General features: G+C 41.9%; 8 protein-coding genes across 23 annotated transcripts; 6 read left to right on the top strand and 2 right to left on the bottom strand.

Annotated features, from left to right (window-relative positions):
* Positions 1–37,917: 37,917 nt before the first annotated feature.
* LOC118243450 (cytochrome P450 2J2-like) lies at positions 37,918–46,368 on the top strand. Its single transcript, XM_035537475.1, has 9 exons — positions 37,918–38,124; positions 39,677–39,839; positions 40,448–40,588; positions 42,133–42,293; positions 43,072–43,248; positions 43,773–43,914; positions 44,094–44,281; positions 45,186–45,324; positions 45,957–46,368. The coding sequence occupies exons 1-9, from the start codon at positions 37,918–37,920 to the stop codon at positions 46,133–46,135; spliced, it is 1,497 nt and encodes a 498-aa protein (XP_035393368.1). The 3' UTR covers positions 46,136–46,368.
* A 2,363-nt stretch (positions 46,369–48,731) lies between these two features.
* LOC118243378 (cytochrome P450 2J2-like) lies at positions 48,732–54,536 on the top strand. Of its 2 annotated transcripts, none has more exons than XM_035537386.2 (10): positions 48,732–49,001; positions 49,217–49,548; positions 50,117–50,279; positions 50,523–50,672; positions 51,139–51,299; positions 51,991–52,167; positions 52,404–52,536; positions 52,799–52,986; positions 53,499–53,637; positions 53,919–54,536. In XM_035537386.2, the coding sequence occupies exons 2-10, from the start codon at positions 49,360–49,362 to the stop codon at positions 54,092–54,094; spliced, it is 1,476 nt and encodes a 491-aa protein (XP_035393279.1). In that variant the 5' UTR covers positions 48,732–49,001; positions 49,217–49,359; the 3' UTR covers positions 54,095–54,536. The 2 variants fall into 2 exon arrangements, with proteins under 2 accessions (XP_035393279.1, XP_050568112.1); XM_050712155.1 differs by having other exon boundaries at positions 48,732–49,050; positions 53,919–54,533.
* A 3,147-nt stretch (positions 54,537–57,683) lies between these two features.
* HOOK1 (hook microtubule tethering protein 1) lies at positions 57,684–89,698 on the bottom strand. Of its 4 annotated transcripts, none has more exons than XM_035537950.1 (22): positions 87,958–88,280; positions 81,084–81,169; positions 79,176–79,248; positions 78,802–78,852; positions 77,155–77,287; positions 76,146–76,213; positions 74,838–74,900; positions 73,699–73,782; positions 70,701–70,867; positions 69,997–70,137; positions 69,022–69,223; positions 68,168–68,278; positions 67,866–67,953; positions 67,721–67,781; positions 66,981–67,121; positions 66,238–66,325; positions 65,597–65,631; positions 64,905–64,987; positions 64,416–64,516; positions 63,980–64,081; positions 62,440–62,508; positions 57,684–61,380 (listed from the first exon to the last, which is right to left on the bottom strand). In XM_035537950.1, the coding sequence occupies exons 1-22, from the start codon at positions 88,006–88,008 to the stop codon at positions 61,222–61,224; spliced, it is 2,157 nt and encodes a 718-aa protein (XP_035393843.1). In that variant the 5' UTR covers positions 88,009–88,280; the 3' UTR covers positions 57,684–61,221. The 4 variants fall into 4 exon arrangements, with proteins under 4 accessions (XP_035393843.1, XP_035393844.1, XP_035393845.1 ...); XM_035537951.2 differs by lacking the exon at positions 87,958–88,280 and adding an exon at positions 89,624–89,698 and having other exon boundaries at positions 57,695–61,380; XM_035537952.2 differs by lacking the exon at positions 87,958–88,280 and adding an exon at positions 83,336–83,479 and having other exon boundaries at positions 57,695–61,380.
* Positions 89,699–111,808: 22,110 nt separating this feature from the next.
* FGGY (FGGY carbohydrate kinase domain containing) lies at positions 111,809–420,614 on the bottom strand. Of its 4 annotated transcripts, XM_035538252.2 has the most exons (22): positions 420,508–420,614; positions 413,244–413,416; positions 403,629–403,874; positions 391,175–391,321; positions 389,352–389,473; positions 382,846–382,921; positions 339,457–339,521; positions 238,655–238,867; positions 236,621–236,732; positions 234,696–234,847; positions 225,946–226,034; positions 197,903–198,018; positions 184,483–184,611; positions 179,916–180,019; positions 158,336–158,443; positions 154,918–154,979; positions 149,698–149,845; positions 147,955–148,029; positions 144,248–144,368; positions 140,845–140,939; positions 112,680–112,741; positions 111,809–112,027 (listed from the first exon to the last, which is right to left on the bottom strand). In XM_035538252.2, exons 8-22 carry the CDS (start codon positions 238,853–238,855, stop codon positions 111,946–111,948), a joined length of 1,656 nt encoding a protein of 551 aa, XP_035394145.1. In that variant the 5' UTR covers positions 238,856–238,867; positions 339,457–339,521; positions 382,846–382,921; positions 389,352–389,473; positions 391,175–391,321; positions 403,629–403,874; positions 413,244–413,416; positions 420,508–420,614; the 3' UTR covers positions 111,809–111,945. The 4 variants fall into 4 exon arrangements, with proteins under 4 accessions (XP_035394145.1, XP_050568075.1, XP_050568074.1 ...); XM_050712118.1 differs by lacking the exons at positions 389,352–389,473; positions 391,175–391,321; positions 403,629–403,874; positions 413,244–413,416; positions 420,508–420,614 and adding exons at positions 305,675–305,842; positions 383,778–383,796; XM_050712117.1 differs by lacking the exons at positions 339,457–339,521; positions 382,846–382,921; positions 389,352–389,473; ... (2 more) ...; positions 413,244–413,416; positions 420,508–420,614 and adding an exon at positions 250,676–250,734.
* On the top strand, positions 395,327–397,124 carry JUN (Jun proto-oncogene, AP-1 transcription factor subunit). Its single transcript, XM_035538255.1, has one exon. It carries the CDS (start codon positions 395,512–395,514, stop codon positions 396,457–396,459), a length of 948 nt encoding a protein of 315 aa, XP_035394148.1. The 5' UTR covers positions 395,327–395,511; the 3' UTR covers positions 396,460–397,124.
* On the top strand, positions 416,519–419,151 carry LOC126913384 (CARD- and ANK-domain containing inflammasome adapter protein-like). The gene has a single exon (XM_050712116.1). It carries the CDS (start codon positions 416,890–416,892, stop codon positions 419,149–419,151), a length of 2,262 nt encoding a protein of 753 aa, XP_050568073.1. The 5' UTR covers positions 416,519–416,889.
* On the top strand, positions 420,578–437,957 carry MYSM1 (Myb like, SWIRM and MPN domains 1). Of its 5 annotated transcripts, none has more exons than XM_035538248.2 (20): positions 420,578–420,717; positions 421,750–421,825; positions 422,009–422,079; positions 423,097–423,174; positions 423,303–423,329; positions 423,898–423,976; positions 424,664–424,762; positions 425,312–426,075; positions 427,023–427,153; positions 428,013–428,116; positions 429,066–429,143; positions 430,210–430,298; positions 430,579–430,633; positions 430,719–430,769; positions 431,452–431,526; positions 431,901–432,089; positions 432,397–432,529; positions 433,787–433,892; positions 434,018–434,075; positions 434,607–437,957. In XM_035538248.2, exons 1-20 carry the CDS (start codon positions 420,647–420,649, stop codon positions 434,769–434,771), a joined length of 2,499 nt encoding a protein of 832 aa, XP_035394141.1. In that variant the 5' UTR covers positions 420,578–420,646; the 3' UTR covers positions 434,772–437,957. The 5 variants fall into 5 exon arrangements, with proteins under 5 accessions (XP_035394141.1, XP_035394140.1, XP_050568072.1 ...); XM_035538247.2 differs by having other exon boundaries at positions 420,596–420,717; positions 430,210–430,307; positions 434,607–437,951; XM_050712115.1 differs by having other exon boundaries at positions 420,596–420,717; positions 421,750–421,861; positions 434,607–437,951.
* A 10,609-nt stretch (positions 437,958–448,566) lies between these two features.
* On the top strand, positions 448,567–472,960 carry OMA1 (OMA1 zinc metallopeptidase). 5 transcript variants are annotated; one of them, XR_004777329.2, is made up of 10 exons: positions 448,567–448,692; positions 449,357–449,885; positions 450,338–450,566; positions 451,733–451,906; positions 452,002–452,109; positions 453,825–453,953; positions 458,437–458,511; positions 460,253–460,402; positions 467,863–469,692; positions 470,547–472,471. XR_004777329.2 is itself a non-coding variant. In XM_035538246.2 (9 exons), the coding sequence occupies exons 2-9, from the start codon at positions 449,377–449,379 to the stop codon at positions 468,079–468,081; spliced, it is 1,593 nt and encodes a 530-aa protein (XP_035394139.1). In that variant the 5' UTR covers positions 448,567–448,692; positions 449,357–449,376; the 3' UTR covers positions 468,082–472,960. The 5 variants fall into 5 exon arrangements, 3 of the variants coding, with proteins under 3 accessions (XP_035394139.1, XP_035394137.1, XP_050568071.1); XR_007708582.1 differs by having other exon boundaries at positions 471,704–472,469; XM_035538246.2 differs by having other exon boundaries at positions 467,863–472,960.
* The last annotated feature ends 103,756 nt before the right edge of the window (positions 472,961–576,716 follow it).

Genomic DNA, 576,716 nt, shown 5'->3' with positions numbered 1-576,716 from the left:
TATTCTCAGAAAGTGGGACATAAATACAGAGTTAATTGTGACCGGAATCCATGGCAATAACCTGTTTATGGGAAAGCTCCATCCCTAGTCTAGAAGAGCTGTAATCTTACTCTGCCATCTAAAATTTGTTGCTTTATTAAGATTACATTCTCTGCCCTCCCCAAAAAGTGAGTTAGTTTGATATGTTTATTGCCCTTTGTCAGGATGGCCATATTTTTTTCTGCTTTGAAAATAGATGTTACTGCTTATATGGCTGTATATTTATCCTTTCTTTTAGCTTTTTCATTACTGTTCCCTTTAATCATTTAATGAGGAGTGTTCAGGTTCCTGATGATTTAAAATTATGACTCACAGAGACACTGGCAATATCTTTGCTGGAGTAACGTTGATCCTCTAACTTTAAGACTTTAAATTCAAACCACATGTTTTTGCCACTAACTCTGAAAACAACCCCTGGAGTTGTGTGACTGTCACTAGAATATAAACCATAGCTATTCTGTAACCCTCTGCAAACAAAAGCCGCAGTATTTAAATTGCGGTTATGGTCAGAGAAGTGACTATTTTAATCATTGCTCTGGTTTACTCGGGAGATCTGCTCCCTCTGCACATTCCAAATATCTCTGCAGATTTTTATAGACTGAAATGAGATTTTACTGCTTTCCACTCCTCTTAGCCCTACAGAGGCCAGACAACGCGGGGCGAGTGAGCCAGATTTGTTCCAGACTCACACATCAACATAGCTGTTAGTCGAATTCCAGCGGCAGGACCTGTGTAACTGATGATGTGCCCGCCAGGGCAAGCAGCTACACTTTTGTGTCCCCAGGGAGCTCTCGGGGTGCGTGGTAGTTAGGGGTAAAGAACGAGAACCTAAAACACGGTGTTCTCCCTATAAAGTAGATTGTTTTGAAATGGAAAAAAAAAAAATCCCTGAGAGGCCTCTCGGGCTGAAAGGGCTCTTTGAACACAGCTACCTGGATGCCACCCTGCCCCAGGAGCAGAGGCTCGGAGAGAAGGAAATCATGTTTAAAAAAAATGGCATTACATGCAGAAGTTGAAGATGCATAAGTCTTAAAGGGATTTTTCTGCCGGGTTTTGAGGAGCTAATTCGCTTTTTGAATATCTCCCTTACATAAACAGTTTCTTGCAGCCTTTTGGGTGCTGAGCTTCAGCCTCTTGGGACTTGCATAAAGTGGTTCGCTGCCTCCCCCCGCCACTCAAGCCCCTTTTTTTGTGTGTTTGCTGCATCAAGAATAAATCCCATTTAGAAGGTGGCTGCTTTAACTCACTATCTGCATTTACGATATGTAATATATGTGTTTTGCTCCTGCAAAAAACTCCTATTGCAGTATCACGAATGTTACTCTGATAAATGTGTATTCAAAATAAACGTTGGTAGGATAAGACCTAATTCATTTTGGATGGTTTTATTAGGCGTCTCTTAACAAATCCCAGAGTATGTAAATGAAATATAACTATACGTACATATTCATCAGTCTGTTCTTGGAATTAAATATGAGCGCTGTGACATTTGGTTTTCAGGAATGACAAATTAACATGTGTGCAGGATGTTCTCATCTTCCTGCTTTGGAGTCCTGAAGTCAGGAAAAAGCAGACAAAACATATTTCCACTCTTTCTGTCATAGTTTGCAAAGCAGAAAGCCTTTCACGACAGCCAAGAACTTCTCGGGCTTTTTTGTACCTGTTTGGTGCTGACACGGGGCCCCTTCTTCAGCATTCAGTGTTGTTAAATGTCATCCCTCCTGTGCCGGGGTGGGAAGCGCGTAAAAAATAACCAGCTTTGTATCTGAACTGCCTTTTAGTAAGAGCACCAACAAGTCACGGAGCGAGGTAAGCAGCAGAGCAACTTGTGGAGCGTAGCCACTGCTGCTGGCGATTTATTGATTTACCTCCCTGCCCGGTGGGGTGGATGCTGCAGAACTGGGCTGAGCCCCGCGGCGCTGCCCATCCCCGCAGCACCACACTGGGGATGCTCTCCAGGAAAACCTGGGCTGGATCCTGCGGGGTTGTTTGGGCTTTGGTCGATTCGCCACCACGCTTGGGAGCGCAGGGCTTAGCTGCGCTGCTCTGGAAACCCAGAGAAAAGCTAACTTTTGTTTTCGGCGGTTCGGGCTGGAGTCACTTTTCTGCGAGAGCAACGTGTGTGCAGGGCATGCACTTTCTGCAGCAGAACAAAATAAGCCAAAAAAAAAGAAAAAAAAAAAAAAAAGAAAAAAAAAGCAAACATGATTTCTTTTTGAGGCAGGGAGGGCTGGCACCACGCCACCCCATCTGAGCGTCCTGGAGAAGCTGACCAGAACAAATCCCAGCAGGAACACACAAACCTCTTACACCTTCTAAAAAGCTCCCCATTGAATGTGACCAGGCAGATGGGAAGGGCCCCTTTATTTCCTTTTTTTTTTTTTTTTTTCCTTTCTCTGCCTGAGTTCATTCCCTGCCTTTTGGGGAGTCAGGTTCAAAGACATGCCAAATGCATCACAACCTTCCCCATAAAGTCCTTTTCACCTCCCGGCAGAGCTGGGCTGCGTGGGAGCGTGCGGGGAGCCCTCGGTCCACCGGGGACTTTCAGGACTGTGTGTGGCAAATCCTGCGCGCGGCTCCCACCAACAATAACATGAATTGGACACCTAATTCCCTGGAAACTAAACCCCTCAGCCAGCCAGGGACAACAGGAGCCAAAGAGATTAAACAGCGCAGCGGGGGGAATCTTTGGGGTAGTTTGAGGGGTTTCTTGGTGTCGTTTTATTCTTGGCAGGGGGTTATGAAGTAGTGGCTCAGTATTGCCTTTACTGTTTTAATTTGAAGCCCTCTTCCCCTTCTAATAATCCTGCATCCTCATTGCCCAAGGCGAGAAATCCACCTGCCCTGGCTCCGTACTAAGGATCCTACAGGTCTGCCCTTGCCGTGCTGCAGTGATTTGTACCGGGGAAAGCTTGGGCTGGGCACTTTGGGTGTCAGGGAGGGCAGAACCAGGACTGAGACATTCCAATTTCTTTTCCTATCATTTTAATTAACTATTGCAGGCTCTAGTCATGGATGCAGTGCGCTGGGATGATGTGCTGGATGGCTGGATGCTGGATAAAAGCACAATCCCTGCTCCTCAGGAAGCGATCTTTCCCTGCAGTGCTGCTTTTTAACTGCTACAAGTCAAAACTTAGCGGGCTGAGCTGTGGCAATTTTTTTTTTTTTACCAAAAAAAAAAGGAGTTTCCTATGTATTTTACTGACAAAAGCCTGAAGCTTCCTTTATATGCTTTATTTTCTTTCTCCTCTGAAACGATCATTAGACAAAAGCAGTTTTGCTGCTGGTTAATCAAGAGAGTGATGTGGCCCTGCATTTTAATCCTAAACCAATTAGCAGGATTTGACATCATGCCATTAGACTGCTTGAAACAAAAATCAAGGACAGTGTAATGCAGCTAGAAAAGAACAATAACCATCAGCAATGCCCTGTCAAAGGGGAAGGAAGAAATTTGGCTGCGTGTGTAATTTCCAAGCAATCCCCCCTTCCCTCAAACCTGAGCATTCAAATGAGGGAGCTAAATAATAATGAGAGGGAAAATGTTGAATCTCTAATCACATTGCTCTAAACCGGACCCGTTTTAAAAGCAGAAATGGCTATTCTCACTCTGAGCAGACACAGATTCATTGCTTTTTTTTTTTTTTTTTCATCCCGAGGTCTGTTTGATGATTTATTTATCTGGTGCTCCATGCTTGGCTCTGCAGGGAGGTTGCACACTCAGCGGTAGCACCGATGCAGATGTACAGCGAGCAACCCTGCCGGGAACACACCAGCATTTGGCCTCCCTGAGAAACAACTTCCCAGGCACGTAAACCTTTTCTTTGTCCAAACCACCCAGAGATAACCGAGGAATGAAGCACCTTTAAACATCTGTAGTTTTTGCTGCCATAAATACATCCTATGGCTCACAGAGTTGCCGATCCTGCAGTGGCCGAGCCGGTGCCAAGGCTGGATCTGGGCAGGAATAAGCTGCCCGCAGGCAGAAATAACCCTCGGGAAGATGCACAGGGAGAACAAAATGCAGGCAGGCCCCTGGGATGCGATGCTGGAGGCACGAGAGCCCAGAGCACATCGGGGGCTCTGCGCCCTGCTGTGCTCCGAGGCTGGCAGCGGAGAGCCAGAGCAGAAGTGAAACCCAGCGTCTCGTAAAGCAAGCATATGGACGGACCACAAATGGATGGTTTTATGTCCCGCGCAATATTTTCATTGATATTTATTTTGATTTAATTTGGCTTTTGTGCAGGAGAAAATGAAAATGCGCGGTGCTCCTCGGCATCTGATGGGGAGCTGAATGCTTTTGGAAATTAGCATTCACACATAGGCAGCGATCTTTAAGGTCTGCCCAGCAACTGTGCTTGAAAATCATGAGTCACTCCATGTAAATCACGGGCTGACCCTCGGAGCAGCAGGTTTTTAAGAATATTGAAATGTTTCTATGAGCAGTGCATTTTCTCGTCTTTCTTCAGCCTTTTGTCCATAGCTTAATTTTCTTTTTAATGAAAGTGGAGTTTCCCGCACCCTCAAACTACTTCAAAGAGAGAAAGTTAAAATAAATATATATATATATATGTGTCAAGATTTATGATCAAAAGCTGAAGGATAGCACTGCTTCTTGTCCCCACTTGGAGAGGAGGGAGCAGCAGAGCCAGGGAAGGCCAGGAGTGGTGGTCACTGATGGCAGGGGGAGCTTGGGCACAAATCTCTGCCAAACACTTCCAATGCAAACCTGGGCATGTGGCGTAATTCTTCCTCTCTTGTAGCTGCAAAGTGGGGTAAAAACATTTCATTTACTCCACAGGGATCCGTAAAAATACATGCCTTAAAAATACAAGGAGCAACAGCAATGGCAGGGCCATGCATAGGCTGGAGAAGAACACAAAAATCATTCCTTGAAGATGCTGGGTGGAGATAAATCTGTCCTCTCAGAAGCAGCACTCCCAAAGCTTCGTGGCTCTTGGTTTGGGAGGGGAGTAAATTTTGAGAGGACGTTGTGGTGGGTACAGCAAGCAGGGGCTGAGAGGTACCCGGGGATTCCTGCTGCCAGGCTGGGGTTTTAATGTCCTGGTTCCCTCGTGTGTTAATAAGGGAACAAAAACCACATTTGCCTCCTCAAGGGTGTTGTAAGACAAAGTTGGTAAGTGTTGAAAAGAAACCCAAAACTGAGGAGAAAGCCGGCTTTGTTGCCTTCGGACACAGACCACCGCAGACCTTTCTCAAATTTTGCTGTCACGTCTCTTGAATGAAAACACGTTCTCCCAAAATTGCTTGGCCCCGTCCTCCTGACTTGGATCTGCTGCCAGGGTAGTGACAGGAGCTGCAGGTTACAGATCCTCAGGGGTCTTGTGGCAGCAAAATGTTTGTCCCGGGGATTTGGGCTGGATCCAATGAATCCAAGCAGTGCATGGAGAGACTGTTTAACCCGTCCTGCAGGGGAAAAGAAATCTAAACAAACAAAGAAGCAAAGGGGAAAACAAGAAACAACAGCAAGAAAAAAAAAAACCTTTATATTAAAATAATAACAATAGTGAGGCATTGGCCAGGAAAAAGGAAATTTGGAAAGTCAAAAGGCTAAACTTTACCCTGAATCTTAAACTGAATTGGAAGAAAAGGGGACAAAAAAATCAACTGATCAGAACTTTTACAGTGGGCTTGGGACTTAAAAAAGCAACCTGCCCTCCAAGGAAAATAGTAGCATCAAACTGCTGGAGCTTTGACATTGGTGAGTGCACCTTGAGCTGAGATGAATCTGTGATATCTATCATAGAAAAAGGTATCACATAAAAAATAATGATTCTCTATTTATTCTATCCTATGTCTTACTGAGACTTACAAAAATAAAAGCCATACTTTTTTTTTTTCATTGTTACTTTTATCAGAGTGAAAGTTTTGTGATCATGACATCTGGAGGAAAATAAACTTTTTAATGGGAATACATTTTTTAAAAATAATAATAAAAAGCTGTTCTAATCTAGAGAAGACCTGAAAACAATAAAAAAATCTCTAAGCAAAGACTCGGGCAAAATTATCACAAAAGGAAGCAAATAAGTTGTGCACCCACAGTCTGGTATAGCTGAAGACTGAATTACTGCAAGTAATGCAAGTAATAACAGATTGAACATGAAAGTGTTTTTCTGCTGTATTCCAGGCAAGCAAATGTATCAGTCAGTGTCTGAGATGCAGAGCAAACGCTGCAACTACTTGGTGGTTTCCAGGTGCAGGATATATACAAAGTCAGAGATTTTGTCTTTTGGGGAAAAAAAAAAAAAAAAAAAAAAAAAGCCTTTTTGAGATCTTTGGTTTTGCTTATTTAATTCCTCTGAAAACAAATACTTTTTTTTGTTTTTTTTTAATGATGCAGTTATCCATCTCTGGTTTTCAGCTCCAATGTCAGCCTCCTCAGCCTCCTTAGGCTTGAATTAATTTTATGTGCATCCATCTTAATTCAAGTTGATCCATTTTGATCTTGGCAGCAGACTGATAGCAAATGGGAACAAAACACCATCCTGCGACCTCCACTGTACCTGCAAGAAAAACTCAGGGCATCTCCTGGAGCCAGTTCCTGGGCTGCAGCACAGCAGTCCTTGTGTGTCTCCGATGGTTTTTTAATAGCCAAGCAGTTACCATCATAATGGTGTTTGTAATTTTAAGGGTGCATTATCATTCCGAGGGATGACGACCACTCAACAGTTACAAGAAATATTAATTAAAAAAAAAAAGTTCTCCTGTCCTAGCAGGGAGAGTGCTCCCTAATCCCCTTTATGGAAATTGGTTAAGCCAAGAGAATATTTCCTTTATAGTTGCAGCTCTTCAGGAAGCCTTTGATGTCCTAAGCCAAAGCAACTACCCATCAGGATCTGAGAGATGTACCCCATGCCAGCTTTTTACTTACTCCTGTCATTTAATTTCCCCCATAATATGGGGGAAAGTCTTAGCCAACATCTTCATTTTCACTCATTAGTGAAACCATCATAATAATACTACTCTGCACTTAGCTCTCTCCTAGGGATTGGGAGGTGTCTGTCACCACTGGGTGTGCATATGAAGAGCCCTCCATCCAAAAATGACCGGTCAGAAAAGTTTCCAAATATTAAAAAGGTCAAAGCACTACAGGTCTCTGTGATTATCACTCAGAACTACACAAGGCAAAAAAAATCACAGGAGTGGGAAAGGTGGAACACGAAGCTGGTTCCCTGGGTATCGCTGAGGCTGTCGACAAGCTCCCTCTCTCCATCTCTGCCCAGGCTTAGCAGTCGCTCTTCTTGCTATTACTTGTTGTTTTTGTTTTTTTTTTTCCCTGAATAAGAGGTCATTTTGTGTCGTGCCAGAAGGTGCTTTGTACATCTACTATTATGCTGTCCTTCGCAGCTTTTTTTATCTGCATAGGTGAGCTGCATCCCTAAGTAGTTTAAAAATTAGCAGAATAAACCCACAACGAAATTACCGCAGCTTCTCTGTTCTAGAAGGAAAAAAAAAATGTCCTAAAGAGCTCTCTTTATTAATATGAGATGGCAAATATTTTTTCCTGTTTATTAAATCATATGAAAGGTTAATTATGGTTAGCGACTGTGGGTAGAAAACAATTCTTGGAAGATGCTTTTGTAACAACAGGTTGGCAGTATGCAGAAGCCATCTGCTTCCTGCAAATGTTAAGGTACAATCTCAAACTTGTGAGGTTAAAAATTACAGATTGCATAGTAGTTTGGTAGAAGGAAAACCCATGTTGTGTTGATGTAAAGTTGCTCAGTCTCCTTGACACGCAGCCTGGAAGGAATGCCAAGTTCCCCAAAGGACGGTGTTTGGCTGGAGAGGACCCTCACACGGGGTATTCTGTGCTCACGCTGGCGGTCTCCTAAGCTAATTAAGACGGTTTTGCACTGTGATTTGTTTTTCTAACACAGGAATTGGTTTCAAATCCCAACCCACGAAGAAGAGCGGATTGCAGATTTAGTGCGTGCTTCTTCTAAGCAGGGAATTCGGCTCCTTCCACAAAGGAGAATAAAGCCCTGCCATCGTTATCAAGGTGACGTGCTCCCGAAACTTGTTGATTCAATCTGCGATGTGTAAACGTAGCCGCAGCTGCAAACCCTTCAGGGGAAGGATTATCTGTTTTAAAAGGAAGAGTGACTGCCCTCATTTTGTATAGTGAGCTGGGCAGAAAGACATTAAGCGATTTGTCCAAAAGTGCGCGGGGAGGCTGTGGCTGATGGAATTAAACCCAGATTTTTCAGATCACAGTTAAGTGCCTTAACCACAAAACCATTCTTCCTCTCTGTGGATCAGCTACTGTAACTTCAGCATTTGGGCTGGGTTTTCAAACATGTTTATCTTCTTCCAGGGATTGAGTTTAATTGCGCTGAATTTTCCACTTGCACAGAAAGCATCGCTCCGTTCTTCCCCCCCCCTCGCCTGACCTGACTGCCCCCAGCGTGGAAATACACCACCAGCAAGAGGAGGGATGAGTCTGCCACTGCTAGGTCTGTCCCCTTCCCTTTTCAGCCAAACAGGGGGAAAGTCTTGTGTTCTTTTTTTCCAGAGGCTGAATGTGGGGTGATGTTGCACCACCGCCAGCCCCTTTCATGCTCTCCTCCCCGTGCCCGTCCCCAGGAACCAGCTGCTGTCTGCCTGCTGAAATGCTGCGATGCACAAGGGCTCGTTGGAGATACCAAATTATTCACTATGCAATGAAACATTTCAGTCCCTCATTTCTTGACTCTCTGCCCTGAGCAATTCTTTCAAGGATGCATGCATGTACAGAGGTCTTTTCTCTAACACAGCATTTTTTTTTAACAGATGCTTTCCAGATAGACGACTTATTTTTTAAAGCACCCTGTAAAGTGTTTTTTTGCATCTTCTCTCTTTGCACTGCAGCTGGTTACCCACTCTGCTCCCGAAACCTCCTGCCAAGAGCTGTGACCTGGTGCTAAAAGCCCTGGGGATGGAGAAAGGAGGTGCTGACCCCCTGGGCAGCACTGCAGGATGCCTTCCCATTAATTTGGGATCCTTTATGGCAGCTCTGCTCCTCATCAGCAGGGTCTGTGCTGGTCTGTGTTAGTCCTTTCTGCACACATGGTCCAAGCATGGGGCTTCTGGTGGGCTGCGGGGTGAGGGATGTGCTATATCTGGGCAGAAAGCACTGATGGGGAGCAAGGAGCCAGCTCTGCTCATCTGCCTGTCATCCCATCAGCAGGCCGGTACCTTTCTGTTCCCCGTGCTCTGGTCTCTTCAAGGAAACCGAGGATGGTTACGGATAATACCAGTAACATTTATCGGGCTTCCCGGAGCCTTCTGCAGGAGTTGGCTCTCGCTAGCACTGCGTGTGAGGAACTGAGGCACATAGAAATTAGGGATGAGATTTTTCAGTCCCACCGAAGGGATTTGGATGCCTGACATCCATTAAAATGAGTAACAATTCCTGTCCCGCCCTAAATGGCCGGAGCCCAAATTGCTGCACGAGCCTGAAACCATCCTGGTTAATGCATGGACACTTAAGCCCTCGGCATCTGACTTCACTTATATTTTATTTCCAGAAAACTTGGTTGATAATGTCCAATGAAGCACTCGTGCACCTCCCGCACCCATTACCTGCTCCCCGACACCTCATCGGGCCAGCGCCTGCCAGCTCCGCCATCAGAGGAAAGTGATGAAGGTAGCTAATTTGTTTGCAGGTTGGTGAGTGATGTAAAAGGTTCGTCATCCATCATAATAAAGGCTGGCAAAAAGAAAAAAAAAGAGACAAATGGTCCTTCCTCTCATTTTGCCTGTGCTATATGGGGACATTTTGAAACTGAGGGAAAGTTCAGCCTGGCCATATGTACAGAGGGATGCACACAAATCACAGCTGCTGCTAATTGGATCCAGAAAGCTAATTGGTCCCTGCTGGCTGGCCGGTGCTGCACGTAGGGTCAGCAAGGCGGTACCGCGGGGCTGTGCCAGGGGGCTGCCCCTGGCACCTTTTGCTGTCCCCGACCTGCGGATGGGGCAAAGCAGCGGCTGTGGGGCTGCACGGGTCGCTGGCGAAGCAGGTTGGACCCCCAGGGGGGCTCTGGGGGTGGATGAAGACATAAAATAGCATAAAATAATTCCAGGTGGTTGCTCCAATTAAAGCCTCATCCAGAAAATGTCCCTGCACCAAATCACCGGGAGACACCCAGAAATGTTTCCCACATCCCCTTCCTGCAAAAAGTGTGTGGCAAGCCACTGGTGTGTGCTAAAGGGTCTCAGTTCTTTTTAATCCTTTTTAGATACCGTCACATGTGCCCACTCTGGGCATGGATGCTGCCAAGGCACATGGAGCTGGGGGTCCAGAAAATGGACAGGAGAGCCCAAAAGTTCAGCCCAAAGTGTACGAAAAATCTCAGACCCACTCAAGCCCTGGAGAAGGCTCCGAGTCTTCTTTTTTTATGCAAATCTCCTCAGCCAATCCTAATTTTAATAAAGTTGATTAATCGTTGTGCTGCGGACAAGGACAGTTATTCCCTGACTTATGCCACAGCGTTTATTGAAGCTGTATCCTTAAATGAATTACTGCAGGGATCATTAAATTTTGACTTAAATTGGACATAGTAAGCTCATTTAAAAAAATAAAAAGCTTAGCAAGTTATATATAAACTAGAGGAAAAATGAATCTCTACAAACTATCCACCGTCCCCTTTTCAAGCAGTGACTTAAAGGGCAGCCTTGAGTTTTAATTTGCAGGGCCCCTTTTGATGAGGGAAGTTTGAAGCTGCATTTGTGCAAATCCTAATTGAATTTTGTGCCCAAAGTTAGGTTCTTTATATTCAATCAGCTAAAGGGAGGAATAGAAATACCGTGCATATATTATGTGTATTATTTGAGTTCCGCACAGCCACCGGTCCCCAGATTTGGAGTTGACAGTCCCTATCCCTGTGTAGTGCTGAGGGAGTCAGTGTGAAGCCTGTGTTCCTCTGAGAGGTAAGGACTGCTTTTGAGGGCAAAAAGGGCAAATTGGAAGGGCAGTACCCAATCCCCCATCCCGTGTACTGCTCCTGGAGACCCCATCCCCGACTCTCCATTCTCCATGCCTCTCTGTATTTTAATTAAAAATCGTAATTAATTTTTCACTTTCTGTCAAAATTTATTTTGGTACAGCTATCAATGATTGACATATCTCTCGGGAAACGGAGTGTTTAGCCAGAGAAAGGAAAGCTGTTTTTTTTAAATTACCATTAACTCTAAAGGGCTGCAGGTTACTGCTGTTTTGTGCACATTCACTCATTCATGGTGGGGTCTGTTCAGCTGCTGCTATAACACAAGATTTCAAAGCAGTTAATAATAATAATAATAATAAAAAGTGCAACACACTATGTTCTGGATCTCTAAAAATGCATGATAAATGCAGAACCATGTATGCATAAAAAAAAAAAAAAAAAGGGAAAATAATGTAAAACTTCCATTGCTGTGTAAGTGCCCTATGTTCTATGTTTCATGGCGGTGGGCTCAGCACCCACCTGGACGCCCAGGCCTTCCTCCCTAACCCCGGCACACTCCTCCTCCCCACGGAAATTTCTATTGCATCGCCATCTCGTGGCTTTCTGCGAAAATTGCGGGCATTGAAGAGTGCCTTCCTCGAGCTGCCTGTGCTTCATCACACGATGGCACCTATTAAAACATCATGTCCACTAGACACGAGGTATAGGGACAATGTCAATTAGCATTGCCTAGACAGGCACATTAAAAAGAAGCCAGGGAGAGGGCAAAGTGCATTGCAGAGCTGCTTTGCACAAATGCTGGGGAGATTTCGGTGGCCATTTGTGTTTGCGTGATGTTGCTCATGATGAGCCACCAGGTCGTGGATGGAGGAGGATGAGGATGCAGTGGTGTGGATGGGTGGTGGCATCAAGTGGAGACGCCCTGCACATACCATGTGCGTGTGCTCGTGGGGCTTTTGCATTTCCAGCTTGTCCACAGACACGTTTCTCACTCTTCTCCATTATATAGGCTTGGGAATACTGGAGAGCTTAGACTTGTTGTCCAACCGGCTTTGCTTTGGCACCTGCAAAGGTGGGGATGGGCCAGATCCTGATTCTTGGGAGGACCAGGAGCAAACTCCTCTCTGAAGGATGAAAGACACTGGGACTGATTTTGAGACTAGGACACAGGGCGCTCTCACATCTACACAATTGCTTTTTTTTTGTTTTTTAACTTGATTGGTTTTTCACATCATTTTACTTCTCTTATTAGCTTGAGCTGCACTGAAACTCTGAAGGGCAAAAAACAGATTTACGATGTTTATTACATTATTATTCTGGCACTGGGACTGCTTTGGGGAACGGTCACTTACTTCAACCTATATTACTGTTCCCATCTAGACAAAGATGCCATTTTTGTAAAGCCTGTAAGCCTGTAAGTTTAGCCTGTAAGCCTGTAAAGCCTGTAAGTTTAGTCCTGTGGACCCCAAAATGTCTATTCTGATGGGACTGTATGGAAATATGTGGATGCAGTTGATTAGGAATGAAAAAGAGGTGTTTTTAATAATAGACCTTCGCTTCGTCTTGATAGTGTGCCGTAGCCTGCTGGTAGTGCTCAAGAGGTGCCACCAGAGGTTAAACCAATCAGCCCAGATCCTCCTCTTCCTGTGCAGACACCTGAGGATCGAAGCACAGTGCCTCTTCTGGCTGGGAAAGAAGCATCAGGTGGTGAAGCACTCATCGCGCTAAGGAAAAGAGGCTGCCGGTATGACCAGCAAAGCCTAGAGGTGCTCCCGGCTGCCAGGCACAGTCAGCAAGAGAGAGCCCAAGCTGCCAAGGAGCAGCTACGTTGCTGCACCCTGTAGCAGAGGATCTGACTTGCCTCCTCTGCCTGCAGGTTCATTAAACCCTTGCTACTCACAACGGATGCTTTATCCAGCCCCAGACACCCAGATGGGAAGAGAGATGTTCTCAGATTTGGCCAGGCCCTGAGCAAACGCAGCCCCCCAGGCTGAAAATCTCAACTCCCCGCACGCCAGTGGCAGCTCTCCCATCTAACCCACCCCACCGCTGTAGTCAAAATACCCCTGTGACAGTTTCCTCCTGCTGGAAACGGAGCAAGTCCTTCCACGAGGCTGTCTGTGTGCCCCTGGTTTTCCTCAGCGCAGCAAGGAGAGCGGCAATGTTGAATCTCAGCCGGCGGTTGGGAAATTGCCCCCCTCTAATACAAGCCAGACCTGTGGAAGCCCTCCAGGTCTCCAAAGCCCTCGGCAGCCCAATCAGGACTTTGATGACGAAAAGCAGAATAAAGGCGAACAGGAAGAAAGCGAGTTTAAACAAGCCCAAACAAGAAACAGCAGATTTTGAGAAAGCAAACTGAGCAGCTATGGGCAGCACCAGCTGTTTGAGCTGCCCTGGAAAAAGCGGAGAAACGATGGAAAATACCTTGTGGTGAAGAGAACGGGCCCTTCATGGTTCCTGGGCCTCTCCATAGCAGTATGCATACAACCATGAGCAGTAATGACCAGGGAGGGATACACGTAAACCAGGGAACAATTTTGCTGTTGAAGTCTCCTAGGGAAGCTGGGGTTTTGCTCAACTTTGGGGCTTTCTGATTGCAGCCATCCCCTCTCCCCAGGAAAAATCCCCCTGAAGACATCAGCTAGTGGCCACACACTTCCCACCTCTGGGCCACATTGGCTCTGCTGCCTCGTGCCCATTGCTGCTGGGGCAAAACACACGGTCCTGTCCTTCCTTGTCCCCCTGGCTCTGCTGAACCTCAGACAGGGCTTTCCTCCACTCCCACCAGAGTGCTGGGGCTTCGCACCGCTTCCATCCAGCCCAATGAATATCAGAAATAAAGCACAGCAGAGCTCATTTGGGAAGGCTGCTGAAGGGGACATTGCTGTCACATTTGGGACCTGTGTGTGCAGGCAGGACAACCTACAGCAGGACCTGGAAAGGTGGGAGCAGTGTTCAGTACATACCACCTTTGGACGTAGCTAATTATATCATTATTATGCATTTAAGGTATTTGCAGTTCCCAGCTTACATTTCACTCCACCATGGAGTAAGTCTAGGAAGAAATGAGAAACTTGCTGCTAATTTGGATTTCACTGAAATGAATGGCTTCCTTTTATTCCGGTTGCCTCTCAGAAATGTAGAGATTTAATTAATCCCTTGCTGGAAATAATGTACAGCATTAGCCCTAATCTCTAGTGCAGGCTATCATTGCTAATGCTCCGCGTAAAGAACAAGGCTCGTTAAACGTACAGCTGGAAACACGACCGTGCCCTGGTGCGGGCAGCACGGACGTTCGCCGACCAGCCTCGGGGTGCTCATGGCTTGGGTGGGTGAAGCATTTGCTGCTGGCTGTATTTAGGACTGTGTTTTCATGCTGAAGCCTTGCTACAAGGGTTGGACAGCGGAGCGAGCCCCAGCTTTCCTGTTCTCCACCTCAGTCCTGGCCGTGCAGCCAGCTCAGATCTCGGTAGTGCCTTACCCGTTGGAGGGGAGTGATGCTATCCAAGAAGGACAAGACTGCAGGTGCTGTTAGGAAATGGGTTCCCTTACCTTAGCCCTGCCAGAAATCCAGCAGAGAGGCTTCAGGTGCCAGCCCCCTCCTCCCAGCACACCCCTGGGAAGCGGAGGTTGCCATCGGGTGCCTGCATTGGGCTGCCTGAGCTTCTTGTAAAGCTCGCAGCAGCCGCGTTGCCTTGCACGTCTCGGAGACGATGCTTTGTCCTGTTCCTTTGTCCTCCTGGGCATCTAAATGAGGTTAACAGCTCAGCAGAGGTGCTGGGGTGCTTGGATGTGCTCAGCCAGCTTTGTGCTGTAAGAGGATCACCTCCTTCAGAGCAATCCGCCGAGAGGCTGGAGCCCGTGTCTCGGGGGACGTTTCGGTAGCGGTGGGTGTTGGTGACATCGGCCGTCCCTCCATCCTCCCCTGGCATCTCCCAGATCCTGCTGCCAGCTGTCCCCCAGCTCACACACAAAGCAGGGAGCCTGCTGCCAAGCTCTGCCCCAGCCCCATCTACGTTGCACTTCATCCACTTCTACAAACTGCTCTTCTTCCTCACCCTTCGCCTTTGGCTATATATAAAGGGCTAATCCCAAACCCTCTGGTATCAAAGAAAGGGCTGCCATTGACTTCAGGAGACTACAAAGACCTTAGTTGTTCATTTCTGGGTGCTTTTTTATAGAGGATTGGATAAGCAGATGAGAACAGCACAGGCTACTCGCTGCGACACTTTACATTCTGCAAATGAGCCTGACTGTGATTTCTTTTCCCCAGGAGGATGCGAAATGTGAGGGGTTGGGACATGTTGACGCTCACCCATGTCCTTGGACGGGGCTTTTCTCCATATGCATTTTCATAGGTGAGATGTGAAGCGCTGGTGGGGTTTCAGGGGAAGGCTGCAGCAGTTTCAGCGCAGAACACCGAGACATGTGCGCCGGGGTCGTCACGCACAGAATCCAACTGGAGAGGATCAAAGGAAAAGGTCTATTTTTGGTTTTACATCTACTAATTACTCCGAACAAATGAGCAATGCATCTGAGAAGTAATCTTTTTTCAGGTTTCCATCTGGTAAAAGTCTTGTAGGTGCTGTAACTTCAGAATAATTTCAAGCCTGTACTTTTCACTGAAGACTCTGAAGTTGGAGTCAACCAGTGAGTAGAAGAATGCAAATTTATTTTTCTGTCACTCATGTCCATTCAGAAAACTACTAAAGCAACACGTTTCAGGGCTGTGAACACCAAAAACACCTACACCCAAAAATGCTGGAAAGAGTGAGATTCATAGGTTGTACAGAATCCCCTCCGCATAGTTTTCATAAGGGAAAATGTTTCCAAGGTTCATTCTGTTCCTTCTGTATCCTCTTGCTGCATCAGCAGAAGACCTCCCTCTGCAAGCTGACCTCCCTTCAGGAGACGGTTTGTCCTGGCAGGCTGAGAACAGACAAACTTCCATGCAGTAACACGAGAGCTGGTTCCTACTCACGGGCTGTCCTCTCCGCCTTCCCCAGGGCTGTAGGGGCAATATGCCCGGCAGAGGTAGAGATGTTGCATCTCTGTTGGAGTTCTCCTGGGCATGGTCCAACTGAGGAACTCCAGCCACTCTTTCTCCATTTCCAATGGAGGAAGGTGAAGGTCCAGGAGTGTGGAGTAGGACCTTCCCTGTTCCAATAAATGGACCAAGGTGGTCTTCCTTCCCGTTCCCTATGTCCTGCTGCCTGGCTAGCACTGCACTACACATGGGAGCAATGCCAGTATGGGCAAGCCAGGTCCCAGGCTAGGGAACAAGGCACACAAGCTTCCCAGCTCCCCTGGAAATGGTGCATTGGGGTTGCACATCCCGGGGCCTGGGAGCTTCCTCCATGCAGCTCTTTTCAATGCAAGGTGAACTGGTGATACCTACACGGCACCTTTCTAGGTCTTTGTCTTCTGGAGACCTGGTAAAGAAATTGAAGCCAATTTTGACGGGATACAAGGGAGAGAAGCATTAAGTCACATGGCCAGGGCAGAGTCTGACCATTTCATCACCTTTGCAAGCCTTGGTGCACTGGCAGACAATGCCATGTCAGGTAATGTAGATAGTGCAAATGCTCTTGCTATTGCAGAACATATTTGATATCTATATTTTTATGCAAAAGAAAGCAAAAGATGACTGAAAGAAATAAAAAAGAAACAAAAGAATGAATGAAAGAAAGAAGAAAAGATTAAAGGGGGTCAAGTCAAAGATGTTTCTGTTTTATAACGTGAAGTTATACCAAGGTGAGCGTTCCCTTTGCCTCGCATTATGCTCTAAATCCTGTTCTGCAGTGACAATAAAATGGCACAGAGGGGAATGAAGAGAGTTGGGGAGGGTAAGGAATCAAGAAGAAGTCAGAATTACTTACTGGATTTACAATGATCTGGTCCTATATAAAAGGGAGAGTCTTGCTATATTATATCCAAGGGGTGCAACATTACTTAAAGAACGAATGTCTCCATCACTCCTCAGGGACAGACGAATTAGCACAGAGATGAACTCTGGTTCCTTGGGAGGCCAGTGGTGATTCTGGGGTGAATTTCCCAGCTTTCTGTGAAGTTGAGGTTTCACATAATTCGTGAGCGAGTTCCACCCACTGAACCGTCGTGTCGCAGACCTACGGAAAGGAGTGGGAGCAGAAAGGGAGATTTCAGAGCTGTTGCTTTTTAGATGCTGGTTATTGCAGAGTATTCTGTGCATCTTTCTGAATTTGGGCTTGTTTTTGTATGAAAGCCATTGGCTGGCAAGATTGCAGTAAGTATTCCTACTAGTGCTGTGTTGGGGAAAAAAAAAATGTATTTTTTCATGGAAAATTTTGACTTTTTAACTCAAAACTTGGAAATTTCATCTGAAACCTGCAGGAGCCTTCCCCAGTATGGTTTCCTGTTTACATTGTTTACATGTTTTCTGTTTTCATTTAGAAAACAAGTTTTCTATCAGTTCACATTGCTGGTAGTCTCTGTCCTTGCCTGTCTTCTGGCCTCCAACTTCAGTGCTGCTCTGTGGATCGGTGTTTCTCAGTGGGAATATTTCCCTCTGAAGTTACTTTGCCATGGATCTGCAGCCTGGGCACTGATGGAGATGAGACACTCATGACTACTCAGAATATGAATCCTACCAGGGTATGACCAAGATATTCAGTGAGAAAGTGTTTTCTAGGTTAAGAAAAAAAATCTGGGAATAGCAACTCTTTGACCCTCTGCTGTCAAAAGACTTGCTCAGGAGCCGTGATTTGGGCATTGGAGGCTGAATTGGGTTGGGTGGGAATGCCAAAGGGGCCCCACACTGCAGCCACGGCCACCCGTGTGTAGTGACACCAAGGGCAAGGCCCTCCCCAGTGACCTTCAGAGAAGAATTACATTTGCAGGGGATAAACTGTTCCCCATGCATCCCATCCCTGGCTAAGGCCTAGCCTGTTAAATTAAACCCATTTTGTTAAGGGTTTTTAATTCTGCTTGCCCATATGCAGAATTATGTCTTTAAAGATTAAAAAATCCAATATAAACAAAATAAATCCAGGGAGCTGAATGCATGAATCATTATTTTAGTACATATTGTCCATTCTAATCTGCAGTCCAATTGTGAAGTCATTCAAAATGCTGCTTCTCAGTAATTAGCAGGAATCTAACTCAGAGCCAATTTCTGATTAAATGTGCTTAAAATCAATAAAACATCATGAGTGATTAGAGTCACGTGTGATTATCCCTGTCGAACAAAGCAGAATAAGTTATGGCCTCACTTTAACTTGTCAAAAAACAGAACTGGGGGTGGGAATGAGGAGGAACAGCTGATATTTCTATAAAGGGTTTTTCCAGTTCTCTGCCTTTCTCTTCACTCCTTTGGAAAAAGTGGAAGGATCGGTTTGTTGTCTGAAAATTATAGGCTGAAGGGGAAAGTTTGGGGCAGCTTTGGCTTCTCTCGTGGGTTTGTTTAAGGATACCCTGGGAACAGGCATTTTTAACCCTGCATCTCAGCTGAGGGAGTTACCTGCTTCTCCTGCACTCACCCTTCCTTCCCCTCCGTCCCGACTATCAGCAGCAGGAGTGGCCCATACCTGTAGGATAACACAATTTATTTCCCTGGAAGAGGCAAAAAGGAGCCCTCTCCCTCCCTGTGGTCGAAGGGATGCCGTGTCACAACCCCTGCCGCTAACAGAATGGGGGTCCGACACCAGATGCTGCTTCCAGCGAGAGTCTTTTCGGGCAAGCAGCTTTTCACAGCACCCCCTCTGCAGCAGCTCCGGGCGGAGGTGTGCGAGCACCCGGCGCATGGGAAGGAGCCGGCTGCGATCTCGCATCGGGTGCGTGGGGTGGGAGAGCTCCTCCGGAGCCCGGTGCTTGGCAGGACCTGCCAGCACAGCTTCCCCTTGACGTCAAGAGATGGAGAACAGCGTTCATTTATAGCTACAGATTCTTCGCGCGCAGCTGTGTGACCGCATCTGCACCGGCCGGGCCCGGGGAGGAAAATCCAGCTGCAGGGCTCTGTGCTGTAGCAGGATCTGGCCCCATGTACGATGCTGCTTTGTTCAAATCTCAGTAACCAGCATGAAAAACCACATCCACAACATGGTAGGAGAAGAAGGGAGGTTTGGGAAACGTTGTCCCAAGTGTATTTCGCCTGGCAGTGCCTGTGTTTAATTGTATTGTTTTGTGGCCGATGGGAAAGCACGCTGTTTGTTTCAGTGGTACATCCCTGTGCTCGCTTCCTGCTCGCGGCAAGCCTCTGGGTCCACCGAGTGAAGCTTGGGAATTTTTGGCAAAGTCTGATTTTAATTTTTTCTCGTGTCTTTAATCCTGACATGCTCCCTCCTCCAGATAGATCATCCTCCAGATGGATGATCCATCCTCCAGATAGATCATCCTCCAGACCCCATGATCGTTCATGGGGTCGCCTGAGACCACCCATCCCAGTGAGACTCTTCCTTCTCCCGTTCCCCAGGGTAAGTTAAGGGCTTGTCACCCCGTGTCACACCTGGGAAATGTAATAAGCCAGCGGGCAAGGCTGTCCTTTATATGGCCAAAGGGCCTAGAGGCATCCTGACCCCACACAGAGAGCCTCCTCCTGCGAGGAGCCCCACGGCCAGCAGTGCCACCATCTCCAGGCACTGTGCTGAGCGCCAGGCTGGCGAATGAAAAGGTCTTGCAAGCCTCCAGCCAAAATAAAAAGGCAAAGAAAGTTCCCTAAATGGTGTTCTGGGTTCAAAATGAGCCGTGCAGGGTTGGCGAGGGCAGGTTTTCCATCACAGCACGCCACCGGTGGGGGATGTCATTCCTCACCGCGTACTAACGGGCACCACGCACCTGGCTCTCCACGTGTGCATGTTCTGTTTTTTATGGGTTTTCTTACTGCTGTTCTCACAAGCTGCTGGTCTTGAAAAGCAGAAACAGTGCCGAAACCGAGGAGCAGATCCTCAGCAGATGTCCGCGGCAGGGGCTGGGCTGCCCCCAAATTACAGCAGCTGAGCCCCAGGGGCTGCTGTGCTCCAAGAGATAAATCACCCTGCAGTGACCTCCCGGATCCGGTGGCAATGAGGGACCATCTGCATTGTCCTCGGTGCCACAGCACATGCCTGGAGCTCTGATGTCCATTTTGTCAGGCTCAGGGCAGTTGGCAGCAGGGCACTGGGACAGTCCAGCACAGGCTGCCAGTCAGTGCTCCACACCTGGAAATAAAACACATGGCTGAATGTGGGAATCACATAAATCAGCTAATTATTCCTCTCCCTGCGCCCCCCTGTGCATAGTCTGGTGTCTGAGTTGGGGTTTTTTGCTTTTCTCCAAAGCAGCTGGAGATGGGATGTTGAACATGGTGTGTTATTGCTCCTAATGGTATTAAAGAAAAACATCTCAAGTGCTGGTTGGCATGTTTTGATTATATGTGAGGGTAAAATGAGTGCCAGATTTGGCGTGAGGAAGGCTTTTTCCTCCAGATGAGATTAGCAGGAGTTGATGGGGGAGCGAGGAGGGGAAGTGAGGCACTGGGAGGTGGAGGGGGCACTGGATAAAATCTCTCTCTTAGAATTAATTTGGTATTTTCACTGCACAAATCCCCGCTACAGAAGACCAGAGCCCTTGGTGGTTCCTCTTCTCTCTTCCTTTGGTGTTACTATTTGTGGCTTTATTTATTTGTACTAAAAGCCTTAAGCTCATTATGGCATTTTGTGAAGTGTTTTTGTGGCTTGTGTTGAGTGAGTGTGTGCAGAGCAGTTGTTCCCTGGACCCTTTTGGATTTAATGTTTGTCATATGATTGCCTGTGATTTCATGACCCCTATGGCTGAAGTAAGCCCTGAGTTGTTTTTTTATGTATGTGCAATTTAGCTTTTAATTAAGGCCTTGTTATCCAGGGAGTTGCAGCTTGGTTGGCTCACATGCCTCAAGGTTCTCCTGGCTTGATGCTGCAGAAAGGTAGCCCATATTTGGAAATATTCGGCTTGTTTCTCTTCTTTCAGCTATCCAAGCTGTTTGAATTAATCTTCAGACTTCTTTTCCAATGTTTACTGAAGAACAGCAGTTTTTTTAACACTCCCTTTTATCACACAGTGTGATCAGCCGAGCTCAGACAATGCGCATTCATGCTGGGGTCTGTTGCTCATTTAGCCGTCTACGAACTCCTAACGAAGTTCAGATGTGCTGAGGAAGAGCCGGCCGAACCCGGGCCACAATGCTTTGAGGAGCCACGTCCTGCAATCTGCAGCAGCTGGTTGCAGGGATCAAGGACCAGAATGGTTACACTGGTCTTTAGTGGGATGAATAAGTCCTCATAGCTTGCCATATCAGCACAATTAATTAAGCTGGGCTTTATTTTTATTTCTCTTCCTGTTTTCACCTATTTTCTGTTTTCTGTTTAGCTCTTAAAATTCATATTATTCACGGGCCTAAGGCCTTTTTTCCAAATGAGTGATTCTGTTGCCGTGGTTTTTGGGTGCCCAGACTGTACCACGTGAACAGGATTGATATACAGAGCTGACTTCTTTTTCGCATGCACGATCTCTCTCAGCTGTCTCTAAGATACCCACAGATTTTGGGACCTTTGGCAGACACCTGGCTGCGGATTAATAGCAGACGACCAGAGCAGATAGGTACCAGACCATCATGCTCTCCCTTCAGACAGACCTGGTCCCCCCCTTCTTCCTGCCCCTCCTCCAAGCAGGGACTGTAAATTCACTTGGCAGCAACTTTCTGAGATGCCACCACGCTCAGCTGTCTTACTAAAGTAACCTGAAAAAGATTACTCCTGCTAACAGGTTTTCACACATCTGTTTTTGGAGAGATTTAACATAATGGGAAATTGAGCTGTGTTTTAAGGTGGTGGCTTGGGATGTAATACAGTATAACCATATGCCATGCCTATGAGTAATTAGTAGAGGTGGCTCAGACATCAAAACTTCAGGACCAGGCCCAATTTGGAGAAACACTAGGTCGTGAGAAGTTTGTAGCCAGTGCTTTTATTTATAAAATGTGCTTTTGTAAATTTAGGATCCAGACTTGAGCTCAGATTTGGTGCATTTTGAAAGTTCCTTGTATGTTAGGTGCATTCCAGCATCTCCATCCTGGTCCAGTTTTAATGGTTTTGTATTTTATTCCTAGAGAGTGCAGCTTACTGACACCTTTGTTTTAAAGCTATTGATTTCCCCTTCAGGTTTCTCCAAGCTCAGTAGTGAAATGTCAAGCTGAGTGCTACGATAATCTAATAATCTTTAGGAATAGTTCTGGAGTGTTTAGTATTCGCAGGGTGGTCAAACTCCGAGTTCAGTCAGTCGTAATCATTGTGCTGGAGCATGGTCAAGATGAGAAGTTTGGCCTGGACCCTGTGGCCATCTGGCCGTGGGAAAACCAGCTGCCTCCTGCAGTAGCAATGCCCATCATCCATCATGATAAATCTACATTTCTACCAAGAAACCTTCATTCTGCAGCTTACCTCCCTGTGCATAAATGGCCACGCTCTACAAATAGCATCATTGAGGGTTGTTTAGGTTTCACATGGGCTTTTGGAGGAAACTCACACCAAACACCCTGGTGCAGCTGTGGGTAGATGTGCCAAGCCTTGCAAATGTCCACAGCCTTGGTGGTGCCTCCTGGAAAGAAGAGTGCCCTTAAATCATTTGGCCCAAAGGGTGTAGAAAGGCACCTGTGAAGGCACAGGGTCCTCCCAAAGAAAAGGCAGATAAAGAGCCTTTAAAAAACTGCTTTCAGTGACACAGAATAGGAGCCATCCATCCTGATGCTGACTTCTCTGTCACTTGCTGACTGAGGGAAATAGATGCTTGTGACACAGGAATTCCATTCCACTGAGTTCAGATGCCTCAGGTAGGCCAGATAAATCACGATTTGGCTACTTTGATGCTTTAGTATCATCTCCGCTGATGCTAAAGGGAATCTAGACTAGTAGCTCTCTTGTAGACATCAGCCCCAGAGGCATCTAGCATCCAGGGAGCTGAGACGTGAATCTCAGCTGGCTTGTCTCTGCCTTTAAGCTGCAATCTGAGAAAAAGGAAGCCTGGCTGAAAGCAAAGGCAGCAGAGACATAAAACAGATGCGAAACGTTGAGAAAGATAAAAGCTATGAGATGACCAACAGTCCTGGGAGGCTAAGGGCACTTCTCTAAAAATGAGGCAGCACGAGGAAACAACAGGAGGGAAAAAGGCAGGGTTGGACCAGTGCAGGAAGATGAAAATTTCCTTTCAACACTGAAAGTAACAGTTTCTAAAATCCACCTTCTCTGTCCCTCCCAAAATGTAAATGCTGGTAGTTACCCCTGTGAAAATCTGGAGCAGTTTTGTGGTAGTAAGTAGCAGATTCTTGGCTACTGGAGCCTCAACGTGGCAGATGGTTTTTTTGGAAAATGACACTTGCGGAGCCCAGCTGGTAACCACAGCTGAGATCTCCCTATCAGGGATCTTACAAGTCAACTGCTGCATCGGCTTTGATTTCACTGGAAACAGCGGCTGGGCTGCTGGAAATTGCACCCAGGTGTTGTGTGAAGAGGTCAGACGTGGCCAGCGGTCCCCAGGCCAAGAACGGACCCACTTCAGGCAATTCCCCATGTTTACCACCAGAAATGTCTGCATTAACTGTGATATTGCTGGAATGTTCAGCAAGTAATTTCTCCTTTATAGGTGATCTGTTAAAAAAAAGTCCTCCCCTGGGCTCAGCTAATATTTAGGTCTATTCTGGGCCAGAGCTGGTCTTCCTCTTCCCGTGACTGCCCAAGGCACCTTGCTTTGGAAAGGCCGATCTGCTGCCAGCCTGCTGCTAAACCAAGCCAGAAGCAGGCGTTTTCCACCCCCCGGCAGGAAATGTTGGCATTTTGAAACAGACCCCTTCTGAACCACATGAGAAACTTGGAATATTAAAAGATTTTCCTGAATAAAAGGGTGGAAGAATGTTTCAACTTACACGTGTCAAAATGAAAATCAGTCAACAATTTGCCTCAAAAGTAAACAACACAGCATATGGGGAACTCTGTTGTTGCTGCTGTTGTTATTAAAACCTTCATGCTCCCAGAAAATTTTGCAGAAGTGACATTTTTAGATGTGGGGGGGAAGCGTGTGACATGTATGACCAGTTGTATTTGCTTTCCTCTCAAAAAAAAACATCAAAAGGGCTTTTTGACATCATCTCTGCGGGGGGCTGGATGTTGTATCACCAGCACAAATGACGGGGTTGCACTTTTTTTATTATTAATCTCTTGCACCAGGTCTCCATGTGTCTGACAATAAGTGAAGGACCTCCAAGTGTTTTCAGTGTCACCTGCAAACTGGTTTTCATATCCTAACCTCCCCTCAGATCAAGAAAATACAGCTTTCTTTGTACCATCTGATCTGGATGTGATTTAACCCTCCTTTTCCAATAGTTTCTGTGTCCTCAAACTTTGTCTCTAAAACTTACTTCTTGCGCCCATGCCATATGCACACCCACCTGGATGTGTTATGTGCTATGTTATGTTTTATGCTGTGCTAAGTGCTATGCACACACACCTAACCATGATGTGTTATAAGTAGAGATAGCTGTGGATTTTCCATCCTGTCATTTTCCAACAGAAAAAGCAGATTCAAAAACATCAAATTTCGCTGTGGAAAAACAGAAGTCCTTTTCCCCTGTATGAACAGCCCCCAAATAAAGGGGGGATTAAATGCAACTAGCAGACAGTACATACTCAAGGGACTGCTTGCATGATGTAGGGTTTGGGAATTACATCTATCCTCTGAAAAAAAAAAAAAAAGTTTTTTAAAAAAAGTTTTAAAACTATTTTTTACCGAAGTTGCATTTTCCAAGACAAGAGACTCTATGAACTCTAGCAGCAAGGTTCTCTGAAGATCAGGATTTACCCTTTGGTAAAGCATAGTCCTGACAGTCCTTCCAGCACCACAGTGGCAGGGCTGCATGACACGGACCATGTTTTCCTGCAGATATCACAGCCAATAATACTTTCCTATCGTGAAGTGTGTTGGTATGTGCTCAGAAACTGATCCTAGTGTCACAGAGGTGAAATACAGTTACCTGGGATCTTCCTGTGGCATGGATAATTTGCTGGTTGTTCCCTGTGTTTCTGTGTTTGTTCCCCCTTTAAACCATCCTAGTCTTTCATCTGGCTTTGTAGTCCTCCAGATGAGCCAGTGAGCAGCTCACCTGAGCCAGTCGAGGTGTGCTAACACACAGACTGGATGATAATACACCATAAGAGATTACGTCCCTCCTTTCTCACCCTCCATTTTTTGGGATTTAAACATCTACCCAAGCCAAGGCAAGAGTTATTCAGATTATTTAATATTTCACCAAATAGATGAGCTGATTGATTTGTTTTCTATAAATAATTTCCTTTTTACTTTTAGGCATGCTGGAAAAGGAAACGTATCTATTCCATAGCTCTAGCCTTATCTACAATCCAGCTCCAAGTCCTCTGAAAATTGCCCCAGCTTTCTGAATGCTGTTGTAGAGCAAACACATGTTACAGCTGCTCTATGGTGTTTAAAGGACAGAGGCACCTAAACTATTGCTCCCCTGGCTTCTGTTTCCAGTGAGTGAAAAATATCTTACGGACCGAACATTGCTGATCACCAAATGCTGCAGAATTGTTGCTTGTTGCCTATTCTCTAACAGGGATGCACCAAAAATAGAAACAGCTGCATCTTTCAATTGGGTGAAATTTGAATAATGTCGCTGTGCTCGAAATAAAATGGGGAAGCCGTGTGGAGTGAGGGGCTCGATCTGATAACTGCAAAGGAGACCAAATTTCAGCATTCTGTGGCAGATATAATTCGAGATTTTTTGACCCAAAGATCAAGTAATACTTGAATTTGGGATTCTAGTATATTCTTATGAAGGCAGCAGCATCAGCACAAAGGATTACAGTAGGCTGCTCAGGGAATGGTCTCACCAGCTGATGCTGCTGATGGACAGATGTAGCAGACCAGTGATTGCCAGATGATCTCAGTGAGATTTTAAACCAGGAACATAAGAGAGCTGTTTTTCTTCTGTAACTCTTTGAATGATTTTACTGGTTTTAACATAATTTACTTAAATTGGTGGAATTTTCTGAAGAGTTTAAGTTTTAACCTGACTTGTCACTACCAGCCATTCAAGAGCACCTGTCAGCTGTAATTCTTAGGAATTATACATCTCTCTTATTTAGCAATATAGAAGAAAGTAGCCCCCAAATCCATCCCCTTCTGTGATGCTGCCTTCTGCTGTTCTTGCCTATAAGGCTGAACCCACAGGTGCTCCTCAGCACAGGTGTCGAACCAGTACAGTGCACAGCAAGGCTGATAATTAGTAGGATACTCTGCAACAGTCAAACTGAGAGCAATTTCTGCACGTGAAATGGATGAACAAAGTAATTTAGGTCCTGCAGTACCTAAATATGTTTGAAGACTGAGGTGCTGATGTAGGACAGAGGGGCCATGACTGGCCAACGTGGGACTGGTGCTTGCTGCTGAGCTCTGTAGGAGACAAGAGGGTGAATGAGAAGCAGGGCTCAGTCCTGATGGAGTGAGTTTGTGCCTCCAGATCTCCCCAGCACTGACCGAAAGGCTTTTTAGGATCCTTCTTGCCCGGTCTGTTGCCAATCTGTGGTTTTCCTGGGGGTCACACCTCTGTGGCTCTCACCCTCCTCTTCCTCCTGGTGGCTGTGGGTCCCCAGGGCCTCCCACGGGCTGGCCCTTTGCAACGCTTGCATCCTTCACATATTCAAGCTCATTTGTCACGTTCCCCCATTTACTCATTGCGCAGTGATGCATATTTACTAATTCTAACATTTCCTCGTTAGTCATTCCCTCCAGGCCCATTAATCACTATAAATTCCCAAACGAGAGGCCACAGTACATCGTTCCTTCCAACAGACAGCTGACACGTAGTAATTAGGCAGCTGAACATAAAAATAATGAGGCTGAGGCTCCTGCAGATCTCTTTCCCCCTCTCGGCACCTCGGGGGCAGCCTTTCTGCAACACGCCTGGCCCCACAAGCCACCGCTCACACCGCGCCTGCACAAGCTGCTCCCGGGCACAGACGTGTCTGTTTCTCCTTCTTTTCCCCAAAAACCTGCTACCTGATCCATTGAAGAGGTACCCAAGCATTTAGCTTTGTGACTTCTGGCGGTGTTTTTCTGTCCATGACATCAGCCTAGACACTGAATTATTGAATCTCTCTGCCTCCCCTGTGTCCCCATCATGCAGGGACTGGTCCAGCTCCCATTGTTGCTCTCTACCTGCTGCTCCAGAAAACCCTCGTGCCAAGCTGCCCTGCCAGTTTGCCACAGACTCTCCAACTCAGGGCACACTCTTGGAAATAATGCAGCTTTTCACAATGGGTTTACACGCTGAAATAAATAACATGATTCAGGCGTTGGTTTGACTGCCATGTGCAATGCAAAAATGTTCTGAGCAACCAAAAGGCTTTTTGTGTCCAGCCTAATTTTCCTGTTTTCTTGTATTTTCCCTCTTCCTCTCTACACTGCACTGCTAGGGAGCAGTGCTGTAGATTTTTTTCTCTTTTTTTTTTTTTTTGTTTGGTTTTGGCCAGGAGGCTTTAGTGGTGATCACTTTTGTTTACCACAGAAATGCCCTGGGAACCAAGTGTCCATGTAGAGGGGCACAGCACCCTCCTGTCCAAACCACACCAGCATGCCTGTCATCGCTGGCCAAACAGGAGTTACTGGCAAGTAGTAATAAACTTCCTCGGTAGTTCTTTTCTTCTCCTCATCCCTTCTGAAGCAATGTATCTGCGCTGCATTTGGCTTAAATAGCCCCTTGGTCTGCTTTGTTTATGGTAATTTCTTTATTCCTGTGAGAGAGAGAGGGAAGCCAGCACTGAACTGATATTGTTATGGGACTACAGATGGGCAGATGGTTTGAAAAAATGATTGCAAGATTTCACTTGCACTCTGGGCCTGTCTTTCACATTTGGGTGCAAAGACCAAGTTTGTCTTCTGTCACAGGGAGCCTCGTTTAGATTCCCTAAAATTGGAAATCAGTTTGAAGGCAAATCCCCAAGGTCAGTGACGCCACAGATTTGGAGGTTAAGGATTTGAGGTTAAGAACTGACAATGAGGATGTTGAGGCAAGATTATGGAAATGAGGATCTGCAGCAAATTCTCTCTTGTTTCCCCCTTGTAACCTGCTAATGACATTAGTGTCCGCCTTTGGCGGCCCCTTCTCAAAGGGGAACTTTCTTTAGCACTAAAGGAGCTTCTATGAGTCCCAGAGATACCGGCAGTAAAACATGTGGGCAAATCTGCTAAGACCCAGATATGGGACACAGTCCTTAAAAGCCCGGCACCGACTTAGAAGAAATGACCTGAAACGAGGAGCAGAGCAAAAAAGAGAGTGGGGAGTTGGCCCCCACCGCGGCATCCCCGCACCAGTCACCACAGCCGCTTTCCCCCCCCGCTGCCGCTGAATGTACTCGGCTAAAAACTCAATCTTCACATCTCCCAGGTGAACTGGAGCACTCCCACTATCCCTTCTTGCACCTGCAAGGCTGAGATTTGGAGGGATTAAAGCCAGGATCGTAAAGCACTACCTATTGACGCTGCTTGCCCAGCTCGCACCACCCAGCTCCCAGCTCCGCGGAGCAAGCGAGCAGCCTGTGTAATGTATTTTCGTGTCGCTAATGCAAGTCGCTGCCAGGAGGTAGCCAGACTCGTCTACTCCAGGGAGAGTTTCTGGACATCTGGCCCATGGCTGGAAATTTCTGCTGGAAGTACTTGGCCCATCTTCCTCTAGGAGCACTGCGCGAGCTGGGCTGGATTTCATTTCTGCAGGGTGGTGGTTCAGTGAATAAAACAAAGGACCCTTGTTTTCCTGCAAGGTCGTGTTTCGTCTCATGCACTACAGCTTGGCTGCTGCAAGTGAGGCTTCCTCCTGAAGCCAGTGTGACACCACATGTTTCCTCCTTCTTTTTCTCACGATGTTCCCACTCTAACTTCAAGGACAGACGACTGAGGACAGCCAGATAGGAGACGTAGCAGAAGTGCATTGTTCCACATGAAGGTGGTGGGCTGAGCTGTAGGACTCATTACCCTGTTTCTTGTCTGAAGGACTTTTCTACTGGTGTTAGTGAGATCAGGCCCACTCCTCTCCTGTGACCAGGTGGCAGAAATTGGGATCAGTTTGCTCCTTTTCTTTAAATATTTTATCGAGCGATAGCTAATGAAAACCTGCAAGATATTTTTTAACCATGAAGTTAGCAAGATATATTTTATAAGGACAGCAAACTATCCATGTGGATGGAGTTATTAAGTGTGGATAAATAATGTGTATGCTGTTTGAGAAGCACCTTACGCACCTCTCTAAAAGACCTGCCCTTCTATCGATCTCAGATGTATGAATTTACGGCCTTGTTATGAATTTCCTGATGCCTCAGCTCCCAAACATTGAAGCATTCATTCAGAGTAGCTATAGCTTTACAAATAGATTTTTTTTTTTCAGAAATAGTTTTTCCATCTGTTTGTTCCATTTTCCCATCTGTTCCTCCAGCCTCTTAGTCTTGTTCAACCTGTTTATGAAGATTGCTTTTAAGTGGAATATATATATATATTTTCCATTACAGGACAATTGTTTCTTTCACAGTGGTTTGATTTGTTCTTAAACTGCCTCTCTGAACTGCTCTGGGTGCTTTTCCTGCTGACCCAGTCACCTTTCCAATGGGTGTTTTAATCCATTGATGTGACCGTATGCTTTGAGGCCACGAGGAGCTATTGTTGGATGCCTGGTGGTCACTGCAGGGCCCAGGGCTGGAGCCCTCTGAGACACCCAGCACACCCTGGGGGTGGCATCAGGGTGTCCTCCTCGGTGCCACAGAGCTCTGACATCAGGACATTTGAGCTGAATCATGCATATAACCTTTCAGCAAAATGGGACACTTATACTACCAGAAGAATCAGGGTAGTAGGAAACCCTGCTACTGCTCCCTGCCCCAGAGAGTGCTCTCTACCCTGATGCCTTTCAGTCATCAGCTTGGGGACATTTCCTGCAAATACACTTGTCTTCTGTGCTCACTGGCCAGATATCTTAAAAAAAAAAAAAAAAAAAGTAGAGGTCCCCACTGAAGATGTTCTGCCACCACCTTCCAAGAGCTCCCTTACTGAAGGACCTGGAGTAGCCTCTGAGAGGTACCCAGGGCAGTCCCCAGCCCATGTTCGACCAGTCTGGAAAAAGTTCCCAGGAACCACCAGACAGTATTTTATTAAAGCTCAATCAGAAGCTGCAGAATTTGTCTCCCTGTAATTGTCTGAGAGACACAAGCGAGCACTCTTCGAGGAGCTATCATTTCTGCTACTAAGAGAGCACACATTTGCGTCTCCCCAGGCCACCCAAAAAGGGATCTTTGATTTGTCAAAATATTCCTTTATGCAGGGGAATGGAGAGCTTGGAAGATATCCAAAAATGTGTTAATCTACACTTTTTAAATTTCTCTTTTTATGTAAGGAGGGGGGGAACTAATAATAAGCTTGTAAATCATGTGGTTAAGTTTAAAGAAAAATGCTTTGGGAAAGTTTTCCAGTCTTCTGCGAGACATTTTGTTTTTGTTCCTTCTGTCTCCACAAGACTTTTGCCTTCTACTCTTTGCCAGCAGGAGGAAGACTGGAAAAATTCTGCTGGTCCTGTTATCACAAGTGACAATGGCGGAGTGTTTTTGTTGTTATCCTTCTCCTTCTGGTAGAATGAGATCAGACCCTCCGTTTAGCTAAAAACAAGACATCTTTTTTGTTCCAGATGTGCTAAGCAAGAGAGCTATTTGTAAACAATGTTTTGTTTTGTTTTGTTGTTGTGTTTTTTTTTCCCTGTTCAACAAGAAGCTGAAAACTTCCTTGTGTGGTCATGAGCCTTTGTAGGCTGCTGCGCTCCATCTTTCAGGTAAAAGTGCTCACAAAAATCTTGGGTGCAAAGGAGACCCCCAACTCCTGGTCACCTGCAGGACTTCTCCAGAAGGACTTGGCCCAAGCACTGGCCTTCCTGTCTCAGTGCAGCCATCCACTTCTTTCAAAGGTGTATGCTTAAGAGCATTGTGCTAAGACACTTATATGATGGGGGAAGCAGCCTTTCGCAGCAGCTTTTGGTCTCGGCAGTGGTTTTATTTTAGGATGTGCTTTTGGCCACTCGGAGCTAAGCAGAAATGACCTACAAATTACAGCCACGGACAACTGTTTGGTCCTTGGGCTCTTGGGTGCAAGATGCAGTCCTCCATGTTTGATCATGTTTTGAGCAAAGCTCAAGGCTTTACAAAATTTAATAAAAAGTTTATCCACCACCAACCTGGGTTGGTTTGGTTATCTTTGTTCCCGGAAAACAAAGACTCTGTGTTCACAGATAAATTCCCCCCATATGTGCGTTTCCTTGAACTGGACAAAAGCTTGCTAGAAGAGAACAGTTCTCCCTTTGGGCAATGATGCATTCCCCCATGCTCGTGGTATGCACTATTCCCTTCGTTCACTTTGTTACTTCTTGCAGTTCAGCTTCCATACGCCGCTGCTCATGTGTGGTGCCAATGCTGCTGGTGATGAATTTCTTGCCGAGCTGACTTGAGCAATGTCTCTCTGAAGTAATCATTTTCTATCTCCCTAGCGCTTAGCTGAGCACATAGACCCCAAGCTCCAAGCTGAGCTCCAAGACCTTTCACCAAGCATCCATCAGCACTGAGTTCATGCTAAGCAAGACACTACCCTGTTCCAGAGGCTGAGCAAACCACATGCCTATGCTGTAACTAATTATTTCTATTGGCTGATTGCTTTTTAATGCGTCTGTTTTACAGGTAAACAGATTTATCTTAGAAAGGCAAATGTAATAATAATGTTGGGTTTTATTCATTGCCTTTCTTCCGAGACTGAAGGGCTATATGTTGAAATAGGTGTAAGCCTCACACAGAATTCAGCTGATTTTTGTACCCATGCAGCATGGATGTCCCAGATTGTTGGGACAGATCAGGAAAGCCTGACAAAAACTGTGGAGCCTCCTAGCAGGACTCCATAAATTGGTGATATTAACCAGGTGGTCTGCAATCCAAAATTCCTCATGAACCTCCCCACTTGAAAAGGAACATTTTCTAATTTGCAAATCCCCTGGAGAAAGTGGTTTCTGGTGCAAGGAGACCACCACATAGAGCACCACTCACACACCTCAAGAACATCAGCCCTTTGTGGTATTCAACTCACCCTTGTGATCCCAGTTGCAAACCTGAGCACAATTTCCAAATTGTGAACGTGCTTGCACATTGCTAGTACTGCAAAAGTGCTCAGAGATGTCTCAGACCAGACAACCAAAGGAGATCTTAAAAACAGTGCTTGACCCCAAACTCTTGTGACTGAAACATCAGAAGGGTGGATGGAGGCACAGAAGGAGACAGCAAAGCACAGCTCAGTTGTGCACAACTGAGAATCTCGGGAAAGGGAATGGAACCTGAGAAGCTCTTTCAGACTGACAAAATAAGGAAAGAGAAGACATTGATTAAATTAAAATTCTTGGAGGGATATGTCAAGTGTGTGCTGAAATTGAAGCCCTACCTCCACAGGCTGATAGCACCATCTGGGTGACATCCTCACCCTAGGTACTCCCGCACCTTTTTAAATTCCACTAAAAAAAAAAAATGGGTCTTGAAAATAAAACGTTATGGCCAGAGATATTCAGTAGTGACAGTGGCTGCCTTCTTTTCAGCACATGGCCAACCTCTCCAAAGCACTGGGCTGGGAGAGGGGAGAAGACCTTTACCTGCTGCTCACTGTGGGCACAGGGCATGGTGAAAAAAACAGGACCGAGGCATCTGGCAGCAGCTTTTGGGGCTGGACTTCAGTTTGCCTGCCGGGCTGGGGTTGCAGCTGGCTGGCCTGATCTCCCTCCCTCTCACTGGCTCTCACTGAGAGCAGAACATGCCTTCTCCTGCTGATTTCTGCTTGCCATATTGATTGCAGCAGGGTATAATGGAGACAAGTCAGGCAGAAAGCCAGCCACCCTTGGGAATGATTAAAGAGCAGGCAGAAAAGGATAGAAGTGAAGAAAAACAGGCTGACACTTAGGACGTGCTGGATTTGGAGCAAATTATGCCCCTTTCTCCACCTCACCCCATCCTGGTACTCGGGACCACGCAGCAGCACCTCTTTTTTCAGCTCTGCCCAAAGAGAGGCATGGTATCGACCCTCATGTATGCGGGGAACAAAATCCCCAGAACTCATACAATATCCCCATTGTGCATGGATTTGCAGACTGATTATTCAGAGCGTAGCCAAGGAAAGGTAAGGCTATGACCCATTGTTTTCGTGCGATCAATTGAATACTGTCATTTGCATTTAAAACGCTCCGAATTCGCACTGTCAATATGCCAAACAGCTGCTCGGGCTTTTCAGCATTCCATGGTGACAATCACACTATCGTACATCATTGGCACCAGGATTTGCAATACTCTCAGTGTCAAAATTTTGCGTTTTTTTTTTTTCAAAAAAAAAAAATCCCCCCCCAAATACCCAAACCTGTGAAAAATCCGCTTTTAAAATGATCGTGTTCGATGCTGCTAACCAGGCCTTCACAGATGCCAACATATCAAAATTCATCTCTTTTCTTCCTCTCCTACAATTAAAAGGTAGTTAAGAAAGAGGCTGTTCCTGATAGATCCACCTTCTGTTTTCTCCTTTGTATGCGTATTATTCATTAGCAGTCTAATAAGAGTTTCAAAATGCTCTGTGCCTCTGCCAGCAGGGCATATGTATGTAGACATGTGCTTGTGACAGATAAGTACATAAACAGCATATTGGCACCAGAAAGACATCTGTGCCTAGAAAAATGCTTGTGATATGTACATAAATGACATTTTAGCTCTAGTCAAGTCCTTGTGGCTTTGAGAGGAATATGTGACTGTACTCTTCTCTGTGAATACTGAAAAGGTGCGTCTTAGGAAGGAGAGCGTTTTGAAGGTTTGCTGGGAGCCGAAGGAAGAGCTCTGATGCAGGGAACTGATGCTGGCATGCCACGAGCATGGCCTGGCACCCCCAAAATCTGACTCGATGCATCCACACAGTGCACGTCGCTGAATGGGGCTGGCAAAAGCAATGCAGCCCCTGGCTGAAAAGAGAATAAAATCTCATCCCAAAGACCAAAAAGTGGGGGTGAGCTGGGGTGTGGGGGCACAGGGAGTGCTCCCCACAGTGTTGCTCCAACCTGCATTTAATTATCTGGCTGACAAATGTGAACAAAAGCCCTTCACCACAAATGCCTCCTACAGTAGAAAAGGGAAATTTTGGTGTGTTACAGAAGGGGACCAAGTGTGCCATCCTCTGGCATCCTTCCTGGGTTGCACCATGGGCCCCTTTGTAGGTGTACTCATAACCCTTGGATAAGGCTCATTATGCCTCAGTTTACCCGCTCATGGTGACAGTTGCCTAGCTGATAGCTGTAATTCATGCTGGAAACTTCATTGTGGCCAGGAGATAATGAGTGAGAGGCCTGTGGGAGAATATTTGCATCTGCTCATCGGTAGAAGACAGAGAAGATGGAAAATTGGAGGCACTTAAGTATTTGCCATGCATGCCCGGCAGTAAATATGGACTGTCCTCCCTGATTTCAGGGCTTGGAGTCAGACTACCAGGGGTATTTGAGCCCTGAGCTCCCATGGGAGCACTTATGTCCCAGTGAAGTCACCCAAAGTGAGGAACTTGAGCTTTACCCCTGCGTAAGCACTGGGTTCAAGCATGTCATCCAGAGCTTGCTCTGGGAGGTACAGGTGCCCCGGGACTCTCAGCTCTTCAATTTCTGCAATTACAAATCTGCTGTAGATTTCACAAGATTCAATAATGCAAATTCTAGAAGGAAATGAGTGTCCAAAGCTGCCATTGCCCCTGGGTCCGTTAGGACCCACCTGGGTTGGATCAAGAAACGGCAGCTGTGCATGCACGAAGCCCTTTGGGACGTGGCCCTAGCACGCACATTGGGGTGGTCCCTGCTGTTCACCAGCTTGCTCGTGGTGAAAACCCTTACAGCTCTGATGTGAGGAAGAAAGAGCAGCAAAATATGCCGTGGTTCCTTTGACTTTGCTGGAGCCTGTTGGTTGACATGACCCGAGCATGCAGCTCCCCAGGCAGGTGGGGATCTCACACCTCCAGCCTCCTCGAAGCCTTGCAGGCTGCAAGGGGAACCGCAGAGTTGTTACTTGACTGAAAAAAAAAAGTGTTCGGGGGGAAAATTGTCTCCAGTCACTCTCATTTTGCATGTGATTTTTCCTACATATGTTTCTAATCATTAAGAAATTCTGTAGCTTAAATAATGCTCTGAAAGTACGGTAACTGTTGGACTACATTCTGTTGTAACCTTATTGAATTTCACTTCTCTGGAAAAAATAATGGGATACTATATCTTGAAAAACAAATGGTAATTGCATTTTTAACAGAATGTTTCTCTTTGTGTTTCAAAACCTTCTGCACACAGTTAGACATCTAGCCAGGGAAGAAGGTACAAAGCATATGGGCCAATTTCTGTCTGTTGGCTGTTCAAGATGCCTTAATATTTAAGCAGTGATGGGTGTGTGTCCATGCAATATGGCACAGTGTATCTATCTACCCCGTGTCTGCGAGCTCAGGTGAGGTGGCCAAAAAGTTGTGTACTGGGGTCAGAAGAGGCATTCCAGGAGGAGCTGGGGAAGGTGGATTTATGTCTGCTCCCTATTAGGTGTCATGGTACCGTCCTTATCTCACATTAATTTGCATTTGGGCAATTAGGTACACTGAAGACTGATGTTCTTGTGCTCATGGTGAGGACCAGAGACACAAGTTCATCTTCCAGGTGACCAAGATGTTACAGCGAAGGGTTCTGTAGAGACTGCAAAAATCGGATTTGTGCAGCACTTCTGCATTGCCCATACACCAGAGTGCTATCACTTCCTGAGTGCTTTGGGGATGTGCACATCACCATGAGCTGATTTGATTAAAAAATGGGACCCAAAACAGCATCGTTGCAATGCAGTTTGGCAACGTGCTGGTGTTGTCTACCAAGGTTAGGAAAGCCGTGGTAATACCAGAATCCCCTTCCCTCATTTTTAGTAAATCTAACATGTTAAGGACTTTGTGAAGAGATGCATTTGGACATGTGAAGCTTCAAGGCAAAGTAATAGGCATGAGGTTTCTGACTGACAAGACACATGTGAGTACATGCAAAATGTGCTCCTCCAGCTAAAAATAACATTTCTCCTGTCAACCACGATGCATCCACCCCCACAACACCACCCAGAAGAACACATTAACACCTTGGCTTTGCACGTAGCCCAATTCACAGCAGCCACAAGTGGTAGAGGGATCTGCACTCTGTGCATGCTGACAAATCATATGGCATAGCGAAGAACAGAGGAGTGAAACTGGGCTAGCAGAAGTTGACGCCTTATCATCACAGTCCCTTTGAGCATGCTGTAGGCTGACACCTCCACCAACCGAGTCATCTCCCCGATGCCAGGATGAAGAGCACGAGCCCACTATCCTGATTTAGCCTCCGAGGCTCGGCTCGCCACACCAGGAAGGTGCATCGATGCAGACAGGTGGAGGAGCACTTCAGGTGTGTTGGCATGGGGACGAGCAAAGAATGTCCAACCACTGCTCCTCACAGCTGTGCTACAGTGATGAGTAAAATGCACCTTGTAGACCAGTGATGTGGGATATTTCTCCCAGTACTGCTTCTCATTTTGTGCCTAATACCATCCAGAAACCTGTAAATAGCATTTCAAACCAAGAACTGTTGGGTTGCAAATAGGCATCACCCTTGGGAAGGAATCCTACAGTACCTAAGGCACAGGTCTGTCATATAGGCTGCGTGTGCTTCCACTGGCACCACAGTCCAAGGCAGTGGAAGACATGGACAGTAAAGCTTTCAAAAGAGTTAAAAGACTAGAGAAATATCATTTTTTTGCCCAAAGATTACTTCCTGTCAAAATCTGCTTCTTTTTTCTCTTATAAGTCAAAGCTTTCTGAAAAGTGCTGAACACAATAAAAATTTACCATGCTAACCTTCTTACCATAATTTCTGGGCAAGTCTTTTTGAAAATCATCATTGACAGTTCAAATTTAGTTTGTTTGCACAGTACAGTTCTTAAAAGGTTAAAAAATGTTGTGAAAATATGGGCAGCTGGCAAGGCTGATTCATGGACACAGACGTCACCATCAGACCATTGCAGTCTTCTCCTGGACAGCACGAAGCTTTACTCAGAGGAGATTTTCGGAAACCCAGGAGATTAAAAAAACATAAATTCCAATCTCTCCTTTAGCCGGCAAGCGCATGAGCCTATGTTCTCACTCCTGAAATTAAGCTCTTTAACTCTCATCTAAGTGGCCAGGCAGAGCCTTGGGCTCTTGCAGCTCTTCCCTTGCCTGAACTTCACCCGACGCCAGCAAAGCCAAGAAGGCTTTGGAGGGCGTTGAAGGCATCTAGCCCTTCACAGATGGTGCTTAGCAGTTAACAGGATCAGCACCTCAGCAACTTGCAGGCTGTCCATCACCTCAGATGCCTTACAGTTTTTAAATTATGTAACGCCCACCATATGTAATTAGCTAAGTAAGCCGCTTTCACAACCTCGAATGTTTGTAATGCTTATAATCCTGGTTGGGTATCAGTATAAAGGAGCTCTTTGTTAAGGGCAGAAGGGAGGAATTTTCTTCTATAAGAAAACCAGGGACTTCACATGGATGTAAAGCTAAATGTTTGAAAGATTGCTTTTGTTTGGCAAACAGTTGAGTTTTGGGGGTTGTTTTTGGAGGTCCCAATGTTTAAACTTACTTAGCAAGTGGTCTGGCACTAGCCATACATGCAAAAGCAGCTTGCCTATGGTGAGTCCTGTCTCAGTAAGCTATAGGCATCCTAGATATTTTTCTTTCTAGTCCTTTCTTACTCCTGTTTCAGCAAGTCTAACACCAACATCATCCCTTCCTGGGATGAAAAATTGTGAGTTCACCAGCAAGCATGGAGCTTCAGCTTTGGCCTGTTTTGGTTTCTCTGTTGGAAAAGCTGAACAGGTGGATGCTCTTGGTGATTCTTGTCACATTACTTTTGATTATTGACTTTGTGAGAAAGAGACGTCCCAGGAATTTCCCTCCAGGGCCACAGCTCTTTCCTTTTGTGGGAACCATTGTGGACTTAAGGCAACCCCTCCATCTTGAGATGCAGAAGGTAAGGACGTTTCTCCTACTAATAATATTTTACCTCCTCAGTGACTTTTGTCACCTAACCTGCAAAGCAAAGGTAGGTCCTGAAGAACAAGATGTATATTAACTGTGTATGATAGCAATCATTCTTGGTTTTAACCCTTACCACCACCTCCTCTTCCATGGGAGTTGGAAGGTTTGATGGAAAAGAAACTCGTACCAGATGAAAGCCTCCTCTTTCTTCCTGTTGGACCACGGCCATTTTGTGCCTGAGCCCAGGAACGGTTTGGAGAAGCCATGCCAGACCGGGGGAGGGATGGCAATTGCCATGTGAAAAACAAATTGTTTGGACAATGAAGATCACGTCTCAAAGCTCTTTTTGCTCAGAGGCTAACAGTTTGCCCCATTACATCTGAAATAAACATTAAGGCCCAGAGTTAATCTTCTCCATGGCTTCTTCTGTACCACAGAAAGAGGCAGAGAGAGCTCTAGAAAGGTTTCCAGAGTTTTGACTCCCACCAAAGCCAATGACGCATGTTGTTTACCTTGTCTGAAAAAGTGGGAGAAAAGGTTCTGACATGCTGGTCGCAAATATCCTTTTAGTGACTTTTTGTCTCCCGCTTTTACTTAAAAGACTGACACCATCCTATCTACCCCAGATTTTCACAGCCCACTAGCATAGTTGTCACCAGGGGAACCTTTGAGGAAGGCTGAGACAGTATGCTCAGGATATTGGGTCAGTAATGCACAGTTGTTACTAATAAAATTAATCGCATTAATTTACGCACATACAATGACAGAGTTGACCATTTGACCTCAGGCAGATTTCGTAAGTCACCATGTCAGTTCGGGGCGACCATGTGTGTCCCTCTTATAGAGTCACACCAAGGAGTACATGGACTGAGACCTTGGCAAAGCAGAGCCCAAGACAGGGCATAATTGTCCTTTGCTCTTATACATCAGGGAGTTAAGTACTGCAGAGGAGAGAATAATGCTAGCAATGTCCATGCAAGGAAAATGGCTATAAATTGGCTATAAATGCATTCAGGCTTAAAATTAGAGGAAGTTTTCTAAGCATCAGCAGTTGGAGCCACTTTCTAAGTGTGACAGCTGGAACAAGAAACCTCACTACTTCAGACAAAGTTGGTGAAGAGGACTACGTGTTGTGCCCTGCTCTCAGCAGCAAGAGCCTGGGCTTGGACACCCAGGGGGTGCCTTTGCCTCTTGTGAAGAGGAGGGAAGGAGCAGGTGCCCATCAGTCACAAAGCAAAAAAAGTCTTTGTTACAATTAATAACAGCTAGGTGAAAGCCATTTCATACCTATCAAAGAATATGAGCAAACCATCCCTCCCACACTGCATACAGCTCAGTAACACTTCCTGTGCCATCTCCAGCCTTCATGGAATAGCTGAGGTTGGGTGGGACCTGCGGAAGACTTGAGTTTGGATTTTTCTTAAGTCCAACCCATTGCTCCAAGTGGGACTAAATACAAAGTTAGATGTCAGGCCCTCTCCAGGTTAGTTCTGAAAATCTCCATCTTCTTGCTCTCAGAGGGCGATGAACTCTCTCTCTTTCAGCTTTCCGCTCGCTACGGGAACATTTTCAGCGTGCAGTTTGGAAGTCTGACTTTTGTGGTAGTCAGCGGGTACCAGATGGTAAGAGAAGCTCTTGTCCACCAGGCTGAAATATTTGCAGATCGGCCAAATATTCCACTTCTCCAAGAAATTTTTAGAGGCTTTGGTAAGTACAGCTTCCGAGATTTTGCCACAAACGTTTCATCTATTTGCAATGACAACAATCAGAGTGAAAGAAGGCTGAATTCAACCCTCGATAACTGTGCCAATAAAAGTTTGCGCACAGACGGCAAGTGCTGAAGTCGGTCTAATAACCTCACAGGTATATATTTGAATCTGTCTGGGGTTTAGGGATGATGCTGGGATCAAAGTCAGGTGTTGACCTGGATGAAAGACAACACATAAAAGCAAGCTGTCCAATGACAGGCACACTTGAATAGTTTTCCCCTTCCTTTTCTCTGCCCAGGCTGCACGTAGCTCCAGAGGCAGGGTATGGAGCTCCTGCCTGCAGCTCTGCCAACAGCGTGATAGTACTTACAGTATTTTGGCTTACACCTTTTTTCCCACGCAAAGTGATAAAGTAGCAAATCCATAAAGCTAGATCTTTAGCATAAGCCAATTAGTCTTGAATTTTAATTCCCAGGCAAAGCTATGGTTTCTCAATGTCTGCAGTTCTTGTTTGCTTTGGTCTGGGGTTTATAAGACCAATGGCCATTTCTGAATCCCATCACCCGTACTCAACACAGAATCTTTGCTTGCTTTTTCCACCCACAGGGCTCATATCATCAAATGGGCATATATGGAGGCAGCAGAGAAAGTTTGCTTCAGCAACACTGAAAAGCATTGCTGTAAGTTTTGAGGAAAAAGTGCAAGAGGAGAGCCGGTATCTTGTGGAGGCAATCGAGGAAGAGAAAGGTAGGCAGCCCACATGCAGCACCGTGCCCAAACCTTTCACCTAGCCTTTTGCCAGATGAAGGGAGAGACGTAAAACTCTTCCTCCAGGAAGTAAAACTCTTCCTCTTAACATGCAGGCTGTTTCTACAATAGCACAAATTTCTATCTTACACTTCCACACTGTGCCTTTTAGAACTTTTTTTAGACCTCAGGTCCTCAATTTTATTTCTTCCTTATTGATATTAAGCAAATATATGCTAGGTGTTTATTAAAGTTTTCATGTTTATGTGGCTAAGAAAGCCTTTTCTCTACCCTGCGAAGGTATAAATGCAGCTCTCATGATAGCAAGCACGTACACTGAAAGGCTCTGTTAACCTCTGCCTGTCCCTGGTTTTGCAAAGTATTTTAAAACTTGTTTAGTCAGGCTTTCCTTTTGTATCATGCACAGATGAAGCGTGTGCCTTGCTCTTTTATGGTCCAGCTTTTAAGAACTGCCAGAGGGATATTAGTAAGAATAATTTGTATGTTGGTACATGGGTGATGCTGCACTTCAGCTTTAAATAGAAGCAGATGGGGTTTAGCTAATTCTATGGAGCTATATATAGTAAACAAGAAAGATCTAAATAGGAATTGTGAAATTATATACTGAACTTGCTCCATTTTAATTGCTGTTGCACTGAACAGTCCAAATACTTCATGTTGCCAATTGATTATAGTCCTTTACGGTCCTAATCAATAAACTAATTAAGCTGCTGTTTTGGGCCTTTCTTCCCATTAGTAATGACAAATAGTGATCATGTCCATCACTCCAGTATCTGAGCACCAGCCCAGCTTAATTACTTTCTCACGGAGTGGAGAGATCAGCAGTCCTGTGTGTGGTGCCTTGCATTTCAACGCGATGCTCCCCACCATATCGACAGCAGCTCAGGGCTGTGCAGGACTCGTTACTGATATTAGGCTCTCATATCACGGCAAGTAGCTCTGGGCTGCCTAAATGTGCCTGAGGAGATGATGGCCTCTGCTCGATAGCCCTCCTTAAGAAAGCAGGTGTGATGAGCATCAGGCCACACATCACTCTTTTAGGAGCCTATGGGCCATAGCAGCCATCTCTGGATTTTCCTTTTTCATTACTTTATGGTGCACGAAGGCCAGCACAAAGGCATTTCTGCAGTGTGATTCGTCTTGAGCTCCCTGCCCAGGCTGTCTTGATGTTTAAGACGGACACCAAAAACACATTGGATCACACAAACACATACCTGCTTGTTTTCCCTGGGAAACCTTTCAGACCCAGCTTCAGCAGCTCTGTGCTAACACCTGTGTGTACCGGCAGCCTGGGCTCTATGGAAGGGATGTCCTCAGGAAGAGGGCACCATGGCACACAGTGCCCAACTTTCAGATGGGTGATGGGGTGTTGGGGAGCCCAAGACACGGGGCAAAGCCTCAGCACCACCACTGGTGAGAGGTAGGGGAGGTCCCACCCCAGCTTGACATCTGTAGGTCGGGTACAGAATGTTTTATCTGAGAGTTAAAAGCAAGCTCCGCGGCTTTCATTTTGTTCCCACCAGGACAACCATTTGACCCTCATTACAAAATTAACAGCGCTGTTTCAAACATTATCTGTTCCATAACTTTTGGGAACCGGTTCGACTACCACGACAACAACTTCCAGGAATTGCTGCACTTGCTTGCAGAAACACTGCTGCTCATAGGAAGTTTCTGGGGCCAGGTAAAGCCAGTCTGCCACTTTTGTAACTTCAGCTCCACGTAAGTGCTTGGAAACAAGTTTCTAAGGTACTGAAGCAATCTGTTTTTCCCTGTAAAAAAAGTCGTGCTATAAGGAAAATGACCACGGGTATTGTTTTACATGAGGCTGGGTTAATCCATTAAATCCATCAAGAATGCAGGCAAGCAAGTTAAAATTATTGAGGCACATGGAGAAAAAAGATTGTGGGACTGTAAAGCCAGCCTTATACCTGACAGAACAGAAAAGCAACGGAAAAATCTTTAAAGTCACCATATTTCTACCAAAAGAAGAGAAAATATTCACAGCACTTGGTGAAAATTCCCACCTCCCCCCTCCCCCTTCCCAGCCAGCCTCTCAAATACTTTTATTTTATGACCAGAAGAACTCAGAGGCACGGTTTATAAGCAAGTAGGCAGCTCTGGGGACTGGCTGCCATAGCTCCTGCATGGCCACAGGCTGGGTCTGTCCTTGCTCCCCCTGACACTCATTTCTGACCCCAGCAGCCACCTCCAACCTGCCCTTCGCAAGAGGTGACAGCGTCGGCCACCCAGTGTCAGAGAACTTTATCAGCAGTAAACATCTGCTTGATTCTTATCTTGTTTCTACTTATTTGCATGTGTAACTATATTGACCTTTGTAGCAAAACTGATTTTTTTTCTGACAGCAAGCGGAGCTAATAAATTGTAGTACTGTCTCAACTGTCAAGCCCTGCTTTCCTTTTTAACCCAAGAAGTGCTCTTCTGCTCTGATTTCTCACCAGCTGTATAATGCTTTTCCTTTGATAATGAGATGGCTACCAGGGCCCTTCCAGAAAATCTTCAGGCACTGGGAGAAACTTCAGCATTTTGTGAAGGGTGTGATCGCGAAACACAAGGAGGAGTTGGACCAGTCTGAGTCAGGCGACTACATTCACTGTTACCTGAAGGAAATAGAGAAGGTGAGAAGGAAATATCTAAAGCCACCTAAAGGTTAACCCCCAAAACGAGCAGACAAGACTCAAGACAGTTTTGTTAGAGGGGCCTTCTCCTCCCTACATCATTCACATCCAACTTGAGCAGCAGCAGGAGTCTGATCATTTTGAAAATGCACAGACTTCTTTATTTTTATTTTTCATTTGGAAGTATTTACACTTGTCTTCTTCCATTTTTCATTCTGTCACACAGTGTAGGAGGTTTCTCAGGGAATGTGTTTAGGTTTCTGTGAGAACTCGCAGGACGGTGCTTGTTGTGGTGAAACTTCACATTTAGAAATGTTACCTGCTTTTAAAAGTTCCTATACAGCAGACTTTGAAGCAGGCTTTGGGGGAAACCTCACACTTTAATGAAAGAAAGGGACCAAAATTTCCAAGTCCAAGCATGGTGGATAATAAAAGATTTGAGTTACAGACAGATGGCTTTGGATTTGGGTTTTGAAAGTACCCCCTTTCTACTAAGCACTTCCACTCTTTTCTTTTTACCCAAGTTTAAGGGTGACACAAGTTCTTATTTCCATGAGGAAAACCTGCTCTGCTCCACCCTGGACCTCTTCCTGACCGGGACGGAGACGACGGCGACTGCCATCCGCTGGGCTCTGCTCTACATGGCTGCGTACCCCCACATTCAGGGTAGGGCCACCAATGGGTCCTCCACTATACAGCCCCAAAACAGATAATTGAAACAGAAAATGGAGTTGTTTCCAGGTTCACCATGTTGGACAGGCCTATGGTCCAGCTTTCTTATTGGGAACTTTTTGAGCATAGATCTTTTTTTTTTTGTTGTTTGTTTGTTTGTTTGGTTTCTGTAGAGAAAGTGCAGCTCGAAATTGACGCCGTGATCGGCCAGTGGCGCCAGCCCACCATGGAGGACAAGGAGCACATGCCCTACACCAGTGCGGTGCTGAGCGAAGTGCTGCGGATGGGCAACATCGTGCCGCTGGGGGTGCCCAGGATGTCCACCAGCGACACCACCCTGGCTGGCTTCCACCTGCCCAAAGTATGCCCAGGACAGCAGCCCCCTCCTCGCCCTGCCAGCAGGGGGGTCTTCACGGCCCCAGCCCCAAATCTCACCTGGAGGCACCAGCCTGCAGGATCTAATGGAGATATCTCAGCTCTATAGAAAATAGGAGCTGTCCTGATGGACGCTGTAGGGCTGTTATGGGTCTCGCCTCCTTACAAAGAATTGTAAGATCCTCTTGTGTTGGTCATAATTTTCAGTTTTACAAGGTTTCGTTTCATACAAGATGCCTTCCATGAATTACATGAGCAGAGGCCCAAGAAACATAGTAAAGCAAGCAGCTTGGATTTGTTAATTCCACAGAGTATTAAAAATAATCTATTAAAAGTAGCACTCGATAAAAGCCAAGTAATACTTATTGACGTGTATACGTTGTTCTGGCATTATGAAAGCAAATATGAGATTTGGATAGATTGGGTCTCTTCCATGGACATGATTGGTTGCTTCTTGGTAAATTAAAAATGAAAAATCTGGGCATTTTGCTGCACATTGATTGGAATATTTTTCTTTCTCTGATAGAGGATGCGAAGGTAAACCAGACACAGTTTTAATAAAAAGCACAGTGAAAAGGATCGATAAAAAAATTATTTGGTTAAGTTGCTTCCAGTTCCTCTGGGAACATGATTTTATTGGTTTAAGGTTGGTTTATGTTAACATCACCAGTGACAGCAGCACAAGGTACAGATCAACACCATGGTGATAGTGGCACATAGAAGTGAACAATCCTGCAGACTTTCACCCTTCTTCAACCACGTTGGTTAGGAAAAACACGTTGTGCTTAGTAGTTTACTTTGTGTGTAGAGCAGAGCTAATAATAAACTAGTCTGACAGCACATCGGCTCTTCTTCTCCATGCAAACTCCTCTTTCCTCCACCTCTTGCAGGGCACCATGGTGATGACCAGCCTGACTTCGATAATGTTTGACAAAAATGTGTGGGAGACCCCAGACACCTTTAATCCTGAACATTTCCTGGAGAACGGCCAGCACAGGAGGCGGGAGGCTTTCCTGCCCTTTTCTGCAGGTAGGAAGATGGATGGGGAGATGGGTTTGCTGTTTGCAATGCTTTCTTTTTACCCCCCATTAGAGCAGGGGGAACTGCTCCGTGTCCAGCTTTCTGCCTCTAATAGCAGCCCATGCCTGGAATTTCCCACAGTGAAAATCCCCTGGCAATTAATACTGACTGCTCTGAGCCGAAGGGAAATCAATTCTGTTATTGCAGGATGAAAAATAAGGCTTTTTCCTCCTGCAAGAACTGTGTAAATGGGCTCTTCTTTTTTTTATTATTTTTTTTTGGACGAGTCTCCCCTCTTCACCCATCTGAACAGCCACTGCTGTCTGCAGAGCAGGAAACTTCTGGGGATGGTTTCTGTACGATGTGTGGGTGAACATTGCCACCTAACCTTGCTAGGAAGAAAAGCTCCTGCAGCCCGTGCAATCCAACACAGGCGAGAGGAGCCAGGAGGCAATGGAGACCCCAAACCAGGCCCTTCGGACCCCAGACATCGCCCTCCCTCATGTCCCACCGGCTCCACAGCCCCAGCAAGCCCCCATCTCCTTGAACAATGCAACTCCCCCCTGCTGCTGGAGCAGCTATCGAGGACGATGCTTAAACCTTGCTCCAGACTCAGAGCAGATTTTTTGCTCCTTTTCCAGGCAAGCGGGCTTGTCCGGGGGAGCAGCTGGCCAGGACCGAGCTCTTCATCTTCTTCACCGCCCTGCTGCAGAAGTTCACCTTCCAGGTGCCGGCCTGTGCCAAGCTGAGCTTTGCCTTCACGCTCAGCCTGACGCGCTGCCCAAAACCCTTCCAGCTCCGCGCTCTGCCTCGCTCCTGATGCTCCTGAGCCCCCTCCCTGCTGCTTCGGCCCCTCACGCACTGGAAAATGCCCCATTTCCCAACCACCCCCTCAGATTTTGGGCTGCAATGGCGGGTCACAGACCTCTAGCACCCAGCAGCCTTGCTTTACCTGCGGGCAGTGGTAGGGAGGGCAGGAGGGCCACACGGCACACTGCAATGAGGACAGCCCTTGGGACACTTCCCTTTGTCTCCTGCCCCCTCCCCTCTATCAGTTTGACAAAATACATGAACTCTAAAGCCTTATGATTTCATTTCCACCCTTAGCAGCTCCCAGGAAGTTCTGGGTTCATGCCCAGCACCATTATGGACACCCAGGTTGCCACAGCAAATCCTGAGCCTCAGGAGGCCTCAGGCCTGGGGCGGTGCACATTCCTCACAACACCCCACTGCTTGCTTTTCCTATGGAAAGCCCATATCTAAGCAGACATTCTTGCGGCGGAAACATCCATTTTTTATTCCCATATATGTGGAAATTTTAAGGAGGTTACCAGGTGGTAGTAGTAGCAGCTCCTACCATAGGCCAGCCCAGGCAGGATGGCACAAGGAGCTGCGTCTCTAGCAGGTCTCCAGAAATACGATATTGAAATTGTACAAGCAGGAAAGGCTTATCCCATGTGAGAAACTAAGTTGTGTTGTTGTGGTAGAACATGTTTTTGAAGTAGAGTGTGTTTTTGCAGCAGAAAACTAACTTTCTGTGTTCAGAGATAGTTGTGTAGTCATAACAAAGAGAAATGCTAAGTAGATAAGTAGACAGTAGAAGGCCTCAATGTTCCAAAATAAGGTAGAAGACTGAGAAAAACAGGATGAGCTGTGTGGGAACAGTAAAAAAAAACAAAGATCACAAGTTCTCAAAACATAAGAAAGGAGGAGAAGAAAAAAAAAATAGAAAAGGAGAAAGGAGAAATTAAAGGGTTGATCAAAAAAAATTGTACATATATGGTATAGAGGAGCGTCGAGTAGCTTGTGAACCTGTAGTACTCTGCCAATGAGGAAACACGGGAGGTGATCAGGCATCAGGTAGTAGGCAATAAAAGGTTATGATTTGTTTACTATAATGCGCTTCTAATTGGCAGGATGCCCACCATTGCAATCGCGAATAAAATAGCTTCACACAAAATCCTGTTTGAAGAAAATTATTGTGTTTTTTTTTTTTTTTTTTTCTCACACCCAAGAACTCTGTGCTCGTAAAACACATGACATGAAAGAAAAGGCCTGGGGCCATGCCCAGAGACCTTTCCACAGCCCCGGGCTCAGCAGGTGGCCCTGGGGGGCACAGGGCCATGACAGAGACCCTGCTTCTGCCCACACTGGGATCTCCCTGGAAAAGAGCCCACTGAGTATGCGACTGGTGCGGAAATTTTCCAGTTCTGCAACCAGACTTTAATACTTAAAAATCCCAAGCTGTCTCCTATGCGCTTTAGTTTGCAATATAGTCACAGCAAAGACCTTTTTCACTCTTTTTTTTCCCTCCGACTTTTCGTAAGTGACTTTTCTGTGTGCACACTTGCAGGACACCAGCTAGCTCACAGAAAAGCTGGATTAATTCGCGTTTCCTTTCCCCTGGACTGCGGAGCCCTCGCTGTGCAGTGGCAGATCTGGGCCACATGGGAGAGTCCTCTGCTCAGCCCTGCGCGCCTCCCGCCACTCTCGCAGCTGGACTCTAACCGGTTGCTTTAATCTTACTGGTTTTAATTAATGTTTCACAGTTACAGGTGCCTCAGGTGCCTTCTTCTTTTTTCTTTTTTTCTTTTTTTCTAATAGAGGAAAAATAAAGGATCTGTGGGCTTTTTCCACAGAAGGAGTTTTCAGAGCCACTCAGGACTGGACACTGGTTTCTCTCCATTTTTATCCACGCCGGTGCAGGTCTGACCTCTGGTGTGTGGGGACAGCTCGTTTTGTTTGAACTGGCTTAGCAAACAAATGTTGATCTCTTCCACTTTAAACCTGCCTTTCCGTGTTACTTTAGTGCCTCCTTCTCTACTCACACTGTTTCGTGGGAGAGAATAAATGGTTGCACGGTTCCTTTTTTTTTTTTCTTCCTTTTTTTTTTCCCCACAATTCAGTGGCAAAAAAAAAAAGGGGGGGGGAATAAAAATCAAAGGGGGGGGAGTTTGTAAAGACCCCATGCAATAAAGGCAGGAGGCATGAACTTGTTTATTTTGAGTGGAACATCTCATGTGAGTGAAGGGGAATGCATGCATCTCTGCATGCAGATGCCTAAGTGTGCTTGAAAGCCAGAGCTAAAGAGAGGTTCTCCTCTAAAACGGGCCCTTTCCCCTTTAAGCTCCATGGCAAAGCAGCGATTCAGCTTTTCCAAGTTCCTCAGGCGTGCAGGTCACGCAGCAGCTTCGCCCCCTTGCACATGGAGCAGCCCCAGCGGCACTTGGCCACCTCCGTGTTGCCGTCGGCTCCGGACGTCCCCGGAGCGAAGCAGCCAGAGCCGGCTCCTCCACCCTAACATACAACACATATTGGAAAATGAAGTGTGGTGTGCGCGTGGTCAGACACCCAGATGGCAGATGGCAGCGGGACCCGGCCTCATTAGCAAAAGCAGGGGGAAGGGAAGTCTGCGGGCTGGGAGCAGGGCCAGTGTCACCGCCGGGGCAGGACATGACCATTCCTAGGAGCCGCTTCAGAGTCCAGACGTATTTACGTCCTGCCCTCACCACCCCGCAGAGACGAACCCTCGCCCCGTGAGTCAGAGAGCTTGTCAAGGGTTTGTGCAACCTTATCTCGTACATCCCAGCTGAACCCGGCTCGCTCTGGGGCTGTGAGTACCCGAGAGGCAGTCGCCGCGAGCGAGGACAGCGAGAGGTGCTTGGGCAGGGGCCGGGACCATCACGGTGAGGGCACGGCGGTGGTGCCGTGAGGGTTTAATCCCTGCCCTGCAAGGTTCGTTTCTGTGCTCTGCAGGAGGAGGCTGATCGCTGGGGTTTTGTGAGGCAGCAGTGGGGAGGTGGGAGGAGAGAGGGGAACGGGAATTGCTGTTTTGTGGGTTATTTTTAATGGGATCAGAGTTGATGTGTGAGTTGGCTCAGGAAGGGATTTAATCAAATAGGCCTCACGAAACCCGAGGGAGCAGGAGTCCGAAGGCTGCCTGGAGGCCAGGCCAGCCCCAGCCTCACTGCACGGCTCTGCGTGCCCCCCGCTGCACCCGCACACCTTCCCTGCCCTGCCACGTGCCGAGCCTCACCGCCACCCATGCTGCGCCTCCTCTGGGATAGCATCTCCTTCCAGATGCTCTTCATCTTCCTCTTCGTCTTCCTGCTCGTCGCTGACTACATGAAGAGGAGAAAGCCCAAGGATTTCCCCCCGAGCCCCTTTTCCTTCCCCTTCATGGGAAACATGCAATTTCTGAACCTCAGAGACCCTCAAGCCACAATGCAGAAGGTAAGGGGGGGTTCACAGCATTGCAAGGGGGTCAACCTAACCCAACCCAACCCAACCAAGCCCCACAGCCCACGAGGACTCGGAGGGCTCACCCAGAGGGGGCAGGAGCTTGGCTCGTGATCGGCAGCGACATGGATGAAGTTTGCCCAGGTATAAGGAGCGAGACAACGGGCAAAGGGCATGGCACAATGCCACAGGTCCAACTGTGGCTGCAGTTGCATCTGATAGGAGCAGAAGGGCTTTGGGGAGGGCGTTAAACAAGAGTTGTTTAACTCAGGTGAGGCTTGCAAGGCCTGGAAAATGCAACCTGGAGAGTTTTACTTGGTTTATTTTAAATGTACACCAACTCCTGAGCACTGATTCAGGAAGTGAGGAAAAGAGAGATCACATGCAATCAAGCCAACGCTTGTGCAACCATCCCCTCTCCTCTCCCAAGCTTAGCTTCCCCTATTTGCATTGCAAATCTGCCTGTCCTTCCCTGGGGGTGCAGGACACCAGGGCTGTCCCTGTCCCAACAGACAAATTCTTTGTGAATGAATCCCCTTTTACTTATTTACCCTTTTCCCAGCTTATCGACAAATATGGGAACATCTTCAGCATGGAAATTGGCAGACAGAGGTCTGTGATCGTAAGTGGGCTGCAGCTGGTCAAGGAAGTCCTTGTAACCCAGGGAGACAACTTCTTGGATCGCCCTGAAGTGCCTATTGACGCAGAGATCTTCAGCAGATTGGGTGAGTTACCACTGGGGACACGTCTGACCCTAGTCACAGCGCTGACCCTGCAGACATGCCCAGGAAGGAGGCTGGGGGGCAGCACCGTGGTTTGGCACTCATGCCAAGCACAGCCATTGGCACGGGTGAAGCCCAGGAGGAAGGGGCAGAGGTCCTGCTCCTCCTTGGGAAAGGCAGAGCCCTCACACTTCTTCCCCCTGGGGAGGGCACCTGCCTTCGCTCACAGTGGGATGTATCTGCCAGGGCTGATCTCCTCCAACGGGCAGCTGTGGAAGCATCAGAGGAGGTTCACCTTGACCACCTTCCGAAACTTTGGCCTGGGGAAGAGGAGGCTGGAGGAGCGGATACAGGAGGAGTGCAGATTCCTCGCCGACGTGTTCAGGGAGGAGCAGGGTGAGGACCACGTCCCACAGAAACCAGTCTGGCCCGTTATAATTTCCCCCATGACTCACTGCATGCTAATGCCTGCTGAAAATACCTCCTCTCACACCCAATGCCAGCGCCCGGCCAGCATCCCAGCTTCGTTCCAGGAGTGTTTTGCCCTCCAATTAACTGATGACTGCAGCGAGGTAGTGCCCAAAGCCCACCTTTGGCTTACTGTTCCGTTGCAATATCTAAAAAATCTCGTGTGCCTGTAAGCACCAATGTCTCCAATTCATCCAAATGGCATTTGCTCTTCTGCAGGCATTTCCAACCTTCCTTTCCAAACAAACATCTCCAATCTCCAGTAGGGTGCCCAGCAGGGGCCACTCACTTCACTTCTACTCGTGGAATATTTTACCCCTGATGACTGTGTTTCCTTTTCCTCCTTTTCTGTGGAGACTGGAAGAGAATTGAACGTTCCCTTTTCCTTCTCCAGGGAATCCCTTCAACCCTCACTTTAAAATCAATAATGCTGTTTCAAATGTCATCTGCTCCATCATCTTTGGCAATCGGTTTGAGTACCACGATGAGAAATTCCAAAAATTGCTGCAGCTGATGGAAGACACCGTTAGACTCCATGGGACCATTATGAGCCAGGTACAGCCCTCCTGCCACCAGCACAGACAGCTTGCAGTTTTGCAAGGCCATGGTTGCTTCTCTGGAGTCAACCTCAAAACTTACAGCCTTTTCATCACTGAACGTAGAGGGTAGGCCAAGTCCAGATGTTCTTCTTTGCTCTGGGACCAGGAGGTCTTCCGTGGTGGTTCCTACAGCTCTGTGGCCCCTCTCGCTCCCTGGAGGCATCCTGGTGAAGCTGCAGGCCCCACAGATGACAGAGCCGAGCTACCCCCAGCTAATTTTCACATGCTTTGGGAAGGAGCTGGATACAGCAGAGGGTTTGGGCAGGTTTCTGCGAGAGGTTATGGGACAGAGAAACACAAAGGGTGCCAATTCATTGTCATTCCCCATTCCATTGCACCGTGTAGATTCACCTGTCATTTCTTCCTGCCTGATTTTCAAACAGTGCAATGCTCACCTTGATCTCTGTCACCCAGCATCACCTTCCCTGCCGACTGGCGGCCAGCCTCCCCGCTGTGACTCCAAGTAATGCACTAGTCACTCTCACAACAGACACACCAATTTTTTGTAATGCTTTCCTGGAGCTAAGTTATTTCCATCTACTCCAGCAATGTAGCAAGTGTGTCAGTGCAAGCTTCTCAAGTTTTGGTAACAGAACTGCTTTTTCAGCCCTTTATTCAATTTGCTTTTTTTTCTTTTGTGTCCAAAGCTGTACAACTTTTTCCCCACAATAGTAAAGTACCTGCCTGGATCCCACCAAAACATTTTTAGAAACTGGAAGCTGATGAAAAGTTTTGTGATTGAGAAGATCAACAAACACAAAGAGGACTGGAACCCCTCAGAGAGCCGGGACTTCATCGACAGCTACCTGGAGGAGATGGCCAAGGTCAGCAAGCAGAGCAAACCCTTCTGCAGTGGGGATTAGAAGTCAGGAGGGACAAGAAACAAGCCCAAATTCTCCACCTGAGCTGCCGGGGTTGCCATTGATGTGCTTAGGATGGACACTGAGTTTGGGGCACCCATCGGTGGGATGGGGCTACAGGGGGCTTGGGGCTGACGTGGCGCAGGCAGGACGGGGAAGTCCTCGCTGTTCGTGCAGCACTAACACACCTTTCTGTGAAGCCCAACGGCAGCAATTTGCATCAGGAAAATCTGGTGGCGTGCACACTCGACCTGCTGTTTGCCGGGACTGAGACCACCTCCACTACTCTCCGCTGGGCTCTGCTCTATATGGCCATGTATCCCGAAATTCAAGGTACAGTTAGCAACGGGGCAGTACATTTGCTTGTTTTAGCTCTCAAAGCTCTGTAGGAGACTCTCTTTGAGAGAAAAAACAGGAATCCCCCTGCACTCACACAAACAAGGTACAAACAGTTTTTTTTTTCAGGAGTCCCCTGGTGCTCCATGACTGACCTGGGCTGGTCCTTCGGGGACCCTCACGGCAAACACCCTGCATTGTCCCCGGGGTTTTTTATGTTTTTGCTACACCTTGGCTGACCCTTGCTCTTTCCAAACAGCCCGTGTGCAGGCCGAGATCGATGCAGTCATCGGGCAGTCGCGGCAGCCAGCCCTGGAGGACAGGAACAAGATGCCGTACACCAACGCTGTCATCCACGAAGTGCAGAGGAAAAGCAACATCATCCCTTTCAACGTGCCCAGACTGACAGTGAAGGACACGGTCGTGGCCGGCTTCTGTGTGCCCAAGGTAACCCCACTTCTGAGCACCAAGGTGCAAGGAGGAGACTCCGCTTCCCAGGCATGTTTCAGGGGCCGGGTCACTCACCCGCACGCAGGAGGGACCAACCCGCAGCATCCCTGCCCCTTCCAGAGCTCACTCCTAGCGATCACGTGGGGGATTTTTCTGTCCAAACACCATTCTCGAGAGCGGTGAATCGTGCACACCCAGGCTGAACGCTGTGGGGCAAGGCCCCTGCGCGCACCACTCAGGCACGGATCCCTTATCACACAGCTGTGGTTTGGATGAACTTTGGCCTGTGGTTGCAGCAAATAAAAATACTGCTGATGACAGCAAATTGTGGGTATATAATCACCACACCTCCAGCATAGTAGGAAAAACCAGCCACGTGTTGGGAGTTAACAAATACTCGCACCAGCTTTGACTACGAATGCTCTTCATGGCAAGAAAGGAGGATAAAAATCCACCTCCTGTTGGCAGTGGCAGGGAAGGTGCAAAGTGGTTTTCTTTTCTCACCTCAGGGCACTATTATGATCCCAAATTTAACCTCTGTGATGTTCGACAAGGAGGAGTGGGAAACCCCAAACACTTTTAACCCTGAGCATTTCCTGAAGGATGGTCAGTTCCAGAAAAGGGAGGCTTTTATGCCATTTTCTTTAGGTAAGATTTGCTGGATTTGGGTGCTTCTGTACTGAATCACTGGACTGGGTCTTCCAGCTGCACGATGGAGACAGCAAGTCACCCAGGCTGGGGGCAGCCCGTGCTGTAACACCTTGGGAAGCTCAGTTTGGGTGCAAAACTGGTCTTTGAAGCGTGACGTGGGCAAGGCGGTGTGGGCTGGGTGATGCTCCTGCAGGGGGCGGGTGCCAAGGCTTTTTCGCAGAGAAACCAACGCGGCAGCCAGCAAAGGCTGAAGGCGCGGTGGGTGGCTGTCTCCGCAGGGAAGCGTGCCTGCCTGGGCGAGCTGCTGGCGCGCACCGAGCTCTTCCTCTTCTTCACAACGCTGCTCCAGAAATTCACCATCCAGGCTCCGCCGGACACCACCCTCAGCCTCCAGTTCAAGTTGGGCATAACGCTGGCACCCCATCCCTACAAGATCTGCGCCGTGCCGCGGTAGGGAAGCCGTGGCCACTGTTCTTGTAGAGAGAACATCTTGGCTGCGAGGTACCAACCTCCTGCTTGCAGGGAGAGGCCGTTTTTTCCTTTTAAAGCAATAGCAAAATAATTTCTTTTTACAAACAGACCTTGCAGTCTGTATCAGATCAGAAAGGCAGTTAGTACAGGATCTGCCAAGGCACTTTTTGGGCTTGCAGCACAGCACTGCAATGAACAAGGGACTAAGGGATTTCTTAATTTTATGATGGATGGCCAGAGTTCACCTTTGCATTCTCTAAAGTATTCCTAATTTTCTTGCCATGTTCTCACTGTTAGCCCTTGTTTTACAACATTAATACAGGTAGCAACTGGTAACATTTTTTGCTTTATCTTTGGCAAATAATTTGTAAACAAAAAAAAACTAACATCTCTCTTGTGCATCAATAAATCCTTCCTGAAACATTTTTGCCATAAAGCATTTTGCAAAGCAAAAAGCAGCTCAGGCACTTCCCAGCACTGTCTGTAGCCACCAGTCATGCCAGCGCTCTGGGGGATGGGGACACCCGGGTAGAGGTGGCCGCACAGAGCGGCGCTGAGCTGCGCAGTGCCCACACGCACCACCGCAGCACTGCTCTCCGTTAGCAGAGAGGTTGGCACACGAACAGTGAAGGCAATTCACGCAGGCCTGATGAATATGAATGACCCTAACAACATGAGTGAGCCAGCAGGAAAACTACAAAAGCCTGTGGCTGGGTTCTGGCACACCACAGTAATTAATGGTGTGACACCCACACAGAGCACAGGCAGTGCCCTCTGCTTCCGACTTCTCTCTATAAAATCTGCATCTGTAGCTACAGAAGTTGTGGGTCCTGCCTCCTAGAACATGCTAACTCATCCCCCTTTACCTGCTCTGCGTTGTAAAGGGGCTGGCACGCACGGGGTGGAGGGGGGAGCTCCAGCAGGACGCACAACTGAGCCTGCTGCACTCAGTCCAATGGACAGAAGGGCCCCTGGAAAACACTGGTGGCAAGTTATCGTTATTTAAAACCACCACACGCCCGGCGAAAGTGTCCCAGGACTGGCTGAGGGTTAACGCCAGTCGTACATCGGCTCAGAAGGGCTGTGCCCAGCGAGGCCCCAGGCACAAGGAGCCGCAGCTCGGGGCAGCAGGACCAGGATGCCTGGCAGGGAGCCAGGGCACAGCGCAGCACCACCAAAACGTACCTCCAGCTCCCCGGCGCCTGCTGAGGAAGCAAGGACAGAGCAATCTTTTCCTGTTCATTTTCTCAGCACCAATTTTTCCCAGAGCACTTGTGTGTGTGCACGTGTTCCCAGAGGAAGCTTTTTTTTTTTTCCCTGCATCTCTTCTGGGAATTCAGTCACCCCCCTAAGAACTTAAAAGCATCTTTTTTCATGCAAGTGGTAATGCCCAGGTGGTTTTTTTTTTTTTTTTTTTCCCCCCCACCTCTCTCTCCAAACCTGAGCTTTCTCCTTCACACACGGAGAGGAGGCAATGAGGAATGCTGAGCTGACACTGCAGACCTGCACACTGTACCCAAGCACAGCCACACAACAACGCAGAAATGACAGTGGGTGAACACCGCTTCTGGCAAGGCTCCTTTGAGCGCAGGACTTGGCAGGGAGGCTCTGCCCCAGCCTCTCATTTTCTGTGGCAGACACAGTCAGGAGGAAGACAACAGGTTGAACTAAGATGTCATTTCTGGCACTTGAGGCTCCTGTTTTACAGCTCTGTTAAGACAGATGTGAGCGCATACAGTAGAAACCAACCAACCAACCTATTTTTTAAGATGTAGACTTGACCAGGCGCCTACCAGAAGCAGAATAAGACAACCCTGACCCTCCTCTCCCCACACCCTCGTGCCAGCAGCCCTCCTGTCCTGCTCCCAAGCGAGACTCTCCCGCATCTTCCCTTCACAACAGAAACAGGGAAGTTCCTTTGATTTTCCGGACCTTATGTTCTCTCTTTTCCTTCCTTATGAGAGCAAAAAGGGGAAGGAAGGGTTGAAGTGGGCTCAATGCCTAGAATCAACTGGAAAAGGGAGGTGGGAGCAGTGATGTTTCTCTTGTGCACATTACTCCCAAAGCACTACCAGTCTGCAGGTGTCAGGTTTTTTTTTTCCCCCTCCTCCTTGGCTCAGTTTCCAGTTTCCTTTCCCAGGCTGCTGCTATATACAAAGGCTTCCTTCCCCTCCAGGTCTCCATTTGGTAAGTAAAGCTCTGAGCACGGAGCACATTTCACATGACTGTTCTGCACAGTGGCTCCTTACATGTTCCCCCCCCCACCCCTAAACCATCTCACACGGTGGCTGACCTCACCCCCACCCCTTCTCTGCACCGGGGTCCGTACTGCTGCGGCTCTCTTCCAGGGACATCCATCACCTCAAAATGCAAGCCTCTTGCTGCAGCGCTCGTCTCTGAAGGAGCTACCAGAAAAGGTGTAAGCAAACAGGGTCCCAGGGCCAGGCAGCCTGACTTGGATGCTGCTTTGGGTAAACAAGCACCTGGAAGCCAGCCCCCCTGCACACAGCATCCCTTGCTCTGCTCGTTCCTCCCCTGCTCAGGAAGGCAGCGGTGGCTCCCAGTGTGTGCCCACAGCAGCTCCCCTCAAGCTGAGCCACAGATACTGGCTGAAAACATCCTGCAGCTTGGCTCAGGCTTCCTGTGCAGCTGATAACCTCTTTCCTTCCCTTCTCCCTCAAATAAACACCTGCAGTCTTGTTCTCTGAAAATGTTCTTAAGTCCTGTCTTAGAAATAACACACATGCACACAAAAGAGAGAGATTCTTCTGTATCTGGCCATTTGCTTCACCCTCACTGGGACATCTCTACCAGCACAAAGACCCTTCTGCATCAGGATATCCCTCAGCTCCCCCTCCTCATGGATAACAGGCAATACAAGTGTTTGCTTACATGTCAGGCTGCTCAGGCCAAGGATCACAGTTCAGAGAAAAGAAAAATCAAGCTCTGTGGTAAAAGCAGGTCTGCAACAAGGCACCTGAAGGAAATTTGCCACTTTCTCCCTGCTGCTCTTCATGCTAGAGCCCTGAGTGGCTGCCTGGTCTCAGTCTCACTTCTAGGTTGAGGTTAGGGCTCAGGAACAGGGAAGTTGTCCAACTAACAACCTGCAACACAGACTGAAGAGAGCAGTCAGTTTTCTTCTCCAAACAAAAATGGGCCAGGGGTTGCGGAAGCAGGTACCTGTTCATCAGTGTTCTCTATGGTGTGGCTGAGGACAGCATGCAGGGATCTGAACTTGTTTCAGTAGCTATAAGCAATTACGTAAGTCATTTGACAGGTCGTTTGTAGCAGGCTTTAGCCTCTCCACTTCAGATGACTGCCAGCCAGTTGAGGAGAGGGAACCAGCTCGACATAAAAGAAGAACTGTAAGCTGGAACAAGCTGAAAAGACAAGGCGAAGGCAGCACTCCTCAGATTTGCTGCTGTAAGACACGTATCACACAATGGGACATTTGGGACAGTGTGACTGTAACAACATGCAGAGTCACTTCATGTGTTGCCTACAAGTACGGATACTTACAGCAGCTAGGGACCATTAAAGGCATTGCTTGGAATAAAGACACCAGTAAATTAATTTTAAAAATCTTTATGTGAATATAAAAGAATTATTTCCAAAGAAACAAAACAAAAAAGATTAAAAATTAGTGCAACTTTTCAGGTTCTATGCAACACAGTGTTTACATTTGTTTTAAACTGATGATGTAGACACTGATACACAGAAAATCTTAACTCTAGCTTGACTAGTGGGGGGAAAGGGAAAAAAACAAGGAAGTCTTAAGAAAATCATTTTACTAGACATTATATACTCAAACAATTGTTTTCAATTTCCTAAACTATGGCTACTTAAATAAAACATCGGTATTGCTTATATTACTTATTTCCAAGTAAGTTTATATTGTATAAAATAGAATACCCATATACATATATATTTATTGAAGGAAAAAAAATGAGTTCAGTGAAAATTATCGTTTTCTTAATCCACTACAATACAGCTGCTCCGAAAGTCTTCTCAAAACTGCTGCCTGATCCACTTTAAGAAGAACCTACTAGCCCCAAATTTGTATTATTGCTACAAAACACTTCTCTTCCATAACAGTTATTCTTAATCTCATATAAAGAAAATTATGAGTTAACAAATGATATGTCAATCAGAACTTATTTTTGCTTCTTTGGATCTGTATTACCCGTTTTACCAGAAAACGACCAAAATTACTAATAGTGCTGATTAAATTCAGCAATACTCCATGATTTCAACTCATCGTTTGAATCTGTTCTTAACCGTGAAATCTGGGTATGACACAGATTAATCCTGCTGCAGAGCCAAGCAGCCTCCTTCTGTGCCCTGCCCCAGCAATGGCCAGAGCTTAGCAGTGGCGCACGCTGCATCAAACAGCACTTAGATTAACATCGTTCTGCTGTTGTGCCACGTGAAATTTAGCCATAACACAGCAACTCTAGTAGTAGCCGTGTTTGACGTTAACGAAGTTAATATTAAAACGATATTTATTACGATCCTTTCTGCACACCCAGATGAGCTGAAGTGAGTACAACAGTATGGCTTATCAAATAGTTATTTCTGCAGATCAGTTCCTCATTCACAGAACGTAATGCAAGTTGAACCAGCTATAAAATAGCCACTCTTCCACAGGTTCTCAAAATCCCAAAGAAACGCTAAACAAGGTTGCATTTAGCCACTTACGTTTTATCAGTTGGAAAAATCCCAAATAAGTAAAATCTTTTCTAATATGTGAACACCTGATTCATTTTCAGCATCCCCAATAAGAATCCTGGGGACTACCCTGCCCTGAAAAAGGCTTATCCCCAGTAGTAGTTCAGTATTTAAATTTTTTCATTGCTACTCAGAAGACAAGCTTCTAATTAAACAATAGGGAGGTTCTTGGTCATTTTTGGTCCCAGGGTCTGCAGTTTTGAGAAGCGTACATCAAAGACATTTGCTCCAAGGTTTTCACTATTCAGCACCTGATGTAACTACTGACACAGCTCTACCACTGTGAGAACAACAAACGTATCAAGCCTATTAACTAAATGAATACTTGAAGGATGTCCATGAAAGTTTTCATGCTGTAAAGAACAAAAGCTGAGACCCATTCAACACCATCAGTGACAGTTTCACATTTCACTAGAACACACCGAAGTACTAGGCTTTAGAAAAGTGAGAGTAAGCCTTAGCAAGATGCTTATGTTCCGCTGCTCACCATCAGCTCCCACACCACTAACAGATTAAATACACAATTGTATCTTAAGAATAATAATAATTAAAAAAAAAAAAAAACCTATCACTGCAGCAGTAAAAGACTTCAAAACCCAAGAGGTAGTCCAAAAAAGCAGAGTCCTGAAGAACACAACCTGACAGCCAAAACCGTCCAACACCACCTCGTTTGCAATATTCTGTACCTATCACCTTTCACAAGTCTGGCTTTTAAATGCCTCGTGTAGACGTAAGTTTTGCAAGGAGAAATTTTCACGGAACGCCTAAACGTTTAACACTGTAAGCCATCACCTCAATTAAGAAGCAACGCTTACTAAGTATTAAAAATGAATACTTCCCTTTTCTCTAGCATTGCATATAATGCCCAAGAAAAAGATTAAGATGCTTGCGAAGGAAGAAATCAAAGAGCAAGCCATACTGAGGGGCATGCAAACTGCAAGACTATGCAGAATTCACAATTCAAAACATACTCAAAGTAGCAGAAAATTCTGCAAAAGCAAAGCTGAACCCAGTTCTCAAAAGATGGCCTTAGTGGTGCAGACAGACATATGCTTTCACTCATGCATATGGTTGAGATTTACATTAGGTTTTGGACTGGTACAGCACCCTCAACTACTTAGTGTTAAGTGCATTCATTTAAGGCGTGCTGTAATTTTATTTCGTTTAACCACAGGTACAGATGAGATTGTTCTAGACAGTTTGCAAAGAAGAATGGAATTAGCAAACTTCTTAAAAATACAGTCTGCAACAAAAATAAGACACTTTGTAAATAAAGTGACATAATTTTGTGAAAGGTAGCAACTTGCCCCACCCAAATTTCAGGTATTAATCCCAATGTCATCTTCCTAGATCTAGATACTGGAACTGCTACAGTTTATGCACTCTTCTCCCTGCCAACAAGTAATTTTTGCCACCAACAATTAGCAAAGCAATCTTTCATTTACCTGCATAGCACAATTAGTTCAGAATAACTGCAGTGAAACCACATTTAAAAATGAAGAAAATTAATTTCTATTCAAGAGGTTGTATAAATAGCTGGAAATAAACAGGTTTCCTTCCCACCTACACCAACACTACCTGCGCCCTGGCCTCTCACTCTCCCCCTGCCATAAATGCAGTGTACCAATACTCCAGACTTTTAAAACATAGCCCAGACTTCAATTAATACAATAGCTTTTTTTTTTTTCTTAAACAGGAAAAAAAGTCAGCTTATTTGGCTTTGGTGAATTCAACATCTTAAAGACAGGCTTTCCTTAGTGTATATATGCACAGACTTAATCATTATTTAGGTAGACTGAGTAATTGTGCCTCTGACTTGAGATGACAAAGCCTGTCTTCTCTTATACAAGTCAATTAGTACTACATTTTATTTTATTTTTTTTTTAAATAAATGCAAATATTTTCTTACTTCTAAAACTGCATGTTATATTATTTAAAAAGCATTTTTAAAACTTGGTACTGATCTTTTAAATTTATTTTTAGAAGAGCCCAGCAAAAACATCAAATATTGCCAGTTTCCTGAAGTACATTTTTGCATAACATCTCCCTGTTACAAAAGTTGACTCTCTAGCCCAAACACTTTAAATAGCTTTAAATATATAGTGCCAATTTTTATATTTACAATATATTCTGACGGCAAATATAAATCTTAAGTTGTGCTTGTAAATACATACTGCAGTTATTAAATCTACTTCTACTTGGAAAACTATGTACTACCTTCTAGATACCACCAATCAAATTTATCACTTCTTGATAGGTTCTGATGTTGAATTCACATTTGCCCTCCATCATAACCTCCTCTTTCATCAAGTAGTTAAAGTGGAAGCTATAAAACATTTAAGGACACTTAAGCTTGTGAGTTTCCCTCATGGTCCTTGTGGTTCAATCAGATGTTGCACCCGGTACTTTAACAGTGAGATTCCTTCTGGTATTGGTGACATGGCGTTGTTGAGCTAGGAAGGAGCGTCCTGGGCCATCTCTGCAGGCACCGCTACTGCCAACCAGTCTAGCTTCCATACCTAGTTTCTGGAGGGTTAGGCTCTGTAAATGAAGTAGATAATACTTAACACTACAGCAAAACAGAAGAAAAATGGGTCATCTTTCATACACAAAACTAATGTTTACTTAACATGCACAAAGAATTGCTTTTATTATGTTTCTAATATAGCCTTGTGGTGCCATGCAAGATATGAACCAATGCAGAAGAAAGTAAGATTCATTCATTACATGTTAATTTTAGTTCATTGTGAACTTGTTCCCTTATTAAGCATGACATTTAATTTTACTTTCATTGTTTGATTTCCCTCCCCAGTGTGTATGAAACTCTGCGCTTTGCTTCAAATGAAAACAAACTATCTCTAGTCCTTTTCATAGTAATCTAACATTATAAAACCCCTTGCAACAACTCTGCTGTAGGATGGCTCTGGCTTCACTTCACAAACACTGTGCTAGATGCCGCACATCTAAAGCAGAAATGTGAAAAATCTTTGGAACCATGGTCTCTCTTGGTCTCAAGCCTAAGAACCTCAACAGTAACAAACGCCTATTGAACATTCAAGAATTTAGCTTGATAAATCCATAAACTTATAACAGCAAATGGTACATCACGATGGCAGCCATGGCCTATGACATATTTTAAGTCTCTTGTTCCAAAGCACCAAAGACAAATAGAAAAGATTAAAGAACATAATTTTACAAAATAGTAGATTGTTGTATCATTTTCCCTTTACACTGCTGTCAAGGCATGTTGATGCTGGCATTTCCCAAGTTACCTCAACAGTATTGGAAATTCTAGCTAGAATTCATTGAACTTTGCATTCTGGCCTGCAGTCAGGATTAGCAAGTCGAAGAGTGTGATCTCATTTTAAACTGGAACTCTCACACTTGTCTCCTTTTCTTTGTTCAATGTTTTTAGGCACCAGGCCATGCTAACCTGCAAGCTGGATATTTCAGACAAGTAGCTAAATTACTGGCTTTCTGTCCTAAGCACCAGTTTATAGTGAACTTCAAAAGAAAAACAGATGTAAGATTTAACTGCCACACTTAGCAGAATGTGTTTTTCTGATTTCTAAGATACCGACAAATGAACTTTTGACCCACCTTGTTATACCACGCAGTTACAATTAGCTTTTCCTCATAATCACGTAATTTAGCAAGTTTGTTTTCAGTCTGGAAAGAGACAGAGAAGAATCTCAATTAAAACACAGAAATAATCTGCATAAACTTACTGCAGTCCCCCGAGTGAAGTATGCACATGCAGCAGAAGTGCTTAAACATGCAAAGTAGCTAGAAGACTTATAGATGTAAATAAAGATACTTCCTTAAATGACAAAGAAATTACAGGCTACCTCAAGAAATGCAACTTCTGTTTAAAGCTTAGCTGCTTCAACTTCGAAACTTATTTTGAAGCTGGGAAAAAACTGCATGGAAGTCCAGGATGTATTAGAAAGTCTATAAATAGATTAGCAGTCTTTTTTCACTTTAAAGTGAGGAAAACTCAAAACCAAGAATGTACCCCAGCTGCAGAATATTTTTATTGTATTACTGAATTTCTATTCTGTGTGTCCTCATGTGTCTTGCCCTTCGGACCTCTCACCATCGTTGTCGTCCTTTGGACATGACACAGTATTTTTATATCCTCCTTATACTGTAGCACCCCAAACTGCACACAGCAGTTGAAGTGAGGCCACAGCAGCACAGAACACAGCAGGACAGTCCCTTCCCTCACCTGGCCAGCAGTGCTGTGCTTGATGTATCCCAGGGTGCGGTTGGCCCTTTTGGCTGCCAGGGCACACTGCTGGCTCGTGTTCAAATCACTGAACAAAATCCCCAGGCCCCTTTCCACAGGGCTGCTCTCCAGCCTCTCATCCTCCAGTCTGTACGTACAGCCAGGGCTGCCTGTCCCAGGTGCAGAATCCAGCATTTCTCTTGTTAAGTTTCACGTGGTTGGTGATTGCCCAGCCCTCTAATACGTCAAGATCTCTCTGCAAGGCCTCTCTGCCCTCCAGGGAGTCAACAGCTCCTCCCAGTTTAGTGTTGAACCTGCTGACGTAACTACTCTAACCAGTCCCATCAGTGCTGCTATAAAACTGAATGCAGCATTTCTCAGTTTTCCTTCACCCTTGGACTACTGCCAACATTCCTTTCAGAGAAGCACAGGCAAGCAAATTTTCCTGCATTAACAGGTTATACTCTTCTGGTTTCAAGCACTCCAGTATACGAAATCACTGCTAACAATGGGTTTATTAAACAAGTCATTGCCCTAATACCTAGTCAATCACACCAACTAAGTTACATTACTACTGAAAGAGGTCAGACTCCACACTTCTGTACAAGCTAGTGTATTGAAACAAAACCATTAGGCTAGTGCAGTTTCACTTAGAGCTTTTCAAAGAGTTTAAAAAGTACTCAAATTAGTGTTTCAGGTGTACGTAGGAAGACTATTAAAAAGTAAACTGCCCAGACAGATTCATGTTAATTTAGCTAAGCTAAAAATCTCTAGGTTGGATGGTCTGCGCAGTTCCTAACTGAATGCAGCATTGAAGGGCACTGGACCATGAAAAAACAGTAACTTGAGTGTCCAATATCTGAGACAGAAGAACGCATAAGAGGTTATTTTTAAATATATGTAAATGTTTACCTCCAATGCTTCGATCTTTTTGTCTCTCTCTGTTATCTGTTTTCTGAGTGACATAATTTCTGCTGATGCTGGATTTAACTTCGGATCTAAGGTTTTTATCACCTGTACAAGGCAAAACAAATACATTACATGTCAGCTTTGCATCTCATTTGCTCACAGGAGAGATACAAAAGCAGACCAAACTAGTCAAATAATCAGGATGAAAAACAGCCTTTTGCAGTATGAAATAAGATATTAAAATTTATTAGAGAATCATTAATGCATCTCATGGTTCAGGCTAAACAGTATTCTTTCATACATTACACTGATTGCAATTGAGCAATTCGACCAAAAAAATGCAACATGCAGCTACTAATTTTAGGGGGGAAGGGGACAGGACAAGTCAATGTGTTCAACAACTTGTTGGAATGTATATGTTCAGAAATATGCCACTCACATTTCTTGCTTTCTCAAGGTACATTTTATATCTTTCTTCCATTGCTTTCATGTCCTCATCTTTTTTTCGCAAAGCTGCTTCCAGTTCTCCAATCTTCTGGGCTGTTTACAGAAATCATTAACAATGAGATACAAAACAAAAGTAGGCATGGTACTTAACCCCCCCCCCCCCCAAAAAAAAAAAAAAAAAAAACTTCAGTTACTATATAATTTCCTCTCAAAGTTCTTATTTTTGTTTCAGCTGTACCATAAAGTCTTAGATCTGACCCTGAGTTCCTATTTTGCAAGGTACCGTTCAACAAAACAATGCCCTCACAAGGCCTCCCTCTGCAAAAAAAGTTTTTTGTTTGTTTTTTTTTCTTCCCAGTTTCAGGTTTTAGAGCTACACTCTAGCAAAAAGCCTTATCCTGACAAGTATCCCATAGCCCAGAGGATATGGGAATCATTTCAGAAGAAACATAACAGGGGGGAAGGAAAAACAATTACTTACGGTTCTGACTGACATCAGGCTGCAGTTCTGCAAGAGCAGCCTCCTTCTTCTGTAACTCATCATGAACTTCACTCAATTTTTCCCTACAAATGAAAGACTGTACTAAGGATTAAGCTCACAACTAATACCATGCACAGTTAAAAGAGATGACAGCTGAAACTTGATCACAGGAAATGTTTAAGCAACAACTTTAAACTCTGGTGATTTGTTTGAGTTTAAATAGAAATATTAGCATGTACTTTTGAAGAATAATAGAATGTGTGACTTTCAAATTGAATCCAGCTTGTTTACCTAAAGCTAGAAGCAAGAAAGTGAAAAAAAATCAGAAAACACTTCTAGCATCTCTTTAGCATAATCTACAATCTAATGGAAGGATAGACATATTTCAGAGGAATTAAATGCATTTTGAGTATAGCAAGAGTGATGGTTTTAACAGTCTGTTATAGAATCAAAACAGTAAACTGCCACTGGCAATGAAGAGATGGTTAAGTGAATATTACTATAACAAGATTATCATGACTGGAATAGACAAAACCTGAATGCTAATACTTAACTCACTACATGCATGGGTTCTCAAGACAGTGACTTGGAAAAAACAAGACATTGGTATGAAGATTTAGGCAGTTTATGTGCTAAAAGAGTCAAATTATTTGGCATAATTAAGTTATTGAGGATGCATGTGTCATACTTACATATGTGCTGCCAATTTCTGCTTCAGGTTGCTAGACTACGAAAGAAAGTTAAAATTCAGTCAATTTCAATACTTCACACTGCACAATGTTAAAAGTGTTCTTACAGATGAGCCTAGAATACTTAGCACACCTAAATTAGCTAAGCCAAATATAGCTTCAAAAACTGCATTTTTTATGCATTTCCCTAACTGCATTCGTGGTATCTGTCTGGTGCAAAAACTAACACCAGCATCTTTTTTCTTTAAGCTATCCTTCTCATTATAGCATCACTTAATCCTACAATTAGAGATTTAAAGAAGTAAAAGGTAGAAGAGTTAGTTTCTTAAAGAAGGGGAAAAAAATGGAATCACACAAAATATGATTCTTTTCCAGTGAAAACAAATGGGTGGTGTATGTTTTTTGACACAGAGCAGTAAAGCAGTTTCCAAGTTCGCTTACTCTTGCAACAACATAAAGATATCTTACACCAATTAAAAAAAAAAAAAGCACCTACCCAGGATCTTGCCTTCTTAGTATTTATCTGAACTAAACACATCCACAAAAAAGAGGCATGTCTAAACAAGACTTGATGCTATACTGAAGGATCTTAAACAAAACCAGCGTGACGTATTCAAGGTCAAGAAGCCTGAGCTTTCACTTACTCCTTCTGTCTTCGATCCTTGCTCCTGCAAAGTCTTTTGCAGATCTTCAATCTGCTGTTTTAACTCTCCAATATGCTCCTCATTTAGCCTTTTAGGTAGAAAAGCCAAGAAAAGCCAGTTAATACCTACGTAAATAGATCACAGCACAGTAAGATTTTTCTTCTCCATGCTTAGATGGTAATTTTGCAGAGGGTTTACCCAGCAGCACTTAAGCCACAAAGAAACTGATTTCAAATTCTTTTAGTCTAACTTAAACTTCTGCTGAAACAAACATTTGGCAGCTTTATTAAACATTTTATAATGACAGACCCAGAATCATTTTAAGGTTTAAGCAAGCTTAATTGCTCTGAAATACTCATGTCCTAGTAAACTGCTTTCAGCATTCATTAAGTGATATAGAAATTCAGACCATATCCCTGCATTATAACAACATCATTTGTTTGCAGTTCTAGAAATAGAGTTTATATCCTTTCTTGGTCTCCCAAAAATCAGAACTAAGAGCATCCTATAAATAACAAGTTTCTTCATAGCATGCTAGACACAGAACCGCCAAATTTTACAACACATTTAAGCTTTCCTTCTTCTTTGCCTCATTACTTTTTCCTGTTTTTTTCACATTGGTCAAAAGAAAAAGGGTAAATGGCCTCCTACAGAGTGCCATGCTACAGATGGAAGCCACAAGACCACTCTGACGGGCCAGAAACCACATTTTTCTGCATTTAGGATACTGCTTCACCCATTACCTTTTCTCAGTTTCTAGTTCATTTACTGTCCGATGCTTTTGCTCCAGCTGATTCTGGAGCTCCGTAATACGTTCATTTTCTGATCCTTCCTGTTGCAACAGAAGCATCTTATTTTCATGCTGTAGCCGAATAAACATTTCTCTGAAACGAAAAGAGGAACAAAAAGGTCATTGCTGATTAGGAAATAATCAGAGGTAATATTCCTGTTCTGCCTAAATTGAGCAAAATAAGTTCCCCTCACGAATATACTCAGGGAAATAATGCAATTTTTGATTAAATGCAACTTAAAATTCTCAAACAATACAATAGGTTTTGAAGAGAGGTGAGAAAGGTTTAGATTATATAATTCAAAATTCAAATTTTATTGCGGCTTTATGTTTTACTCTGCCAGACTTTCACAGTAAATTAGCTAGCCTTAGCTGTTCTGTCTTGCTGTGTATTGTTCATTTGTTTTGTCTGCAAGCCACAAGATGAGAATTGTTTCAATCCTTAGATGGGTATTTTCAAGCCAACATTTACATAAAGAAAACTAATATTAAAAAAAATAATAATGCAAATCAGTTATATTATGGGAAAATAATTATTAAAAGCTACATGGGAGTCTAGAGAAGCATCATGGAGGGAAATCTAAGTGCGAGACAATGTCATGTTGCTGAGAATACTGAACTCTCATGGAGATGATTAATATTATGCCCCACACACAAAAATCCCAGAACAGGCTCAATGTTTGTGTGTCTTACCTATATTCTACCGGCAGAATTTCAGCAGCAAGATTATCGTGGCTTTTAACACGAGATGCACCTGAAATTGCATGAGAAGTTTATTTTAACAAACATACAGAAATCATTAGTATACAAAGAAAAGCCTCTGAATATAAAGCAATACCTGCTTGACTCAGATGATCCTGCTGCATCTGTGAATACCGGAGCTCTTCATTAGTCTCTTTTAATGCATCACACTGCACTATCAGTCTCTAAGAACACAGAGATGAAAGTAAGTCACACTGCAACATTTTAGGACCAAATAACATTAATAAGGACTCGTACTACGTATTCTATGTATATATGTATTCTGTGTATTCTATATATGCATGCTATGTATATATATCCATAAAACAAAAAATATGAAACACATACAGCACTGATTTTCATTAGATATTCATATACACTCTCATTCAAGACACTTACTTCTTTTTCTTTGATTAAAGCTTCATATTTTTCTTCAAGTCGTTTCATCTCAAATGCTAGCTTATCAGCTCTTTTTGATTCTTCAGACAGCTTGTTATGAAGCTCCTGGACCTTTTTATTAAGGGAAGACATTCAGCACATGAAGGTTTCAACACGCTACCTTTAAGAATTATGTTAGAACCTTCACTCATACCCAGTTTAGCTAAAATAAACAGCTGATCCTCCAAACTTTTGCATGTTTTGGTGTTTTGTTGTTGTTGTTGTTATTAATTAAGAGGTAACGAGCTTTTTGAATGATTTAACAAGTTCAGGTAGCTCCTTTCATTATCGCAGGACTTAAATGACTTATTATTGAAATAAACGCAACTTTCACAGTTTAAAGTAAATTTCCCTGATGAAAGTTAATATCACAGGCATGTGATCTCAGTAATAGCTGAACAACCTCTACCCAGGAACACAGGTTACCTTGGTTGAAGTAAAGAAGTAAAACCTCCAAATCATCAACAAACGATTGAGAGGGAAGCTACAGTTCAAATTGCTAGCTTGACTCTTTTTCCCAGTTTATTAAAGTAAACTGCAGAGTATGAGGGAGTTTTCACAAAGAGAAAGGTCTAAGGGGACAATACAGGTTAAGTCCACAGCCCATTAAATTAATTTTTGTTGATGTCATCATTGTTAATTAAAATAATTCAAAAAAAAAAAAAAAAACTCGTTGCTGTTAAGTCCACGGCCTGTTAGATTAAGCCATTCATTGTTATTTTTTTTTTCCCCAATGAAACATAATAAAAACACTTGCACTTAAGATGTTACTTTTTTCTTCAGATATTCTTACTTAAGTATAGATGCAGTCCTACCTGTCTTTTGTAGGTTTCTAACTGGGCACGGGCTGCGTTGGCTTTCTTTAGTTCATCTTCCAGACTGACTGTATTGTGCATATACATCATGTTGGTTTCCTGCAGAGATTTGACTTGTCTGCGGAAGTCATTCAGATCCTGTAGCTTTTTACGATACACCTCAATAGTTGATTCCAGCTTACTTGCTTTGTCTGCAGTAGCCCTTAAAGGATAAGCAGGAATTAGCGAAGTATGTTTCTTCTAAAGATTAAGAAAAGTCAGATTCTTCTTTCATGCAAATTCAAGCAATTTTCAAAGGTAAATGCAACATGCTTAAGAGCAGAATTAAATCTTACTGCTTTATTTTGCTGACCCTTTGAAACAGTTCATGTAATGTGCACACCCAGCAGCGCATCCAGTCACTGAATGGACCCTCTCCAGAGGCAGCTGGAGCTCACATTTGTGGCAACGCCTGCCTGGACGTGGAGGGTTGAGAAATACTAAGAGTGCCCCCAACATTTGTGGACTTGCGCATATTGGCCATCCACGATACCAAAAGTTATGTCGAAGTTCTAGCTGCACATACGCTTATCTACATCAGAAAAGGCAGCCTCTTGACAGCGTAAGATGTTCTCCTTAGTAAAAATGTCTCCCTCAATAAAAGGCACATTTGCACTCACACACAAATGTCCTAATTCATCCAGAACTTAACCTTCCATTGCACGTGAAGAACAATATCTGTATTCATTTTACACTGCTTTGCAGAAGATTTCCATATTGCTGTTCTTATACTAAGAAGAGGTTATACGTGTAAGCTTGCATTTCATCCCTGCTTTGTCAAAGGGCCTTTTTCAAACATTTATTCCAGATCTTGCTTGGGTAAGACCCATCCACAGAAGCAATACCTCTAAAAAATTCTTATGAAATACAAACCCTTGGATTTAGTCATTAAATTCTGCCAATGTGGAAAAAATAAAAGCTGTGTATATTATATACCTAAGAATATCATTTTCGTCTTTCAATGCCCTAGATTCTTCTGCCAAAGAGGTCAGTTCGTTGTTTCTATGTTGCAGTTCAATCAGTTGTTTTTCTAGATCTTCACAATGGACACGATAATCATCTTTCGCAGCTTCAAGCCTACCAGATCAAAAACAGGAAGTCTGTTAAGAATCCATATTCATTACACATTTTGCTCATGATGATCCATTTAGCACTAGAACCATTAAAGTTAAGAAAGAAAAGGAAAACCTATTGATTTAAATAGTCAAAAAAGGGTACTGTAAACTTTTGACTGTCTACTTGTTAAATCACGATAGATTCTGAGCTGCAAGTTTATGATATGATATTTCAAGGAATCACGATTTTTTTTCCATAGGAATTACAAGGAGAAAGACTAATATGTGAAAGAAATCAGTGCATTAAAGAGACTTTTTTAACATACAAATCACGTCGGTGCTCCTTTCTCCTTTCCATCACCTTTTTTAAAAGTGTCAAAGGGCCACAATATTGTGATTACAAAATAACAGCTTTTTTTCCTTAAGGGTAAAGACCATCTTTAGGATAGGTTATGTAGAAAGTAGAAAGTTTTTATAGCAAAGAAAATTAAGATGGAAAATCCTTAAGGGGTACCAGAAAATCTTGTAATGTATCTGACGTGACAAGCAAGGCTTCTTTGAAAGAAAAATAAAATGGTTTCATACCTGAAGTTTTCTTCTTGCAGTTGTTCTAGTTGCAACTGTGCATGAAAATACTTTTTTGCTACCACAGTATTTGGATCATCAATAGAGTCATCTAATTGCTCTAGTCTGTCATTCATAATCTCATTTTCTGACATCAAGCTGTTTTTTTCATCCTGAAGGGCAGCCACCTAGCGTAGATAAAACAGCATCACCACTGTAAGACCTGTCCAACCAGAAAGAACTAAAGCAAGACAGCAGTACGTCACCAAATTAGTTTATGAAAAAGGTTGAGGGTTTAGAAACTTTAGAATGTAATTTACATAGCATACAGATGCTTTAGTGTATGTAAGTTATGAAGCACTACAGGAGAAGTCCCTCTTAAAAAGACAAATTTTTGTAACTGAAACCATGGTAAAGGCTTACAATGGGATATGGAGAGAAACTGGTACTTTTATTAAAAAGGATACCATGGATGCCATACAAAAAAATAAGTACTGGTGTCAAGGTTACTCTCCATCTTGCTTGTACTTAACAATAAAAAGCAGGATGGCACTGGCTAGCACACTAACACAGTACTGCCGTGCGCTCAGCAGTGGATGGTTGCGCAAGAAGCAGTTTCAAGCGCCATAAGCTAGTAAGCACACACGCAAAAGAAAAAACCTGGACAGCTTCATATAGAGCATGCATTTTTGGCAACAATCAAACAGGTTTGATACTGAGTGTTCACAGCTAAGCAAATGAGAATACAACACTGTACTGAAACAGTCAGTATATTAACAGCCATAAAATGGGGAAGGATTAAGAGGCTAGAATCTTTAAAGTTTTTCTAGTGAAAGCTGTTGTGTTAATTTTAACATCCTATCAAACATAAGAGCGTGTAGCATGTGTTAGTTAACTGGCATTTAAACAGGGACAATACGCTTTTTGGGTTATGCTTTCCTGAATCATAAAGAAAACCTACCTTTCTTATATTCTTGGAAAATATCAAGGAAGACTGAGACCTTACAAGTGAATTTATTAAGAATTAGTTTAAATGAGAAGTGTCAATCAATATTATGGCTTCAATAAATAAGTTAAAAATATATATATATCGTGATGACATTACTAGATAAAATATCAGATACAGCCTAAACAATGCAACATTAAGAAACAGCTTGTTTGTGATCATAATTTAAAAAGTCTATCAAACAGATCTAAGAAACAAAACTATAATTCCTGTACCACTTCATTAGATGCTGGCTTTCTAGGTCCACTCCTTTTTAAATACTGGATATCAACTTACTGTATATATGCATGCACAAATACCTGTGGGTAAGGAGCATATCTGAGCCTTATTCAACATCCTTCTTACTGTTCAAGGCTCAGCCACTTGTTAAACATGCACAGTATTCACACTTTTTGAATAATTTTAGAAGAACACCTGCCCAAAACCTCCTAAAAACAACCCTTTCGCACAATTCCAAGCAAGTTTTCCATCTTTTCTCAGTTCCTTTCTGATAGTTCTCTCTTCTATTACTTCAGCATAACAGAAGTAGTATAAATCACTGGACCTCAAAGTCAACACAAATTATGTAAAAGGATTTAAAAAACACATCACATTATTAAAGAACTACATTGCCATTAACTCATCTGTTTATAATCAGCAGTACCTTCCCCCCAACATCTTTAATGCCTCCACCTGGGCCACACTATGTTATGAGCACCTGGGTTTGTTTAACCCATAATTATCGAATAGAGAAATCTCAGAAGGCAAAACTTGTGGGGGGTACAGGAGAAAGCTCAAGACATCTCCACTGAGACATACTAAGTCTCCTAATGGAAGCAGAAAGCACAGGTAAATTAGTACCAAAAATTCTAGAAGTGAGAACATCTGAATAGTGAACACAACACCTTGAAATGTTTAACAACTGTAATCTGCAAGCTCAAGTGTCAAAGCAATCCTCTTGCACATTTAAAAGAATGGGTTTTCTTCTGCAGGGTTCTCCTCACAAATAGTTTTACACCTTTGCTTTCACCATGGACATGTACTATTTCAAGAAAAACAGAAGTAAAATGCTAATTTAATTCTAAAAAGATCTTCCTTTGCATCTGCAATTAGCAAGCAGAGCTCCTTTTCTATACATATTCTACTATTTCAGTTATTACTATCTGCAAGAAATTTAAAACTGGCCTCTGGATTTATTTAATTTATTTTACATAGGTTCGTACAGCCAGTATAGCACTCTGGCTCCTATAAGAAGATGCCATACAAATGTTCACTTTGTACAGAATCAAATCTGAATGAACTGCCTTACCACATTAACCTCCTTTTATTTTCAGAGTATAGGGTCATAACATAGAAGTCAAACTTAGGGCTAACAAATGTGTTGGTTTTTGTTTTGTTTTTTTATTATTTTTTTATTTATTTTATTTTTAAAAAACAAGTCATCTGAAATGCAAGTTCCTGCTTATTGTTATGAAGTCCTCTCTCTTTCCTCTAAAGAGACTGGATTAACTCCTGTATCCATTAAAAGCAAAAGTAAACCTATTAGTGTGGCTAAGCGAGAAATAATGCAAACTAATTGATCCTATTTTGCCAAATATGCTCCATGTTAAAATTGCATACAAGAAAGAGCTTGTAAATTTTTAGATAAATTTGAATCTTTCATCAACAACTGTTGGAAACAGCATAATTTTCCTATGATTAAATCTAATAACTGATTATTATATGAACTGCTTTTTTTTGGATACAGTTTAAAGGACTAAAGGCAGCAGTGACTAAAAATGGAATTGGCAATTGTTAAATCCATGCTAACTTTGTTTTGATGGCTATTTGCTACTAAAAGTAAACAAAGCTAGAAGATGAAGCAACCTTTGCATTAAGAGTTGACAAAGGACCTCAGCTTACACTTCCATCAGGACGCTATTTCCAGTAATTGTATTCTGGAGAAGAGATGGCTCCTCTTCCCATAAACAGACAACTTTCTAAATCTTTAATCACCACCACTACATATTAAATAAACTGCTTGCTGTTTCTTACCTGCAAATCTAGCTCTTGACATCTTTGTGCCAACTCTTCTTTTTCTGCTAGTGCTTCTTGAAGATCCTCCAAAGCTTTTTTAAGCTTTTAAAGAACAAAGACAGTGACTTAATTCTGGCTTCCACGGTGTCTCAATTGCTTATATAAATTGTTTAAAGAAGGATGTTAGGCATGCACATAGACTTAGAAACCCCCATATACTGTTGGATCAGGATCTCTGTTCATTTCAGCCACGTTTTAAATTTGTACCACTCATAATAAGTGAATTATTGAAACTCAGAGTAACATTCAGATTCAATACAACAACTTATGCTAGCAGCAAAACAAAAAACACATCCAGAAAGAATTGTATCGTCACAATTTCCAAGTTCCTGCCTGTTCAATGCCTCCTGCTCATTGGTTCGCATATGCTCAGTAACAGAAGCTGTAAGACTCATGTACATGGATGAAGTCTAAAACCTGGTTCCCTGGCTTCCTTCCTCTCAAAATTAAATTCACTGTCAAGACAGCAAGATCTTTCCAAATTCAGGCTTACTGGTCAATCAAACGCTCCTCATTTCAGAAGAGAAATACAGATGTTCCTTTATGAACACTTTTACAAACAACTTCATTATCCATGCAACAACTTGTATTGTTCACATTAATAAAAATTTTTATGACCTTTTAAAAATAGCGAAGGATTTAGCTTGATACAGCTGAGTCTTGATGTCCACTTGGCTCTTCTGGCTATGTAGGTTCACATTGGCAGGTTCTACCCCATCAAGGAAGATTACCTAGCTTTCACTTCATATGTTGTAGAGAAGCTGTATTAGAACAAACCTTTTTACCCACTTCTTAGAATTAGCACTGAAAATGATACCTTATTGTATAATCTTAGCCTACACCAGCATGTTGTTCTGCCCTTTGTGAACCACTATGGTTTAATCCTGTCAACACTGATTGGAACACACACCAAGCAATTTGTGCAAAGAGGAGACAAAGGTGAAATTTATTGGGTGGGTGTTTTTTTGTTGTTGTTGTTTTTGGTTGGTTGGTTTTAAAATTGGAGAGGAAGAGCTGTCCTCTTCATTTGGGGGATGAAAAGATACCGACTAGCGTTCAATCTTAAGCTGTAACAGCCACAAATATTAGGCAGTTACCTGCTGTTCCATTTCACTTGATGTATCGCTTGCAGATGGACCCATTACTTCCTTGCTCATGAGCTACAGAAAAAGGCCACAGGAAAAAAAAAAGGTTAAATTAGAGGTTAATATTCTGCAAATTTACTGTCTACTGAATATCAGCTGTATTTTCCATCACATTCTTGTTTCCCTCAATACATCAAAATGGATTATTAATAATAAAAAACCTCATTGTTTGTAAAAGCTTTGAAGAAAATCTAGAGTAACAGGGCAGATTTTTCCCCCTTGATTAAAAAATTAACCAAGTGTGAACAGTAACGCGTTAATGGATGAATATATCCCCTGCTGAATTAATTGCTAGCCCCCAGTCAAGTTAAAAGGGAGCAGACCTGAGGACAGGATTTCACTCAATGAATTTAATAGTTATCATGCTTCTTTGTGTCACTTAAGCTAATTGTCACTAAGCACAAATGGGAACATTAACACAGCTCTCACTGATCTCCAGTACAAAGATATACATTGTTTGTCAGCAGGTAAAGTGCTTTACTTCTTACTCAGGAATTACAGCGTTATTGCTAGACCTTCTTCAGAAAGTTTGATTAGTCATAAAATAACGAACAATTATTTCTACCAATAGGACATTAACAGCTTTAAAACCTACATAGCTGATTTAAATCTCTAAGTTTTAAAGCCTCCTACCAACTCCACTGCTACCTGGAGGGAGGTGCAATTACATGTTACATTTTCTTCAAGCATCAGTATTGTAGTTCTTGCCTCCTTCCACACTCTCCTGAGCTTTACAGCCCTGAAGCTCCCAGGTGTGACTATACAGATATGCTGTAAGTTGGATCACTGCAATGATCCAACTAAGAACACACAAAAATAGCAGGGGGAGGGCACCATGACAAAAACCGATGGAATTCTGCTGGGAGTTCGTAAATCAGGTGCTGGAATGACCTATGAGAACTACACAGCCTCACAAACTGTTGCCATCAGCATAGCCTTGGGTCCAAGACCATAGCACTGGGACAGAAGTTTCAGAACCTGACTCCAGTATAAACAGCAGCTAGCATGAGATAGACTTCTTGCGTGAAACAGGAAATATTAAGCATTTATCATCTCCACGAGTTGAACATTTGGGCGTAGGAAACTAAAATCAAAACCCTTTAGCTAGAGTCTGAGGTCTCTTGGTTCTAATCCTCCCAGATAACTTAGGCAAGTACTTAGGCTCTTCACAGACATTTCTTTGGATTAAAGAATTCACAAAGATCAACAAACGGATATACAAACTTCTCAGCTGACATTAGGCTAGGAATTATTACTTACCTCTTGAATGGCTGTCATGACAACATGCTGAACAGACTCTTCAAGGGTCATGATATTCTGTATGTGTTCTACGAAAAAAATTGTAGTGACTCATGATACAGACACCTTAATGGCTTGAGTAACATGACAGCTTTTTTTTTTTATTATAGAGATCCAGAAGTTATTCTCTAAAATGCTGCTTCAAAACAGACACTGTTCTTACACTGCTATTATTAATCAACATCATTATTATCCAATAATGTAGTAGATAAATTATAAATTCTTAAGTGAACAAATTTATACTATGTACAATAGAGAAAGCAGATTTTAAGATATCTGTCTTTCTTCCACGGTTCTTTTTCTAATAACAAATCCATACACATGTATAAACATAAATTTTTGCAAAGGGTGAAAACCCTTGCAGTTGAGTTAATGAGGTATAATGAAAGACAGTTGTTTCTAGTATCTTCATTTCCAATGCAACCCGACTTAGCGTACTTCCTAAGCATTCTCTGATGAAATTATTCCAGACTACCTAGGAATTGCAACTGTTCTACCAACAAAAGCATGCCAAGGATGTCTTAGCCATCAGAGCATTAAGCATTAGCTCCTGTGAGAGAAAACTCAACAAAATTCAGACTTGAGAATCTGAGTTTTGTTATCTCTACAGATAGACAAAAGGCAGTTTCTAATATCAGTTTTTAATTTGATTTGCTTAATTGGCATTTGAATGGTAAGTTTTAGGTCTTGGTACTTGTTTCACCAAGTAGGAATAACCCCTCACACACATACATTTCAGACTATTTTCACCCCACCTTGAACAAAATTTGAATTTTATACACAAAAGCAGAAAAAATATGGGAAAATGAAGTGAAAGCCAATTTCAGATTAAGTATGCAAATGCAACATATTAACAATTGAGACTTTTTGATACATAATAAAGAAAATAGTTCTACATCTCTTCCATTTTATGAATCAATACACCCTGAAGCAGTCTGCTGTTTGTTCATCTGATTAAGGTAGCCCATACCTTGTTTCCTTTCACAGTTGACTGCACAGCCTAGAATAAGCTGCATAAGTCTTCCCAGTTCAGTGGGATCTGAACTCTCAGATATCTTATTTAAGTCAGGGATAAGTTCTTCTGAAATCTGTTGACCCAAAAACTGGAAAAAAATGAAAAGAGTAAGCGGACTTTTGCTTTCACACAACATGAAAAATGTGTTACCACGTAGGAAATCTGAAGAATGAAGAGGCCGTTAAGAGATTTGTTACGAAAAAACTTATGGAAGGGAAAGATTCTAAAGATTAAATGCAGAGATACAAAGAGAATATATAGTATTAGATCAAGAAATCCAAAAAGACCTAAACAAATGTTCTTGTTTGTTACAGGGCTTCATACATGAAACTGAGATGTCACAAAACATCTCTTTTGGGGGCCAGATAAGACAGTTCTAAACTTCCTCTCCTAAATCTTTGTGTGTGTTGGGGAAAGGGGTACTCAGTGCAGTGCTAGCCAATGACCTTTACCAACTCTGCATCTATTTGCCTCTGAATAGGTCTAAATCTAATCTGAAGTGGATGGCATTAAACATATACTCAATCCACTCAGCAATTATTTATTGCCACAAAGTTATGCACTTTGATAAGAGTTCACTGAAATTGCTCTAGCAAGAACACAAGTTTTGAAAATGTATTAACTGAGCAGTTTTTAATGACCCCCTGCACAAGAAAACAGTGACAGCAGTAAGTTAAAAATTCCTATGATGGCCCTCAAATATTAGAGATTTTTTTTCTACCAGCAAGATAAACAAGAAATTAAAAACGTTCCCAAATTCAGTTTCTCCCCAGTTCTTCAAAAACCTTCTCATAAGCCTAAATAAATTTGACTGCTGGACTTTACAGAGCACCTCAGACCTGGCACTATGAATGGCTCAGCACTTGGTATCACAATTAAGGCCAGGTGAGACCAGGAAGCAGGAAGATGATCCGGCTAGCTTTTCTACACCATACCCATTACATAACTGCAGTCACTCTCCACACAAAATTAAACAAATGTTTTCTGTTAGTGGCTGGGTGTCGGGCTTCTTCTTTTTTTTTTTTTTTTTTTTTTTTTGCATTTGTTTATTTAAGTCAGAACACAGCACCCTTTTATGGCTGCCATACCGTCCTGCATAAGCAAGAACAAACCGCAACCCTTCCTGTATCCAGGGGATTCATTATTTATCTACCAGCTTCCAGGTGAATATCAGAAAAAAACTTGACCAGGATCACTAAATGCTCTGTTGTGTAGAAAAGGATTTGAACCCCACCAGACAAGAGCAAATATGAATATACACCCAAAGGTCTGTAGGATTCTGTAGTTCAGCACTTCTGACATGCGCCTGGGCAGCGACGGAGACACGGTTTCCAGATTATACTCCAAGTCTTATCTAAAGTAAACTGCTCAAGCATGTGTATATATGATATACACAAACATATCACTTTTATTTGCATCAGACTAATTTTATGTTCATTCAGGCCTCCCATTTAACTGGATAATTATCACATACTTTCTATCCAAAAAGCCCTTAAAATAGATTAGTTAGCCAAGGGGAATAAAAAACACCCCAAAAAAACAGGTTGAAGAGGAAAACATCTATTCTTTAGAACAACCACAAAATTGCTGATTTTTCCATACCTCACGATAGTAGTCCATAATTCCTTGCAGTATCTTCTTCAGATTACTGGACTAATAGATGAAAGATAAGGTTACAGGTTTTTATTAAGACTATTAATTTCACTGTAATTAAATAATTTACAATCAAATGTTTACACAGCAGCTTTATGAGCTGACCACGTAATGACAGGGGAAAAGAAACACCACAACAGAAAATCCCCATGCGACACTACTAGCATGCAATCAAACTATTCATAGACAGTTCAAGTACATTTAAAACAACCTCAAAAAGTCTGCACTTAATTCTGATCAGTAGTTTTTGGACTGCTAGATACACTCAGGGAAGACACCATATCCAACCCCACAAAACTTTTATTAACTTCAGCATTGAATACCTTTATTCTCCAGTTGTCACCAACATCTTCTTTAACGCGATTTAGCCAAGATGCATCAAACCAAGCAACATCTCTGAAATGAAATTCAATGATGAAACATCAATAAGCACACATTTAGTTAAATAGGGTACCAGATTCTTAGCATTAAATCATCAGAAAGTTTAATAAGGTGTCTAATGAGGCATGAACTCTTGGAAATTGCAAATTATATTTATGTCACAGGGAATTTCCATCCTACTGCCTGAATTATGATACTATCTTCCAGGGCAGGAAGAATTTCTGTACATGTTCAAGCTAGCTAAACCTGGAAACACAAGTATGTAAAGGCCTTTGTCATGCTCAGTTATTATCTTAAAAAGTGATCGCAGTGCTTTACAGAAACATTATCATTTGAAAAGTGCTATCATTAAGTTTGCTACCTACTCTTACACATTTAGATTTTTTCTACCTTCACTACAATTAGTCAAAGGCACTTTGCAAGAAAAATATAATTTTATCTACTTGCATTTCATATTTTTTTGTATCTCTTTGGCTCCCTTGGGTAGGAATATGTTCACTTCACTGGCATAAGTGAGCTGCTGGCGGGGGGGACTTTATACACACTGAACTGCCAAGATGTACAACCACAGCGTACCTAACCGTATCTCAACTTTCACACCACACTGTTCATCCCCCGTCTCAGAGCACCTAATAAGAGGCAGTTATTATCCCCACTTGCATCTCAACCACTTGCTTGCAAAGAAATTTGCCCGAGGCCTGTGTCAACCTGGTACCACAAATACATGCTAAGCCAGAGTTCTAGCTGCTAGACTACACCGCTGCTACAGACCTTCACTTGGAGCACTGCTGATTGTTTCCTATGCTAGCATACTGACGTGGCAGTTTGACTGACACACTACTTCAGAAATAGTGGCATCCCATAGGGACGTGCTAAGCTAAGCCCTGGTGAACAACTGTGACAAGAAGAGTTAGTTAACCGACACAGTACAGAGATGCTGGGAAGCAACCTCGGCAAATCTTCTTTAGGCAATCCTCAACCAGTATTTGCAGGCTCCAGAGCGAGCTGTCTTTATGCAACACACTTTAAAAAAAAAATCTGTCAACTTGAAAAAAAAAGTTTAACTTTTTAAAGTTTAAAAAATAATTTTTAAAAGTAATTTCTCAGTCAAAAAACATATTTTGAGCAAGGAAGTGGTAGTTCAGGCTTCTCTTTTATCATGGGAATCACCACCAACAAATGTTGCAGCGATGACTTGTTTCAATAAAAGAATGGTGTTGCAATCCTCTCTGAGGAAACTTCAAATTTCAGAATGAATGTGTCACCCAACCCAGTACCATTTGTCATCACACCAATAAAACTGGAATTATTTTGCTTTTGTTCGGTCCACTGCAACTATTTTAATAGTAATGGACCAGTGTTGCTGAGGTTTCCTGGTTCTTTTTTCCACACAAATAAGTTAGCATTTAAAACTTAGAACATAAGTCTACAACAATTGAGCAATCCCAAGACGAAGACAGCACAGAGACATGCCTTTTGAACTTTTAGTTCCTCATTCCACAGAGGCACAGATTTCCATGGATACCCATATCTTAGGTATACCGTCGATAAAAAAAAAAAAGATTGTATTTTTTGCCTAATTACTCTTGTGTGAATTTAATACTGCAGTATTAGAATATCTCCTCAACTTCTTCTCCACTCTATCACATTATTATTTAACTAGTATATCATCTCCCAAATAACAATATAAAGTCATAGTTTATTTTTTGCTGTAAACCATCTACTCTAAATTTGTAACTATAACATAAACATTTGGGTGGGAAATGTTTCATTTAACATGACCATGCATGTTAAATACAAAAGCCTCAAGAAACTAAACACCTCTTCCTAGAGCTTAAGTATCAACTTACATTTGATGAAGTACCTGTGCCATGGCAACCCCGTTAGTCAAGTCTTGAACATCTCTGCAAGGTGCCGCAGTATTGAACGTCTGCAACTAAAGAGGGAAAAACACGGTGTTTTTTAGTCAGACAGAAGGACAGCAAATTAGTTACCATTCTCCTCTTTAAGACACAAGCATTTAAAAATATGTCTTTCTACTTCAGGCAGCCTGAAATCCTTTTTGAGCTACGCAGCTTTTAAACTAACCCAACTGTCTCAGTATCTGTGACTGCTGATCATAAGTAGTCACTTAAAAAGTTAGTATTACCATGCTTTGCTTTTCAACATTAGTCTTTTTATTAGAAATCAGATTATGGAACACTAATTTGGGAAACTAAATTCATAGTTAACCATTCCTCAGATTACGTTGCAACACAATTCTGGACACATACTACCTAAACAAAAAGTGGCATTGGAAGAGGGAGTGAAGGCTGATGAGAAATATATGTATATATATTTATACATATATATCCAGTCCTTTACTACGTGCATTTAGTAACAGAAGTCACAACACCAATAGTGCCCAGAGATTATCTGGGGATTAAGAATGAAAGGAGAAAATTATGCAAAACCACTGGAAAATTAATGCAGTTATCCAAGAGCTACTGTACACTTTAAGGATATGAAGACAGCCGAGAAAGACTGAAGCATTTGAAGTGGTGCAAGCTGTCAACACAGGAATTCCAACATTGCTCTAAAGATGTTCCTATTAAAATAGGCAACTCCAAAATATTGCTGTATATCCAAGAAATTTCTATTGTAACATCTACTATACATTTTTCCCAGGTATTCATATATATTTTTCTGGTATTTTACAAGCATCACACTACCTAGTGTTTGAACACACTGCTGGATGCGATTTTACTCCATCTACCTATTTCTGCCTGAAGATTAAGCATCAAAGCCCCAGTTTTCACTTTTCAGCTCTATTATAAAACCAGATTACAGATGAAAGTCATTTATTGGAAGTTTACTGATCTATTCTATACAAATTATTATAAGCAAACTTTGCATTCTGCCCAGTGATTCTAGGCACAAGTATAGTTGAAGTCCCTCTGTGCTAGGAGTACACAAACAGGGGTCAGTTCCCATCCTAAAGATTCAGATTTATCAGCTTGAGTTTTTTGCAACTACCTTGTCCAAAAGTAACTGGAGGGAAGAATACCTTCATCATTTCTACATCGTTACAGAGCACTGCAAGGACCATTCGCCCACCAGACAGCTCTATACCCAGTAACCACGAATCCCAGCATCCAGTGATGCACGGGCTGTAACACAAGTATGGTACACAGCTGCAGGCAGCTCTTTCATCGGGCTACCAATTTCTGCATGCAACTCTAATAGTTTCAAGCCTTAAGGCACTGAGGTACCCAAGTTCTCAGGTCACTCCACTGACTGTAAAAAGCAACCGCAAACTGCCAAATACTTCATCAGGCTCCAGGAATTTGACTCTTGGAGAACTCCTGGAGCACAGACAGGCTATTTGCCTTTAACAACCCTCAGTGTTGTTTTCTTCCACGAGTTTGGTGGAAGCACTTCTCGTAGCCCCATCTCAGCACTCACAGACTCTGCAGGACACCCTTTCTCATTAGAGCTGCTCATCCGCTGGCTTCACTTCACACCCCCTGCTTCTCATGCAGAAAGAAACAGTGAACGAAGTCTTCTCCGGTTGCATTCTCCAGAAGCTCAAGTCTGTACTGAGCTCTGCCTCAGCCACCTCATCCTCCTGTGTCATTCAGGGACTCAACAGTCCTCAGCCGGTTAGCCATTCCTCATACGGGAGCTCTCCCATACTTCCCAGGAGGATGGTCACCTTCCTCTCAGTTTTGTGTTTCCTGCATTTAAGGTCTATAGGATGGGATTACCTCAACATTACACAGTACCCAACACACAGGAGGTACCCCCAAGCTTGTATCTAACATTTGACAGAATTATCTACTAACGACTGCAGTATTTCATTCCCAAACAACAATCGGCTCAGAGCTCACTACCCACAATGAGAAGAGAGAGCTGTTTCCACACACATCAGTTCATCACTTGGTTACTCAGGAAAAATAATTCCTGACAAGCTTTATTTTAAGTTCAGCTTCATTTAGCACAATGGATAAAAAGGAGAAAGTTTGCTGTTAATACTGTTAAAAGGTTTCTGTTGGATAGAATGGAAGCAAGAACAGACCTTCATAATCTCTGCCCACTGTGAAAACTGACTTCTGGTACTTACTATGCTCACGATGTCCTAAGCCACCCGTCCATCCCAAGAGAGCTTCCCCAAGCATCCTGTGACACTGCAGCTTCTTCAAAAGCCACCGGCGAGTGACTTAGTCAAGTGCATTTGGGAAATGGCACTACTTGGACAAGAGTGGCAGAGAAGTATTGTTTCCAGTTGTGAGAATCTGAAGCTGTCATTTCCCATGCTGTGTTTATAAGAGCGACCAGAAACTCTGAATATTGGTTTCCTTGCTTCAGAAACTGCCTAACTGAGCCCTGAAGAGAAATATATGCAGACAGGGTTTTTTTACACTTGTTTTTCAATTTAAGAAGTCTTTTTAAAATCCCCTATTATGGTAAGCGACAAGTCGGTAATCCCTTGTAGGTTACATAAAGGATTAAGTAGGAGAACACAAAGTGAAGCAGCGGTGACTGACAGCACTGGTTTCTAATACTACAGCAGCCTTAATGCCAACTCGAGAGCAGGCACAGCAGCTCACAGAAGTCAAGACCGAGCATGCCAGAAGTCAGAGCTTTATGGCACGACACTGCAGTGCTGCCATTTGGATAAGCACCCTTGTAAACTGAAGAAATTGCTAAGTAGGGTAACAAGTTTTCCCATTTCACTTCCCTGATCAAGGTCATCCAAGCTGGTCAAAGCAAACAAAGCCTTAGAAAACCTTGTGACGCACAACGCCGTGCTGCGCACACCGGTACCTCCGGGAATAGAAAGAGCTAATTAAAATTAAGCGAAAAGCAGGACCAGGAGTCTTAGTTTCTCCACGTATTTGAAAGTTACTTAAGTGCCCAGAAACAAAATGAGAGTAGAGATATTAATTGTGGATTCTCCAAATCCCATGCCAGGCCAGCCACTTCCTCAGAGCAGTTTCTTACTGTATTTATACACCAACAAAAGTTGGGGCGTGGGGAGGAGGTTGGCAGAGGCAACCATAGACTTCCAGATTGCAGCAGAGCTATTTTGTTCACATTTGATTAGTTTTTCTAAAAATACAGCCTTAAGGACATGCTGAAGTCCATTTCACGAATCTAGCTTAATCACTCCCTGCCGCTTGCTACTACAACAGGGGCAGATGTTTTTCTCACACACATACAGCTACTAGATTCAAACTATGCATTTGAAAACTCAATTTTCTATCATGCAACACTCCATGCCTTTTTTCTGGGTCTGCTGAAGGTTCTACTGCTGAACAGCTGTACATCAAGCACGAATGTATTCACAGCGTCCGGCAGAAATCAAGAAGCCTACCCAACACTTGAAAATGTATGCCCTAAGTCTCACCCAGGAGATCCAGGGCTGCGGTTTCACACCCACGCTACAGAAGTTTTAAAGTAACAGTAAACGTTCCCACTCCTAACCCCAGAACTGTAATGGACCAACTCCGCCACAGGAACGTTAACATTACAAATGCTGCTGGTGCCATTTGGCACTGTAAGAGCACAACTGCCGTGGAAAAATCTTCCGGCTCAGAACGTTACCATCCATGTAACACACTACGTGCTGCTGTCAGCTGGCTCTCACGTAGCATTCAGTCACATTAGGACAGATGAGCACCGTGACACATTCTACAAAAAGGGAAAAATAAAAGCTACCCACTCTTTCAAAGGTTCACTTTTATCAAAAATGTTTCCAACAAACACACCAAACCTGTAACCCTGTTCCTGGACCTGGAAAGGATGAACTAGTCCCACCAGACTTTCAAACTCCTTCCTTTCCGAGACACTTTAAAAACTATTTTCTCATTCAGCTTCTAATTTGTGTATGTGAAGCTTTGGGTTATGCTTGCTCAAATGAGATTTCTAAAACACACTTTCAGAAGATCGTAACCACACAGAAACAAAATTTTCCTGTAAACGAACCAGTTAAGTCGGTTTCCATACCAGTGATTGAAAGAAGCACCGCAGTTTTGTCAGTCGCTTCCGTACAAGCAAGATCAAGCCTTTGCCACGACATGATTTTTATTAAGCTTTGGATACAAATAGACTCACGTCACGTTTCTCACATTTGCCACCTGTACGTCTTATGTCCTGCACTTCACGTATCCTGGCTCTGATTTTAGTAGAGGAGCGTTCCTGCAAACTGAGCTACGGGGGAAAGAGGCCATCCGGTAACTTGTACCTGCAGTGCCCAGGTATGTGTTTTCCCATTCAGTACCATCCCCCCTTCATTAAATGAATAGTGATTACGGATGCGTGATACATACCCAAACACCCACGCGGTGTAACACTGCAGCATATATAAGGTGAGCACACGCCTCACCAATGCTTTAAGGCATTGCAATTGGCTGGCCATACCCCTACAGAGGATGTTTGCAGAACCGACCCACGTGTAAGGATCCTCCTCTAGTTCGGGGGCAGAGACAGAAGACTTGGAGAGGTGCAGTGCCAGAAGACATTCAAGAAACTCTTACTCTGCTGCACAGTACTGCATCACCAGCCCCACTGATGCAACTCTTCCACGTGTCTCCTACCCAGGGATGGAAAACATTCACATTTACTTCACATCTAACAACCAGGTTGTCCTTCTGACTTAGAAAATTGTTTCTGCAACAGGCTTGGGAGTTCAATCTCAACAGACATTGAGTCAGTTTTTCTTAGAAACTCATACACATTCCCTATATAGTTTAATCTAACTCCATTCCATTTTTCTGTAATGTCCACAAAAATTAAATCCAATCACATTTTTGTTACAGCACCAATAGATAACATTTTTATTCATACTTTCTCTTTCATTTCTGGGCAATGCATGTTTTCTACTACAAAATTACTAATATTAAAGAAAAATCAGGATATTGCAGCAGAACACAAAGTCACAAGCAAGGGGAACAGATCTTGGTTGTATTAAAGAAGAAACAAGCTGAAAAACCTTTACAACTACAGAGATTTACAGAACCCTCTTCTCTTCAGACACATGGCACTTCATTCCTCTCTCCCTAAATACCCAACTTCAGAAGATCATTTTTTTCCCCCAAGATTCAATCTACTATGAAGATCAATTTGAAAGGACTTTTGAAATGTATCTTTATTAATGCTTGGCTTCTACTAAGATGTAAAGTTGGTCAGAGAAAGAAGGTGTTAGATCTAAAGCCACACACCTAGCAAAGCATCTGCCGGGTGTTGCGTACGGAACGGGAACACACTGGAGTTGGATGTTAATTTACACTAACAACTCTGTACAATGCCCTTTCCGTTTAAGGCTTGACGAAGTTATTTTAGAATTCTCTTTAGGAACCATTATGTAGTTAGAGATAAGTACTGTGACTATACTAAAATGACAATTAAACGTAATAAATTTTAAAGGAGGAATTCTAAAAATAAATCAGCTGAGCACTGCTGAATGGATTTTGAGATAGAGTTCAGGACTGTATTTGTACAAGTTCTTCCGCTGGTTTATTTTGCAACAGAATCATGATAGAGTTATTTTTAACTGATTATCATGAGGAAAAGAAAGTTAAACTGTCCAAAAAGAGAAAGAATAAATAGATTAAAAGATAAGAGATACCTAACTGAAGAGAGGTAAGCATAAGATGGCTGAAATTCTAAAAACCAGCAAATTGTTAGGGGCATACAAGGGCACCAAAAGGAAAATTGGAGGAGGAAATGAAGGCAGAAATTGTTTTTCAGTGTTTTATAACAGACCTAAATGCATTAAAACTGCTGTATTGTCATATACAGAGAAGAAAAGGAACGTCGATTCTGGTAGATGCTGGTATCACTTTCGCCAATTTCATTCCTGGATCTCCACAACGCCTCTCAAGCACTCTCTTCTCTCCCCTGTTTATACTTTACATGGGAAAAATACCTGTTATTTCTAGAGAAGCTGCCCACGTAATTGCCACACGAGTTCTGTGTAAGAGAGCTCACTCTCTCCTAAAATGTTGGCATCTGCAAGACTAAAATTACAGATGAGCACAGAAGAAACTCAGAAAGGACAAGGGACAAAGCAAGGGAGCCTGACAGCTGAACCCAGTGCTTCTCACACATGCAGCAACACCACATCAGCATGCTGCACCTGGCTGCGAGCAGCGCTCTGCCCAACCAAAACCTGCAACCGAGTTCTGAGGTTTCCGCTCCTGTCAGCCGAATTAATTGCATGTATTTACTACTATTGTTAATTACGGAGTGGTTTCCCCATTGAAGCCACTGCCGCAGAACCACAGCTTGGGCCTACAGGCTACCACAGGCCCGTCCGGAGGCTGGCAGTCCTGCAGGGGCCTTGTACCGGCTGGAGAAGGAAATTTATCGCGCGGGCCCTGTCATTACAGCAGCGCCTTCACAGTCTCGACCCCGACTCACCATTCCCTGGCCGCGGGGGCCCCTCAGAGCGGCCCCCCCCCCAGGCCAGCAGGACCCTCCAGGACGCCCCCCCCCCACAGCCCCTCACGGCCCCTCATGGAGCCCGTCCGGCCCCTCGGGGCCCCCCCCGGCCCCTAAGGACCCCTCAGAGCGCCCCAGCCCCTCACGCCCCCCCCCCGTCACCACGGCAACGGTGCCCTCGCGCCGCTCCCAACGGACTCCCCCTCACGAGCCTTTCCCCCCACTCCGGGCGACGGCGAGGCCGCACCACCGGCCGGCGCTCGACGCCCAGGCGGCAGGAGGGCCCGAGGCGGCGCTCACCCAGAGGATGAGGCTGTCGCAGAGCCGCAGGTCCGCAGGCTTCGCCTCCATGGCGGTGGCCGGCTCTCCCCGCCGAGCGCCGCGCGGCTGACGTGACAGGCCCCGAGCGGAGGGAGGAGCAGCCCTGTCAGCGCCCACACCCGCCCCTGCCTTCAAACGCCCGGAGTGGCAGCGGGTTCCACCAATCACAGGGAGGAGGTGGCGCTCTCCGAGCCAATCGCCTGGGGGTATTCGCTAGGGGCGGGAGCACGGCCTCTCCCTCAGCGCTGCCGGCCGGCGGTGGTGGTGCCCAGGCTGCGCCCCGAGGCCGCCGGTACCGCCACAAGATGGCGGCGGGCGCCGGCCCGGTGTGACGAAGTGCTGCGGGCTGGGCTGCTGGCGTGGCTCAGAGCCGCCTGTGCCCGGGGTGTGGGGCGTCAGCGTGGCTGTAACGGCCTGTTCTTAAACGAGGCTAAAATATCAATAAATAAAGATATTAAATTCCTTTTTTGGGGGGAGGCAAAGGGTGGAAAGTGCTGAAGCACAAGCCTGAGGAGAGGCTTTCAACTCTTCTCCAAAAGTTCTGCCTTCCCCATCTACATTAATATTTCTCTAACATCTGGTTCAGGATCTTGTAATACCCTGCCTCAGATGCTCCAGAGAAAAGCTTAACTACCTTACACTAAAGCAAAACAATTACTCTGTCCCTCTGCTGTTTCAGCACAAGAACTTCAGTAACTTTTTGCCTCCATTACAAATTCATTTGAACTGTTTTTGTTGATTCAGTTTTACAAAGATTCTTACAGGCACCTGATGTTACTGAAATATCCAGGATGACATTAACCACGTCGGTGAATATTGTAAGAAGGGACTACTAAGCAACTTGAGTAATTGCTGTTAAGGGTCTCATACATACTTTTTTCGGCTGTTCTACTTCTTAAGATACGTGCTTTAATCCTCTGTTACTGATTCCACTTTGTGTGAAAGATTAAAATTGCAGTGAATGAAGTAGACAGCAGTTACATAATTATTTCCCCTCATAATGCTATCCAGCGATGATAAAGGCTATCATTAAAAACTGAATAATGAGTAACAGGTTCTTTGAGTAAAGCCCCACAGACTTCTGTACTAGGTTTTGTACTGTTAAGAACATTTGTTTTATTATATAGTTGTCCTCTTTTATAATTTCTGTTAGCTTTTTAAAAATTTTTCTTTTAGACCTCTTCATTTGGTTACTGTTCCTTCCTTCTGGTACTTTACGTCCTTTCCCTTCACGGGAAATAACAGTGTCATGTCATTCCTACCCACATCTTTATGCAGTATCCTACTCACTTCCCACAAGCACGTAATTCTCCATGTCTTCCTGTTGATTTCATATGCTTTTTCTCTACAGATTCAGCATCCCACACCTTCACTTTCTTTATATGGTTTCTAGAGACACTTCTTCTTTCCTGGGTTCTACACGTGCCAGGGAACAGCAGAAGGCAGCAGCTTTCCAGGAAACCTGGATTTAACCAGGAACAGAGCCAGCAGGGCAGGGAATGCACCAGCCAGGGCCATGTCCCACAGTACCTCAGCAGTGCAGGTAAAATGGACAGGTTCAGGGATGATCAACCGTAAATGCAGATTATCAGGCAAGTTCATGGCAATGAGGCAAATACAAGGTAAAGCCAGGAAGGCAACTCACCAGTCAGGGTCAGACACAGTCCCATGATCAGCACCATGACCAGGCAGTTCTGAGGTCAAGCTGGGAATTCATTCCAAAGGTCACAGTTCAGATCAGCAAAATCCACAGCTGAGAGTGAGCTGAAGGCTCAGGGCTGAGCTTAAATAGAATTTCTGGGCCCATGGCAGAGGGTGTAGAGAGAGGTACCCGTTGAGGCCACTAATGCTTATTAGTGCACTCAGGGTCCTAACGACATGCTCTGTTTCAGTGGGGGTCATCTTCCATAAATGCAAAAAATACTGCAGAGAATACTTTTCCTCTAGAGGGCTGTACAGTACTGACAAAAGGGAAGGGTGGAGCTTAATCAGAACCAGCCAAGGCCTAATAGCCCTATTTCAGGATTGCTTCTAGTTCAAAAGCATCCTGAAATTTTTCACGAGATGGTTATGTGGGAAAGATGGTACAGACTATAGAGTACAAGGAGATTGGCTGTAATCTGTAGCACAAGCACTAGTCTGAAAGAAAAGGCAGGCCGTTCAGTTTGGTAATTGGGATTATGTCAGAAGAGACTGGCTCACCCTTGCACTCCTGGTTTTTGCATCCTCTTCAGAGGGCTGACTCCACATAATTGAGTGCTCTCTGAAATAAATCAGTTATTGGCACACTGTGAGAATATTTCCAAGGAATGTTACACTTACAACATAGGGAATTCTACAGAGAACTACAATACCCATCTGTGTAGCTATTTTACATCTTTCCAACTGCAGCTATACACGAGCACATCAGGAACACAGGCACTGTGCTTAGAGTTCAGCTGCGGGGTAGAAGAAGCGGTAACAAAGGGGAGTTACGTAAGTAATGTGGGTGATTTGGGTTTAGTTTTTAAACCTAGCTGGAAATTTCTCCATGAACTGCAGCCCACTTGAACGTCTGTCATCAAATTCTGGTTTTGTGCCAAGCAAGGTAAAAGACTACGACGTATGTTAACATTCCAGAGACAGGGAAGACTAGCTTGGCACCTCACACCAGGACTTCAGTTCAGTCTCACGAAGCCTAATGTCCACTGTTAACAACATTTTAAAGTCAGGCTAAATTACTTCTCACTTATTTAAAATGCATTCACTCCTCTTGATAATGCATCCTTCTTGACAAAAGTGTCTGACAGTTGGTTAGTAAGGGATGTCTACAATAAAGAATGGCATTTGCTACAATAATTTAAATTGCTAGGCAAAAATAAAAAAATAAATCAGATTGTTAAGTCTTTTTGATTTTCATTGGGATTTGCATTATGTCCAATAATATGAGTGATATTTAGTTCAGACAGTACATTTTGGTAGCTTGCTCAAGAAAGTCATATTTTCAGACACTTGAATTTCCCATAGCTCTTGTGGCAAATACACGTCTCTTGTAGTTTAACAATATTCTTGTTCTTGTTCAAAAATCCTCATTTATAGGACTGCAACTAGTAGGGATTTTTTAAGCATTTGGAAACAAATACATTAGAATGAAAAATACCAAACAGTGACACTTGGTGGTTAGTTATGTAACTTGCACATTTATTGACAGAATACATGAGTTGAAAAATGAATCTCAGCTTTTCTGTCATATTTAGTAGCTTCACTGATACAATTTGTGGAAGTCTACACTTCTCTGCCATCTTTCAAAAGTTTCAGAAGCATCAAGTAAGCCTCTTGATATTCTATGGGACCAATGCATATTTGAAATTTTCAGATGAAGAAAATAGAAACTAAGCAATTGCCAAGATTTATGCAGTTAATTATTACAGAATACAAAATGCTGTAAGATTCCTAATGCCTGCTGTATTTCTTCGACCACACAACCCTTCATGTCCCATCATAATTACATCTTTCTTGTATATATACTTCCACTGCCTTTTGAATCAAGTTTGATCTATATTGGAAGTTCTTATTATTTTCATTAAAAAGGCATTGGCTATCTGTTTATTCCCAAAATGTGGGAAATACTGTTATTGGTATTTTACATAAGAGAATATTAAGAAGACAGATGGCATATTGGTTATGTCAATATTGCACAGTTAGCCAACACGACCGGCTACACTACATGCCAATGTATCTTGTGTTCAAAGGAGATCCCAGTAAGATCCCACTTTAAAGATGCTCTGCGATACCTTACAGGTCAATTATGCCCTGAGGGAAATGGGAGCAATGTCATGATTATGAATGTAAAATTTTTCAGTATGTAACTGAAGTATTTATTCTGTAAAATACTCTGAAATATTTTGTCTGTTACAGGAGATGAAAAGCATTATAAATGCATTCTTTATCAAAGAAAAAAAAGTAGGCATTCTGGATATTTTACAATTCTGAAAATTAATGCTTTTATGAGAGTATATTCATCAAGAGAGTTTGTATTTGGGCTTTTCTGAAAGGTGGAAATATCTCCACATGGAATAAGCATCTTTCAAATATTTTCATATCTGATGGAAATACTATCATCAGTTGAGGCCCTTCTTGGAAGTCATTCAGCTATGAGAACACTTACTTTTAATAAAAGACTGTTTAAGCCAGTGGGATTCCTGGAACTCCTGAGCCATTTACGCTCCTCTTCACACTTTTCTTAGCACATCTTAACTCAATGAGTATTTTCTTTGATCCCCACAGACTTCATGGCGGTAAGAAACTGTAAGTCATCTCATTAAAAGTATGACAGCTTAGGCTGGCATTTTTAGCCTGTCTTACAATGAATTAGTTTTGACTGGAGTAATTTCTGGGGTCCTTGATTACAAAATTGCTGGTATAGTTACCTTAGCCCATACAATTCAGTGAGTTTGTACACAGAGTACAAATGCATCTACACATATTAAACAACAATAACATCACAATTATTGTGTTATTATTCTAGTAGGTTTAGTTTACTATAGTAGTTTCAGAAAAGAAAGCGAGTACTTTTAGAAATATTATTTAAAGTTTGCTACTGATACTAAACTGGGAGGTGCTGTTAACTCCGGAGGGATGAGAGGCCTTGCAGAGCAATCTTGATACCTTGGAGTACTGGAAAATTGTTAATAGCACAAAATTCAACGAGGGTAGATGCTGGGTTCTGCACCTGGGACAGATCAGTGCCGCACACAGGTGCAGACTGGGAGACAAGTGGCTGGAGAGCAGCTCCGCAGAGAGGGACCTGGGGGTGCTGGTGCCCGCAGGCTGAGCGGGAGCCAGCAGCATGCCCTGGCTGCCAGGAGGGCAGAATTGCAAAGTAGGAATCTATTGTTAATTTTGTGCACATAAACAAAACCTGGTAGGGTACTCCTATACAGTTTTTGGTCTTTTATTAGATGAAGAGGAGGGAAGAGGAGCTGAATATAGAGAGGCTGCTTGGACTTGATTAGAAGCAGTTGTGAAGTTACTTAGTATTCTTCAGTCATGGGCTCTGCAGAAATGTGGGTTCTTTTCAAACTGTCTATGTTAGTGTATCTGGCCAGTCCACTGTCTCTAAATTCTCCTGGGGAAAGGAAATCCACTTTGCACGGTCAAGAAAGCAAGATAGACTATACTAGAACTATTTTACCTGATCACTCCTTACAGAAATAGAAAAGATGAGTGCAGTGAATGACAGATTATCTCTGCCTTAGTATTCCATAATTCCCATTCAAGGGGGCTAGAGAAAATATGGAAATAATGCCACAGAAGCAAAAGTCCCAATATCCCAATAAATTCCATTAAAAACTACACTGGAAACAAAGCAGGTTGGGGTTGGAAAACTAACTAACTAGATTTATAAAAAAGAAAGTGACCAGGGCTTTGTAATTGTACCTTTTGGCTTCATACAGCAGGAAAAATTGGTTAACATCTTTAAGAACCGATCTACACAATCTACCTCAATCATCTCAGGAAAATATCTCAGAATCAGGAATTCTTATGAACAGTGACTTTTGGGGATAAAGTATTTACACCTCTGTGACATCACTTCTTCTCCACGAGACCTCACTGTCTCACTGCAGCCTTTCTTCCTAACATGCTCTCTGCCTGCCTCAGTTGTTTTCTTAACATTTGTCAATCTCCTATCTGTCCTTTTCTATTTTAGGCTTTTTGTTTACATTCTCACAGATATCTGCACTTCTATTTTGGTACTCTTATCTTTTTTTTCAGTGGACAAGGTCACACGTGAAAATGGGCTTTGGCAATTCTGGTATTAGCTAGCTGACGTGAACTGGCATCACGGAACTGTTTGCGCTGTCATGGTAGCAGCTCCTGGCTATGCGAGCTCATATATATTAAATTTCTCAGATGCAATTTCAGTTTGAGCTAGTAACAAGATAATCAGTCCTAGGACATGAAATATGACATAACTTGTCAGAAACAAATCCACATTCACTTTTTCAAATCCTGTTTCCACAGGTACATTGAAAAGACAGTGCAATGTTGTGACTTCATTTGGCTAAGGAGTATTTGGCAGGTGAGCTTACATCCCAACAAGACCATTTGGTTTGTAGATTCTGATCATTAAAATATCCTTGCTTGTAATTAAAACTATGCATCAACTACCTCCAGTTTTCACCACAGTTCAGGACTGTTCTGTGAGTGAGCTCATGAGCTTTTTTTTTTTTTTTTTGAGGACTGGGGGAAAAACAACCATAATTTCCAGAAAAAAAGTAATCCCTTTAGACTGATTGTGTGCCAGGGTACTGGTGTGTAGTCTTGCACACAGGAACTAATTGTGGTCATATCTCTCATCTCTCTAAAGACAAAATAATTTTCAAAACTGTATGTTCCGTGGCACCTGTTATATACCATTATCTTATTATTCAAAAGCATATCATCAGTATACAAGATTAGTTGAGTGAAATCGTAATAACTGGTTCACTTGCATTATTTTTCAGTTGAAAATTAACAGGTCAGTTACTAAAGATCATTTTTTCCCTAACATCTATACAATGGTATAAAAAATCACTAAAATACAAAGTATTTGAATACAGAATATTCAGATAGTATTCTTTAGCTGAAGAAGAAAGGTCTGTGTTGAAAAACAGAAATACTACATGAAAATGTCACAGCTAAGAAGTGCTATTAAATGCCATGGAAATGTCCAAAACACAGTTGTTGATACTCACTGTATCATTTACACATTGCATACAACAAGTTTGCATGTGTGTAAAAAACAAGCTCAAATTTCCTATCACTTTTATACCAATGTCATTTTTCTTTTTTACTTTGAAAATAAACTTCAATCTACCTAAGAATCTTGAACACATTTTATTCAGATTTTTAAGATTCTATGTTCCAAAATGAAAGCCAACTCCTACCGCAGGTGGATTGAGCCTCTTTTTAACAGGTTGTTCATTCCAAGCAGTGCCAGACAAATTACAACTATTTTAATTGGCATTTTCAACAAAACTACATTTCGTGCTTGGATCATTCTTTAAGATAAAAGTTTTAATAGTCTGGTTTTACTAGCCATTCACTTACATTTCCATTTAAAGAGATTTCTCTCTTGATTTCCTGATGCAATTTACTGACAGCTGGTCTGATATGCTCTGCTCTTGCTTAGGAAGCATGTTAGTAGCAGCTCTGATAACCTACATCTCCATTTTAGTAGAACACTGTAAAGCCTGTCTACATATTGTGTGTTCAGCAGTCAGTCTTCACCACTCTTCTTTCCCAGGATGGAATTAGGTTGGAGCTGGGACACACTGAGAATTCGTAACGCAAAGCTCCATCTCAGTCCTAAACCCCTTGGTTTGTGTCAGATATGTCATCATATAAGCCCTGCTCCAAAACACTGCCAGGAAGAGTTATTTCACATCTTTATATGTCTTGATCCTCATTTTTGGTTAGGTAGACATTTGGGAAACAGAATAAGAAATTTTATGTGGAAAATTGGGAATTAATAACGCAATAATACAAGTGGTTGGTGTGAACAGACCTGTTGCCTTAGATGGGACTATTCAACTACGTGAACTGTAATGGTAACTGAGCAATAATAGCTGGAGTGACATAAAGAATGAAAAGAAAATCCTGCTTATTCAAACAGTGCAGAATTTAGCATCCAGTTTCCAAGACTAGTCTGTCTGTTGTGTAAGGGCATAAGTGACTACAAAAGAGACATAGCTCTATGCATACAGCCCCTGGCAAGTAAAAGGGAATCTGGGTTCATTTCATAGAAAGTCTACACTCTTTTTGCTATTATTTCGTTAGGGGGAGTTTCAACTCTGTATTCAAATAATTCCAATCATATTTTGAGTTAATACTAATCAAATGCTTGAGTAACCTCGCTAAAATAATTTAATGTGTTCAAACGAATTTTCTAGTGGATAAACATTCCTGTCTAAAAATCAGTCACTGGCAGGAATAACTGACATCCTTGTTAGCAGCCTTTAAGGATTTAACAAGTTGAACAGAGTAGCTGGGAAAAAAGTGGAGAGAATGAGCTACATTCAGGTATTTGGGGTGTCCTTTGGGGTGAAGCATTTTAATAGAACAGCCTGGGAAGGATGCTACTACTTGCCCCATGTCAGTTCTCTGGGTAAGGGAACGTCTCCGGCTTCTGCCTCTGTCAGTCTGGCACCTTTAGTAAGTAATTAAATCACACTGTAGATGTGTATACATACTTAGATAAATAATAAATGACAGCTATCACACTGTCATGCGAGCATGCATGCATACCCAGGGCAGGAAATCACATACAGCATTTCATTTGTTGCCAATCTCTCTCTAACAAAGTGAGGAAGATGCCCTAGGGACTGGTGACTAACAAGGAGCATTGTTTATGCTACAAATCCCATCTGGTTATTAGTCTTTGAAAAGAGCTTTGTTTAGCTTATCAGTGCTTCAGCAGGAATGCCAGGGGCATTACTTTTGTTCTAAGTGTATTTCTATTCCAATATTACTAACTCCCACTCTACTCCTCCATAAGAGGTTATGTGTTACCTGAGGGCTGAAAATTCAGCATGTGCTTCAATGCCTTGCTGAGTTAGGATCAGAGTGGTTAGCACTGCACAAAACCGAGGCCTCCTTATTAATTTTGCTGCATTAAATTGCAGAATATCTTTACAGAATCAAGCCTTTCTCGAGGACTACAGAGCATGACAAAGAATAAATACTTTATGAAGTAAACGTGCCTGTAAATTAAAATTATTTTAACAAGTTAGATCTTCTGCTTAAGTTCTACACTTTGCTTGCTTTATTGGACAATACTGTGTTACACAATCTAATTTGGCACTTATGTAATACCAAAGTATCACAAGTATCTGCCAAGTTTTAAGCCCATTTCACAACAGTACTTCAGTTAATCACTTGTCTACACAACTGATAGGCTGCTATTTTATCAGGTGATCAAAATACCTGTAGATGCCCTTGATCAAGTTAATATTTAAAAATAGTAATTCACTATTTTTATTACACTCAGGTACCTTTTGATTATGTCAAACATCTTCTGGGGGGAAGAAGATATATTTAGGTGTTTTAGAAAGGGAAGACTATTTTTTTTTTCTTCCCCCCAGGAGACCTCTGTTTTTGTTTTTATTTTTTGTTGGCAGACTTGCTTTATTTGGGGGTAAAAACAAATAACAACATATTTCTTTCATAACCATAATTTAGAAAACTTGACAGACCCTTGCCATTGGGCAACGAAGTTAATAATTGACAAAGACGTACAGCGGGCCTTCATGAATGATTCCACACCATAGCACTGACAGCCTGTGTAACTTACTCAGCTCCTCGCAAGCAGTTCTGCAAAGAGGAATGGTAAGTTGAATTTTGTGTAGGTTTTCTCAACCAGGGTAGGACGTGATCATTAGAATGATTATAAATATTTATTTTTATATGATTATTTATTTTTATTTATTATGATTGTATATTGGTATATTATTTATATATATTTATAAATAAGTATTTATTTATACTTTTAATCATTAGATTACTTTCGGAAAATTTGCACAAGTCAATTCTTCTCTTTAAAATATGTCATATTCTTATTTTATTTGTGATTTGATTTAATATTCATTTTCAAATAATGAGCTGTCCAGTGTATACTTGTGGATCATCTTAGTTGTGATGTAGATCTCTTTTACTCCTCATTAATGACAAATGCTCATGAAAAAATGAATAAATTGTTGTTAGCACTTAAATCTGCTAAGTGCTTTTTAAACTTCAATTTCTTTTCCTCAAACATGCTGACTTCATCACTGATGCTTTAAAACCAAACTTCCTAGTGGTAAAACTGAAGGATGTAGTGAGCTGAGCTGTGTTGCAGAAGTAAAGGTTTACACCTAGGAGCCTCTGGCTTCACAATCAATTATATGATTACTACTTCATGCCTTTCTTTTGCATACATGTATTAAAAATGTATCAAATCTAGTGATAACATTTTAGTACAGTAGGCTTGATATTGCAGAATTCTGCTAGAATTATTTTCTGAACTGCTCGGCTTTTATTTTAAGACAAAAGATGCATCCAGATTTGAAAAGATCTCTTTTTTTTTTTTTTTCTCTGAAAAATCTGACTCCATGACACCAGGAACTTCTGGGTTTGAAGAGCTTCAAAACCTAGCCTCTAACCAGGTACCTACATGGAGAGTTCCCTTGGAACTCTGACACCAAAAGCAAAAACACCTGTGGTGCTCACTGAGGAAAGAATAAACATGAGGGCCCAATTGTAGCAAAACTTAAAACTGTATTTAAAAATAAACATGGAAGCTTTCTGTGGTCTTCACTAGCCAGCAGATTTAAAATTTGACATGAAGCTCTATACATCATCATCCATAGTAAACCCTATCGGTATGGCATTATCCAGGCCTGGGATTTACCAAGGTGAGATAGGTGCAAATATCCAGTACAAGGCTATGGAACAGTAACTTAATGAACACTTTCAAAGTTTCTAGCCTAAAGTGTTAACAGGAATGACAATTTTAATTGTGTTTTTTTTCTAGATTACATGTAGAACTACTACATGAGAGGAAGATCCTCAGAAGTCTGGTATTTTGGGCACAGTCACACTAAATATTTTGTTTTGTTATGACTTTAGCACCATCAAAAACTAACAGGCACAAGCCACAAAATGCTAAGTGCTGTAATTACTACTTCAATCTCTCATTCAGTCTGCTAGTTCAAACGTTCAAAGGCTGCCTCAAGACTTTGGAAGGGGGAAATTTATCCTGGCAGACTTACATCTACGTCAGGTTATCATCTGTCTTTTTCTATCAGATCCAGCTGGTCACTATCCTTATAGCCAACAATAAACCAACTCAAACACCATTTTGAGTGCTTGGACTAAATAAATCAGAAATTTGATTATGTGCACATAATCTATTCAAATAAATGAAAGATCTAGCATGTTTTTTCCCAGCCTATCTGTACTCAGGACAAGACTAAGCCACTGATATCTTTGCTGAAGGTGACTGCAAGTCCCATTTTCCCCAATATGCTCTATTAATGTAAGAATGGCTACACCAGATCAAACCAGGGCCATCTAGCCCTCTCTGCTGCACTGGATGCCTACAGAAGAATAAAGAAACAGGCATTTATGTGAAGCTTCCCCAGAATGCTCTTTCATTCTCTGGCGGTTTATGCTTCATTGACTTGTTCAGTCAGGGGTACTACCTTTGCATTTAATAGCACTTGATATCCAGTACCTATTGAATTCAGAAATTTAGAGCATCCATAACAAGAATGTCCACTGCTTAATTGTCTGTGTAAAGAACTGCCTATTTCTTTTCCCCGAATCTATGACCTGTCGGTCATATTGTGAGAGCTGGACAAGCTTCCCACCTCGCTTCATTCAGTAAAGGAACAATTCCAAGATAAAAAAATGCTGCTTCGTGGTAGTGAATTTGCATGATTTTTTCTTCATCTATACATGCTCGTATTCTTTACCTGGTGTCACTGTCACAGGATCATTGCCTGGTTCCTTCCTGTGATTCGTAAAGTCCTAACTCAGATGCTCCGAGCACAGAGCTTCTGAACAGCAACTCGCACTTGGCGGCTGAGTTTCCAGCCCTGGTGCTGTACAGCAACACAGCAACAGTCAATTTTCCCATCTTCTGAACAGCACAAACTCTGTTTCTGCAGATTTGCTCATGTAAGTCAGCAGAAGATGAGTCATCTGGAAAAAAGTTACAATCATTTGTCCCCTAGGAATCGTATAGTAAGTTAATTATTGTACAACACATTCTGATACAAAATACACAAGCAGTTTCAACTTGTTGAGGTTGCAGAGAGCGAGAGCTTCTCACAATTTCCATCAGTTACGGTCTGGGAATGCTGGGTTTCCCTTGACTCAGTATCTGTTACATAATCAGAAACACATTTGGTTCGCTTTGTTGTGAGGCAAAGCTAAAGAAATGTGTGTCTTATTACTTTGCAAAAATAAAGAGTAGATACCTAATCGGTTTATGTAACATATGCCTATGTGTAAACATCAGTAATATGGTTATAAACACACCAGTTGAGCACTCCGGGCAGTTCCCCAGCTGATGTTAACTATTACACTTTTCTATCAGTTGAAACCATTCACTCCTGAATCTGCAAACAGCCCATCAGCTTTGCACTTGAAGGCAAAATACAGGGCTGCTAAGTGCTATACAAATTTTAGGAAACATTACGTCAAACCATGTTTGCCCAGAGGTCATTTGTCAGTGCAGGGGACTCGAGTCTGTCTGATCTCCATTAGGTTTTAGTTTGCCATGGTCAGTAACCCCAGCTTTGTTGGGCTATTGTGTGGCTGCCACCCTAGCAGGAAATGAAGAGAGCATCTTACTAGTGCACAGAGGGGAAAATCTGAAAACAGCGTAAACACATTCAGCGTCTGAACTTTTTGTTGGGTCTCAGAACCATTTATAACTTCATAAACTGTAAGGAAGAAAGACTTCCCAGCAGTTATGACTTGTTGGTTTAAAACCTCCAGTTCTTTCTTTTTACAGATCCTCATTTTAGGAAGGAAAGACCAATATTAAAGGTGCTGACTTAAAATCACTAATTCAGTGAACTCATTGTTTTAGGCATGGCTATGACAAGAGACCTAGTTTCACACTCATTTATTTGGCAGACCTGTAAGACAACCTCTTTCTTGGAATTATTAATTAGAAAAAAAAAAATTATTTTTTTAAAAATCTTTGTCTGTTGTCAGATGATCTTACATCTTCATAGTCACTTTGGGTCTTTCAGCATTTGGTATGCAAAATCTAGAATCTGTTCAATTTTCTCTTTATAAAAACTTCCATAAACAGGTCAATTGCTTGGAATTGTATTCACAGATCTGTCATGTAGGCAGGTGCCAATCAGCTATTTGAAAAACAGCAAAGCAATCCCAATTGGGCAACAAGGGATGCAGTGATACTGTAATCTCCAAGTATAGCATCATCACATCTGAATGCCTTATTTAGGTCATGGGAAAATAATACCCATTCCATATAAAGCTGGACCTCTGTGGTCATTAAGAAACACATGGAGTTCATAACTTTTTGATCAAAATGCAAAATAAAACTGTAATTGATGCTTTCTCTTGTTGGACCTCCCTAAACATGCCTAGGCAGTGGAGCACAGCCAGTATTAATAGCCTTTAAGACGGTGCCTTAAAGTAGAGGGCCTTCCTGGGAAGCTCCCTCCAAGTTTCAGAAGAACTCCTCTGTTTCTGGGACTGATAGAAACATTGGAATAGCTTCATCTCGAGAAAGGACACTAGCCACATTATTATTACATTTTCTTCAAAGACTGATCTCATTGTGGTTATGGCAATCGAACATACGGTCAAATATAAGCTTCTCTGTGATGTGCTAAGACAATATAGGCAGGCCCGTTACCCATTATGGACGAGCTAATGCATCATAATAACAGTAGCAAAAACTTCAGATGTGGTGAGGAATCAATATTGAGTAAGAATGGCTATTTTACCTCTCACTGTATCACACAATCCTGGCAAAGATGAGTATACTGCCAAATAATCTTTTATTGCCTTAAGATAATGACTTAGGAGCAAAATTTAGAAGACCTGCACACATCCTTCAGCCTTTCCCCTACAGGTAGAGAGCACTCCAGGAATATTATAATACAAAGGAATATTATAATACAAATATGCCCACTTTGAATTTTAAAATGCCTCTTTAGCACCTCAGAAGTTTACAAAGCTCTTATCTTCCTGCTGTAGAAACAAACCTCAGTTATTCTTAATTATAGACTTTGCTCAGCAAAGGGAAGGATTGTATAAAAGCCATCAAACAACGTAAAGGTGACTTGCAGCTACATAGCCTATGATACACAGTAAGAATACCATTCTGCCAAGGAAGGCAGAAAATGGCCTGGTCCTTATTTCAGTACATTTAAGTGCTAGGCATGACTACAAAGAAGGAAGAAAAAGATCCAAAAGCTACTGAGGCAAACTTTGGGTGCTGTCTGACTAATAATGACAGAAAGACAAGCCAGTGGGTCAAACTCTACAGGCCTCCAGAACATAACTATTGCCCCGTGGTATGGGGATTAATCACTGGAAACAGAAATGTGGCATCTTGATCTTAGCTCTGATGCTGGTGTTTTCTGTAGGATTACAGAAATAATTTCTTTCTGCCTAACTTTCCTTATCTGCTGAGGTAACTATTAGTTATGCATGACATCTATATCTTTTAGCTCCTGTGACTCTCTGCTGTTCATGGGAGATGGTTAATGAACTGAGCATGTCAATCAAAATACTAATTTACTGAAGACTCTGCACTACTTTTCTTTCAGGAATCACTCCAAATCTGGCAGCCTAGGAACCACAGAGACTTCAGCTGCCCCATCTGTCTCCAAACAGCTACTCTCCCAGTAGAAACCAACTGTGGACATTTATTCTGTGGTAAATTTTTTGGATTGACAGCACAGTGCTTATAAAGGCTACTAAATGCAGCACACTTCCTACAGAGATCTCAGGTTCTATGTAGGAACCAGTCCAAGCCCTTCTCCCTAGAATTAAAGTCAGTTCTCTCACTAGAAGCAAGAGAGTCCCATCTTTGTATCACCAAAAAATCAGTAACAGTATTTTTATCTGTTCATTGCCTTTATATTGACAAGGGGCCACTTTTGAAAAGCAAAATGCAGGAAGTCACAAGACAAGAGGTAACAGATGATTTTGCAGTATACTGTTAAATTACAACACAACTCATGGAATGCTTAAAAGGTCCAGAAAACCACACAATTTTTATTCAACTATGCAAAAACCCTACGTTATAAAAATCATCAATTTAATAGTCATACAGTTTGTGACTGTAAAAGTTCAAGCTACAACAAATGCGAGGTCTTCTCTTTGAGCATGAACTCACTTCTGGGAAGACAGCTCATCATTTTATATATCAATATTCAACAGCATAAAAAAAACAAGTATCCCATAAAATTGATTCAAATTTAATTTACATTGGTAAAAATCAGGCATAAAAGATACCAGGCTTGGGTCTGATTCTGTTCCACAGGCTTGCTTCCCCATGAAACAATTGCCTAAACTAAAGCTGAAATGATTTAGAGCTATAAGGCACTATTATCTTGCTTTATAGTCCTGTAAAAGCTCTCTTAAAAAAATAAAAAATAAAGTGGAAGTTACATACTAAACCATTCAACAAGTGAGTTTCTAGTCATGTACAAACCTTTTAATCCATTTAACTCTTTTTAAAGAAAATCCATGTGGTCATACATGGAAAAAATATTCAGACATCTCATTATGATGTATGCTCAGTAACTGTTTATGCCAGTCTAGGGCCTGTCTTAACAGAAAAGGGACAGATCCAGAGACACTGCCTGGATAAGCAGTGTGAGGGTCCTTCTGTTGAGGCTGCCTGTCGTGTGGCCTCCTGTCCTCAGCCAGTGCAGCTATCGTTGCTGGATAGTCTCAAGTAAAACCATAATTCAGTAGATAAATGTGTCTGCTAAGTGACTTCTTTGAGGCTGCTAAGCCATACAGTTAGGATTACAAAACTTAAATAATTTTTCAAAGGAAGACAAGGACGAAGCACAGAGTAGTGGAGGGAGCTATATTCATAACTGCATTTATAAAGGGGATTTCAGGATTTTTAAGGCCCACATTCTGCATCACTGGAGTCAGTGTGAGCTTTGCACCTGCTCTGAAAGGCTGCAGGATAAGGCCACCAGCATACTTGGCCTGAACTTCACAGTTTTGCTCACACCTCTGACATACATCCTCTGGTGAATTTACAGGCAAAGTTTACAACCTGACTGCCCCAGCTGCTTATCAGGTTCCTGGCTGAATGCTGTCATCACCACTGCACGAGTGGCAGAAAAGAACTGGAGTTTATGATCTGATGAGGTTGAAACTGCCAGTGAAGGTGCTTCAGTGCTCCTGTGCAGCACGACATCAGTCATCTCTGGCAGAGGGTCATGCAGGCACCTGGCAGTAATATCTGATACTGCAGCACAAGATACATCAAAAGACACTGGTCAGAACCATAAAGCTCCTTCCTACATTTTACAGAGAGCTTAAAGCAAGTGTAAGTTATATTTACAAGCCACTTGAACTTTTTTCACCATGTAAGAGTGTTATAAAAAGAGCTAAGCTTAAATGGGAACAAGCCGCCGTGTTCTATATTGAAAAGTGCTCTCCCAAACCAGCCCCTCATCAACACTGCCACCATCTCTGTCCTCTGAAACCACAACAAATCAATGGATCAGCAACAGCTATGAACTCTTTGTCTACCACAAGTGACACCATTTAATACTTAAGCCTCTTTTAAGTTTTTATTACCACTCACTGTTTTATACCATACAGGAAAAGGATGCTTTGAATGAAATTCATTCCAGAACAAACAGTAAGCATATGGCCTCAAAACATGTTTCAAATAATATCACGTAAGTTATAGTTTTGAATACCAAGATAGACACAACATCAAAAGTCATTAACTTTCCACTTTCTCTGGCCTGGTTAGCTTTCCCTTTTCTACCTCTGAATATGACATAATGATTTGGGCTTTGTATTTCATTTGAGATCTGTGGAGAAGTACAAGTTTGGTATATATGTTGTTATCATTAACTGCATATATTTAGTTAGGCTTTACATTCCCCAAGTACGTCTTCATATACACTCTAAAGCACAGATTCCAGTGCAATGCATTATCAGGGTTATGACTATGTTTATATAGTAGAAGCGGAACATGTCTGTTTTTCATGTCTTAAACCAATAAAACTTTACATTGGGCTTATCAGAACCATTCTACGTAGATCTAAGCCTGTTGTGACTGAAATCAGTAACAAAACTTCTCTTGTTGCCCTGCAGAACAGAGCTAAGGTAATGCTGAGCACTCTTAATAAATTCCACCCTGGTAAAAGTTTTATTTAAAAAATGCGGTCAACCCAGAGCTTTTAAAGAAGATTAATGTGGACTTATAAAAAATGTCTGATTTTATTATTAGTAGTAATTCATACAGTTTGTCCTGAAGTTTTCCTTTTCAGCTTCAGTTTGAACCATATGTTCAGGAAGTTCAACTGAAAAACGATCCTTGAGCAATATTATTTTTTTCTAATTAACAATAACCACAGAGGTATTTTAGAAAAACCTACGGACTCCCTCAGAAGATTGTGTAGCAGGCTAGATTAAAACAAGATTTTGTCTATTTTATGAAAAAGGCACTGAAGCACAAATAGGTCAACTTCATAGGAGTCTTTCTTTCCTGTTCTACTAAACAAAGGATTCTGCATGTAGCACATTTTAATTTCCACAGGGTTATTTTTTAAAGCCCTTGATGAACTATGGGATCCAGTAGTACCCCACTGTCACCACTGAGACATCGCTGCGTGGATCATGATACAGAATCTGAACCTAGAGGGTCAAAGCTGCTCCTGAAGTCAGGCATGATGTCTATCAACTGTAAAAGTTCAAGCAAAAGCTTGAAGCTGGCTGCCAGACTGAGTTTATACATACCACATGAGGATTTAGATATAAACATAGCCATGTGCCCAGCTAACTGTTCCATATATGCAAACAAAATAGAAGAGTTAGAAAGAAAAATCCTGCACTCAGATGAAAACAAAAGTAAAACGTTAAAGTCAGAGCAAGGTTCATAAAAATACCTTTGGGCCAAATTTATCATCCCTAATATAGGGATGTCCTATAAAGGAAGTAACTGATAGTATCATGAACACTTTTTATACTTGACTTCAGACACATTTCTCCTCTAACATTCCTCTTTTCAGTAACAATGGACAAAGAAAGTCTGGGTGCAGAAAAGCATTGCACTGAGGGCTCCTGAAGTCATACTACTTAAACTACTTGCTGGTTGTTTTTAGAATACCATTGTTCAATTCAATAAAACAATTCCATCAAAAAGGCAATGCAGCATTCTGCTGTTGCTTTCACTGTGGTCCTTGTCAAATTTGATCAGTTTACATGTTAAAAGATTTTTTTCCTAACCTGTCACGCTGCACACTGCACCCGGGAGCTGAAAGTCAAGCTGTGCTGCTTCTGATTAGATGCTATTTATGTTTTGCTGTTAGTACCAGCACTGACATTCATGTATGTCAGCCACTGCTGTTAGTTATATGCACACTCTAATCTTAGTGTCCTCAGACTCTGCCCTCCTCCACACCTGGGACCTTAGCACTAAGAAAATGATACTGCACTTGCAAATTAGTTAGCAGTTGTCTTGGCAAGACACATCAAAAAGAATGCAGCAACTCGCTCTTCTAGAGCTATGCAGTTCCAGAGGGGTAACACAGTTGAAATACAGTAATTTAAAAATAAAAAATAAAAAAAGGAAAGAAAAAAAGGCAAAAAGGCAAAATAGTCCCAAATATGATACTTCATCACCAAGATCTGTGTTGTGCCAGGAGGTGTCTGCAAGACCAAGCTGTCCCTTGGCTGTGCGTTGGTTTATTTGCAATAACGGGCCCTCAGAGCCCCTGAACGCCTTACTGACTCGGAGGAAGTCCACCTTCATGCAGCTGCGCTGCTTTTGTCCACAGCAGCCAGCACAGTGCTCTGCGTTGCACTGTGCTATGTATACATATTGGAAGAGTACCTGTATTTGTGAGTGTTTCAACCACAGTCAAGGGAGCTTCAAGAATAAGATGCTATCCACTGGAATTAATCAAAGTCTCCGTTAATGGGAGGCCCTGTGGAGCTGTATACATCAGTGCAGGAGGTCTAAGACTCCATTTTCACACAGTCAGTTTGCCAAGTAAAACCACATATTAAACTGAAAGCAAAGAATTACATTCATTTTTGCAGCCAGTTGTAGAAAGAGGGTTTATTATTTCTGATAACTTCTTTGTAAACATGAAATATCCTCAAATATACTTCATGCATCTTAACACTTTTTTTTTTTTGGTAGGCTCCTGTCTAATCACGTACTGGAAACACAGTCCCTGGTTAGGAGCAATAACCTGCCCTCTCTGCAGACAAAAGGTAAAACATCTCCCTTGTACACATCTGCATTATGATAAATACAAAATGACTAGCTTGAGCTCTTAGGATCAACTTTATTTATCCTCTATTTTTCCACTGCATTTCAAAACCCACTTACAAATGAATGACCCTGCAGCCATTCACATTTATCATTTGACACGTCTTATCAGTCAGCTCTGTGAAATATTAAACAGGCCTCTGGCATTTCACTTTTGTACAGTTTATTGAGTCTCTTCTGAGATAACATTCTGTAAAAAGCAATAGGGGACTTCCTCATCTCATCTGAACCCTTCCAAAAGCTGCCTGCTGTACTGGTAGGTTGGAGGCAGGTTATAAAAGGAGAATGTTCTTGCTGTCGTGGAACTGATGGAACTGGACAAAGGTCAATTTGCTAGGAAGAGATTGTGGAGAGACACGCTACAGAACACTAGCCTCTATACTGAAGATTCAAATACACAGTGCTAATACCTATCTTCTTTTCTTATGAAGGTGGTTCTTCTGGATAACATCTCTTGTGAAAAGCAACAGGATAAGCCAAGTAAACAAGTTGTACATGACATTAGAGCTTACAACAAGCGTTTCTCAGGGCAAACTCGACCGGTAAGTATTTATAAAGCTACATTTACCTACTTAGTACTGCATAACACACAGGATTGAAAGAGACCCAACAGTGAAAACTACTTTGTATCAGTGCGTGAATTATCTTTTTATGCACTTATTGGTGATATCACAGGGGAAGTCTTACCAGTCACTGCTGGGTTCAGCTTCTCCTACTAAGCACCTACTTCTAGGTGCTTCTCACAAGTTCCTAGCTCAGAGGAATCATTCTGCAGTCCTTCTGGCAGGGAGGAAAAGACAGTGTGAGACAAAACATAGTAAGCAAAGCAGAATTAGAGATGGTCAGCCTGGAACTTTCAGATATGAACTCCAGGATTTTAAATTGCATAAACGTTTTTTGTTCCAAATGAGATTCCAGCTTAGAAAGCAGCTACTTTTTTCTCTAGGTATTGCCAAATTCGAGCAGTGTACACTGGCTCTGTACTTCATAAAAGCTGGAATCCCATCTGGTGCAGAGACGTGACAGGTAGTGGAACTGATATGAAGGATGAAGGCACACACGAGACCCATTCTTGACAGCGTGTAGAATATCACCAAAGCAAATCCTCCTCTCCTGTCACATCCTGGTAGGGAGCCCAAACAGGACTGTGGAGTCTGCTTTAATCTATGGACTATAAACTAAGCGCTGTGGATAAGAATGTTATCTTTCAACCCAACAAACTAGTATTAATGAAGAGGAATAGTCAATCAGTCCTATGGTTTCTGTCCACACTAAAGTGACACCTAAGATCTCATTTTCAAGTACTAATAGCCACAGTTGATGCTACATTTTAAAGAGAGGCATATGCTCATTGCAGCCATTAAGGACCAGTTTCCAAAAGCACTCAGTGTCAAGCATAATACTTTCTTTGCAAAGTGCTGGGGGAGTGAGGACTCCTTTCAGAAAGAAGTGTGCTTGTAGATAGTGCAAAACCATTGACCTCTGTAGGTGGACTTGGACAGCACAGAAAGTTTTTGCATTCAGATCTGAATCTAAAAGTGTTTAAAGACTCATTCTTCAACTCAGACTCAGAAAGAAGTGCACAAATCAGAATGCAGCACAGTATAACTCATCTGCATATTTAGTTTTCAGATTACCTTTACGACATGCCGTTATTCCTGACTCTTGCCTGGCGAGGAATCTTTACCTGGGGTGGTCTCGTATGGATTTTTTTCATAAGAGTTGTTGTTTGCTCCTTCGGAACAATCATATGCTTATCGTCTCCTTTTGACACGATGCCTGGGCCTCTCTGTAGAACACTTGGAACAGCTGATGACATGGTAGTTGTTTCCCTTCTTTTAATTTGTATGATAAACATTTGTCAGCAAATTGCATCAAACGGGGTAAATATGGCAAGGTCTGCGGCTCAGAGCATGCTGTTGGAATCCTGAGTGACTCAAACATTGATTCTTTGGTCAAACTCCATCAAACAGTGACAGACTTCTTCATTTGGGTCAGCATGTGACAGATTTGTCATTCTGTTGCAGACAAAGGCTGAAGCAGGACTTGGTGATATTTGGCGTGGCCAAGTGATTTTATGTGCAAGTGCTTAGAAGGCTAGTTTTACATGCCACTGTATATTTGCTAGGCTCTTTCATGCTTCACTTTTCTACAGCTTATCCTCATATAAAGTGCCTGAATTGAAACTGCTTAAGGCAATGAACAGAACCTAAAATTAAAATGCCAATCAAATTGCAGTTGAAGATATTTAGAACTCTTAAGCTTCGACATTTTACATCTTGGCTCAATTTGAGTAAAACATTAATTTGAGAATTTAGCAAACTCTGCAATTTGCTAGGTCTCATATAACAAAAGTAATGTTTGGTAATATCTCTACAAAATCGTGTACCGGTACTTTGTGCTATCAGAGCTGATTACACGTCCATTGGAATACAGATTTTTACGGCTCTGCAATGAGTACAGTCCAATTCTGAAATTGGACAACGTGGTAGTAATACTGGCTTGGAACAAAAAAGCAACTGTAAAGTAGAATTATTACAAGGGGAGAACAGCATTAAAAGGATCATGCAAGAAATGTGAACAAATCTCGGTGTAAGTCTTCCGTGCAAGCCTAAGCAAGGTACACAGCTTTGTTGAAATCTGTGCACCTAAGCTTTAACAAAGTCACCATAAACGTTTGCTTCCTTTGTAGGCTTCATACACTCCTTGTGATTTCCTTGTAAGTCATGGTACTGGTTCAGCCAGACAGATCCAGGCTAAGTTTATGATGGTGATAATAAAGTTTATAGAAAGTCTGCTAAAGTTGGTGGGAGTGGGGGGGGGTTGTGTTGAGCTGTGAAGAGTTAAAAATGCTGGTACAGTACCAGACAATCCTACACGTCTGTCCCTATATAATCTGTACATTTGCTATGTATTTGGAGTCAGTGAACTTATTTTTACATATGACTTGTATATTAAAATTGATATATTAAAATATATGAATATTTATTGTTCACAATACACTGGTCTCCAACTGTTTTTTTTCTTTCTACACATTTTCAATTGACATATTTTATTGTACCCTTGAATTGTATGTTATGATATACCAGTATGTTGCAGTTATTTTCTTGCTTGTTATACTCTTTTTGTTATGATGTTTTCTCATTTTATTCCCATCAACTTTCATTGTCTTTAATTATGTCCCTGAACTTGTAAAGCTGTTTCTCTTAACAATGGGTACTTTGGAAATGGCAACAATTGCTTTTCCATGAACTACAAGGCAGGAAGTGCATTGTTTCTTTAAAAAAATTACCAGATGTTTTTGAGTGCTGACTACTAACATAAAAACCCCAGAAACTATTATTTTCCAAGTTCTCTAAGTGTAATTTTGTTATTGTGTAACTTCTGTTTGCATTTAACTGGGAATTACAGCCTATGCCAATACAAAAGAATGGAACTTCTATCAAGCTAAATGTATAAAGATGGAGTCCATTTTTACGAATACTGATGCATGGAGAGGGACTGACCGTAGGTTGTTTCTCTTGCATAATAAAGGCTCACCAAGAGGGTTGAAGATTGCAGTCTGAAGAAAAGAAGGGTTCTCATCAGTGACCTATAACACACTTACAGTTGATTTGAGTACGTTCTGTTCTGTTCCCCCTCACTTCTTAGTCCTTTAGGGGACTCCCTAGGGCCTCTGTTTGTGCTTTTAAAACAGAACAGTATCTTTTATTAAAAAGTAACATACAAATGCAGAGAAAAAGAATTTCTGAGAGAATCTCACTAAAGGCCCTGACAGTGTTTGGAACATTCAAGATCAAAACAATTTGTATGGTCTGAGGTGAAATGTTTCTGCAGTATACAACCAGAGCGTCCAGCCATGCCACGATCTGGTGGTGTTAGTGTGACAGTACCCTGCAGGACTAACTATCCAGGGCAGCCTTCAAAATCACCTGAAAGCAAATGGAAGCCTCTTGTTGATTGGATTTGGCCAGCAGGCAGCCAGGAAGGTTTCCGAGCACTGACAAATGCAAGTCTAAGGAAGTAGACACTCTCTCTCCTTCTGCATTCTCTGTACCTGCTGTCACTGGGTTTAGCCCTGCAGCTGGCAGGCTGTGTAGATGCACAAGCTTTGAGCTGGGTCTGTCTGAAGCAACATGATGAGAATGGCCACGGAGAGCTGGACTGTCTCAGGGCTGACTCCCCGTGAGGCAGCTGACAGGGTGGAAGGAATGCACCTGCATTATGAACATATTTTCAGCAACTGTCTGCTCAACCTAGTCCTTCAGTATCAACAGTGGGCTGTCTCACATCTGCACAGAGATTAACGTGTACTGAGGGCGAGCTACTTGCAGAAGACAAAACAGCTCAAGTTATTGATAGCAAAACGACTGTGCTGCGAGAGTGGAGACAGAAAAACGAGTAGGAAACGGAAGAAAACAGATAGGGAAAGATTGCACAGCTGCAAAACTGATTTCCAAATATCAGCCACCAAAAAAAAATACTATAATCATAGTTAAAAAAAAAAAGAACATTCCAATGAAAATCACATCTCAGCTGTAGCAGATACCAATATTAAAAGGGCCACGTGTGACACCATTGGTGTGATACCCGTGAGAAGCACAGCAAAGGTCAGGGATTCAGGTCCATCTGAGCCAGAGGTGTTGTTCCTCGTGCTACTCCTTCGTGTGGCCAGTCTGTAAACACCAGCACCATGGTACCAGCAGCTGGCTCTGTCTTCTCTGACGGGACTACATGAGTATTCATTGTCCTTGGAGTGCGTGGATTATAGATGGAAAATACCCAGTGCTTCACAGTGTATACATTTTATTTCTCATTAATAATGAAAATATACAATTTAGATGACAAAAACACGTTTTTACCATGGACAGTACAGTGAAAAGAAATTACCCTGAAATTGTATCCCTGCTGTTCCCAGATTATATGGTTCTGGACTAGAAGCCTTTCATGATGGCGCGATACTCTCTCTGGTGTTCCACAAGTTTCAGAAATACTTCGTATTTCTTGTCATAAAACCTGTATAAAAAAAAAAAAAAAAAAAGTTAATTTCCACAAAGCTTGAGATTTTAAGGTTTAAATCCCTTGTAAAACACGTTCACTTTCTTTGCTCCGCACGTCAAGTCCCCCGCAAAGGCCGCAGCGGGCGGGCCGGGGCTGTGCCCGCAGCCCCCCGCTGAGCCCCGGCCGCGCCGCAAGGTGGTGCCCGCGCCCCTCCGCGCCGGGACGGCCACGGGGACCGGGACGGGGACGGTGGCGGCAGCACCCCGGGGCCTGGGGCAGCGTCGCAGCCGCGGGCCGTCTGCTTGCCTCGGCCTCAGCCCCGCGGCGGGCCCGGTGACTCGGGCCTCGCCATCACTTGCTTAAAACGCAGCGCTATGGTAGCCCCCGGCGGCTCCTCACAGCTCCTCACATCCCCTCACAGCTCCTCACATCTCTCACCCTGCCTGCCTCCGAGGCAAGCTGTGGGCAAGGGCAGGGGTTTAGGGGGTGAGGTGCTTCCACACCACTTGGAGCAAATGTCTTCCTTCACCCGTGTTGAAGAGGCGGATGCCTATATAATCTTTAAAAAATAGGGGCATAACTGCATTCAAGCAGAGCTAGCAAGAGACAGACCTGAGCTCCCTTTTAGGCAAATTCTCCTAGGTGAACACACAGAAGGCAGGATTACCTTTTGTGCTCGTGGTTAGGCTGCACGACTCGCCCGATTTTTCCCATTTTCGCCATGGCCTCCTAGTAAAAGACAAACACAAGCTGGAAAAGCCTGTTTTGATTTAAAATACTTTTTGACAAGAACAAGATGTTTCAAAACCAATCGGAACATTACTGATGTATTTTGTTTCGACTGAACAGGCCAGATGGCATAAAATATGTTCAATCCCATTATATAGTAGTCATGAGAACAAAGTACTGCAGACCCCTCAGTAAACCAAAATCTGTTCCTCTTTCTTACTGGGAGTCTGAGGCAGAACAGACTTATCTTTTATTATTTACGCTAACCAAAGGAAATGTTAAACATTGCATCCCCGGAGGGGAGATTTCTCAAATAAAATGATGCTTTACATGAGATCTCTTAATCATATTCCCAAAGTATTGATTCCCTGTAGCAAGGGAGGACTCAAGTGTGCTCCAGAAGCTCAGAGTGACTTGCAAAGTTCTGTTACGGAGCCTACGGCTGCCCTCACATTCCAGGATAAAGGTGTCAGAGACGATTTTGATCCTAATTTGCTTTTGGCCAAAATAAAGTCAGAGGAAGGGATGTCACAAAATCCCCTCAGAAGGAGTCTCTGGGACAGTCACAAGAGGACTGAGCAGTTTGGTTCCTTTCCCAATTTCTATGAGATTCTGATTTTCTATGGATTTTCCTGAGCAATCCCACTGGCATGAGACACTGATCACCGTTGTGAGCAGAGAAGCAAGCTCAAGCTCTTAAGCCAGGGTGGAGGCAGCAGGCTCAGGCTATTTTAAATGGAAGTTATATCACAAGGCGCATTAAAGCGATAGTTTTCAGATGGAGCAGCATTAAACATAAAAGATCAGGATTCAAGAATCAGTGTCTGACCAAATGTCTATAAGGACTCATAGTTTCTAAGCAGGACCCTAAATCTGTTTTAATATTAGTGCCTAAAGCACAACGCTGTGAGGGTATCAGTGGAGAACAGTCAGTTTGTGCCAAGCTGCTTCTGCTGGAAGCCATCTCATCAAATGCTCCGACCAGATTTGTTAAAGGGCTGGATGCTTTTATAGTCTGTTATATCTGTTGTAGTAAAATCTTTGCTTTCCACTAATCCAGCATACGGCTGAGGAACTCGCAGACCTTTACAACGCCGATGAGCAATATAAGCACAGTTTCACCAACCCAGAACAAGCAGGGAGGCTCTGCGGATAAGCAGGTGACCGGCAGACGTCACATCTTCTGGTTTCCCATTTCCCCCGTGTTAAAGAAATAGGATCACGACCTAAATGCCAGGATGTACGTGGCCAGCAGATCCTGTCTCCCATGCGCAGCAGTGTCAGGTCCGCTGGCACGCAGTGCTTGCGATGCCCTCGTGTGCCAGAGCCGCAGGCAGCCCTCGCTCTGCCTGGCTGGCTGAATCTGTGCTGTTATTACCTGTCATGTTCTGGGTACATTTGCTTCATCCTTGAGCATCAACAAATCCTCTTATACTGCCAATTCAAATGTACTACTCAAATGTGGAACACCTAACTTTCTACATTTATCGAGTTCAGGGGACTAAATACTGGATAAAACTGTGGCTCTGCCAAAGCAAGAAGCACTGCCTGTGATGGTGGTCAGCATTTTACTGTTAGAGCTTCTGATAGAACAGCAGAGGAGTATTTCTGTGCACTGATATGCCTATACTCTTTCATACGTGCAGAAGTTGATTGTACTTGGATTCCCTAAGAAACACCCTTGAAATAACACTTCCAGTGAGATAGTGTGTTCTCTTCTCTGGGACAAGTGCGCCTGCTGGCACAGAGATCCTGCACAGCAGCCAGATTAAAATACTGGCAGGGAAAGGTTGCTATCTTTCCCAGTAAGAGAAATGAGCATTTATTCTCTGTTCCTTAACAAGTGATACTAGCTCAAGCATTGTTCCTGTTTACAACAGTCCATCGTTCACAACCCCCTTACATGGCCAGATGGATTGAGTCTGCTCACAAAATGAATGAACACAGAAAAAAAAAAAGTAAAAGACAATTTCCTCTGATACAACCAGATATCTTTTTTTAAGATAGCTTCCTGTCTTACGGGAGAAACACAGAAAACATAAGACAAAGGCAGAGACCCCGCACACTGCATAGCAAAGCCCCTTGAAGTATTCTTACTAATGGCAAGAGTCACAGTGCTTTCAATTCCCTGCTTTACACCTCCTATTGAATTGCCCCGGTGCTACTGTACACACCAAAAAAAAAAAAAAAAAGTACAATAGGGCCACCTGATAGGGTGCAAATGTCTCAGACAAATCAGCTTTTTTCTCAAGTGCAACAAAAAAGAAAGGGATGGCCAGACTTCCCCCTGGAAGACTGCTATTCCCCCTGTGCACACCAGCAGGGTGTGCTTGCTGCTGGCCCATGCCGGGGAGCGGTAAGAGGACACAAACAGCGCTGATCCCAGGAAAGGTTCTGCTTTGCCATAAATACTCTCCCCTAACCTTGTGTGTTACTCTGCAGCCTCTTACAACTTTCAGTGCTGAAAAACGCACTGACTACTTCTTAGGGAAATAAGCCAGCCTTCTGAGATAAACATATATCTAGCCAGGTTTTATTTTTACATCGTTATTCATCTAGCTAAAGGTCTTCTCACGCTGGTTCAAGAGAGCGCAGACACCACAGTGGGTGCTGTATGGGCAGCGTGGCACATCCTCGAGCTCCCACCTGTGCCACTGTCACACCACTAAGACCCAACAAAACACCAGGCACCCACAACACACCAGCTTTCAGACCACACGTGGTGGTCTTCAAAGAGCCCAACCAAGTCTCCACAGAGCTGATGAAAGCCCCCTAAGCTCCCTAGGAGCTGGAGTTTCCACTGCTCCCAGTGTTATGCCAAACTGCAAAAAGTTTCAGCAAGTGTCCTAAAACTCTGATCTCTCCCCAAACACGAAGCTTCTCTTTGCATTTAATTTTCCCTCTTCTCCCTGTGACTTCCCAAAACTTGAAATAAGCTGCTCTCAAAGTGACGCAGACCCATAGCCTTCCTGCAGCCCTGGCCCCATCCCTGGTGCAGAAGGTCTGGACAGGCAGCCAAGGGGGAAGCCACCATGCCATGGGGCCGGGAGCAGGACAGGCTAGGAGGTCCCTAAAGAAAAACAGGTTCTTCAAAGCCTGACCTAAATCAGGAAACATGGCCTGGCTGCTACTTATCTTCTGCTGGCTCATATTTAGCTCATTTTTAAAGCACAGGTAAGGAGGAAGATGCCAAAGCAGTCTCTTCCAGTTCATCATGTAAATATTTTGTATTTTTAAATCTGCTAAACATATAGAGGTCTTTGGAAATCCACAGCGTTAGGTCTCACAGCAACCACCCCGATAATGTCAAATACCATGTTAAAGAAATACACAGCCAGCAATTTTCAACAACTCACTTGTTCTAGGTTGCTCGAAATATCCTAAATTAATTCCTCTCTTAATTTGCATTTTGGTTGTGTGGTTTTCTTTAAAGTCAGTTTGGTCATTGTTCGTTTGAACAAATACTTTATTCCCAGAGGAGACTCTTTTCAACAATTTTCTGGGGACAAAGAGGAACAGAACATTAAAAATATGAATTTATAATGAAATCAGAAACAAAGGAACATAAGAATCGTATTACTGAATCAGATCAACCTTGTGCACTGTTCTGTCCCTAACAAAGCCTTAAATATAGCAAAATGATAATGCTGCTGTTCAGAAATAGTCTGTTTTGAGGGTCAACATCCAAATCCATAATTCCAGTCACCAAGAATTTCACAATCTTAATTTGAATGATGCTCTATCTTCTTTGTTTGCCAGTCTAGACAGTACAATGAATACAGTGATTTAAACACAATGAATTCTCTCTTAAAACAAAATATTTTGTAAAATTGCTTTTTAATCATTTCTTTTCTCTCTTTCCATAAAGGCTATGCTATAAATAAACCCTGAAAGTTCGCATTTGATCATCATTTCTAAAGGCTGGGCAAGAGGCAAGTGAAGGGTTTACACAGAAAAAAATAGAGGCACTGTGGAGCAGAAATAAAGGGATGCATTCATGATTCCTAACCTTTTGTTAGAGTGTCAACGCTGAGACAGATAGAAGCCAGTAAACACTCTGCTCACCACGGAGAGTTAGCCCAACGGGATTACCCTACCCGGGACTGAAGGCAGAGGCCCAGTGAACCAAATTCTCCAAGGCCCGCCGGTATGTCAGAGCCAGGTGCCATTCTGCTGCTGGCAGGGTGAGCCAGTTGGAAGGGCCGTTGTCATTTGGAGCAATTCGCTCAGCGCTGGTGGCTGAATTCTGCTCTTGAGCACGAGCTGGAGCAGGGGGTACGACACCAGGGCAGCCCCAGGGCAGAAATGGCCCGTGGGGCTGGGAAGCTGGCCCATCACAAAGCCCCCTGAAGTACAGAGCCTTCCCAAGACTTACAAGCTGTAAAGCAAACAGAAGGGTCCCCAGTTCTCTAGCACCGCCTTCTAGGGGGATGAAACCCTGTTCTTTCACAGCATATAAAACCTGGAAATTTCAACCTTCGCCCCTTTAATAAGAGAAAGGAAAAGGTTTTGACACTACGTGGGAGACGCACTGCAGCAACCTCCTCTGTCATGCCAGGAGACACCAGGAAAGCACATCAGGCTGGCGTTAGGAGCACACAGGTGTTACAAGGGCTATCTTTAGACAGGAGGACAGCTCTCCTCTGATTCCCCAGTGAAGGGCTGACTCAGAGCACCCGGCATGATCTGGCACATCCCACAAGAGCCGCCCATCTCCCTCAGGTCTACAGAGGGAACCAAGGAAGATTAGCCTACCTGTGAACAGTCCTTAGGTCTGATTTCTGATAGAGACTCACAGACTTATGTAGCTGAGTATTACCAAAAATTAATGGGATGTAGGCCCTCAAAAGCACACATCACATGAGAAAATCAGATTTACAGACATCAGCCTTAGGTTTAAGATAAACTGAAGAAGTAACTAAGTCCCATGGAAATTAATGAGCTGGGAACATCAGTCCCCTCCAGAACTTAGGCTTCTGCTTTACTTAGGTACTTTAAAAAATTGTATCCAAAGTTAAATGGATGAGGCATTCAGGCACAAATGTGATTTCACAGCTGTTTTCTTCCCAATTACTCATTCTGAAAATCCCAAGAAATGTTAGGACTTCTAATAACTAGTGTAGTTATTAACAGTAAAAACAGCTATCCGTCATCTAAAGTTTGACTGCACAATTTCAGTGGCTGAAAGCATTTGGCCTGCACGTATAAAAGCATACATCAAAGCTCACCAAACTGCCTGGGCACACCACGCTTTGGTTACAAAAACAGCGTACCAGCTACTTAGAGGAGGAATCTTTAGGCAATATGAAAACCAAGAGGTGTACTCGAGTGTAAATTCATCATGTTTTCTCTCTGAGTGATGCTGGTTTATAGCTTGTCCAGTGACAGCCGTGGTTCTGTTGCACCAAGAATGACTCATCTAGGAATGATGGCAAGGATGAAAAATAACTGCTGTAAACCAGCTTTGGATCAGAAATTGTAACAGGAGTAATTCAGGAGTCTTGGAACAAGCTGAAATGAGATGCATGGCTTGCTCTCCTTTCCAAGCCAAAGTTGATAATTCACCTCATCTTAGCATTTAGGCAAAAGAAGGAAATTATACTCACTTTTATTGTAGTAATACAAACTAAGTGATCAAAAGCCACGTTCTTAGAGCCAAGAGTGGTGAGAAAGCTGCAACAGCAAACATCGTTCATCAGGCATTCTTGAGAATGGCAGGAGTGTTCGCACAGAAGATCAGTCTCAATTTCTGAACCACAGAGAGCTTTAAAATACAAATTTCCCCTTTATTACCTTGACAACATTATCCAGACTCCCACTCAGGTCAGTCTGGACTCTCACGTTTTTGTAGAGCTCTGCTATCACGGATGCAGCATCAGAGGAAAGTAATTTAAAAGTTGGCCCATTTACAATAGACTGAAATTTAGGAGCACTCTTCCCCACCACATTTGTTCTGATTTGTAGAGTTCGACAGGTGTAAGTACCTTCAAAGTAATAGACCAACCTTCTTAACACTTTTAAGTCCTTATAACAATACAGTAAATATCTTATATGCAATAAAATTTACTTTCTTCTTTTGGTGAAGAACTCCTTCACCCATCTCCGTTACACACACAAGCTGAGACTAACAGATGCTAGCTAATGTCCTTTTAGGAAGTCCAGTCAGAGACATACTTGGATTTGAGGGGAATGAATAGATTTCTTGAAATGCTGATGTCCAAGAAATACTTTCAAAGTGTTTCAAGATTTGTAAGCAAGGCTGCTATCTTCTTACAGGCTTTCATTTAGGGATGCTTACTCAATAGCATGGAGATGCAAAATTCAGCTTATCTATGCTTACAGGAGTTACATGAACTCATTTATGTAACAGAGCCCTAGCAGAACATTACTTTTCATAGGTATATGACTGCATGAAAAAAGCATGTGATGGACCACATGCAATATTTTTCTAGTGGCTTTCCCCCCCTTCCCTTAAATTTGTTTGAGTTATAGGGGCAGACCTTGGCAGCATGCACAAAGCCCAAAATCCGTAACTCAATTCTCTGTGGTATTCTGAACGGAGGGAGCCAAGTTTTAAAACACATTATGGATAAATACTAGGGCCGAGCAAAAATTTCACACCTAAGACCAAAGTGTGAAAATTTGGCTCTTGTTCATTTAGTGAAAAGGTGGAAAATTTCACACAAGCTTGTATTTTCCTTTTGCTCTATTCCAGCATAGATGGCTGCATTAGTATCAAACCTCAGAGAGAGAGGGCTGCTGTCTGTGAGTCTACAGTGAAGGAGGGAGAAGAAGAGGATGGAAGGGTGGAGGTGCAGCTAGCAGGACATCAGCTCAGGACTTCAGTTAGAGTCTGTCTTCCAGAAAGAATGACTGGCCTTTTGAATCTCACGGCCCGTATCTACTCATATGTTAGGTAACAGCATTGGTCCATCTTAAGAGAAAAATGTTAAGCATTTGTTTATTAAAGACTGTTCCTGTGGTGGAGGGGAATCAGGCAGGTAGCACAGATGCCCAACATTATTACACCCCAAAAACCTTCCAACTTCAGTCGACAGGATCAATGGGACAGCCCTTGGATGGGGCCTCAGTATGGAGGCAAGGTAGTTTTCTGGTTCAAGCACTGAATCAGGGTACAGAAAGTGCAATGAATTCCCCAAGTTATTTTCAACATGTAATTAACTCTTTTAAGGTTCAGTTACCTCTCCCTAAAATAGGCTGAGCCCATTGTTTCCCTCCAGGCTTGATTTGGCATGCGCACGCAGCTGGTAACTCTAGGTTTGTCTCTAATTTTGTACCGTGGGTGGCACACGGCGGCCTCAGTCCCACTCCTGCCCTCCATGCCTGATTGAAGTATGTATCACTTGACCTCCCCGGCAGTGTGGGAGGGTGGTTTTCACTCCTTAGCATCGGAGACAAGAACAAACAGAAAAGAGATCACGTAACAGACGAGGCAAGTGCAGATGAGGCTACGGCACCACCTCTACCTCCAGAGCACCTACTCTGATCCTGTTCAAACAACGACGTGGCCGTCGGACAGACCGTGGCCACCGTAGCTCGGTGTCACACACAGCTTGTGCTTTGGCCAGGCTGGCCAGCCAACAGAGCCATAAGAGGAGCAGCAGTGGCAATGCAGCTGCTGTGAAGGGTGGCTTGTCGTGCTTGCGATGATATTAATTACTTATTCTGCAGACCAAATTTAGAATGGGATGAGGGTCAGCTATGATTGTCACATCATCTATCAGCTGGAAACTATGTTTGGGTCTAAGCTCCAGCCACACTGCTACTAAATATAGGCTGTTTTGTTGTTGATCTGACTCTGCACTCCCCCGAGTTGCCTTTGACTATCAAATAATTAAGCAGTTTGCTTTGCGAGGGCTCTGCTGCTGGCAACTCTTCATGTCCAAAGCTACTTGGATGCAGATTTGTCAGCTTAGCATGGGTTTCAGCTTACCCGGGCAATGGAAAGAAACCAAGTGTTTCGCTCCTGTTCCAGTTTCACAGCTTGCTGGCACTGGGTGCCATGAATCAACAGTCTGCAGGCAACATCCACGCAGTCTGCACCAGAGCTGGGGCACAGCTCAGTCGCACGCACCCAGCCGTGAGCTCGCATAGATTATTCATCAAGTTTATGTCCACTGTACAATACCCGTGGATGAAGAGCCACGACAGCTTTAAATTCGGCTGGCAGATACTGCCAGGATGCAACCAGAGCAGCACAGAGCTGTGCCTGGTGCCCACCAGGCTATGCCCCACAGCCTGGGGCACACTTTGCCTCCTCACCACACCGTGGGCTATGCCATGTGGCTATACCATATACCACGCGGAGGCTATGCCACTGCTGGCAGCTGTGACACCACAGTGGAGGCTCCCTGACTACACCACCGGCTAGCACAGACAGTACATTTGAGGTGGAATAGATTTATCAGCCATACGCAGCATCACTGTTGCAACAGGCCGAGAAGGTTTGACCATATAAACCACACAAGAAAAGACATCTAGTTAACCCGCTTCTTGGACTTGGAAACATTATGCTGACAGGCAGCTCTGTGTAACAGGAAGCTCACCTGGGAGTAAAAGATCGGATCCCTACATCACAGCCTACTGCAGGGGACTGCCACAGAGCCGTGAGCTAAATCAGCCCTGCCCGTACTCATTGCTGCTGGTGATGGGAGTGCTATTCTGCTGCACAACCTGGAGCAAGTCCTTTTGCTTCTCTTGCTCCCTTCTCACCCTCTGCTTGCGCTATCTGTCCTAATGCCTTTACGCTCAATTTTAGGTGGGAAAACACTTGGGGCAGGCAGGGCAGGTGTGCAGCTCCGCTCTAAACCGCAGAACAGAAGAAATGAGCTGGACAGAAAGCAGGAGGAGTCGTTTGCACAGGGGAAGGTAAAACAGAGAAGCTGAAGACCAAGCATCCACACAGGATATCCTGACACTCGGCTGTGTATTTGACACAGTATTTTGTTGAACTGTACCACTTCCTTTAAGGTTCAAAACTCAGATTTATTCAGCTGATTTCTTTTCACACACAGCTTTCCTTGCTTAGTTCAAACTTTTATTTGCCATCTGGCAACGGGTTGGGGTTTACGGGGGGGAGGGGATAGGAAAGGGGGCTTTTGCTTTTTCTTTTCTTTTTTTTTTTTTTTTTGCATCTGTATTTGCTTTATGAGCTATGGCTAAGGCATCATTTACACATGGGGAACTTGATCGGGTTCTCTCAATTCTTTCCATATGTTCACTTATGCTGTCGAAACATTTTTTGATCTAATTAATCTGCACACGTCTCTTCATTCATTCCCCTCTCGGTAAGTTTTCGCATTTGGGGGGTTATCTAGCTGGGATTTTGTCGTAAAAACAATTTCTGACTACACTTGGCTTTATGGCTACTTCATCAAGAAAACAAAAGTATATGCATCATTTCATTCTTCATCTAATTATTCATTCGCATCTTTCAAACAGCTTCTGAGGAGACTTTCCTTTTTCCCCTCATCTTTCAAATATATTCTTTGTCATGCTCCAGTGTCTACCTGAGGTTAATGAGGAAAAGCCCTGCTGCGAGTTTTGATTTGGGATTATTTTTATCTAGTTAATCTGACGTGTGGTTTACTATAAAAAAAATCTCAGAAATATGCTTCATCTTACCCAATCTGGACTGCACTTGGGAAATTACTCTGGTCATGGGCTCATAAAAAAACAAAAGTGCTTTAAAAAAAAAAAAAGTCTTTCACTACTGTAAACCATTAGAACCTTGAGATGTTAAAGCAGAGCAGAACTACACAAAAATAGGAAGAGAACCTTTCTGGTAACCTTACAGACTTCTATATGTAACAAGAAAATAGAATATTACTTAACAGGTAACTGGTATTTTAGGGATATCCAGAGTGCACCACGCAGAAAGTAAAACATAAAGAAACCAGAAATCTGCTAAGACTTCAGAACCGGACCGCAGAGCCGTTCCCCCTTGTGAAGCACAGTGCAGAGAAGATAACTGCCTACTGCAGAGTGCATTTGGTTTCCTTGCCATGATTGCTACAGACAAGGATGCTTCTAGCGTGCTGCTCCAGAAAGTGGTTTTCTTTGCCAAATCAGAGACTACCAGTGATTAAATTGAGCAAGAGCTGAAGCAAGGCTCCACCACTGACCAGCTGAGGTGTTGTCTGGTTCTGTTAAAAGCTGCGGCATCCTGTCTTTTCTAGGTCTGAAAAACAGAGGCAGTGCGAGATGAGACATTACTCACCAAGTGCTACTTGCACTTCTGTCAGTAAAACTCCAGCTATAGCTTACATGCCCCTGGCTATAAAAATTTCTTGAGGGATCAAGTGAACAAACACAAGCTGTTCCCTAAGAAGAGTGCTGTTCCTAAAAGGCACCTTTGCTCCACATATTGGATACTTACTGCTAGGAAATATTAGAAAGCTCTTCCTGATAGCAAGGGAAGCCTGGTCTGATGGATGGGACGGCCAGTCTGTTCCCCAAATGTGCTCTAACAGCAGCAAGGGAGGATCCCAACCTGAACAGTGGGATTCCAGCAGACAGATGATAAGAAGTGGGGGAGCTCGGTGACATCCTCTATGCAAACAGCAGTGTGCTCTCCTGACAATCTCTGAAAAAATTGAGAGACCTGCTCAGCTTGGTTTGAGGAGCACCAAGCTGCCACCAGCTCACAGATGGGCTCCTTCCCATACAGCCACAGAGTCACTACGACTATTACAGGAGGATTTGCTGGGCCACAAACAGCCACGTAACTCATTCCTCTCCCAGACCGGCAGTACTAGCCTGTGTGATGTGCATGCTTCTGCAAAACATGATGAACCTCAAGACCTCTTGGCTGAGTCCACGCTACCTGGGCACACTTTGGGTCTCGGTTAATTTCTAGATCTTAATGGAAAATACAGATCTTCAGTGATTTATATGAGGAAACTGCAATATTCACATTAGAAGAGGTATACGGGAAGAAAACACGGGAGACAGCCCACGTACTACACCAAGTAGATACGCCACAGCAACCTACACATGGTTCTGAAGGCCCGTCCCAATTATTTCAGGCTGTTTTCAGCAGAGGTGCAGGTGATGGTCAGGCAGACCCTCCCTTATTCCCTGTACCACTCCTTCCCAGATTCCTCCTCAAGCACTCTGTTGGTTCCAGACATTCTCCTAGCATCCCACAGGACTCTGCCTTCTGTGTCCCCCATCATTTTCCCTGCCCCAGCATTTACCAGAAAGGTTCCCATTTGTTTACAAGGCTGCCCACTGGGCAAACTAGAGCTGGAGGGGAAAGCCTCTGAATGGCTCAGAAACAGCACAAATTGCTTTGTAGGTGTTGCAGGGCAGGAGTACACATCCCACACATTCCTAAGATCACAGGTCTGAAATCAGCCTTTCTCAAATGAAACTAAAGTGTTTGGAAACTCCTTATGGTTTGCTCCTTTTTCAATATGTGAACTTGTTCATTTCTGATCCACTTGCTCCTATAAACATTGGCTTGTATCTCTTGGAGACCATTTGGAAACGGTAAATATAGTTCTCTATCATTAAAACTTCTCTGTAAGTAGGAACCCCTTTAAGTACACAACCCCTCCGTGTACTGCAATTACATTTATTGCACAGAAAAAACCTGTAGGCACCAACTCACGTGAGTGCATTGGGAAGAAGCCATTCTTGTGGCTAAGTGTCAAAAGTTACCCTCATCACTACCCCAGCTATCTGTCAAGCCCGGCATTTTTCTGCACAAACCCAAAACCAAGGGCTATTAATCCCCTTCTGCCCCATTGCCATAAAGAGCTTTTGACTGCAATAATGTTACTTAACCTCTTTTAACGAGCAAATCTAAACCTGCCACCCAGCATTGCCAGCAGGAACGTTTAAAGGTATCTGAGGCATCTTTTCCTTAGGAGACCTTCTAAGAAAGCATTTGTATTCATTTGGCAAATAGAAAAAGAGCAGATTTTATACTTGACTGTGCCCCAAACAATAGCTGGTTGTGTCTGAAAACACACCAGTTGGAATTAAAAGTGCAGTTAGCGTGTTAGCGAGTGACTCATCGAGAGGCAGCAGAGTCTGGCTGGCTCACAGCCTGAGATCTAATATAGCACCATCCTGCCCCGGGGGTTATCTTTAAAGTTGAGACTGTGCAGAGAAGAGTATGCTAGACAGACCCTACCTTCCCTCCCCCCCGATTTTGGCTAGGTGAGGGCATTGGTGAGCTTGTTTAGAAGCTGTCCCTGTATCTCCAGGACAAACGAACAACGCTGAATCCCCCAGAGGGGCATTCTCACCCTATAACACCCAGCTGGTCACCATTCTGCGTTTATGGGGCTCTCTGCTGTCCCCCCACGTTTCCTGTTTTGTAAGAAGCCCCCAGTTATCTGCACCTCGGGGTTCCTATTTCCAGGCAAATCTTGCCCCTTCTCTCACTTTAATGAGAAATTTCTAACCCGCTGCTCCTGAAGTGTGTATGGGGGAAAGCTCCTCCTAGCGCACTGCTGTGACTGTAAGGAGTGCAGTAGGATCCTCAGCTCCTGGCTTTTAATCTTGGAAAAGTCACACAAGCCTTCTGCACCTCAGTTTCTCATATATTCCATGGGAATCGGTAACACCACCAGATTAATATCAAACACTCAGGCGGGAAATCTAGCCAGTGTAAGGCACAACTGAAGAAAAAAACACTTTGTGCTTTACAATTCAGCTCATGCTAAGAATTGAGTCAACTCCTGCTGCTGAGGATCTGGCGTTTTAGTTGAAGACAGCAAGCTGAGAGAAGAGATGAATAGCAGAGGCTCAGATGGCTCATAGAGCTTTTCACTTGTAGGTCACCAAGCAGAACCTCAGCGAGGTCACCAAATGTTTAGAAGTTATCGTGGTATGCAAGCTTTTTACGGTGTCCTTTGCTAAGTGGATTTATTGGTTTCAAATTAATTCCTATTGTACGCAGTTCTCACAACATGAAACACTCCGTTTTCCCTGCTCTGAAGCTGTTAACCCTTTGCAAAGCTACACAAGCGAAGCTGTTCCCACCACCTGAACAGACTCTTTTAAAACTGTATTTGAAGAAATGTCCTAACTGTGAGCTGAGCCTGGGTGACCTCAGGGAGCCTTTCCTAGGCTCGGGTAGAGGCGGAACCACGACGGGACAAGCTGCACTGCAGCTGCACATTCTGTTCCTTGCCTGTGCATAAATCGGGACAGGCAGAGCCCAGCTCTGCGGGCTCGTCCTTTACTCCCCCCAGGGTCCTGCAGGCCTCATGGGGTCTCCTCATGGGGAGAGATAAGCGTGTGTGCTGGCAGTATCACAGGCCTATTCTTTGCAGAAAGTACTTTCTGCAAGAAAAAAACAAAACAGGAGAAGCAAAAGTGAACAACTATATCATTATCTACTGTGCTGAGATCTCAGCAGAGATCGTTTCAAAGATCCATGTTGTTTACAGCAGCTGATGGGAGTAACAAGTGCTGAAGCTGTGCTCTCGCTTAAAGTGCTAACATATTTACAGTTTTCAATTCTGTCCTTGCGCTTATCTGTCATTTCAAGATGAATGCTCCTTTTGTAGAGGCTAATTACTTGCACGAACACTGCACCAGCTCAAAATCCCAGATTTGTTTTACTTTTCCATTAGCAGCAATTTTGTACTTTGGAAATTGCTTAATACAGCAAATATTAAAAAAAAATAGGTTTTGTTCAAAGGTATTTCTTTGGCTGTGACAAGTCTAGAATGGGGGGAGGGAAATTATATTACTTTTGTCTGATGGAAGTCTCAATTTTACTGTACAACTTTTGTAAGTGCAACAGCCCATTGTTCTACTCTGGCTTGGTTTCTGGTTTTAGAATAATTTGTGAAGATGTAAAATCAGATTAGGTCAGTAACAAAGTGCTTGAAAAGAAGCTGTTGTCTTATGCTCACTAATCTTCTCTCTATATAAAATGTGAGAAGTTTGGTAGAACCCCATCCTAGTCCCCCTTCTTCCAACAAATGGGACCTTGTGAGCCTGCAAAGTTGTCAGTCGTTTCAGTTTTACAGGAACAGAAGGAATGCAGGCCGTTCTACAACTCAGTAACTTAATTAAAATAATAATAATAAAAAAAATACAACCCAGACACGCAAGAAAAAGGATACAGGTTAAAAAATAAAAGTCTTATCCTGTTTTACATTACATTCATTGGACTACTGGCCTGCCACAAACCAATTTCAGAGACAAATCACAAATGTTCAACAGTACAAGATGCATCTGCTCTTTGTGCTAATCCTGCAGTCAGAAAAGGCTAACATCTGATTTTCACAAATCTTCAGCAAATAACTTTAACTGCAGTTGGGAAGGCTCAATCCCTGAGCAAAAGGAACATTCACTCTCTCAGTTTCTTGTAGGATACAGCTTTAGATGCCTTCAGCTACAAGCCTGTGAATGAAAATGCTGACCTTGAATTAGCCTTTGCTGTTTCTGAGGAATTGCCATTACAAGCTGTGACCAAATTTGTGCTTTAAAGGAAGTGGTCTCCCTTTCCTACCTAAATATTTACTTTAAACAAGAGTTTTGCATATGAAGTGCATTTCATCATAGATGTATAACACAACCTTTAAAGGTCATGAATGCTGTAAATATTAATATTAAAACCTGATACAAACTTCTGAGTGGTATTCATGCCACACTGTATGAGCCATCTTTCATATTATATATTAGCAATGAAAATTACCACATATAATAAACTAGTTACAGTTCTAATGTAAGCTTTTGTTTTCCAGTGAAGTCAAAAGATTTTCTGATTAAGTGCAAGTGGGTCAGCATCTACTGGCCTTTCCACTCTTACTTCTTCTAATCCACCAGAGCAGTATCATTAACACCACCACTCTTTGCACTTTTCATTCTATCACCTTTAATGTAACTATAAAGCTAGCCTATAAGGTACTTAAACATCACTAGGTCTACTTCACAAATCAGCCAAATAAAGGAAAGTCAAACAATTTGCCCAAAGCCAGAGACAGAATCAGTGGCAAAGCTGGAAATAAACACATGTTCTCTGATTCTCAAGTCAGGTAACGTCTATTGTTTGCTCATTCACAAAATTCTGCTCTTATTTACACCAAAGTAAACTCAGAAGAACTTGGTACTACAGTGGTCTATGTTACATTTGAAGTAGTACAGCTGATAACAGAACTTCACTCAGCATGTATATTAACTCCTACTACCAGGCTGCTAATAGGAATTACATTGGCAAATACAGCTCTTTTTTCCCCTGTTGGTAAGAAATACTATGCTACAGTTTATATGGTATTTGTTTGATCTGTAAAGCCAGGCAATCCATTTCTTATCTCAAAGACATTGAACAAGTCTGCAGATTTGAGGTGTTTTAACATTTCTGGACATTGGTATCTGTTCATACTTAAGGAGTTACAATATGAACTGGGATGCTGATAAACACAGAAAAGCCCTTCTTCTTTAACCCTTACTGCTAATGCTGCAGAAAAAGTCAAGCACACTTGGGTAGAAAATGTACAGAAACTCTCCTTTCCATCCCTAAATCCTACTCCTGTGTTGCAGATATAAAGCATTATCCACTGCATATTTGCCTGCTTCCTGAAGTCACCATCAAAATAATGGCAACTGCCCACATTAGGACAAATTAAGAAAGTTACAAAATATAGCAAAAATGTGTATGGGAGGAAAATTTAGGCAGTAAAGTTTAAAGGCAGCCAAATGAAATGCTCATGTGAAACAGATCCTGTGTAATTAGCCACTAGGGGGAACAAGAGTCATGCTGCTTAATTAAGGTGAGGTCACTTTTAGCAGTGGACTGGAAGGTTATCCTTTCCCAAGCAAGATGGGGATGCTCAAACACTTTCCCTGTAAACTTTTAAGTGGGACAAAGCTTTTCTGACATTCAGCAGGGTTTCAGCTTCCCCTCCCAGGTCTGTGTGGGCCTTGACACAAGCAGTTAACTAAATGTGAAAGACTCATACACCTTTCGTATTTTCTAGCTGCAGTTAACCTATTTTCTCACCTGTAGCACCTGGTAAAATATTTGAACCAAAACATGGGAACAAAGGGGAGGGGAAGAAGAAAAGGGAGAGGCTGTGTTTTTCAGATAGCGTATGCTTTGGTGTCGTCTCTTCTAAAGTAAAAGGGGAGAAAAAACCACACACAGCTCATATGCAAGCTGTGTGAGAGTTGTAAAGCAACGCTCAGTGATATGGTTAGAATAAGGTAGTGGTAAGGGAGGAATTGCCAGGCACCTGCATCCATACCTGTCTGTGTTGACCTGAGAAACTGGCCAAGTGCTGCCCCGTGAAAAGGAGATGAATCTCTTTCTAGAAGGCAAAGGAGGTGCTGATTACAGTTCTCGGCTTCACGTGGCTCCCTCTCATCTTCCTATAGGGAGATGTACTACGTGATGTTCCCTAATCAGAGTGTGTTGCGAAGTTACACCCTAGCCCTTGGGGAACAAACTCTGCTCCACATGTGCTCAAGCTCTCCACTCCCACACCATCCACAGTGACCAGCTTTTTGTGACCCTGGGGCATGGCTGAAGCTGCACGAGAAAAATGAACGAGGAAAAAGTAAAAGCCCCTCTCAGGCCGCTCTTTGCTGCCGCTGCTCAGGACACCAACCCATTCATCAGTATGGCTGGGACTGAATCACTGGCAATCAATCTTTTCTATTACCATAAAAATGACCAAAAAAGTAATAGTTATAGCCTGTAAACACAAGACCCACATTAAATAAGAGCTCTACGTGGTACGCTGTGACTGGTAAGTGGTACACTGTAACTGGAAGCAGGAGCCCGCTCCTATTAGAGCCAGCTCAGCCTAAAGAGTATCAGATGTTACTCAGGCCTTAGAAGGTCTGAGACAAACTCTGTGTGTAAGAGAAAAAGAAGGCAAATGACTCATGACAGAGTTTGTTTTAATATAAATGACTTTTTCTGGCTCTTTGCTTTTAAAGACTTGCCATTTTCAGATCTTGAACAGCTAACCTAGGCAGCTGGCTTCCCTAACCAGTGTCCTTCATTTTGTGTATAAAACGCTGGCATTTCCAAACTCGTATTCCTCTGGCTAAGGGAGGGCAGTTTATTTTAGCACTGCAATCAATGCCATCATAAATCTTTCCTCTTCCAGTCCAAGAACACTGGCATACCCTAATCAGTGCTATATGGATATGCTGTACCCATAAAAAAAGCAAAATGCACCACAATGCTTAACTGAAGTACTACAGGCCTTGAGAGCAGACCTGAGGAACGAGCACACTGAATGAGCCCCAAACCTTCCCTTCCTCTTTGCTTTTTGCTATGTGAGGATGTGGGCATGGGGCTAAGACATGGAAAGAGTAGAGAAAGTAAGAGAGAACAGAAGAGGAATAATATAAAATAGGAGAAGAAGAATCAACAGATGAGAAAAGCAAAAAAGTGAAAAGAAAAAAAAAAGAGAGGCACAAACAAGAAGCTGGCAAGAACACAACAGGGAGTGGGAATACCGATGTAGGCAGAGGGAGATGGTAGGGATACTGGGTATTTTATACCCAAAAAGCCCCATTCTCCACCATAACTACATTCTTTCTCATGTTTCCTTTAGTCTCTTTCCATGGCTGTCCCCTGGGTCTTCTCTGGGATGAGTGGAACTTCCCCATCCAGAAAGCCACAAGTTTGGCATTTTGTGTCCTATGGCAAATGTGCTGGCTACACGGTGTTTCCATGGGGGCAGAGTCACACAAACAAAACGAAAAGCAAAGCTTGCTTCGTCTCCCTTCCATGCAGTACAAGAATCATCCCTTAGATGGGACCATTGCAAAATTAAACAGCCTTACAACCACAGCCAGTAAATAGTGAGTAATGTGCTTGTATATACAAAGCTTTTATACCAAACAGTCAAAGAAAGTGAGGATAGCTCATCACAAAAAGACCCCATTTATTAGAAGAGCTTCAAACAGCTTAGCATCTTTAGGGCCATTACTCATCTCTTTCACCTAAGCTAAGTGCCAGCTTCCATCCTCGAGGCTAACACATCCAATTTATCAGCTGTAGGACGCTCAAACACAGTTTCCCCCAGTCCAGTCTAAAGATACAGGATTCAATACCTCAACTATTTAATGACAACAGACAGGGAGAAGCCAATCCGGGAAAATTTTGCAAAAATTCTTACCAGACGTTTTGAAAGCAAAAGGAGTCTGACACAAGGCTGCTAGACTCAGAAATACTTTGCTGAATATATCCAAGGAGTTTAACATAGTTGTGAGCTACAGGGCTGGGCAATGAAGGACCTTCCAAATGCAACACACTATCATTCTTCAGCCCCCAGTTTTGGGAGGGAGAGGTTGGGCTGGGTGACAGTATGGCCCTCCATACACATTCTTGTCCTGGAGAGATTCTCTGGAGAAAAAAAATACTGATCATAAGTCGTTTTTCTTTCCCAGAGCGTTTTGCCTTGCAAGGTCCCCTAGGGACAGTTCTGCTTCCAGAACTCCAGAAGAAGCAACACAGCTGTGCAGGTGAGATGTAACCGTTCCTCAGCCTGCACTGCCACGTCACTTTACTCCGTTCCTTGGCAAAGCAAGGTGCTCCCCTCAGCCCTTCCACACCCATGCTCCTTCCTGAGATCTCTGCCTGGTAAAGGGCTATCTGGAAGCTGCGTGAAAAACAACAACTTTTAGAAGGTTCTCACAAAAACAGGCCCTACGTGGGTCAAAAACATCATGTACTGAAGGTTAGTAATGTTCAGGCGAATGCAACCCCTAGAACTATTACACATGAAGTATATTCCCTATAAATTATTCTTAGCTGAAAACTGCACTTCTAGAAGATAACAACGCAACTCATTTTTGCTGCTTATCCACTCCCATAAGGCACAGCAATATACGGGCACAGCGCTCCTCCATATTCATGGTCCCCTGGTGTTTTTCAACCCTAACCTGGAGGAATATCTTTGTGCAAAAATCTGCAAGTTATGCTTTTCTATGCCCAGTTAGTGGTTAGCCTTTCTGCTTATATTTCCTTCAAGAGTGACAATTATGGTCTGCTAATCGCTACGTGGACACTTGTCCCAGTAAAAACAAATCAGAACCATACAGCAATTTTATCTGGATTCTCTCTACAGGTCACTGTCCAATTTCCAGTATTAAATTGTGCATTAAAAATATTTAAGCACTGTGGGTGTGAAAAGTTGCTTCAGAACACAAAAGCAAGCAAGGGTTGGGAGTGATCTATGTCTATATCTAAGAAATCAAGGAAGCAAGAACCTATGACTTAGCAAGACAAAGAAAGGAGAATAAGAGCTGGATTCCAATGCTGAAGATGAGGGATGCCAGTATGCTAATAAAGCAACTGGCTTTTCTTGCTAATAAAACTAATATGGCTTATGGGATCTCTAACACTTCCAATCCATGATTATATAAAAGAGAATAAAGAAATATCTATTTAACATAAACCACAGTGAAATGAAATGCATTGGAAATGTTTAGATGGTAAGAGTCTTATTAAGCTACATTGATAGAGCAAATTTTGAGAAACAAAACCCTCTAGGCACCTTTAGTAGAAAGGATGAAGGAGTACTTATATGGTAAACCGTCAGATATAGGATGGCAAAAGTATGTCCAGGTGATACAACCCACTGGCATCAAATCCCGTAAGTAAGTGATCATGACATTCTTCAAAACTTTACCATAAAAAGACCACAAGCTCTTCAGACAGCCAGTGCACTGACTCTACATGCTCGTGCTTTGCTGCAGAACAATCTGATCCCCTGCGCTGACATAGCAAGAGTGCAAATCCCAGATGGAAAATTAATCTCACAATGTAGCCAGATTGAGTTTCCAATTCTCTAGGGCATAACTTGAAGGTTGTTCTGCTCAGCTATTGAAGAGGTGAGGGCATGGAGACTTTAACTCGTTTGACATCTCAAACATTATTTAAGCAAGACACTCTGAAAAGGAAATTGCTGGCCACTGACAGTTAGAAAGGATGCATGGTATCCTCCTTTGTACTCAAACCTCCCATAAAATATTGCTATCACGCTCTTCCCTGCCTACATGGCCTGGACAGAAGGAGAGTCCAAGGTCCAAATGACTTCAGCCATGTTTTTGAGCATGTGGGTAAAACCTGGCCTTAAAATAGAAAGGAGATGGATCACTGTAGGTTTTACAGAAAGCATCTGTCTACTGTAAAGACACATTTATGGTTTCCTCATATTTATGGTTTTCCTCAAGACAAGGCCAGCAAGCTAGAATAACGGTAAGGTAGCGATATTAAAAACACAATTTGTTCTACAAGCTGTTCAGTCTTACTCTGCTTGAAAAAAAAAAAATCAACTAATTGTACATAAACTCCACAGCCATGGTCATATCGGGGCTTGTTCCATAAACGTGCAACAGCAGAATCTGAACTATTCTAGTCAGCATATCTTCTCCTGTTTGCCAGGTCTTGGGTTTACTGACAGATGAGAAGAATACTCCTGGTCAAGTAAGAGTCTCAACTGCTGCAGATTAACAAAACACTGCCTCCTATTCTTTGCCAACATCAGCTGATGTGAGTTTATTAAAAGCTAAAAGGCATGACAATCTAAGTGCTGAGCCCACAGAACAGATTTTATTTACATACATATGGCTGCTTCTAACATGGTCAGCGGGCATGCACAAGCAAGATGTAAAAGTCAGGTGAAGTCAGTGGAAGGACACCAATGTGCAAACCTGACTGCATCTTCAACATAAACACAGAAAACTAAACAGATTTCTTGGGTCGTTCAAGCACCATTGAGGTCTTTGCTGCCTTTTCAGTCCACCCTCATAAATTTAAGAATAAGTAATAAAATCTTTATCCCCATTCTCAGACGGAATTAATAAACAGATAAGTCACACTGATATGCCAACACAATGACTTTCACTGATGCCCACATGGAAGGCCACACTTCATGTCATTTCATTAGCACGGTATTTCATTACCCACTTTTAGAAAAATAATATGGCCATATCTTTAAGTATTAGATTTCTGAGATTGTTGCCTCCAACTTCAGTAGTTCTGTGCCAGATACTCAGCTAATGTAAATGGGTACAGCTCTGTTGTAGTCCATGTATCACACAGACTTACTGCAGCTGCCTTTCCTTGTCATTAAAGTTACTGAGAAATTCCAAATCTGAACATTTGTGCACTGGATGACATTTAAATTGGAGCATGCTAAGTTTGCACAGAAAGGACAGAACTGAACAAAATACACTGCCTTTGTATACTATTACCTATAGCATCCACAAGTCATTTCTGAATGGGTAATAATATGAGCCAATTGCAAGAACCATAATAGCCTTTATCATTTCAAGATGTGTCATCTGCAAGTGAACCGTGTGTCAGATTCCTGTTTGGGCTCCGATCCAGTGAAGTACTTCAGCAGATGGGCAGTCCTGCTTGTCTTCAGCTGAACTTCTGGCCTACTTGAAAGTTAAATGATGTACCTAAGTGCTTGATTGGATCAGGGCACTGGAGTAAACTGGTGTCAGTCCCCTGCAGTCCTGGAGCAACGCTGATTTACATTAACTGAGAATATTGCATTATGATTATGGACTACTATCATCTGTCATTTTAGTAGCTATATGACCTGCTACTACAAACTTTGACATTTTCTTAGACAAGTTTTTACCTGTAATAATTTCAAGTGATATAAAATGACTACAAATCATCTAATGTGACAATGAACCAAACACTACCATAACGGCATGTACTAATCTGATAATACATCAAATGTATGACAACATATAGCAATAGACATAGCACTCCACCAAGAACATTTAACAGCAACAGAATTATTTCTCTCAACTCCAATATAAAAAGCAGCCAGCAGGATGATATCAAATGATGGCAGCTCTGCTTCTCATAAAAGGGCCTTGGGGACTTCAAGGAGATTTGTGTATCTGCACTTCAACAGCATAGCAATGTGGAAATGTTAAAGTCAGTAAAGCAAACAGTCCTCAAATGAGAAGGGCAACAGATGTCAACCAGCATCACATGTCAGTAAACAGCAACAAGACAGAGGGTACTTTTCTTAGCACTTTTGTGAAAGCATCCTGCTATCAGCTACGACCACATCTCAGCTGTTTGACTCTCTAAGTGGCGGTGCTTGTATGTGTGACCTAACTCCCACCATGAGAGGATTTCCACACATATGTGAATACTGCCCACTGAATTCAGCTGAAGGAAAGTAAAAATGTTTTCATATATTTATTGTGGCTTTCGAAAAGTGAAAAAAAATACACTAAATATTCTCAAACTGATTGAAAGCTCATTGTGTGCTTGGCAGAGACAGACAAGCATTTAAATTTCTCAGCTTTAATACAAAAGGATCATCCTTAGGGCAAAAAAGGAGTCCTGATTCATCCATTTTTTTACCCTTAGTGCTAAGACTTCTGACAGTAAGGCCAAAATATGCTAACTAAAAAAGCACTCTTTGTACCATAAACACTAGGCCACAAGGAACTGGACAGTGGCCATCAAATCACCGCCTTTTAATTTTTTCTCTCTCATCTATATTTCTCTAAAGATTTCTGGTAAGAAGGCAGCTGACTCTATACAAAAGCCAGAGGCATTGCCAGTATCTTGGTGGTTTCATACATGATGTATTGAACGTACTTATTTATGCAAGCAAAACAAAAAACAAACAAACAAACAAACAAAAACAAAAAAAACAACCTGTCAATTAGGCAAAGATGTATTTCAGTGTCAAAACACCACAGAAAGAGGTAAAGGGATAGGTTTCTACTGCTGAGTCACTGCTTTGAATCCAACCCTGGCTGAAAATATACCCCCCAGTCATTGGACATCTCAGCTGTTCGTGCAGAAAACAGCTTGGTTCTCAGCAAGCAGCACGGTCTGCATCACAAACTGTCCCTGACATTGCTTGATAACTTTGCTGACAGTCAGAAGTGAGAACACACGAAATGAATGGACTGTGAAGACTAAGCTGTTTTCACCACCAGAATATTGTCTCTAACAATAGGTATATGAGTTATGCACTGAAACTTAGGGTAATTTTTTTATGGAGCACATGTCCTTTCAATAGAGACTGATGATATACTTATCCAAGAAGGAAAGTGAAAGAATTACTTAAATAAAGATGCCATACCCAGCCAATACACTACAAAGAAAAGCAAAAGCTGTCTCCAAGCCTTGCCCAAGGATGGCCTCCATTGCACCATGGAATCTACCTATGCTTGTACAAATGAGGAACTTTTGAAGAAAAGGAATGAAAGATCACAGCACCTTAACACACTCCCTGTGTACACTGTGGTACCTAAAAACAACCACCTCCTTCCTCTGCATTTCCAGAATACTCTAAAGGAATAGAAGAAAAAAACATCCCAACAGGACAGGAAAGCCTTTAGTAAAAGGTGCATTAATTGGGTAAGACAAGCCAACAAAATGATTAATTTGCTACTCTCCTTCAATATTATGTTTACACAAGTTGATTATAGCACTTAATTACTAATTCACCCTGCTCAAAAACAAGACTGCTTTAAATTTTTAATGAGATGCGGGAAGGCAATATTCCCTAACTCAACAGGGAGAAGTAATTTTATTTCCTCTTTTGATTTCCCAAGTTATTTCCATTTCTAAGGAAATAACTATCCCCTCCCTGATCTTTCACTTGGTTCTTGCTTTTGAAAATATGGAAATCAAGTAGAACACTTGTATTAATTTCAGTCCGTGACCTGACAGATAATGCTTTGGAAGAGGAATAGAGGATCAGGTCATCAACTGAAGCACGTCCACTGAAATAAGTGGAGCTACACAAAATTACACCAGAGACAGCCTGATCCAGAAATGAAAATGGCCCCATCTCACCTTTTCTGTCAGCAGAAAACTTGAGCAGGTCTGTGCACTATGGGTGTTCTCACAAGTGAGAGCTCTGGTCAGCAACTTCTTACCAAGAAGGTATTGCTGGAAGAGGTGCCAGCTTCTCTCAGAGGGGTAGTTCTGCTCAAATGGGGGGCAGCATCTCTCTTACATAGGAAAAGACAGCAGTGGTCTTGCTAAAGGGAAGCAACATATTGTTAGAATACCATTACCTACTGTAGAGGACAACGTGGCCCTAATAAATAAGACAAGGTGACATGCACAAGAGCATGTGTACAACCTGATGGGGTACAAAGGGAAAGAGGCTGGATGCACATCACGCATACAGGACACTACACACAGTACTAAAAACTCACGAAGATGCACAAACACCACACACTGGGGTGTTGACACATGTACATGCTCCAGGACCACGCGCTACTGAGCATTTAAGCAGCTCCATCTAACAGAACATCATCACCACGCCCACCTCATTTTTGTCATACATTATTTTTTCTTCGCTGGTACCACTGCTTTGCTAAGCACTCTCCAAACATTCCTGATGTTTGGAACAGTGTCAGTGCAAGATGAGGTCCTATGGAAGGAGCATTAGTAGGAAAGAAAACCAGTCCTGCTCAGACCCTAACTTCTAGCTCAACGTTTTACACCAAGAATGCCTGCAGAAAGTTACCAATAAAATATATTGTGGCAAATCATACAAAGTTTCTTCTCTTCCACATTGTCCAGTAAGAACAACCCACGTTAAGATACCAAATCCAAAATAAATCTGGTAATTTGGTTTCATACAGGTAATTTTATTAATTGCTTTAATGTGTAATTAAGGAACAGTCAGTGGGCTGCAGGATTTTATAAGGCAATAATCCCTTTCCCTGGCGTACAGCTTTGTCCCAAAACGTAGGTTATCAAAAAAGAAAAAGGAAAAAAAAAAAAGAGCTGGCTGATTGCCAAATCAAACAGCACCTTCTTCCCATTTTCAATTACACACAAGTGAAGCAGAGTAATGAGGATATACTGGAAACTTTGACATTTATTTATTGAATATTTTTACTGAGAAGGAATTGCTGGCTCGCTAAACCGGAAACTATATTTTTACTACAGAAACAATCACACAGAAAAACAGGATCCTGCTGCTCCGCATGAAAGGAATGGCTAGGACCAATAAATTGGCCCATCTAAGCCAGCAATGTTACGGTTATTTCATTTAATGTGGCACATATTTCAAAAATCCAAAACCCCAAAGTACAGTATATATTTCCAAAATCTTTCTGTCGTGCAATATTGCACAGCGCTGTCCTCTGTGTCAGCACCGACCCAGGCAGGCTGTGCGGCAGTTCACAGGAACAACGATCAAGACATAACAAAACCACTAAAAGGAAAAGGCTATAGCAGGGGCAAGTGAAAAGATAAACTAAATTGCAAGAAGAAATTCAGAAGATTTTCTCCCTTTTCCGGAGATTCTGGAGACTAAATAACCAAAAGCTGAAATGGGAAATAACTCTCACCACACTGTGTTTTTGTTTTGTTTTGTTTCTCTTTTTTGGATACCAATTGTTTTAATTCCCTTTTACCACAGAGGAGAAAAATGCAGAGAGAGTAAATGAAGAGGAAAACAAGGAAGTCAACATTCTTTGAAGGAACAACATATGGTGACCAGGCATGAGAGATGGAGGTTATAAATCTCTCCTTGGTAGAATTACCTAAAGATGAAATTGCAGATCCAAGGGGCTTGAGCTTTTAAAACTACACACATCCAGCAAGTCAACCTGCATGGTTACAAATTTTGCATTAACCTTCATTTCCAGTATCTTTTCGCAAAGGCTCAGCATACTGATAACGTTGTTACTAATATAGATGTAGTGAACAAAAAGCATGAAAATCTTCACTCCGCAAATCACTCAAAATAAGAATAACAAGATATGAGAAATGAGAATGAGAAGAAAATACCGCATCCTGAAAATAGCCACTGCTGGGATGAGAAAAGGGATGGAGTCAGGAGGTGTGTTGGTGCATGTTTCTTTGTGAGAAGAAACTTATTTAGGGATACCAAAGTATAGAGGAAAAGCTCATTGGTGTTCCAGCTACTATGAACAATTACCCAGGAAAGTGAAGGGTGAGCATCCCATTGTTTCACATACACTGCTGGCTGGGTTCATCATACAGCGATGGGTTGGTAAATGAGCTCCCTCTCCTTGGAGCAATGATCCCTCACTGTTTCTCTGAAGCAGATACTTTCCCATTTCCAAATTCCAATGATGGAATGCCACAAGACTAAGGATCAGGACTGTACCGGAGTATGAGAGTAAAACAGCAATCACCACGTTCACATATGCGGACACAGATACAGGTTAAATCCAGATGAAGATTACCAAAACTGATTTTGAGGGATCTTGGTTTTGGATGCTATTTCCAAGTATTCCTAAAGATGCCTGAATTTTACAAAATGGAGAACAGCCAAACCAGGAAAACCAGACAGTTTTTTATGTGTTTTGATTTTAACACGGAGCGGAAATATCCAAAAATCATTCTGAGAAATGTGACCAAAATCACTGGGACAAACACAGTAAAAATTCCCCTTCAAACAAACGCAGAAATAAGGAAATAGCTTATTGTAAAAAACACGCTTTTCTCCTCTACTGTTACACTGAGCAAACAAAGCTTTGAAAAGCTCAATAACTAAGTACAAAACATCTATCAGAGGACAGATAATAACTTCTATTATTTGCAAAGACTACAATGCTGCTGAATATTTGCAGCAGCACCTCTAAGAAAGATTTATTTTGCAAGATGTGTTAGAAAAATAAATTTAAGAGAAAGCTATTGAACTGCGATGTTAGCTGAACATTTACACCATCCTCCTGAAAAAGACATTTATAAAGTTTCTTGTTTCTTCATAACATGTAGCTGAATTTAAAAAAAAAAAAAAAAAAAAAAAAAAGAAGGCTGTGTTTGGGAAATCACACTTATTATGCAGTGCAGAGGCACTGGGATGAAATTTCTATTTGTTCTTTTGCTTTATATACTGGTACTCCCATGCGCCAAAAGGCAGGAACCTCCCAACATACTGTAAAAGAGCAAACACTTTTTAAATTAAGAAGTCTATGACATGATGTAGTCTGACTGCAAAAGATTTCTGAAGGAGTGTGCTATGCTGACATATGCATCTATGTATAAAATATGCCTATCTTCTGACATTCTTGAATAAGCTGCTGACATATTTTGGTATGTAAGTGCAGGGATAAAAACTAAAGGCAAAAGAATATACCAAAATTATATAAAAGCAAATTACATAAAATTTTGCAGCATTAGATTTTTCACATGGATATGAAGACAGAATTAATAAAAACAGATTTGAGATGCTCACTGATTGCCTAACAGTGCAAGATGTCTTAAACTAGGAATGAAATATTGGTGCATTTGAAGGGAGAAGATTAACAGAAGAGTAGAAATTAAATATGAAGTCCTATCACCAAAAGCTGCTACTGAAATTACTTTTATCAAAACAATCAAGTTCTCATTACAAGCACTGGGATTCTGAAGTAGAGATGCACGTTGCACTATGTATTTGTTCAAATAGGATTCATCCTAATGGAAGAATTCTTATGAAAGCAAGCTGCTCCTTGTGCTAGGAGAGGAAATATCTTATGCTAGTAGAGTTGACAGGTGGGAAAACGAATTTTGAGCATACAGACCCTTCTTCTGGTTTCTGTATGTTACTATTTTTTTTATGTAATAGCAGCAAAGTCATGCTTTGGCTGATCCACTGAATATAAAAGCCTACTGCCACTTTTACAACTGTTAAAGGACTGAAATAACATGAATAAACATGAAGCTCCATCCTCATTATTAACTCTGCATTCTCTCTGAGCAAGATAATAAGTGTAGGTGTATCTTTTTTTTTTTTTTTTTTTTACTGTATATATGCTATTTTTCTTATGTTTAAGATTCCTCAATGTGAAGGAAGGAAAGTAGGACAAATATAACTGAGATGAAAGTAGGGCCTTCTTGCAGGAGCAGAGCCTTGCCAAATTACCTTTCCTGTCTGTAAAATTACATGGTCTAACTTCACAGAGAGCAGCTTATACTTGCATGTAGCCACAGTCAAAAGACTATAAGATCTTCTACACCCCTAGCAGAGTTTAAAAAAAAGGCTTGTGAGAAAGTGATGCTGGCTCTTGTCTGGCTGTGCAGAAGGTACAAACTTTTCCACTTGAATTAAAGTCTGTACATGGTGCCAAATGTCAAAGTGTAAAATACAATAAAAAAGAAAAAAAAATCAGGTACTACATACCTGTATAGATGCAAAATCCCCAGAAGCACAAGCTCCAAGAATAGCAGCACCCACCAAAACAGACTCCACTTCTTTGGACAGGACAACAGGCTTGCCTATACAAGAAAAAGCCATGCCTCTGTTAGAAAGAATACAGCAGTACAGCACTAGCAGCACAATAAATAATTAAAGTAAAAAATACAAATAAAAAAGGAATGAAAAAGGACTCAAAAACCATGTTCACGCTTCCATTCATAGTTAAAATCCACCGTAGGTTAATGTAAATATCTCTACTGTGTGGTTCCAGGCTCCAACAAAAATGCAGAATTTAAATAAAACAATTTCAGCAAAATATTAGTACAGAACATAAAGCACACAAAGACCAAACCCCAGATCTTTCACAGTGGTTATTTACCTTAAGGCACCTGGTATAAACCTGTTACCAACACCCTCCAAACCCACCTGCAAATTAAAAGCTGACCTTGAGGGGAAAACAGGGAGGTATCCTTTTTGTTTCTTTTGCAATAAAAAAAAAAGTAATAAAAAAATGTTTGTGTTTGTTTTTGAATATATAGCCAACAAAGCCAGTCTGTTTTTGCTGGAAGACATAAAAATATGAGTAGTAACCTTTCACAAGCTATGTATGAAATCACAAGAGAAATCTCATCTTCCCAACTGTACAAGATATTTGAAAACGAGATTAAAATCCTGGAAACAACAAAAACACCAAACTTGCTGTATATTTTGAAGTAGAATTAAAAAATATTGTTTCATCACCCATGGGAACCATCAAGAACATACTTTCCTTCAGTTCACACAGAGTTTTCTGAGATCTGTATTACCAGTGTAAAAAGAGCAGGAAAAAGAATAATAAATTAATAAAAATCTGCCTGCCTTCTTAATTCTCCTTTAAAATCCTAAATAGCACAAGTCTAAATACTTTTCTAGCTGCACTTCAGATGGCCGTCCTCACTAAGTCAAAGAGTTTCATATTCCTACAGTATTTGGCATATGTCTGAATTTCCATTACTGACATAATTTCATTCAGTGCGTGATGATGCAAATACAGTGGTGGGAGGAGGACTTCTTTCTGTGAATAGCCTCAGTGATATTATGCCCCCAAAAATGCTGCTCCTGAGAGACAGCTGTAAGACTACAAGGAGCCGAAATTGGAAGGAAGATCCAAAGTGAGCTCTGAGTAACTCCTACAGAGGAAAAAGGCAAATACATGCTTTTGAAAGTGGGAAATAAAATTAATGTAAGAAACAACTATGAATGCAAAGTAAATTCACTTTCCATCCCAGGCATTCAGTTACATGATGCTAACGTCGCATTGTTCCACCAGTTAAAGCTGCTAACGATCATTTTTCAGTAACATAAAGGTGCCATGGTCCTTTTTATATAGTTTCTTCCTATAGATAGCACAGGCAGAGTAATGGGAAAAGAAAATGGGTACAGCGGGTGATTGTTTGGTCACTGGAATGCCTACTACCAGTGAACTAATGGAATTACAGCCTCTCTTCAATTTCTCTGGATTAAACCAAATGCATCCACCTTAAAAACAAGAGTGGAGGATCAGACACTTGAGCATTCCTCCTGTTAAGACGGACAACGGCTCAGGACTTGGGTCAACTTGGAACAGATGCAGACAACCTAAAGCTAAAGCTTACAGCTCCATGGCTGTTTGCCAGGCATTGAAGCAGAAAGCAATTTTCAGCATGCTCTAAAATTTACTGCACATTTCCTGCATCACCAGAATGAATGCAGAACTCTTACCAGACAAACAAAAAGATCAAGATACTTTTTAAGTGCCCTACAAAATTATCTATTGGATGTCTGCATGGCTGAGTCATGGGCATTTGCAGCTAACAATAATATATTCAGATTTTTTTCTTTTTGTGAAAGAATGGGGGATTGATCCTGGAATGTTAGTTATTTTATCTGATAGGCTCTAATGAGTTCAACACAACCAAGAGCATTTCAGTTAGATGAACTCTGACATCTCTTGTCAGTCACAGATTTTACAAATGGGGGAGAATTCCAGACTGCAAAAAGGCCTTTTTGTACTGGATTGTACTCGGCCATTAGTTACAGTCAAAGAACTGCTGATTACATTTTAATCAGAATACCTTTTCACTGATCTTTTATTTTACGCATCAGGAACCAGCATCCCAAACTTCACATGCTGAAATTCACCTAAAACACTTGAGTCATGTAGGGAAAGGTATGCACCTGATAACATTGTTTTTCTGAGTGTCACTCTGACTACAAAGCACTTAGTGAATTTTAAGGTCAACGGGCATTACATTTTTTGCTTCTCCATTTCTGTTTTCATCCTAGCTAAGTACATAAAACATATTTTCATCTTCCCTCCTGCATCAATGTTATGAAGTGTGGTTTGGTGTTAGGGCAAATCAGATTGCAAACTAAATGCCCCAAATCTGAGCATTACAACTTTATCCATGGCAGCTCAACTGGTCTTAATTTGAAATATACCCAAAGCACACATCACTTGATGTTCCTCTTAAGTCCTTCAAACTAAATTTTGTTATTTTTTCCACATTTTTTAAAGTATATTCAACTGACTCACAGGTGTGCTAAGATGTCCAACACACACAGGCTCAGGGGAGATGAGAAGTACTGGGCAAGCCTGAGACCTCCTCTTGTAATGAACCATACCCAGGACCCTCCATCCATCAGGAGTTCTACAAAATCAAATGGAATACCATGCAAGAGCAGGGATCCAAAAACTGTCCCCTAAACTATACTAATGATAAAGACACGGACAATTTGGAAAGGAATAGTTCTATACAGTGGAAAACGTCCAGCATGAGCATGAACAGGAAGCTCCACAGAATTCAAATAGGATGAACCTGTTAGAGGTTTTAGTAGAAATAAAACACATCTCACATAAAACACCCTCACCAAGTGTACTCTACAGTATCCTCATCTAATCAAGTTCCTGTAATCTGTCTGAAATGAATAACTTCTATAGAATGGTTAGAATAGATTTATAAAAATCTGATAGTGAGAAACATCCTGGACATGTAATTTATACCTAATAGTTTTAAAAATTCCATACAGATTTTTTTTTTTTAATTCTAATACACTTTCTTAAAAAGTCTTTAAGGCTAAGATCCACAAATTGGACATCATGCTGGAGATTGGCCTCTCCAGAAGGCCATTTTCTAACAATATGAATTATGGAGTTTTGTTTGCACCACATCTCTGTGTTATTCAAGTATCTTTAAATTTCAGGAAGTCCAGTTGTGCAGGAAGTAACATTTCATTACAATATTTTTGGCCAACCAGCAAAATACAGTTCTGTATAAAGAAAGTATTTATTTTTCCAAAGACAAAGTACTTAGCCACCTAAAATAATAAAATAGTTTACACTCCTTTCCCCACACTTCCTCTAACTTACCAGTAATGTCAGCGTGCATCTGCACGAAGAGAGGGTTCTTGCTCAGCCCACCACAGAGAAATAGGGTGTTGAGATGATGCCCTGCAGCCTGCATAGTTTCCAAAATGTGTCTTGTTCCTAACTTCAAACAGGGAAAGATTAAAAAAAAAAAAAAAAAAAAAGAACACAACAGATGAGCACAGGAGAACAGCCATGGGAACAGATCTTAAAGAACAATGTGCTAAAAAGTAGGATAGAAACTTGCAGATACTAACTGACCCCAAGCAGTAACCTGAGGCTGGGAAGGGACCTGTAGGGGCATGGACTCAGCTTAGCTTTAGCCAGTAAATGAAATCGTAATTAAAAACAAGAAAAATCGAACAGATGGTGCAAAGAATTGGGAAGTACATAGGCACAACGTATCACACTACATCCTTGGGATGGCTGGAGAATGGAAGAGGCATCTACCAGTCTACAGCGGCACGGGGAAAACGGGCTTACAGGGAAGTACCTACAAGGGTGAAGGCAGTGATTATGAGAAGAGACAGAAATGGGCACCAGGAAAAACTGACGGCACCGATAAGCAGCTGGTCATCACCATGAGCAGTAGAGTACAGAAAATATTTCCAGACCCAGAACTAAACCCTACGTGGCAAAGACATTCTCACCAAAACGCTTATTTACTTTGTAAAAAAGCATCTGAAAATTACTCTTTCTCTAGAGATTTCAATTCTGGAGCCGAATGGCAAAACAGAAGAAAAAAATAAAGGCAAATGAAAAACCTGTATTTTCTGTCTTTTCAGCAAAAAGGAAAACCTGAAGAATTTTCTATTGGCTTAACTATTTCTCTTGGCCTTTGCCCTTAGCAAAATAAAATGTTCCATTTCATGTCTGGATTAATTGAAACATGTCTAAAATGTGAGCATATTTTTAAACTTTTCATTTAGAAGTCTCCATTCTGAGAAACTCAAATTAGAAGATTTCAGTGTTGTGCTCGGTAAATGATGAAAGCAAACACTTTGCCATTTAAAAAATATCTTTGCTTTTCAGGCTTGCTTTGTATGCCTCCCACTATTCACTAAAGTCAACCTTTTTCCTCTTACAAGAACATTTTCAGTTTCTTTGACAAACTATTTGTCCCCCCAAATTCCCAGCTCTTTATAACACCCTGAAAGTTAATTTTGAAGTAGAAACTTGACAAAATGCCAAATTCAAGCCAAAATTTTACCCAAGCTGACTGTTGGTATGAAGACTCCTCAAGAAACACAACATGGTCAAGTTTTCACAAACCATTACAGCATAAAGTTTTCTTTATAACCAGGTTTTCTTTAAGCTATGATGCGAGTTCACTAAGAGGTCTGCAGCCTGCTATAAATTCTTCTTAAATAAAAGCTACTGAAAATTGAAACTAGCAGAGTTTCATCAGACTTGAGACATTTACTGTGAACGACTGGCACAACCCAGGACAGGTCTTCAAATATATTTTGGTTTTTAAGGCGAGTGGTTATGAGGAACTTCAGCAGCCGCAACACCAGCTGACTAAATCCATCACTTCCCTATTGACACAGAGGGCTAATTTCCAAATCACACAGCCACAATTTTAATTATGGAAAAATAAACTACTCAAGAAAGAGTCTGTCTCCTCCAAACTGGCTTGACGGCCACAATTATATCTCTGATCATGTTCTCATCGGTCTAACTGTTGCATCGCGTTTTGGGATGAATAGCTGCAAGGATATTCTCTTCCACTACTTCTGAAATTCAAATTTATGAACAACTTCTCTCACAACATACACATGCCAAAGACCCTGAGAAATGCTGTGAAAATTATTTTGTGTTTACCTGCCTGGAAAATTGTATTCACAGAGCAATTTAAATTAAAGCCAGACTTATTTCACTGTGGGGGGAACTAATTTAATCCTGGATTGGAAAAAATGCAAATTGAGGGGCTTCAAATGCAAATTTCATATAAAAAAGCGTCTCCTGCTGAAAAGAAAACTAAAGATTAACATTCTGTGGGCAGGCCTACACTTTTTACAAGATTTTTGCTTGGGTTTAAAGCCCATCTTGCACCACTGAAGACAGCTAACGGTACAGGACTGGGGCTGTCCTGAGCAAGAACTGTTTCCTTCAGCAAAACAAAGCTAAAATTGGGAGTAAAATTAAATTTCCTAGGCATCACATCAGCAGTTAGTAAATGTATCGAGTGAAAACCAAGTCTACTTCTGTCTACTTTCTAGTTACTGTTTCAGTAGCGTTTACAGAAAAATCAACTTCTGTGAACTTACAATGAAAAGCAGCGTATGACCTTTTTATATTAAATCTAATGATCAATGCAATTAACTATCAAAATGATCTACAGATGCTGAATTTCGAGTCAAACACAGTGTTCGTGTTTTACAATAAAATGTGAGTTGTATCGCACAATGAGATAATAGGTGACTTTCCCAGGATTTCCAGATGAGAAGGTTTCCACCTCATTAGCACAGTACAATACCTGAGCACCTGTTCGATACTGGGAGGTTTTGTTTTCAGTTTCTTTCAAGGCAGTATCAGTGGCTGGCATTGTTTAAACTCTCCTACACATTCTTATTTAAATTGGGGGATTATACCGAAGCATCAGGTAAACCAAGCTGGATTTAAAAGGATCGAAACTGACAAGAATCAATCCCAGACTCACTGTTATTTGCTGAAGATGGAGGGTTAACACATAAGATGTACAATTCACAGTAAATTTACAGCAGCCGCCCACCCTCCATCCCAGATGGCTGACCCAGCCTAGCAAAGTTGTTGTTTAACCAGTAGAGGAGTTTGGAAGTTTTCCAAGTGAACAGAGTTTTGTCAGGAAAACTCCCCAATTCATCAAACTGTTAATGTTTTGCAAAAACACCTCAAGTTCAACAAGCTTTTTTAAAAAAAAAAATCACAAAAAGGATGTCAAAGGAATGTCAGCTGCAGTCACCAAATGCCTGGGGATAGCACGCCCCATTGCAAATAACCTGCACCAGTGTTTCAAAACAACTTCTTTGACCCAGGTTTTCATTTCAAAATAGAACTTCTTGTGAACTGGAAATCGTGGGTTCCAGAAAGTCTCTCATCTGAGAAAACTAGGGCAGAAATAAAAGTATTTCAATAAAATTATCCATCTATGCATGTTAGCAAACATCTGTGTTGTTCTCATAACGATTGTCTCTCGTCTGCTTTTACAGAAACACAGCCACAGACTGGAAATGCCATGTACAAGACAACTGCTTGCCTTGCAACAAGGGAGGAATGAGATCTGGTCCATTCAGTCAGGAGAGCTACCAGCTGAACCACTGACCCACTCCAACTTGCTGCGGTGCAGTTCTGGCTCATTGATCAGGCAACACAGGGAAATCCACAGATTTAGGAACAATTTGAAACTCGGGCATCTTAGGGGAGAGCAAGTTCCACGCCCACGATGTCAACACTGCCCCTTATACTATCAGCCTCTATCCTCACATCTACATCAGACACAAAGGTTCTGAATTGTCATACAAAAACTTCTTGGGGAACATACTCTCCACACTCTGTCTCCTACAGCAGGGAGTCGTCACCAATGTGGGTAAACAGTATCTTGCTCCTTTAAGAAGTCCATTAAGTGAATTCAGCTATTATTAGAAATCTGTTTAGCAGAAGGGAATGATCAGTCCGCCACAGAACATGAGACAATTCATTTATTCTTTTATGCACTTAAAATGGCTTACAGCAATGGCTTGAATCGTGGCCAAGTAGATAAGGGCAAGTTCATCCAGACCCCGAGACAATGTTAGTCCAACAACCTGCACAAAGATAAAAAAATAAAATAAAATAAAATAAAATAAAATTACAAATCCAGCCAAGGTAAAACTCTTTATCTTCTATGGTTTCTTGTTGTAACAAGTTTAAGTGCTAATTCTAAGCCCTATTTTTGTAAGCTGTACACATAATATTATGTTAAACATGTTATTCCTGATCTGGGGAAGAACCACATAAATTGCTCTTGCCCTTGCAAAGAAATAAAGAACAAACAGCATATTGTGTGGGATTAGAGATAGATTAACTCTGACAGTTTTATTTTATGACTCAGACATTGCTTGTGAATGTATTTAATGTAATAATATGAAAATGCTATTACATAGAAATAAGTTTTTAAAAGCACTTCTCCCTCTCCTTTCCAAGCACCCTAACGCTGAAAGACAATTAATAATTAAATACCATATCTTAACCTCCTTTACTCTGACATAAATCAATATTGCACTGTAGTTACTCTGGATTAATATCAACATAGGCAAGACCTGACTGCAGCGATATATGTGGCAGAGAAAATGCACTGCTATTACCAATATTTGCGTACAGCCATCATACCAAGAGAAATTCTGATTCTGCTGAAGGCTATGGTTCTTCCATAAAACAATGCAGGTATTAATAGGACCACACAAATATGTAAGCTATCTGTATTTTTTATTGTTTCCCCCGTTTGTAGTTTAAAATATGTGGCAGTACTTACAACTGTCCTTTTATACCTCAGCCTCAAATACAGCAAATTTTGGTGCTGGAAAGTAGCTTGAGATACTCACTTCAAGGACAAGACGACATTTTGATATATGTTTTTGCATTAATCACTAGGCATTTTGATACCATCAAATTATGCCCTTATGACAGCTTTCTGTTAAGACCCTGCACAGTAACATCCTGGCCTGCTATCTAGCCTATCTATCACCATGACGTTCAGTGAAAAGAAACATCCAAATGTTTAAATTGGGGCTGAAAAGCTCCCCAGCAAAGGATCTCTCTGGTTCCAGACTGCAATGCTCTGAAAATTTCCTTGTACAGAACACAACATTTCAAGCCCCTTGAGTTCCAAAAGTAGCATTTTGAAAACCACAGAAGATTGGGTTTAGCTTTGAACAAAGACGTATGAAGGACCATGCCTGCATATTTCTTACCATCTATGCCGATTTTTAACAAAAAGCAAAGGAGCTTTTCAGTTTCTGTTGAAATTTACCACCCAGCAACTCTAATAAAGTACCTTTACTGAACATTTAACTTCTTTAATTAAGCAATCTCTCAAGAGAACGTTTCATTCATTTCCCAGGTAAGTATACTCAAATTTGTGCTAAAACTCATTACAGCAGAGATGCAAAATCAGGTAGGGAGGTGAGTTAACAACAAGTGTGAGCACTGCTAGTCAGTGTTCTGAAGTGTGATTCCTGGGAAAGATACTGGGAGACACACTCCTCATTTTCAGAAAATAAATGTGGCTGTAGTGATATCTGAACTATAATAATGATCTCTGGTTTTCTACTGAAACATAAGCACACTTCAAAATACAGCAAGAAACCCAAATCCTATGGGATAGTTTAAATAGCTGAGGAGGAGTATGTTCAAAATTGAAAAAAAAGCTTCTTCCAGATTTTTTTTCTTTTTACCCTGTATTGACCTCTTTGCAAAGACAGGCTGTTTCTTACCATGCCCTTTAGTGTCAGATCTGTTAAGGGAGATCTGTTACCATGGAAATCTGGCCAAACATGTAAATCAACAGTGAGGAAACCCACAGGCAAGGATTTCTTAATCAGATCCAGGTGACTGTTCAAGTATGTATATATACTTTGAGCTCTAGAAGAAAAACAAGTTGGAAAAAAAGTGGGGGAGGTTATTCATCAAACATAAAACATTTGTACTACTATCAAATGCAGAAAACCCATCAAAGTATCCCAAATCCCAAAAGTAAAACAAAGGGGGAGAAAGACAAAAGTCTCTGCTTGCCAAGCTCATGGCATTGCAGAGTGCAGGCAGTGGGGCTGGCTTTCTCCATGTCCATCCAACAGATGATCCAAATTCCTCAGGTCTGTAGGATGAGGGAACATACTAGAAGCTTGTGATCTTGAGTTTGTACATTGTCTCCTATGGGCCTCTAGTCAAGACAAAGTAGTCTGATATTTTGTGCTTTGATGCTGCTCGGCTCTAACAGAAAGGTGCTGACACTGAAAGAGAAAGCTGGAGAAAAGAAAGCCGAGAGAGTTATGCATGTTTAAAAATTTCTCCAATTAATCAATAGCACTAGGCTTTCAGCTTTCCTTTTTTAAACCGTAATTATTTCAGTATGTGTTATGACTAAAATGCAGCAGTAAGGGTGGAGGAGAGAAACCAAGTGGCTGCTATTTTAGGGCGGAGCCGAACATGGGCCTAAATATGATTGTATCTAAGTTGAGATACTACACCCAGCTCCACAACATTCACCAACATTTTCCTGGACGACCAGTAATCTTAGGACTAACAGTGAATTCTTCAGTGCTTTGGCTTGCAATAGCTCTAGTGACATTCCATTTAAAAAATGTTGCAATTATGCTCAGAATATTTTTTCAAACACTCATACTATCATAAACAGATTCGTATATATTTTTCAACTCCTTGGAAGTCTCCAAGTGGGGCATTTAATTCTAGACATGTGGGTCAATAACACATCTAACCCTAATTACAATTGATTAGTCATTGTCTCATCCACTGTAGACCCAAACAGTGATATTCATTTAGCCTCTACATGTATATTCAATCACACACTAATGAGATCCCTAAGGGAATTTGGCATATGCTTTACTAGTTTGACTTCTGACCTGCTAGCAGCTGTATATTTATACTTTGCATTCAACCATTCAGCTACATGTTTTTTCAATTATACCTTACCATGTGTATGCTATCAGAGGATATCATTCAAACTGAAGTACACTTGGAAGACATTAAAATAACTAATTCACATCATTATTCACATACTTTTAAATGTGCTTTATGTGTCTTCCTGGACCTGAATGATGATAATTTTGAGGTCACAGTCTTTTTTCTTTCTTTTTTCTTTCCTTTTTTTTTCCCTTGTGTAGAGGTGGCCCTACTTTCTACATCCCTAAAGACTGAGCTATATGCATTATGTGTAAGGACAAAGTCATTGTATTTCCAGTCTAACCCAAGGTTTGACCGTTGAGAAGAAAAAGAAAGGAAAGTTTCACTCAACCAGAAACCCACTAGAAATCCCAGCTTCCATCTGATCTCCATGCTGCTTGATCACTCTTGCAAGTGTTAGCCATTCGTGCCACTCTGACAACCAGAATGCAAGGACTGCACAAAACAAGCTGAAGTTCAGCCAGTTATGCTTAGGATCCAGATAACCTTGGAATTACACTTTTTCACACCTTTTCCTCTTTTTGTCTATATATAGATGTGGGTTTGAGGCACTATATTTGGTCTGAGTGATTGGCAAAATCCTTAATTTCCTGCTACTCCAGTTTCTACCAAGCCTGCAGTATTACACCATAAGCTCTCTGAAACTTTTTCTATCCAGTTCCAGGAGATGGTATCAGTAGCAGCTGGATCTGGTTTGCAGAGCTAGGCACAAGCTACTGCTCTTAAAAAGGAGCTATGTTGAAAGTGGAGAATAAGAAATCAATACAAGTTTGCCCAGGGTTATGTTCTTATTAGGGGCATGATTTCAAAAAGCAACTGAGTTTGGTATTTAATCTGTTTAAGAATCCTGGAAGGTGTCAGCTTGCATCTTTGAGGAAAAAATCTAGAAATTTTAGATTTTCAAATCTACAAAAAAAGGCTACAAAAATCTATACATATAGAAAACTGCCAAATATTACAATGTTCTGCTTGAAAGATCCCAGAAGAGCTGACAGATATTGATACTTCCCTGATTCTTTTTTCAGGAGCCATTAGGTGGGGAAATGGCATCAAAAAGTGAAGGAAAGCAAATTCTGTACCAAAACAAAGCTCTTGACAAACACAGCTCAACACCAAAGGGCATATAATCTTTGATGGCAAACAGTTGGACCCTTTTTCCATCAGAAGATTAGAAACTGTGATTCTAGGAAACATAAGTATTTAAATTTTAAAGCATAAATGATGGTGTTATTTCTTTGATTTCCTACTCTAGACTACATATACTGGATTTTACTGTATGTGATGGGTAGATGTCAGACCAACACAATATATAGAGTGAAGACCAAATGTGTTATCTAAACAGAAATTTCTGCAACTCACTGAACTGCAGGGAAAAAAAAAAAAAAAAAAGCTTTGATGTTCACCGAGTATGTCAATTAGTTAGACCAACTGCTAAATTTACAGCTGTCCGGACAATCCTCATGTAACTCAACCCTCTCCAGTTCCAGTAAAAGAAGGGAAAAGAGAACATGGGAATAGGACTGGGAGGGTTGCACAAGACTGGTCTTCAGCACGAGTGGTCATTGGGAGCTGGTTTCTGGCAAGCGCATCTAAGCCACTCATGCCCTAAAAAGTTACCACAAATCAGCTGAAACAATGATAAATGCAGCATGCAAACTCTTGCTCCTGGTATATGCAAAGGAACAGAAATCTGCACAGTGAGGCTTCTGAGGCCAGCTGCTCAGCAGACAATTTGACACTGCTGAGCCTACTTGTTTGCAGTGTTGGGAGCCTGAAAGGAAGGAAAGACAGGCTTGGGAAGACAGAAGTAGGCCGCAAATAAGAGGCCTACAAATCTGAGGTCAAAAAATATATTTTTGACCTCAGATGTTTTTCCTTGAAGTATCCAGATAGACACCTGCTTTTTGTCACTACAAAACCAGCCTAACTCTTCCCAGTGTTGCACCTTGCATGGGAAGTAAAGGGAACATGCAATTGCACATGTAAGTATGGAATTTATTTTCTTTCAGTGACCATTCGCAATTGCGGGGCAGATATGAATTTCTACACCAAGAATATACTAAATATAATATAATAAAAAGAGAGACTCTGAAATATTCTGCTGAGATTTCCAGGCACGTAATTTATCACCATCATCAACAATCCTCCAAACGAGACACTATGTTCTCATTAAGTATATGACTTAATGCAAGTAAACACAGTCCAAAGTCTGGGCCAACACTGTTAGTGAAAAAAATGCATCACACTTGTACAGCTACTGCTATAGTCCCTAATATAAGGCTACAGTTTGTGTTCAATATGTAGAAAGAAACTTATACGGAGAAAAAAAAGTTCCCAATTTTTGTTGATTCAAATTGAATTATTTAAAATTTACAAATATTTGAGAAGGAGAAGGAGAAAGGGGATGGCAGAATTAATAAGAGACTGGTTTACTAAGTTTATAGCTATCAAAACATTTCATTAGGAGTGTAATATCTGGAAAGCATTATAAAAATACATTGAATAAATGAATATTTATAAAAATTTTATAATCCTTTTAATAAAATATTACAATCTTTTTATCAATGCTCTCTTTCACAGTTTTACTTACCGCAGAAGACTCAAATCCAAAGCTATGATACCACAACCTCAGATAACATGGCTTTCTCTTCCCGATATTCTGTATTTAGTGGCCTATCCAGATCACAATCTAAACTCTTTGCACTATGAAATCAGTTGTGGTCAGTCAGTATCAGACCCCAGTATAGACAAGCAGGCAACTGCATACTCTTTTTTTTTTTGCAACACACCAACAAATGGTTTCTCCTGGCATTAGAGACCAAGCTAATTCTTTGTCTTAAGCTTGTGCTTCATATGGGGGTTTGAGAAAAATGGCCTGGAAGCTAAAATTTTGGAAAAAAACACCCCACAAGCAGTCCAGATCAATGGTTATTCCAACACACAGATTCATTTGTTTCCTGATTTTCTTTTTTTAAGAACAACAAAGAGAATTCTAGGAAGCATGAATCTATTCCATACTGAATGAAGTCCAATAGATTTCTGAGAATCCTGGTCAAGTTCTTAGCAAACAAATAAGACACTGAACATTACAAAGCATCAAAGGGTCATCCAGAGAAACCAGGTAGCTTTATCTCCCCAGGAAGGACTGAAAGTAACTGCAACTACATGAATTTTAATACATATCTCAGGACTGTCACTTGTCTTTTAGACCACAGTGATAAACTGGAGATAAAGTGGAAAACTTGCTGTTTCCTTCTTTGGTCCAAGGAAGAAAAAGAAATTAAAGAGAGAATCAATTTTTCATCCAATGTGTCTAATCGTTCAGTTAAGATCTCTCTGGGAGTGATGTGAACCATGTTAAAAGGAATCCAAGCCAAAATAATCTCAGAACATTCAGATCCAAAAGAAGCGTCTGAACTGTCCTCATCCACTTCTAAAGCAGACCAAACTAAAATTCTACATCTTTCATATTTGTATGCTCAAGGAATCCTGGAACTCCATGCGAATATCTCCTACATCTTAAGCTTTGTCTGAAAATTTATCCTGGCTTTCTGTGTTCTATTTTTGCTGTCATGCGGGAGTTTCATACAGTGTCTATACTTTCCTTTATATGACCGTTCCAAAAATATTTAATAATCTATTCCTAATTAAGCCCTATCTCATCCATAGAGCTTAATATGTCAAATAAAGACACATCATTAGCTCAAGATGCTCTGCTGAACAGCGCTGATGCTTCGGTACCAAGAAATATGCTGGGTTGGATACAAAATACGCTGAAAAGCAGGATGTTGGTATCACCACCTAGATACCCTGAAGGTATCCGAGGAGAGGTTAAAGCTTTGATCTCTGAGCAATCGCCTGGGAAGCCTTTGTAAATACTTCCAAACCAGTATCGCTCTGTTGATTCCCATCTTCCAGAATATGTATGTAGCCCTGAAGTTTCTCAGTGCTGGGAATAGAGTGTATCATCAATTGGTGAGGCAGGCAAGTTACAAAGAAATAAGAACAGTGACCTGGCTGCGGCTTTTGATTGTAATTCCGGGAAGGCAACATGGCCTCGGACCACATGCTCTATCTGAAAAAGAGGAAAACAACATTTATGGAATGAATACCTCTTAAAAATTCCGTCCTGGAAAAGCGCAATGCAGTTTCATAACTTTAAAAAGACGAGAGCTTCTAAATTACTTATGAGGTATTAAGTCCTCGTGAAGCTGATGGCAAAACTCCCACTGACATTACTGGATTCACAATTTGGCTTAAGAACAGTAAGTAAAAACAACTGTATAGCAAAAAAAGGCAACATGCTAAGCATATCGCTCCTGAGTCAGAACAGCAAGCTGAAAGGATGGATTTTTTTTCCTGTCCAACAATATTTGAGAGTATGTCCTCTAATCTCTCCTCTTGCTTGTGTGCATACCCTCACTGGAATTCTACCAGGAGCGTCTTCTTGGCTGAAACCCCTACATCTTTCTATATCACACTGTTAAGATAAAACACAAGGTGTATTGTCATCCTGATAGATGCTCCATATGCTCATTGCAGGAAACAAAATGTTTCCCCTACAAGCAATTATTGCTATAAAAAAGCTCAATACAGGCTCGGTCTGTACTAAATTTTAAATCATTCCTCAACTCCAGGATGGCTACCATTATTCACAAAACAAAGTATCAGGTAGAAGTACATGGACTTTTAATACTAATTCAGCAGGTTTTGTGGCCTTTTTATAATATTCTATCAGAGTGACCATAAAAGCTAAGGAAGCAAAACTAGAGCTACTCAACTGCACCGACTATGTTTGGCAATACCTACTGGCAGCAAACCACATTAGGTACTTCATTTTTCACTGTATGAGTTTAGGCCTTAAATAGTATAGCAAAATTTTTATAATGAAGCATATGCATCTGAACATAGGAATAAAAATAACGTATGCCTGTTCCTTCTGAGATTTACATCAAAGACAAAACTCAAACATGCAGATGCATTAGAAACAAAGCTCTGGCCTGATATTTTCAATATTGAATAATCTCTGGAGAACACAGGAGAAGCTCATAAATTCAGAAATAATTCTATAAATAAGTATCATATATATGTATGTGCTATGAAAACACTTTACACAAAAATGTTACAGTAGTTACAGACATTTAAATGCTCTGAATTCAAGACATGGCCACATGAGGGTTGCATACAGAAACTCTTTTCTGCTATTCTTTATTTTACAGTTTGTAATGATATCATGACATCCTTTGTCTCTGTTATGCCATATCTTTCTTTCTATAAATTAAAAAAAAAAATAAACTTTTTCAAAGCAGAGTTTTCAATTGTCCATTTGGACTGTATGTGAACCAATGTTCAAAATCCAGCAGACTTTTTCATAGCTATATCAATAAAAAATTAATTAGAGATTTTTAAAGGGAAGTATATCAGTTTTAAATTCAACAGACAGCTCCAATTTCATTAAAATAATTCACCTTTGGGCATAGACCAAGCAGTGAAAAGAATCCCAAAACATGTCCAGAAGGTAAAAGCTTGAGAAAGCAGAAGCTTACAAAGACTATAGCTTTAAATTGTAATGATGCTGAATGTCTATCCACCACGCTAGTGTGCACAGACTGTTTCTTCCTGTGGCTCCTCATGTGTTTGTTGTAAATACAACCTCAACAAAACCACATTAAATATTCTAAGAATGTTTCAGTAAGACAGCTTCCCTAATATACCTAATATTACTACAGTTGACTTCTGCTATGCATCCTAACAAGTAAATACATTTTTCCAGCAATTTCTTAAATGACTCAGGAGCACCTTGTTCTCTGGTACTAGAATGGAATCCAATAATTACCAAAAAGGAATTTTGAAATCATCTTTTTGAAATGCCCTAACATAAAGCTCACAGTACATTTTAAGTGTGGAACAACCATATGCCAGCTAACAGAGAACACTGACTTGCTGTATCCTCTCTAGAGCTTAGTTGAATGTCTCCACCCACTTTGGGTTAAATGCATAGAGACATCTCTGAAAGTGTTCCTACAAAGTAATGCACAAGATTTGCTGTTTTCCCTTTGAAGTGGTTTGTCATGAGCAGTAACTAAATTTTACCTCTGGTTGTAGCAGTTACCTACAAAATGGGATACTTTGGTTCTAGCCCCAACTCGATCCGAAAAATTTAACACTTACACATCCCACCTACTGAGACAGTGCTTTAGCCATGAGGCTAAGGGTAGCCAGGTGCTGGGATGAGGATTGGAGGCTGGAGGGGAGGAAGAGGGCTGACTCTCCCACTGAAGGTGTGACACTGTGCAGACAGGAATGTAAGACTCACGTGGCCAAGGACCACACACGGGAGGGAACACCAAGTCATAGCTCACCACTTAGGGTGTGTCTGAGCTTCCTGATTCAGGATTATTTCTGTTCGTTGTTCAGTGATTGTTTCATATGGAACGCGTAAATGCAGTGATGCCCAACTCCGCTACTTCCTGGACGGGTACTCGGAGCACGAGGCTTTTTAAAAGGTAGGTGGTGTTTGGTCTGAGTAAGACAGCAATTATGCCTGCAATTTGTGAAAGGCCAAACCCACCTGTACGCTTCATGAGCTTACAGAGAACACCCGCAGGACTGGGCCCTGCTTCCTGTAGTTTCTCAATAGGAGCCTGGCACCTTGCTGCTCAGGGCTGGTCAGCATTGAGCGAGCAGGGAGCCGCATGGGGAGCTTTAGAAGCTTTTGGGGTTAAGCAGGCACCAAGTTCTTGTTGACACTTTAGGACTCAAGCAGCCAACGTTTGCCTAAATACTGTTTTACACACCTAAGCTTTCTTTAAATTTGACTTCAGTGTTTTAGATCTGAGTGCCTCCCTCCAAATATGAAAATTCACTTTTTGAGGATCCACTGTGTTTTTTTCTTTTTATTGATAAATTAAATTAACCTAACACACTCAGACTCTTTGCACTCAATGGAAGAACTGAGGTGACAATGTATGCAGTATCTAACTAGACAGGATAGCATGTCAATATATCACTACTCTGTCCATACAATACATCTTTCATTTACACCCATCAATGAACAAGTACAATTGTTCTATATAACAAAATGTGTAATTTTCTTTATCTCAAGGTCTATCTCAGCTTCCTGCTAACATAAAGAATGAATGCCTATTTGCCTCTAAAATTATAAAAAAAATCATCACAGTCACCATAAAAGGAAAACATGCCCCTAGTGCTCTGTCCTATATATAATTCCCTACCAGTATGAAAATGAACAGGCTGTAAGGACATAGCAATCACCTAATTGTTTACTGCTTTCAGCAGCATGGGTTTTCCTATGATCTTGCAAAGATGTTTCAGGCAAAGCTCTGGCTTAATTGGCAGTGAAGCTATACCAAATGATGGCAGTGATGGCAGCTAGCTCCCATCTTGGGGTCTGTGTCTCTACACACTTACCAGTTTTCCTGTAGCACTCTGACCTCCTTCATTCAACCACAATCCAGGTACCATAGCAGAGAAATAAGGTCCCCAAACACCAGGCACAAAAATGGGTGTTTCACTGACCTGGAAAAGTAAGAAATAGCCCTAGTGAGCCAAACTACCTGTCCAAGTCCAATACTGAAAACGATTTTTGTTTCTGCACTGAAGTCACCAACATGAATGGAAATGTGTAAGTACAGATTTACTCTGTGGAGAATGTGGAGAAGTATGTCCCCCATTGGCATTTAGACAACACAACACAGCTGCAGTTATTGATTGCACAACTCCTATTTCTCCCACTCACACCCATTTACACAACAGCTGGGTCTGGCCAAGCCAAAGAAGAAACTTTCAGGAATAGGAGCTGTATTTTACATGGAGAGAGAAAATGCCTTGCCTCTCCAGAAAAACACCTTAGCTAAAATGAGCATTTGAATAAAACACTCTGTGTTAGACTGTCATCAGAAAACAGAGCTAACATTATCATTAGCCAGTGTTTACAGAGCACTCCTCCTGTATGTTTTCAGAGTTGAGACTCAAGGGGGAAATCCAGCTGACAGAGAGGTTTCCTCAAGAGCTGCCAGCTCCCAGGCAGGTGCCTTGGGTGGAAACTGCAAACCTGTCCTGGGTAAAAGGGGATTTGCTTGTCCTAGCCGACAGGAAATATTTGCCTGGATCAGCTTTATATTCTGCTTCTTACTTAGGCTTAGCATTACACGAAACGTTCCTTCCTTCATATCTGTGAGCCCTTTCGTTAAGGCAGGTATCGAAGCACTTCCCTTCAGGAAGTGATGTGCTATCCCCACGTACAGCGATGGCTTGTTCCTATACAACACTTCAGTGGCTACATCACTCAGGATGTGGGAGACACTGCTTCATTTCCTTTCTCTGCTTCAGAAGATATCTATTAGCTGTTTATAAGGGTGAAAGGCATTTTCCTTCCTCTGCTAAAGCTGTTCCAGTTTTAAAAGTCTAGACAGATTTTCTAGACTCACATTCTGATCCAGAAATAAACCATGTGAACTGCAGGAGGTTCAACAAGTCCAAGTGCAAGGTGCTGCACTTGGTCAGGGCAATCCCAGACCTGAGGAAATTCTTCACCATAAGGGTAGTGAGGCTCTGGAACAGGTTGCCCAGAGAAGCTGTGGATGCCCCATCCCTTGAGGTGTTCAAGGACAGGCTGGATGGGGCCTTGGCCAACCTGATCTATGGGGTGGCCTCCCTGCCCATGGCAGGGGGGTTGGAACTAGATATTTAAGGTCCCTTCCAACCCAAGCCATCCTATGATTATATGAATGGAACAATGCCTTTCTGTATTTAGACTTTGTTCTTCTTTAGCAAAATTCTAGACTCCTTAAACAATGCCTGAGGTTTGCTGTTAATTTCAATAAGGCAAGGATTTCATGTAAAAATAGTTAAGGAGCAGTAAATAAAAATTCAGCCCTGTTTCTGTTAAACTCAATGCACATTCTCCTTACATTTAAACGGGCCAAACTTTAAAGACAGTTTTTGCTAGCAACTGGGGAATATGTGCTAAGATGCAGTTTACTGGCATTTGTGCATCCCACATGTTTAGTAAATATACCAGCAGCAGGGAGGTTTCTGCACAAACAATAGTCTTCTCCAGCCACCAAATTGCATTACAGCTGATTCTTGTCATGATGTTAAGTAGAAGAACAAAGCAACAAAAATCGGTTTCCCAAAACATATCCCTACAGTTTCAAGTAATCCTGATTTCTCTCTGGAATGTGTCTAACAAATAGGAGAATATTGCTCAATGCTCCCCTATCAGCTCTGGTACCCTGTCTTACTTTCGCTACAGATGTATGCATGCACATGTGGCTGTGTGTCTGCGTAACATTTCGGCTGACTAAACCCATTAAAGAGCAAGAATAGCTGCACTGAATTTAAAAAGGCATTTATGACTCCAAGTGGACAAAGCTACGTCAAAAACATTGCAAAGACATTTGGTTTTGTTTTGTTTTCTCTTAAAACTACAAATTAATACAGCTTGGAGTTTTCAACACCTCTATTGGGCAAGCCTTCTCTTACAATTTCAATAACAAAATGAAGTGCAACAGAAATTATTGACTAAATGTTTCTAAAATTTAAAGTCCTAAAATAAACTGATTTTTAAACCAATTCCACATCACTGACCTTACTGAGAACACTACATAAGGTCAAAAATGATGACTGCTATCTGCTCTGAACTGGTGTTGGAACTGTGCTGAGGACCCTAGCATCACCTCATTCCTTTCCTATGGCCATGGACACAACACATCTCTGTACAGGTGGGAATGAACTTTTAGAGCAGAAGGGACTTGGTTTTTTGAAGTCTCCTCTCAAAGTATTTTTGATCCAGCAAACTTTGCAGTACTATGTAATCTACTGTGACTTGTGAAGGAAGAATCTAGCTACACCACATGTATCAGGCTTGAAATCCAACTGCTGCATAGTGTGAATAGACCAAATATTCTAGGGATATTAAAGGTACAAAGATGCTTTATGAACACATAAGAAGGCACAAATACCAATAAGGATAGTACACTTAAAAAAACCTCTTTCTTCTGTCATTGCTCCACAATTTACCAAATTGGTCTGTGTGTCTGATAAGAGTTAAAGGTTATACTGATTAAAGGACCAAAGTGCCCCTGGAGCCAGCACTGGCCTGGTATTTTGGGCACCCACAAGAATTTGCCAGGACAGGTATTTCCATGCTGGCTCTTTGCAAATTACACTGAGCCTCTCCTACCATCTTCCTACTGACATACCATTTGTACACATTCCAGCAAACTTTCAACGTGTATGCAGAGCAAACGAGGGAGCTTTGTATGTGATGGACATAGCTAGTGGGATACTAGGTAATCATTTTTTTTCAGCTGTAGGAACTCCCAAACAAAATAAAGAACACTGGCTGTCATGCTTGGATTTATTAGTACTGTATGTGGCATCATTAAATTTCCTATTTCCTCCTTTCACTTAAAAAGTTTAATCCACATTTTGCAGACAACATGGCAGGTAGCTTAATTCTGGGTTTTGATGTGCATGGTAAGTGAGAAAATTGGGAAGTAACTGACTCCCAGGAACAGGCACATCCTCTTTGAAAAGCAATAGGGTGAACATTCTTCTGCAAATATATGCGTAAGAGATAGCAAACGGTTTCCATTTCCCCTCCTTGAAATAATCTGGACAACACTTAAGTTTTTCAAGCCATGTAGCAGCTGGCATTTGTATTTTCATAATAACAAGTCTAAATTCTATTTGAGTATACATACCACTCAATCCCACTAAAACACATGACTAGACATAAGCGTAAGGTTGGAGAAATTGTACAAAGTTTGCCGCAGAACCCAGAGTTTTAGGTTTTGCCCAGTTTGCCAGACTCGGTTATTTTTGTTCCACTAACACCATGTCCTTTTCATAGTTTTCTACTGCCTTCAGGCATTCTTAGGATGATATAGATGGATCAATGTGGTGTCATTTCTTTCCTTTAATGAGCTTAAGAAAATCCTTAATCTTTTTAGTAGAAAAACAACATCTGTTTTAGATTTATGGGCAATTGATTTTTATTTTTAAAGCAAATAAGAGATGACATCCTTCTCTGAAAGTTAAAATTTGTATTCAAAAGCAGCCTCAGATTTTCTTCCTTCTATTTAACTTAAATTCATCCTGTAACACACTCCTATTGTGAGGCACATTAACGTTTATTATTTTTTACATATAGAGAAACTGGAGCACAGAGAGGGTAAAGTCACTCGCCCTCTGCTAGATGTCAGAATGCACTCTGCACAATTATTGCAGCAGGCATCAGAAGATGGGAGATGAGAAGCATTTGAACCTATGCACATTTTGAATCATAAGCAGCATCTATAAATATTTTATTTGAAAATATTCACACAGGGACTATTGCCCCATCTATAACAATGCTCACTTACAGAAGTGTTATACTCCCTGACAAGCAATTCCTCACACTTATTCTAGCTGTGGATAGGGAAGAATTCTTCTGTGCAGGAAAATATCACCTTTCCTTGTCTCCCCAACATGTGCATTCCTACTTGCTTAGCCCTTCATTTCTGTTGAGATGAGCATTAAACAGTTCCAAGATTTCTGTTCATTTAAATGGAAAAAGAGAAGTTCAACATCTGAAAGGGAAAAGAAGGAGGAAAAGGTTCTATCTGGGAGGATTTAACCTCAGTGTGTGCTCTACAAAAGATCATACTAATATGTAAGATATGTAAACATATAGAGCAATCAGAAACAAATGAAATGATGAATTCAGTTTAACTGTATTCAGCTGTGGTGCAACTGCCAGAAGGCACTTTTTGTTATGAATAGATCATTTGGATGAGTTACAGACCAGATTTCTACCCTGGCGTGTGCTAAGAAAATCTATGTCAAACTATCTAAGATCAGAAGGCATCACCAGCACATCTGGCAGCCCACAGAAATGAAAAATGTCTTTAAAATATATAATGGCTATATAGGACCAAGCTAAAGTTTGAAAGAACCTGTTTAAATGTCACTAATATGAGAGCCATAATATATTTAATTTAGTTTAGAGGGAGAGGCAAATGGGAAGGGCTAAAACAAAAACAGAAAAAATCCACTTCTATTGCAAAAAATTATGTCAAAAAAAAGCTCTGCTTTCCACTTATAGGCTAACTTACAGCTCATATAAAGGAATCAAAGTCCGCGCATTTAATCCAAACTAAGTTCAGCTTTCTGAACTGTCATTCGGGACAAGGAGTGGAACAGTACGCAGACCTTCACAGAGGAGAATCACCTAGGCACACAGCCATTCCATAAAGTGAGCAAGTTGCAATGTGAGATTTGTTTTATTTAGCTTTGTTTTGCTAGACTAGCCATAACGATCAGGCACATGCTTGTGTTTCCTCCTCAGTTCTGTGTAAATGTTAACGGTAATCAGAGACAAGATAAAATAAAACAGGCCGTGCTGGAGAGAGCATGAATTCAAACAATTTTCTTCCTTAGATGACACCTTCTGTTGCAGTTAAATTCCTTAAAACACCACTATTGGAGAACATGGCTATTACCCGAAAAATAAACCTGTATATTAAGGGGGTACACTGCTATATATATACATCTTCCATTTTCATTTCTTCTTCATAAAAAGGCCATTGGGTCTCTGGTATCTGTCAACATTCTAGTATCCGTATCAGCTTCTCTATTTACTTGCAGTATGACATACAGAGATAAAATCAAATTTATGTGGAACTATTCCTGATTTACACTCATCTATCTAAAAGCAAAATTAAGCCTTCACTCTACCATTGCAATTTCTTTAAAGTAACCATTTGCTAGTGAGAAGCTAGGTCAGAAAATTTGTTTGAAAATCATTTCACTTATCAACTTCTATAGCCAGAAATTCAGAATAACAGCTGCTTTTGTTATGCTAAGGCAGGTATGAAAGAAAATAACAATCAAAGCGAGTACAAGGAATAGCACTGTATCAGTCACCAACCAGTAAATACTCTTTGCATGTCTGGACTTTGATCACTGACAAGTCAAATACTTTCATTAACTTCTTTGCAGATGTTTAACTTTCAAACTTTCTGACTGCCTGTGGGTTGAGAATGCTGATATTCATTCAATTCAGGGGGTTTACACTGATGCATAAAATCCTGTATTAAGAAATCTGTATCATTTTGCTTCTGCTGACAGATGGGTCTTATATAGCTATTTGACCACAACTCTCTGACAAAGAATGAAAGAGATTCATATTAAAAAAAAGGAGAGAGAGAATTCAAAGGGAAACCCAAGAATGTTTCATTTCTAGGCTTCTGGTTCAAAGTCAGGTCATATTGATAGCTACTGAATGTATGATTTAATAACAGCACTTTCTGGAGACATATATTAACTGGGCAGAGTTGGGGTGTACAGTTGTATTTTCAGAGTAATGATGCCTACTCTACAATTGCCATCCTGGCATTATTTCTCAAGCACTAAATGGGTTTAAAACTAGGTATCCCCATTATTCTGGGGGCAATTCTCTTTGTTGAGATTGCAATGAGTTCAGTCAACTTCTTAAAACATATAGTCATATGGTCTGAATTTTTGGATAGACCTGTGTGGAGCCAGGAGTTGGACTCGATGATCCTTGGGGGTCCCTTCCAACTCAGGATAATCTATGATACATATTATGAGCAGTAATTAAACACAGAACAGCATTCAATCTTTAGCTTGATTATAAAATATATTTAAGAAAATAAGGTCTTGAAACACAAAAGATGTGTTTCAGGAAAATTAAAATTTATTAATATTCCGATTCCTGTATGTCATGTAACAGCAGTAATTTATTTGATTATATTTCAAGCTCACATCCTCTGGCAATCAGCGTTCTGTTATGTAGCTGCATAGCTTGTGGTGGCACGTCCCATAGCTCTCTTCCCTCTGACAGGTTGGCATTCCATGGGCTGCCCACAGGGATGGAGTTGCTCTACAATGACATTAAGACTATGCCACAACAATTTTTGCACAGAGCTAACTTTAACCCACTGAAAGCATGGAAGTTACTTGAGCGGAGACCACATGCACACAGAACATGGACTTAAGGATTCTGCCTGAACACATCCAACCACAGACAATCTTGGGAATTTGTTTACTGACAATTTAAGTATTTTGGCTTATATCATGAAATCACTTGCGTAAATGCCTTGATGAACATAGACACCATCATTAGTTGCCAAGGCTATGTCATGGGTTTATCAAAGTAACCTGGATGATTACTAAACATCACAAATTTGTTTCACAAAATCAAACCAAACACAACTCCACATTAAGTAAAAATGACTAGAATCAGAAACATACAGAACGTTTGCCTGAAAATGCAGACTGGGATCTGAAATTTCTGATGACAATTTGCAGCTAGTACTCCAGTTCAATCCCTGCTTTAATTATTTCCCAAATAAACTTACAGTACAACGTAGAGTAGTAGAAGCAGATGAATTTATAGAGACTACTGTGAGCTATTACTCAAAATAGCAACCCATACAAGAAAAGCAGCAGAAGTTGAATGACAGGCACACAGAAATAGTTCTGATTTTCTGAATTTTCCTCAGAACATTGACTGATCTACAAACTACACACCAAACAAGGTATGTGATTAACACCCAGTGAAAAAAAAAGAACACATTCCTACGGCAACTCGACTGCCTCATCTCTGAAAATATTTCAGGTGACTTATGCAATGGGATAATATACTGCTCAACCTGGCTCTGTATCTATCAAGAATTAATTAGAGGAAAACTTCACTGAGATTGTTAAACTTTCCACTGTGAGATTTTTATTCAAGGCCAAATAAGGAAAGGTATTTGATTTTTTTTAATCTTATAATTTTTAATGAAAGAATGCGTTGAATCACAATAATGTTGGTTATTTCAACTTGTACTTAACTTATATTCTTATGTACAAAGAGAAAGTCATTTGGACCTGGGCTTCTAGCCTTGGGAGCCAAAGCCTCAACTTGTTCAAACCTGCATATTAACCATCAACTTCCACAGAGCTATGCCAATTTACAGTGCTTGAAGATCTAGGCTAACACTTGTAGTTAGACACTCATATGTAGTCTGATTTTCAAAATGCCACATTTCCCATTGACTTCTGGCTCAGGAACACAGAACATGAAGCCCCTTGGTTAGGTATCCAAATACAGACTTGGGCACCTACCCCTAGGAAGTCTGTCAGCCCTAGCCTTCAAGTGTCTATAACTAGGAAAGCTAGCATATGTCCATACAGGTAAGAGACTCCTCTTCAGATGAAGGACACTGTAGTTAGGTAAGAAAGAAGAAAGGAATTTGTCTGCCCATGTACCTTATTTCCTAAAATGTAGGGAATAAATGAGTTCCTAAAGACAGCTCCTGCAGTCAGAGCTTTGTCTGTAAGAACTTCATACAACCTCCGTACACACACTTCAAAAGCTGAGAACTGGACATAACTTTATTAGACATGCTCCTAAATCAAGGGAGATGACTACACACTCCTACATTTACTGTTTAAAACTAATCCATCAGCAGAAACTATAAGGCAGGGTTTGGGTTCCCCCCCAACCAGAGGAACCTGGTTCATAAACCAGTTAAACACACCAACTAAAATGTTACTTACAACTGATAGTAATTGTTTCCCTCCCTTACCCAAAATTTAAATTACAGTTGTTTTATTCAGCTATATTTTCTTTTACCTTTTCAAATGCAAGAGATCAGGCCCTTGCCAAGAGCTGGGAATGTAAGAGGTCACAGGCTGCACTTGTATAAGCAGCGTTTCTGGAGGTCTGCCACCAGAAGCCAGTCTGAAGTTGTGTTTCTGAGAAAACCTTCTGACAAAGGATGCTGCAGGGCTAAAATAACTCACTGTGCTCTTTAACAGAGTAACAGACTTCTCTACAGGGCAGCCCAATTTTAGATACCAGCCAGATCCAGCCTCTTCAGCTGAGCTGACTCTGGGTATTTCATGTTTTTCTCAATATCGGCATCAGTTTTCAGCCAATGGTAAGTGTGGTATCAGTACCTCTTAGGGCACAGCCACATGAAGAAATGATTATGGACAAAAATAGGAGGTCAGTTGCCTGGCAAAAACCACCTCTACTCATCGTCTTTCTGCAGCGTATCACGGGACAAATCCCAGCAACCTTGCACATTCCAGAGGAAACCAGGGCCAGGAGTGCTACTGCAGAGTCGCCAACATCGTGCAAATTCAGGCTACAGATTATTCAGTTCACTTCTTCACATGTCCATGCTCTTAATAACTTGACTACAAAAAAGTCAATTGCTTTGTCTATGCTGATTTTAAAATAATTTCTTTCTTTTTTTTTTAACTATGAATCTTATAAAAGAAGCTTGCAATGATATCACCCTTCAGAGAATTGTCCAATATTAACCAGGAAACCTGGACAACTGAGATCTGTTTTAAATAGAGTAATATTTTTCACATTATAAAATTCTACCATTTTCCTGAGGGGGAAATACAGTGCAAGAATGATACCTACCTCTCCTGCTGTAAACTTTTGACAACTTCTCTCTCCACTGCAAAACTCAAGGTTGAAACAGTATATATTAAAGTGGGAAAAATATAAAAGTAGGGAAAAAAAAGAATAAAATGATATTGGAAATAAAATGCTTTTCATTTGCCTTATTATTTTTTAAAGTGGTGAAATGTTGATAAAGTATCATTTCTCTGCCAGAAAATGTGCTTTTATAAATTTAGTTTTCAGCCAAGAGAGGATGTTAGTAAAATGAGAGACAGAGAGAGAAAAAAATATTCAAGCGTGATTAAACCCAATAGGGTGAGTATATATCATCTTATTTTCACTATATATTGCCTACCTGATCAGAGCAAGGCAACTCAATTATAAGAAAGTTAAGCTTGGCTTGCTACATTTAGGGCTGCATTAAACCTTCCCAGTTATATTTTCCCCTCACAAGGACAAAACAAACAGAGTGGGTGCTCCAGTTCAGAAACAATACTGAAATCCAAACACGTACAATTCTTAACTACTGAACTTTCACAAGGCTACCAGCAAGGTCTTTGCAGCTCCTTCCCATTCAAACAAATCCTTCTTCAAGCTCTATGTAAGGAGACTGTCCCCCCACATACTTTGTGATAAAAATACAGGCAGCTTACAAACATATTCTCCTCTCTATGCCATAATAAAGGCATTGTGAGCAGGAATAGAGATATCACAAGCACATTGTGATCCCCAACCCACTATTTAAAAGCAAATGGTGCACCATGGAAAAAATATGCAAGGCAGTGTCAGGAGGTGCAGTGGATCTCTTAGCCACCGTATCTTCCTTTTACCCAGGAATGCTCTCGCAACTGAAGCCAAGAGGACCACGTTTGAACAATGTGCTCCTCCAGTCCAGTGTCAATTGTTTGCTGAAATTTGCCAGCAGTTTGCAAAAGATGGGAGCTGTAACAAGACCTGAGTGTCTGGTAGTTGGCTTCTTCAAAGCTGGAAAAGCTGTATCACATTACTTCTTACCTGTTGGCGCTTTGTGAGACAAGCAATCAAAGAGGAGGAAAAATAAAAATTGTTTAGGAATAAATACAAACTTCTCAACCTTCTACAAGATCTGCAGAGAGCTGGCAGATTTCTGCTAGCTGACTCCTGATGGCTCAGTGATGATTTTACTGACCCACTGTGAGCAGCAGACTCACATGTGCATTCCTGTGGGCGATGTACCCATGAGGCACTACAAAACTCGGGGTCACTAACTTCACATGTGGTGGAAGATGATGGCAGCTTGGAATTATGCACTACTACTTTGGAAGTCAGATCCTGAGATTCCTGTTACAAAGAGGCAAGTCGTGAATGCTATTCAGGTAGAGCTGAAGTCCATGAACAGAAGATAAAGGCAGTAAGGTCTGTCCTTGGAATTGAGCAACAGGTAAAAGCCTAAGAAAGCAGAAAAGGATCCCTGAGAACAACAAACTGGAGGCTGTGATTCAACAGATGATCTTCTAAGAAGATATAATAAACTAAAAAGGTGTTGGAGGGCTAGATGCAACTTTTCTTTGTAGAAGAATGATGCTATTTTATTTGTACAAAGAAGTTTTACGGGGAACAGGCTGTTGGTTGAGACACTTGTCCCAAGACTGAGAACTGACCCCAGAGAGGGGCTGGAGCCAGCTGATCAAACGGCTTCTGTAGCAGTACAAGGAGAGAATAGTTTCAAATTAATAGGTCATTCAGAGTCATATATATGAGACAGGTCTCCACAAGATCACAATGGGAACATTGTGAGAGAAGTCTGAGCACAGCAGCCTAACCTAGAACTGTCTCTGCACTGGGTCGCCTCAGACACGCAAGAACAACGCTGTTGTCCTCGACAGAAAATTCGCACCCCTGTAAATTTTTATTCTTTATGTGTGAGGTTAACCTTCTGTGTTTATTCCAGGAAGCAAACTTGGAGCCAAGCCTGGGACAACTTGAGAGTCTCAGCTCTGGAAGAAGTTAAATAAGAATGAATTCATAGGTAATCATTCCAGACTCATTCAAGGTTCACCATTTCCATCTGCCTAAATCAAAGATGCAAGAACTTTTAATGTCTTATCAGGGACTCTAACCGTATGTTCAGCTTTGAAACAAAACCTTTAAACTAGATGAATTCTGATTGTTCCAGGCCTGAATGCTCATATTCATTTAATTCTGCCCTTTATCAGTATCCACTAACACTAAGCATATCTTATGTTTCAGCTTGGGTATGTACACAACAGGCACACAGTAGCATATCATTCTTTACTTTTCCCAAATTCCAAGGTTTCTCATATAAATTGGAAGAAAATAAATAAATAAATAAATAAATAAATAAAAGCTTAAATCTGTTAAATTGTTTTTAAGGTCCAAAACAGAAAAAACAAAAACAAAAACACTTTCCTGATGAATTCAGAAGTTTTTTTTGCTAAGCACTTAAACACTACCAGTAATGCACTGATTTGTTTTATTGTTTTACTTCATGAAATGTCTGGATACAGATATACAGATTAACCTTTTTTTCTTTCTTTTTTTGGCTCATATTTACTATGTCGCCTTCCTTGAAATGGGAACTAGAAGTGTTTTGATAAATGGACTGAAAGGTTGTCTGGTTACATGATAGCTTCTGCTTGTGTCCTGTGCTGAAATGCTATTATGTACTCTTCTAAAGCAATGCTGCTCCATGACTCACAGCAGTTACTTCGATGCCTCTCATAACAATAGCTCACTGGGGATATAGGGCTTCAAATGAGCTGGAAATTTATACCACCCATTTATTTTTACTTCTTTTCCAATGATAGATACTCACTGTCACAAAATGCCAGTTTATGTGAAGATTATAAATCTTTCAGCACAGATAACTAATTGCAGGCCATTTTATATATTCACTTTATAACACTACAATTTGCTGTTATGGTAAATTAAATCCCTGAAAGTTCATCACAATATGAACTAGCTCTTCTCAGTGTTGTAACAACAGAAAAAGTCGAACCAAAAGATCCATATAGCCCACTAACCTGTTGTCAACAATGGCCAGTCACAGATGGCTTAGGGAAAACCACATGAACAGGGTAAGCATAAAAGTCTTGGAGTTTTTGAAGTGTCCCTGAACTATTCTTTCAGCTCACAGTCTTTCAGCTTCAGTTCTGGTTCCTAAAGAAACATGCCACAGATAAGATTTGCAGCACTACCTTGTTTTATGAGACTAGCAAGAGCTCACCCCAACCTGAAAGGTTAGGAAACATGCACATGGAACAGCTATCACACAAATACCGGTGGTTGCTGCACCTCACGTGCCAGATACAAAAACAACTCCACCTCCAAATAATACTTAAAAATCCACTGAGAAGTACTGGTGTAGTGCAAGGCAGGCCCACTCCTTGTCACTGTGGCTGGAGGACAGCAGCATGACATGCCGGGCCAGCATACAAACACAGATTTTCCATAAGAGGGTTTTTGAGCACTGACCTTTTCCTGAAGAGCTGATGGCAGAATTGTCTCAAATTGCAGGCAGATACGGGCTATCCTGTTTCATATCTTTTCCTGTAGATTGTGCCATAAGACCTTTGTCTTCTCTTGAAAAATATTTTCATTGTCATCTCTAACATGCATGTTAAGTAGTCTAAATCTCGATAGCCCAGTTTGGTCAGCTCATTTTATCAGATGGTGACAATCCTGAAGAACTTGGAGCTTTGTAGATGATGTAACAGAAATTAAGGGAAGAGTGGGAAACCAATCACAGCTGTGGCACTGAGCAGGTAGCTCAAGTTTTCTTGCACAGATGTATCACTCCTTGCTTCATTACTTATGGGGGTGAATTATTCTACAAAAAATGCAGTTCTTACTGCAGTTAGTACAAAACATCAAGGAAAAAAATCTTTTCAAATGAGGTCTGGTTTATTTCCCTACTCTGGATGCCCTTCCCATGTACCTTAAGACATTTCTTATTTATTGCAAAAGGCAGTCCATTTTAAAGATTTTTTTTTTCTTTTTCACTATTATATAAGTATTCCTTCTATATTAATGAAGGCCACTACCAACAATAATATAAAACTTACAGGTAAAACAAAACTTCTTCTGCAATACCCCTGAGTTAATGGAAGCAGATTTACATTACATGGGATATGCCATCACACACTATTTTAAACATGCTTTTATTTGAATAGCTAAATGGGTAAATCCTGAGAACCTTACTTGGTGTTTATTCAGCCTTTACTTACTGAGACAAACTCCCAAGGACAGAATAAACACTGGGAGAGGACCTCAGGCCTTCACCCACAGTTATAAACAATGAACTCAGCATAAACTGTGATTCCCAGCTGACACTGGGAGAAAAGCAGCAGCTAACACTTCTCCTCATTTTGCTTCCAGAATGATTGTATGAAAAGAGATTTACTTTCTTCCTAATAAACCTTGCCACATCTAAGATCCTCACCCCAAAAGAGATGGAGCAGCAACAGGAAACTTGGATGAATAACTACTGCTTCATGAGAGGCTGAATAAAAGTGGGGAAAAAAAAAAAAAGCCCTACTAGAACACCTACTGTCCAAATACTGATGAAGTTTGCCTGACTGGGGAAATTGTTGCTGTTCAGAAAAGTAAAAAGATATCTAGAAATACTGTTACATCTTATGCCACCTTGGCCCAGGGAGTCCTTAATACCTGGCACTGACATAACACACATTACCAAAGTATCTGTCTGCACAACTTCAGTTTGATGCTCACGCTGTAAGTGGATGAACTGCAGAAAGGAAACAGTCTGGCCGAATCATAAAGCAAACCAACAATACTAAACAATATTTGGGATTCTGACATGAAATCCCACACTACTCACTGCAAGTACTGCTACCTCCAAAATTTTAAAACTAACAGAAAACAATGAAGCTGCTTTTCATACAACTATTGTATTCCCTTGAAAATTCTATTTAATTGTTTCAGGGCCCAGAGACATCCTAACTGATGACCAAGGATATCCTCTATAATCTTTCATTTCATCTGAAACTTAGTTATTCCTTTACAGTCCAGCTAAGTTCTTATGATAAAAGGGTTAGTATGAGCAAAAGACATCACCTGTCCTTTTGGTTCACCATGAGATCTAGACACACCAAATTAGCAGGCCGCTTAATAAATTCATGCCTACTCACAAAAACAAGGTAAACAAGTCAACTGGAAAGACCATTCATTACATATAAGGATGCTTGTGATCTGAAGAAAATCACCTACCCAGCTCTCCTAGTAACAGAGCATGCCAGTAAGGCACTCAGGTTTGGTTGAGACCTGTCTGTTCAAGGTACAAGGTGCTAGCCTCTAGAGCCAGGTCTACTAACAGGTAACCTACAATCCCACAGTACGTTCAGTAGAGAGGCCAAGTCAGGCAGCACAGTATTTCTGGCAGACAGACCAGACAAACCTTACCAGTGTCAACAGTTCTGTCTCTCTTACCCCTTTCATTCATTGTTGCAAAGAACCCTGAGACCACCGAAGAGAAGACACTGCAGAAAGGCTTCGTGTTATAAATCAAATACCCTAATATACGGCTGTGTGTCACACAGGGTAGTTTGCAGTTAACCGCAGTATGAAAACCACTGTGTCTGCTGGAATTTTCAAAGCAAGCATTTTCACTGATGTCAGGGAGATGTCTGTAGAATATCAGTCTTCATATAGTCTCCAAGCAGAACATTTTTCAAAGCGTTCACTCTATCCACATCTATTCTTTGAGTCTTTGAACTTGAATGATCTGTTCACTAAAGGGAAGGAGAGTTGACTGCAGTTTTCTGGGAATGTTACTAGGCATTACTTAGTGTCCGTACAATACAGTGACTGTACTGCTTTCAGCTACATTCCCATCAACAGGTTGATTACCTGCAAAGTGATGGAATGGAAAACTTGGATATCTCTGGCAGGTACACACTAAATAGGAACATCCCATTCTCCCAGTCACCAACGCATACCTGACCTTTGAATTATGTCAGACCAGGAACAAAGGAATCTTGGTCATAACAAAAACTTTTAATAACCCATTTACTGAGAAAACCTTCCTTTCATCTCCGCCAAGCTTTAGAAAAGGCTGGGAGGCAAGCAGAAATAAACATTATACAGACTCACCACTGCTGGCTCTAAAGTAAACTCTCCAACTTCCTATTTACATTTCAAGATCTTAAGCTTTGTGGTTTACTAGTTCTGCAAGTAAGTGCTTTGGGTTTTGGAGGCTGCCTGCACATGATGTCCCACCACTACTGAATTCTTCCTAGCTTTTATTAATATAATAAGGAGGTCAGAAAAGCAACAATCTTTTATATGCCCTGCTAGCAGAAATATTTTACTTCTCGCCTTTTAAAAACAAAACAAAGCAAACAAAGCGTACAATGTCAAAGTAATGCCAGCGAAGGGGATATTACAGCTCTGTTTGTTTCTTTTTCAAACCAAGGATGCTAGAAAATGGAACAAGAGAGTCTCGTTAAAAAAGGGTGTGGAAGACTTCTTTGAGGGACAAGTAGGAGGCGGCGGCATTTTTATGGATGTATAACCCTTCGAAGGCCACAGGCTGAAAAGGCTCCATGACCTTTTCCTCAGAAGGCTAAATTTGTGTACAGAAAGGATGGGCAACCTGTAACAACAGTCGTGAAGAAAATGTGGTTTTCATTTCATGCAGCCCTCCCTGAATGTAAAATGTCTTCATTAGCTGGGAAGTCAGCACTGTGACCGCTGCCAAATGCAATATAGAAGCCAGCAGAACTGAACTGAAAGAGGACAGAGTAAGGGAGAGGTTCCTGTGACACTAATTTATTTCTCCCATTTGAAAGACACAGGCTCTGTGATTCACATGTGCAGAACCGGCCTTACGGAAGAGGAGAATATTAAAAAAGCAAGAGGGCAAGCGCTTATCAATTTCAGAAGGCTTGCACAGGTCATTTCAAAAACTTCTCTAGGCAGTCTCTGCTTCCAAAGCTTTGCTTTTGTTTTCAGTTTTTTCCTACCACGTTCCTCCCCTCTCTCCCCACTCCTTACCCTCCCAAAGCCAGCCCCTTTCCCCTGGTCAGCAGCAGGACAAATTGCTGCCTTTGCTAAACCCTGGGTCGCAGCCAGTTGGCACTCAGCTTCGCTGCCGAGGGCTGCTGGCCCTGTCCCCTCGGAGACCGCACGTTTCACGTCAGGGCTGCATGTGCAGCGGTGACTGCAGGGCGCGAGGCTGGAGCGCCGCACGCAGCCTCCAACCCCCTCGCCAGAAACCCATCGCTTAGTGCCGCCCGACTGCATTAAACATAGCTGGCAAAGCAAGTACCAGGCTGCTTCGTCTCCATGAGTTTTCCTCTCATCACAGCTGATTTCAAGCAGCTGAGGAGTCCCTGTGTAGTAATTACTCAAAAGTCTGCTGCTTTAACAACGTGGCATGTTCTGAAGAGGAGACTCTGGTATCGGAGCCAAAATATACTGAATCCACTTGCTGGTCTGGCTCCCACCGAGATTACAGAGATCAGGCTATGAGAACACTTTGAGCCAGCATGTCTCTGCAGCCTCCACTCCAGGATGTACTGCAAAGGACACGTACTGTGCATGCTTTGGGGGTGGAAACGTGCTTTGCACTCTATTTGTGTGAACAAAGCTGGCAGCTTGGGCGGATATTGTGGAGCAACGAAGCTCTATTGTGTTTGCCAGTCATCACGAGAATCAAATGAACAAATTTAGAATAAGCAAATTGGACTGAGGTTCCTTTAGCAGAAAACAGGCAAAGACTAGTCAGGCTTGGTAAAAGAGAGTATGGGATATTCTTCCTAAAATAATCCATAGTAAGCACAGCAACAGCAAAATGAGCTGCCCATTTTGCTCTCTGTGTAGTTGCTCAAGCTCCGTCTCTTAGATTATGTAGTGAATCTGGCAAAATAGAAATTAAATTACTTGTGATTCTCAAATTTTAAAAATGACTAAATTATAAGCTTCAAACCACATGCACATTACCACCAGGGGAAAAAAAAGCATTGTGCACCAAGCCAGGTGACTCAGTTCACAATGACAAGGATCACAGGAGTAGCAGAAAGATGCAAAGGAAGAGACTGCATCTAAATCAAAAGATGACCTGACAGTCCCCAAAAGGAAGTTTTGCATAGATTGCTGCTAAAGAAAAAGGAATGACTGAAGAAGCACACAGACCACATCAGCAAATGAAGATGGAAAAAAACAAACAGAGACCCTGAACAATACAGAACACAAACATGGTATATTTGGGACTGAAAATGCCAGCAAATTCAGATCTCCCTCTCCCTCAGTAAGCTGAAATGAGGCCAGACTATGTTCCCGTTAGAAGCTGCTCTGGCTACTTCCTTCAGCTGTGAATCCAAAGAGGTGTTCGGGCAGGAATGACAAATATTTTCAAAAGGGAACAACTGTTCTGCAACAAGTGCAAAGCAGAACACTGATCTCTCACTGCACCTAATTCACCATGGCATAGGCAGAAATAAAAGTTATACATGTTTTATGACCAGGGATATTTTAGGTGGATCTCTTTCTACTTTATTCAATATGCATACATAGCACATAATCAGTACACTTACAAAATTAGTTTTGGGAAAAAAATTACTTAAAACTCCTTTCAAAATCTTCAAACCCAGATTGGTCCCAGTCTGCTAGGTGTAACATAGCTTACTCAAACCTGTAGTCTCAGAAAGGTTAGTCTCATGAAACATTTTACTTTGAGGGGAAAAAAAAAAGGTGTTATAATGTCAATTTAGTGTCCATGAGAAGAGTGCTATTCTAATAGCATGTATGGGAAATCACTAGATTTATATACCAGTAAGAAGCAGCAACACTGCTGGGTTACTTGCTGCGAGGAAGACTAGGAAATTTCTGGTAAGAGTACCCTTGTTTGTATTACTCTTTTGCTGTTGCAAGAGTTAACTCAATTCTTCGTGATTTTACACATCTGCAAAAGGGCAAGTATGTTTCTGTTTAGGAGTGGGACAAGATAATACAGATGTCTGTACCGAAATCCCTCTGATCACACAAAGGTTTCAGAAGAAAACAAAGGATTTCTGAAAACGTTAAAGTATCAGACACATAAGACACTGGCAGGAAGACAGGCTTTTAGGGAAACCAACTGCCTTATTCCCAGCAGTTAAGGCATGTCTGTTAGACCGGTGCAAACCACTACTTGGGAATAACATACAAGCTTCTATTTCAATGCCTCAAACCTGCTGCTATTTCACTGTGAGAAACGACTCACGTATTTTGGGTTGTCACCATGGCTACACAAGCAAAGTCTCCTAAAAGTTCCAACACTGAAATGTGGGTGCTGGAGTTCAGAGACCCTTTCTACAAAGTACAGTGACCTGCAGCAGCCCACTCAGAAAAGCCAGCCACTGAGTGTCCCTCACTTGAAAGGAATACCTACGCTGCTCACTGAGATCAAAGCCACAGCAAATGAATCCCAGCCCTAAACTAAGGGACAGACCTTCAAAAGTAAAAGGACAGCTTATTTGCCATTCCAAATGCAAAATTTCACTGATGACTTTTTGCTAGGGCAAAGGAGGCAGCAGAGAATCACGCAGAATGAATAACTGCCCAAAAATATTCCACAGACCATCTTTTTTTTTTTTCCTCTCATGGATAATGGATGAGCCCCGAGGTGGCAGTGACTTTCAGCAACTACCAGCTCAGACCTGGACGGGGATCAGTAACCTAATTACAACATGCTTTTTGCCTCTTTCATGAGCTGGTCAAGTATCTCAACAGAAACACAATGCTTCGCGTGTGTCTGATCACCCCAAACTGTCAGTGGTTAATTCCAAAAGCGTATCCTCACTTAAAAACGATAGTTGTACCACAAATTAAACTATTACAGCCAGGAGTAAAATTAGGTTCCACATTTGTACTCTCTAAAATATCAAAGGCATGATTAGCAAAGTCTTTTGTTCAAGATCTCCGGAGTCCTTGAGGTAATGAAAACTGGGTCACGGAGTTATTTCTCTTAAAAGTTTAAATCAAATGCCACGCTCGAGCAATACCTGCTCTGTGACTCATGGAGTATGAGGGCTAGAGAAGGGAAATGCTGTACCAAGACACTCCGAGCAGCAGCAGCACCCCTGCCCCCACCAAGGGCAGGAAGGGGGGGAGGCACAGCAGATGATTTTGAACAGTTTCCTGTTACGATCCCTTGAAAGAAATCCAACCGTACTTTCACCCTGCTTTCTGTTTTCTGAATTTCTCCTGACAGTTGGCTCTTGCGTTTGCCAGAACCACAACAAAGGACGGCCTTGAGTTTCCACACAGGCCATTTTCTCCCTCTCTCTTCTCTGATCATCTCACAAAGGTATTATTGTTGCTGGCTCACTGGGGCTCAGTGCACCTGAGGCAGATCAAAGGCACTTCTAATGCCCGCCTGACCACACAGGTCTCTCTCCCACTGCATTAAATTAAACTCGATGATTAATCTCTGTAGCCCTGAGGGTCCCTCGGTGCACATGGGGAGAGAAAATATATATTTCTATCAAAACACAAGTATAATATACTTTCATTTTATAGCCCTAATTAAAAAAAGGAACAGCTAATTCCAGCCAAATGCAGCTGCGTATAGGTCTCATTAAAACACAAATACAACTGCTCTGTGTGCTCCACATTTATTTCATACAGAATATGCAGGTAATAGATAAAAGAGCAGTAAACCAAAATCTTTTCATAGATTAAATCCAGAGAAGTTCAGAATTGGCTTATTGTCTGTTGGCTAGAGATTGCTATACCTCTGATCAGTAGAGTGAAAGAAGGCAGTGAAGGAAATGATTACAAAATGCTGAGTAGTTATATTTAAATAAACCCCAAACTGCACAAGCATCTATCCCCGAGCTTGCATTCAAACCATTAAGAGCCTTAAAAGGTTCTGCCTTGCCTATGGCGTGTAGCCTATGCAGGCTTTGGGCTAGCTTTAATGACAGAACAGAACATCGATTCACATCAGCACGGACTTTATCACGCCACTTCTGTTATGTTAGCACAGCTAATAGAGCCACGTCTAACATTGTCATGGAGTACACACACACAAAGTGCTGTTAAAGTCTCTATACTGACATGCTTTGCTCCAGTTTGGCAAAGGAAACAAACTGCAGTTGTGAACTGGGTCTACATTGGAACGTACCAATATACATAGATTAAAAAATTAATAAATAACCATACACATGTCCTCCTCCAGGGTGAGTTATATTAAAGGAATAAGTTACAGCCAGCTGGCCCATTTCCAGCTGCTCAACGTTGCCCTCAGACCTTTTTGGGAAACTGTCTGAGAGCTCCTTAGCTCATTGCAGCCCAGTATTATGTCTCTATTAACCCAGCTTAGTTTAATGATTTAAACTAACTCAGCTAAATGGAACAGGTTAGGAAGAGTTCACACAAACAGATTATTCTGAAAGGGCAGAAGCCTCCATCAAAAGAAGTGGAAATAACAAAAGTAGAGGCAGGCTTGGAAGGGCAATGTTTTCCCCCAGAGCTGGTATCTGCAGGGTGCCTTACCCACACTTCAATAGACACAGAGATACCAATGTGATTTTTCAGAGACAGAGTAAGCTAAGAGTGGTGGAGTTAGAGGTTTGAATCTCTTACTTGGGAAGGAACCCAAATATGTTCCAATAGTTGTACAGGATTTAAGCTTTTGTTAAAAAATGCTCTACTTCACAATACTGGGATTATTCATATCTTTAAGTTCAATCATGTGCTTAAATGCTTTGTTGAACTACAATCCATGTGACAAGACCATTTTAATACATGCTGTTACTACAAAGACAACTTACAGACTCTGCTAAACCTGACATTTTATTATTACCTTCCTTTCTTTTTCTCTACTGGACATCTCTCTCCATGAAGCATGTGAGTCCTCTCTAAAGCCTCTAGCACTCCCACTGCCATTTGCTCATTTAGGAAAAAACAAGTTATAATCAGTCTAAATTTAAGAGCAAAATGAGTTTTAAATAAAAAATGTGGCAGAAAAGGGTACTTATCTAAATGGAATGCTTTCAGACTCATACATTTTAAAAAGGTATAAATTTCAAAAGCAGACACTAAATTTTAATTGCAATTTCACAAAAAGCTTTTGTATTAATTCACTGAGAAAAATTAGCAAAGTGAAAATTGCTTATCAAGGTTTTTCTTTTTAGTCATGATACGGATCATAATTCTATAGATCACTGCAACTTTCAGAGGTAGAACGATTTATATTGATTAGGTGAAGTGGTGATGGAGAAGGGCTGTGACTGGAGACGTATTCCTTCTCCAAAGACACTATTCTGTAACACATTAGTGACAAGCTTGTCACAGATAACTCAAGCTCAGATTTCAGCCTGCTCTTTAAGCCACTCTAGCATCGCGGTTTTTACTTTTCATGTCATTTTTCAGTATTGATTTCTACTACTATTAAAGTCCTTGCTTAATAGTAAATGCATGGTAATATATAATTAATATCCAAAGTTAGAGTTACCAGAGAAAAAAATCAAGGCAAAAGAAAAGGGTGAGAGGCACAAAGGTCATTTTTCCCTTCAAACACATTAGTTACTATATTCTGTACAAATTAGGACTATGCATACAACCTACCCCCATGTGGCATGAAGATGTTCCACAGATCATAGCAACTCGTGATGTAATTGGCTGGTTTTCACATGGCAGGTTATGTCCTTTCACATCTGCTCCAATTACTCCTATTAAAATAAAATTAAAATTCAATTTTAAAGAAGAGCAAGCCAACCCTCACAAAACAGTGCTTTTCCACGCACAAATAATTGCCAAATATCTCACGCCGCTACTGCAAATAACAATAAGTCTACTTAGAAAATAAACAAAGCTATAAAATAGCTGATATAATGTGTGAGGTTTTTTAAATTATTATTACAGATGCATGAGGACACAAGATGATTTCTTGTTCATGTTTATCATCATAATCTTTAAGTGGTATTTCAACTATAAGCTGACCTTTGGTTATTGTTGACCTCCTAGGTAGTACACTAACATACGGAATAAAAGACTCCCTTGCTAGGAAAAAGGCACTACAGCAGGTATGTTTATTTGTTGACAGTTTATCTTGCATATACTGTATGATGGGTTTTGTCAGGGGACGAGTTGAAAAATTGAATAACTTGGCAGGAGACTGGAAAGACGCCAAGTTTGTTGTCTTGCCTGCTGCTGCTATCTTGTCCATGTCAGACAGAAGCATCCTCATGAGGAGAGATTCCTCCTTCCCTAAGAGGAGCTGTGCTTGACTATGAGGAGCTTCTGCATGCAGGACAGGACAGGAAGGATGACAAATTCAACAAGCACTCAGCTCACAGCAGGAATTTATACCAGGAGATGCCAGAGAAGAGCCAGGAGCTTGCTTACAGATTTGGGGCAGATCTACAGCCAACTTCAGCAGGCATGTTATTATGCTCAGATCAATTAAGGGCAGGCTGAAGTGGAAATTCTGCCCTCTCCTTCTTCTCTTAGGTTGCATTCTTGTGTTGCATTGTCCTGCATCCAGCAAACTGCAGCAGCATGACAAGAAATGTTCTTTGGTTTGTCTTGTTTCTCTTGACCATTATTTTTCAATCAGATCAATGTGCAGTTTGGTGACTATGGTGCCAATCCTACAAAAACAAAACAAAACAAAAAAAAAACAACAACAATCTTTCTCCACACTGCAGGAGGATGGCAAAAACGTTTGCTGGACATTTTATATTTTCAAAATCAAAGATTTTAAGAAGTGAAAGATGCTGCCAAGTGTTGTGGTTAGGATGCTACATTTCATTAACACCTTCTGGTTTAGGTCACCATTGCAAGATTCTATTATCAAATCAATCTGTTGGGCTTTGTCTTATCAGGGTTGCCATGGTTATCCTGGTATTATCATGGTTGAAAGTTATTAAAATAATCAGAAAATTAAGGGCTAAATTTTAGTGTCTTTCCTTATAAGGAAAAATCTTTCCTTATACCCCTTTATCTTAGCTGGCTTGTGACTACATAGAAGCATAGCTGTCATACACAGAGCTTATTTGTAAGGAACAACAGAAAAATAAAAGTAATGTTTCTTATGCTTTATTTTTCACTGCTCAAGCAGAGATGTGCAGGAGTTTATATTAAGAATTGTGGATAGAGTTATCTAAAAGGCAGATTCCTGTAGTAGAAAATACTGTATTAAAATTTCTAAAAGGAGTTAAAAATACTGTTCATGCTTCAGAGCGAAGAAATATTAAACTGATTCGTCAGCATATGTTGCAAATGTATTTTCACGAACAATACAAAATTAAAGAGCTTCATGTTTAGATATTTTTTTAATCACTATGAAAACACGCATCTGCAAAATATGCATTCTGCAGAATATGCCTTTTGGGTTTTACTGAAATCAGTGGAATTTTGTCAATGGCTTTAGTGTTTAGAGTTACTGGAGTCTTCCTATTTGTGATTAATTTAAGTCAGATAGCAAATAATAATAGTAATATGAAAACTTGAATATGAATATGAAAATGTTTTTATTAACCAAAAATAATGTAACTATTTTTAGAAGTTACTTTTATCTTTAATTTAGTTGTGATTTTTCATAATCTAAGGCAGACTAAAAATTTTGAGAAGGTTCTGAAGACAAACTGAGAACAAGTCTGTGTATCACACAAACTCTAGGACAGATTTTATTAAAACAATCAATGCTAAGCATTCATACTTTTGGATCTCTTCCACAATGACAAAGTACTTTAGATACTGAACAATAAATCCTCTAGTTTTGCTGAAACAATGCTGATCTCTTTTTATGAGATCAGTCCCAAAAGACTGGCCTCCCATACTCACATTTTTATCTGTAGACTCTTTTAAATTGGTACAGTAGGTCAAAATGAAAGACATATCTATTTGGCTTTTAGGTTTTTACCTTTCCTTAATAGGTATCAGATGGACCGATTGAGGAGTCATACATGATCTCTACTGACATACGTATTAAATAATTCTTTATCTTTACCTTATTTACTCAAAACTTCAAAGCCTTCATAAACTCCAGGGACCTGTCCAGCAAAAATACACTTTATATCCAGCCAAAAGCAGATATGAACAGCACATCAAAAGGTATTAACACTGAAAACAAGATGTCCATCACACTGTTTTGGTTTAGCCTGTAGGATGCAAAAGGGCTGTTTTCCTTACTCTCCTACTACAGGCTATTTTCAAGACCACAAGCAGAATTTGTTCAAGAATGAGAGTAATGGCACCCACTGGATGTTATTGTCCTGCAAACTAACCTGATGTGTACTAATATACAAGCCATATCCTTTACAAAAACTGTAATCCTCAGTATATAATCCTCAAAATACATATAGCATAAATTCTTCAGAACGGATTTTGTAAACTTTTTTCTTTTATCTTCTATTTCTGGACTGTAGTCTTATAGAGATTTTGGTCCCAAACTCTAAAGAGGTTTGAGATGCTGCAAACAATTCTCCACTTTTTAATGAATACTTTGCTGTACACACAGTATGAAGACAGGAAGACAAACAGAAACTCTCTGATTAAACATTCATGATTTAGCCATTGCAAAAATGTTTACTAATACATATTTATAGCAAAAGATCTGATGCTATGGTCCAATTAGAAAAAAGTGTAGGTGACTATAAAGGAGTCCATTGGAACATACCAAACACCTATTTTAATACAATGTTAAATTTAAAAACAAAATTTAAAAACAAGGACCTAATTTAAAATATTTTTCTCAGAGCTTGTTGGCACAATAATATTTGTATTTCAGACCGGCTTATCATTACATCCATTTCAAGAATACAAAACAGCCAACTGCCATAGTTGTAAACACATTTTTTTGCACCTATACATCATATGATTTGGTCAATTAGGATACTAATTGACACAAACTGATTTTTAAATCAGTCTCAATAGTAAGGACTCAACATATCTACAACTATGACACTAAAACTCAGTCTTCCTTGCTGCATACATTCCTTTCTGCAGTTGGTCAAAACAAAATGCTGGATCCAGAGCTAATTCTTCTGAGGTAATAAGAAAAGCAAGAGATTACAGAAACAAAATTACAGAAGCAAAGTAAATGGACTTAAACATATAAGAAGTTCCAGGCCACAACTTCTAGAAAAATAAATAAGATTTAAAACACCACAAAATATCTGAAACAAAATTGGTACTTTAGCAACTAATCATATTTCATTTAGATCTAGATAAAAATATTCTGATGAGCAATAGATTTCCATTGAACAGTACTGCTTCAATAACACTGAAACTTTCTGAGGTAAAAATTTTTTCTAACCTACCAAACTAAAAAACCTCAATTTCCTGCTGAAAGTTACATTGAATCACTTTGTTTTTGACTGTATTTAGATAAGGACAAACAGCATAGTACGAAAATGAAGGACTTGAGCCTCACCAAACATATTTCAATACAGCTGAAACTGAGCATATCAGAATATTGTGCTGAAAAAGAAAAAAAAAAAGAACTATTAGGCCTTCCACTCCAGCTATGGATAAAATATTGAAAGCCTCAGAAGGGAATTACCTTTCACCAGCCAGTTCTCCCTCCACTCTTGTTTGCTACAAGAACTGCTTACATTTGTTTGAATACACAGTATTTACATACTCTTACCGCTAGAGGAAAGGCACTGGTTTTGGTATATATTCCATAATCTGCTAGCATAAATGTATATGAAAAAGGCTCGGCTGCATTACTTAAACAAGGGATGAATTGCTCCTAATACTAAGAAGGAAGACCAACTACAAACAAGCCTCAAACATGAGTCTTCTCCCTCAAAACTGAAACTTTTTATTTTTCTTACTTATCCCCACAAAATTTTGAGCAATAGAAGATGTAAACTGTCATCATGTTGGCTTGCCAACCCAATGGTGTCTCAGCTCAGGAATTCAAAGTGGAACTAAAAGAAGTTAATGCACAATTTGGAAACCCAGCTGCAAAGAAATAAACAGTGATATTTAAGGACCTTGCTATAAACAGATATTCAACATTAGTAGTTATTGTGAGGATTTTTTTTATTTTATTTTAGTTATGCTATTTCATAAGAATAGCATCAGAGCAAATTGCTGGATACAAAACAGGCTATGCAAAAAATGGCTAAAATTAATTCAATACATTCCTGTTTCCAAGAATAGTAAATATGTGACTGAGTACCTAGTCCTCCAGCATGCGCATCAATGAGAGATGCTGCTACTGCAATCCCTTCAGGAAGACCAAGATCTTTTGCAGCTTCTGGCGTTAGACCTTTTCCAACAGACTCTCCAGGAGACAAGACATGGTTTCCTGGGCAGACACAAGAAAAACCATACACCTGTCAATTTACTAAACAGAAAAACAAACACATATGTTATTACAAGAACTCCCTTCCTCTCCCTGAAGTTAGTGTGGTACATACAAAACAAAAAGTGTATCAAAGAACTCTATCTGATGAAGAAATACGTTTCATTATGTGTCTGTATATTAAACACAACCATGCTAGATCAAGCTACCCCATAGTAACTTAAAAGTTCAAAAGCATTCAATGTCCTGTCTAACCACGGAGAAAGATTGTGTCACAAGCAATTAAACTCTGCTTGGCACCCTTCCAGGAGATATGAAATAATTGTGCAGAAATTCCAAGTTCTTGGGGTAGCTGCTGACTACACTGCCCGCAGCCGTTCCCTGTGTGCAGCAATGGGATTCAGCTCAGCCCATGCTCACAACTCCTGTTGCATAAGACAATGACCAAATTTATTTTTCCTTCCGATTTCCACCCTCTCTGAGAGTTTCCACCAGCAGTAAGTTGGTTATAACAACAGAAACTCCGACAGAGAAACTGGCTAAACCAGCAAATTCCTGCTATTACAGCTCTACTTCCTCGCAGGCATAAACAATCCACTTTTGGGACTTTGCTGGAAGTACAAAGAACGTTATGGTCACTCCAAGCACAGTTGGTGCAACCCTTCCCTCTGCCTTGACACCAAGGAGCCTATGTCAGGTCCGTCCGCATTGGCCTCCACTATCATAACACATTTATTTTTTTCTAGCTGAAAGAGATATTGTTCAGTAATTAAAATATGGTGATAGAGGTAACTCAGGGGTTAGAACAAACCTAAATTCATGAAACTTTCTGAATTTAAGGACGCTCCCACACCCGACAGCCTCCTCTCGGGCAACTGAGTCTAACCAAAGCCAAAGCAATGAGTGGCAGCTCCTGCAATCACACACACTCCTCTATTTATCTAAAGATTTGGTGGGTGAGAAGCAGTGAAAGGCACAGCACGAGCTCTCATACACCTTCCTGCCAATACCATGACTGTAAGTCAGAGACATTGTGCTCATTTAATAGTACATATCTTTAGCATTACTCAGTTCAGCAAATCTTCAGGGCAGAGTTGACAAAAGTCCTTTTTAAGAAAGAAAAGCCTACTTTCACAGTTGATTCAAGTGAGAATGCTACACCTAAAAAGCATTTTGATGTGTAGAAAGGAAGCAACACATTGTCCACAACAGAGGTCAATTAAGGGGAACAGCATACCGTAAATTAGCAGGAATATACCAATGCCCATGAGCATTATCTTCTAAAAATAGTTATGCTACCTTACTGTTTGTTGAAAAGAAGGTTATAATATTAAATTCACAGGTGGAAAGTGGGTCTTTATTTTTATATATCACCATGGTAGAAGACCTTTGGCTTTGCTGCAGGCAATGTTGGTTCTTCACTAGGGAAGGCGCCCACGCCCTGACTGAAGCCATGCATGGGGCACTGCAATCAGACAGCACGCAAACTGCTCCGTGCTCGCTGTGCCAAGAGTTTCTGTTCTGTCAACGGCCACACCTCTGTCTCTGAAACATCAGGCTGAATCTCATACTGGAAATTTAAAACAAATATGTATGGCCAAAACTTTGACTTGGCTTTGGGTTTATATTCAATTATCAGGCACAGTAACCCAAAGTCATCACTTCCAGCTCTCCGCTAACTTATACAGGAGGAAGAGATAATATCCTAACATCTCACCAAAAAGAAGTCTACATTTTATTAACTCTTAGTATAAATGCAAACAATTGTGCTAGCTGTTACAAGAGGTGTATCTTTTGTGATTTCTCCCCCCAATAGGTTTTGAGAGCAGGATGTTTCTCTTTAAGAAAAGTTGTGTGTTGTCTTTTGGTTTCTTAAGACATCAGAAAATAATCCAAGTTGTGTGCTTCACCTGACATTCAAAGACCCTGCAGGTGGAAGGAAGTTCAAAAGAGTTCATGCAGCTAAAACCATATCTTTTTCTTCAGAACCAGTTATATGACCTGAAAGCAGACAGATACCTTGTATATACAGCATGAGATGAAAGCAATCTGATGTAAAACCTCTTTCCAGGCACTCCATTCCACTGGCAGCTTGTTTGTATCAGTCATACTGGTCAAATATTTTAATGTGTTATTACTATGTGGTTAAGCTCCATTTTAGAGATCAGAGCAACTAAAAAAAAATCTTTTCCTACCAGGTTCTCAATTATTGTATTCCTAGTTAATGAGCACTAAGGGAGCAATTCCAGAGATAAAGAGAATCTGCTGCTTCTAAGGGCAGCAGCAGCAAATGACCCTATCGATTCCTTTGGCACCAGCAATAGATCAAAGTGACCAGCAGCACTGCTATCCCCCATGGGCATCAAGTGGGTGAGGACGTGTCCAGGGATGGGTTCCTGCGAGTTGAAGATACAGCGTAATAATCTTGTATTTTAATAAATAAATTAAAGGTAGAGTTTGGCCAGCCTGTTTTATGTAGAGCTGAGCAATTTCTCGACTGAAAGCAACACTTCCTGACCACCTGGGAAGTGACGGCACGTAGAAGTCACCCATTACAAGGAGTATGAGGAGGAGTCTCCTAGGTCACCCAGGTCAGGGAGTGCAGCAGGGAGGTGCCAGCAAGCGAGTACAGCAGACTGCTGTACTGACTCTGCCACTCTACTTCATCCTCCCAGCTTTAGAAATCCCTGAAAGCTCTGCTACATGCCTGTGTTCTTAAGGAGCTTTGTAAAAGAGAAAATGCAGGCTCTGCATGGCCACTCCTGTCATCACAAGAGCTGCTTCCCCACCCACACGAGAGTGAGTAAGTAGGTGTGGAATGGGCCAAGACCTAGAAGGGGAATTATCACTCCCATGGTTTACTCCTCACCGAAAAACAAGAAAACTCAGCTAAGCATCAGTGTGCCTACAATCTGTAAGTATAAAGCTATGAAATGATAAAAACAAAACAAACAAACCAAAACACAGAAAGCAACCGAAGAGGAGCCACAACTGAAAAGCAAAGGATTTGTAACAGATGGTACTTCAGGACCAGGCTAGGAGAGAATGAGGAGATTCTTACTGGAGCAAAAGGCAGTGGCTTGAGAAGTCAAGGGACAGCTACTACAAAAACAAAGGCATTACACAGCTACCCAGCAGGACTTCAGCAGCAGGTGCTGCCACCCTTAAATCCTACCTGTCAGGGAAAGAAGCTGTCAGAGAGGGAGGAAGGGAAATGAGAACCGCCTGCACACAGAGGCCGTCAGTGAGAGCATTACAGGAGGCTGTGTAAAAGAGGCAGTGAAAGAAACGAGTCTCCTCAAGACTCCTGCCAAAGTAAATGCATCGAGTCTTTTGTTTACAGTAGTCTCCTGTGCAAGTCATTTACCTTTGCTATAATGATTTCCAAAATTAGACCTACCCAAACAAACCCATAATGGCTGAAGCTGGAGAACTTTCTCTTTCACATTCGTACAGCTGTTTCACTAACGCAGTGCCTCCACAACCTTTTCATTTTCTGTGAGACGTACTATTTCTAGCTATTTTTCCCCTATAAAGCAGCAAGTTTACAAAAGGAAAAAGCTGTCTGAATCTCTTCCTCCTCTTTTATCCTTTTTCGAAGACTAATGTTCGAATTTGCTATGATCAGGTTTTGTTTAAAGTATTTATGTGGTACCAGTGACCCTCTACTTTTTCAGGCAGTTTCCACAGCAACTAGCTATTTACCAGACGTAACACACCAGGCAGACAATACATTTTCAGTCAACTTCAGTGATCAAAATTCACTCTACAGTCTTACTAATATTTAACAGAAGTAGTTTTTTTTCGTACATAGACCTTTTTCAAACAACAAAAGCAGAGCGCAGCAGGGGCCCAGTTGACTCGGCTATGACATACCCGTTCACTTGAGAACAGCTTTCCTTCCATCACACAGAACACAGTTGCACTGCATATGCAATTATATATGGCTGCATATGTGCATAAAGATATATTAAAAAAAAAAAAAAAAGGAAACGGGGCTGTCCCTTTTCTTCACTAACTTGACACAAGCAAACTTGGAGGGATGTAACAATCCCTTGTTGAAATCTCTGCAGCCTCAGGAAGAAATCCAGCCAAATGACACACGGTATCTATATTTTACAAATACTCCTCCAAAACTGGTCAATCTAAATGCTTTTTAATTTAAAAGACAACACACAAAATAAATATCCCGTTAAATAAATAATTTACCACGTGGATTGGGAAAGTCATTTGGTTAAATAAAACGGTGCTGAATAACATCACAGGATACTGGAGCTTAGTAAAAAGAAGGACCATCCATCCATATGGATCTCATAATAAGTTATGTAAGGTTTTTTTTCCCTTCTCTGAACTGCATTATTATAGGTTTTGTGGAGCATTTTCTCCAAATATTTTGTAATACCTAGAACAGCACATTTAGATGCTTAGTTCATTACAAAGCTTGCAGGCAATCTCTGATATTTCTGTTTTATAATAGCAGCGTAATAGAATGCCAGAATTCTGGGATATGCAAGGAACCTGAGTGATATAAATCTTCCGTTATGTCATCCCAACCCTACCTACATAAAATATATTACTGACTATCCCACCCTATTACATACAATACTCACATTTAACTGAGGTGTGACTGATTGTTCTGCAATTTTTAAACCTAGCTGATGGGCAGAAACGGGATCATTAAGAGATGACGGAAACAGGATAACGATGTGGACTAGAAAATAATATTCACTTTCCTTAGGACTGAAAGTATGATGGTTAGAAGAGTGTTAGAAATGGTCATATGTATTTTGTTTTTAACATGGAAATATCTTCCATAAAATTTCCCACGTGGTAGTTGAAAACTTGAGAATTTTCCTTCAGGAAAACCCAAACAAATTGCGATATTATAGGCCACCTTATTTAAAAGTGAGAAAACCAGTTGGTTAAACAAAATCATTTTTAGCTTTCTTCAGTTCAAAATTAATCTCTGTCTATCTGAACTGTCACAGTAGCTTGAGGCAAGTCTAGTTTGGGTCCTTTCCATCCCACCTTCCCATACAGCTTATGCCTTTCACTGAACTACAGCTCAACTACCTAACATGGAATTACTTAAGGCAGACATTAGGTTGCTAAATACAGGCAAAAGCAGGCAGATCTTGATTCGATAAGCTGAAAAGTAAATTGGTCTGCAGACCATAGGTGCCTACTTCAACAAATACCATTTCCTTCTTGTCCAAATGAAAAAGGGCTACTTCATGTATAAACAGAAAGCTTTCCTGGTTGAAGGTCAAAAGAAAAAGAAGAAAAAGAAAAAGAAAAAACAACATTCTGCATCACTGGATCATTAGGCATATACATTGATGGATGTGGTTGGGTTGTCATTACTAGATTTCAGTGAAATAGTGCAGAATGAAGATTCCTCATAATGCACGGTTCACTACTCACTACGCTGACATGCATATGGGTGTACAGTACATGTATTTAGATGGCTACGTTAACTAGGTGTAAAGTATTTGCATCCGAACTCAGCCGCCCTACTTCATATTTCTGCTTGCAAACAGTAACTTCAATATGTTGATTATTTCCATTTCTGACACTTCACAGTACAATATTCCTTACAGTCTCCAGATACTGTACCTCAACAAGCATCATCAGTGTAGATGACGTGACTATTGCTGTACTTTCAGAGTTGCAAGTAATCAGACTCTGGTTTGGTACAATACGTCACTTAGATTGTACAGGCAATTTAACTTTTACTAATTATGGATTACTACATAACAGAATGGTTTTTTATTACTGTATTTTTTTTTAGTATAATTCAAATGATAACATCTCCTCTTTGAAGAAATAATTACCCCTTTTCAAAACTGAAAGAAATGACAGACCAAAAATAACCCGATCAGTTACCGAAAGAATGCTTTTGAATCTTTCAGCTAAGCTTCTGATACTTGTACAGTCTTATTCCCAACCACATTCACACGGTATCCACTTCTAATACCCATACTGAGAAGATACTGATGCATTATAAAGGGTTCAGAAATGAGTTGAAAAAGCAATTATAGGGATTGAGAAGTATGACAGTTCGCATAAGAGTTTTGGTGAAAAACCTTGAGTAACTCAGTGTTTTTCTTTAGCAGAAAATTTCAGTCTGTGCAGGTCAGGCATGTCACTACAGTCTGGCAGACCAGAGTAAGAAGTTAAAATTTAGATGAAAAATGAATTATTTAATTAAGTCATTAATTTTGAGCAATGAGAGCAACTAACAATCAACAACCTTTATGTCTGAAGTGGGCTCTGTCACAGAAAATTAGAGAGTCAAGACTGGTTCTAAGATACACTTTAAACTACTTAAACATCAATTTTAGGAAGTACAACAGCCTCTGACTTAGAGGATGTCAGCAAATTGTTTGAAATAGCCCTTCTGGTTTTATAAATCCTGACTCAAAGCAGACATCTCTGTTTTAAAAATCATCTCAGCATGAGGCTTGAGCAAAAAATAGGCAATGAACTAATCAGGACCAGGGAGATGATGATCCAGGTAAAAAGAAGAAATGACCTACAACTTTTCTGGGAATGGATGTTTTGGATTTGTTTTTTTCTTTTTTCCCCTCCTTTTGCTTTCCTTTTTTTTTTTTAAAGAATTGTATGAAAAAGCATGTCAACCTAACCGATTTAAATATTAAGCAATCACAACAGGCACAAAGGCTGCTCAAAGCTTCACCTATGACTATTAAAGTCAAAAATTCAAAGAAAAAGCTCCTAGTTTTCATACTTAATAGGAAGAAGTTTAGGTGTCCACAGTGGGTAGTTTTTAATTATTATTATTAATTTATTTTTTTGAAAGCTCTAAGCTTTTAATACTAGTCATCTAACCTACAATGAAGCCTGCAGATGCAAGAACACAGCACAGTACTCCTCACTTCTTGCACAAGAGAGGAGAACTGGAAAGGTACAGTCTGCCAGCAGAACCCAACCTGATGATAAAGAGGATGACTGATGGTTCCCTTCCTTAGGGAGGAAGAAGAATTAAAAATTGTCACCCAGGAAAGGCACTGAGATAAACCTGAGCTGTCTTATTCATTTTGAAGCAGTTTAATCCAGCCTATTGAAGAGCAGTTATTGGAAAGAGCAAGAAAATCTCAGGTGGAGAACTCAGCTGACAGGACATTTATGAAATTCAAGAAATGGGCATGCAAAGTCCTGCACTGCAGTGGAAGAACCCCATGCACCAGGACAGGCTGGAGGCTGACAATCACAAAACAAAACAAAACAAAACAAAAAACAGAAAACAAAGGTCCTGGAGCTCCTGGTAGGCACCACGTCGAATACAAGCCAGCAATGTGCACTTGCAGCAACGAAGGCAACAGCATCCTGGGCTGTATTAGGAAGAGCATCACCAGGTTGATGGAGGTGATCCTTGCTCCCTACTCAGCACTGGTGAGACCACATCTGCACTGCTGTGTCCACAGTACAGGAGAAACATGGATGTAAGAGAGCAAGGCCAGAGAATGGCCCCAATGACAACAGAGGCATGTCATACAAGCAGAGTTTGAGAGCTGAGACTAAGCCCAGCAATGAGAGGGCTCTGGAGGAAGATCTTACCAATGTGTATCAATATCTGATCGGAGGGAGTAAAGATGACAGCGCAAGACTCTTCTCAGTGCCACCCAGCAACAGGACAAGAGGAAATGCCCACAAGCTTAAATAGATGAAAGTACATTTAACCATAAGTACAAATGTGTTTACTGGGAAAGGGTGGCGAACACACAGAAACAGGTTGCCTAGACAGACTTTGGAGTCTCCATCCTTGGAAATACTAAAAAAAAAAACACCTCACCTCAATTGGACACAGCCCTGAGTGACCTGCTGTAGATGACCCTGCTTTGAGCAGCGGGGCTGGACTACATGATTCTCAGTGGTCCTTTCAGTCCTCAACTATTCATATGATTCAGTGATGTCAAAATTAAGAAGAAAAAAAAAATCACAAGAATATGTTGCTTTTCTGAGAAAAAATATTTTTAACATCTTACTGCTGAATCATATATTATGAAATAATGCCTCAAGCTTTGAGGAAGAAGACACCCTAAAACCTCTTTGCACTGTGCCAGTTTCACCTCCTTCACAGTTGCTACAACTCTTGGACACGCTGAAATGACAGGAAGCCAGAAAAATGTTAGGATATTTGGAACACTCTTCACTTGTAAATTCCATGGATTCTGACAGCATATAAGTGTAAATATCCTGTGATTCATCCTTTTAATTTTGTTCAAAATTGTAACATGTTTTAATTTATTTGGGATAGGAAAATACAAAAGAAAGATAAAAGGACTCCATACTTAAGAGAAACTTTTTTCTTACTGTTCTCTATTGCAAGGCATGGTGTTTGAAGTTCATTGTTACAATCCGGTTTTATGAAGACCTGGCAGTTACAAGCTGACCTGAAAAAATCTGTCTCTCCCAGCCTTCAAGGAAATCCCTCATATACACTGGAGGATCTAGCATCAAAGGCCTTGGAAAAGACAGAAAATTGGCTGAACTAATAGACTGACCATTCCCTTCTAGAGGTCGACTGAGGCAACCTGTGGAAAAGGGAAAGCATTCTTACTGAGGCTGGCTAAGCAGGAAGCATGGGTAGCAGACCCAGAGTGGAATTTAAGTAGAGGGGTGTAGAAAGACCAGAGGGTGTTCTTCCTTACACCACCGTCACCTGCAAAGTCAAAATCAAACATGAAAGAATTCTAACAGCCTTACTCTAAAGCCAATAAAGAGAAACGACAGGTTCAGAGACAAGAAACAGCAACAGAGTGAAGACAGGAATAAAACTGATCTCCAGACTACCTGATGCGAAAGTTTAAGGAAAAAAAAATAAATTTAAGAATGTTTTATAATTTTATGAACAGGATTGGGAATGGTAATCATCTACAAAATCCAATCTTGTGATCTCACAATCTGTACGTGCAACAGTTATTTTCATTAGTATATTAAATTCAAGTACTCTTAAGTTCAAGACAGACACTGAATTTCCATAAAACCTGTGAGATTTAAGCAATCCAAATACTTCCCTCAGTTCTGCCTCAGATGTTCACAAAGATCTTATAATTATCAGCCATGTATTTATTCACTTTTGAGGATGTGGCTCTAAACTCCTACTCAGGAAAGGCTGGGAAGTGGGTTTAGAAAAATCATTATGTTGAAGGGCTGCATTTCCAAGAATTATGTCTATTTAATATATATATATATAAATAAATAAAATCAGTGTGCCATCACAGATGAAAGAAGGTAACAAGCTGCTGTTTATAAAGGATCAGTATTTCAGCCTTCAACACACAATCTACAAGAACGCTAAAACCTACCCGGCAGTACCTGCAACGTTCTCTTAGACAAATTGAGCCATATTCAACAAAAAAAGGGACCTGGCATAAAATATTACCATTCAATAAAAAATCATTATTTGGTCCCTTAAGTAGCCCCTGAAGTAGAGGGTTGTGGTGGAAATTTATCAGGCATTTTCCTCCAAATGGAACACACGCTTCGGTACCCTAAGAGGTCTATAGTACATGAAATTTTAACGGAATTGTTAATGTCTTTCTAGGTTTTATAATACCACAAAGAGATACTCATCATGCACTTTCGCCACAGCAGATAAATGCTAATGCTTGTAGTACACAGCGTTTTCACAGTGGTTTTGAATACAAGCCATCTTCTACTCTCACGGTGGGCAAATTAATGAGATCAATAAATTTTGCAGTATTTCCAGATACAAATCTTTACCTTCACAAAAATGCTCGGTAAATTCACAATGTACAGAAGGGACCACAAACAACTTCTTATGTGGATTCCCTGAAAGGTTAGCTTGCTCTGAGAAATGCAGAATGTCAAAGGCCTGGGAATTTTCATATGTGAACCCACACTTTGATGTGGGAAACATTTGTGGAAGATGCAAAAGGTCAGAAGTGAGGGTCACCCTTATCAACAAGGTTACATGTTAAGTTAAACTGAAACTACGAGAAGCATACTACCTGGAACCACAAGCAGCGCTCTGATTACAGTAAATATATTTTTAAAGGGCAAGACATTTTAAAAGTGATGTTTAAAAGTGTATTTATCAGAATAAAGAAAATTTTACATTAAATAAGTTTTTCTCAGGTAATTTCCATAAATATTTTCAGTGTCATGAAAGCTAATGCTACTTCAAAAAAAACTCTAGTCGTAGAGATTCATTGTCTGATTGGAAACAATACTAATTTCAATTACAGATTTAAAAATGCACAGTTTTTCTGCCTATTTTTAATTGGTAAACTTTTTTTTTTTTTAAAACAAGAAAATCTCAGCTAATTTTATCTTGTGATTTTTGCTTTGTTTATAACGAAATTATGATTCAGAGCCTAGTGCTGTTAATCTTTTAGGACAGATATGGGAAAAAAATACTATTATCTCTCTTTTCAATGGGAATGTGCAGGCATTATAATCCATCCTTGTATTCGAGCTAAACAAACCTTGAGCAGAGGGATGTGGGCTTGGGCAAGCTCTACAGGAGAACAAAAAAGGAAATTCCACAAGAATTACTTCAGACTTATTAGGGTTTTGTTTTTATTTTTATTTGAGGAGGAGTTTTTGACTATGTACAGTTCCCCTCCAACCTACTCCTACCGAGGTTATCTGTCAATTTTGGGCTCCTTAATCTGCAAGGCAGCCAAGTGCACTGCTGAGGATTCGGGTCTGTTGGGTGTAGCACATTATTATATGCCTCCTGAAAGCACACACGAGTTACTTATACAAAAGGAAGGCAATTTCTTTAATGTGCTGAAGTTAACAGCAGCTGAGGTTGTTCACTTCATGGGACAGTGCCCTGAAGTGGTATTAGAAATATAGCCTCAGCTGAGTTTGTGCAAAGCATAATCCTGTGTTTGCTGTGCTCAGTAGAGTGTCTGTGGACTCCTGGGAGGAGGTCTGTGCAATGATGCTGCCTCACCACCACTGCTGACACCTCTGGAGCTGCTAGAAGCCTTCATTCCACAAAATACAAGACAGTTCTAGCTGCAGATCGACCAGTGCTGCTGGCACTTCCCTGGTAGCTGCACCTACACTATCCTGATTAATTTAAATTAAGTAAAGGAAAGCTGAGCTCATTCAGAGTGCCTTTACCACGTCAAGTAACACTGAACACTCATTAAACCAAACAAAAACCCCAGCTTTCACTGGAACGATGTTACCGCTCCCATACAGTGACACTGATAAGATTTGGGGTGGCAGATAAAAAAACACTTCCCCAGCACACAACACAGACCTCAGACTTGTGGGGCAGCTTGGGAATGAGTTGGTTTGTTCTGGTGTCTTTTTGTCTCCTTCTGAGGCTGGATCCTACCAAGAAACTAACAGGCACAGCTCAGAAGTTGAAGGAAGAGTAGTTGCTGTCTGGTTTCCACATTCATACAGGGAGCTCCTTACTCCCTCTTCATAGACATGTGAATGAAGGTCACTGTCCTGCTTTTAGATTTTATCACAATTGAGTATAACGAATGTAACAGCTTCCTTTTTGAAAAAAGGCAAGGTCAGAAAAATAGGTCATGGAAATAACCATATATTATACCTGAGGCCAGGTTTCAGCGCTATTATACAAAACAAGAAGCATCTTATACTTTAGATACACCTAAGATAATGAGCCCAAAGATCTAAAAAGGTGAATTTTCAAGGTGCACTACAGTATGTACTCCTCAGAAGGTTCAAGTTCTAGCCTACAGTTTGATTTAATTCTCTAGGTCAGATTCTGTTCCTCCAGTTCCGGCTGACATGTACCCACGTATTCTATGTGGAGTTTCTTGAAAATCAATGCAATTGCCCAGGGAACTAGATGTTTTGCCATTAACTGAGGAATTATTGTTTTTCTTTCAAGAAGTGCCTGTCAACAGAAGCTAATTTACTGATTTGTTTTGGAAATATTTTTTTTTTAAAAATGTAAACCTGGTATTTGAAATTCATTGTTTTTGTCTTGCCAAATTTTGAGCCATATATAGATTACTTTTATGAGGCTTCCATCACTACAAAAGGCCTTTTTTATAATGGCTACTGTATCGTTTGAAACATGTATGTTTAATTACTTAAATGGCAAATTGCTTTGCACTGCCTTTGAAGTACATTGCATAAATATTGAATTAAAACTTTAACTTACACTTCATAAATAATTTATTTAAACAATACTATTCCACAAGACCATCCACTGCTGAGATGTTCAATTTTCTGGTAAAAACATGAATTTATTGCAAGTCTTACTTCAACTTATTGTTGAAGATTTGCTAAAAGCCATATGTGATAGATGTTACAAGAATTGTATTCAAACAAAAACCTCAGGAAGCTGAAAGTCTTATGCTCTAGTAGGTTTTAGACCTTTGCATAAGCTGTTTCAGTGGCAGGAGGAAATGCTGAAATCTATTCAAGGAAGCTTTCAAGTACAATTATCTGATACACCTGAAAATGGCTTATAGTACATTTTGTGATGATCACAATAGCTTATAGATTTCCTTATATTTCATTTCACTACAGTCCTCCCTTTGCCATTTCTTTTTCATGTTGCTGCATTTAAACTGCTGTACAAACTTGTTCAAAGTGCTAGACATAAAAAAAAAAATCAAAGGAAATTTCAGATAATTAACTTTGATGAATGAGCATATTTTAATTCATGTCTGGTAATATTCTGGTTAATGACATGTCTGCTTAGGACATCCATTAGAAGTCCATTAACTTAACAGAGAAAGTCTAATAAAGTTATCCTGGAAATTTTCTGGTATATTAACATCATGGACTTTTAATGAATATCTGCTGTAGGAATTGCTATTAGCAAGGCTACCATTGTAATTAAACTTATACTCTAAGAGAATAAAGAAACAGTATGAAGATACTAACAAGCAGAAGAAGCACATTTTTGGAAAATTACTGTAAGAGAGATTGGTATAGGTTACAAAACATGCTAATTGTAGCAGATATATATATATTTTTTTGTAGCTTGCCATCCAATAAACCAATATCAAGTGCTTCCTTCATACAATCAATTGCTGAGGCTCCCCACTTAATTCTCTGTTACTGAGATTGAGCAGCAATGAAAGGCGAGGAGACACAAAATTGAAAAACAATTTTTCATGACAATGCCAAGTAAAAAACTGTATTTAGGAAAACTATTACCTATAGGTATCCAGCCTTGTTATCAACCCATCTGAAGATTCATCAAGGCCTTCCACGCTCCTGCTGACAATCACAGTAATATAGCTAAAGGTCTTTATATGTGTGTGTGTGTGTGTATAAAAGAATCCCCCCAATATACCTATTTTTTCATACTTATCCTTCACCAATTCTTCTAAGCCAACGATATTCCAGAAACTGTCATCCCAACCTCCATCTGAAGTGTATGTCCACTTGCACACTAATGTACAGAGGGACCTGAAAGGAAACAACATATGCACAAAATCAGGAAAACTAACACAAATGATTTTAAAGTTGTGACTAGAAAGACAGTTGTGCAAAATGATCTCTTCATTGACTGCTCAAAAGTTCCAAGCATAATGCTAACTTGAAAACAAAAATTGGTTACTGTTCCGAGTGTATGCCTTGAGATAACCTTAAAAGGACCTTACGTTTAAGATTGTTTCCTGCTAAAACAGCTCCTTGTCTTGCCACTTCATTGCATAAGGGAGTCAAGTAACAGGTCATGCACATGCGTAGAAGACAGTATACCAAGAACATTACAGCTCCTCAGCAAGCAGCTCGGGGAAAGATTCCTCCCTCTCCAGTCTGTACCTAAATAGCAGTGTTTTGCATGCAGCATGTCCTTAGAAAAAACTTCTATTAATTATGTTCAAGCTGAATTACAAGTTGCAGGACATGATGTATGCCCTGATAATTAGATTAAATAGCACTGCCTCAATACCTGCAGGTACAAAATGCCTTTATCAGGTGAATGTGTACGAGCAAAATCACATGCAACTACGAGAGCTTCTGTATAGCATGTGTTCAAGCACCACTATCATCAGGTCTGTATCTCAGAAGAAGCTGATGACAGACCAGTGACATGCTGAAATAGCATTAGCCATGATGCAAGTGAGTGCAACATTAAGCTCTTGTTTCAGGTCTCGTTCCTGATAAGATGATGGTGAACTTCACTGTGACAGTAAAGCATCACAGGGGCAGAGTACAGGAGCAGAATATAAACAAAACACAACAGCATGTGCACAAACTCTATTGCAACAGATTTTTTTCCCCTCCTAAAGTGACCCATATGCCCAACCTCCCATTTGCCCCGAAACATGAATAATGTTCCTGAAGATTTAGTATTTAACCAACCGTTGTCTGTCTGAACACTAAGAACCATCTCAGAACATCAGTATTTAATTGTGCTTGAAAAGTCAGTAAAGTAGAAGGTATTAATAATGCTAACTACTACTGAAAACTTCAGCTATCTTTAATCTTCAGAATACTGTTGAACCACCAAGCACAAGACAGCTATGATGCATCTCAAAGAAACACAACATAACTGTTCTTGAGGAGAAAAGCCCCTTTAAGGGATTAATTCTTTGGTATCTTACAAGATAACTTATTTATGACTCATTTTCAGGTAAGGTGTACTTTCACAGATGTATACTTTTTATTAGGATTTTATAATCTCAACAAGCATCTTCAGCACAAACTGAATTTTACTAAAGCATCTGAACTTATTCTTGCAGTTTTGCAAGAAAAAGTTCAGATGCTTTAGTAAAACTAACACAAAAATCCTCTCTACAAAGAATATTTTCTGAGTTAAAACAAACCCTTCCTTTTTTACTACATGAACTACCTAGGGACCTAAGTAAGGAGAACTAAACTAAAAGTCTCATTGCATTACATATTGTTACATTACCATAACACCCAGGAAAACCAGCTCCGGACAATGACCCCACCACATACAAGGTACAAATGCTGGAAGATTGCTGCCTTCAGAAAACTTAAAAATAAGACAGCAACGTAGTTTAGAGAGGTGTCTGAAGTAAGCCATGTATGTCAGCACCTAGAATCCATACCTATAAGCACATTCAAACCCAACTAGATACTCAAAACACGAACCGTGCAGTCAAACGAAGAGACAAAACATCTGCTAGTAAAGATGCCATTGTACTTCTCCTATCTAGGCAAAGGAGGGCTTCTTATTTTACAGCTGTATCAGAAAAGTATGCAATAAACATATAAGACATTATCTCTCTCCCTTTGAAAAGGAGGTTGCTAAGAGAATGCAGTCTGCTGCTTTCAAATTCAACAAACACCCCTGGCACAGCTTCCTACTCATCTGATAGAAATACCCTACAAATGATGCGACAGTGCATACCTCTCCTCCACTAAAACCCTAATAACAGAAACAAGGAAAGAAATCAGCAAACAGAACAGAAGAGAAGCTATTTTTATTTATTAGCTGCAAATCAAAACTGCAGCTTCTAGGCACTGATACTGTACACATCATACAGCCAAATGAGAACAGAAAGAGACTTTCCTCACAGCTAGAAAACTTCTGCAACTCAGATTCACCATGTTTTGGGGGTTTACAATGAGAACCAAGGATGCAGAAGTGAGGGCAGGATTACAGAATCATAGAACGGCTTGGATTGGAAGGGACCTTAAAGATCATTGGCAGCTAAGGACACTGTTCTCAGTGTATATCCTCTTGTCTGACACTGAGCAGAAAAGATCGTGCGATTATATGGACTCCGTATCCTCCCAGTTTCTCATTCCAGGACAGAAATGTGTATTTTAAATGCATAAATGCATCACATTTTCCTTCATTCTGTTCTTCTGGAGTTACTTCTTTTTTTTTTTTTTTCAACCAGAGGACTTCTGCTGTTCATTGACATTCCCATTGCTTAAAAAGGTGCATTGCCTTCTCTTTGCAAGAAGCAAATTGTAATGTTAATAAGATCTATCTTGTTAATATTACCTGTCTTGGAAAAAAAACATATGGAGATAACTATTTAGAGCCTTAAAAATACGGTAGAGATTATTTCAGGGTTGCAGTTCAAACAGTGTTTAAGTCTGCCTCCTCCTCTTCCCTCCCCTCCCTTTTTTTTTAAAGCAGTTTAGGAATAGATCAGACAATTACAGTTCAGTGTCTGGTTGGAAAACAGAAAAACATATGACTGTAACTATAGCAATGATAATGTTGATATAAGAAATTCCAATGTCCAAGGATTTAAAAGCCAAACACAGAAATCTAATTAGAACCTTTGACAAAAACTGGGTGAATAAATAAATTCTATGCTGAAGAAAATACTGGGGAAAAAAAAAAAACATTTTCCCCAAATGAGCTCAAACATCTCATTTAAAAGGAAAATGAAGACACAATTTCAATGAGAGATTATTTCATGACTTTTTAGGAAAAATTTAGACATAAAGAGTGAAACAATAATGCATTAAGTTTTCGCAAATATGGTAAATATCGAATCATAACAATTTATCATCAGAACTGAACATGTATTTTTCTAATTAGATCAATGCTATGAACTGTTGCCACACCCTAAAAAATGCTCTAAGGATGACAGCTAAATGTCACGGCTTCGCACTTTCAAAGATCACAAAGCAACTCCCTCTGAGTCTGTGTGCTTATCCAAAGATAAACTGCTCTGCAAGACTCCAAAGAGCAGGTTTTAAACAAACAGGGGCCAGTTCTTCCATGCAGCTCACTCTCAGCAGCACCTCATTACATATATTACACACATATACACACATATACATATATTACATAATTACATTACATATAGGCTCACTGAAACGGCGTGAACAGGGGACAGGCAGACTGGCCCCATCCACTGAATTCCAGCTTATTGGAGCTTTCTTACTGGGTACTGCTGAACTTATAAAAGCGAGCCCATAAGAGTTTTCATCCTGTCTGTATAGATTTATAAATGCAAAGTGCTTACAGAAAAAGGATAAATAACGGATTTCTAGATGATTTTTTAATACAATATAGAAAATATGAACTGGGAAGGGCACGTCTTCCCAAATGAATCAGCTGGCATATTTATATAAGTGGAAGGTTTTGATATGAAGGCCAACCTCAAATCTTAGCTACAATCTATCTCATGCCACTAGGTTTTCATTTTCATGGCCACAACAAGAACCTCAAAACTCTTTTTTTGTAAATGCTATACAAGCATTTGTGTTTCTCTGGGATTTAAGGTTCCTATTCCACCCTTGATGCTACTTATTTGCCACATAAAAAGTATATGTTTAATTAAATAATATAGCTTTATACAAATCTTTAATATCTAAGAGAAAGTACTGTAATGCAGAAGGGCATTCTCCTCTCTTAGATAACAGATCAAGAAACTCAGTTAAAGGATTTGAGACGTCTGTAACAATAGATAAACTTTACGACATGGTTCAAAAGAACCTAGATGTGTTGTGTTGGTCTGCCACTCACCTGATAAGGTGCTTTAATGATTATACACAGTTGCTAGATCTGTATAACCTAGAGAGCTGTATACACATGAAGAAAGAATAGCTTATTCATGTTTCTTCACCTTTGAATACAATGGCATAGATGCATATCAGTTTTATTTCCAATCCCCCTTCAACATATCACCCTGAGGAACTGATAGCTACAACGGTACCTTGGGAAATCTGGATCCAAAGAGACTGGCCAGTAAAGAGGAAGTTGAGGAACCAAAGCATTTATTTAGCAACTCCTAAATTTTATGAGATGAAGCACAGACATTAAACAGTCAAAGTACTGATGTTCATTCTATCATATTCATTTTTTTCCTGATTATTTGGCTGTGCTACCTCAATTATTTGGTCATAAACGACAGGCTTGCAGCAGTTGATCCTGGATGAACCAGGTGCGTAGAAGCCAATGCCCCCCATACTTCACCACCAGAGTCTGCTGGGTTCAACAGTGCTCAGCTGATAGGCAATAATCCAGGACACAATCCTCTCCTGACTGCCTCATCTCACAGAGGACTTCAGAAGACAAGGAGCAGAACCCATCAGTAACGCAGGCTGTATCTAGCCAGGCTGACAGACAATGAATTCGAACTCTTTTCTTCAAGCGCATTCCAAATACAATGAAATTAAAGATTTCCTTTCTCTGTTCAGAACAAAACATTTTGCTCAGGATACTCCCACTGAAAAGCAACACTTTCAAATGGAAAACTTTAATTTAAACCATATTTTCAACAGGAATATGATTATGTTTAGAGTTTCTTACAAATTTTAGTCTACAAAAGGATAGGATCCTCCTTGCATCCAAGAACCTCAAGAAAAAAAAATCCCTAAAATTCATTACAAATTAGATTTGGCTGGGCACAGCTTATTATACAATCCTTTCTGTTACAGTCTAGGTTTGAGTTCTTGCACATCTCTTGCTGAGAACTGGCTGCGAATATGCTGAAGTCCTGTATGACCAGAATCTCAGTATGCCCTCATAAAAAAAAAAACATGAGTTTCAGTGTCTTCAGTGACTGAGCACCTGAGTTGCTTTGGCCATGAGTCTAGTTGCTCTTGATGCCTAACCTTTTGAAGGTTGGTGAGGGCAAACGGTTCTTTCCAGACAGCATTCTGGCATTATTAGTGTGTGCTCCAAGTTGGTTGATACAGGCTCTGCCCCCATTGTCTTCCCATTCTGAATATTTTCTCGCACTCTGTTGTGCTCCTTGGAGAGAATGAAATTAGATACACTTACAGAAAAATGGGAAAGACTGTATGGTCTTAGTTATCTGCATGCAAATGTATCTAAAAGACAAAGGTTATAAAAAAACTTCTGCACAACTTTAATATTACCTACTGAAAAGTAGCCCAAGCTTTCTTTGCAGAGAGAACACTTGCTATCTTTGACAACAAAATACATTTTGGGCCACGTTCTATAATTGCAGTGGTCTTCTAGATGTCATCTGAATTTGGGTTATAGGTTAATTGAAAAGTCTTCTTAACAAGAAGATTTGCAAGAAGAAACAGTTTCTCCCTGAAAAGTGATTCCATAAGGAATTTATACATGAATTTCCATTCAACATGGTTGGTACAATACCAGTTAGCCTGGAAAGTGCATTGGCTGCCAGCTTTAAAGACAGATACCCTGTCTTGACCATCCTGAAGTGAATGGAAGCTTTGCTCTTGATTCCAAAGCAAAGGGATCTGCTTCATTCATCCTAACGGGTCAGAAATGAATTCAAACTAATTAATGCAATTAATTTTGCAGGCATCATTAAACAATGAAAGGGTTTCATCACAAAATGTGTTAAATGGAGCACTTTAATGAAAAATGTCCCTGCATCCTGGTCTCATATTGAGAGAGACTTGGTGGTGATGAACTAAAACCAACTGCACCTGCTGAGGACTGTACCCAACACTAAGCCCTACAGAAGCTAGGATAAAGTACTGCAAGGTCCCAAAAGGAATAGTGTGCAGTAGGATAAAGTAACTTTCTGCAGAAAGTTTCTGTTGGCCAGATTTATTTAAAGCCACAGACAATCAAGAACTAAGAAAGCTGTATGAGGTTCTGAAAGCAAGGAGGAGACCTGAAACGATGGAGTGTGACCATCACAACATCAAATATGTTTTTTCTTTTGTTCTGCAAACTTTAAATTTAAAGCAGATTTCAAATTCAAACTGGAATCCGGGGCTTAGGTTCTGCTCAAATGAACTTCTCCACATGCAGACATCTGGACCAAGCTGTCAATGTCCTCCCAAATTATGCATCCCAGTCTTGAGGCTTTTTACAAAAACGAGCAATTCAACACTTCGTCACAGATCTGACTGTGGTTTTTCACAAAAATGTTCCAGACAAAAAATTAAGACATAGCACACATACTCTCACTATCCAAGGTTTATATTAAGCAGAACTGGGCATTGGTGCTGCAAAATCCTAAAATATAGCAGAGATTATCATAAAACAATAGGAAAACAGGCAACTATTTTCTGCTCCATTATAGCTAATGTCATATATGTCAATACCTGACCTTTAAATAGAACCAGATTCTTAGTTACATATACACCACTGTTGTATCTGTCACAACAATGTCTCTGCCTACCTGACGTATTTGGCTGCTTGGGGGGAAAAAGGAAAAGAAGAGGGTAATTTGTCCTAAGGGAACGCTTCTCAGTAATAGGAGAAAAAATGTGACACCTAGTCATTTAGTCTTGGAGCGTATAAAATGTATGAGATGCTGCCCATGTTAAGTGTTGGCTAAAAAGAATCAAAGAGCTGTGGGTTGAGTTCACAGCAGTGTAAGAAGAGCTGCACCTGTTGTCACTCAGTTACTACCGTAGATCTCCCGGGCAGATTAGTTTTAAACCACAGGGCCAAGTAAATCTGGGTGTGCTCCATTTCACATGTGCTGTCTGCATTTTACTCATTTCACCTATTCAACAGCTCTTTAATTGCATGTACACAAACTGAAACCTGTCAGGGTCTGTTCCTTCCACTTAACTGTGCAAATCCCAAGTTCCTAATATTTACAACACGTTACGTTCTATTATTCATGCCTTTGACCTAAACCCTATGAAATTCCTGCTTGCCCAAACCCATTGTCTTAGTACAGCAGTGCAACGTGACTGTTGCCTGACAAGGGTTTGCTTCTAACAAAACATTAAACATGCCAAACAAAAAGACAGGTGGAGAAGCCGGTTCGGGACAACTAGCAGACACATTCCAGTTGCACTCAGAGGCCTCCCCGTCCAGCCTTTGCATCTCTAAGGATTTAAACCCAGGCAAGAACAGCAGCAAGGACATCATGGTAATCAGCAATACCAGTTCTACTAACTTCATTCTTTCTATGCTCTGGATAACATTTATATTAATAAAAAGTAGTCTGTTGGCCATTTAGATTTTAAAAATTCTTTAAATATCACAGCAAAACCAAAGTTCTCTCCACTGTTTGAAATCTTCACTAAAACTGCACAAGAAAAAAAATATATATATACATATGCATATATATATAAAACTCTAAGTTGAATTTCCTTCTTTCTGCATGATGTAATAAAAAGCCAGCATTTGCTAACAGTGAGGTCAATGGCGATTTTGTCATGTGTCATGTGTGAAGTAGGATTTAACTCCACATCTCAACCTTCAAGAGTTCATGTTCCTGAAATTATTTCAATCTTCCTTTCTTTAAGAAGTTTTCATTATCTCACTTTAAACATCTTTAGCATTGAATTGTCCATGAGGAAAACTGAGTCTCAGGAAGCAGCTCTTCAGTTTCAAAAAAGGGTCGTTAGAAAAGGCCGCATTTTACTGCAAGTGTGGAAGTTTGGTAAAAGCTACAAATCCTCAAAAATCACCAACCCAAAGAACAGTGAACAGCTCACAACCTCTTAGCTGGATACGTTGAAACTAAGTCAGATACTGGTATTTGATGATAATAAGACCTTCCCTTACACTTTCAAGCCAAATTCTTTTTTAGTCTTGTGTTTTACTGTTTTTGCACAGGCTTTGCTTTAAAATATGTATTGAAAGTATTTGTTTGAATTTCAACTAAGACGTATTATATGCCCTCCATCTTTTTCTTAATGTTGCTGGCTCAGTGTACTTGTACGGTCCTAAAAGATTCCTTCACAACTGATGAGACTAAAGCTTGATTTAAAAAAAAAAAAAAAGTGAACTTTTATTCAGCAGCTCTGTTGGCCTCACATCTGGAAAAGTCAGAAGTCACACTGGACTGGTGGCATAGCTTTCATTTAAAAATGCAAAACAGGTCTGTCTCCCTTCCTCCACCATAAATCTTCCTGGCAAAGCGCAGTCCGTGGAAGAGTAACGTACTGCTTTATGTAAGAGGAGGGCTCTTAGGGAATAGCAGCTACACCACAGCCCTGGAGGGACTGGGATCCTTTCAAATCTCTGACCAACAAACACAGCCATTACATCAGGATTTGAAAACTTATTGTGTCAGAAGCGGAAATGCACAGGGTTAGGGTTAGGGTAATGGATGACGGGTTTGGTCCAGTTTCCACTGGGGTGAAATGGAGAGTCCCTCTCTGGAATTTCTGAGGTATTAGCTCAGACGTCATCGCTGCTCGGGGAAACCTACACTACTAAGCACACAACTGGCCCCTGTGCCTCCAAGGGCAGCTGTCCCAAGGCAGGCAGAACACCAGATATGGCTACGGCTGCTTTTCTCCAGCACGAAGCAGGAGCTCTGGCTCCGGCAGAGGCCGCGCTCCTGGAAGCAATGCACAAATACAACCTCTGCGCCTGCCTGCCAGCCAGTGCCATTTCAGTATCAGAAGTCTCCTACAACATCCAGGAAGAAAATACTAGAAAATTGCTTGGAGAACCATAACATTGCTTCCTTGCAGACTTTTCCAGGACCTCAGTGAGAGGAGGCGTTTCAAGGCAGACGTCTTACCACGGGCTCTCAGACCTTGTGTCAGGATGCAGCATGTAGAAGCAGGACTCTGAGCGCACACAAACGTCCATGCACACCGAAGTCCCACTCACAGCCCTTAGGAACGACCAGAATACAAGTGAGCAGGAAAGAAAGTCTTTCCATTTGTAAACCAAACAATTAAAATTATTTCTGTACAGGGGAGAAAAGAGTAATTAACTCAAACCCCACTGTAGGACTTGGTGTTCGTGTTGCAACTCTTAGGAGGTTTTGATCGGCTTTTTAAATTACAGAATTTTCTAAGCAAATATGTTGCTTACTTAAAGGGAAGGATTTTATTGCCTGAAAAATACAATTCACATCTGCAATTTTCTACACCCACATCTATAATTAATCTCCTCTGATTACAGCCACTCCCTGACAAGATTCCATGTTATATTTAAACACTGGATGCCACTCTGAAAGGAAAAAAAAACACACAGAACAATAGGATCATTTTCAAGGACTACATAGCAGCATAAGGTTTAGAATCAGCAAAGTCCTTTAAATTGTGCTATCAACTGACCAACCCTGCCAGAGTGAAGAGTGACCTCCAATTACCACCGTAATGGGCACAGAAGTCTCTTGAGAAATATAAAGTGTAGATGTTTTCTGTGCTCCAGAAGAGGTGCGAGATTGATGTTGTATTACACAGATACACTTCAAACTTAACGACACATTGTTGGGGAAAGCACTTCTGTGACACTCACACTCTAAGGATCAGCCCCCATAAAAAAATCCTTCACTGGATAAGATATCTTAAAAAGGTAACTTTTGTACATCTTGCCAGAAATCTGAAAGCACACACACACACACCTTTATATACATACAGATATTTATTTAGGACTGGGAGGATGTACGTCTGTATTTGTTTGCTGAAATCTATTTAAATCTCTCTTTAAAAAATATAGATAAATGCTTCAAACACTGCAAATGCTAAAAAAGTCATAAAACAGAAGGTGAATCTGTTAACTGAACTAAACTGAGAACTAGTTAACTAACTGAAATGAGAAGATATTTCTTTTACTACTTGTAACAGTGTCCAACTGAAAAAAAAAAAAAGTGTTTCTCTTTAGGAATACGCTATTAAAAGACTTAAAGCCTTACACTTTTAAATTCAATTTTCCTAGAAGAAGTTATGTCATCTGACCTGAAGGGAAACACCCATCTCAAACACAGCACGGCAAGTCAGATTAATCCCTTGTGTATATCCAGTAATTTTGGCAGGTTCATATCAGGGATGCATTTAGCTAAACATGTTGAGTTGGACCAGAAATTACAAAATAAGAATATTTTATCCACCCACATACGCCTCACCACGTCATGAGGCAAGGGGAAGCAAACAGTCAGCAGACTGCCTGCTTTTTTATTAATTTCATTCTGTATTATATTACAGACACCCAACCAAGATTCAAGCCCATTGTCTTCAGCATTGTTGAAAAACACATAATGAGACACAGTCCTAGACACAAAAATGTATTGTCTAGACAAATCAGACATAGCATGTGGGACTGGAAATATTAATCCATTCCCTCAAAAGATGGCAAATGGAGGAAAAAGAAATTGAGAGACTTGGCCAAGGGTCAAAGAGCAAATCTCAGTCGGACCCCTAAAAGGAATCTTGAATCCTGAGACTCGGTCCAGTGACATAGGAAAAGACACCATTCCGATACCATGATGCTGAACATGTTAACAATCTTCCCGTGCATGGCTACAGTCTAAATCTTTAAATATGAGAGTAAAAAGAAGTGTGTATGTACAAACAACTCCATTTCTTCACCACTTTAAGTTTTAAAACTTTAATAAGCAAAAGAGAGGTTATAAAAAGTCATCCAAAAACAACAATGCAAATGAAAAGCAAAACTGGAGATAAAGCCCATGCATCTAGACAGTCCAGTCCAGCAGCCTGCCTTCTGGACAGACCTCCTGCCATTATGCAACATCAGCAGTGCTTCAGTTCAATTGATTCAGAAAAAATATACTTTTCAACATCAGTATTTCAAGCAAACCAAACTGCAATAGTAAGTAAATATATTTCTAAATACAAACTCTTAGTTGAAATAAATCTCTTCTCCTGTTACCCTCTTCAGACATTTAAAACTATTACACAATTAGACCTGAAAGTACTGGTACACAGAGCCAGTATACAGCTTTCCTTTGAAGTCTAAAATTCCAAAGGCAAATTTACCATACTTCAAGGCTTCACCAGACATTCAATGACGTTAGTCAAAAGATTAAGCAAAGGCTACAAGTTACCAAGAAAAAGGAAATCAGGTTTCAGACCAGCTCCCTTACTACTCTGTGGTTTTTGATAGAGCAAAATTACTCCCTTACAGCAACATTAATTTCTCCTAATCCAATAAGGGCAGCACACCACTCCTCACCCATCCACACGTGCATCACCAAGCACATCCATCGGTACCAGCTGGTGCTTCAGCCACTGGTCCTCCCATGGCCACATGCATCCTCGTATCTCTTTGCTGTATTATAGTAGATTATTATTCAACAGAATTGGCACCAGCAGGGTATGGGAAGGTTGCAGTTCTTAGCTCCATGACACTTTATCCTTCTACCATATGGAAAGTAGATGTGGGAAATGCATCACCAGCATCCATCTTCATGGAACATAAGGACTTAGGAGGTATTTTGGACTTTTCCAGTGGTTTGGAAAGTGCAACATGATGCTGAGGGCAATGTCTGGCCAGCAGCAGTGCAGACACTGCTACTCTACATAGTGGCTGGTACTACAAGTCTCCACGCGAGCGATGCTACTCTTCATGATGTGGTGTATGCTTTTTCATAAAATTGTGCAGAATTAGACTCACGGGGAAAAACAACAACAACAGAAAACAAGCAAAAAAACACCACAACAACAAACACACCTTACAACCCTAACACTGATATTCTGAAAAAGGAATATTTTCCAGAATTCTCTTCTCTAGTTTGCTATAGAGACAGATTTTACTAATTCGTGAATAAATAACATATCTATTCCTGACGTTTTAAGTGTTGAGATTCTAATTTCACATGACAAATATATGTATGAATATTAAGTCTTGAAGAAACGTCAGTAGAGTTAATGGAGCTTTTATCAGCTTAGGCAGGCATGTGCTGAACGACTGTGCTGAACTGGAACCCAGGCTGTCACGTACTTGTAGCCAAAGACTAAGTGAAACCAGAACAGAAGCAGGGAAATTGCCAAGAGTGCTGAAATAAAAGAAAGTTTTAGTAGCTATATTTTGATGGAGACCAATCAAATTTCACACTCCAAACTACAATACTGAGCCCTCCTGTATTCAGGCAAAACACCTTCAAACCATATTCGAGTTAGGATGACAGGATTTGGCTGCCATGTGGATGTGAATCAAAAATGCATGTTAGGGATTCCTGCACAGGCAATGAGGTGTGTTTTTACCTCCTGTCACAAAAATCAGGTCAGTCAATTTATATTCTTAAAATCAGAAGTCATTCCGAAATACAAGGTACATTTGGTCAAAACTTACAGTCCCTAGTATCATTTTTTTAAGAACATTTCTGATGGTTAGATTTCAATGCAAGGCATTTAAATTATAGGAGAAGCAAGATGGCTCATTTCACATGCATCACATGCTACATTGTATGTTTGTATTTTAATCTTTTCCATGACAGTATCAGTGTGCCTACTTCTAGAGTACATTTGATAGTAAAAATAAAAAAGATTCTGGTTTACAGTCATTTGGAACTGCATTCATGTAAAACAAAGGGTAAACTTTTGAGTAAATCACAAAAGGCGAGATCAACACCAACCTTTGGATTGCTGTGTGTTTGCACAAGCCAAACAAAGAGAACCCCACAAAGTAGAACCACAAGCAGTTCTGAAATGGGTCAGAGAGGTGAGTAAAAGCATAGATAACTTCCCATAAAGTAGAAATGGAAAAAAACAGACTATTTACCTCAGTGGGGAGATGAATACAGAAAATAAGGAAGGCTACAGAGTACATAAATCAGGTGTGCAGGCTTATTACTCCTCAAAATGCAGCAGTCAAGGCATTCAAACAAAACATGCAATCATATCATTGAAAAAGGATATGGGCATTATTGGGACCAAAACCTTAAGGAAAAAAAAGATTACTAGATATATGGATGTTTACACTAGTCCCAATCATAACAACAGAGATCAATAATGTAAGGAAATATAACCCTCACTACTCAAGCATGATTAAAAAAGAACTTCCCCCCACTAGAAAGTGAACACATTTTTGTCAGTTCTAGGATCCCTCCCTCCTTCTTCCCCTCAGAAACAAGTACTGCTGCCACTGTAAAAGAGAAGTGACTGGACAAAATGAACCCCCACTTTGCCTTGTTATAACAATCAAATAAATCAACAAACAGGTTTCTTGGAAGAGTAGCTAAAAAAAAAAAAAATATGGTTCTCACTTCAGATGCTTAGATCTTATTACACAAGGAAGGTGGACATCAATGGTTTTTACATTCATTTAAATCTTAAAAACAACTTAATCTGGGAATGAACATCCTCAGCGCTCTCAGGGACAGAGCGAACCCTCCCAGGTAAGCCGGGTAATGCCCGAGCTTGCCTTGCACTAAACACTGTGAAAGGTGACGGTTGAACCAGAAGGGTGGAGTTTACCACTGTTCTAAACTGTAATGAACTCTTTCAGGCAGTTCTAACAACTCTAAAATATTTGTCTTTCCCTTTCCTGATACTTGAATTATACTGCAATACTTGAAGAAAATAAACATGCAAATATTGCAAGCACAGAGAAGAATGGACTTACAGTCAATTTAAAATTCCTATACTGGATGCCAGAAAAAAATACGAATGTTCTAGTCTTTCTTTAGTGCCAGGTATCCCTTTAAAGAAAAAAATATGCAAGAATTTCCATGTTTGTGTGGTTTAACAAATTAGGTGATGGAATTAAGATCATGCTTCGTAGAAGCACTGTACATTTTAATGTAAGAGAAATTAAGAACCAATTTTAAAAATGCAATTTTGCATACTTCTATTTATCCAAGAGCTTGGTCCTACTAAGACTTAGGTATGCATAATCTAACCTGAACAGCACCTTTGACGTCAACTGGAACATTTATATAAGGCAAGACACTTGTATGCATGAGCATCCGCAGGACTGTGCTATACAGGTAGTCCTTACTAACTCCAACAACCAAGTCAGCAATATCAGGTTACACATTCTGCACGATAAAGTCATTTTCCTTAGCGTAAAGTGTTTTGCCCCTTGTCAAATACAGCAAAAATAAAACATGCTAACGTTCTAAGATGGCTCTAGAGGTGAAAGGCCAACTTTCACTTCTGCAAGATGCAGACAGACATCCTGAAGTCTCAAATTAACTGAGTTCTCTTGCCCTGACTTGCCATGGATGGTACGAGAATGAAGAGAAGGGACAGCAAAAGATCTGCAGCTCTGCCGTAATCAGAGAGATGCAAGCCTGGACTGCAGTAACAAAAAACTGAAATAAACAAACAAACAAACAAGTAAATCTACTTCTAGATCAAAAATTAACAGCAACTGCCACCTAAAAGGCAGCAAAAAAAAATCTGGAATGACAGAAGTACCATACCATAGGCTAGACCCACAGTACTCTACCTGAGGATGCCCTTGTCGTATGGCAAGTGCTGCCAACCAGATTACTCAGCAGGAGCAAGACATCAGATGAAAACTTCTCTGGGTGAATTGACCTTGATTTTTCCCAAATGCATGATTCCTTCATACACATTGCCTATTAATTTCCATCAATAGCCTACAGACTGCAAATCATTTTCTGTGTCATGCAGGATGTCATACTCAAGTCACAAAGTATCTTTCCTGGGATAAAAATGGACAAAAAGTTCAGAGGAGAAAAATCAATAGTTTAAAAAGAACAGTTCCCCAAACATTCATACAACCAACAGCCTGTTCATACCAACATGCCTGGAGAGCAAATAGAGGCCCCAGACCAACAAAGCACTTAAGCACATGCTTTAACTTTAAGCACGTGCCTAAGTGCTTTGCTGGACATAGGCCCAAAGAAAAGAATGAACACGGTTAACTGAAGAGCCCTTCAGAATTGGAGTGACTGCTTTGTTTTTCCATTAACTCTAGTTGCTAGTAAACACACACACGTGTTCTCAGCATCCTGCCCGATGTAGTTAACCCAGATCACACAAATAGTGATGTGGTACAAGCGATCTCTTTACATAGTTCCACGAACGGGAAGGCAGGGACCTGGCAGGCACAAGTGGAAGCAGCACCCTCATGGCTCTGACAGGCAAAGCCATTGAATGCCCCGACCATCGAACTCCCTAAGTAGCTCACCACCCACGCCTCGCAGTGTCATTATTCTCCCACATCAAGCTCTGGAAAACACAGCCTGGAGACCTTACAGAGAAGGCACAAACCGCTGCCCTGGGACCGACGGCTCTCCTCGCCCTCTCGCACATGAGGGAAAGAAACCCAGGCTTGGAGGAGGTCACGCCAACTTCAGGCCTGGGGACTGTGACTGGCTTTTGAAGAGCGCCGCTCTGGCCATTAACAACATTTTTACACGCATCAAGTTTACCTCAAAAAGAAAGTGAAAGCAGAATTCCCTAAATTATCTTAAGCAAAACACTTAAGTTAAAAAAGACGGGAGAGTCCAAACATGGCCTGATGATTAGGGAGGTAGGTGAAGCTGGAATGAAACAATAATAAAAAGCCTAAGAACACATCGTATATTCCTAGCTCTCGAATCATTAAGGCTCCACATGACAGCTCTCACAAGCACTGGAATGGCAAACTCACTCACTTTTAAGCAGGAGTGAAAGTGGTTAAGCCCTAGGACAAATAAGTTGAAAATTTCAGCACAAGTCTGATCTCAGAGAGTTTAAAGGAATGCAGACTGCCCAAAAACACAGCAGCTGTTTGTTTTTTCTGCCACCTTTCCAAGGTTCATGTCTGGAGTGAGGATAAACAGTTCTGAAAAAAAGTTATGTGGAGTTCAGACTTTAAGAAAATAAAATATCAGACTAGCGTTTCTTGCAGAAAGATTAAAAAAACCCCAAACCTTAAATTATTCAGCCCTGGAAGTTTTCAGGTAGAACTCTCGGGAACAGAGAGGTAGATGGCTCGAGGCTTCAATATATTAAAATGCTTTCTCTGAACCAGTGTGCATTTTCAAAAGCTTGGCATGATGTGGTTTGCTTGGGCAATATTGCTCCAAGCGCGGTTTCAAATTTAATAAGGTATTCCCTATTGTATGCACATATGTGCACATGCACTCAACACACTGACACACACACTGAGACCCCTTCGGATAAAACAGGTAAAAAAATTAAAAAAATAAATACCAGACAAAGCCTTAGAGGTCTTCCTGAAGTGGTTTCTATCAGCACAGTACATATCGTAGTAACAAGGTAATTTGTGCCATGTCATTTTGGACATTCTCTTTCCACTCTCCCTCCTCCTTTCTCTCCCTTTTTTGTTTGTGCTAAAGCAAATGAGCATCAACTTTAAGTAAATAATTAATATGTCTCTTGATAGGTTAAGCAATTAACAATCCCTTGACACCTAACATTTTTAGTAGGTATAATTTTCTTTTGATCCTCATTTAAAGAGACATTACCCTAAAAGAAAGAGTTAATAGAAGATTTACTTTGATAGATTGCTGGTGGAGCTAACCCATATAAATAAGGATTGCCTGTGTTGATACAGGCGTGTCAGAAATAGCAGTAAATTTCAGGCGCCACGTTGAGTTTCAACATCTGTTTATGAACTGTCCTTATACACAAAATGAACAGTTGCTACAGAACAAAGTATACAGAGAGTCTGAAACAAACTGGGATCCATTTAGAAAGCTCTCCCATCACAGTCATACCTGGTGCTACTGGGGTCACCGTGAGGATCGGGGAACACTGAAGAGCTCTCATTTGTCTGAGACACACACATGCCCACCCCTCCATTCCCCCCCAGACAAACAACCATCATCCGACAGCACAAAAGATGATGTTCATTAAGGAGACTAATGTCCTTGTATACAAGGACAAACCATCATCAAAATCCCCCGAGTACAGGTTCATGGAAGGAATGTCAAAAGATGGAAGCTACAGGAAAACAGCTTTCTATACATTTTGTGGGACATTCTCCCCCCTCACATAACTTTTCAATGAATATAAAAAAAAATAAATCCTATTGTGCAGACCCAGCCTCACCCCTCAGAAGAAGGAGTTCACCTTGGAAAATGAGGATGGAAGGAGAAGACAAGATCTTAAAAATTTCCAACTAGTGAACGAAACTTGGAGTTATTTCCTTCATCCTAAAAGTGTATTACATATGCATGAACACAAGTGGGTTTGGAGGTGGGGTTTTGTTCATTTTTGGATGGTTGGTTTTGGTTTTGTTTGTTTTTGAGTAAAACTAGCATATCTTTGCACATCCTCAGGTAAGTTTCCCCCAGGCAACCTATGCAGTATGAAGGGCCCAAAAACCCTCTTTCTCACCGACAAAAATTCCTTGCACACGGGCGTTAGAGGCCATCACAAGGCTCCCTTCCGTGACCTCCCTCCTACACTACCACACACTGGCACGGGGAGCCTGGGGGTCCCGGCGGGGGCCCAGATGTGGGACTGTGAGCTGCCTGCACCCCCCAGGTAACGCAGGGACAGGCGCTGAGGAATGCTAGCTGTTCCCAAACCTCCACGCAGCGAGAGCAGAACAGCACATACATACCACAGAGCACCAGCAAGTTCATAACTCAGGCTGACAAATCTGAGATAGCAGATAACTACATGACCTAAAATAAAAAGGACAAACACAGGCTTTGACTTAGATTAGCAGCTCCAGAGGCAACTGAAGACTGAATGTAGGTAATCTGAGATACTAAAATACAGCAAAATAATCGAAGTTGCTCATTTCTATTTCTCTAAAATCTAAATATTACCTGATGCCAGCTAATACTGAAAGACAAAATGTAGAACTTCCTCCATTCACTTTACAATGAAGGTAAAGACATGGTAGAACCTTAAGTTTTAACTATCCTGTCCATAGGAGAATTAAGTTTCCTACGCATACAGGGTCTAACAACCAGTATGTGTAACTTTGGTGCACCACACTGTAACCATTCTTGCTTCACCTATTTCTCCCAAGTCAGACCGTCAGAATCCTACTGTCGAAATTTAATTAAAGAAGGTAGTAAGAAAACAAACAGCCTTTCTTGGAATGTCTTTGATTCTGTAAGCACAAATACATTTCATCCACTGAAAACTGGATTACAACCTCTCATCTAATGAGCAGCTTGATGGAACGGCTCCGGAGTAAAGAGAGAAGGGAACAAAAAACCAAATCCTTGGTGATTTCATATAACACATTATACATGTATATAATACTGGGCTCGCTATCTGGGAACATCAATTTGCTACAATAGAAGTGTTCGCTATCTTAATGTAAGCAGAAGGCACAGCCAGGCACACCGAATCAATAACCAGACCTTACTGAAAGTGGCATATGGGCTACCACAAAGCAGAAATGGCAGCACACACACCTAAAAGTGTTTGCCTTCTTTAGATGTGTTCTTGAAGGCACTGTACCAGTGACCTAAGATGATTTTTATATGCAGACAACAGGTCAAGCATAAAAGTACACTATTTTAAAGGTTACAGTGCTGGCAAAAAAAACGTATCACCACTATGGACAAAGAATCACTTTCTTTTGAAGTCTGAGCTGTCAGGGTATTTACATTTCACAGTTAAAAGGCTCCTCTCTGGACAATATGAATGCTAAAACAAACAAGAGGAAAGGCCCTATGTAAGCTAATGCTACTTTAAAGAGATAATGTAAATCAACCCTGACATCATCAGTGTCATCCTAAAGCACGAGGAGAATTTCCAGTGAAAGTTACTAACATTAAACAGATTTAGATAGCCAGCCAACAAAAATAAAGTAAGCATATAAGTAGACTGCCTTCCAGTCCAAGACTGTTGTTTCAAGCATGTATAACAGTGAAAGGGATAGGAGGAACGCTCTGGTGGTGAAAAGCGTTTGTTTGGTAAGTCTGGAGGAAGAATTGGTCCAGAACAAATAATTTATAGTATGAACTGTAAAAATACGTATGTAATTTGTAACGGCAAGTTAGCCAGAAAGCTGGACACACAGCTAAATGCTTAGAAAAATCTTACCCTTCAAATGGGCTGTATTCCCACATACAAAATAATAATGCCACCTTTTAGTTAAGAAGAGTATTATAAGGCTGAACCAATTAAGACTCTTTTACATATACGATATTACAGAAGAGAATCTTTTTTTAAAGGATGCCCTTATGGAACAATAAGTTTAAGTGAGTTTTAATACTTTTAAGCACTTTATGTACTCAATACAATGCACAGACTTCATGTTACATAGTTTTCTTTTCCTTCTTTGGATGAGAACGTTTCTGGAATGTTATTGTTTTCAGGGGGTGGTTTTTAAGAAGTTCCCGTGAATACATGCATTATACATGTGCTCACTGAAACACTGCTGGGGCTGTAAATGACCCAAGAGTTCCACAGTAGGGCTATTTTCTTATCTGGTTCACATTTTCTTGCGAAAGCAATATTTGCACACTTCTTACTGAATGGAGACCCAATTTCACAAGGGACAAGGGCCTTGCATGGGGCTTTCCACAACGTTTCATGTAAGCACGAGTTCAAAGAAGGTGACATTGTTTATAGCATGTCTTGTACCACGGGGGTCTGATCTGTGATGTTCTCAGAAGCTAAAGCAAAAGAAACATACACTCTGAACTCCTGGCTTAAAAAATAAGTAAATAAATAAATAAATAAGGAAAAAAAAAAAAAAAAGGAAGAAGAGACCTAAAAGACAAAAAGCCCTTATGTGGTTTCAGCCTTGCCTTTCCTCAGAATTTTAGGCCCTCAGACCACAACCTCCTTTAATATCCCCCCAGCTTCAGTGAAACACAGTTATCCAGTGCTGCCACCATTACTTAGCAAGTCAACAAGCTGGATCTGAAAGACTCCTAGCCATCTCTTTGCAAATGTTATTAAGGGAAGATTATTATCTGACCCTCCGAGAAGCCAGTAATTACAGTGTTCATGTGTACACTGCTTCTGCACAGGATCAACAATGAAAGGGTTGTTTAAACTCAGCTCCTTTGCCTTGATGGAAAACTTTGTGTGTACCACTCATCAGCTCAAGTAAATGTTAATGACTATTTTGGAAAAATAAAAGACTGAAACATTTTCTGATGTACCATAGCATACTTAGGCTGCTTATGATGTAGGATGTTGCATTTTGAAACTGCAGAAGTAAGACCTGTAGCAGCAATTAGTATATGAACCCCAAATTTCATTTTTAAAAAGTGCTGGCGAATGTCTTAACCATTGCACAGACGCACACACACACACACACTCTCAAACTACCACACTAGGCATGATCAGAGCTTAACAGCCAACAAAACACACATTCAATCCCTGAGCTCATTTTCCTGAAATAGAAAACTACATATGTTTCTCAAATTTCACATCAAGCCACTGCACAGCCCGAACTGCAGGGGAGACCAGAGCCAAGCCTGCCTTTGGGCTTGGGGGAGCAAGGACCTGAAAACAAGATGATTCCTCCCCTATCGCCGCACTTCTCGGCCACAATCTAAGCTTACAAACACCCCTGTTTAACAGCATTTTTAGCGGGGGTTGCTTATCAAGCAGTCTTTGCTTTGTCAAATTAAGACGCATTGCCTTGGATTAGTGAGACTCCCCGAGTTCAAAATGACTTCATGGTTGGCTCAGAGTTCACTGTCTCCGTGGCAGGGTGCCAGTAATACATCTACTACCGCGCCTGCCCCCAATCCTTTTCTATACTGACCTGGCTGACTCTTTTTTTCTTTTTTTTTTTTTTTTTTTTTAGCAGCAAAGGAACACAATAGAAAACTAAATGCTAGATGCTGTCACAGCTAATTAAGAACCTTAACATCTTTAAAAAAATAATTGGAGTAGTAAATATTTGAAGACGTGAATTGACATCTCTGAAACGCGACGTCTCGATGTATGTCAAAGCTGCTGCAGAGGGACAATGCAGGTTTTCTTCGCCGTACAGATACAGTTAGACACTATGAAGGCCTCCTGTTCTTGTGGAAAACACATTAAGTTTCTCTTGCTAATATTTTGTAAAGGGCATTTGTACAACAACAATAGCTAAAGCTTCCTGTTTGCCTGTATGCTTCCTGGCTAACATTAACGAGACCTGCTAACAATTTTCGTATTTAGCACACAGAGCTCTTTCAGACGACTCTGACCCAAGGACACGCCGTTTTGAAATTAATCATTAAAAAGAAAATATCTAGCAGTAATGGCTCACATTGCACCTGCCCTTCACATTCCTGATCATTTTTGCAGCTACACACTTCCTATTTTCTTACACTGCATCAGTCTGTGTGTCACCAGCCTCCAAAGAACATGTTTTGAATTTATTAAAAGCCTGATAGAAGTGGAATTCTCTCTTGTTTGGCAAAGATACCGTTGCAGGGACACTTGCTATTGGCTTCAGGACAGGAAATTCATGGTACTTTGTTTGTCCAATCCACAAAAACACCATCCCTCCCCTCCCTACCAGCCCTTCAAGATAATTCTCCCTTCTCAAGAGATTTCTCCAAACAAGTCTGCAAGTCTGGAGGCTTGGGTTTCATAAACAGGACATAAAACCCGAGTGCAAGTCAGGATACTGTCACCGTCACATGGACCGCAGTGCTGATCAGGAAACATTCCCTAGCCCCTCTCCTTCCAGAGAGAGGCCTAATTTTTAGACTGGGCATCTTCTGAAGTTGGTATAAAATATAAACAAGAAGTCAAACACCAGAATCCCAGCCAAAGGGTATACATTAGTCACGGCCCAGCTAGGAAGGAAGGGAAGGGCAGCTGGCCCCAGGAATATGGTGTCTCCGCTGCTCCAGTTACCACAGCTCACTAACCAGGATTGCTCAATCCCTTAAAAAGACACAAGCATCCTTCAGATAATCATTTAACTTACATTAGCTTGTCTCTTCTATAGCATCTCTAAATATAAGCTCCTCTTCCAAATTCTCTCTCCTTTCAACGTTTCTAGCCCATCTGGATAAAATGCTTGGTGGGGACTCCACTAATCACAGCAACAAAATCACTGTGGAAGGAGAAGTGATAAAACAGGCCTCGTAACAGTATATGTATGTATCAGTTTAACAGATGAAAAACAAACATATGAATGAGTAAGAATCAAATCCTCAAAGGTATACAGTTGCCTAAACACCTCCAAAAATTCACTTCTACAAATCACAGAGGTGACATGACAAAGCAGACTCAAATCTGGGTTCCTGGATTCAAAAGCATCTTCCTAGCTTTAATGTTTTATTACAAGCTCCCAGCACTGCAGTTCAGCAATGGACCATATTCTCCTCCTATTTATTCCAGCACACTCCGCATCAATCCCACTAACATCACGAGTTCTCTGGATTTAAATCAGTACAACAGAGCCATCCTTAGCCCTAACAATAAGCAAGTGGGAAGAGGTTATAAATAAAGCTTTAGGACTTAATCACTGCTTAATGTAAAGAGTCAGCTACTTAAATGTACATAAACCAAGACACCAGCCTCCTCATAAATGAAGGAGAAGGAAAACAATTGTCAAGGTATTTTCCTACTGAAAATATACTGAATATTAAAAAGATACCCCTCTGTTAAACACATATAGCCTAAAACTAGTTGTTGTTCATGTTTTGTTTTGTTTTTAAGAACTACAGCCATTTGTGTTTAAGTTTACAGCCTGCAATTACTATAACAGTATGAACTTCTTTCCTATAAAACTGATTTTCTCTGAAGAAACTCATGACTCTGAGATCTATGTTGGATGTAGATAATTTACAAAAGATTTCCCAACAAAACATCTCTGTTATATCATTTTCCCTGGAGTGAAGGCTAGCAGTTGAAGACTGACTGGACAAATATTTCCACAGGAGAATCATTTGGGTCAATACTCATACATGAGATGACGTCTCTGCTAGTTAATAAATTACCTTCCCCAACTATTAACATGTTTGGAGTGTAAGCACATTAATAAAATTCTTTTGCATAAATATTCAGCTTGTTCCTACTTTTTTCTGCAACTTTGGGAGTTTCCTTAAAAGAGTTCTAAGTGTCTGACTTCTTCACTCATTCTGGCACTTCTCATTTGCGAACTATTTGCCAACATTTTCTTTAATTTTCTTTTTCTTACTGAATTGTTCCTCCTCATCCAGTGGCTTATTGCACGTTGGATACCCTCCACTTCAGTTACTGTCAAGCCTGACATTCTTACCTGTGCTTCCAAAACCTTCCCCACTCTCTTTGATTACAGCTCATCTTGAACCATGTAAATCCAGTAAAGACTACCTAGTTTTCCAGGGAGAGAGTTGCTTGTGACTGGAAGTGGCCTCAAGCAGAATGCTGGACCTCAATGCACATGACCTTTGAGAAATTTGAGTGGGAATTCTACCTGAGGTAACAGCTTAGCCATAGTCTTGTCCACAGAGTAATCCTTCATGAGACTTCAGAAATACAGCAAAATTGTAGAAGTGCATCTCTGATACAAATCCTCCATCCACAACGCAGTAACTTCTAACTAAACCAGGTATGTATTTAGATTTTATTAAGATAGCTTCATCCAGAATACCATATAAAGGAAAAGTTATCAGAGGTTATAGACGGTGGGTGGAAGATAGCAGTGAGTCACACTCACCATGAGTAAAAGTGCTGAGCCTCTGAAAAGCACTGCTAACATGTCTGTGAAAAACCAGCTCTCTTCCTCTCCCCAGCAGCACTTCTGCAGTAAGACAACTGAGTACTCAAGTGGCCAAACCAACGCTCACTGCTGCAGCCCTGGGGGGCAGGAAATGTTCCAAAGGTTAACTAGAGAGTTGTCGGTAACACTTCTTAATGCAGAACAGCATCTGGATCATTCAGAACAACCGCATGGTATTTCATCAACCCAAAGGAGCAATAATATAAAATGAGTATTATAATAGGGAATATTGCAGGTGATCTTTTAAGACCAATGGGAATCATCAATTTGGAACTCATCTTTTGCAGTTCATGTGTAGATGCTGTTCACTGAGACATACAGCAATTTCAAAGAGAGTAGGTAAAAATCTGAGTATATTTGAGTCCCCATCTTTCAGGTAAAAAGCATTTAGTGTTTGCTACATATCCACTGGGGAAAAAAAATCCCTTGGCAACAAGGCAGTTCAAGTCAGCAGAATCACCTGAAGGTGAAAGACAAACGATTTTATACTCAGAAACACATACCAGTAACTGCTTTCAAATACTTCAAATCCTGATCACACACTACTTTACCTGGAGCACTGAGTAATCTCAGTGAAGCCAAACAGGCTACACATAGTTTTTAAATGTTAAAAACATACAGAATGTTTTGAACGGACACTTCAAAATGTAAAGAAGCAAGAGTAATAGTTTCGATGCATGCAGAAGTCTCCTACAAAAGTGCATCTGCAACTGCTTTGATTCTAGTAGAATACCCACCACCAAAACAGAATAAAAAACTATGTATCTTTTATCAGGGCCATGTAATGTGTGATTCACAATGACTAACACTGTGCCTTGCCCTGTGAATAGGCTCCTTTGTGCTCAAGGGGAGAAAAGGTGGTAAGAATCTTACACTTGTTAATTCCCACTTCCACAGAATTATGAACATATGCAGGATGAATTACTTCACCAAACTACATGGAAATTCTCAAGAAACAGGTGTGCACAAGGGAGAGCAGAAGGTGGAAAAAAAGTAGGTTTAATTCCAACAAAACATTTCTTGTCCTTATTTTCCTATTTCTTCTCCTTTGTTACCATATAAGACATTCCACTAGAGCCAAAACAATCAGCTTAATGTGGGGGAGCACACATTAAAGCAGCAAAGGAGGATGTGCAAGGAACTATTTTATCCGAAATAGAAAAAGGTTGAACCAAAGGGAGTGATGAAAAACAAAACCAAACACACACACGCCACTTTCTCCAGAAAGTCTTTTCCCTACATTTCTCTCTCCCTTACAACATTCATCAATACCGTCAAAAACTTCTGGAATAATCAAAACGGCATTTCCAAGGAAATAGACTCACCACTAATAATTCAGTCAGCTCTAATTTGGAGTACAACTTTCTGCAGTATTCTTTTTTTATTTGAGAAGAAATTCTCTGCCTCACCTCCAGAAAGCTACAGCTAAGAACACAGAGCCAAAGTGAGGAGGGACCAAGGAGCTGGAGTTACCCACGAGCCCTCCCTTCCAGATCTACTTTCAGAGCAACAGCACCTGGGCTTCACTGAGGTCTGAATGCCAGGGGACAGTGCAAGCCACAACTGCTGGACCACATCAAGTGCACAACACTATTTTTATTTCCCTCATCCTTTTCTTCCCTCCCCCAAAACTCACAAATTAACGCTGTCCCTTAATTGAAGGCATCCATAAGGGACAGTGGACAATAACTCTGTTACCGTGCTCTAATTCCCATGTACCCCTTCCTAACTTCCTTTTAAAGCCTCCTGCCATACATTTTGGTTGCATACAAAAGCTACAGAGGAGGCTGAAAATTTTCATCCCAGGAATTCAGACTGTACTCCTGTATAGGTTAAACCAGCACTAGAGAATACAGTCTTTAGTTCATAAGATCTGTTTGCTCCACCCCAAGTTCCCAGGAGGAATTAGGGTCCTGCAGTGATGGGCATTGACAACATACCCGAGAAAACCCCTGCTCTTCCCCAAAGACCTCACAGAAATTACAGCCACTGACAGGTACATGCAGCAAACAGATGACAAATACTACGCTGGAATAGCAAACACCAGGCATGGCACACCGACCGTGTAATTCTAGCAAGAGTTTTGCAAAAACCACAGCAGGTGGGAATTTTCAGGAATACGTAAAAGGAAGATGATAAACAGCTTCACTGTCCTGAGCACAGTTATCCTCTTCTCCATCCGGATTCCCCAGTGCTGCAGCATCCGTTGTTAGCAGCGATCCCTTACTTCTGCACTTCAGATAGCTGCCCCACCAGCATAACTCCTGTACTTCGATATAACCATTCGTTTCCCAACAGCTAAAGAATTAGCCGTGATAACAGCTACATCTTTAAGGCTGCAGGAAGGCACTGCTGTTCTTTTCCATCAGCTCTCACACTAGGTTGGAGATTAAGAGAGATGGAGAGAGAGAGGGGGACTTCTTTTACACATTACAGCTGCCACCGTTAAACCCAGGATGGACAGAGCATGCCATGGGGCAGGGAGGGCTCTGGGAAGAGCAGGAACTCTGTTCCTCAGTGCTAGGGATCCCTCTGCTCAAGCAAGACATGAATTCTCTTTCAAGTACATCACCATTCCCCCTGAAACTACCTCTCTTCCTTGAACAACACATTCCAAATGACATTTGACTGCAAGTTCACATGGACTGTATGCTATTTTGGCTTCTTTGGCCATCAGCACAAGGTGATCATTTATTGATTTACCCACACATTTCATCCCATCTATTAACCTCCATCTGGCCACAAAGCCCGACTGAAACTGTGTTTGGAACAGTGTTCTAACCAGTGTCCTAGCCAGGTGTAATACAATGACTCTCCTACCACATGTTGGAGAAGATAAAAACGTTTCCTCCGTGTTCTGCTAAACAGAACTATTAGAAGACAAATTGCAAAACTCTGTAACCACATACAAGTTGTATTTAGGCATACCTATTTGCCAGGTCATCACATCCCCCCAGCTACCTCAAAAAGGCTCTCTTTAGGACAGGAAACTCGTTTTCTCCCGCACAACTGTGCCAAAATTTAAGAAGCACTTGATCTGTAGCACCCTTAAATTGTTTATAGAAAAAAGGCAGTTGCCTTTCTCCACCTAGTCCCCTGAGCACAGAGTGCTAGTTCTAAATCAAAGTCTCGAGTGTTTTCACAATACAGAGGCCCTGCATGGCACATCCTCTGGGAGCCTGGGATTTAACCTCCTGAAATTAGAGTTGGGTCAGGTGAGAAGTCAGCCTAGATTGCAAGCTCTTTTGGGTGAGATTTGTTCCCTTGTTACATAGTTCACAGCCACACAGCAGAGCAATCTGACTAAACTTGAGATACTATCTTTCAGCTGAAAGCTACTAAGATTTTACAAAAAACATTTTTTTTTATAAGTTAAACTTGCACTTTCCTGCTATATAATGCAAAACATTTACCAATAGGTGCCTATTATGGAGACTGACTAGGGAGAAAGAAAGCACTCAAACACAAAGAACTGTGTCTGATGTGCAGCCATCTTCCACTTCTGGAGACTAAAGCTAGCCTGTAACCAGTTGTCATTTTAGACTAGTTTTCGCACAGTTACAACTCCACAAAGTGCAGTGGAAATATCTGTGAACTGCACAGAGCTGGGTGTGGAATTGGGCCATAAGACTTGTTTTATTTTTTTTTTAACCAATTAACACTGTACCTCACTTTTCACATGGATTTATTTATCTGCAAATGCATCACTTGTACTGAAGTCGCTTTAATCAAGACTTTAAAGGGCTTCTCTCAAAAGGTACTGATAAATTGCTCAGCAAGCACTCTAGGATGCTTTAGGGAGCAATAGAGCTGCCATGTTTTACACTGAAGCAACCATTTTTAGAAAGATTTTACCAGATGCCCACCATACAGCAAAGTATTTTGTTTCAGTTCTTAGAAAGTCAATAAATTTGTCAACAAAAACAGATTTCAAAGCATATTTCACAGTAACTACAGCAATCATATTTATGTTCCAAAATGGGGTACAAGACCAATTAACCAACAGTTGTAGCAACATACTCTATCCGTGAATTACACTGCTCACAGGAACAACTGTGTTCAGGAATGTACAATGGAAGCAGGAGATGGGTTCAAGATGTTTTGGAGCAGACAATTACAGACAGATGTATATAACAGCATGTCCAGTCAAAATGAATTAAAGCAGAAACATACATAAGAAAATAGACTAAGAAGACCAAATCATAATGTTATAATTAACATACCTTGCAGTAACACCTGTGGCTTTCCAAGATAAGAAGTCTGGAAGATCAAAGAAGTAGCCTGCCTTCTCCCAGCATGATTCTTGCAAGTTCTAACAAAAAAAAAAATAAAAATAGAAACATAGATATTAGAGGCCAGACATGATCACGTCCTTATTTTAACAAAATTAATAAACCTGCCAGCTGCATAAATGACAATCTTTCCAAACCCAGTATTCTGATCTCCCTCTAGATTCCCACTCTACTCACTTTGCAGCAATTTACTGCCTGAAGAACTGAGTCCTTCCCCCACCAGGGACTAATCATAAGAAAAAGAGTTTCCCAAGAAGACTTCATGGAGGCACATGTTTCAGATCAATAATGTGGGCTCTTTCAGTTCCCAGTCAGCTGCTTAATGTCAGAGCAGTCTCAAAATCAGTAGACAACTTACTCAAAAAATATTTCCTTGAAGAATGCTCTACTTTCTAAAATTAACCATTTTATATTTGTTACTTCTGAATTGTAAGTACAAATTGTACTTACAAATTGTAAGTACAAGAAAAAAAAAAAGAAAAAAAAAACACAAATACCTCTGTAAGCATCAGAACAAACCTTTCCAGCCTATCTGTCCAGTTGATCAAAGCTTGCAAGGACCTGTAAGCTTCCAGTGAAGCTGGTTTTCCCCATAGCTGGGACATTCAGGAGCTCTCAACTGAATGGATGAACCGGTAACAATCAGCTTCAACGCCACACTGCAACCTTACAGTTGCCATCAAAGCATACAGATAAATTCACACTAACAACCAACAAAAGTGTGCAAACTCTGCCTCTCTGTAAAATTTGGTTGAAATGAGTACCAAAATACAAAGCAGCATGAATGCCTAGGATCCCAGTTGAGAAGAGGTCCAATGCTATTTCTCCAGCTGAGGGAGCAGGTGAAGATGATTGCAGACGATGATTAGGAGAATTATACCCATAAGCTCCCAATAGCCACACGACATTTCCAAGCTCCTAAAGAACTTCTTCTACCAAGAGAGATCATCTACACAGAGTTTGGTGCAGGTATCAAGAGGATGATCAATGGCAAGGAAGTTCCCCTAAGAGTAACGTCCCATGGCAGTGCAGTTTTGCCCTGTCCTGCACCACCACAGTAGCACCCAGTGACCACCACTGACCTCAGTGTATTGAGATAACTAGGAAATACCAAAACAAACCAAAGACAGTGCTGCCAGCCACACGGTTGACAAATCAGACTTCCACGGAAAGAGAAGATTGCTTTAAAAAATCTGCACTGCCTTTTTAAATAACTGAAACAGTGACAAGTTGGCTCACTAAGACCACCACATCCTAGCTGGGGTCTTTTGGGCATGGAGCCCTGCCAGTTTCAGCAAAAACACGATTTAGGTCAACAGTTGCATCTAGCAAGTTACAGCAGAGCTAGAGGGGTACTTCAGAAATGCGTAAGATGGAAAATTACGTGGGTCTTCATCTCTACACAAGAAATCTGAGAGATGATTTATTTGCCTTATTGTCTTTTAGCTTTCAGGTCCTACTGTTTTCATCTACTCTCCGTCAGTTCAGGACAAAACTCTTGCACAAGATTCCAGATGAAGAGCATTTTTTTTAAAAAGTGAAAGTATTAAACACTAAGAGTCTCAATAGCACAAGCTATTGAGCTACAAAACAAAAACCAAACAACCCTGTAAGAATCTGTGGTATACAGTCGAATAGGAGGCTAAACTATTTTAGCAAAGTTTCTAATAGCTTTGTTATTATGACTTTATTTTCAAGGCTTTTTTTCTTCCAAATTATTCAATAAATTGTCAATAAGAGCAATGAAAAATTAAATTATTTGCATTATCAAAGCTGCCATCCGTTTTCTGTAGTGAAAATGAAGGTACATGATGAATTAAAATAAAAGGTAATTCAATTTTAAGAAATACAATTTGCTTTTAACTTAACTCAGATACTAAGCTATTTCAAACCAAAATCTTATAAGTTCCAGAAAGTTACGAAAATGGAATCTATGAATTCCAAAAACCAAATTGCAACTGGGTAGGTACAAAAAAGCAAAATTTTGTTTTGTTTTGGATCATAAAAAGAATCCATCTTCTTTGAGTTTAGCTCTTCAAAAGCTTCTCTAATTTACTGGCTTCTTACTGAATTCAAGAAATAATGAGTGATCGAGTTGCAAACTTTTAACATAAAACATACAAGCACTGGATGCTTGTTCCAAATCACTTGGGTTTAGCTTATCTGCCAGATATATGTTGCTGCTGCTCATATCAAAATTTGACTTTTTATGTGAATGCACAGGTGCTCCCAAGTTTAATATGCAGGTCATTCGGCCTCTTTTGATCATATAAACCATTATGTATTGGTAAATAGTCTTTAAGTAACAACAGAAGTAGATTGGCCTTTAATGTTAATCATAAAAGAAAACAGATTAAGAATAACTGTCCACTTCAAGCAAATCTGTTTTATCAAAGATGTTCCCTGGATCTTTATTCTACTGCTTCAGGAATTCCCAAAAGCCACATGTTAGTGACACTGAAGTATTTTGTTTCATGAACATCCAAATGATTCATTCTTTGCCATCTCGATGCTTTGTCATCACTAATTAGCACAGACAAAAAAAAATGGCATGTCCTGATGCTTTTTCCAAACAAACCGAAAAGTCTCCACGTTTTCGACACTCACTGAAGTTAATTCTAATTTATTTTCACTCACAGTCAGAAATCTGTGACCACATTAAAAGCACTGTGGAAAAGATCCAGGAACGTTCCCAGTGCTGTATTCATATCCTGCGACTCACCCTCCAAACTCACTTGTAAAGAAACTAATTCAATCCTTCTATTTTTGAGAGGTTCTCATGGATTCCTCTTTCTTCATTGCCATATTTAAAATAATAAAAATGAACAAACAAAAAACCTACACCTCTAAACAATAACTTTTCGAAATCCTCATAGATGATCTTGAATATCTGTGGGTTTAAGAATTACAAAGTACAGTGTCTGTTAATATTCCTAAACAGGAAGGATAAAAGCAGAGTGAGGGACTGGCAGAACTGCTATGTAGGGCAGGAGAGATCTTCACTGTCCATTCCTTGACAAAAGTCCAAAGATCACCACGAAGCCATACTGCACAATTTTGTATTGTGTTACATGTATTTGTTCACTTCTTCATTGGACTGAAAATACATACACAAGCAGAACTTCGCGTGAGCTCCAGTATCCAACAGTTTTCTGCAGATACCTACAGGAACATTGTGCTTGAGAATAAAGAAAGGAACTTTCACATTTGCATTTGACTGGTTTGTTGAGGTAGTCTATTTCTGATTTCTACCATTACAGGGTACTTTATTTTCTTGTAAGAAGAAGTAATCTTCAGATATCTAATGTCAGTGAAAAAGCTTTTTCCCCCCATCAGAAGTAAAATGTGTATATAAACACCGAAGCTCTGCAGACTTTCATTATTGCTAATACAGATTAATATGAATCAAAAGAACTTAAATGTTATTACAGACAGCCTTTGCATCTGAACCCTGTTGACCACAGGAATAACTTAAGATGGGCTAGAAGCAAAACAGGATTTAGCACAGGGTATTGGTCTGTATTTCATGGTAAGTCAAAACCCACAAATTCAAAAATCATCCCTAACTGGTGTGTTAGAAACCTAGATTAAAAGGAGGGGGACAAAAAAAAGGTTTTTACAGTTTAGTGTAAAAAAGAAAGCTGGCATGAGCGTTCCAGATCCATATCAGGTCAAGATCTAAGTCATCTGAAAAATCAGAGAAGAAAACATTCACTGAAGAACAGCCTGCTTTTACCAATTCAACCCAAAATTTGAAACGAAATCTCCCAGGCAATCTGTAACAGTAAGCTACGTAGTGTGTCAATCTCTCTTCTTCTCAGTTACAGAAAACAAACATGCATTGTGTCAAGGAAGAAACAGAACGACTGAAGACAATGCACACACTCATGAGGATATAAGAAATTGATGTCCCACACTCTACTCCAGTTCAGACAAAGCAAGAACTTGGGGCTTGGATCTCCCACACTTCAGATCAGATGCCAAACCACGCCATAGAGCTACTCTGGTACCCAAGATAAGCTCTCGGCAGAAATGCCATCCTTGCCAGAGCCAAGGCAAACTGATCAGATTGGCAACTACCAGTTGCACTCAAAGTAATTGGTAAAAAAAATAACTAACTGAATTATCAGATTCATTTTAAGGCTGGAAGTGTGTCTTGGGGGTGTGAGGCCACCTTGGAAAGTAACCTGTTGAGTGTCTGGCTGGGTGACAGACACTCAGAGGCGCCGGTGTTTCAAACCTTCCAGCTGTTAACCCCCCCCCTTTTTTTTTTTTTTTTTTTAAGTGTTACTCCTACTTGATTAGCAACTACAACTAAAAGCCAAACTCAACAGTCCAAAGTACAACCTATGTAACCATGACTAAATTATGGATTTTGATAACAAAAAGCTGTTAAAGCATTTATAAACAAACCTTATTGAATTCTGTTCCAAACCCAGCAGCTTGGATCCATTCTCACGGAACATGGAGTTTGACAGGTTTTTAAATGGTAAAATCTTACAAGTAGCATTGAACAACAACAACAACAACAGCAACAAAAAACAGCTGCAAAAGGCAGAAAGGGAAAATACATGCGTGAATGTTGCTGCCAAGCTAATGCCAGTACATCAGCTATTTTTCTCTCATTCCTAGCCCTGGAAAGAGATGTTTTAATTGTTTCTGCAAATTATCCCATTGGCTGTTAAGTTGCGGGTATGCAGAAAAAAAAAAGAAAAAAAAAAGAACAATAACGCATAAAAAGGCATATGTAACTGAAGATGTTAAAGATGTTAACCAGTAACATACAGAATGATCACTGAACAATGTGCCAGAAAAAAATATGAAGAAAATAACTAGAGAACTATCAATTTTAATGATTAATTGCAAAGGAATTATATGCCAGACTGACTTTTTTTTTCTAAAGGGAGGCTCTTCTTTGCTCTTACTCACCATTAAAAATGAGGTGTGAAAGCACACATAGGAAGACTACATTTCATCTGGGGACTACCAAGCAGATACCTATCCCCAGTTCAGCATCCCCCACCCATTTGGAATATGCTACAGCACCTCTGATTTAATGGGACAAATATTTTTTAGAAATGGTTGATTTGTAATATCATTAGTATGATGAAAATGTAACAAGCATCCTCCTGTTTTGGCACAGGCCGCAGTAAAACTTCCAGCCAAGAATTAGTAAACAAGATTCTTTCTTTGCTACCTCTGGGAAAAAATCCTAACAAGCTAATTCTAGAGCTGAAGAAATAACCACCACAGCTTTTACGTTGCTCTGTTTTAGTTACGTCCTCACTGCTGTACTGTTGGTTTGCCACACCATAGATAAAAAACACTGTATAGCCACATACGCACTGACATGCATCTGCAGCAAAACAATCTCCAAGTTAAGGAGATGTACCTACATGTTCAGTTCATAGCACAAATTTACCCACCAGAACTGTCTGTGCTCTCATTCCATCAGTGAACATGCAATTTTTCTAGCCAAAGTCAATAAAACAGAACAAGTGGCTTAAAAAAAGCTGCAAAAAAAATGTACCTGCAACTACAGAGGGGCAAAAAAAACCCAAACCAACACTATTGGCAATAATATTTTGCAAGATAATTCTAAACAATGAAGAAATCCAAGGAAATCATTGTTAGAAGAGAGAATTTAATTGGTTATTTTGAAAGACCCAGTAACTAAGGGCTATGTTATTTTTCATTGAAGTTTACATTCAAACTTATCTTATTGACTTCAGGAAGACTTTGTCAGAATTATCTTTCAGCTGGTTTCTAAATATTTGTGAAAAGATAATGACTGTTTTTTTCAGTTTCATCTACAGCTGACGTTCTTAATTCAGCTGACCACATTCCATACTGAAATGTGACTGTATCCACAGAAATTAGGTTTTAGAAAGTCATATATTCGTTTTGGTTTATATTTCAGATTTAACACTGGACCCTATCACCACACATGGTCCACACGGGCAAAGAAATAAAATGTTCTTTCTAAGTAGGCCACAGATATGCACACTCCAACAAGATGGTCCCATCCCATAAGCTATACAGTAGCTGCATTCAGTAGATCAATTTACTACAAAGAGCTGTCACCTACACACAAACTTAACAGGCAGTGGTGGCTTTGTCATATGAATACCTATCTGCAACCACAAACATCAAGACCATCCAAGTAATCTCATGTAGACTAGCCATTAGGTGCCACAGGGTAAAATGATTCAGCAGTAATGAACTGAACATAAGCAAAGACAATTCAAACAAAAGATCTCAAAGACATATTAGGCATTTTGGTTTCTTGATGTGAAATCAAAATGGAACAGAGTGAAAGAGTTGGATGAACAGAACATGCTCTGAAGCCTCTACTTTCTAGTTTTTATTTTCTGTACAGTGGAAATGTAAAAAGATTAAAAGAAATATACAAGATAAAATATTATATGGAAAGTCAAAAAGGAGCTGATGAGAATAACTTGTGATTTGGAAGAAAAACTGCAATATCCCTCCACAAAAAAATACAAGTCATGCATAACAGGAAAGTCATAAGAGATAATGACCAGCATCTACTTCTCGTACAATGAAATCAGCTCCTTCCTCACACTGAGTGAGGTCATCTTCAACTTCAATTCTATTAAAAAAAAAAAGATGACAGAAATGGAAAAGCACAGTTAGGTCACCTTAGCCCTCTCCCTCTTCTCTTCCCTCTTCATTACCTCCAATAATTCAGAGTAAATTTGATAAGTTGTATTCTTTAGTAATACCTATAATTGTTTAAATGAAAATTCTTCAAGTAATGGAAATTCAATTTCCAGAAACATGATGGCTACTAAAGGGACAAAGGTCTTACAAAGCTTCAGAATACACCTCAGTTTAGTCAACATAAGCACTCCTTTCACTAGACTGAGTAAAAATCTTTTGCTATATCACTTAAGTAAATTGTCTTCGGAAGTTCCCAAAGTCAGTTTTGATTATGGCCAGTCACATTAGAATACGCCCAATCCATTCTTGCATTCAGAAACGTATAAAGAAGGAAAGGAAAAAAAATATCACAATGGTCTATGGTCTCCTGACATCTTGGCTTGCAGTTCTGGCTCCCTCTTCTCTAAGTCTATTGTGGAAAAAAAAATCAGTACAGAGAAGGGAGATGAGCATGATCAGAGGCATGTAAGCATCTCACACGAAGACAAATGAAATAGGTGAGTATAATGTGTTCCAGGCTGGAAAAGAAGGGATGGTACGGGGTAAGATCCAAATGGGGTCTGTAAAACCATGAATAGCATGGAGAAGTTGTCTGGGGAATGATATTGTCTCACAGTTCAGTAATTAAAAGACACAGGGAATTTTAGGAGCTTGTTTCAGAATAAGAGATACCTGTTCACACAAAGTACAGGTAAACAGTGTAACTCATTACCACAGGAATGGTAGCTACCGAAAGTGCCTGATGGTTCTTCCCTTTATACTACTGCAGTTATGTCAGAGGGCTTTGAGGCCACATCTCTGGGTGATCGCATCGTGAGACCCCACAACCTGGCCTTCTTACGTAAGGCACTTACCTGATCTGTCAGCTACTAATATTCCTGACCTTTCAATATAAAAATGTTTTAAACACAATGGCTTCATTTAAGTTTTTTATTATTTCACTTTTTATTATTTACAAAACAACTTATATATGATACTCATACCTCAGGAAGCAGAGTACTGGTAGATTGATATTAGTATTTCTGTGTAGCATTTACAAACAGCATTTATTATCCTTTGTTACCATTAATCTGCCAGTACCTCCTTCTACCAATTAAGCCCCTCGATTTTCCCCAGCCTGCACCTTACAATATACAGTTTGGTGTGTTACTGTATGACATTTGTAAGGACAAGAGACTTCAGCTGCTTGAAACTGTCAGAAAGTAATTCACATTTGGGCTTTGTTGAAATGACAGCCAGCATTGAGACTAAATGTAAAAGCCAGACTGGAAGATGTTATGAAAAATTCAAGTGGCAAGCATTTTTCCTTTTATCTGACAGTTATTATTAAAAAGCTGTATGTCATCCTGTAACACACAAAATTTAAACATGAGACGGAAGCAGAGTTCTACATTATGAACGGAGTGTCTTCCTTCTACAGATGATCTACTTCCTACAGACAGTACTGAACTAAATCGTTCAGCCCTTTTTTTGGAAGGTTGACGGAGCTCTAACTGAACCATTTCTATACCATTTCTATACCAGCAGCCAAAGACATCACACAGCCCCTCACTGATGGATGCATTGCCTCAAAGGCAGGACATCTGGCAAGGATACCCAGTGTTGAGACAGCGCTGTATACACATTGCTATAAATCCATCCCAGAAGCAGAACCTACACTCCTGTAAGCACGTCCAGCTACACTGTATGAAGCAGAAAGAACAGTACATCACCTGCACCTAAATTCCTATGTATACCTGACCTTAAAATTATGTAAGAAAGGCATATGAAATGTTTCAGTGGGGAAAAACCAAATCTCATTAAGATTAAAGATATTTCAAAATAATTGAGAGAAAAAAGAAGAATCTCAAAGCACTGGAGATGTTGCTGACCTTACTTTGCACACCTTTGGGTTCACCACTAAGGTTGAAGAATTTTGTTTATGAATCTCGTTCTCAGAAGTCAACAAAGAATATTAATTTTTACTAAAAATACATCACAATCTTAGAGGTACTCACTTCCTTTATCCACAACAATTTAGGTGGCTGCATTTCCACAGACATCACTCCCCCAACATAGCTCAAAACCCTGTGTTGCGTTGCATTGATGCGGTCTACTTGACTGACTGCACGATGGTCCATCCACATAATAACATTCCTAGAGTTTTGTCCTTTAAAATAAAATAAAATAGAGATTGTTTTAGGGCTGGTATAACTCCACCTAAGTACTATAAGTTACTAGACTTTATGCTACTTCACTTCTCCACGGAAAACTCAAATACTACTTGCTTAAATAATTGACAGTAGATGCCTAGAGATAAAACTCTGGCCAATTTTAAGACATGCTGAGTACGGAGAATGCTGGGTGAAACCAGTCAGGCTTGTGAGCACCCAAGAACTTAGAAAAACCATGCTCTTGTAGAGTGTGTTTCATCCAAAGAACCCACATTTCTTGACAGAGTGCACATATATTTAAAAGCATAAAGAAGCATTCTGTGACTGAGAATTAAAAATATGACAAAATCTGACCAATTAAATTATAAATTGAAATTAACCAGTCAGCTAGAGTAACAAGGATTCTTTTTCCTCCTCTATTGTTATGAGAAAACTACCCTAAATCCTTTCAGAAATACTTTCATGGGGGTAATTTGCTGCAATAATTTTATTTTGGATGTGAAAGGCAAAAGCATTTGGCAAGTCTGTGTCACACATACGAACAAGAAGCAAGAAACATTTTATTTAAATTAACCTGCAAAGGCCATGCTAGACAGGTGGAACAGTAATCCAAGTGACACTTCACATTACTCTCATGCTGAGCACACTGCACACTCAACTTCATGACACAGCCACTCATGCATATTTCATCTTGAAAACATACTCCAAGACAAGCCAGCTCTACGAGGCACACCAATATTCCTAACATGGATTCAAATCCAACTTAGATCTGCGAGACTGCCTGAAATCAGACCAGTGCACGCTCAGTGTGACAGTATTCTGTCCACTCCTGTCTTTTTATTTAACAACAACATTGTGTGAAGTCAAAGTTCTCGTCTTGTGTATCAGAGAATAAAAAACAAGAACTGAATTTGACTCAACAGACCAAAATAGCCCCAGACATCATTACACATTGAACAGATTGTCAAAAACTCTCAAACTGAAAAATAAATAATCTTGCTTAAATTTAGCAAAGGACATTTCGGGGGCAATGCTGGCTTTTTCTTTCTTTTTTTTTTTTGGATTGCTTTTTTTTGAGAAAGATAGGAGGAGATGACAAATACATCTGAGACAGAAAGTGAACATCAACAGAATTGTGATTACGGCTATGTATGTACTGATTTAGCACACACCTTATCTTAAACAGGATTCTGTAAAAAACAAACAAACAAACAAAAAACAGATTTTTCTTAAGTCTTTCAAAATATCTACTTAAAAAATTAATAAAAAAATATTTGTTTTAGAAAAAGATACCAGAATATTTCTGAGGTTTAGCACTGTCCTAGACAAAGACAGAACACCAGTGTTATAAAATACGCAAGCTGAATCTCTTGCCTGCAACTCCATGACAGAATAAGCAGTTAAGACTATACGAACGCTGCATTTTTAGCATTCCTTTAGCCAGTGTGGATGGGCATTTACACACACAATGAAAGCCATGATTAGTAAAGTCTGAAGGGGAACAAACTTGTAGAAAATAAAAAAGAGCAGAGATTTCTGAGCCAACACGAATGAATTCAATCTTAGGATGCCAAACATTTAGCTAAATAAAAAGTAATTCTCATCTCAAATTTAATTTTGCAGTAGAATTAAAATAGTAAAAACAGAAAAAAAGTCATTTAATAGAAAAGACATTCTGCCTTCAAGATTCAACCCCGTAACCCTGTATTTGGATGAAACTAAGTTCAATTGCGCTGCTGCTAACACCAACTTCTGTGCTGGAGTCCTACCTTCAGAGTTGACTGCCAAAGGTCGGAACTGCTTATCCACAACAACAAGGGAACATGTAGCATCAAAACCAACCCCTCGAATCCGGTTGGCATCTATGCCACAGACGACTTTCTGCAAATATATAAAACACACTTAAATACAAATATATCCATCCATATACATGAGTGAACCAATGACTACTGAAAGCGAGTTGAAGTTTAAATTACAAGCTCAAACTCCAAAAATTTAGAGATTCAGTATTATTTAACATCTCAATCTTAATGATAATCAAAATCCAACAAATTGCCAAAAATATTTGGTTTTCAGAACTGTATTCAAAGCTCCACTAAAAACTCTTTAATAGCTTTTAAATCTTACTAGCCACAGCCCTGGATGAAAGCAGGAAGCACAACAATATCAGAAAATAAAACTAGTAGAAAAATAGTAATGCTAATTTTATCTCTTTTCTACAAGCTTTGAGTTAAGCTGCATGTGAAACCTGGTCAGAGGGTTAGGGCTAAGTGTTTCCATCAGTTACTTCACTCAGTTACCACCTGTGAAGTGAATTATCTAGAACTGCTCTGGTAATACCATGCCACAGCTTCTGGCCTTAAAATGGTGAAGGGTTCCAAAAATAAATTTCTGTCAAGTTGGTTAAAACCTGTAGCAGTAATAATACCTCTGTAATGCACTCCTTTTCAAAAACTGCTATTAAAAGAGTTTGGATAGCATTCTTTTTGGAAAATATTTCCCAAAAAATCACCACCCCAAAAGATCTGAACTTCACGGCTTCCAGCAGCACTGGGAAAAAAAGAAAGTCCAACACCCAAATGGATCAAGTGCCAAGTGAGGTTGCAAGACACCTAAAATGTAACACAGTAATAAATTGCCACTTCTCAGCAACAATAAAAATATCATTATCTTAATTAGTACTATAATGACACTAGACTTGCTGCAGTGCCAGTGTCTTACTGGCTCTGTAAAGGTATAGTTTCAGAGACTGTATTTCATTGCTCAAGTACAAGAGATTGTATTTAAAGAGCAAGAACAAAGCAATATACAAAGGAAAAAATCAAATAAGCAGAATAAAAGACTTGCTCTGCTCTAACATCTATCTGCCCTCCCCTATCACTCCTGTCACACTGCTCTTTCCCTTCCCCTCCCCTCACCTCGTCTCCTTCATCTCAGGGCATTTCTGCTGAGCCAAGCTCATTAATGTTTGAAAAGGCTGATCAATAGCAAGAGAATGGGTGAACTGTCCATCTGCAAATTACCAAGCATATCATGAATATTTAAAAAAACAACCTTAGATCATGGAGCAGGCTGGGGCTTTATTAAGAGCCATAAAATGGCCCACATGTACGCTGTAAAACAAGGTCAGTAATTTACTTTTACCACCAGCACATACAGGCTTGGATCAGAGGGTCCAAGGAGATTTTCCTGTATAGCAAGGTTTATTTCAGTCTGTTTTTATGCTTAATACTATCCACAAACATATATAATTTATTTTGGCTTTATAACACTGGACAGATATCTTCATGAGGATCACATGTGATAGACAGTCTCCCTCGGAGCACCATCCACAAACCAGACTGCAACTTCTCTACAATAAATAAAGGAGCTTGTGACTCCAGTGCAACACAGTGCGTGCCTCTAAATCTACACATTATCAGGTTCTGACCAACTTTGTCTCCTCAAAAGAATTGTCTTGTGGCTAAAACATACGCCAGTGAATCAAAAAAGCCCTGATGTGAATCCTGAAGGCAGTGGTTAAGTCCTTTCTCAGAGCTAACAGCACGAAGAAGGGCTTTCATCCTCTTTTCAGCTGTATCACTCTGGCTTTCAGCTCCTCACCCACCTAACAGACGTTGTGAGGCTACAAGAGCCATACCCTAAAGGTGCCCTTAATGCATAAGGGCAGTTACAAGTTAAACAGTAATGCAGCACCTACGGGATTGAAAGTTAAAGGCCAATGACTGGAGGACTTCGAACTTTCAAAACTTGAAGTGCTGCCTACAACACAGATCTCCTTCGCTCTCTTTTTCTTCAGATACCTTGGTGACCGTGCAACAAGCAGCCCATATGTCAGCAGAGGATTGCTCGTAGTGGTCTGGCTGGGGTTCCCAGATTTGGATTGGCTGCTCCGCATGCGCCACTACTGTCCCAAACTCGTCTACCAAAGCCGCACGAACGCTTGCTGATCCAACATCAATTCCAACATAGTATTTCACTGAAGTCTGCTTCTTGCTGTGCATTTTTAATAAAACCTGCGAGGAAAAAAGAAACACACAAAAAAGTGTTTAAAAAACAGATAAAATGACTAATGACGGAAAGGTGCTGAACAGGACAGGAGAGATGCCGTACAAGTGCTTTGCTTGGTAACTCTTTTTTGCAGCAAATCTTCACACGGCATTTTTAATAACTTTGAGTTTTCAAGTCTTGCACTGTGTGTACTGTGAAGAGGGCCCAGAAGCTGGTGCCTCCCATAGAGCCACCAAGCCAACGAGTGCCACATTACAGCTGTATGCGACATTGAGTCAGGCTGAATTCTTCAGAATCTGAAAACAGTTTCCTCCTCCCCAAAAAAGTGGTGTCATGTTGGTAATTAAAATAACTAAGTGACATATTACCTACTTTTGAGCCCTACAAAGAAGAAAAAAAGGAGAAATTAACTGCGTAGATTTTTAAGATCTATCCACCATGACTCCACACAATTTTAGACACTCAGAAAATAATTTGCTGAAATTATTTTGTTGAGTTACGAGAGTATCCCAGGAAATCTGTGCCTGCTCTCTCGCAACCTACAAGAAGAAAGTGAGTTCAAGTTAATCAGTTTAATTATTCACAACGAGTTTCATGCTTCACCATATTATGTTTAAATACATGGCATTTTATATAGTGACAAATGCACTGTACTTAATTTCTCAGTTTGTCCTTAATTAATAGTTAACATTTACATTTAATCAAGCTGGGAAAATGCTACTTAAGAGCTGATACAAAGTATTTCATAGGTCAGACAAGCGCTTACATGAATCTCCTATCAGGCCTCTGAAACATGCAGAACTCAGCTGACACATAGTCTCTGACTTCCAGAAAATGAAAGGATCAATTATCGCTTGATGAATCCATTTACAGAGCACCAAAAGGGCTCTGTAAAAAAACAGTCCATCTATCCCAAAGAAGTGACCTGGATTACATCTGTTGTGGAAGATGGGTTGTTTAAGAACGTGGGCAGAAAGATTGGAAAAGTACTGCTTAGTAGAACAACAGGATTATTCACATTTTAAATTAATTCTGTATATGATTTGTGGGGATAACTAACATTAGTGGCAAAGTATACCCAAAATGCAATAGAAAGCATTGATACCCAAAACTCTGAAAGTTCTCTTTCTACCTTTACACAGTAACAGCTGATCGTACAGCCATGTAAATTTTACTCCATTTTGGAAGCAATGCTTTTTACTTGTTTTAATCCTACAGGACAGGAAACCAAGAATCTATTTTTCTATGAATTATCTTCAGTACAGGTCAAGATCTATCCTTGGGTGTCAGTTTGAACACAGGGCTGGCTGTCCACATCTATGGCTGGCTTCTAACCACTGCTGTTGATGGTTACTACAAATTCGTTATCAGTGAGGGTTAGAGGTGAAATAAGGAAGAAAAATAAAGGTAAAAAAAGGCATTCCTCTGCCTCAGAAAACTAATAACCCATGCATCATCCTGCACGGTAATTAAGCAGCGTGACAGCTGAATTAGGACGACGTTTCAATTGCAGTTAAAACAGCATAAACCAATGGCCTTGGCTAGCAAAAACTGCTCATCCATCCAGCTTCCCTTCATCCCGTCCCCTTAAGTGGTTCTTGGAAATGTGGTTAGTCTGCGAGTTCTGCAGTCACAGCCTGTCCCATACTATCACTTCGTGCTGCCCAAATCTGTCATTGCATGCTCTGACTGCCATCGCTGTGGTCCCTGGACCATTTTTTTTGTCCTTTGGCCAGCACTGGCACCAGGGAGCTCTGGTCCCCCACTAAAGGCCCTTGGCAGTCCAGTACAGTCCAAAGCAGCTATCACACAGCATTTTGCATGCACTGAGGTAGGCGCATTGAATGGTTGCGAGAGGAAGTTGTACACATCATTAGTTTTTAATAATACCAGAAATTAGAAAAAAATAATCAAAGCTAGAAAGTACACTGATGGGAACACTAAGCACTCTCAGTATTCTGATCCTGCCCAGAAGGTGTAACACACGCTAATCTTGCTAAAGCAAGGTCATCTGCTCAAGCGATGAGCAATCAGCTAAAAATAACGGTGTGCCATGAGTCTAACACCTAGGAATATTGGCAAGAAAGCTCACTTTATTTTCTTGGCCCTGGCTCTGTGACCTGGTCAGACTAACAAAAGCTAATGCCTCTGTCACAGAGAGAACAATTCTGCCGGTATCAGTGATTAATACTGCATCTGTCAGCTGGGGATACTTACAGCACTCTGCATCTTCCTCTTAGCCCTTGGCTGTAAAAGGAGTTTTAAGACATTCTTCTCAACAGATGATGTTCACTTCTTAATTTTGCACTCAATCTCCTCAAAGCCTAGAGGGCTGGCTGCAGATGCTGCTAGCTGCTTGCAAGAAATCTTACTGTTAGGAAGAAATTGCATAGAACTGGTCCTGCTACTACCTCATGAATTTCCCTGTTTTTCCCTAGTTTGGCACTGCCTTTAGCTGCTGACTCATAACAAGAAGAGAATAAACCACAAGTTGCTAAGATTTTTTTTTTGACATAGGCAAATCTTTCTTACTTTTCACAGAACACAAACAGCAAAAGGAGTACTTTACATCCTGCCTCCTTCTCACACACACAGGATTACTCCAAATTTTTATTTCTCTTCCCTGTATGGCAACCTTGATTTTAGCTTATTAATGTGTTTTGCTACTTCGAGAACAAACTTAACAGATGTTAGAGAATTAAGCTCATAGTACCTCCTACTCAGCACTTAAAATTATGGCTTTGCATTGGATTCTTCCCACAAACATTTGAAACCTGGAACTCAATCAGCCCATGTAATGTTTACTTTCCTTTTTTCCTTACTAAGCAACCAGGATGCGCATGTGTGAGTGAGTTTGTTTCAATGCTCACACAGCACATACCAGTCTAGGAACATACATTATTTTATTTCTGTAAACTGGTGAACAACAAGCAAGAATTGTTAAGTGACAGACTTCAAAAAGAAGTACCACAAACCTACTGAAATTGGCATTTCTTTGAGTACAAGTCACCTAGATTTACAAAGCAATACTTTGATATCTCACAGAAAAAGGCTAAAAGTAAACATTAAGCTTTTTTTCAGGCCCAGCAAGAGCTCAGTTACCGATGCAGCTCAAAGTACAGTGTCTCTAAATTAGGATCTGATCTGTTTGCAGAAACATCATTTGATGCCAAGGGTTTTTCTGGAATACCAGCCCCTTGGTATTTCACCTACTTGTCAACCAGGCCCACAAAAAGCACCGTCATCTCTAGGTCAAAAGTGTCACCAGCCAGGGACTCTGCCTAAAGGTATCAATTGAGAACCTAAGAACTCAGCAGTGAGGTTGGCTGAAAATCTTTAGCTAAAGTACTTTATAAGGAATTTAAAGAGGAATGTTCTCATTCAATTTTGTTTACAGAATATTCCTTTGGCACAAGAGGAAGCTCCAAATCAGAAACGAAGCGAAGGAGTGGAGAGCTAGGAGAAGGTCCCAGCACAAACTTGCTGGTTTGGAATCTGGACACCAACATCTATTACCACATGCCACGAAAATTTTGTTGTGCGATAAAACTTTGGTTTGCATTTTGTGTCTGTTGGACTCTTAGCATGCAGTTTCTGCAGTCAGTATAATCGTAAGGAAAAAGGAAAACAGCGAACCACAAGAGCAATTGAAACCAAAAGTCCTAAAGGCCCAGTCAGACAGATCAACTCCTCAAGCACAATATTCCTAACAAGACATCAAAAATATTTGATGCATGGATGATACAACGATATTTATGGACTTCCCAGGTGGTGGAATGTGTGGTGATTATACCACTACCCTTTATATACTTTTTTTTCACCCACTTTCTCAGTTAAACAGGAATCTGGTCTATGCCGGCTCTTTTGCCAGACACAACATGAACGGATGATGCCTCTCTACACTGTGACAGAGCAGTGAGGTATCTGAGGCACAGCAGGCAATAAAAAAAAAGCCCGCAAAACTTCAACAGAGCTTTGTCTGTCTAGTGCAGAATTAGGGCCTCATGTGTACAAGTTATCATTTGAACTTGCAAACAGAAAGAGAAGGAGAGAGGAAAAAAAAAAAGAAATTTAAAAAGACATCTCCAGCTTAACCATGTTATAGGCCATGACTACAACCGCTAAGCCAGGACAAGAAGCCAAAATTGCCTCCAAGCACAAGAAAAGCAATGGTCTCTTTCTTTGCAAATCACAGCAGGGACAGAATGGCTTTTCAAACAGGCATTTATGATCAAAGGCCTGCAGCATACGATAAATATTTATATGGCCCATTAAATAATAGTCTGTATAAATATTATCCAAAATGTGCATGCTGGAAACCACAGACTTCCCAGTTTATCCTTAAACAAATGTGCTAGTTTTCCCACATAGGCAATGAAAAAAAGGAGGGGTGAAACTCATTTGCAAAAATATTTCTTTTTATAAAAGAAGAAAATCCTTAACATCGTTTACTGTAATTTAAATGGAATGACTAAATAACCAGATGACTGCTTCATTACAACTACTAAATTCAGTTTGTCCTACCTTATTTCATGGTTATCAAATTGCCAGGACATACCTTTCTGCGAAAGCTACAGGACAAGAAGGCTGCACACTCACAAGCACGTCGGCTGAAGCTCAGCAGAAGTATTTATCAGCTGCAAGTATAGCTTTTGGGCTATCATGAGATTAAACACAAGGAATTATGAAGGACTGGCACGTCTGCTTTAAACTTTGATCTTTGGAACACTGCAGGCTGCCCAGACCCAGAGATCATGGATAAACAGTATGTTTTGAGTAGTGCAGCTGTGCTTTTCTGTGGATTACCGGGAAAAGATTAACAAACTCAAATTAGGCTTCATAATCTTGGTGTGAAAAGATGTAAATACTAAAAAAAACAAACAAACAAAAACAAAAAAAAAAACCTGTTTGTCAGTTGTAGAAAGAAGATAAAATGAAATAAGCGTTTTTGACATTAAATAGGAAATTCAACATTTTGTTGCCTTTCTAGGGTTCCAGTAAACTACCAGAACTGGTGGTAGAAGACTGGCAATCTCTTCTTGAAGAGAGTGAGCTCCTTTTCCTCTTCCAGGATCTTTAATTCCTGTTTGGATGTGAACAAAGAAGGTGCACGTATGTCTGTGGGAGAGCGAGCGCACACAGGGAATTCTCTTGCTGTGTTGAAGGCCAGTACTAATATAGAATAATACCCTAAAATGCCCAAGGGACTGTGCTATAACTACCCACAAACACTTATTTTTCAGCCATCCACCAGCAAACAAAACAAAAACAATGAACAAAAGCACACCTCTCCTCCCCTTGCTCTTCCCAAAACAGAAACACCTACGTGCAGGAGATCTCTGAGACTTTGGAATGTGAGGACTGTGCTAGCAACAACAAAACTGGAATAAAGAAAAAGCAAGCTGGAGAAAGTCTGCTCATCACTATCTTCTTCACTAAAAAACAAACATTCTCCATCAAATATCCATTCTAGGGTAAATTCTGTGAAGCTGCCTCATATCTTAGAAAAAGAGGAAACAGCTGAACATAGTGGGGCAAAGGCCTAAAATCATGGCCCCAACACCCCATAATACCTAGATTGTTCCTCCAAACCTTCCCAATTGCCCCCCTACCCCAACACTGTAACATCGTCTCAATAAATCCTATCACAGGACTGAAAATATTCTACTACTTTCTAGTACCTCCTTTTTTTCCCTCTATAAATAATTCACTGTGTACTAATCTGCCGTAATGTCTCTCCTATCCTTTTTTCTTTTCCCCTCTGTGTTCAGGACAAAACCATTACTTCATCACTGCCTTCTGCCCTTTAGCTTTATCATTTGTATTTTAAATACTTTCAGGCCAAACTACTTCCACCTACTCTGACACAAGACACAACATATCCTGCTTCATCCTGGTGCAACTGAGTTCCAGTTGGAAACACACAACACCAAACCAAGTCACTTGAAACAACAAAAAAGTAACACGGGCAGGGAAGTAAAAATGACTAAGCAAACCACCCTAAGAAATGAGATCCAAAATTCATTTATTTTCAGTTTCTTCTGCCTACATAGATCTCTCGTGAACAGCAGAAAGATGTCAGCATGACCACTGTCAACAAATACCAAGCTCATTAGTGCACAACAGAGTTGTTGTTTTTCTCTAGAATCTGCTCTATTATAGATTTGTACTAAAATAGCGAAATTGTGCTCTCCTTCCAGCACCTCTCTCGAACTCAGGCTGGAAGATACAGTCCCCACCACTAATCGAGTGAGAGCAACAGCATTTTCTGAACCCTGATTACAGCAGTGCACGGCTGTAGGGGTCAGCTGAAAGGCCCGACCAGAGCAGCATCCCGCCACAAAGAGCAGAAGCCACAAGAAAAGCACACGCCTGCCCTTCTCGTACGCTGATACTTCCCCCAGGACAACTTCTCAGCCTCCAGCTATCTGCAGTAGAGGCGCTTGCTGAGCCAGAAATTTTATCTTGAGGATTAACAGACCTTGAAGGCTTTTTCCTCTATAAATTTATTTGTGCTCTTTTGGAATCCAGGGAAACTCTTGCAACTGCAGAATACCGTGGTAATGAGTTATAAAGCTCTGTGTCAACAATGCAAGAAAATGTGCTTTCGTATGTTCTGAGCAAGCCAGTTCAGAAACCTGCTAGCTTTGTTTGATGTGCCCAACTTCCTGAGCTACACAAAGCAGCCGTTCCCTATCTACCTGCTCAATGCAGCCACGATACCATCAGCACCCCAAATCGCCCCCAAAAGGTTTGCTGCTATCTACAGACCGTGGGTGATGAGTGAAACTCAGGCGTAATGTGGTCAGATCCACCAAAAGGGGTGTTTCTGCTCTCTGACCAGATGACTTGGTCACGGATGTGGCAGTAAGCACTACAACGCGATAGTAAGAACTAAAAGATAGCACCTAATGAGCCCAAGGCAGCTTTGGGCACGCTGAGGTACTGCTCACATACGCTCACAGAAGACAAATAACACGTTGGTGGTAACTGAGAGGAGCAGAGAGGTGCTGCTCTGGGGCATGGAGGTGCCTCTGAAAGGTCAGGGATTTCAACCTGTAGGCAATGCCCAGCACGTTGGCCCTCACGGGGTGTCTAACAGAGGAACTCAGGAGCTCCTCCCAACTGTGTGCTTGGAGAAGACTGAAGGCCCTCCCTGGTTTTCTCTGAAGGGGGAGCGAGGCATCCAACAGCTGCAGTGCATCCTGAGAGGCTCTCTGCCACAACCATGAGGAGACCCACGCGGGCTCCCAGTCAGAGGCAGTCTGTGAGATCAAACACAGACCGGTTCCCCCTCTGAAAGATTTCCCAACCTGACAGCGTAAAACTGGGCTGTTCCATTTCTTCCCAAGCCTGCAACTACGCCTCACAAAAAAGGCGAGTTCGGCTCCCTCTCTGCTCCACTGCCTAACACCAGCACAGCAGGAAACAGCTGCAGGCAGGAGCTCTCAGAGAAAGGGAGGGCTGAGCAAAGAGCCACAGGAACACACAAAATGGAGACGAGGACTGAAGGCACAAACCGCTGGGGAAATCCGACGGCTCCAATTCTCTCTGGGGCTATCTTGGTCCTGCTTTGATGGGACCATCACTTCCAAAGCAGGGTGTGATCCTGAAACCACTGGAGTCAGTGGCAAAACTCCCACCCACATCAGCAGTTCAGGATTAGACTCCTGATACTTGTGAATGTTGCAGGTGCACTCTCAAGTCTTCAGGATTTTGAACACTTGCCATAATCTACAGCTTGTCAAACAGAGGAAATGTTGATCACTCTACGCCAAGACACAATTCCCACGCAGGAAAACCTAAGGAATTAAAAGAGTACACTGCTGCACCCTTTCTCCTCCACACCCTGAAAACATTAGTGGATACAATTCACCCACACCAACCTATTCAGATCCATCCTCTCCTTGACGCTGCAGTCGCATGCGCCCCTAAAGGCTGCTCTAATGATCTGGCAATCCGACGTGTCCCAGATGACACAGCACGATGCTTGAAGCTCTGAAAGAAGCCATTCTTGTTTACACTGGCTGTGAGGGGAAAAAATACCATCTGATTATTATATGAATTGTAGCTGTAACAGCTTCATGACTAACTGAAAGAAGGTAAGAGGCTCCACAGTAACTGATCGATCCGACTGGTTGATCCTTTTCAATGTAATGCGAAGGAAGACCTTTCTTATTCATATCTATCTGTCACTCTGACCTAACCCACTCTGGACAGGTAAAACAGGATCAGTTCATTGGCTGTAAAAGAGGCACGTTCCTCTACTAATGTTTGTATTTTTTTTAATTCTCTTCTATGTTAAAATAGAAATAAAGAAAAAAAAGTCATGTAGGAAACGCACCCCTAGCATAATAATGTTAACACGAAAAAAAAATAACTGCTTAAAATTTAAAATATAGTGCAGAATAGAATGCAATTTGAAAGGCATGAACAGCTCATATAACCACAGACACACTAGGTTTAAACTGCATTACTCGAGCAAACCAGCCTTGGTATCACGAGCTTCAGAGCCGGGTACATAAGCTTACCTGGAATCCTGGGTAAATAAAGCCATTCTGCTACTGCAGATATCGAATAAGTCACCTTGAGGTTAGTGCTGATACTCTAGCTTTAATCACATCTGTAGTGCCCAGCGCTACATCAAGGATGAACTTGGCCCTAGCTGCGCGATTACGTATCGGTAGATCAGTACAAAAATAATTTGTTCCGAGTTCATAGCGTTATGAAATGACAAAACATCAAAATTAGCATTTTGGCTGAAATCCACTGCCTTTCCCATCAAGGCTTACACATTTAAGCAACATCTGAACCAACTGTCTATAATTACTCCTGGCACATACTGGAACACTTAGGCCAGTAGTAGATGCAATAGTGAAATCAATTTTTAACGACATGCTGTAAACCACTTCTATCAAGATGCTCAGCCCAGAAGCAAACATGTCTGTAAGCCGAATCCCGAGTCTACTCTACAGTATTTGTTCACTCTTGCATGGGAAGAGCACGGACTGACAACCCTACGTAATCTGTCATTTTAAAATTAAACATTTATTTGGTCTACAATACTAAAATTACTAGCCTTGAAGTTCCTGTCACAACCACTTACAAGCAAGTGAGGTTGCACATCAGGTTAGGCTAAAAGAAACAAATTCTGCACATAACTCAGATATCTAGATATACCTACCATACAAGTGTAACATGTCTACAACTTTTTTTTTTTTTTTTAAAGAATCACATCTGTTCATCTCAAACACAGTGACTTATCTTCCTTCTTCCCACATACAGAGTTTTGGGGGAGTGGGGGTGTTTTTGTTTTCTTTTTATAAATGCAAAATCTGCTTTCTTAATGATCCTATCAGTCCCATAATTTCAAACTCCCACAAAGACACGCCTAAATGGGTATCAGGCCAAACCTTCTCTGTAAGTTCCCTTCGGTGACTTTCTCAAAACATCCCAGAAGCCACCAGCTTGTAAACCTGCTTGCCACAAACAGCTGAGGGTCACACATTTTCCAATTTTATTTTATGAACAGTCTGAGTACTTTCACAAGTGGAAATGCAGAGTGCAAACGGTAGGCAGCTCAAGACACTGACCTGAAGGCATTAACAAGAGCCAAAAAACAGACAATGCTAGGCAGAGATTTCCCTTTGAAAATGAAACTCTGAAACACATTTCTTACTGAGACTGTGCCACTAGCATTGGTTTTTGCATACCAGAAAATTCAGTATTCCAGTACAAGGGAAAATTTCAACATGAGTGATTAGAAAAACACAAGATGCAAACCAGGACCACAGAGGAGAGCTATTCTGATCCTCTCCTGCAAACCTACCAGTTCTCAGGCAGCAGAGCTGCCTCTAACAGAAACAAAAGAAGGCTTAAATGAGAGCTTATGGGAAGGCAGAAGACAGACTTACTGAGGAAATAAAAGAAACAAAATATATGAGAACACTTTTTTGGGAAGAGGATGTTTCAAAAGAATTAACATTTTTGAATGATAACTTATGTGTACCCCTGTAAGAAACACACAGCAGAGCAACAAAAGTGGCTAAGAATCCACACAAAAACTTTCCAGCCTATTACTAGTTTATTTAGTCTCTCCTGACACTGTAAATTAATTTCTACCCCGATTCTTACAGCTGGGAACAGCTGAACATAAAAGAATCCTATTCCCCCTGCTTTCCTCTTCCACCCTCCTATCCCCGTCACCCCTTCCAGGAGAAGAAAAAAAAAAAAAAAAAGACCTTTTTGCCATATCCCAGTACATAATCATGTAGAAAAGTGGGCCATTAATATTTAAGACACTTCAAAATTACAGTACATTTCAGTACTGTATTTCAGTACATTTAGAAAAAAAGTTAATTTCAACAAATTAAGCAAACAGTCTTCCAGGATAAAGGAATATATGAGGATGAAAAACGAGAAGACCACCTCCACGTAACGTGTGTTTACTACTTTCCAAGCTCCTCAGAGGAAAGAGAGCCCTCTCCTCTCCTTCCCTGACACTTGTTTCTTAAGTGTTCTCCAGACAAGAAGCACTGTTGCTAAATTTATTAAACTATCTGTCAAGTCGCAGGCACCTCAAGAGAGAAGAATCCGCAAGGTCACCGGTTCCTAGCTGGTGCCGAGCACGTCACTCGTGAGGCACGCAGCACGAGTAAACTCCACCAGGTTACTGGGGTGGGCGCCCTGCCAGCCCCCAAGCTTTACGAGAATACCGGGGCAAGTGTCCAGAGAGGTGACACAAAGGAGCCGGCGCTGCAAAGGTGTGAGAAAGCAGAGCTGCGAGAAGACAGCGAGAGGAGAAAGGAGGCAGCAGTGGAAGCGAGCAGCAACAGGACACCAGTGGCGGCAATGGAATACTGGGAACACAATCCTGGAAACCACCACCTTCATTAAGGGCAAGAAACACGTTTAAGGAGAACTCCCCGGGATCTGAAGGATTAAGCAAGCACCAAGCGATGCACATGTCCCATGTGCCTACGCCAGGTCACTTGGGCACTGCCATCTGAAGCACGTGAAGGAGCGAGGGGATGGTGGCACAGAAAATGGTGACTCCTGCTGCAGAGCCGTGAGAGGAACTGATGGGAGGCGATGTGCAGGCCCAGCTCCTGTGAGCCCCCAGTGCCTCCTCGCCTGGTGTTTGGCACCCCGCTTCTGCCCGCAGCCTGTCGGCACTGAGGGGCTGTGAGAGAGGGCGGGCCCGCTCTCATTAAGTTTTACGTGCAGGCTGTGCTTCTGAGAAACATCAGTAACAGCGGACCTGGGGAAGCCAGGCAGAGAGACCATAAGTAAATCCTATAATGCCCCCATAGGTACACAATAACCCCACAAACAGGCTCTGAGGCCCCTACAGCGCACTTAAAAACGAGCAGCCAACACGGGCCGGGGGCGCAGCGAAGGGGGCTCCTGTGGGACAAGCCTCAGGGCGGCCCCAGGTTGAAGGAAAATTAAAAAAAATAAACAAGCCGCGGCTCTCCAGAGAGGCCGGGCCCCGACCATTAATGGCCGCCGCCCCGGGGGCGGGCAGGGGCAGGAGCACCGCGCTCGGCTCGTCCCCGCAGGGCCGGACCCCGACCGCCGCCCGCTGCCGGGCAGGGCCGCCCCGCCGCCCCCGCTCCCCCCGGCCCCGCCGCCCCCCGTCAGGGCGGGCAAGGAGGCGGCGGCGGCCCGGCCTCCCCCGCTCGCCTTCGGGGGCCGCGGCTGCTTTGTGTGGGGGGCCCTGCGCCGAGCTCGCCCCCGGCGATTTCACAAAGCTCTGCCGTGTGCTAGGCCGAGCTGCGCCGCCCGTGCCCTGTCAGGAATTCGGCCCGTACCAGCGCTCCTGCCTCGGAAAGGAAGCCGTGCTTCTCCTTTCTTTCAAAGCGAATAAAGCACAAGCAGGGGAGGGGTTTGGCTCACGTTGGTTTGTTAAAGGGGATGTTGCTCGATCTCAGCTGCAGCCCGGGTGCCCTACAGGACTGCAGCAACATATTGGGGGGTGCAGGAGGGTTTCTCTTCAGCAGCTATGCCAAGAGCCAGGGGAAGAATAAACGCGAGGAAGCAAACCGAAGGTTATGCCTGAAATGAGCATTCCCCAACTTGACCATAAATACGTAATCACTTATAAAACAGATAAAGCAGGACCGTGAGGTGTGAGCCAGACTTTCTGTGCGGGGTTACTCCAGTTGAGAGTTTTACCTAAAAAGTTGTTTTAAAAATCCCAGATCTGAGGAATAAACCCTGAGTTTGAGGTTTGCACAAAATGGGGGACAGGGCAGCAGGGTCTGCTCAGACACAAGCGGTGGAGCAGGAGGGAAGGGCCAGCAGCAGCGGCGCTCCAGCGGTGGGCAGGATCAGGCCCTGACACCTTCTTCCACCACCCACCCCTGGAGAGTGGATGGAAACCTTCACCAAACCCATCTGAAAAGGCCCCAGTCGTCCACCATGGGTTTCTCCCCATACCCTCCCCATCTTCCACATCTGGAAATCTTTGAACAAAAATCTCTTTTGAAACATTTCCAGAATTTTCCCACTTTGGCCCAGGCAGAAATACTGCAAGAGCAACCTTGCTCTGGGAAAGATGAGTGTTGTCTCGTGGTCAGAGCTCAGGGTTAGTGGTCAGGGGCTGTGGGTTCTCATTCCAGCTTGGCCACTGAATCATTTTGAACCCTTCGCTAGTCACTTCGTATTAGCACCAGTTAGTAATTTTCCGTCGGAATGATTTTCTGACAGAAAACAGCACTTTACAAAACCGGAATCTTTGTGAAAATTGACTTTCCATTGGGGATACCTTGCATCTAGACAGGCAGGGAAAGGATGTTAGCCCCAAACTGAAATATTCATCGCTTCCTTGTGTTAGTCCAAATGTTTTGCTTTGAATAGATTTTTTAAAAACAAATACCACCCTCCTGGCTGTAACTCCGAGTCAGCTCACTGCGCCGTGGGAGTTTGTGCTCTCATGCTCTGCTTTGCGCCCCGGGAGGTCTGCACCTCCTGTAGCGGGATGCAAATGTCTCTCTCCTGAGCTGTGCACATCACGGCCTGAGTCAGACCAGTCCCGGCATGCGGGACCTGGCCCCTGGGAAAAATTAGCAGCAGAAAGGACTGGTCTGACTGGGGGAGTGGGCCACGGAGCGAAAGTATAAAGTGCATGGACACAAGCTGTTTCACGTTAGTTCAGTGATCCAAAACAAAGTGCTGTGACTGTGGATATACCAAAATGTTTTGTGCAACTGAGAAGCAGTAAAATGAAACCCAGGGAAAAGGATCCAAGTGTTCTTCTACTATCCCTGACAGTCAGATCCTGTAAACTCTTCCATAAACACACTGAGCTCCAGTTTATAGTTCTGGCTCTTCACCCCCCAACTATCTTCCTTCTTTACTGTTTTGTTCCAGAATCCCATTCCTCTGTTCATTAAAAATAAATTTTGTGATTTCTGTGTATTCATAGCTGTCTGACACTTTCTTTTAATCTAAATAACACTTGTTCTCCTCCCACAGTGTATTTATACACACAGTTTAAATCCCTTCTTAGCCTTTGTTTTGCAAAGTTACACATTAACCATTTACATTTTCTTTCATAACAGCAAGGTTTGGACTACCTAATAATCTTTCTCTGCACTTGTTTCAGTCAGAATTCATCTTTTCTAAACATGAGTGATCATAGCCTAACATCACGCATAATGTTCAAAGTGATGTCTTGCTAGTGACTTGTACAGTGGTAATAATAACTTCCTATGCACGCTTTTAGTTACAGACAGGGATCAACACTGCCTTTTTTACACCTATATCACACTAGTATCTCAGTTTATCCAGGTCTTTTTCCTCTCAAATTTATAGGGGAAAAAAAAAAAGGATATTTGAAATACATAACATTCCCTTAATACATTTTTACATTTCATTAACTTCTCTCACATGGTTTCATTCCAAGTGGGGTGACAAATGAAAATATTTTCAAGAACAGTTACAGGATCTCCAGTCTCCAAAATCAAAGTCCTGGAAATGCTGTTTTTTAAATGAAAGAATCAAAAACTCCCATGACCATATGAGACTTATTTCATTACTCCTTTGAAATATTCCGAAAGCTAAGGATTAAGAGGTGTTATATTAGTGCGGAATAATGATGATTAATTTTTGTTTCATATCAAATGCAGGAAGAGTAGATATGTGTGCTGAGCATCTCCTATAACTTCAAAATCTATCTGTAAACCTGAAAATGTGATGTGGGTTTACGTACCTTAAATGAAGCACCAGGCCATTGTAGTTTTGCTTCAGTTAGTACTGCTTTATACAATCTTCCTCCCTTTCCAAGATTTTGGACAGAATCACTTAAAAGGTATCCTTTTACCTTTTCATTTGAGAGTAACTAATGAAAATTCCGTTTTAAATGTGCTTTCTGTGAGACAGGAATGTTCTTTTTTTTCATGATTACCCAAAGCCCGTATTTCAAGCTACAGTTTCAGGTAGCGTAAATCAGCCTTGCTCTGATATGGCCTGCAGTCCTCTCAACCAGCATCGCAGAACAATTTAGTGTTTATAGATGACAGTTGGCATCTTTGAAATATTCTCTTTTACAGAACTAGACTAGATGTGACACTTGCTGGAGAAGAAATCTTGCATAAATCTGTCTGAAAAGACTCACTTAATCATATTACTTCACTAGCAGTGGTAACCTTTGGAGGCCAAAGTCCAGACAGGTTGAGAAATGGCACATGAGTACATAAAGGTGACAATTCCATTAACTGCAATCAAAGAGGGAGGTGAATGGTGAGATAAAGACAAATGACTTACTCTACAAAGAAAAGAAAATATGTGTGTGAAGGGGAAAGATACAGAACGAACGTTTTCCAGCCTTGTCAAGGAAATAAAGATCCAATCCCGCTCCATTGAGATCAACACAAAAACATCTCTCTGCCTCCCCGAATGCAGGATTTGGCCCAGGATCCCAGCCTGCTGGAGAATGTTAGTGCGACCTGCCATGTCAGGAGCACACGTGCACAAGTGAGATGTCGCAGGAGAAAACTATATGCAGAAAGTCTTACTGAATTGCCCACCATAGCCATGCTGGAAATGCCAACACTAGCCTAGTTTTGAAGTCAACAGGATCTTTTGCAAAAATAAGTGGAAAAAACGTTGGCATTTCTGAATGATTCAGAATTCTCAAATGTTCCAGCCACGATCTTTCAGTCCAACTGAGTGCACCCCAGAGGATGAACAGGAACTGCTTTGGGAGTTTCTTTCGGGCCCCACATCAGAAGGTGTGGGTACGTGTTGGTAACTGAAACTACCACCACAAGAAAATAAAAGTTCCTAGGCCAGTTCAGTGCCAAATTTCAGCACAGATGAAAGAGAGATTGGTGGGACGTATTCTCATCCCGTATCCTTCAGTGAGGCCAAGGATGGCATAGATAGCACTGCTAAGACAAGTTCACATTACCCAAGTTTTTTCAGAGGAGGAACCTTAAAGAGAGTAGCCATGCTGGCTAGAGTTGCTTTCCTACACTGGAAATAAAGCTACAAAGAGATCTGATCTGTTATCTTGCAAACCTTTCTAAACTTATGTCGAAGAGGAAATGAATAATATAAATCCACCTATGTATCCAATCTCTTTCTCTTTTGCAGTTTTCCCACTTATATATAGTGTTTTCAGGAAATTCTCTGCAGAAATCCTCATCTACATCCAATGCATTTAGCAAAACAAAACAAGCAGATAAGCAAATTGCTTTACTCATAGAAGCAGAGCTGTAAAAGAACTGGATCTTTGAGCATGCAAAAATTCCGCTTACTTAGGTATTGATTAACATAACAATTGAAGGGGAGAAAAGATTTATAAGGGATCATGTAGCGTGTGCTTGCTTTGGCAGTTTTTACAAGCACCTGAAGTAGTTTTCAATCTCATTTTAAGCAGGATAATACTGGTGTAGGAAATTGAAGCTGGGAAATCCTCGGGATGAAATGCTTACCGAACTATCATATCAGGACTGTTCATTCACACAGGGAAACAGGGAAGTAAAAAGCAACTCAATAATATGTAACGACAAGGGATTTTTGAGTGGAAATCTAAACTCTCTGAAGAGTGTATAATAGGAAAAAAAGGAAATTTCCTTTGGGGGACTTTTTCTGGTTTTAACAGAGATGTTAAGTTACCCTTAGACACTAGAGCAGCCAAAAAGGAAAATCCCTGCTTTACACAGCTGTAAATATAACTAGCAAAATAATTCAGATTTCATCAATCTGTGACTCATTTGCTTAAGTTTTGGGTAGCTCATCTTTTAATACAAAAGTCAGAAGCTGATATAAACAAGCATACAAGATTTCACGCTCCACCAAAATTCCAGTGTCTTGTCTAGGGCCAGTTCCTGCCTGCTCTCCTGGCTGGATACCAACATCCTTTATTCTCGAGGGAGTCAGCCTTCCAAAAAACTGCTTGGCACTTGAGTCGGTGCTGCTCTGTTTTCCTAACGCTCACTGCAGGCAGGATGTTTTCAGACTCTGGTACCCAACAGTTAGGCATTCCAGGGAGCTCAGGGATTTTTCTTTTGAAACCACACTGCCAATGCCCTAAGAATACGTGGGGTTCTGTGATACCGTGTGATCCTGGTGGGAAGATGGGATGACTTTCTTGCTTGTATAGGGATGCACAAAGGGAAAATGCACATGCCACCTTTGTAAACTCTCCTTCTGCGGTGTGAATACTGATAATTCTGGCTTTAAGTCATGTTTTCATCAACTGGCTCCCCTCTGGGAAGACTGCCAGATCGCCACAGATTAGGCAAAGGAGAAGCCCCCCTTCCAAATGCTCAGCCAGAAAAGAAGCCCACTGCTGCAGTGTGGCAGAGGGAATGCTCAACAGTCTTTGCACACATTTGTTGCTGTAACCACTCATGGTGCCAGCACGTGGAAATGTCCTCTTTGCTCCCCGGTCTGTGTACATATACGACTTCTGCATATCCCTTTACACTCCTTAAATATCAGAAATATGACTTTATCATTAACATTTATAGCCAAGTATTTCCTGAGGCCACTGATGGCAGGGCTGGCTACAACCGTGCAGCCTGTACCTCGTGGGACAGAAGCCAGCCAGCAGGTGAGGGCAGGCATCTGGCCGACCCCTCACTGCCCAGGAGCCGACATACGGCCCTGCTCTGGCTGGCAGGTAGCTTCGTCAGAGCCGTCTTCCCTCCTAACCCTATGGCAAAATCCAGATGTGCAAAATCGCGAAACCACAATGTGTTGAGCTGGAAATGAATTTCACAAGCAAGCTGCGAGAATCTGTTGAGCTCCTTACATTTCACAATGCCTTACATCTCATTAAAAGTAACTAGCAGAGGTTAAATATTTTTCTGCAACATCCTCTCAAGACTTTTGAATTAGTTTATGTGAAGTAGTTCGTTACAGAGGTGATCTATCATACAGTGATGCCAAAATCCAGGCAGCATGGAGAAGGGCAGAAAAAGGCTCTAACCCTCCGAGCAGCATGTCTTGTCTGCTTCCGTGGCTGGGACTTCCTACAAAAGGCAGATCCTGTTCTGCCCTTTGAATTCAGACGCTCGTGAATACAGCTATGGAAGTCAAAGTACCATCAGCATCTGTTCATTTGTAAAAAACATCATTGTCTGCTCTCCAAGGATAAGACTGTTAACTGGAACCTGTACTTTCCAGATTATAAACAATATGCTGCCTTTCTCCTTAACTCATTGCAAAATGTACAAATGACAATCTAAAGCCAGCGCTGTCATCTTTTAAAAGCTGAAATTCAACAGGGGCTCATTCAAGTACATAAAAAGAAGTTTGCAGGGTCATTTAGCCACCTGCAAATCACACACAAATAAACTAAAGAGCACTAGAAATGGGAATAAAATCCCCATATATGTAGCTAGTTCCTATGCAGTTACATTTTCATGCTCTGTACACAACCCAAAACAAATTGTCTGCTTATAATTAAAACATGATACCGATTCCAAAAGTGTTGCCCCTAGGGAAATAATTTTATACCAAAGGGCAGATTCAGCCCTGGTGTAGTATTTCTGATTTCATGGAATTACACCATTAAAGAATTTTGCCCCACATCTTGCCCACACTGATGCAATTCAACTTTTAAGGGACAGTTATGGGTTTCCTCCTAACTCAGGCCAAGTTTCTGGAATAAGGAAAGTCTGTGAGAGAGTCAGCTGGAGGGATGTTTAAGTCTGGGATCTAGGGACATTCACATAGTAGAAAACGTCACAGGATTTATATTGCATTTCTTGGACGTCAGAATTTCTTGCACGTCAGAATTTCTTGCTTTTTCTTCTTTCCTTACAGATTCCTTGTCAGTAGGTAGTCACAATGAAACAAATACCAAAGAAAAGTAATGAAACAATTAGAGGCAGCTGTGAGTAGAAAGACATTTGGGGATCCAGTTAATTCTGCTTCATTTTTGCTACGTAAGTCTATTTTCTAAACTTAATGCATTGCCTGAGCTTGTAATACATAGTAGCAGAGTGTCTGCACCACTCACAACTTTAGAAAAAGATATAAAATGTTAATTCTTCAACATTTTATGTGACTTCAAATATTTGGGGCATGATTGATCTCACGCTTGTCACAGTGCTTTGGATTTGTGCTTTGCCTGACATAGAAATCAGAATGCACACAGTGATGCTCTCACTGATGTTGAAAACTTGTGACTTCTGTGCAGAATCAGTGAAAAAGAGATGGAACACTTCCCTCCTCTGGGGGCTAACCTGCTCTTCCCTGAAATCATGCAGCTTCATAGGTCATGGCCCAGAAAACAGGAGTTTCCCCAGCAGTTCCTGTCAGTCCTGCATGTACCGGGCACCGTGACAGGGGGGCTGCAAACACTGGAATTGGGATGCTGTCAGGGGACTGGGGGAGACGACTGCATTCTCTCTGCAATTGTTTGAGCTGCCAAAACAGTGAGGCAGATGCCCAGATTCTTGCTTAAGGCTTCCTGGGAAAATCAACAGTTTTGAAACCATATCAGAACCAAAACTTCAGAAAGATTACTCAAGCTGGAGTAAGAAAAAGATGGTAAACATAATAGAGCCATCAAAGGTACATTTTAAATTTCTCATTCTCATTCTTAACATTAATCTGACAAGCCTAAAGCCTTTCTATAAATCAAATGGAGCAAATGCTATCAGTACATTAAAATCTGTATAGAAATAGCAAGGTGGTTGATGCCCCATGCCTGTCAGTGTTCAAGAGGCATTCATGTAATGCTGTTATTAAAGTGCTTTAACGTTTGGTCAGCCCTGAAGTGGTCAGGCAGTTGGACTTGATGATCTTTGCAGGTCCCTTCCAACTGAACTATTCTAAAATCTTTGTACAGAAGTTAAAAAAGTTTTTGGCACAGAAGACAGCTGCTATTCAGAGCTCCTTCCCGGGCAAAGCACAAGCAACTGAGGGAAACTGCTTTAAGCATTCTTTAAAAATCACAGTACTACATCACCGTTGATAACCTTTGGATTTTACAGGTTTTCTTTCTGAAGCAATGATAAAACCGTCAGAGCTTTAATCGACTTTTCAAATCATTGACCGGTCTGAAAAACTGAAAGTGAAATAAAAAGCAAGACAAAACAAAAATCAGAAATACTGTACGTTCTTGCCATTTCTGCCAGCCACAGCAATGAAGTGTTGCGATGAAGCAAGATAAACATCTGAGGAAGGAAATAAATTGTAGCTGTAGTCTTATTTTAGGCTATTTGATGTCTGATTGTTTTCAAAAACAGGAGGACGAGGCTGCTTGTGTAACTCCACCCTCCCGAAGAATCGCCAGGATCATTGTTTATGAGCGTGATCGACGCCGCACCAGCCTCCTCACCTACCATATGTCGCAATCTTGGAAATACCACGGGATGTTTTAATCCACGGGATGTTTTAATCCACGTCTCCTTCCCATCATCACCTGGTGCGCTGAAATTAGCATCTTGGGAGACACAGGACTGAGGAATTAGGATGGCAGATAATTATCCCATGGGCTGCATTTCCCTTGGCCACCGGGTGAGCTGCTGGGAAGCAAGCCCACGTGTGGGGCACAACGCCAGCGCGATGCGCACGCTGCTGAGAGCACAGGGGCCTGCACAGATCCCCCCAGGGTGGTGACAGCATTTTGGGAGGGAGGCCAGGGGTCAGAGCACCTCAATACGAGCTCGTTAATCCATCCTGATACACATTCAAAACTGGAAAATGATTGCTGGCAGAAAGAGGCATAACTATCCCATATTCCTATCAATCTGGGAGGAGGATAATTCAACACCAAGTTATCCATACCTTTTTTAATCTACTGACACAATCAGTAGATCTTTTCTGTTTTCTTCAAAGGGAGTAATGCTTTAACTCTGTCCACTCACTCATTTGCATATTCTACTGTTATAACTCATTTTCCCCCAAAAAAATCTTAAAGTAAACTGAAGAACTGGGGAGGGAAATTAAGCTTTTACTGAATTAATCAAGTTTTTCAGAGCAGGAGCTCATCATTTTGATCTTCTATTACAATCTCATTGGCTAGTGCCATGCTTCAAGTTTACTCAGTATTTTTTCCCTACTTTATTTTTAAATTGCAGCTGAATATCTTAAATAGTAGCTAAAAACTTAATCTAAAGCTACTTTGTGTGCATTTTTTGCCTTAAAAAAATAGCCATCCAAGAGTTACTTACTCAGCACCAAGCTTTAGGAGGTCAGCTTGATATGGAACCAAAAGTGTCTGTTACTGTTGCTTTCCTTTAGTATGCTAGTGAAGGGAAAGCCCCTTTAAAAGAAAGACCTCCAGGGCTGAGACTTCAGCTGCTCCACCTTGAGCTAGAGAACTACTTTTCCAAGCTGCTGCCTGTACCGGGCTTCCAACCAAAACTGAATGAATGCAAAGGAGGAAGCATGATGTACAACAGGCTTAAATATATAGAGGCTTCAAGGTTTTTGGAACATCAAACCCTTCACAGTACAAAATATTTGCAATTTGGTATTGCAAGCATTTCCTTTCCCACTGGAAAATTAATTTATCATAGAGGAATATATTGCAGTCAGACAGTATTGCAAGCTGTTAGTATTCTTGCTACATTAACTTGTTCTCAACCAGAAGAAAATTAAAATGTAACCCGTGGTGAGGGCTGTCTTTGTGAAATTGCTCCCTCTTATATCAAGCTCCTGTATATTCAGGGAACCAACTCAGAGGCTCAGAGCAAGGTTAAGGATCTCAGTGGTATTTTTGGCCTTTTAATTACAGCCTTTTCAAGGTAATCCATATCTTAGCTGTGCCCTAAAGTGTTGTATCTCCATTTGTAACCTGTTGCCATATTTATTCCATATGACCTTGCAACAGCACCCCAGAGCCAGTGGGGCTTACTGACTGCAACTCCTCCTAGCGCAGCTTCCAGCAATGTCTCCTGGTCATTTGCAGCTTGTTTAGCATACAAAAACCCACACTGGTTCTCTGGGTTGAGTAACCATGTTCTTCTTACGTCCCTGTCCTCAATATTGGGTAACAGGAAGCTAGGGGATGAAACAACCTATTAGATTTTGTAAGGCCCCGATTCTGTAAGCTGTAGTTGTACGGGGGTATCTGGTCTTTGACAACACTTCCCATATTGTGTTTCAGCCAGGAAGATGGATGTACCTTACTTAAAGTGAGTCATTCACTGAACCTAGGCCAAACTCTGAAGCAAATCTGGGCCAGTTTATTGCCTCAGGAGGAAACCTGGTTTTTGCATGAATTAGATGTGAAAATAAGCAGAGCCTGACTGACATCTTCTCCGAATTCCAACTGCAAGGGTAAAACCCAGCGGGCATCAGCCTCAGGCATGACAAAAATGAGGAGGGGAAAATGAGGCTTCCTGTCTCCCCTCCAAGAACCAGAGACACACATGTTACTCAGAACTTGGAATAAATTGTTAATTATTTATACACTAATTAACCAACATTTATAGAATGTCTTACACATGTAAATTGCTGTAAATACGCTTACATTTTTCTTGCAGTCTCCAATTAAATGAACTTTCATTCTGGAGCAAAACAATTCCATACCAACTTGTTACACCAGTTCTTTAGCCAGGCACTTCCTACAGCTTTGCAGCTAATGGTCCCAGCTGAAGCTGCTCTATTGTATTTCCCTACAGAAATTTCTGTGCTGGTTTGTAGCTGCTTTAATTCCATCACAGATCACATTCTGTTTAATGATAATTTGATTTTGCATTGCAAGACCCAGATGTACATTAGGAGGTCACAACCTTTCCATTTATCTCTTAAAGTAACTATTTTTTCCCCAAGTTCCATCAGGTTAAAACAGTTAGCAATTTTTCTCCTTGAAATGTCCCTTCAGCTCGGCCAAGATATATAATAGATCAGTGTAGCTACGAATGCATTACAACATTAGTCATCAATTAGTTTTAAACCATCGCTGTAATATATCATTTATCTAGCTTGCTGTAGCGCTATTGTGAACATTTAATTTTTTAAAGGCATCTTGATTTTTTAACCTGACGGCTGCATCCCCCTTTTGTCTCCTGTACAGACATCTCCTCTAGGAACAATAAAAATGAGATTTGTTTGACCTGCACTCAGGGTTCGTTTAAGCGAGATGGATTTTAATTGCTCTGCCTAGTCTACCAGACAGCTTTTATGTAATATTCCAGACATTTACGCACTGTCTTTTCCCTTGCTGTAAGCAGGTGTGTGTGCCCACAAATGCCTGTAAAGCAGCTCTTTCTATTCATTTCACATCTCTGACAATCCTCTGGGAAATTGCTTACTCTGAGGTATCATTGGCATCAAATTAAGGGCCTCGGTCATTGCAACTTCTTTTTTCCTAAGGCTGTTTTCTTTTGTCTTTGAGATTGAACTTTTTGGGTGGCTAATTCTCCAAGGACTTTGCTGAGGACTGTGTTCCTTGTGCTTGCATTGCTGTCACACAGCACAGGTGACTCACCTCTGCCTCTCCTGGTAGGGAGAATGCACACAACGCCTTACCTGTCGTCCCCCAAAATCCACATTGTCCTTCGACCATTTGCAATGCATTTGACTTACATTTACGGTTTGAAAGAGTTTGGAGTGCAAGATAACCAAGGCGGAGAGAAGCATGCCTACGCCACAGATATTCAGTATCTTGAAGGATCTCTAACTTCAATTAGTAAGTCACGCGAGCCACTTATCACAGCATTGACTCAGGGCCCGAAACACCCTGACTCCTCTGCCAGCTCAGAGTGGAGGCAAGATGAGCTCACATTTGCCCACGATTTGCTGAACCTTATTTGCTCCAGCTGCTCCAGCAGGGAGAGAAGAACCTCATGTAGGGAGTTCTCTCCCTGCTGACTCTCCTCTTCCATGGGTGATACAATCTGAAGATGATGTCCTCTGTCTTTCCTCTTCCCATTCCTAAAAAGGAAGATTTGGCTGTCCCGGGAGTTACCAAATCAGCACAAAAAAATGGGCCTCCTAAGCAGTTATTTGTGCCTGCAGCTGGTTCTGGTCTAGTCTCTGTTGGACACACACATGTACTCAATTCCCCTTTGTGCTGGATGCCTATTAAAAGCACAAATCTGCAAGTGAGGAGGGTCTCTTTTACCATGTCAATGGAAGTGAAATACGTAAATCTCCTGCATGCTAAGGGAGAATGTGTGTTTAAAATGCTTGGGAGAACAGCTGTGAAAAAGAGTAAGTGGTTTGTATTATGCTGCACAGTGTCACTGATCCAACATGCTAAGCTGATCCTCATGTAGTACATTGTGCTTGCTCTGTCCTTGTGTTACACTGCCTACTGCTTCCATGTGTGGGTAACTGAAAATGCACAGCATTTCAGACAGCACAGAAAAAAAAAGGGGCAAAACTGGCTTCTTCTGCCGCAATATGACCGGCATGGTTCACAGCAGCAAGGAAAAACTGGATTGGAAAGAGCGATTCCAGCTAGAGCCCTGTGTAGTGAAACCCACTCCAATTGGGTTGGAGTGAGGCTGGTGTATGATGATAGGTGAATCACAAAACATTTCAATAAAATAAAGGGTTCTGTTGGGAGACTGTGAAGTCCCACTTCCTTTCCTTAGCACCAAAAGCCAGGGAACAACATCAGAACACAGGGTACAATTCTGCACAGCTCAAGGGATTAGTCTTTCACCTATCTGAGCCAGCTACCGAGGCCCAAAACTGCGCAAACAGTTTCCCTCCAAACAAGAGAGAGAAGCAGAACACGTTAGATGTTGATTATGGCATCAATAGACGAAATTCAGCTGCTACATACACTGAGAGAAATCTTAAAATACTTTAACATGATATAGAAACTACAAACAGAGCAATGACATCAGGAGAGAGATGGGAAGTCCAATGCACTGAATTTGAATACAGATAGAAAATTCTTTAGCTTCATCTTATGGTTTTCTTCCTAGGGCTTGTATATCCATCAACAACACACCGTATTACTCACTTCTCTGACAGAAGCACTGAAAATCAGAAACCATTTATTTAATACCAAACAAAATCAGAAGTAAGGCCTGGTTTCAATGCTGAAACACAGATTTCTAACCTCTGAGGACCAGGCGCAGCAGAGGTGGAGCGTTGAACAGCTGTAATGTGCACCCAGGAGTCACATTTGTTCAAAAAAAGTCACATTACTTAGATTAATTGGATGTGTCCAGCTCATCCCAAGTCCACTTCAGCCTTGGCAACCCTCTAGCTCGAAGGCTTAACAAAAGTATTAATACAAGTATTCCTTTATATTATCACATTTACATAACAACTCCCACCTTTGCAGCCTAATACGGATTCTTTGGAACATGGAGAACTATTGACTCATAACTGGACGGGGGTGCCAAAACCTCCCAAATTTAGAGATGTTTGGAAAAAGAAAGTTTAGTTCAGGCCCATCCACAACAGCAAATTAAACACAAGTCATCATCTGTGTGAGTGACATTTTCAGCATGTCCAGAGCCTGGCATGAGCTGACATTCCTTCTCCCCAGTAAGATTTACGGAATTTGCACATTGAGAAGTATTGAGATAAACCATGGTCCAAGGGCCAAGTGCATAAATTAGACCTGTCCCCTCCCTTCAGTACATTACATATATACACACTGTAGGTTGGCTAACTATGCTTTTGGCAACTTGAGCAAGTTTCTGTGAGTGTGTGTTAACAGAAGGGGAGTTTGTGTCATACTCATGCATTTACATTTTCTTTTCGAAGACTTTGTTGCAGGGAATATGTTGTACATCATTTTTCTCTCCATTCACATCAGACACTAGATTAAACAGAAAAAAAAAAGCGTATTATTAAAAGTTTTGGCACATATTGCTCTTTCACAGCACAAATTGTGTCACTTGTAGATCAGATTGGTTTAAATTAGGCAGGTCAATTTAAGGTCAGCAAGAAGTGCCGGGTTAGCATCCTCAGAGACTGAGGTCCTCTCCTGATACACAGAATAAGTCCAGATCAAGGAGCGTCAAGTAAAGCTTCATGCACAACTCTTCTTCCATAGAAGACAGATGTATTTCCTCAAGAAAACCAAGTGTTCACCTGTTCCTTGAGTCCTCTGTTTATACAGCAAAACCAAATGACCAGTTGGCATGCTGGAAAGGGGACTGACACTACCAAAATTCTCCTTTAAACGTTGTCAGGTTTTTTCTATGAGCTGCATCTTTGCAGTAGTCCATGTACCTGTGAAATATTTGAATCACTGTCTTCCATGTGTCAAAACGATGCCATTTCTGGGCTGTTCCATCTTCCTCCCACAGATCTACCACATTTTAGGTAAATTACATGGCCTAAAAACCCAAATATGGGTTGTAGCTCTGACTGGGTCTTGGTGACTTCTAAAAATGTAATGCAGTGAATGCCACTAGGAAACCCACACACTACCCCAAAGGGATGCAGTTTAGACTCTAGGTGTTCAGCTTTCAAACTGGATAATCTGTGGCAAAGCTTTTCTCTATGACCTGAAGAACCGGGAAAATTATTTTTAATTGAAGGCTGAAAGCCTCACATAATCAGATGACACACGAACGAGGGCTTTCTGAAAAATGGAAGACACTGAATGATTTTGGATTAAATCAGAAAAGAACAAAATGCTGTTCCTAAGTCTCCTCCTGAAAATGAATTTCCAGCAAATTCATCCTCCTTGCAGGCCTCCCAATCAGCTCAAGCCCTCTTGTTGCAAAACTTCTTCATATCCCATCTTCCAGACTATCTGATGTATCTGCTCCCACTCAACTTCTTCGCAGAAAGCCTTTCCTTAGGTCCATGGCATTCCAGCACCATGGCGTTCCTTGGTGTCCCTTTGAGCAGCTGGAGGATGTGCTGCTTCACACGATCTATTGGGGCTCTTCCCACCACGTCTTCAGCCCCTTCCAATGTCTCCTGTGCAGGGTGAGGGAGATGAACAGCAGAAGCCATTGCAGAGCATCTGACAATACTGGGCAGAGGGTCAGAGCTCAGTTCCTTCCCTTAAATCCCACGTTCATCTCTTACCAAGCAGAACAGTTGTTCTAGAAACGAGATCCAGAAATTAGCTCATTCCAGAAATACAAGTGTCAGGAAAGGCTTCCGTCCTCCCAGTTCTTTCTAAAATTTTGTCCAGGAAAACAAATTGATCGCTAGGGGATGCCTTTGGGAGTTGGCAGAGCCTAACGAAGGGCAGCAGGGAGGAAATCCTGCGTGCCTGTCTGCCAGAGCATTCTGTCCTCTCCTTTTGGCATTGCATGTTCAGCCCCGGTGCAGAAGTGGCCAGAAGAGGGGAGGTGGATTCACCTGAAGAGGGAACAAAAGTGATGACAAATAAAGCAGGCTGTCAGGCTCCCGCAAGCGCACAGCAGGAGGACTTGGTGCCACAATGGTGCACTCTCCGTCCATCCCCCTGGAGCACGTGGCCCTACTGCTCAGTGCTGTGCCCACCGGCACCGAGAGGGAAGGCTGGTGGCCCCGAGGGATGGGTCTGCTGCTCTGCTGTAGTTGGGGGCCAGAGTCCCAGAGCACCACTGCCTCCTACAGCAGTTCCCTCCTCGGCTTTGTCCTCCTGATTTCGCCTCTGCCTCATCAACAGAAAGAGATTTGCTGCTTCACAGTCCCTTCCCTCCTCTGCAATTAGGACTGCATATCAGTAATAGCCCCCAAATACAAGCCTGAATGCAATTCCCAGACACACAGCCCTGGAGACTCTTTCCAATGTCCATCACATCTTAAAAGAAGTGCTTTCTCTGAAGCCACTCTGTCCTTTTCCCAGTAACAGAACAGCCTGGTACAAACCACAGCAAACTCACGGTAGGAAAAATAGCATTAGAGGAGCATTCAATGTTCACAGTAATCTCCTCTACTACAGTTTAGCAGAAGTGTAGCTGGAATGGCCTGAATATAAAAGCCAGTCCTTTGAGCATAGCAGAAATTGCTGCCACAAAATTATGCAAATTCCAGACCTGTTTCTGTAAATGAAAATTTTCCAAGGGAGAACATACAGAGAACAGTCATACACTCTAGCCTGAAGGGCCGTCAGGAAATTCAGGGTTTAGTCCCAGCTCTGGTCGCAGACAGGTACTTTGGCTCACTCTGCTTCCATCCTCAGACCGAAACAATGATAATAAAACTCACAATGAAAGCAATAGAAAAATATTTGCCTAATTATTTAGCATGTGTTTGCATGCTTTTGGTATGTTAAACATGAGGTTGCTTCTCAACCTACCATCTCAGGACAGATAGAGAAGCAGAAAGTGAGTAGGAGAACAGGAACAAAACCTAAGACATGTAGTAGTGAATTCAGTTCCATAGAGAAACGTAAGCTGAAATGCTTATTTAAGAAAGGCTTAGTATGCAAACACTCAAAGCCTGCTGGAAAAAGTCAGGGAGTTCATACCAGAAACGTGGGCTGTGACGCAAAAGGAAGCATGGAAATTGTGGGAGAAGCAGATACTTGGGTGGACAGGGCTGGAAATACCGGTCGAGCTGAGGGCAGGTACCATGACAGGTGTACAAAGGATGACGATGAAGAATACATTTTCGGTTTGAACGGTGATGAAGCATGAGTCCTGCTGACTAAGAGTGAAACAGTACAGACGGTGACTGTTAGATTCTGCTGCTCCAGGGCAAGACGCGTCGGCCAGCACCTCAACCCAGGCAACACCACCTCGGAAATAACGCAACCGCTGCGAGCTTTATCTGTGGATCTCAACTACTGCCAAAGCTGTGCTGGGAGCCAGGCACCCGCCTCAAGAAGACATTGCCCCACGACTCTTTGACATGGCACATTTACCAGCAGGTTCAACCAGAAATGCACTGAGCTGTGCGTCCAAGTCAATAGGACAAAGCCACGCAGGAATAACCATGAGTCACCCTGGCGCAGGAGTGGCACCCCTACCCGGAGCCGCTCCCTTGGCATTCAGCGAGGGTCTGCCCTAGATCAAGTTCTCTATCTGAAATATCAAACCCTGCCTCATCTGGGACAAATTTACTGCTTTGATCTTTAGACCCCCTCTTCTGTGGACATGCCAGATGAGGTTTCCTAAACACTCAGACATCCGTGGAGACAGAAATATCGACACGGATCAGTGCAGAGATATGTCACCTTGGCAAATTTAACTTAATACGTCCCCTTTGTGCTTTGGCAACTTTCACCTGAAGCTGGTTGTATGATTTGTCGTACCAAATTAAGTATGATTCAAGAACAAAAATAATATGGAGCTGAAGAGGAACGGAGGTTTTCATACTCAGTGAAGTAATATAATAATCACCTATCAAGAAGAAAATACATGATAGATGCCTCTGGCAGTAAAATTCTTAAGAGCATCATGAGGTACGGGTTACAAGAGAAAAGACAAAGACATAAAGAAGTACAGATTAATTCAGTCATGGCAGAACAGCAAGAAAAGCAGCTGGTTCTGATATTCATATTGACAAAACTCTGGCTGGCCATCAAATATACCCTTCCCACCCAGAAATAATTTGGACTTGAAGGAAGCATAAACATCCCTTATTATTCTATATCATTAATTACCAATTCTACTGGGTGTCCAAATGCCAGAACATTAGTATCTGAATTCCAATATGATGTGGTCCTAATCATCTGAAAGTAACTACACTCTCTGCCCCATGGTATACTGCGTACGGTTCATGTAGGGAGAAGCATGACCTGCCATATGGAAAATATCAGTCAGAATAAAATATTTTTATCTTACGTTAAGAGTCATTCACAGTCTCCCACTAGTGTTTGCCATAAAACCAAGAAAAAGTGAGGTTGTTTAAGCACTATCTAACTCAGAGGCTGTGAATGGATGTCCATCTAGTTTTACTGCAGTCTGGCGTAGTATTTTTTAATGGAACACACGCATTTAGCAGTCTGCAAATTCCATGGATGATTTCAGTAAAAGTGGGAGGTTATGCTACCAAAGGAGAACATGAGCCAGAGATGTTCTATTATCCATATCCTATTAAAGGTCAGAGAGAGCTCTTACCTCAGTGCTATAATGTGACCAGAAACTTAATTGAAAATATACAAAAAGGTCATTAATAAAGGTTATTAATAAGGAGATGAAGCCATAGTAAATTTAATAGAGCTCAGAGAAGGACTTTTTCTAGAAAGAAAAGGTTATATAGATAGATAGATAGGCCTTTAATTAAGGTGTATTGCTGGGTTAAGTGTAAATTTTCCAAGCAAGCAAGAAGGTAGAAAACTGGTAATTGCTTTCAATTTATATTATAAAAATCAGTCATATTCATTTTGCTTCCTCTGACAGCTTTACTCAATTCTAAGCTTCATTCACTTAATTGGAAGGGAGATTTCTTGGAGTAAAAACACAAGGAATTGAAGAAAGAGACAGACAGATTGCAAGAATTGAATGAACAGCACTTCAAATGAAATCATTTAAACCCCTTGTCCAAGATTCTCAATAGATTCATGTTTGCTGTCCTCAAGAGATATTTATTATCAAAGCTGAGTAGGAAAAGATTGGAAATTGTATCAGAAATGGTCTTACTGAAAATTGAATCCGAAGAACTCCCCATTTCTATTACTACAATAAATTGTCCACGTCTCAAAATTAGCATAGACTAGAAACTCACACATTTCTCTCACAGAGACCTCTTGCAACAATGCTACGACTCAGTCAAGTATTACCAAAAGGTACTCATGCATAAAAACTGTATTTGCTTCAAACATATTCTTCTCTTTCACTTGTTCACAGCCAAGAGTTATAGAAAGGAGCATGTTCAAAGAGAACATTGTTGTAACTATTCATACAACACTTTTTGCATAAATTGGCCTCAGAAAAAATGTCTTACAAATGTGATGAGTCTTTGTGGGTTTGGGAGTTATCCAGTTACGGATAAGGAAACAATACTTGGTGACTTAAGTGGCGAGTAACAAGCGGTAATGATAAGAACTAGCGTTTATAAGTGTAGTCCTGGAGAATAATCTACAAGTAATTCACAAGACTAAATACACTGTCAGAATCACTTGCTGACTACTTCCGGATAGTAAATCTACATCTCTTTTGCAGGTAAATTGCCTTTAAAAAGAAGATTAAACTGGGGGGAGGGAGTGGGTATTTAATTTTTCAGTGTGAATATTCACACAGCCTCAGTGATATCTAGAAAACTGCCAGCCCTCCTTCCCCTGACAGTCTTGCACAGGACAGCTGTTTCCACATTTACTGTTAATGGATAAGAGAGATAATTCTGTAATTATAATCAACCAAGGTACACTGAATTTTAATTTTCCAACACATAAATTAGAGTAAGTGCATCAGGAATACCCCTGGCTTGGACGGTGTGCTCTGCTACAGACAAATGCATCACCAGTGCAGTGCACATCTTACTGGGATCCATAAACAACCACTTGAAAAGGATCCACAGCAGAAAGAGGATGGTAAAAGTGGGGAAGGCTGAAGCAAGACTATGATAAGTGGCACAGAGCTAAATCTCTCCCTGTCAGAAGACTAATGATGTTAAAGAAATTACTCCACAGATGGTTTTGGTCTACCATCTTTAGCTTCTGGAGGGAAGTGACACGGGATATTACTCCATCATTAGATGGAAAGAGGTTAAAAAAATCCTAATGCTAATCATTTAGGAAATATAAAATAATCATGTTTTGAAGTATTTAATACTTTAAGTATTCAAAGTGGTGAGCAAGCCTTAACTAATGAAATAGCAAGGTGAAAGTAAAACCTCAGATGCTAGGTTGCTAATAGGAACAGAATAATAGATTGGATGGATTATCTTTAAGCAATGCAAGGCTAAAAGAAAACACCAAAACGTTCCTACGTTAACATGAAAGGAATGAGATCTCAATACATGAAGCACATTAAAGCTAGCAACAATAAATTTTTATCTGTCAGCAGGAAGCGAAGATAGCTCTCCAGAAAGCACATGGAGGATTAGGGAGAACAGCAGACAATCGGCAGTGAAGCAGAGAAAAAGGTGGGAACATAACTGTAAAGTGCTTGAGGAAATCCCTAAATCCATCTGTATTAAAGCATTTACAATGACTTTTCAATTTTGTGGCCAATCTCACTATCGGTAGAGCTCTGTCATCTATGGCAGTGGATCAGTTCTTAATGTCAGTAAGTCAAAAAAGCCTTAGAGAGGTTTGAAGTTATGCCATGAAATGCACTTATGGTGGTTTGCTAAGGAAGATACAGGTAATAGCTACTAGTAGGCCTTAGCCGCAAACACAGAAACAAGTTAAAGAAAGGTAAGACACTGTGAACCTGAAGCATTTCAGGTGCTCCATAGCGAGCAGGAGCTTCCAGAGCTGAGTGATACCTGCTGCAGCCGCGAGGCTTGGCCTGTCCTCTGCCACCGATGTGCCAGACAACTGCTTGTGGAACTATGTGGGGAACTGCATCACTGAAACAGCACAGGTCTAGAAAATCCAGATAAAAATCAGAGAGAGGGTATCTGTTTTCATTAGGTCAGATTACTTCTCTAATCTAATTTACAGCACGGCTCCACAAGAAGTTGCACAGGCCCCAAGAGGAGACAGTAACCTGCAGCGTGAGGGCAGAACTGAACTTCTAAGAGTAGAAGGAACTTTGTAATGGGGCCTTATTGCTTTGCTTTTGTTTTCAGTAAATGCAAAATAAGCTGCCTTCAGGAAAAGAGAAGTAAGCTAACTTCCTTTATCCAAGGGTAAAAGCGAGCATCCAGGCAATTATCACGGACTTGCTGAAATGTTGTGTCTTCACATCCTACTGTACTCTTCTCACTAGCTCTGAGAAGGACAGAGCAAGCACATCAATTTGGCACTAAAACGCAGTTCTGATATACCTCCACATTTGCTGAGAATTAAGCCCTAAAGAGAACTTCTCTGGTATCTGAAATAGAGCAAGATGTGAAAGACTGGCAAAAGCTGAAGATATATAATGGAAACTCCCCTTGCTTTCAGTAGGGAGAGTAGATAATGTGTAAGAGGGAGAGAAAGGGTCTGTGTCATTTCAAGGAAAAAATATCCAGGGTTCTTGTCCAGCCAGACAGATACAGCTATTCTGAACTGCAAGTACCTCTCATCCCACTCTGTACGAGCTTCTGCCAGCAAAATGAGAGACCTTACACCACATCGCCGTTGTGCAGTGACTCTAAAAGGGTGCAGCATACTCAGAAAAATGCAGCTGTTAAGATCAGCTTCCTCACTCCCTCTTTTACTTAATGCTTTTGCTTGTCCATACGTTTTGAAGCAAACCTGAAGCTCTGCATCCCAACGCTCAGCCAGACACAGGGAAGTCCTGCTCAGCCAACACATCCAGTCACCATGTCACAACATCCTTCACCCATCCCTTCCCCTGCCACCCCCAGTGTATCTTTGCACCTTCTTGTTTGGATCTTTCAAGTTTTAAACCTCTACTTTTTATCCATGAGCAAAGTCTTTATGCACACTGGGTGGCACCTTATTCTCTGAAGAGCTCCTTTTCTTCATGAAGCAGAAGTCATCCAATTAGCCAACATGCTGCATTTCTATTTAGAGAGGGACGAACTCATTGCTCTGTAAGTAGTTCCCTGAGCACTGGGACAAAATAAATCCACTTCCCACTCTGCCTTTTCTGTGTGGACTCTCTGATCCAAGGGTTATGTTTGTGTTTCTCTCATAAGGGACATTAAAAGGATCCCTCTTTCTTTAATTGGCCAGATTATATATATATATATATATATAATATTATATTTTCACAAAATCTATAACAAGTTTTATTATGTTATGGTTTTGACCTCAACTTCCCAGTCAAATTTGGTTAATTCAGCCAACAACTTTAAACGTTACTAGAAAGGGAATGCCCATGCACATACTGGTCATGAGTCTCGTTTCTTTAGAAAACTTGGCTAAAATGATCCTAGCAGAACTTACCTTTTTTAAGGACAGTCTTCATAAACAAAGATAAGATGTTGAAATATCTAACCACTCTGGTGTCATTGCATGTTGTGCGTTGTTTTTAGAGAAAACTGTGCATACTAACTAAAGCAAAATAAAAAGAAAATTTGGCAAAGAACAAAACAGCATCAAAGTACTGTTGCCTAAAAAAAGATACAACCCATCAAAAGCTTGTTTTGTTTCCTGACAAATCTTTTTTTCTGTGATTGTCTAGTATTTTGTTTTGTTGGTGGATTAATTTCTCATTCAATAAGTTACAATATATCATGCATGTTTTTTACCAGTCCTGTTCATAAAACAACGGTTTTCCAGATTTCTCATTCTAATATAAGAAAAATAAGTTTCCAAAATCAAGTATTATGCAACAACAAGCAAATAATGTAGAACATTTTTGCAATATGGTAATAAATTAAAAAATCTGGACTTTGTTAGGGCCCATCCCAAAGCCCTGTAATGTCTGTGGAAAGACTTCAATCAGATTTGATCAGCCCTCATAAATACAACTATTAGTTCAGACTGAAATGTTGATAGTGCAACTTGGGGCTTTACTTAACCTTTTCACAAACAAGTGTCAGCAACATCAATGAGACCTACGCATGTACAGGCATGGGCAAAAAGCAAGCACACTGTTGACATCAAGTCACCAGCTTACATAGCAAATGCTGTCCCTAGGTGAAATATCCAGCAAACTCAGTTGTCCCAACTGATTTTCTTCCCAAATAACAATTTGCAAGCACCAGGACACAAAACATCACTGAACGGTACCATAGGAAGAAGAGGCCAAAATGCAGGCTGAGACCTCGGGGCAGATCCAACCCTTCCCCTCGCTGACTACCTGTGACAATCCCTTCTCTTTTCAAATCTGGGCTTTACTCCAGAATTATACATTTATCAGTCTTCTGGAAAAAAAAAAAAAAAAAAAAAAAAAAAAAAACTTCTACACTGTCCCCTAAGCCCTTCCATTTTGGTCTGCCTCAACCCTTATTACCCTGACTGTTTCATCTTCATTACCCTTTCTCCTAGGATCAGACAAGGGATGAGTGTGGCCACCAGAAATGAACCTTAAAACAGCCTTTGTGTTTATGGTCCACAAGCAGTTTAGGAAAAGGTCGCCCCATGTCCAACTCATAAATATGCATATATATATAAAATCTGCTTCTTAAACTTCTAACCATATTACCATTGGAATGATATGAAACTGAAAGCAGGAGTGATTTACACAGTCACAACCATGCTAAAAGGCACAGCACAGAAGTGTTCATATGCTCTCATGGACAATACATACGGTTGGAGTCCAGAAGCCTGAGCTCATCCTGCCACTGACATCCAGTTCAACCCTGGGCAAATTACACAGCTTGATCCTAGACCTACTGAAGTCATTGGCAAAGGTCCTTTTGACGTAACAGTACAGGATCAGGTCCTGCATCTCCGCTGCTTTCGTTGCAAGGTGTCTCCAGGGTGAAAGTGTGTGAAGTGTTTCAAAGATTTAAAGTACTACAGTTGTCATCCTGCAATTCTTATTCATGCCTGCTAATTTTTACTTGTGGGAGTAGACCCATTGGCTCCACAGTCGTCACTATTCATAACGTTTCTAGTATTATTCATAACACATCTAGTTTTCTGGCATGTTTTTATTAACTTTAAAAGCAGAACATTTTTAGCATCACATTGTATAAGTTGAATAGATGCATGATATAATTAACCAAAGAAATGTCATAAGAAACATAAAGGAAATATTCTTCTTATTACATTCAATATTTAATTGCCCACAGTTACTCTTAAGTCAAACCTTCTACTGTTCAGAGAGTTGTCACAGATCAATTCTGTTGTTTCATGTTTTTTTTAGTGAGGTTAGGTGCTTCCCTTTTTCCCACCCCAAAAGAGTGGCAGTGAGCTAAAAGCTGCTACAAGCGACATCTATAAAGGAGAAGAAAGTTACCAAGACACTGTGAGTGCACAGACATGTCTGGAACAAGGTTAAATGAAAAATTGCTAGCATCCACAGGACAGTTGCTCTATCCCACATCTTTGTGTCTGTCCATGCCAGTATGACCATTTCCAGGAGCGTTCCCACAACCTGGTTGATTATGTACAGTTTTGGCCATTTCCATCATTGTTTTCATACAAGTCAGGTTTGGGCCTTACAAGCAGTGTTCTCTTTTATTAAATATGGTCTCTGCACATGGCAATGTGTTAGTGCTAGTCTTTATCTTACCTAACTTTAGCTGTCTAACATCAATCAGCAATCATCATATTTTGTAGAGTATTAGGAAGTGGTATGAGGAAGCAACTTCAAAGGGCAATCCACCTCACCCCAGCAGAACTAACACAGACGGGATGAGTCACCATCTCAGAGTCCCCATTGACAACAGATCAAGAGTTGGGTGGCTTCCTTAGTCTGAAGGCTTAGCTTCAGATGGCTTAAGTTAGTGAAATGAATCCCACTCAGATTTGTATTCAATATCAAACTCTGCTGCTTCCCACAACCTAAATTATTTTAGTCATCAGGTGCCTTACTCACCGCCTTTTGCTGTTTTATTAAGGAGCTGACTTACGGAGTAAAAATCCTTTCCTACAAATTTAAAGGAAAATGCTTCTTGTGTTTTTAACTGTGCTTCTGTTGGCCAAGTACTTCCTGCAGGATGGAAAAGTGTGGGTGTGGTGAACTCTCTGTGCGTAAGAGATGCCAATGATGCTGAAGCCAGAGTAGGAGATAATTTTCAAAAGCTGCCTGGCAAGCAGTTGGTCAACCAGGCGTCAGAAGAGCTCAGAACTGGCTGGCTTTGCAGCCAGAGCCATGTTGGTTGGTAGACTTGAAATCAGCACTTTCCAGAGGGCATAATGGAAGCAGACCTCCTGACCCTATGGAACTCCAGCAGCAGCTGGGGGTGTCTGATTGCCACACAGCCCTCCGAAAACCTGAGTGTTGCATTTAAGGACGCAGCTAATGGAACTCCTGGTGACTCAGCATGAGTCAGCCCAATTAAGAACTGAATCAGGCTCTCCAAATATTCCCATGAAGCTCTTCCTCTGAAGACTTCAAAGGGCATTACAAAGATTCAAAGTGCTAACGAGTAGGATAATCCAATGATGGTATCAATTCCGGCGTGACGCACTTAGCACGTGACCGTGGATAAGCCCATTTAGGGGCAGACTTTTTACAGATATTTGGAAATCACAAATATTTAGAGATTTGGATTGAAATATAGTAAAGATTACATCTTAACAATCTTCTCTGTAGAATCCTATAAACCTGTTGTAAAATTTTACAGAAAGATCATTTCTCTAACTATTGTGCTCTGGGGGCTTTCCTATAATAAATACCTGTGCTTTCCTATAATAAATACCTGTGCTGCTACATTTTGGAACACAAACTGAGCTTTACTGCTCCGTCAGATCTATCGTCTGAATCATGTAGCCCTAAATTCAAGACTTTGCCATCAAACTCCTGCTTGTTTGATGAGAAAATAGATAAGAGGCAAAGCTGAACAGAACCACGCTACACGTTTTACGCTCGTTGATGGAGCTAAAAAATTCATGCATTAATATCACACAGAGTAGCTGTATAGCTATAGGACTCATCTAGTTCTTTCTGAGGACAACGATGAAACCACACACTGGTTTCATTTGGGTGAAGGTGCTGACTGTGTTCTCAGAAAATAATACCGGGCCAGCCCTACAGAATAACAAACAGTTTTTGAAAGCCGTGATTGTAGGAAGAGCTGAGCACGTTCAGCAGCATCGTCGTTGCTGGCACAACGAACATGTTGGGGGCCTAAAACTGAACCCACTGAAAACAACCAGAAAAGAAAGTATGTCTGCCCTACATATTGTGCTGATAAAGTATATAAGACATCATACTATAATACCTGGGGAACACCACAAACACTTGCCCAACATCTAGACAGTACAAGTTATGCTTAACCCACCCTAGCTGCACAACGGTGTACCAAAAGTTAGTGACAGCAGCATCTCAGTGTAACAAAAAATGGATTAAGATCGTACTGCTACAGGTACCCTGTAAAAATGTCCAGAGGACCTCCATGGTCCCTGAAAATCCTGACCACCCTTGAGCTACCTTGGGGTCCCCTGGTTTGGGAGACGTTCCTCTGTGAACTTGGAGCAGATTAGTGTCGAAGTGCTTAGTGAAAAGTCACTGTGACCTGCCAGTGTCCACCTTGTTCTCCTGTCCCTGTCCCCCAACCAAAACCACCGCTGGCACTAGCTGCCTTCCCTGCTTACAGCTTTCATCTGCAGAGTAAACTGAAGAGGCCCAGGGCACAGGTTTGATCCGTGACCTCCCAAGTGTTTAACAGTCAGGACACAAGGCTGGCACAGCACCGGCCTGTCCCGTTGAGTGCCCTGCCAGACGATGCCCAGACACACTTGGGGGACTGTTCTCTGCAGGCTGTCTGGAGGAGGCCACCTGCTTTGGAGGCAGGAATGGGGGAAAAGAGTTGAATCATATGGATATGAGTCATGATGTGCTACTTTGTGTTTGGGTTGTTTTATTTTCTAGCCATAGCCAGAGAGACTGGGGAATGACTGGTCACTCTTCCTGAGGCACTGAACTACTCTTCCTGAAAAAAGTTACTTACTGAAAATAGCATTTTGGTGAGAACATGCAAAGAGAAAGCTTTTCACTAGGTTTGCCCTCTGCTGTGGCTAAGCTGAGGCCTGCAGTCTCTTGGGCTGCCATCCAGCTGGATTCAGAACAATTCATTCACTAGAAAATGCAGAAAAAGAAACAGGAAAAAACTATATGAGGTTTCCATGGCCACAGGACTATATACTTTCTTCTGACCGTTATCACAGATTTCAACACTTGCCAGTTTGCCATCCAGACAAGCAACAGATGTCAGAAATAATGTTTGCTTTTAGTTAGCGTTTGTTCCAGATACATCCCAGGGAAAGGTACTGGTTTTGAGCCCAAACAAGTAACACATTTTCATCCGTGGACAAACCACAAAGCGTAGACATCCAGATATCTAAACGTCGGCCCTAGATCTCTTCTTCAATAATAATAATTTCAATGTAATTTCCAAATTATTTTAAATTTCTAAAGTTCATGTTCTTTTGTAATGGTTGTTGATAATAACATGTCAAGTGTAACACAACATAAGGTTTACTAACATATTAAAAATTACAGAATTTGTTGGAGAAATTGCACAAACTTTGACTAATATTATAGAACAAAGAAAAGAAGACAGAAATAAATCAGTTCCTCTTATCAGTGATGCTGGACTATAAAGCAGATTGTCCTGAATTCATTTGTGATATATTCAAGAGCAGCAGGTGGAAGTGCAAGCAGTCTTTCTTCTTCACTCTCCTATGTGCTTGGCCAGCTTATCACTATTATCTAGACAACATAAATTAGTGCTTAAGAAGAAAAAATCTCAAAATGTTCATTAAGCACTATGATTCTCTGTCATACTGTTACCCTATTACAAACCCCACATCCTGGTCCACCAGGAATACCTAGACTCTGCATTTGCTACATAGCCTTCTTCCCTCACTTCCCTGAAAGTTCATTTCTTTAAAATCCTTGCAGGCTTTACACAATTTAGGACTGAAATGTTCTGTAGAGAATTGGATATCTCAGGCCAAATTTCAGACATGCAGTCTAAGGACTTTGCTAAACCAGAATCTCAGGGCTGTCGAGTTACTGTTCCTGTAACTCAGAGTTTTTTGCCAAAGTGCAATAGATAAAAAAAAAAAAAAAAAGGAAAGGAAAGAAAAAAAGAGAGTTTCCTTAGGTATCTTTGCTGACTAAACAGTCTGCACAAAGCACAAGCAACTCAATAGTTAATAACAACAGGATTATCCCCCCCAACACTTGGTTTGAAAGGGCTACAAGCTCTGAGTCACTGCACAGTTGATTTAAGCTTAACCCTAATAGCTCTGTTATGTTGTGGCTTATTCTTAAATCTTCTTGGAAGCAGGAGAGTGTCAACAACAAACTTGCAAGGTTTAACACTCTAACACCAGGTAAACTGCATTATCTCAATTACAAGGATCAGTACTGTCCTTTCCACTACATCACAGAGCTGTAAAGTAATGCTGGAGCAAAAGCATGTGCCTGCTGGTATATGCCTGAAGAGGTTCTGGGAATTAATTCTGCTTTGCAGAACTATTCCAGTTATTCATGTGACTCAGCGGCTGAGACCGGGATCTTCCTGCACTCACATGCTGGCGTGCTGATTCAGGCTGGTTCAGCAGCGCAGGATAGGAGAGACACCTTATCAAAAGAAAAGCCCTCTTTGGGGACAGGCTCTCCCTGCAGTAGCAAAGGAAATTTTTGTTGCGCTATCTGGACTAGTCCGGCGGGACAGGAATAGCAAGTTATTAGATCTGGATGATTTTAAGAAGGGAACCATTATTTTCAACCAATAAAATATTTCTTAGCGTTCCTGCTATGATGTCTGCCCAGATGTATTTTCAGGGCTAAAGGCTAGCACCATGTCAAAGGAAAGCAGAGCTCTGCACTTCTGCCTGCAGAGTCATACCTAACTATTTCAGTCACACGTGGTATTCTAGCTTTATTTATAAATGTTTTAGAAAGGATTAATGCCTGGCTAACCCTTAGTATAAGCACGCTGCAGATGGGAACAGTAAATTGTAATTAATTTATCAGCACCCCCTGGACTTACTCAAATTTGTGCATAGTCAGAGAGACATCTGTAGTAGATTAACCCTTTATAAAGCAATTGCAAATAATATCTTGACCTGCAAGGCAATCATCATCCCCATTAGGCACAGAAGACAGGAATTATCTGATTAAATGCAGGCATGGAGGAAACCTTAGCATCCAAGCCAGTCACTCCATGCTCTCCCTGAGGATAACTGAATCAAGGAATTGAGTTGAAACCCCCAAAATTCAACATCTAAAATTGGTCTATCCAATGGTAGACAGAGCATTTCAAGTGACTTGCCTGGGATCTTACAAAACAGACTGTGGCTGATCAGCACCAAGACGCACGTTTCCTAATTCCTGTCCTCGTTCTCAGTCCACAAGACTACAGCTGCCCTATAATCACATAATTATAGTGCTGCTTCAGTGAAGCTGTGAATATAATTAATCAAGGGTCTTAAATCTGCCAGCTCCAGAAAAACAGACTTCCCTTAATATTATGCACAATCCAGTATTTTTGTAGTAGCAACTGGTGTAGCATATTCTAGGTCAGCCACCTAAACACTACAATATACAAACGTACCTGGTTATGTTTGGGGGTTACATCTCACACAGAGTACTATGGTTTCATGGTCCACGCTGATATAAATAGCAATTACAAAGTATTTTTGCTAAGTATTTCAGCACCTGCGATACCAACGCATTGTTTCCTGCATTTACTGCTCCTCAGCAGCCTCCCTCCCCTGGCCTTAGAGTTGGATTTTCTCTTTCAAATGAGATTATTTTCTATCTGCTCTGCTGCTCACTTCTCCCACAACAAATGGTACATTCAAGGGGAAACAATACATTTAACCCCTTCAATGGGTAAAAGTATAATCACAGCAGTCCCTGATACATGTCTAAATAAAAAGAAGCCATCTGCTGAAACAGGCCTTGGTAGGTATCAATGGATTGGAGTAGAGGGGAAAAATCAATCTATAAAACTGAAAACAATGATGTCCATAACAGAAATGAAAGGGGAAAAGGGGAAAAAAATGAAAGACTCTCAAGATGTTCTCCCTTTCCACCCCAAAGATGTGGAAGACATTAATTACTTGTCAGATCACAGCTGTCGATGCAGGTACAGCCTCTCACAACTCCCTCTGGAAGTTACAGCTGTAAATTCCTACCAAAAACAGAACCTAAGCATTTTTATCTACATGAAAAACTTAAACTTCAGGTGCTGAGGCATAAATCCACATGGTATTTGAGGGTTAAAAACCAGAGGAAAATTGTAGCCTGGGAAAATTAGGGGCTTTCCATTCCCGGTGTAATGAAACGACAGATTTAAAGTTCAGAGTGAGAAAAGTCATTGAAAGGAATTAGATTTCAAGCTTCCCGAGACATACAGGCTTTGTTTTTCAAGGCTATTGATAAATCTATCAGTCTCCCGATTACTGTCCCCTCATCCCCTGAAAAACCTTCTAAAAAGGAGTCTGCTGCCTTAATTGGAAGGAAAAGGGTTTAAAGAACATCCACTGTAAGGCCTCTCTGAAGAAGGAAAGTCCCTGGAGGCAAAACAATAATTGGTTTTGACCTTCCGCAGTTAAGGAGGCGTTGGTAAAGACTAGACTTAAACACAGCCTGACAACTGCGAGTTCCAATCAAATTCAGAAGGAGACGGAAATTGGATAAGCAAATTCCTTTTTGTTCATGACCCCGGTGCCGCTCTCCTTTCCCCCTGCAGCATGACACATCAGAATCTTTCCCGCGTGCCATAAATCACTGGCGGGACAGCAGTAGCCTTTGAATAGCTGTCTTATGTTACGCTCCCATCTCCCAGGCGAGCAGCGGGAGCAGTCCCTGCTCTGCTCTGGAGCAGCCCAGACGTACAGCCCGGCACGGTACAAAGGCTAGCTGCAGCGAGGAAGGAAGCAGCATGAGTTCATCGCTGTTTTCAGCACGGTGTAAATTCCCTCGCTTGGAGTTTGGAAGAAGCCTTCACATTAGCGCCGGTAGCAGCTTGCCAATTTAAGGAGATTTGGGTTTGAATGCAGGAACTCACAATCCTCACTCTGTCAGGAGCTGCAGCTGGCAGAGTGCTTTCCTTTCCTTAAATTTGAGCTCACAGAGGACGCTCGATGCCAGCACTACTCCGGGGAGCGTAATGCTTGCTGCGTTACCTTCTGCATGGCAAGTGCATCTTGTCTGAGTGTCCACGCAAACCCCTGGCAGCAGCTGGAGGCACCTCAGTGCTTCCCGCAGCCTGCGCCTGCCCATACTCATCGCCACCGCTCAGCACCGCCGCGCTGGCCCCGTGCCGTGCAGCTTGCCAAGGCCTCCTCAGGCTCCTGGGGTTGTTTGTTACCTACAAACTCCACTGCCTCCAGGTAAATCAGAGAACCTGAAACTCATTTTTCTGTTTTAAGGACATCTTAACTTAATAATTCCTCAAAGGCCAGTAAAGCAAAGGTTTTCTTACAATGGCTCTGAATGCAAACTTGCAACCAAATTTTGCTATACTTTAAAAAACAATCACCTATATGCCATTTCTCCTTTCTGGCAGAAAAGAGTCACAACACAAAGACCACAGACCAAATAAAAGTGCATGAACCTATGGTGAATTTTTCCACCTTAAATGGCCAGCCAGTTTGAGATGGTCACCACTGAAACCCGACTCATGCAATTTGCAGGTCTGACTCACAAGAGTTGGAGGTCCAAAAGCAATAAGAGTACAGCTTGGAGACATATCAAGACTTTGGAGACAAAAGTTATTTATTTTTAGGGTCTGATGAGACAGAGGTGAAAGTGTAAGTGGTATATAAGAAGTTAAGCGTGATGTCCAGATGTTTTCTCAAGGTTGATATGGTTTCACTTTCTCCAGGAAAGGAGCTGAAAGCAGGGAACGGCTTCATACAGACAGATGTATAGAGTTACGTGCAGTAGGACTGTCCCGGAGTGCCTCCTCCACATGCTCTGACCCTTTCTCAAGTTGTGGGAAAGGTTGCTTCTTTCTGCCTCCTCCCACTGAACCTAACCCCACTTACCATCAGCCATGGTTCTTCCAGCCTTTTTTAGGTGTCGTGCCAGCTGACGCCTGCTGAGTCCATGGAAGGCCTCGGTTCCAGAAGCACTCTCTTGCTCTTTTAGGCCAGAAGTGCCCAAAGAGTCAATGTGACATTGAGTCGGACAGCAAAGCAGAATATCCCAACAGTATCCAAGCCATGCTGCAGCTGCTGCATGTCAGCAATGCTTAGACTCTGACCTGGCACCTTACGTGCTCTCTGAGAGCAGGCGCATTTGGCCCAAGCCCAGTCCCGGTGGGTAGCAATCAACCAGTACAAAAAGCATAACCACGACTGGTCTTTGGAAGGACCAGGTCTGGGACACGTTTCAGGATCACAAATCTCTATCATTTGCATCCTCCCAAGTCTCTGCTACCAACATGCTTCCCCTGTCTCATTCCATGTATGTAATTCTCCCACGTATACCTTTTTAAATCTATCTGGTGATCTCTAAATTTTGCAGAAATAACTTGCCAATTTAAAAGGGATCTGGCTGATTCATATTAATATGGGGAGCTCCAGCAATTCACGGCTCTCCTTGCTCTTTATTTTATTCTGTAGACTCAGACTTCTTCTATGCACTGCTCCTGCCCTCAGGAAGCATTACAGACTCCTACCAGGAGGCACAAATCAGGGGGAGATGAATCCTCATCTATAATAATGTTCAAACCGTATGTAGGCAATGGGAATTAATAAATCTGGAACAGGCTCAGCATTGGCACTTTATGCAGGACAATACGTACCTCCTGAGCTGGGTCATGTACCTAGCACGTCCTTGCTGAAGTGCCAGCTTTGCAGAGGAATGCTGACACTTACAGGGTGCTGCTATGTACTATAGTAGAGCAGAGGCTTCTGCAAAGAGCCAGTAATGCAGGTTAGCTGGGAGCATATAAAAAAAAAATCTATAAATAATGTTCTACAAACGAGGTGACATAAAAGATCTAAAAATACCAAAAGGCCAGTTTGTCAGGGGGTTTTTTAAGTTGTTTTATTTATTTATGGAGTTCTAAACGAATGGGAGCGAAGGTTTAGTGCCAAATAAGAAAAGAGACAAATCTAACATTCAAACTGCAAGATGCTATGCACCTTTAATGCCCCTGGAAATCAAAGATGCTGAGTTCCCGTCACAGGGGCACGACCTAGACTGAAAAACCACAGTCCTATACCTTTGCTGACTATTTACACTTGTCAGTAGACACTTGCAATAGCATTCAGAAAGGATGGTCCTTGCTCCCAAGAAGTCTCAGTTCAAGTAGCAAGGAATTCTTGCACCTTTTTTGTTTCTGCTTCTTGTTTTTATGTTTCGCAGCGCTTAAAAGTGAAGCAACGAGCTTCAGCCATCAATCTCGAAATAGTTCAGAAAAAAACCCACACAATTTTCAGAAGCCAAAACACAGCCTCAGCACTCTGAAGCAATTTACTCAAGCTCACCGGGCAAGTTAGTAGCAGAACCAGAAAGGAGAGCCCGGTCTTTGCTGTCATCAGCAAGGCCATGTCGACTCTTTGTTCCTCTCCTATTTCCAGCACTCTGAGGTGCAAGAAGCAGAGCCTGTGATGGCAGGGGTGACATTAGGGCAGGAAATGAGTCAAAACAAGTGTCTTGAAAGAGCGTTACTTCTGTACAGGGCCAGGGCAGAGCTTGCTTTGGTGATCCTTCAGCTCTGTCCTTAACTGCTCTAGCGGTTTCTGTTAAAGAGGAGGTCAGACAAGGATTGGGGACAGACAATTTTCACATACTGTTCCAGCAGAAGGCTGCAGGAGCCCTAGCGGAGCCCTGCCATCTACATGGGATCTCAAGTCGGGACACCATAAGACCTCCTCAATTATCCACGCACAGCTGCTCCAGGAAAACACCATGGTGCTGGAGCGAGAGCATGTCTACGGAGTCACGCCGCAGCACAGTAAGCGGCTCTCTTCACTTGAAGGGCACCATGCCCTACACGGCCTTCTAGGTCACCACATTTGTTTTCAAGGTCTCTCAAATCAAATATATGTTTTTAAAGATCATCAAGGCAGAATCTGCCCTGCTTTCAGCAACACCTCTGCCGAATTGTGCTCTGCTCTAAGAGGGGAGCAACCTAGCTCTTCCCTGCCCAGACATCCCTGCTATGAGAATGACACACCGCCAGTCACACTGTTCACACCAACTGTGGCAGTAAACTTTATTTCAACTTTGACATTTAGTTCCTGTACAGTGACTCATGACCATCTACGATGCTCTGTTTAGGGATGCAAGACTCCAAAGCCAATGCAGGAAAATAAGCAGCAAGCTACAGCAATCAGGAGGCAATTGCCGAAACAATGCACCTCATCATTTTTGTAAACCGTGAGGGTGAAACAATAGATGAGGACAAGTTCCAGTTGCTATGTTCTCTTGCAGAGAGAAACTGGCAATTTATATTTAAAGTGCACTTTACTAAGTGTATTTTTACCAAGCATACTTTTTAAAAACAGTATACCAGTCAATGGCATTAGCAAAGCCATTCTAGCTTAATAAAAGCATCAAGTCTTCCAGTTTCTGGACTTCTACAAAAAATGGGAACACAAAATTGTTTTAGAGTGCTCTGAATATAAAAATAAGGAATACCACAAGCATAGAACACAACTACCTAAATTCTTTGTCTTGTTCAGCCTATTTATAACCCTCCACAGAGCTGAAGTTGTGCAATGAGTGATGATTTATGTCCCTCCTGACCAGGTCTGAAGATTCTCAGGGCAGGTGGTTGGAACAGCTAACGTGTCCTGTTTCTGATACAACAATGAAGCATGTGGGCATGGGGCTCTGCCACCATCCCAAGGAATCCACCATGGTGGAGAAGCCAAGGCGTTAACCACAGCTGACCCAGACACAACAAGAGAGTCCCCTCTGCCTGCCCCTTCTAAATTTACCGTGTTCTGGTCTACTTATGTAGCTGGTGCTGAGAGTGCACTAGGGAAAAATAATAATCCTTAAAATCCTAAATTAACTTTTTATATGTGGGTGTCTAGAATTACATTGCAGATACCACTTAGGACAAATGTGGTTGTATCTAAAGAGTTACTAATTTTGTTTTCACAGGTATTATGGATTGTTCTCTTAGGCTCAGTGAAGACAAAGAAACATACATTTCAGCAATTAGCATTTACTTAAAATCTACGTTATGTACAAAGACATCTCACAGGGACGTGTTCTCACTTTCTCAACAACTGAGAAGCACTCCTTTAAATCCTTTAACTTCACATGGAAGAATTCCTCTTAACTTGACTGTATATATGGAAACATGAAGCCTACGTTACAGATGAAGCTGAGCTGTGAGGTCAAAGACAGCAGGCAGACTTCTCAAAGCTGGTGTCAACTGGAAAAGCTCTCGATTACTGCTGAGCTATGATGATCAGCTGAAGAACAGCCCAGAATGCCCAAGTTCGCCTCGAGTTTCCACCTCCAGCCATAAAACGCATTACCAAACTCCTGTAGCAGAATATCTGTAAACAGCCAACTGAGGGCATATATGTGTCTGCTGACTGGAAAATATCCAAGTGTACCTACTCAGAAACTCAGCTCCTTTCCCTCATCTTGCATCAGAGAATTATTTATTTGCCTGAAGGCAGTTTGAAGCAATTAGTATATTCAAAGGTTGGTATTAAGACTGCTATTGATAGTGGCGTGGGGAAGAAAATTGCAGTGAACGTCAGTAATCTGAGCATTTTTGGACCAGAATAGTGTACGGATTAGTGAATGTCAATGCTATTTCAAGGTTATGCTTGCTAATATTAGTATGTAGTCAGACATACCAGAATGCTGTTTTTTTTTTTTCTTCCTTTTTTTTTTTCCCCTAATTTTTTCTTAAAGCCAAAGTTCTGACTTAAGACAAAATGTAGCCATGGCAGCAGGAGTGGCACAGGGGATAATACATTACCATTCAGCTGGCCAAGTCTTTTGGATTAGCAAATTTTGGAAGAAAGAGGTTTCAGTGTATTTAATTAACTTGTCTTAGAGTTCTTGATCTTGTTTCAAACCACGTAACCTTTAAGGTCTCTGATGAGTCAATGTTTCTAGACCAAGACTTGCAAGAGAATGTTTGAATGCACCTAAGAGGTTTAGGAGCTTGCTGGTTTGTGGCTGAACTTCTACTCCTGAAAGGCAATTAAAAAAAAAAGATGGGGAATTGTTTGTGTTTTTTTTTTCAAACAAACAAACAAAGCAACAACAACAAAAAACAGATTGCTTGCCAACAGGTAAGCTAAACTTACTGTTTCACCTTTTACCTAGGTAAGAGAAATAATTGTGCTGCTTATTCCTATTTCTAGCTGAAATGAGTTGTCATTTTTTGTTTCCCTCTAACTTGGAAATAATTTTCTAAACTCTAAAAAGCGTCAATATTTGTCTTTTATGTAAGCAATTTCTAAAGGTCAAGCGTAAGCATTTGATATAAGAAAGAAACCCAAGTTATTAGACACCCTTGCAAGACCAGGCACTAAAATGTGCCCAGACAGACTAGTCAAGTGATACTTATTCAAAGTTATGTTTTCTGTGCCTCAGTCAGACCACCATGGCAGAGATCATGTCAGTGCTTCCACTGTAAACTTGACATAAGGTTTGTAAATGAACCAGAAAGCCAAGCAGAAGCTTAGACATGGGCATATCCATTTCAGTGCAGGGTTGTGTCAGAAGAAGCTTGCCAAGTTTGAGCACTCACGACAAGTAGAAGTAAGTGATTCAGGCTGGATTTTTTTGGTTTTGCATGAGGAAGCCTGAGAGAAATGTGAAATGTTGGGAAGGTCCTGTACAGCAGCTCCTGGTGTCCTGCGCTCAGTTAACCAGCCCTCAGGAGGATTAGCCCAAAATGGGAGTGAACATGCTGTTGTCAGGATTTACAGTGGTAAAGAAAAGGGTGAGAAGATCATGGATGTTGGTTCTCCTCCTTCTACCTTTCCTTCCCGGGCCTGTCCACAGCTCCCTTTTGTTCACCCTGACAAGCCTTAGACCCATGGTGCAGGAGAATGGCACAGCAGTTCCCCTTAGGCAATTCTTTTGCTCCTGAGGGGTGAAGCGCTGAAACAGAACTATCTTGCCCATGCCTCGATTACCTTTCAGAGCAATGCTCGAACACAGGCTTGAGCTTCGCACGGCCAAGCAACCAGACCTCTCTGCCCCTGTACTTCAGGGCAGAGCTGCTGTGGGAGCCAGGTCTCTGCTATTATCGAGTTTCTCTGCCCCAAGGCCAACTGGCTGGTTGGGTTATGACTAGACACAGCCCACGGAGAGGAGGCAGAAGCGCAGCCTCATGAATTCTGCCATTTGGCACAGTCTTTGGAGAAGCCTCAGGCACTCGGTATCACGCAGTGTTGGAGAGAACCCTGACCTTGCTGCAAATCATCTGTTTAACAAACTACCACCAATGCATTTCCAGAAGGAGTTATATCATGAAGATATGTTGCTTTTATTTATAGCAAAGCCTTTAAAAAGTCAGTGTGCCAATAGCACTGCTCTGGTACACAAGCTATCACAAGAGCTCTCTCTTCTACGTGGGAGGAAAAAAAAAAAAACATCTTTGCCATAGCTTTGTGTGGTATTTGCAGTCAGAAGGTGACTCTCTGATGGTGACCACCACCCTAATATAACCTATATTACTCTATACACAGATTACATCACACAATCTACACGCTGCTTATTTGCAACCTAGCACTAGTCATTAAATAAATATTAATTTGATAGGTGGGCATCTGAAGCAGGCATACAGAAATAGCACCAGGTGTAAGGAAAACTTACAGGTTTGACTCAGTGGTCAGAGCGGCTTTCTGGTACGTAGCATGCAGGCTTCTTCAGAGGCAATGTAGTATTTGGGGAAGTGGGTACTGATTTAAATAAAGATGCTAGAGAAGATAAAAGCTGGAATAAAGTAAAGCAGTAAAAAAGCAGGGGAGAATGACATCAGGGAAATAGAACTCATTGGTAGAGTCTCAGTCGTCTCCCCCCTGTAGCTGCACACACAAGTAGGTAACACAGAAATGCAAAGTGACTGTTGGGCACAGCAGTCTGCTATCACTGAAGTAAGTAAAGGTACTTCTTGAACATAAAAGCAAACACCTCACTAAATAGTCCATCAATTTATAGGTGGCTTTTTTTTGTTTGCAGGTAGACATTTATAATTTGTGATACCTGAACTCATTGAGGTTGCCTTATAAATAAATATGGATTGCTTGACAAGTGCTGAGGTAGAAGGGGTGGAATGCTTCCTATTGCAGTCTCTGTAGGTTTTTATATTACAGCACATTGTCCAGATGCCCTTAAAAATAATCTATAACATCTTTCACATAAGGCCCTTTCCCCACATAATTTCATCTTATTTCATTTTATAGCAATGCAGCCAGCCCCCCATATTCAAGTGATGATCCTTCATTTTCCTCAACAACACAATTAGTATGGTACAGATGCTCTGCTCTGGGGTCAATTTCAATTCTTAAAAAACAAATTACTCATAGTACGTGTTCAGCTCATTATCCATGTGGGAGTAAGGGAGTGAGAATGTATTACTGTTTACCCACATAACTGCTCTGAAACTAGCAGATTTTCCACCACACTGCTGTACGGCTTTTCTCCCATCATGACTCCAACAAGATAACTTGCAAATAATATTCTGTGACCAATTCTGCTCAGTAGTAACTTACCTTCAGAGTTAAATAGACTAATGACTACAGATGTATGTATAAAAATGCATGTATATGTATGCAGGGCCAAACTCTGAATATAGATTCCTATACTCAAATCCAACTGTGTGAAGTTCTCACCTTTCTGGCTTCAAACTCAGGATTTCACCCTGGGTACTGAAAAACTTATTGGGCTGCTACTCCCACCCCCCTGAAGTGTCCAGTTTTCAATAAAGCCCATTAAAGCCTCCGCTGTAAAGCCAAAGAGGCACTGAAATCTATTTTCCTTCAACCAGCCCAAACAACAAAGACTCAGAGATCTGATCTTTTCATTGCATGCATGCAACCTTAAGGAAACAAATCTAGAAAGAGCACCACTTATTTTGACTAAATGACTCTAGAAGAAATGGGGAAAACAAAGTGATGGCAGCTTGCCCTGGGACTGCTGAGATGATTGTGATATGATACAGCACGCAGATGTGAGAATGGTCTGGAAAGGACTTAGCTCTGCCTGATAGTCTAGCAATGCAGGGCTTGAGGTATTTTAAAGACCAAGCTGCTGGAAATGAATAGCATACAGCTCTCAAAAAGCTAAGTCTTCAAGATGTTTAGCAGATTTTTTTAAAGAACCTAAGTCATCCCCAAATCACTGGGAGATTCATCATCTAAAACTCCCTAGAACATTCTGGAGGATGAGCCTGTCAATACTACGCATTTGACAGGAGTTTAGTTTTTAATGCCATTATAAACACATATTGTCCCTATCTCACATGCTAAATTTTCACTTGAGTTTAAAATTTTTCTCTAAACTTTTCAATTTGAAGAGCTCTTTTCAATTTGAAGAGGTCTTACAAGAGGTACTAAAACCTGGGCTATGATCTCAGGAATATGCAGTTTTAAATCAGACCTCTCTCCCCCTCTGGAGACTCTGTGCCATGAACACCTCCGTGGTGAACACCTCTGCCACCACACAGACAGGCTTTGTAGAGGAGAAGAAAGTTGGCCTTCTGTGGATACCGCAAGCCTTTGTCCAGGTCTTGCTTTCAAAGCAGGAGCAGCAGCATTTCTCCTTTGGTGCGCGAAACCACTTTCTTTCCCATGCATAAGCATGGGGTTTGTGGACACGCCGGGAGATGAGCGTTAATTTCAGCACAGCATCTCTCATCTTACTGCCTTTTAAAACTAGGGGAAGACTGTGCTGTTACTGTTCTACTGCCTTTAAACAAGCCCTTTCATTTTGGTGCCTTGTGCAGGGCTTTTTGTTTTGCCTTTGGCTTCCTTTTGACTTTGATTCTTTTGTGAGAGTTTTTATCCCCCTTCTAAATGTCCCACCCACTCAGCATCACTTCAAATGAAAAGATTAGATGTCAACTAGTCTCCAAGTACAGAATTAAAGAGAACAACAAATTCTACCAAGGGGCTCGCTCAGACTGTAAAAATAAAAGATGAGTTTGTATTGGCAAGGGCCTCTCTTGATCTGTTAATATCAAGGAAGACAAAATTATCTGTGTTCTTTGTGAAGCAGCAGTTGTTTTAGTGGGGAAGGAAGCCAAGACAGCTGTTAGATAGTTCAATACAAAATACTGACAGTGACACACCAACAACAACACCGGCAGTGAGGGACTCAGCCAAAACACCGAGTGTTATTAACGGTGCTGCTTTCAAATAATTTGACAAATTGCAATAATTGAAAAATTTTCAAACAGAGCGGAGGGTACCTTTTCAGCTCGCCTTGGCCTACAGCGTTTACAAAAATACTACAGGAAGACCAGCAAAATCTCTCAGATACAGAAGACACTGCTGAGATCAAGGAAGTAGGTCTTGGTCAGCGCTCAAGGAGAGGAGCACAAGGAGCCGTCCCTGTTTAGCTTGGATGCAGCACTTCTGCTCCGCTGAGGAAGGAGAGGCCATGAGATTTCAACAGCTTTTGAGGAGTCCTTGGTTCACGCTACTTGAACAAATGGCTCTGTCCACATGACCTGCAGCATGCCCAACCCCATGACAAAGGATTATGAAATCATTTTTTCCACTTCCTTCGGGCAGGATGAAAGACGGTGTGCACCGCGGCCAGAACAAGCAGAGGTTCCTGGCTGGGACCTTGCTCTCACCCTGTCATCTTGCTCTGGTGACTTGACCTCTCCTGCACATAATTTTCCTCATTCGTTCTAACTTCCCAGCAAGCTTTTAGTTGCAAATCTTCAAGACTTTCAGATAGAGTCAATATATAAACACAAGGAACGTAACTCCGCTTTCAGTCACCCTTTTCCTGCACACCACCAGGAGTAAATAGGGTGGCACAGATGCAGCTAATACACATCACATGCTAGGCTCAACAGTAGATGTTGGGGAGCAAAGTTTGGCCCATCAGTTCATCAAACATAGCACAAGCTCCAACCACCAGTGCAATGCAAACTGTTGAAGACTCCAAGAAACTTGCACTCTGGCCTGCCTTGGAAGGTTTCACGTCCAATTTCTCCCCGCTCTGGCCCTTGGGTCCTCTGGAAAAGCTTTCTTTTACTCAACTGCACCCTTCTACGTGGCACATTACTCTTCCCTCCAGCTGCACCTTCAAAGCTTTGCAAACTCCAATTACTGTCTAAATTGCATTTATGGGGAACAACAACAACAAAAAAAAGTCATTTTCTTTGAGCGCAGAATTACATGTTGGCTGTTTTCTTATAGATTTGGATCACAAAAGAACTTGGAGGGAAAAAAAATGGAAAGCCCCAACTTGGCTTTATGTAACTGCCTTTGTCCTGCATCAACGGATGGAGTAGAGAGCAGAGCATGATCCTTTTCTGCAATAAAGACCAAGACCCACAGCTCTGGTGGAAATTAAGGTCCTCCACCCTGCCAACAGAAAGCTCCCACTGATGTTACAGGCCTGTTCTACAACTGAATTCAGCCCCTAGATCTCCCCAAATGCTCACTGCTTATATCTGTAGGGAAGTTATAATGGCCATCCTTTTTCACAGCATTACTGACTCCAGCAACCTCCCCTGCAACCCCCACCCCCCTTTTATAAGGGATGCATCACATCCTAAACTCTGTAACAGATGTTCTTTACAAGGCAAGAATAATTTACAGGGCTTTGTGCACAGGGAACTCATATTTTTGAAAACACTGGCTTCGCATGCATATACAGCTCGCCTGCAGCACGCACGGTCAAACTCGGTGAGAATTCCCGAGACCCTCTAACCTGCGAGTGGGAACTTTCCCATGACAAAAACTGATTTCACAATCCAGTCAGTGAAGAGAGAATTCTTAGAATTCGAAAGCCTGTAGAAATACTTAAATATCCACAGCAAAATTCACTTTCAGGGTACATTATTTTAAATTTCAACTTTATGCATTTTTTCAGCATTTTTTTTTAATTAAGAGAGCAAATCTCCTTTTCTCAGCAGATTAAAGATGACCTTACCAAATTTTAATGATGTTGTCCACTAATTTGTGGGAGATGAGCGTAAAGTTGCAGCTCAAACAGCAACATCACCTGACAAAGCCTTTGGCACTATATGCCTAAAACTACTTTTCTGCAATTTCTCTTAGTATTTTCAACAGCTGGATATTACACTGTATTCAGATGCAGGTCCAAATATAAATAGCAGTTTCTCTACTTTTCTCTACTGACCCACATACTTGGCCTATATTCAGAGTCTTTTAAGATGCTTCCATTAACTGCAGAGCAGTGTCAGGTATTTCTCCAGTGTAATCTTATTTATGAGGTTCTGTTTCCAAAACAGGACTAGACCAACTGGAGTTGGGCTCTTTACTCACAGTTGAAAGCCGCTCCCCCGCTCCCCCCCCATCCTCCATGGGAATATACCTTTATCCTCAATATCTTTCATGGCTGCTGACATCTTATTTCCAGTTCTTATTGTCCGTCTTCTTCCTCTCTGGCTACTTCTAAATGCTTCTGCTCCCAGAGGCACACCGCATCCCTCAACAATCCCCATTGCCCACACAGCTGAACTGCAGCCTAGCTGGCAGAAGGCTGTTTCTTTGGGGGTAATGGCTCCTGCTTTACCTTTTCTTCCCCAAAAATAACTTGGCTGCTTTTTACATCTATTCTGAATGAACTACAGTTATTAAAACCTCTGGATTGAGTGAAATATGAAGGAAAGAGGAGAAAAGCCATAACTGATGAGGAAAAGTGGGAAATTAAGAATCAGTGAAGAAAGCTGAAGTTGAAGCTGGAGCACACGACTGCACAAATATACTTGTGAATATTTTGTAAGTTCAGTTACTCTATGTTTGACTCATCAGGTCTGTGAAATCTCCAAACCAGACAAATCAGAGTAACTGAATTAATCTAAGTACAAAAACCATGGCCCAAATCCTCTGGCCTTTATCTAGGGAAGTCTTTTATTGGAGCCTTCAGCTGGAAAGAAACTGCAAGAATTTGTGGCTGTAGAGTGTGCAGTTACAATAAATACATAATTCATCATGGAGAGGTTTGTTAAAACTGTTAGGAATAAAATAAATGTTCTTCTTTCCTACTGAAAAGAGATGTCAGTTTTTCTCTTAAGATTACTCAAAGAGCTAGCCAGGCAGAATAAAGGCTTATTACATTAGAAAGCATATAGAGCCCTTTTATGAACTCTGGCTGCAGCCATTCTCTTTGTGAGACTCTTTGTTTCAATTTGTTTTTCAGCAGCTGTATCTGATCTGTATCTTGCACACTTTCATCCTGCAACAAAACACAGCTGCAAAGTGACTAGAAATTCCTCATCTGTCTGTCTGAGCGCATTCGCACGGATGGGACAGGTACCCACGAGAAGCTCCAAACCCAACTTATGGGTGTTAAATGCGATACGTAATTTTAGATTGAGTCACAAGGTCTGGCTATCTCTCTGTTCATCATTCCTGGAAGTATGAACAATAGCACCATCTCAAGAAAGATACAAAAGTTCACCGACATAAAGTGCATGCAATTACTGGCATAGCAGACTGACCACGCTTGCCACCCCTTGAAAACGGACTTTTAGGACAGAAATACTCTGCTTTCAAATAGAAAACTAATCACTATGTGGTTAATCTAAGCCTTTAATTCTGAGAAATCCTTGACACACAAGTGGCAAGATCACAACCGATGCACAACAATTTCAAGCATCTCCTTGCCTGATTTACAAAGGCATTATCACAGCTGAAATACTGCAGACTCCCACCACACATAATATGAATGTTAATGCTCCTTTTAGACGAAGATGCCTCAAGATAAAACAGCACTTATGCAAATGCATCCACATCTTCCTTACCAGGTGAGATGAGTTTTTAGAAATCATGTAGGGGTCCACACATCATACTTACACTTCAGGTTTCCGAAGTACCACCTTCCACAATTAGAGTAGGAGAGTAGACCCAATGACATTTGCAAGCTTGAGAGGGGGAATACAGAAGACAATATGCGGGAACAAGTTTTACACAGTAGGGTTGCAATGAATTCAGTGCATCTCAGACACCAGAGGAATACCACGATCACCATGAATATAACTTCTTCTCCCCACCCCCTTCCCAAAAAAATCAGGAGGGACATGAACATGCTAGGACTGATGGACTTGCCATATCCCCCAAACTATTCCCTGTCCTGAAGTTTCCTCATTCTGTGGTAGAGCCCTCTCCTTCCTGCCACAGGTGCCGGTCAAGGGCTGCTGAAGAATCCCACAGCTGCCAATTGTGATTTACAAAGAGGGAGCTAAGATACACTAATGACTGTGACTCTTACCACTAATTGCCACTTATTCAGGCACTAATGGACTGCATTGGCCAGCACAAGTCTAATGCAAAAGCCTTTGCTGTTTGAAAAGAACCATTTTAATTTATTAAACATTGTGGATCTCAGGCACTGATAATGGTAAACATGCCCGCAATTAAAAAAGGAGTGTACACAGAAACACCAGCTGCACCTGCCTGACTGGCCGTATTTGACCTGGACTGCACTTGCAAATTGTACTGGTATACTTACTTTTGAGTTCAAATAAAATAGCAAAAATACTAAACTGGTAAATAGTGACCCCTATTTCAAATATCACATATTCAGATCACTTCCTCTTACTTCCACCATTTTTGTTTGTATCCTTTAAACAAGATTTAGATGCTGAGGAGACCTCATGTCCTGCAGAACTGCTAGAAGCCTCAAGAGAAACCACGAGTTCAGTGCGTGAGAAGGAAGTCAGTAACACAACCTTGTTCCCTTCCAGTTTTGCACCCAAGAATAATAAAGCCATGCCTCTTTTGAAGTTACCAGTTCAAATCCAGTCTGCTTGGCAGTGACTTAAAGGCCTTACTAAAAGTAGCCAAAATAAAAAAAAAACACATGTATATATCCCATGGAAGATTCTGACACTGATATTTGCTTTTCTGCTAATCAGACAGAAAAGCAAAATATCAAATGCTTCACAGAATGGAAATTCTGAGTTATTTTTAGCTGAAAGCATTAAAATCAGTTCATTAAGAATTTCTATCTTATAATGTCAAACCATTCATATCTATAATTAATCTTTAATATCATAGTAATTTTTAGAGGCTAGAAAGAGCTTAACTCTAAAACAAGGAGTCAAAATGAAAGTCGCTATTTCATTCTCAAGTAATATCAACATTTCCGTTGAAAACTTCATCAAAATGAACTTCCCCCAAAATTCTAATTCTGCCAAAACAGCATTTTCCAAAAGAAATGTATTCACAGAGACAGAGAGAGAGAGAAATTGAAAGAGGAAAAGCTAGCTGCCTGGCAGCCTCGACCTCTCTACAAACAACAAAGCCAAGTCAAATCCACCCACCCTCCTTCCCCCTCACAATTGCTGCCTCTCGCAATTTGATTACAAATCTCAGGACATGCTGCGGTTTTGCTTCAAGCTGTTGGTCCTGGAGTCAGGCTGGTTACAGGAATACCCCATGGCTTGCCTACTCTAGAAAGGATTTTCTCAGAAAGAATTTGTTCAGACAGAAATATCAGTAGATCTGTCTTGGCAAACAGCTACGACGGACATGCGGCTTGTTCCAGCAAACAGAGTTCCCCAGGCTGAATGAGCTCTTTCACCAAACTCACTGCTTCGCTGGTAGAAGCCCATTCCCAGCACGGCTTCTGCCCGCGGAGCTGTGCCGCCAACAGGCACGACCTTCGCCTGCTCCTGATGGACAAAGCTGTGGCAGCAGAGCTTTCCAGTGTGCACCGCGGCTCTCATTTAACAAGTGCTTCTCCTGCTTTCAGGACTGAATCTTAAATGAATCTGATAACATCTCGGGACCCAAACTGTGATTTTTTCATTTGTGGGGTTGATAAAAGGCAAGAGTTTAATTAAGAACCTAAATGAAATCAGATGAAAAAGGAGTGTTATTTCCAGAAACTGATTTAAATACTCTTTTGGAACTAATTAATTATATCTTTAAGCCTAACTTTTTACTTACTTCTTTCCATTTCTATACACGAGTCACATTAAGATAGTTCTTCATATCTGAGAAACCTTCACCTAGGCATTTCAAATTGTGCGAAATCTTCAAAGTTCTTTTGATTTGGTGTTAACATTCCCTTGACACCCCCTCGTCATGGGTGCGATTGATTTCAGTGAAGGGGAAAGCAAAGGAACAAGAAGATGCACATTACACATCCCATTGGGCTGCAGCAGGTATTTCTCAGTGGCTACATGCTTGCAGGGAGGAGGTGCAGGGGAGGGGAGAAGTCAGGTAACCATTCTGTCAAATCAAAAGGTGTTTCCGGGTCACCAAAAAATCCCAAAGTTACTCCAACTTTTTTTCTAGCCTTCTTTTCCACTGCGAAGACCGAAACCTGCCCCGTCAGATGCCAGCCAGGCTGTTACTTGTTTTGTTGCGGTGTTGCTAAGAAGCAGGGCTGTTTTTGCTTACTTGCCTCCCTTGGGCTATTTCACAACACTTTGTAATATACACTGCTCTTTTTTGTCGCACATCTGGTTTCGATTTTAGGTTTCAGAACCCCCTCTGAAAACTGAGATATTAGTTTTTCATATCTATCATCTAGACAAAGTGCATCAGCCTGTCAAACTGAGTGCACCGGTGAGACGCGTTTAACCCTCTCAAGTAACACTCAAGTTACCCTCCAAAAAGCTATTTTCATTTGATGTCGAGCTCAGGAGGTGGAAGCAGCTCAAGTATTTTGTCTAATTTGCTGTGTGAAATTAGCTGCAACCACCATTAAATTTTAGGTATGAAATAAAATTGCCCGTTTCTTGAAGCCATTACACGGGATAGGAAACCCCCATGCCTCGCAAACGCTAGCAGAGAGCGAGCCGGGCGGTGGATTAATTGACCATCGCCCCAGCAGATGCTCAACAACCTCTCCCAAAACCTCTTGCCTTTCGTTTTCATTGGAAGCAACTACTCACAGGAAAGCAGCTAACCAGCACGAGGAGGGGTTCTCCTGTGTCTGTGAAGTGGTGTCGCTGGATGTCAGAACAACCCTGCTCGTGCCCCGGGATGGCTGCAAACACGGCCTTCAGGCCCTGCAGCGCAGCCAGGCTGAGGTACCCGTGCCTCCAGCTCCAGGTAGGCCACATCCGCGCCTCACAACCCACCACCATGGTCAGTGCTGCTCACAGAGAGCTTTTCCACAGCACCGATCCACATACAAACGAACTGATGAGGGAATATATAACACATATATAACACATATTCCTGCTCTGCTGATATCCCTAAGCCAAACGATCCTCCTATAAGTCCTCCCCAAAAGCTGTTCTCGACACTCTGCAAGCAAAGCTCTGGCCGAGGAGGTGGACAGAGCTAACTGTTTCTTTAGTCTTCACCCATCTGGTCCCAGCATCATTTAAAGTCATAATTAAAATTTATATCACTAAGCTAAGGTCACTCAAAAAACATGTGCCAAGAACTACATAAATCTGACACCCTGCAGAGAAAAGAAACTGTTTTTGCTTTATCTTGATAGTTTGCTTTCCCCACCACCCCAAAGGATTTGTCTCTGTGCCTTTCTTAAGCCACTCCGGTGACTAGCTGATCCTATAAAGTTTTCTCTCTACAACTAAAGATGGTATTTTTCTTCATTTTTGGAAGGGATAAAGTCTGTTCTAATCAAGTAATTCTGTATCAAGGCTGGACCTCTGCCTTTCAAGTTGGAAAATCATACAAGCTTTGTACAGTGGTGTTTCTTGTCTCTGTACAGGTCTAAATACACAGCCAGCCTTCCAAAACAACGTACAGAAAGCCCCACTCCCTCTCTGGGCCTTCAAACCCATCTGTTCCCTCTCCCACTTGGTTGTTAACTTCCTCTCTTGCTTTCTCAAGAGCTGCTTCACACTCTTCTTCCCCCACTGTGCATGTACAAATACATCACGGAATCCTCCTTTCCCAATAGGACCAACAGGTTTTGCAGCTCCTGTGCACGGCCCGGGCCGTTCACTCTCCCAGCCCAGCAGGCTCTGGCATGTGTGGCCCTCCCCAGGAGCACCAGTGCCCGGGAAGCCTGGTAGAACAGCAGGTTTGAAGGATGCAAGTCTCTCTAAGCATCATTGAAACTGTCATTTAAAAAAAAAAACAACAGATAGTTAGAGCCAGGTTGGGCACCCACACCTGGGGATAGAAGAGCTGCAGGCTGCTGTAGGCTGCCCACTGGGAGCTGGGGTAAGCCACGCAGGACTCACTGGTCGGGAGAGTAACAACTCTTTTTTACCCTTCATACTCGTTCATCTGCTTCAGCAACACCTGACTGAACCCTGTTAACCTAAATCCATGAACTTCTCCCTGTAAACCTTATCTAAATATACAATTCAAAATCAGCTTTTCACCCATGTCCTGAGATCTATCCCAGCAGTGCTGGACATCCGCACTGAAAGGGGAATTGGTGCCGTGGAGGTTCATATTGTTAAAGAAATTTGGAGAGACACAAATAGTTGTTTCATGGACATACCGTCCTTTCCTAAACAGGAGTACAGGATGAAGGTAACAGAGAAGGTCTCCACCATGGAGGAGCTGTATATTTTTAAGACTACACAAACTCCAAATCTTACATATTTTAGAGACCCACTAAGCTCAGGACACACTACCAGTGGCTGTACCTCAGGGTGACACCCCAGTGTCGTGGGGCCTCTTTCCTCACAGGACATTGGAAGAAGCTCAGCAGATGAAGGGAGAGGTCGGAAGGACAGCTAGGGGTGTTCTCCACCCCACCACCCCCTTGCCCAATCTTCTCCCACCTACTGCCAGGCACAGCAGAAGCCAGCAGAGCAGGGGACACACGGTGAGCCCAGGGCCAGGCAGCAAGGTACTGGTACGGGGACTCTCAGGAGCTGGCCAAGGACTAATCACTATAGGGTCTCCGTGGTCCACATAATCACAGGCATTGTGGTCCTGTGGTGGAGTGGAGATTGAGATCATATGGGACAAAAAGTCTGAGGAAAATCCTCATGATAAAGCATACGGTGTGTCTTATCATTCCCCTTTCACAGCTTTTTATATGTTCCAAGGAAAAATGTAAAAAAGGTTTTAACAGTGGTAAGCCACATCTTTCCATGTCCTTGCATCAAATCTGAACCAACCCAAAGAGCTTGGAGCCCGCATACCCAGTTCTCTCTCTCCCCTGCCCCCCCCCCCCTTTTTTTTTTTTTTTTTTTTTTTTTTTTTTGGTGTGGTTGGGTTCTTCCCTCTGCACAGCCTCTCGCCAGTTCAGCCCTGGAATGCTTCAGGCAGCTCCCTCCACCCAGCAAGAGCCCTGCCCAAAATGCTATCCTCCTGCTGGCGTGAGCTCACCGTGACCTTTCAGCAAGGCCCAGCCCTCCGTCCCTCCTTGTGTTTGGAGAGGCTCGTGGAGCAGTGCCTTCTTTTTGGCTTGTGTGCTTCATGCTTAACCAATTAATATCTCTTCCTGCAAGGCAAAACAGTGCTCAGTGCTGTACCAGCTCAGGCAGGCAGCTTGTCCTGATTGATGGATCACGGGTGAGGAGAGGGTTAAGAATATCACAGAGCAGTGGGGACATAAGAGAGCTTGGTCTGGAAGCAGTTTAAGTAACCTAAGGAGAATCTGATACAGACCAAAGACACACAAGTACAGATGCATTTAATAGAAGCCTCTCTCTGCTCGAGATCTACAGCTGAGACTCATGCAGCAAAATGTGCTGTTTGGAACATACTGTGCTCCAACCACGATGGCTATGGGAGGAATTGGAGCCAGTATTATGTGCTGGTGCTGTTAAGTACTCAGTGTTCACTTAGCACACACGTTTGGGGAATGTATATTTATGCATACATTTTGGGATGCAGCACATCTCATTGCAAACTTGGACAGCAGCTTGCTCTTCGATCTAAGAACTGGTCTATTAAGAAATCCCAGTATTGTGTAACTATGGGCAAAGCCCCACATGCTGTTCCAGCTGCAGCTGAGCCAGGTTAAGAGGTTACCACCTCCAGCCTGCCCACAGCTGTTTATCCACTGCCCCCCATTAGGGGTTACCACCCTTTTCGATGAGCCAAATAACTGCATGTGCAGACACTCCCAAATCTGGCTCTGTCAGAATGATCCAGCTTAGCTTGAACAATTTTAAGTAGGTTTATTGTTTGGGCTTTTTTTTTTTTTTTTTCAGCTAGCGCATGTTGAGAGTGATAGTTTCTTGACTCAATTCGGCTGCAACTGGAATAGCATCTCTGACCATGCTCCAATAAAACTGTTGCAAAATTACATGTCAGTCTCTTCAATCAAAGCCTGTGGGACTCATTTAAGGATAATGCAGTTAATATTTGTTCCCTAAACATTGTTTTGTTCCCTAGGTTTTAGTGGAAATTTAAATATCTCATGGCAAACTGATCACTTGTGCTTGCAGCAGTCTGTATTCTCCACCACTTGTTTAAGGAGATCTAAGACAATCAATGCTCTGAAGAAGCCATCACAAGAATCTCCCCACTGCCTCCGTATTCCAGAGGATTTATAGTTTCCCTTAGGTGCAGAACTGCAAGATTCCAGTAAGTCACTGGGGAACTTTAACAGAGACTGTCAATGCATTTACACTGTTAGCATTATTACTTTACTTCACTTTCAATTCTTAGCATGTGGGACTTAGAAGTCTTGTCAAGCTTGGGCCTCACAAAGCTGTGCCAGGATGCAAAAAAGGTAGTTTGGGGAGACAAAAATATTTGCTTCTCTGACCTCCGTGTTTGGCTCCTAAGGAGTTTGATTTGTATTCACGGCTGTGCATGTGCTCTCAGGGAACACACATAGCTGAGGCCAATTGTATGAGATTGGAGTACAAAGAGAAGCCCTACTTCGGCTCTGACATTTAGCAAGCCAAGAGGTTTGAAAAGGGAGCCAAGTCAATTGCCTGGCTTGGCTGTATGAACCAAAACACAAGCCTCGCCACTGGAATTGATTATATACACATGAAAAGAAAATACATAAAATGATACATAAGGTTCTTGTAACCTCCAGGAGCTGATGCCAGAATATGCTCGTTGGCTTGGTCCTTCCCTGGCTCAATACCACAACTGAGCACTGAGCTCAGCCCAGGCCGTGCTTAAGTTTTCATCAGATTAACTCTTCAGCGCAGGTCAAAGCACCCCTTTTCGCATGCTTTAAGATCTAAGTTTTCCCTCAAGCCCCCAGGGAAAGTAGTAGCTGACTATATGAATACAGGATTTATAGCCCTTAAAGCTGGTGCAAAAGGTGCTATAGCTGCCCACAAGAGGCAAGTAAATCGAGTTAAATGAGATTGGGAATCTACAGAGCAGAGTAACCAGGAGAGTGTTAATGCAAAATACTTCATGAGCCAGCCTTACATAAAGTGCATTCTTCCTCTGATACAGATCCCATTTATCTCTCAACATAAATCGGGGTCTTTGACTATGCATTTCTTTGCTTAATTACACTTAACACTTTAGATAGGAAGCTTAATCCACACTGACTACTACATTGATTTAAACAACAAAAACCAGCAGGCACCGAAAAGTGACATTTCTTGGAAGAATATGGGTTATTAAAAATATTCTTTCCAATGCAAATATTTGTGCCTTTCTGTGGTATCTCACTATTCTCCAGACAGATAGTTTTTTCCTCAGTTTGAAGTATTTCATATAATTGTTTGATACGATTAACTTACCAAGCAGCACTTAATGCTTTCAGGAAGGGCTTGAAAGCAGATATTTTTATTTTACCAAATTTTATTACAATAACAGGGAGACTCAACATTTCCCTGGAAATGAGCAGAGCTAACAAGATGTTAAGTGTTTTCCAGTAACCCTTGTGCCAGGTGCTATTGGAAGCTTTCTGAAAATATCACTAATGAGTTCCTTTGAAAAATGAAAAATGCCTTTATCCAAAGACCGCAAAAAGTGAGTTTCCTCAGCTAGTTTTACTTGTGGATAAGCACCTTTCCATTCTGAAACACCAGACCTAAGGGCTTGAAGCAAATAAAATGTTCCTGCAGGATGGACCGAAGCAAAGGGTAACATTGTGAGAGCTAGTAATTAGTATAATACCTGTTGGACTCATTTCTAATCCCCAGAATTTCTTGGCAATACACTCAGCCTCAGTGTCTCTCTGCGTGGTCGTATTGGCCATTAACAGCCTGCAAAACTCAACTCACAGCTTGCTTTCCACAGTAGTGGAGTCCAACGTTTGGGTCCATCATAGAATATTCTAAGAAACATGCTGCTCTTGCGCCAGCTGATAGAGGTAAAATGATCTCATCTTCAGGATTAAAAACAAAAATAAAACAAAACACAAACAAGCAAACAAACAAACAAAAACAAACACCACCAACAACAACACAAAAACTTTGATTAAATAAAGGAAAATCAGTCATTGCAAAGATAAGCTACATCCAACGCAGCATCCAGGTTGCTTCTCTTCCTTCAGACACTCCCTTACATTTCAAAAGCACAGTCAACACCACAAGAACCTCATCTTCACAGGTGTTAAGTCATACCCAGGTTGTACTCTCCTGCAGAGTAGCTGTAGGATGTTCTCTTTACAGCCCTCTCTTTCTTAGACTACTCTGAAGACAAACAATGTGCTACAACAAGCCCACAACTCAGCACACACTTCTCAGCCTACAAAGAGCTGTGACCAGGCAGAAGTTGCGAACAAAATGCAAAGCACGTTCCACCCCACCTCAACATTCACAAGATGGGAAAAGGCACACAAAGTGTCCTAACTGATGTCAGTTGTGTGCTGGGTGGATTCTGATACACTGGCGTGAAGACTGGCTCCCTGGTACTCTGTCCATGTATTTGACTCTGCCATCTGCATTGTTCCTTCCATATTTTGGACAAATTCCTGAATCCCAGGGAAGTATAGAGACCTGTCCACCAGTTAGATGCAAAGTGGTGGGCTACCACTGAAGTTAACGATACTTGCAGCTTCTTGAGTATAGCAAACTCACTTCAGTCAGCTTCACAGGTTTCTCTGACACTCTTCACACACACATTTATTGCTCAAAGCCTACAGCAATTTACTACTACTACTGTTACTCTTACATCAACTTCTCTCCAGATTCCAGAAACTCCTGTATTCTGCTAGCAGAATGCAGGAAGAGTTCAATAGTGCATTCAGAGTCTCCTATTTAATACGAGACTTAGTCTCTTACAATTTAAAAACATGTCATTTCAAAGTGTTTTTGCTTTACAATAAACAGATAATAAACAGATTCTTGGTTTCCTACAATAAAACCAGCAAAGACTATAACTTCAAACATTTAAAAGGGCACACGGGACTGTTCTTTAATTTTACTCTTTGGCTGCGGAATCTGTACTCATTAAAAGTGCCAAGTGAAGATCTGACTAGTATTTGTGCTTTGGAAGTTTGCATTTCTACTCCCCTGCCCCAAACGGAAGGCAAAATGGGCTGATGTGCTCTCACTTTCCATTTCTAGACTTTTTTACTTCCTGTTGCAATGTGGCACCAAAATGCAAAGTTTGGATTTCCTAGAGTGCAAAGAAACAAGGGGCTAACTACACATATTTCCTTTCAGGAAATAAATAAATAAATAAATAAATATTTACAATGGTGCTACATTAGAGATATTAAATACTTTCAGTATTTTATAAACTATGAATTTTGACTACTAAGTGGTAGAAAGAATAGTAAAATGGACCAACTCCTTCCTTGTTATGAATGAGCCTGATGTGCTGCTGATCTGAATATGTAATTCCTTCCCTATTTTGCTGTATTTTTTTCTGCAGAAGCATAAGATATATTAGTAATAAAAATAACAGAACTGCCCTTACAGACCTAAATGGGGATTGGACTCATAACAGCTAGCAAGAGACAGCCAATGGTCTAACCTGATGGGATGGGAGAGGGCAAGAAGGAACAACAGTTTCAGTCTCTTCATTTTACTGTTGGAAACAGAAATATGGCACTAAGTACAAAAGGCCATATATTCAAAGATGCTCAAGTCATATACATCTTATCATCACATTAAAATTAGGAGTATTCAGAATATCTGAAAAACAAGATTTGAACATAGGAAGCTGGTAGCAGAGCCAGGATCAATGTTTCATGGGTGAATAGCTCTCTGGGTCTCACTGTAGGCGTAACCACATCCACGCAGCATCTCGCTGCTGCATCCCGGCCCCGATGCAGCTGCTGGCCCTGCCCAGGCAGGGGCACACCCTTGCTCCCTCCCAAAGTTTGCCAAGTTTTAAATGTCGAGCTGTTAGTTCACAGCAAAGGAAACCAAAGCCTCACAGCCCATGTGCAAATGAACAGCACATGGACAAGTTTTCTCTGCTTGTCCCCCACGACTTTCATACGGTTTGACTGTGGAGTTCAGAACATGCTGTCTGCTCTCTCCTACAGCTAGGAAAAAAAGTCAGATTTCTGTTTCATAAGAAGCTGTTACTTCGAAACTCATTTTCATTCCTATACAGAACCCTAATGTTCCAGCCGACCCTCTCAGTGCAAACATGCATAACGCAAAATGTTCTCTAGAACAAACCATGCATTTCAAGATATCCCAGTAACACACATTGCTCGTAAAGCTAATATTTTTCCATAGAATTAATACTAGAGTTAGAGTTAGTACATTAGAGTTAGTACTATCAGGGTTGCAAGACGTTTTGTTATTTCCTACATAAAGACACTAAAAATAGAAAGGCATTATGTGTCAACTGAATTATTTCCGTTGGATCAAGTGAATCCATCTCATCCTGATTTCCAAACTTAATTCTTAACACTTCTTGAAGGAACCAAGAAATATGTAAATATGAACGATCATTTCAGACAAAAATATGCAGCGTACGTTCTGAAAATATTGACATGAAATGATTGACATTATCAAAAGATCTCTTTGCCTAAAGATATCTGAATGAAATTAAATTGCTTCTGACAAGTTCCTGAGGAAATTTTTAGTTCAAATGAAACCATATTTTCAGAGGAAAACATTTCAGAGAAAAATCTGCCCCCCACACACTTAGTGCAGCTCTGCCCCAGAGTCTCTGCTCAACTCATTAGCAGAGGGGAGCTGTTTGCTGTGCTGTAACTTTCATTCTGAATTTGCCTATTTTTAGTGCCCTGTGTCAGAACTCGGTGGCAATTTGGGGATTTTGCTTTCATTTTTCTGGTTGTGTCTCAATATGAGTCATTTCTGCTGTACGTTTATGTTACTGCTGTTTGTAAACAGTGGATTATGAGCTGTTCCTAAAAACTAGAACAGGTTTTACCAGAAGGCTGCCCAGCTACTGCTTTTCCTTTAGGTTTTCTTTCTCTGTGTTCCTCGTGCACTTAGCTATATGCTCACTTCCACGTATTCTTGTAAATGTAAGAGCAGAATAAATTTAGGAACCACAGCACTTTCAGCAGCTCCACTTCATTCTCACACCAGAGGTTTCTAAACTACTCCTTACAGTCAGCTACTACAGATATGCATGAGCAGCAAACCACCACTGCCTCTAAGGCATGTCTTGTCTGCATGCTTATTTGCAGCATTTTCTCTGGACCAGTTGCATGGGGCAGATTCTGAGTCTCTTTTTTTATTTTTGCAACATGGTTGTACTGAAATCAGTGAGGTAAAATGCAAAATAGAGCATGATCAATGCAAACAGAACTGACAAGCCAAACTGTTTCACACAGAAACTTAATGATCCAAATACATTTCTGGGACACAGCAGCCAGCCTTGTCAGCCCTTGGGTCAGTGGCGGGTTTGGCAGTCCTCGTGGGTCTTATAGATCATGCAGCCCAGGTAGCTAAAGCACCTGACTGGATGTAAATAGTGTAGATGGAATTCAACTTACAGACTTTGTAAGCTCTCCTTTAGATGTTCTCCCTCTCCTCCAAGACAAAAGGCTGGATGAAAAAATGATGGAGGATGTCTTGTAATACTTGCACTGAGTCTCTAGCAGCAACACTGCATGTAGAGCTTCTCTGATGCTGTATCAGCACTTCGGCTTCCATGCTAAAAACTAGAAGTGAAAAGCCATCTTGTTAGAATAACTCCAAATCAGGAAGAAGTATGGAGCCAGGTTACAAAACTAGGGAAAAAATCAGAGGGAAGTCAGTGACCAAAAATGAGGAAGAAGATGGTTTCTAAATAATGTTTGTATTTGCCTAAATGGATAGCAGAGTTACCAATTAACCAATCTGATAAAAGGAATTCTGCATTTAACTCTATTTCTTATGGCAACACATAGAAACATCTCCAAGTCATTTCTGGCCGTCACTTTCTCTCTCCCCAAAGGCATCCATACCCATGTCATAAGAAATCTATGAAATTCAGCTGGCAAATTTTTGTCATATAAAGGACAGAGCTGAAAAATGCAAGATTATTTCATAACAGTTTCTCAGTAACAAGGTTTTTGATCTTCATAACATTATCCAGAAATAAGACAGATATTTCTGTTCAGCTGAACCCAGCTGGCTGTGTGGAAAACATTTCAAAATCTGCCATAAATCTTTTTTTCCCCTGATGTCTGTTAATTTAGTTAAAACAAACCAATTAAATGTCCTAATTACAACTGAAATATATAATTATATTGTGCACTCCGTTCAGAGCATATTAATGAAGCGATCATCACCTTCTTATTAGTCACTTGAAAACTAAACCCAAGTGGGAGCTGAAAAATGTTTTTCTGTATCTTCAAATAAGGCACTTGATCCATTCTTCACTTGTTTCTGAATTTAAAACTTGAGCAAAACAGGCAGAAAAACATACAGGATCATTACATCTTCTTTTCTTATAGTCAAAATTCAAGAAGAATTATCATACAGTAAGGTGGATCAGCTCACTTATAAATTAGAGACTGTTCACAACACGTATTTTAATCTTTTACCATAAACCTTTCATAAAATTAGCATAAAGCTAAAAAGACAATGCACAGCTCTTTTTAAATTACTTTGCTCTAATGTGTACCTTGAGGGTGGCTCCTCAACAGGTAGGGCTGGCTTTTAAACAAGTTGTCAACGCAGCCTGCTGCTGTTTATTGACATCTATTGGAGCTGACAGTGCTCAGCCTACTGATCCTCATCCCTGCTGCCATTTTGTAGGTAAATCTCTCAGCCAAATATACATAGCCCTCATGAAACCTACCGATCTGCCTAACCAGGGGAAAAACAGTTCAAAACAAAATTTGCATAACTTACTACAAAAATGAAAGAGTTGGTGAAACCCATTACCAAAGGATTCTCATTTCAACACCACTGCAGCTTTGTCTGATTCCTCTGCTATGAAAAGCCCAGGGCAAGCACACGGGTGCCATCAGAGGAGGTGGGTGCACACAGGAGCCATCTGCAGCCTCCTGAGGTGGCGGTGGGACATGGCCCTGTCCGCCCGTGTCGTCCGGCTCCAGGCCAGGCCTCTTGGGCCTGCTGCTCCTCACACCAGCAGCAGCCATGGGCACGGGCATGGGGGCCCTGCACAAATCCCCTCCTTCCCTCCTCCAGGCGCTGCTCCGTGGTTATGGCCATGCCTGGTACTTCAGGCAGCGGCAGCAGTGAGGACAAGGCCAAGAGCTGGGTGGGGAGGCAGCCAGAGGCCACAGTATGGCCCCCAGGAGCCAACTTGTGGTATAACAACAGAAAACACACTAGCCTTAATTCACCACTACCCAGCCATACACAGCTGCATAAAGTGGACACGAAGACTTAGGATATCAGCTCCTAGGGGCAAAGGTTATCTTCTTCATTTGTTACAGTGTACCATGAAAAAAAGCCATTTTTTTCAGCATAACTGTAACTCATGATATATTGATAAAACTAATTGAAAAGGCAGTATTGAGACCCTCTTGCATCACAAAGTGTGCAGCAGAAAAGGATTTGCCCAGTAGGCTAAGAATCTGGGCCTCCTCCTCTCCCCCCAAACATATTTTTGCTAGGCTCAATATTGTTTCGTATCAGGAACAAGCAGCTCTGAACTCCTCATACTTTGGATGTGTTCTCTGTTTTCGGATTACTAGAATACTTCATACCAAATCTAATTAGATGAAAAGTATTTTGGGAAGTGTGCTTTGCCTGCCTAAACAGAAATATTATAGCAGCTACTTAAATGGTAACTGATAAATGCATAAAATTACTACCATTCAAACTGCAAATCAGTTAGCAAAATTCAATGAAAGTTTAAACATTTCATTGCATTAATGATATAAATGCATAAATTTACAGAGAACAGCATCCAGGCATTTGGCAATCTTCCACTGTATTTACTTAAAGGTGGTAATGCATTTAAAAAGCACTTGAAGCAGAATATGTATTAAGCACTACTAAACTTGCATAGATTTATTAGCACAAGCTTTTAGACTGTCTCTGCCCTGAAGCAAACTCTTTTTTATTTCTGGAAATTAAAAAAAATAGAGCAATACTTCATTTGAAGACACATCAGAGAGGTCAGAACAGTAGTTATCTTTAAAATACTGTATTTCTTCATGACAAGTGCACTTTTGTAGCCTTTAGTATGTATGTGACTGACTGATAGGACTGTCTAAGAAATGATATGTCTAAGAAATGATATTATCCACAGGATCTTTCATTTACATGTTAGTGAAAAAATGGTAGTTTGGAAAATTCTCCAGCATCTCTAGAGACTAATAATCTGACACCTCTAACAACTTAGAGTGACCTGATTTTTCAGACGGTGTTGAAAACCTCTCCATCTAGAAGAAAAATCAGACGCCTTCAACAGTGCTGCAAGCAAGGCATTTCAAATTCTCTTGGGGAATTTCAGCTGAAGAACTTTAATAATTCTCACAACAGACATAAGCTAATATGGCAAGAAAATATTTGTGTATTTAATGGTATTTGGAAAATATCTCTGTTAGCATTCACTAGATAAACCGCATGCCAAAAGAAATACCCTAAATACTATGTATCTCAGGATAAAATCACAGGCTGGATATGTGCCTGCACGAATATCTTCCTTGAAGAGACATCAGTGGAAGATCTTGATAAGTGGGAGGTAGGGCTTAGGACTTCTCTCAGAGTTGGAAGAAACCAATGTAATTTAGACTGTCTGTCAAACATTTGGGAATTGTGTGTCTTGTGTGTCACACAACAGTGACAGGCCACAGCAGCTTGTGATAGACACCCATCTCTTGGCTTCAGGAGCAAGACAGCAAAAAATATTTCTGTCTGAGGAACTAAAGTCAAGTCAACCTACTCACTGTGAAGAGTTCACATGCTCCATTCCTATATGTCAAGGATCCTAAATGCACCTGGACCTTACAAAGGTCAGTGCCTTCACTTTTGTACAGAGGACACAGAGGAAGGGTGGCATTTCTTGTCACCCAGCAATGGTGCAAGTCAACAGCATTCATGTCCCCTGATTCCTGGGCTCTCTTTAGGGCCACCTTGCCTGTCTAATTAGTGTTCAAATCACTGTAAGAAACAACACAAATTAGTAAAGATCTGCTGCACAAACCACCACTCTTTCCACCTCCCATTGAGGTCAGAGTTGCCGGCACTGTGTGGCTGCCTCCTGAAGCCAGCACAACTACTTCATCTGCCATGGGAAAAGTGGAACAGAATTTATTTCAAGTGCCAGTGTAAGACTTTTTTCATCATCCCAGTGGCTTTTTTCACTTGTTGCCTCCAGCACACCGCCCCAGCCTGCCTTCCCCTCATATCCAACAGTATGTGGTCAGCACTGATTTGTTTTAACGTGGGGAGAAACCTATACAAAGAATCAGGAAGTCAGTCCGAGATGGAAGAAGTCTGCTGAGACCATTGTGGCCATTCCTCTGCTAACAGATGAACAGTACCCAAAATACGGTCTTGGGAATTTAGCACAGACAATGGCATTCCAGTTATAGCTAGACTTTGGTCAAAGCTTTGGAGTTTGGAGCTCTGAGCCACTACATCACCCAAGGCAGAGGAAAGGTAGAGTTTCCTTTCCAAGACTGTTCCTGACATGTTATTTGGAAAAGTGAATTTCACAGAGAAGTGATTTGCACTTTAAATGAGGGAAGAAATAAATCCCCCAAAGAACACCAGGCCCTGGTTTTGTGGCATTGCTCTGTTTGTAAAGGAGTGCCCTGGAAAACTTTAGTGGAAAAGCTCGGCACATGTTCCCTCTCGCATCCTCCGCCGAGGTCGAATTCCCTGCTGCCTCATGCCTCGTACAGTCAGCAATGCACAGTGCATGCGTAAACACAGCCCTTCTGATCTGCTGCAGATATACACATCCTGCACCTTTTTCTTTTTTTTTTTTTTGTGTGTACTTACAGGGTAGGTGCCCTTGTCTTGGCTGGTACAGGCTCTGAATGGATGAGCTGGAATGAGCAGATGACAGAGATTTCTTTGCATTTCAATGCTTTTCTGGCCAAAATCCTCTCTAGGATTCATCTCATCAAGATCTTTAAATACAACTGAGAGCAGAATTTGGCTCAGGGAGTATTTCCCCGTTTCATTCCTTGCAGCATTTCATTACCACATTCTAAATCCGTAACGAAATCCAGAGTGTTTTATGGCGCTCTGTATCAGAGCGTTGCTAATAAGTAGCTCCATTAAAAATAGTAAACATAAATCATTTATTCATTTTATGCATTTTTAGTCCACTTGAGAATATCTTTGGCTGAGCTAAGACTCAAGTAAGCGTGTTAATTATTATCTTACTACAGTAATCAGTTAATAAGGCAGTTAGGAGAGATGTTTGTTAGGAGGTTCTGGGATGCCTGGAGGCTACTGAAGTCATTGTCTGGGGAAGAACACCACAGCCGGAGTGAGCAGGAGTCTGATGGCACTCAACCAAAACCCTGAGGCCTCTGTCTGCCGATTAGCTGAAAGTAGAGTGCAGACATCAGGTCTGAGCCGGGGAGCTGTAAACAAGAACAGGTAAAGCTCCCAGCACAGGTCCTCGCACACCAGAGAAATGTCTGCAGCCCCCTCCAGGGAGGCTGGAAGAGCTTGGCCCATGGGGAGGGTGTGGGAGAAGGAGACACAAGTGGATTTGGTTGCCTGCTGCTCCCCCAGAGCTGCAGCAGCTTTTCCTGGGCTCTGCTGTGTCCTTAGGCCAAGGTGCTGGGCACTGCACCTCCCATCTCTCTCTTTGCCAGCTCCTGTCCCCTTCCATGGGTAAGGAAAGGCACTAACTTACAAAGCTGAGCACCTTGATGAAGATGCAGCTCTACTTTCCTTGTAGGAGCATCCAAATTCCTTTGCAGTCCATTTTATCACCCGTTTAAATCCTCTCGCTGGAAGGAAATAGCTCTTTATTCATCCTCCTGCTGCACAAGCAACTGGTCAATACCCAGGCTGGTGCAGCAGTGACCAAAAGCCATTGACTGTCTGACCATGGCCAGGTTGGCCTTTGCTTCTGCAGTGTATCCAGAAAGGTCTGTACCATAAAACCATACACAAAACTATCACCTTCAATCCGGAGGCCAAAGTCAGAATGCATTTGAAGATTAAATATTCAAGTTAAGATTCAAGGAGAGCAGTGCATATGGGCATCTTGCTGTCCTTCTATGTGATCTCTACCTGCTAGGTGGTCAGTAACTTCTCTTCTCCATTCACCACTGCAGCAGCAGTGATGACAAGAATGAAATACTTCCATTAGTGACTTGCAGAAGGTGGTTAACGTAGTCTCCTGAAGCTGGAGGAAAACCACAGCTGTCTGCCCTCAGCCTAGGGTGTGTCAAGGAACCTGTCCATAAGGGAAGTGTTTCTGGTTATGAATTATAGACTAGAAAATCCCCGTGGCCCTATTAGAGATGCACTTTGAGGTGCTCCAGGGGTAGCCTGTACTAGCTAAATTCTCCCTGTGGGAGAATTACAGTAGTTGACAAGGAAGGGAGGAGAAGAAGCCACTTTCTGATGTACTTCAAAGCCAAATAATCTGACTCCTTCTGTCCAACATCAACATCACCTTATTCAACTTATAAAACGTTTCATCTGACTTGCAGCACAGACATCATTTAAAAAACAGTCCCTCTTACTTGTCCTTCCTAATCCAGCTAGCCGTCAAAATAGGACTGTATTAGAGACATCACATTTAACTTGCACCGGGGAGACCCTATTTATTTGAGACAAAACAGTCCAGAATGCATCACAGATCTGTCTTACTGTCTTACAGTTTAGGACAATACCTGAGTCCTGAGTACAAGGCTGTGACTCATCAGTGAGGGAAACCCTGTCACTGCCACTCTGCAGATGGTAAAATGGGAAAGAAAGGGGTTAAACTGCTTATCCAAAGACATGGGAGAATCTGTAGTCAGGCCAAAAAGTGAACCGAGATCTCTTGGCTTCATCCAGTGGGACTGTTGCTGGGCAGATTTTTTTTTTTTTCTCTCAAGAGACTCAGCAAAGCTTTCAACAAATCTAGCATGAGTGGCCCAGAGCTGACACTGTCCCGGGGAGCTCTTCCTCCACTGGAAGAACTTACATGGAAAATAAATACTAGATACATCCAATTCATTATTTAATAACCTATGGTGTTTTTTTAAGCTGGAACAGCTTGCTCAGAAATACAACAGGCTTGAATGAGGAGATCAGGACTGAAGCCCTGATATCCGATCTTGCTGCTGGAAGAAAGCTCTGTCTGCAAATATTCCGATTTTTTGCTAATCATTTCATTCTTCTAACCTACCTCTGTCTGGAGTGTTAACATCTGTCACTGAGGCTGTGATCTCCTTCGTACCTCTTCAATACCTAGCATGGCAAGACCTGAGTTCAGATGGAAGCTGCTCTAAAACCAGTATACCACCACCACCACCACCACCACCACCACGAGTAAGCTTCATTTGTTCCCAGAAGGCAACCTGAAAAGCATCCCTCCTAGGACAACCATTGCCCTGACAGAGCTCTAGCATCTCTTTGCCTGGAGAAACTCCTCCTTAATATACACAGGGAGACATTTCAGAACCATTACACAATACAGATTAATTGACACTTTTAAAGAGATTAAGCTGATTCCCTCCCCTAAATTCAGTAGCTACCCCAACTCGGTCTCATTGAGAAATCTTCATCTGGCAAGAGTCATGAATTATAAGCAAGATAAAATGTTTCATTAAAATACAGATAGGGGGATTTAGGAAGCATGTTCTTTTTTTTTTTTTCATGGCTAAAACCAATTTTGCTTCAAAAGCAAATACTTTGCCATTTTTCAGGTCACTAAGTTGGATGTTATAAATCCATCATCAGTGTTTCCTTACAGCTATAGTAGCTGACACATCTGAATCACCAGGAGCTAAAAGCATGCCAGAAGAAATGAACACCATCAAAACACATCAGAAGGAGACGTATAGCAATCGCTTCCCTAATGTACCTGGCTGCTGACGGAACAATATTAGCTTGCTTTCTTTGAGATTGGCCATGCGTAAAAACGAGCTCCTAATGAACAAATGTCTGTCCATGAAGGAATTGATTTAAGTGTATCAATTAAAAATTGGCATCGGTATCACTAGAGGGATGTTTTTAAGCATAATTAATGCAAAAAGCATAACAGCATTTTTCTTGAGGTTCAATAAAGAATCTCTGATGATAGTGCATACGCACCACTCCCCGCTTCCAGGGGAGTGTAAATGACTCCCTCTTGTACTGATCCACTTATGTAGTTGTAAAACCTTGATTTTATCCATGTTAGATGGTTTTCTGGGCAGAACAGGACTGCCCAGAAAATAATTCATCCCACCCCCATAAAATATTACCATTTCATTAAAAAAAGATGAAGACGATTGCGCAAATAATCGTGGATAAAATCATTCCCAAGCTTTTCGTTTTCTGCTGAAAAATATGTGTTAAAAAGGAGCTTCTTCCTCAGAAAGTTCAAAGGTCATGTTTATGTCTAGATTCAAGTAAACAAATTTGTTGGTAACATTTCCATCAAGAGCATCATTTGCCCTACCTGATAATGCAAGTTACTTCACAACCAAAAGGAGGTTATGACCTGTGCAAGAAGAAAGTCCTAAGGATTTGTATGGTAGTATCATTAAATGTAGGATACTTCTATAAAAAGATACATTAGGGATGAGAGTTTTAAACTTGACTAGTAAGCTGAAATACCCTAAAATGTAGGTACCAAAGTCTTTCAGGTCTGAAACTGCTTTTCTCTCATAAAGACACAGTGTTTTGTGGTTTTGTCCCTTCCTGCTCTGTGGCATGAAGCTTGTACTTAATGGCATGTGACGCCCTGTAGAAAGAGGAGGGCCTGGAGTGAGCTGTGGGGCATGAGAGTAATTCATTGAGGTAATTCTGTTTCCATGTCAGAGAGGTCCCCAGGAATGAGTACGGCAAAGAGTAAGCTGTGGGCTAGGAGAATTGCTCTGGCGATCAATATGTCAGATACCTCTCTCCCAAAGAACCCATTCCTCTCATATTCCTTCCAGAATTTTGTGATACTGCCATGTACGTAAGAAGTCAGAAGTTGTGTCAAGGGTTTCTCTAAGAAAGACTAAAACTCAGTATTTCCTTTTGTTTCTGGATGTAGTCTGGAAAGAACTACAGAATCCTGTGGAATTCAGTGCTTTGAAATTTAGATTTTACAATACGTGTTTGGGAGCATTTATATTACCATAAAGGATGAGGGCATTCTGCCACTTTAAATGCATTCCCATTTCAGGTATAGCATACCACCACGGTATTAAAACCAAACATCTGAAGAAATGTTTTGGTTTTCTTTTTTTTTTTAAAATAAGATATTTGTGGCTTAAAGTTAAATGATGATGTTTAAAGAAATCTGGAACGGTATTAATCATTTAAACTACTCATCTATTTAAATACTAATGTACTGATAGATAAATACGCATCTACTGGTCATATTAACCTGCCTTCACCAAAAAAAAATTTCATGTGATACAATGAAATGCTACAAAAATGAATCATTACCATCTAAATCTAAACTAAGACCTTTAAAAAACTGAAACGATGGAAGTTTTTTACAAGCTGTATTGCCATATTTCTGGAATGCCATGCCTTAGTTTTTAAGGCCAGATTTCTTCAAGTATTGAGGAACACCTTCCCACTCTCATTCAAAAGAATATTAAAAAGTCAGTGCTTGATTACTCAGTTCTTTGTGACTTGGGACCTCACAGCCCTGCGCAACATCAGTGACTGTCACACCAGTAAATATGAACGTGAACTCACGAAGCTTTTTGCTCAGTACACCAGAACTAAACCACTTGGTCTGCACAGGAAGAGAACAAGTCTTGGGGCTCGGTTCTCCTTTTCTCAGTCTACAAACCTGAAACAGGATTAGTAGGAGGAATACAGAGGCATCTTTAGGCTTTCAGTATTTTCCTTGGTTGCTGCATTATTTTAAACAGTTGTAATTTATACCACACTCAAAGGAGGAATGGGAAGCAGCAATGTGCTTTGAAGCCACAGCTCCTATTTCACATGTTCCACCCAACGCCATTATTTGAAGATTGGCTTATGCAACTTCTCTATTTATTACTGGTTTGCTTTTCTTTTTGTTGCAAGAATCAAGCTGACAGCTGAACACATGTACCTACAATATGAGATCATGCTCTACAAGAAAAAACTAATTAAGACTTTACACTCTTGGCCCATGCCCTGAATACTTTGCACCCAAAGGCAGAAATGCACCACGGCTGCACTGCCCTCAGCACTGCAAGAATGCAGCGGCAGAGCTGCAAGACCCGGGCATTTGTGCTCCAAGAGCAGCCTCCAGGAGCCGGGGTTCAGGCTGCCGTGACAGCTGTAGAAGACAAGTTCAGGCAGCTGATAGGATGATGGGCATGGAGGCGATGATGAATCTGGGGAACAAACAGATCCTTAGCTACTGGAGGGACCTTGGTAATACTTCTGAGCGTGCCTTTTGGGTTAAACGTGGCATGAATTGTGACATGACGATGCAGGCGAGTGCCTTTCTATCCTCTACGTAACAGGAGAGTGTTCTTGGCATGGCAGGAGCCTCCACCACAGCCTCTCTTCCCAAAATGCAGCCCACACACGATAGGGAGAACAGAAACACACCACTTCTCATACGGCTTTTTTAACAAAGCAACTCCAGGGCATAGCGCCAGAGATCCTGGTACCAGACTGCTTGCATTCAGCCGATCACACGCTGACCATTCCTTTGGACCTTGCAGTCTCTAAGTTTAGGGTTTTGTACGCCAAAGGCTGAGTTTGTCTCCTGCATATCCTGGGTGGGATAATGAGTGATCCATACCACAGTCAGCAGGACTGCACAACGTCTTCCTGCAAGTTTCCAGCACTCCCTCAGCTGAAGGGCTCAGAACCCACCACATTATTGCAAGAAGATTATATTATTCCTGATGCAGTAGGAATAACAATCATTCTGCACTGTAACATGTGCCTTTTTGCACTGCAAAAGCCTCCAGCCACAACAGCAGCAAGAATTACTAACCACACGTAAAATGTCCAGATATGGTATATGTTTTATCATAATTTGGCAGACATATGTTCTGTGTGACTTGGATCATTTATTTCCTTTTTGTTTTCAAAAGCTACCACATGTCCCTGGACAAAAATTACACTTAATGTTTTATTTTTTCAGCCCAGTTAAAATCACAGCACTTGTTTTGTACAGTTTTACATAAGAATGTGCTGGTTTGTGTGACTGTTATGTAATTTAATTTCAGTAAACTAGCCTGAAATAATTTAGAAAGTCTACGGAGTTTTTGTGCATTCAGTGTTAGGGACTTTTACACATTTATTGATGTCAGACTTGAAATTTAATTGGAGTGTTGGAGTTAGTTGCTTCCTTGTCTCTATATGGAAATAAAACCCACAATGTGTCACAGGATAAATTCTTCCATCTTATCCAGGACTAGAAGGGAGGGCTATTACACTCTGATGCTCATCTATTCAAATAAAGAACTACTGGGAAAAAAAAAAAAAACAAAAAAACAGGGGGAAACCTGGTCTTATTAAAGGTGCTGACCAAGACCCAAGATACACTGCAGAGCCATGAGGAAAACAACCTAAGTTTCCTCATTTGTTGTTTTGTCTGTTGTTAATATTATTTGACAAACCTGAAGATGTTTTTTTGATGCTTCCCTCCCAAATAATGTGTTTCTCTTTGCTTCGCTTCATTCAGCTGTGCCAGGCAATGAGAACTGAACAAGGCTGGACCTTTGTGAAAGGGTGTGCTTGAATGCGGAGAAATGAAGGGATTAACAAAGGCCTTGAGGGTGAGGAACTTGTTTTTTGGAAAGGGTAGCACATGTGGCTGGTGTTCCTGAAAGCCAGGCAAAATGCTAGCCCACATAGTAAGGGCAGCATACAAGAAAAACGAGCCTGAGCGGTGGGGTGAAACATATCGCTCGGGTCGAGGCTGAACTAAGGGAGCCTGACCAGGCGCTTGGACACGGCTCTGCTGTAGCAGTGAATCAGAAATGAGACAGAAGTGATTCACAAAGGATGAAAAATTCACCGCTGGCATCCAAGGAGTTAGGAGGCTACACAGGCTGAAAGCCCCTGGTGTGTTTAACTGCAGGAGTAAGTACCCAGGTGACATTAAGAACTGGGAGCTGCATCACTTTTGAAAACAGCACCTACATCTTTCTGAAACTGTTCCCCCAAAGCTGACTGTGCCTCCTGAGGAGACCCATGGAAAACAAACGAGTTGTCTGGCTCCAAACACTTGAGACTGTATTTCTTGTCTGTATCCTCCCTCATCTGCTTTCCTTCCTCTTTTCTGCCTCTTCTGCTTTCATGTGGACAGTGTACTGAGCAGTGAGTGGGATTTTGACATCACAGGAGAAATTGGTTGCGACAGAGCGAAGCATGACGAGCACAGAAAGAGGGAAGAGGGCAGCACACAGACGCCTGTCACGTATTCGGCACTGCTCGTCACTTCTGCCTGCGTACGGCACTCGCAGTTTGGATATGACTGCCACGATTGCGTTACTTTGTTCTTGCTTCGGTGGAAGCTATAATGTAGCTATAAAGGCTCTGAAACCCTCAGCGTGCATGTTTTAAATTACAGCTAATTCGTTTCGATATGCCTTTTTCTGGGATCCATAGACAACATGACTGCAGCGGGGTTTTAAAAAATCAAAGGCAGGTTTCCCTGGGAGATACACATCAAGCCCTGCCTGAGTCTCTGGCGTGTTGCAATACAGCTCGTAGCAACCAGGCAGAAATCAGTTCTCCTTTCCATGGTAAGGGCTTGACAAACAAAACAATTTCTTGTATCTTAAGAAAAACAGCTTCAGAGGATTGGTTAAGAGACTTCCTCTGTATTTTTGAGGACGGACCAGCATCAGAACCACAGATCCACCAAGGTCAAGATTAATCCTGCTGCCTGAAGAGATGGTTATTATATTCAGATTTCTATTAAGGTTTCAAGGTAGCGGAGCACTAATTTGCCAGCGAGAGGCAGGGGTCAGGAGAGAAACTAATGAAGTTACAGTGCTTGATTGGACAAATGCAACTTGAGCCTTTTTTTAGGATGTTATCTATCAGCCTGTCTGGCAAATGTCTGTCTGGTAATAATGTATCCGTCTGCTGAAACAAGCCTAAATAATGCAAGGCTATATCAATAATTAATAGGCACATAGGTCAACAAGTTCAAGATTGTTACAGGCGAACGAGATCTGAAGGAAATGGTTCATTTCGGGCAGCTGCCAGGCCCCAAAAGGCTGGTGCAGCTTTGCACAGGAAGGACAAGAGTGCTTGCAGCACAAATGCCAGGGCACCGTGCGGAGGACACGGCTGCTCCACCTCTGCTTACACACAGAAAACAGGAACCTGCGGGGTGGCGCTGCCCAGGGAACCCGGGAGCGCCCGATTTGACGAAGAGTGGCAGAATCTGCCCTTTGGTTGATGCCCTCGTTGAAATTCCCAGATATCCTCTGTTCATCACCAAAAGAAGACATTGGTTCTAGATCAGGCAAGCACCTCTAATTATTTCTGCACCAGATATCACCAAGGCATGTAGAAATCTAGCACGAAACTGGATCCAACTTCTCTGAGAACATTTAACAACCCTACAAGAAAGGCCTGCAAAACAGGTACTGCTGATGTTAGTAGAGGCAGATAACAGGAGCTGAGGTCACTTACTAAGAAAATTTGTCTGAAGTAACCTGAAGAGTTTTAAAACGGAGAGAACAGAGAATCAACCTTGCCATATGAAAATGATCAGAATAGGAGAGGGTATCAAAATGGAAATATGGAAAATAAAGCTTTAAAATACCAGTGGCTCTCTTCTGAGAGCAGTGCAGAAAGTCAAGGTATTTTGCTAACTGTAATTCCTCACCAGCAGCCAAACCAGAAGGGTGGGCTCCTATTCCAGGCAGAAGCGTAATGACATTACTTGGGATCCAGGAACACAAATGCAGGATCCAAGTTCCCACTTGTAAAACAGTGGGACCCCATAACAATAAAACTGTTACCAAAAATCTCAAAATAAGCACACGTAAGGTGTGGTATAAACATACAAATGCATTATCTTGGTGAAGCATTTATACCGTACATGTTAAACTTGCCTTAATGGTAGAAACTTAAATGCATGAGGAATTAGATTTTAGCAACTTTTTATAGCTGGTCCCTTTTTTTTTTTTTTTTTTTAATACAAGTATCATAGAAGAAAACACAGCAAACATCACAGCTACATTTTGAGAAAACCACAGCCTACTTACAACTGATGCAGTACAGAAGGGAAACCGAAAGTAGAAAAGAGAAACACAAGCTGCAAAGGCAATTCTAGTAAAAAGTCATTTTAAAAAGCAGATGACCAAGATAGAAAAATCCCAAATTAATATTTACAGTAAATTTTGCTTTTAGAGTTGTGTGATAAGTTAGTTACTGAAGATTCTGTCAAAGGGATTTTCTTCAGAGTGAAATCCTAGAGCATATGGAGGCTGCCTTGTCCTCTGGCCTTTTTCTGAATAAAAACCACCGATTCTGCTCAGGCAAGGAATTCCAACAAACTCAGAGGAGTGACCCCAATTGCAAAGAGTCGATACGTGATCTATTTCTCGAGTACTTGTTTAGAGGAGTAAATTCTATGGAAATCAGTTCCTAAACGCAGAAGCCACATTTTTTTTCTCAGCCCCTCTGCACAGATAAGGCTGTGCTGCTTTGTTGGCAGCTCCCGACTCACCGAGGAATTCACCCGTGGTAGTGGTTGTGTGGGGCTGCATTCAGAGCACACGCCCGCTCAACTAAAGACATCTGCACTGAGCTTTACAGCTGTAAGCTCTCACAAAAATACCAACACAACTCATTTCTGTAACTTGCCTGAAGACAGAGGAACACCGAGGATGGGCCCTGGTGAGTGCAAGGCACCCTGCATGGCCCAGCAGTGGCAGAGGAGCAGCGATGCAGCACCTTGCTCCAAGTAAGAGCATCGCCTCCGTCCCTTCCCCCCCACCTCCTGGCTTCTGGGGAGCAAAGGCAGCTGCTTGTGAGCCCCGTCTGTATGGCTGACATCCTGAGGATGATCCTGGACGTGGCTAAAGGGTGAAACGTATCTCTGAGGGCACCAGCAAGCGATGCCAAGACGCAAGGCATTGAATAGGAAAAGGAAGTGCCTGGTGCCTACACGTAGGCGGAGTGTCAGTTTTCCAAATTAAAGACACTCCAGTTCTACAGAAATGATCAGATGAGAGGACTCCAGGCAAGAGCTGGTGTATGTAATTTTATAAAGCACCTTAGTGAGGTAGACACCCAATTCTCTTTCAATCTGAGTGGCTAATGCCCTTCTCCTTTGAACATCTGCCTATGTTACTTGGGACGTCACTAGGTTCTCTGCATCTCTCCTGGGGTAAAATGACGAAGGCCATTTTTTCCAAGGTATAAAACTGGATTTCCAAGGCTCACTTCTGAAATAAGAGCAGCCACCTCATAATGTGAAAGTAATTGCTTTAACCTAACACGCCACGCCCTCCACTTTGTTGTCCCTAAATCAGAAAGCACGTTTTATTGGTACACCTTATCCTCACCATCTTCTGATTCTTGCAGTTTTATTCCTCTGACCTCTCTTTATGCCATCTCCATTTCCTTTGTAGGAAGCTCCTCCATGCCATGTTGCAAAATACTTTCCAACAATTCGGACAAAAGAAGGAGACTGCAAGAGATGCTCCCTTCTCCCAGCAGAATTTGGGAGTGCCCAAATTCACATGGTTCTTTCTGTACGTACAGTTACTTGATCCCAACCCCTTTCTCACACATGTGGTAGGATGGATTATTCTTCTATTCATGCCTCTCAGTCCTTTAATGGATTTAGGGTACAGCTCTTAAAAATGTATAAGAGAGACAGGCATCGCATGATTTTGCTATGGATATTTTATGAGCAAGTCTGGGTGCATGCTGTGTGCTTGAAACAAAAGACTGCACAATTTGCTACCAGGGCAGGATCTGTGTTATGTCGCGTATTCAAGGCTTCTGAGAAGTCTTGGGCAAGAAAAGCAACAAAACAAAGGCATGGAAGAGACACCACGATCTACTAAATGGGTCAAGACAGCACCAATATGCTGCATTCGTTGCTATCAAGAGCTGTAATTCAGCCATTTGTCTGAGAGCAAATCTGATTTAGGAGAGAGCAGCTCAGCCCCTCCTTTTTTATTGGCTATTATTTGGGGGTTGCATTGGTCAGTTAATTGACATAAACTATTACCTTGAAGTGATTACACTACACCTAGGGGTTTTTTACTCATGCACCTGCAGCAAGCATCATAAGATGTTTTGGTACCAAGAACCACTTCAGCCAGTATTTATCAATGGAGTGAGTAATTTACTTTTGGAGTATAGACTTTCACTGCTACCAGACTGATTAAAGGCTTTGGTTAACATTTTTCAAAGCATTCAACTGACAAAAAGGACATCAATGATGTTCAGGCACCTAAATCTCTTAGGTGTGTTTTTAAAGAAGCTTTCCTGAGGAAGCTGGGCTATGCCCAGGACAAGGCACCTTCCTATTCCCAACACAGCTGTAATTCCTTCGACTCAACTTGAGGGTAAGATCCAACATCTAATAAACACAACAGGTTGGATGCAACCTCCAGACCAAGAAATCTGGAAACAGCTCACTGCCAGACAGCTTTTCACCTTCTTTTCGTTAGTGTCTATGAGGACTGATCCCCTCAGGACATGGGTAGGGTTGTCCCTTCTCCTAATCCAGCACCATATTTCCCTCTTTCATACTCTAATCACTGCAATCTGCAGGAGCAACAGAGTGAGCTGTAAGGACGTGACACTGGACCCAGACCTTCTGCCCTAGGGAGTTTCACACTCCTGTTTCCACTGTACACAGCAGCGGCAACCCAGATTCTCTACAAAATTCAGCTTGAGCCTGCAGACACTGGCAGGTGGTGTTTTCTGTGGGTTGTAATCTCATTTCTTGCACTGGGCCTACTTACTGGAAAGGAAGCTCTAAAGCTCTTGCAGTGCTTAATCTGTTCCTTGAAAGGGTTGGAGCAGGATGGAAGCAGGGATACACGTGCACAGGGCACTGCTCAGCAGCCTTTCCAAACGTACTTTCCCCAATCCCCCACTGCAAATACAGCCAACGCTGTTTATATTTGCTTTGTTCTATTTCTACTGTTACCACTAATAGATGCTACAGCTATTTGATGAGGTGCATAAACTACACTTACGTGGTGCATTGGGGAGCTGAAGGAGACTGCAAAGCTAGGTACCAGTAACAAATACGTGCATTCTAACTGCATACGCAGCCAGCACCCCATCTAAAGCTAAAAATGTTAGCGTTTTCCTAGTTACCTTACTCAGAAATGAGTTATTAAAGAATCCGTTCTGACGGAGATATTTGATTAAATCTCCTGTTTTGGTGCCGATTCATCACCAGGGAGGGCACGAAGGAATTTTCACACATTACTTTCACGTCACAGCCTTTTTTCCTATGGGGAGCCTTGAGTCTCTTCTCTGCTGATAGTTTTCAGTTGTTATAAACATGACAATATATTCAATGGATCTGGGATTTATATAGCAATCTAACAATAATACTTAGAACACAAACGCTTTTTTGTAAATATTATCTTATTATAACAAATGTAATAACTTCTATTTATGGGAATGCTTTCTCAAGATGCTTCACAGTAGAGAAATGTAAATACCTCTGAAGTGGTAGTTTCTATAGAAACTTAATTTTCCAGTGAATTCTAGAGTAAATAGCCTAATTTTCTACTTTGCGTTATAAATCTCACAGAAACCTGGAGCATCTTTCAGAAGTGGCAGAAAATAACACTTTGCAACTGCACAGACATTTATGTCTTTGAAGCCTGCTGGAATACAAACTACTCAAGTCTTCAGGAGTATCCTTAGGCAATATCATCATTATTTCCACTCAGAAGTGGCAGTATAACAGCAGGTCCAAGGCTTTGCACGGAACAGGGGGTCACTGCCTAGCAGCCTGACGTCCACTCCCAGTTCCACTGCTGGCTCCACCACAGCTGACAGCCCACCTTATCCCAGCCCCATAAATCAGCAGATTCGCTCCCATAAAGAAAAAGTTCCTCTCAGCAGTAGCTGAATACAACCCCAAAACAGAGAGCAGAAGCAGTATTTGTCAGAAGCCCGGCTCGTTTTGCCCGATGGACGCGTGAGGAGTGAGCGAGTTCGCCTCAGGGCTGGCCGTGCTGCGGCAGAGCAGAGCGCGGACTGGCGCTGTGCGGGGGCTGTTCTGACTCCAGGACTTGTAATTTCAAGGAAGCTAAGGCCAAGAACCCATTCACCCTGGCATCCACACAGCCTGAAGAAGCTCCCACAAGAGCCACAACGAGGAACTTCTGGCCTCCCCTTGGGCCATTAGGGAACGCTGTTCACATTAGGTTCGTCGAGGAAGGAAGCTGAAGCTCAGCCCAGAGCAACCACTTCTGAATTTTTGTTATGACTCTTCCTTATATCCCAAGGAACAGACGCAACAACACTTAAAACAGCAATGGCACAGAGCCCCGCTTGTCCATGAACACCTCTTTCCAGTAAGGAACCTGCAAGAGCCCTGCGTGCCCCCAGACCTCTCCCCCTCTGCCTCTGCTCCCTCGGCTGCTGTGGAAAGCTGCCTGGGCACCAGGCACCTCATCCCCCAAGGTGTGTGAGTGCCAGATCTTCATCTGGCTAATTGTGCGGCACATCCCCATCACCGCCAGCCCCAGCCCCGCACAGATGCCGTGCGTTCGTGCTGAGATCAGAGCTGTAGGAGTCGGCCCTCCTCCGCACAGCAGATGGCTTGCTCTGCTGCGTTTGTTTTTGGTGCTTACTTACCTATTTGCTCCTCGACTCCTGACAGTCATGTGAATTTCAGAAGGGAAAAAAGAAAAGACTTCCCCAAGAACTGACAAAAAAAAAAATCAAGAAGTTTCCTTTCCACGTGTTATCTCAAAACACAGAAAATATACTCAAGAAGCATTCTGAACCTTCTCCGAAAGGAGAGAGACCAAGAAATAGGAGCAGCCAGAGACGAGGAAAGCTCCTTGGTGCCTAAGTATCATGGAGAGCTTGGCTGGGGCTCCCACTGAGACAGAAGGAGACACTTTCAGCCCAGAAGACTGCCCAGACTGGCTAACATTTTGGCTGGCTTCCAGTTTCTGCATAACGAAGAGCAGGTATTTTGCACCTGAACCTTCTCCTTCAAGTATATAAAAAGGTGGCAAATCTGTCTAAATTTAGCAATCAGAATCTATCCGATTTCCCTCTCTCGCTTTTAGGAATGGACATGTTTTGATTTTATCTAAACAAAATAGCTGGTACTTCTGCGGCATCTTTGCAGTAAATAAGCATGTAAATACATAAATAGATGGAAACTAGTGCAACTGAGGCATTTGGCAAATGTGTGAAATCCTACTAACTGTTGTGATTTATACTGGAAGTTGAATGAGATCCAGCTCCTGGAGGTATATAATTATGCCTAAATTTTTTTTCTCAAACCCCGACTGCATGAAGAAGCTTGAAAGTGCAACCTATCTGCATGCTCAGGACTTGTAAACAAGAAGGCAAACGGGGAGCGCTTTAAGTGATTTTTTTTAAAGCATCTTAGAAACATCTTACAAAAGCCTACCTCGGATTTGTGGATACTTGACAGAGACAAGTGTGGTGATGTTTATATGGGAAAATAAAAGATAGACCACTTTACCCCCTAGAGCCTTGGACTGTGTCATGGTAACACCTGCACTGGTGGCCAGCTCCAGGCGCTCCCTCTCCAATAAGCCTCTAGGACAATGACCAGGTCAGGAGCAAATCTATAGCACAACGAGCAGAAATTCTATCTTGTAACCGAGCTGTAGTAAATGCAAGCAATGGGAGGCAACAGCTCAGTTCACCACGAAAGGGATATGGCAAAGTATCAGGTAAAAATACATTCATCTGTAACAATAAAAACCTCCAGCTAACTACACAAGCAGATCTCCTTTCCCTCGATCCTCTCCTGTTGCAGATCTCTTCTACCCCCTGTTTTCAGCATCTTGGCTGCACAGCCAGGGCAGCCAAAGATCGCACGCGGGGAGCTGTGGGCCAGGTACCACCAGGGGTGGGTTCCCACTGCCCATGCTGCTGCTGGAGCCCACATGGCCATGGCCAGAGGTGCCGTCGTCTCTGTAACACAGGGATCAGGTTTGGAACGAACCAGAAAGGCAAGTGTTACCTCAGGCAAGCTGGGTATCCTCAGGGAAAACGTCTGGCTTCCTTCTCCCATCACTGCATTGTCCCCCAGGTTGTTTTTTTTTTGCTGTTTGTTTGTTTGTTTTTCCTATGGATGGGGTTTGATGTGCATACATTTTCCTTTTCCCCAGTGCCATTCTGTTGCTCTCACATCCCGGCCCAATTTAACCAAATCAGTATATGCCCCTACACAGAACCCCGTTCTCCCCAGCAGTGGTTTCATTTCCTCCCCCACTCGTCCCATTGCCAGAAGCCCTATCTCCTCCTTTTCCCAGTGGGGAGTACTTTGCTTCCCATCTGATTTGAATTCCTCCCTCCCTGTGTGGGCGATGAATCACTCAGAGTAATGGCATTTTAAAACCTTTACGGAGAAGGTAGGTAGACTCAAACCTGGGGGAGTGCGCAGAAAAAAATGTTAGTGGGTGCCTTCAAACCTGAGACCAGAAGTTCCCAAACTTCCCTGGTGTATGAACGGTGCCTAAAGGCTAGATGCCTCCTTCTGCACATAGGTATTGATGGCAACTGCCATAGCCAAACTGGAGCCATGTTATATATATGAATATATAACATCTAATATTTAATCTTATCATTTATCTTTACTGATCATAACATATAATGATATGAAGTCATTATCATATCATAGATCACAGAAAATTCAGAAAAAAAGTTTATAATTAAGGTTACATAGATTGAAAAAATGCTAAAATTGAAAAAATAAAAAGGCTGTTTCCATTCCATTTTATTGTTTGGGGGAGCACAATTCTTACCATGAAACACTTCCATGTCAATAATACAGCCCTTTCAATGAAGAACCACTGAATGTAACATTTTTCAATTAATTGCTTATCAACTACTGTCTTTTCTGATGAAAGTGGACTTTAATTCTTGTTATTCCTCTTAGTCCTGCAGAGGTTATCTTAGCTCATGCATCAACAACAAAAAGCCCCTCTAATTACAGGGTAAATGGAAACAGTGGTCATATATTCTCACTGTAGCCCGTATCTCAGTGACATTCACATTCTGAATCACAGTTTGATTCAAGGCAAGAAATTCAATTTTTACTGCTGGAAATTCTTCAATATTCTTTATCACCTGAGCACATGAAACAGAGAAGCTATAGTATGAATTTGTCCAGAACTTGATGTGCTTAACAAATAGCACGTTGTTTAATGACTTTATTCCCAACACCTACATGTTTTGTTCCTGTTACTTGTACAGCTGTCACGTATGACAAAGAGGCTAATTCTTCAGCTGAGGAGGGAGAAGGAGAGGGAGCAGCTTATGGACTCTTAAGCATGTCTTTTTTTTTTTTCTGAGAGGCAGATAGAGAAATAGCAATATGGGGCTCCATACCAACCATGTCTCGGTGACTTCTTTTAAACTCGTTTAGGCTATAATTGAAGGATAATTTCTCTGATTGCCAACTCTGCCAGCTCACGCTGACATCAGAAAACCCAACAGTTCTTTCTGGCTCACATTTCATCACCAGTAAAGAATTCTGCAAACTAAATTTTCCTCTGTGTGCATGAGTATGGTCCTGAAAATTATGGCCTTGGTTATATCTGCACAATCCCCAATACCCTGCAAAATCTTTGTGGTGCATACATACCCCACCAGTCACTGCATATGCACCAGAGCCCTGCTTTATGCTCTGCCCATAGAGCTACAGCCCTGCTAGCACTGATGTTGCCGAGCTTTTTTCCAGTCACTGATTGATGTCTGACGTTCAGAGCTCCCCAGCACATCTCCCAGAGTCAGCTCTCCTGTGGCTGTGTGTGCCTTTGGGGTTTTAGTGGATGGAAGCTGTGCCTGCTTGAAATTAGCATCTTTTGCTCAGAGAAAGCTGCGCTCCCCATCTGCACTGCAATGTGATTTCAATGGGCACAGATCTACAACCACTTTTATGTGCTTCCTGACTGACCAGGATGAGCTGCGACAGAAATAAGGAACTACTCTAGCTCATAAGAGATAAATGTCAAGCCTCTAAGGAGCTATTAAAGACCAGCATTTGCTACACACCCCAAACAGTGCATTATACAACACCCAAAAAGAGCTCAGACATAAAAACCCTACAGTCTGTTACGGGACAGGGAGAAAACTTAGCAGACAGAATGATGTGTTGTCTTTTCTGAAGTCATCTCTTACATTGAAAAATCTATTTAAAACCAATAAAACCTCAGTTTTACTTTGGTCATGCTTCTTAAGTGACTGATCTTGCCACAGTTCAGATTCCCATGGTATAGTTAAAGAGACCAGAAGTGACAGAGAAAACAAAATTTCTCCAAGTGTTATACACAGAAGCATTTGGCATAACAATTCTTCTAAAAACTTCTGTTTGAGCAAACTGACTTTGCAGGCTTTTTCACTTGGATTTCAGACAGAGGCTCACAAAACTTAGAGTAACAAACATTTCAGTTCTCACTCAAATCAGAGAGTGACTCAGCACTGCAAGGAAAAGCTAGACTAAATGTTGTGAAGTTTTGTTGAAGCCAGACAAGGAGTGAGCAAGCAGGAGTCCAACTTGGAAGCAGACAGAGTCTGCATCAAGGGAAAACTTTACTGATTATATTCTGGAGGGGGTTGTCACAGGGCTGTCTCGCTGCAAAGCCCAATCCCACATTTATATTGAAACCAGTGTCCAAATAATTCCCTTCTGGGTATAAAACCACTGAGAAGAATTCCAGGAAGCCCTTCCTTGCCCAGGAAGCTATTTCAAAGTCCCCAAATACATGAGAAGAAAATAACTTTCCTTCCAGGTTTCTCAATCACAGGCACTTCTCTCTGGCTCCAGGACGACCCTAGCACTATTTTCAGACTTCTCGTCTTTCACCCGTATCCACAAGACAGCTGGCCCGGATGATCTGAGCAGCCCAGGCTCTACTTGCCTCCAGCCTGGGATAACTTGTACTGCTCACAGATACTGTTTCTTGAGAGCGAGCCCCGAGATAACCTGCACACGCAGATAACCTCTGGTTGCCTTCCTGCATCTCCTGACAGATCTGCTGATTTGTCCAGCTTCTGGAGGAGATGCTCCGAAACCAGGGATGAAGGGGTCAGATGGGGGGTATCCGAGATAAGGAAGATTGAAGGGTCTGGGGGAGGGCAGGGGGAAAGGGAGGAGGTTACGCAGGACCTGAGGCTGGAGCTAACTGTAGCCTGAGAGGCTCTGGGGCAGCCTTCCAGAGTGACCTGCACACCCCTCTGACCAACACAGCTGACAAATCTCATTCTTTAGCTTTCTAATCTCCTTAGCTCCTACCCTTTACATGCAAAAGGAGTAGAAATGTTTTTATTCCTCTGGGTAATTCTTATACATAGAGGCAAGGTACAGTTGTATGAAGCTGCTGCTCCCTGGTCCCGGTTCACACGCAGTCTCTGCTTCACAGATACCAAAACGTGGACACAGCACGGCTGGGAGGAAACGGGGTGTTCCAGATCTGGGCTGGAACCACCGTCAAAGGCTGGAGGTTGGAGCAGCAACTGGCATAACCCCAAATCTTCAGGAGAAGCCATCAAGGGACACGACTGATGGCTTCCTCTGCCTATTGCAACACATCTGCTTGGGCCGTGATCCCTGACTAGGATTGGGCAAAAGGAACAAAATGCCGTCCCCTTACCGAGAAATGTCAGTGCACAGCGTGTGCTTCTGAGGGCTGTTATATCTGTGTCCTACCTGTGCTTGCTCCAGAGGTTCCTTTTTCATATCCTGTTCTGATCGCTCTACATTTATCATGTAAATTCATTTCAAGGGCACAGAGAAAATATTTAAAGTTGGTATGCATAAAGATTGTAAAGTATGAGAATTTGGGGTGGATTTTAATGAAGCTCAGTGTTAAAACCATGCTCCCAACTGCACAAATACATATGGACAATATGCACCATGAGTTGTATTTCAGATGAAAGTTTAAGGTACACAAATAAGTCATTTGGTTTCCAGCAGCCTTCTGAGATGCACCTCTGGAGACCTCCCAACTTTCACGTTCCTTACAGACACCACAAATCGAACGCTAGAGCCAGCAACTCACATTCATCCCAGTAAACTTCACTGGCGTAAGTCCTTTGGAGTCAGTGGGTCTCAGTGAGAAAGGCCCAGTGAGCAGCAACAGATACAAGCTCTGGCCTCAAGAGACTTTGAAGGGAAAAATTTCTCTCAAACATTGTCCTAATGACAGAAGTTGGAACACGTTGCAGAACTCTGCAAACCATGCTTCTTACCTATTGGAAAGAAATGTTTTATTTTCTGAAAAATAGATCTTTTTGCATCTGAAGGCCACATGTCTGTGTTGACACTGCTCTATATAATTCAGACTAAGCATTTACCTGCAAGCAGTTTTCCAACAAAAGGGATAAAAAAGGTATCCCAACCCAACAGAGCATCGCAGCTACTGTCTTCAGCACCATGATCCTAACAACAGTGACCACATCAGGACATCGAGGGCAATCTTCAGCGGTCAGACGTGAACAAATCCATGCAACAAAACACTACGTGCAGGTGCTTTGGCTCTGATTTTCATGCTGTAGGCTACAGATGTTTTTACAAATTTATCAGACTTGCAACCAGTTAATAAGCAAGGAGTCCTAAGTAATGTGCTGTAGGAAATACATCTCCCTGAGGGAAATACATTCCCACACCATCTCAAAAGGGAGTGGAAGTCTTCAATGAGTAATATAATAGTCCTATTACAGCCTACTCAAGTTGTCTCTGAGACTACCTATAGCCACTGAGCAAGAACTACAACACAGTTACTACTGGTTTTCAATGCATGAGGTAGAACATTTCTCATTAAAAGATTCTGGTACCAGTTCCTATGTCAAGGTAATCTTCATCGACTAACTGTGTTTCTTATTAGAAGGTGGGCTTTAAGATTCACATGCATTTCCTCTCAGTTTCTCCAAGACAACACGAAAATCTTTTTTTCTTCCAACTGCCAGGATGAGATGTGCCCTAAAAAAATCTGGATTGTTTAAATACCAACATAGGGATTCTCCCAACTGAAGGAAAAAAAAAAAGAGGGAAATATATACAGTATGAAATATATATATCTTTCTGCATCATCAAGTCTTCTTAGAAACTTAGAGAAGACTGTTCGGTGCACAACAACACTGTCTCTGTTACAGACTTCTTTAAAGACTGAAGAAAGGGATGTTACGAAAGGGAACTCCTACAGTGTGCTGTTCATTCAGTCTGCTTTTAGGTGAAGCCAGAAGAGACAGGGCCCTTGTGGTTTCACCTTCATCTCTCCCTCTCCAGGAAGGGTTTGGTCAGTGTCACCAGGATGTTCAGGGGTGCTGCATTCCTGAAGCATAAAAAACTTATTTCACTTCAGGCAGAGAGATCCAAGTGGATGAAGTATCACAGAGTTATTTGTGCCTGCTTATAGCACCTCACAACTCACACAATTTGAAGACTGAATATGCAAATCAATGCATCTGAGGAACCAAAAAATACAGTTTTCTTGGTCACCAAAAATGCCCTACAGCTTTTGATCTTCATTTACGTCTGTCTATCTACCTCTTAAAAGAAATCTTGAATGTTGCCTATATGTATTGAACTGTTTGAAATTGAAATGTACTGTTAGGAACAGTGAGGAGTTCAAACTTCCCTGAACATGTCCTGAAGGCTTCATATTTATTCAGACAGGAAGGAGCATACCTTTTAAAAGATAAATTGCGTGACTACAGAATCAGATATAATTAATATAGTGTGGCCTCATTCTCCAAGGGAGAAAAAAACGAGAGAGATTATCACCATGAAATACTAGCCACAGATTAGATAGAGTATGAAAGAGAAAGATTAAGGGAGCTCTTGTTCAGATACACATCTTCGGCAGAGTACATTTCACCTAATAAGTCATTTTTGCTCCATCAACCCACCGTTAATCTCTGGTAATGGTGTTCCAAGTTACTGGCTGAGCGTAAATACGTGGAAAATGAATGCACGGTGCAGATCCTGGATACCTGTAGTTGTGATGCTATTGACACAGCAGAGGCTCGGTGTAGTCCTGCTGCAGCCATGCTTCCTGTTTCTATAAACAGATTCTGTTTGAAAAGGGGCTACTATGGGCACACGTGCAGTTTATAGCTACTTTTGTGCCAACATAAATCAAGCCCAGATGCCATCTCAGTGACATAATGTAAGACTTATGCTTAAGGGAGTCCATATACCCAAGTAAGTGGGTTCCAAAGTAATTAATTTGAGGAGTCCACTTACATTTCAGTCTCACAACCAGACAGACTGCCTTGTGGTTCTCTTGGTTTTTTAGTGTCAGACTCCCCAAATTTCACTCTTCCATTTCCTTCACTTCCTCACCTTTCAGGGTCAGAGCTTAACACAGCAAAGGGAAATGAAACAGAGAAAACCAAAACAAATAAGCTGCGAAGCAGATTAAAGCCATGTTTGACGTTCAGAGGTACATAGCTCCTTTTTCAGCTACAGGTAAGAAGTAGTGATAATTTTGTGTCCACAGCTCCCAGTATAAACATGGTTAAAAAATGGAAGTTTTCTAAATGAATCCTCACTTTTAAAAATGTCACAGCATTTTAAATGAATTCTATTTTATGTTCAAGTCAGCTGAATTCTATTTTTTTTCTTCTTAGAAACGGTTTGGGAAGTAGACAGAAACCTTCCTACACTTCCCTCAACCATTGGTGCTCTGAACGCACAGCCTCTGAAGGGGAAGGTGTTTGCAGGGCGAACCACAGAAATGTTGTGCTTCTGCTTGTTAGAAGGGATGGATCAGCCCACTCTGCTCTGTCTGCCAAATGTCTTCTCCTGAGTGGGATCGAGAGAATTACCATCAGCCCGTGGCTTCAGCAGAATTCCTGCTCTGGCTGTGCCATTAGGCAGCACACCACATACCGGTCTGCTCTGAGAAACTAACTTGCTGAAGTCAGAGTCCAAATCCTTTCCCGGGAAAATCAGATTATTAACTCTTACTACCTTCAGCAGAGGCTGGATTAAATGTAAGTCAAGAGACATTCATTCAGTTCTGGAACAAAATGGCTCATCCAGAAGCAGATTCAAGAGGAGAGATGTTTTACGGGAGGTAATTAGCTGTTGCTTACCCAGTTTATATATGCTTCCCTGAGTCAGTGGGCATGAGGCCATTTAGCAATTCATGCGATCAACATTAAACCAGGGATTCCCTTGTTTTCACGGCACAGAAAGCTGGAACAGGTTCACAAAGCCAATACAAAGGTAATAAAAGTTTATTAGCTTGGTCCCACAACATCTCTTCCTATAATATGCTCACACCTCATTGAGGAGGTCAGAGGGATTACAGCATACTTTTGCGAATCCTGGTCTATTGTTACACTGCACGGATTCCATATTCATTCAGGTGATTCTAGTGCAGAATCTGTTTCTATCAGGCAGCCTATTTCAGTCTGTATGATTTTTATATAACAAAGGACAGTGATAACAAGGATGTTTCCGATGAGATCTCCTCTGGTTCATTTTAAATGTTCAACCTCGCTTTTGGAAAGGATTTCAGCTCTGTTTCTGATTTAGTCTGATGAATGTGCAGCACGTGCCAGGGCTGCCCCAATAGTTAATGGATGTACCTTGAAGAGTTTCTATAAAGGTCATCATTACAGCATAATTGATATATAATAAATGAATATGAGAAGCGAGTAAGAGGTCAGACTTCATGGGCTTGGTGAGAAATGCCCAGAAAAAGAATATGAAACCAGGTATCAGAGTATAAGAAAGCATGACAATGACTAACCTCTCCTGGTGAACAAGTGTTTACATAGCTAAAAGTTTTATTAAACTACTAAGGCCAAAATGAAAGACTCTCACTCCCAAGTGTATTATTGCATTTCTTCTTCTTTCTCATTTTGGCTCCTAGAAAATCACATTTCAGAAAATGATGCCATGGTTTTGAAAACTCTAATACAATTTGCTGAACATCAGTAGCTTTTTCTGCAACAGCTTCAACAGGCATACAACACTCCCATGATTATGAAGATCTGAGGGGGAACCCAATTTTTCTTTTTTTTTGGTTACACATGGAATTCTTCTTCTGTGCTTGCCCCATGTCTGAAGAGATGCAAAGAGAGGGGAAAAACATGGCTAAAGGAGTTATTCAATAAAATAAAAAAGTGCATGTGTGTACTCACACGGAAACAAAGAAAACATGCAGAGTTAAGTTTGTTATAAGAATCTCCTTTATTTTAGAGGAGAAAATGTAATGATTGTATGATTTTAATGTTTATGTAAAGATAATGAACAGGTAGAATAACTGAACAAAGCCATTAAACAAGACTAAACTCTCCAGACACAATTTAACTTAATTAATGCTTACATAGGACTCTTGCTCATGTCTGAAGACAATTCTGCCTTCATAAAAATCAAAATAAATGTTCAGAGTTTTAAAGAGTAGGTCTGTAGCTCAGGGGTGAAACAGAAGTAGCTTTTGGACAAGTCATCCCAAACTTAGAACCAAACTCTTCTTCTGCTACGAGTCAAATGGACGACTCTTCCACGTGGGAGACAAAAGGGTCCTGAAAGAAAACGCCCTGCAGTAATCAGCCACATTTAACACAGCAACAAATGTGGTGAGAGTGGGGAAGTTAAAATGAATGTGCAAGTAGGATAGAAAGAGAGAGTGGGCTTGAGGCTTATCTAAATTTGTTGAGTTTTAGGAAGGGAAATGTCTTCTGTCACATTCCGTCTCTTGCCTGCAAGATAATTTTGCAATTTCCAAACTTTTACCTGCCAGAAAGAAAACACTCTACTTCACACATGGTGGTAGGATACCTTATACTAATGGGATGATGTTGTATGCTAGATGAGAGATCTCTCTGGGTTTTCTCATATCTGTGGTTGTGACCACTACCAAAATTTAACAACAAAAAAAAAAGTAAAAGGAAGTTTGTAAAAGGAATAGTTTAGGCAGCTATTGGCAAATCTGCACACGAGGAAAATTTCCTGCATTTTTCAGGGTTCTCCTGAATTATTCCTGATCCAGGTGATGTTTTGTAGCAATTATTTTAAGATCCAGATACCTTCAAAGACTCCTTAACCAACAGCACGTTCTGGCCTCACCACCAAGCTCCTGAGGCTCACATGCACGCAGTCCAAAGAAGTCTCTCCCAAAATGCAGAGAGGTCCCCAAGGAGGGGCACAGAAAGTGTCCCAGCGCCGACATGCAGGGATAAGGGGGACAAGAGTGCAAGGATTTCCCATGTTCTCCCAGTAGGCTGGGAGACACATGGCCCAGGTCTCAGCTCCTGCCACGGATCTTGGCTGAGGAGGTCTGAATCCAGCCTGTCACTCTTGCTTACCCTGCTGCAGGGAGCTGCACCCACCAGACACTGATCCCATGAGATGTGCTGTGGGAGCCCACCTTCTGCCTACCCCCCAGGAGCCAACTTCTGGCTGCCAAGAAGTCCTCCAGCGAAGAGTGAGGCACAAAGAAAGTGGGAGCAGAGGCTGCAGGGACTCCCAGAAGATGTTCTCTTGGGGAAAGGGAGGCAGGGACCCTAAACTGGTGGTTTTAAAGTTGGAAGAAGAGGTGGAGCAAGTCTTAAGAGTATGCAGGAGGACACAGGAAAGAAATCTGGTGAACTGCGGATATGGATCCTTCGGTCAGTGTAATCAGCAAAGGATCGTTCAGTGAGCCAGGAATGAAATCATGGCTTGAACATCGATTTTGTGCCACCAATAAAGCCCAGCGGGGAGCAGTCATTTAAACGGTGGGCTTAGCCTGGGTTTTTCATAGTTAGGAGCACACACAGTAATTCTAGCCAGGGAGCTGAAGGGAAATGATTTATGAGGACAGAGCTAAATGCTTATTGCTAGGTTAAACAACAAGTAAGGGCAGACATAACAGTCTACAAATACCCATGGGAGTAAATGTCAAGGAGTTTGAGGAATTATCTTGAAAAGTAAGATAAATTTCCTAAGCCTGAGGTGCACTGGCTTGTGATACGCTTGCCCAAACAGCTGAAGTTTTGTTGGTTGTGATTAGCCTGAGCACAGCAAGAGCAAATAAAAGGCAAAGAACAATTCTGCACTGCTGGACAGGTGAAAGGGTTTATTCAAATCTGCCCCACATTCAGGTCGGTTCCACTTCTCCATCACAGAAAAAGGTATCTGCAATGGTAAGCAAGGTATAGGGGTTCAAGACAGCATTCTGGAGACATGCTGCAACTCCTTTTCCCATCATGATTTTTGTGTCAGCAGCAATTATGAACCCTACTTTATCAAGAAAGTTTCAGGTTGATTGTAGAAATGAAAAAGTCACATAGCTGCTATTGAAAACGAGTAAGCACATAAGATCACTCATAGCTAGAAAGACTATCCACCATAGCAGTTTCACTACAATCAACATCAAATTTATGCTACACAGAGGATGTGTTAAAATTATACCCTATTTCACGGCCACTTAAGCCCCTGAGATAGCTCTTAAATGGACGTGAACTTAACTCTGTGCTGAGCACCTGTGTGAGGGGTGAGAACCAGCCCAAGGTTGTGTTTCCAGGAGAAACCCTGGGGGATGTGCCTGATGCCCCTGCTGGAGCAAAACTGCTGTTGGGGCTAATTGAGAAGGAAACCAAGGGGAAGGGAAGGAATGCAAGGTGAAAAATAAACTGGCTGGAAAAAAAAAAAAAAGACCTTTGAACTTTGGTTCACAGCATGGCATTGCAACTGGGGCATGGGCAGGAACTGGAGGTTACAACTAGCAAGGTGGAGATGGAAAATGGGATTGCCTCTGAATTCTTCAGATTGTGAAATTGTCGCCTAGCTCAAGGAAATAAATACAGGCAACGGGGAGAAAACAGCTCCTACGTACGCAGTCCTGAATTGAGGTTAAGGGGGAGGAGAAAGGAAAACTAAAACAAAGCAAACGCACAGCCATAGGATACAAATGTAACCCTAAGATACCCTGTATCTCCCTCTTTTCTGGAAGATGCCTCTTTACCAGCCACTGCAGATTGATTTGTGTGCAGAGAGCGGGCAGTTTCCTTACTTCTTCCTGCCCTGACTGGGGCTCTGGCTCACTAATGTGGGTGTTGCTTACCTCTGGGCTGTCAGGAACGCAATTCACATTTAGCCCCAACTCCTGAAAAACAATCCCAGTGCTGGATGCTCAGTGACAAGAAAGAAGAGACAAACTGTTCCTTGGCCCCTGCGTGTATGAAGAAGGTAAATTCCTTGTGAACACACAAAAAGCTCTATCCGACGTACTGTTTTTCAGAAAAAAAATCCTCTTTTTTTTTCAGAGGAGCCACACGATTGATTCTTGTGGCAAGGGGGGACTGAGCAAAACCCAGGGAAGCTGGGGAGGAATTTCTTTTGGCTGAGCATCATGAGTTGGTTCAGTTGATGGCTACGTGGTTTCAGTGCATGCACAGGACAAAAGGCATTGCTGACTTGCAATCTGTCTCCCTTCCTAAGGCTAGGAAAGCGCTGACCATCCTAGAGGAAAGTTCACTCAGAGTCATAACAACATTTCAAAGCATTTTTCCAAAAGAGCACTCAAGTACAAAGAACCAAAATCAAGGAAAACCAAACCAAAGCCAAGGAACCCACCTTCAGCTCCCTACCATTTCTGTCAAAGGTTTACGAGAGGCAGGAAAAAAATTATTGAGGAAGAAGAGCCTTGTAATTAAATCCTTAACCTGAGATTCAGGTTCTTCTTCTCACCATAGCTTAATGCCTATAAAGCATTCACAACAGGAGGTGCCTTATATGTGTGCAAACACGACATTGCTTAAAGGTACACGATAGACTCCAAAGGTTTGTAGTCCTGTAGGCACACTGTCAGGAGGCTACAGAGGGAACAGCTGACTGACTGTGCAGTGGCATTGTTCCCGTGACAAATATATGTAAGAAAATTCAGGAAGTGTCATGGCATGCAAACTTGTGCCAGGAAGAGATTTTGAGTCTATCGTGTCCATCTCTGTGTTGAAGATGGGAAGCGTGTTCCCCCTTCCAGACTTGTATGGGGCTTTTTTTTCCCCAAGCTTTTCAGAAGAGCAGGAAGCTAAACCTTTACCTGAACAGAGCCCCACAGGTCATAAACTTTGACTCTCCCAAAGATGCATTTTCCCTCTTACAATAAGCTCCAATGAGCAAAACACCTTCTGCTTTTTCCTTTGGTTTCGTTAGTTTTGTGGTGTGTCACAACACATCGCACTAATTCCCAAGGTAGGAAACAAAAAGAAGAAAAGAATCTGTTCTGTGAATCTTTACTTTTGTCTGGAATCCTTTTCTGGATGTTTATGGCATCCCATAAAGTTGCTGAAACATGCCTGCTGTATTTTTAATTGTCATTTTAAATACCAAAACCCAGAAGTCTTGCTTATATTGTATGTGAACAGTGTCTGCTTATGTTCAAACCCTCAGGCGCTTTAAATAACTCTACTGTACACAGAGAACGTTGTTCATTTTGTTTTTACAATTTCTGCCTGTGTAGAAGGAGCTATAATGTCCTGAGAACATAAATGTATGTTCATAACCAAGGAGCGAGATCACAGCTGGAATCTACCTGAGATCATATTCTGGATCATATACTGGATCATATTTCAGCAGTGGCAAGAAGCGAAAGAGCAGCTTATTTCTCTGTTTAATTTACAAGAGCTACAACTGGAACCGCACATACTAGACTCACTGATGTAACGCACAGGTGAATGCGTGCTACAGCTCCACCTCTGTGCCCGATCCCTCGGGAATATCAGGCTGTTTCAGCCAGACTTCAGAGCCGTTACTGCTATAGCCCGAGAGGAACCTGGTCTTAACCCTGGCGGGTTAGTAAAGGTGGCAGCTGCCATAACAGACTTCTGGGCAGCCTACAAATTTGGGGCATAAAATGGGGGTCTTTTGATTGATTCCAGCATGTTTCATATCAAGTGCCCATTGTTTTGTCTTAAAGAGTAAACCATTACAGAGAATTCATGAGCAAATTTGCTTTTTTCTTTCGAGGATTAAACAGGAGCAGATCATAATTTCCTTTAAATACATCTATTATTCATCAGGATTCAATAAGTTTTATTATGGGCTGAGAAACAGCATATATATCTTTATACTCAGTTCCAATCTGCTCCCTACTTGTGTTCTGCAACATACATTTTATGTTTAGAAGTGATTGGCCATGAATGTCACAGGATAATACGTGTTCCCTGAGTAAAGACACAGACAAGGATCTGGCCAATGTTCATTTTTCACGTTAATTTGTTGTAAATAATTTCACATGCAATTTCTCTACTTCCTTTCTGTAGGAAAGGAAGCCTTCCTACCTAACCTTCTCTGCAAGTAGGTTAGCGTAGTGTGGCTTGCAGAAAGCTGACATGTAGTATTTATGAGCAGAGAGGAAGTAAATTAATTTCAGTGTTTGATTCAACATTGGAGAAAAGCTTTTTGCAGTATTCATTTACCCACAGAAATAAGAGAAGGTAGTCTCTCCTCTAGTCCAGCCATGTTACTAGGGTAGGAAAATTCCTGAGTTAGGACTACAGACAAAGGGTTAAAGAAAGAGAAGCTTCCTTTCCCAGCGTGCATCCCACATAGCTCTCCTGTAATAGCCACCATTATTTGTAACATGCGCAGTAGGGGAATATAGGTGGAGAAATGAAGCCATACATTTAAGGTAAACACCCTTTTTTTTAAGCATCCACCATTTTTGTAATGATATGTACAAGGGTCATTTGGGGATTTCCTTCCCTTGAAGTCTGGGTTTCCTGAGAGGAAGGAGAGCTGAAATACAGGAACAAGCGGCTGCACACCATGTCCAGCAGGGTAGGAGACTTTCCTTATTGACACAGGTTTAGGAACCACATCTGAATCTCCAAACTTCCTGATGTTCTCCCTTTGAAAGGAGGGATGATGGGGAAGGAGGTGGGTGGGGAAGGTGAAGAGGTGGTTCTGTCCTTTTAAAGGCCTTTCAGGCCCAGCAAAACGGCTCCCATACTCTTAAATCTACCATAAAAAGTAGGTTGCAATACAAGTGGGAAATACAAGGAAATGTTTCAGCTAATAAAATGTGCTGGACTGGCACCAAACTTCTGCTTAAAAAGCTGTTTGTAATAAACAATGATTACTTACAGTGTCATTGCAAGATCATTAGAGGACTCAGAGATCGAAGGGTACCTGGTTCTTCTGGCTGAGACCTGGAAAACACAGTGTCACATATCAGCAAACACCAACAGCAAACAACGTGTGTTTTACGAGGCCTGTTAGAACAGGAGGAAATGTTCAAAACCAGACTGCTGGGCCATCCTGTGACCTAATCCAGGCCAGAGAGAAGAAAATCTGCCCTGTTCACCAGTCCACCGCTGATATAAGAGAAAAAATTAAATTCACTCAGCATCATCGGGTTGTCTGGGTTGTGTTGCAGATTGCTTTTAGGCCTCTGAAAGGGTTAAAGGGACCCCAGAGATAATAAATACATTATGCAGCTGTGTAGGTGCTAAGAAGATGAATATAGGTTGATTTTTACAAACTTAACCTATGCAGAGTGAGTCATAATTTGCACCTTGCGTCATTCAATAAGTGGGTCTTTAGAAAATCAGCCGGCTGTGAATGGGCTGCCAGCTCCCAAGCAGCAAGGGCCCGGCTCTCCTGCCCACAGGCCGCCCGTCGGAGGGAGCAGAAATGCTATTCTCCATCTTACGATGTGACGGCAACAATGGGAGCCAAACAAACAATGACATGTTTGTGGGTTTGCTGCATCTATCTTAAAAGGTCAAAAGGTTTTGGCTAAAACAAATGCTTTTATATCATGAACGATTCATTCTTAATCATAAATGTGCATTATTCTCATCGTAACTGCTGTGTGCCTTGCAACATTGTTTCCTGATTCAATTATGCCTCACAGCATCTTTTTAATTAATACCTTCATTAGGAAAACCTTGAAGGTTTAGATAAATAAGATTTGCTTTTTTTGCATTTCAACCCTAAGCTTCAGCATGAAGGAAATCTCTCTATTTTGTAGTCACCCAGGGAAAAAAGAGCAAGTAGAGGAGGTCTACATGCTCACAAGGATCTCTGCACTGAGGAGACAGAATAATCATCTTTTGTTGAATACAAAAATAATGAAAAACAAAGTAAACAACACCCTTTTGTTCTGCGTAAGAAAAGCAGGGCTTTAATAGTCTTTAAACGAGATAGAAAATTTCCATCCAAATGGAACCATGGAGTAGGTAGACACATTACAACGTTTTGGAGCTCAGTGATTAAATTTAATACTGTGCCAAACAGTGATTAGCTGATGAAGGGCATTCGTAAATGGGATAGAAACAAGGGAAGTGTTGCTCCAGTACAACATCGGGCCTCCAGTACAGCTTGGTGCTCAGCTTTCTACTTTAATAACAGGGTCAGATGAAAAAAAAAAGTTTAATTTGATTTATTTCCCTAAGGAAACTCAGTGGAATTGTAAACACAGGCTGACTGGTACATATTACTAAAACTTCAGCTTCAGGGTCAGATCCAAGAAAAGGGCTTAGGTACCTACTGAAGCGCAGCAATTTACCCTTTTCTTCAGCATTTTTCCAGCTCGCTAACTCAATCCCCCTGCTCAGAGTACTGGTTCCTATGAATCCCATTACTAGACACTGAACTCTCCCAACACACTGTGCAGGCAAAGTAGCATCCTAATTAAAGCTTCTGAATCCCAGCCTCAGAGCTGGGGGGCTGTGTTCTTTATGGATCTTTCCCTTAGTGCATTACAATCCTCTGCTGAGCCCAATGCGACATATTGTCCTTAACACTGTAGATACATGGCTAATGATCCTGGAGAATAGCAGCATAAATCCTTTTTAACTTAGCTCTGTTCTCTCTTAAGCCTGTCCAACCCAGCAAGCATGCGGTGTGCAGAGAAGTCAGCAGCTATACATGAGCCCCGTGCACACAGAAAGATCAGGTCTGTTTCAGCAAACAGTCTCTGGTTTGGCAGAAGAGGACAAGCAAGATTGTCCCCCAGTTCCATAAAATGAGAAATGGCTCCCTGACGTCTGAGAAGTGACCTGTGAAGGAAATAAAAATTTCACTTCCATTTCTGCTGAATGCACTGCTCCAGCCCACCCCAGTGTCTGAAGTATCGGTACCTGAAGACTCATACACACCAAAAATACAACCAGAATTATTTTGGACCAGATTCTGTTCCTTGCCACATTAGTACAAGTCTGCTGGTTTTTCATGGATTTTCTCCAATGATATTCTGATGTAAGCAAGACCAGAATCTTATTTTGGTGAGAATTCACAGCATTATGCTACTGCTCAGCATCGGTGCGGGCCACAGATTCTGGTGCAATCTCATCTATTTATGTGGAAGAGAATTCAGAGTTAAGAATTACTGTAATAGAAATAGATTGTTAAAAATGATAACTTGTACATAATGTCTCAGGAACCATGCTTCAAATTTTAAACCCATTAATTAATTAGCAATAATTAATCACTATGCATGTTATGTGGGCTAAGTTAGCTGCAGCTATCATTACAAAAGATAAAAAAGTCTAGCAAAAACTCTCGCGGAGTCTCTATTTAGCACTTGAAATGAACGGTTGTGTAAGGCTCCTATCAGTATCCCCCATCACAGGCAACTTCCCTGCCTGCCAGAGAGCCCAGGAGCTTTTCTCGTCAGCGGGAGAAGTGAGTGATTTGCACCTTAGAAAAGCCTTTCAGGCTTATTTTTACGTATGATTTGTGTCCCAGGTGGTGGTACGAGGTAAATCCTAGAGGCTTTCTCCGTAATGATCGAATGCCAAGAAGTGGAGCAGCTTACTGGAACAGCAGCAGCTTCTGATGTCTTTGAAAGGACAGTTTTAACTAGAAAGGCACAATATTTTATTTTACGTGAAGCTAAGCTAGACTGTTTTGGCAAAGAGTCTGTCTGCCTACCAAGGGTGGGGTAGGTATTTACCATCTATCTAATGACTTCCTACTGCAAGTGGGTCAGGTAATCCAAATAACTAGCCAAAACTGCCTTTGGTCGAGTCTGGCAGAAGTCTAGCCTGTAAGTAAATACGTCCCCCTGCTACGGCGTGCACAACCTCCGTCATGTGATGTCTCAGCCGTTTCCTGGTACTGCCCCTCCAACAAACACTTCACTTTATCTCCCTCCGATTGTAACATCGGCAGTTTCACCACTGAGGCTGCTGCTGCTGCTGCACTTTCTAGTGTCAATGGCCCGCTGTGAACTGGAAAAATACCTACTGAAAAAAAACAGTCGAGCTCTTGAGTGACACCAAAGGCTCCTCCTTTCTCTGCTTTATTGTAGCACGCCAGGCAATCATGCGGTTTGTCAGCTCTGCTTGTCCTGCTCCAAACCGAATGCCTCCGAAACCAGCCTGCACAAATCGTCCAGTTTTAAACCAAAACTGCAGCAAAAGATCCGCTTGCTGCATGTGATCGGTGTGCTGCATGGCTTTCCCTCATCCTCAGCCTGGATGCCTGATGTCCAAACACATGGGCTGTGTTTGTTCTGGCGCTTGGAGTGGGGTAAAAGGCAGCGAGTGTGTGTGGTGGGGTGGTAAATCCCAAACTCGGCAAGAGTTCAGAGGGGCTGCCTTGCACAATGGCAAGAAATAATTCATTTCTGGTTGAGATGCTAAAAAAAGTAAGCAACTTGGATGGTAAGAAATGACTACGAGCTCCTACCCAGCTCCCACACTCATGGATGGAGCAGGCAGACCAGTCCAGAGGCAAATCTCACCTCTGCACCAAGCAGAGGCACCAGCCTGCAACAGCCTCGGAGAGAGCTACTGGGAAAGGTTGCATGGTTCTTGAAAAGATCCTACAAGTATTCAGAACACAGCTGTTTGCCAAAAACGGAACAGTAGGTCTTTGTTAACCATAAACACTTTGGGCGATGTTGTTCAAAAATTTTGCCCCAGTTCACTAAATCGTCTAGCTCTGAAAGTGTGTGAAAATTTTGACAAGCCTTGCAGTAACAACTCCTGCTAAGCAAGTCAAAATTATTCCAGCAGACTACAGCTGAACAACAAAAAGAGAGGTCCTGAGGAGCGAGGAGATCCTCCGTATATGAATCAGCATGACCAAGAGATGTCACCATGTTTCAGAACTCAGTCCTTCACTGGAAAGCAAGTCAAAAGAACAAGAAAATGCTCACAGACTCCAGTGGGCTCTGGATTAAACTGATGCCTTCCAGGGAACAGCTTAATAAATCCTGGCAGTTTAGAGCTGCCCCCTTTAAACTAAATTTCTGAAAATGAACAGGTTACTTCATAGATTAACCATGTTAACTTATAAAAGTTTTTGCTGTTCTCCTTGCAAAACAAGCACGCTCCTGTAAAGGATGAGTGAATGCCAATATTATTGCTAAATGTATTTGAAAATTAATACTGCAACTGCGTGTCATTTAAAATACCCTGTTTTGATCTTCACAAGGTTACCCCATTTGCTTTGCCTCATAAAATAAACCACAAACACAATACTGAATGAGTCAGAACACAAAGCTGACTCCAAGGGAAGGGATAAATACCTCCAGAGGCCAGCAGACGGGAGGCACGGAGCAAAGTTAAAGGCGCAGCGGTGCGTGGTAACAGGTGAATGAAGAGGGACTGGGGTGAGCGGAGAACACTTTTCTGTAAAAACTCCTTTTTTCAAGCTCCTGCATCTCCTGACAAGGCAAAGGAGTCTTGCAGGGTCTGGAGCACTTGATGGAGGGACCAGCGGCTGAACTGGAAGCCGTGAGCTACCAGATGCAAACTCAGAGGGGGAAGGTGGCCCACAGGCTCCGACAGCTTTTGGAAAGAGTTTCCAACAGGTTCATACAAGAAGCCCCTTCAAAAATGCTCCATAAAATGCACCTGAAGAAAGACCGTTAGGAGGAGGTTCGGCTTCATTCTGCTCTCTTCTGTTTAGCTCAGGTGTTTTTTCACACACAGAAACACATGCACAGACTTAGCACACCACACAATGCCTCGCTAAAGTCATCAAACAGTGGTTATAACTTCATCCAAGATCAACAAGGTCTTTTTTCCACAAGCAATCCTTTGTGTTTGGGAAGCCTTTGCCCTGAATTTTATTGTCTCCCCATCAAGCAGCAGGTGCTCTGCCCTCAAACTTGAGCTATTTAAGGGCAACCTGCATAACAGCTTCTCAAGCTGGCATGTAATCCTAAATAGTAGTTAGGGACTGGAATGGGTAAGTTTTATCCAGACAAACAGAAACACTCCCAACAGGAAAAGAAAGGAGGAGGGGGAAAGGAAAATGATACCTTTCTTGGTTTCCATTTAGTTTTCCCTATGTTGGCATAATAACTCTCAAAGAAGAGAGTGAGGCTCCCAAAAACAGACACTGTGGTAATCTGACATTATACGGTGGTTGTTCTTAAAACTTTCCAGTTTTGTTTTGGCCAACAACAGTATTTGCTGATTGTATATGTGATATTCTCTCCACTTTCATAGATGGCCATATACTGTTAATACTAAAAGCGTATTATTTAGGGCAATTTGACTTTTACTTTTTTTCCCTGAAGAAAGCACTTTGGGGTAGGAAAATAAAATGAAAAACCTCCCTGTGCTAGATGCCAGATGTGTCATTTTTCACCGTAAAGCCACACCAGAATTTTATAAGCCATGCAACTGCTTATTTGTGTGCCATTCCCGTATCATATTTTTAAAGTCTGTCTCTAGGATCAGTACATCGTATGGCACAAAATGTGGTGTTCCTCAATACAAGAGCATTGTATGTATGCTGTTTTTTGCCCAGATGGGCAGAACCACGCTCCCAGTTTATTTTGTCACCCAGGAAAGGCTTCTGGATTTCTACAAATTCATAAAAAACAGAAGAGACTGCTCCTGTTCTTCACTACTGAAGGTCTTGAAAAAGACTTTAGCCAGACTCATAGGATGTGGGAAAGGTGTCAGTGCCTCAAAGCCCATTTGGATGAGGAAACAGAGAGGAAATGCACTCTGGGAGAACAAAAGGGACACAAACGCTGTCAGAGGGACCTTGTCCCAATTCCCACTGAGGGAAGGGAAAGCACTGACCTCACCTCCCTGATCCTTCTACCTAAAAACCCTTCCAAAACTGGAGAATCTAAGTAACCCTGACTCAGGCATCTACAGCAGAACATCAACCAAAGACAAAAAAATCCCTTGGAGTTTTGTCTATGCCTCCAGTAACAGGCACTAGACTGTAAGGAAGAATGCAGTGCTTTTCCTTGTCTGTGGAAGGGTGAGCAATAGCCTCCCATCGCAGCACCACCACAGCACCTCCACCCACAGAGGCAGAGGTCACAGGGTGGCGTGTAGTACAGAAAGTAAGTCTAGTCCCAAGGGGTTTGTTAGCTTGGGATTGCCTACACAAGTAGCGTTGTTGGAAAGAAGTCTTCTGGTCAAGGTGGAAGCCCTCACGATCTCCTGGATGTATAAAGTCATACTCACTCACTGAGATGCTGTAATGTTACTCAAGGGTGAAATACATCCCTGCATAAGTGCTAAATTTCCAGGCAATGATGGAATTGTATTCTTCAGGAGACTGTGACTTTACTGTAAGCGTCATCGTTTCTGCTACTGCCATGTTTCAGTCAGCATAAGAACAAAACTCTTACCTCTTGTGCACTCTCTTTTCCCCCTGTGCCAATATAGAAGTACTGGCACTGAGTTGCTATTATATTAAATCATAACTATTGATATTTATGGAGTTTGTGAATACATGAGACATGCTCATAGGCACTGCCAGCTGTGAAACAAGAAAGGCTGTGTCATCGGGAGCACGTCAAACCCAGGAGTGGAGAACCACAAAATGGCAGCTAGGCCACGGCATCACGGATCTGCTGGCAGACGGACAGTGTCTTCCCATGTACAACGGGACATTTACAAGACTACACAGATCTCTGCACGTGGACTGTCTCTGAACGCACCAGGAAAGGCATCTCTGGTGCACACGCAGCTGGTGGCAGAGGAGGTGGCAGCTCGTGTCGCTCAGCGCCTGGCCAGGCCTGCCAGACAGGCCAGGGGTCAGCAGGTGCAGAGCCGTGCTCTTTGAAGCCTTCCTCGGTATCAGTTGTGCAACAGGTTATCGGCGTGGGTTGCTTCCGTATACGGTCACGACCCGTAAGAGTGGAAAAACTTGTTTTGTAGTAGTAGAGGGTTTTTCCTGAACTGAATAATATTTAACGAAAGCCTGAAGTTGCTGGAGCTGCTCTGGATTAACATTAGCAGAGGTGAGATCTGTGATCTTCTTTCATCTACCGCAATCCAGAAAATCAGTGCCTGTTCGTTTTTGTATTCACTCTGTGTTTACACCAGAAACTCAGAACTGGTTTTCTGGATCCCTCGATCCTCCAGACAGAGAAATCTGACAATTTCTCAAACCACAGGAAACTTAAAAATAGCACTTGTTCCAGCACAGTTACACACTGTTGTTCTTGAGATCTGGGTTAGAAAATACTTAAGCCTCTAAACGAGACAGGCCTGAAGAGAAGTGTCTCTGTTACTAAATTCTTTATTTAAACAATTAACTCTGTGAGTAGAAGAGCTACAGAAGCCAGATTTGTTATTGATCTTGTTCCTCGAGACTTAATTCCTGCATGGATTCCCCAGTGTCTAAGAAGTGTTTCACGTCTACTGCAATCATCCCCTGTGGAGAGAGGAAGGCACAAGTAGGAGACACAAATTGGGCCACCGCACTGTATTTGACTTCTTATTTTCACACAACACAGAGGACTTTATTTTCAATACCTCTGCCCTTCTAATTTGATTGAAACTGAAGAACAGGTTGGCAAGTTACTGGAAGAGAAGTTCAGATGTTTCTTTAGCAAACCATGCTGCATAATTCTCTCTGCCCCTCATGCTTTATGGTGGGGCTAACAATATTGCTTCCCCAGGAAGAGAGGACTCTGATAGACTACCGTGAAGTCAATTCACAGCTCCAGATTTGGACTCGGATGGATGCTACCACAGAGTGCTCCTCCCTAGTAAATACGCCTGCCAAAGTGTTTTATTAGCCCACACAGCAACTGCAGCTGTCTCTTTTCTCCCTACCTGAGCACACTTGTATTTAAGAATCTTCCTTGCCAGCAAAATTAGAGACATTACATGTTCCAGCAGTGAGGGTTTGGAGCGTCTAATAAAACGAAGAAAGAAAAGCAATAGATGTGTCACCTTAATCCACTGTAGGGACCTATACTTATTTAATATGCATTTGCCCATTTTAAGCAGTCTCCCAGTATTATACACTTCTCTTCTTGTCCCTTTTACACTTCATCAGCAGTATTTCAACAACTAAAGGGGATAATTTTCACTGCAAAGAACAGTATTTTCAATTATAGTTCGATTCTGAAAAAGCCTACAGCATACAAACTGAGTAATTCTTCATAATTCTTTTTAAGTACAGACTATTAAGGAAGGTCTGTAAGTGTCAGGCCACAATCTACAGCAAGTGAAGAGGTAGTGATGTTTCATTTCCACTGTAGGTGGATCAGTACGTGCTTGGGAGTAGATCTGCTATCTTTTGGGAATGTTTCCAGTTAACTCCATTCTAACCACATTTGCTTTGCTTGGTTCTGCTTCAGGAACTGAAACTAGCCTGGCTCCAGCATTAAATAACTGAGCAGGAAACAGCAGAAGGTTTACCATATACAGTCTGGGCAGGGGCGGAGCGATGCACTGAACTAAAAATACAGCGAAGATTGGGTTTGGGAGATTCAGATTGGTTCCATTCTAACTAGGAAACACTCAAGCTCCCAGTACTGGTGATAAAGTTATTTTCATTGAAAACACATTCACGTATTCAAATATCACCATGCTTCAGAAAGGGAAGTATTGAGACATCAAAGCATAATGCCCCCAGATGAGGACCCATGCAAAAGCACATTCTGCACTTTGTCAATTTATCTCCAATCCCTTCTGCAGCTAGGGTGTCTCCCCCTGCCCCATCCCATGCACAAGTAAGGGGGTTAGGTGACATTTTTAGCTGAGCCTCAGAAAATTCAGCAATAATGCTAACCTGATAGGAAGTTTAATCATGGGAAGGGATAGTATTTATTTTGAAATTGGGGAAAGTATAAGAATAGCCTCAAACACTCAGATAGAAAGTCGCAAGCAAAATATAATGCTGCAAATAAAATTAAAAAATTAAAATTTGAAGAGTTTGGCATGGGAGTAGTTGCAAATCAAGTCCCAAGTCATTAGCAGGAGAGAATTAAATACCAAATTATTCTTATAGTCAAGACTTCAAATCCTTCAAACTACTGTCCAATCAATTAACTTGATATAAAGAATGAGCAAAAGATTTTTGTGTGTGTGTGTGCCCATAGCTATGGCCGATATACACTAAAGTAGCATCAGCACAACCAGTGAATCAAGGCAAAGCAAGCAGAAATGAAATCCAGTTCCAGACTTGGGTAGCAAATTTTGGGTCTAGGTTTGACCCTATGTTATTCTTTGAACAATAAATATTTTACTGTCTCCCAGTCACATTCTGGAAGAAGGAATCCTACCCCAGATCTTAACTGGACTGCAAAAATAAAATCTAGACAGCTCATTTATTGATACTGTGCAATATCCAAACAAGTAATTTTATTGCTATTAAGCAAAATATAACAGCTGGAAAAATAAACCTCAAGCTGTCATTGAGAGTTCAGCTGCAGAGAAAGTGAAATGGTTGAAACAAACAGCAAAAACGCTTCACAAGAAACGCCACGAATGGGGTGAGCCCCAGTTGCTCTGATTCCTGGCAGATCGATGTGGCTGTTCGGTTTGGTGGTTGCAGAGATAAGAAGTCGTGTGGGAAAATGCCCCCATGGAAGTAAAGCTGCATGGTATCTAACCCGTTAGGAAAGAAAACTATGGGAAAAAGTATTTTTGGGGAAGAACGAGGCACGCAAGCCTGCTCCACTATGCTTGCTAACTTCAGAGGAAAACAGGAGCAGAGATGTTAATATTAACACAGGGGTCTCCCCAGCCTGGAAAAAAATAAAAATAAAAAGGTACAGAAAAGAGTGCCTGTCCAAGAAAGTTACTCCTATCATTATAAGTCTTTCCAGTTCTATTTAAAGACAGCAAAGGAGCCAACAGGAGAAGCTGTGTTTTGCAGCTCCACATAAACACCCGCAGATAAGGGTGGTACCAGGTGTCAGCTAGCCCTGCAAAGTCACTGAAATGTCAAGGATTGTTTTTCCTCTACTCCCTTTCTCTTTCCTCTGACTGGGAACTGCCAATGTTTATTTAAAAGATATCCCTTGTATTTGGCAAGAATGCCAGCGGGGCAGACGTTAATGGATTATTATTTGGAGCTGGAAGCCTGCCAAGGTGATAAGGATAGCCTGCCTACTCAAAGGCCCAAAGCCGTGCCATTAGCAGTGGGAGTCAGAAATGAAATCGTCCTGCCAGATGCTTTGCTATACCGACTGCGGCAGAGACTTTAAAAATGAGCTGCCTCCAATTTCTATTTGATCTGACCTATAAGAATAATTAAATAAGCAAGGAGACAGACACGGGCTGCAATGGGGGACTAACCCAGCTGTAAGCCCCCAGTCTGATTCTTCTCTTCTGCAGAGGCGTGAAGAATTCGCTCAAACCACCGTGAAGCCACTGCGAATATTTCTGTTCACTTCTCTGCCCTTGAACTACAGCTCAGCCTGGAAGCCTGAACCCAACAGCTAAAATCAGAGCAAGTGAGAGACCTCACTGTACAGCCTCAACAGCAAAATGACAACAAACCTGTGCCTCATCTCCAGCTCTGCCCTGAATAGGAGGAGCGTGTCTCCTTCTAGCTGTTCCCCCAGCAAAATGGTTAATGCCAGCACCCCCCGAGAAGGCAAGCCTGAAGGAATGTGATATTTTGTGTCTGAGATATATTTAGATTAACATTGTTTACTATTAATCTTCTTCTCTTCAAAGCTCTTTCTTTCTCAACAGACGAAAAACCGACCAGTATCGCTCCACCCTTGTTATCATGTTTGGAGGACGACCTTTTCCGTGGCCCATCAGGCAGCCTGCACTGTAATTAAGGTGCTTATAATACAATTTAGTAAAGGCAGGAGCTGGGGCACAGTAGCATTTACTGCTGTGATTGAAAGCCTTAAAGGTTATGTGGAATTTACCAAGTAGTAATTTTATCTGTTTGGAGCTGGCAAAAAAAAGAAACTTTGTGCTCATTTGAGAAGCTGGTCTGCCACTAATGAAGTCGAAGTAAATAGGGCAGCTTTCCTGCTTCTCATGAATGCCTGCAATGAAGTGTTACCCCAGACAGGTGTTTGCTCCTAAAAGAAAACACACATAAAGATCTACTTACTTTTTTTTTCCCTCTGGGGTTCTTTTTTCTCACCTTAAATATGCCTAAACCAGCCCCACAGGTTCACACACGGCTGCCCCAGGGAGGGCACACAGCCCACCTTTGCTGGTGACCTCTCCTGGCTCTGATGTGGACCCCAGGAAAGCAAGGTTCAGACCGTGGCAGCACCCCATGCAGACCAGTCAGTCACATTCTTACCGGGGGTGATGGCAAAGGAAATTGAGCACCAAAATAAAAATAAATTTCTGTACTCTCTTCTGACATCTCACTGTGTCTCTGTGCAACTGCTCATGAGGTTTTTAAGCAGGTTTGTTCTTGGAAACAGGATTCCACGAGCAGCACAAAATTCAGACATCTGGAGTTGTAGAGCCATCCTCAGTACCAGGGCAGTCATAAGGAAAGTGTCAAGTATACAAGTCAAGAGAGAATTAATCTAACAGCAAACCTGGGGTCTGGAAGTTGGTCTGATTTTTCTGTCTGTTTTTCATAATGTGCTAGTTTTGCAGACATTTGAGACTTGCTCTGTAACTAAGGCAGCACAGCACAGCTGATTCTGAACAACTTTGCCCTCTCCCTATGAACTATCTGAAAGAAAAATAAAAAAGGGAAAAAAAAAACAACAACACTTTTTTTCATCTGATATTCCTGTGCAGTTTCTACATGGGAAGATATACTTCCACATGTGGTTGCACAGACTAGTCTTTCTGATGGATGTATCAAGAATTAAACAAGACTGAAGTTAATCTACCTTCTGAAAGTTATTTACATTTTAAGATCAATGCCTGATCTGTAATACATAATTTAACAAGCTCTGGATTTATTTTACTCCATAGTCCTCGAGGAGCATCTTCGCAACAGGAAGCTGATAATTGCTGAAACTCTACCAGATTGTCAAGGGTGAAAGTTATTAAATTCTTGGACATAACTCTATATTAGCATCAACTCTTGTGGTTATTATTTAATATGGAGGATGTTTGGTGTCTGAGTCTCTTAAGAAGGGTAAGTCAGCCATGCATGCAGCACATGGGGTCTCCAGTCTGTGATGGCACAGCCAAAACAGTCTGCAGAGGAACAAAGCGCTGCTACAAAGAAGGATAAACTCAGTCCTGCAAGCCCCATGCATTATTGTTTCTTTACCATTCACTAGGAAACAAAGATTGTGTTTCTCAGCAGCAGTTTTGCCATTACAAACAGCAATCTGATTCCATGGTATCGCAGCTTATTCCTAGCACTAGGAGTGGGTGCACCAAGGAAGGACAGATGGAGGCTGTGCCACAATCAACATTCACTAGGGTGTCTGTCCTCACCCACTCATCTGCCTTCTCATTCCTCTCTGGCTGCGCTGGGACTGCTCCGACCCCACCCCTTAAGCTGTTTCTTCCATGCTGTCTCCTCAGTTGTTTTTCAAGAGCTTTCTTGCTGCCCACATGTGTCTCCTCCTCCTCTTGGATGCTGTGTTTTCTACAGAAGCAACAGATTGCTGTGATGTTGTCCTTTTGATCTAATGAGAAACACTCCTACAACAATGATGTGCATGTGTTTCTTCCCATATTATTTAGCAGCAGGGCTTGAAGGCACATCTCTCCCAGGGTCCTACTTTTTCTGTAGGACCTATCCTTATTGCCACTGGTCTCTCGGCTTACTAAGCTTTCTGCCCCCCAGCCCCAAAGCTGCATCCTTTCCTTTTGCTCTCACCGCGCATCCATCAGGGCCCACGCTTTACCTGCCCTCCTGCTGCTATTCTTCCCTGAGGTAAAACCTTTTACACACAGCAAGTGTCAAAACGACCTCCATCTCTCTACATCAGATCTCGTGTGCAGTGCTCACTGAGTTCCTGTTCATTGTGTATTTGTCCACAGCTTGAGCGTACATGGGGCTTTCTGAAGTCAGCCACAAAAGGCTAGGTGACTTCACGAGGGGCAGAATGGGCTCCAGGGTCACTGCCACAACGTCGTGCAACACTTGTCCCTTTTCCCTGCTATCCCACCTCCCATAATAGCTCATCAACAGGATAAGCAGCCTGGCATGGATATTCGTTTTCTCACAATCTTCTTATACCTGAAGCATAGACTCAAGGATGGATTTAAAACTGCCAATGGTCATTCCTTGTACTGATACAGCCAATTCCAGGATCTCAAAAACCTGTATTCTTACTCAAATAAACTTACCCTTTCAAATCATCCAGGGGAAATGAGAAATGATTGTACTTATCCTACTACAGACAGCGAGGTAGTTACACATCTGCCAAAAAAACAAACCTTGGCATTGGTGGTAAGAGAACCTAGCTCCCAAAATTATTTTCTAAATCACTCAAAGCATCAGCTAACAAATGATCTGACTCTTTGTGCCGTGGTTACTCTCAGGGCAGAAAGCAGCACTGCTTAGCACAAAAGCTAACTCTCACCGATCAGAGGAGGTACCAAAGTGCATTTTCTTAGCAATCAAGGTTGCTTCTATCAAAGGGAATTTATCACAATGGACAATATCAATTCTTTGCCTCTCACTCCCTCCAACAATGTAAGATACCTTGGGATCATCAATTTCTTTTTAGAAAACACTCCTTTAAACGTCTCACCTTCTTTGTCAGCACTTTACTGGACCGCATATTTCTCTATAAATTCTTGCCTTTCCAAGTCTCCTGGCGCCCCCACGACAGCACTGGTGGGCCTTTTCTACCTCTGGCAGCGGCACTCTGGGACCACGCACAACTCACTACAATTCCCAGGATCGCAGTTTGAGCCCCATAAAACAGCTCCTTCACTTCTGGAGGCTTGAAAGACGGCATGCCAAGTGCTGGCTCAGCTCCCCCATGCAGACACCTGACGAGGGCCTGACACAAACTAGTAAGGGACCTGTCAGCAAGGTGCTGAGCTCCCTGGAAGGAGAAGCAGGTCCGGTCCCGTGTAGGAGATGCTTCACTCACAAAGGCTGGCTGCTCGTGCTCCTCTCCCCCACAGCTCCACTACCGAGACCCCAGTGTCAACGTACGTTGCATGTTGTGTGTATGGGGGAGCCCCATGGAAGTTGGGGCCTCCTGGTGCTACTGCGGCCTTCCACCACCGCAAAGCAGGCCGAACCTGGCTGAGAGGATACTGACACACTACACAAGAGAAGTCTCACACGTGTCCATCTGTACTCTTTTCAACAATCAGTTTCTGTGTTTTTTCTGACGTTTGACAGGTATTTTTTGGTCATGGCAAGGTAGAAGTGTGAACATCAATTCTGAACGTGCTCCCTGAGAGCGCAGCCGTGTACTCAAACTGCTCCCATGCGCTTCATTAAATTGGAAAGAACAAAGAGCAATGCTCCTGGAGCTCAGTTAGATCAAATACGGGGTTTCAATTTCCCGTTTGCCTCAATTTGCCGTCATCCTGAAGGCAAAAATAGGGGTTGGGAAGGCACCAGGAGAGAAAAGCTTCATAAATCATTCACCGTATTAGCAGGAGGCTGGATCGGCAAGCCTTGCTCATTTAGCTACCTTAAACTTCATCCAACCTGCTTATCCCCCAGCTGCAGGAATAACAGACCACTTGAAAGGTAATATTTTTGCTATTAGTGAAGAAAGGAAAAAATGTGATCTTTGCTGTAGCTTGGGAATAATTTTTCCAGAGCTACATAGAATGAGCCTGAGTGAATACTGCTATTTTTGGCAATAGCTCTCCTGCTTAGCTCACATCAATAATTTTAATGCTTTATTTGTGGTTTGGGTTGTAAGCAATGGTGAAAGCTTGTGGAGAAAAAAAACGTGACAAAATTTGCTAAATAATTTTGAGTTCATGACATTCATAAAAATACACGAAAGTTTTCAGAATTCTCAGAGTCCATACACGCTCATAAAGCTGAGCCATGAAGCATTTTATTTTACATATGCAAACATCACTGAATTACTCTTTATGAGGTTTGAATTGGACCTGTAAGGTTTCAGTGGTTACAATGACAGATTGTCAAACATGTTCTTAGACTCCTGCATCTTGCAATGTCATTAATACATAGAATCTCATGTTTTGTCCCAGCAGCTTCTTTTTTTTCTCAGTATTTTACACTTTTTATATCACAGCAGCACATAGAAGTCCCACTCAGAGATCAGGGCTCTGCCGTTTCAGATGCTGCATAAATAAAGAACTGCAACAGACTTTCAAGGTCTGAAAGCACTTATATTTTATGAGGAGATATTTCACTACCATAATTATAGCTAATGTTATATCTTCTTGCTTGCACTCCTACAGTGGTTTTGACCCCTGTGTAGGTGGCCAGCCTCTCAGATCTGCCGTGCTCCCTTGGAACATCATTTCTCCTCCTACATTCCACTGCTTACTTTCTCTTTTCCCACATCTCTGATTTGGGAAAAGAAAAAAAAAAAAGAAAAAAAAAGCAGTACCACTGAACTATATTTGGAATAAGATGCACGATAGGGATGACTTGTCCCACCAAAAAATCACATTAAAGCACGAACCACCTCAAAACAGTCCCAACACACCCAAATATTCAGAATCTTTTAACTCTAAGTACAGGAAGAATCATACCACAGTTGGTGATACCACTCAAGTTCCTATAGTTAGGCATGTACTTACTGATCAGCTGGATCAGACCAGGAAAATATTAGCTGGGACAAATTCTGTCTTCAACAAAACCAAACAACGAAGATCCTACTAGCATCCTTGAAAGAATAAAGATATTTGCATGTCCTTTAACAGGGAAGCAACGAGACAGAAGCATCAGTTCAGGCCCAGCAGATAGTTTAGGACTGTTGCTAAGTGAGTAACTTAGGTAAGAGAAGGAATAATCATTTTTACTACTCCATAGCAACTCTGTTTTTTCCTTAAAATTACATGTTTAAGTTCTGTGAATTCTGTAGCCAACATCAAATTCCAAATGAACACATTAACAGAGGGAAGAGTAAAAGTGCAAAAGGGGAAATTCTAGCGCCTTCCTCCCGCCAACAAATACACACTAATGATGTCAGGCTGAGACTTACACACACAGGGTTAAGTGACCAACGAATTTTTTGTTGTTGTTTTTTTTTGAATTGGAAGTTAGCAGGGTAGCAAGGCCATCTGCATCATGTTTATAACACCATGTACTGCTTGCAATTAGAAGTTGTGGATTTCATCATTACTTCATTGGTTTAAACACAAATGCATTGGCTGAAATACAGTCATGCTGGGTTTAATAACAGCAATTGTAGAGTGCATTATTTTCGTTCATGTTAGTACTATGAAAACTTGGGGGAAAACTGCTTGGCAGACAAATCCATCCTTTAAAGTCAGTGGAGCAAACAACTGACACGTTGGCTCCTTGCCCCTGAATCAAAATATACCCAGAAAGTACATCTGGACCAGTTTCCCAACCGGGCAGTACACAATATTCTGGGCTAGAGCCCCAATAAACCCTTTCTGGTTGTAGGTCCCCTCCCTTGTTTGAAGAACCTCAACAAGCATCAAGCTAGCCAGCGAGAATGACTTATAAATCAGCGGCCCTGTGGACTTGACACACACCTCGAGGGCAAGAGACCAGTTCCAGTGAGTGATCCAGAAAACATAATGTTCTCTCTTCAAAATGAAAACCTGATCCTAAAATGTAGTGATTAAGACCATTCCTGGAAGCTGGAGATAGGGGGGGTTCAACTACCTCTGAAGAAAAGGGACTAGAACTCCACTTTCCTACAGCCTGGGTAAGTACTCTCATTATCAGATTTGCTGGTTTTTAATACTATAAATCCATTATTTTATTAGTGTTTGATAAAAACGGCGGTGCATTCAGAACAGAGAAACTATTATCAATTATCAGACAAATTAAAGCTGAAACTAATAGGGAGAAATAACAACTGCATTTTCTAGCAAAATTACAGCTCTGAAAGATAAGCTATAACTGTAAAGTATAAATGCACAGACATCTTCATCAATTGAGCGAGCCTCCTCTAACATTCACAACCAGTAACTTTGCAATTGCAGCAGGATCTTCGCTTAGAAGACGTGAGCTTTCACAATGTCTCTCAAAGACGACGGGTTATCCTTCACCATACTGCAAAGCATTCAAAACACATAGACTATTTCCAGCACAAGAACCCCTCCCTTCTCATGCATCTCTTTAAAACCAGAATTGATATTTTAAAGTAACGTAGCTTTGCTGCGTAACCTTCTAGTTCAGGCCAGCGCCTGGGGCGCAGTTACTGTGAATCATTCTGTAGAAAAATATAAGCTTGAGCCAGCAAAAGTACATTAGGAAGACTATTGGTATCTCTGTACCTAGAGCCTGACACACCACAGAGTCAATCCAGTATAACTTGATGAGAACAAGCAAATTTACAATAGCATAAAGCTGGAATAATAGTGGTTGAAAGGAACTAAATAGGAATCAGCCTCTAACTGATTAGGGACCATAAAGGCACATGTGGCCTCAATCACGACAACGCTGGGTTTTGAGAACAAAAGCTACTTCTCCCTTTCATAGGGACACTTCTTGAATTACATACTCCTACGAGACAGGAGACATGCTAGGCCATGATACGCAGATAACCACTAGCCTAGGCAAAAGACTTCCTTCTGCTCTACACTACTTTAATTATCTTAAGCAGGATTTTACAAATAAAAAGCACTACCTCCTAGCCTCTCATTTAAGTATATTCCACCCGTCACGATATGTTCCAGGGACCACAAACCACATGCCGAATATGCCCTCTGACTTCAGTTCAAATAGCATATGGCTTAAGGGTTTCTGAGTTATTATTTGATAATGCTGAAAGGTATTATAGTGTGTGGTCCATCAAAGGCATCCCAACAGTTCATTCACCCTACAGCGAATGAAGGTTCCCCATGCTGGTATACTTTTGCCTGCTTGTAATTTGAAAAGGGTGATTTTTAGAGCTGGTTACAATTTAAATCTTCCAACTTTGAGCAGTTTCTGGACAAATAATGTCAACGTTCATTAGGGTGGGGAATACGAGGAAAAAATCCATTTGAATTTAGAAAGTTTTAGACAATTGCATTTGTTTTACTGCACATTTGGAGGGCTTCAGCATCCTCATACGAGTGGTATTGCACAGAGTAAATGCAGCATAGTGAACGAGTTCATAAGAAAAGCACAATTTTATACAGAACCAAATTCATCGCGATGTCTCCTCACACATCAGAAACTTACATTTTAGCCTAATGTGCAAAAGCATTATGTAAATGTGTACATTTCCCCACCCATCCTTAATAACTTTTGAACCAACTAGCAGATTTCAAAGATATTTAACAAAGCAGAAGAGATTTCTAAGATATTAAATGTCTATCAACTGTGTGAAAATAGGTAGGTGGGTAGATGAGAAAAGCATGATTACTGCTTCCAGCAAGGGAAAGGTTGCAAAATGGGCTTGCACTTAATGAGACATCGCCGACTTTTTTCCACACTGGAAATGAGAAGTATGATGCTTTTCCCAGTGGTGAGATATTTAATTACAGTTTTGACCTTATATTCGCTAAAAAATCCAACACAGAAAACCAGAGTCTATGTATTTTATTACTTCTTGTTTGGACAAAACTCGGTGTTTAGATAACAAGGTAACAAGGCAACTTTCTGGTGGTTAAATTGTTAAAATGTGATGGTTGACCTGCAGGTGAAAGCAAGTATGCAGACAAAGAGAAGACAACAGCACCATTTTAATTAAAAAAAAAAAAAAGGAGCACCTGCTAAATTTGATCAGATTTCCTCCCCTCATCCCAAACTGCAAATATAAACAGATGGGGTGCCTCAGGTAAAAGATATCTGGCAGCATGGAAAGATTTCTTCCCACTGCTAATGAATAGATGGATCATATTATCTTAGTAAAGTAAATATGATTTTTGGCCAAAATTTCAGTTGTATTTCATCCTTTTTTTTTCTTCCATCTCTGAATGGATCACGCTGGGTTCAAGGTGAAATCATTCGGCATGTTTGCTAGGGTAGATCTGTAGAAAATGATGGATTAAGGGGGAGAAAAAAGAACCCAAACCAACAGCAAACGACCAAATGCCACCGCTGTCACACATTTCATTTGGGTTATTCCTGGAGCCTCACACTTATCATTTGTACCGGGCAAAGACCTCCCGATGAAATTAATTCCTTTTAAAGAATTGCAATGACAAGTAATGCTCGTGAAGTTGAGCGCAGAGTTTCACCTTGTGGCCCGTGCGGGAGTCCAGGAAGGCTGCACAAAGCTTTCATTCAGAGAACAGGAGGGCTCACATTGACAGAAACACTTTCCAAAACATTCTTAACTGGAATTTTGGTGGAAGGTGTTACACAGCTCCAAATATTTGTTTCTTTGTTTCCATGGGAACAACAACCCAGTGGTTTAATAATAAAACAACATCGATCCTCGGAGCTTGAGAGAGTCCCTTGATTTTCATTCTGAGTTGAAGACTTATTTTTCCATGGGTTTCCCTTCTCCCCCTCTCCCCAAAACCAGCCGGTTGCAGCGTTTAATGCCCTTTCGGTACCTGGGAGTGGATCCAAATGATTAAAGACAAGTCTTGCAAAACTTGTATTATCCTGCTACATACTATAAAGCCAAGTGCTGTACCAAACACACTCTAAGGAGTCTGTATTGTAGACTTACTCCATATCAGACCCTACAAATGCAATTGTTCAATCACCCTCTCTCTGCATTATGGAGACTTGACACAATGTCACTGGACGGTAACGGAGTCTACAAATTGGGGTGCAAAATGTCAGCACTTGAACTTTTTATCCTAATTGCAAAAAAGAAAGGAGGAAGTAAAAAGGGGATTATTCACAAGGCTTTACTTTAAAACTTTATTCTACCTAATTCAGACCTCCTCTCTGGTCCATAGGAAGAGGAAAACTTCCAGAGACTGATTCAAAATAGAAGTTTACTTGAAAAATTTCTGCAAAAGGCAGCTCAGAGTCATCTCTTCATTTACTACACAGGGAACCCAGAGACAGTGCCCTCTTTTGTTAGGCACCTAAATTAAGGTTTAAAGTAGGGTTGCATTTACAGTCCCCAGCAACTGTGTGTAATTTTGCTCAAGGTCCTGTATCTGAAAGTGAGAGGTTTATTGTGTAAAAAAAGGGAATTATGACACTCAAATCATCAGTGGTTTTGAGACTGAAGGATTTATTCCTAATGTGACAACAAGGTATACTCGCGCCTTTATTTCCAAACCTGATGCATGTATCTGACTACGTACAATTCTTATTAGAGTATCTGAGGCTCTAGGGTCATCAGCTGGAAGTGGAAATTCTCAAAACATGGGAAAGATGTTCCCCTTGCTTCTCAAAGGGTTTTGGATATTTAGGTATGTTACACGCCTTTGCTTCCTCTAAGGATTAGTATCACTAATACTATAAAAAAGCGTGGAAATTGTGGCCCAGGTAGCCACTCTGCTAGAAGCAAACCGTGTGTGACAGGGTACGGACAAGTATATGGAGAATCTCAGCCCTAGTAAATACTAACCATGCCACTGGAAAATAAATAGAGACTGACAAATTATTGCTGACGTAATCCCTGTGAGAGTGTCTAGACTAAGGGAGTCAAACCTACTGTCCGTAGGCTGAAGCTGGCTCCCTGGAGTCTTTCCACCAGCCTACAGTTCTTGTGCAATCCTCTCTGCAATTCAACCGACAGGCACCTGCTTGCTCGTCGTCCGAGAAGGCCAGAGAGTGCAGACAGCGAGGCTGGGAATGAATTCTGCTCCCCAACAGCTGTCTTGTCTTTCACTTCTCTTTCTCTAGCCCAGGAGCAATGCAGGAGTCCCCAAAACATCTACTATCTCTCCATCTCTACACCGGCATCTCCAGATCTAGAGTGCATTTGATTCTCTCAGCCTCCCTCTGCGTTCACAGGTTTAAAAGTGGTTACTTTTCCACAAGCAGTGTCTACCTTTCGTCTCCTGCCAAGGGAGAAGAGAGAGTGAAGATGCAAAGGAAAGACTTTTTTTTTTTAAGTGGAGATGAAGAGAAGGGTACTGGGAGAAACCCAGCCAGAGCCAGAAATGACTAACGTGGAGACAAAGGCCCAGAACAATCGAAGTTGGAGAAAGAGCTGGAACTGAGATTCCTTCAAGAAGCAATTCCTGAGGAACGAGAAGTAAAGCAAGAGACAAAGAAATGTTTCATCAAGGCATTTTCTTCTTTAGGCAATGAATTCTCTTTTTTTTTTTTTTAACTTCAAATGAAATCTGTAACATTCAAAAATAAATAAATCTCTCAGCAGTGTGACAGGAGTGCAAAATGTGTCTCTTCACTCATCACCCACAGACTTGAACTGAAATAGTAATTTGGCCCTTGCCAAGGTGTACAACCACTTAAATAGAAGTGCTGTAAATCAAAAGGTCCCCACAGTCTCTACACAATCAAGAGTTTGAAGGTCACTAAGAATGATGCAACAGTCAGGCATGAAATATATCCGATTAGACCCGGTACTTGTACCTTACTGTCAATGGCGGGGGGGGGATCCTATTATCCATCTGTGTTCCTTCACATCTGTCCAGATGGGGCCAGATGAGGCAAGCAGAAGCTTAGAAATGGCTTCAGTGCCCAGTCAGATAGACAACATAGTGTAGTAGCTGAAACACAAAAGGAGCTCCCCCAATCAGGGTGGAAAAGATAACTTCCCCGAGATTTGGCAGACCAAATAGCTGTGGGCAGTTTTGCCATTTCCCTAACATTTAAATCTCTCATCAGGCAGGTGACTTCATTCTTTACGCCAAATAAACAATGCAGTGCTCATGCACGGGAGGGAGGCTCTCAAAGTCATCTCTGTGCCACCACATGAGGAGTACCAAAAAGTAAGGATCCTTCCTTCCCTGCAATGGAAAGCGCCCACTGCCTGTGGGAATCCAAGGCCTGATCCACCTCCCACTAGAGGAATGGCTTCATACGGGGTCAAGGCTCTAAGATCCAGCAAAATTTGATGATTCAGAGCACCCAGAGCAGCATGTGCAGTGCTGGCAGGGACGGCCGCCAGAGCTGAGCCACAAGGCAAACAGCCTCGGAGTATCCAAATGGGAGAAAGCCTTTTAGGAATAAAAAACAATTTGTTCTCAGAGTCGGCCAGACAGGCCATGAGGAGTAGTTTATTGAGAGGGTCCAGGTGGATTGGGAAGGCTAAATGGACACAAGAGATGTAAAATTTGTTGTAATGACAAATATAAACAGCATCAATTACTCAGAGCAGCTTTTGGCACTTCGAGCTACGAGTGCCTGCAAGTGAAACAAGTAACGTTGACCAGTGGCAGGAGGACATGTGCATGCCTGGCCAGGTTGCCAGGTGGTGGATCATATCTTGTTCTTGTATCAACTCAAAAATAATGAAATAATGGCATGTCCCTGCTTATTAACAGGCTGCAGGTTATTTTCCATGGGCTCTGAGCGCTGTGGCTATCAGCCTGTGCCCCCAGTTTTTGTGAGAGATGGCACAAAATGAAAATCCACGGACATGTGACATGCTGGGGACAGTAATGGCAGTAATTCCCCGCAGAGCCCGCTCTGCTCTCACAACTGCTCGGGGCCAGGAGGGCCAGCTGCGTGCACCACTGCTGCGGGACAAATGGGCTTGCTGTTTTCCAGGCAAGCGACTAGTGCTGCCAGTTTGATTAAATTACTGTTGCTTCGAGAGACTTAAGCAAATTATCAAAATGAGCAGAGCAATCAAAACTATTAAACACAAGGAATCATTAACGCTCCTTCAACTCAGGAGGGAAGAGGCTCTGCTGCTACTCCGAGTCCTGGGAGAAAAGCTCTCGACTGCTCAGAGGAAATCCAAATAAATCCAGTTTCCTTGGGGAACTCCTGTCTCATTCTCAGCCCGTCTTTTAGATCAGTCTCTATTAGCGCTCCCTCACTGGACTCGCAGCCTTTGGCTGAATCCCACCACCTATGTGTTGTTTTCCCAACAGAGGAAAAGCAGCTGCTTTCCCAAGGCCTTAGAAGACCCGCCTGATACATCGCGCTGCAGTGCTCAGGGCAGAGCAGGGAACACTCCTCACTTCTGGTGACATTACAATAAATCTACACAAACAGAACCAATCTTTGGCTTTTCTTCCAGCCCAACAATGCCTTTTTTTCTTTTTTTTTTTAAAGTTTCTTTCACCATCTCTGACCTACCAATGACTAGGAAAAAAAAAGAGAAAAATAAAGTACAGAGAAGGAGAAGAGAAAAACAAACAAACAAAAAACTTCTGTCAAAAAGCATTCCTTTTGCCAGAAAGTGTTAGTTAAAAATCTGATTACTGGAAGCCAGTTTAAAGCCTTAACTAGAAAATGAAACTAACAAAGTATGAATTAGCTTCTTCCCAACCTGCAACTTTCTGCTGGGTGAACTGTCCTCCCCGCTAGTGCATCCCTGCTGCACACACCGCCTGCATCTCCCCTGGCCCCACGAAGGATTCACTGTGCTGCTGAGGTAAAACTGCCTTTTCTTTTTTTAAATAGATGCCACTCAGCAAGGAAATGCAGACTTTCCCAGCCATTCTGAGCTTTTTGCCTCCTGTTCGCTTACACATCAAACATCAAAAATGTCTCATATTCTCCCAACTTCAGGCAGACACCGTGAGGCTCCAACTTTCTGCCTTGAGACCTCCAGATGAAAGGCAATATTCAAGTGCCAAATACCACAGATTACCAGAGGTCTCCAATATCCTGAAAATATGTTATTTTTAGTATGTGGTTGGCAGAGAAAGGAAGTGTTAAATCTTGGACCAATATCAAATCTGACTGAAAATTAGCAGCCAGAAACATCCTCTTTGATTATTTATTCCACTTCCCCATATCCGAATAGCCCCAGAGGAATAGTAACGATGACAATCACTGGGAAAACACCTGATGGTAGCAGGTTAGTACGCAGCGTTTGCCCAGCTCTCCACGTGAAAACATCCTCGAGTTTGTTTCCTGGCTTTTGACGAGCAGGTTTCTGGCACGAGTGGCTCGGTCTGTCAGAAACCGTCCCCTCGCACTTCACCGCAGCTCCTCCACTGAGGCACTCGTAGAAGAGCTGAAGGAGACCAGAAGAAAACCCCAGACGAGCCACCTGCAGGTGCCTTCGTTGTTTTCTCGGAGGTCCTTAGGGTGAGAGAGCAGCAAATTGGGTTGCTTGTATTTACTAACAAAGCACACCGAGTTTATCACGATTTGTCAGCGCTCCGACAGGCTTCAAGGTTTTTCCTCTCAATACCTGCTAGATTCTTTCTAAATTAAGAAGTGTGATCTGCTGCAGTTTTAACAACATTTTGATCTCAATGACATTGGCATGGTGCTCCACATAAATCACTGGGGTGTCAATGGGCATACAATCAGAAGTCACTCCCCTGGCCTGCAGGGTGGACAGCCAGAGAGAGGGCCGGTCTAGCAGGACACAGCTCCAGCATCATATTTCTCATTTATTTAATACTAAATCAAAATTCAGTTGTCAACACCACTCTTGCAGCTCTCTGGGCTTGGCCAAGCTGTCAGATGGTAGCCATGCCAATGCCTGCCTCAGCTGCGAGCCCTTCAGCACCGTCCTCAACGACAATCCCGTCGTGTGCACTGCGGGGCAGTCTAACTCGTCTGATTCCTGCCCGTGGTGTCCGAACCTCACAGGGTGTCCCTCTGCCACCCTAAAGGTAGCAGGGCAGCTTGTCTGTGAGACATCAGCCAGCTGCATCTCCACAGGGGTGTGCAGAGCAGGAGGGGATCCCTGGAGCCTCGCCACAGCTAGTGTAGGCATTTGTTCCTGATGTGCAGGATGTACGATGGCACCCTTTAAAAAAGCTGTTTCCTAAAGGCAGATAGTGCAAAGCTACTGGAGAACTTCTCCCGTGGAAAGCAATAAGGCTCGGCCACCATCTCCTCCTACCTACTGAACCAGCCAGGCTTATGGTCACCATCAGCCTGCTCCTAGCAGCAGAGGTCTGGGATTTGATTCCCATTTTGGCTTCCTTGCGGTGGCAGGGATGAAGACTTAGCTCCAAGGACCTGCCAGCAGCCTCTGCTGAACTACAAAGCAGCATTCAAACGCTGCTCCTCATTCCCCCAGCTCCTGGCCTGACCCCAGGCCCACTGTGAGGTCCCCAAAGGGCAGATATGACAGGACAGGGCACTTCCTCCAGCCAAGGACAACACAGAAAACTGTCACCCATGCCCTGCTCCGGAAGCAGAGCGTGAATAGCACGGCGCCGAGGGAAGCCTGCAGTGTCGCTAACTCGTAAGGTCGGTGCAAACTACATCGGCTCCCGCGGGTCAGAACGGATGGCAACGGGAACGTGCCACAGGCGGCTGCACGGAGAATTCACAGATGGACAGGCAATCTCAATTAAACTGTCCTCCCCTCCCATTCTCCTCTGAATTACTGCTCTAAACCCCCTTAATTATCTAAACTCAATTAGAGTTAGAATATTTGAAGCTTCCTGTTCAGACTAATTTCTCTCTCTTTCCTCGTTCAGAGTGTTTGACTTGCATTAGGGAACACTTAGTGCCTGTGGTAAGGAGAACTTCACAAAGGCAGGTCAGGACTTCGGGGTATTCACAGTCTCTCCTCCATCCTTCCAGCGTCTGAGATCATGCACTCAGTCTATGCTTATATCTATCCAGATGAAATTTCAGTATCTGACTTTTTTTTAATATCTTAAGCCAAACATTTTTGTTACTAGTACCTACTATCATCCACTGCAGCTATTTTCACTCCTAAAGATTTCCATATGCACTTTCCAAAATGATTTGCAAAGCAGTAATTTTCTATTATCGCTATTATTATTCCCGGGAACAAAACCCACGGTGTTCGTTCCGACAAAAAAAGAACATCGGTGGCAAAGCAGATAGCAAGACAAGACAATAGAAGGAAACAGTTAAAAGATCCTCTTTTGTTTCAATGATGTGACTTCTTTGTACAGACTGAACTTGCACATTTTCATTCAAAGGGCGTCAATTACTGAATTTTGAAGACTCCTACTATCAGCCTCTGCAATGGTGGAGACCCACGTCAAGACTTCTCTCAATGTCTTTCTTTCATTTTCTATTACAGTCTTGTACGAAACTTCAGTTATAAGGTCTGTGCCTCTCCTGAGGTCCAAGTATCTCATTCTCTGACCAAAACATATATGAATATAGGGCCTTCTGAGGTGGGGCTGCCCATAGGATAAGAACCCCAGCAAACAAGGTTGTTGGTAGACCCAACACCTCCAGAATTGCCTAGAAACTATTTGATTGTTTGTCTAAAGAGCTTGACAAAAGGTATTGTCTGTTCTTCCAGGAGAGCCTTAAAGAAAAAAATCTTTTTAGCTGCATACACAGCACACGGACCTCTCATCTTCATTATTTTGATTTGATTCAATTTTTATATACAAAATAAAAACTCTAAAACTTAGACTAAAAACTCTAAAAACTTAGAGTTCAAAATATGAACTCTAAGTTGAAAATAATCTATTTTGCAGGCAAACTCTCAAGGACAGGAAACCAAAGCACAGAAAGATTAAATGAATTGCCCAAGATTAAGAAAGAAATCTCTGAGCAAGCCAGAACTGAACCCAGTCCGAGTCCCAGTTCAGCACACAAACCACAAAGCAGTGCTCTCAGTGCCTATGCGCTGGGTGCTGTGCGGTGTTGGAACGCACGTGGCTTCACGGAGAGCTCCATCAGGCAGCCAGGCATCTCTGAGCGAGGTGCAGTAGCAGGATTACACTTTTCATTAAATGTTTAAGAGAAACTTTTCTCTCCAGCACCATCCACAAGCATGTAGTTGTTCTAGTCCAGAACTGGCTGGAAAACAGGAATTCTATTTTGCGATATTTTTTGAGGTTTTAGCATTTAGTTTCATTCTTGTGTTGGGATAATACTGAAATTGAAAAATGGAAATTTTCTTCGCAAAAGCCAAAGAGAGAAGTCAGTAAACATTTAAGAAGAGATGCAGCAAACATTTCCCTCTCAAATCCCTTAGAAGTGCTCTTATTGGGAATGCCACACATCCCTCGTACGCTCAAATCGTAAGATCTTGCAGTCTTTTCCCTCCAGAAGTTTTATCTCGGAGTGAAGAAAGTTTACAAGAGACAAGTTTCTTTGCAATTAATACAATCCCACCAAAAGTTCTTTTGTTAGCATGACATTTCTTTCCCAGCTTTAAAGTAAAATTTTCTTTAGGTATATAACTACAGGACGAGGAGGCCATAAACCAAATGCAAGTCCTGGGTCTCAAAATGTAGCTGATCATTTTTCATAGTCTATACCTGAAAATGTCTTGAAGGCTTACTAGAGTGGAATGTCTCATTTATCGCTACAGGTCACTTTACAGCCTTTTTTTTTTTTTCCTTTATAGCTGTTGAACCACAGTGAAATGATTAAGCTTTTAATTTGTTTTATAATTTTTAGGCTACAATCTAAAATACATTCTTCATATGAACCAGGCAACAGCATAACTCCTCTTTCAGGTGAGCATCAATCCATTGCTGTGTCTACTTCACCCTACACAGGCAATCTTTGCACAGAGTTCAGAAGAAGCAACTTCAGTTCACAGCACAGGTATGTTCTCCCCTTCCGAAATGCCCGGTTGGACTCCAGTAGCTATTGCTGGCAGTGCTGGGTTGTCTTTTTATCAGAGCAATTTCTGTAGTGCCAAATTTGTGTAACCTTACAGCCTGGCCCTACAGCTTCCAGAAACGTCTACTCTAGCTAAAATAGTATTGCTTATGCAAAGTATAAAAACTTGTGCTCACTGATTGTTTCAGCACCCAGCCAGGGACGAGAAACCTTTTGGCTTGACTCAGGAACAAGCCTCCTTCTTTCACCATTAAAGCATTCTGGAAAAGACTGAGGGAAAGCTAAAGCTATATAAAATGAAGTTATTCTAACAGCTTGTAAAGCCAGATGAGAGTCATTGCATTGTTTATGTACATGAGGGTACTGGGATAGACTGGACTGGATGATTTACCCGAGATCAAACAATGAGTCAGTGACACAGTTTTCTGCTGTCCAGTGAAAACACGGATGTACAGTAAGCCAAAAAGAATTCACTTATTCCCCATATCAAAAGGATAAATGAGAGTGTGTTCCCTCTCCTATCTGAGTTTGTGGTTCCAATAAGCATTGATAGAACTGACTTTGGCAAGCAGGAAATTAGCTGCACTAGTCACATATGCAGAGCATTTGCTGAAAACAAAAATCTTGAGTTACTCAATTAACAACAGTTTTCACTCACCGAAGCCCCAGGCCTATCTGACACAGCGGCAATTTATGCTTTGCTGCTTTCTTGAGAAGTTAGAAGGATACAACCCATTGAGTGCCCAAAGCACCGCGTGCCCAGTTAGGACACTGTGCAATGCCACAGTCTTGCCTCATGTTTGCATTCAAATCGCACAAAATAAGTTACTCAGTTTCACTCAACATCAGCTTAGATGGTGGAATTTTGAATTGTTCACGGATCTGATTTTGCTGGACTGATAGGATCAACAAGAAGCAGGAACAATTCAGCTGAAGGCTTGTCAACCCTCAGAATGCCCTGAAGTGGGCCATATCCTGCCATAAATATTTGCAGAAAAATCCTGCTGACCTCAGTGGTGGTTCTCAGTACAAAATGATGGCAGGATGTGGTCACAGTGATTTTTCTAATAATAGGTTTTCCATTGAGATCAATGGACATTGGGCCTCATTTCGTTGCCAAAGCTTGGTTCTGAGCTCTGAAGAGAGACATTGTTTTCCTGCAGCAGGGAGCACACAACTGCCAAATTTACTTCTGGCAAAGGCCGAGGTTTATTTTTAATGCTGAATAGCACCAAAAATGTCTGATGTTAATTAAGAGAGTGTCTTCCTTCTGCATACCTCAAAAAATCTTCCAATGCTGCTGTTGAAAATACACATAGAAAACATAAATATACACGTTTAAAGTCAGACATAAAATAAGCTAAAACCACTTTCCGTTTACCTGAATGCAATTCTAAGGAGAGTGTCCCATGGATGGAAGTAGCAGGTGCTCGGCTCTTCAGAAAAATCATGTCAATTTAATGTAGGTGTTGAAGCCCCAGAACTGCAAGTAAGTTCTCACAGGCACATTCCTAAGTCAGTAGGTAGCACCCTTCACTCCATTTTTCCTGAGCCAATCCCTCCCGCGGTGTTCATTACTGCTTTGATGCCTATGTGCAGAAATCCTTATCTTCAGGATGCTAAAGGATGACTAAATGTTTTCCAGTGTTTTATTCTTTATCTCAGTTCAACTTTAACTGATTTCAATCTTGTGATTCTGCTATAAAGATAAGAAGCAGCCTGCCAGGGAAATGAGCATTTCACAGGTTAACAGCACAACTTTTCTAAAGAGGAAACAGGTTTGTTTTCTGCCTTATTTTCTGGAAAATGTTAAAACAATAAAATGAATGAGAAGCAGTGGAGAACAAGTTGTAAAGAAGCTAATTTCCTGCTCACAGCAGCTCTGATAAATTTCAGTCTTGGATGACAGGGGTTGTGGAGGGAGAGGGGAGGGGCAGCTCTTCCTGGAAAGCCAGACAGGATAGGATTGATTTGAGAGCCAGACAGGATAGGATTGATTTGAGACATCTTCATTGCCAGAACAGCCGGTATTGGCTAATCATCAGAAAACAGACTTCAACCTACAGGAAGCGGAGAGCAACGAAGACGTCTGAATCAAACCTTCAGGTTCCAAATGTGTAAATGAACAAAATAATAACAACAACAACAAAAAAAAAAAGCCCTCGCTCGCACACAAGCCTTCCTGCAGACTGACAAATGCCAAAGGAAGTGCCAGTGCCCTGACTAACACAAGAATCCTGAAACGCTGCAGGCTCTGGTGCCAGCAGCGGCAGCACCGGCACCCGGTTAAAAGTGGGTGGCTGCCTGACACGGCTGCTGCCGGATGGACCGGACAGCTCAGCATGAATCACAGGGCAAAGGATTCCTGCAGTCCGGGAGGAATTGGTACACAGGCTGCCTGCTGCTTGCAGTTTTGTTGGTTTTTTTTTTTTTTTTTTTTTTTTTTTAATACTCCTGACTTTAAGAGACCAGCCGTTTCCTTCCTGATGTGCTCTGTGGGCGTGCAGCCGGCAGATGACTCCTCGCTGATGGCACCGTGCGTATGTGAGCGAGCGCATGGACGTGGTGGCGAGGGGTGGCAGGCTGAAAATCCCCAGGGACTGAACTCTGCTGGGTAACCCACACAGCCACAGCTGTGACTGGCTACTGACAGGGCAGATCTGCTGCCACTGCCCTCCCAAGGGGACCACGATGTACTTACACACACACACACACCGCACACACGAGACTACTACAAGTGAATCACACAGCACACTGAAGTCTTTTGGAAATCCTCCCCGGAAGGGGAAATCTCTGCATCCCCCTTGCTGCAAGCCTGGAAGCAGGGCAGAAGGTAACAGAGCTTTCTTATGCCCCTCCAAAGATCCCGGGATGCTCCCTAATTAGGGTTACAGTCAAAGCTGGCTTTGGTTTACTGACTCCTCTTGCCCCATAAGAGGGAGGGGGAAATGCTTCTGTTAGTCTGACAGTGTATCTTCACTCCCATCTCTGTCTGTCTGAGAACTATTCAAACCAAGCTATCTGGAGTCTGGGAAACCAGCTGAAATTATTCCTGCTGCCCATTCAGACTTCTGTTCTCTCTATACACCCCAGGTTACCTGTTTTAAAAGGTAGGATTAACACGATAACAGGCTATCATCGCTAAATATTTCGGAAGGGAAAACACTGATCCCACTCTCAAGATACAAGACCAACAGTGTGAAAATGTTAAGTCCAGAAGACTTGTATTTCAACTCTGTTCACTGCTAATTACCTCTTGACATGTTCCTTTAGATACATTTTGGTTTGCACTTTTCATACTGCAGCTCTCCTAGACACATCAGAGAAAGACAGATTGAAAACAGCCGAAGGAAAAGTGATTTTTAATCAGGTATAGACAGATACAATACTACTGACACCAGCTGGAGTCTTTGCATTTACTTCAGGGGGCTCTAGAACATCTCTATCACCCACTGGCCGGCTACTCTGAGAAGCAACTGCTTCCAAAGGTAGCCTCTTACGTGTACTACAGGACTGCCAATTTGGAGAGGAGAAACGAGACTAAACCTATCAGAAAAGACAACGCAAGAAAAAAGGTACAGTCAAGCTGACACCCAGCTTCCAGAGAGCAGGAAAGCCACGCTTCAGCCAGATCCTCGTTGAAGGCTCAGCAAGGGGACAGTGGCACGCATCAAGCAGTACTCTTCCAGTACTGCTTGAAAGGGATCTTGCATCTGCTCCTTCCCATTAGAGACATCTTGACCAGTTTGTCTTTCTTCCTACTTGTATCTTCCTTCTCTCCCATCAACAGGCTTGGTTTTCTCCATGTTGTATTCTTTTGTTTATCAATCCTTTCCTTTCTTTTCCCATACTCGTCTCCTCACAGTTTCAAAAGGCACTTGCCAAAGTTCCAAATCTATACTCTATCTTCACTCCCTGCGGCTTGCCAGCCAACTTCAGCACTTCTAATCAAGCTCTTCTGGAAATCCTGTCATCCCTTGGCTTAGAGGATTCTTTCCCTTAACGATTCCTCTCATCCCACTCCGATCACTCTGTGCATGTGCTCTAATGAGGAACATCTATTGCCCTTCTGGTTTTCACCTTTTATGGGCCTCTCAGTTCCCTTCTCTTCTACCCAGAGAGAAAGCGGCAAAGAAGAAATCTCATCCACAGCCACAAAAAATAAAAATAAAAATTACAGCATCTTTAAGCAGACAGAAATCCTTCTGCACTCCAGACCTATCCCCCCATCCAAAATGAAATCTATGTAAAGATGAGTAGAAAGAAAGGTGTTACTTCAACCCAACTTCAAGTTCCATCCACTACAAACACAGGTGCAAACAGCACCAGGAGGTTAGATGTGGCTTTCAAATAAAGAAAGGAATATGATGTTCAAAGAAGACAGCATATCACCTGCTTGGAACCAACCAGAGACATGCCCAGTGCATATTATTGGCCCTATTCTTAATTGATTAAATCTCACCTCTACAATTTTGTAATTGAAACGCTGACACCTGTGCTTCTGACAGCAATCTAATTGGCCCCTACAGGACTTGTTTACCAATGGGACACGTTTCTACTACAAAAATCTTGGCACTGAGAGAAATCACCTAGTAACCTGATAGTGGCACCAGAGGCAGTCAATGTCCCCCTCACTCTCATTCTCACCTGTATGCCGCTCGCTTAATGAAACAGCCTGCAACTCACAGTGCTCTTTGTACTCGTGTTTATCACGACAATCAGGTCCAGCAACAGCAGCAAGTTAATATATTTACTTTGGGAAGGGGTGAAAGAACAAGTCCTGGTTATGGTACCCCACATTTGGTCAGGATCCTGCTTGGCTAACAGAGTGTCAATACTGATAAACTTCCTGGTCTTGCCTGTTCAACCCTGCTGTGCAATGGCTCCTGGATCCATCCAGTGCGGGTAGCTGTGGGTAGGGGAAAGTTCATGGTGAAGTGCTCACGGCTAACAGAAAAATGGTTTGCAAATGAGTTGCTATAATCTCAAAGAAGCGTCTCTATTGCCTGCAATTTTTCATGGTTCCACTGTAGTCTTTAACAGGTGGCTCACTTCCTCTGTGTAGTTCTGATTTTGTTGACAGCAGACTATGCTGCGTCTTTGTGGGGTGACAATATATCATTCTTTCCACCCACATTATTTTTCCTTCTGCCCAAATCACACAAAGACGTTGATTGATCAAGGATCCAGTCACTTATGGACAGAAAAACGTGGAGTGGTAATTTAAATGCAACAGACTAAGCAAAATAAAAAGAAAATTCTTCACATCTATATTTCCAGTACATCTGAAAATTCACCAATTCTAATGTGCTTCAGGAGATAAGTCCTTACATAACATCATATAAACAATTCTCATCCCGTTTTTGTGGTTTCAAGACTATAATACTCGTATCCTCAGAAGTATCACTTAACTTTATCTCCACACCTAAAATGATTCAGCCTTTGAAAAAATAGTTTTGATCTGAGTTCATCTGACATTTCCAAATTTCATACAAGAGGCTGAAAGAGTGTACTGGCATTTACAACAAAACCACAGCATGGTAGTTCCACAAACCACCCCTCCGGTTTCTTAGACCTGGCTGCCTTAGGTGGACCACCACTTCAAGCCTTAACTTTGCTGACTGACTTAACAATTTGTTCCTGGTATCATGTGACGAGTTTTTGAAGCTCACATGTGTAATTGGGCATTTGCTGCCAGTATGAAAGGCAAAAAAAAATTAAAAAATATAGTAGAACATGAGGTTCCAATTGTCTGAAAAACAGAAACATCTGTTGTAGTCATGAGCAGTTGATTAGTGGAGTTCATTTCTAGGGTAAGGCTTCAGTAGATCAGCTCTTCTATCTAAGTATGTCATTGTAGTCACTGGAAGCATTACAAAGAGTTACAAAGAATAAGCAGCAGAGATATAAACAATTTGTTAGGGTGCTAGTATTCTTAAAAGCCAAATATAATGCGTCGGTCTTTAGCACTTATTCACTGCTTTCCATGATATCAGCATGTGAAATTAATAACTGTACTTAAACCTTGCTTTTATCCACAACAGCTAAACATCTGCCAGCCCTTCAGTTATAAACCTGTACTATTTTTGAAGCTTATAACTGGAGACGGCAAAAATTCTTTCTAAAGATAAAACACAACATACAAGCTGTCAGTCTAAACACAAAATAATCAAACCAAGTTGGGCTCTGTCTGCCAGTCAAGACAATGACAAAAACATCAGTTGTTTTTTGAGATGCTGCTTGGACTTCAAGCCAAAGCTTTTCCAGCTCATTACACTAACATAAGGATTAACACCTTGAAACATTTGTGCAAAAAGCAGAGGTTAATCAGAAATGCTAATTCAGCCCAGGTGCACTGTATAGCTTCAGTGGTATGGGATAGATGGCTGAGCTGTATGCACTACTTTAATTAAGGTTGCTGTTGCAAACCTGTACCCACAACACCACAAGCCTTGGCACCCAGGAGTACAAGAAGCCATTAGGAAGAGGATGTCTTTAAGGTTAAGCCTCACCTTCATCAGCCTGAATATCTAACTGAAGGTTCAGTAGGAATCCTAGCTTTAGCCCTTGTTCAGTTCCTGGTATCAGTGGCCTGACCTAACCTCCAAATTTCCTAGTTCTCCATCTGCATCCACCTGTCACCTCGTGGATATTCCTCACCCAGGAACAGGGTACTGTTACATTAAAAATAACAACTAAGACTCGGTAACATTTTTCCTCTTGACTTTACAGACTATTCTGTTTTTATCAAAAATATAAAATAACAAATACAAAATAACTTATAAGATTGGTGGGTTTTGTCTTCAGGTATATAATTTCATTCAACGTGCTGTGCAACCCTAGCATGACTCTTGGAAGACTGTTTAATTTTATAGAAATTAAAAGGTGTCCCCCTTTTATCATGAAGGGCAAACTTCCAAGACAGTATAGGTACCTAAGAAAATGGTAGTTACTGAGGGACAGCCAGTGTTTTCAGTTACTACGCAAAAGGAGAAGAAACTCTTCACACTTTTTAAAAATAAAAATTGGATTTGACTGTGGAAACTATTATCGGATGTCCCTAACTGATACTGGTTCCATCCGTACAGATCCAACTTTTGCAAGTATTCTTCCACCTTCGAAAAGATATCGCACCCCCTGAGCTCCCTTCCATACTTTCCAGCTCTCTGGAAGCACCTGGGTGAGGAATACCCATGAGGTGCCAGGTGGATGCAGCTGGAGCACTAGGGAACCTGGAGGTTAGGTCTCTCTGAAGAATGTGTTCCTGTTTTCTCTTCTGTTTTCTGTGAAGAATGTGTGCCTGATTTCTCCTCCCTAACCTCATAATCACCTGAAAGCACTGTTCTTGAGATGCTAGTGAAAGCAAAGATGATCACAGTCTCTAGACAACACATCTGATCATGCTTCTGATCATGTGTGCAATTGACTTCTGAACCTACATAGTACAATGTGTGGTGAGCCTCTGTGGAGCGAGCAAAGTCCAAGCCTCACCCTAGTCTGGCTTTTCTAAGTACACACGTAGTGTACCGAGTGTGCCCCTTTCTGAGAATTAGAGTCCAATTGTTTCATCCAGGAGACTTACGCTGACCCCAAAGAGTTGCTTGTAACTTGCATGCGTCCTTCCCTGGAAGCCCACCTGGAGAAGCACCCAGTTCACTGTTTAATCCTGGTGGGTTGTGTGATGGTGAAAATGCAGCAGAGCTGACCAACAGTGAGTTTAGAAATATTTACAAAACTTCTCTTAAAAAAACAGAAATCAGCTCCGTGCAGATTACCTTATCTCAGCTTCCTCATAGCTTTAGCAGATTCCCTGGGCTGTATCAGGCCTTCTGCAAGGATACAGGATCCAGGCAGGTGCAAGAACTTTCTTCTGAATGTGCAGCTCTTTCAGACCAGCTTGCTTTCTGTGAATTACACTGGCTCTTCATCCATGCTACGAACCTCTATTCATTTCTTTTCCCATGTAGCCCGAGACTTCCTGTGTGAGGTTTCCCCTTTGCTTCTCCCACAAATCTTTGTACTGCCCCTTCATGGTATACCTGAACTGTCTTTTAACAACCTAAACTGAACTCACTGGATGCAAGTCAGATGGAACAAACAAACAAAAAATGGCCCCAAACCTGCATGTGCACTGTGCCTAATAAGCCGGTCCAGGCCACAAACTGCTTTAACATGAACAATCAACTCTTTTAATAGAAATAGCTCACACCTAGCTATCTTGACATACGAGCAAACAAAAATGACGTGCATCCACATGTCCTAGTCACTCCTGTCAGTTCTGGAGACTTCCACTCCCTGGATAAGTGTCACCTTTTGCCCAAAACTGCAAGCACTTTCATGGATTGCCATTAAGATGTAATGATAGCCTTTGTTGCTGCAAACACATTTCATGATACAGAAATTCCATTGCATCAGCTTCCTAATATCATAAAATTAATTCAAATTTGTATCAAAGACCTAAGTTCCCAAAATTGTTGCTGCTGCCACACCTCTAGCTCCATGAATAAGACGACAGGACAGGTTCTCAGCAAGAAATAAGGGATAGAGGATCTCTGGCGAGCCACAACGCTACCAAAAGCCTTGGGGACTCAGGTATTAGTTTTCCCTCTGCCACGATTTACACACAACAGAAACCTCTAAACCATCAGATCACCGGTGAGTGAGCTGTGGCACAGCTCTGTGCACCTTCGCATCGGGGATGGAAGAAGATGCACTTAAACAGTGGAAAGATAACGAAGTGGGAGACAAAGCTCTGTCCTTCCACCACATCACCCGTTGTGCACACTCAGTCTTTCAAATTGTTGCTGCCAGCACAGGACCACTGCTAGCACTGTTGCAGGAAACAGGCAAGACTTTAATGAACAGTGGTTCGGGGATTTATCTCACGAGTGGGCTTAGGAAGGATCAACAATAACAACACTCAACCTCCAGCATCTGTCTCATCTTCTCTGCCTTCTCTTCCTGAGAAGAAACAGAAACAGCTCCTGTGGGAGGCTTTAAACTAGATGGGGCAAAGTGAAAGTACAGAGGCCTTCCAGCACTGAAAAAGCCTGCAGGAGGCACAGAGCCTGGAGAGCAGAGGAGGGACTGCTTGGTTTCGGTGTCTGTATCCGTTATGAGTAAGGCAGCGGTGCCCTGACAAGAAGGCCTGAAGAAACTGAGGTGTGGCAGCTCTTCGACGCAGCAAGAGAGGGAGCAGCAGCCTACATAGCAGGTTTCCTCTAGGATGGGCCGGAGTAAGAGCGAGGGCAAGAGGTTCCTGTGCTGATGTGAGATGGGCTCCAGCCTCTGCCAGAGCTGGGTGACTCACGGCAGGAGGAAAAAAAAAAGGCAAGACTTGGCAACCTGGGCTGTCTCACACAGTACTAGATTTTGTTCACCACAGGATAACCGAGGCCTTTGTGGCATGTGGTCAGACCCTGCAGTAAAGGACAGCTTTCCTTGTCACTCTCTGGTCTTAACAGCAGCAGAACGTATCACTTAACTCATGCCGCATAGAACTGTAAGAGGGCTTCGAGTCCTGATTCTCCCTTGCTCCAGCTGCCCAAACAACAGGTAGCAAGCAGAGCGTGGAGAAGTGATGCTGGTGGGACTCAGAGCCTCCTTCTCTTTTCTCTTTTCAGGTCCCAGCAGCAGCTGGACCTGCCCAGCCCCAGAAGCTGGCAATATCCTCCCGGGACAGGTCGCCGCTCCCACACAGCACAGAGAAACCAGGGCTGTGACTCACGTGTGGAACCACTTCCTTGGAACAGCTGTAATGGCTCCCATTTCCTGCTCGCTACCCTACCCAATTTTTAAGGTTCCCATCCACACCACAGGAAGCAAAGAGCTTGCACAACAGCTGCGGGTCTGCTGTAGCTTACAGCGCAGCACTTCGAGTTCTTTGTGGCTACTACCTTTAAAAGCTGTGCTGTAAACTGCAGCGAAGACAAGTGAAGGTGGGACAAAAGAAAGCCGCACCCGCTTCTTCTAATCAGAGCCCTACGAAATGCCATCTGCCTTTTTGGTAAACTGTTAGTATCACCATAGTTTGCTTTTAGGGCCTGTGGAAAAATAAATAAATAAATCCCCAGTGTCTTTTGTAGTTATTAGAGCAACTATAATCTCACCAAGAATACTTTACCGGAACTGGCTGTGACTACAGAGTATCTTTCTCCTTCCATGGAATGTATTAAGCACTCTGACACTATTTTATTACTTTGCCTCTTGCAATGCAAATGGTATAAAAATTGTACAACCTGGAGAATACAGAGAAGACATCTCACGTGCCTGGAGATGACATAGCATGTCTTCCCTCCTCGCCCAAGTGAGTCCTGAAGCCATGATGCTTAAAAATGGCCAAATCACATACTGCTGAGTTTTCAGTAGGCTAAATCAAATATTCCTAATGAAGCCTTTAAAAAAAAAAGTGGATAATACACGCGTGGCCCAGCTCCTGCAACACGTCACTGAACACCCTGCCCTCTGGCCACCGCTGCCTCGTGAGCAAAGTGCCACAATTATTTGAGTAACCGTGTTTAAAGGATACTGTGTGACAACACTAACAAGTAAACCGAGCCGTGATGGTTGATTCTGAATTCTGCAAGTTTGATTTTCATAAGTGGTTATGACATTGACAGGTAGAATACATGAGCTTGTATTGTTTATATCAAAATACACTTAGAATGAAAGTGTATTTGCTTACTGACCAAATACGCTAACACTAAAATGTTAGCTTTACATAATCTACATACAGAGCCCATCCCTGGAAGTAATAAACTATCCATTAAAGTTTCCTTACCTATTTAGTGACATTTCCTGATAAACTCCCGTTTACAAGTGCAGATTACATTTAATATGCATGGCTATAACAACATTAGCTTGTACATAAAGTATGCTTTATCCTGCGTTATCGGAATTGTCCTTGAATTCCTCATGTGGGTAAAGGGTAAATTCAGATACCTTTAGTCACTTTTTTTCCACAAGTCTCACGGAATCAACTGGAAATTATTAAAGAATGAACAAAAGGCTGAGACTGCAGACAGGGCTAAAACAAGGGTTACAATTAGACAGTGGAAATTCAGAGCACCTGGGTGATTGAAAGGCCTCCTGCTTTTCTAAATATCCCCGTCAAAACATTCAAATGTTTTAGCTGCTTTGTCAATAAGGTCACAACAGTATGATCTCCTAAAGTGGCTAGATTTATATTGTCTGAAATGTGATTCTCCAGTTCTGTTTAATTCACATACTGGAAGGAGAATATGTCCTTGATTTGACTGTGTACACACAAAGAACGCAGTTGGAACAGTCTATAAAAAATATTAACATCACTAAAACTGACAGAGGCGCTTTGCTACAAATTTGTACATAAACAAGGACTAGTGAGAGCCCCATGCAGAGCTCCTACGTTGTGGACTACAAAAAGCAACACAATCACAGGTTGAGAATGGCACTACTGAGCGTGAGAAGGGGGTTGTTAATTCAGGTTGACTGTAGTTCAGTTGCATTAAAGTGCTTTGTGTACATAAAGAACTTTTCCAAAATTCAAAAAAAATCTAAACTTTTCTAAAACATCCAAGACCTTGACAGTTTGGTCTGCCTTAACGACGCTGTATGGGAGACAAGCCACTCTGCACCAAAATGGCTTTTCACTTTAAAAAGTACACGCGCGCACTTTCTGAAATCAGACTCACTGCTGTGCTGCTGGCAGTCCTCTCACCAGCATTTCATGCGTGCATTTTCCCAACAGCGTACATCCTCCAAACTCTGGGTCATAAAACCTGACGCAGGGTGTACAGAGGGACCACTACCACCAGACAGCTTCCAAACCTACAGCTGGAAATGCTTTTTTTTTTTTTTTTCTCCCAAATTATCAAATTCCATAGCCATTAGGCAGACATGCCACCTCCCACCTCGTCATATCAGAACTGCAGACAATCACCCTCTTCCTTATTGCCTGATCAATGATTCTGTCTGATCACCCCCTTCCTTATCGTCTGGTCTTTCTTCCTATATATCTCATTGACCACCAGTCAAATATGCAAATAACACAAGTTTTACCATGTTTTACATGACAGACATACTAAAAATACCAGCAGGTATAAAAGCATTAGAAAATATACAATGGATCTCTGCTAACAATGTGCATTAACTGCATGCAAGGCATTGTCATTACTTTTATCCAGCCCATCGGTACTGTTAACCTCACCTACTTAATCCACAGGAACACACCTAGCACTGGTGCAAAAGGAAAATGAGGTAGGAAACACCTTGTGATCTCAGAATAAGAGAAGACAGGGATGGAACAACAGAATCAAAGAAAAGCAGTATTTCATCCTTGTAACTGCGGAATCCGGTTTTGTAATAATAATTGTTTGTGCGGCTGACTTCCTTTAACACCTGTGACCCTGCTTGTCCCGGCCTCGCTGCCTGCTGGAAACTTGGCAAAAGACGAGAGAAGAGATATTAGGGAACCAGTGCGACATCCTGAGAGGGGCCATAAAGTCCAAAGGTTGCACAGAATTGCCAGGAGCAGTCTGATAAACTAAGGAAGCATGTGGCTCTGAAGAGACACACTGCTGTGCCCGAGTACATTATGTCCAGCCGCTGCGGGCTGCACCCAACGTCTCACACGCTCGAAAGAGCACGGTAAGTAGGGACCTCTTTTGCTGCCCTTTCCCAACCAACCCCCTTGGAAAAGAAGTATTTAAGCTTCTTTCTGAAATGAGTATCTGACCACCGAGTGCACTGCACATGCCAGAATTTCACAGATCTTAAATTTGAAAAACACTCCGCATCATTTTTTCAAATTAAGCGAGGGTGATTTGTTAATTTAATAAAAAGAAAAAAATCCTATGTAAATCCCCTTCTGAATTAGCATATTCAAGCCTTTCCAAAATCTGGCTCCAGGAAGGAACTTGTCCTTAAAAACCTATCAGACTGTAACTAAGCTTGTAACTTGGCACATGAAATAAATAAACCAATAATCAGATCCTTCAGAAATGTTCAATTAAACCTGTAGAAATTTCTAATAAAATATTTAGCATTCGAAGAGCTTTTCTTCAGGAGAGTTTAGCAGCTATGGTTTCATGCTAGGAAGAGTATGGGGCATTTATAAGCAAGCTTTTTGCCCCTCTTTCCTATCCACCACTGGCTCCGTTCTATTAGCACAACTTTTTGTGAAGCCGCACTGTCGAGCTGAGCAGAAAACTCTTTTCTGGCTCTGGGAACAAATCAAACCAAGAACACAGCATGGCCCCCGCAAAGAACTGCGTGAGCACAAGCGAAGAGGCAGCGCAGGAACGGCAGCCAGGGGAGGGAGGAAAAAGGACATGAATTGCTTTGGGCTCATATTGCTGCTGACTACTTTCTATTATAAAACCATAACCTAATACGCTTTCAAGACTACGGCTCTGAAGTGCCTCGCATGGCGCACCTCCTTCCCTAGGCAGAACCCTACGGGGCTCCATAGCGGTGCAGCACCGTGCCTGTGTGGGGAGGCAGGCTCAGACAGCACGCTCTGTTACACTTTCCACTCTTCATAAACAAGAGGATAACCCCAGCAGTGCTCGTAAACGCTGTTCTTCCTCGAGAAGCAACAGCAAACCCCCCAAGCAGGGCTCTCCGTGTAAGCGAAACGCCTGCCCCGGGAGGGCTGCCCTCCCCGGGGAGCTCGGCTGTGGGAAGCAGGAGCAAGGAACTGCCTTTTTAGGACTCCGGCTGAGCGGAGCCGGCAGGCAGCAGGGCTCCCGCAGCAGCTCCCGAGCCTTTTAAGGAGAAACTCAGGTATTTCGCTATCAGGAGCTGGGCCAGCCCCGCAGCAAGGTGAGGCGAGGCGAGGCCCGCCACAGGCCTGAGGGACCCTCGGCTGCGGCCACCGTCCTGCTGGCTGCAGAGCGACAGCCCCGTGCTGCCGGCCTCCAAGCATTTCCAGTAGGCCTTATTAGGAAGTCAAGGAGCCTCATTAATCGTTTTCCTATCTGTAAAAGCCAGATGGTTTGTGGGTGAACCGTACTTGATTTTAATGTGACATTTCAAGGCGTTCGAGGCAACATTTTGGAGCGCGAGCCCCTAATGGCAGGCATCTTGTTAACTGCCTAAATAACAGGGCAGATCTTCAGAGGTGGTGAGCAACTGGATTTTCTGAAGACTTCAACAGAAGGGGCAGGAAACTCGGAGCCTCCGAAATCCAATTTATTTAAGTAAATTTTAGGAACACACATGATTAAGACTCCTCCCCATTTGACTAAAAATTAAGACTGCTGGACAGAAAGCAAAGAGATTTTAGCCCTATTGGTCTCAAATTACATTATTTTGTTTTGCTCTCCAGACAGATAAAACATGTAATAAAAAGCAATCTACTACACAACAAATCCATCTATACAGGACATATGGGTAAGCACGCTGACCAGGAACTGTCCCATATTGTTCTTTCTACTTCCCTGACTCTAGCCTTCTCAAGGAAGAAGAGGAGGCTGTGAGTCAAATAGGAAAACAAAACAACGATAACAACAACAACAACAAAAAACAACCACAATTTCTCCCCACCAATATTTATTTTTGAATTTGTTTTGTAAACCTTTCCTAGAAAATGGCAGCAAAAAGATGGAGCGTCCTTGAACATTTTTCTTTGGCAAAAAAAAAAAAAGTTATTTTCCTTTAGATATGATTAAAAAAGCATTTACAGAGTAATATTAAAATCAGCCACTACCATCCAGGAATAAACACAGCATCCCAGTTTTGAATAGGAAATAGCAAATTGGAATTCAAGGGATTACCCCTACATTTTGCCATCTTAGTTCCTCAAAGTTAACCTTTGATAACTGTCTGGCTTAAAATGCTAAGCAGTATAATTTTTAATCAAATTTAGCAAATTTTAACCCAGAGACATGCGAATGATTTGATAGTTTTGATCTGTACCACATTTTAAATCCACAGATGACAAGCACCTGCTCTACATCACGAACTACTGCCATCATTAGTGCCTTCAGGTAATAACCTCAGCAGGGAGACCAAAACTTTGATTAATCTTGCCACATCCCACTTGCAACATATTGGGAAGAAAACATGGGTGAAATACTAATTACACATGGATAATCACAGGGCATCGGTTTCTAGGATTCTTTACACGAGACCCATCAGGAGAAACAAGTACAAAGACAACAGGAAAAGTTGCATTAAACGAAAGAAAAATATCTACATACATGATAAACTTATTCAGTATGAGCTGAGCCATTGTGTAGGACTTACTCCAGTTGCTGATGAGGCTGGGATTTCATTTCTACAGCTCCAAAGGAGCACTAGGGTAGGACTATTTTCATAAAAGAAATAAAAGCTTTGACACCGGGTTTCATATTATAAATTTCTTCTTTAAAATAACTTGCTTGCCAAAGCAGTTCAGCTGCCAGAAATGGAGAAAAGCAGGCAAACTATTCCCTTAAAAGCAATGACTGTGCTATGCTGCACAGGTACATGAGGCATTGCTCCAGAACTGGGGAACATTGGCTCATTAGGAGCAATTAAAAAAACTCTGAGGGGATTTTAAAAACAACAACTTCCAAAAACAAAACATGCATATATACCACATGCATTTGTTTATGCAGCTGTAATGAGTGATGAAATCCATTTATGAGCTGAAGTCACAAGATTCTAAGCAGGTCTTTGTTTAATCTCAGTAAGTCATGACATTTCCCCACTACTTATAATAATGTGATTTGGATCAACATTTTCAAACTTATGCACCTGGTTTTTAACAGTGCTTACCGATTGCACTTCTCATCTGCTTCACTGGAGACTGAACAGCCAGTCTACTTCTGAGCCACCACTTCGATTAAGCATCCTAAACACAGATATAGAAACTTCGTTTTACTTTAAAATATGCATGCAATTTTTGAATTCAGCATATATTCTGCAACTCTCACTCAAACTGAGACTCTATGCAACCTGCAAAGAGTGTAAACAAAAATCAATGAGACCATTAGTGGGATGAATACTTACAGCATCAGCCTTTCTATAACCAAAAAGTCTTTTTTTCTGTAACAATAAAGGTCTTTTGGATGCCCTTAAGAGACTTAAGAACATTTGCTATAGACAATGGCTTTCCCTCCAGCATGTTGCTGTGACTTGGAAGAATAAAATGATGAGAAATGCAGCAGATAGCTGCTTACATCAGTGCAGCATTAGTGCCCTGAATAACAAAGGCAGGACGGAGTACGAAGGGAAAAAAAAATTAACCCTAATAAGTTACTTATATTCCAAGTGTTTATAAACCATGCTAGAGTCTAGATTATATAGCTGTAACAGTACAGGAATCAGTACTACTGCATGTAATTCAACACTGCATTTTTAACTTTGATATTAAGAAAAACAATAACAAAAAATCAACAGCTTTTGCCACCGCTGCTTTTGCCATTGCTCTTCTATTACCTTTCCAAACATATCTGATGTTTTGTGAAGATCAGATCAAAATGAAAAGAATCGAGTTCCATGTTAATATAAACAGCCTGACTTTTTTTAATCTTTCTTTTAAGGAAGGAAAAAAGATTAGACTTTTGATCTGAACAAAAAAGAATCTGACTAATGCACAAGAGCAGGACATCCCAGACACAGAAAAAAGTCAGCCTTTAAGGTCTCAATGAAAATGTTGCTCCCTACACCCATTTCTCTATTCTGCTTCTCATATTTGGCCTACTCACCTGTCACTCTCCAGAGTCCCAAATTAGCCAGGAAAACAGGTAGATTTTACACCATATCATTAAATCAAGATGGCAGAAGAATATAAGGAAAATGCACGGATCTTTCACCTAGAACACTGCACTCCAAGCAGCCTCTTGTTTATACTCGTAAAAGCATAAAACACAAGACAACAACTTCAGCAGCTTGGACCCAAACTTGGGAAGGCTCTAAAAAGGCCAAGCCAAATATGCACAATAAGCAAAATCAATGTATCACCTAACTGGCAAAAAGGGAATATGTTCCTGTACCTAGCATTTTTTTACGACCTGTTTTTGTTTATTTAGGAAAATAATATGCACCGTTGTCAGTGTTCTTCCCAATGTGGAAAAAAAAAATAATCCTCAAATGACTCTCAACATGAGGCAGCCAGGGAAGCACGGGGATTGCTAGAATGCAAAGGGGCACCTTTTCTGTCATCTTCAGACACACGCTGGATGTGTTTTTATGTTACACACAAGTACTTGGGAAGACAGACAGTATTTGCAGTATAGTATAAAGGCTTTGTTGGCTTGCTTTATCTTAGGATGGCTGCATCACTCAAGTGAAAAGGTATGCAAGTCATATCAAGAATCTGTAATATTCTTACTGCCACATCATTTTATATATGCTAGATATTTTCATGGGAAAAAAAAAATCAGATGCAGTATTCCTACCTAAATTGGGATTATATTTTATATTCCACTTTTTCCAGTGTCCTGTTCATTTTCCTTTAGATCTCTGGGATCTACTGTACCAGTCTCCCAAAAAGAAAATGACTGTAACTACTTAAGTCAGAGTGCCAACTGAAAAACATGTATCAGAAGAAAACATTAGTTAATGGGCCCGTCCACATGAACTAAATCCAGCTGAAAAGCTCTGAAAAGGCACATTAAAAAATAACTGTAAGAGCATTAAGCAAACAGTTTCCTTACTGGATTTGCTATAACCGACTAAAATCTTTCTTCCCCTTTCCACATTAAAGGATACCCCAAAAACCACATTTTGCATATTTTATTAGCTCAAACCTTTGCTAACATGGTTCCCAGGGCAGACCAAGTCTAACAAACTTTTAAAAATGAATCTTGCATTACTGAAAAAAACAGTATTAGGATCTGGTGGAGGGCAAACAACGGGGCTATCAATCGATAAATGTCTACTCTTATTCCCAGACCTTGAAAAGAATTCTAAACAATTTTTAGCCTCTGAGATTCACAATTTATTGAACCTGAAGTAGCACACTAGCTTTAGTAATCAATGTTACCCATCTCATGCTTCTGTCTGCTTGCAGAGAGCATTGCACATTGGGAGAAGAAAAACATTTTTGTGACTGTTTAAATAAATAACAGTTGAAAGTTTCTTGAAAGGTCAGAAAGCTAGGAGTTCTCCTGCTAGAAACAGGATAGCAGGCAGAGAGCAGGTAAGACGGTCAGAGGTGTATGGAAGTACAATCTATCAGATTGATAGCACCACTAAGTATATGGTACAATTATATCTTATCTTCCCAGACCTGCAACCAAAATAAACCACATCGAAGTCTTGGAGTCTGATTCTGTTGTCTTTAAGCACACACCCCTTAGGGTGGTGACCCAGGACACACCACACATCTTTTACTTCATGTAAGACAAAATCAAAACAAATATAATCAGTATTTTTCCTTTTAGGACTCTCGCAGAGGCTCTTTGATGTGTTTTCCCTAATCGTTTTCTCTTTTTAATCATCACACTCAGGGGTTTCTCTGAGATTATAATGGTCTAGTTTTTATGTAACCTCTTCCATGCGGGCGCATTCCCAAACTCCCAACACAGCAACTGCTGTAACAGTACACAGCAACTCTACACCGAAGAATACCTTGTCCAAATGAAACCAAAAGGGAAATTTAGATGAGTACATTCTGCTTAGGTTGGAATTTTGGCTCAGACACAGGAGTTAACGCTCCCGGCCTTACAAAAAGCAGCTCTAATAGAGATACTGAAAATGAAAGTATCTCTTCTAATTCAAAACTGAAAATCTGGCCACTTCGATAGCATGTTTCTCTGCTCTGGGAAATTTTACTTATCTATATGCATTCACAAAGGGGAAACCCTTGGTTCTGTGAGTTAAAAGGGGTTTGCCATGCCCTGACTAGACTTGAGAGTCGACCAGTAAGATTTAGGAACCACGGTATAAAACCAGTTACATTTCTAATTTCTACCCAGCTACTTGCCAATTTGTCTTTGGGGCAATTATCTTAATTCTCTTCAGCGATATCTCTATTTACACAGAGAATCTTTAAATACATAATCACATCCTTTTCGGTATCATCGAGGAGCTTCATTGGCGTACTACAGTTTTAAACGTTTCCAGACCGACTATTAATAAAATACCTAAACTTAAAATGGGCACTACGCAGAACCTGCACAACTGGAACACCTATAAAATGCCCTGTAAGCAGCTGCCAGTGGATTCATAAGGTTTGAGAGTTAATTTCCATTTATCAGCTAAGATTCAGTGACACCCCTGCTACTCATTTCTGTTGCTCTCTGCTGTGCTCTGTCAAGATACAGCACACGGAGGAAGCAGGAGCTCAGACAAGAACTGGAAACATCTCCTTCACGTGGGGAGGTGCCCTGCTAAGAAACTGCTTATTGAACCTGACAGTGAGTGCGTAAATAACATTAGAGGGAGTGCTCACACATGTACTCCCGATAAAGGGGAGGACAAGGCGGTGAAAGTCAGAGCTATTACAAGACAAATACAAATTAATGATACTGGTTTTAATCTCCAGGGTACTAAAATATTTTTGAGAGCTCCCAGTATTAGGGGGAGGAGAGAGGGAGAGAAAAAGGAGTGGGGGGAGCAGTGAGCTCTGCTGAAGATTTTCCTATAGTTTGTATCACCTTTTGTGGGGGAAAAAATAACAAAACATTCTAGAAAAAGCAACAGAGGATTTTGAAGCTAGCAGCAAAGCACTTGCTTGATAAAACTTTCTAAAAGGTAGCTTGCTCTTTGCTAAAACTTCCCAGGAGGCCTCAAAAAGCACTCTGGGCATGTGCTTTAATAGACAGCTTTGCATATGAAATGCTGTTTGGTTCAGAAAAGTTGTGTATTTTTACCATGTGGTTATTGCTGTCAATTGTCCCCTGATCACTGATCTGTGAGAAGCAAAATCGTAGTCAGAGCTACCACAAAGATAAAAGCACAACTATTGATGTTCATGGGATTTTCTACGTCCCCCCTCCCTACTCTGGAACTTTAACCCCTTAGTGACTGCTGACATGTATACCGTCTGTTTGCCTGTCCCGTGGGCCACCTGGAAAGCATCAGCACTCTAAGAAGAAAATTGCGATTGCAATGCGCGCAGAATTTCCTTCAAACGAAAGCTCGCTGCCCACTACCATTTCCCAGCCAGGTATATTGTTCTATCACCACCCATATCAAATTCAAGCGCGGAGACGTGTTTACAGTACGTGCAGCGGCTCAGATAGGCTGGGCTGTTGCAATCCTGTCGCAATCCTGCGCAGAAAACCGAACGTTCACGCTGGCATGCTGCTCCCACGCCCTCCCCTCTTCAGGCTTTACATTAACTCGGTGACACCCTGCTAGGCACAAGGTTTATTTACACAACACTAAGTCTTGAGACGAGCCTTTGTTTGACGGCAGCGTTGACAGGCTTATGAAGCACCACTGCCTGTAGTAAAGGTGCACTAAGACCCAACTGAGGACCACGTATGAATGAAACGCTTTGAAAGCCGCCTGATTGAGTTTCCAGCTGCAGCACAATTCTCTTTTAGCCAGGAGCTGCTGGGACAAGCTAGCAAAGTTCCTGGCTCTCAGGGAGACCAGTGAATTGCACTAATGTGGTGCTTCCACGAGGACTTTAATCCGGCATATGCTGGCGACACCCTGAATAGAAGCAAATCTCTCCTTCCCCAGCCATTCAGGTTTTTTGCTGGGGTAAGATCTGAACTGGATGCATTTCCCAATGCACTTCACCTCATGGTTGTGTCAGCGCAAGGGAGGGGACAGCGTGGGAGCAGGAAGAGGGCAGGACTGCCTCTTTTGTCAGCAGAGCCGGCCCAAAGCACTTGGGGAACTAATGACGTAGTAAATTGTGCTGATTTACATCTGTTCCTTGGATTTCCTTAAATATCACTGCTATGCATTTTCAAACATAGCAGAGACGTAAAAGCACGCAAGAAAGTTTAGGTGCAGATGTGTTGATGGAGGTGTCAAAGGGGCTATAAGCATCACCTCTGCAGTGATGCCCAGTCATGAGAGCAGGGAGTGGCTGTTGCACTCACCCTCTTCCCCAAAGGGTGTAAAATTCAGACGAGTTCCTGTGTTTCACATGGTATCTTCTCGTCAGAGTTTTGGACTAAGTATCAAGACCTTTTATTCAAAGACACTGTGCGATTTTGGAGAGGTGTTGATCACTGTACCTCAGCTATCCCCTTCTGGGAAACTGACATGTAATACTTCCTCCTACACAGCATTTCCGACATTAACAACTCCAAATCATTGTCAGAACCTCTCATAGCAAAGACTCTAAATGAAATGGGGAGGGGAAAGGAAAAAAAAATAAAATAAAAAGCAGATCCATAGCAGCAGGAAGATAGAAGATATTTGGTCAAAATGTCACGAGCGACCAGAGAGTGAAAATGGCATAAAACTCTGTGCCAGTGTATGCTCTACACAGTTCTGGGTCAGATTCAAAATGCATTACAAGGCTGACGAACCAATGAAAACATCAATGGCTGATATCTTAAAAGCAAGCAGGGCCAGTAACAAATGCTTCATACCAGTAAGTTAATCCTAGATATTCTTCCAGACGAAATTCCATTCCTTTTCTGTACCTATTTTCTTAATGCATTTTTAGAAATAAAAGTAGTTCATACCACTCGCATGGCATTTTTTTCCACATAGAGCTTCATGCTTTCCTACAACCTCGGTCTCATTATACCCATTTTACAGGCAGGCAAACCAAGCCACAGAGATCCAAAAGTGACTTGAGGTCATTCAGCGTGGAAGCAAAACCAGGGAAAGCTGCGGTTCTATCCCATTTGAGTTTACTGGGTTCTCCTGTTTTTCTCTACTGGCATACAGAAAATAAAATTACTTCTCATTATACTTGTCAGGCAGCATTAAAGAGGTGAACATATTTTTGCTTCACCTTGTAAATTCTTTTGGTTGTCTTGATGGGATATATATTCCCCACCACTACTGCTACAGGGTTAGGTAAATGCTTTGCAGACCAAGAACATAAAGGTGAAATATATTGCTCTTCTTATTAATATTTATATAATCATCTAGGGCTGGAATTGGCTATCGTTGAATTGACCTCAGATCTTTGACATAAATGCCTATTTGAAGCACCTGGCAATAGGCTGGAAGCATCCACACCCAGAACTTCTTTGTCCGGGCTTGCAGATTTGCCAGCCACACGCCTTTTCCTATACTGACTGCAAGGAACGCAATAGCTGGAGAACATCGGCACAAAACATGCTTATATAGAACAAGGCTACGCTGTACCATTAGCTCTTACAACACGTGTGCTTAACCTCTCTCCCATGACTTACCTGAGTCCGCAGCCCATTCTTAGCTGAACAGAAGTCTCTGCAACTATGTGCACGTTACAGCTGGTACCCAGATCTCTAAATACCATGCAGCCAGTTTTGGAATGTCTTTCTAGTTGTGCTCCCTAAAACAAACAAACAAAAAACCAGCTGAATTTCAATTAGCAGCCATCACAGCCCTTAGGCATTTGCTTTATTATTGTTCTTTTATCCTTAAAATTTTCCTTGATCTCATGAGCTTGTTTCTAATATATTCAAATGTTATGGCTCTTTATATGTTTCATATGTTCTCAACAGACTGTGTAAACAGTCCTGTGAGCTGACCAGCGTGTCTGCCAAGTGCACTGCCTGCTGTTCATGCAGCGTTTCCTCTAGCATGTATGCGAGCAGTGCTCCTGAACCCACTGTAAAAAGCAACAGCTCAGGTAGGGATCAGTATCAGGCCTGGACAGAATTTTCCCTCTCCACCTCCTCTCTGAAACAAGGGAAGGTACAGGCACTGCAGTGTCGGCAACTGCCTGTAATTTTTTCTGAATGAAAGAGGCAAAAACTGCAGTTTTGAGGGTTTTAAGTAGCTTGGTTCTTCTCCTGAGGGGGGAAGCCACAGAGTGGCTGCTGTGGACAGGACCCTGAGGGCGTTTCCACCCTGAGGGGACACGGCGGCCTGGCCTGGCTGGTAGCAGCTATGCAGCCACCGTGTGGTATGTCAGCTGTGACCAGAGATCAGGTTGTTTATTACTAATCAGATAGGACAGAGGAGAAGGAGCAGCCTAGCAGCACCTTCTCCAAAACCAAAGTCTTTAATTGTGTTTGTGTTTTCAGGTATTATCCTACCTTTTCTCCTACGTGCCCTTTTCCCCCTACAGTTGCCTCTTTGGCAACCCTGGCTGCTCCCACACCATGACTCCAACTCAAATGACTGTCATCCAGAGGGAATGTTTCCATTTGAATGACATGAGCAGGCACTCTGTAAACTTCCCCACAGGCTCTGCCACTATAATCCCCAGGAAGGAGCAACCTGCAGGACCTACTTTCACTGTTCAGTGCTTTCTCTGTTTATTGCTACCACTGTCAGAGTGAAAACCATCACTCAGATTCAGACAAGAGTCCTTACATCTGCCGGCCACCAACCACTGGTGATACTCAGAAACTTGCTGTCCACATCCAGACCTGAACCCACAGCACTGGGAAGGAAAGCCTGATTTCTCATTGGAAATTCCTGTGCTCTGTGGTGCTTTACGCTAGGCATTTCTGGTCTCACGCTGACTTGCTTCCTTTCCTTCTCCTGTTGCAAGCACTGCTCTATCCCAGGTTGCCAGGAGCCTACTGTTCCAGCAGCTGCTAAGACAGAGTGAGGTGTCAACTTTGAAAGGATGCCAGATTGTTTATTAATTAAAAGGCCAAGCATTCTGTGTCGTTCTGAGACCCAAATCAAAACTGACCTATCCTACCAAGGGCTCTCAGTGGTTAAATCTGGTTATTCTCAGGCATTCAGTCACAATTGGCAACCATAAATCAACGCATTTTGTTGTCACTGCTTACTTTAATACATGTTTACAAAAATATCAAAATGCCAGAAAGCCATCTTCAATTCTTCACAGTGAAACCGCCTCAATTTGAACCTGAACAAACACATACTTCCAGTGGGATCTTTGTTCTCAAACACAGCAAATAGCTTTTTGAAGGTGTTCATCTGCCTCCCCAGCACTCAGCATTAGCAGGCTTCTATTTGTATGTTAAATTTTTTTTCGTACTGCCAGCCCACAACGCTGAGCGCAGCCGTCTGCTTCCCATATGCCACACGTCCTCCCTCCTCTACTGCTTACCTTCAAACCCACTTCACTCTTTGGGCTCCCACTGCGGATCAACTGCCATCCTGCCAGCCTGGGTTGTGCACAGAGGATTTTTCTGGCTGTAAGCTCCACAGGAGGGGAACTTTGCACAGCTCTCCATTTCTCAGAGCACCGGGTACACTACGGTATAGAAGGAATGAACACGGAGGTATTAATGGTGTGACATTTAGGTTTTTAACACCCTAAAACGCATGGGGAACAATACCTTAGGGTCCCTTTCAGACTCATCTCTAAACAATGTAGCTAACTTCCATTCAGACATTTTTTTCATCACAAATTATGCAAATACACACAGCTGTTTGAATAACAAAAACAGTTCATTAATTATTTGTAAATATATTTCTGAGTACTTGCAGTGACAACTCCAGTCCTCTATAAAGCTGGCTGGGAATGTAAAAAGAAATAATACCAAGCAATCTAGTATAGATAACTATTGGGTAAACAGGAGGTCACCCTTTCCACTCTGGAGACAATCACATTAAATATTTCACTCGTATTTTGCTGCACATGAAACATCCAAAGTTTGTTTGAATTGCTCAGACAGCATTCTTAAGAAAACGAAAAAATATATATATGTTTTTAGTAGTTCCTCCCTTACTTCTGCACTCTCTCTGTTTACAGTCAGCGTTGCTGTCCTGCCCCAGAGGTAACCCAACAGGTCTTGCAAAGTCTCCTAACTTTGCCCCACCTCCATCATTCACAATCTTGTCTCCCTAACCTACTCATTTTCTTCCATTCCACAAACTAGTAGTTTCAAAGAAATTCAGAGATTAATTAAAATGATTGGTGGGATGAGTAGGTGAGGGGGACAGGCTAAAGGGCTTGACAAGAAGAAAGATGAAAAGGACTAAACGCATATAGCTTGGTTATGCGATGACTAATGGAGGGTGGAGGAGATGGACACGATATTCATTTACAAGTGCTTATGGTTCTGAGGAGCCCTTTTCATGTGCAAAGAGAAGACCAGCTCAAGACGAGCCTTCTGTTTTACAGAGTTGGTTTCGGTGTCCTTCACTTGAAGCTCAGAGCCTCCTTTTTCCCCCAGCCTGTACACTCCCACCTCTCCCTCAAATCCTCAAATACACGTTTTGAATTCGGCTCAGCTGGCAGCCAGACGCCGTTCCTGGATCTCCACCTGGCCACACGAGCCCCAGTGAGGGCAAAGAGCAGAAGGAGCGGCCGAGGAAGGCGGAAGCTGGGGGCGGCCGGCGGGGCACCTCTGCCACACCTCTGGCGCTGCAGACGGTGGATTTGAACCGGCTCCGAAAACACACCTTGAGGAACCGGGGAGGAACTGGGAGCACCAGCACCTGAGAGTTATTTTTCCTTCACCTTAACCCTAAGGAAACTCTGCTCCTCATGCCCTCGCACTCACAACTTCTTGTACTGTGCTCTGATATAGTAAATAAAAGAAAAACACTTGCTCTTTCTGACTCCTCAAACTCCCCCTTCCCTTAGCAAGGGAGACCTGCTCCATAGCAATTCCTCAGGCAAGTGGAAAGCAGTGTGAGAAGGTTTACGGATTCCCACTCTTACTCACTTTGTGCAGAGGCGAGGCAGGATATCACATTTGAAAGCATGAAGTGAGTAAAAAAAAAAGAAATGAAGAGAATCGTTTATGTAATAAAAATATTGCGGAAACTCCTCTAATGCTGTAATGCATTTAAGTTTAAAAAAAGAAAAACTGCATGGAAGTGTTTTCCTTCTGCGAGCACTGTTTCCAATACAAAAATAGTAAAACTACCATTTATCCTTTTTTTTTTTCCAAATGGTCTAGAAATAAGCCAAGAGCACTTGATACGGGCCTGAAACAAAACAACCAATCTATTTATTCCTGAACTCCAAAAATAATTTAGATGGACGTAGCATGCGTAAGTTATTTTAATTTGTCCCTGAAAAGCCATTTAATTATTCAGATTATCTGATTGCCTCAGTCAGTCTTGTATTGATTGATTAGAGAACTTTATAAATCAAAATCTGCATTACTGCTGGTCAGAGCATCTGCCTCGCACAGCAATGGAGAGACGGGGCTAATTTCCAGTCCCTACCCACAAGTTAGTTTATTGAGACATGTAAATGGCTACAGTTTATAGATGGGTCGGTAAGTGTTCCTTCATACCACTAAAGCAGTATTTACTTAAGGACATCAGGAAGGGGGGATAAGAGCCCTAAAGTAATAGCTGATTAATAAATCAGGGCATAGTCACCAAAAACTCCCAGCTCCCTGGCTAAGGGCCATGAAGGCTTGCTGTCCCCCAGTGGACAGGGCCAAATCCTGGCGAACTATCTGCTGCACTTGGTGACCCTCAGACAGGGAACCCAAAACCTGATCCCAGCCTGCTCACCACTCGTCCCCCTGTTGGGATCAGACGGTAGAAAATCCCCTTGGAGCAGCAAAGAGCATTTGTCTTTGCTTTCAGAGCTCTCCTGCTACGCTCAGCCTTTATGACCAACCTGTCTGCCTGCTGCCAGCCTCGACCAAGTAACCTCTAAGCGAGTAGCAATTAACATAATGAGTGGACTGATGGGTGTCCCCCATAGCTATGGGCCTCGGTACCAACACGTCTCCAGCAAACTGGAATGTCTAGTCCTGAAACTGCACTTCTGTAAAAGGAAGGAAGCAAAAAACTAAAAGGGGTGGGGGATTAAAGAAAAAAAGGGCAAAAACCACCCCACCTAAGGGACTTCAGGCGATTATCTCCAGCCCAGTCCAGCGCTCAGTGAAGTAACGAAAAACTTGGGTTGACACCGGTGGGGCTGAACGGGCCGGGCCATACGGGCAGTTACGGGGTTAGGGTGGTTAAAGGTGCGCTGACTGTGTTCCTGAACATGGCTTTCTAGGACAAAACTGAGGCGCAGAGAAAACAAAAAGAAGTCTGAGAAATTGAGTACGTCAAGAATTGATTGAATAACTTTCATTGGGGTTATTTGTCTGAGGGGACTTTATCTATACAGGATTCAGATAAAGTGAATGGTTTGCCACGGCTTCCAACGTAACAGAAACCAGGAAAAAAACAAAAAAACTTTTTATTTAAAAGTCATTATTCAGAAGCCTCCGTGCAGCAAACTACTTGAGATTCAGGCCTCCCTTTTCTCCCAACTTTCCTCCTTGCGCAGCCGGGCCCTCGGTAAACACCAGCCCCGCGCTGCCCGATGCTGACGGGGGATCGGTCAGGGGCTGTGCCGGGGAGCTCCGGGCACACGAGCGGGGCCGGGCTCGCACCTCACAGACGGGGCGCTGGGGCTGCGGGGAGCCAGGGGCGGCTCTGAGGCGCTCAGGCAGTGCGTCGGTGACAAATTCCTGTCACAAATCCTTGGGGGATTTCTGCGAACCCATCTGTTTGTCCCGTGTTAGACGCCAGGAAGGAGTTAAACACCACGCAGCGCGCTGAGGGATTTCAGAGGTTTTATTATGCGTGCTCCCCTTCCTCCCCCCTCCTCCTCCTCCTCCTTCTCCCCCCCCCACCTCCCGGCCAGGCCCAGATGGGGGGCGGAGCCTCCCGGTGCCCGCCCCGGCCCTGCCCGGAAGCGGCCGCGGCGCGGCGGGGAAGTCACGTGAGCGCTCCCCTCCCCTCAGCGCCGCCTCGGGGCCGTACCACTGCTGAGGCGTGGGGGGGGGGGAGGGGGGTGGTGTGGCGGTGTATGTGTGGAAATGCCGGCCCCGCGGTGCGAGCGGCTGCACCTCGCAGCACGCCCCTCGTGGCCGGCGGGGGGTCCGAGCGGGGCGGGCGGAGGGAGGGGAGAAGAAGGGAGAAGGGAGGCGGCGGCGCCCCCCCCCCCGTGCCGGCGGTGCGGTTGGTACGCTCCGGCTGAGGAGGCGTCCGGCGGCGTCCAACCCGCGCGGCGCGCGGGCGGGCTGCGGTTAACCAGATATTCAAAACGCACTACGTCAGCCCACAGTGCCCCGCGCCGGCCGCCAGCATTACCTCATCCCACAGTGCCCCGCGGCGCGCGCTCCGAAGCTTCTAGGGGGCGGGGGTCGCCATGGCGACGGGGCCGAGGGCCCGCCCCCCCCGGGGAGAGGCGGCGGCAGCCAATGGGGAGCCGGCGGGGTGACATCATGGGCTATTTTTAGCCGGCGGCCGGCCGCTGATAAGCCAAGGGCTGCACGCCGCCAGCGGGCTCAGAGCGCGGCGCGGGCGGGCGGGACGGAGGGCAGGCGGCAGCAGCAGCGCGGGGCCGGCCGCCGTGAGGGGACCGTGAGGGAGCCGGGGCGGGCGGCGGCGGCAGGAGCGGCGGCGGCGGCCCGGCCGGGCGTCGGGCGGGCTCCGGGAGAAGCTGGGCTCCCGGCTCCGTCCGCGCCCCGTTCTATGAGCGCGAAGATGGAGCCTACCTTCTACGACGACGCGCTGAACGGCGGCTTCGCGCCGCCGGAGAGCGGCGGGTACGGATACAATAACGCCAAGGTGCTGAAGCAGAGCATGACGCTGAACCTGGCGGACCCCGGCAGCAACCTGAAGCCGCACCTGCGGAACAAGAGCGCCGAGCTGCTCACCTCGCCCGACGTGGGCCTCCTGAAGCTGGCCTCGCCCGAGCTGGAGCGCCTCATCATCCAGTCGAGCAACGGGCTGATCACCACCACGCCGACCCCCACGCAGTTCCTCTGCCCCAAGAACGTGACGGACGAGCAGGAGGGCTTCGCCGAGGGCTTCGTCCGGGCGCTGGCCGAGCTGCACAACCAGAACACGCTGCCCAGCGTCACCTCGGCCGCCCAGCCCGTCAGCGGCGGCATGGCACCTGTGTCGTCCATGGCCAGCGGCGGCGGCAGCTTCAACGCCGGCCTGCACAGCGAGCCCCCCGTCTACGCCAACCTCAGCAACTTCAACCCCAACGCGCTCAGCTCGGCGCCCAGCTACAACGCCAACGGCATGGGCTACGCGCCGCAGCACCACCTAAACGCCCAGATGCCCGTGCAGCACCCCAGGCTTCAGGCTCTGAAGGAGGAGCCGCAGACTGTCCCCGAGATGCCGGGGGAGACCCCTCCCCTGTCCCCCATTGACATGGAGTCGCAGGAGAGAATCAAAGCCGAGCGAAAGCGCATGAGAAACAGAATCGCCGCGTCCAAGTGCCGGAAAAGGAAGTTGGAAAGGATTGCCAGGTTGGAGGAAAAAGTGAAAACTTTGAAAGCCCAGAACTCAGAGCTGGCATCCACTGCCAACATGCTCAGAGAACAGGTTGCACAGCTTAAGCAGAAGGTCATGAACCATGTCAACAGCGGGTGCCAGCTAATGCTCACACAACAGTTGCAAACGTTTTGAAGAGACTGGCTTAAAAACGTGAACTGTGATATTGTGGTATAACCCAACGACAGACCCGAAGCGGCAGATGCGTAAAGCTAATGGTAAGAGCTGAAAGGCTGAGTCCTGCCTGTGCTCTGCAAAGCGCATGTGTGGAAAGACTGGCAAGCCTTCAGCCCGAGTTGGTGAAGCAGCCAGCACTGCTCCGAGAAGTGCTGTTCCTGCTCAGAGACGTCAGATCTTCGTTTAACATTGACCAAGACCTGCATGGACCTAACATTCGATGATCATTCAGTATTAAAGGTTAAACTGCAATAGAAACTGTAGATTGCTTTATGTAGTATTCCTTAAGAAACAAAAAGTGGGAGGGAGGTTTTGTGGGGAGGCTGATAAACAAAAAAGAACTGTTCTGCCTGCCTTCAAGTAAATCGTGTATGTACATATCTTTTTTTATTTTATTTTATGAAAGTTGATTAATGTCAATAAACTACTTCATGACTTTGTAAGTTATTTTTATGTTGTTTATTTGGGCGCTGCCCAGTATTGTTTGTAAATAAGAGGCTTTTTTTTAGCACTCTGAGTTTACCATTTGTAATAAAGTATAATTTTTTTAATGTTTCTGTTTCTGGAAAAAAAATCTAGAAGGTTCTATTATATTTAAGAAAAAATAAAATACTTAAAATGCATTTCCTCCTCACACTTTTTTTTGCCAGTACCTGAGTTGGGAAAATGCCCTTTATGCTGAACTCTAAAGGGCAGGGATTATGTTAAATTTACTCTGTAACTACAGGCATGTCCTGGAGAACGTGTGAGGAGGAGAGGGGGGGGAACCAGATCCCGGGCGCTACACAAATACAACTTTTTCAGTTGTCTTGAAGTTGTAGTTACTAATCTTAACCTGAGCAGATCGCCTGCTGTGTCCCGGTGGCCCAGCTGAGGCAGCTGACCTAACTCCAAGCAGAGCGCAGAGGGGCGGCCGGTGTGGGAAGCTGCTCCACAACTCTTAGTGGCTGCTTGTGCTCCTGCGTGCCTTTCCATTAAACTAATGCCCTCAGCAGGATCAGGCAAGAGGCTGTGTTTGTTTTTTTTTTCTTTAAAAAAACAACAACAAACACCTCTAGACTTCAAAAGCAGAAATGGTCACCTTTATCCCTGCATGTTCTTTCCAAGGTAAGAGGTAATCTTTGGTAATATTTGTGACTATGCTGTTGTCAGCAGTAAATAACTTTATAACTCTCTGTACCTTGAAATCCCTTCCCTTCAGGTGTTACTGCAAGTCCCAAACGTTTTAGCACTAGGAAAGCTGGGAAAACTGCCTGGCAGGAAATGAAAAGACATGGGAGGAACTTTTCTGGCACTTCCCATATAGTTTAAATAAAAACTTGGTTTTTAGTACAATGATGTAAATATATACCTTAGAAACATACTACTTAACTCTTTGGGGAAATGATTTTGGTGCCAGATTTTTTAGAACACTGTACCCGTTTCATGAGTATATATTTGAGGGGAGATCAGATGTTTTCCTGCATGATGTTTATGGCCAAAGAGGTAAGAGGAAAAACATACCATCAAAAGAGAGGCAGAAAATACTAAGAATTATTAGAGAAGTAACAATATTAACTTTTCAGAGCAGGCAGTCAATGTCTTTTTTTTTCCTTAAAATACAGATAGGCATAATTTCAACTGGAGCGAGTCTTGCTTAAGGTCACTTCTCCAGATGACTAGGTAACTGCGTATGTTTACCTTCACTGTTACCAAAATGATGCCCTGAAACTTGCAGCTACTGCGTGTCCAGAGACCAGTTCCTTACAGGAAGCACAGAGCTGTCTCTTCTGACTGATTTAATTTGGGGGGGCGGAGGGACACATTTTATATGATCTTTATCCTGTGAGGCGTTGTTTTAATGTTTTAACTGTCTGGTGGTGATATCCTTCCACGTCGTAGCCCAAGTGTCAAGGTAGGCGAGCGTTCAGATGCTGTTTGCTGCTGCCAGAGGAATAGGCTTGTAACAACACCAACCAAACAAAGGGTTACTAGGAGGATACTGCAGTTTGCCAAGAGTACATTTTGCTGATGTCAGCAACCCGGAAGGTAAGTTGATTTTGACCATATGTAGGAATAGACAGCAGAGGGATAATACACAGCACTGCTGGGTGTGGTTTTACAGGGATTTAGCAAGTGCCAACTAGCAAAATAAGCAGGGCAAGGAGATTAATTACCTGCAAAGGTGCCTGCTTAACTCAACAGTGCTGGGTTATGGAATAGATGTTACTAGCAAGCATTTTGCTTAATCACCTAATTACGCAAAAAAATAAATACATTATATAAAATACTATGTTAATTAAATACAGCTGAGTGACAGTCTGCTCCACCCCATCCTAATGCGCGCACAGACACTTCGCGTTGCGGTTACGTCTCGTCCCTCTCCAGCACGACGCTCCGTGGCACCGGCACAAAGTCACCGAGGAGCAGCGCTGCTCCCTACGTGGGCACCGGCCGGCTGGCGTGACGTGGGCTGCTGGGCTCGGCCCAGCCCGGCAGAGACGCTGCCATCGAGCAAGGTGGGTTTTGGTGCCAACGTGCAGAGCCGCAAGGAGACGAGGGGCACCGGAGCACGAATCCTTTCTTAAACCTCGTGTCAGGATCAGGCCCGAGACGAGGCAAAGAAAGTTTGCGTCGCCTCCGTCTGTTTTGTACACAGCGTGGTGGGCTGTGAGCCTGTCGCTGCATGGTTCACTTCAGCAGAGACTAAAATTCAGCACTCTTCGCGTATTACTAGATGGCTCGGTAATCAATACACATGACTGTAACGAAAGACATGCGTGCGTTTATATGTGGTGAAATGTAAAGTTTTAACACCTACTTAACTTGAGATTAAAATTGCCTAATGCATTGTGCGCCTCGCTTCTATAAGGAAAAGTCAGCTCTCTGAGATTCAGAAAGAAACTCTCTTTTTGTTGCCCCAGCTGTACTCACAAGGGAATATTTTGCAAATAACAGCATTGTGAACATGTATTTTGTTTGGCTGTGAGTGTTGTCAACGGATTCAGGAAGTGAAGTCAGAAAAAGGCAGGGTTTCAAACAGGGCAGGCTGTGCAGAAATGCCTAGGCAAAGAGCGGCTAATCAGAACAACATGTTTGGGTTACGGAGATATTAATTAGAATTTGGGTCCGTGCTAACAACGGCAAGCGCCTCACACTTCTGTCCCAGGAGCAGAGGTGAGCTGCACTGGGGGTTTGACCGTGATTACTGCTGAATACTTTTAAATCCAAATTACTTGTCATTACAGAAATAGCAGTAATGATCTAACTTATTCTAGTGGCACAGAGTTGCGTACCAGCCGGTTTTAACCTCAGAGCACAGCAGCAGAGCCCTTCGTTGTTGAATTGCCCGATTCTCTGCAGGTCTGACCTCAAACCGTGGCACTTCAGTACCAGCCTAAGGCAGCGCGTGCCCACCTAATGGCAAAGCCCAACAGCCAAGAGATGCCTTGGCTATCTTTCCGTTTTACAGGAACCTGTCATGAACTGCAGAGTATCCCTCTAAACCTGCGTGGAAAACAGACTGACAGTTTTGTCCCATGCAGAAGCCTAGGGAACACGTATGTTTAATATTACCCCTCGTGCCTTCTCTGTTCTCCATCTCTTCCTCCCAACCCGTCCCCAAGACATCGGTAAAACTGGAGATTCACCCATACCAAGAAACTTAAACTAGTTCAGGCAAAGTTTGGTATATTGAAAAAAAAAAATAAAATCGCGATCATAAGTGAACACAAAATATTGCTAACAGGCAGACGGACAGCAAGGAAATAATATTTGAAATTACTGTATACAGAAACCCATTACAAAGCACAATCTACCTCAGTAACATTCGCTATGGGTCTGGTAGAAGGAAGGTGGTATTAATCTTCCAGCTAAAGAAAAGGACAGTGCAGGTGGGTTGCTTTTTGAGAAGGGATCATTCCAGAGAAGTGCTCGTTCTTTAGAATTACATGCGCTGCCAGCACCACTGCCTGCACCCAAAGACTGGCGGCAGTCCTAATTCTACACATATACATTATCGTGTGTATCGAACAGAACTGGTGCTTCTTACAAAGAGAACTTGTAGGAAGTCATCACATAATTTACCATGAAAGCCTCTGACTACTTAAACAGTTTTAAAGTGGCTTTGCACAGCAGGGCCCTCCTTTCCAATTCTGCGCATTATTCTTTGCAGTACGTTTTTGTTAAGGAACAATGGAACTTCAGAAATCAAATTAGATGTTCATCATGGTCCCTTCTGTCCTTAAATATTCAGAAATAGTAGAAACAGAGTTACAATGGGAAAGCACAGCTTTTTAAAGAGTTAATTAAATATTGAAAATGCTGCTAGTTTTCTCAGTTACAGAGTAACAACAGACATTAGGGGGAAAAAAACTAATTCAGAAAAATGAGTGAAGTACATAACCTATTTTTGAAATCTTTAGTAAGACAGAACTGAATAGGTTATGACCTGACCTGATTAATCTAAATCTCTATAAAATACCTAGAAACTAACTCTGTAAACAAAAGCAGAACTAACATTTATCCTCCTCAGTCTCACAATCACTTTGTGTTTTGAGCCTTGAATTCTCCAAGCAATTTTTATGTTGATGCCATAAACAAAAGGACCAGCAACTTGCTAGCAATCCTCCAAACTGACCTTTGTTCTTTATTCTCTTTTAAATCTAAAACAATTCCTGTGAAACCTGGCAGCTTAATAACACCGAAGATGTGGGAAACAGGACACAATTCCAGCAGATGGAGCTCAAAAACAAACAGTCCTGGAACAAGCTGCACAGATACCTGCAACACGAGATTCTGCTTAGACGGTGTAGTAGCCAGAAAAGTTGTCAGAGGAAAGCTGCTATCATGCAGATGTTTAAAAATATATAAATAAAAAATTAAGAATTAACAGCTCCACTAAATTCTTAAAATAATCACTGCAATGAGTAGGGAGATCCTGCATCATAAAATAATCACAGTTATTTCAGAGGACCCAAAGGGTCCAAAACCCAGCACCTCTGTCTGTTTTTCTGAACTCTCATCCAGGACACTAACTTAATGGGGATGACTCCTGTTATCACGCCTTTTACATCTCAGATAACAAGTCACAAAAACATGCATGATGCAGGTACGATCCAGTGAATGTTGCTATTCAAACTCACAGAGAAATTCACATAGTACCCGGTAATGAAGAGAGTTAACTTCAGAAGTTTGAATCTCCACTAGATAGATTATTGGCAGGTTTAAAAGCACAGCTTAGTACTACAAAAATTGAAGCCTACCTATTTCAAGTAATGAGATTTCAAAGTTGCTGACCTCTGCATGACCACAAATCACAGCACCTTGGCAGCTTGTGAATGAAAAGTTCATTTTCATCCAAAAGTAGTTTTAGAACTTTTAACAATAGTAAAAATTGTTGGCTGCTGCACCCACCTTACAAGCTCTGGTTGTTGCTTTATTTTCACCTTGAAAAGCGAAACACAGAAAGTTCCTCTTGAAACAAAGCCATAACACTTCAAAGATATGGGTAAGGATTTATTCAGTTTAAGGATTTATTCAGTTAGGTTATCTAGGTTAGGAGGCACCATGGGTTCTCTTTATAATCAACAGAAAAGCACATGCATCTTCAGAGAGAGGGGCTTGGGTAAACTACATGGCTAACGGGAAGTGCCTGTAAGTCAGCTGTCTCGTTCTTTAACTTAAAAGCCTCTGCTCCGATAGGATGAAACCTGGCTCTAATGATTACCTGATTAGGATCAGCAGACAATTCCTTTTACTAAACGGAAAAGTTCTGTAAACATCCACCATGTGTTAGCAATGAATAACTTTCCATATGCAAAGTTTTATTCTACTGCATCACACATATAATGTACGCTATTTTTCCCTATACAAACAATAAAGTATCCCCAAACATTAACTGTTCAAAACTCCTTACAACAAGTCATTAAAAACAAGACTCATTACGAACCCTCCAGTGGTATGTCTGGGCCCCAATCAAGATATGATCCTTATCATGCTGAATAATCACTAAGTGTCTGACCCAAATACCTAAAAGGGAGAAAAGGAACCCAAAATCTCAAAACACACCTTTAGTTTTCCTGTTTGGCTTTGCTATCATACAGATCGCCCATTCTCCCTGCTGACTGAACCAGTTAATTTCTAAATATAAATATTCTGATTATTTAAAAGATTGCTTTTATACATCAAATTACGTAAAAACTACGTAAAGCTATGCTCTAGGCATAGCTGCCTTTAGGAGTGACATTACAAGAATTTACAGTTAGTCTGCAACAAGATTACCGAACAAAGATAGCCCTTGAAAAGCTAGCAGCAAAGTTTCCTTCTTTAAACGATGGAAAGCAAGCAGAATTTAGTGGTCTTTGTCCAGTTTCCTTCTCCTTTAAACAGAGATTTCTAACCAGTATCTTTCCAGTGCAGCACCGCAGGAAGCAGCACATCTTTATCTAACTTCCCGCAACATCAGGTTTCAGGGCTGTGACCTGTGAAAAAGCAGGCCACTCTTCTCTGTGCACATTCAGCTGGGCTTTTAATATTTTAGCTTGGTTAGAGACTTCTGAATTTTATTTGCCACTTCTGCACTGCCCAAACCATCTAAGCTTAGTGTATTTAGGGAAGTGCTCCTGGCTGAGCCTCAGTGCTACTTAACAGCTTTTACTTCTGTCTAATTTTGCAAAAGTAACAATAAAGTTGACCGATATTTCTATTTTTTCAAAATACTGATTGAACAGTTACCAAAAAGCAGCACAACTCCTAACGATGCTAGACAGAAATACCAGTTCTGGAAATCAGGCCACTGATACATACTGGGAAGGAAACATGTTTAAAAATCATAGTGTATTCTCATGTTGGGTAACAGGGATGTCAGAATCTCTAGCGTAGAAGGAAAGAAAACAAGCAAGGGCAAAACATTTTGTCCCAAGAGACTTTTTCTCTTACCAGGAATTTGCTGAGCCTCAAACCAAACTCTTATCTTCACCAGAAAGTTACATGGCTCTAGCTCTTTAAAACGGATAGTTTAAATTAAAACATTAAAAGATGCACACTCTTATTTCACTGATTTTGATACAACCTGGGGCCTTGCTGCATGACCTTGGGTAGCTTTAGCTGCGGTGTTTTAAGATATCAATGAAATAACTTAGATTTACCTGCCAGTTTGTGGACTGCAGGAGCTGAAGGGTTGGCCACCAGTGCCGCAAGGGCTGCTGCTGCCAGGCAAGCAGGGACAGATCAGCCACCAGGCCTTGATGCACATAAGCACTTTTTTTTCACATTGGTGCCAGCTTGAGCAGCCACCTTTTCCCTCCTTCTTTACATCTTCTTTTCCACTTATTTATGTTTATGCTGGTGGAACTTCTTAGAATATTGCAGGAAACTGATCGTCTAGAAATAACCTGGCCAAAAGGAAAAAAAAATATAGTGGTTTGTTTTTTTCAATCTGCATTGCTTCCCTTATTTGATTAAGCAGACAGCCCCACAAACACTGAAGTTATGGGGGTCATGGAGCAGCAGAACCTCAGTGCCCGTAACCAGCAGTAGGGATGTGGCATCCTCTGAAAGAAATGCTCATTAGCAATCTCCAAATTACCAGAAATTGAGTCAGAATTCTTAAATTCACTCTTCCCAATTTAAACTGCGCTACAAAAATGCCCAGGCAGCTCTTGCACCAGTTTTAATAACTTAATTTGAATTCACACTTTGGGTTAAACAAGCCCAACTTCCCATATGGACAAACCTATAAAACGTGGTTTGACTTTCACAGCGAACAATTTTCATGCGCCCATTAACTTGAACAAGAACTGGGAGTCCTTAGTGTACCTGCTTATGAAACTGCTTTGTGTGAGATGACTAACTTTGTGCATATATATTTAAAATTATTTAAGAGGGCAGCGAGGTTATTATTCAAAGTCTTACAAATGGAATTTCTTGCACATGCTCCTGATGTTGGCTTCCATGTCTGTTTTGAATTTACTTACAAAATACACCAGCACACCCAAAATTAGTTACAAGCTATTTCCTTGGCCCCCTCTGTTCACTGTTTATCATTCTTATGTGCAGAAATTGCTTCTGTGTTTTTCACTGGACAGGAAATGCCAGACTGGCAATATGAGAAAGGCTTGGTTTTTAACTTCATGTCAATTGTTGTTGCTTCCACGGTTATGTGCCTGTGGGTTGAACGGGCATCTGGGTTAATGAAATGCTGGTACTGCTAGGATCTGTGGCAGCTATTTGCTACTAGCAACGCCAGTTACATTTCCAATCAAACTCTAAAGGTAACAACAAAGTGACAAAAGGAACAGGGTAATGAGCTCAGGGAACAGAAGATCTTACCAAGTTACTCCTTTTCTGCTAGAAACAGCTCAATTCCCAAATCTGTTGCAAATTAAGGACATAAGCATCTCAGTTTAGGAACAGTACTGCCTGATGTTCTGTAGTCTTTCTCATGGTATTCTCTCTTGAATTTCAATTCTAAGTGTCCTGACATGTCCACAGCCTGATCTAAGAAGGAAAAGCCAACGTTATCCCCTTTGGGAAGACACCATGCAGCTCAGCCACAGACATGCAGGCCTGGCACCCTGTGAAAAGCACAGTACTACTGGCCTCATCCTTTCCCTTCCTCTTTAGGGGGCTCTAGCTCCTACAGAGGCAGTAATGCTCTAAGGGCAGTAAGAAGAAATAGAACTCCTTGTCCTGTACCGCTGCACAGAAACGGGCACAAGCGAGATCTAGCAATTAACATCCAAAAATAAAACCAGATTCCTCACTGCTTCTAGGGTTCAGCTGGTCTCGCATCAGACAGCAGCACTGTAAGTAGCGAATCTGAGTTTAAATCCCAGGTACAGCTTTACACGGGACTAATCCATAGTCACACACAAGGCTTCTCACAACACCTCTTTGTGCGAAGCACAAGGAAGATCTATGGTGCAGTGCAGGTCTTAGCTTAAAAAGGAAAACCAACAACAAAAAAGACAACAACAACCCAAAAGTCCCAAATCTAAGAACTGTTTCTAGGCCTAAATCCTCTCTCTGGTTCAGATCTTCAGAATGCTCTGGGCTTCATGGAGATCTGCACTCTGACTTGAATTACTTGAAGACTCAAAGGTACGTGAGACTCAAAAGTGAGTCTCAGAGTTGAAAAGGAGTTTTATGAGTAGAGGTTAAAACCAACAAAAGCTCTCCATGCAGCCAGTAAAAATGCTCACTTTTGCCTATACAACCAAAAATGATCATTTATAATGATGAAGCCCCTCAAACAAGCCAAAGGCTGTTTAAATTCATCAGAAGAGTCAGAATAGAAGTAAAGCTCTCAAAGACTATTTTAATACCTTGTTATTTTTTTCATTTTCAACCATCAGTATTTGCCTAATCTAAAGCCTATACGTTTTGATTCATTAATTAAACTATATTTAAACATTGCTATACTTTGATCTAAAGCTGGAGTACTAGGACAGGCTTCACAGCACTGATATTTTTAATCTCATTTGCTGCGTATATGCCTGCTGTGCCCAACGTCACGAGCCTCATCCTCATCTTGAGTTTAGGTATTATTTGATACTTCACGCTCTGGGATTCCTTCCTTAAGTCTAAAACCTCAATTTAAGCCAGCTGTTAAACAATAACTAGACATGTGTGGAATTTTCCCACTCAGTGAAAATGAAAACTAGATTTTATTTTTTATTTTTTTTAAGATTTAAAGTCCATTGCGGGATGGCTCGTTTTAAATAAAGACAAAGAAACCATCAAGGTTGGTTCACCTGTGTAATGTGAAAATGATCCTGTGCGACATAGCTGCATGTATTATTTCATGCCTCATCCACGTTATGGTTTAATTTACAAAGCTATGTTGTCTTTTTTAACTTCCAATTTTACTGTTACATTATACAGTTTGCTTGAAGCAGATAGCGTTAAGTCTGAACATATTTGTCCTCTCAGCCCGTTCTTTAAGCTGTGACATCCTTCGGCTGGCACTGAAGTCTGGTGTCCCCTCTGTGCTGCCATTCGCAGACAGTCACCTAGCATCGAAGTACGGGGCACGTGGGCTGCTGCCTGTGCTACCTTGCTCCTGTGCCTCACTTTTACCCAAGACAGCATGTGTCTCTAGCAATAGGATGGAGAACAAACCGCAGTCCATCCAAGCACTGTGTAAGCTGATATTATTAAAATACAGAAAATGTTAGCATTGAAATATATAGATTTTAAATACCACTTCAATCTCAAGAAAATGGGCTCCAGAAAAACACACTGTTCTACCAGACGCTGTGGCATGTGAAGGGTTAAAATCGATGAAGTATTCGAAACTAACAGAATGTTTTCCTGTAAACTCCTTCTATGGTGTGATCTAGGGGAAGGTCCAACTTAAGTGCTGGATGTTCATACAGGATTTCCTATGACTAATGCTGTCAACATTCAAAACTTTTAATTTAAAATGTGGGCGTTCTACACAGATAGGAAATTTACCATTTAAGATTTCTTATTCAAAAATGAATGAAAATTACTCCAATTTTCAGATTCATTTGCTGTACATGGAACGATACATAAAAAAAGGAAGTCACTAAGTGGCATATGCTGGGATCGCCTGCCAAGCTTTTACACAAGTCTTTTATATCTGGATAGGATCCACAGGAAGCTTGTACAGGAAGGCCTTTTCCTTCCTTATTTTTGAAAAGCTTTGTTGGATGGAAATTATGCCAGTGAGTAGAAGAGGAGGAGGGGGGAGCAAACTACCATTCTGGTGGGTTTGGTGCCAATCCATGCAAAACTGAAAGTTATATTGAGATAACATTAATGCATCCTGTTGTAAAATAGACCAACACCAAGCAAACCCGCAGAACACAGGAGACATTTAATAGTTCTTGATTTAAAAGACTCAAAGAAAAGGAACAGAGGTACCAATTCAAAACAGTATGGGAAGTAGAACTCTGGGCTGTAATCTGCCAAAATTAAGCTAAATTTGCCAATATTTCTAGAAAATAGATCATGGCCTTGTATAGTCTCTAGTAAGCTTGCTCTGAATTCTGTTGCAAGCTCTGACTAGTTCAGATAAATTTAATAGTGCTACTTTATTGAATTAAGCATGAATTCAATATAGTTTGAGCTGTCACTACAATATCCCTTCTTTCACTTCTTAATGTCACGCTGATCCCATTCTCACAATGCTACATTAACACTTAGCTGAAACTAAGCTTTCCCCACGTCTTGTGACAAAAGGAAAAAAAGGGTGATTTTCTAGCTCTTCTCTTTACTTATTGTAGCTAGTTCACTGTGCAAGAACTTGTTAAAAAAAATCACTCTTTTTTCCTTAATCTGAGTCTTTTAAAAATCCCTAGCAGACATACTACTACTCTGTGTACTATTATGGGATATATATTGAGCCAAAGACTGCTTTACTGGGAACCATAACAGCAGAAAACAGACCTACAGGTAGGCTACAATGGCTGTAGGTACCTCTTCAGCATCCACCACGTCAGCTGGCAGGAGTCCCAGAAGTCTCGGAGAACAGAAATTAACCCTGAGAGTCTTGTAAACCCAGAATGGCTATTTAGGCAGGCAAGGAAAACAATTCTTAAATAGGGAATGCTTCTACTGCACAGCAGAGGAGACAGAAGTTGCAAATTAATGGGTTTGATGACAGAGGAAAAAGGGGAATAGGGGACTTTAAATGTCTAAGACAGTATTCAAAGGAAGAGGAGTAAAGTAGTATACAGGGTACAATGGAAGACATCAAAAGCATCATAAAGAATGACGGAAGAGTATGCAGCTCTTGCACAGGCTTTTGGTGGAGGTGTGCAATTCTCTCCAGCTGGACATTAGAACCAATTCAGAGCATGAAAGCTATTATTAAAAAAAAAAAAAAAAAAGAAGGATGCTGGTATGCTGGTGTAATGAGTCAGGCGTGTGCTTTGTCCTCAGAGTAGCTATGGCACAGGTAACAACTGTATGTAATCAGCTGCTGTGAGAAAAGGCATTCCTAGAGGAAAGAAAATCCATGCTGATGTGTTTTCCTTGCTCTTGTGACCAAAGCTAGTTTAAAAAAAGCCTGTTTGTGCAGCCAACATTTCTCTGCTCTCAGGGTTTTCTACAGGAATAAGGAATAAAAAAAATAGTTTAAGGAAAGGGAAGAGAGAAGTCTGAAATGAAAGCTCCGGTTCAGATGAGACTGCACATGATTTGCAAAGCGATGGAAACTGAGGGGGCAGCTAGGTCATGCCTTTCCCCTGCTGGATGAATCACTCTTTGAATGGAAATTTGAGTAGGAAGACATAATGGCTTGGGAACAAAGAGAGCTGCTGGAATATCACAGGTGCAGCTGAACAGAGAAGGATGTTTTGGGATATGCCAAGGAAAGCAAACGCCATGAATCTGGAGGAGTTGTCAGGGCTTTGTGATTTAGGGAGCGACCCAAGTCAGCACGGGTGTCTCACGTGGAGTCAGACAGGAGGAAGGCTGAGGCCCTGATCCAGAGCAGCAGCTAATCACTTCCTCCGTGCTTCAGCACGGTTCTGAATTCAGAAAGATAGAAGCTGCTAATGTTTTACTGAAGTTTTTGGGAATCAAACCTGCGCTCCAGTGAAGCACCTCTCTATAGTCAACTATATACTTACACACTTTCTGAACTGGAGCCAAGGTGAGGCACGGGAATCCAGATGCTGACAAACAAGGAGACACAGACGGTCTGGGGAACCAGCACAGTCAGCCAAAGCCAGAGATCAAATGAGGGACAGGGGAAGCAGTCAGAAGTGGAATGAGGAGATAACATGAAAGAACTGATACTCTCTGCCTCAGAAAACACTAGCAAGAGAAATGCTGTGAAACAGAAGAAAAGCTACCAACCAAATTACAGCACTGTGAACAGATTAAAACACTAACAAGAAAGAAACAGTACATGGTGATGATTTGATAGCATTGCTATATACCAGGCGAGTTAAACTTTGTTTCGATGTACAACAAGCATAAATAAACGTAAGATGATTTTAACTAGTTGACCAGGATGGAGTTCAACTGAATCACAATAAAGGTAAATGGGAAAAAAAGAAAAAAAAAGAAAAAAAGAAAAGAAAAAAAAAAGAAAGAAAGAAATGCTTCCATAAAATCTTTTCCAGGAAAAAAGGGAGGAAAAATTCTGATTTAAAAAAAAAAATGTATAAAAAGCCCCTTGAATAATTTGAATTGTCCGAAGACTAGAAAAGTGCTATAATTTAGATAGAGTAGTGAAGATCTAATGGTGATAGACATATGAAGGCAGGTAGAATTTAAGTGAAACTTGGATTTTAGCCATTTAACATGAAACAACTGAGAACAACCTACTATTTCTCTAAATATAGAATACTAGAACAAAAGAAAAAAATAAAAAAGTAATGAAGACAAGCTAAACCAGCATTGCCAGGCTCTCTGTTAGCCCTGAGTTGCCTTGCCTTTCTGTACGGTGGTGAACGATGCTACTGAAAAACTGAGAAACAAAGAAATAATAAAGGAACTTCTTCCACTGAAGATTCACAAGGTTGCGCTGAATTTTTGACCCAGTGCTTTACCAGTCCTCTGTAAAACTACAGCAGTAAGAAAAACCTGAAGGACCGACAGTGAAATAGCTACCTCTCCAAGCTCAGGGAGCAGGGAATACGGGAACCATTTTCAAGGTAAACAGGCAGAGAGACAAGACGCAGAACTAGAATATTAAGAAAAATAATAATAACCAAAGCTTATGGAGGCCTGGATGACAGCTACGGAGAAAGCAAGAGATGCAGGGAATCTCCTCCTACGTACAAGCCCATCAGGAAGATCAATTTGACTCAGCCAGGCCCAATTGCCCTCAGACAGCTTTAAGGAGGGAAATTACCTGAGCCCCCAGTCCCTACTGTCTGCTTTCCCATTTACAAATACTACAGTAGCTTTTTCCTGCTGCTGGTGTTACTTGAACCTAAAATTTACCACCGCTAATTCAGAAGGCACACTGTGTCTTTTACAGAGTAATTATAAAGTAGTTTTTCTTACCAGAATAAAAAAAAAATATTGAGATGGTTTTCCACACTGAATTAAAAAGTTTTATATTTCTTCAGGTTCAGAAAAAACAACTGTGGAACTAAAATAAATGGTTTTGAAAATTCTTTTGACATAATAAATACAATTTATATACATAAATGGATTCCTCAGAGAGGGGAAAATTTCATTGGGAGGGGGGAGACTTCATTGGCAAGACATTGTTTAGGTAAATGTCTGTACAATGTCTGATGCTTGACATCTAACTGTAATACCTTAATAAATAACAGCAATTAAAACTGGTTTATGATGTGCCAAAACATTATTTCCTTTCAAAGTCCCATTAGTCTCTATTAATCTCTACAGCATTTTATAATCAGTAGGAACAAAATCCTGCTTGCATACTGGTTTGAATTCAGAGCAGTTTTCCACAAGCTACTGTAGCTCTGCAAAGCAAATCAGGCCAAAAGGCTTCCGCAGGAGATGTGGTGGCACCACCACGGTCACCTTCTGGGAGCAACGCTGCCTGCAAGGGGAGCCCAGTCAGCACAGGGGCCGTGGGGAGGGAGGATCCTGGCCTTCAACAGTTAAAGAACTTTAACGAAGTATTTCCTTCTGTAAGATTTCACTGACAAAGTGTACGTTCCTGACTCAAAACCACAAGGGCTTGTTTGGTTTAAAATGGGAAAAAAAAATCTGCCTGTTCTGAAAAAAAAAACAAAAAAAAAACAGAAAAACAAAACAAACCACCTCGCCTGCTCTCCATTTGGTTGTGCTGATCCCTGAAGATGCCTCAGCATTTAGTAACTTAATACTTGTACTTCATTTACATTTCATGCTAATGACTTGAGGACTAACATCTCGCCATAACTGCTTTCTGTTAGGGCTGGGGTGAAAAGACACATTTAAACACCTAAAATGATAAGGTAAAAATCACAACATTGATACAACTTCAAGCCAATTATTGGAGAATGGTTTCTCCTCATTAGTAAAATCAGTATTAGTGTCCATATGGGTTTAGGAATTAACAGACAAATTAGTTCTTAAATTAAGCTTGTGACAGCAAAGATTTCTGCAGAATAAATGCGTATGGAAACAGACAACTCTTGATAATCACCAGACGTAAAAGTAGTTATTTTTCTTTTTTGCCCTTTGCATTATGTAAATTTCAGTAACTAAATGCATATTTCATCATATCATCGCCAACAATTTTTCTGTTTGTTTCAGGGTAACTTTTACCCTATTTATTATGTCTTGAAACAAGCACCTTGCTTTTCCTCAGCTGTGCGAAGCTAAATTAGAACACCTTTTTTCCTTCTACCACTGCTACATTGCTTCTGGGAAAACTACCTGGTGAGTAATTCCATGGAGAATTTGGAAGAATACCTAAATCTAATTACTCAAAAAACCCGAACGGCAAAAAAAAAGCTGTCTAAGTAGTTTGGTCGCTCTTCTAAAACCTCACTAATATATCCACGGTGAACAGAAAAACAATCCCAATCCTCACTTTGGATGATTTATGTAACGTTGGGCCTCACTTCTGCAGTTCGATCCGGATACACAGTCTGCTCTCACAGCGTTTACAGCCATCTGTGGCACTTCACCGATGGGTATTACCCACTTACAATACCCCAGGATGGAATCTCATAAAAGTACATACTAATCTTTGGAAAAATAACATTTTGCATTGCAGAAGTGCAGCACTTAATAGGATCTTCATTTGTTTATACTTGAGGAAATGGTATTGTAGTGTTAGGATAACATTGTTTGTGACCTGCATTGTAAATAGACTAAAATACCTGAGTTATTATATCAGCTGTTGTATTATTACTTAGTATTTTGAAGGCATCCATGACTTTTGGAGGAGGCTGGGGAGCCGTGCTGTCTGCGAGGCAGCTTTTTAAGGACAGGACCTGGCACGGGGCACTCGGCAGGGGTGGTTCAGTGCTGCCAGCACGCAAGCTGCAGAGAGGATGAGATGGGAGCCCAGTGCGCGGGGTGAGGTGCAAAACACGAGGCTGGACAGATCAGCTTTCCCCCCTCCAGGAGGCCCCAGCCAGGCCCCCGAGGGCAGGCATGTTCTTGTGTGCCAGTGCCGCTGGGAGGATGGCACTGCTCCTGGGAATACCTCGCGTTTAAATACCAGCCGGGCAGAGGCTTCCCAGTACCAGGAAGGCCCCAGGTCTGCTCTGGGCAGAAATGTGACTAAACACAAACAGGACCGCTCCGTGCCAAAGCTCCCCTTTCGACTTCCCTAATTTATTGTCGTTAATCTTCAGGCAAAACCAAGCACTACACTTTGTCTCTCTTGCAGACGTTCTGACTAGTCAGCTTCTCTTCCAGTGTTATAATAAGTCAAGTACGCTCTAATCATCACCACGAACACTTCATACGCTGCTGTTTCTCAATCTAACTATACCTAAATATAGTTCAACCTCAACTAGCCAGGCCACACTTAGATTTCTGGTTATCCAGAGCAAAGCTTTATTCCTGAGCCATGTTTGTTAATGACAATGCCTTGATTACCCAGATACGTTTCCCCATCCCTTATGTTTAGATAATGACGTTGGCTTTGCTATCTCTTACAAACTGGTTATTCTACAGTGAGATATGTTTCCAATAAACAGCTGGCATTACTACAAACAATTGTCTTCAGTGAAATTAAAGCACACGTTGGGAAACATAAAAATATCACGGTGAGCGAAACCGTGTTATTAATGCTTGGCTTTCCATCAATTTTGTCAAGAAAATGCCCAAGAGAACCCAAGAAGTTACTGGCAGTCACTCACTCGGCTGCAGCACATGCAGTTTCAGCAGAAGGCAGTAACCGCAGCTGGAGGTTCCTCGCTGAGAGGTGGAGAGCCTCGGTGGAGAAATGGTGACCTCTGCAGGTCCCTCGGTCCTCCTCGTCGCAAATGGTGGCTCAACGGCATGCAAGGTGTAGTTTTGGTTGCTTTCATCTCTGAGAAATTAAAATAAAGAAAATTAAACGTCTGTTTGATGATGGCATTGCAACATAAAATAGGCTCGAAAACACGGGCACGTGTTAATTTAAGAAATAAATGTTCATCTCTGAGAAGGCAGAAAACAATACTTCAAAGGACAGAAACTTCAAAGCGCTCTGGAACTTCAAAGCGTTGCACCACCATTAATAAACACACAGGACATGTCTGTGAGGTAGAAAAAAATTTCCTTTTTTAATGCTTGTGTAAACAGGGCACTGAGATTAAGTGATTTGCCCAAGGACACAAGTAGCAAAACTGAGATTCCACGTACAAAATAACTGGCTCAAGCCTTCTTTCTCCGACCAGCGACAGCTGGGTTAAAATGGTGATTAGATGCTCCCTAACTGAAATCACTCAGCAGAGGCCAAAATGCAGACCTTCTCTATCAATAGCATCACCTGCCCTTTTCCAGGCCTGCTCTAAACTCTGTCATGCTGCTCTCAGCTGACACCCTCCCACAGAGTATACACAGATCTATCCAAATTAGGTCTTTTCTATGTAAATTTACATTTACACAGAGTCTTGCTGCTGTATTTAACAATGACATGAGAGCTTATGGTAAAGAATTTCAGTATATCTGTCAAGATAACCTGCTCACTACAGGCTTCTTGGCAACACTTAATTAAAATACCAGCAGCACACCTATGTTTCTCCGATGATCCCACCGAAGCTGAACCTGCCCTAGTTCCAGCCAGAAGTGTATCCTATGCCCTTCTGGAGGAAAGCGCAGAAGTTCCTCAACGTTTGCATGCTGATCTGCTCCATCTCCATGCTGCTGAACACAAAGATCCTAAAGTGCTATGTTACAAAGAAGACACAAGCAAAATCTATCATTTCCCTTTCTATTAAAAATAACTTAATATGGAAAAGCCCTTGGATATGTTGAGCTAAAGATCCCAGCAAAAATGAAACTGACCTGTAAAGCATTTTCCAAGAAAAAAATCTCCTTATGCCCCTTAGACAACAGATATAAGTAAAAGATAATAAGGAAGGCCCAAGATCTGCCTTAGTAATATTAAGTTTTGCCATTCTGATTTTTAATGAAGAGCTTCCTGGTGATCCTACACGTGTGTGGTCTCATGCACTTAATTAAAGGATGTGGAGATGTGGAACTTTAATATAGCTTCCTTCCCTAAAACATTTATATTTCAAATAAGTAGAGTTAATAAGTTCAAAAGATATAAACAGAACGCGTGCTTCAAATAGCCCATCATGAATATCTTTTCTTCTCAGCTCTTTGGGTTTTTATTCTTTTTTGAGGTCATTGCTGGAACAAAGACTTAATTCTGAAAGTACTTAAAACACTAATTAAAAAATAAAGGATTTTCAAATGTAATTTCTGAAAATTAATCCATACAACCCGCTTCCAAAATTTTCTTGACAAACACGGTTCTTGTTTTAACAGAGAATTTCCTCATGTCACATCCATATAAAGAACTTCTTTAGAAAATATGCAAAATTATGTTTTGAAGCCTAGGATTTGCATCTAGTAACAAGTAATTTACTGCATATTATTTTCCAAAAATAAAGTCTCACAGTGGCTCTAAAAGAGACCTTGCATGCATATATTGTTCAAATGTTCCTCCTCAAGGCCAGTTAAGAGTACTGCACCCTGTAATTAGCACAGTTTAGTAGGACAATTTCTGTACTCAGCACATTAGGAAATTACTGCCGTACTACTAGACTCTTAAAGAATATCACAATTTCTGTTTTTAATTTTTTCCGGAGTTTCAAATTTTTTGTGTGCTTTCTCTATTAACAATACTGCTTAGCACTCACGTGACATTTTCCATTGATAGAGCTCAAAACTTTCCTGTGAGGGAAATCAAGCATCGCTACCTCTGTTTTGCAGTGGAACAATGACAGTGAAGGCATAAAGATCCCATTCCAGCAACCTTTGAGTAAGGACTATTCATTTACTCAAGACAGATATATCTTCAGTACTTTGTTGAGTCAGGCCTGAAGATTAAATGATTTGCAGATCACAGACCGAGTTATTAGCAGTTTTGGGAGCACAATTCAGACCTCTGACTCCTTACAATAAACTCGAGTTTTCCATGTTAAGTGTTAACAATGATTAACTAAATGACAAAAGTTTTGCTGTTCTTGGTGTAGTGCCCTCCTTTGCATTTCAGAGGAATTATTGGGCTCTTAAACTGGCTGTCAAATTTGCTGACTTGGTAACTGGCTGGCTTTCAAAACATATATTAAAGTCTTGATTTTCCTGGCTATTTATTTAATAATTCTTTATTTTTTTTAATATAGTAATTTTTGTAGTCTTACTTATAAAGTCAACTTCAAAAAATAAAAATCTTATCAGTCACATTGTACATACTATTAAAGAAAATACACGCAAAGGTAGCAGGACCCGATAGTAAGGGCGCTGAGCAAAGGAACAGATGGCAAAATTTCCCATTTGCTTAAATAAGGTCAAGCTGTCAGTTTTTCAACTCATTTTGCTTCTTGCTCTTACAGAATCCTGTCATCTTAATTTCTCTCTCAATTGTTTTCCAAATATGCAGATGATTATTACTGTATTTACTTCTCTCCGTGAGGGATTTAAACACCAATAAGTTAAATTAATTACAGCTAGATTCAAAGGTCCTACACGCATACTGAGGACTATACATATTCACAGATTTGAAGCCTTACTTAATTATACTTTAAACGTTGTGTACTGAATCACACACCTTGATCCACCTCATGTAAAAGAATTATGTTCCAGGCAGGTTTTAAGAATGACAAGCTAAATAACCTTAAAGTCAAACACACCTCACAGACTGAAGTTGTAACTCGTAATAGAAAGGCTGGAACGCTTTTTATAGCCAGCTGCCTTAGACAGCTTATTTTTATCTCGATCTTCATGTTTTCATTTCATTACATTATAGGGCTTTCACCTACATCGCTGGCAACGTGTACTCTTTCATTTAAGACAGTACAAAGTATGCAATCATAGCAACTGTAACTACGCTGCTGATTTTCTTTTGTCATGTCTAAAAGACTGGCCATTTCGGCACCTACAAAAAACAGCTTGGCCCAAAGGAACCTGATAAACCCAAACCTTGTATTAAAACACCAGCTTCACAGAAGCATTTTTTTCCTCCCTTATTTTACATTTAAAAGTCTGGAAGAAGTCTTCCCAATGGAGTATCTTTATAAATCACCGATTTTTGTTTTGTTATTAAACGTCACTTGTTGCTAAGGAAGAACAGAGAAGATCAAAGGACTTCTAACAAAACTGGAAAACTAAAGGTGAGAGAGTTTTGCTTTCTTTCTCATTCTGTAAAGACTTATCACTGAACTACAACAACTGCTGGTTCATAGTTCTATAAAAAAGACTGCACGCAGTGATGTGATCCCACTTCGCTACTTCGTACTCAACTCCTAACGTCGAACAACAGCTCAGTTCTCTTTGCTTATCAACGTGACCATGCATTCAACCAGCCTGTTTACAAATCCATATGCAATTGAAGTCCTACGAATTAAAAGAGAGGAGCTAATAGAAGGCATAAATGACCCAGACCATCTGCTGAACTGGCTGATAGACAATGGTATTTTTTCCCCAGAAAAAAAGATGGTCATGAGTTTCTACAGGACACGAACAGAAAAGAACTCCCGAGTTTTAGACATACTGATTTCTCAAGGCGAACGAGCCTGCAGGCTCTTTTTTTATCCTTGTTTAAAGCAGGTGGAGCCAAAACTTTATAACGAGATGAGAAAATATGTCAGCGAAGTTAATGAAAGCATCAGAGATGCAAGAAGACAATTGGTAGGATACTTACTCGAAAAAGACAAGGTTTGGTTTGAAAACAGCAGTGAACGGCACCAGGAAAAAAAAGTGAGTCGTAAAAGAAAAAAGCAAGATTGGGCTATTAAGACCAAGAAAAAAGAAACCCAACTTTCAAGAGCAGCAAAACCTAGAAAAGGTCACTCTGATAGAGGCATCTTTGGTGCAGCTGCTAAGGGCTGTCTTTCTGAGTTAGAGAAAACACTGAAAGATAATGATATTAACGCACTAAACTCCTCAAGAGAAACCCTTCTGCATGTTGCAGCCACTAATGGACACCTAGCAATAATGGAATATTTGATCAGCAAAGGTGCTAAGCCAGATGTGAAGGACAAGAAAGGAAGAACACCACTGCACAGGGCTGCTGAGAAGGGCCACGGTGATGCGGTGAAAATGCTTCTGCGGTGCGGCGCTTCCATGTACAGCTTGGATAAAGAAGGCAAGATGCCGCTTCATGTGGCCGCGCAGAACAGCCACGGTCACATACTGAAGGTGCTCCTGAGAGAAGAGGCAAGAAGCTACAGGAACCAGCACAACTTTTTGCACAGGGCAGCTCTTAAAGATGACAGCAGTCTGGTGAAAATGCTTTTAAAGAGCGGTGCCTCCATTGATGGGAAGGACAGACGAGGACAGACCGCTCTCAGTTACGCTCTTTCTCGTGGGTTTGAAAACACTGCAAAAGTACTGCTAGAGGCCGGAGCCAGGGTTGATTCCAGCATGGCTGAAAGAGCCTTCAACAGCAACCACCCATCCATCTTCAAAATGCTACTAGAATATTCTAAAGATCTGCCATCTGACTTGATGGAGTCAACTCTTTTTAAAGCTGTACAGAAAAATCTGCACGGTGTTGTAGCGGCTTTAGCTGACCGAGGTACAGATGTGAACGCCTACAACGAAATGCAGTACACTCCTTTACTCCTGGCATGCGAAACAGGCAAGGCTGAGTCCGCACAAGTTCTAATCGAAAAGGGAGCAAACTTGGGAATAAAGACTCCTGCTTCAGACTCAGCTTTGCACTTGGCAGTTCAGGCCGGGGCTGCCCCCATCACAAATCTGCTCCTGCGCAAAGGGATGGAAGTTAACCTTACGAATCAGGCTGACGAAACCCCGCTCCATGTCGCTGCACTGCGTAATAAAGCAGCATTAGTTAGCCTGCTAGTCAATGCTGGGGCCAAAGTTAATGCTGTCACTAAAGAGCTGGTGACTCCTCTGCATGTTGCAAGTCAGAGAGGTAACACTGAAGTTGCCCAAGAGCTGTTGCACCACAAAGCCAGTGTTAATGCTAAGGATAGGCAGTCAAAATCACCTTTACATTATGCTTCCGAAAAAGGAGACAAAACAATGGTGGAGATGCTTCTGAATGCTAACGCTGACCCCAACGCACAAGACAAAGAGAAAAGGACCCCCCTGCACGCTGCAGCTGAGAGAGGACATCTCAGCGTCGTCAGAGTTCTGTTGGCTACAAAAGGAAGACTTGGGGTTAAGGACATGGATGGATGTACTCCAATGCACTATGCGGCCATCAAAGGAAACACAGAGATTGTAAAACTTCTTCTGACAACAGGGAAAAATAAGAATATTGATGACAGAAACATATGGAGAAAGACTGCACTGCATATTGCAGCGGAATATGGACACAGTGACTTGATAAATTTGTTACTGAGTTATGGGGCAGCCATCAATGCCTTAGACAACAGCAAGGACACTCCGTTGCATTGTGCTTGCAAGGCCGGTCATTTAAACGCTGTAAATTCCCTCATAAACTGGTCACAAGGAGAAAAAGCAAACCTGCTAGCTGCTAACAGTCTCAAAAAGACCCCGCTGCAAGTAGCAGAATCTAACAGAACAGAAAATCAGGCCCAAATTGTCACACTTTTGAAAAAGAAAATGTTAATAACAAGATGAATATGTAAAGCAAATATTTTAAATGTAAATGCAGAATTATTCTTTAAAATAATTTGGATAGTGCTGTTGCCCAGTATGACTGAGAATTATGTTAGGACAGGCAGAATTAAGTCTGTAATCAAAAGAGGCCACAGAAAAAGCCAAAAGCCGTATCTTAAACATAGCATCGGGCACGTTCAGATTTACTACAGCTACTTCTTCATGCTAATAAATCCTGTCACAAGGCTTGATATAATCCAACCAGGGGAGTGGTGGGGCCCCAAAACTTTGCGGCGAGAGTGTTGCTGTGTTCAGGGCACTACTGGGTGCTGCACTAACATTCAATATTGGCCTGGCCCCTCTTTGCACGTGTGTTATACCCTATCTTGTGACTTTAACATAACCTGGGACTATAAAAAATCGATTTTCTGTCTTTCATTACAGCATTTAGTTTGTTTTTGTATTTTTGAGCATAGAGAATGAAATCAACCTACCACATTTTCTGTTTACTAACTTCACTTTCAAATTGAGTCCAGCACAAAGATGTTCAGAATAAAAAGGCTGCAACAGAATTTATTCGTTCAAGGCAAAGTATTTGTATTGCCATCTCTTGGAACAGAAACATGTTCTTGAGTGTTCTGTGGTCATTTTCTTCACAGTGACAGTTGGCCTTTCACGCTTCCCTTCACTACGTGAACAGAAGCGCCATCACATGAAGGGCCAAATGCTCCTTGCAAAATGGAACACGTTTAAAAGCACGTGGAAATAAAACTGGGATTTTGATGGCCATGTTACAATGCTTTAAGGAGCACAACACCCTTCTGCTGCCATCTCCCAGATGAGAGACCTCATTGCTCTCTACAGCTACCTGAAAGGAAGGTGTGGGGAGCTGGGAGTCGGCCTCTTCTCACAGGTAACCAGTCACAAGACTAGAGAGAATGGCCTCAAGTTGCACCAGGGGAGGTTCAGGTTCGAAATTCGGAGACATTTCACCTCAGAAAGAGCAGTCAGGCATTGGGACGGGTTGCCCAGGGAGGTGGTGGCGTCACCGTCCCTGGGGGCGTTCAAGGGAAGGTTGGACATGGTGCTTAGGGACGTGGTTTAGTGGGTGACATTGGTGGCAGGGTGATGGTTGGACTAGATGATCTCAGAGGCCTTTTCCAACCTTAATGATTCTAGGATTATATGATTCTATGATTCTATTAACAGACGTGACCATGCGGCTGGAGGCAAAAGGCACCTCTGCACCACAACAAGGCCCCTCGGCCAGCGTGTATCCCTTCGGGGCCGGGACTCAGGGCCGGGCAGCCCGCTTTCCCTCACGCAGGGACCTGCCCAGCCATCACCTCGGCCCCACGGCCTTCCAGCCCCACTCACCGCATCGCCATCTCCCCGCCTCCGCCCGGCTTCTCCTCAGGGCGCGGCTTCACCCCAGGAGCCGCGCGTGCGCCGCCGCCATGCTGCCCGCCCCCTCCCCCGGTCCCTCTTCGCCTCGCGAGAGCGCGGGGCCGCCGTGATGGCGGCGGAGGAGCCGGAGGTGGATGTCGAGGGGGACCCGGCGGCCGTGCCAGGCGAGGGGGCTCCGGGGTGAGCGTAGGCGGCGCCCCGGGGGGAGGGCTTCGGGGGGCCGCGGCCGCCTGTGGCGGCGGGAGACAGAGCCGGGGGGCCGCTCGTCCGACCCCGTTCTTGGCCGGACTCGGGGGTCGTGCGGTGCAGGAGGGGATTTGGGGTCCCCTGAGGGGTGTTCGTGGTGGTGGCACGGGGCTGTGGGGGGTCGGGGGTGGGCTTCGTTTTGGTGGCGGGGTAAGGGTGTAGGGCTCCTGTCCTGCAGGGCATTCAGACATCTCTGTGGAGACTTTGATAACAAGTGATTACATAAATTGGTAGGGAGGTTTTGTGCCGCATTAAGGTAGAAGGCAGTCCATCAGTGGTGGTCTTCTCAAAGTAAAAACCACTTATTTACAGAAAAATTGTAATCTGGATGAAGTCTGTAAGAGCACTAACCACTCTATTTGTTATGGTTCTATTAAACCTTATGTGTATATGTGCACTCCTCTAGAAGAAAACATTATTTTCATTATAAGGGGATGAGTGGAAAGATGGAGAAATGTTAAGTGGAGATAGCACAAATCAATAGCGCTATTAAAAAACGTAGTTCTGTAGTTGACCATAAAATCCTGGCATTGTTCATTTATGTGTAATTTGCAGGTCCCTCCTGCTTGCAGTGTTTCTGGATGAGATTTTTTACTACTTGGGGTTTCAGTGGTATCTCATACACCTTAGAGGTGAGATGTTACTACTGAGAGCACTAATAAAGATGCTGAGGGGGTTATGCCATGTGTGATCATGGAATCATTGAGGCTGAAAGAGACCTCTAGGATCATCTGGTGCAACCTTTAACCTAGCGCTGCCCCTTATCCTTTGGATCTCATGGAGTATTATGAAAGAGTAACATTACACAATGGTCTGCAATGTATGGCTTTTAGCTTTAGTATCTCATTCTGCCATCTTCTGTTAATGATTCTGTTACTTAACTGTACATTTATTTTAACTCTGACAGCATTCATTTTGTTTGAATATATTTGCGTTGTTTTTGAACAGTTGTTTTTTTTTTTTCAGAGATCATGAAAATACAGCTTCAAGCTTGCTGCAGGACCACTATCTTGATTCATCTTGGAGAACTGATAACAGTCTTGTAAGCAATTCTAAAATGAACGGTACTTCTAGCAAGGTTATCACAGCTTCTGTTTTCTCTATTCTCTTACAAGCTACATGTTCTTGTACATGCTCTTTTAGAAGCTATTATATATTGAATCTTGGTACTCAAATAACAGCATGACAGAATTCAAAGATTAAGAAATATTTGTATTATTTGCAGCCGTGGACATTGGACAGCAGCATTAGTGAAGAAAACAGGGCTGTCATTGAGAAAATGTTGCTGGAGGAAGAGTATCCTTTTCCTGACGTGCTTTTATGTTTTGTTTTTTTTCTGTGTGAGAACAGAAAACTTCTTGTTTCCAAAGGAAACGGACAAATTCGCGTTTCCTTGTGAATGTGACTGAAACGCTCTCACCTTGTAGGCAGATTACAGGAGTCAGAGAGGATCCCTTAATTAAATGATACAGCTACCCCTAGCTCGTGCTGATGCTAAGTCATTGGCTTCTTCACGGTCTATTGACAATACCTAAAAATAGTCACAGTTACATAGTTTACTGGTTGGAAACGTAATGTTCTTGGGTGCTCGCTTGAGAGGGAGGTAGGAAGAGACAGCTGGAAAGACATTGAGGTAGGGGCAGGGATGACTTAAACTACAGAATTTGTAGGCCTTACATAGGTAGCACAAGTTCTTCACTTGCACTGGTTCACTGTTTTGTTGGTTTTTTTTGGTCTTGTTACATGTATACTTTGACAGCATGCAAGATGAAACGAGTGGAAGGAACAGCTTTATTTTTTTTTAAAGTTTTGGCTGAAATATTCTTACCATTAGTAGTGTTTCTGGCATAAGTTGACCTCAGCAATCAAGGGAGGTGATGGCAGTACTATTCATGGTCCAATTTATATTCATGTTCTTTTTGTGATTGAGTGATACTCAGTAATAAAAGAAACAAGAAAATAAAGCAACAGAATGAATTATTGAGGATTAATTTGAAAACGGATAAGGTATAAGTACAAAGAAAAGTACTCAGTATGGTTTCTATGTCAAAAAAGAAAAATTCTGTTGTGGAAGCAGGATACCTAGTTTGCTCAAAGTAAAGTGAGCATGTAGATTCAGAAATCAAATACCACTTCCTTCTTTGTTACTACTAGGAGTATGTGAAATAGTGCATATTTCAGTTTTGAAAGCCGTATGTGCAGTTATTTCTACAACTGAATGATCGTGAGCCAGTGTAATTTATACAATTTTTAGAATTCTCACATGTACAGCTATTCTTTATGCTTTGAAAACTTTCTTAATAACAATTTCAGATATTATTTATCTAATAAATCACTTTCTGAGAAAATATGGCTCAATCAAAAGGAAGCAGAGAAAAGGTCTATGAAAAGGTAAGTCGTGTTCTAGAAAAAAAACTCACATGAGAAACTAAAAGTCCTTCTACAATAAGGTTGCTTGCTGAGATATGCAATAGCATCACAATTACTAATTTTAATTTCATTCTGTTTTGTATTTGCAGTCCACATAAGAAAACTGGAAAAGTCATGTACGTACACTTTAATAAGAGTATTATTTATTTTATTTTTTTTATTACTTTTATAAATTTTTACACTTTAATTGAGTTACATTTTTCAGTGTGGCTTCTGATTTGTTAAGATACAGTACACAAAAAATAGTTAGTTCCACAAGATTAAGTTGTCTGTACAAAATTATGTAAGGGATCTTTCAGCACACAGAAATGTGTGTAGTAAGAGGCCTGTAGTAAAATACGCACATACATACATACATATATATATGTATGTTTTGTAGCACAGTGGTCCTTATATTTTAAAAAAGTGTTGATTCAAGTTGGCTTTCTTGCCTGAACTTCTCTGTTTACTTGTTCTATGTACTCTGCATTATTAGTTACTGACAAATGTTGTGTTGTTTTGAATCTTCCTTTGTGTTAGAAAACTTGACATAATTCTCAATGTTCAGCCACATTCATGCTTAAAACAATACCCTGAGCTTTACAGGAGATGAGTATTAGTCCTCTTGTCAGGAGTTGTCTTCAGTTACTGAGATTTGAGAATGTTTTTAAGAAACCACTAACTTCGGTTTCCTTCTTGTTCTAGGGTGCGATCACCTACAAAATCAACTAGCTACTCAGTGAAGTGGACGTCAGAAGAAAAAGAACTGTTTGAACAAGGACTGGTATGTTTATGTTTATATGTAATATCTTGTTTACATGTCATTAATTTAACTTCAGTAGCAAAATAATAATAAGTAAGCTTGCTATATTTATCTGCTTCTGCTTTTGCACTTCTAATTTGTTAAAAATAATTGCCACCTACTAAGGGTGTAATGATAAATCAGATTTATACTGATGAATTGCCAAAAATGGTTCTGTTTGTTTACCAGATTTTGTTTGTGTGAGACTGATTACAATTTGAGATCACAAAGTATCTCAAACATGCAGCTTTATGAATTGTATAATCATATTGCTGTAGTTAATTGCATACTACATTCTGTAGTTAAAGCAAGTCAGCTAATAAAGTGAAATCTGTTAGCTAGTATTTCAAGATTTTTAGAGATGGTATGCTTGTACAGTGTTGAATGTAGCAGGGTTTGATTCAGCAAGTACAAATTTATTTCAGCAGGATTCCTCGAGTTAATAAGCAATACAATTTATAGCATGTCTGCATTGAGTGAAGAACAGCAATAATTCTTACTGCTGGATGTGCTTTTTTTCTTGGTAAAATATGACTAGTGAGATTCTTGAGTTTAGTTGTACTGTTTGTGTGTTTGTAATGAATGGTTGAGTTTTTAAATCCTTCTTGGACATAAAGTGCAATGTCCGTAACATCAGAGGCTGGCTAACTTCAATGTGCTCTGTACTAGGTGAAGTTTGGTCGCCGGTGGACAAAAATTGCCAAGTTGATTGGAAGTCGTACTGTTCTACAAGTAAAGAGCTATGCTAGGCAGTACTTTAAGAACAAGGTAAGCAGTATCTCGAGTATGTTGTTGTATGTGTAGTTTGGTTTTCATCTGTCTTTTTCAGAATACTGCTGTCAAAGTACCTAGTCTATTTCTTTTCATATTCAGAAAAGTAGAACATGCTTATTTGCAGATTTAAATACGAAATTAGACAGGACTTCAAATTCCCAGAAAGACTTCAATATTTTTATTGCTGGTATAACTAAACAATGTGCAGTATAACTAAGTTCTCATGATGTTGATTTTTAGTCTGAAAATACTTGTTTTCTACACTATAGCTTTACTGTATGAACTAAAATGAACTACACGTTCATTGTAGTTTTAGCTTTAGTTGCATTTGAAACTTTAGGGGCTTTTAAGAAGGAATTACTATTGTCTGTTTTTGAACTAAAGTAAATGCTAGTAGACTTTGACTAGTATACCTATAATGCTGTGTAAAAGTTGATTGCAATGGATTAAAATGTGTTAGAAAGTAAAATTTCAATTTTACAGGCAGAGGGGATTGTTTTGTTGTTTTTTTTTCCTCCTAAAAGTATTTTGTACTTTTCTAAGGCAAAAAATGACGAATCTGAAAAAGAAGAGCAAAATCAGTGTGGTAGCAGTCTTCCTTCTGAAGATGGGATAAGGGTAGAAGCATGGTCATCTGGAAACTTGAGAGGCCGTGCGGACCCTAATCTGAATGCAGTGAAAATTGAAAAGCTGTCAGATGATGAAGAAGTAGACATAACCGATGACATGGATGAACTATTTCCTCCTACGTTCCAGCAAGATGCTAGAAAACCTGAATTACCTGTGATTTCAAGAAGCCCAGTTGAAGAAACGAAAGGAATGGAACACGTTTTTCCATCTGTTGGACATGGTTCTGCTATTTCTTTACCTAAAGAAGATTCTCAGCATACCAAACAAGACACAGCGGATGTGTTACTATTTCGAGGTGTCGCAGCAACATGTTCTCAGCACACGAACGGTGATAAATCTGTGAATTTAGATTACCAGCAATGCAATAATTTTATTGAGAAAGTTGAACAAGGTAGAACAGTAACATCTCATCGGTCTAGACAAGTTGCTGATAAAGAGCGTAATGAGGAGCAGAGAGACCTTGCTGATAATGGATTGCTTTTTCATTCTCCCTGCCAAGTGGATGAAGATCATCAAGAGGAAGCAGAGGAGCTTAAGCCACCTGATCAAGAAGTGGAGATTGATAGAAGCATCATCCTGGAAGAAGAAAAACAAGCTATTCCTGAATTTTTTGAAGGGCGTCAGGCTAAAACACCAGAGCGTTACTTGAAAATTAGGAATTATATTTTGGATCAATGGTAAGATGCATTAATTTTGCTTTCTGAAATAAGAGATTCAAATCATAGAATCATACAATAGTTTGGTCTGGAAGGTACCTTAAAGATAATCTAATTGCAACTGGTTGGAATATCACTTGTGTCCTCCTTGGTTGTAGCTAAAGCAGTACTTAATCCCAGTAGCTTGCTTCTGAAAATAATATGATTATTTATATGGTAGCATTCTAAAGATTACCAGTGAACAGCCCTGATTATTAATGCTTCTTTTAACTCCTCCTTTTGTTTTTTTTTGTGGCATTCTGGAAGCTAGGCAATGGAAATATTTTGAAGCATTACAAAAATAAGCATTTTGTTCTGGTATAGTAGTTAGTCTGGCTACCGTTTTGGCAATGCTTGTTTTCCTTTCAGTTTTTGTCATCCAATATATAAGAAAGCATATATGGCTTTAATGTTTCTTCAAAATATCTGATTAAACTTGTTCCATAAAGGCGTGTAGCAATGCCTTCATAGAAGGGCAGCTAAAAGGAAGTCTGCACTGTAGAAAAGATTCTTGATCAAAAAAACTTCAAATTAAGAATCAATTTGGAGTAGTGCTTGTACTTTTGAATATTTTATGTTCCATCTGCAAAGAATCAGTTTAAGGAACCTTAATGATCTGTGGTAGCAGGCTAAGCATAGCTTGTTACAGTTTTGGTTTACGTGCTTGTTGGCTGGGTTAGCTTGCTTTTTAGTAGAAAGAATTACCAAGTCTAACTGGGTTCTCGTTGAGTGGCCTTAGTATATTAACAGCTTATTCTAATTTAAATTTGTTTTGTGAAACTTGTATTTTTGCTGCAATTGCTCTGCATGGTGTGTGCATCAGGGAAAAAAACATTTCGGTGTCTCATCTTAACCTCAGAGAAGTCACACAAGTTGCCCCCTTCAATGGTTTGTTTTGTGATTTGATGATGTGTTCTGCTTTATTTTAGGGAGAGATGTAAACCCAAATACCTGAACAAGACTTCAGTGCGTCCGGGCCTTAAGAACTGCGGTGATGTTAACTGTATTGGACGGATCCACACATACTTGGAATTAATAGGAGCAATTAACTTCGGCTGTGGTAAAATATATATATATATATATATATATATATATATATATATATATATTTATTGGAATTGATTCAAAACTTAAATTTTAATTGGTGCATCCTGAGAGCATCTATTGTTGGGTGTCAGCTTTCCTATTAAAATGAATGTTTTCATGGGAAGGGTGAACGTGAAAGTTGGTAGATAAGTCTTCAAAAGAAAGTCAAAGTTCACTTCATTGAAGCACAGATGACTGCACTTAAGCAGAACCAAGTGTACACGTGGATGGTCTTCTAACTTCTCTGCTCCCTGTACTTTAAAAGTCTTAAATAGTTGTTTATTTAGGTTCTGTAGCAGAGAATCTTAGTACTTCATTTAGCATGAAGTCCTGAGACATACTGCACCTGAAATTTTGCCTTCCTTCCCCCGAAAATAGCATTAGAGCTACTGTTTCCTTTCCCTGCTTTCCCATATTGAATTATAAGTATTTCCTAAATAAAACAATGCCTTAGCCCTCAACTACTTCTGACAAGAATCAAATACTAGAATTGACAGAGTAAAAGTATGTATACACCTAAAAGTTACTGTCATTAGTATTCTAAGAGGCTCTATATTGGGTTGATTTTGGTCCTGAGCTGAAGGACACCTAGGAAGAGAGGAATGACCTACAATAAATTTTGTCTGAAGTAGAAGTTACTAGAAATTAATTAACAGGAAGGAAGGAGGTTTTCTGTCTTAAAAATTCTTTGGTAGTGAGAGAAGACTACAATCATTCAGTAATATGACCATCAGGAGATGTCATTTCAGTGTGTTGGGTTCTTCTTTATGGCATTTGCTTATCACTTCATACTTTACTGAAGTACAGCATGTATCTGTTTATCTGTTCTGTAGAACAGGCTGTCTATAACAGGCCCCAACCAGCTGATAAAACACGCTCCAAAGAAGGCAAAGACACAGTGGAAGCATACCAGCTTGCTCAGCGTTTGCAGTCCATGGTACGTTTTTGGGGGTGGGGGGAAAAAAAAAAACACTTAACGTGTAAGTTTTTTCAGTTTTTATTTTCAAGTCAGGGCATCTCAGGAAACTTCTTTTGTTCTGTTTGCTGTTTCCTTAGGATGCTGAGCAATTCAAGTGTTAGTCTTAAGTAAGTCCTAAGTTAGTCTGAAGTTTTGCTTTCTGACAGGTATCTGTCCTAATTTCTCTTTTCTTGCATAAAGATAAGTACCTGAACAGAAATCAGAGGTTATGTTTCAGTCTTTTCCACGTAGCCCCAGCCACTTCTTTCCATCTCTCCATGATTTATTAGCCTAAATTAGCCAGAAAACAGTGGAGTGTATCGGTAGTGTGTGATTAACTTGCTTGTGTTTTAATCATTAAGTATACTGTGTATATGATATTACTTCCTGCGTGCATAAGGCTCTCAGTTAAGCACAGTAGTAACTCATTCGTAATTACGTGAGTTACAAATGTTTGCCAGATTTAATTTTCATATTTGCATTTAATGTAGCATTTTTAAGTACTTCATAGCAGAGTAAATCAGTTGATGAGAAGAAAACTAAATCAATCTCACTTAAAAAATTAATATGAAGAACAGTAGCATACACTAGACGTAAACATACTGGTTTATAGCTTTGTGTTGTCTGTGCTGTAATTTGCAGTTGGATAATAATGTGCTGTTGATGTTCCGTGGAGCGTCATCCAGGTGTTTTTCTTTACAGCCTTAAAAACTGAAAACTTCACTGGTGATATTTCATGGCACATTATAAGCTACTTAATTCTGCAGAACTCCAGGGGTGTTTTTTCTTTTCTGGAAATATGTCATAGTGTTAGTAAAATTCATGCAGCAGTAACCTTTTGGATTATGTTGTTATGATTGATTAAATGAAGCAAATGCAGTTTTTTCAGAAGTTTGATCTTTCACTCACGTTGATTTGCTTGCTGCAGCGTACAAGAAGACGGCGAGTGCGAGACCCTTGGGGAAACTGGTGTGATGCTAAGGATTTGGAAGGACAGACATTTGAGGTAACTCATGTTTTAAACTCTATTTACAGAAGTAATTCTTGGTAATGGCTAGCAGGTGGTGTTGCATCAAATATTGCACAACCATTTTCCTCTTATAGGTATTTAAATTATTGGTTCTGCAACAGCAAAACTAAAAATAATGTAGCAGTTGTTACATCTGCTGATAAATACAACTGTACTTTGGTGTTTACAAAGGTATTCATGTTGTGAGTGTGTATGGACCTACGTAATTTTATGCCTGTAAAGCTCTTTGCCTTGTTTTGTAGGAGACTTCATGACCCTTTATTTTCAGTTATAGAAAAATTGGTTTTGCTTCATGTTAAATAAAACCTTTGCATGGTGGAGGATAGTGTAAGTCAATGCTAAGGTTAAAATATTAAGTCATCAAGGATCAGAAAAATCTGAAATGAATTTCTGTGCTGATTCCTTTTGCTTATAACTTAAAATAAATCAGTCTTATTTCATTACAAAGTTCAGTTTTATTTGAGTCGGAATTACCACGAATCTGGCAGGAAAATATTGGTTCACCTTTTCCTTTAAAAAAAAAAAAACTGATTCTTTTTTTTATTCTGGATATTTAAAAGCTAAATGAGATGACTTTCTACTGTTATTTAAAAAAAATAAAACCACAGAAAACCACCACATACTACAGTTTCATAGTTTACCTTTCTTCATAGCTTTACTTTCTGCAAAATACAGCTCTGGGTTGAAAGAAAAATTTGAAAACATTAATCCCTGAAAAGGTGGCATGATAAACTTTCCTCCTTAATTACCAGATTTGCATTTATGTATAGTTTGGGATTAGGTTGTGATTTTTTTTTATTTGGTTGCCTTCAGAAATGTAAGAATTCTCGCTTCAGTCTTGCAGACTAGGTCTCTAATTATCGTTACTTTCATGCTGTTTGATTCTGCTGTGGCTGTTGCCTTCTGTCTTGAGTAGTCCTGTAACACAACAATTGGTAGCATATCAAGAGGACACTGATAGCAAGAATTCATTTTGGCCTTGTCTTAGAATCACTACTGAAAGAGCACATAAGACATTGACAGATTAATTTATTTTTCTTAGCATCTATCTGCTGAAGAATTAGCAAGAAGAAGAGAAGAAGAAAAACTTAAACCTGCAAAATCTTCTAAAGGTTCAAGACAAATAAAAAGGTATTTAAAGTACGTAGCGTTCAAATGTAGATCCAGAAATAAAACAACTGGCTTGCGTGGTGTCAGGCTGGAACAAATAACATGTATGCGTGTCAAATGTTTAATACAGAAATTCACAAGTGTGGGTGGTGAGGTTTCTATACTTGGTGGAAGCCATCCTAACATGGGATGAACAAATCCAGTGAAGAAGACATTCTTCCTACACTAAGGAGACAGTGGGAAACTTGGAAAGTTTCCTGACTGTCCTACATCTTTAGAGAAATTTTCTTTCATTTTATAGTTCCTTTGATCCCTTTCAGCTGATACCATGCTGTTTATTCACGGAAGAAAAACAGGTATGTATCTATGAGTGAATAGTTGAGAATGCTTTGTTTAGTTGTATTACTTTTCTTATACTCATTATTGTGTTTATCATTTCAGGAACCTTTTCAGGTGAAAGTGTCTTCAGAAGCACTTTTAATAATGGATTTGGTGAGGATGAAGTTTTATCTTTCAGAAAGCTATGATGCATGTGTGTGGTTTTTAGTTTTGTTTTATTTTTAATGGGCAACATAACCTAAATGCTGTGCTGCTAAATCTTTTTAACTTCTTTCCGTTCAGACCTAGAGGTGACAGTCCAGTATTAAAGCCCCAAAAGATTAATGCATTTTCTGTATTGTGCTCAGTTTTTCTAGAAGGTAAATGGTTGTGCACTGATAAGAGTGTTAGTACTTTAATCATAATTTACTAAAAACTATTGTCTAAAACAGTTTGACATTTTGAAAACTTCTGGGTTTGTTTTCTGCTACTCTGGGTGTTTATAGGACGACTTGTCTTTTAATATCAACACATTGCACCAAAGTTTTTTGCAGTTGTTGAGCACATCACAGCATTGTTCAGGCTTTGGTGTTTGAAGCTAGCTCGCTTTATATATGGAAGCATAATAAAGATATGCAGTATCCATGCAAGTATATAACAAACAGATGTAATCTTTCCTGTTTATTTCAAATTGAAGCGCTGGCTATTTTAGAGTCTTTATCTGTCCTAAGTTTTCCTTCTAAATGTCATTGAGAAATTACTGAATTGCAACTGTGAAAGCCAGTGCATTCTACCATGTGCAAATCAAAGCTAGGAGAAATTATACAACTTTAATAATTGTTTAATATCATTTTAGCACTCTCATGTGTCTATGGCAGAAGTAATAGGGTTGCTAGGTGGAAGATACTCTGAAGCTGATAAAATTGTAGAGGTAAGTGTTTATCTTCTCTCCACTTTCTCTATGACGTTAAAACTGTTTTGGTAATATGTTTATTAATTTCATAGAAACATAGACTCATAGAGTGGTTTGGTTTGGAGATTAGATAATTCCAACCCCCCTGCCATGGGCAGGGACACCTTCCACTAGACCGGGTTGCTCAAAGCCTAAGGGCAACTACTTTAAGTATATTAAAATTGTCGTTCATCGCTAAAATCTTCAAATGTTATTTATGCTTCTGTTCAAACGTTGGCTTGTCAGCTCTTTCATGAGGAAGATCTGGTACTGACTCTTAAAATTCTTTAAATGAATTTTATTTAACTGATTAAGATTTCTTGCATTTATCCATCTGGAGACTTTTTTAACAGGTTTGTGCAGCGGAGCCGTGCAATAGTCTCAGCACAGGACTGCAGTGTGAGATGGATCCGGTATCGCAAACACAAGCCTCAGAAACACTTGCTGCCAGAGGATACAGTGTTATAGGGTGGTACCATTCCCACCCGGCGTTTGACCCCAACCCTTCTATACGAGATATTGACACTCAAGCTAAATATCAGGTACTTACTGGTCTGTACATTAATAATAAATAAATAACCAAAAAAAGCTAACAACTCTAAAGCCCTTCTGGTATTTACAACTTTAATGCACATTGCTGCACTCATGCATATTAAAACTGTGTTCATAAATTGGTTTGTAGCTCTGCAGGGCATGCTAACATAAAGGTGGTTTAAATGAAGTTGAACAAGTGTGAATGTTTGCCAGATTTTCCAGTGTTTTCTGACTTGTCTATTCTATTTTGTAAAATTTCAGAACGGTGTTGTGAAAAAGACTTTCTTATCTGTGTCGTTGGTTTGTTTGCTCTAGAGTTATTTCTCCAGGGGTGGTGCCATGTTCATTGGAATGATTATAAGTCCTTATAACCGAAATAATCCTCTTCCATACTCTCAAATGACTTGTCTAGTAATTAGCGATGAGATCAGTTCTGATGGCTCCTACCGTAAGTACTGATAGTTTACCCATTGTTTTAATTTTTCTTTTTCGTTTGGATACTAAGGGGAAAACGTTGTGTATTCTTGAACTGGAGCTTGAGAAACAGGTATATATGTGGTGCTAAGGGAGGATTTCTACTGTACAAAACCAAAACTTTCACCTAAAGAGTAATCCTGCAATCCCTTGATGTTGGGACAAAAATTTACAGCTATAAATGAATTGTTTTTCCTGTATACTATCATAGTACTACCCACAATCTGGTAAGGAAATAGAGGCTGGGGCAAGGGTCACTATTACTTATGTACAGCATCCTATGAATAGCTGAGAAACTGTTTCACGTGTATTGCTAAGTCTTGTAAAGCAGCATAGTTTCTAATCCTTTGATAGAGGACACAGAAGTATTATAGCAAAGACTCGGCTGCTATAGTGACAAAGAATTTTTACTCCACTAATTTAATATACAGAAAGTTAAAAAGTCAAACTTGCCAGCTGTCCACAAAAAAGCAGATATGAAAGACAAATTGTCAAGCGGATCCTAGAAATGGTGTGCTAGCATGGCTCCCAACCTAAGATACAAGGTATAAGTTGTTGCTTAAAAATATCATTGGCATTTCATGAAAACAGAATGTCTTTCTTGAATAGTTAAGAACACATCATATAAGATGTATGGAATTTCAAGTGTTGATCAGATACTCGTTCCCTGACATTAATCTGTGGATAATTCCCAGGATAACAGTTTATGGCTGTAGTCTCTGCCTCTTCTCTGTCCTCCCTTCCCCTGTTTTAAGTCCTGATTTTTGTATCCAAGCACGAAAGATTCCAGTATTTTTGGCAAGGCAGTAGAAGAGGCCATGTGACTTGAAATTCCTCCTCTTTTTTTCCTGCGGAAGTAAGCAGAACAGACAATGGAGACTTGCTTCATAGCTGTAGGGGAAGTGAAGTGGTGACCACATCTGTGCAATAATTCTTAAACTACAAAAAATAAAAGTGGTACTAAATTATAAAAAAGAAAAAAACTTGACTAATTTTGCTGTTTTTTCTGTTACGCTGTGGATTTCTGTGTGCTTCTTTATGGCACGAGGAATTGCAGAGGATATGGAGGAGAGCAGACTTGTTGCCTACTCCCACCAAAATTAAATTTGCAATGAAAAATGTCATACTTCTACTTCAGCCTCCTTAATGTTGGCAAGTAACGGGGCTTATAAATAACACATATTATCTATAGGAACATAAATAGTGAATGTTCATGTTCAATTGATTACAGGCCTGCCCTACAAATTTGAAGTACAGCAGATGTCGGAGGAACCTCAGTGGGAATTAATATTTGAAAAAACAAGATGGATAATTGAAAAATACAAATTCTGTCACAGGTATACATCTGTTTAAATTACGAAGATAGTCAGTTTAGAATTTCTGCATATTTATTAGTGGTGTTTCAATGAAGACATAAGTCTGCTTTCTACCCTTCTACTACTTCCTTTTCCTCTTTCAACAGCAGTGTCCCCATGGATAAAATTTTTCATAGAGATTCTGACCTGACTTGTTTGCAGAAAGTAAGTTTTTGCTTCTTTGAATTTTCAGTTGTAACGTTTTGTAATTTTAAATACTGTTTAAAATACAAATCTGTTTGGTATCACGAGGTGTCACATTTTTAAAAATTAGAGATGTAGACTAATAGCTATAAATTGGTTTTAAAGAACTTAATTTACAAAATAATACACGTCTTGCACAAAAGAGACTGTTTTGATCCTTTTTTGTCATAGCCATTTATTGAGCACTGATCACAAAGTAAGATCTTTAAGTATTGCCCCTCTTTGTACAATTGGTTATAACTCATTGCTACAATGATTGGGTATGGCTCTTTTCCAGTTGTGTGTGGGGGGGGGAAGAGGAGCCAAAAGGCCCAGGCTAGAAGAATCTGGAATTTGTTCCTGTGGGGCTGTTCTTTTTAAAACTTTTGTTCAGTTAAATGCTTTCTGTAGTGAGAAGGGGAAAAAACAATACCTATGAAATATTCATCAGCTAGAAGGAAACGAAAAATCAGGAATAATAACAATTTTAAAATTTCCTTTTCTCTTGACTAGCTTTTGGAGTGCATGAGGAAGACTTTAGACAAGGTAACAAACTGCTTCATTGCTGAAGAGTTCTTGACTCAAATAGAAAACTTATTCCTCTCCACATACAAGAGTGAAGAAAAGAGTAATGCTGAAGAAAGTAAGAATGAATGTTCAAATGAATCGCCAATGTGACGGCTTAAACAAAACAGAACTGGACTTTTTTTCTTACTTTCCATTTTCTTTTCCTCCTGGCCCCAATTACGTCAACTTTCAAAATTATTACCATTTTAATAGTAACAGTCAAAGAATCCCATGTCTTTTTATTGTTATGGCTCAAAGATACCTTGAAAAACTAATGAGTGTGATCTGACTACATGAAGAACATTTAGCAGTTTGCAAAAACCAATTATCACAGGGTTAGTTAATTACACAGTCTGCCATTTGAGAAGGAGTTCTTGGGTACTGTGATTCAGTCTTCATGGAGAGTGTATCCTGTCTTCGCTCAGGTCTTTCAGTTTTGGACATTTCTTTTTTTTTTTTAATTATATTTTAATCTGCAGGTACACATCTGATGCTCAGTGAATTTGCTTCTTAATGCTTTAGAATTTCTAAGTTTGAATGAATTCACAGAAGAGAAATCGACCACTTCACTCAAATGAAAGATTGTTAGCTCACTCATTTTAAATTTTCCTGGTATCTGAAATTTTCTTCAGTTTTGCTTTACTGTATCATCCGTTGTCATCCCCCCAGTGATCCCTGTTGTCAAGTAGCTTTTTGGCATATTCTTTGCCACCTTGCATCCATATTTGTGGGGGAAGGGCTGGCAAGTTTTTGACTTCTCATTACTAATTGTGCTCATTTCCAGTGGAAATGGTAACACCTGTTTATTACAGGTTACAGTCTCTGATCTTCCATTCTACGGGAAGATACCTTGTTCTGTTAGATCACTGTGATTTGTCCACTTCTAATTGCCACTGTTTCCTGTGGAAACGAGCTCTTCATTGATGGCGAGCTTAGTGCAACAAACAGAAAAGTATTTGTCTTTTTGAAGGAGGGAAAAATATAAACCAAGAACAACAAAACAAATTCCTACAACTTTTTAATTTAGTTCTCTGCAATGTGCAGGTCAACAAGAAAACGTACTGGTTTTATCAGTTCTTCAATTATGATCTCATATAAGTGTAAATTCAGAAATTAGTCATAAACAGATTGATCTTCATTTGAGAATTTTTCTTGATTGTAATTTGCATGAGCTCTGTGAGCAGGTTCCATGAGCTATATCACTGAATCTTCACAGAAAAATGTGTTTTACGTTTTGTTCTCTAAATCTCTAAGAGGAAATGTGACTTGTATACAGTTACTACTATTTACAGAGATTTATCTTGGACAACGTTTCTCGGGTATGTCTGAAATATATTTGAAAACGTGAAGCAAGCAAGAACTTGAGTTTATACCTAGAGGGTATAAACTTGAGTTTATCCTAGGGGGGATGAAAATAGGCTTGATTCTTATTTGAAAAATATAGATATATGTATATGTATCTACTTCGATATATATAAGTAGAATTTTAAGATTTTATATGTTTAAATCTTTAACTTCGTCTTTTCATTTGTATAAATAGAGTTTGAAGAGCTTTAAAATTGTAGAGTTGCATCCTAACGAGGGAACTCCTTTGCAGAAGTTGAAATTATTTTTTTAATCATGCCTCATGTTAGTCTCCTGCTTCTAAATGGAATTGCAGAACATGATCATATTAAAATATGAGCACTTGATGGTTCTCTCAATGCAGATTCAAGAGCTATGGTCTTAAAAATATTGGTGAATGTTCTACTTTCTGTTCTCTGTCTATCTGCTTATGCTCAGTTTTAGGTCCCGCTTCTGTGTATAATTTACAAGCTTTGTGCATCCATCTATTTAAGGCATGTTGACTCTGCCTGTGTATATTCTAAAGCATCATCTTTGAGACTTCCTAATGAAAAATACCGCATGGCTTTCTGTATTTCTCATTTAGACTGCGCTCTTGTCGACAAAGCATTCCATTCCCACTTAGTTTTGGAGTGTTCTACAGTATTAAGGTATTCTGTTGCAGTTTTGCATAGGGTACTGTAGAAAAATCACACAGTATATATGTGCTAAAAGCTGTAATTAGTTCCGATTTGTAGAAAGAGAAATTTAAACCTCACGTGTAACAGCAGTATGAAGTAGATAATGTTCTTTGTCCGTGTATGGTATATTTCCAACCATTTCAGGATGTTACTACTGTTTGGTAACACTGACATCCGATGTGCCAGCTGCTTTTCTGTTTACTAATTAAAGTGAGTTAAAGTACTGCAGTTGTATTAATTGGAGTTAAGTCATGAAAAGTCAGAAAAATCAAGTAAAACATATTTCTGAAGCAGTTAGTGTCTCTTGAGAAGAGGACATTGTGTGCGTGTCAAATGCTCAATACTGCAGAAAGACCCCAAATTTCCCAAGAGTGATTCTTGTACCTAAGGTTATCCATTGACAACATTTCAAGGTGGAAGTTGGGTGGAGGGAGAGAAAATAAACTGCTTGTATCACCATAATCCCGTATTACCACACAATATTGTATGTGAGTTGAAAATACCATATCTATTGTGCTAAGTACTAATTTTGTGGGCAGGAGACCTGGTAAGAAAACAACTAGTCTGCTTTTGATTTTTGACTTTGTGACTGATAATATGAGTTTGGAAGTTGCATGCTTCTGAGAAGATAAAAATCTATAATACTAATACTGTCAGTTCTGCTACAAGATACATGTAAGGCATTAAATCTTTTTCTTGGAAAACTCGGGTTTTTTTAACCTTATTCTTTTTTTTTAACCTTATTCTTTTTATGATAGCTTTTTTTTAGTATAAATATTGCGGGCTGTTAAGTGTTTTTTTTTCTTTTATGTAAGACCACTTGTTATTCCTAGCCACGCGGTTCCTCAGGAGAGGGGAAATGGTTGAATAGCAACTGGAATGATGAAATTTAAACTGGAAGAATCAGCAGGTGTGTGTATGTGTGTATATATATGTAGTGTGTGTGTGTATCTGTGTCTGTGTATATCTTACGATATATATTTATTCTAAGATGTAGTTTTTGGCAAACATCATTTCTGGGCATTTGTTGGCCAAGTCAAGTTTTGCTATTCCCATTACTGGCAGTGCTTTTTCACAGATGTTTATGCCTCGTGTTCATAGGGAGGACAGGAGGCTTGCCCATTATTTTTTGTTCAAGTAACTTTCCAAGAAGTGATTGGTTGAAGGCAGAGAACATTGCCAATAATATTTTTCCCCTTTTGCTCACTTCTTTGATATTCCTCACTGGTGGTGTACAAAGGTCTACTAATAAAGACTGTATGTTCAGTACCTCAAAAGATGTGTTCCAAATTTGTGATAGCTTCTTGCCTCTTGAACATAAGATCTGGTATTTCTTCGTTCCAAGTCAGTGCCAACAAAAAGTGATCGTCTAGGTTTAATACCACTAGAGGGAGCTTGGTGACAGCTGATAGAAAGCAGTAAAAGTAGAGAATATAGTGAACATGATTGTGGTCTTCAAGTGAGAGCTAAAACTATTCTTACTCATGCATACAAACTTCTAGCTCGTGATTAATTTTTACTTTGGGCAGTAACTGTGTATCTTATTGCTTTAATTTGTTCTTACAAATGCTCTGCTTTGTTCTCCTTCAGAAAATTATCCTGTGATGGTTTGAGGCAAGGATGCTGAGATGGTAATCGGTATCTTCCAAGCTGTTTTCAGATAAGGTGATCCTTCAGCCAGAGTTGTGAAGTAATATGATATGGTTTGGGGGTTGCAGTCATGTCTTCAAATTTGGGTAATGAATATAGCGGTTCGAAAGATCACTGGAGTTGTCCTGTTGCCATAGGTTAATTCTGAGGGTGGTCATGAAATTATCTTTCAAACCGCTATATTCATTACCCAAGTTTGATTCAAGTAGGTTGGTTCCAGCTCTCTGCTAGGAGTTTCTGGGCTATTGGGTTGTATGTGGAGAGACACACCATGGAGGTGGGAAAGAAGCTGCAGGAAGGCGTACAGCACGCCACGCAACGTGCCGCATCTGATGTGTCCCCAGCGAGTGCTGGGGGAAGGAAACTTGCTGTGCTGTCACTGTGACACCCACAAGAGAAGTATGGGTACGTGCAGGGTGACTTTGTGTGGCCCCAGAGAGCCTGCGCATGGCAAGTAGCTGGTTGTTCACATCCCAGTGAACACCGTAATCATATTTGATACTGAACAAAGTATTTAATGGCCTAGATAAAAGCATTCTGGTTGTTTAATTGGAAATGTCTTGCTGTTTTACATAGACCTAGTGCCCTATTTTTATGAGATTTAAAATTGTGCAGAGAAATTGTTTCCATGGAAGCAGAGATCACTAAAGAAATAACGCGCTCCGTGTTTCCTACAGGATTCCTTTTACAGCCTGCTGTTCTAAATAATTAACTCTTGTGTCATTGCAGTTTAGCATGGATTAAAGGAAATGCTTTGTTTTTAGTATCAGAGACATTATTTTATATATATATGTATATAAATATATAAATGTCATCACTTTTTTTTATTTTCCTGCCTTTAAAATAAGTGTGTTCTTATTTACAGAGGGAAAAATCCATCAGTACAAAAAAGTCAATGGAAAAGTGCATTTTGGGGGCAGTTTATACCACTCTGTCAGGGACACTTAAAATTATTCCTCCTTTCCCCTTCTTTTGCCACTGTTCTACGTTATTTGCTTGGCGATGGTTATGTTCTAAAACTGCTGTTGTACTTCTGGCCACCTTTGAGGGAAGCAGTAATGAATGCAGTTTTTAATTAAGGTAACAGCAGTGAGAATCTTCACCAGCAGGGAAAACAGACCATCTGTTTTAGTTGCCTGTGGTTTTTCTTCCATACATTACTTCTGACAAACCACTTAATTTTTCTCTACTTTGCTGTACTTGTCTGTGAAAAAGGGGAAACTGTCAAATAACTGTAGGAAGCAGAGACCAAGGCTGAATGTCTGTAAATGTCGTGCAAGCCAAGTAGTGTTACCTAAAAATCTTCATTCATTTGGTGCTTTCTAAGCACAAGGGCAGCTCAGCTCTGCTGCGTGGAATTGCCACAGCTCCCTCAAAGCTGGTTGTGAGCTATAACAGCTTATAGCAGTTTAGGATCTGTCTTCCAGTAAAAAAACTTTAGATCAAGTTTTGGTTTTGTTCTCTCTGAAGTTCATAATATCAAGTAAAGATAAGATGTGAACGTGTAGTTGATAGTTAAATGGATTTTGACTTTGTGGGAAGGATATGGAACTAGAAAAACCCAACAGATTATTGTAGGTAAATGAATGACTTGGAAATTAAAAATGGCCAAAGAGTTAAGACACTAAACTATTAGCAAAGAATCTACAAGGTGGAAGTTTGAAATACCTAGTTATTTTATGATAATTTTAGCTGTAGATCACAATTATTTTCTAAGACTTGTAACTGCCGTTGTTTTTATCTGAAAGAAGGGGAAGTGGAGAGGTACCATGATGTGTTACAGGTCTGAAAAGGAGCCGGTAATAATTTGAAGAACTTGTTTTGTCCTTAATCCCTTAAGTACTGTGCATTTTCATGGCTTATTTAGAAATAGGAGTATCTGCAATGTTCAGAATATGCCCTTTTCTAGTGGTAGGGGTTGTTTACCTCTGCAGCTTTAATTTTAAGTCTATACCATGTTATAAATACTCATTGGCAGCCAGTGTAACTTCGCACGGCTCACGTAGACACAAGTCATTGTTACAAGTAGCCCTGCTAGCAGTGATTTAAAGCAGGGCAGGCCCTCAGGAAAACAACAGTACAGGCAAAGAACTGACTGCGAGGCAGCGTGCAAGTTGTGTGGCTGGGAGAATGGTGCTGTGGTTGTTACTGGTCCCAGAATAATGATTTATTAAGTGTCTGACTGTTTGACAAATCAGCTGAGTGGGACTTGTTCAATACAAAACTGGAAAATATCTCTCAGCTGCTGCCAAAACGCATGGAAAATGTAGCTTGTGCTTTGTAGACCATTAGGACACTTGGGAGCTACTGGAGTGTGCTGTGAAAGGCATTACTCAAAGTTCAGACTGAAAAATTTCATCAGAAACTGCTAACAACTTTGTAAGGGTAATGAAAGCATGGAAATCGTCATTCCTAGTACTGCCTTGGGATGAGCATGTACCAAAGGAAAGGGGGGAGAGGAGCTTTCTGTGGTGCAAGCTGAGATTGCACTCCTGTAGTCTGTAACTAAAAGAGCCATCATCAAACTGATGAACTGTCTTTCCGCCTGTCACCTGAATTGGCAGCTACTCCAGGGTTCTGTTGGAGCAAACATAAACCCCCAGAAGGCTTTATCTCACATAACTTTGTGAAAGTAGAAAGGAGAATGTCCATAACTAATAAACATCGAGACAGCGGAATGCTGCAGGAGGTGTGTGATGGAAGAGGTAGGGAAAACTAGGATGGAAGTGGAGTAGGACTGCCTCAGACAAGGAGTGGGATTTCCTCCAAAAGAAACAGGGAGTTCCATAAAGATGGATACTGCATAAAAGTCCTGAAGGAGGAGAAGGTGAAGGCTTGTGCTTGAATTCATAAGGGAAGCCCAACATAGCTGTGCTTCGGGTTGTTTTTTGTGTCTTCCCTGTTGCTTCCTCACTGAGGGCTGGCAGGCATCTGGGGAATCAGTGCCGCTCCCTTAGAAGTAGCGGATGGAAGTGCGGCTTGTTGACTTCTCTGGCATTTGGGCATGAGAGACCAGTCATTTTGGAAGGAGAACTTGTTTGTTGGGTCTGATATTACCTTTGAACAAGGGAGCAGCATGCCAGCATGTAGAAACTAGACTTCCCAAGAAGATTTAAGCTTCAGATATTGCTTGCTGTCACTTCAGACTGGACCCACGCTTTCTACCTGCACCGTGGAGGCTGTTTGGAGTTTTGCTGGGTCTGATTCTGGTGGTAGCTTCATCGGTGCAGAATTGTACCTGTGCGACCAGTAAGTGGACGTGTCTGGCAGCTGCACCTGCGTGCTGGTAGGTTCAGATCGCGCAGTGGAGTGCTCAACACTGACCTCAAAATGCTGATGAAAGCAGAAATGACCTCCCTGAAGGAGAAGCGCTTCCATGGACATCCCCGTGGGCTGCTAGATAATGATAGCATTCACAATCCAGACTGCAAGGACAGTGGTATCGTCAAAGCCAGGCGGTGCAACCATGCTGATACTTCTGGTGTGCGACCACTGCTGGGGTAAGGAGAACTGAAAAGGCTGGCTGAAACCTGAGGTGCAACGAACTGGTTAGGACAGATGGATCGACATTGACCTGAAGCATAAAGAACCACCCAGTCCCAGTTCAGAGGCTACAAAAAGTATTAGAGATAGCACAATTTAGAAAACTTCCACTAGTATTGCAGGCCTGGTTCAGCTTGCTTAAATATTAAGCTAAGGCTCCCTTTCTGTTTTTACAAACAAGCAAAAAAAAACAAACTTAAAAGTCATTAAAGTTGCTGAAATGTCTTTTAGTCAGCAATTCATTCCATAAATATCTCTAAGTAAATAAATTCTGATAAGCTACTCCACAACACCAAAGGCTTTTATGTGTTAGGAAACAGTACTGCAGTCACTTCCAGCTGCAGAGGTCCCAAGTCTGAGTTTGTATTCAGGCAGCGCAGTGAGCTATTGCCCGTTCTGCCTTTTTAAAAGGCTCTGACACTTAAAAGGGTCAGCAGAGATCTCTTGATCCCATTGCAAGTGTAAGTTAATCTTGGTGTTCTGCCCAAATTCAAACTCTGGTAATAGCATTCTGTCTGCCTAAATTCCCGTTGCAATTTTAATCAGAGGAGATGTTTTTTAGTGTTTAACAGCTACACAGAAACACTGCACAATGCTCCAGGAGAAGCTGAAAAAGGCTTTATTTTTGTAGAGCTGTAGGGAGAATTTAAGCAGTGTAATTACTGAAGCTGGAATTCGGCCAAGACACTAGAACTGGAGTTCCCTGCTACCTATTCATCTACTGCTGTCCTTGTTTGGGAGGGCATATTCACCACAAAGGCTATTTTAAAGAAAATAATGCTAGCTAGATGTAGAAATATTGGCAGTTATGTTGCCCGTGCTGTGTATGGATGTCTGATGTCCTGATCAGCATCATTTGGTTAAACTGAGAATACTACACACAGGCATCCCAGCAGGGTCAGCTCTTTGTTCTATTAATTAGTCTCGGCATCACTAGTTTGTCATTTTGGTAACAGTCACTACTGCTCTGCTTCTGGGGCAAACTGTTAAATTTACATCTCAGGTAAATGCATCACTATTTAATCTCATTGTTATTTACTTACTGGAAAAACTTGGTCTTTGGATCCATAGGATGAGCAGATGCATCGTGTTTCCCCCAAACGAACCTTTTATGCAGTTGTATTAGCAATATTAATACCTTCGAAAGTTCTTGGGCTAGGGTTTATTATTTATTGCATACCTTATGGCAACAAAGCTAATCTGGTTGTCTTTCAGTCGGGAATATACATGAGTATGGATAAAATAGGTGAAGTGAGGATCGAGTATCTAGGCTGAATTCTCCCAGGTCATAGGAAAAATCCTTCTCTTATAGAAGTGATTGAACGAGAAATCTGGAACTGGGTATCCCTCAGTGCTGGAGACTCTGTCACCCTCACAGTAAAGATCCCAAGTATAATGCTCGGCCACTTTAACTTACACAGAACTAATAAAAGCAATGTCTTTGAAATGTTGGTGCTGTCCTTTCCTCAGAGATCATGAGCTGTGCAGTGTTTTCTGGGGATCTACAGTGGCTTTCAACAGTCTTCTAACATCACTTCATTTTTATCGTTTCTGTCATAAGAATTTTTGCTTTGAAAAAAGAGATTCTGTATCAAAACAATATACACATTAAGCAGAAAACAATATAAATGCGGGCATAATTTTGATTAGGAGAGGGAGAAGTGACTAAATTGTTGGAGAAAGTTCTTAACAGGTCACTGTTTCAGCATCATGCTTTGGCTCCTGCTTTTCATCTTAGAAGCTGAGATGGAAATAAACCCATAACCACTATGAATGAGGGGCTGTGTGCTACTAGCACTAAGTAACCAAGGGTCCTATCACTTCAATGAAGGTAGAATTATCCGTTGCCTAAATTACGTCTGCATTTCCAACCAGGGAAGGGTGCCTTAATTAGAAAGCTCAAAAGAACCACTGGCAGAGAAAAAAAGCCTTGATGCTGTGATACAAGCCTGAAGAGACTAGTGCTGCCCTTTCTACACCGTGCTGCTATCTTGGTGAAACTGCACAAAATGAGTTTTTGGCTTTCGCTTTTAATTTTTGGTTAAAAACCAAAACAACCAACTTTAACCGCTGGAGAGCTGAGGCCAGTGCCAGCTGCAATGCCAGCATGAGAGCAGGGAAATGAAAGATAAGGATTCATGGAAGGATTAAAAGCCTCTTACACTCAGTTACTTCTATCCCCCTGGTGAAAATCTTGCCTGCTTATTTATGTGAGTATGTACTCATTGGCACACAATCCCTGCATTAGTCTGCAAACGGTTGGTGTGTTTACACACCCATACATGTTCCCACACCTAAATTTAAACATGCACGTTGCTATTTTTTTTACGTTGGAGCAGGCGAGCCCTAGGGAAAGCTGCGTGGCAGCCGGTCCTACACCTTATCCAGCCAGCCTGAAGCCTGATCTAGCTCTTATCAGCGGTAAAATGGCCCAAACCTGCTGCTCTTCCGGATGGCAAAGAGAATCCTCTCCTGTCTCATCTTTCCCTGATTAAGAAAAATCCCTTTATGGTTGCTTAGGCTGGGATTCTGGCCAGATTAGTTTAACTACGTGAAACAAAATGCCACGCTGTGTAAAAGCACCCCACTTGTCTCTTCTCGTCCGGATGGTAAAATGCTAGCACGTCTGTGATGCTTCACTTCATGATGAATACATATAAGATCCCCCCATTTGTCCTTAAAATGTCCCTAAAAGGTATCAGAGAATCACCTTAGGAAAAAAAATAATAAAACATTTTATATCGCTGGGATGTTGAAACCACTTTTTCAGAGAGTACTTAAAGAAGTAACAAATTGGCCCTTCCTTCATTTGGCCTTAATTGGACTGGTTAGTGCTATTACACAGATACTCTTCCTCGTGCAGGTATAATTATCCTTTCCAAACCATTTCAATTGATTTGCCTCAGGGTTATAAGTACTGACATTACCTTTCTCTTTATGCTGAAATTAATCTTGAGTCATTGCAATTACTATCAGAGCAGGAAAAAATCAACTTTCGGAAGTTACACAACTATTCAGCAGCTCCCAACAAAATTCCTTGTACTGGGATTTATCTAGTTAAAATTTCATACACACCAGGCAGCCTGAAAAGATTCACATCTCATTTTCATGATGATCCCTGTTCCCTGAGGGGTAACACACTTACAGTCCTCCTCCAGCACAAATCAAGTGCCACAGAAACAATTAGGGACACTTCATATTATCTAAATGAAAGACTGAATGAGAATGTATTTGTAATTTTCTAGAGAGGCTTTTACATATGGGCTCAACAGTATTAGTTTTGTTTGAAATAAATGTCCTCATAAGGCCTGCAATGAGAAATCTCAGCGTTTTTGCTCGTGTTGTTTCACCCAGAAAAGCTAAGTGGAGCAACTGTAAAGTGTGTGTGGCACTGCTGTAGCCATTGCAGAAATGCTCAGCGCTGTTTCCCCAATCTTTGCACAGGTCTGTTGAGTTCTCCTTTTTTCTTCCTGTCTTGTGCTCTTTTCTGTTGTCGGAAATATGCTAGCTTTGTCATCGTCTCAATTCTGCTGAAGGACTTCAGTGAAATCTTGAGTACAGGAAGTTACTGTTCCCTCTCTTAAGTCTCTCTAAATAAATTTTGCATTTTAGAGATCTAGGAGATGAATTATGTGGTGTTTACTATTTGAACTGGGATTTTTTTTTTAATACAGCCTTTTAACAGAGGTTTTGGAAAAAAAGGACTATACTCAGTTTAAAAACAACTTCTATAGGAACAGTCTTGCAGTAGTTTTCTATTTAGTTGAGTAACTTCATCTTCTGGATTGTGATTCTACTTTTTTTTTTTCAATAACTTGGATAATAAACAGAAGTAGTTATTACGTATTAACAAAGATTAAATACCTAATAGCATCCACAGACTGGTATGTCAGCGGGACAAGGGAGGGTTAGTTAATATGTGTTAGTACACTCAGTGGATCTAGACGAGTTACTAGTGAATGACATTTGGAAAACCCTTGATACTAATAAAGTGTTAACTAGTCTTTTAAGTTCATGTGAACTCCTGGGACTTCCGCTGGTCAAACAAGCATAAGTGGCATTAAATCCAATTTATGACTTGCAGAAGGCTGATGGGAGTGTATTGTTTCTGCCAAGATTTTAGCCTGACACTTAATAAGCAGATGTGAGCTACACTGAAACTTGAGTGACAAAACTGTCACTTCAGCTAATATTTATTTTTTTTTTGCTTAGATGTAAAAGCTAATTTTTTTTCCACTTGAATACTATACATTTTAACTGTCAACTATTTAATTGTGATGATTAAAAATGATACTAGGGAGGCTTTAGTACAAAAAGGTTTCCACCAGAATATACAGAAAAATATTTTATGTTAACAGTTAATCTGTTTTTCAATATTTTTATTGGATTTCATATTTGGCTATTGGATCTACCTTTGAGGTTAGCCCTGTTTTGAAGAGGGGATTGGACCAAATTACCTCCAAGAGATCCCTTCCAACCTAAATTACTCTATGATTCTGGAACTCAGAATAAAATAAACAACATAGAATAGTACATAGTCTGAAGAGATTTATAAGTTTTAACATTTCAGTGTTCTTTGTAACACACACCCTCTCATTAAAAATTGAACAAAAGCTTCAACTCTCTGAGACAAGGACTCAAAACATCAAAAAAGACACTGTGGTATTGCAACTGCTTGTGTGAATAATTTCATACATGTACAAAATCTCATTCAGTTCAGTATGACCACTCACATACAGTGATACACTAATATTAAAGGACACATCTACGCAGGTCTTCTGGTCTTCATCAGAAATGCAAATTGCAGTCTTTTCTTGAAGAGATGGGGCTAGTAACCAAAATCTCAGCTGCAAAATCAGTATTAACGATCTCTTTAAATCATAGAAGTTTCTCTCGTTTCCTTTAAAAAAAAGTTATACACATATGTACTCATTAAAATTCAAGAGCAACCGTGTATAAATGACTAGTTAGATTTTTATTTTTATTTTTTAAACTAGCTCTCTATTTAGGGGAAAACACCACATTATCCAATTGCTCAACTGTTCACCAGATTTTCATATAGAGAGACATTTTGTGTTGGTATCTGATAAAAAGATACTATAATTGCCTGTGCTGTATTTGTTGCTTGACTGCTTTGAAATCTTAATTATAAGTGATACCACTTGTGGAGAAGTGCAGAGTACAATTTTTAGCCCCATCTTTACACACGCAAAATATCCATTGAGTTTAACAGGAATTTAGGTGAGTCAGGAATGCAAAAATAGCTCCAATACCCTCTACGCACAGTTAAATAATGTGATTGGAGAAAGAAATAATACCAAAAAGAAATATTCAAAGAAAATAACAACAACAAAACACACTTGATTTTCAGCTCATTTGAAATAAAGTGGAGACTCAGTGGGGTGGAAGAATGAAATTTGCTCCACGGAGCAATTGGTAGAAAAGTATTCATTTTTGGCTTAGGAGTGGAGAATTCTAGATGAAGAAAATAGGAAAAGCAGGCAAATACAAAGTCTAACAAATAAAGACATTAAACATCAGGAGACAGCCATGAAAACTTCCATCTTGATTCTTTATTTCTTGACAGCTGGGACACGCACAGGCCTTAGGTTATACTAAGGGCTCTTCTCCTGCTACAGCTCATCTGCCTTCATGACTGGAGCTGATAATCACAAAAATTAATGCTGTGCTAATTGGCTGACAGATTTTACTTATTATGCACCTTACTATAGTGGAGGCTGGACAGTTCTTAAAAGAATTGTGTCTACTGAAAACAGACTTTCTACCTGTCACTACGGGAGGTTCCTTCTCAGCTTGGACTTCAAAATCTAGTTATGATTTATTTTCTCAGGCAGCTGAAATAAATGGTTAAAAACTGTCACAGTAGAGGGCCTCAGTAGTACAAAGGGGTGGACAACTGGAGATGTCAGCAAACATTGAACGATACCTGACTTTATTCAGTGAGTGTATGTGACTGCTGAACATAAAGATCAGGGCTTCTTCCCTTCCCTGTAAAAGGGCCTTTAGCAAAGCCCCGGGACACATAGGAAGCCTGGATGCCCAATCCTTACCACCCACATTCCAGACTCACCCCTTCATTTGTCAAATAACCTGTTTTTCACATAATTTGCCCGATGCATCCTTTAAGATGTGCTTCTGCCAGCTAGATAGGTAGGCCAAAAGTTACAAAGTGTTAGCAACTTGGCATTTTCTTGGGGCTGGTAATAGCCAGACCCCACCTCCCACTGTGGTAGCAGAGCTCACTGCTCCTTTCCACAAGCCTGTTAGGAGCTCTCTTGTAGCAGTAAGTACTTTGATGCTTCAGATTACCAAAAACTGCAGCAAACGAGCCCAAGGCACACCTCACGAGCTCAGAAAGCTGAAGGACAGGCTTGGGACCACCACACTGTCAAACCCAGGGACCCAGCCAAGAGTGGGTGCAGGGAGGGACACACACACAGGCCTCACCACAGCATAGCGGGGCAAAGCCAGGGGAAGGGAAGGAAGGGTTGGCGAAGGGCTGCCCCAGCTCCCCTGAGGAGCCCCCCCGGAGCATGGCCGCCTCCCCACAGGGCCCAGGCCGAGCGGCGGCACCGCCACAAAATGGCGGACGCAGGCGCTCGAGGTGTGGGGGGAGGGGCGAAGACCGCCGCCGCCTGAGGGAACGGGACGGGGACGGAAACGGGCGCGGGGCGGTGCTGGGCCGGGCCCATCCCGTCCTGTCATGTCCTGTCCCGTCTCCTCTCCTCCCGTCTTCCTCCCGCCCCGGCCCGGCATCGGCGGCGTCTCCTCCTCCTCCTCCGCCTGCTGGGGTGGTGAGTAGGGGAGCCCGGCGGAGGAGGTGTTTCCCACAGCGGATCCCCAGCACGTCTCCCCCCCTCCCCGTCCGCCTCAGAGTGCCACGTTCCCTCTTCCTCCCGCGCCTCCTCACGTCTGCACATGTCACGATAGTCGCGATAGTCGGGGGGAGCTGCTCCCTGAGGGGAGCGGGGCTGGGGCTGGGGCTGGGGCCGGGAGCTGGGGCCTGCCCGGCTGGGAGCTGCTGAGGGGCCGCTGCGTTTCCAGGCCGGGTGAGCCGTGCGCTGAGGAGAAAAATGTTAGCGAAATGCTCAATAAATCCCGGTTTTCCTCAGGGTGTGCGAACGGCACCTGTGGCAAGGAGCCCAGGGTGGAAAGGGGATGGTGTGCACAGATCTGTTCCACGAGGAGCACCTGCAGTCGTTCTGGTCTCTTTGTAATTAAAGAGCAATAATAACCAAGGATACTGTTTTGTTCTCAGTGATAAAATGTGAGGTGCTGGGCTTGTTACAGTTGAAGGCAGGGTCATATGTTAGATCTGCAACAGGGTGCAGTTGTAACTGTGACTCTTTTTGCCTGGGCAAAGAAATAGGAGATACCTGCTCAGATGAAATGAAGTAACATTTCAAGGTTTCCTGTTGGGGTGACTTTCTTAATACCTTTTTTGTTTGTTTGTTTCAGATTAACCAACCAAAGAGGTTATGAATATCATCTGTGGTCTGAAGTTGCCGGGCAGGAGCTGTATTTTCTTTCGTTTGGCTTCTTTGACCAAGCAGGGGAAGTACAATAAGCTCTACAAGTCTTACACAGGACATTGCCAAATTCAAGTCGGTTCTATACAAGACAGATGCCAAAGGCTGAATTTGAGTGGAAATACTAGAAACTATTTTTTGACTGGAAGCCCTGACCACTACAGAAACTTTCTTGGTAAAGGACAGAGGTGTCTTTTGAACGTCCCAAAAACAGAAGTATGGAAGAATACACATCACCGTTCAGGATGGTTTTGCTTTCAGTCCTCTCCGTTTCTGGGGGAGAGGATTACGTCCTTCCAAATCAGTTCTGCAGGGCAACACCCAAGTCATTTTTCAGCTTGGAACATTCAAATCACCAGGTTTTTTCACACATCACCATCAATTCAGGCTGCACCTGTTCCCCTTTTCTGGATTATTGTTAAGCCAGCTCAGAAACTATTTGCTATCATTCTTGGCAGGTAAAATTTTATCTTACTTACTCTCAGAGTAAGACTCTATTGTGCAAAGACATGCATATGTTCATCACTCTTTGTAGAGACTGATAGGTGTATTTGTAGTCTTTTCATTGTAATATTTTTGAAAGGTTTGCAGAACTTGGGCCTAGGCTGACAGTTTGCTCAGTAAGAAATTATTTTCCATTATCAGAGGTGTTAGATGTGTCTTTTGACCTTCTAATCCTCGCCTACACATGGTAGAGGGTAGAATGCCTCAAGATACTAAGGGGCGTTCCCCCTTCTCTTCCTGTGGGAGGGAAGAAGAGGAAAGGGAGAGGGTGAGTAGGAGTCAAGTAGATTATAACCTTTCTTAAGTTCTCACAAGGTGAGAATGTAATAGAGAGTAGAGCAACGGCAGATGCTAACAACCCCCTTTTTAACTATGTCCTAAGTTGACAGTTGTTTGTGTCTTACAGGAGCATAAGAAATTGGTGGAAGGCACTTCCTCCTAATAAACGGGAACTTTTTAAGGAAAGTGCAAGGAGAAATAAATGGAAGATACTCCTGGGTATCAGTAGCTTAGGAGTTTTATTTGTCATGTTTTATTTTACTCACTTGGAGGAGACACCCATCACTGGGCGTGCCCGGCTGTTGGTGTTTGGAAAAGAGCATTTTAGGCAGCTGTCACAGATGGAGTATGATATGGTAAGATTTTAAAGAAAAATAACAAGCACTCAAAAACTGTTAATGCTTTATATTGTTTTCGTGGTGAGATAGGCAAACACACCTAGTGGTATTTAACCTATAAGTAAAGGCTATAGCTCTGTTCTCTGGCACACTTCTTGACAAGCAGATTCTCTTTTACCTCTTAACAGGAATGAGGATTATGCAGTACTTTGCTGTACTTTGTGCTCAGAACCCCCCAGAGCATCCCCATAAGTTACCCCCTCATCTTATCCCTATCCTTTCTAAGAGTTACCTTCTCACCAGCAAATCATTCAGGGGCACATGATGGTTGAAGAACACATCACATGTATGTAGCAAACGTTTCTAACAGTGTTATTGTAATACAGTAAATACAAAAGTCTGATAGAGGCAATAAAAGTATAATAGGTACACACCTAGATCTGCCCCACTTTCTTTGCTGGTTTGAACATTCCTTGGCACTCGTTTAAGGTCCTTTTTTCTAAGCTGTCAATTTGTAAAGTATTGCTCCCCACTATTGAGAATACACTCAGTTCTACTTCTTTTTTTCTTCCATTTGATCAGCTCCTTCTTCTTTAATAGCTTTCTTTTAGATTGCCCATTGTTCTGATTTCTGTGACTTTGAGTTCTGTGACTTGCTGTTCTAATGTCAGTGAAACTCAAAACATTCAGCCATATACAAATGTCACTGTATTCGTGAATTACAGAGAATGTGAGAGAAGAACATAGCAGAAGTAGTACAAAGACATATTCTGTTGCATCTTTGGTACAAGTTTGACCAACTTAGAAGGTACAAAAGAAATACAGAGCTATAAAGAAATTATAAATTCAAATGGGAATTCAGAAAGATACAGAAAGCTTTGCCAAATTGTGATGCCAAGCTTAACTGTGTGTATTAGGAAAATACCAGGTGTATGAGGCTGTAGGAGGCGAGTTTATACTATCCTATTATTGATCTGTGGTTAGTTTACTTCCTTTTAAGTTTATAAATCCTTAGATAGGGAGTCTGAAAGCATGAACTCTACTATATTGGGTTGGGCTATATGAAAGAAAAATGTATAAAAAATGAGCTTTAAAGAAGTTGTTCATAGCCTCTAAATTAGTTTACCAAGTAGTCATTTACTGTGTGTTTGTTCTGCGTGGCAATCAATGAATTCTTCTTTCAGTGGATGGAGGAATTCAAAAGTAAAATGCTGCCTGAGACAGATGCACGCTATCAGGTTGTGAAGAGCGTTGTTGGTCATTTATCTGAGAGCAATAAGGACGTCCCACAGGTCTCGGCACTCGACTGGGTTATCCATGTGGTAGATGAACCAGGAGTAAATGCTTTTGTGCTTCCAGTAAGTTGAACCCAAACAGAAAAATTATTAGTAATATTGAAAGAGCATTTCATTTATTTACCTTCTACTTAATTTTCACCCCGTCTTGTTCACAGAACGGTCAAGTATTTGTTTTCACTGGATTGCTAAATGCAGTTTCTGATATCCACCAGCTGTCTTTCATTCTGGGACATGAAATAGCTCATGCTGTGCTGGAACACGCAGTAAGTATTCAAGAATTTTAGACAGCTTTCTTTAAATAATTATAATCAATTATAATTAATAACTTTCCACTCACTACCCACCAAAATTTCACTGTGACTCTTTTTAATTAATGAAAAACTGACTTTGAAATGAGACTATTCTGATACGGTTTATTCTTATATTCTTATAACTTAACTTTTAAGTTATTTCTTATAATTTAACTTACAAGTTATTACTACAGGAATAATAGAACTCCATATAAGAACTGCCTGAAGTCTCCTTTGGTAGTCAGTGTTAGCACAATGTCTGCCAGTGGTTTTTATTTTTATTTATTTATTTTTTAATAAGTACGTGGATGGATTATGGCTCACTATTAACAGTCATTTAGAACTTGGTCTGTAGATGTCTCTCCTCCTATAGTGTAGACTTAAGGAACTGGAGGCACTCAGCAACTCAGTTTGTTACTCCTAGATTTGTTAATATCTGCATAAGTAGATATACTTCAATACCTTCTTCTGAAATGCATGGTGTTTTATTTTAGTGGCACAGTTTTGGAATGCAAAACTCCAGAATGCCTGGAGCTTGATTCTGCATTTAGAGATGATTGCCTTCACAAACTTATTTTTTTTATGTCCTTCATGTGTTGAAATCGGTAGTTCTTTGCCATTTAAGCACTAAAGAATGGATGTAATCGTTCTGTTGTGCTTTGAAGGTGCAACTATGAAAAAGAGTATGGTGTAGAAATAGGGTTCATACTGTTCTGGATTGAGGTGATTTGCTTGAAAGTGCTGCTTTGCATACAAAATGTCTTCTATCTGTACAAGTAGTTTAAAAATAAAATGCGTCCACTACCTATCCATCAGTTGAGAAGACATAACAAGGACCTTTTAGGCATAAACATCCTGATGAAATTACAAAATAATCTGGAAATAGATAAATATGTTTTGAAGGCAGTGAAAATCCAGAACAGTTTTACTGCAAGTTGTATGATTTTGGATGAGCAACAATGTTCACGTCGTAGTTGCTTGGGGTTCAGTTGAGTCAAATTAGACTTGCTAAACTTATTAGAAATGTTTTTCAGAATAAAAACAGCTTACCTTCTTTGTATGGAACCTGTGTCACCCACCTGGCGTAGAGAAAAGTATGGCATGACCTGACTTTTCAGTCCTCAGATCAATTTGTTGTATGTCAGATAGAGGTCTGAAAAACAGAATAATTTCAGTTTCATTCTTCAGGATTTTTTAGTTTCTGAAATTAGAAGAACACAATAGACAAAAAAATGTAGAGCTGCTTCCTTTCTCCTTGTTCCATTAGTGTTTCTGTCTAACTGACGTGTCTTTTCTCAAGTTAATGTAAACAACAGTCTTCTAGGTCTTTATGGGTTTTTCCTTCCAACTGTTTCATGGGCTTCTTACTAAAGAACTCGGTCTGCATACTGCCATCATCTTATCCCAGGCTTTGAATCTTTCCAATTGGGAGACAGGCAAAATATGTTTGTTCCAGCTGTATTTAGGTAGTTGGTGTGGATTCTATACTGAAAGAACCTTGTATCCAACTGGTTTTGGGTTTTGTGTTGTTTTTTTCTTGTTTTGTTTTGGTTCAAGCACAGGAACTTGTTCCTGTGGCTGCATAGAATAAAATTTAGCGATTTTATAGTGTTTTGAAAGTATATTGTGTTCTTCAAAAACAAAAAACAGGTGGTAATGAATGAAAACTGAACCATTTTTGTTACCAGGCAGAGAAAGCCAGTCTGGTTCACTTCTTGGATTTCCTATCACTCATCTTTCTCACTATGATTTGGGCCATCTGTCCTCGTGATAGTTTGGCGGTTGTTGGCCAGTGGATTCAGAGTAAGTTGCAGGAGGTAAGCCTGACTATGGAATACTTCACACAACTTATTTGAATACATCTGTTTCTGACATTCATTGCAAACGTGTTGAAATATTTCTTATTATCCTTCTAGAGTTCATGGAAAAACATTTATAGTCTTGAGGAGATAGTACCGCTGAACAGTATGTTTGGGGGAAAAAGCAGAGGAGAGATTATAAGCAAAAATAAATATATCAGTATGTTTTTGAAGGAAATATGTTTTTATAAATATACATCTGCTTTAGTTGATATATATTCTCATTTGTCATCTTGAAAAACTTTGGATCTTAAATAATGATTGGATTTAGTTGGATGGGCCCTTAGCACTTGCTTGCCAATTAAGTTAAATGATTGCCTGTTTGAAATGTATCTCACGTTTTAAAGTTTTAAAATGCCATGTTTTTATCTTGAGTAGTTGCTAAAATGTTTCTAAACAAACTAAAATATATGGAAAGAGTATCTTTAAATACATTTTTGTGGATTTCAAGATAAGGAAGTTGTGAGTCTAAATGTTCTTTTAAAGTAGGAACTATGCTATAATAAAACTTACTGAAATAATCTTCACAGACAGCATACTTCCCATAAAGTAAAATTCAGTGGTTATTGTGGTGCTGTTTTTTCCCTGCTGTCTCGTTTACTGCCTGCTTCTGGACAGTTATCCTTTTTTTTTTCTTTTTTCTTTTTTTTTTTTTTTTTTTTAAGTTTTCTTTAAATCATAAAACTTGAATCTGGAATGCAGTGAAATAGCTCTTTGGTTTCGTTGACTTCTCTTGATGATTTATCTGATATTTCACCTGGTTCTTCAGAAATTTAAATATAACCAATCTGTTTTGGTAATTATGCTAATGGGTAGACATGTGGATTGTGAGCATAAATTATGTCTAACGAGCTTGGATATTTCTACAAGTAGCTAAGAAACCAATACATTGATGAATGCTAGTCAGCATTTTGAAGAGCTGAATTGGGAAAAAGCAAAGTGTGAATCAATCCTGACACTGCTCATAATTTAGACAGCAAGATTTAGTTCCCTGTCAGCATCTTTTCTCCTAGGCTACTGCAGCTGATGTTCTGGCATTGTAGGTTGGAGTTGGGCTTTAGATTGCAAATGGAATCTGGCTTTAAGCCCTTCTTGGTCCTACTGTGCTATAGGAGAGATCTATCGTTTATGAGATAATGTACAGTAAGGTCTTGGTTTAAAACAGTGGTTAGGCTTACCTTAAATAAAACTAAATGTATCCATATGTAATGCTGAGTAAATAAGTAATCATTATTGGCAAGAATGTATTCCATATACAAAAGATGTTGAATAGGAATTTTTGTTTGCTACTCACCTGTGAGTGCAACATCTGTTTGCTTCCTCCATTCGACCTTTTTCTATTGTGCTTACATGGAAAAAACTCTTCCTACTCGTTTTCTCAGGATGCTTCAGTTTCTTTTTCCATAGCCATATTTTACTTGTTAATGTTTTAGCATCCCAGTTTGCCCTTATTATCATGGCAATGTCTGGCTCTACTCTATGAAACGGTTGCTTAGGCCACATTGCAGTGCTCACTTCTATTTCAGTATTTGTTCTTATGACCTCAGGTGCTTTACTTTTTAATTTATTGACCATGGTTTGCTTTTTTGTTGTTGACTGTAAGTAATTTCTAGTGACTCTTTGTAGGCTTTTTCACATGTTAGCTTCAGCCCTGCCTTTTTCTCCAGTGCTAGTGATTTCGCTTGCCTTGAGTTTTCTCATAGGATTCGTTCATTGTTGTTCTTTAGTCATGTATTTCTGAACTGAAACACGTTCCCTTTGCTGTTAGAGCAGAAATTATTTTATATGGGAACATAAGCCTGGGAATGCTACACATTCAATGAGAATTGTTGTGTGGTATCGCATCAGGGTCTGTTTAGGCTACTGCTCGTCTCTGACTAGTAGCTGATGCACAGAGGAAAAGTAAAGCAAACAGCAGCAGATAGAGGGTGATGTTTTCCTCGGATGCATCCTTGCTTCTGTAGCATGGGTTGGTCCTGAACCAGGGATTGCATTATGTTGTGGTTTAGCCCGGCTGGCAGCCAAACACCACACAGCCGTTCGCTCACCCTCCCCCCTCCCTCTCCGGGATGGGGGAGAGAAACGGGAAAGTGAAGTCTGTGAGTTGAGATAAAGACAGTTTATTAAGACAGGAAAAAAAAAAAAATAATAATAATAATAGTATTAATAGTAATAATGTGTACGAAATAAGTGATGCACAACGCAATTGCTCACCACCCGTTGACCGATGCCCAGCCTATCCCCGAGCAGCCGCCCCCCCACCCCGGCTAGCCACCCCTATATATTGTTCAGCATGACACCAGATGGTATGGAATACCCCTTTGGCCAGTTTGGGTCAGCTGTCCTGGGTCTGTCCCCTCCCAGCTCCTGCTGCACCCCCAGCCTGCTCGCTAGCAGGACAGAGCGAGAAGCTGAAAAGTCCTTGGCTTGGTGTAAGCACTGCTCTACAACAATTAAAACATCAGCATGTTATCAGCGCTCTTCTCATCCTAATCCAAAACATAGCACCCTGCCAGCTACTAGGAGGAAAAATTAACTCTGTCCTACCTGAAACCAGGACACATTAGCAGTACAAATAGTTGTATTTATTTTTCAGAATACAACAACGTTTTGGGTACAGTTTTGGGATAGAGGTAAATAGTAATACCCTGCTGCTTAACTGTAAACACAAAGCTGTTTAAGAGGTAGGAGTTTCAAAGCTGATCTTGTGGCCATCTTCTTGCTGTCCCAAAGCTCTCTGTCTAGATGGTCTATTAAAATTACACATGCATTCACACCACCAGTTTCCTAGCTCTTAAATTTACCTTCTTAAAATTGCTGTAAAGCTTCCAGAAAGTGGTTGTAACTGAAGAAGTAGAAAACAACCTGCTTGTGCAAGCATCTATCTGTTTCAGTTAACGCTTTGTGCTGTCCTCTTGCCCATTACCAGTTTCTATTCCTCATTGGAAAGTGCTTAATAATTAAAAAAAAAAAAAAAAAAAAAAGTAGATCTTGCTAACTGAGGAATGGTGCTTCAGGAATATGTGACAGACCAGCTGGGGGTATCTTTGCCTCCAGTAGACTTTGAGCAATTTTCAGGGCAATTAAAAATACATAGTCCCCTTCAAACAATGACTTTATCTTCAGAGGATTTCAAAACACCTTTGTAATTGCAACGTGCAAGGTCTGTAAGGAAGTGAAGAGCTTCACTGCTTACTTTTCAATTGTCAGTTTTTCAATACTTACTGTCTTCAGTGCTTACTTTTTTGATATTTTATATCAATGTATTTGGCTTGGATATAACTGTAGAGGACAAGCTCTGATTGCTTCTAAGTTTATTTTTGACCTAGTAAATAAAAAAAAGCACATTCACTACTTTAGAAAGAAACAAAAAGTTACCGATATCTTTATATACTCAAAGTATTGGACCGTTTCTTTGGTGCTCTTCATTTCTGTTTTTTTTTTTTTTTTTTTTTTTTTTTACTGGAACATGTAAAGAAGATCTGCTTCTATGACCAAATAAAGAGCTGATGAAACCTTTTCTTCTTCACTAACTTTGCACATCCGCATTCTTCTGTTTGTATTTCCTAATCTATGCTGAGATCAGGATGCTTTGACACGTTGCTTATCTCGGCAGGAGCAGGCTGTTTTAACAAGTCCTGATTTGCCTTTACTCTAACCTGATATACTAGGGCAAGGCTGCCAAAATGTACATGAATTATGTGCCAGAACATCCTGGGTTGTATGAATAAATAACAATTTGACAAAGCTACCACTGTCTCTTAGTGCCTGTTAATAAATTGTCAGAACATAGACAAAAGGGAGAGTATTTGGTCATATTTATGTCTTCCAGTCTGATTTCTCAAGGGCAATCTGCACCTTGTGGTGAGGGATAATCATGGTAAATAAGTGATTTTTTTTTTTTTTCCATGGAAATGTTTATGGTTGTATTCCATACTGTGGGCTGCTTACCATACAAAGTAGATGGTACTGGGTTTAAAGAAGGTAATCATATAAGCCATTGGTTTTTTTTTTTTTTTACGTAGTGTTGCTACAGCTAAAATCTTAATGCCGATAAAAGCGAAATGAGAAAATTCCATTTTGTTCATAACCAGCTTGTTTCTTCTGACTCTGAATCTTCCGTACAACCCTGACCAGTAATATATTTCTGCTTATAAAGTTTTAAATCAATTAGTTTAAAGTTGATGTCGACCCTTTGGCCACTGCAAAATGCAATGATGCTGGCTGATGAGAGGGGCCATGAAAATATGTATAATTTGAATGAATTTCAACCAAATACAAGATCCATGTGTTATATATAATGTAATTAAAGGTTACATTAAGACAAACTAATACTGATTGCACGCAATGTAAACATGATACATAAATATCATTTGTTCTGAAGAGGCTAGAAAAATGCTTTATTTAAAGCATGGAATGGAGCTCTGTGCTTTTTTTGCAGTTTATGTTTGATAGACCGTACAGCAGAACGTTGGAGGCTGAAGCTGATAAAGTGGGACTTCAGTTTGCAGCAAAGGTAACTACGTCTGGTTTGTTTGATTAGCAACCGAACAGACACTTTTCACTTTCCATTATAACCAGAGGGAGTTTCATACTTCATGCAGAGGTAAACTCTGGTTGCTTTTTTCCTTTTTTAAGAAATGTAGATTAATGAAGTAGTGGGAAAAATGCAGTTTATAGGGAAAAACAAAGTCCTTCTAGCTAAATTCTATGTAATAAATTGGAATTTGTTAAGTTGTGCATTATCAATGACACAGTATACTTTCTATATAATTTATTACTACTAGAAGAAAAGGCTATGTATTTACAAAGAGGAGAAAGCCAAATAGTGATCTTTCGTATGTAGAATATATTAAATTGTACCTGGAGATATAAATGGTACTTTGAACTTCTACCTTTCACTTAGCTTCCACTATTGCAAGAATTTTTGAGGAATGCTTTACTATGTTTTCATGCATTTAAAATATTCTTATCTATAATGTTTATTTTCATAACAATACAGGAAAATTTAAGAACTCTGATAATTATAATTGTACTTTATATGATTTCTCATACTTATGAAGTATATCAACACTTTTCTGGTATTTAAAGTTTATTTTAAGTACAGCTGTGAAAATAAGCTATCTTTGCTAAAGTAAGACAAAAATTTGGTAAGAGATTACTCAAATCTTTTTCCATAATTCATTTTAGAGTCTGCCTTTTTTTGTTCCTGCGAGTTTCCGTTCTAAATTCATCAAAATAAAACAGCAATCAGTTCTAGCTAGGTGCAATAGAGATAAATAATTCTTAAGTGTTAGATATCTATGAGAGCAGCACCATCTAGTGTTAATATTTCATAAGGAGAATTTCCGTTTTCTTATTATTTATTAATATTTCTTCAATGCAGAATTGTTAAAATGAACTTCAATTCTGGGACTGAAACTGCATTTATGGTTTAAAGTCATCTAGAGGACTAATGCAATCCATGGAAAAACGTAATTGCTGTGTGGGTAACTCACTGCTTTGTAATACCAATGAAGTTGTAGGGACTTATCAGAGAGAAACAAGCAAAGTGCTTTCTCAGCATTTCTCTGCTTGTGCAGATACAATTTTGTAATAATAACTTCAAGAAATAAAATTCAAAGGACAAAGCACCACTAATACAGCTCTGGGTAGGGGAGTCATTGTCTTATGAGCACTCATCTTTTCCTCTTAAAGAAATGAAAACCAATGTAGGAAATCTTGTTCTTTTTTCCTTCCACTTAAAGTCAAGTATAAAGGAGGTTGTTGGTGATATGCAAGTGCCATTCTTAATGTTCCACAACTTTCTATAGTTAAATTGGTACTTCTGTAGAGAGAGATAGGAGAGTCATAGTTCTCCAGAATTATTGCTTTTACCTGTTGTGGATTACAAAAATCACCCTTTTAAAAGGCAGTATAATCACATACAGAAAAGCCTTTGTAGCTTGTTTTCAGATATATTTAACTGTGAATTATTATCACTTCTTATTTTTGACTCTCACCTTTAAATTTACTTAAATCTGTGCAGATGATTAACTTGTTCTTATGCTATATTGTATCTAGCAAATATAACATGGAACAAGCAGCTGAGTATTTTTTTTTCTTTTAAAGAACAAGCACACGGCAGAAATTGTGAATCCTATTATTCCTTCTTCTGAATTACCTAATTTGGGTGTAATTTTTTGTTAGAGATCAGTGGAATTAGAATGTGTATCATATTACCTTAAAGGCAGTGGTGTATACGTTTCTGCTTTCAGGCTTGTGTGGATGTAAGAGCAAGCAGTGTATTTTGGCAGCAAATGGAATTAGCAGAAGCCATTCAAGGGCAGCCCAAGTTACCAGAGTGGCTCTCCACGCACCCTTCACATGAGAATAGAGCTGAGCACTTGGACCGGCTTATTCCAGAGGTGAGCAGTTGAAGGAACTGTAGCTTTTTCTTTGAGGACGGTTGTCTGAATTCGTTTGGCATCAGCCACAAGCAACTCTCGTTGCATCATGCTTATCTTTCCCTTTACCCATACAGAAATTTTCTGTCATAAGAATCTTAACCTTCTTGATAATTCTACTAAAAAGGAAACATTATGATAGTACAGGTAAAATGCAATTAGCTCTAGTGGCTTATTTCCTGTTTTCTAATCAAACTGTAATACTTCTGCTTTTTAAAGGCATTTCTAGTATGGATGTGAATGAATGAGACCTGTGTCACTATCTTTTCCCTTTTATGCCGTTTTGGAAGCCAGATTTTAAGTTGGATCCCTAAACTGTCTCTAAACTCTCTTCTCTTTCATTGCTTTGGTAGCTAGTCCAAGGCTGTCAACTAGAGAATGCTCCCTACTATCCTGTCTCTCCCGCTGATGTGGAATTGAACACACCTCGAATAACAGTGCCTCAGAAGAATGTCAGATCCCCAGTAGATTTCTTAATAGCCCTAGTTACGATAGGTCTCTGTAGATTTTGCAGCCTGCTTTTTTCTTCAAATCTTTCTATTTGTTCCATCACATTAGGGAAAAAATTTTACCCCACTCTAAGGACATTGAGATAATTCACGCGATTGCCCATCCATCTGCAGTCTGTTCTGTAATTTCTTTTGGATTGCGCCTCAGAAGAATGCCATGTAGATAGCTACTTGGGGATTCTCTTAATTTGGTGTATTATTTACTGGTAGATTAAGCAAAAATTTCTGCTGTTAACCAAGTGCTAGTTCTCTTATTTGAGAACTGTTCCAAGTTCAGTAATCTTAGTATGTTTACTATTTCTTTAAGCAGATTTTCTTTTTTTTTTTTACTACAGTAAAATAACACGATTTTTTTGTCTACTTATTTGTTAGATTTTTTTTAAGTTGCTGTGTATTAGAGCGCTTCATGACATTGTTTTGCAAACAAGCTAAAGGAAATTTCCTTTCTTATAACAAACTTGCAATTTCTTCTTCTTCCTGTTTTTTTTCCCTTTAAATTCCCAGTCACTTACCATCTTTCTCAGTTCTAAGCTGCAAAGACAGTTGAAGATTTATTGGCAGAGAGAGCACTAAAATGTTGAGGTGTTTACTGATTTCAAAGGAGGAAAAGAGGAGAATTTTCATGAATCCTTTGAGAACAAATGCAGTAAATATTCTAAATGATAGCATAAATCAAAACAGAGATAAGGGGTAGGAGGTTGGAGAACGGCTAGACTGAATATTTTAAATTAATATGCACAAATTCTGTACCTTGCAAAAACAGGCTGTGAGAATATTTTGATGAGCAATATTTTTAGAGCAGCTGAATAGAAAATGATACGCATTTCTGGAGCCTTTTTTTTAGTTAGATTGAACATGAAGTATTCAGAATCCTTTATTTTTTATACAATTATTGACTGGCTTATAACATGGAAATAAATACCTTCTTGCGTTTTACTCCAGGACTGAGCAAATAAGTTAAATAAATGAGCAACTGTGTAGTCATAGCAGACTTATTATTATTTTTGTCTTATCTCTTGCAGTTTAGCAGGTGGAGTAACCTTTCATCTTTTTATCACTGCTCTCACTTACAAGAGCTGTGGAGGCTAGGAAACTTTCTTCCAAAGTATGATAGAGACTGAGATGTTTTCATTTGCCTTCTACCTTGCACTTTTTTTGGAGTAGGTTTAGAAAGCAGGGGCTGAAGGCTCCTTTTTAACAAAGTTTGACAGATCAGTGAGGCTGATACTGGAAAAAATGGAATAAAAATGAAAGAAGTTATGTGGAAGTGTTGTTGGAGGCTTCTCGTCTGAAGTGTTTACTCTCCTTTGATTGAGAGCTGCCTCCTTGAATCTGAATTTCAGGCATTTGAAGGGAATCCCAGGGCTTTGCTGTTCAACGTCAGCAGCTTTTTATTTCACCATTCACATACTTAAAGCATTTTAGAACCGTATGTTTACCATATATTAATGGCCATTAGATGTTCAGAGCCCAAGAGGAGAAGCTAGATATCTAAAAGAGCCTTTTTATCTCTCTATGAAGAAACTACTACTTAGACTCGGCATCAGATCCATCATAAGCAAGGAAAAAAGGCAGGAATCCTAAAGAAAAAAAATTCTGCTGGCTTTTACATTCGTATTTGGTTTTGAAATTGCCCTTTCTCTGAAGATGTTAATTAAATAGACCAGTTTGTATTAAAGATACTGATATAAATGTTGTGTTTCATATACAGGTGGTTTTGAAGCTGTAATGTTTTTTTAGGACAAGATAATATCTATTATTAGACCAGCTAGCATAGCTAGGAAAAATATGTGACAAGTTTTTGGTCTTCTCAGGATGTGAAGATGTTTCTCTACAGATTTCTGATCAAGCTCACAATAAACTCTGATTATATAAAATGAAAAATTTTTGTTCAGGTAATGAAATAGCTTGTCTCAATGAGGCAACTTAACAGTCTCAGGAAATGTAAATTAAAGCAGCAATATCACAAGGATTCTCTTTTCACATAATTAAAAGACAGGGAGCAATCAAAGGAGTTTTAAAGATCTTGCATCTGCATTTCTGAACAAGTTGTAAGCTACAGCTAAACTGAGGAATTAATAAATAGAGAACTATAAACAGTTGCAAAGTAGCACTCTCCTGGAAAGGAAATAGAGAAAATGAAAAAGATTTGTCATGTTTTTAAAGGATTTCCCCCTCTGCCTGGAACAATTTGGATTGTACACCAGGAGAACAGAATATGCCAGCCAAATGATAACTCTGTTAAATAGGAGACTGTAATCTCCTAGAATTCCTACGTGGAAGGTGGTGAAATGCTCAAAGGCCCTATGCATTTTATTTTCAGAAAAAGAAATCTTAAAATAATGTTGTAGTACAGTAGCTTATCATTGTTGTGGAGAGAAAAATCATGGAAGTATAGAGCCAGAGAGCAGCTAAAGGATCTGCTGGTTCATCTCTGAATTTTTTATTTTATTGTTCTCTGACTCACTAAAGCTTGTCTACCTTTTTCCTTGTAAGTTGTCCAAACTGAACACAGTACATCAGCTGAAGCTTCAGCAATACTGAATAAAGCAGGTGGTTATCTACTGAGCCTTTGCCTGTGACACAAAAATTCATCTTGACATGACATTTGCTTTTTTGGCATCATGTTGTTCACTCAGATTCCATTTTTGATTTACTCTAACACCTGTTTCCAACACTTCCTTGTGGAAGTACCGTACTGAAATCATTTCTAGAGTCAGTTACTAAGTTGGGACATGTCATTTCTACTGCTCTCGTTTGCCTGCTAGGACAATTAAATTTAAAAAAAAAAAAATATTTTGGCAAGATTTGTTCTTGTCAAATCCATGTTGGCTGTTTACTGTTTTTCTTATTGCTTGGGTAGTTATTTACTTTATTCCTCTTTCAGGTGTCTATTGGGGTATTAAAGATACATTTATTTTACTTCCTTTTCATTTCTTTCCCTTGCTTTTCAAAAAGGGGATGGTATATTTGCCTTTCGTTAATGATGTGAAGATTACCTGAGATAGTTCTAGTACTAGAGCATACTAATATAAGTCCTATCAATGTAAGTATTTGTCGGAAAATAACAAAAAATACTGACCTATGTTTCTATCTTCTCCATAAATTTAAATATTTTGTCACAATTTTCCTTTCCTGTGCCCATAGAATCACTGGAAGATGTGAAGTATTAGCGTTATATGTCAGTTGCTTTTCTTTCTCTATCAAGTAACAAATCTATCCACTCCTAATCATCTTTGTACTGCTACTTCATTTGTAGAACCCGTTGTTGTCTTCTATGTCTGCTAATTGTAATTCAGTTTGCAACTCAGCTTTTCTGATTTATTTTGCGGCATGCTTGTGCTATTCCTTAGTTTTTGTCAGAGTTGCAAGGCCAGACCAGAATTCAGCTCTGCCGAGGTAATTACGGTTTATACAAAGAGAATTTTAACCCTTGGCCTTGTTTGTGGAGTTAAGAGGGTGACTTTTAGCCTGACAGGTAGGATTTGCTCCAAAAGATTATAAGGGGTCACGATGCAGTTAGCCTGCTTACCTGTGACAGTGGTGAAGGATGAGCACTGGGAGAGGAAAAAATACTTTTTTTTCTCCTGTATTTGTCTTGCTGTTGGGTTTTATTTGAAAGCATCAGGGTGGGGCAGGCCTCCCTAGTTCTTACGCCTTCCCCCCTTTCAATACCTTGCAGGAGATGGCTGCAATTATATTGATAAGAAAAACAGCTTCACCTTCGCTACCTTACAAGCAGTAATTTTGATATCTTATTTGATGTCTTCTGAGCCAGTAAGCACTTAGGTGGTCTTTATTCTGAAGAGTAATATTTCTTTCTTAAAGTTAATCTGAAAAGAATAGCATTACAGTGCTCTTAATTTCCAGGTGCCTCAATGTACTCACTCTAGCTAGTTAACCTTGTCTCGGTTCTGTCCATTGTCTTTATTCAGAACATTCTTCAGTATACAGATGATGAAACATTTTCTTACTGAAATTGATATGCATTTGCTTCATTAAGAATGCTTTTACTCGTCTTTTTACCCAAACTGGTGGAAAACAATTTAATTGAGCCATATTAAATTATCAGATTTGAAGTTGCTGATGATTTTGAAAGTACAGTGTGGCTGACCATGGTTGGCTGTTTTATCTTTCAGGAAAAATGTACTGTAAGGTCTTCAGCCAGTTATTGGCACATTAATGATGCTACAGCGTTGGTGGCACAAAAGAAAAGTGCAGTAGTCAACAGAGCCAGGGAAAGAACACCTTCTGAATAAGGTTGAATATTTCACAGCAGTCACAAACATACATACATACATACATAAATGCAAAGCCTACCTTCATTAGAATGTTTAGTCTTAGATGTTTTTAACAGTGAGACGATACGTCAACACAGCTTTGCATTCTCATAACTGCAGTCTTTTTAATGGCACGTGGGTTGAGGGTGTTGAATAGATGCCTCCTTCTCTCTTCGACAGCTTTATGTGTAGCAAGAAAACAAAGACACCCACAGGGTAAAAGTGTTAACTCTGAAGTATTGTTTTGGACCTTTGCTGTTGTGGCTTCAGTATTTGAGATAAGTGAAACCATGGAAATAAGCCAGGCGCCATATAGCAAAACCCCCCATGAGATTTAAAATTGCTAAATTAGTTTAAAAGAGGATTATGTTGCCCTTTCCAGGATACAGCCTAAATCTTTATATTTCCATTTGCCTTGAATAATGCTGCCTGACGTTAATGTAGTCTTGCAGCAGCTGATGTTCTGTAAGAGAACAAGAGAAAACTCTTGGTTTGTCAAAAACATCACTTTAGAATTTAATTGGTCACTGAGGCAGAAGAGTGTTCAGTGGTATAGTTATACTTGATGACTACATGGACTATCACCTTGTAGAAAAACAAATACTGAGAGCTTTATTTATGTTCTTTAAAAGTTTGACAAGGGGAATATTTGCATGCCTAATCCAGACTTGCATATGCAGTAATTTAAATGTTACACTTAAACAAGAAACAGTTGGGAAAACTCTTCCTACATTCCTGGAATGCATCTTCTTTTTTTTTCCAAAACCAGTTGTTGCCTTTAAATTCTCTTTGTTTATAGCCATTTACATGAAAGTCTTATTAGTTTGCTGTACTAAAGTTAGGGAGAAATATGTTTTGGTACCTCCTCATACAAAGAAATTATTTAAGAAGCTCAGCTTTTCCATTTTACAGTCTGCTGTAGTAAGATGTTCCCAGTATCTCCTGTGAAAGAGTACTAAATTGTTTCAAAGCGATGGGCAAATACTTATACACAGGTGTATTGGAATATTTGATTTGGTATTTCAACCAAATCTAGTGCATATAAAGCAGACTAAAATTTCCCACTCCGTTTTTCAGTGGAACTGCTTTAAAAACCTCTTACTTTCTTCCTCCTCTTTAATCCATACAGAATTGACACGCTTTCTCATAGCTGTCCCTAGAACTGGCAGGAGGCACCTGGCTACAACTCAGGACAGATGTGGTCATTACTTTTCTAGAATATATGGTTATGAAGGAAATGGAATGAACTCTACACATGAACTTATTTTCCCATGAAAATATTAAAAATGAAGCTGGATGTTACTCTGTCACTAGGTTATGCTGTTGATTGAGGCTAAGATACAGTGAACCTTGCATAAAAGTGACTATCACTGTGGCCATTGATTGGTGCTAAACATCAAGATAATTTTTGACTTGTTTTATTTGCAAATCTTGAAAAAATAGCTCTCATCGGAAAAGTAGAACCCTCTAAAATTCTACATAAAGTTTTCTGTGTAATATATAGAAGCTTGCTTTACTTGGTAAGGCTACATGAGTGTTCTAGGAGAATCCATGGGCACTGGTAGGCCTGCGTACGACCAGTTGGAAAGTACTGCATCAAACTGGTTTGTGCACTACCCATTGCCATCTTTAAAAAAAACCTGCCCGTTTGAATGGACTAGTTAGTAAGTTTGGCTTCATTAAAATGAACACCAAATTAAGCATCCTTTAAAACAGATGACTTTATCCTGTTTTATACCAATGCTCCACAATGCCTTTGAGAAGACTCATCCGGTGTCATTACCTTTCTCAGATTGTCTTCAAGGCAGAATGATCTGTTGACCAGAACACAAAGCTGGAGGAAATGTGCCTGTACTAATGGATTTCACTTCTCTGTGAAATCCTTTGACTCCTTTGTGCCTCTACTTTCTAATCTGTAAAAGGGAAGCTCTGACACTTCCGTTATTTTGTAAGCAGGATTAATTAAAGTTTGTCTCCTAGTGCTAATCTCTTAATCCAGATAGATAGATTCTTACATTCTAGAGACATCTGTTTTCTGAGAACACTTGGAAGCTCTGTATTCAAATGTTTCTTGAAGATGAGATCACTTGTGTAACTGGACCTTAACTATACCGATAAACCATCTGGATTTCTCTGCCAAACAGTTAAATGTCTGTTACATTACTGAAGATTTTTCCCTTCTTTTTTTTCTTTCCAGCCAGATGCCTGTATATATAATTACTTCAATAATGAAACATAGCTGATGAAGTATGCAGTCATTTTAATTTACATATGAATGTAAATTAGAAGGTAAAAGTTACTGATGTGCACAAATAGCACATAAAATAGTTTGAGAACTTCATACTTATTTAAGAGGTACCTTTTAGATTATCCATTCTTTGGGAGACTGCCTACGAGAAAACATTTTTCATTCTTCATTTTCTTTCCATTGTTTTACCATATTAAAAGATACATTTCTTCTCAGGAAATCTTGGTTTCTGTTGAAAAGTTTTTCAGTAGCAATTCTGACTCAATTTTATACTCATTAAGCTTTATATGCAAATGCAGACCTTACTGGAAAGCCAAATCACTGTCTGAAACCTTTTTTTATCCTGTTTAAATGAGCTTGATTTGTTTTCCTATGTATTCACAGGCTCTTAAAATAAGAGAGCGCTGCAATTGTCCATCTCTTTCTGGACCCGATCCTCGCCTTATTTTCAAACTTAACATGCAACATCTCCTGGAATCGTCTAAAGTTCAAGAAACTCAAAATTCTACAGAGCAAGCTCTCTCAAAACCAAAACTGGATTTTCCTCACACTCAAAAAGTGGAAGACATACCAGTAACTTTTGCAGTTAAACCTACAAACTAATGACGATAATTATTGCATTTTATGAAACTTGTGGTCTCTGAGGGTCTATCTTTTAGGGCACATCTGTCTTTGAACCATAAAGAAGACCTAGCCACCTATATTCTGTTTCTTTTACGTGATCTCTCACTCAAAGCAATAAGGAGTTGTGCCCACACAAGATCGTCATGTTGGAGCAGAAAGTTTCTTATTCATCAAGGGTTACTAAAATAAATGACTTCTCAGGGGAAAGATAATCTCGTACAATCCAGTCACACAGTGTAATTTTCAGCTTTATCAGGCTCACCTTGATCAGAGGACAGATGAGCCAGCAGCGTCCCTAAAGCAGAGGAAAAAGTACAATTTTCATCACTTAACTTGTCTGGTTTATCTTGCTGTAATTTGGGTTAGATCTGTTCAGCTTCATTTGAGAAATAATGATGAGAGCTTACCGCCTGTTCCACATATAGAATGTTTAAAAATATTAAGCTGAGATGCAGTAATAGCCTATGGGCTAGATACACCCCCACTTAATTAGGTGGATTTACTGCTGGGATTTTTCTCCTTTCTAAGGCATTTGAGGGTATGGATTAATTCAACATTTTTCTTCAAAGCAACCTGAAAGGATTGCACAAAGTTCAATTAAAAAAATAAGTTAAATTATTTTCAAGGAAGGCTTTCTTATAAAATGTTTTTTAGAAGAACCACAATTTTTAGCCCTAGAATGCTTTGCGAGGATAAGCGTGTTATCTTTTAAATTGTGAGGGTGCCTTATCAGAGGCCAGTATTACTTTAGAGATACTTGATCTGGATAGATCAGTCTGGATAGAAGTGATTGCTGATGTGGAAGTATATTAGGTAGCAGACAAATACAACACAATTTCTTGACTGCACAGCTTTAGCAGTTGTACCTTATCCAAGAAGGCGACTACTCTGCAGGAAACCACCATCTAATGCTGTGCATATAAAAAAAAAAAAAAAAAAAAAAAGCACAAAACAAAACTCACAACCAAAAAACACAACCACACAAGAAGAAGAAAACCCTCCAGCCTCTCCTGAAGCCACACCTTTCTTACTGTGGAGACCAATACGCACAAGATAGGTAAAGCTCTGCCTTCTGTGATGGAGTACCTCGTATAGCCAGCATGTTAATTTTTATTTGCAACTGTCTGAGTTATCGTTGGTTTGCACCTGATGAAACTACTGAATGTTATCTTACAAAAAGACGTAGAAAGAGGCAGCAGAGATTGAAAACAAAAAAGGGAAATCCCTTTCTTTTATCTGCTGAGATGTATCTGCTGTTCTGTTGTTGTTGTTTCTCCTTTTGTATTGAAACAAAGATTTGTTTCACGTATGGTGGGGTTTTATGTGGAGGGGACATTCAAAACATTTTACAGTGTATTGTATTTTGAAACATTCTTTTTTTATTCATGGTGGAGGGCAGACTATCATATTTACTCAATTCAATCAGAATGCAAGTTATTCAAGAAGGAAAAAACAAGCTATTCATCGCTGTCTGTGAATATAGTTGGATAAAAAGGTTGTGAAATGAGTAATTTCTTTACTGACTTCAGCCAATGAATTGGGGGTCCTTGGAGAAATGCCAGCAACTACCTAACTTACTTCTGTTCAGAGGTAAGTCGATGTGTCTGTAATGGTGAATGTTGATTCTAGGCCTGATTATATAGGTCTAGATTGGCAGCATATTGCTTACAAGCTGTTTTTAAATCTTTACCCAGTCCTACTGGCAAGAGGCAGAAGGTCCAGCCTAACCATTATTCATCCATCCATTTTTATTCTTAGTGACAGGAGTTTTTGTAACAGACATTCAGTGATGTGTTAAAGCACTTGGACATTGTCACCTGAAGGTAAACAGAAAAATACACCATTTAGATTTCCCTGTGGACCTTATAGTTTATCCAGCAACACCACGACCCCAGTGCTGCTGCCTCTTTCTCGCTCCAGTGTCAAAGCTTGTTTTGTTACCCAGGGCTCCTGCATGACATGCGACTTGATGTTTGTGTCTGTTAGGACTAAGGAGAACAGAGAAGAGTTTTTATAGCATTCAGGATGAAGTGTAAAAATACACAAGTTTCTTATTTCTACTGCCTGTTCTAAGTGGATTAAGTATTGCACTGGAATGTCAGAGATGCAATTGTAAAGCTCACCAAGGGAGTTTTTTTTTTTTTTTAATTTGTATGTAAATAGTCTTGTAGCCATGGTGGTGGTGATGAGAAAGACAAGGTTTTGATGAAGAGGTATTGGCTTATATTAGACCAACAAAGGGCTTTTTTTTGTGCTTTTTCCTACAATACCGATGTAATAAAAGTTATCTTCTGACACAGGTGCGCATGCAAACACGCACGTACACACACAACACAGAGTTAGCCCTCTGCGTTAAAGCACTAGGGTTTTACTGTTCAAAATGGGATGCTGAAAATTTCAGTTTTTACTTTACGTCTTAAATTATTGCTAACATTTTTCTCAAGTGCTTTAGGAGGGGTTTCTTCTTTCTTCTTCTCTTGACTGCCCAACACAAGAATGCCTTGTGCTCATCTGCATCGCAGTAGGTACTTTTTTCTTAAACTCTTATTAAATACTATACATTGTGTCTGTGTATATTAGATATTTTCTTTTTTCTTGCTTGAACAGATACAAATTAACAAATATAAATGGTGCTTTCCACTGGTTCGAGAAGCCATAGTGAAAATTGCACTTTTAAAATTGGAGAGCATGTAATGATTTTAAATTACTACGAAAGTAATTTAAAAATATATAGCTTAGTAAAATAACGGTGATTGCAAGCATTGGATGATCTGTAGAAGCTTTGCATCGCAGTTGGGTGACTTAGTATGCTACAGGAGAAATAGATCTAGAAGGAATTCAGTACTTGAAAGATGCCTACCATACAAGAGGGAGGTTAGTGGCTAAAGTGACAAAAGGTTAGATGGATCAGTAAAAATGCATCTGCATTTCTACTGCCAGTACTGCATGCTGTACTTCACTAGCTTCCCATAGAAAGATTAAGTATATAGCACAAATTGTACTAAAGATCTTAATGCATTTACTGTTGTGGGAGTGTTGAGAGAGATGACAAGCAGGGGAATGTGCATACAAGGCAGTCCTGGACTGGCTCCATATAACTTTAGGGTTGTCATATTTGCCTTTTTTTTAATTATTATTCGGAATACACAAGTGCCAGGAAAGAAAAGTAAACAGCTGTTAGATGCTCTTTGTTCTCGAATTCTGTTTGTAGTCATTGAAAGAGGACAATCTTGCAAGTTTTACACTTCTATCATATATCATGCAGGCTGCCACAGTTTATTTTCAGCGTGTTGGTGGTATCTCAGTACTTCTGGTTGAGGAAGTATTTCCCATGTAACAGTCTGTTGTATGAAAGTGGGCTATAATTCTTCCTTCCCCCCATCTTTTTCTCGTGCTGCCTGTGCCTCTGCTAGAAGCAGCATGGGCTGCTGCGATCAGAACCAGGATAAGCAGAGGGGACTCTTAGGTCAAATAAAAGAGAAGGAGCTGAATGTTCTGCCCGCAAACTGCCCCAGCTTTATTGCTGGGGGTGGCAATCGTCAGAAAAGAGAACTGACGGAGTGTCTCTGGTGTCCCTCACTGCTGCCTCCTTGTTTTGCAGGCACCCACTAACTACGTTACTTGACCTCACGGAGCCCAAGGCCCCATGCCACATACAGGCCAAGCATAATATTGCTGGCTACCTCGTTCTGGCTGTGTGAGTAAAGGCTGCTCTTCTTGGTACAGGTTCTTACCCTGATTTATGAATGGATGCAGAGAATTGTTATCTCCAGCACATAAATTCATTATAACTATTAAACTAGGCTGAAATTGAACCTGTTGACCTGGAAGTGAATGGCTCCATAACATTTCATTAATCCTTTGAGATGTTTAATTCCTGCTAATTTGATATTTCAGATATGATCTTCTCTACAGATATAATGGGTTAATTAGTATACATTACATGATGTCTCTTCACAGTACAGCGTGTACAGTATTTATTCACTAGAAAAGTAATTCAGTAGAGCTCAATTATAATACATTGAGTAGAGCGTAACTGTTGAACAGGATATGTGCAATATTCATTAAATTTTAAACATAAACATTTTTCAAGCAGCCTTCTATTATTTGTTGATACCTATCACCTTCTGAAAATGATGTTTCTAAATCTTTTGTTACAGCTTTCTAAAATATTTCAATTTAAAATGTGATTCTGAAAGTACTGGATTAATTAGCAAATCATAACCGATGTTTGGTGAGACAACAGTTGAAAGAAACCTTAAATGTACTTAGTCACCTCTATAATGTCCTTAGTGCAGTCTTTCTTCTTGTTGGAGACCAGCAAAATGTATGTGAAAATACACATTTGAAAAAAAAAAAAAGTTGTTTTTTTATGGTTGTCTTCTATACTTTCATTTGCTAAAAACACTACCGGCTGACAGCACCCCAAGCCCACGCTAAACATGTTTATTTTGTGGAGTTCAGCTTGCAGATCTTCAGCTGAAGACACCTGTTTCAGAGCAAACCACCCCACACAGTTTGGAATAGCAGTTCCAGTTGGAACTGTAGGGAGCGGATAAAGATCATAATAATTATAATAATGATTTGGAATCTGCAGCATTTTGCTGCTGCTTTCCTGTGGAAAGGTAGGGGAGGCACAGATACTAAGAGCCTCTGATTTAACTAATGGAAGTGGGGAAAAAAGAAATTGGCTCATGACATGTGCTTTATGATCAGACTTACATACTTTTTCCTTCAGCTTTGAATGGCTTGTAGATGTTCATGGAAATATGTGTGCGTGATAAGTGTGTTGGAACATGCTGCAGCCTTTTGGTCGTTCTGTCTTTTGTTTCTAATGGAAGGTACAAAGACCATTTTTCAAGGTGAGTTCCATAAAAGTGATAAAAGGTGGTTGTGTTCTTCTTTGTGAGTGACACCATGGTTGGGGCCCTCCTGTTTCTCTTAGACTCATACCATGCTGAACTTTTCTGCAATGTAGAAAATTCATTTGGTGGCAAAACCAAAATTTGAGCATCAAGTCAGTGTGAAAAAAAGGTGTAAGGTAATACGTGCATCAGTAACGGAAGATACTGAAAGTGCTAAATGGACTGAAAACCTAATGAACTTATAGGAAGCTCCAAAATTCTTGTGCACATTTCCTTGCAGATTCTTCATAGCCTCAAAGACTACTAGGTCTTTTCAAACAGCTGTTTAGGTTAATTGAAAGGGCCACAACAGATGCAAGAATCTCCTCGAAAATTGGTGGGTTTCTTCTTTTTAAATTCTTTAGAATTACATAAAGAATTGGGTATTTGACCCAATTGTCAAATGAAATAAGTTGTTGAAGTTGGTTTCCTTTGTCAGATCAGCCTGCACAGAATAGTAGCAGAATATGGATGATCTTATGAATCTTATGCCAACCCAGATGCTTCCCCACATACAGGTCTCTGCAATGTAAGGCTTGAGGTAATTGAATTTATCTCCTTTTCCCTTCTAACAACATTGATCTATATTGTATATTTGGACTCTAGAGAATCAGAGGTATTTATTGTGCCTAGGGTACGTTGTCTTGAGATTTATTCTATATGTGTATGGAATAAATAATGAAGGAGTAAATGAGGAAGGAATAATGTAGCAGAGTTGCAGCAGGATGATTTGTTAGCCACAAGGTGGCAGTTGGGCTGCCTGAGTGAATCTTGAAACTGCTGCGTTGCAATGCCTTCATTTTTAGTCTGGCTTTGGTAAATTACTGAGGTGATTTTCCCTTTCGGTGTTAACAGCAACGACTGTTCCCTGGAGTAAACTTGAAACATTGTCCTTGTTCGCTAGTGAATCTTACGTTGTTCTGTGGAAGGCTTTCAGCCCTTTTTTTACCCCAGGTAAAAACCTGGATACCAGAAATGTTTACAGTCAGTGGAGCTGAATGTGTGTCAGCTGGGTTTCGGAGACTGGCAGGTAGAAGATTGTCTTCAGTTTCTGAGCCTGGAGAAGGTTTCTGTGTATTCTTTAAGCACTTAACAAAACAGCTGGGGTTCTCACTGCTTTAGAAATAATTTGCTAACACTGTATTTGGCATTTTTTTTTTTTCTGCTTTGCTATACCACCCTCCCATTACTTTGCTAATACAGAGAAGGGTACCTGCCTTGTATTTCACCATTTTTTCGGTCTATAAGCTAGAAGGAAGCAAAATCCTTGAGAAGCAACAAGGTCCAATTTTCACTGTCAGCAGTGAGGCCTCTATTCTGTATGTGCTGAAATCCCTGGCAAAAGTCCCAGTAGTTAGATTTGGATTTCTCCCTCCTTAAAACAATATTCTTCCTTTTGTACTTCGTCCTCTGCTTGTCAGAATCAGCTGATTATGAGCTCCTGCACAGATGACATTTTAGCTTCAGTAAGCAGGAAGGAGGCATGAATTAGGGCTTAGAAAAAATGCTCAATAATTAGCCACAGAGGAAGGAAAACAACCAAAAAAAAAGTACACAGAAGGAATTGACTGACTCCATTTGGCTGGGCTGGAAAGTTCAGCTGTAATGATGGTGGTTAAGTTAATGATGATCATTTGGTGACAAGGAAGCTAGTTTGTCCCCAAATGCCATGTCTTATTTTTTAAGCAATATGAAGAAACTCACCCATTGCTGCTGCTGTGTCAGAATAAGAGATCTCAGGTATTCCTCAGGACTTGGAAACTGCACATTCATTCAGGGTTTGGTGCATGGCGGCACAATTTGATCACGTGCTGATCCTTAGGCCAGGGTTCAGGTAAGTCTGCAGAAGGCTTTAGTGCTTTCTGTCTTCATCGCTGTGAATAAGTCTGATAGATGCGGTCCTGGACAGCACGGGGTATTGTGACCCAGGGGCATTAAAAAGGCAAGCTCTTAACATTTCAGCTGGAGCTTGGGTGAGTATATCCAGAAGCTGTGCCAGGAGTACCAGCGTATCTTTAGCAGCAGCTGTGGTTGTGAATGCTGCTGATCCTGCATCTTCTATACCCACACCTCTGATAGAGCTCTGTCCTGCCTTGGCTACAGTTTTAATGACTGGAGGAATTCGGGGGCATAACTGTTGTAACATCTGTGTTTCACGTGTCCCTGTGTGCTACTGGAGAACTTCTCATGGCTTTCTCAGGGTGCAGTATTTAAATGTGCCCCATCTTCATTTTCTCATGGTTGTTTGGTCTGTTTTCATTGTAGCAAACAACTCTATTTTTGATGCCAGCTAGCCTTTGATATGCAGATCTCTCCTTATCTTTGTGGTCAGTATTGCAAGAGCATGGCTGTAGAAGCCATTGAGACCTGTGGATGTCTTGATTTTTCTCTGTCAGCAGGTCCCAGTCTATCAGGTTGTCCCTGAAGAGATCTCCATCTATTCATGTTGGACTTTCAGTTTCATTGTTTAATGCTTCCTAGTTCCTGTGGGACATATATGTCAAGAGGCATCACAGGACACACAGCCATCTTGTTGGTTATGATAAGCCGATACATCTATGACTTCGAGAAGGAGAACCTTAATTTTGATGAGAATACTAAGGTCAGCTAATAAAATGAGCACAACATCAGCAAAATGAAGTGCTCAGAACGTAAAGTGCACTGACACTGTGATTGGTTTCTAGGGGTATAGCACATTCAGGGGTCTTTAAGCAACTTTGCCTTTTATTGCCACTGCTTTGGCATCAGGCTGTAGCTCAGTACCAGCTTCTGCCAGCACAGCTGTTGGGCATGGGTGTGAGGGGCTATGGTGTGCTGATGGTCTGAGTGGTCACATCAAGATCCTTTAATAAAAGCAGAACTATTTTAGAGGGGAAAAGAAACAATAATTTGCACCAGTTTTGCTTGTGCACCAACTAAAAGGCATCCTTAGATGCTCTAGAAGCACTTTACGATAATGATTTACAAATTCACCTATATCAGTAAAATGCTCCTTACAGCATGTGGGCTTGGTGTCATTTTTATAGACTGCTTGGGTCTGCTGCCTGGAACAACAGCAGTGAGACGCAGGCATGCAAGCCTCTCCTGTAGAAGTCATCAGCAGAGTTCTTCCCCTGTGACACCTGACAGAGCTGCTCTGTGATCTGTCTGCCTCTAAGGCTTTGCAAAAGCTTCTTCCTTCTGACCTTCTCTTTCCCTCTTACTTGCTTTTGTCCTTTAAACTTGGTTGCTTGCGAAAGAGTGTAGGGATAAATCTAGATGGCCTCTCTAGCTACTGCTCCTTTCTGTCTCCCTTAAAATAATAAGAAAAGCTTTGACAGCTTCGAGCCTTGGTGAGATGAAGTGGCTTAACCCAGGGAGTACAGCTGTGGCTGCAAGTAATGCATGGCACCTTGAACTCTTCCCATAGAAACTTTCACCCCAGGTGCTGATACATCAGTGGCTCTTAATGCGCAATCTATTAGCATGTTTCACTGGAACAGGCTAATGAGTTGCAGTAACCCAGCCTGGAGGTCAGAGATGAAAGGGTTGCTGTTGAAGCTGCTTATTGAACTTGATTCACCTGCCTTTAGAAGGTCAGGAAACTCATCCAACAAAGAATGACCTTTGCCAGGTCATGGGGCTGATGGGCAGGTTGGTGTGTAAAAATCTGAATTTTGAAACCCGTCTTGGAGGCAGATTGGAGCACTTCCATATTTTCAGACATGGCTACTCTGCCTCTTTGTCAGTTTAAAATGCTACCATTAAAAAATCCTATTTTTTATGTTGTGGGCTCAATGAGATCATGTTTTCATGTGCCTTCTCCAGTCCATCAGACTAACCCGGTGAAAAAGTATGACAAAAGGTGCAACAAATAAACTGTTGATATTGAGACAATTTCATTAGCATATTTTGCTTCTAAAAAACATGTTAAACAGAGAATCTCTGTCTATATATATGCATAGACTGGCAAATCTACAGCTTGCTCAGGCTTCCTGAGACTTCAGAGAATCTGATGTAAATGTACCTCATAAAGGTGTCCATGATTTGTAGAAAGGAAGGAGTTTAAAAAAAGGGAGTCTCCATCTGTGCCTCCCACTCCCCACATGTGGGCTTCGAAGACCCCATGGTCACCTAGGAAACTTAATCTTGCAGAATTCTTTCCTTTAGTACAAATAATGCTTTTAAACCTCAGTATTGTGACCAATTCTGTCAGTGAAACGTGGATTTACACACTGCCTGTGGGACATGAAGTGCCTGAGGTCCCTGCAGGTGGGAAGTTTGCACTTTTTGCTCTTTCAGAGCCAATTAGATTTTGGCCAAAGCTTTGTGGGAGAAACAGAACCACCTTTTCCACCCCTCCTCGTCTCATTTCATAGATTCCTGGGTTTGTTCTCTCTGCTTCCTTTGATTTACACTGTCACACAGACAAATCAAAGCCTATTCTTTATTTATCGCAGCTAGCAAGAGTGTGCTCCAGACTTAATTCAGGATATGGACTCAAATCCTTCCCTGGAGCGGAGTACAATACTTTGTCATTTGCAGACACTTGGAAGTGCAGTGCTTTAGAGTTCCTGTAAACACAAATAAATTCAAGGAAAATTTTGAATTACATGTGTAGTTGGAATGAATACATTGGAATCAGAGTAGCGCGCAGCAAGATGAATCTATCCATCATAGGCATTTAGTGTAAAGCCTGTATTTGCTTTTCTTTACGATCCACATAGATTCGATCAACATAGCAGTTCTGTCATTTGCTAAATACATAGGCTCTGCTCTCTGGGACACCAGCTCATCAGTTACCAAGTGAACAGCCTGTCACAGGGCCTGCACAGACCATTTGTAACTGTCACGCACCCAGAGATCAGAATCTTCCCCCAGTCCGATCCTTTGATGGCTTGGAAATTGGCTGTACCTGCTCGCTGGCCTGGCCGCTAAGAAGGGTGGAGGTGCCAGGCCTGAGAAGTAGGCATGGAATTGGAAAGTCTGGGTCTCTTAGAGTTAGGCAGTAGGCACCAGCCTGCAGCGCAGTAGCTTTAAATTTTAGTATTCATTTTGTATTGATCTCTGAAAACACGGGCAATCGCTTCAACGCACTGGTTTTGGAATTGTCTCTTGTTTGCTTTGTTTCTTTACAAGAGCTGCAGTGAAGGCAGGGGAATCATTTCACTGACTGGGGGTAAGGTGTAGGCAAAGTGCAGGAGCAACAGACAAATACTAAGAAAGCTGCATTACCTGACCTCGGAACTGCCCCCTGCTCCAGAATGTTTTATGCTGAATGTTTTAATGCTGATTCAGGTACAAAACAATGGTACGAGTTACAGGCTGGGAATTCTTCTACAGTTTCATTTGGTTTTGGTTTGTTTTTTTCCTTCCCCATTCTTGCTGCCTGAAAGATAAGAATTTACATCTTTTTCCTAGGTCTGCTTATACATTCACTTGCACCGTTTTCTAGTACTTACTCTGCACCTGCATCAGTTATGGTCAGGATAATCATTTGCAACCATAACTGTTGTGGATCTTCAGGGGCTTTTTTGGGGGGGAAGTGGTGTGGGGAGAACAGGGGCAGATGACCCAGTTCAGCGTTTTCATCTCCTGATGATGAAAATTATCTGTTCTCACCCTTTAAACACGTGCAGATGACACTGCATTGTCACTTACCTGTCCCTACCCGCATGGCCTCTGTTCAGACTGGCTGCCTGCATTACTGTATCATTATTGGTTTTGCATTTGAGTTTCTGAAAAATGAGTCAAGGCCTTTCTGCGAGTGTGCTAGAATATTCCTTGTTGTGGGGCACTGTATCAGGGAGCTGTTTCAGTAGCGTTCCCCACTTAGCAATGAACTGCCAGGCTTCTAGGGTGTCTTTACCTTTTGAAGCTTAGGTCGAACCCTGCCTGAGCACTAACATACTTTCCTGCATGTTAATTTTAGTTAATAGCTATTCAGTAAAACAATGCGTCCAGCTCAAGATATATGGCACAGATTAATCTGAACGCCCAAACAAATTCAGCAACAGATCCTGGCCTCGGTGGGCTCTTTAAGGCCGGCGTAACATGCATTTACATTGTTTTATTTCTCTCTCACACTGTAACTTGCTCCCTGTGGGGTTACATTGAGTTAGTTTCATTTTCACATCGTACTAACGCCACCGTAGTCTTGCATTTAAATAGTCTCATTTAATTTTGATATCGTGACGTCACCTCCACAGCGGTGCAAAGAGGCTGTCTGGAGATCTCGGTGATAACGCCAAGGCAGAGGGCAGCAGCACTTCCCAGCCAGCCAGGTGGCTAGAGGCATCCCCGTCCCGCACAGTAAGCTGAGCTTCCATTCCTGAACCTGGTCTTGTTCTCTGGACTGATAACGTGATGTACTTTTATATCATTTGAGCCCAGTTCACTCACTGCCAGCAAGCAGATTTCTACGGGCCATAAGGTCTCTGGGAAAGCTAACAGTGTTCATCACATGCAGCTCAGCAGTAGCTGGGAAAGGGCACAGGCAAGGCTGGTTCTCTTAGGGCAGCGTTTTGCCATGGCTGTAACCACTTTTGTGTGGTGTCTACTGGTGGTTATAGCTACCTGCTGGACAACCCCATGGGGAAGCAAGGGAAGGGTGAAGCCATCCTTCAGGTGCCACAGAATATGGGCAACCAACCTACCACCTGGCTGTTGGGCTAAGAACAACTAGCCTTTAATGCTCAGGTGCCATCAGTCCTCTGATGGATGTGTGCACACAGCTGCTGCGGTGCCCCAAGCACCCTGAGTGCCATGGTAACACAGAGCACTTCCAGCAGTAAATGTCAGCCTCCTAACGGCAATCCCGGTGCTTCTGTCTGCATTTCATAAACAACTCACAAGTTGCCTCCTGCTACATAAAAATTTGTGCTACTCTCCTTCTCCCAGCTCAACACAAGCCACTTCGGGAAGGCAGGATCCAAGTTTCAGCTGTTAATAGCATGTTTTTTAGGCAGGGACACAGCTCTGGGACTTTGCCCTGCACCCTCAGCTCCAGCAAGCATTTTGACTCCACGTGGCAGCAGAGCTGATACCGCAAGCCGAGGCACTTTTTAAACTTTATTTATTGAGTTGTCATTAAATAAGTCTAACACAGTCATACAGTATTTATGGTAAGATTAGACACATGACTGCATCCAAAGCAAATAGATTCCTGCTTCTTGGTAGAACATTCATTTAGAAGGGAAACCCTAGCTTTAATGTGCATTTTTCTCCCTACTGCTGTAAGATTTCCTGGAATAAATTCAATCAGGCTGCTTGACTCCACAGCTGAAGTCTTTGTGGTTAGTGTTTTTCTTTTAATTATTTTGTTTTAAAAATAAATGAGCTCTGCAGCTGTTGAACTTGAGGGTTAGTGGCTTTTTAAAATTCTTCTCTCCAAAAGCTGAGACTACTTTGTGCACACCAACAAAAACAATTCTATGAAGCTACTGGTTTTAGGCATTTCCAGAAAGATGCAAGAATAAAACTATTTGTTAGAGCTACCTCTGGGATCCAGTGCCTATATACATTTGTCAAAGGATGCAGTATTGAATGCTTCATTTTCTAAACACTAGGCCAAGATAAATTATATTTGGGTGTTGAGCCTTCCTTATATAAATCAGTGGTGTATCAATAATAGGATTCAGCTTCCCCCTGAAATTTTAAAGTAAATGTATTAGGATCCTCGTGGGAAATAGGAGGTTTCATTTTGTGGACTGCTGTAAGGGGTGTTGTCAGCAGAGCCTGCTTTTTAATGCGGTCAGTAGACTAATGGGAAAGTAGGTATAAAAAGACACAAACTAAAAGGAATTGGGATGATGCTTTGGAACAGGTCTCCATGATTGATAGAGCTGTGAGGACATTCAGAAGCCCATATAGAACTGGCGCAAGTTCTTTAAGGTTAGAGATGAGGAAATGAGCACTCTTTAAAGATCAGATGAAGCTTGGAAGTTGAAATGGGGAAGGAAGACAAACTGTGTGTGGAACTGAGTGTTTATTGTACTAGTCTGACTTGAGAGGCCTGGGACCAAGGCTTCTTCTAAGTCTTAAATAACAATTAGTTCGGTGGTTTGATTCCAATTTTCACTTTTCACATCAGACAAAAGTGCAGTTCTGAAATCCATTTTTAAGATCAATATAAAATGTCAATCATAAAGTGCTTTTGCTAACTTATAAGGTCCTCAGTAGCACATTCAGGGACTATCTTTCAAGGCTGGCTCTTCACTTATGCTCTCCAAAGAGAATCTGCTAGCTTGTTATGATATTCATATTCATTACAACCTGGAAACAATTAAGGCTTGAGCTTTATGCCTTATGGCTTTGAAGTAGTCATTCTCCTTAGAGCACTGAACCTGGGTTTTTCACTTTGAATTGTAAAGCAAATTCTACAGCAGCTGAGATTCTCCCAGGACTTTAAACCCAGGTACACAAGTACCAAGGAGCTATCTATGGGAGGACGAGATAGCTACAATCCTTACTTATCCCTCACTCACAAATCCAAGATGCAAAGGAGAGTTGGGTTGGTCTTATCCTTTGTGTATTTTACAAATCAGCAGTAGGTACCCAGTTGTACATTCTGCACACAAGCAGTAGGCACACAGTTTCTGCACTTCTGCAACAGCGAGATGCTATGTGAAGATGCGATGGGAATGCTGAAAGAGAGACAAGAGAGGAAATGGAATTAAACAGGAGGTAGCTTGGAAGGCAGAAGTAGTGGCAATATGTACTAATGGAGAAACAAACAGGTAAAAACTAACAAAATGGAGAACTTGAACAAAGACTGAAAACATGACAGATTAAGATGTATGCTGCAGTGCAGATAAAAGTGTCTAGTAACAAACCACAATAAAATCCTTCATGAACTGGGTTCCTTCCTTCTCCTCTAGAGACTATCAGAGGAGTAGACCTCTCTCCCCCTTTAATCCCAAAGGGAATGAACAAATAGTTCAGAGGCCAGGAACTACGCCTAAGAGTCTTAGGTTAATTTCATTGCTTTGCCACAGACTCGATGCGTAACCCCAGAAAATCAGTTCCTTTAGTTGTGCTCCAGTCCAGCAGCAGTGATCTAATTGCCTCTTTACCTCCAGAAAAGAGGAAAATGCAAGTGTTACACTGCAGAGCTGATTGATGCTGACAAGGACCAAAGTGTGTTTAGTGATATCATGGTATTGGTCCCTTGCTATTTGCATGTAACTTTTTGTTCTTGTTGATCACGAGAAGGCAATGTTTTGGAAGGAAGATGCTGGGACACAATCTTGAAATGCTGTGATTGGGAGCTCCTCTCAGCTCATACTTGAAAAGGTTTTTCCATCAGTTCCATACAAATATTTAGACTGGACCCACTGATTCCTAAATGCTAGGTTTCTTTGTAAGTTAATATTTCACTTGTAGCTGCCTGTCATACAATGTGATTTAATGCCAGCCCTCAGTGACTCCACTTTTATTTACTCTCCAGGGTTTAGTAGATTGTAGGATTATAGAGTTGAATGCATCTAAGTAAAGAAAAGAGAAATACTTTTTCTAATCCTGCAAAATGTTTATATAGCTGCATGCTTTTACTTTTACAGTAAACATTGTTTAATTCATGATTATAATATTTTTCCTGGGTAATAACTCACCCAGTACAAGGCATCAGCCTTCTGTTTCGTATTTAATTATATTTACATTTTTTGTTTACTGATGGCAAATACTTTCAGAGATGAAAGTAGATGAAAGGAATAGAGGAATCAATCACAGAAGATAGGAAGAGTACGCATTAGGAACGATCTCTTGTTTATGAAAAACTGGGGCAAGCAAGAACTTAAAATACTTTCTGGTTACACTTAGTACTACTACTGGACGAGAAAACAGGGTAGGGAACAGAACTCATCTCTGCCTTCAAAACTTGATAGAAGGAACAGACCTACTAGGTTCAATCAAAGGGGGTCAGGCTGGGAGGGGAAAGGCTGCATTGCTCTTTGCAAGAGTCGCCCATGCCCAAAAATGCAACCTGGGTAGTCAAATCTCTTCAGTTTAAGTCTCTACAGTCAGCAGCCGCGAGTTTCTAACAGATGTGGATGTGACAGTGTTCACACCATAGAAAAATTAGTTTTTATGAATTTTGAAGGTCTTGACCATTGCAGCTTCTCTTTAATGCTTTGACTTATTAAATCTAGTTGTCAGGATTTGTTAAAATGTTACAATGGGACCAATCTCACAGCTCATGTTTGTTCCAGATCTTTAATATTATCTTCCATTGGGTTTTTACAGGTGTTACCTTTGCAGCTCTAAAGGCTTTAAATCTTGACACATATATATATATAAATATATATTTAAAGGTATCAGTCATATAAACATTGTTGTAGCATATTTGACCTTAATGGACAGGTTATGGCCTGTAAGGCCCTCATACACCTATAATATGCTTTATTGTATACATCTATTACATACAATCAGTTCAGTAGATTTCTTGTAAGATCTGCTTCTCTGAAGCCAATAGAAAACTCATCAAATTTAAGCCATCTCCCATTTAAAGGCTGGAATAAATGACTAAATTAACTCTCTCACATTTGATTGTAAGACTGAGTATCATACCAAGGTGTTTTTCACCTTTGACATGTTGCTTCAGTAGGCTGCACTTCAGTAAGCCCTTATTAACCCCAGCTCTCTTTTTCCTGCTGTTGGTCAAGTGCTTGCTAGTTAGCAGTATTTTAAAAGGGAAGCTCTAGGAACTGGCCAGCTTCAATTTCTGTTTGTCATTTAGATGCAGATGCTGATGAGCATCCAGGCTGCAAAGCAGTCTTGAAATTTGTTTTACACATTTTAGGCTGTATTTTATATTTCAATAGATGTATTGTTTTCTCAAGTATCCGTAATGGGATAAAAAAGTCTGATTTCTCCTCCTCCCCCCAGTATTACTGTTATTGATTGGTCCTTACTAGTGAATAATGGCTTTCTTAAAGTGGAAACAAATTACAAAGTCAAATCCAAGAGCATTCAGGCCAAATTCTGCTTCCACTGACACCCATATAAATCCAGAGGCACTCAAATGGGTTACAGATTTACACTGGTGTAACCAAAAGCAGAATTTTGCCCTTAGTCTTTAAGAACTCATTAGGGATAAATAGCCTTTTAGCTAATGAAAACATAGCATTTTTGTTAACAGCTTCATAATGATATACACCAAGTGCTGCATTGCCTTGATAATTGGAAAATTTACTCGCCTTTTTCCTTACCAAAGGAAAAACATCAACACTGTTGTAGTTGTTCCTTAGTAAAATAATTGAGCCATAAAACCCAGACACCCAAACCATGCTCACAGCATTTGAGGATAAGCAAAACACAACTACAAGCAACTCAGCCCTGCTCAAAACTGACTGAAAACAAAAGTATGAGAAATTGTAGTGTCGAGTTCCCCCATGACAGGCACTTCTGTACAGGTAGTTTTTCACAATCTCTTCCTCCATCCCAAACTGGAATTTTGAGTGTCAGATAATAAATAGTGGCCCTTGAAGTGAACCACCATGTAAGGAGAGTGAATGTTGGGTTGGATGTGGGCTGGAATTTTTAGTTGTTTTTAATCAAGTGACTAATTTATTCTCCAGGCCTGCCAACTGCTTCCAAACATTAAGATTTCAGCTGGGACTGGAACCATCCCCAGGGAGCTCCAGCCTTGATCCTGGGACAGTTGTGCACTTAGCAGCTGTCCTGCTCTCTGGGACATGTGGCAGCTCTCCAGCTACGCCCAGATGCATCCATCCTTCAAACCTCTGCCTCTAGAGGTAGAGGGGAGCAAACACAGAGCTGCTCCTGACATCCATTCCTCCTGCTCCTCAGCTCATTGCTGAGCCACAACAGTAAAGGAGTTCAGAGCTCCTGGGGCCATCTTTAGTCTAGAGGTGTGACCAAGTTTCAGTCACCTCTCTGCCTGGGCATAAGAGATGCAAAACCCCCAGGAAGAGGAGATCCAGAGGGGAAGAAGTGGGTTTGAGCTAAGGCTTAAGTCAGTGCTGAAGCCTCAAATGGAGGGTTTGTGGACAGACCGCACGAGGAAAGGCGGAACAGATGCTTTGGCTTGGGAATAAAGTTGGCTCTGAAAGCAGTGGAGTTGATGAGAAGGGATGAGGACCAACGTGAGAACTATCAAAATAAAGACGCTATTCCCTAGCTAAATTTTGCAACATTAACTATCTTAAGCACAATCAAAAGCTGCAGATTTGCCAATCTACAGCATTTCTGAGCTGAGTTCCAAGTTTTTCCGGACTGCCCGGATTCTTTTGCCTCTAAGCAATGACTTTTTTCTGAATCCTATTTTTACTTTTTGCTTCTGATCAGTTTTCTGATTTCTGGCCAGATTCCAAAGAGAGAAAACATTCTTTCCCTTTACATGTGCAATAGAACTCAGGTGTTGCGTCTAACACCTGGATGACTCAATAACTTGGAGTATCTGTTCTATAAGGCTTTTAACCCGTAATGTCAAGATTGGAGGGAACACATTTTGTCTAAAGGGCTCTGGGGCTGAAGTTCTCCACTTCCTAAACTCTTCTCACATCTGGGGCTGTTGACAGAAGCCACCTGTCTTAGTTACAGCCCATCTGTTTCCAGTAACCATTTCCACTTAAACATAACTAATGAATAGCTCACAGCATTTTTACCTGCTGCGTCAGGAAACAGCAAGAGTCAGCAGCTCCCTGAGGGGTGTGGAGTCAAGAGGAACCACAGCAAGCAGAGCAGGGGCTTCACCAGCTGAAGGGTCATCCCGCAGCATCCAAAGAAGGCAAACAGCACAGACACAGAGGTGATGGCTGGGTCCAAGTACCATGAGACAGGTCTGAAGCCAAGCCAGGAGGTCAGCCCACAGGTGAGGATCAGCGCTCATCCCAAGCCACCAGGCAGTGCTAAGGCCAACCTGGGAAGTCACCCTGCAGGTGATATCTGGGGCAAGGAGCAGCAAGGCCAGAAACAGGCAGGGCTGCAGCTCCATCAGCATTCAGTGCTGATGCAACACGGCTTAGGAGGGAGTTGGGGCCAAGGCCTGGGCTTAAATAGGGTTCCTGGTCTCACGGGTGTGGGTGGAGGTCCCAGGTGAGGCTTATTTGTGCTCTCAGAGGCTGGATGCTCTGGCAATTACATGATATGGTCTCTGTTAGGTGATAGTAAATTCCACGAGGGAATAGTAAATCCATACATTGTGGCATACCATGGTTCAATAAATCTAACAATTTTAAACTGCCATGTGCAATTCAGACGTTATACTTTGATTCCCCAAGTTGTCACAAATGATGCACCACACTGGTGTGTGGTTTCTTCCTGGCTAGGGCGAATCACGTCACCTTTACAATGCTTTGATTTCTCCACTGCCATCTTCTTTGCTTCAAAGTTTGTTGCTTTGGGGATTAATTCTTGCTGTGTCTTTGGAGCATTTAGTCAAAAATCTTACTGAAAATACTGTGTGCATCTGTACTACAAAGCATAATTTGATAGTACTTTGGAGAAAGCTTGATTAATATATTTCTGTAGGGAAAAGGAGTTTCTGCTGCTTTGATTTACTGGCTATTCCAATTAAATTCTTCTGTTTGTTTAGGTCTGAGTAACTGAGCTGCAATATTTACAGAAAACCCATGTGTTTGGCCTTTAGACCAAGTACAATTCATACCATTGTGGAACACCTCCTCCAGTAGTTAAGGTGAAATATGTATGTCTGTCTGTTGATAGGACTAGGTGAGTGTGTGTTACATTAACTGCCTTAAAAGCAGTTTTTACCCAGCCACTTACTACTCCCCGATGGCGTAATACAGATGTTAAAACACTGAGGATGCTTTGCACGCATTTCCCTGGGTTTTCAGTCTCTGTGAGTTTTGCTTTCCTTTTATTGCTGTACCGTTAGGTATGGAGACAGATAACTCAAAAAGCAGAAAAGCGATCTTGTTGTCCATTTCTCAAAATCTGCTTATTAGTTTAAAGTCAAACATTTCTGCTTTCTATTATATTTACAAAAGCAAAAGTAATAAATGTTGACAATGCTAAACAGCCTCTGGGAAGGAGCAGCCTAGAATTGCTATGCAAACCTGCTTTAGAAATTACCTACAGACAATACTGCTGCATTAAAATAATAATCCAAATGAGAGTACTTGCTTGAATACTGCTTGTTTTGCTTCCCTTTACACTGAGGAATAATGACAGATCTTGTGCTAGTTTGAATGAAAATATCAATTGGGGAGTGGATTTACATAATAAAATTAATAGAGCATGGAAAGCTTTCAGCATCACTTTCTGATTTTCATCTGTGTGTCACAGAAGTTATATTTAAAAAGACAGATGACTGCAAGTTTGTTTAGGAAAACAAATCCACTAGGCTGGCGTGCGTGAGATCTTTATACATGACAGCTGGTCCAGCTCACAAAAAAATTTGGTTTCCTCCTTTTCTGTTCCTGTAAAGAAAACCCGTGGTTATACAGAGTGTCACAAATGGGTCAAAATCCCATACTTTGCCCACTTATTCACTAGCCTGATTCTCTTCATACAGGGGTCCTCCTTAGTTGTGCTCTCTGGGGTGCACCCACCAAAGAAGAGATGGAATCAGGCATCTGTTTTCAGTCCAACACAAAATTTAATTTCTTTGAGCTCACAAAGGGAAGTTTTTTCAAATAGATAATTGACTGTCACACTGGTTAATCATTTCATGGTTCTTGGTTCTTGGCCTCCCTGTTACAGCAGGTTAAACCTAGCGGTGTCTTTTTCCAGCTGTGCAAACCAGGAGAGCTTCTTCCAGAGGCTGATGGGAAAGGGACTGATGCTGCTGTTGCAGGACCTAGGTCTGGAAATCCTCCTCTGTCATGGGTCATTAGGGCTATGTCACAACTCCGCATTTGTCACTCCATAAAATGGAAAGGAGGTTTGTGTTGTTGAGCCAATTGGCTTAACAATGACCTGCCTAATCCTCAGCACAGAAATGGTGGGAAGAGGAGTGGTTTCAGCATCCATTCCGCTGCCTTGTTACACACAGACCCCTTGATTTATTCACCCCTGCATCACAATCCCTCTGGAAAAAGATACAAAAGTGTTGTGTAGTCCAGTAGCCAAAATGTGTCTTAAATTCATGCCTGATGCCTGTTTTACACTCTTCTTTCTTTATCCTGTAATGCTGCTGGTTTGGGGTTGGTGTTGAGTTGCTGCCTGTGGCCTGCTTCTGGCCCTCCAGCTGGGGATTTTAGGTGAGCTTTTTGCACTCCTTTGAGACCAAGCCCCTGTAGTCGGCAGGCAGTTCACTGTCTGCTTTATGAACCCTCTTTTAAGGCTTCTGAGAATTCAGTTGGAGCTAAGACTGAAGGATGAGCAGTTTTGGGGCAGGGACAAGTTTGCAGAGAGAAACTTTGTGGTGCCCTGAGGGTGACAGATCAAGGAAGGTTTAAGTTAAAAAAAATAATGTTTTGGGGTCTGTAATAGAGTGAAAACGTGGTTTCTTAGATCCCACTCACTTCCGTGATAAACCAGATGGGCAATCTCTGGTTGGTTCCCATTATTTCCAGTCACATCAGTAAGGACCTACTTAATACTCAAACCTTGCTGTTTTGTTATTCTTACATATAAATTCCATTTCATAACAACAATATTACTTTCCAGGCAGCTCATTTGAGGATGATTACTTCATAGGTAGTAAAACCCACTTGGTCTCATTACACAATTCAAGGTATGTGAAGCAGACAATTGCCTATAAACACGCCGCCTGATGGGTGTTAATGCTTCATTATATTTACTGTTTTCTTTTCATTGCTCCAGGTAGCATGACAAACTTTTTCCCCAGGAATAAGATTTGGAGAACCTTTCACTTTTTCTTGGCAGAGCATTCCTTCTAGTCTGGCAATAAACGTGCATCAGATATTCTCTAAAAACTGGAGAGAATATCCTCATCTTCACACTTGGGCTAGAGGCTTTATGGTGTTAAGAAAAAGGTCTGTTTTGTTGTTTATGTGTGATTATTGTTACAGAAATGCTTAATTTATGCTGAATTGTTTTAAATTGTATGCTTAAATTAGGCACCTAACTTTAATTTCATAAAAAATGTTCCAGTTTACATCAGCATTTAGGCACGTGCTGAAGTATCTTCCTGAAAAGACGAGCAATTTTCCAGTTGTTCATAAATGAGATGATTATCCAAGTCCTCGAGTAGACCAGCCTTCGGAGCCAGAGATGCTCAGCTATAAAAGTCCCTGCTCAACTGGCTGCATTTGAATGTAGATGCCTGGATTAAGACATCCGTGGCTGAATATTTTGGCCTTCATGTTTTCAGTGCTTGTCAGTGACAGTTTTAATTATTATAATTATTAATACAAAAACTGAATACACGACTGCTTCTTCCCCACTCCACAGTCATTATCAAGAGGTTCAGCGCATCTGCACTTATTTAAAAAGTGAAAGATTACCCTAGCAAAAACATCATCGGTTTTGTTCCTGTTTAGGGGTTCTGCCTCATCCTACCTGCCTATTGCAGAAATATAAGTAAGTAGTAAGATGTAGTAGAAGTGGTAAATGTTGCTGGCCAGCTGTGCTGACCTTCTGCAGCAGAGAACATTTACAATGGGGGTCTAAACTAACTGGAGCAGGCTGCTAAGGGAGAGGTTCATGTAACAAGAGGCACCCAGTGGTTTTGACATTTTGTGGTCAGGGCCTGCTGTCTCACAAATCTGTCCAGGATGCCGGTGCTGTCGCACAGAACATTGCGTAACTGAGATATCCTCCGTTAATTTCTACTAGTAGTAATCTTCGGCTTTCATATCACTTTTATCTTTTTTATCTTACACTTTTCTATTGGGAATATGATGTTGAGTTTTCGTGGAGTGCTGTGTTCCTTTGAAAAACAGGGCTGGGAGAGATTTCCTAAGTCACCGAGTCCTGCCCATTGCAAGTACGGGCTATAATCCCATTCATAAATAGCTGGGTTTCTTTTTGCCTCCACTGGAAGTCTTCCAGACCCTTGGTCCTCTCATGATTAGAAAACTTCTGACTAGCTTCCTAATTTTGCTGGTGGCTGATTTATACCAACAGTTTTAGGGCTGGTCGTGCCCTTTCATTTCATGCTTGCTGCTAATGCCCTTTCACTTCATGCTTCCTCCTTGATGTATTTTGTCTTTCTGAGGTATTTAGAAAAAGCATTTGTATCACTTTGACTGTTTTATAAAGCACTCTTGGATCTATCTCCCTAGTGAATCTATCCAGCTTGCCTACCTCTTCTCTTCAGCTGTGATCTATAGTCACCTGCGCCACCCCTCGCCCCTTCTTTTCATTTGCTCCCTTCCGGCAGAACTTCTTCGTGAGAAGGATCATATAATCTAAACCTCGTCTGGTCACTTTCTACCAAAGCTTAAATAATTGAAATGTCAATAACATACCATTTAAAATCTATTCTACTTAATCTCCCAGAGTGGTGTGTTGGCAGATGGTGAATGTCACACTACTGATGAGCAAAGGACTTGGATAACTGCGAGCTTCTAATCAAGAAATTCATCTAAAATTATATATCTGCGTAAGAAGAGCTGGCACAGAAGGGTAAAGTATTCACTAAAAGCAGTTGGGGCTAAAGTGATTACTAAAGCAATTCAGGGCATCAGGGACGTTACAGAATATAGGCCTCTGCAATGATTCAGCTCTCGTAAGTCTGTCTTATTCTTCGCTGCTGCAGCGCTCCCTAAAAGAGGCGGTGTTGCCGCATTGTCCTTAAGTTTCGTGCTCTCTGAATGGACTTCACAAGCAGCAGAGACCCAGAACATACTCTCCTGGCTCAAAATTGTCCATGCAGGTTAGGCTCACTACACTGTTCTGGTGGTCAGAGTGGGAGTGCGCTAGTCCTCTTGATGAATCTTCAACGTAACAAGTCTTGAAGCCATGGATTTTCACTTCTTTCAGGATTTTTGTCTCAAGGTATCTGCAAATGCAGAGGGGCACCACCATACCAGTTGCGTCTAGAATATATTTTCAGGATTTTATTTTCAGTTGTAAAAGGTTTGAGATTCCAGCCAGACATTCAGTAATGCTATTTTAAAATTTTACAGTTTATTCCAGTGATTTGAATAGTGGCTGGGATAACAGTTTATTCTAACCATTTGAACTGCACATCAGCATGGTAACTGAGAATTTATTACTAATGCTTAGAGCTTCCAAGTTGCATTTCAAAGAGACTTACAGACAGTAGATAATTAATAGCCTGATGCCACTGCTCTGTCTATAAACATCAGTTCTTCCTTGGGAAGTACAGTTACAGTGGCTGAGATCTAAAGCACGGCTTCACAGAAGACCTCTGATGTTTCTGCAGGTAAGCAGAAGACTGACTGTGGCCATGGGACTGTGGCCTTATGAGAGCTGAGGAAGGCTGCCCAATTCATTATTTCATATAATTCATGACTTCTGCTTCAAGTCATTAGCTTCTCTGATCAGCAAGCAAAGGGAAAGTTCTTAGTAGGCTTTCAGTCTGTAAGTGTTACCTGTCATGAGCAGTTTATCCCCTGTGCTTGGAGAGGCAGGCTCCTACTACAGGAGCCTACAGGAGCCAGCACAGGGCTGTGGCACGGCTCCTTGGCAGCTGAGTGCTCAAAGGCCCGAGCAGGGGTGACAGTAACCCTTCCTTCTTTGCGAGTGGGTTTCAGCACCGTCCCTTCAGCACCCTGTGGAGTAGCATAAAACCAGGCCAAGGTATGCCTGCCACGGAGCAGATAAAGCCCTGAGCATCCCCGTGTTCCTGCTCCAGGGCTGGACTCCCGGTGACGGACCTGCAGAGGGGTGGGTGATGCTGGGGAGGTTCCACCATGCGGTGCAGGTTTAGTACAGTCTGGTACTGACAAATTTTGGAGTCCCAAGTAAGGAGCAGCACTGCCAGTGCCAGAAGGCAGAGTGACACAAACGGGTTGTGGAAGAAGGGTACCTTATTCCCAGAGTCAGAATCTTTCCAGGATTTATCAGTGAAGTGAGACGAGGCTCAGCCAATATGTGGATGAGAGATATCTTCTAACACATGTGAGTTACTGGCATCACTAGTGTGCTGTCAAAGAACCAGAGATTCTGGCCTAATATTTTACTGCAGTTTATTTTCCCAATTGTTTCAGGAACTATCTATCAGAGGTTAAATCCTGTCAGTGTAGTTCAAGGATGTTCTGATGGCTTTGACATCTGAGTGTGGGTTATCCTTTCCCTGCTTAGAAACTTTGGTGGTCTTGCCATTCCACTTAGTGAGTTCCCTGTACAGTTAGTCAGTATAAATATTCACGTTTGAAGATATGGTAAGTGGCCTACCAACGATCACACAGGAAAAGCAGAGGAGTCAGGGATGGTAGCTTGCTGTCCTGTACTCCTAATTCTTGGCTTGGCAGTGAGATTGACTTTATCCAATTTCCTTAGTTGTTATAAATAAGTAAACCAAGTCAACTTGGGGGCTGTCAATGAAAAAGCATTCTAAACCACAGGTAAAATTGGTAGCTTGCAGATACCTTTGATTATCATAAATGGGATAAAAATCTTTTTTAAAAAATGGTGGGAAGTAGCTTAGCACACTTGATTCCTTAAGTGCATGAGGAAATGTCATTCTTTGCAGGCTCATGCTTTTTCATCTGATAATTGCTAATACAAATTGCCAGTACAATGTATAAATCTACACTGGAGTTCTTGAAATTGGGGCAAACAGTAAGTATTTATTGCGAATACATCTATTCACTATCTATCCACTTCGGTCCTGTAATGCAGAGCGCTACTTTCGTTCAGAAACACTTGGTAGACATAGTTGACGTGGGGCTGTCACAGATGGACTATCACAATGTTATTTCTTAAAGTTTTTTTCAACCATTTTTCATTTTGCTAGGTGTGAGTGTCCTACACGTTGAGAGTGTAGGACAACAGAATCTGACCTCGGTGTGTGGTCTGGGAAGACGGAAGTTGTACCTGGGGGGAAAGTTCCGCTCCTTTTCAGAGAACATTTAATAAAGGATCATTTTGCTCCTCTCCTGTAGCAGGAGACACTTACAGGAGAACATAACATGGGGGAAGGGAAACAAAGCAACACTATGGACTTATTGAGCTGAACGACAATACCCTCTCTTGCATTTCAGAGGGAGGATTGGAGAGAAGTTGACGTTTTAATATTCTCTAAATTACTCTGCAACATGTTTTCGGATGAATCTAATCTGGCGCCTCTTCAAAATTGATATTTCATCCAAGAATGTTTGGGCAAATACGTTATTAAGCTGGTAATTTAGATTTAGCAAGTTTTACATTTCAGTACATTTTTAAAAAGACAACCTAATTTCCCGAGTTAAAGGAATAGGGCTCATAATTTCCCATGCATAGAGTCAAATTGTTTTACTAGCAAAACTGTATTGATTTTCATCCTACATCTCAATATTGAATGTTGTTTACACTGAAAAATGCAAGAGGAAAAGTAAGCGTTCAGAAGGCAGTGTACGTAAAGAGCCTTTAGATTGTGGGAATAAATTTCCTACCCTGCTGAGTCACTGAGAGTGGCTCGCAGTTGTTGCGGTCACTATCTGAAAGCCAATAGCAAAGTAAGTAAAACAGTTTGTCAAAGTGGTCTTGGTGATTCTCAATAATTAATGAAGCCACCAGATCTTCAGATTTCATCTGGAGCTCTTACGTTTTGGCCTGTGAGTCTTGTTTTCTGCTTTGAGGGAACTCCCAACTGAACAAAAGTGAATTGCATAAATCCTTCTTGTCTCTAAACTTCAGGTGACTTTGATGAAGAGAAGAAATCTCTCCTCAAAAAGAGCTTAACTCTCAGTATTCACCCCCTCATTCATTGCAATAAGCTAGCAGGTGACCTTCAGCAAATCATCCATCTCGTGGTCTGTTGGCCGGAGTTTCGGGTAGCAGCAGTACATTTAGGAATCCTGAGGAGCCTGTTCAATCTGTATGGCTGCAGGGAAGTGAAGGAAATGGGTGATTGCTTCTGTTCTTCCCGGTAATTTAGAAGTGTTGATGAATAATACTTCAAATCATACTGAGTGTTGGAGTCTGTTGCTTTTGATTGAAATTTAAAATAAGCTATGTCTGCTGGAATGTGTGCTGCCCTACTTTGTAAAAAACCTCAAGTTTAATATTTGTTTATAAACATCTCCTGCATATGCTGAGAAAATTTACTTCTAAACAACAGATACAATTTTTCACCCTTACAATCCCACCAGCTTTATGTGAAATTATGTTTTGAAGCTGGGCTTTAACTCATTCAGACAATTTCTCTGCGGAAATCATCTTGTTCTCCACCATTTACCGCTATCACCGCTGCCTTTCCAGTATTGATGCTGATGGAAGAAGTAGAAATATTACATCCTCTTTTCTTTGTTTTTGCCCACGTTAAGTTCCTTGGCACTTGACAAACTATTGTGATTTGATTCTTCAGGACAGCTGCTGAAATGGCCAGGTCAGGAGGGAGGTGAGAATTGTGTTTGGGCTACATAGGATTATTTCTAGACATTGTCTCAGTGTTTTTCGGGTATCAGTGGCTGGTAGCTGAGTCTAGGGCTGTAAAAATGATAGGTTTTGTAATATCTGATTTAGAGTTACCAGCGTGCTGGCTCTGTAAAGCCTTTCATGACATTCCTTCATCAAAGGGACTTTGAAACCCATCAGCTGACAAGGGGGAAAATAAAGAATGGCTGAAAGACTTACAATCTGCTTCGCACCACCTTAACTTGTTGTTAGCCAAGCTGGCCTTGTTTGGTTATGCAGTAAGCTAAATTTTTCAGAGGCCTGCCCACTGACTTGTCTCCATGTGATGGAAGAGAGGTGGGAATTTATTAGGAACTGACAAACAGTGGGCTGAGAAAATGTCTCCAGCAGTGGGCTTAGCACCACATAACATCAGGTTGTGTGTATCCCGAGTCAAACACATGTACTGCTACCAAGCAGTCAGTCACTTAATTCCTGAAGAAATGAAACAAAAAGCTCTTAAATGTATCCACAGCATTTTAATCTTTTCTTCGGCCTCTTCAATCTTTTGCCTTTGAGGCAGACACACTGTACGTCTCCTTTGTCTAGTGCGTCCCTTTTATTTATATTGGAGTCCTAACGCTGTTAATCTGCTCCATAATTTATAGGACAGCTGACCTCCCCATTAGGTGAGCTATTGAACAAACATCAGGGAGCGTTAAATTCATTTTAGGCACTGTAGAATGAAAACCCCCTCGGAGTCCACGGGCTCCACTAAGTGCACAAAAGGCACGGAGCAAGGAGGCATACCTGTGCTTCTGCACATCCTTGTCTTCAGTCCTTAGCTGATAAATATTTAAATCACAGACCTAGGTGGGTGGACCACTTTTTGTCCTATTGTCTCCTCTTTCACTTCTGTGGCTAAAGGTATAATCTTTGCGCGCAGACCCTGTTTAAGTACTCTGTTACTAAGGAAACAAACTTGTCAAGCATGGACCATGTGGGAATAATGGTGATTTATTTAGAAAAGGAAAGGTTTGTCATTTTAAGCTCACTACTACAAAATTGCTTTTTGATTACCTTCAGGCTTATTGCATTGTCTTGTCACAATAAACTATGGGAACAAGTGGAAAGGTTAATAATTGTGGGCTTTGTTCTTGTCAGTTATTCTGCAAAAGATCATATGGGAGACCTGTACCCGTAGCTCAGAAGGAACACATTTCAGTAAAACTGGAGCAGGAGCCCGGACTCCAGTTTCTGTTATTGTTATTATCTATTTATTTCCTAGCTGCCTCCAAAGGCATCGGGACTGAGACACGCAGTCTTGCAGGCTGGCTCCAAGAATGGACTCTGATATACTGCTGAGGGTAGGCAACGTTGTTTACACATATGTTTCAGAGAAAGAGAAGGATTTCAGCAGAACAGACAAAGGACTGGGAGATTTGAGAGTGTTTTGTAATGTCTGAACTGTGATACATTTCCTGAGCCCCATCATGAGGGATCCTTGTGTGTTGGGAAACAGCAGCAGTTAGCTTTTTTTTTGTAGGTAGTCAATTCAGGTTCTGATAGACAGATAAAAAACATCTAAATAACATCAGTGTGCTTTGAGCTAGGTTGGAGCTTTTATTTTTCAGCGTAAATTATTAAATGAAGAACTTTCTGCTGTAGAAAGTGGATCACGTTGTTACCTGGGGGTATATTCACCAGGAAGCACTGTTCTGCTGGGAGATGCCTAAGGGGTGAAGTGTTAAAATATTTGAGGAAGAATAGAGTGAATAGATTCAAATTTTTGCTCGTGAGTAATTTAAGGAACGATTGGCATTAACAAATGCCTAAAACCTTCTGTATTTTCAGACTACGACAAACATTTAGCATGATGGAAAGTTTTTGAAGTGGAAGAGCACAACTATTTTCATGATAAACTTTGGAGTAGAAAACTAAAACTGTTAACAGAATACTTTTGTCTATGTTTTTGTCAAAACTAAAAGATCTGGAAGTACTTCCCAATACAGGGAAACTATTCCCTACATACTTGTTGGCGATCTTGCCACTGTGTCTCAGTAACAGCAGGCTTTCCTGCTTTCCAGAAGCCCTGAGGGCTGATTGGAAAAGGGGAAAAAATCCACTTGTTAATATCCATCCACAGTCTTTTCCCATGTGAGACTACTCGCCTCACATTTTGCTAGAAAATGAATAATACAGTGGTAAAGCATGCAGCATAAAGTATTTATGGCAAATTAAAACTCATCTCCAGGATGATTCAGGTAATAGGAACATGGACCACACCTGTTCTACTCTTCACAGGAGTGAACTTTTAAGGAATTATTTACCGTCGTTAAGTTATTTTCATTAGCTACAAATATGAATAAAAAATAAATTAATTGTGACATAACAGGAGTTTTATGTTGTAATTATGACCAATTTGGCATTATTTGCTGTATTAAAGTCAGGTTGGATAGTGCTTACGGTTAATGAGTTCATGCCATTGTACTACGGAATCTATATCGAGACATTATATTGAGGCTATGAAATTGCGCTGAGATTTGATCAGTAGTTTTTATGCAATGGCAATATCAGGCACTAGCATATCTTTATTTGTAATTTGGGAATGAGTAAAAGTATTCTAGGTTATTCTATAGGAAATCTACAGCCCTGTTCTCCAGCCCTTCCTTAGCTACTGTTCTAGATCCAGATTTCTAAAAAAGGACTTAAAAAATATGATAATAGGACTTGAGCTTTTGAATTTTTGTGTCTCTGTTCTGACACCAGGCTCCAGATTAAAGCCCGTGACTGATGGGCTTTTTTGCCACTTGGTGGGAGCTACTGTTCTGAAAGCTGGAACCAGATGAATAATTGAATTCTCAGCTTTCCCCTTAAGAGAAGAAAGGAAAAATGAGTTGAAAATTGTCAAGTTAGCCAAATGATTTGCCTTTTTTAATTTAAACATAGATAAATTTGTTCTTGAAAATACAATTTTAAAAGGGAAATAAATAAAAAAGTCATTTTGAGGAGGATGATTAGTATAATGTAAGATTCAGTCCTGGACCTGGGCGTTTGTGATGTCCCCTGCATTGTGAGAAGAGCAGAGACAAAAGGGACCTGAGGGATTTGTGGAGTGAGCCGATGGCTCCGTATTGCCTCACACCATAACTGAATGCTGAGAGTATTTTAATTTCTGTGTTCTGTAAGGGATGGTTGACAACAGTAAGAGATTGTCATACTGTCAAAGCTCTTCCAAGTTCTGCAGCCTTATTTCTGGTAGCATTGGTAGTACGCTTCCATTGCTAGCAAGAATCAGCTTCTTAGCTCTAGCACATGCACTTCTCCAAAGGTCTCTTTTCTACGCATACAGGCAGAAAATGTGTTTTCTTCCCTCAAGAAGTGGCTAAAATTATCCTCTTGGGAATGGGAAGCTGTCTGCAGAAATGTTGCTGCTACAAAAAGATTTTGCTGTGGTTTCGCCTTTGCTTCTGGGGATATTGCTTCCTTCCCATTATTTCCCTGTCTCCAAGGATGTGTCTGACTCGTCTTCTTAGCGTTGGCAAACAATGAAACCACTCTTGTGCAGGCTTCTGGTCTTGTCTGGGTGTTTGAATGTGTGAGCATTCAGTCCTAACCAAAAAGCTTTAAGTGGAAGCCTTAGGGAAAAGAGACCTGCTCTCAAAAAAAAACATACAACTCTTTATCAGCTCTGTATACCATCTAGAGGGGACAGCATCTTCCAGAGAGAAGTCTCTTCAGCCTTTGGCCGCGTTCCCACAGCTGGGGAAGAACGACTGCTCTGTGAAATGGGCTTCCACTGAAGATAAATTCTAAGCAAAAGGTACTGCGTAGGTTTGTTTAATGCATACCAGTGGATGTAAGTAACTTGAGATTTTGTTTGTTCAGTCTCAATGTTTTCCATATATTTCGATTTTGGCAAGTAGCTGTTAAATGCAGTTGTGGCAATTCTACCTTTGCTTTAAAATGCACTGGCAGAGGGGATAAGGAATTAAAAAAAAAGATTTCACTGACATCCTTCTGAGCAGTACTGTAAAACAGTCAGGTATCAGTCTGCCTGCCCTCCAGTCTGCTCGATCAATACCTGTATAAATATCTCTTCCCGAGGGATGAACGCAGGACCCTGCCTTGCTCACTGCTGGAAGCAGAGCCAGAGCCACAGCAGCGGGGTGAGGGCAGCAGCATTCAGAACAAGGCACCAAAGCAGAGATTCCCAAATCATTTATCCATCTTCACCCAAAGAGCCTTGTAACAAGTGTAGCGGCCACCAGCATTAGAAAGCAGAGTGCATTTCAATAAAAGAGCACAATAAAAAGGATGAATGTTACTTGCTTTAGTGGAGGAAGAAACCCCTGTTTCCAATCTTTATTTCGTGACATTGCAATTGATTTCTTCCCTCCGTGGTGGGGAACTGGCATGGCTCCTGAAGTCGCATCTGTTGCCTGCAGGTCCCCCAGCTCTGATCTCTCCAGGTTACTTTGCAGCTTGATGAGGTCCTGCTGGGGGCGTGTTACACCTCCCCACGAGAGCTGGCACCCCTACTTTTGATCACAGCTGAATTCCAATTGTAAGAAACACCCAACAAAGTCATGTCATGTAGGGAACAGAGTTGTTTGGGCTCCTGTTGCTATAGCTACGACGGCTAAAAAAGCCTTGGGAAACCTGGGCTGGAGTTTAGCAGGGTGTGACATTGCTTGCAGGCTGCCTCGTTGGGAAGATGGAAGGAGACCCGTGAGCCCCTAGTGACCCCCTCATAGTCCAAGAGCACCTGCTGAAAGGGACCAGTGTCCAGATCTGAGAATCCCACGTGTTTCACATACTTCATTTCAATTTCATTGAGCTCATTATGCAGTAAAGAGTAGAAGTACAACATTTTCTACTGATGTTTTCCTGCCTTATCTTCAATAGAATCTCTTTAGTGTGGGACCGAGGACGTGCTGTTTTCAAACTTCTCATTAAGGTCTTCAGTCACCTTTTTGAATTCCCTCTAAAGTCAGTGGAAAGAAACAGGCAGCTCTGCACAACAGCTCATCCCACTCATTTTAAGACGGTGAAGTGTTTTCGGGGAAGCCTCTCCTCTCGTCACTGAGTACAGTGAGGACCTACACAGCTCATTTAGACTTAACGCCCTGCTGGAATTAGGCTAAAAATATTAGGTGAGATAAATCCCACTCAAGTGTACGTGCTAGCCTGCTCTGTCAGCAGCTTCATCCGCAGGGCCAAATCCTGCCCCGTGCTGTTCATGGCCTCACTTGCTCAGAGGGCTGGCGTGTAGCTTTAGCAGCCTGCTTTCTGGTTCCCCTCTGACAGCAATAATGCCATTTGCACTCAAACAGCTCAGTTTAAAGAGTCAGGGATTAATTTTTTTCCCCCATAATTGGAAATTTGAGTTCCTTGTTTATGCATTACAGCTCTGTGCTTGAACCTTGTACCTTTTTAGAAGCTAATGCAACATTACGCTGCAAATAAAATCCCAGAAAATACACAATCATAGAAGAATATAGCTGGAAGGAACCATGAAAGCTGTTTTTCCTGCTCCAAGAAATACCAACTATACCTAGAATTATGCAGATGCTATCAGCCGAGTTGGAAGTCAGAATATTATCACCACTCGGGGTCTCAAGCGCTGCAGTCACACAAAAGCATTGTGGCTGAATACCCAGGGGAGACTGCCTGGGAGCTCAAACAGATCGCCTCCATAGGACTGGAGCTCACTTCTCTAAAACCGTACGTTCTTTTCAAGTTTCTCTGATTTCCAGAGCCGTAGATTACTTTTCGGGCCTTTCTAACATTATAGTTGTTACCTGATGACTAGACGTGATTTATTGAAGAATAAAAAAGTCCATCTTCATGAAATGAGCCTCTGTAAATATCTTAGACGGAATTTCATAAAGGTAGATGGCATCATTTCAATTTTTCTCTGCTCAGGTGGCAGTAGGCCCAGCAGAGTGCATAAAAGGAAGGAGATAGGATGTCTTACAAATAAATCCAATTAAATTTCTGTATGTGAACTGATTGTATTTTATTTACCTAGCCATAAATCAGATTTTAGATAATCAAAGCTTTGGCTTGCAGCACTGTATTTAGTTATTTTCAACAAGTTGTTGTGTAGGCGGCAGACTGTACACAAACTTATTCTGTAACCTGTTTTGTTTTCCTCCCAAGCCAAGATAGAGTAAATAGCAAAAGCTGGGTGTTGTTGAAAGGTGCTCTGCTAGGATGGCTTGTCCTACAAGGCCCCATTGCGACTGCCATCTGGGGGTGCCGGGGTCCTTGAGAAGCACAAACTGTAAGGTTCATGTTAGGAAGTCACCATTAGGTTGAAAGGTGAGTAACGTGGATATCTAACATTTTTTTGTGTGGTAATTGGGTGTAACAGAAGTTCTCTCAGGGGCAGGCAGAAAGACCAAAATGAAGTTCTGGGCTTTGCTATTGCTTTCTCCTACTAGTTCGATGCTTTGCATCAAGAGACTTTGGTTTTAAGAACCGTATTTGTGCCTTCTGCCTTAAGGTGCGGAATTAAATCTACTTCAGGCAAGAATGTGACTGAGGGGTTGAAACCAGAAACCTTTTTTGTTCTAAAGTAAGGTGTGTGCTGGAAGGAGGGGAGGAGGGCAGGGGCTGGGAGGACCGGCAAGGCTGGAAGTGGAACAGTTCTGACACTGAGTTCTAAATCATCTGTGATGGTCTGAATGGACAGATCATAAAGACCTTAATTTCCAGATGGGTTCATATGATGGCTTTTGTGATGACTCAGCTGATTAACAGGATCACATAGATTGATATCAATTTGACTGCTATTTCATGAACACTTTTCCTGATATTTTAACCCTATTGCTGCTGAAGGTCAGTCTTGATTCTAATGCAACATTTAGTTTGCAAGAAGACTTGAAATGGTTTTTATCTACCTCACAAGCCTCATGTTTCTCTTATTCTTTCTGTCCATCCTTGCCTACAATATTAGCTTATTTTAAGTGGTACCATTTTGCTTTGAAAATACACAAAGCATTCTCATTTTGGAAATCAAATTAATGTCTTCCCATTGTTTCTCCTCCTTAAGCACCAAGAAAAAGCATTTCCTATATTGTAAGTGGAGTCAGCACATAAATAAACAGAGGGGTCTCATTAGTGTGTATCCTCAGCTGTCAGCAATGGCTGACACTTGCAGCTTTGTGTATTATAACCTACTTTATTCAGCAAGGGTACGTCAGGATGCAAGGGCTATTCCCTGTGCTGCTTGAAAAGTGCCAGAACACCTTTAGCTTCCAGCTGGAAGAACCACCAGAGACTCGCAGGAGGAATCTGAGTTTAAACACCTCATTTGAAGGTCAGAACCTCTAACAGTGTAGCAAAAGTACATTGCAGTGTCAGCATTGGTTATGAGCCCAGAGCCTGAGACAGGGCTCAAAACCGTGACCTTCTGCACCAGAGGCAAGGATACTACCAACTGAGCCAATCTGACATTAATTAAACCCTCATTAAAAGCGAGGGCTTCTTTCCTGGTTAGAGAAGTGATTTCCTCTGCAAGGTTTTATTATGCATATCTTATTACGAATTTTAGCAGGTGGACTCTAGACCCTGTTCTGATCCTTTGGAATCACAGTACGTGGCATATGTTTCATGCAGATGGGAAGCAGAGAAGAGATAAAAATATACATATTCATCCATTCTGGTTTGTAAGATAGGTGGCTGTGTTACGGCACTCAGGAGCAGCTTAAAGGGTGAAGTTTATTGTCTACTACCACATACTGACATGGGGAAATATCCCATATAGTGCTAATGGACCATGAACACACAAACTTGGCAAGATTTAAGTTACTCTACGTGTGAGTCCTCGGTGTTATCCAGTGTTTGAGTATCACCTGGCCATAGGAGCTAGGAAAAGTCACAAGCCTTCTCTGCTTATTCTCTTGAGTGCCTCTGGGAAACCTGTTTCACTGGCAATGTAAGAAACATTTTCCTTTAAACCAACCAAGGCTTAAAAATAACAAGGAAAGCGCAGCAAAGCAGAGTGCAATATTAACAGCATCTTCATTTCTAGCAATATCCAAGTGATTTATCAGCATCACTGTAACTTTCTGCCCTGGTGCTGCAGGGACTGCCAACATCTGGCTGTTTGGGTAGAGTCTAGGAGCTTGCATGCCTGGGCTAGTCTTAGTTTTGCTATTTATTCTGTGTTTAAACTCAAAACTTCATCCAGTATTGAACTGCTGCCTAAGGGAGCACCCTTCCCTCCTGCTCTGGCACGAAGTTACCTGTCCCTAAGTCACAAGACTCTCTTTTAAACGTTACATCAGGGACTCTGACACAGCTTGGCTGTGTGAATTACTTCCAGCCAGCAGAGGACAGCACTTCTTCCAGCTCTGCTCATCGCTTTGCTGCCAGCTGGGTGTGGGGTGTGAAGAAAGCTTGTGTGCATGTGTTGTGATGGTGTCCACAGAAAGTACCTGCCTTAACTAACAATGCCCTAAATAAATACACAAATAATTGTCACTGTACCGAATGGTACTCTTCTTAACAACACTGACCTCATCAATCTGTCTTTCCCTTGCCTGGATATTTTTTCATTTTCTTCCCCCTTAATCACAGCTTTTCAGTTTCAAACATTTTTCACATTTTCCTCTTTTTTAAAGACACTTTCAGTTCTTCCTTTCTCGGAGGCAACTTAGAGCCAAACCTCTGCTCCTGTCTCTTTTTCTGAAAAGACAAGATTCATCACCCAGGATTTGTTGACCTGCTGAGGAAAGAAGCTGATCTTTCTTCCCAGCTCTGTGGGAATCCCTAATGCCAAGACACACTTCACTGGGAAATCAATATAAATAAAAAGCAGTGAAATGTCTTTGTTGTGAGGCAACCTCTTTGCATCGCCTGTGAGCTCACGCAGAGGGCACATCCCAATCGCCAGCCTAACTGAGCAAGGAGCAACACCATCGATTCGGAGTCCATCTTACTTCACGTCCTCTCCTGCACATTGATTCGGCCTTATTTCCCTTCTCAGCTTCTTCCCTTTGGTCCATTGATTAATCATCAATATTACTCACTAAAGGCAGCCACAATTAAACAGACATTAGATGACTTCCCCCTCACATTTAATAACACTGAGCTCAATCAGATACCTAACACTTTGCCTTCCTCACAAAATTTTAACCAATATCCAGCTGAAATGAAATTGTGTAAATTCGGTAGAGCAATTGATCTCTGACGGGAAGAAAAGCACAAAGATGCAGAGCATGGAGCTTCCAGAACACGGGTCTGTAGGGTAGGTTTCTGTCCGGAGCAGCATTTCAGTTCTTGGAACCCCCTTTGGTTTAATGGTGTTATGTAGTATAGCACTATATAACATAATTGTGATAGAAATACATAATCACATCACCCACAGCCTCTGTATGTCATGTTGTTTCTGTATATCATGCTGTCAGCACAGGACAGCAAATATTTTATTATCAAAAGCCTATCGACAGTGACTTCAGCTCATAAAGACGTGCTTGAGGTAGCCCTAAACGAACCGGTCCTCTCCAATTAGCAAAACCCACTGGTGGGGAAGGCGGCACCCGCCGCACATCCCCGCTGAGCGGCTGGGTGGTTGGGCGGTTTGTTAACGCTGGCTTTGATCATCTCCCACTGTCATGCTATTGACAGCTCATCCGAGAGCTGCCATAACGGAGACGTGTATGTATCTGGGAGCAGCTCAAAAGAATTGTCTTGTGATGTAAAGGAAATATTTCATACAGGGACAGAAATGTGTTGTGTGGAGCAGAGAGAGGAGGATATCCACGGGAAGGCTTGAAGTCTGTCAGAGGGGTGGCTGGAAACCAGCAGCATCACCCACGGCTGCTTTATCCCGAACAGGGCAGCCTTAACTGGCACACACTTCCCAAACAACCTTGCTTCATTCTGTGCGCTTCCCCTGGAGCTACCTCAAGTCTGATCAGGGTTTAGATGGCTGAATTTCTTCCCCCGAGGGATACCAACCGCATGAGTTCCTCCGGCAACTGGCGTTGGGTTCAGACATGGGCTGACACGGCACCCTGTTGTACATCTGCAGAGAAATAGGTGCGCTATCTCAGACTCTGGCTGCATTAATTCACCTGTAGGTTATAAAATGCCACTGCACTCCTACCCTCTGCTCCCTGTCGAATGGAGGTATTTCGTGGAGCCTTTGGCTAGGTGCAGAGGGACAGGTGAGGTGCAGGCTGTGCTAGCTGGGAGCTGTTTTGTTCTCAGTATTTTGAAGCCTCTGGCGCTTCCGCAGACTGTTGCAGGTACATGGCTCGGTGTAAAACAGTACACCCACTGATTTGCTGCAGATGCTGAAATTGTGCCTGTTTTACCCATGGGAGGGTAGCACTAATCAGTTAAACTTTGTAGTCAATTGATACTAAAATACTTGAAAAAAAAACACAGAGAAATATAGAGAAAAAAAGTATTTTTAGATGTGAAGAAACAGAGAGACTTGTCGTTATCATAGCCTGGTGAAAGATTCTTTTCTTGCGTGCATTTATCATCCAAAGACTCACTGTTTTTATAAATTTCGTGCCTGGCAAGTTTTCCATCCACAGATTTCTAAGAGGGTTGAAGCCCTAGAACATATATTTAGCGCTTGCTGACAGGTCCCTAATTATGGCTTGATTAATCACAGCAGTGCCTGCACCTGTCTGTGCAAAACATCTTCATTTTTGCTTTGTGACCCGTGCAGGATCTGGGAACACATCTAGCGACGGCTGGGGAAACACCCAGCTTTGTTTTCTTCCCTGCTGCGAGTTCTGCTTCTGCTCGGACCAAGCGATTTCTGTTTGGGGGTGGGGGCTTCTTCCTTGTGGGTGTTTCAGGGGAGGTGGAGGGCACTTGGCAGCTTCTCCCAGGAATAAAAAAGGGCTATATCCTGGTTGCACTGAGGTAGTTTTTATACACCCTTCCCTCCACAGAAATGGGTTCCCAACAACCCCAGTGACACTGATGGAAAAGTGCACAGAATTTCCCCTAGATGTCGGCAAAATGTCTTTGTCTTTTGACAAAATAGGAATTGAAGTGCAGCAGGAGTATTGGGATATGCACAACTTTGGCTTTCATACATTTTCCTTTTTGAGCAAATACAATAGATTTTTTTTTCCTTTTTCTTTATTTTGAAAAAGTCTGAAGGAATTGTTAAGGGCAAAGGAGGACCTTCTCCAGGGTGTAGGACTGGGTTGTTTGCTGTGTCCTGAGTAAGGAAAAATTCATAGGGCACTTGAGGGGAATGTGAGACTCTAAGACATTTCCTGCTGGGAAATACAAAAGAGAATACACAGAGGATTCGGGGAACTGACTGTGCAGGGAAGGGACTCAAAGAAGAGGTTAGAGGATAGTTTTCTGCAGAGGGTCCTTTTTCATATTTCAGAGAAAGACTGAAAAATGAGAGACTCTTGGAAGAGATCCAGAGAAAACTGAGAAAAAGTCTTTTTACCATTGAGATGAAAAGACCCAGCTGAAACTCCTCATAGCGAGGAATGGGAGCAAAACACAAGATTTCACCTTAAGGGCCGAGCAATTGCTTTTCAATTTGTCAACCAAAGAGTAAACTTGGAGGAAGTAAATTTGGTGTGGATCAATCCAAAGTAGATCTAATGTTTTTCATCCTGAACTGAACACCAGGAGGTTAATTAGTGTAACACAAACCATTCTTTCTGATCTTGGACTGAAATGTTTTCTTTTCAGGATCTTGTAAAAATAGCTGAAGAAATGAAAGGTTTCATTGACCAAAGTGGAGGAACTTTAGCATCTCTCTTTTATCCTCCATTTTTAAGACCCGATCTCTTGTCTGCCTGCTCCAGGAAAGGAAGGGATGCAGTTCTGCGTACCTGGCCTCACGGCAGCTCTCTGTTCTTGGTAGGGATGCTTGGTGTTGGTGCTGACCTTCCCAGGGATGGTGCCGGTGCCCTTCTTTTGACTCAGATGCACCATAAATGTTTCCCCTTCCTTTTCCAACATAAAAATGCTGTGACAGAGCACTCAGGTTTAAACACAATTTTGGATATACAAGGAATTAGGCTGCACACCTGCAGCTCTACTGCTAGAAAAATCTCTGTGCCTTGTTACCTTCGTGTTGTAGGAGAGAAGAACAATTTTTCAACAAAACCTACCTGCTAGCATAAACCTTTGCTTCCAAACAACATAGGCTGTTGTACTGCAGCAAAAGACTTTTGTAGATAGCAAACATCTCCACCAACACCCACTTCAAAAATAAACCAAAAATTCTTTTGTGGTGGCACTTCTATTTCAGACAGGCCGAGGCACTTTGTTCCTTAGAATCTGTGAGGCACAGAGAATTTGCTTGGTGTAGGATGGAACAGGGATGCCTGGATTGTCCCAAGCGGCACGCAGGGAGCAAAAAGGAAGGTAAGAGAAGAGAGGCTCTCTGTAGACTGGGACAGAGCTGCAGGCACAGCACTAGAAAGCTGTTAAAGCAGAAGTCAATGAAACGATACACAGAAGGAGCACCAACCTCTGACTGATGGGCAAAGCGGGACGGGAGGGGAGGTATCCTGGATCCTAAACAGGCGGTAAGGAAAGAGCGGGCTGCGGTTGTAGAAGAGAAGTTCTGAAGTTGTGAGGATGAAAAGGGCATAGGCAAAGTTTGACTTGATGTGACTGAATGAAAGGGTCAAATATCATGGAGAAAAGAATTCACTAAATCTTGTCAGCCGGCACGTGAGAAGGAGGTGGCAGAAGAATAGAAGGTAGTGCTGACATTGCGAGCCTGGGAGAAGGGGAGGGAGCAGGGAGGGAGGAGAAATTAAGGAAATAATGGAGAAAGGCAGGAAGGGGGAGGGTTGAGGTTATAAGAAATCAGGTGCTCAATTTTGTCCAGGTTGCCCTTGAGGTGGCAGGGGGGTTATCCTGGGTGATGTGCTGAAGAGATTTATGGACATGGGGTAGGGTTGGAAAGGCAGATTTGTGAGTTGTCAGCTTAGAGGTGACAGCGGAGCAGCAAGAGAGAACCCATGGGACGGAGCACTGAAGGGGAAGGGAAAGGAGCCCAGGCCAGGCCCTCGGGGGCTTCCAAAGAGGAGGAAGGAACAGCACCGCCGGGACAGTCACCGGCCTGCAGGACGTGCGCCAGGAAGCAAGTAGCAGGGGTACTGAGAGCCTAGATAAGAAACGGCTGGGCAGTTTGGTTCATGGAGGGAGCCTGGGCATTTAGAACTGAATTTGGGGAGAAGTCATCAGTGTCGTAGATAAAACTAATTAGTTTTATGACTCCCATGAGTCTCGGAGCACGTCTTTGTGTCCTTCACAGACCTGGAGCTGTATGGTGGCCAGAGGCTGTTGTACTGTTAGGTCTGTCCAGGGTTTCTTGCTGCTGTCAGGGCACAGCTCCACCTGGACAGACCCAGAACAGCATCCTGCCATAGCACAGCTGTAAAATACGAAGGACTGCACCCGGAGGTTCATGTGCAAATAACAACCAGTTGTCATTTGTGAGTAGCTGATAACGTCATAGCTCTGATTCTATGTGCCTGCTGTATACAAATGTATATAAATAACCACAGGATTGTTTAATATTCCCATATTGTAGCACAAAGTAGCACCACTTTTAAACTTCTAGAGGCAGAGAATTTAAGTGCCTCACTTCCATGATTGGGAGAAGATGGTTGTGAGGCAACTCAGGTACCACCTCAGGGTATGCAAAGGTAGGTTTTTTAAGGATCATTCCGACCTTCACTGGTTCCACCAGGAGATGTACACCCAGATTTTGTGGAAAGTGAACACTGGGGAAAGGAACTTCTGGGGAACTTCATTCACAAGTCCTAGTTTTAAGAGGTGCCAAGCGATGCAAATACCCTGCAAGCAGTCAGAACAGTGTGTGGAAACCATTTAGGTGGGAACTCGATGTCTAGGAAGTCCCGGTAGGCAGTTCTTCACATCCTTAGGTACCTAAATACCTTTAGTCATCTGGCCCTGGGCAGTAAGGTCTAACAAACCATCAGGCAGATGTTGTAGTTAGGGAATTTGATCTTGGCTAGGGTACAGACGGTGTGATTTCAGATCATGGATTTTTTAGCTATTTTCAATAAATAGTTTTTTATTTGACTTTTATTTTGAAGCGTGTGATTTTAGGCTGTTATTTTAAACCTCTCTCAGCTGGTGACTCTGATTGCTTTTCAAACCTTCTATTTTATAACCTTTGTACTCTTCTGCATGAATCTAGGCCAGGTTCCCGCCTCCTGTTTACTTTCCAGGGTCTTTGAGCTTTAAGCAAAACGCAGTTTGGGTCTGCTGAGGCTGGAAACCTTAGGAGACACCACTGTTGGTTTTTTAACTGGTACATATTTGGGTGAGTCGCCGTCCATGTGAATCGTTCACTACACTGTGTCTAGTTTAGTCAAGCCCAATTAAAATAAAATTTGCATGCATCTTTGCCTCCTTTGGAGCAGGGCTTGTTCTTGAATACCAATGGAAAGCAAAGGTGGATGCTGTCACATAACAAGAAGAAATTAAGAAAGGGGCAAATTTTACAGCTCTCCTGTGATCATTGTTCAAGGGAGAAGTCAGGGAGAGCTCCCATGCGATGAGAACGAAGGTCTAATTGATGGCCTGATTCTCCATGGCTGTGCAGCCATCCTTTCCTTCTCTGCATCTAATAAACGCTCTCTGAGTTCACCCCCACATGTGCAAGAAAAATCCATGTGACCAGATAGGGAGACCTTTAAGAAAAGACCAATATTTGCATATCTATTATGGTTATACTCAGTGTTATACTTGTTTCATTAAAATTTCTATTTGGTTAATATGTAAGGTCAATACTGTCACTGTTCTGGAAAATTCATTTATTTTAAAATTAAAGCTAAATGCAGCAAGTATGATTCCCCCCCTGCCTCCATCTGTATAAATCCACTGAGCTTGACAGAGGAAGTAAGGGAAAGCAAAGTGGGGCCCCACATATTTAGAGATGGGGGTCTGCTGTGTGGGAAAAAACATGCTACTTACACAAATCCTAATTTTCAAGGTAAATCACTTGGTATAGATGCTCTGAGTTCCTGGTTTTTTATATTCAAGGGATGGTTATTATTTCAGCTGGGTGCCTACTGAGGTCCATTAGTTTTTACACACCAGTTAAGGTTGTCAATTGCAGGGATTAAAAATATATGAAGGAATACTTAGGATCACTTAAGAGTCCCGTGCTTTCCTAAGGCTGCCAGCTTTCAAACCATAAGCAACCATTTTCAAACAAATTTGCCTGTTGGGAAGGCTGAAGATGGGAGTTCTTTTCCCAGAAAGGAGGAAGAATATAGCTGCTTTCAAAGTCAGGAGTCAGGGGGTTCTGGTATCTTTCTGGCTCACAAATGTTTTTTTTTTCCTTTCCTTTGTCTAAGTTTTCTCAGAGTTCGGGGTCCTCTGTGTGGTTGGTTGTTTTTTGTGAGTGTTGCTTAACAATCCTAAACCCAGCGTCTGCTTCAATTCTCAGAAATCAGGAAAGGGGAGGACATGATCTAGGACAGCTACTGTGGAAGTCACCTTTAAAGCCTTACAAAAATGTATTAAAACCAAAAGCTATTTTCAACATGCATCAAGGGAAAATGCCTATTAAGATGGATCTGTTTTAATTTCAGCATTTCTGGTGTAAAATCACAGTGTTTCAAAGATTTCATTTTGTATGCAGGAAACCTCTATGTGTCTGTTCAGTCCTGCTGGACTTAGAAACCTGTTTCTGGGATGGCTGTGTTGTCACCATCAGCTGGTTACACCAACTTCCACCCTTAAGGCAGCCGGCTCAGAAGCACTCAGATGGTGCCTATTGCCATTTCCCAACGTGGCAGTGGTCTCTTCTACGTCAAATGAGCTCGGTAACTCTAATCCCTGTCCTAGATGTCCACACCACAAAGGGCAGGATCTCAAGCAATAATCTTTTTGTCAGTCTCAACAGACAGAGCCTGAACTCCATTCACCCAGGGGAGCCAGTGGCTTTATTTTCAGCAAACATCTTGCTCCGGCAGAATAGAAGGAGAGTTTAAATTGGTGCTTACAGAGCTTAGTCCTTTCTCCAGTGCTATTTCTGAACATGACTTCCATTTGTAGACGAGGGACTAGATGAAGTGGAAGTCCAGCAGGGAAATATCTAAAACCACCTTTTTCATTAAACTGTGTCAGTGTGCAGTGTACTGGTAGTAAGACAACGCTGCTGTTTTATAGGAGGAGACTGGTGCACAACGGTGGGATTCATCCCACTGGATCTAAGCATCTCGAGGCTGGCTGTTGAAATCTGCATGAGATCTTCAGGTGCCCTTTGCAGTTAATGAGAAGGAATTGGTTTCTCCAGAGGGGGAATTGGTGGCAGATGAATTTATTTTCAGAGACTGTGGCAACTGACTTTTAAATACCTAAAGGCAGGCCAGGTGAAAGTCTGCCTGACTTTGTCAAGGCCAGACAGAAATCTTTAGCAGGGGAAAGACAGAAGCTCAAGAATCCCAAGTCCATAGTTTGACTGCTGGACCATCTTCTCTTAAACTCCTGATCTAGTAATTGATCAAAGATGTGCAATTAGCTTCATGCAGTGCTCAGCACCCTGAGTGTGTTCTGCAACCTGGAGGGAGCCCAAAGCAGCAGAAACTCGCACCCTGCCAGGTTTTCGGTACTGTCTTTCCATGAGGTTGTGCTGGGAATGCCCCCGAGCTGTGATGTGGGAGGTGGCAGTCTTTGAAAAATTCAGGTCTCTGTTCAAATCTCGCAACATGAACTCAGTTCTTGTGGAACGTGGGGCCAGAAATGACTGCTTCAAATATATCTTAAAAGTGCCGTTAAATGGTGGCTGAATGTAACTGGCAAAAACATGTAAAGAAAACCAAACACAAACATTTGCTACTGACCTGAAGTCAGGCAATGCTTATTTTAGGGATGTAGAAATTTTCCCTTTCCCTTTAAGCATTTTAAATTATTTCTATCATCAAAAAGGTTAAATCTGACAGAATTTCAACAAAATATTTATTTATCTCATGCAAAGAAATGGATTTTGCATCCACCTGTGTGTGTATATGTATTTATCATCTAGTTAGAAGTGATCAAAGCGGTTTTTGATCAGCGCGGTAAGTGCCAGGCTCTAGGAGAGGCCCGACTGATGGGGAAATGATATCGTCACTTTAACATCAGTGAGCTGGAGCTATTAGAGTGGTCATTTCTTTTCAGTGCTTCACCCATGCGTTGAGAAATCCAATCTCATCCTCGTGGTAACCGGTGTTAGCGCGAGGGAACAGAAGGGAACATCTGGAGGCAGAAAATCCAGGGCTGTGACCTGGGGAGGTCAAACCGTGATCCCGGCTGGGATCGGGGGCGAGGAGGTGACAGGTTAAAGGCCAGATTTGAATCGTGATAGATTAAATGAAGCTCAGAGAGGGACTCGGAGAGTAATAAGGGATTGGTAACCCTGCAAGCCGACGGTTTCTGTAAGCCCGTGGCTTGATCGTTCCTCTGGGCCGGGAGAAGAAGCTTTGCTGATTAGCATGCAAATGCAACAGCAGTGTAAAAAGTTCCAGATGAATTTATGACTAAGCCTTGCTGCGGGGAACAACATTTTTGACAATATGCATTAGGAAAGGAGAGGGGAATGAAAGTAGGTGTCAGCCTCCAGCCAGCGTGGGTGGGGAGGAACGCGGCCAGAGCTGCAAGGACAGGGAACGTGAGAGAGAGTCCTCAAGCAGAGCCGCAGACAGAAGGGGAAGCCCCCGCTGGTTTTAAAAAGAATACGAGCCTCATAAATGCAACTTTCTGCTTGGCACTAATGAAGCAGATTAATAAGGCTATAGGAGCCCATATGGCCACGGAGATTTCCTTAGACTAAACAGTGCTAATGAATGTTTTCGGAGAGTGGGCTTTACTTCCAGGTGTATGTCACCCGTGGAGTGGCCTAGTGCATGAGGTAACTGCGGTGCTTCGCCTCGTGCATCGGACACACCATCTCTCTGCGAAATGTGTATTATTTCCAATCTGCAGGTGGGAAAATTGAACTGGGAGAGCAAAGATCAGCGTTTGCAAAAGCCTCCTCTTACACCAGGCCTTGGTTTCTCAGGGGCTGAAATGGAAGCACCACTACTGGGAGCAGGGGTGTTATGAGGCTGCTTGCAAGTACAGCTGCTGGTGCCAAACACCACCTAGTATTGACAGTGGGTGGCTAGAAGTTTCCAAGAACCAGGTCAGAGATTGTTAAACAAAAACCAAACACTAAAGTATTTGAGTGACAGGACTCTGGCACAGGTTGCCTTCGTCACGTACCTGTTTAACTCCAGGAGCTTTACAGGCTTGGCCTCCTGACACACTGGCTGTATCTTTCTTGCCCAGCACTTCTGAAATCCTGAAGGTCGGCCAGTCACATTTAAGTTCAAAATTATGGCCTGGCTGCTTGTGTTCAGGCAATCAGATGTGACAACATGCTGATTTCATTCTTCAATGGAGATTCAGTTGGCTGCTTATTCGCTGAGCAAACAGATCTGCAGAGCTGAGGAGCAGCAGCTTCAGCCAGCACCCAGGGCTCCCCGATCCACTTTTTCCTCTCGGAGGTCTCTTGGCTTTCTGTCTCCACATGCTTCCTTGTCACTTTGATCTCTGCATCCCTATGTACAGCTGGGATAAATGGCTTTTCTTTCACTCTCTCTAGAAACAGGGATCCCTAAGCCCTACATCTCTCTGAAGATAACTCCATTGTAATCTTTCCTTAAAGATTTTAAAAGTTGTTGGTCCCGGCTATGCAATTTAGATCAAGTGTGTGATACATATCCAGACTCTGTTTTCTTTCAGCTGCCTTCATGTGAACTGCTTTGTTAGATTTTCTGTATAGTGAAATACTGAGTGAGCTCAATTCCCTGCCACAGTGTTAGTACTAGTATTATTTGTTCCGAACAATTAGGGAGAATTTAGGTCAACAACAGCACGGGTGTGTTTATATCTGTGTGTGTGTACACACGCATGCACATGGATGTGTGCAGCCTTTCAGAGAGAGCTCAGCAATACTCCCCAAATTGTACACGAGCAGTGTGAAGGGCAGGTAAGAGAAAGGGAGGTGCATCAGCTGTCTGCGAGGCAGTTACGCTGTGGAAGGAGACACACCAGCACAGCAGGTAGCAAATGTCTTCTTCCAGAGCTTGGAAGTAACTGGTGTGTAGGCAGGCATGAAAACAAACCAAACCAAAACCCTGCCTTACTTTTATTGTCAATCTGCCTGTCGAACTGCCTTGTTAGGCAGGGACAGTAGATGGAAAATAGGCTGATATTTGGCTTCTTTGTGTGTGTATGTGAAGGTAACAATACTTAGAAGTTTTTTTTTTTTTTTTTACAAAAATGTGCTTGGTAGTGCCAGGAATCAAATGCAAAAGTTAAGACAATACAAAGAGGAAATGTGCTTGGACTTTCTTCTCAACCCAGGGCTGCTAGTCCGGAGAGGTTTGTTCTTTCCGTTCTCAGCTTTGTTTGAACCCTTCCAGGGAGTGCCTTATTTCCTCATGGAAGAGAAGAATGTCTTCCACGCTCAGTTCCGTGCCTCACTGTGCTCTCAGTGCAGGACAGCTGGGAGTAAAAGAAAGATAACGTAACAGGTAAGGGAGAAGAGAGCTGGAGCAGGATGCTGAGTGTGCTTTCTGTCCACCCTCCCATTGCTACAGGACAAGAGAGGGATAGGAAAGGGGAATGAATCCTCCAGCGGTATCACCTTTGCAATAGGGGTCACTTGCTTTTCCTGGCTGTGTGTGAATGTCACTTCTCTTTGTGTCAGGCTGGCAGTCCTCTTGGGCAGGGCGACAAGGAAAACATCACCCACACCACAGGAAGATACTCTGATAAGCACAAACTCTTGGATGGGAACTGGTGCTGCGGTGGCACTGCTGATGTGTGGGTGGCCCCGCAGCTGATCCAGGACTGTCAGAGTCTCACTGTGCAGTATGGAGAGACTGAAAAATATTTTATCATTAAATTACATTTGACTGAGGTTGGCTGAATTAACGTATCCCAGTGCATGAGAGCCACAGGATAGGAATTTGATTACTCCTGAGCTTCTCATTATTGCAAAGGTTCCTTCCAGTGCCTGTTACACAACTGAGGTTAGGCATTAGCAGTTCCAGTTGCTGGCAGCGTTTGCACAGCAGCTTTAATTCTTCAAATATTTCATGCTTATGGCAGTTGTTGGACCTTCTGTGCTTTTGGTTTGGTGTGGTAAATACATCTTTTTAAGAAACTTTTCTCTTAAAGATGAACAGTAATGCAAAAAAGCCTTTTACATCCCTTATAGACAGTGGATAAAACATTTCTGCAAATTTTGAAAAAGATTTGTTTTGCCACTTTTTGATGTTTGAAACAGTAAGTCTTGATTTATTTTTTATTTTTTATTTTATTTTTCTGAATGAGTGGTTGAGGTCATCACTGAGTGGCAGCAGGTTGTGATGAAGGCAGAGACAGGTTAAAAAAAAGTCATGTTTAGTGAAATAGTTTTGAATTCTGATAGCATTCAATACCCACTTGCCTACCTAAGCATCTCAGTAATGTTCATCACCATGATGCCCGTGTCCTCAGACATTAATAGGTGCTTCCTTGTCTATTAATCTGAGACAGCACCTTGCTGTTCTAGTAGGGTGAGGTTTTTGTCACAGAGATCAAAGAGCAGATTCTTCAGAAGTGTCAAGGTTGGAAGACTGATAATTTTGAGTTCTGAAATAAAGTCCGTAGTTGTACATCTAGAGCCACGTGGGATTGTCATGTCTCTGTATCCTGCAAGTCCTCTTTCAGCTCCCAGACCATGTGGTCAGCCTCTTTTCTCTGTGCCAAAGCGTTAGAGGGGAGCATTCTCTTTGGGGAACGTGCAGCATCCTCTTCCCTGGCGGAGGGGATCAACCTGGCAGAGTTTCTGTTCCAGTTCTGCCAGTGAGCAGTCAGTGAATATGTGACAGAAGTGAAAATATGGCTGGGACAAGCTAAAGAGATCCCTTTTATCGATTTCCCCTGTACCTTAGGAAGAATTAATATCAATCTGTCTCTTTAAGGAGGATTGCAGGAACAGTAGGTTTATTTGCATTTCGCCTTTCACTATTGGCAAGAAGTATTTTTGCATTAAGCATTGAACCATTTGAGCAGCAGATTTTGCTAGTATCATTTAAAAGGAAGAAAACGTCATTAAAAACCCCTCCTAGGTTAAAATGGACAATAAATACGGGTAAGAGTTTGCAGGGAGGAAGCAGGCTGCCCAGTGCGCATGCACCCAGCTGGGTGCCCTTGTCACAGGTACTGGGTTTGTGTCTAGTTCCCCAGCGTGCTGGGGAATTTCAATTCTTTTCTGCACACAGCATGGACAAGCTCTCACACTCATTTTACTTCAGGCTCTTTTGCAAAGGCAAATGGCACTGCTGGAAACTAATCAACGTAATTTTTTACTCTTTGCAGAGGTCTATTAGCAATCATTGCTGCAATCTTGGTCTGTAAATGGGGACGGCGTATTCCTAAATTCAAAACCAGAAATGTTTTGCATTTTTTTATATAATATTATGGCCTTGTCCTGTCTCTGGACAGCCTCTTTTGAGGCTTTTTGTATATACCTCTTTTCCCTAGATGCTGTAGCAGGCTGTCAGACAGGGAGATGCTGCTGAGGATATTGGAAAAGCTCAAATGGTAACGAATAGGAAAAAAATACAACATCACTGTTGCTGTAGAAGCCTTGCACAACCTCTTCCTATATACATGCACTGGAAGAAAGTACAAATATTACTTTTATTAAATGAGACGCAGACACTTAGTTCTTATCTTGTCTGACAAAGAAGAAGAAGAGACTGACACAGCTTTCGTGGTGTAAAATCCCAGCAGAGATAAAGGGCCGCAGAATTATCCTAGCTAAGCTAAGCAAAGCTGTCTTTAGGGCAGCCTTCATCTAGCTGTATTTCTACAGGAATTTTGTTGGCCCAAATTTTGCATTCAAGGAACTACTTTGTGTTAAGGAAACAACTTCTTCATGGTGTGAGAACACAACCTAGGTTGATTTGCCAAATCCCGTGAAGGTGACTACAGTAGCCACTGAGTCAGATTTCCTTTTCCTATTTAATATTTATACTGAGAGCAGTTACTTGATAAACACAGGTTTGATTAAAAGTTCTCTGGGACTCAAAAGGAAGCCATTTGGTTTCCATCCCTTGCCCTGGCTTCTCTGAGAGCCCGGGGATGAAGACTGTGGTTTCTTTTATATATGCAGCCAAAGTGCTTCTCTGTGCCCGTTTGGGAAGGATTTAAGCCTAAAATGAGTGTGAAAACGGAAGTTCTCATGTATTACAAGAGCTTGTCCATTTATCAGAATAGAAATTATAAGGATCATTTATTTGTGCATATGTAAATTAGGAACTGCAGAGGATTTCCTGATAACCAGCAGTAGCATGTGATGTACTTCGTGGCAGTCACGCCAAGGATGAAATGTGTTGATTGCCTCCAGGGTTAACCCTGCAGCTTTCATGCCGTGCAAAAGCAGCTTGTTCTGCTCACCATGTGGCACTGGAGCACAGGCAGAAAAGGTCACACGAGCAATCAAGATCAGCATATCCCTACTCAGGTAGGGACCCCCTGTGGCTGTAGGATTAGCTGCAGAGCCTGAGCTGCCTTTGAATACATATTTGCTTCTAACTGTCCTGACTCCGTTACAGACAGTTTTGATTCATTAATCTGTGGCCGTATTTGCCATGAACTTGGACATGCAGTGGAACAATGCTTGCCATTTCTTGCTGTTTGCCTGGTTTTCTTCCTTCCTGTGTTTTTGGAACATGAAAACAGAAGAAATTAAAGGCTAGATTGTTTTCTTAATGTGTCTCCCTGCAGGAGTGAGCCGTAGTCTGACAGGCTGCTCTGAGACCTTTGCTGATGGTGTCGCTTCAGCAAGGATCCTACAGGAAAACTACTAGTAAGCATCTGCAATTAGCAGATAATATTTTTCAAAACATGACTGATTTTTTCTGAAAGTTGGGGTTTTAGAGTCATGAATTGAGTTGGGGTGCAAAGGAGCTGTACATCTAATCCCCTTGCATCACATATAAAATCTTGGTACAGGAATTCCAAGCTGAGACTTAAAGGCCAGCCAGAATTTACTCTCCCGATTTCCCTCTACCATTCCCCCAATATTTGGGAAAACTGTAAAAGCACATTTGCTTGAGCACTTCCCCCATGCTCTCACTGCCAGAGAGCAGCACCGGAACAAGGGGCAGCAGTGCATACACGCAGGGCTGTCTCCAAGGCAGATATTTGTCAGGGAGAAGTCACTGACCTCCTTGTTTCCTTAGCCCTGGAGATCCTTGCACTCTCATTGCCGAGTCTCCCCGGGGAGGTGGGGGTGCTGATGCCTACCCTTGGAGGAGGCTAGCATTTAATCTTATCATCTGTCTCGGCTGACATCCCTGCTGCTGCTGTGGAAGAGCTCTGGGGGCAACCCCCAGACAGCAGTGCAAGAGATGTCCATTCCAGGGCATCCTCTAAATGAAGCCTCAACATTTTCATTAAAAAGAGATGCTCCTGCTGGGCAATTATGGGTTGTGACTCTCCCGTTTTTCCACAGGCAGAGAGCTTATGTAAAAACTGACTGACATTTAAAAATGCCAGCACTCTTATTAATTCTTCAAGAAGGCTTTCTTGGAGCTTTCTGTGTGGAGTGCCAGTCAGAGGACAAGGGTGGTGCAGCCAGGCTGACAGATCCAAGCTCTTAACGCAAATGCTGGGCTCTTTTAAGTCTGCTTTAAAATCGTGTTTACCACATAACTTCTGGCTAACTCGGAAACGCACCTGGGAAGTTTAGGGCACTTAGTGCTCCTGAGAGTCCCAGCTGGGTGAGTACAGGCTCTTTTGGGCTCTGTCCCGTGACTGACCTCTCTCTGAGCTGGGAAGAGCCCTTCTGCAGGAATTAAAGCAGCTGTGCTGCCTTCCTGCTGGCTCAGAGATGTGCTGCTGCTCTTCCCTGTAAGCAGAGGGCACTACGGTGGATTACTGCCCACCAGTAATTCCAGCAGCACTGCTAATGTGTTGCCCTTACTCCAGGATCACAAGTTAAATTCAAACCAGAGGACAATATGTGTCAGGGCTTTTCTCTGCCGGCCCCCGAAGGATTGAAAGGCCAAGCACATTAACATGTCTGCTTCTCCTTCTTGCTTCCTAATCTGGAGTACCTGGCACTCCAGAGGGCGCTTGTCTGGGGAGACCTGGGTTCACTTAAGCATCCACCAGAAAAAAATCCCACCTTTCCCCCACCCCACTTTTATTAGTAGCTACGTGCTGAGTTGCAGTTATTTTGTCTGCAGTGGAGGCAAAAGGAGCTAATTTCCAGCGAATGGATTATTCTGCGAGTTGCCTTCGTGCAGCTCCCTCTGCCTTCACCCATAGACAACACGCTGCTGCCAGCTCCTTACTCCTTTATCTTGCGAGGAGAGCGCAGTGCTGGGATGGCGATGCAGAGCCCGCTGGTTTTCCACACCAGTTAAAGTGTCTGGGGTCGTGTATGTGTGCTCACGGCCCAATGTATGCATGTTTTGATGGCACATTTGTTATTCTCTATTGGAAATCATTCTCCCAGGTCGGTAAGTATATTGTTTAGTTAGGTGTAAATCCAGCTGTGTGCTGCACATGTAGAATCAGAGCCAAGGCTGCTTCACTTCTAAATCTCCAGTGACCATCCAGTAAATAACAGCTCTCACAGTCCTGGCTGAGTCTATTGGCAGAAAATACCTCCGTAGATCACTCTCAGAGGAATGACTCACTGCGGCAAGGCTAGGGAGAAGAGAGGGAAGAGCTCTGTTTAGTTATGTGCCTGGGTTTATTACTACTGCATTTGCAACTATATTTAGAGTCAATAACAAAATCAGATGCCTGCCAGGTCCTGCCATTGGTATGGAGCTGCTTTTTGTTGAAAAACATAGGGATGTGTGAAATCATCTCAGGATAAGAGGTTATGTGTGCATTAAGTTGACAACCAGGTGATATGAGCTGAGCCACCTGTAAGCCATGGGTGCTGGCCCCAAATTGTGAAGACACTGACTGGGTCAGCACAAGGTCTTACATCCTGCTTTTGAGAGCTTTTATTGTTTGACCTGATTCACTGCAGGGGAACCGGTTTCCATTTGGAATAAATCTTAACCCAAATGATTGAAAGTTAATCTCACTTTATTTTACATAATGGTTTATGATAATGCAATCGTAGTGTGTTTTGTGTGGGGCATAGAGGCCAACAAACTACAGAAGCTGACATTTTGCATGAAAGGAGCCAACAAGAGGTCCTGAGTTTATCTACCCAAACTGATAGCAGCATTTGAGAAACTGAACCTTTTTAATAATGACTTTCTCTCCTTCGTTTACTTTTTTTGGGGTGTCCCTTGTAGATATTCATTTGTGACACTCAACAATTACACTATGTGCAGTATGGTGTAAGTGAACTGAATAGTTTTCTAGGTCAAGCAAATGCAGAAGAGATCAAACCAAACGGTGAAAAAAATGAGTTGTAACAGAATAAGTGTATGGCAGGTCAAGTGCTGCTTGAACGAAGCGATGCGGTGGTGTAAGTTGCTAGATACAAAATAGTTTCCTTCTTGGGGAGTTATCAGAAGAAAATGCAGTCAGTGAACCGGAAAACTGTGAAATTGTTTAATAAAATTAATCCTCAACTGTGATTAGCAAAAATGTCAGGCTTATTTTGCATCTAGATTTCCATCCTAGCAAATATACATTTGTCCCTGAATTCTGTTGTCTTGGTCTGAACATTTGCTCTGTTGTACTGAATATAGTTTTATACCAGTCTATGTTTTGTTATTCGGTGTCGAGTTTGAATAAAGAAATAAGAAAGCATGTTTTCAAACAGGATTTAAACTCACATCTTCTGTGTTTAGGTATATCATCAGGTGGAAGTCAAATAATTTCATTACATGTCCTTATAAATCTGATATTTACTTTCTTTTACTTGTCTGCACAATCTTGTGCCTTCCACAGGGCCACTTGTGTTGTGGAGGGAGCACCTATGGGTGATAAGAAACAGAGGAGGGGATGCAGCTTGCTGGTCAGTGGATGGTACGTGTCTGTGCCCAAGCTACAGAATGTCTGAGTCTTCTCAAGCCACAAAGACTAAAACCTTTCAGCCCTAAGCTCTGGAGAAGACCATAGTTATTAGGAAGCCTTCTCCTGATCCCCTGGGATCTGCAGGTCTCCTCTGTAGTGCTGCGAAAGGAAGGCAGCGTCTTCACTGCCACGTCCTGTGTGCGTTGCTTCCCCGGTGCCTGTAAGAACTTCAGTCTGCAGGCTGGTTGGGTTACTATTGTAGCTTTGGGGCTGGACCTGAATATTAAGGGATAGGCTTATAGGTGTTCACGCTTATAAGCTGCAGAAAACAAGATAATGCAAATACCAATGCAAGCCTGCAGAGAAAATGATAAGGAGCTCTTGGAATCTTAGAAACTGATAATGAGTTGTATTTGTTTGCTCCTCTACAGCTATGCCCATTCTTTGATCCAGAAGATAAACATGTCAGCATCTCATTCCCCTGCCACGGTAACCTAAAGGAGCATGTTCTCTAGCTGCAGCTGTATCGGAGCTTTGCAAACAAGTTGATGCTGCTTTGCACAGTCAGCCTTCATCTTTCCATTAGCCGTGGCGTCCTCTGCTCCTGCCACAGGCTGGCAAAGCAGCCTAGCCTCCGCCAGTGAGCAATTCAGTTGTCTGCTCTGTTTCCACTGGTATCTCCAAATCCCCTCATCCTGGCCTCCCCTAGCCACCACCTTTAAGACAGCAATTTATTAGCACATTTCGTCACTGGGACCCTGAGCTCACGCTAGCCACGCATCCAGCTGCAGTGCTGTTTGGAAAGGAGGTTGACAGCGACATCCCTTTGTGCTCCTCCATCTTTACCAGATGTGGGGATTTCTGTCTTGTGCTCCCTTTGGCAGCACTGGCATCTCCAAAGTACAAGGGAGTTTCTCCTTGGCTGCAGCTTGTTTTTCTCCTGAAATATTTTCCTTGTGAGTAGCCAGAGCAATTGGAGTAACCGGCACACGAAGGGACCTTGCTTCCCCACTGACGGAAAGCAGCTTTTCTGTTATCTTGTCCCTTCCTGGATCAGAGCACGTTCTTGTTAGGCAGTGGCCACCTACATAGTGACCTGCACGCAGCCTGCTTGGCTTCTCTGTCAGTGCTCAAGTGCACTGCATCCGAAGGGGCACTCTGCATTTGGTACTGGCAGGACTGGAGGACTGGCAGCTGCCAGCCCCATTACCTCCTCTCACGGCCCCTTTCAGAGCTGAGGTGACCCGTGTGCACGGCTGGACTCTCAACTCTGGTGGCAGGAGCTGAAGCTGTCAGCGCTGCCTCTGGTGAGCTGCTGGAGCAGCCAGTATCAACGCTCACGTTCTCTGTCCCAGCTCGAGCAGCTCCCTTTAAAATTTCTCCTTTGAACTCCCCTCTGCCTTCTTTTCCCAGGGTGAAACCATCGCTGGTTTTCAGTCAATGTCAAAACACCCCGTGAATGAACAGGATTAGGACAGGCTGGGGAGGGAATTATTTCCCTGCCTTCGTGGCAGTGGTTTGGGAATGAAACCATCAGTGCTCTTTGAAAGCTGAGTTATTTCTGTGTAGATGCCTTAGGAGTTCAAAATGTTATTAGAATATGCATTATTATTTTGATTTTCACCTGTCAGTGCTGACATTGGTGACAGCAAAGGGCACAGTAGTGGAAATGCGATCCCCTCACTTTTCCCCAACATGATGCAGCACAAAGGCAGGTGGTTGTTACACTCCGCTTTTGCTTGGTAGCTCAGTCCCAAAGGGATCTGGATTGCTCAGTGACATTGTGCCGGAGTCTCTGTGCTTGATTTTATTTTGAGTAAGTCTTACCTCTTTATACATGGATAATGAACCCTCCGCGCACCTGGTACAGGCTGCACAGGGTTATTTAAAACGTGTCTGAGCATGCCTGAAAGTGAAGTTCCCTCATAAGTATAAGCTGCAAACCCTAATTCAACATTAAATCAAATCAATGTTAATTTGTGAACTAATTAGCATTTCAGGCTTTTTTTTCAGCAGTGTGGTGATTTTGTATATAATGCTATGTGATTGTACTGAAGTACATAATTATGGAGCTGAATACATTGTCTCCTGCTGACATGTTGCAAAAAGATTTTCTCTCCGCAAAGGATGCTTGCTACATCTGAATTAAAGATACACATCTAAGTCCCGAGCAGCTAACCTACAGCTGAATTTAATTGATGTAATGTCAGAATGTAGGGGCATTCCTGAATGAATGGGTTGACTATATACTAACTCAATTTATTCATTCGTATCTCTATTTTAATGAGGAAGATATCATTTGGTGGGAGACAGATGATGTGAAAGGTATTCTGAGTGGGGAATATGCATCAAGGAAAACCAAGTGGCTTTAAAGAGATTTATTTTAAAGAAAGTCTGAAGTCTGAGTGCTGAAGCAGGGGAACTGTCAGTACTTGCTCAGCTCAGTGTTCATTCTCACCCAGAATTCCCGTCCTGGCAGTGGCCAGCACAGGCAGCTGTAAATGGAGCAAGGAATTCCATCAGTTCTACAATAACCACCCCTCTTACCTCTCCTGCAGCAAAGCTGATGTAAGTCTCCTCTACATACGTACCCGGAAACAATCATTTTCACTTAAAAACCAGTACCCACACTCAAGTTTTCTTTTAAAAAATAGTTTTAATAATATTTATGTCCTTCATTATCTCTCTCTGGTCTTCAAAGACACTGATTTTTATAAGAAACATGGTTAAGATAAAAGATTTTTTGTGCCATAATGCAGAAAGTACATGCTGCACCTAATACAGATATATGAAGTAGTACTGCAGCCTCACTTAGGTGTACAGTCAGTAACCTTGTTTAAAAAAGAGACCAACAAAAACATATAAACTGTAAAAGATTTCTGCAAAATTGAAGGTGAGCATGTACATATCATTCCCTATAGGATCCTGAGTCAATCAGGAAAGTTTTGTGTCCCCAAATAACCTTTTTCCAGGTGAGTTACTGCTCAGCTGCTCCCAGGAGTCAAGGTATGATTGATGGTTGTGCTGGGGCCTCGCTGGTCTCCTCCGGCTGCCTTTGCCTTGATGGAGGTGAGTGAGGGACTGGCAGGAAGTGTTCTGGGTGTCGATCCTTTTGGGCTGACAGGTTATTCTTGCACCAGACTGGTTCAGACTGAATTACTCAGAACCGTGGTTCAGACCTTTCTTCATTATTTGAAGAATTAAACACGTAAAAGTGTGGGAATTTAAATGATCAGCTCTGGCTGTCTGGGTTAGACTCTGCCTGAATTGACAAAAGAAGCTGTATTTCTATTGCTTTGGCTTTTTTTTTGGACTGTTTTTCTGGGTTCTACTTTCTTCCTAGGTCTGGGCTGACTGAATGGAAAAGCTGAGCCTTTACTTTTCAGTCTAGTGTTCTATGAAAACGAGGCCTGGTGGGTCTCTCTACTTCTATGCATGTTCTATTGGTCTTTGAAAACTTTTGAAGCCCTCAGCCAATTTCAGCCAAACCTGACAGGCCGTTAAGTTCTCTCAGATGTCATAAAAATAGATTGCCTCTGGGGAAAGCAGAGCAGCATGGGCTCATTGCCTTGGTCGATGTGCAGGTTCTGCAGGTGACCAGGCTACCTTGATTCTCTAGCCCTTACAAGTGTAGTTACAGAGCAAGAATCCACAGGTCCTGACCGACTCGTCAGAGAGGTACCAGAAGTCCTACTGCTGGGTAATAGCTTTCTCCAAGTCCTCCTCGTGAACGTCAGTAGCCTACAGAACCAAACAAAGCACTCACGACAGTCCAGCACCTTGCTTTCTCATGTCCTTCAGTCCAGCAAGTCATGTAGCTTCAGTTATCCATCAGCTCTGGTAACACTGGGCCTAGTGAGACCCAAACCTGTTTATTCATTAAACCTCTCTTAAACCGGTCAAAGTATAATCTCTATTAAGAGTTAATGAAATTAAATTTTTGATTTTTACTTTAAAAGGCCAGGAGCTCTAGCAAAAAGCTAAAAATATGAGCAAGTTTAGTGTGCACTGTGCCCTGTGTGGATCTCAGCTCACCCAACACTGAGCTCCCGTGCTCGTTCAGGACATCTGCATGCTTAGATGCAAACAGCGCGGGAGGAGAATTGGCCTTGATTTTCAGCTTTTACCATAACCTTCTTACATTTGTACATTTAGGGCATTTAAAAGGTTTAAAATTCCTTCCAGTTCCATTTTATGGTTGATTGTACACAGTGCCAGCCTTGTACAAATACCCAATAAGCCATTATTTTCAATGCAAACAGCAGAAAGTTGAACTACTTAGAAAAAATACAATTCAGCCCAAGAACCATGCTAATTATATCCTTGGTTATTTTCACACTGAGGAATATTTCAATCTGTACTCTGTGTTTATATGCTAAAGATGTTTCTTCTTGTCTGAACTAGCAAATATACCTCGGGGAGCTTTATTTTTGGTTACGCATTTAATGCAAAACATTATTTGCATCACAGGAAGATCACATCTTCCCCTTGCCCATTTCAGCTTTTCCGTACCAAACCTCAGGCTTTCCTATTATTTGTAAAATTGCTTTTGTTTCCAGTTGGGATCAGATTTAGAAATGGAAAGATCAGGGCATATTAGAATTTGTAGCTAGGGGAGAATTCTGCTCCAAGTGGAGAATGCTAAGCCATGCTGGGGAGAAGGGAGGCACAAGACAAAGGAAAGGGTTTAGAACAGTTTTTTGGGGGGATATCTGATTGCTATTACCCTGCAAAAGTGCAAGAGATAAGGAGGGAAGGAGTAAGGTGTAAAAGCAGAGAAATTGAAATATACTTTTAAATGATGTAGATAATGACTTTATACTTCCTAAATTTTGAGGTAAGTGATCTTGCCTATTTGGGAACAAAGCTGGCATTGGTTTCTTAATCACTTAGAAACCCTCAGGACATGTTTCAGGGAGAAGGTGCAGAGAAAATGTTCATTTTTAGATATTCATGGAGAAATTGTAAGAGAGTTCCAATTTGTGCAGCCAGCACCGATCTGCTTAACCATTTCCCTGTCATCTCCCTGTTTGTACTGAATTTACACATGAATTTTTAATTGGATCCTACTGTTAATAGCAATTTTCTTCTTCTATTTTTTTTAATTCTAGGCAAATATCACAAAATGAGTGGCAACTCTAGAGATAAGGTCTGCTCTACTTTCTAGCAGCAGCTGCAATATCCAAAGGGTTAATGCAGATCATCGAGGTTTCATCTCCCTGCCCTCTGAGGTCTGATTCATAAAGCTGAAGAGATGAATTCAGAAATTTCCAGAGACAAATGGGAGAGAAAATCAAGATATATGAAAAAGGGGGGTGGGAAATGAAGTTTTGTGTCAGTGCATGTGGTTACCAAACGGGGCCTGAAATTCACTCAGGTTCTTGTGCAGATAAGGTGCTGAGATGTTTCCCTCAGCAAAAGGGCAGTCTGCAGATCCTGGGCCAGTTTTCAGTACTGGAGCGGATCAATGATCCATTTAGGCTCCATCAGTAGCTAATGCTGAGAAGAAAGGCAGAAATCCGTGATGGTGCATCAGCAGTTTAATACTACGGAGGTGGCATGGCTGCCAGCCCCTAAGATACGAACACTCCCCTGTGGTAATGCTGTTCTACCTCCTGTACCTGTGCGTGAAGTTGGTACTAAACATCTTACGGAGTTGATACTAAACATCTAGTTGGGCTTTTCTAAGTGCCATGCCCTGCTCTCAACATCCCATGGATTCCATTTCTGCTGACTAGTTAAACATTGTTTAACTACCACTGTCCTTAAGCACCATCTTTCTATTCATTTTAATCTAGCTTCTCTCTAAATAGTCATATGAATCTTTATAAAAAAAAAAAAAAAAAGTGAAAAATTGGTATAGTTCTAAACCTTCCAGGTCATGAAGTGCAAGCTGTAACACACAGTTACACTTGAATCTTCTTAGCTCAAAAGAAATAGAGGCAAATTTCTACTGTCCCCACTGGGACAATTATATGGCAGCACCCAGCTTGCACTCATCGGGTTTTGCTTTCCACACTGAATGAAAGAATTCCAAAATCCTGTAGTCACCTTGCTACAGCCTGGGATGTTGCAGGTAGTCTTGAAAGCCTCATGGGGATCACTGATGCCTCCTAAAACCAGGTAGATGTGTCTAGAGAATGCTTTGCAAGGTCCGAAGGCTCAGGAAGAACTTCCCTGTCTGGTGGAGAGGGGAAGAGCTGTAAACAGTTTAAAATGTTTGGGTTTGTTAGCTCGTACGTTGCTGAGATGCTGTCATCAGACCCCTGTTTTATTAGCAGAAAGAAATTCTTTCTGTTATTCTGTTCTTTGAATGATACATTCCAGCAAATTCTAAGCGTAACTTGGAGATGGCTGGATCTCTCCGTAAAGAATTCATGAACGGGGATGATAAACTGCAGCAACATGCCAGAAAAGCCTTCTTCACTGCAGCCCTGCCCATAACAGCTGCCTTCAGCAGTTAGGGTTGGTCTCTGCTTTCTGTGTGATGGCACGGCTCGGTTACCGGGCAGTAGTAGTAGTAGTAGTGCCTAGGGAAATGATGCCCTATGCCTGTTTCCTCTCTAGCTAACAAAAAAGTCTTTAGCACAGGGATACTCCTAAATGTATAAGGCACCTCTGTAGGCACCTCCAATGTAGAGGGATCTAAATGACTTGCTTCCCATCCCATTTCTTAGGTCTAGAAGAAATAAAATCGTGATATGGGTTTGTAATGTGTTGAGGGAGGGATGCAGGCACACAGAATCCAGGATCAAGTTCTGATAGCATCCAGATCTGTTTTCATCTCTGCATTTGCTTTTTGTTGTGTGTATGTAAATCCACATAGTTTTGTAAATTTCCTCTTCCAGATGCATATCTCTTGTTCTTTAAGGAAGAAGCAGCTAGGAATGTTCGTATCGCTGAATTGACCTAATCAAATGCAGTCCACAGTCCCTAGGAAGTTAAAATAGAAAGTCGTGGAGCACCTGCACAGCTTCTTGTTTACTTAGCGCAATCTTAAAGATTTAATAACAAATGTTGTTCTGCTTTATTTCGGAGCTTTCTGAAACCATCCTTGCAGAGAGAAGACCGTTCAATGCACTACATTTTGAATTAACAAGTTAATCTATAGCTTCTTGCTGAAAGTGAGGGGAAGCAATTACTGGTATGCATTAGATCACTTTAATTTCAGGTGTACGTTCAGATATATCTTCATTGGCCCAAAGAAGGACCGGGGTTTGGACAGAGTGATTAGCCAAAGCAGCCCGGGCTCCTTTTTGTCATGAAGTTTAATCAGTTACTTGCTTACATGACATTTTTCAAAAGCTATTCATTACTCTTAAAAGATGCTCGATTCTGTGACAGTGCTAGCTGTGTTGTCTCCTGTTGCTGCTTTTCTAGACCGGGTGGTACTCACTTATGTGTCATATCCAAGAAGATGCTATTAACACAAGTCCCAGGTTCAGTAGTTTGATGCCCTCCTGCCTTTCCCCCCAGAATTTTGCAGTGCTGCAGGGCTTTTTCAGCTGCGTGACTGAGTGCTGCTGGAGCTGCTACCTCATTTGGCAGGCTGATGACCAGACCTGCAACCCATTATCCCTCCCGGTCCCTTCCCTCCCAGCACCCTCAGAGCTCTGCAGTTTCTGATGACCTCCTGCCTCCTACCTCCATCCTCCTTTTGGCTCTGAGGTCAGCGGGGAGGAAGAGAAATCCATAAAGACTCATTCTAAAAAGAGTAGGAACTGCTAATTTATGTGTTGAATAGCACTATGTAAATCTCTAGGCGTTACCAACAGAGGGGACAATTTGTTTTACATTTTTTGCGGATCTGTGGGCTACTTTGGGTACAGGTATTTCCTCTGGATTCCTATTGCTCTGTTAGTGCATGTCCCCCTCCCTGGTCCTCATCATCAGCTCTAATTTATCTCACCGTGCCATGCCATTACTGAAACCTCTTAGGTGAGGTTGAATTTAGCCATTAGTTTATAAATTCCTAAGGTTTCTGGCTGGGTGAAGAGTCTTATCATGAAAAACATGAATTATTTAAACATGGCATTTAGAGAGGGAGCAGGTAGAGAGCACCTGTGACTATGAGAAAAGCAGAGTGTCCTCCAGCTGCACTGTTTGGAATATTTTTTTACACCTTTCCAGCATGTGGGAATCACTTGGTGCATTGCCATGCAGAGTCACTCGGGGGCAAGCACCAGGGCAGAGGTGTTGTGTGGTGCTGGGGAGGTGCCTTGGGAGGGGAAGGGGAGTGCTGTGTGCTGGGGCTGGGGCACAGCAAGGCAGAGCCCATCCTAGGTGGCTCTTCAAGTGTGTAGCCTCCTTTTTCTGCACCCCGTATTTACCAGTGCAGAAATGACGCTCAGGCCGTGGAGGTGGGTGATGGAGGAGCTGCAGTCTGTGGAAATTCCTGGAGCAAAGTAAAGCAGGTATGGAAACAAGGAGCTAATGGGAAACACTGCGCCTGCTAATGAGAGGCAGAATAGCGATGAGGGAGCGTGAAGGGAGATTATTACTAAAGCAGACGCAGTCCTTTGCAGAACTCCTGCTTTTATATTCAGATTGCTTGATGATATGCTGACTGCAGGAGTTTGCTGAGTTACTCTTTTCCATGGCATGAAACTAGCAGGTAATTTTTTCTCTCTCTCTCTTTCCTTCCTCTCTTTAGCCAAGAGTTTCCAAAAGCTGCCTTTCTTTGCTTATAGTAAATGCCCTAGTTTTAAATTCAGCACCGTGAGGCATCCATCTCCGCCTTTTGCCCCTGCCTGCACACTGAACTGCGTGCTTTTTGATGTTGGAAAAGATAGCTCCCCCAGATTGCCGCTCGCAGTCGGTAATGAGGAGGAGTTACCGGCGCTGTGCTATTCTCACGTCTCAGTATGCCTCCTGTAATGTGAGAGGATTATTACTGATGTTCTGCTGGCTCTATTCATTGTTGTGAATGAATTATGCTTTTAAGCTGGGCATTAGCGTAAAAATACCTCCAGTGACTTAAGTGGGGATTATTATTACTGATCATGTTTATGGTTGTTCTTAAGAGCCCACCAAGAGCGGAGCCCCATTGTGCCAACCACAGCACGTGAGATGCTCCCTGCCCCAGCAAGCGGCTGTCTGAAAAGATATGTTTAGGGCAGGGCCAGGGCTAAAACACACAAACAGGGTGATTTCACACAGCAGATAGTTTTCTGCCAAAGAGTACAAGAAAGATGGACATCTTTTTTTCCCTAATGCCCTGGTTTGTCTGAAGAAAGGAGAGGGTATCTCCTGTCGGCAGCTCAGGGTCTGTGTTGCCCAGGGCTGAGCCTTCCCACCAGACTTTTTTACTCCTGCTTGGCTCTTTCTGCTCCCACCAGCTACCGTCCTGCTATGTGTGAATAATAATTCCCAGTCTTGGCTTACTGAGCATTTGATTCTGGCCATGCATTTCACCACACGCAGAGCATTTGAGAGAAGAAAGTGAGGAGGTAGGTCAATTCAAAGCACTGCTGTTGGACGACTTATGGGGATAGGTGTCGGCAGGAACCAACGCAGGGAAGTTCATGTGCTTTCTCATTTGCAGAAATTCAGTGACTGGCTTATTTCTCCCATCATAAAATTGTCTCTTTGAGTTTTCCAGGTGGGTGAATCACAGGGGTTGGAATGTAGCTTGACAGGTAGAAATCAAATGCCGCATGTCTTAGTGATGCTTTGTCAGCTGTGAATAACAAGGGATGTTTGGGGGGTTGTTCTGAAAATCCAGATGCCATCCGTTGTTAGCTCTCAGCTGCTGCTGCCCTGGGCAAACCTGATAATATGTCACTGCAGAACAGTTGCTGCCGTGTATTTTGCCTAATCCGTCTGCATGGCAACTCTAAATCAGTTGTCAGCTTCCTTCTGGAATGAAATCTCTATTGCCCCTGTAATCTGAAATCCAGAGGACAAAACTGAACATGTTGTGGCTACAGGGATGGTTTGTGCTTAATTCCTAAGAACTGATGTGGCTAATTGCAAGAAGTCAAAAACCAAACGCAAATCCTCTAGAGCATTATGTTTGTGCCTAGTAATACCAATGAATAGCTGACAGTGGAGAGGATGAGACCTGCAGTGGTACGTCGGGGCTCTTCCCCACCCCCATGGCAGTGAAATCCTGGTGCACACAGAGGCAACCCAGCCCTTTTCCAGCCAGGACTCAGTGCTGGTACCACCTGTGAGCAATGGTCTAATGTACGTTACTCTGCTGTGCTCGTGTGTGCTGACGTGTGCAGATCTACCTGGAGTTACCGAGCCTGAGGATATCTGTTTGATACAGTGATAACAATACATAGATCCATACCTTGGAATCACAGTACTCGTGGTTTATGCTGCAATAAACTTTCAGTTGTACCACTGGGTATTAAAAACTACACCATGTTTTTGTTTGACAGTACTTCATAATATATTATGGGAATAATATTTTACCAGCTGAATACCCTGTGATACTCATTTCTTCTGTTTCTGCTCCTCTTTATTTTAAACCTCTGAACTCAAATTGCAAAAGGAGCAGACTCACCACTGGACTCTTACTGGGCTTAGAACAGGCTCTGCTCACCAGGCAGTTAGCTCCTGGTGTTTTAAATCCAGGGGATACCTCTTTAGAGTGGTCACAAAACACAAGTTTTATTCTTCATAAATGAACTTCTGTATCATGATCTTGTGGTAAGGTGTTAATTAAAGTAACCTTTCAAACTCCAGCCTTCAGCTGATAAGAATGGGAGGAAAAAACACACAGTGAAATCCAGGACAGTGCAATGCAATTGCTCCCAATAAAGATCATTAAAGTTTCTGACACGACTTGTACGCTGAAATGCTGCCTCACTTGTGGTAAACACCCGAGTGAAGCAAATACTTGGCCTATCTGACAGGCCACGAATGCTTCCATTAGCATGGCATAATTGTAATGCATTCAGCATGTATGTTTAATGCTAAATGCATTAGCACTTAGTGTCAGGAGCTCCAGACCTGCTAGAGTCAAGGGGTTAACACAAATTAAGAATTGCAAGAGAGATTTGTCACTCTTTATAGCTTTGTGTTAGACATCCTAATTTCATTACCGAAGCTTACTCTGTAAAGAGAGTGTATTATTTGTGTGTTAGGCTCTTTTTCCTTCTTTCGCAAGTGAAGACCAATTACCCTGCTAACATTTGCTGCTGCAGTAACACCTGCTGAGAGGCCCCGCTGTAACATCGTGTAAGCTGAAGTAATGTAGTAAAACCTGCAGAATACGTTACCTAAGAACATGCAGCTATCCAGTTTAATTAACAGACTGACATTACAAAATCAAGCCTGTAACAGACACCTATCATTGAAGGTAGGCTTTGATTTTGTTTCTTCTCTCTAAAACCAGAACATTTTGGACTTCATTTGCATGGAAGAGTGAGGCCAACGTGTGAAATGCAGCAACTCTACAGCTACAGAGCCTTTCCTCAGCATCCAGCATGGGTTAAGCAGCCCTTAACCTTTCCACTTGACCTTGCCCGTCGTCGTATTTCAGCACAGATGGTGGCACAGCTGTGCAGTGACCCTCACCGGGGATCAGCCAGGTGAGGAATAACGCGGGAGGGGAAAATGGTACAACAGAGGAGCCAGCTCAGGGGCAGGAATGGGCATAGAGGGTTGGGTACCAGTTTTGCCACATTGCTGCCGATTGTTTAACTGCTCAGAGATTGCTTCACTGCAATTCAGTGTGGAATAAGGAAAATGCACCTTGTCTCTTTTATAGCACCACAAAGCCATGATACTTTAGATTCAACTGCCTTAATAGTAATTTCTTTTAGCAGTTGTAATGTTGGAGTCATTGGGACTGCAAATAGAGCATAAAGAACACACCAGTCTCTGTAGAGTCTGGATGAAGAGCTGTTATGCTGATCGACCTCAAGAAAAAATGATCTGGGAGTTTTTTGTGTGAATGGGATTTATGCTAATTGGCACTTGTATGTGACCCTCACTCTTTAAGAAGTTTTAGAAATCTTAAAGACATTGGCTTCTCACAGTGCTTCAGCCAGACCGTGCTTAACTGTTCCTCACAAGAAGGCAGTGAGGGAGACATCTGCTCACCCATCACCAGCGTGCCAGGGCCCGAGAGCACCAGCAGCCCTGGCCAGGGGCTCCCTGCAGGCACCAGGCGTCCGGGGCTCCATTTCAGCTCAGCCCCAGTCCTCGCGGAGCCGTGCCCGAGGTGAGTCCAAGGGGGAAGCTGAAGTACAGAGGCAATGTGGCAGGAAAGAGGGCTGCGTCTGTCACTTGGCTCCTGTTCAGAGACCTTAGCTCTGTTCTTCCTCGGGGCAAGTTCTCATGGTTGCTTGGTAACTTTGCTGTGCGTAGAGTATCCTGATACCGAGAGCAGCTCGATGCGCAGATAGACTTTACGCAGCCTATCTTGACTCGCAGCTTGTCGGCCAGGTCCAGCCTGAGGAAAGTTTTTGTGCCACCTTTTTCCTGAAGGAATAAGCATTCCTCTAAGTCAGACATCTCCTCCTGCACCCTTAATTCTCCTGTGGTGATCCGAAGGTGGATCTCAGAAGGTCTGATCCAGTTCCTGTCCCTCTGTGAAGGGTGGCCTCAAGATCCCAACAGTTTCCTCCTGTCACTTGCAGTTACTTCCCCCCACAGCATCCCTCACCTCTGCAGTCACTTTCTCCAGCGCACACGTGCACCAGTAATGAGGCTGGGGATACAACCAGGGCTTCAGAGGGGACTAAGCATTCATCTTGCTAACTAAAAGGATAATCAGTGTATTTCCTTTCCCTTTTCAGGCATGCTGTGATTCTTAACCTTTTAAAGCATTCCTAACATCTGCTCCTTTCCATAAGCATGCGTTTTTGCTAACAGGCCAGCGCGCTCCTGGGGTTATGGCTCCATGAACAAGTTACTCCAGGGAACGCTGGAGAGGAGTTGTGGAGCAGCCAGCATGCTGTGAATGCTCCTGAGCCCCGCAGCGGTTTGTTCATGTAGCCGTACCCTGATACCAGCCTCATTAACCCTGCCGTGCCCTTGGAGCATGCTGCTACCAACACACACAGCCTAACAGCTGCTGTGTGATAGAGCTCAGAGTGGTTGAAGGAATTTCTCAACCTAGTCTGAAGCCCTGCTGTCTAATCAGTTATAAACCGTGTTGGTTAGGATGCCTGGAACCTGGGCTGTGTCGATAACCTAAACTGACCATTGGCATCTTGTGAGCATTGACCATTCTTCTGCTTATATTAAATTGGTTGCAAGAAATCATTTAAAATAAATAGGAAATCCATTTAAAATGTATTCATGGAGGAAATCAATGCAGAGTGTCTACTGTTAAAGTGTACTTTGGTATTTTGCTGGAGGGGTGTGTGTGGGACACCAGAAGTGTTAAGTGGCTAAGCAGCAGAAATTATATGACGAAGTTGGCTTTGCGCTGCGTTTGTTTTGGGGTACAAAGTCCGGGTAAGAGAGCTCTGTGATTTGGCATGCAGCTTGTGCTGATGATCGTGTGCGGTCTGAGACACAATTCAGGCAATTTTGAGTGAGGTGGAAATTAATTAACAGCCACCAACGTGCGTGCCTTCCCCTTGAAAATGTGAGCGGTGAAGTAGGCTGAACCTCTGGCTCTCTCACCAGCTGGACTGATATAATGACGAGGAAGCGAGGTTAACTGCTGATAGGAAACGAGACAGAAAGCTGAAGCTAGCGGGAGGTTTATTCCCATTCTCTAATAAGCTCTGTGGCATCAACAGGACATCTCCAGGACTGTCCCTTGCAGCAGGACGGAGATGAATGGCTAGGACAGGGAGGTGTAGGTAGAGCTTATTTTCCATCTGTGGCTTCGTAACAATCTCTAAGGGTTTCATTAGGCCAGTGCGCCCGGCCTCTGGGAAGTGCCGTAACTACTCCTGGCTGGCCAGCAGCTGAGATCTCTGCTTTCCCTCTGAGTTTCCTGGACCTTGGGCCGTATTTGGGTCTAACCGTGGCTGTGTCTCCATTCCCCTGGTATCTGGCTCTGACCAGCAGGCTGCCCTGCTTACGCCTCGGCTGCAGCGACACCTGTCCTGGTTGCCTGGGCTCTGGGAAGCGAGACCTGTTCTTCCTCACACATCCCTGTTTTAGCACATCTGGAAACTGAAGAGAGTAGTAAGTGGAGCTCAGGCTGTACACTGGGAGAAATTGTGGCTGTCTGAACAGCCGTGCATGCAGGCGGGGGATTTTCCTCTGTCCTTTGCCATTTTGAAGTGTCACTTGCTTGATCTGAGCACTTACATTAAAATCTTGTATTTCAGTATCCTTTGTTTATTAGTCTATATGGCATTTGTATACTCCAATAGTAACACATATTAATATATACTCCAAGAGTAGCACGTATTAATATGTTCTTGGCAGAGCCTTCCTTACATTTGTTGAAATACTGGAACACTGTTTGAAGAAGGAAAAAAAAAAAAGAGTTCCCGATTTCTTAAATGCTTTTCTACAGCATTCTTAAATGCTGTACTAGGCCCTGCTTAAATAGTCCTCTGTATTTTGGGGGGGTTCATCTGTGATATCCCCAGTAAAAATTTCAGTGGATTTATTTAGATCTCAACACAGAAACAGTTGCTTGCTGTTTATAAAATGCAGATGTTTATGTGTTGTAAATGAGTATAATGGATGTAATCTAATAACACTACTATTGCCAGGATCACTTTCTTTTTGCTTATTAAAATTGCGTATTCATTTAAAATAGGTTTATAAGTACCTATTTCTATGCCTGAGCAAAATCTGGCATCTTAGTAGCCATGCCTTTCATAGTTGAGACATCCATAGATGTTTTGATGCTTTCTGTGGTTAGTGGAAACAGGAACTGTGTGCTTTGAAGGTTCTTATTTTTAGCATCTCTAGCTGAAAACGTAGCTGTTCAGGTATGTCATTGCCACAGTTGTCACTTATTAAAAATACACATAGATTTAAATCAGAAAAACAAGAACCAGAATCTTTAATTTTTATACTTACAGCAAAAATACTGCCTCCAGCTTCCATTTTGCTTCTAAAACTTGAGTTCATTGGCTGGCCAAGATAACACTAAGTTATCTGGGACTTGCAGGTGCTTGCTTGTACAGCCACATCTACCAGTGACTTGTGTGCTTGGCATCTCCAGCTCTTCCAGCGTGCCTCCCTCGTGGGCTGCTTGGTTCCCCTGGTCACTGCCAGCACTCTTGGGTGCCACTGTTTGTCAGGGACTAAAAATGGTGGGCAAATTCTTAACCCCAAAGCAGTTCCAGCATTAGTTTGTCTTTATACGGCGTAATCTTCTTTTTATGCATCCATCTATTTCTTATGTCACTAAGTGGTTAAATATTTTTATTTATTTGCTAAGTGTGCATGCGGACCTCATTTTACTGCAAGCACTGCGTTCAGTGCATGCTATAAGCCTTTGGGTGCTGCAGTTGTACACCTCCCAGTCCGTGCCCTCCCTCCATTCAACACCACCACGCCTTGTGCAGACCTGTGTCAGTCCCTGGCCAGCTGGGGTTTGCCCTGTTAGCCTGCCACACAGCTGTTGATTGATCACTCTCAAGCTGCCTTTTTATCAGCTGCACCACGATTAGGCTGCATATTCTTAAGACTTTAATGGGATTGTTCTAACAGGGATGACCCAAAGAAATGGTTGGGACCGTTTTCTTCCTTGATTTCAATAATCTGTTTGCAACATATGCATCTTTGTATGCACAGGTCTTTTTGGGGTCAGGGCCTCGCTGGTGTCTTCCAGGCTCGTGCAGCATCCCGTTGAATGAATTAGGGCTTTGTGCGATCTCTGAGCAGGGAAGGCAGTGTGTTCTGGCAGAGCAGAACCTCACGGGCAGTAATTAGACTCAGCATCTGTAAATTATGTTGCAAACCATGTCTGAAAGGTGCTAAAGAAGCACCTCTACAGGGATTATTAATGCATACAAATAAAATGAAATTTTGAATGTTAAATGACTAAACAAAACCCAAAGACAGATATGAAAGGTATTCTAGAAGGACTATAAATCAGCTGCAGCCAGTAGGTTGGAACCGAGTGTGGAAGCACTAGGAACACATCTATCACCAAGATAGCTGTGGCGAACTTATTTCCTGGCTCCAGAAAGAGAAGCTTTGATCACATCTGTCACTGAACTACTAATTTCTTAAAAATAGGAGTTAAAAGCCAATATAAGGTTTAAAAATAATGGAGGATTATGGCTTTGAAAACTTGTTTGTAATGTTGATTTGTTTTTTCTGTCTTGGTAAAATATTTTAATGAAAGTAACTTGAGGCTCAAGGTTTTGAATTTGTAAGTTGGTTTCATCCTTTTCTTCTTGCCTGCCTGTCGACCTCATTTCATCAGCTATCTTTCTTTAATCAGTGAATAGTGACTAACATCAGGGAACTGGAACTGCTCAGATTGTATTATGTAGTGCTATAAATCAGGTCAATGCAGTACCTGGATACAGGAGAAAGTTCTGCCTGTCAGGTGGGTGTTTACCCCGATGTTTTAATTCAGGTCAGCAGTAAGCTTTTAAGGTAATCTGTCATTCAGTGCTCTGTGGTTCTTGGAGTGCACAAAGTGTATTTCTCTCATATGAAACTAAATCAAAGGAGATGCTGGAGGAGCGTACCCAATCTCTCTGCTAAAGGACACCCAGCCCACTTAACTCAAGGTAGGGATAGTGGGAAGTGACTGCCCTAAAACTCAGGGCCCTCAGCACAGCTGCCACGCTGTGCAGGTCTGCTCCTCTCACACTCACGTGGCCTGTGGTCCTGTGCTGCATGCTCTGCCTTTCACTCTCCACCTGTAAAAGAAGATGTTAAGGCTGCGGGATGCTTTCCCTATTGAGGACGTGCTATGAACCTGTGAGATTTGATGGCATTTCAGCCCCCTGTGAAAAGGGAATGGGAAGGCATGGGGTTAGAGAAGAGGGAGGGGGAAGAGGCTTGTGTTTATTCCTCCCTCTGCTGGCTCCAGACAAGTCCAAAGCATCTTAAATGGAGTCAGAAAAGGCCTGCTGTGAGGAGCGCATGACTGTACTTATTTCTTCACTTTGAAGTAGAGAGAAATGATTTAAGAGCTGACTGTGAAAGTAGACACAGACATAAAGATAGACATAAAGAAATCATTCTGACACTGCTGCTTCTTAAAGAGGAATGGGAGCTGGGAGAGAATGCTTTAAAGGGTCCTATAAATTGATGTTGGGTTTCGAAGCTCTTCTTCAAACTCTTCTGCATTTTTTGCCAAGGCCCTGCACAATAAACAGTGCACCCACAAGAAATGATACCTCGGTGGAGCATTAGCAAATCAAGTGACCAGCTTTAGTTACAAACCACATACAGCTGTACGTGGGATAGCACCCATCATTTGTGTGAAGCCTGTGTGGTAGCGGCGATAAGCCAGGAGGCGAGGATTATCCTCACCACATCCGCTAGCTTTTGTGATTCCACTAAAGCATCATGAGGGAAAGGGGACAATTCGACCACAGGAGAGAATTTGATTAGAAGCATGGAGAAATTGGGCTGACCTCTGCTGTGCCTGGGTGTAACTCTGCAGCATTGCTTCTTCCAAAGCTGCAGCCCCTGTGTCTGTGCAGAGAAGTGTCAAGTGAGAAGCCCAGCGTGTCACTTTGGCTGTGTCTTTTGTTTTAGCGATCACCAGTGATAATAAAGAGCAGTATTAGGATATGTTGTTTTGAAACCGAGATTTTCAAATCTTCAGAAGGAATTTTCCACTGAATATTGTCTTGAACTCAGGCCAGTATATCATTCTGGCTAATGTGTTAAGTGTTACAGCTCTTATCAGGATGTCAGACCTGCTAAAGCAAGCACATATCTTCGGGATTTGAATATGTGTGAATCCCAGATAATGCTACAAGTGAATAAATGTAGGGGAATCCATCTTAAATGACATCTCATTTCTGCCGTTCACTTAGTTAAAGCCAATAATAGGCTGGATAGGGAGCAGATGTAAGCTCAGATATGCTGTGTTAGTACTTACAGTGCTTATTCAGTGGTGCCAGTTGTGTGATATGTGAAAGCTCTGCGCGGTGATACATGTGCAGGTTACCTGCTGTCGTACCCTGATACGATAGCCACGTATCCTGATATGATAGCCATGTATCTTCAGAGTAGACCTGGTAGTAGAACAGTGTTTCTATCCACTATGGGGTGTGTGTGGAAAAAGCTAAACCAAATTCCCAGAGATTTGGAACCTCCTCCCATTTCTATCCCAGAACAAATAATATCCTGACTGATTGTTGGGGTAACAGATTTTATTTTATTTTTTTGACTATTTAGATTTCTATTTTTTTTTCTGTTGGGGCAGAATTACCAATTGAAAAAAGTTACAAAGCCCATAACTCCTCAAGCTTCTACTCCTGTACGAACCACTCTGATGGTTGCTTTGTAAAGGGTAAAAATGCTGAGGGAATGTAGTAGCAAGATGTACAACATGGATCTCGTGTCTTCTTCAGTGCATCATTACTGCAGCAGTCACTGTGTGCAGCTCAGCTAGGGCTTTGAACTATCGAAGCAATCCTGTATTGTGCTGCCATAGCCACAACTCAAAATACAAATCTGTGCTTAATAACGATAACTGCTTTTATATATCCTGCATGATGTTTCTGTGCTGTAAATACAGGCTGGGAGACACCGGTTGTGGAGAGATGGGAATGAAATTTTCTTTGAGAACTATGGTTTTTATGTTTGCTTGAACAAAGGGGTTTAGCAAACACCGAGAAAGGGAAATTGCCATTCCTCTAAAGATTAGAGGAGTCAGCATTTGTTTAAGCAATCTATCCTGCTATGCTGTAAAAACCCCGTGCCCTTCAATCGAAAGGAACGGGAAATGAAAGGTTTGTGTTTTAGGATGCGCTCCGCCAATGTTACCTGAAATGAGAAGAAGCTGGAAGAGCAGTATGCTCTACTGAAATAACTCACCCCTTTGAGCAGAATGCTGGACTAGATGGCCTTCTGAGGTCCCTTCCAACACCAACTGTCCTACATCCCAATAAAAATATCACCTGGTGACCCTGCCCCAGAGCTCCTTCCCTCTTCCCTGTAGTTTTAATTCTGCATCTATTGATGTTAGAAGCTACTGGCTCTGCAGGAGCAAAGTTTCTGTGTTAACCTGAAGATTTGGCCTTCCTTGAGATACTCAGCATTTCTTTATCATTATTCTAAACTAGATAGAGTGCACAAGTGGACCTCTACTCTGTCTTAACAGATCACTTGCATTACTGGAAACATCCTGAAATTCAGAATATGCTGAGTCCACGTTGCTCTGCTGCCCCTGTGAATATACATTAAGCTGTATTGTATGTCAACAAGGACATTGCTCTGAGTTTGTCTTCAGGATTTTCATTTCTATTTGTTTGCTTCCGAGTAGTTCTGCCTTTTTTTGATTCCAGCCTTGAAGGGAGGGTTATTTGGTAAGTTTAGCAATAGCTGTGTAAGCTTTATTTTTACTTAGCTGTGTTATTTCTTTCTTATGACTGCTGCGATTGCCTGCCATCTGGGGGCTTCTGGACCTGCTTCAATAAATTGTATTCTCTTTTCCTGTTGCTCTGAGGATTTGCAAAAGGATGGAAAACTGGATGGGTTAGGTAGTGGGCTGCGAGCTGTGGAAGGAGCATTGCATATATATAACTTGTTTTTGCGTATGTAAATTGTTGTAATAAGTCACCACAAATGACAGCTAAAGGAAGCATTTGGTGGCAAAGAAATTGTTATTTGCCATTGTGAACAAGGAGCTGCTAACCCCCTTTCTCCTTTGCTGATAGTAGAGCATTCTTGCTGACCTTTATGAATGCGTGTATGCTCTTGGGTGGATGAACACACTGTCAGGAACCCTGCTTGAAAGTGGTCCCTGCCCCAAATGCCACCTTCTGGAGTGCAGGCAGCAGCAGCTGCGCTGGAGAGAAGCTCCCAGGGGACTACAGGTCCCGCTGGAGCCAGATGCTCCTGGAAATCCTTGCAGTGGAGTTCTTTCCCTTAAAAATCAACTCTTCCCACTTGCACATTACATCTGTGGTTTTCATAAATTTTGTTTACACCTTTCTTAGGAGTCCTTATTTATGAGTTTCTGTGTGAAGCCACAATATTTTGTACATCAGTTTTTGTTCACAAGAGACTGAGAAGTGACTCAGACCACCAGCCTTCTGTGATTCCAGCATCTGTATTTATGAGCCAGGGGATGTTTTTGATGCAACATTTCATTTTACTTTGCTTTTTTGTTTTATATACTCACTTCCACTTGGCATATTACTCATTCCTCTACTTTCTGTAAATATACCAGTGGTGTCGATAGCCCCAGCCCAATTTTTACTTTCTCTGCTCTTTTGCCCTGACTGATGGTCCTGCTCAAGTCATTCCTGGCCTCGTGGTTGCCCTTGGTCTAACTGGCATGTCGCAGCTCTCTCAGCAGTTCTCCGTTTCCAAATTGCCGTGTTTAATAATAGTAGTTTTGAGATTCAGCATTGTCAACTTTGACTGTTCTCTTGACCTCCTTATTTTCCTGGGAGGTTAGTGAGACAGATACACAGTGCCAGAATATGCTAAAAGAAATACTGCGGCATTCATTACTCTTCTATGAACCTTCGTTTATAAATGCTGGTTAATGGTAATGTAGCTGCTGTCCAATGTGCTCTCAGTTAGCATATGTCATACATGGAAAAGAGATGTGTCTGTCGAGCTTAACTGCAAAATAACTTACCGACTGCTGCCTATTAGCAGAGGAGGGAGAAAGAAGCTGTCCTGTCCCCCTTTAAAGTAATAATGCATTTATTATGCAGGTGGATTAGTTCAAGTGGTTGGGTTAAAGAAATCCCTTTGCAAGTAGAAATAATCATACTAGGGACATAATTAGCTTTTGCTTTTGTATTTAACGAGTTTAATGCCACGGTTTTGTCTTTCTGGCCTTTTTAAAGAAACATAGGTATTCCAGACATTCTCCAAGTATTTTTATAACCTCCCTGACATGGTGCTGATGCCTTCTTGGAGAGCTTGGAAGCATCGGCTTCAGTTGGACCTTAAGAACGACAAACACTAGAATCAGGTGACTTCAGGAGTCCTGACCTCTAATGGGAAATACCAGCCGGATGGTAGTGCGTGTTTTAAATATGATAGTGTTCAACTCTGTAAGAAACATTTCTCATTTGTACCCAATTTTTGCACACAACAAGCAATGGGACCTTAATTCTTTTGCCCTTTGTGCTTTCGTGGTTATACTGAGATCATCTACGAGCGGGTTCCACTATACAGTAGGGCCAGCCTGTATCAGGCATTGTTCACAACTCCAAAGGCACCTGCTGGTAGGCTATTTATAAATCTAGTCCATATTGAGTGAAGCCCTTGGGGATGAAAGAGCTTTATATATGCAAAATATTCATTTTTCTTCTAAGTGGGGTAAAGCTGTTTCGATCTCAAGGGATGAAAAAACTGGGAGTATTCATGGAATTGAGCCCAACCTTAATGATCATATCAGCTGAGTTGCCAGGCTGACATTTGATTATCTCAGAACAGTGTAGTGGTGCATTACCACCTCTCCCAAATGGATGTTGGATTGCTTATCCATGCCTTTTGCAACACCCTGGCTGAGTTAATTCCACTATCCCTGGAGTGCTTCCAGCAGAGAGGATTCACTGGTGTAACAACTGATCTAAAAGTTCCCCTTCCAGGGTTTTGGCTCAGCCTTTGCATATTTTACTTGCCCTGGGTTGTGTCGTGTTGATTCCCACGATAACAGAAAGCTGTTTTTCGCTTTGCAGTGCAGGGGTTAATGCAGTCATTTTTCATTTCTCTAAAAACAGAGGTCTAGGCTGGCTTAGGGTCACGAGTAAAGTGAGTTCGGTGGCCCTGACCTCATCTCTGGTGGATGTTTGTCTGCAATATAAACCAACCACATGGGCTGGCACAATTCATCACCACTGGCGGTCGTCTGCTATATGAGATCCAGGGAAGCACTACCTGCGGGTGCTAAAGGCCACGGCTGGGGTGAATTAGCAGAGTTATGTCAAAAGCTTCATTACTTGGTGCACCTCATCTAGTTCGGCTCCGACCTGCAGCAATTCATTACGACGAATGTTAAGCAGTTACCAGCCTATTAGAGGGACATGAAACAAGAGAAATGACATTGGTAGATGTTGCTGGAGTTTTGGGGGTTAGTGCACCTGTAGCATGGTGCTGAATTTTTATAAAGGTGCAGCAGTACTTCCACCTTTAAACTCTGCTGGAGTACTTTCCTCTCTGTAGCTCTCAGCTTTAGAAGACCGTGATAGCTGTTTACTGACGTCGCAGTAGGTCTTAATGCCCCTGTGGCTAGGTTAGAGTCTTGTCTGCATTTGGATAACTTTCACATTCTATTATTACTATTCTGAACTGTGTAGCTCTGCTTATGACTAATATGATGTGAATGCAGTGCACTTGTTGGGAAGACCTTCAGTACTTGCAGGGGGAGCACGCCTGAAAACAAGCTTTGCACCAGCACACATCCCGTATCAAGAAGCCTGGGATTGGATCCAGTTTCAAACTTTACGGCTAATGCTCCTGTCTGGTTTCTCATTTGTGTCTCTGCCACTTCCATTGGCAGAGCATCAGGCCTGAAAGAGCCTCTGACCCAATAAATGCATGAATTATTTAAGACGTGAGTTAATTTTCTTTGGGCATTGTAACAGATTTAGAAATGATAGCAGCAGAGAGGACTGCTTTCTGGAATTCCTTTCAAGTATCTTTTAGACATTTCTAATATATTTGCATTATGGTCAATTAAAAGGAGCTGAAACAATGCTAATAGTGGATTTCTTATTACTAATGCTTTTAAAATTCCTAGATTTGTGCTTCATGCTTGAGGGTATAACCCCACCTCTGACTAATGAGCGCTAAGAAGCAGCTTCCCTATGGGCAGATTATTCCATAAGCGCTGTATGGCTGCTGGCTTGTCTCCCCAACTAAGGACGGGCTAACATCTTGCCAAAGCCTCTTCCAACCCCTTCCCTTAGGGCATTGTTTATTAATTCAGACAAAAACCTCTGAGTACTGCAATACAAAGCTGTTCCCTGAACAGCACAGGCTTTGCTCTCTGCCCTCTTTATCTCTGTGCTGCGGGGCTAGTTGCAGAGGAAAACTCCTTCCTGCATGTTCATCTCCCTCTCTCTAGGTCTTATTTGAGCATCAGCCATTCCCTTTCCAGCTGGATCCCAAAACTGCATGCGTTGGTCTTGGCTAAAGTGGGCAGGATTGTGGACAGACAGCCCCTCAGACTGGGCTAGTACGCCGATTTTAATATTTCCTTTGAAATCATCAGTCACAATATTGAAATGAAATACCACGACGAAGGCACAAAAATGCTTCAGAGATGTTTCAGCAAAAGCGGAGAGAAGTGGCTGCCTATCCAAAGGCTCATCCACACCCATCATCGCCTTCGCCTGTGAATTGTGCAGTCCAACGTGTGGTCTCACGAGGACAGCCTGGCTACGGAGCCTGCCTCTGAAACACCACGCAATGACTCCAGGAGTGTGAGTCGAGATGGCGGGGGGAAGTCTGCTTGTGTCCAGCCGGCAGGATTAGGAAGAGCAAGTGGCGGATCTGGAGCCTCAGAGCAGCATTCTGGTCCGGCAGCCAGCGTGCAAAGTGTGCAGTGAGGCAAGCTAGGAAAAGTATCTCTTAAAACCCAGAAATACACACAATGTCTCGAAATCTATTTTCATACAATTTTTTTTTTCAAGTATTGTTTGATAGGAAGCTTGTTTCCAGCCAGGGATCACATTTGTAGCAGGCACTCATGTCTGAAATTATCAAGAAAAAGAAGTATAGTGCATTCTAATCTAATTGTATAAATAAATTAAATTATTTATAAGGGCTGCTTCAGATCTGTGTTCTGAAAGACCTTTACAGACTGCATGTGATTTACTATTAACACAGCTGAGATGCAGACGGGACATTAAGTGCTTCTTCTAATTTTTTTTTTTTTTAAACATAAAGAAGTCAGTAATTGACTCTTTAATAGTCCCATAACTGTTGATTTTTAACCTTATTTCAAAGCATGTTTTGAATACAGAGAGCAATTCAAACATTCTTGGGAGCAGCAGTTTTAGCAGCTACCATAGCAACAAGTATAGCATCCGAGCCCTTTCTCCCCACTGGGGGCTAGAAAATCCCTGAAAGGACAGGAGCTGCAGACATTTCGGTGTAGCCCTGCTAACGTTGCATGCGTTAGGACAAGTCACTCGGAGAGCACTTCATTTTCAACTGACACATTTTTGCTTGGAAAACACTGAGGCATCCTTCAAGTGGTGGTGGTACTGACTGAGAACAGGGGGGAAAACTTTGAAAAATAACAACGCTCACTTCCTAATATAATTTGTGTAGGTCATGCAATGATCCACCTGTGTCCTAGTATCTCCTAGTTTTGTTTTAGTCTCTTCTATCTTATTAATGCTTTCCCTGTACATTGCTTTATCCTTATGATAATGCGGGGGAGGATCGGGGCAGAGCTCTGAACAAGCTCCTTGTGTTTTGGCAAGAGGAGTGTTTGCTGTAGCCTTCTGCTTTAGGTCCCCTGAACTTTGAGGTTTTGGAAGCCAAACAGAACTGAACTTCGGAGCTGTCCTCATCTTCACAATAAGCTGAATCAGAACCCTGGATCTTAATTAACATTTTTGCATTTGGAATTATTTTTGTGAACACAATAGAGCTGATTATTACTGAAAGCCTCTTCAAAGAAGTTAAATTAATCTGATAAATCAATGTGGCCGATGCAGATAAGTCTTGTGGAGCATTTTCGAGCTGTACCGTGATCTGTCAAAAAGAGTAATGGATATCAGATTTCTAAATGTACACATTTTTTGGTGAAGGAATAAGATAAATGACACACATAAACTTCAATAACTTGCATGCAGGGTAATGTGAAGATGCAAATATGAAAATTAAACTGGGTCAGCAGAAGCAAACTTGAAGACAATAATAAAGAATGCTGAGGCTGTTCTGACTGAAGACCCTAGGATGAGATAGCAAAGAATGGGAAATGATGTATGGGAGCAGTGGTATGACACTTGTGCTCCTTCACATGTAGCCAACTCAATAATACTAATAATCCTGCTGTGAATTAAATTTCATTCCTTGTCACATCCAAGTGAGAAGCAGTACACTGAAGATAAGTTGGTAGTCAACTCGGTGTAAAGATGAAGACATTCAAAGGCTTCAGAGTGGGGCTACTGCAGCACAGGATTGCGAAGTGCCAGCCCCGCGTTTCCAGCAGACATCGGGGAGGTTTCCGGGGAAGGTTCCTACCACTCCAGGGGAAAATTTTGCATCTTATTCACAGTGCCAAGGATCACATGGCAGGTGGTCATGGATGCCAGTGATACTAAAGTGGAAACATAAGATACTCAGAGCAACTCTTCTTATCAACAAGTGCAAGCGATCAATTCCTGTTGATAGAAGGACTTTTTTTTTCTTTTTCTTACACATGAAAAACAGAAAAGTGTTAAATACGGAGAAGTGTAAAGAGGAAAAAAGCCTAGCCTGAAATCAAGAGGAAGAAAGAGGATGTATCTGGATTAACAGAGAAAGGGAAATGGCAAGGTATTAGAGGAAATTTAGCATTATCCTCCCAGCAGGCTCTGACTTGGAGGTCATCTCCCAGACCTCCACTGGTGTCAAATGCCAGGCCTGACTGGCCTTTTCAATATTCTAATGAGCCTTTCTGACATTAAAGGATGGGAGATAGGCTGCAAAGCACTTAACAAATTAGTACAGGATGTATTGTGTGCCCGCATGGAGTGCTAGCCCTTCGGATCACTTCTGGGTTACTGTTCTGGCATTACCACCGCTGGACCACGTCTTTCTCTTGCTGCCCGTGGCTGACTCCTGCATGAGGTTCAGGAGGTTAGGTGATGTATGTTAGGTAGCTCTATGTATTTAGATTCAGAGGTTTGTTTAAGTTTTATTCTTTGTAGTTTTCATGTTCGCCTAGCGTTTCAGGTTCCAGCTGAACTTTAAGCTGAGAGTATCAGAAATATCACAAGAGTTTTTAGTCTCAAGACTTTCAGCCCGAAGTGTTTGTGTACACAGCAGATTAACATCCAGTGTAAACCTTTTGTAAGTCAGCCCTCTCTGTTCCCTAAGGTCAGTGAATTCCTAGCCAGCAAGTAATGAATTTCTTGCCTGTGCCTGCCAGCTTTTTGGGAATAGCTGTGCTTTCTGTAAGTATTTCTGCAATGTAGGATGATTTCTGCAGAGGTAAAGAATCACAAGGGTACCTGCTAAAGTGTTGCATGGAGCAATTCTCAGACTTGGAGCTGGAGGATGAAAACTGCATCCTCTGAAAGGTGTGGTGCTTTTTCTGTCTTTGGAATTAGGGGACAGAGTATGAGAATAAGTAACTTGTTTACAAGTTCTCCTTCTCTTTCAACTCCGAGCAATTTATGATATCTTTTTTCAGAGATGATGCTGAGACAGTCTTGCCAGCAAGAGTTGAAAGATAAAATAAAACATGAAGGGTGTGGAGGGAGGGAAATGTTCTCTTTTTTCCAGTTCTGTACAATGATATAAAAAGTGGGTTATGAACTAAAATATTGAATCACAGTTCTTCAGGCAGTTTTACACTTAAATCATAGTCTTGTCAAGTCTGCGTTTGATATGCTTTAATTAATGATTCCCGTACTTTGTGTTTGATTTTGATGTGTATGGGATAGACTCACACAACCTGAAGTGATCAAAAAGAGGCATTTGTCAGTGTCAGAGCCTGCGTTAAGGTCTCAGTTGACTCCGTCTACACCCTAGATGAGGAAGGTGGGGATGGGTTATTAGAGGAATGTGAATCAGCTATTAAGAAATCACCTACGGTAAATGAAGCTAATGCTGTTTTCGTTAGGCTGCACGCAGTACCAGGGGCAAATGAGTTGGGAAGTTAAGTCAGACTGAGTGTGGCATCCCCTGTAATGCGGCAAGGGGTTGTTCACAGCCTGTAGGCTCGCTCTTGTTTAGTGAGGCTTCTTCATGCTTCCAGTGCCAAATCCTTATTTTCAGCAATCTCCGTCCGAAGGTCCTAGCTTTTTGAGACAATTAATATATGCAAGCACCTTTATTATGTGAGACAAGCCAACAGAAAGGAAAGGAGACAGAGCATGTAATTGTTCTGGTGGGGACTGGCAGGGAGATCACGCTAACAGCAGAAAAAATAGGAAGGAAGCTCAAAAGTCTTGTAGTGGGGATTTGCTCACAGATGGAACTGGCAGTGATGGCAGACCCTGGATCAGGTTCAGCCAGCGACTCTGCTTCTTCTCCTGTTTTCCTGGGTAACCTCTTTCATCAGTCAGGATGTACAGCGGCATGTCACCTTCTGTTCCTGGCTCTGCCTAGTGCCTGGCGATGTTTCAAGCACCCTTGCCGCTCTTCACTTCCTTAAGTGTTAATACAAGTAATATCTAGTATTTGTAAGGTAGTGCTTGATGGGATAAAGTGCTTTGAGGAACTCATAATTATATGGTTTCTTAGAATTTGTTGACTTCCTTCACAGCAATAGCAGGATGCTTCTAACGCAAGGCCTCATTCTCATGGTGTCACTTGACATAATTCCACTGATTTCATTAATTTATACCATCATTTGCTCCCCCCCCCCCCTTTTCTGACTCAAGTCAGTCACAATGATTGACTAGGAAAATTGGTTTTATCGTCCTTAGTCTCGAAATTGAATAGCTGCAGCAGTTGGATTATGCTAATCCTCCCTTGTCTGACTTGCACCGCTGAACAGAACCGCCCTCCTGTCTCCCCAGCCCTTCCCACAAATTAGGGGATTAAGGGAAGAGGTGCTTTAGTGCAGCACTAGGTTGGTGCACGTGGTTATGCAAATTGTGAAGCCACGGGATTCTTGAAACTTGGCTGGAATACTGGAGTGAATGTTGGGCATCTTCAACGTGAGAATGTGTGAAAGTAGCAACAGAAAGTGAAACTAAGGCTCAGTTAGAGCAAAAATTCATGATCTTGAGCCCACTTTCCTTAATTCCGTGCTGGGACAAAAATCTCATCCTGTACAACAGCAACCCTGTCAGTCTGTTTTCCTGCACTCGCTGTGCTGGGGTGGGTGGTGTGGTTTGGCGTGGGAGCTGATGTGGCAATTAGCAGCACCTCAGTCCGATGTGCTGCCGAGCGCACTGGCTCCTGACTTGAATTCCCTTTGAGGGTTTTGTCCTGCTCGGTAACAGGAAGAGCTCTGCAGGGAGACACACCAGCTGGCTATTGGGGGATCAAAGAGATGTGGAGTCGTGTAATGGTCACATCATCCACGAATGCCTTGCAGCCTTAGGTCTGTGTACCCCAGTTAGCAGGTGGGGGGCAATGGGTATGTTTTAAACACGTGCAGGAGGCAGTAGCATGCGTAACGCACACAAACGTTAAACAAACTATATCGCTTCCATATGTACATGGAAGGTGAAAGGCGGAACAAAATGGCTATGTAGTCTACCATGGGCTGCGAGGGAGACTCAGTGTGTGATTAAATAATGAATAAAATATCATCGCAAACGATAACGTTATATTGTAAATAATTCCATTTGTTTACTCTACTGTGGCATTGAAGTTCATCTCCCTTGGAGACTTCTTTGACTTTTGATGCTGTTTTGCTCTGCATATGCTTGATTTTTTATTTCTGCTTTCCACAGAACCTTTATAAAGGTTCAGTAACTGACAGAACCAAGTGAATAATTCACAGCAAATAATTTCTTGGCTGAATTTAGCATCTTTATTTCTGCAAAAAATCCATACGTGTTATGCATGTTTTGCTCTAATTTATAATTAAATTAGTTTTAAGTATGACTTCCCCTCTAGCCACCATCTTTCCATTTTTATGAATAGGACAATAAACTCTAGTCTGGAAGTAGTTAATTTTTAAAATCATTTTATTTGTAACTGGGGAAATATGCATTGTTTCTTTTGCCTGCTTGGATGACTACAGTATTGCTACTGGTATAAATTCCTCCACAGATAATATTGGGTAATGTGAATCTCAATTTTAAAGTTTATTTTTCTTAAGTCGTATTTAAACTATTAAAGTTTGATCTCTGAAATGCTTTTGAAAGGGAATACGGGGCATTCAAATAAAATCTTCTGTTTTCCTCTAGAGCAATCATCTGGAGTAATGAGAAGGAAGTAGTAGTGCAATTATTATTTATTGTTCTTCCTTGACTTTTACCTTCGAAAATAGTATTTTTGGAGGTAGCTACTGCATAAAAATACTGAATTATTTTTTCAGTATTCCACTCCCAGCAATAAAAAGAGAAATACCCAGAAATGAGCTGCTCGGGGATGGGGGGAACTGGGAGCACTGGCAGTAGCAGGGACAGAAGGCACAGCGAGCCAGTTAGAGGCACCCAAGGACTTGGAGAGTCTCTCGCTTCTGATTGTTGAACACAGGGTATTTTTTACAACAGAGGTCAAAAGGAAACCTCTAGAAAGAAAGATCGTATTTGGAAGAATCCAGCTAAGGATCTAAATCACTCCAAGGTGTGCTACCTAACCTGCTTCCAGAGAGCGCCACTAGGCAGCCAGCAGCCACCTCTCTTCTGGTGTCTTTGTGGTAAATTAAGGCAATGATTCCCGCACCAAGCTCCATGAGGCCCACACACAGCAAGTGCCAAAGTAAAAGTGTTGCAACATAACAAGTCGGAATATTTATCTATACGTATGGGGCTTGTGGTACTCCTGGGTATGTATTTGGTTAAGTGGCTCTGTCGTGACTGGAACAGCAACCAGAGGACTCTTTTGTCAGGCGCAGCAGAAATGTCTTGCCTGAGAACGCCAGGAGTTTCCGAAAGTCATAGAAAGAAGGAAAAAAAAAAACAGAATGTGATGAAGGGTGATGACAGGGCAAGTCAAAATTCTCTTTTTTGGCAGCAGCAAAAGTTTCCTAGACATTTGCGTTCATCCTTGCCTGGCAGTTACGTTTGGAAGTTTTCAGGGTTAAGTACATGAGTGAAGGTGGGTTTGGTTTCCGCATGGGAATTTTGGGTTGAGTAGGCGCTGTAACCCCAGGTGTTCTTGGCCATGCCTGATGGCAAAAGGAAGCAGTGTATGACCTCTGCAGCTTGGATGTGAGGCCTTTGAGTTCCTATCTCTGGAGGCCTTTGCTAACATCACAGGCAATATTTTGTTCCCAAGCCCATATGGATGAGACTTGTGCAAGGAACTGATAATTTGCTCTGCTTTGAGTACACAAGCTGAAGTCCCTGCAAGCAGAAAGACCTCAATATCAGTGTCAAGATGTGAGGGTAAAAATAGCTTTTTCTTAATGTTTCATTACCATATGGGACTTTTTGAGTAGCAATTAAATGAACCTCTGAGATGAGCTGCATAACAGCTAAACAAAACAAAGTCCACGCTGCATGCTGCCTGCTTCCCTGTTGTCTTAGAGCAACGTTTACTCTAGCTGCCGGGTAGTGTGACAGGGAAATCTTCCACTCATTTCCATTTCAAACTCTGCCTGCTCTGAGATGAGGATAATCGGTCCCTCACTGCAGTTGTGCACTGCAGCATCTTCGCTCCTGCTCCCTCTCTCAGGGCTTGCTCCTTTGCTCGCCCAGCTGTTGGTGGCACTCTGCCTCCCAGCTGACGCAGAGGCGCCGGAGCTCCGGCAGCTCTGCTCGAGCACTCCGGTGCTCTTGTTCAGAGGCACTCGCGTGGCTTTTTGCTCAGACATCTGTGTTTGAGGAATGGAAATTAATCTCACTTGCATATAGATCTGTCTCAGTCATCTTTTACAAACATTTCCTGATTCTCTCTCTCTTTGTTTGGATGGCATTGCAGATAGGCACGTGAATATTTGATGCTCTTGGTACAGACACGCATCCTTGGGCTCTCAATATGCCAGTCGAGCTTCCCAAAGCTCATGGAGTTGGTTGTACCAACGGCCACCTTCATAATGCAGCAGTTTCACTAAAAGCAGGCAGGCCCCGTACTGGAGATAGAAGCGAACCCCAGCTCTCTTACATCCCACTCCGCACCTGAATCGTGCACCACAGCTGTGACTTAAGGCAATTGCGGTGTGAACCTGATGGATTTCTTGCCAAACTTCCCCCAAAATGAGCAAGAAGATGCTAAGAAAACTGCAGGGCCCCAGAGCCAGAGACACCGTAATGCCAGAAGAATGCAGGTCTTGAGATTTGACAAATAAATATATATATATATATATATATATTATTTTTTTTTCCAAGAACTGTATTCCTCACAAGGACACAGTGGGACTGGAGCAGATCAGGCCGATCCACTGCAAGTTCAGCACTGCTCTGTAGGCACGGTTGCTCTTTCCATTCTCACCCAAACCCCACAAAAGAAATAGAATGGAAGAAACTCGACATGAGAAGGGCAATCAGGGTACATCTCAATCACATAATCAATAGGATATCTGACAGCTTTATTCATCTTTTATCATCCACCAGTTAAGGATAACAAAATGTCTGAAGCAGGCAGTGTCGGATGGCTCCAGGTTTGCATCAAAGCAGCCTATTAAGCAGGAAGAGCTATTACCACTGTAATAAAGACGTGACACAGGAGTGCTGGTAAAAGATTGGGGCCAGGAAAAATGGTTTAGTCAAATGTGTGGGGTCACACTGACAGGAGGTTAACGCCTTGCCACAAGGCACGTGTTGGTAGCCACTGGATCCAGTGACTGTTGTCTCCATCATGGCTAGTATCTGCTCCTCTGTGGGGCACAGGAAGCCCAAGATGCTGTAAGGATCTTGCTAGGAAGGGGTATGAGCTGCAGCTGGAGTCTCATTCTGTAGCTGCTATGAGCTCAGTCTCCCAGAATTAGAAAAAAACTTAAATCACTGTCTCACTTCTGCAGTTTGTGAGCCGAGCAGCTTGCTTCTCACAGGGGAATCGCTCCTTCCTGGGGAAGGTGCCATCCCTTTGGCAGGAGGACTTCGTGCATACCGCTTTTTGCAGTCACCTGAGGGCCTGAGCAGCTTGGGACACAGCCCTACAATAGGGCTGCGATCAGGGAGGAAAGTTTGAGCCACCAGGGCTGTCAGCCGCCTTCCCCAGCCCGACCCTAGCGCGGCAGGAGCAGCCCCCCCATATCCCACGGGGCTTTCATGAGGGAACCCCTGCCTCTCCGCGGGACCCCTACGCCTGGGGGCCGTGACAGGACGGAGGGGAGGAGCGGGGCGGGCTGGGGAGGGGGCTGAAGGCTGTTTTTTCCCCCGCTATTGGCGGCAATGCGGTAACGGGGGGGCTGTGGGGGGCTGGGCCGGAGCTGCTGGGCCGGGCCCGCTCCGCGCCCACAGCGGCAGCGCTGGGGGGGGCCGCGCCGCGCAGCCCCCGCCGCCAGCCCGGGCTGAGCGGGGCCATGCGGGCAGCGGCGCCGGCTGCAGGTAGGAGCCGGGGGAGGACGAGGAGGAGAGGGGGGACCCCAGGGGAGAGCCCGGAGGGGGGGAGCCAGCCCCTCGCCCCGCTGCGGGCGGCCCCGGCACTCCGCACGCCCCCGTTGGGCTCGGACCCGCAACGCCCAAACGTGTTTCGCTGCCCTTCTCTCTCTCTCTTTTTTTTTTTTAATTTATTTTTATTTTCTCCGCGCCTTCTCGGCAGGCAGGTGACCAGCCAGGCGGGCTCGCGGCCGATCAGGCAGAAGCCGGGGGCTGGCGAGGCAGGGCGGTGCGGGACGTGCCCGCCTCGGGTGGCCGGGGGCTCCCGGCTCGGGGCGAGACCCGGCGTGAGGGCAGCGGGCTCCTGCCGCTCCCCGGGGGGCGATGATGGCCTTCGGCGGCGGTAAAGTAAAGCTTACGGCTCCGAAGTGAGACGGGGGAGGGCTGGAGAGGGGCTGCTCGCTGGGGCTGCGAATTGAAACGCCGTGCTCCCAGAGCGGCCGCCTCGGAGGAGGGGATGGGGCTGCCCTGCCCGAGCATCCTGACCAGGTAGGTCTTCGGGGGGAGGTTTTAGCCCAGCTGCTGTGGTAATGCCGGTGTTAAATGAGCGCAAATTGAAGCGAATGGGCTTTTTTTTTTTTTTTTTTCAGCGGCCACAAGTTGTTTCTGAGCTACATTTCTTTTTATGACTGGAGAGGCTTTTGCACTGCAGTATTACAATACAGCCATATTAAAGAGGTCCTTGGAGCAAATAACCCTCCGACGCTGCGGCTCCGCGGTCGGAGACTTGGTAGTTCTGTGGGAAGTCATTATGTTGGATTTAGGCAAATCAGAGCTGAACTGGCTGTGTCCTCTTAATTGTGGTATTAAACTGCTTGTAAATATTCATGTGATTGGTAAGTCTCAGCCAAAAAATCTAAAAAACCTGCAACAGCAAAACAACCACAAAACACGTGAGGCTTTGATCTGTATTAAATCATTATTTTTTTTAACAGGTTATTCAGGGTTTTTCTTTATTTTTAATTGGAAATGAGTTTATTTATTTATTTTACTTAGTTAAGGAAATACATTCAAGCAGAGTGCAGTTTCTGTTCTGGTGCTGAGCAGTGTTACACGGTACATTTTCTTCTGTGTGTGGTTTACTGTCTGATGTTATGAGGGATGAAGGCAAGGAAAACTAGAGATGAAAGAGAAATACCATCTGAGGCTGGTGGTATTAGCATATTGGATAATGATGGTTTTTTTTCCAAGAACCCCAACAAATGTAGATGGCTTCTGTGGGACGTAATGCTGAAAGCACAGACGAGGTCGGTGCGTATCCTTCAGCGATCTCGCACCAAATTCAGCGGTGTACTTGGAAGGAGTGAAGAGCAGACATGCAACTAAGCTGCTTACCTTCTAGTGTCAATATTTGGCACTAAAAAATTAATTTGGAGTGGAAGACAAGCAGGTTGCTTACTTCACTCTAGCTGCAGCTCTTACTTCATTACTGCTTTTTGTTTGCTTTAGTAAACAAACATGTATCTCTTAAAATTGAATTCAATGTATAAACTGCCTGAAGCAGAGAAGAGAGAGAGGACTGTTTGCTCTAAGTAAGAAATAACCCCCTGAAATACCATACCACTTACTGGCTGACGTGCAGCATCGGTCTGACGGCTCCAGCAGTGCTCCGAGCACCCTTGTCACGGGTGGGAGCGTGGGGGTGCTTGGGGTGACTGGCGGGGTGACGCTTGCTTGACTGGCAGATGCTTATTGCAGTGGCACACAGTGCTGTCTAATTTTGCCTCTGTAATGATTTCCTCCAGCGAGCTGACAGAGAATTAAAATGTTTACAGTCAGGTTTTGGAAGGGTTCATCAGGATGCAGAGGGGAGAGGAGGTAAATCCTTCTGTTCTTAGGTTTCTCTAATCCAAAGCTTCTGTTCATGTAGACATGGTAGTTTTTTATTGATTGTTGTGGTAGTGACTGTTGTGTTTTAGAGCATGGTAATTCTAACATTTCCACTCCGGCTAGAATAGTCCTGGGGGTGGGCTGGGAAGGAAGGAGGCACTGAAAGAGTCATCCTACTCCAGTCCTTTTTCAGGATGCTCGTGAAGCTGAGCCCGTTGATGAGCAGCTATACACTTTTGCAATTAAATTGTGATGAAAGGACTAATCTTTCAATCCTGCATTCACTGTAGAAATGCCAGGTAATCTTCAGTACTACTTATCGTAAGGATACACGCTCTGGTGTCCTCCAGCTCAACCCATTTCTCCAGTGGGAGAAGCTGTGGGAGGAGATGAGAGAAGGTTGATGATGGGTGTCATTTCCCCTGTTGATATCAGCAAAAGGAGATGAGCTGGATTCAAGACTGATACCTGGAATGACAGAACATGAGCTGCAGGAAATTGAGTCAGTTGCTTTTGATGATCAGCTCTCACCTTACCAACCTCTTATGTGTGCTGTAGATGTGGAACGTAGTCTGTGCGTCTTTAATCATCTGATTCTGACATAAAATTCCTTTGCAGATCCAACTGTACTCATCAGATGAACCTAAGTCTGGCTTGCTACTGATACCCATCCTCTGTTACCAACATTTAATTTCACTGCTCAGTTCTGTACCTTAATAATGCATTTGCACTTAAGTAGGATGCCTTGGAGGTCCCGCATCGCCTCCTTCCACACCTCCTGTAGGGGTGTAAGCGTGATGCTGCAGCTAACCCAACGTGAAGCTGGCAGATGTAGATGCTTTCACAGTGACCCCTATTAAGTGAGTTCACTGTTTACAAGGGGGGAATGGAGGAGGGTTACAATACTCATGAGGAAATACCAAAATAATTATATTTTCTGTGTTTCTTCTTCCCCTGATGGTAGTCTGCCTTCGATTGCTCTCTCTCAGACTTTTAATGATGTCCTTGTACTATCAGAGCTTTAAAGCATGAAGTAGGTGGCGTTTGTGGTTTTATGCTTTACCAGGCATGCAGAAGCAGGCTGGAAATGAAAACAAGCTATTTTCAACTGTTGATTGTAGTTCTTGGAAGAGGGAATGAAAGGTATTCTTCTGAGTAACCTGGAAGACAGATGGAAATGACCCCTTAAACAGTGTCTATAAAACAACATTTTGGTTGAAATGGTTCTATTACAAGAAATGCAGAGGGTGAAAAACCTAAGCAATCTTGACAATCATTTTGGGATTGTTCTACAAGAAGATCAAAGGCTTGCCAGATTTTGCCTTTATGCACATAAATCACCTTTGTTCCTCCTGTTCCATAAAATGCATGGGGTCAGGACATCTCAGTTTGCCTCCACAGTATCACAGGTACTCACAGTAGAGTACACATGACGAATACCAGGAGATTGGTGTTACACAGGACTTCAATTTTCATTGATATGCCAAATTAGAGACCTCCAAAATTCTCTCAAAATAGCATGAAGATTGTGCGAGCCAGTTAAAAGCAAGAGCGTGTGTTGATATTCCTCTTGTTTATCTGCAGATTGATGCATTCAACTGCAGCTTCTTTGATTCTTGCAGCATTTAAACATGACTGACTCGGTGGAAAAATACTGTATGAATGTTTACTCTTATTTTAACGCGGCAGAGTTCTGTTGAAGTCAGAGCAACTGCTACTACCTAAGCTGCGGATATGGCCCATCAAAGGGCTGTGCTCATTTGCAGGAGGCTGGCTTTGCTACCATTATGTTTGCAGGGCAGTATTTTCGAAAAAAAAATCCTACCAACATCAGTGGGATTTCTCATTTGAAAAGTTAAATACTCCTTAGTGAGAGGTGAGGGTATTACTCTGCCTTGCAGAGCATTTTCTCTGACTAATGTACCCAAAATGTATGTTGGGATTGCCCAGCACTGATAATTCACGCACCTCTGGAGTGGAATCCAGCAGCCATTCTGGGCTAGAAACATAACGCAGGAGGGGTTTAGGGAAGAGAAATGAAGAAAAACTAATCCAATTGAAACTGCAAGGGGAATTTAGGAAGCAGAATGCAATTATCCAAGTTGGATATTGGCCAGGACATGTTAGTTAACATTTTTACTCTTGCAGGAATTGTCATGGGATCTTTAATGACGATGAATGGTCAGGGCTCTGTTTTACATCTCATTTGAAAGCCACAGCTGAGGATGGAGTGAATGTTTTGCCTTCCTTCAGGATATTTTGCTGTGGTCAATGTGCCCAAGGCTCTCTGGACACACCTGCCGTGCGACTCTACGTGTTCAAGGGTTGCCTTCCTCTTGCTAAGCTGAAAGGAAATCCAGACGCTCAGCATTATTTGATATTTCCTTTCTACTTCTCTGTCCTTCCACAAGAAGGGAGGTTAAGGTGCTCTTTCGCTGTCACTCCTCCCTTCCCTGGAATTTTGTCATGTCAGCAGTAATCTCTTTGCATGAATATTATTAATTGTAGGCGCTTCTAAGTGGTATCAGCCCCAGCTGTGGCGAGTGCTATATGACACTGCACGCCTTTGTAACTCCCAGGTGGTCTTTGCAGCGGGTTGTGTCAACACATGGAAGTCACTGCAGTTGCTTGTTTCAGGACTAATACGGCATTAAATGAGCCCAGTTCTGATTTAGATTACTCTAGTCTTCCTTCAGAGAAGTTCCCCTTCAGCTCAAGTTGGATGTGGCACATTTCCCTCTACTTCCTCGAGCTCCGGTGTGCTTGCCCTCTGCCCTGTTTTCTGTCCTTAGTAAACCGAGGTGATGAATCTTACTGAGAAAAAAATGGTGTTTTGTGGTGGTTTTACCCTGCTGGGCAGCTGAGCTCCACCACAACCAGTCTCTCACTCCCCCTCCTCAAAGAAAAAGAGGAGAAAATACGATGGGAAGGGCTCAGGGGTTGAGATAAGGACGGGGAGATCACTCACCAATTATCGTCACTGGCAAGACAGACTCGGTGTAGGGAGATTAATGTAATTTATTGCCTATTACTAACAGACTGGAGCAGTTGGAACTAAAAACAAACTAAAACCACTGTACCACGGGGTCCATCCATCCCCCAGGAGCAAACTGCTCCAGCACGGGTCCCCCACGGGCAGCAGCTCCCCCCAGCCCCCCTGCTCCTGCGTGGGCTCCTCTCCACGGGCTGCAGCTCCGGCCCGGGGCCTGCTCCTGCGGGGGCTCTCCACGGGCCGCAGCCTCCTCCAGGCCTCATCCACCTGCTCCACCAGGGGCTCCTCCACGGGCTGCAGCGTGGAGATCTGCTCCGTGTGGGACCCATGGGCTGCAGGGGGACAGCCTGCTCCACCAGGGGCCTCTCCACAGGCCGCAGGGGAACTGCTGCTGCATGCCTGGAGGACCTCCTGCCATCCTGCTGCACTCACCTGGGGGGCTGCAGGGCTGGATCTTACCCCACTCTCCCGGCTGCTGTAGCACAATAGTTTTTTTCCCTTTCTTCCATCTGCTATCCCAGAGGCCCAGCCAGCATCGTTCATGGCCCAGCTCTGCCCAGCAGCAGGTCCCCTGGAGCTGGCTCTGCTCTGTCATGGGGCAGCTCCTGGGCTTCTCTCACAGAGGCCACCCCTGCAGCTCCCCCTGCTACCGAAACCTTGCCACATAGACCTAATCCATGTTTCAGGAGGAAGAAGTTGATGTTTAAAACTATTCTTGTCTCTATAATCATGGCTGTCCATTTAGCTGTCTGAACTTCAGTCTTCTCAAATAAAAATAGCAACTCTTCCTGGTGAAAAGTAATTGTCCGGTTATGAATGTGTTTTAATGGCAGTGCCTTTGGATATTCAGGCTAGAAAAGGAGCAGGATGGCAGTATGCTGCAGGGGGAGAAGAGGCGTCAAGTTAATTTGGAGGTTCAGTGGTGCTGTATGAATTGTGTTTGAGTCAAGATATGGCTCTGGAAATCTAGAGGATTGCTGTGTATCTGCTGGACTACCTCTGGTCCATTTATCAGAGTGCTTGCAGCTTATCTCAGAGGTCACGAAGCACTGGCAGATGCTGAGCGATAAAATTAGATATGCATCCAGACTTTAATATATAATCTTATTTAACACAATGTGAAGAGCAATGTAATGGAGGATACCACTTTTTTTCTTTCCTGTTGGAAGATCTGTCCTGAGATTTTGTGAGTGTGTGTTTCGGCTCCCAGGAAAATAAGGAGGCTTCTGAGTTATCCATCTCACTCATGTGCAACACAGATAATTAAAAGATAACTCTGAAAGGTTAATACTGTCCTTGTAGCAAAGATTTTCCTATTTCTGTAGAAGTAAAACTGTCATGACAACATCCATGTCAATAAAATTAAAATGCTTTTTCAAGGTCACCACTCAAAATATCCCTAATGTATAAAGTGATACATTTTGCATCCAAGGATTTCCTTTCTGTGTTTGCATACTCGTGGACAGTTTAGTTTGTTTTGTAGTCCTTGGAAGGATGGGTAAAGCCAGTGTCTGGGTCCATGTGTCCTGACCTTCTGGTCAAAAGAAAAGAATTGACTTCTCCAACCTGCGTTATGCAGGCTTACGTTGAGTTTTCTGCAGAATCTGGGATTTCATGGCGTAGTTGGGTGTGCATTAGAGAGCCCAATCATTCTGCTGCTCTCTCTCAGAGCTGCTTTAGCATACAGGTGGGTATTAATTGCATCCATCTGCTCTTAGGCTGTGAATCAAAATCCGCACTCTGAGCATTTATAAGATGTTCTGAGTGTGTGGAATATAATATTAAAGAACAAATGAATCTTCTTCATCATCTGGAAGCATGGGAGAAAACCATTCTTCCTTATCTGTGTAAAACAACAGCATCTCTGGTCCAAGGCTGCTTAGATGACTGTGTAAGGCCAGTTTTTTGTCTGCCATAAATAAAGTGAATGGGCTTAGGGACTTCACATGTAAATAAAGTGCCCGTTCCATCTGTCTCTGTGCGGCTTGACCCACAAAACAACAACAAATGCTTCTGCTCGAAAGAATTTGATGAATATATTATGTTGGCCAGGTGTAAAGCTGTGATCTGTGACATTTCATGCCTCGTGTGGACATTGCTGTCGTGTGGCACAGTGGGCTGCATTAGTAGAGTCTTTGGGGACAAAGAGAGAGAGAGAATATGGACAGAAGCTGTTGTTAAGCAAAATAAATTGTAAAGTAGCTCATCCAGTGTGGGAAGGATTGTGAATGATGTAGTTTCAAACATCATTTTTTCAGTAATTGTGCTGTTTGAATTGTGACCTACTTTAATAACATTCCATCGTTTTTAATATTTCTTTATTCATTACATTTTATACACACTCAGGTGGTTTACTGCAAGCTGTGTGCAAATTACAATGAAGGTCAAGTGCTTTTTGAGAAGATAACTTATTACTGAAAATATTAACTTGTTGTCATTATTGTTTTCCAACGTGAAATTTTATTTGTCTGGCGGATGAAGAGATGATGTCGGGCTTGCGTTAAAGTGTGTGATTACTGCCAACAGACTGAAGTCCCTCCAGTCATAGGTCCGGGATGTACATGATCAGTAACTCCCACTTTAAATTGATTTATTTTTCCCTACACTGGTAAGCTGGTGCAGGCCCTTATTGGAAACATCTTTCAGACCAGGACTGGCTTATATAGATTTAACATTTAAAAGCCTACAGTTAGCTGAAGCTAAACTGAAAATTGCAACTTTAATATTGAAATAACCATGCCTACGCATGGTTTTGCAGCTTAAATGAGCTTAAATTTGAGCTTAAATTCATGCTTTAAATTATATTAGTTCAATTTTTTTCATGTGGAACAGGCTTTGTGGCTTGCTCTGTGGCAGGACTGTGCGGAGTTGCAGTCAAGCCTTGGTTGGAGTAGAGAGGATGCTCTTTATTGCTAGTGCTGCTGTCACTTGAGCTAAATCACCAGTTCTCTCTAGCAGTTAGCCATACAAATGACCTTGCAGCAGCTCCTCCGTGGGTAGTGGATGTGTAAATTGTTGGGAGAAGTGTGTCCTGGGATCGGGAAATCAGGATCACCAGCTTCTCAAATCATAGTCCCACCTTGGTGCAGTGCAGATACTACTTGGCTTAGAGCTATGAAAAGAGATTCCCCTGGAAGAAGAGAGCTTTTCAGCATGCCTGTTATCTTTGCAAAGCGTAGCAGACGTGTATGATACTCACGGATCGCTTCTTCAACATTACCGAAATAGAATAATTTGATGTAAAGGTCAGCTGTGCTTAGTGTCTGAAATGTTCCCGGTTTTGTTATGCATATTTAAGGTCACTCTTAGGAACCAAGTCGTGGAAGCGCAGAAAGAAAACAGGGATTGCAATGAATATTCACAATTTCGGTTGTTGCAGTGGGTCAGGGACCGAAGTCCTACTGTCTTTCTCATTGCATGAGCAAAATTCTGGCCTGCTGGCTTGCTGTGGTGGACCTAAAGGTTTCCTTGGTCCAAAGCTGGAGAGATCTCAGCTTGGACATCTTTGGAGTCTAACTTTGGCTCTGAGCTGTATAATCTGCGTGCTGAGTAGACATGAATCTAGAAGAAACCTGGAGTGGTTGGGTAAGTTTCCTGCTTCTGCAGGTTGAGGACTGCTGTGCTATGACTGGGGAGGGCAAGTGGGTTAGGGATGCTAGAAGAAATAATTGAGGCCTCTTAAAATCAGGAGGAGAGGTGAATAAGGAATCGTTCTGTTGAATAAAATAGGTGAAGGGCGTCACAGGAAAAGAGCAATCAACGGATTCAGAACAAGTGAGACACTTCACACGGTCTGGTGTTAAGCAGGAAAGCTCGCTGCCTTGGGATGTTGTGGGTGCGAAAAGCTTACACAGGCAAAAAAGCATCCTGGAAAAGTGTGGGAGAACAATCCGCTGAGGAGGATTGTGCATGGCAATACTGCTTCTGGCGCAGAAACGCAGCTTCACAGATGCCTGGAGGCTGGAAATGTGTCCTGCTGCAGTACGGCCGTGTGTCCTGCCAGGAGCAGGGGTCCCCGAACGCGGGGCCAGCTGCAGCCGTGCTGGGAGCCAGCGGGGCTCCTGCTGCAGGGGCAAGGCCGGGGCCAGAAGGAGTGCAGAGCTGTATGTACGCTGTCTCCTCGCCCCTGCTGCCATCGGCGTGACCCTCGAGTTGAAGGTGTTTGAGCTGGACGAGAGCATGGCAGGCGGCGTTAAGTTTCCGAAGAGGCATCAGTGCAGGAGGCAAGTGGTAGGTTTGAGCAAGGCACTCAGCCATTCCTCATGCAGGCAACTTAATTTGCTGTAGTTGTAATCAGCAACTTCTGTTTAAACCCGTTGTTTCACCTGTTTGGTGGAGCTGCGGGTGCTGGTGTACCCCGAGCACCAGTAAGTGGAATAAGGCAATGCACCTGTGCAGCTTTGCCAAACAGCCCTTCCAGCTCCTGGCGTAGTCTTCCAAACATCACCTTTTCAGGTTAAAAAAAGGTGCAGATTTAAGCATATCTGTGTTAGGGTTTATTTGCTTTTTGAGTTTAGAAACTTCTGTTGCATTTGGGTCATGTTTTAAGCCTTGTTCCGCCTTCGTGAGGTGGAAACTCTCATTTTCATTACTATTGGAAGTGGGATTCCTGGGTAATTGCTTGACTCGAGGAGTTAGGGCTTAAGAAAAACATTAAATATCATGAGACTCGTGATAAAATCTTAAGAGTCGGCAACACTATATAAGCCACTGAACAGCTGTCAGATTGTAATTAGGTTTGATCGTTATCAGCTAGAGCCAGATTTGCACAGGTTACCTAGACATTAAGCGGCACGTACCCCATTATGATTCCGTGAGCTGCCCCGTCCTCCGACTGAACACCTCCTCGCTGGTGGTGATATGGAGTGATCAGGTGGTTTTTTTTTCTTTCCTTTGCATTTATTTTTCCTCTTTATGGTTTGCTTTGCTCAAGCTCAGGTTATCTGGTGTCTAGTCCTGGGGGAGCAGGCGCTTTTCCTGTGCTGAAGAACGATCCAGGCTGAATATTGCTGCTCATCCTGGGGGTCACAGTCTGCCCTGTTCATTCTGGCTCTGGAGATCAAGGATGGATCTGCGATTCTAAATGTCTTTCTTACTTTGAAATAGGTTGTTTTGAAATGCTCGTCTGTTCCTGTATCTTTCTGTGTACGAATTCTGAAGAAACAGAGTATTACACTGGTAGGAAGAATATCGTCAGTGCAGGGTTCCAGGGTGTGCTGTCATTCGTTAGTTGGAGGGCCTGGACTAGAGTTTAATGATAATTTTGCTTATTACAGGCTATTGCCTTCAGAGTATTACTGCAAGCGCAAATACAGAGTGCGGTTTACATGTGGCAGCATTTAAGAAGCAGGGTTCAGGTTCTGTAATTGTGGAACCGAGTCGGTTGGAATTATCTAATAAAAGAGCTGCACAAAAAGGTTCCTCTTACTCTAATTTCATTAATAATGTATTTTGCAATTGGCTGGAGACATTCGGCTGACAACTTTTCTTTCAGTATGTTGTGGAACAAACCAGTAACTGAGATTTCAGCATCGTAATTGCGCTGTACATCATGGCTGCTGAGAATTTCGCAGCGACACAGAGGTCACACAGCTCCTATTTCAAAAGGAGAAATTAGGGAATTGAATGGCGTTTTTGACTTGCCAGCGGATGTCAACAGATAGGAACAGAGCTCGGGCAATTGTACTTTTTGAAGGAGTGGCATGTCCATCAAAGCTAGTCAGTTCATTCTTCTGATAAGTATCCTGACTGTTTTTCCCCTCTTTTTGAAGAAGCGGGATAAGTGCATGCTCACTAATGTGCGGTTCGGTATTCTGGAGAATTTCAGGAGAGCGATTTAGGAAATAACCAGCCTTTTTTGCCAGTGAGCTTTCCCTTCCTGCTGCCTGTTAGTTGCAAATAGCTCATGCTTTACCTTGCAGATGCTGGCTGCTGGCTCTCCAGTTCTGCTCACCTTTCCTTCCCCTGCAGCTCCTCCATCTGATTGGGCTCTCGGCTCCGCAGCTGCCTGGCCGACTCGCTTTCTGCCTCATTTACTCCCCAGTGGCTGCTGAACAGTGTTTCCCTGAGTTCAGGACCAGCTCAGCCCCGTGACTGCCTGCCCAGGATGCTGCAGAAGCTGTGTGGTTAGCGACTTAGGTTTAGAGATGCATAACCATACATCTTCTGAATTGTAGAGCTAAATTTCCTTAGCTTTGCTGGAGGAAGGTATGGTCACTCAGGCTGGTGTGAGGAAGCCCAGCTGAATGATTCAGCACAATGGAGCTGGTGCTGAGTATGGTGAGTATTGGTACTCTCACTGTGTGCTGTAGGGAAGGAAAACAAGTTCATGGTTACCTGACATGTCCTGAACTTTCGCTGCAAATACCAAACCCAGCCACATGCTGAGTCATTTCTGCTGTTTGATACTTTGCACCCGAAGAACTATGTGCTGAGCTTTTGGCTAGGTAATTTCTTTTTTTTCCACTGAGCTGAGACCTGCTTTAGAGAGAACCAAAGGTACCTCGAGACCACTGACAGTGTTGTTTTTTGTTTTTTTTTTTTTTTAAAGCGAGTGTTGAGCTGTTTGCAGCCTGATGGTCACAGTGATGCCGCGATCACCAGTTAGAAGTGTGAGCTGTGAGGGCCGTGCCACATCGGTTGTGTTTTGCTGTGCTGTATTGTATATTCAATCCCTGGTGGCTCAGAAGTGAGTGCCTTGGAGTGGTTCCCTTCTCACAGGCACATCCGCATCTTTGTGGGCCCTCATTAGTCTGGCGATTGCTGACTTTAAGCCTATGGAATGATGAACTCTTTTTTTTTTTATTCTTTTTTTTGGAATGTTTGGGCTCAATCAGAGCTATTTCAGTGGAGTCTTGTATAGAAAGATTGTGGTTTTTTTTCCTTTCTTTCCCCCCCCACCCTGCTTATTTATAATGTCCTTCTTCCATCGTATTTAAGGCCCTTTTAAAATCCAGGGGTGGATGTACCATGACGGTATCATGGGACAGCCTAATTTTTGTACTGTCTCAAAAAAACCCCTACCAAACCACAGCCTAACCCTTTCATATGTATATTTTGTCTGTTGTTTTTATCAAATTTCCCACCTAACTAGCAGTTCTGTTTCCATTTCAGAATCCCAGATTCTTGAATGTTTGGAAGTTGCTGGCATTTTTGCCTTAAAGGTCCTATAAATACCATACTAACAGCAAAGAAACAAAATGCTACGTAAACTCCAGTAATTTTGACTTAATTCCTTAGCTAATTGGGCTAACTCATAAAGATGGGCTGAGATGTAGCATTCATGTGCTTGGCTGTGTTCTGCAGGCATCTGACGTAGGGTTTTAATGTTGGTTATCTTACAGGTGGGATTATTTTATTATTTTAGAGCTCCACATAGAGGTCAGGTAGCTGCTTATGCATATTTCCAGAGGAAGGGAGAGGCAGCAGAACTGGACAGGGATCTTGCTCTTCTTTTTCTGCAGGAGGCTGAATTGGAGACAAACGTGGCACTGCTCCAAAGCGGGGGAACTTGCAGTGATGCTGCAGTTTTGTTGGTGCCCCTGCAGGCACAAAGGCTAAAACAAGTCAAAATGAGCTGAGAGGAGCAGATGGGGCAAGCACAAAGTTGGAAACCATTCGAGGTGTTCGACGCCGAACCGTTGCAATTTTCCCGAGACAAGCAGGTGCCGTGGCACAACACGGCTCTCGTTGACACTCAGCACACGTGAGACTGTTTTGGAATAAAAGCTGCATCAGGTGGTCCCTTTCCAAATTTTCCTGCCTGAGGGAGAGCGCCTGCATTTGGCAGGGCTGGCTGTAAGAGGGGAGGGGGAGTGAAAGCAAGCTTACTGAAAAGCAATCACTCCTTTCGGGTGCTTCGCTGACCACTCGAGCACAGTGTGACTGCACAAGACACTGGGGAAGTTCCTCTCTGCAGATTCTGAGGCCAAAATGGGAATTTTAGGGATATCACAAGGCAGTGGAGTGAAAGAAACCAAACAAACATACCTCATTTCTTCTGAAAACGTCTTGATTTTCATGTCCTCTCATTATTTTATTTTTTATTTATTTAGGATTGGACTGCTCGAAAGAGTAAGCACCTCACTTTGATAAATACAAACGCTGGAAGTTTGGGCTTCTTCCTGCCAAACCCAGGCAGTGACCCTCAGAGTAGCTCCGTCTCCGAGCCCTTTCAGCCCTTACTGGTGGTTGGCCTTACGCTAGCAGTGGTTTTTGGGTGCTGCCTCGCCAGAGGCTCAGGTATGACCATCACAGTGACCTTGCACTGGAGGCTTTGTGGGAGGACGGGTTCCAACGCCACCCTCCTCTGCCCCCATGGAGACTTGATAGTGCTCCTGCCCAGGTTTAGGAGTACTTACAGGTACTTGTGAAGTGGAAGAAGAACAGAAAACAAAATGAAAGGGCCTAAGCTTTGTGTTTCCCCTGCTCACACGGTTTAAAAAAGCTGCAGCACTAAAGGGTGTAGAGGGTGGGGAATCCTGCAGATTCAGAGCGGAAATGGTAAAGTCCAAACCTGCGTGCTCTGACAGCACCAGCTCTAGTGTACCCTATCAATAATGGATCCATGCAAGTTCCTTGGAAGGTAGTCTTTATTCCCCTGGGATATTGCTCTTCTCCTTAAGATTCCCCTTTAAGGGAATCTTGGCTTCTTTTAGAAGTAGGGAACTGAGATATAAAGAATTCAGTTCCCATCTGGTAATTGCAGCCTAAACACGATTTTGCAGTATTTATTGTTTATAACTGCATAAATAGACTGTAGATAATTCATGCTTTAAATGCTGCAGGGCACAGGGAAGTTGGGTGTAGGAAAAATATGTATGGTAAGGCAAAGCTCCAACAGGAAGAAAAGGAGCTTGAGCAGTTGGATACTTTCCATCCACCTTACAAAGGAGAAAATTGGTTTGCAGGAAATATAGGTCACGGCACTGTTCTGGCATCTTGATGTTGCTGTTTTGTAAGTACAGTATATTGCTAGCAGCACAGTTTGGGACTCCCATTAGAGGTGTTCTTTGCTGTCAGGCTTAAAGGCCATTTAATATCCCTTATCTGATCTAATGCACTCCTCACATAGACAAAGGAAATTTAGAAGGTGGCTTCTTTCTCTCTCTTTTTTTTTTTTTTGAATTAAGTTATTGAAAGCCACTTTAGACTCGATTCCTGGTGTTGCACTCAGAAGTCAGCCACTTCCTTACAGACCCAAGGATCAGGGAGGCAGCACGGATGGGGCAGTGAAACTGAGTTCTCTCCGTGGCAAAATACAGAAGAAAATGAAATCTTGTGTTGCTGTGCCACAGGGTTTTACAGATATAAGCTTATTACCGGAGAAGAGCTTTGGCTTTTTGAACATGACATTCACCTTTGATTATGAGATTAATCTAATTTCTTTGTGTTAGGAAAGATATTAAAGGCAGCTGGATTGTGAGAGTCAGGTTGTCTGTGCTCTCCTCCGTTTGTGTCCAGCACCAGGGTGGTGTCTGGTGTCTGCAGGAACAGGAGAAAAAGGGTGGCAAATCTGCGGGGAAGGGAGGCAGAACTGCTGCCATTTTACGAACTGGGGGACAGAGAGGTGGAGAAAGTAAATGTTTCTTCTGCATAGCTTTGTTTGGCTACTGTGAGCAGTATGAAAGCCAAGGTGAGAACAGACTTCTACCTACACTGTGGTTTTTGCTTGTTTGCTGTAGGGGCAAGGACCAATGGCATCAGCACGGGGATGCGATTAGCCCCTTGGGACAGTGCTTCCTGTCCTCTCTCCTGCTTGTACCTGTCTGTTGGTGAATCAGAAGTAATAACGTGCAGCTTTTCATACGACATGGTGTGATGTACCTTTTTTTCCTGTTTCACAATTGTAAGTTGGTTTGAGATGCTCTTGATGTTCTCCAGCTTTGTAACCTTGGGTCAGCCCTGCAGTGGTGGGGATGCCGGCAGCTCCTCGGGACCCATCCCAGTCTGCTTCTGTAGCTTTAGAGACTGCGCTGTGTCTAAGTACACCCAGCTTGCTGAAACTGCTTTGTATCCACATACATTTTCTTTTTAAATGTTTTATCTCAAATGAGACCGGAGGCCAACAAATCCCCAGCATCCAATGGAATCAAGGTCAGCCTTGCCTGTCCCTTGTCCCATCCCTTGTCTGCGTGTCGCTGGTGCCCATCTCCCCAGCACGCCGTGCTGGGTCAGCCTGCAGGGAACCGAACCCCTTCCTTTCAGCTGCAGCAAGTTGCTGCTCACAGCCTGGATGTTGTCAAGCATGACAATGATGTAAGAACGCAACCGCTGGTTTCTGTTGCTGCCCCAATGTGTTTCCAGCGCGGCGTTATTACTTCGGAGTTCATTAGGAGCGAACAGAGCCAGTGGAAAGCAAACTGCTCGGGGTGCAGTGCGGCACAGCACGGCGCTCCCTCTGCTGCCTGCCGACGTGGCTGAGCTGGGGAATAAGCAGAATCCCAACAGTTTCCTGCAGCTTGTCTTAAGATTTCCTAAGCCTCTAACCTGCTGTTCATTGACTGGTACCCTTGGATAAGAAAGAGACTTTAAAACAACAACAACAAAAACAGGCAATCAGGAAAATTTCCTGTGGTGATGAGTAGGTTTTTCTTTTGGGTTGATCTAAGTGCTAAACCAATCTTACTGTATCTTAGCTGCTTGGTTTCTTAGTTTCTTATCATTTAAGGCAGGATTTGAAGGACTGATCCTTTGCATCCTCAACAGGGTGGGTTTTATTTTTATTTTTTATTTATTTCTTTGATCAAGAAAAAGCCATGTTTTACTCCAGCATGGCTATTTCCTGCCTCAGTGGGAATGTGGGATACACTGAAGTGCTGGACCTCATTGGAACATGCCCACTGTTGCTATTTGAGTCATCTGATTTGGATGGCATCTAGAAAACTGAGGTTAGAAGCCTGAACTCCTGAGAGCCATAGGTGGGGAATAAAGAAAATAGAGTTTTGTGGGAAAAGGACGGCAAAGGATGAATAAGGACGATGGCTGAAGACATCTCTTAGTGATTGCTTTTAAGTACCTACCATTAAAGTTGCATGTTCTCATACATAGCTCTTTGAAGCTGTTGCAGCATTATGGAGAATGTAAATATATTTTTTTTCCAGAATTTTAAAAAACAAGCATATCTTTAAAGATGCATTTGTTTTTGATGTAATTTTTACATAAACATGCAACAATAAGCAAACAACTCTAGTGGTCGTGTGAATCTGGTTGAAATGCATACGTTCTTATATATATTATTATTGCATGCGGTTGTATGAACAAATAGAAAAGATGAGCTTAGGACCCCTCGAAAATAACCCATTCCTGTTAGACATGCATATCATTTAGATATATGCTTGTTTGCACAATGTATAATATTTTTAATTGGCTCTTTCAGAGGTAATTTTGGGAGGTGAAATGTGCCGTGTGAATATGGTGCTTCACATTGTGGAATGCCTCCATGAAAAAACGCAGGATTAGCCTGCAAATAATCTCCTCAAAGGCCCTATTACAATTCTGAACTCTCAGATGGCTTGACTAGTCTCTGCTATTGCTTTAGAGCGACAGATAATGTTAAAATCATTTACACGTACCGTCACAAAATAGTTTTATGGGGTTGATCCTGCCTGACAGGATGCTTCACAACATGATGGAAAACTCATAAATGTTTTCTTCAATTTGATGCTCAAGGAGCACTTAAAAATGCTCATTTCTTTAAGAACTGCATTCTCCCTTTATGTCCGATTCATAGATTATGGTCAAGTGCTCATTTTTATGGTGTTTACAAGAAATCAGTTGAGCCAGCTTGCTCATAACAGCGCTCCCTCTCTCTCCGCCCCCTGCCCAGACGCCTCCTCACAGCATCGGGAACAAAGAGATTTGAGATTCTGAGCCAGCTCGGGTTTGATTGAATAACGCATTTCCCTGTAGTAAATTTTAAGAGGCTGGATTGTTTGTGGTCAGAGATTCTAAGGTTACGTCCATTATATTAAAGACAAGATTGATGGTTAATAAGTTTTTTAAATGGTTTAATATTTTAATTGGGGATGAGATTCCTGGTCGTGTAGTTGCAAGTCGTTTGTCTCCAGGTATGCGTTTGCGTTTGTCCCTCTTCAGTGAAGCCACCGATGCCTGACAGAAGTCTCCTCTTCAACTCTCGTTCTTTTAGTGGAGAGCATCCCAGTTCCTCTTTCAGGGACTGGGATCTTGTCCGAAGTAGTCTGCCCCAGGCACTGAACTCTTGGAAGAAGCTCGGATTAACGGGGAAATCTCTCTAACCTATTGTAACAGCATTGTCTTTTTGGGATGAATCACAAAAATTGAGTTGTGCGTTGGCATGCCAGCTACAGTCTTAAGTCTGGCTGCAGAAGAGGACATGTTGGGTGTTGAGGCTTTCCCTGCCACTGCAGGTACTAGGTGGAGTGAAGGCTGGTGGCATGTTGTCCCGAGCCCGGAGGTGGAGCAGTTGCGGTGTTGTGCCTTCAGGCTCCATCTGTTAACCCAATCCCAGACTGAGTGTGACAGTGAGTGTGTCAGGTGTGAAAACTGCACGGTGATCTCTCCAAAGTGGGGTCAAGGACTTCCTGGTAGCAGTTTAAAAGGCTGTTCTCTGCTGGACTAGTTGCCTAGTTAGTTGGCTGTCTTGATCTACTTTTTCAAGTGGCCTTTTCAGGAAGCCCTGGTCTCCCCAAGACATTCCTCCCTGTGACCAATGGTCAGTGCTGTCCGTTGCTCTCTGGAGGTGGTTCGTGGCTGGTATTTTTGGCAATATTTAGTTTTATTACTTTTTTATTTTTCCTCTGGTCAGATGTTGTTTCCACAGAGGAGGAAGATCTGCCGTGGCTGTTCCTCAGTTCTGGTGTATTTTGATATTTCAAACTTGCATGAAAATGCCTGCAGCTCAGGGTAGGCACGCTTTAAAATGTGTGTTTATGAATTTAAAATTGCAAACACTTTCTTTTTTTTTGGTTTTGTTTTTCAAATAAGCCCTGTAACGAGTTGATCCTTCAAGTCACCCGCAAATAAGACAGTTCCAGTGAGAGAGGCTGTTTTACGGGATTCATTTTGGAAGCTGTTCAGGGAAATTACTGTAGGCTTTTCGAGCAAATTAGTGAGAGCGTGGAAGGACCACAAAAAGGCTTTTTCCCCTAAGATTTGTAGGATCTTATGAAGGAGGGAAGAAAAAAAAAAAAAGAAACATGGTAATTAAAGAATTTTTTATAATGAAATAAAATTATGCAAGCTCTGTTTTTGAACTTGGACAAATTCTTAGCTGTTTTTGCTAATGGAAGTTTTATTTTAAATTGGGGCTTTTAGAAGGGAAAGGAAATTTCTCAATCCTTGCTTCAAAAGTGCGTGTGTATTATATAGGGGCATGTGTGTATCCCCTCTGCAAGATGTATAAGAGTTTGGATTTAGGATGTTGGAACAAAATGTAAACTCCTGGGTGAGAAATGAGCAAGGCTGTTGGGTTGTGGGGACCTCAGGAGCTCAGCTCATGATGAATATAATTAGCTGAGTTCACCTGAAGTGTTTATCCTGGGAAAAAACAGTGAATCAAATCCCTGGGTCTTTTACAGGGACTTTTCAATTATTTGAATTGAAGAGGGGCATTTCTTGTTGCTTGAAGTACGTTAATATTTTGTGGGGGTGCTGCTGAGACGGCGACAGTTCAGGGCATGGGGAACTGGGGGAACTGTTGGCGGATCTGTCTTGTTGAATACAATTCTTTGGCTCTTACTGTGTATGAAGGGAAAAGATTCTTGGAATAACTTAACCTGGTTCTTGTAAATTCGTGGCACATGTGGACAGTGTGATGTGGACATGCAGCAAGGAGGAGAGCTGCTGTGGCTGCGGGGGATCCCAGCAGCATCCCGGGAAGCTTCACGCTAAATGGCAAAGAACTTGGAAGTGTGCCTCATCTGCCTCATCTGCGCGTGGGGCTGACTAATTTATACGCCACTCGGTCCGTGTGTGTGGTCGTGTTTCAGGTGCTCTTTGGTGTCCGTGTCTGGAGTAATTCAGAACAGAGTCCAGAGGAGGTGGCTCTTCGGAAGGGACAAGGCCGTGGCAGTTTGTGGGCGATGGGGACTGCGCACCCCTGGCAGCAGTATCCCAACAGAAGCTGGCGGAAAAGCCTTGACCCTCAGTCCTGTTCTTTGAGATCAGAAGGTCTCAGGTCTGGCCGTGCTGTTTGTCTGCTCCGGTGAGATGCTGAAATGCAAAAGCAGCAATGTCATTTCCACGTGGTTGCAGTCACATCTGGCTAACGCGGCTGCCCAGGGACTCCTCGGAGCACGCCGCGCACTCTGGCCCTTGAGATCAGACAGCAGCCAGGCTGAAGCTGTGCCAGTCAGTATTTGAGGCTTTGACTCGCTTTTGCATCAAAAGGCAGCTGCACACTGTGTGTGTGTGGGTACCTTGCATAACTGTGGATATAAACCCGAGACCACTGTTACCATTTTATTGTAAATTCTTTTAAGTGCCTAATTGCTGATTAACTTCAAGCTGCAGTGATAACTCACCTGAGGTAACGCGGGGATGAAAAAAGTGTGTGTGAGTGCTGGGAGCTGCTAGGGCTGGGAAAGCATTTTCTGTTTCCAGTGACATTTTCAAAGCTGTGCTTGCAGCTGCTGGCCTGGCAGCGCTCAGTAAATCCCACGCAGCCTGCCGTGCTGGGAGCAAAACCCTGGTGCAGGGAGGGCAGCAGTCCTGCTGTGGCTTTTATCCGGACATCTCGGGCCTCTTCAGCCTTGCCAGCATGTTGGGGTGTGGATCAGGAGGAAGGCAGATTGAACAAAACTTTTTTTTTTCCCTTTTTTCTTTCCAATAATGTCCACAGTAGGTGTCAGCAGGTTCGCAGGTGACCTGGATGGACAGGCGCTGCCCAGCTTCATTGTCTTCATCAGCGTAGATCTGCCGCCCATGGTGTCAGTGCAGGTGTGACTTACGTGGCAGCTCAGTCAGGGTAACTCCCTTGGTCAGGGGAGTGGTGGAAGGAACCCCGTGCTGCGTAGTGCGTCCTTCTCCTTTGGTGTGCCGACATCTGAGTTAGTTGTTTCATGTTTCTCACATTCAGTACTTGAACTCCTTCCTGTTTCTGCATAACATAAATTTCTGCACGCGAGTATGTTGTTTCTCCTCTCCCCCTCTTGTCTCCTATCCCCAGCGTTAGCTTTCTAGATGGGAACAGCATCTTAGCCTACTTAAAAAAGTCCCACCACTCTGAATCACCGAGTTTGTCACAACAATTAAGTATGGTAGCTACTGTTTTGGATGCATTTCACCTGCTAAGGGATACTCCAGTCAGCACCATATGGTAGCCTCTTATTTTTTTTCTTTCTAACAGACTTAGAGCAGCAATTTGCTTCACCCGTGAGCCAGCACCACAGCATGCATTGCTTAAGAGAAACAAAGTAAGACTGGTGAGCTTTTCAATTTAAGTTTTCAAGGAGCTTTTAGCAGAGCTTCTTCAGAGCCTGGTTTCTGCACTGCCCTGTTTGCCCTGTAACTTCTGATGTACAAAAGTGAGCTGCTGAAGGACAGAAGGGCTTCATTCTCTTTCTGACCAGAGACTTCTCAGTCCTTCAGACTTAACCTTTGTGAAAAGTATGCTAATATTTACCTGCCTCCCAGATTTATTGCTAAGCTGTGTTCAATGTCCATATGCCACCTTGAGCTTTTGAAAAGAAAATGGTTGCAGATATGGAAGATGCTATTTTATTTGACAGGCGGACTGAAACTGCAGGTTAAGTTACGGTACGTCTGTGCTGGGAAACACCGGTGCAGGATCCCTGATCTACTTCTGAAACAGGGAACAGCATTACAGCACCGTGGTGCTGTCCCCAAGGGCCTTATCCTGAACAGTGCTGTGATAATGCGTCGGTGCTACTCTGAACTATATCTCTGTGGCCTTGAATAGCGTGATGTACCACCCCCGTGGGTCTCAGAAGCTGTGATCCCAGGGGGTGTGTGAGAAGTAGATAGCCCATTTCAGACCCTGTCACCTCCTGAGGCACAAGTCGATGCGGGTTGTGCTGAGGCCTCATTCAGATGCAGGCGCTGTGGTTGCGGTGCCGCACATCCTTCTCCCTGCCTCTTAATTGGTCCTGGGCTCGTGCAGTGTGTGATGGCCAGCTAATTCTGGATCGATAGCTCAGGTTACTTTGGTTATATCAGATAATGGTGATAACCCCGCTCTGCAAACCTTTCACTTGGTGATAACCACTTCCTCTGCTTAATTAGCAATAGCTGCTTATAAATAAGATACGTATCTGGGTGAGATGCAGCTTACAAATGGTTGCAATTAAACCTTGTGTAGCAGCTTTCCTACGTCTTTCTTTCTTTAAAGGATAAGAGATGCAACATTTCCAGAGGGTACAGGTTTCTGCTCAGAGCTCGAGGTGGTCTGAAGTTAGAGTTTGAACTGTCACACATCCAGCCTTGCTCCTGCCCTACATCCTTGTGTTCTTTGGCCGGAATATAATGTACTTTTAATTTCACAGCGCTTGAGGAACACTGGGGAGCTCGGTGTGGTTTTTCTTTTTAAATTAACCAGCTTATTTGGAAGTGTGATGCGGCTTTTTGTGGGGGAGATTAAAAAGTTATTAAAGCAGCACGCAGTGGTGCTGCAGCCACCACTGAATCTCTGCCAGTGTTTCCCTTAGACTTGCTTTAGACAATGCCGGACTCGAGAGCGGAATACAAATTATCAGCTTTGCAGCTAATCAGATTGTCCTGGTTAAAATATGGACTATTTCACTGGGACAAGGGACCTGACTTGTCATCAGTGCTATGATTTTTCTCAACTTGGGAAACCAAGCAATGCTCCCCGTGTCCCCGTGGCCAGGGCAGGCGGCAGCAGGAGGGAGCTCGGCACTTCCCAGTCCTAAATGCAAATGTCTCTTTCATCATGTACCCAGAGTTGCTCTACACAAGGGAGATTTTCTGTTTCAGTTTAAACAGTGAGATGGGAGGAAACATGCCTGGTAAGGGTGTTGTCTAATGTGATGTGGGAAGGTAAGCACAGGGGAGGGGTCCGGGAGCTTTTTGTCCTTCTCACTCGCCAGCTCCATGCATCCTTGCTGCTCGCTGGTGCTCACATACGGTTCAAATTGGTTTCCTTTGCACATGTAAATGCACTCGCTAATATTCTCATTTTAGCAATGCCATATCGAAATACTGATTAAAAACGTCACCTAGTGATTTTAGTCTGTGGGGGATAAGCAAAAGAAACGGTGGATATACTTCTTTCCCAGTACACCTCTGTCACAGCAGAACTTCAAGCACCAAGCTGGAAGATGAAGTTGCTGTTTTGGGGGAAGTCTGGAGAGACTCACCTACTGGGAATAAAGCAATATGGAAACATTTGCTTTGTAAAATAACAGCTGGGGAGTTCTGTACTCTTCCCTACTGGAAAACTGGGCCCTGCACTTGGAGCTGCAGGGCAGGGAGCTGGGCCCATGGGCAGCTCCATCCCGGTCACCTTGTGCCTGGTGGCCGTGGTCCCTGTGAGCGTGGCATGCTCAGCAGCCTGCTGCTGGCTGTCCAGAGCATTGTGTGATCAGAACCCTTCTGCTCGGCTGTCAGCGGAGCTAAGATCTGCTGTTATTTACAACAGAAAGGGTACTGCGCGTTTCTTTTGCTTGCAGTTCTCAGAGTCAATATTTGTTTAGCAAATGCTGATATTCTAATTTGTTTTGCAATACCAAAGCCCTCAGTAATCCAAAAATTGTTCCCCAGAGTACAAATAAAGGCGGGATTTTCTCTTGTGGGAGAACAACGTTGTCAAGTGTCCTATTTGGTCGTGGCTGGGACGTGTCTCCCACAGCAGGAGATGCTTCAGACTTGACACACATCAAGATACGTGGCGTAGATGAACTTGGACTGGGTCAGGTGCAAAAACCCCGTCTTGCTTTGGTATCCTTGCACTGCAGCTGTACCTTACACGTGGTGTGTTGGAATTGGGATTCGATAGGCACCATCCCCTGTGGCCGGGGACTACCTAACGGGATCAATTGCTGAGCAGCCGAAGAGAGATGCCAATGAGTACACAGAGAAGGGTCTCGCAGTTCCAGTGGATACTCCTCCGCTGCTCCCTGGGGCAGACATGCACAACATCAATTAGCACACACCTGAGGGCACTTTAAAGGAGAGAGAAAATCAAGACAGCACCTTATTATTACTGAGAAAAATGAGTTGTATCGTGACCTTACAGCAGAACCCTTAAAAAAAAATCTCATTCTTTTAGTTATTCAAGTGAAAAATAAACCCAGGGATACAAGTGCCCACAGCACCGGGCCCTTAAACAAGAAATCAAAACAAAGCAGAAGGGGGAAAAGGAGTAAGAAATACTTCATTTCTCGCTGAATTTAGTGAGCTTCTTGAAGGTAAAATTTGTCCTGTCAGTATCTTCCATTAAAAAAAAAAAAAAAAAAGGAGAGGGGGGAGGAATGAGTCAATGTACGCCAACACTACTATCAGATGTATTATTTCACATATGGAATTATCCCATAATTGAGACAGATTACTCGAAGCATTAAGAAAATCCCAGAAATGCTGATGTGGAAAAGACCTTGGGAGGTAACTTAGTGGTTGCCAGCCTCTTAGGCAAGATCAAGTGTACCTGTCTCACCTCCAGAAGCTGACAGTCCGTCTAACCTCTTTTTAAACCTTCAGTATTGATTTCTCATCTTCCCTAGACAGCCTGTTCTGGGTCTTCACTACTCTTAAAATTAACAAGACTTTCATTTTTCTAATATCTAATTCTTTCTACCACTTGTCCTCCTGTCAGTTGTATGGGGAACAACTGATGGATGTCCTCTGCTGTTACTGCCTTTTTGGGCCTTTTTGGATGATGCTTAGCATCTCCCTAACTTAGTCTCTCTCTCTCTTTTTTTTTTTTTTAATTTATTTTGGAGAAGATGAAGAAAGGAAAACAAGAAAAAAGGAAAAAAAATCTTGTCTTTCCCATTGACTTTCCTATCTTGACTTTCCAATTGTCTGTGTTTTAAGGAGAGGCACTCAAAATGAAATATCTTCTGGGATAGCCAATGCCCTCCTTGTGCAATAGGAAGAGAAAAATAATCTCCTCGATACTGGCATCTGATGCTTTGGCCGCACTTCTCTGATGTTTCTGTTCCTTCA

The sequence above is a fragment of the Cygnus atratus genome, chromosome 8 (assembly GCF_013377495.2).
Source record: "Cygnus atratus isolate AKBS03 ecotype Queensland, Australia chromosome 8, CAtr_DNAZoo_HiC_assembly, whole genome shotgun sequence".
NCBI classification, from domain to species: Eukaryota; Metazoa; Chordata; class Aves; order Anseriformes; family Anatidae; genus Cygnus; species Cygnus atratus.
This window is presented reverse-complemented; position numbering and strand designations above follow the sequence as displayed.

Excerpts from the sequence above, each read along its gene's own strand:
- MYSM1 (XM_050712115.1), top strand. The coding sequence starts at position 420,647 with ATGGCGGCGGAGGAGCCGGAGGTGGATGTCGAGGGGGACCCGGCGGCC. Across the intron at positions 431,527-431,900 it reads AAGCTGATAAAATTGTAGAG|GTTTGTGCAGCGGAGCCGTG; the intron begins GTAAGTGTTTAT and ends CTTTTTTAACAG. Across the intron at positions 432,530-433,786 it reads CAGTTCTGATGGCTCCTACC|GCCTGCCCTACAAATTTGAA; the intron begins GTAAGTACTGAT and ends AATTGATTACAG.
- FGGY (XM_035538251.2), bottom strand. Across the intron at positions 236,733-238,654 it reads CTTGTTGCACGGTCACCAAG|AAAGTCGTCTGTGGCATAGA; the intron begins GTATCTGAAGAA and ends ATATATTTGCAG. Across the intron at positions 144,369-147,954 it reads CCACGATTCAAGCCATTGCT|TTAGGAACAAGACACATTTT; the intron begins GTAAGCCATTTT and ends CCCTGTTTGAAG.
- OMA1 (XM_035538246.2), top strand. The coding sequence starts at position 449,377 with ATGAATATCATCTGTGGTCTGAAGTTGCCGGGCAGGAGCTGTATTTTC. Across the intron at positions 452,110-453,824 it reads ATGCTGTGCTGGAACACGCA|GCAGAGAAAGCCAGTCTGGT; the intron begins GTAAGTATTCAA and ends TTTTGTTACCAG. Across the intron at positions 460,403-467,862 it reads TGGACCGGCTTATTCCAGAG|GCTCTTAAAATAAGAGAGCG; the intron begins GTGAGCAGTTGA and ends ATGTATTCACAG.
- HOOK1 (XM_035537950.1), bottom strand. The coding sequence starts at position 88,008 with ATGGAGGCGAAGCCTGCGGACCTGCGGCTCTGCGACAGCCTCATCCTC. Across the intron at positions 81,170-87,957 it reads GCGACAGCCTCATCCTCTGG|TTGCAGACGTTCAATACTGC; the intron begins GTGAGCGCCGCC and ends TTCCCTCTTTAG. Across the intron at positions 64,082-64,415 it reads ACCTTGAGAAAGCAAGAAAT|GTGATAAAAACCTTAGATCC; the intron begins GTGAGTGGCATA and ends TGCCTTGTACAG.
- LOC126913384 (XM_050712116.1), top strand. The coding sequence starts at position 416,890 with ATGCATTCAACCAGCCTGTTTACAAATCCATATGCAATTGAAGTCCTA.
- LOC118243378 (XM_035537386.2), top strand. The coding sequence starts at position 49,360 with ATGCTGCGCCTCCTCTGGGATAGCATCTCCTTCCAGATGCTCTTCATC. Across the intron at positions 50,673-51,138 it reads CGTGTTCAGGGAGGAGCAGG|GGAATCCCTTCAACCCTCAC; the intron begins GTGAGGACCACG and ends TTCCTTCTCCAG. Across the intron at positions 52,987-53,498 it reads CCGGCTTCTGTGTGCCCAAG|GGCACTATTATGATCCCAAA; the intron begins GTAACCCCACTT and ends TTCTCACCTCAG.
- LOC118243450 (XM_035537475.1), top strand. The coding sequence starts at position 37,918 with ATGGAGCTTCAGCTTTGGCCTGTTTTGGTTTCTCTGTTGGAAAAGCTG. Across the intron at positions 39,840-40,447 it reads AGAAATTTTTAGAGGCTTTG|GGCTCATATCATCAAATGGG; the intron begins GTAAGTACAGCT and ends TTCCACCCACAG. Across the intron at positions 43,249-43,772 it reads ACCTGAAGGAAATAGAGAAG|TTTAAGGGTGACACAAGTTC; the intron begins GTGAGAAGGAAA and ends TTTTTACCCAAG.
- JUN (XM_035538255.1), top strand. The coding sequence starts at position 395,512 with ATGAGCGCGAAGATGGAGCCTACCTTCTACGACGACGCGCTGAACGGC.